This window comes from Oryx dammah, unplaced genomic scaffold (genome assembly GCF_014754425.2).
Source record: "Oryx dammah isolate SB20612 unplaced genomic scaffold, SCBI_Odam_1.1 HiC_scaffold_2, whole genome shotgun sequence".
In the NCBI taxonomy this organism is placed as follows: Eukaryota; Metazoa; Chordata; class Mammalia; order Artiodactyla; family Bovidae; genus Oryx; species Oryx dammah.
Genome location: NW_024070186.1, coordinates 154313333 through 154890048, shown reverse-complemented (window position 1 = coordinate 154890048; position 576716 = coordinate 154313333). Strand labels below are relative to the sequence as shown.

Below are 576716 nucleotides of genomic sequence, written 5' to 3'. Positions count from 1 at the left end.
GGCTAACTTTTTAAGTAATGTGGGTATGAGAGTCCTCACCCAGAAGATGACATTCAAGCTCAGCTGGGACATTCCTTCTTCCTAGAAGCCTTCTTGAAATTTTCCAAGTCCAGGTTAAGTGCCATATATATGAACTTCCACGTGATCTCTATTTCCTCATTATAATACTTCACAGGCCATGGAGTATTTTTCTGTTTATTTGTGAGTGTCAATTGTAAACTTGGGGGCACAGGGAATTGTAGATGTTCATGCTGTTTGCTGAACCAACAAATGAAGTGACCACCTACATTATTTATAAGTCCTACAGATAATTTAGATAATGTTTATGGTAGTAGTGCTGTTAGGCACGCCTGCACACTTGGCCTCATGTGAGACAGGCAGGTGGCATTGTCCCCTTTTAACAGACTCTCCAAAAAGTTACATTTCTTGCCCAGGGTGTCACAATGAGAGGAAATTCCAGCTCAATCCCACCCCTCATGTCTCCAGAACCAATGTGCTTTCCAGAAAACTCCCACTGCCTTCCTGAAGCATGTTCTGTAAAAACACCAGCCACTGACCCAAGCACACTTGGCCTGCTCAGCCAGCGTCTATTCACTTTTTATCACGAAAAGACCTTGGCTCTTTCCCGGGGTTCCCATATTCCCACCCGCTAGGAAGCTTTCACCAAATGCTAAAGCCATTGTGTAAACCCAGAGGTAAATCTTCAGGAATTCCTTGATGGAGCCGCTGCACGGTCTGCCTGCCTTTCCACACTATTTTCCCAAATGTTTACTGTAAGCGTACTCCTCCGAGTACGCTTCTAGCAGATCCAATTCAGACAACCACAGAGTGGGGATCCACTGAAACACTCTCGTTGCTGGCACTTTTGAGCTGATGTTGCCTCTGCGATGTGTTCATTAAAACATGTGGGGTTCATAAAAGCTGCAGGCAGACTCGCAGACGGGAGTCATTTAGCAATAATGAACACCCTCCCACCCCAGCCTCCCCACCCCGCTTGCTGACAAAGTGTCACTCTGTTTGGACAAGAGGAACTGAGAAGGGGGCTGACTGGGCAAAAAAGTCAGTGTTTGGCAAAAATCGCTGTCCCTTGTCAAAGAAGCACAGGGGAGGGAAGTGAACCCAAGCTCCCCTCACTTCAGAGAAGTGATTTAAGCGGCAGGCAGAGTTGAACAGTTCTTGGTAGTTTTCCACTTGCTGCTCACAAGTCCTGACCCTCTTTGGTTCTTTGTGACTTGGCCCCATAAAAACACCCACTTCAGGGAACTTGAACACTTGCTCATGCCCCCCACCGCCCCACTGGCATGTGGGGAGGAGGGTTAGAAGTCCGCATCTCTTATGCCTTTGTTTTCTTGTGTGGTTCTCTGCACAAGCACCTCTAAACAAGCCGAGTGGTTGTCATTGTTGCCACACGATTTTGTACCGGTGGCTTCCTCCCATCCTCCCATCCTCCAGGCAGGTGGACAGCAGGAGAGAGTTAACTATTTGATGAACAGTTTATAAAATGAGTGGGCACGGACAACAAAGCAAGCCTGGATGCTCTGGAATGGGCCGCTTGGTAATCGGAGGGCTTCTTTCCACCTGCAGGACTTCTTTGCAGTTGAATAGACACGGCACAGAATAAGCACTCTTATCTTTCTTGGGGAAATAAATGTGTTTTCTCAGGGAGCTGGAAAATTCTCCCATAAGTATAAACATTTAGAGGGAGAAAAAAGAGATAAACTCCCTAATTCTAGTCACTAGGGGTAACCTATTGGATCATATGTTCTCGCCTCCATCACTGTTTATGTCTAAGGTCTGTGCAGCCTGAATTCTGCCCACGTTAGCTTTCAAGAAGGAAGAAGCAATCCTTCCATTCCTTTCCCTGCTTCCGACTCAGAGCATTCAAACAGCTGGACGCCTTTGAAAAAAATGACTGTAATCATGACAAAAACATACTACTTGCAACACAGAACTGGGAGAGAAAAGAAAAACATTTTCTGTGATCTTTTTCCTTTGCATTTCTGAAAAGTGAGGGAAATTTTCATTTTAAAAAAAAGGCCGTAAAACTGTCTCAGCATCCCCTCCACATAGATGAGAGAAGACAGCCAGGAAGGGAAATTACAGAATGAGAAAACAGCACTGTTCTGATCTTCCATGGCTTCTTTTCAGAAGTGGATCTTTCCAGAAACTTCTAAACATCTAATAAAAAGCCAAATGTTTTTAAGTTATGGCACTTTTCAGAAAGGTGTCCCATGGCCTCAATTATATGACCAACAAAAATGAATAAGATAAATCCGAATGGAAGCAAGAACTCGATCAAAATGAATCAGTTTCTTTCTCAGCTAGAGATTCGTCTAAAGGATTGTGTTGAACCATTGTTCTTGATGATTGTGGACTGACGTTTCTGGAAATAAAAGTGTCCTGACCGTATGGGAGACAGACAGTGTGGTCAGAAGAGTTCCTTGGAGTTTGTACTCAGTTCAAAGACAGAGTCATTTCCTAGCTGTGTCCTCTTGAGCAAATCACTTGGCTTCTCCAACCTGAGTTTCCTCATCTACAAAACAGAAGGAAAAATAAATACAGCCCCATCCATCACAGGTTCTCAAACAGATGAAAAGATAAGACAAAGTGCTTCAAGATACTAACTTCTTAAGATGGCACCTGGTATCTCTTACGCAGTTGTTAAAAGAAAACCTCCATTATTATTACCATATGGAAGAGTCACAAAGAAGATTAACTGCTGCTGGTACAGCTGGCTTCGCCTCCTGGGTACAAGAACTTGAAGCTAAAGCAAATCGATGGAGGTTTTCCCGTATAGAAGCACGTTTGATGTAGACTCAAAACCAGACTGAATCATATTCGCAAAATCAGCTAACAAACTTCCACTGCGTCAGGTCCCACGGGGAGGTTTTCAGGGATGAGAAGAGGACTAAATTTTGTCCTCCCAAAACTCATATGTTGGATACTGAGTGAAGCAAGTCAGACAAAGAGAACTATCATATGATATCTCTTATATGTGAAAGCTTCTCAGTTGTGTGTGACTCTTTGTGACCCCATGGACTGAATAGTCCATGGAATTCTCCAGGCCAGAATCCTGAAGTGGGTAGCTATTCCCTTCTCCAGGAGATCTTCCCAGCCCAGGGATCGAACCCAGGTCTCCTGTATTGCAGACCGATTCTTTGCCAGCTGAGCCACAGGGGAAGCCCAGATTCCCTTATAGGCAGAATCTAAAAAGAAATGATACAAATGAACATATTTACAAAGCAGAAACAGACTCACAGACTTAGAGAACAAATTTATGGTTACCAGAGGGGAAGGTTGGTGGGAAGGGATAGTTAGGGAGTTTGGGATCAATATATACACACTGCTGTATTCGTGTCGATGTACGGCAAAACCAATACAGTAATGTAAAGTAAAATAAAGTAAAAATTAAAATTAAAATAAAATAAAATCGATAACCAACAAGGACCTACTATATAGCACAGGGAACTCTGCTCAATGTTATGTGTCAGCCTGGATAGGAGGGTAGTTTGAGAGAGAATGGATACATGTATATGAGTCCCTTTGCTGTCCACTTGAAACTCACAACATTGTTAATTGGCTATACTCCAATACAAAATAAAAATATTTTTAATTTAAATTAAAAAAATTCATATGTTGGATGTCCAGATCCCCAAGTGATTGTTTTAGGAGCTGAGTAAAGGTTACATGAGTTCACAAAGGTGGGGTCCTAGTCAAAGAGGATTAGTGGCCTTCTCAGAAGAAGGTGCCCCAAATGGTGCCCCAAATGCAGGCAGCAAAGAAAAGCCATGCAAGGACAGAGCAAGAGGGTGGCCATGCGCAAGTGATGAAGACAGCTCTTACCAGGATCTGAACCAGCCGGTACGTTAATCTTGGACTTCCCAGCCTCCAGAACTGATAATGAATGTTGTTGTTCAAGCCACCCAGTCTGCAGTACTCTTTGTTTTTTATGGGAACTAGAAATAACTAAGAGAGAAAGATGTCATTTCTTCTTTGCCCACCAGCAATAAATTGAAAGTGTGCCTTAATGAATACAGAATGCCTCCTTTCTCAAATAGTTCTGTCCTAGTCTTGAAGGATGGCCAGTGTGCATAAAATTTATAAGGTTTTATCTAATTTTGGAAGATAAATACATCAAATCCCATACTTTAGGTGAAGTAACTTTCACATGGGGAAGAATATTCACTTCCCACTGGAGAGCTATGGTGTACACAACCGTCAACTGGAGAATATATTTTGTTGCACGATTTGAAACTCTTGGCAGGACTGAGCAAGAAAGCCGCTCCCCACGACTTTTGTAAGAAACCTCCTTCAAGCTTGGAGGCTTAGTTCTCTGCTGACACACATTTCTGCAACCGATTCACATGTCTGAAAACAGATGTTATCATCAGTTATGGAAATTATAGTTTCCCCAAAGGAGCGGGCAGTGTACCAAGAGATGAAAATATAGATAGAGGATGAGTAAATTCTAAAATGTTCTAGTAATTTCTGCATAAACAAGTTAGGTGGCCTCCAGCTCTACTCTGAGCAAAATGTTGCACAGTCCTTTGAATCTTCAATGGGTGGCTAGTGCCAGATAGTGGCAAAGGTTCTGGGCCAGGAGCCAGGAAATTCCAGTTCAAATCCACTAGTTCGATGACTATTCATTGAAGACCTAGTACACATTATGGTAGAGTGGAAGGGAACAGAGACAAAACAAAACTACCAGGTCAAGTGCTGGCCCTGCCCTTGAGCAGGGCCAGGCGACCTTGGGGGAGGTGGTGACTCTTCCTGTGCCTTCGTTTCCCACGGTTGATGGGATAAACTAAGAACAGTACCTGCACGTCTTCAGAGGCCCCGTGTGTGTTTGCTGCCATCATCACGGCCACTTGGGCCGGGGTCCATCCCAGGTTCTGGCCTTGGCACCCCCTTTCCAATACTTTACAGCTCTGTGTGACTTTTCATGAAATGTTTAGTCTGCCAGTGCTTCAGTTTCCTCATTCGTAGATTGGAGAAGGCAGTGCAGATGAAGTGAAATAAACTATGCAAATTGCATGGTATAAAATGATTGTAAGGTTGATATTGGAAGGAAATCCAAAAAGAGGAGATGTACATACACATAGAGCCAATTCACTTTGCTGTACAGCAGAAAGTAACACAACATTGTTATAAGTATACTCCAATAAGGGCTTCCCAGGCGGCACTAGGGGGTAAAGAATCCACCCGCCAGTTCAGGATATGCAAGAGACGCAGCTTTGATCCCTGGGTTGGGAAGATCCCTTGGAGTAGGAAATGGCACCCAACTCTAGTATTCTTGCCTGGAAAGTTCCATGGACAGAGGAACCTGGCAGCCTACAGTCCATGAGGCAGAAAAGAGTCAGACACGACTGGGCACAAATACTGCAATAAAAATTAATTAATAAAAATAGGGTTAATATTCTTTTTCCATTCCCTTCCATCTCCCCGACTCTCCCATCACCACTGAATTATTCACCGCAGAGAGTCCTTCTCAGACCCAGGCTACAGACACACCCTGATGATGTCTGTGGGTGAGAGAGGGCATTGTGATTTCTTTTGTGAGCTTTGTCTCTTTGATCATCTGTAGTCAGGGTCTTACACACACAGCACACAGTGGAAATAGAAATAATTGTCTAAATCAGGGGTCTGCAAACTTTTTCTGTAAAGGGCCAGACAGTAAATATCTTTGGCTTTGTGGGACATGTGGTCTCTATCACAACTGTTCAACTTGTGGAATAGGCTTAGACAATCTGTAAACATGAACACAGTTGTGTTCTAATAAAACTTTATTTACCAAAACAGGCAGTGGGCCACATTTGGCCTGTGAGCTGTACTTTGCTACCCCTGATCTGGACTCATCCATTCAACAGATACTCTGTGCCATGAAAGATACTGTCCCAGGTGCTGGGGATACTGCTGAAAATGAAATAATGTCCTTGCCCTGGTCATATCATAAAGGTGTTTATCCTTATCCATTTCTCACACTGAGGAGACCAAGTGAAGACCCTTTTTCCAAAAAGGAATAATCGTCTGTGTGAGAGGCTACTAGAAGTGTGAATGACCTGAGGACTGAGCAGTGATCACCTGATTCAACAGGAAGAAGCCCTCGGGAGACGAGAGCGTGTCCCTGGAACAGTGGAGACGGAAGCCTGGTGAGTGAAATCCAAAGGGACCGGAGGCGAGGAAGTGCGGACAGGGCAGAAGCGGGCTGTACACGGAAGCACAGGAGCGGGGTGGAGGGCACCGGGGACGCGGGCTCAGGGAGGATGTTCTTTTTCTGGTTTGTGCTGGGTCTTCATTGCAGCATCTAGGCTTCTCATTGTGATGCCTGCTCTAGTCGCAGTACACGGGTTTAGTTGCTCTGGGGCATGCGGGATCTTAGTTCCCAGACCAGGGAACAAACCTACATCCCTTGCATTGGAAGGCAGATTCTCAACTACTGGACCACAAGGAAGTCACATGTTCTTTCAAGATGAGAACCTTTGGGCACATTTGCACAGAGCAAGATGCAAAAGTCATGTCTGACTCTTTGTGACCCCATAGACTGTAGCCCACCAGGCTCCTCTGTCCATGGGGATTCTCTAGACAAGAATGCTGCAAGACGTTGCCATGCCCTCCTCCAGGGGATCTTCCCAACCCAGGGATCACACCCATGTCTCCTGGCATTGGCATGTGGATTCTTTACCATCTGAGCCACCAGGAAAGCCCTGAGGGAGATAAACACATTCAAGACGGCCATCTCAGAGGGTAGGAGAGTGTATGGATCAGTGACAAGGAACCAGGTTGCCAGGCAGCACTGAGGTCTCTCCAGAAGAGTGGCCAGCCAGCAGAACTATTGACCTTTGTGGGAAGAATTGTCCCACTAGGACCCTTGCCAGACCACTGGCCAGCCTACAGAGTGTACCCCTTCAGGTTGGATATCTACTTCTGGCGCCATCAGCGATGGCCTTGGGGCAGGAATTGCAGGCTGCTCCCTCCGCTTGACTGTCCATGACTGTCCTGTGTTGAGTGGGGGTTATTTCCCAGAGGGATCTGTAGGCATCGAGCCCTAGAAGTGGGTAAGAGTGGATAACAGTCTGGGGTTAGGTCTGGGAATATCCACTTTGCGTCATGTGAATTTGATTTAGCCCATGACAATGAAATCCAGAAGTTGTGCAATACTCAGGGTGTCCAAGACAACACTCAAATCCTGCTCTATTCTTTTTTTAATTCTTGCATATCTGAGGTGGGAGGCAACTCCAGTCTTGTACTACCATCTATTCTGCCCTTAGACTTTGTGCTAATAGTCATTAAGATATGTTCTTTCAAGTCATCCTTAAAACAATACTGTGGTCAGAAGTGCTACTGAGTCCATTTCACAGATGAAGTATGCAAAGTTGAATATGCTCAAAGGCACATGGCAGAACACGTAACCAGGTCAGGCAGACCTCAAAGTCTGTGCTCTCAACCACAAGCATCAGCTGAAAATACCTCCATTCAGTTAGATGTGGGATTTGACTGCAAGTAGCAGAAACTCCCAAAATATCAGCTTAAACAAATTAGGGTTATTTTTTCCTCTCATGTAAAAATTAAAATTCAGTGGTAAATAGTGCAGGACTGGTATGGAAGCAGTACAACACCCCCTAAGAGTGACACTTCTCCTGTCTTTCCGTGTGCCTATCCTCGGCTTGTGAACTTTGCACTCGTGGCCACCTCATGGCTACAGGGTGGCAACTCCACTTTCAGCATTGCATCAGCATTCCAAGCAGAAGAAAGAGATGGATGGAGGACAGAAGGTGTATGTCCATTTATTCCCTCCCACTTTTCCTTTTTTTTTTTTTTTTTGTCTTCTTTTATAGAGTTTACCTGGAAGCCCCACCCCACAACATCTACCTACCTCACACTGGCTGCAACTGTCCCCAGCCCTCTCTGCCTAAAAGTGTAGAATCTTAGCTGAGTCCAACCCTAAAGGAAGATGGTGTTCTGCTGCCACTTCCATTGTTTCTCCAGCAAACCCCCTTTGCCAGCATTGGTGAGGCACTATGAATTCTTTAAGATTAAAAAAGCCACGTAGTATCACTGGAACGTTTTCATAAGTGTGCAGGGTGGTTATGTCACAGAGAAGCTCTTACTTATCATCTGAAAGGAAATACTGAACTTCTTCAGAATGACTAATTGGCCCCCATGAGAAACAAGATACCAAGAACAGCCCAACTGTCAAAATTCATCCACTAATTTCCCAAAGCATGCCCCAAGGGTCTGGATCTTCACAAAGGGGACAGGCACAATTCTTCCAGGCTCACTGCACCAACTCCTTAAGAACTAGAAGAATTTCCTTCTCTTTCTTCTTGGAAAGAAGACTCCTCCCGTTTGAAAGAGACTAAGAGGAATTTATGCTTCCAGGGAAACAAGATGCTCTTAAATCAGTTCCATGTGTAATCTGGAGGGTTGACGCTAATGTGTTTAAGGCTTGATGATAGCATCTTGCATTTGTGTGGTCCCTTTATTACAATTGATGAGCCAATGTTGATACATCATTATTAACTGAATTTCATAGTTTACACGAGGGCTCATTCTTTATCTGTACTTTCTATGTGTTTGGACAAATGTATAATGATATGTATTCACCATTGTAGTACCATACAAAGTAGTCTTTTCACTGCTCTAAAAATCCTCTTGTGAGCCACCTTTTTATCCCAAACTTTCCCCAGCCCTTGAATTGACTTATTTACTGTCTCCATAGTCTTCCCTTTTCCTGAATATCACACCGCTGGAATCAAATAGAATGTAGCTTTTCCAGATTGGCTTCTTTTACTTAGTGATATGCATTTAGGGTTCCTCTATGTCTTGTCATGGTTTGATAGCTCCTTTCCTCTAACTGTGGAATAATATTCTATTGTCTGGATATACCACACTATTTATCCATTCCCCTACTGAAGGACTTCTTGGTTGATTCCACGTTGGGGCAATTAATGAATAAAGCTGCAATAAAGCTACCTACCTGTGCAGGTTTTTTGTGTCGACATAAGTTTCTAATTCCTCGGAGTAAGTATGAAAAAGTGGTACTGTTGGGTTGTATGTTAAGAGCATGTTTAGTTTTGTAAGAAACTGTCAAACTGACCCCCCAAGTGGCTGTACCATTTCACATCCCCATCCGCAATCAATGAGTGTTCATTTTGCTCCAAATCCTCCCCACCGCTTGCTGGTGTCAGTGTCTTGAATTTTAACCACTTCAGTATTTTTTAATTCATTCATTCAATAAATACTTAATGTGCACCTACTGAGTGTCATACATTAGAGAGAGTCTTCTCTTCAGGTGCTCAGAGCTCAAAACACCTTTAGCTTTAAGGCTGAAAGTTTGGGAGAGCCCTGCATCTTTTTGATCAATGGTTTCTAAGCTTTATCTGGCATCTGAATAGAGGGCTTGTTAAAACATAGATTGTAATGGGCAGGGGCAGGAGGCAAGGCATACGTCCAGGGTGTCTGATTCAGTAGGTCTTGGATGGGACCCAAGAATTTATGTTTCTAACAAGTTCCTAGAGGCGGCTGATGCTATTGGTCCAGGAGCCACACCTTGAGATCACTAATGTAGATGCTTCTCGAGTTAAAGAAAAACATCACGTGAGACAACCACAACCTCCATAGTAAACTCTATTTTAAGACTTTGGGGACATACCTGGTCCAGTGAAAGTTCATGACATCTATGCTTCACCTCTCCCTAAACGTTCTCAAGACTCTCTGAAGCATCTTAGTTTAAATACTGTTTTCCTTCCAGAACAGGAAACATTTGATAGGCTCATCATCACTGTCAGGGGAAGCAGCTCTGTGCTGGAAAACCCTAGCATGAAGATTCCTTCTGGAACATCAAGCATACATTGACATCGGAGGCTATGTTAATGCATTCTGATAAGCATAAATCACAGAGATGGAGGTGAGAGAAAGTAACAACAGCTGTCTCGTCCCCCTGGTGCTGTTTTGTGCTGAGCCCCCATACGCCAGGTGACCCCAAGACCTCTGTCATTGATGGTTCACATCTCAAAAACAGTGTCATCTGCAGGACAGACCTGACTGGGACCCCAGGAGTCAGCCCATTCTGCAGCCACTTCTTGGGCTCTGCCTTTACAGCCTGTTTTAATCACAGCCTCATCTGCATCTCTGTCCTAAGAATCAGTGTCACACTCAAGGTGATGCTGCCTCAAGAGGGAATCCAGTTTTCATTGTCATTCTGCTTGCCAGCATTTGTTGTTCCTGACTGTGCCAGACACTGTGCCACGTGCTCCACATGCCTTCTGCTGAATCTTCCCAAAGGCCTCCAAAGGTGGGTCCTATTGGCATCCCCATCCCCACTTTACAGACGAAGAAACCAAGGTGCAGTACCATGAAGACACAGGCTGCAGGCCACATAGCTAATAAGTGACAGAACCAGAATTTAAACTCAGCTCAGGCTGATAAAACAGACTATAATGTAGAATGGCAGATATGAGCCAAGCTATTAAGATATAGACCTAGAAGAGAGGAGGTAAAGTCTAGAATCAAGAACAGAGACGTTTGTGAAATGGATCTCCAACAGGAAATCACCTTTCACCTTCCAGTTGCTGCGGAGCTCTATGCATACCTGTGGACAGCACTTCTCTTGGGCCAGGCAGTAACAGAATTATTTACACTTCGTTCGTCTCCTCTGCTCCGGAGTCTTGTCCAAAGACGGCACTGGGAAAGGTATATGCTTAAGAAACGGGTGGATGGATGAAGAGTGGTCAAACTGAGCACATCTAGCACTCGGATCTTGGTTTCTAAAGCTGTTCTCCAATATAAGGCTCCAGGGCTCCTTAGAGAAATGGCGACTGTAGGACTGGAGCAGGAAATGTACAAGAGGAGCCTAACATGGGACGCAGTACCAGAAAGCAAGTATGAGCAAACAAGGTAGGGAGTCCCTGGAAAAAGAGAAACGGGAATAATGGATTTCTCGACAGAAGAGAAGCCATTTTTGCCTTAAGCCATTTTGTGGTCTAAGCTTGACCACAGTGCTTGCCCTTGAACAGGTCTCAGTAGTTACTAACTGTAGAGGAACAAAAGAATATAGAAATAAAACTACTGGTTTCAGGCAAGAGAAGTAACCATAGCAAAGATAAAGTATCAGTTGTAAAGACTCTCCAGCTTCCCAAGCGGCTCAGTGGTAAAGAATCTGCCTGCCAATGCAGGAAACGGGGATTCAATCCCCGTTTCAGAAAGATCCCATGGAGAAGGAAATGGCTGCCCACTGAAGTATTCTTGGAAGTCCCATGAACAAAGGAGCCTAGCAGGCTATAGTCCATGGGGTTGCAAAAATGGTCGGACTTGACTCAGCAACTAAATAACAACAAAAACTCCCAGTTCTGTTTCAGTGCTAAATGTTAGCCTGAAGGCTCAACCACCAGATCAGCTGGAACTTAAGGGATGATGGTGTTGACCTTTTCTGACCCTCACGACTTCAATCCACTAAAGCTTGAACTCTGTCAACAACCCAAGCCTGTTCATGAATATGCATATACCCTTAGCTTAAATGGAGAAGGGAATGGCTACCCACTCCAGTTTTCTTGCCTGGGGAATCCCATGGACAGAGAAGCCTGGCGGGCTACAGTCCATGGGGTTGCAAAGAGTCGGACTCAACTGAGCGACTAACACTTAGCTTAAAACTTTCCCAGTTTTCTGTTCAGGGAGACACTGCTTTGAGAAAGATCTTCAGTGTTTTCCTTACTTAGTGCAAGTAATAATAAATCCTTCTTTCTCCTGATCTTTGGCTTGGTTGTGTTTTTTGGCTGAACAACCACCAAGAGGCGAACTCAGTTTTGGGGTAACATGGGAGAGGAGGGGATCAGTGCTGAAAAAGGAAAGCATTTAAAGTTCACAACATGAATATTTTCCCATAAAGGATTCATGTTATAGATGGATCGTTGCTCTAATAATTGCTATATTTTCCTGACCATATGACTTCAGTATAGCTAAATACTATAAGTCAGTACAACTATCCAAAGGCATACACCTTTCCTTGGAAAGAACCAGTGTGGCTTAATAAAGAGCCTCCATCCCAGATTCACAATCCCTGAGAAGAGGAGGATCTCTGAAAGTTGTAGTCCTTTTCTTAGAGGCCCTAATTACATTTTTAACCTCTATCAGAACCACCACATTGCCCCAGGCAGCCACAACAGGTAGATGATGCCAAGTACCACGGTTATTCTATGCAGTGGGTAAAGGTCTGCACTTGCTCTGTCTGTATTAATGATCATGGCATATGACACTCAAGCAAATAAACAATTCAGAAGGAAAGTTGCCCTACTGTGATTGGTCAGGATGCTGGGCCAGAGTTCCAACAATTCAGTGAATTCCATGTTTGACAGCAAGGAGTCAGTCCTGCCTTATTCCCAGCACAGTGACGTGTCCATCCACTCCTCCTTCCCCTGTATTGAACACATGGAAATGAACCTCTGCCGACTGGGTTTTCCAGATTTCCTGGCTGAAGAACAGCATTGGAAAGAGACTGAGGAGAAGAGGAAGGGAGAACCCAGGGGGCCACCCTCTTTCTCTCTTTGCTTCGCGGGCTGTCTCAGCAGTGGCTGCACCTCCAGCATGGCTCCAGCTCCCACCAGACACGCCCACCATGGGTGCTGGGTGACTCAGCTCCAAACTCTGCTAACACCCCTCCTTCCTCTGAGTCCCCAGCCTAGGGGACTGGGGGCCTCCTGCTCTTGCTGATTTTTGGATTCCTTCACTTCCTTTTGCTTGGCTTCTCGGAACTTTCATCATCTGTGCAACCAATTTCCTGTATTAAATATCCTCTATTTTAAATAGAGTGGGACTTCACTGTTTGTGCAGTGGTTAAGAATCTGCCTGCTAATGCAAGGGGACACGGGTTCGATCCTGGTCCAGGAGGATCCCATATGCCGCAGGGCAGCTAAGCCTGTGTCCCACAACTACTGAGCCCATACCCTAGAGCCTGCTAAGCCTCAACTGCTGAGCCCACGTGCTGCAACCACTGAAGCCCGAGCCCCCCAGAGCCTGTGCTCTGCAACAAGAGCAGCCACTGCAACGGAAAGGCCGTGCACCGTAATTAGAGAGTAGCTATAGCTTGTAGCAACCAGAGAAAGTCCACACGCAGCAACAAAGACCCAGCACGGCCATATATAAGTAAAACTTTTAATAAATAAATTTTAAAAAGACTCAGAGTAGATTCTGATTTCCTGATTAAACTTTGCAATGTCTAAGACCTGATATTTTTCATTTTAATCCAGATCAAGTAAAGGAAACACATACATTTTGAGATCACTTTTCATCAGCCTTGGACACTTCATATCATTTATTTCATAAGTGTTTATTCGAACGAGGTGGATCCCCATCACTGTGATGGAGTAATAAGAGGACCTGAGAGAAGGGTCCAGAGAAGCATGGCTGGACTTTATAGAACCTCCTGGCCCAACAACTTCAGCAAAATCAACATATCTCCTCTAAAACGAACAAATCTGTGGGCTATACACTTTCAAGGGCTTCTCTGGAGGCTCGGACGGTAAAGAATCCGCCTGCAATGCAGGAGACCCAGGTTCAATCCCTGGGTCTGGAAGATCCCCTGGAGGAGGGCATGGCAACCCACTCCAGTATTCTTGCCTGGAGAATCCCCATGGACAGAGGAGCCTGGCGGGCTCCTGAGCAGCTAAGCACCGCACAGCACAGCTCACACTTTCAGGACTCTCCAAAGTCACACAGCGATGGAAGCAACATTCTTCTTTGCTTGCTAGGTTGTCCAGGACACCACCTTGGTATTTCTAGGTTAACTAGACAAACTACAAAGAGTTTCTTTGATGGCTAAAAGATTCCTCCGTTCATAAGAATAAAGATGTAGTTTTGGCCTAATGTTGATGTTTTCATTTTGTCTCATTGACTCCGTGTGGCCGATCCCTAGATGCCGTGGTTTGGGGTCTGTTAGAGAACTAGAGTGGTTTTGCAGTAATTAAGGACTATTTGTTTGAAGAGCCACTTGTTACTTTGTAGAGAAAGGGTTGTCATTTGTTTCCATTGCTGTCTAACGCAATAGGCCTTGCCTAAGGTAACCAGACTTTGCCAAAGCCTTTGACTGTGTGGATCACAATAAACTCTGAAATATTCTGAAAGAGATGGGAATACCAGACCACCTGACCTGCCTCTTGAGAAACCTATATGCAGGTCAGGAGGCAACAGTTAGAACTGGACATGGAACAACAGACTGGTTCCAAATAGGAAAAGGAGTGCGTCAAGGCTGTATATTGTCACCCTGCTTATTTAACTTCTATGCAGAGTACATCATGAGAAACGCTGGGCTGGAAGAAGCACAAGCTGGAATCCAGATTGCAGGGATAAATATTAATAAACTCAAATATGCAGATGACACCACCCTTATGGCAGAAAGTGAAGAGGAACTAAAAGGCCTCTTGATTAAAGTGAAGAGGAAAGTGAAAAAGTTGGCTTATAGCTCAACGTTCAGAAAACAAAGATCATGGCATCTGGTCCCATCACTTCATGGGAAGTAGATGGGGAAACAGTGGAAACAGTGTCAGACTTTATTTTGGGGGCTCCAAAATCACTGCAGATGGTGACTGCGGCCATGAAATTAAAAGACGCTTACTCCTTGGAAGGAAAGCTATGACCAACCTAGATAGCACATTCAAAAGCAGAGACATTACTTTGCCAACAAAGGTCCCTCTAGTCAAGGCTATGGTTTTTCCAGTGGTCATGTATGGATATGAGAGTTGGACTGTGAAGAAAGCTGAGCACTGAAGAATTGATGCTTTTGAACTGTGGTGTTGGAGAAGACTCTTGAGAGTCCCTTGAACTGCAAGGAGATCCAACCAGTCCATTCTAAAGGAGATCAGTCCTGAGTGTTCATTGGAAGGACTGATGCTAAAGCTGAAACTCCTGTACTTTGGCCACCTCATGAGAAGAGTTGACTCACTGGAAAAGACTCTGATGCTGGGAGGGATTGGAGGCAGGAGGAGAAGGGGACAACAGAGGATGAGATGGCTGGATAACATCACCAACTCGATGGACATGAGTTTGAGTAAACTCTGGGAGTTGGTCATGGACAGGGAGGCCTGGCGTGCTGCGATTCATGGGGTCGCAGAGTCGGACACGACTGAGCAACTGAACTGAACTGAACTGAAAGGTAACCACATAGCCTAAAACTAAATTTTTCCTAACATAAGCGGTGCAGATAGGGCTTCCCACGTGGCACAGTGGTAAAGAATCTGCCTGCCAATGTAAGAGGCAGAAGAGATGCGGGTTCGACCCCTGGGTAAGGAAGATCCCCTGGAGGAGGAAATGGCAACCCACTCCAGTATTCTTGCCTAGGAAATCCCATGGACAGAAGAGCCTGGCAGATTACAATCCGTGAAGTCACAGAGAGTTGGACACAACTGAGCAACTAAGCACACACACACACACAAGCAATTCAGATCATCCAAACTTTATCAGAAAATTTCCGACTCCCTGCTGCCTTGATCTAACATGAACATCCTTTCAGCAACCAAACGTCAGTCTAGATTCAGGTATAGTGCAAATTCCAAAAAGCATGCTTTTTGAGGACCAAGCAACTCAGACTCTTGGATGATTATATGTGCAAGGATCTGCATATGAATACACAGGCCCATATCCCTCCTATCATTAAGCTCCTGAACAGTAAGTTTCACTAAATTGCTTTTTTATCACTTGAAAACTGCTTGCTTCAGAAAAACGAGAAACTCAACAAAATAGTTTTATTGTTTTTCTCTTGCTTTTATCAACATGTTGCAATCACATATACTGAAGGACAAATTCTTTCCTGAAGACACACAGAAACAACTTCTTAGAAACACTGTATTTGGGCAGATGGTGACCCATAACTGAGAAAGGACAAGATACACGCGTTAGTCAGCAAACACAAGACTCAGAAGGATCCCTGTCTTTCGTGGTTCAAAATTTCCCGTCAACAGACACACAAGTTCAAAACGAAACCAATCTTGTTCTCTTTACATCCCCGGCTTACAAACTTCAGGGTATATCAGGATTGCCTGCAGGTTGGCACAGTGCAAATTTTTGGCTCCAGTTCTCACGTTTGGTAGTTAGGAGCCCTCAAATCTAACCGAGACAGATCCCCAGGTTCTGATGCAGGAGGATCTCAAGAACATGCTTTGAGAAATGCTGAATGAGGCACCACTCGGAAGACACAGCCCCAATCCCTGAACATAATGCATTTTTACCTTAAAGTCAATTTCAATTTTAATTGACAGGTGCCGCCAGCTGTTCATGCATTCTCAGTAACTAAGTCAGGTCCCACTCTTTGCAATCCCACGGGTGGTAGCCCACCGGGCTCTTCTGTCCATGGGATTTCCCAGGCAAGAATACTGAAGTGGGTTGCCATTTCCTTCTCTGGGGATCTTCCTGACCAGGGATCCAACCCATGTCTCCTACATTGGCAGGCGGATTCTTTACCACTGTGCCACCTGGGAAGCCCCTGCCACCAGCTGTGCTGCCGTTGAATTAGCTGATGAGGACAGGTATGCAAGGAATGGGACAAAACCTTCACTCAGTTCAAACACAGGGTCCTTTCTCTTGTCTGAAACTCTTGTGGGGACACCAGAGGTACGCCGTGTACTTTCACCCCATGTGCTCTCTCCCAGGGGGGAGAGGTCATTTGAAGAGCAAACCACTTACCCTCCTCAACCGGATTTCCTTGGGAGACTCAGCAAGTATTTTTTTAGAGCACGGCTCTCTGCCCAGACCTGGAGGTCCTCTCCTAATCAGTGCCTGGACAAGGTCTGACAGCCTGGGCCAAATTTGGAACGGGTTTCTGAAAGCCAATATTGGAGTGTCTGTGATTGAGACCTGCCAAATTGTGTGTCAAGAATGTCTAGTTCCTTCCCCGTGAAGAGTGACAGTATTTAATGAAGAAACACAGCTCTGAAAATTGAGACATTCCCTGCATTATCCATATTCATTAAAACTGGAACAAAGCCCCAGGAGACACAGACACCTCCTGTCACTGACACCTCACATTTTCCAGTGGTTATTTAATATAAATGCCATGGAAGCTATTCTACAAGGACATACCACATGGCAGCATCTGCCAGGCTGCTGTTCCCTTTCTTCTTGTCCAACCTGATACTGGCAGGTGGCAGGAAGGGGGGGTTGCAAATTAAATGAAAACTTTAAGAACAAGATTCTGGCTGGGACATCTACAGCACGGATTACCCAGGGGATAGGCATTTTATTTTGCTAAATGAAAGGGCTAGTTTATGTCTTCCCTGGATCATTTTCTAACCTAACTGCAGTGAAAACATTCTCAGAAAGAAAGACTTACTTGTCTGCTTGCCCTTTATATCGCCACTGGTCATCCCACTCGTGGAACTTGGGCAGGGATCTGCTGGGTCTGCTCGCGGACCAGGCCAGCAAACTCCTCCAGAAGGTGACTGACACCAGCATTTCACTGTATCACAGTCAACCCAGAAGCCCTCAGCAGCGCCACGTGTAAGGGTAGATGGCGTTCCAAGCCCATCTTTCATGGAGGGACACGGCTTATTTCTGTGGCTGCTCTAGACAAGGAATCACAACTAACCCAAGATGGGCAAATTCTACAGACTGGGTTTTTTGCTTGCTGGTTTGAGGCTTTATTTTTGCTGTTAGGCATCTAGCAGTTTTCCTCTGAAAGAATCCATGAAAAGATGGTTTCTCTATATAGCACAGAGAACTATACTCAGTATCCTATGATAAACCACAATGGAAAAGAACACTTAAAAAAGAATGTATATATATGTATAACTGAATCACTTTACTGTACAGCAGACGTTAACACAACATTGTAAATCAACTATGAAAGTGAAAGTGTGAGTTGCTCAGCCATTTCCGACCCTTGGCGACCCCATGGACTGTAGCCCACCAGGCTCCTCTGTCCATGGAATTCTCCAGACAAGAATACTGGAGTGGGTTGCCATGCCCTTCTCCAGGGGTTCTTCCTGACCCAGGCATTGAACTCGGGTCTCCAGCATTGCAGGCAGATTCTTAACCGTCTGCACCATCAACTATATTTCAATAAGAAATGAACAAAAAAACAAAAGCAAACAACAAAACAAAATGAACAAAAAATAAAGGTGGCGCTCCAAGAACCACAGGGAGTCCCCTGCACCTGGTTCGTGGTGGAACACCCAGGCGTCCTTCTCAGGATAGAAGCAAGGGAGCGGGCATGGCCAGTGTCTGCCTCTCCCTGAGCCCTTCTACTTTCCTGCTTCTTCCTCTGACAGCAGCTGAGTGGCAAAAAGAGACCAACCCTAGAAAGTGCTTGCATCCCAGCCCTTCAACCCACATGACTATTGGCCAGTTTCTGAGCTGTTCGGAGCCATGTGGCCTCAACTGATAAGATCAGTGCAGGTAATCCTTCAAAGGATTGGGAATGAATACAGTGAGCTAGGGAATTAAAAAAAGGGACCGAAAGGCTGGGTCTTCCTGTTTGGTCTTTTTTCCATGAGAGGGGGAAAAGATTCGAGGGTGGGAGGAAACTGCGGTTGTTCATGGGGTCCTTGGAAAATCTCCTCCTTGCTGACACATTGGGGTGTCTCCGTTCCAAGCACACAGCTGTAATGATGCTTCAGTCATGTCTCTGCAGAGTCCTGCCTGTCTAGCTCCAAGGGCATTGCACACAGTGTCCAGGGGGGCTTTCCAAACAGCCTCTTTGATGACGATGATGAAGAAACCCTTTCCTGCCTGGAGGAACATGGTAATGCTTCTCACTAAAGGTGATCTAATGTTCACAGGAACATTCTTCATGTGTATGTGGAGTGTAAATGGAAATCAACCTTTAAAACAGTCATTTTAGAGTTACATAGCTGAGGCTTTAAGGAGTCTTCATGTCTGAAATTATACGAATGTTTATGTGTACTCTGAATAGAATGAAATTTCCAAAGAGAAACCCTACAGCTGTACTTCCAGTGAAAATATCATGTGAACCTTGTGTGTGTGTGTGTGTGTCAGTTGCCCAATCTTTGCGACCCCATGGACTGTAGCCCACCAGGCTTCTCTGTCCATCGGATTCTCCAGGCAAGAAAACTGGAATGGGTAGCCGTGCCTTCCTCTAGGGGAACTTCCCAACCCAGGGATCAAACCCAGATCTCCTGCACTGCAGGCTGACTCCTTACCATCTGAGCCACGAGGGTAACCTAACGTGAGCCAAACAGGTAGTTTAAAATTTTCTAGTAACCATGTTAAATAAGTAATTCAATCAATTATAATATATTTTCTTTAACCCAATAATCCAATGTATTATCATTTGAACATGTCACCAATACAAAAAAAAATTTAGTGAGATGTTACTTATTTTTCTCTCTCTCTCTCTTTTTTCTTTTTACAACAGTTCACATTCCCGTGTGCATCTCAGTTCAGACTAGGTCTATTTCAGGTGCTCTCCAGTCAGATGTGGCTCTCATACTGGACAGGGCATCTCTGTGCCTTTTTTCAGCTTTTCACATCCCATTGCTAACAGGGAGCATCACAACACAGCAGTCAACAGCAAAAGATTATCACTGAAAACTCCAAAACTGAATTCTTGGTGGTCCCAGTAACAATTTACATTTCTCCTTATGAATTCAAAAGGGCTTTCAGATAAATGATCTCATCAGATTCTCATAACATGAACCTCATAACATGAACAAGAAAGATGTCATTTCCTCATATTACAGCTGAGAAAACTAAAGCCTTAAAAATATTAAATAGTTGGCCCAAACTCAAAGAGCTAGAGGTTGGTGAGTTAGGAACTCGGACTGACTCTTGGGATTTTAAATCCCTAGGTCTGCATGAGAAGGAGGCAGCTACCTCCCTCTGTCATCACACTTCTGTGGAAGGGGCGTCTGTTTGCATCCCCGACCTAAACATAAGGTTCAAGAAGGCAGGAACCGGTAGACTGTCCACAGAGCCCGGCATGAAGGAGGCACACAGATAATATACCTGAATTAAATCCAACTGAACCAAAAGACTCATCCTCACCAGACCCCTAATAGACATCGCCCAAATCACCCCATCTCTGGGAATTTTGGTGGAGCCCCAACCACAGAAACCACCTACATGCTAAGGTCCTGAATTGTCTTTGTTCACCCTTCGATGCCCCTTTATTTCCCAACACACAAAACACGGGGATTTTTTTTTCTGGGCTTCATATGGCTCTGTTTTAATTCTCACTTTGTATTTTTAAATGGGAATTTACATCTCTAGTGGAAAACACACCTTGAAAGTAGATTCAAAGTTCCTTAAAAAACTAAAAATAGGAAAAACTACCGTATGACTCAGCAATCCCACCCCTGGGTATATCCCCAGAGAAAACTATACCTCAAAAAGATACATGCACCCAACGTTCACTGCAGCACTATTAACAACAGCCAAGACATGGAAGCAATCTGCATGTCCGTTGACAGAGGAATGGATAAAGAAGGTGCGGCACATATACGCGATGGAATATTACTCAGCCGTAAAAAGAAATGAAATAATGCCACTTGCGGCAACAGGGATGGATCTAACGACTACCACACTAAACGACATAAGTTTGGAAAAGACATATATCATATGATGCCATTTATATGTGGAATCTAAAAAATATATACAAATGAGCTGACTTACAAAACAGAAACAGACTCACAGATTTTGAAAACAAATTTAAGATTACCAAAGAGGAAAGGCTGGAGGGAGGGATAAATTAGAAGGTTGGATTAACATATACACACTACTAAATATAAAATAGATAACCAACAGGAGCTTATTGTATAGCGCAGGGAACTCTATTCAATTCCCTGTAATGACATATATGGGAAAAGAATCTGAAAACGAATTGATATATGTATACGTATAACTGAATCACTTTGCTGTACACCTGAAACTAACACAAAATTGTGAATATACTTCAATAGAATTTTTTTTTTATTTTAAAAGAAAGGAGATTAAGTCTGACTTGTGATTTGGATGCCAATCTCTACCCACCCAAGACCACCTGGAGGAGCCCAGGGACCACCCATGAGCCTGGTAAGGCAGAGCACAAGGGAAACACCTCATTGCCCCTCTACACTGCCAGCTGAGCTGGGCTGAATCACACACCTTCAGGAGAGTGGTAAAACCCCTGACCAGCACTGTCAGAGGATAGCTTGAAACCTTGGTGGAGACACAAGTCTGTTCCCAGCAGCCTCTGGCACAATCTCCGGCTGGCCCCTGGCTCACTTCTCTGCCTCTGTCAGCACCAGCCCCCTCCACTGAAGGTCCCTTGCCTGCCTGTGCAGCAGCCTGGCATTTTGGGTGACTGTGCCAGGGTTTCACGGAGACCCTGGGCCAGGTGCTGAGAGCTGCTATCTTCCCCGAGGTGTTAAGATGTCAGAAGGTGGCAGAGATCCAGGACTGACCCTGTCTGCCCTACGCCTTCATCAGCTGCTTCTTGCCAGCTTGCCACTGGGCATGAGAGAGGAACTTAGAGGAGGAGGGTACAAGCAAAAGCTTATTCTGAACTTTGTGTGCACTCCTTAAGTCAGACAGGCAAGCATTCCATAGCTCAGGACCTCACATGCGCCCCTACAAATGCAAACTGGGATCCAACTGAATCCCATACTATTTCTGTCAAATGAGTCTTATTTTTGTAACGCTTCTCCATGAACTAGTTTCTCTGGAAAACACCCAAAATCATGTTCACATTTTGGTTGAAATAATAATTTTTAAAAGCTTTGTTAAATGAGCAAACCAAGCGAAGTGCACTGAAAGAGCGTGATTAATTCCATCAATATCTGAGTACCTGTTGTTCCTGAATGTCAAAAGTTGCAGACACTAGAGAGACCAAGGTGATTAAACCACAGAGTCTCTTGTGAAGGTTATAACCTAGTTGGAGAGGGCAGACAAAAAATAAGAAAACAAATCAATAAGATCACTGTTGTAATCACTGTTATAATGGTTATATAGCCAATGAAGAGCACAAAACAGGATAATGGGGCATAGGACCATGCTGGGATGGGGAAGACCACTTAGAACGGTGGTCTGAGAAAGGTTTTCAGAGAAGGTGACACTAAGGCTGTGGAATGAACGACTAGGGACAGACAGCCACATGAAGATCTGGGGAGGAGTGTGTTGCACAGAAGGAATAGCCAAAGCAGGAGTGAACTTGGAACCCTGGGAGAGGCCAACGTGGCCAGAGTGGGGTGAGCAATGGAGAAAATGGTGAAGAATGATGTTGGGGGCTCACTGGGGGCCCCATGATGACAAGTACGGATTCTACTATAAGCAGCAAGCAAAGTCATTGGAAGGCACCGCAGGGGAGCAATGCAAGCACAGTCAGGCTTCCTGAGACCCATCCCAGCTGCCACTGGGGATGGATAGTGGAAGGGGCCAGAAGGAGAACAGAGAGTTGGGGGGGCCAAGCCCGAGATGGCAGGGAGAACACAGCATGAGTTGACCCTCCTACTGATGTGAATGTCTGTTTCTGCACGACATTAGTCTGCTATCAAATAATCATTCTCATTCTCTCCATCCCCACAGAGGGCACAATTAGTGTCTTCTAGAGCCTGATGGAAACAGTGACAGACTTTATTTTCTTGGGCTCCAAAATCACTGTGGATGGTGACCACAGCCATGAAATTAAAAGACACTCACTCCTTGGAAGAAAAGCAATGGCAAACCTAGATGGCATATTAAAAAGGAGACACATTACTTTGCTGACAAAGGCCCATATAGTCAAAGCTATGGTTTTTCCAGTAGTCATATATGAATGTGAAAGTTGGACTATAAGGAAAGCTGAGCACCAAAGAATTGATGCCTTTGAATTGTGGTGCTGGAGAAGACTCTTGATAGTCCCTTGGACAGCAAAAAGATCAAGCCAGTCAATCCTAAAGGAAATCAACCCTGAATATTTATCAAAAGGACTGAGGCTGAAGCCAAAACCCCAGTACTTTGCCCACCTGATGGGAAGAGCTGACTTATTGGAAAAGACCCTGGTGTTGGGAAAGATTGAAAGCAAGAGGAGAAGGGAACGACAGAGGATGAGATGGTTGGATGGCATCACCAACTTGATGGACATGAGTTTCAGCAAATTCCAGGAGTTGGTGAAGGACAGGGAGGCCTGGTGTGCTGCAGTCCATGAGGTCTCAAAGAGTCAACACAACTGAGCGACTGAACAACAACGGTTACCCTGGTCTGATACCCTGAGCTGATACCCTCATCATGGGGTAGAGAGTCAGTCTTTCCATGGGAACAGTACAGTCGCTTCCATGTGAGTAAGAGCAACAGAAAGACATCTTTGTCTTTCTTTGATGTGGGGAATTCATAAGATGCTGGAAGCCACAGAGGGCCTTATTTCCTGATTAGATACTAAGACACATCCTGGGTGGAGCTCAATTTGGTGAGACTGTGAAGCCCTCACTCTCTGCAGGAATCAGACTGTGACACTTGCTCTCCACGGTGCCCTGGATTTTCAGCTTACCAGTCAGTCCACTCTGAAGATTCTGCACTTCCCAGCCTTCATAATCACATGAGCCAAGTCTTTATAATGAGCCTTTAAAAAGTCCCTTACAGTAAATATAAATATATACACATACAAATCATAGAAGACTTAGATAAATCTTATACTACATAAGATATCGACATGTATCCTATAAAACAGTGTGTTAGTCGCTCAGTCATGCCTCACTCTTTGTGACCCCCTGGACTGTAGCCTGCCAGGCTCCTCTATTCATTGGGATTTCCCAGGCAATAATTCTGGAGTGGCATGTTTATAATTTATCTTAACTTATATAAATCTTATACTTTCTTAATATGTATATAATATACATATATATGTATATATATGTAAATATATATGAATATAATGATAATGTATATAATTAAATATATAATAGGATAGTGTATATATCCTTTCTCTGGCCTGACAAATAGAGCATGGTTGAAGAGTATCCTCCTGAGGTTCCCATTCCTGCCACAATGAAGAAGTCACACAAACCATTACCTGTCTCGTTCAGAGTCAACTGAATGGAGATAGGAAACCCCAAATCTAGGAAACAAAAGAAAAACCAGAGACAGCAGCCAGTGTCATTCTAGGAGGATAAAGTAGGAAAAACAATTTGAGTTCTGCTCTTTCCTACAATTGCCTTGGAGCAATCAATAGCTGCTTTCCCCCTTCAGAAATTAATAGTAATAGCCCAGATTGCTGGTCTAGGAGCAAAACTGGAGCAAAAAAAAAAAAAAAAAAAAACCGGCTCAAAAGTCCTGTTCCTGTGAAGCGTTTCTGAACACAAGTGAAAGCTGAGTAGACTCTGCATTCCCTGCTCTCCCAACCCAGGACTGGGCTGATCATCTCTGAGTTCTTTTCAGGGCTGCCTCTACCTCAGAATCTGAAGGGGAAGCCTACGGCTCAAGAATTCCTCGGTGGATTATACCAAATATGAGTGTCCTATCTGGGGCTTTCTCTTGGACTTCCCCCTTTTCTTTTCTTGTTCATGAGAACAAAGTGATAAAAAACAAAAATAAGAGGAAATATAATGTATGAAAATTAAATAATGGGAATAAATAACACAGTAAGTCTTCTACATGGTTAAATGGATACAGCTGGAGAATGAATGAGTGAGTTGGAATATCAGATGAGATGTCTACAGAAAGAAAATAGGGGAAGATTCAGAAATAGAAAGTATAAAAGAGTAGTTAAGAAATTTGTAGAAGCACGAGTATCCAGAAAATAGGAGTCATGGAATGGAAGAAAAAAATAAAATAGAAATGGAGAGAAGAAAATATTTGAGGAATCAATGGAGATAAAGTCCTCAGAATTAAGGAAGATAAATGACTTCAAACTGAAAGGGTATATAGAATTCCAAAAGGAGAGAGAAGGAAAATCCAACACTTACACACACTAGAATGAAATTTAAGAAAACCACACTTAAAGAAAAAATTCTGAAAAAGAGCACTCTCCAAAAGAGCACATCAACTGCAAATGAAAAAGAATAAAATGGACATCACATTTTTTAAACACAATGTTAAATGAGAAAAGATAATAGAGTATCAGTTTTAAAGCATTGGAAAAGATGCTTTGAACTAGAATTCCATTCCCGTCAAGGTTGTCATTCAAATATAAGGATGTAATAAAAATATTATCCAACATACAGGCTTGAGGAAATCTGCCATGCTAAGAGTCACATTAAAACTTTTTGAAGATGTTATACTCAGGAAAAACATATCCAGAAGAAACTGCAAGAACTATGTGAAAGAAAAGGGATCACACATCTTGGAATTTTTGTTGTTGTGGATATTAACATGGGGAAAATGTTCAAAGGATATGAAAGCATGTTTAAGCTATATAAAAGATACAGATATGAAAATGTCTAAATAACAGAAGCAGAAATCTTCTATTTTTAATCTTTTTACTGAACTTAAAATGAAGAAGACAGATACATCAAATAAATAAATAGTCTAAATTTTCCGATTAAAAAACATAAATTTTTAGATAAGCTTTTAAAAACAAAATCACATATGTACTATTTGTGAGATATATCTAAAGCATTAAAACATGTAAAAGTTAAAAATTAAAGAATTTTTAAAAGGTAGCAGACGTATACTGGATAAAACATACTTCAAGAGAAAAGGCATAATTAGGACTTGAGGATCACTCAGTAGTGATGAAAGAGTTCTCCAAGAAGACACAGCAATTCAAAATATGATTGCATCTAATTAACTAGCTTCAAAATATAAAGAGAAAGAATAGAAATTCAAGGGAAAATGGGCAAATCCACTTCATCATAGAGGGAGATTTAAACTATTGACAGGTCTCAATTATTTAAAATTTGGACAGACAAAAATCAACAACACAGTTAACAAGCTTGACCTAATAACCAGAAACAGAATTCTGTACCCAATAATTAGAAAATGTACAGCCTTCTCACACATGCATGAAACATTTTTTTTTAATCTCCCAGTAATCAATGAAGGATTCAGTTGAGTTCATAGAAACTCAGAAAAAAACTACATTTCCTAGCTTCACTACATATGATCACGTGACTAACAGCAAGTGGGATATGACGGAAGTGAGCTATGCGACTTCCCCCATGAGGCCCTTAAACGGCATCTTACCGCCTGGCTCAAGAACCGACCAAGAGGTGTCTTAGATCATGCAAAGGGAGCAAAGCAATAAGACAGAAGGATCCTGGGTTCCCAGACACTGAGGGCTGCTAGGCTGCTTATACTCAGGATACTTCGTGAGAAAGAAAGAAAATTCGATCAAGTTGACATCTCTTGCAGTGGGATGAGGTCCTTCCAGTTTAGTCTCCCTCAGGACCTCTAGCACAGAGTATGTGTTGGAACTGGCACATCTAAAGCAAAGCACACCAAACTCACTCCAGAAAGAGAAGACATTGATAAGCTCGGTAGACAGGAAACCACTCTTTGTCTTGCAGCAAAAACTTAGATGCTGGTGGAGATTTTGAAGGGGGATCTCCACATGAGATCAGAATCTTTCACCAGTCAGTTCTGGGACACCATCAGATAAGCAGGGCCCGGTGAGAGGAGTCCTGCCCACCCTCATTCCCACAGAGAGGAAGGGCAGAGAAATAAAGAGGAACCAAGGGAGAAAACACGTGAAGGAAGTGACAGCGACTGGTACGGGAGGGCAGCCTTACAAGGCAGGCTCGTTATGCCAAAACCATATTTGTTTTGAGGTTGGATTGGAGGAAGGAGTGCTCCTTTGTAAAATAATAATAATAATAATAGTTTCTGAATGCAACAGGAAAACTAGGAGGCAGGTGGTAAGTGTAGGCCACGGTGAAAAAATAAACCCCTTCATCACAAATCGCTGAAGATGGGAACTGAAGAGAACTGAAGATGGCGAACGACGCTGAGGAGAAAAACTCTCTGTGGTGACGTCGACAGACTTGGAGTCACGTGATAGGGGGCAGCTCAAGCTTAAAGTCCTGGCAGAGGTCAACTCATGAGGTTGAAAAGTAGCCATCTTTGATGGTTGTGCTGTCTTTTCTTTCCAAGGATTTTCTTAGCCGGCTAACAGGTTGCACCCACCACTGGAAAGGGGCGAGGCTGGAGATAAGCCTCCCCCAGATTCAGGGGCAGGGCGTGTGTAGCAAAATCCCAGCAGCTGGAGGCATCTTAAGTGCCTTCTCCTCTCCTTTCTGGAAGCCCTTCCTACCACCTAGATCTTCTCTACCTTGTCCCCTTCTTCCTCACCCGAATTCACCCAACCCCTTCCAGAACATTCTTTCAGAGCCCTCTTCTGAACCCCCACGCTCCACACCATAAAGCCACTGAAATCCTACTGTGTCTGGGAAGGCAGCCATGGAAAGTCCAGAGCTGCACTACCTCCCCAGGGCTATTTACAAGTTAAAATAGAACCCTATAGAACACCTCTTGAGAGTCCCCTGGACAACAAGGAGATCCAACCTGTCCATCCCAAAGGAAATTCACTGGAAGGACTGATGCTGAAGCTGAAACTCCAATCCTTTGGCCACCTGATGCAAAGAACTGACTCATTGGGAAAGACCCTGATGCTGGGAAAGATTGAAGGCAGGAGGAGAAGGGGACGACAGAGAATGAGATGGTTGGATGGCATCACCAACTTAATGGACGTGAGTTTGGGTAAACTCCGGGAGTTGGTAATGGATAGGGAAGCCTGGCCTGCTGCAGTCCATAGGGTCACAAAGAGTTGGACACTTAGAGTCACTAAGTCAGACTTAGTAACTGAACTGATCTGATGGAACACCCGTGGGTGCATACCAGCCAAGTCACTTCACTCGTGTCAGATTCTGTGTGACCCTATGGACTGTAGCCCGCCAGGCTCCTCTGTCCATGGATGCTCCAGGCCAGAATACTTGGAGCAGGTTGCCATTTCCTCCTCAGGGGGATGTTCCCCAACCAGGGGTCCAACCCAAGTCTCCTGCATTGCAGGCGGGTTCTTTTACCACTAGCGCCACCTGAGAAGTCCCATAGAACACCCATGAGCCTCCAAGTAGGCATCTCAACCCTGGTGAGGTATCTGAACCCAGGTGAGGTATCTGAATCCCTGTGGAGCTTTACAAAATATAGATTTTGGATGGCCAGTCTCATCTGGGTAAACAGAATATCCAGAAAAGGCAGTGGGGTGGGAACGTGCAGTTTTCAGTCATTTACCTAAGGGATTCTGATGTCTGCCAAGGCTGAGAGCCAGGGCTGGAGGCAGCATCAGACAGACTTTGCTACTTTGTAGCTCCAGCTTCACTGACTCACAGGTCTAGAAGGTTAAAGAGATGGAAGATGTACCTACAGAGAGATTTCCAACGGTTGTTCTTGTCTATTAAGGGCCTCAATTGGCTTGCTAATAGACATTCTCTGTTTAAAGACATGATCCTGAACACAGACGTTATCAACTCCAAATGTCATTTTCGTTGAGTTACTTGTTGAACTCGACTGTTATCCCCCATCATGTCTTCAATTAAATTAAAACCAGATTCCCCACGAAGGCTCTCCACATGGCCCTCTCCTGCTTAAAAACCTTCTTCTTGTGTCCCTGTCCCCTAACAGAGTTCTTCCATTCCCTCTTCCCGAATCTTCTCCTCACTGTCCTACCACAAGCTCTCCTTCATCCTTTAGGATGGACACCTACACCTCCATCTTCCCTTTCTAGGAAGCCTTCTACGTCTTTTGCATCTTCTTCCTCCAAGCCTGCCTCTACCAGAGCTCGGATATACTGTCCTGGGATACCTACACCTCCATCCTCCCAAACTTTGAGCTCTACAAGTGCTGGAAATGGGGCTTGATCGTCACTGTGTCCCCAGTGTCTTGCACAAAGCCTGTGTGTAGTAAACGGTCAATAATAAATGCTGGAGGAATTAAATGAGAGTACAAATGAAAAAAGCCCACTTGAAGCTTACATACACAATGCTGGCTCTCTCTTCCAGCTTCCTCAAGATTTCATTCTTTTGGCATGGAATAACCTGAAAACTACCCACCTACCATGAGGGCAATGATGGTGTCTCCTCTATTCTCCTCTGTATCCCCGGTGCCTAGGACCAGGCTTGGCATATTGTAGATGCTCGAGAGCTCTCTGTTAACTAGGAGTCAGTCCTTCAAAGCTATTGCTCTAAATCCACCTCCTCCACCCAACTCACCACACCCCCTCCCAGCACTGTCCCCAACAGAACCCGCCCCTTGTTGCCACATCCTCCTGGTGTGACTGAGTCAGACAAACCCATGCCTGAGTAAACTGAACATTTCAGGAGCTTCCTTTCCCAAAGCAGATATGATCTGATGATCCACTCACCACTCAAGCAAAGACAAAAGTAAGTGTCAGAATGAAAAGCCACCTTTTGTAAATCTCCATCCACTCTACCATTCTGTCTCCATCTAAAATTATGGTACAAATATACTGATTTGGAGCTCAGGTAAAAATTTTTCCAATGTGATGCAATCCAGAAATAATTGATTATGTACTCATTTTCCCCTAGGTACAAAAGAGAAAAAAAGAGTCTGTTGTGCAGACTTTATAGGCAACTATTAGTTATTATTAACAGTCAGGTAACTATTTGAGTAGATAGAAGAACAGAGTATTCTGCTCCGTTAAACATGGTGGTGGATTGAAAATTGCTGTTTACACCATTCATTCCCTAAGTTTCCAAGAATTAGAACATAATGAAATACACTTCCCAGTAAAAACCTATTGAACGTGAGCCAATCTTTCTTCTTTGGCTTCTGGACCTATGTGATCCCAGGATCACTCTGAGTGGCCTTATCTTTTTATAAAAGGTACAGAAGTCCTGTGGTTAAAGGACCAATTTGAAAGGGTGCTGGGTGTGTTGGCTGGGCACACACTGCCCCTTCCACACACACTGGGTCTGTCTGTGCCTTGGCACTCACCCTGTAACAGCTTCACATCAATAAACTCCAGTGACTCCTTGTACTGGCCTGTTTGCTAATGAAATCAGCCACTGACCTCCCGCTCTGGCTCTTGAACTCCCAGTCTTCATCTTCTTGCATATTCTAATGGGAAGGTCAGTTGTTTTACCTTATACTACTTTTCCAGTTTTCTCCTCCGGACATTTATATTTCTTAAGGTTAGTGCTACAAAGGACTTTGGGTACACCCAACAAGCCATAGCTTTTATGAAACAGTGCTAGAAGGCCAAGTACCACAGGATAAAACAGCAAGAAAAACCTTATGTGCGTAATCCTTTTTACTAAAACACCTGCGTTTTGATGGCTGTCACTCTGAGGTGAGAAAGATGAGTTGACAACCTGCATCAGAGACACTGGTGAAAAATCTGGAAGACGGATCTAACGAGACCTTGTCGTTAAGCCTGGAGTCTATAACAGATGAGTCACTGCATGGCTCTCCTGATATTTCTAATAATAACATCAGTAATGGTAATAATAACGGCTACCGTGTTATGAGGTAGGTATTATTATTCCCCACTTACAGGTGAGAAAACTGAGGCTTAAACTGTAAAAAGCCAGGATCAAGAGCTCATAAGTAAGGTTGCTGATACTCTGACCCATCTGCGTGATGCTAAAGCTCATTCTCTTTGCTACTCTGTAACGAGAGGTCAATGCCATCCCCGTCGCACACACATGTCCCATCATTAGAGAGAGTCTGTGATTATTTTGATTACCCAGCATCCCTGTGTTTGGGGGATCCTTCATCCTGTGGATGCATCTGGTAGGAGGCAAGGTCAAGAATGTCCTTGTACAGAAGCTGAACAGGTGAACTACTCCCATTCCTGCTGAAGTTGCCGTTAGGACTCAAGCACATGGCCCAGGCTCAGCCCGTGTGGGATCTGACTCAGGAGTGATGGTGGGGAGAAGCAGGGACCACAGGAAGCCATCCCAGGGAAGCCACAGAGCACTCCATGCCACAGGGCCAAGGGCCAGCGCTCAGGGTGTCTGCATGGGGACCTGGCTACGGTCTTGACTTCCTTCTGTCCTGTCCGCCGTCTTCTGTTTTATGAGCTTGGTTTGCAATCAGTGGGTACACAAACCAAGACCAAGCATCTCAAAGGTATCAGTGCCAACCAAGTATTTCATGAGGATGCCTGGGGGTGGAGAGAGGCTGAACAGTCAGCGAGCCCCTCCAGCCTCTACCTGATGACTCCTTAACTCCACCCATGGCCAAAAGTGGGAATAGAGCTAGACAGCCTTTCCAAACAGGACAGCCCCCTTAATAGTCTGCTCGGGCTGCCATAGACTAGACAGGTTAAACAACAGACCTTTACTGTCTCACAGCTCTGGAGGCTGGAAGTCCAAGATCAAGGTGCTGGGAGGGTTGGTTTGTGGATGTGTTCCACATTTTCTGGCTGTGTTCTCATATGGTCATTCCTCGGTGCCTTTTTGTGTCTTATCTCCTCTTTTCATAGGACACAAGTCTGATTGGATTAGGGCCCCCCCCTTTATGGCCTTATTTTAACTTAATCACCTTTTGAAAGTCCTCCATCTCCAAATATAGTTACATTCTGAGCTACTGGGCCTCCTTAGGGACTCCACATAAAGATTTGGACAGGGAACACAATTCAGTCCATTGCAGTGTCAAATAATTCCGTTTGTCATCATTATACTTTTGTGTTTGTGTGTTAGTCGCTCAGAGGTGTCTGACTCTTTGTGACCCCACAGACAATAGCCCAGGCTTTGCAGGTGGTGCTAGTGGTAGAGAATCCACCTGCCAATGCCGGAGACGTAAGAGACGTAGGTTCAGTACCTGGGTTGGGAAGATCTCCTGGAGGAGGGCACGGCAACCCACTCCAGTATTCTTGCCTGGAGAATCCCATGGACAGAAGAGCCTGGAGGGCTACAGTTCAGAGCGTCACAAAGAATTGGGCATGACTAAAGCGACTTAGCACACAGACTATAACCCACCAGGCTCCCCTGTTCACTTGTGTCTCACTCTTTGCAACACCATGGACTGCAGCCCACCAGGCTCCTCCATCCATGGGATTCTCCAGGCAAAAGTACTGGAGTGGGGTGCCATTTCCTTCTCCAGGGGATCTTCCCCACCCACAGATCAAACCCACGTCTCTTAAGTCTCCTCCATTGGCAGGAAGGTTCTTTACCACTAGCACCACCTGGGAAGCCCATCTATTGAATGGGGGTTATGTTAATAAAACATTGAAATTGGTATTTCATTCATCACAGCATCACCGGGATTTGAAATTTGTATTTGAGAAAGTGGGAGACACATTAGTCTTTAGACAACAATGGGGCACAGTCTGGGTCAGCCCCTTACAATGTCCTCACATCTCAGCGTCTGACACCCAGTGGCTGGGACCTGGTGTCCAGCCAGGGTGATGGTCCAAAATCCTCACTGGCTGCTGCCGCAAGGAGGCTTCCCAGAGAGGAACAGCACCTCCTCCCAGCCTGCCTGTGTGGCCTTCCTGTGTTGTGTCCCAGCTTCTTACTGATCACTTGGGGCCTGTAGGCATGGGCTCTGTGCTCTCAGCCCCACATCCACCTTGAGGTCATCAGCTGCTTGCAGCCAGACTCTGTCTTGCTCCCTGAAGACATCACACAGCAGAAACATTCACCTGTCACCAGGCTGGGTCCTCAGCCACCAAAGTGTTTTACCTGCCACATGAGGCTGCGTTTAAGTGGAAAGAAGTGATTACCAAAAGGGTTTTGCTTTCAACTTAGGCTAAATAGCACCTGTGGGACTTCCCTTGTGGTCCAGTGGTGGAGACTCCACACTGCCAATCCAGGTAGCATGGATTCAATCCTTGGTCAGGGAACTAAGATCCCATATGCTGTGCAACACTGCCAAAAGATTAAAAAAAAAATTTTACCCACTGTTTAAAAAAAAATGTATTCAAAAGAGATTGAGGGGAGAACTGGTGTGTCCTTAGCTGAATTAGTTACCCATTACCACAGCCTTGTCTTTCTTCTTTGTTTTAAATGTAATCCACAAAGCCTCTCCTCCAAGCTTGGACAGTAGACACCATCTTTTCCCCCAGAAAAATGACTCCTGGGAGAACTGCAGACCTTCCAGGGAACTCTGATGCTCTTAGCAACACCCTCCCCACCCGCTCCCCTCTCCTTTTGCAGATCGAGCAACCTCCATGGAGGGTCTTCTCCAAGGATATCTTCCTCTCTGAAGGAGCTGCCTCTAACCCAGAGGCCATGTCATGCTGGGAAAGGAGACTTGGGCTGGATTTCTGAAGAGAAGAGCTTCTCACTCGAGGCTTACTGACTTGGGGACCTTGGGCAAGTCATGGCAGACTCTTTTCCCAAGCTCTAAAAATGGCAACAACAGGATGGCCCAGCCAACCCAGGAAGCTCTTTGAGGAAGCAGACAAGATAACATACCAGTGGGTGTCTGGGAACCACACAGAGCTCTTTAAACACTCGTCCCTTCCCCTTTTCTGCCTGCCAAGGTCCTGCCTATCCTATAAGGCCCATCTTTGCCTGCAGGTGGGAGGCCTAGGGGCTCACTGAGATTTTGCTGTGGGAACAGTCCTAGAGGCTAGAGCCAGCATGACCTGCAGGCACAGCTGCAGGTCACTTGCCTCCAAGGATTAGAGGGATTAGTGGGAATCCTGCCTCAGACGTGCTATGATTTAGAGGGGGTTGAGACACGGAGGGGGCTTCCCTGGTGGCTCAGAAGTTAAAGCGTCTGCCTGGAATGCGGGAGACCCGGGTTCGATTCCTGGGTCGGGAAGATCCCCTGGAGAAGGAAATGGCAACCCACTCCAGTACTCTTGCCTGGAGAATCCCAAGGAGGGAGGAGCCTGGTGGGCTACAGTCCATGGGGTCACAAAGAGTTGGACACGACTGAGCGACAAACTACTACTACTGAGACGTGGGTCAGCAGAGGGTGTCCTCACAGAACCCCGAATCCAGAATGGACTCGGTCTAGCTTGGCGTCATCTTCAGGTCTACTTGCATTAACTGACACTCACCAGGCTGCCAGGAGAATCTTGCCGAGGGAGGAGAGCTTAGAGGAGAACTGGTTCTGTTGGCCTCAATGACTGGGTGTGAGCCCCATTGGAGAGAAAGCTACAAGAGTTTCTATTTTTGAATAAATGGGGTAAACGGGTGACAGTGGGTCTTTTATTCTCTGTGGACTGCTGTAACAAAATACCACAGCGGGGACAGCTTATAAACAAGAGAATTTCTTTTCTAACAGTTATGGAAGTGGAAGTCCAAGCTCAGAGTGCTCGTGTGGTCAAGTGAGGGCTCTCTTCTGGGTTACAGACTTCTCACTGTGCCCTCACACAGTAGAAGGGCCGGCAAGCCCTCCAGGATCTCTATTGTAAGGGCATGAATCCCATTCGTGAGGACTCCACCCTTATAGTCTAATCACCTCTTGACACACATTGAACACTAAGATTTCAACATAAGAATTTGGAGGGTGGCACCAACATTCATTCTCCAACTGAATGCAGAGTTCCAGAGAATAACAAGGAGAGATAAGAAGGCCCTGATGGCTTAATGGTAAAGTATCTGCCTGCCAGTGCAGGAGATGTGGATTCAATCCCTGGGTTGGGAAGATCCCCTGGAGTAGGAAATGGCAACCCACTCCAGTATTCTTGCCTGGAAAATTCCATGGACAGAGGAGCCTGGTGGCTACAGTCCATAGGATCACAGAGAGTTGGACATGACTGAACAAATACACTTGCCCCAAAGTAGCTGGCTGCCACTTTTACATGAATATTTTAAAGAGGTTTAAGAAAAAAACAGCGTGGAAGGGACAAGGGATCTCTTCAGGACAACTAGAGATGTCAAGGGAGCATTTCATGCAAAGATGGGCATGATAAAGGACAGAAACAGTAAGGACCTAACAGAAGCAGAAGATATCAAGAAGAGGGGGCAAGAATACACAGAATACACAGAAGAACTATACAGAAAAAGGTCTTAATAACCTGGATAACCATGATAGTATGGTCACTCACCTAGAGCAGACATCCTGGAGTATGAAGTCAAGTGGGCCTTAGGAAGTATTACTAATAAACTAGTGGAGGTGATAGAATTCCAGCTGAGCTATTTCAAATCCTCAAAGATGATGCTGTGAAAGTGATGCACTCAATATGCCAGCAAACTTGGAAAACTCAGCAATGGCCACAGGACTGGAAAAAGTCAGTTTTCATCCGAATCCCAAAGAAGGACAATGTTGAAGAATGTTCAAACTACTGTACATTTGCACTCATTTCACATGCCAGTAAGGAAATCCTTAAAGCTGGCTTCAGCAGTACATGGACCAAGAACTTTTAGATGTGCAAGCTAGGTTTAGAAAAAGCAGAGGAACCAGAGATCAAATCCCTTGGATCATAGAGAAAGCAAGGGAATTCCAGAAAAATATCCACTTCTGCTTCATTGACTACACTTAAAGCCTTTGACTGTCTGGACCACAACAAGCTGTGAGAAATTTTTGAAGAGATGAGAATACCAAACCATCTCACCTGTCTCCTGAGAAAACTGTAAGTAGGACAAGAAGCAACAGTTAGAACTGGACATGGAACAACTAAGTGGTTCAAAATTGGGAAAGGAGTATAACAAGGCTGTGCATTGCCACCTTGCTTAGTTAACTTAAATGCAGAGTACCTCATGCCAATGCCAGGCTGGATGAATCCCAAGCTGGAATCAAGATTGCCAGGAGAAATATCAACAACTTCAGATGTGCAGATGATACCACTCTAATGGCAGAAAGTGAAGAGGAACTAAAGAGCCTCTTGATGAGGGTAAAAAAGGAGAGTGAAAAAGCTGGCTTGGAACTCAACAGTAAAGATCATAGCATCTGGCCCCATCACTTTATGGTAAATAGAAGGGGAAAAAGTGGAAGCAGTGAAAATCTTTGTTTTCTTGGGCTCAAAATCACTGCAGATGGTGACTGCAGACATGAAATTAAAGACACTCTCTCCTTGGAAGGAAAGTTATTACAAACCTAGACAACTTATTAAGAAGCAGAGACATCACTTAGCCAACAAAGGTCCATATAGTCAAAGCTGTGTTTTTTCCAGTAGTCATGTATAGATGTGAGAGTTGGACCACAAAAAAAGGCTGAGCACTGAAAAATTGATGCTTTTGAACTGTGGTGCTAGAGAAGACTCTTGAGAGTCCCTTGGACAACAAGGGGGTCAAACCAGTCAATCCTCAAGAAAATCAACTCTGAATATGCATTGGAAGGACTGATGCTGAAGCTGAAGCTCCAATCCTTTGGCCACCTGATGTAAAGAGCTGACTCATTTGAAAAGACCCTGATGAAAAGACTGAAGGCAGGGGGAGGAAGGGGCACAGAGGATGAGATGGTTAGATAGCATCCCTGACTCAGTGGACATAAATTTGAGCAAACTCTGGGAGATAGTGAAGGACAGAGGAGCCTGGCGTGTTGCAGTTCATCAGGTCACAAAGAGTTGGAGACGATTTAGCAACTGAACATTAACAAACAAAAATTAAGGAAAAGTAAGAGAGTTAGATGTGGTGTGATGTGAGCTGTGTGTCTGTAGTATGGGGATGTGTATGAGGGGTGTATTGGGTATGTGTGGGGGGTGCTGGGTATGTGATGTATGTGTGTGTGAGGTGTGATGTGGGTGTGTAGGGGTATATGTGGTGTTTTGTGTGTGAGTGTGATGTGTGTGATGTGATGTGTGTGTGGTGTGATTTGTGTGTAGGGGTGTGTGTGGTGTGATGTGTGTGTGGTGTGATGTGATTTGTGTGTAGGGGTGTGTGTGAGTGTGATGTGTGTGGTGTGATGTGTGTAGGCTGTGTTCTGGGGGAGCAGGAGCAGGGAGGCGCCCTGGAAGCAGGACCAGCTTGGCGGAACCACAGGCTCCCCTCCAGCCCCTCCTTCCGCGCACCCCTTCCCCCGGGCCCAAGGCTCCTTTCTTCCCCTTCCCATCAGCCCAGCTCAGGGACGGGAAGAGGGAACAGGAAGACACACCAGTCCGTCCAAAATGCCCCTCCATTTCTTCCTCCTCTCCTCCTGCCCCAGAGACCCTGTGCCCAGCCTCAGCCTGGAGAACAGAGGTGAGTGGACACTTTCTTAGCAAGCAGTTCAGTTCTGGGCCCTGCAGCACAAAACAGACCTCTGTCTTCTTCTTTGGCTGGAAAAAAATGTTGGCAGGACAAAAGCACACACACACACAGTGAAAGCAGAAGATGCCACTGACCCTTCCACTGTTGATGTCCCTTGCCTCCCCAGATGAGTTATCTCCAAATATAAAGTGCAGTGCATGCCAGGCCTTGGGCACAGCCTGGGAGACGGGAACAGACTCACGGGGACAGGAAGCTCACACACCGGGGGGCTGTGAGTGACACTGGCGACGTGTCCGCTGCCTTTGGAAGCCTGAGTCCCTCACAGACACCCCCCACACCCCCAGAGGTGAAGCCAAGGCCAAAAGCCAGGCCCGGAGGCTGAGTCTTGAACACACAGCCGGGCTCTCACCAGAGCCGCGGAGCAGCGGCCCACGGAAATTATGCGGCCTCATGTGCCCAGCGGGGCAGCTCATGCGCCTGCATATTTTGGACCTTCCCCGGGCAGGTAGGGATGGTTTGCGCGGAGTGACTGGGGTGCAGCAGGGCCAGAGGCAACTCTGTTTTTTGCAAACATCATTTCCGTAATAGCTTGGGAAGAACTGAAAACCAAAGTGGAATGCATCCAGGCGCCAGAAACACTCTCCTGCTGCATTCCCTGGGCTGAGACCATTCTCTCCTCCGACGTACTGCCTCCTCAAACTTCCTCCTGCGGCTGCTTCCAGCCAGGCCTCCCTTCACTTCCAGAATGTTCTTCAAAGGCCATCCCTTTGCAGGGACATACAGCAAGCTGTTTTGTCATCCAAGAAAAGAAAAGGCATGGTCAGAGATGGCGCCAAGGACTTCACTGGTGCTCCAGTGGTTCAGACTCCACGCTTCCAGTGCAGGGGGCACAGGTTGGACCCCTGGTCCGGGAACTAAGATCCTACAAGGCCATTTGGTGCAGCCAAAAAGAGAAAAAGACGTGGCTCCAATCCATCCAGGAAATTTAAAGTCTGCCCTGTGAAAGGATTCTTTCCATCGACTCCCTCATGGTGCCCTGGGGGCGTGGTTCCATGGGGGTTTTACCCCCACGTAAGAGGAGAAGTGGAGAGGTGACGGGATCACACTGTCAGGCCAAGGGATCCTTTGACCCCACATTCTTTGCACCCCTCTGGAACACTGAGCATAAATAATACATTTACCTACATAACTCAACCCATTTGGTTGTATATCAATGTTATTGTGAGTTCCATGTGAGTTATTAGGAGTTCATTGTGTGTGTCTGAATCTAGACTGAGATGCCTTGGGAGGGAGGTGGGAGTGGGGTTCAGGATGGGGAACACAGGTACACCCATGGCTGATTCATGTCAATGTATGGCGAAAACCACTACAATGCTGTAAAGTAATTAACCTCTAATTAAAATAAATAAATAAAAAATTTAAAATTTAATAAAGTAAAAAGTAAATAAATAAACTGAAATGCCTTTTCTGCTCCCCTAAGAGACAGTAGAATGTTCTTTGAGGATCAAAGAGCTGTAAGAGCCAGCTCTCGGTGCACTGGAAGAATAAGGGGCTGGAGAATAAGGGCAGGAGAAGAAAGGGTTGAGGACAAGAGGCAGCCTGAAGGGGCCAGCAGACCCGTTAGAGCAGAGCAAGGGGTTGTCGGGAGATTGAACTGGGACTGAACAGATCCCCTAAGCTTGACTCTTCAGCCAGCAGGGCCAGGCAGCCAGGAAAAGGGACCCGATTAAGATCAAGTCCAAGGCCAGGGGACTATCCCATGCTGACAGGCCTGTCCTCTGCCCCCATGAGTACTGCAGAGGCTCCAGTCAGCTGCACCCATATCCTCACTCTCGAGTCAGCTCTCTGGTTCTGGAAGATCTGCGTGAATGATAGCCATGAGTGACCTACCAGGAGAGGTCCCCCAGGGGACCAGAGTGGGGGTACCGCTGGCTACCCCCAGGGCCTCCACTCACAGCAGGCAAGGCAGAGAACAACAAGCAGCTGGCTTGTCCAGGAGGCGTTACTGCATTTAACAAACCAGGTGTTCAGACATTATCCAGGAGAAACTGAAATCCTTATACACGCTGATGGAAGTGCAAAATGGTGCAGCCACTGTGAAGAACAGGCTGGCAGTTCCACCACAAATTAAACATATATATATGCCAGCTGCTCAGTCCTGTCCAACTCTTCATGGCCTCAAGGACTGTAGCTTGCCAGACTCCTCTATCCATGGGATTTTCCAGGCAGGAATATTGGAGTGGTTGCCATTTCCTCTTCTAGGGGGTTTTCCCGACCCAGGGATTGAACCTGTGTCCCTTGTGTCTCCTGCATTGGCAGGCAGGTTCTTTACCACTAGCACTACCTGGGAGGCCCCAAAAGAAGGATGCCTACCAACATTGTTTCTGCCCTTATGAGAAGCCCATGTGATCCACTCCTAGGTGTGGACCCAAAAGAACTTGAAAGCAAGTGTTCCAACAAAAATGTACACAGGAATGTTTGTAGGAGCAGTACTCATAAGAGCCAAAAGGTAGAACAATCCAAAGGTCCATCAGCAAATGAACAGACAAGCAAAATGAGGCATATTTACACAATGGAGTATTATCCAGCCATACAAAATGAAACACGCATGCTACAACATGAGTGAGTCTTGGAACCATTATGCTACGTAAAAAAGCCAGACACAAAAGGCCACATGTTGGGTGCATCCATTTAAAGGAAATCTCCAGAATAGGTAAATCCATAGATACAGAAAGCAGATTTGTGATTGCCAGGGGCAGGGGGTGCGGCTGAGCAGAAATGGAGAGTTACTGCTTGGCAGAAACAGGGCTTCTGTTTGGGATGACGAAATATTCTGGAACTAGAATGTACTTAATGCCACTGCATTGTACACTTTGAAATGGTTAAAAAGGTAAAGTTTCTGTTATGTCTATTTTACTACAACTGGAGAGGAAAAGGGAGGCTGGAGAAAAAACAAGTTATCTGGCAATTTTTCGAGTTCGCAAAATTTGATTTATTGGAAAGAAACTTGATCCACGACAGATGAGATGCTAAGTGTCGGGCTTTTAGTCATGCTATGATGGCAGGTTTGCTTCATCTGGAAACAACACTTTGCTGAGTGCGTGCTGAGTCCCAGGCTCAGATTTCCGCTCATCCTCGTGGTGACACCGAGAGAGAGATGGGCCCGTGGTCATTTCCTTCCCGCAGAAGGAGCTGAGGTCCAAAGGCAGCAGAAACAGTGACTTGCTGAAGGTCACACAGCCTCGGGTGACAGCCCCTAGTCTCTGAGTCCAGGGCTCCTTCCCCGCCAGTCTCCTTGCTGCCTTTTCCTGTGGCATCTCAGGCCTGAGACTTGAAATTCCTGGCAGAGAACCTCTACCTGAAACTCAAGAAACTCCACAGTGGGTTGCCTGAGCTCACTATGACATCAGAGATGTTTGTGTTCTTCTCTTGCCCAAATTCTGCCCATGGGGAGGCAGCCACTCCACCCAAAGGCATGAAGATCATAAAACCAATAAAGGAATTTTTTTTTCTTTTTTCCTCCCCAAGATCATCAGTCTCCTGGCTGTGTCCTTTTTTTTTTTTTTGCTTTTGATTTTGGCTGCGCTGGGTCTTCATTGCTGTGCACGGGCTTTCTTTAATTGCGGCGAAATTTCTCTAATTTCTCTAGTTTCCGGGAGTGGGCTTCTCCTTGTGGAGGCTTGTCTTGTTGCAGAGAATGGGCTGTAGGGCTTGCCGGCTTCGGGAGATGTGGTGCATGGTCTTAGCTGCCCCGCAGCACATGGGATCTTCCTGGACCAGGGATTGAAACCAGGTCCCCTGTAGTGGCAGGTGGATTCTTAACTGCTGGACCACCAGGGAAGTGCTGGCTGTGTCCTTTTAAAAAACATCTCAAGAACTCAGACATGCTTCAATCAACCCACGTGACCTCTGTGTGTACAAGTGTCGTGGGTAGAACAGTGTGTCCCAAAAGGTGTGTTGAAGTTCTCACCCCAGTGCCTGCAAGTGTGGCCTTGTTTGGAAATCAGGTCTTTGAAGATGTGATCAAGTTGGAGGTCACACTGGATAAGAAGGGGCCTAATCCAATGACTTGTGTCCTTCTAAGAACATGGTGACATCGAGACAAAGGGGAGAAGGTGTATGAGAACAGAACCAGAGACTGGAGCGAGGCAATTATAAGCCAAAGGATGCTTAATAGGGGGTGTCAGAAGCCGCAGAGAAGCAAGCTGGATCCTCCTGCAGACCTGCCGACACCTCCATTTCAGACTTACATGTTCTGAAACGATGAGAGAACAGATATTAAATTTATGCTGTTTGTGGTCATTTGATACAGCAGCCTACAGAAGAAAACAAGGCTAGACGTCAGCCATTTCAGGTGACAGTGTTAAGTTGGTCAGTCATGTCTGGCTCTTTGCAACCCCATGGACTGTAGTCCGTCAAGCTCCTCTGTCCATGGGATTCTCCAGGCAAGAATACTACAGTGGATAGCCATGCCCTTCTCCAGGGGTTCTTCCCGACCCAGGGATTGAACCTGGGTCTCCTGCACTGCAGGCGGACTCTTTACCGTCTGAGTGCCTCTCGTGGACACTCTGACCTCAGCCATCCAGGAAATGCTAAGTAGGCCTGAATGTAGGAGGTGAGCACCCCTGGCTTGCTGGTCCCCTGGACTCGCAGGGGCAGTGGCTGACCCTTGACCATGTTCTTAGAAGGACACAAGTCATTGGATTAGGCCCCTTCTTATCCAGTGTGACCTCCAACTTGATCACATCTTCAAAGACCTGATTTCCAAACAAGGCCACACTTGCAGGCACTGGGGTGAGAACTTCAACACACCTTTTGGGACACACCGTTCTACCCATGACACTTGCACACACAGAGGTCACGTGAGTTGATCGAAGCATGCCTGAGTTCTTGAGATGTTTTTTAAAAGGACACAGCCCCTGCCCCTCTTCTCTGTCTTCCCTCTCTCACTCGCTCCCTAGGCCAACAAAGTAGCCTCAGATGATACATCAACCAATGGGCAGAGCCGGGTGCCTAGAAAACTTTATTGGTGAACACTGTCATTTGAATTTTATACAATTTTCCTGTGTCAAAAAGTTGATTCTTTTCAACATTTTTTTTCTAACATTCAAAAATGTAAAAACTGCTCTTAGCTAGCCCTTGGTACAAAAAGAGGCAGCAGGCTGGATTTGGCTCATGGGTGGTAGTTTGCTGACCCCTGACCTAGACAACCTCATTGAGTCCCATGTGGTTTGGGAGATTGCACATGCCTCAGGGCAACTAAGCCCGTGTACCACAACTACTGAGCCGGCAAGCTCCAAAGCCAAACAAGAGTACCCACTGCAAAGGAGAAGCTAAATATGTATCAGTTCAGTTCAGTTCAGTCACTCAGTCGTGTCCGACTCTTTGTGACCCCAGGGACCTCAGCACGCCAGGCCTCCCTGTCCATCACCAACTCCCGGAGTTTACTCAAACTCATGTCCATTGAGTTGGTGATGCCATCCAGCCATCTCATCCTCTGTCGTCCCCTTCTCCTCCTGCCTTCAATCTTTCCCAGCATCAGGGTCTTTTCAAATGAGTCAGTTCTTCACATCAGGTGGCCAAAGTATTGGAGTTTCAGCTTCAATATCGGTGCTTCCAATGAACAACGTACAAATCGAATCTCTATCTTTTACCCAGGCTTCTCTCTGAGCTTTAAAGGCCTCAATCCATGCCCTCTTGGATGTCTAATATGCATCAGACTTCCCAAATGTAACATTCTAGATGCAACTTTTTATTTCCCTCCCCACTTGAAATTTATCTCATCCCTCTGCCCCCATCTCAGTTAATGGGGTTGCCACTGCCTATCAGGACAAAACTCTGTAGTCATCTTTGACTCCTTTCTTTTCCTCAAACTCCATGTTCAATCCATCTGCAAAAACTGTCAACTCTGTACTGCCTTCACAGTATACCCGTATCTGACAACTTCTCCCCACCTCCTCTGTTCTCATCCTCATCCAAGCTATCAGCACCTCCCAATTCACCTCTGGAGCCTCCTACCATCTGTTTGCCACACGGCAGCCAACGAGATCCTTTTGAACTTGAGCATCCTGTTCACCTACCCTCAATCCTGCCTCTCATCCTCCCAATGCTCCCTGCCGCCCTTAGAATAAAATCCAACACCTAAAGTTCAAAGCCACAATGAAATACCACCTCATACCACTTAGGAGAGCGAAAGATCATCTACACTGTTTTTCTAGATTCCAAGTATGTGCATTAATATATGATATTTGTTTTTCTCTCTCTGACTTACATCCCTCTGTGTGACAGTCTCAGGTCCACCCACATCTCTACAAATGACTCGATTTTGTTCCTTTTTATAGCTGAGTAATATTCCATTGTCTATACGTGCCGCATCTTTATCAGTTCCCCTGTTGATGGACATTTAGGTTGCTTCCATGCTCTGGCTACCGTAAATGTTTGCAAAACAGAAATAGAGACACGGACATAGAGAACAAACATATGGACAGCAAAGGAGAAAGGGGAGGTGGGATGAATTGGGAGGCTGGGATTGACATATATACTCTACCGACACTATGCGTAAAATAGGTAAGTAATGAGAACCTACTGTATAGCTCAGGGAACCTTACTCAGTGCTCCTTTTTCATGCTTTCATCAGCTGGCAATGCAGTAACAGTAGGAAAAAAAAAAAACACAATTCTCCCCAAGAGTAAAACCGCAATGACTCACACCTTGTTAAACCTAGATGTCATGGGGGAGGGGAGGAAGTGCAGAGGAAAAGGGAAATTTACTGATTCTTGGAAAAGAAGAAGTTTCAGCTCAAAACTGCATTATTCACAGTAACATCACTCATCATGACAAGCTGCTGTGTTTTTCATGAGGGCGGAAGATGTGATTCTTCAGGCGAATCAGATGGTATGAGGATGGTGGAGTCCCCTCTCCTCAATGAAAATGGAATAAACTCTATTTTCAGGGGGCCAGGAGTGGGTCTCAAGGGAGGGATACAGAGCGTGACGCTGTTCTGGGAGCAGTGCCTGGGACGGGACATAGAGTGTCCCCGCCTAGGAGGGTGGGGGACTCCTGGGCCTCGAGCCCTTGCCACGAGCTCCCAGCCGACTCTGTCCATTGAGGTGAAACAGGAAGTGGGCGGGCAGGCCAGGCACTCGGCTCGCTTTGGAGGAGGGCAGCGGGGACTTCCACAGCAAGGCTGTAGGAAATTTACCAAGTGGAACCTGGGGAGGGAAAGAGTGCGTGTGCTTTCCCCAAGAAAAGCCCGGAGGCACTTAGGCCAAAAATAGGTGAGCATGTGTGTGTGTGTGTGCGCGTGTGTGCACGTGCATGTGTGAGTGTGTGTGTGTGTGAGAGAGGGTATGTGTATATGCATGTGAGTGTGTGCAAGAGTGTGTGTGTGCACACATGTGAGAGTGTGTGCGCGTGTGTGTGTGTGAGTGGGGGGGAGCGTGTATGTCAAGTTCTGTCATTTACGAAGCAGGCTCTGTGGCTCTCGCCTCCTTAATCCTCCCACCCCTAGCCCTACCCCCGGCCCCCCACCTCTGCCTCTTGGGTGTTCCACATGTCTGAGCATGCCTGGCAGCGTGTGAGGTGACATTCCACACCCCCACCTGCCGCACCCCCTCCCAGAAGCTAACCTGCGTGTACCAAGCTGTCGAAGTGTCAACCTGAAAGGAACGGAAAGTTAGGCTGACAAGCTGGGCTGAAGGCTGAAAACAACAACCGTCATCAGCGGGCGGGAGGGGCTGTAGTATTTACAGTCTACTCTGATCCCTGCCGCCGGAATGTATCCCCGTGGGAGGTAGCCAGAGGAAGACAAGTGAACATCTCAGGAGTTGTTTTACCCCAAATATTAAGAAGCCAACTCAAGCAACTGAGGGGCCCCCACCGGCACCCCACCCGCCAGCACTGTTGCACAGAGACCCCAGCCCCGCAGTTTCCTGAGAACCGCCACTGATGCAGAGTCGCTCTGGCCCTCCGAGCAAAATAAGCAAGAGAGGCATTGGTTGTGTGGGGAAGTGGCAATGACCTGTAGGAGGCAACTTCCACTGAAGGCAAAAATGAGGTGATTTCACCCAGCTCTGAGCAGGAGAGGAAGACCACGCGGAACACTGCTGAAAGGTGGACAGGTTAGTTTCATGAATCCTTGCTGTGGTCCTTCTGGGCACACCCAGGAGAAAACTGAAACTGGTTATATTCAAAGGCAACCAGGCATACAAGAAAACGTGACACCGTGAGTGAAAGCCAACAGACAAGAGAAACACAAAGATTTCAGATACTTGAATTACTAGACACACACTCAGTCAATTCTGTCTAAGAAATAATCAACAAGATTGAAAATTTTAGCAAAAAATTGAAAACGATTAAAAAATGATCCTTCTCCAGGGGATCTTCCTAACCCAGGGATCAAACCCAGGTCTCCTGCATGCCAGGGAGATTCTTTGCCATCTAAGCCACCAGGGAAGCCCAGAAAGAATCACAATTGATATTAAAAAGAACTTCTAGTAGTGAAAAATACATTAGTTAGAATTAAAGATTAGAGGATGATTTCTTTATGATTTTTGTAATGATTACTCACCTGAGGATATTAATGGGCAATTTTTTTAACTTTTATTCTTTGGCCACATCAAGCAGCATGCAGAATCTTAGTTCCCTGACCAGGGATTGAACCCAAGTCCCTTGCAGAGGACCAGAGAGTCTTAACAATTGGACCAGCCAGGAAGTCCCCTAGTGGATGGTTTTAATGACACTTTTAGACACAACTGCAGAGAGAATTTGTTTCCCAAGACTAAAGAAGAAAAAGCTATCAAAATTATACTCTGTAAAGACAAAATGATTAAAAAGTTTAGGTCAGTTCAGTTGCTCTGTCATGTACAACTCTTTGCAACCCCATGGACTGCAGCACACCAGGCCTCCCTGTCCATCACCAACTCCGGGAGTTTACTCAAGCTCATGCCCATTGAGTCAGTGATGCCATCCAACCATCTCATCCTCTGTCATCCCCTTCTTCTCAAGCCTTCAATCTTTCCCAGCATCAGAGTCTTTTCCAATGAGTCAGCTCTTCGTCTCAGGTGCCCAAAGTATTGGAGTTTCAGCTTCAGCATCAGTCCTTCCAATGAATATTCAGGACTGATCTCCTTTAGGATGGACTGATTGGATCTCCTTGCAGTCCAAGGGACTCTCAAGAGTCTTCTCCAACACCACAGTTCAAAAGCATCAATTCTTTGCTGCTCAGCTTTCTTTACAGTCCAACTCTCACATCCATACATGACCACTGGAAAAACCATAGCTTTGACTAGGCAGACCTTTGTTGGCAAAGTAATGTCTCTGCTTTTTAATATGCTGTCTAGGTTGGTCATAACTTTTCTTCCAAGGAGTAAGTATCTTTTCATTTCATGGCTGCAATCACCATCTGCAGTGATTTTGGAGCAAAAATAAATAAATAAATAAAGTCAGTCACTGTTTCCACTGTCAGGTATTCCCACCTCTTGAAGAATTTTCCACAGTTTATTGTGATCCACACAGTCAAAGGCTTTGGCATAGTCAATAAAGCAGAAATAGATGTTTCTCTGGAACTCTCTTGCTTTTTTGATGATCCAGTGGATGTTGGCAATTTGATCTCTAGTTCCTCTGCCTTTTCTAAAACCAGCTTGAACATCTGAAAGTTCATACTGTTGAAGCCTGGCTTGCAGAATTTTAAGCATTACTTTACTAGCATGTGAGATGAGTGCAAATGTGCAGTAGTTTGAGCATTCTTTGGCATTGCCTTTCTTTGGGATTGGAATGAAAACTGACCTTTTCCAGTCCTGTGGCCACTGCTGAGTTTTCCAAATTTGTTGGCATATTGAGTGCAACACTTTCACAGCATCATCTTTGAGGATTTGAAATAGCTCAACTGGAATTCCATCACATCCACTAGCTTTGTTCATAGTGATGCTTCCTAAGGCCCACTTGACTTTGCATTCCAGGATGTCTGGCTCTAGGTGAGTGATCATACCATTGTGATTATCTGGGTCATGAAAATCTTTTTTGTATAGTTCTTCTGTGTATTCTGAGGTTACTGCTGAGTTTTCCAAATTTGCTGCCATATTGTCTCAAGGCAAGAATGCTGAAGTGGTTTGCCATTCCTTCTCCAGTGGACCACATTTTGTCAGAACTCTCCACCATGAACCATCTGTCTTGGATGGCCCTACACAGCATGGCTCACCATTTCATTGAGTTAGACAAGGCTAACTGGGAGAAATATCAATAACCTCAGATATGCAGATGACACCACCTTTATGGCAGAAAGTGAAGAAGAACTAAAGAGCCTCTTGATGAAAGTGAAAGAGGAGAGTGAAAAAGTTGGCTTAAAGCTCAACATTCAGAAAACTAAGATCATGGCATCTGGTCCCATCACTTCATGGCAAATAGATGGGGAAATAGTGGAAACAGTGGCAGACTTTATTCTTTTGGCCTCCAAAATCACTGCAGATGGTGACTGCAGCCATGAAATTAAAAGATGCTTACTCCTGGGAAGAAAAGTTATGGCCAACCTAGACACCATATTAAAAAGCAGAGACATTACTTTACCAACAAAGGTCCATCTAGTCAAAGCTATGGTTATCCCTGTAGTCATGTATGGATGTGAGAGTTGGACTATAAAGAAAGCTGAGCACCAAAGAATTGATGCTTCTGAACTGTGGTGTTGGAGAAGACTCTTGAGAGTCCCTTGAACTGCAAGGAGATCCAACCAGTCCATCCTAAAGGAAATCTGTCCAGAATATTCATTGGAAGGACTGATGCTGAACCTGAAACTCCAATACTTTGACCACCTAATGTGAAGAACTGACTCATTGGACAAGACCCTGATGCTGGGAAAGATTGAAGGCAGGAGGAGAAGGGGACAACAGTGGATGAAATGGTTGGATGGCATCACCAGCTCAATGGACATGAGTTTGAGCAAGCTCCGGGAGTTGGTGATGGGCAGGGAGGCCTGGTGTGCACCAGTCCATGGGGACACAGAGTCAGACATGACTGAACAACTAACCCTGTGTATTCTTGCCACTTCTTCTTAATATCTTCTGCTTCTGTTAGGTCCATATCATTTCTGTTTTATTGTGCCCATCTTTGCATGAAATGTTCCCTTGGTAAATCTCATTTTCTTGAAGAGATCTCTAGTCTTTCACTGTGAGTAGATTTAATAATCATCAGTTGGAGTAAAAAGAAAGAAAGGCACAAAAAGAAATATTTAAATATAGGCTGATAGATGATTATCCCAAACTGATGACACTCACCCACAGAATCAAGACCAACGAACTCCCAGCAAGACAATAAAAAAGATACCCTTATATGCAGAAAAGAGAAAAAGAGAGGGGAAAAGAATATCTTAAAGGAGCTTGCCTTTAAAGAAGTCATCTATAATTCCATAATTGCACTACTATAACACAACCACTGCCAGCAATTAAATGTATTCCCCTCCACTAACCTAAGGAAGAGAAAAACCATTAAAAGAAGCAAGTGTAAAAGTGTTCATTGCTCAGTCGTGACCCCACTCTTTATGACCCATGGACTGTTAGCCTACCAGGCTCCTATGTCCATGGGATTCTCCAGGCAAGAATACTGGAGTGGGTTGCCATTCCCTCCTCCAGGGCATCTCCCCAGTCCAGGGACTGAACCTGGGTCTCCTGCATTGCAGGCAGATTCTTTACCATCTGAGCCATCAGGATAAACATTCAACTGACTCAAAACACAATGAAAGCTAGAACATTATGCAACGATGTCTTTGATTTACCAAGAGAAAAACCTAAATCCTCTACCCATGGAAAATATCCCTCAAGAATTAAAGTGAAATTCAGACATTTGAGGATAAGAAAAAAATGCAAAAAAGCATTCACCATCTGAAAGGAAAAGGAAAATAACTCCACATGGAAGGTTTAAAGTGCAAGAAAGAATGAGAATTAAAGAATGATAAATACTTTCATGTGAAAAAGTGACTGGATTGTCATCAAATCAGAAGTGTACTTGCAACAACCTACGCTTGGGTTCCATATCATGTGAGTCATTGACTTCGAGGAGCCTTGTGTGCATGTGTGCGTGTGTTTAGTTGCTTCATTCGTGTTCAACTCTTTGCAACCTCACAGATTGTAGTCCGCCAGGCTCCTCTGTCCATGTGATTCTCCTAGCAAGAACACTAGAGTGGGTTACCATGCCCTCCTCCAGGGCATCTTCCTGACTCAGGGATCGAACCCGCATCTGCCGCATCTCCTGCACTGCAGGTGGATTCTTTTTCAATGAGCCACCAGGGAAGCCCCAAGGAGCCTTGGGCAGGCCTCAAAGATCAGGCCAGCAGCCATCCTCAGCTGAAGCTGAGCCAGCAGGACCCACCTGGCGACTTGATCAGGAGAGGCATGTCATGTCCCGCAAGATTCAGAGAAAGTAAAGTGGGTGTTCTAACACGAGCCAGAAATGGAAAGTCACAAGGATATTTGCCATGGTAGGTGCTGGTTTGCAGCAACACTGATTCTCTCATGACTCTCTTCAGTGCGCCCCAGGGTGAGAAACTTCAAGGGTCTGTTTATTCAGGCCTGGTCAATGATCACCCAGTCTCTCCAGTAATCAATGAAAAAAAACTACACCCAGCATAAGAGGAAAAATCTGTATGGTCATGTACGTTGGAGGGGACTTCCCCACTGGCTCTCTGGTAAAGAATCTGCCTGTGATGCAGAAGACGCCAGTTTGATCCCTGGGTCAGGAGGATCCCCTGGAGGAGGGCACGGCAGCCCCCTCCAGTGTTCTTGCCTGGAGAATCCCGTGGACAGAGGGGCCTGGCAGGCCACAGTCCATGGGGTCACAAAGAGTCGGACACGACCAAGCATGCACACAAGCACACAAGCTGGAGATGACACTGGCTCGGAGTGGAGTCGTGGCCACGCAGGTGGAATATGAAACGCGTTTTGGAGGGATAGGAGATCTGGGGTGGGGACCAAGGACCACTCAAAAAGCTTAAGAGACTGGGCGGTGCCTTTGACTGAGATGAGAAAGACATAGAAAAGTACACTTTGTAAAATTTTGAGACAAGATTCAGGTGAAAGCAGGTTCAAATTTTCCATTTTAGACTTTTACATAACACCTGTGAGACCTCCAAGTGGAAGACATCACTTTTGCAATTGGAGCCCAGAGGAGGGGTTCAGGCTACAGATATAAACCTTGGAATTATTAGCACATTATAGATGGTATTTAAGGCCAGAGGTATGGAGAAAATTCATCTAACAAAAATGTGTACAAATTTAAAATACACATAATTTTTAGAAAGAAAATAAAAATCATCCCTCATCCATGAGCAGATATCATCTATAAATGATCTAACCACCTAATTATAAATTTATAGAATTATGTATTGTCCACATATAAGTATATGTATCACCAGGAAGATAATGTTATTGATATTTAATTGGCCTTGGCCACAGTTTCCTTATACCCGTGGCCGCCTCTTCTGTCCTAAAACCTTTATGGGGAGCAGTCGAGCCATCTGATGCCCATTGCCTCAGCAAAGGGATGTGATAATAGACTGTCTTCTAGTTTTTAAGTTTCCAAGCGCTTCCCTGGTGGCTCAGATGGTAAAGAATCTGCCTGCAATGCAGGAGACCCGGGTTCAGTCCCTGGGTCAGAAAGATCCCCTGGAGAAGGCAATGGCTACCCACTCCAGGATTCTTGCCTGGAGAATTCCATGGACAGAGGAGCCCGGTGGGCTGTAGTCCATGGGGTTGTAAAGAGTTGGATACGACTAAGCAACTCACACGAGGGACATGGAAAGGATCAAGATCACTGTTAGGTGACAGGTTGCAGAGTGCCCAGAGAACACGTGTTCCGGCTTAAGTGAAGTTCCCCTGGAGTGAGAGGAGAGGGAGGACCACTGGGAAGCAATGGGCCTCAAGGGCTGGTGGGTCCCAGTGAGAAGGACCCTCTATCCCCACCCCGGCAAGTGCTGCACTGACCTCCATGTGGATTGGAGAGCAGGGGAGTCCTGTGCCTCTTTGCTCAGGTAGCACCCAGCGGGCAGGGTCTAGACCCCAAAGGGAGAGAAGCTGCCAGGTGAAGGGGCTTGGCCCCACCGTAAGGGAGAAGCAGGGGCAGGTTACCATGCAGCCAAGTGTGGATGGGAACGCAGAGCTTATGGACCTCACAGAGCTTCCGGCAGGGGAGGGGTCCTTGGCAACCTGCGTGGACCAGTGACCAGGGACAACTCCACGGACTTTCAGCAAGGACTGGAGGGACCCCCGGACGTGTCTTGGCATGTCAAAGCCCCTTGGCACATATATAACCCCAGGGAAAACCTGGAACCCTAAGATGATGTGGAATCATGGGGGCTCAAGACAGGAGTTAAATTCTGCTAGGGAAGAATTTCTAAAAGTCATACTTCCTGTGGTATATCAATAAACTACTGGAAGTGGGCTTTGCAGAGAGGTTGGAGATTCTGCAAGAGCAGGTAAAAGTGGAAGAAACCCCACCCATTCCTATTCATGGTATAGCATCATATCCCCGGGGTGATGGGGTTTGGGAAGGGCAGCAGGGAGGAAGGGAAGGACAGAAGGAGGGAGGGAGGCAAGAGAGTGGAGGGAGCAAGAGGAGAGAGCTAAGACAGAGGGCGAGCCCTCTCCAGTACCTGCGACACAGATGGTGAGCCTGGGGAAAATGCCAATCACGCCCGCTTCACCCATCATTGGCACAGCACCTCACTCGGTGTTCAGTTCAGTTCAGTCACTCAGTCGTGTCCGACTCTTTGCAACCCCATGGACTGCAGCACGCCAGGCCTCCCTGTCCCTCACCAACTCCTGGAGTTTACTCAAACTCATGTCCATCGCGTTGATGATACCATCCAGCCATCTCATACTCTGCTGTCCCCTTCTCCTCCCGCCTTCAATCTTTCCCAGCATTAGGGTCTTTTTCAATGAGCCAGTTTCACATCAGATGCCCAAAGTGTTGGAGTTTCAGCTTCAGCATCAGTCCTTCCAATGAATATTCAGGACTGATTTCCTTTAGGATGGACTAAGCCTCTAATAAACATTTGTGGAATGACTGAATGGTAGGAACACAATAAATATTTGTCGAATAAACACACATATTGTACATGTGAGATACAGAGTTTGTTGAAGCAACTTATTCATGAGATTGTTGGGGAATAAAAATAGAAAAAAAAATTGATCTCATCTAAATCCACCATCCCCCAAAATCAAAACATTAAATCTTTCAGTACTCCCTCCTGCTGTGTTCTGGATCAAGGTGAAGTCAGAACATCAAGCTGTGATTGTTTTTCTGAAAAAGTTTTCCTTCTCTTGCAATGAGCATTTGTAGTTGTAGCCATTAGCCTCCTAGAGGCAGGAGTCTCATGCCCAGGTCCCTGCTGTCAGCGTGAAGGGCTGGATCCCATGCACTTTGTCGACACCTGCACGTTGGGCCTGCAGCCTCCCAGCCCAGTGGTCCTTATGGCAGAGGCTGACCCAGCCCCAGCTGCAGGTGGACCCCACTGTGGTCCTCACACTGGCACTGTCATCCCTCCATCAGCAGTCCCTGCTTCTCTTCCTCATCTGAATGGTTGATCTTAGAGATGGCTTTCAGCTTAAATGTTTGGTGATTCTCAGCTTCTTTGGTTAAAGCAGCTGATTGTCATGGGGGATTGATTCCAAACCTGTGTGTCAGCACTGAAGCTGTCATATGAAGAAGCCTAGACCTCCCCAGGATGGGAATCCCAGGCGTGAAGAATGTTCTCCTATCTGGCCAATGAGCCAGGCCTAAGAGAGACCTGGAGTAACAGAGAAGTTTGGCTTTAGAGTAGAAAATGACGTGAGGCAAAGGCTAACAGGGTTTTGCCAAGAGGAAGCACTGGTCACAACAAACACCCTCTTCCAACAACACAAGAGAGGACTCTACGCATGGACATCACCAGATGGCCAACACTGAAATCAGATTGATTATATTCTTTGCAGCCGAAGATCTAGAAGCTGTATATAGTCAGCAAAAAACAAGACGAGGAGCTGACTGTGGCTCAGATCATGAACTCCTTATTGTCAAATTCAGACTTAAACTGAAGAAAGTAGGGGGAAACACTAGACCATTCAGATGTGACCTAGATCAAATCCCTTGTAACTATACAGTGAAAGTGACAAATAGATTCAAGGGATTAGATCTGATAGGCAGAGTGCCTAAAGAGCTATGGATGGAGGTTCACGACACTGTACAGGAGACGGCAATCAGAATCATCCCCAAGAAAAAGAAATGCAAAAAAGCAAAACGGTTGTCTGAAGAGGCCTTACAAATAGCTGAGAAGAGAAGCTAAAGGCAAAGGAGAAAAGGAAAGAGATATCCATCTGAATTCAGAGTTCCAGAGAATAGCAAGGAGAGATAAGATAAGTGAACAATGCAAAGAAATAGAGGAAAACAATAGAATGGGAAAGACTAGAGATCTCTTCAACGAAACTGGAGATACCAGGGGAACATTTCATGCAAAGATGGACTCAACAGAGGACAGAAAGGGTATGGACCTAAGAGCAGCAGAAGAGACCAAGAAGAGGTGGCAAGAATACACAGAAGAACTGTACAAAAGAGTCGTAACGATGGTGTGATCACTCACATAGAGCCAGACACCCTGGAGTATGAAGTCAAATGGGCCTGAGGAAGCATTACTACTAACAAAGCTAGTGGGGGTGATGGAATTCCAGCTGAGTTATTTCAAATCCTAAAAGATGATGCTGTTAAAGTGCTGCACTCATTATACCTTCAACTTCGTAAAACTCAGCAATGACCACAGGACTGGAAAAGGTCCGTTTTCATCCCAGTCCCAAAGAAAGGCAATGCCAAAGAATGCTCAAGCTACCATACAGTTGCACTCATTTCGCATGCTAGCAAAATAATGCTCAAAATCCTTCAAGCTAGACTTCAAAAATATGTGAACTGAGAATTTCCAGATATTCAAGCTGGATTTAGAAAAGGCAGAGATCAAATTGCCAACATCCATTGAATCATAAAAAAAGCAAGAGAATTCCAGAAAAACATCGACTTCTGCTTTATTGACTATGCTAAAGCCTTTAACTGTGTGGATCACAATAAACTGTGGAAAATTCTTCAAGAGATGGGAATACCAGACCACCTTACCTGCCTCCTGAGAAGCCTGTATGCAGGTCAAGAAGCAACAGTTAGAACTAGACATGGAATGACAGACTGGTTCCAAAGTGGGAAAGGAGTATGTCAAGGCTGTATATTTAACTTATATTTAAGTTATTTAATATGTTGTTACATTAAATAATATATTATTTATATAATATATTAAACGGCTTATTTAAACTTGCTTATTTAACTTATATGTGGAGTACATCATGAGAAATGCCTGGCTGGATGAAGCTCAAGCTGGAATCAAGATTGCCAGGAGAAATATCAATAACCTCAGATATGCAGATGATACCACCCTAGTGGCATAAAGTGAAGAGGAGCTAAAGAGCCTCTTTATGAAAGTGAAAGAGAAGAGTGAAAAAGTTGGCTTAAAATTCAACATTCAAAAAAAGAAGAGCATGGTATCCAGTCCCATCATTCCATGGCACATAGATGGGGAAACAATGGAAACAGTGACAGACCTTCTTTTCTTGGGCTCCAAAATCACTGCAGATGGTGACTACAGCCATGAAATTAAAAGACGCTTGCTCCTTCAAAGAAAAGCTATGACAAACCTAGACAGCGTGTTAAAAAGCAGAGACATCACTTTGCTGACAAAGGTCGATATAGTCAAAGCTATGTTTTTTTCCAGCAGTCATGTATGGATGTGAGAAATGGACCATCAAGAAGGCTGAGCATCAAAGAATTGATGCTTTTGAACTCTGGTGCTGGAGAAGACTCTTGAAAGTCCCTTGGACAGCAAAAAGATCAAACCAGTCAATCCTCAAGGAAATCAACTGTGAATATCCATTGGAAGGACTGATACTGAAGCTGAAGCTTCAATACTTTGGCCACCTGATGCAAACAGCCAACTCATTGGAAAAGACCCTGATGCTGGGAAAGATTGAGGGCAGGAGGAGAAGGGAGCAACAGAGGATGAGATGGCTGGAGAGCATCACCGACTCAATGGCCATGAGTTTGAGCAAACTCAAGGAGATAGTGTAGGATAGGGAAGCCTGGTGTGCTACAGTCCATGGGGTCTCAAGAGTTGGACACGACTTAGCAACTGAACGACAATGAAAAACCAATACAAAATAAAAAATGTTACAGAAAGAAAAATGTCACATCTGATTATTATCACGTTGAGCTTAGAACCAGAAAAAAATTGCATTTGTGGGTTAAAAAAAAAAAAAAAGAATTCGCCTAAAGCTGAAATGCAATGAGAAGTTTATAAATGTAGGTTTTAAACAGGTGATGGATAAGATGTGATTTATACTCTAAGACCAGGTACTCCTGAGAAGAGGAAGCATCCGAGGCAAGTTAGAGCAGAGGTGAGTTCTGTGTTTTCCCCTGTGGTGCTGGTAACAAAGAAGGAAAGGATCGGGTCAAGCTGGCAGGCATTTCAGAGCTGTCATGGACCAGACCTGCTGCTGGTTGAGAGGTGGCTCCTGAGCGATCAGGGAGCCGCCTGGGTGCCCTCTCCACTCGGCCTCTCGGGCTCAGCATTTCCGGTTCCGGCCAGCCTGTCTTCTTTCCTCATCCTCATTCCTCCAGGCTTGGAGCTGGCCACTGCCCCGCCTTCTGACACCTGACTTTGAACAATCCTTTTCCTGTGTTTTTCTCTTTTCCGTCGTCTCGCCAACACCCAGTTCTGCTAGAAGCGTCTGTGTGTGTCTCACCTCCAGGTGGGCCGAAGTTCTCAGAGGGTCCCCACCTTGTGTCCTACGTCACCTCTGACGATGCCCACATGGGCATCTCCCGCTTGGACCCCACCCCCTGACTCCAAAATTCATATCTCCAGCTGCCCCCTCAGTGCCTCTGTTGGAGCAGCAAAGGGGCATCTCAGACAAAGCTTGTTCAAGACTGAGCTCCTCACATGTCCCCAGACCGCCCTTCCCCACTCACTTCTCATCTTGGTGGATGGCATCTTTCTTCTCATTATTCAGGCCAAGGGGCTTGAAGTCAGCTTTGTTCCCTTCCGATGCTTCTCCTTTCGGGCTCTGCTCTCCAAAGGCATCCTCAGCCTGATCGCTTCCCACCATCTCCCCGTCCCTCCCTGCTTCAGGCTACCTGCATCTGCCACATGGATAATGGCTGTGGCCTCAGATGGAATCCTTCTGAGTCTTCTCTCTGATGTCACCTGGTGCTGCTCTGCCCCTCCTCTCCTGCCATATGCTCTTCCTTTGCCAGAGGGAGCTTGCTCCCCCAGTCAGAGCCTCTGTTTGCTGTTCCCTTGGCCTGGAAGTCTTTCCCCTATGTATCTGCTTGGAGCATCTCTTGTCTCCTTACACAAATCCCCCTTCTTGGTGAGATCTTTCCTGATCATCCTAATGAAAATAGAAAATAACCCCCTTCCCTGATCCCTGACTTCTCCCTACCCCACTTTCCTGACCTATGTCCCCCATAGCACAGATGACCTTCTACTATATTTAGGGGAAACTTACTAGTTTCATTTTGTTATCTGTTTTATGTATTGTCTCCCTCTTCTTGCTGGAATGTAACTCCACAGGGGCAGGAGTGTTTGTTTATGTTGTCACCCTTGTGTCCCCGGCTCCCGAAACACTTCCAGCAGAGCCAGCTTGCATGCAGCCGTGTTGGCCTTGTGCTCAGAGGGCCCTGCACTTGGCTTAATGCTCTGCTGTTCCTATCTTGAAATCCTTAATACATTCTGAATGAACCCTCCCCCCTATTTTTATTTCACGTGAAAATTGTACTGCCAGGCATACAGTAGGCACTCCATAGACAATTCGTCCCTCGGCCAGGTGGAGTCCCTTTTTAACTCATCTCTGAAGACTGAGAGGCAGTGCTCCACCAAGAAGGACTTTATTTACAAACAATAAGGATGTGTTTGTTTATTCCTGACCTCACCACACGGCACCCGAGATCTTAGTTCCCTGACCAGAGATTGAATCCGTGTTCCCCGCACTGGAAGTGTGGAGTCTTAACCACTGGACCCACAGGGAAGTCCCCACCAAGAAGGACTTTTAAACCTCAGGAAGCAAGTGGTGAGGCCCTGGGATAGGTAGGGACCCCGAAGCCCCGAAGTTACCCCCGAATGTGTCCACACACATGAGGACTGGCCCCAGAGCAAAGAGATGGAAAAATAGTCTTACCTGGGGCCAGAGTCTAGAAAGCTGTGAAAAGCTAGGGAAATCCATTTTGAGTAACACCTTTAAAGAAGAAGAGAAAATGAAAGTGGTTAATCATAGGATGAACTTTGTTAGACAAAAATGGCAATTCAGGTAGAAAGACACATTTACAGACTCTGAAGTACGCACAGCTGACATCTCATGGGGGCAGGGGTCTGGTGATTAAGTCAGAAGCTACCATCTGCATCCTTGGGAACTTACAAGCTAAAAATGGGGACTAGACCTTATTTATGAAATACACAGAAAACCATTCTACAGGAGCCAGATGAAAAGATGGCAGTTCCAAATAGTTCATGCTGGTATTTGTCTTTGTGGTTTCATCTGAAAACGGAGTATGCCTGAAATTCTCAGAATTTATAAAATTTATGAATTACATAATAATATGATATAGACTGTAAATGTGAAAATAATCAATAAATATATAAACATTTCCTCTGCTGCTGCTGCTAAGTCACTACAGTCGTGTCCGACTCTGTGCGACCCCATGGACTGTCGCCCACCAGGCCTCTCTGTCCATGTGATTTCCCGGATAAGAAGACTGGAGTGGGTTGCCGTTTCCTTCTCCAGGGGGTCTTCCTGACCCAGGGACTGAACCCATGTCTCCTGCATTGGCAGGTGGATGTTTTACTGCTCAGCATATCAGGGAAGCCCTTATAACTACAATAAATAGTAATAAGTACCATATATAATATTATGTAAGAATAAAGATCGAGAAATACATATAAAGATATAAGTATTAAAATTGTGAGCTTGCTTTTTGCACTCAGACCCACTTTCCTATGGTATTAGGAGGCTTTAATTGGCAAATAAGAGAAAGTAAACCCCATCCAGCTTAGGACAGAGGGGGATTTTACTTATTAATGTAGTATTTCTGCTCAGGGATGAGCAGGGTTGGGAGTTTGTCTACCACCCCTTGGCCTCCGACGGAGAAGGCAATGGCACCCCACTCTAGTACTCTTGCCTGGAAAATCCCATGGACAGAGGAGCCTGGAAGGCTGCAGCCCATGGGGTCGCTGAGGGGCGGACATGACTGAGCGACTTCACTTTCCCTTTTCACTTTCCTGCATTGGAGAAGGAAATGGCAACCCACTCCAGTGTTCTCTCCTGGAGAATCCCAGGGATGGGGGAGCCTGGTGGGCTTCCGTCTATGGGGTCGCACAGAGGTGGACACAACTGACTCGACTTAGCAGCAGCAGCAGCCTGGGCCCCTGAACCTTGGCCCTCCCAGACATCATTCCTTCCAGCTCTGGCTGCAGATCCTGGGTCCTCGGCCAGAGAAACGTGACGCCTCCCTCCCAGGTCTTCGTGGCCTGAGGCCCAGAGGGGCAAAGGAAGCATCTCTCTCTCCCAGCAGGGACATGTGAACTGCGGACGAGCTGGACGGCTCTGCTTGGCCACACGCCCTTCCCTTGCCCTTCTAGGCTGGCCGGAGCCGGGGAGGCCCCTGACTGGCCCAACTGCATCATCGTCGCCACCTCCTTGGGGGCACTGAGGCTCAGAACCACACCAGCCTGAGGAGCAACAGCTTCTCAAAGAAACAGGGAAGGGGAGCAGCAATCATAATCTCAGCCCTTTGTTCACCACGCTAACAAAAGACATTTTCTCTCCATAAATGATGCAAAGCACCGCTTTTTAAAGAACATTTATGAAACCTTTTCTCCTGGATATTTCCAGAAACCAGGTGTTTTGCATTCCAGTCAAAGACTTGGATGAAAAATTCCCCAACCTAAAGATCAGCTTATTTCTTATTTTGGAAACAGTTAATAAAATGTGGGCTCTGACAGTAAACTGCAAAACTTCTGCACAGCAAAGGAAACCATCAAAATAAGAAGGCAACCTACTGAATAGGAGAAGATATTGGCAAATCTTATATCTGATCAGGGCCTAATATCTGAAATATATAAAGAACTCATACAGATCAATAGCAAGCAATCTGATTTTAGAAATGGGCAGGGGATATGAATAGACTTTTTTTTCACAGACAATATACAGATGACTGAGACAGAGAAGAAAAGATGCTCAATATCAGTAATCATCAGGGAAATGCAAATCAAAACCACAATGAGTTGTCATCTCACACCTGTTAGAATGGTTATTATAGTATTTTAAAAAGACAAGAAATAACAAATGTTGTCCAGGGTATGGAGAAAGGGGACACTCTCGCTCTGTTGGTGGGAGTATAGATTGGTGCAGACACTAGGGAAGACAATACGGAGGTTCCATATTGTCTTAAAATTAAAATTAAAAATTAAAATTAAAAAATAGAACTACCATATGATCCAGCAATTCCACTCCTGGGTATTTACCTGAAGAGAATGAAAACACTAATATGAAAAGCTATATGCACGCCCATGCTCACTGCAGCATTATTTACAATAGCTAAGGTATGCAAAGAAACTAAGTGTCCACCAACAGATGAGTGCATATAGAAAACATTTACATATCTACAATCCCATATTTTCTCTATATGTACATAATTAAATATTACTCAGCCATAAAAAAGAGTGAATATTGCCAATTGAGGGCATTATGGTGAATGAAATAAGTCAGACAGAGAAAGGCAACTATCCCATGATCTCACTTATATGTGGAATCTAAAAAAAACAACAACAGAACTCATATATACAAAGAGAAGATTGGTAGTTGCCAGAGGCAGGGAGGGGAGGTCATTGGGTGAAATGGCTGAAGGGGATCAAAAGGTACAAAGTTCCAGTTTTAAAATAAGTCATGGTGATGGACATAATGTGCAGCATGGTGACTATAGTCAACAACCTTGTATTACATAGTTGAAAGAGGTTAAGACAGTAGATCTTAGAAGTTTTCATCACAAGAAAAAAGTTTCTAACTATAGATGGTGATAGATGTTAACTAGACTTATTATGGTGGTCATTCTGCAATATATAAAAATATTGAATCATTATGTTGTACACCTGAAACAAGTATAATGTTACATGTTAAACAGATCTCAATTAAAAATGGAACAACACAAACAACAACAAAACATGGGCTCTGAAGTCAGACAAACCTAGATTTAAATCTTGTTTCTGCTGTGGAGTGTAGCAACTTAGGAACATTACTTTGGTTGTATTGGCCTCACTTTCCTTGTCTGTAAAATGGGGTAAAATTACACCCCTCTTCTTGCCTGGAGAATCCCAGGGGCAGAGGAGCCTGGTGGGCTGCTGTCTATGGGGTCGCACAGAGTCGGACACGACTGAAGCAACTTAGCAGCAGCAGCAGCAGTTTTATAAAAAAGATTAGATAAGATTACATGTGTTAGGAAATATCACAGGGTCTCAGTAGATGTTCTTTTATTTATCTTCCCCTTTAAGTACTAAATGGGCAGTTCTTTACCCCCTTGGGAAGTCTTAACAAAAGTTGATTTCTTTCCCCTGTAACAGTAGCAGTTCAGGGCTGTTTGGTCAGCTTATTTCCTCGATGGCTACTGGACCATATCTGTGTTCTGAAGAGCCTGCTCCAATGCCTGTCAGCTCCTTCCAGCAAAGGAAAGGTAGAAAGGACTGGGAATGGAGAGGGGAATCATCCTTCCAATTCTTTGAGGGCCAGGTCAAGAAATGACTCCTCTCACTTCTGCCAACATTTCCCTAGTCACATGACCAAGCCCCACTGCAAAGGAGCCTGGGAAACACAGTCTTTAGCCAGACGGCCATGTTGCCAGGTACAATGTTACAGCGTAAAAGGATAGAAGAACCGAAATTGGGGGACCATCAGCTGCCTACCAGAGCCTCTCAGGACCTCATTAAAAAGGCAGGAGTGATCGTTACCTTTTGAGAAGGCTTTTGCTGGATTCCCGCAGCAGCAGGGCATGATACAAAGCCAAACTCCCCACGAACCAGAAGGGAATTTAGGAAATGATTCAAGCTCCCTGGGTGACTCATATATTGAACATCCTGGAGAGAAAAGTAGCCATACACCCATTTGAGGCTTGGGATTTAGTTTATAATAATAATAATGACTTTGGCACAGAAAACTTCCTGAGGGTTAATGAATGACTGGCTTCGATTAATAGCCCAAATCGCTGCCTGAAGTCTATCAACTCCTTCCAGCTTCATTTAATCTACAGGAAATTCTTTGTACACCCAGCTATTACTGCTTAAATCTCACAAAATAAAAATGAATGGATGCTTCATTGGAACTTGGTGGGGGGGGCGGGAACTTGGTCCCCATTGTGTGTGGCCTCCAGGCTATTATTACTTTTTTTCAGTCAGATTTCCTGCATTTTTTTTTTTCATTCTCTTTCTGGCTTCCATTTGCTTCAGTGGCAGCAACAGCAGCAGCAGCTGGCCCTCTAGATTAGCTTTAATCCCCTTGCTATTTATAGAACACTCTGTAAACCTCATCATACTTATGATTCCCTATTTAAATGTGTCTTCCTCACTAGACTGGGAGCTCCATGAGGTCAGAGGTAAAAAGTAGACTCTGGACTCAGCACAGCCTGGCCACAGCCCGGCTCAGTAACCACCTGTTGAATTTAACTAAACAGAGTAGTTACTGAATTTTGAACAACTTGCCACCAGTCCCAGTGCATGCCTCCAAGCCAACCTGGGAATCTCTGCCTTTAGCTGGATTTAAGATAGTACACTTTTAGCCCATCAAAATTTAATCAGAGTTTCCCAAAATAACAACTTGAAACAAGCAAGTTTGTAGAAATCGCTGTAGAAGATGATGTCTAATGCCATCAAGCTGTCAACTGTGAAGAGAAACCAGGGACGTGCTAACGTAACTGGTGGTCCTTCCTGCCTGTAGGGACGCCCACTTCCCTGGCCTCCAATTCTCTTCCATTAGATGTCATTGACAAAATAAGCGTGTTTCCCATGGCAAAGTCCTCTGGTTCGGGGAATTAGAGTTAGGGGTGCCACTAGATTTCCTCTACCATGGTATTTAAACTCCTACCTTCCTTTAAAAAAAAAAAAAAAAGGTTTATTTATTCATGGCTGTGCTGGGTCTTTGTTGCTGTGCATGGGATTTCTCTAGTTGTGGAGAGCAGGAGCTACTGTTTAGTCCCAGCGCTCAGGCTTCTCATTGCAGTGGCTTCTTTTGCGGAGCACAGACTCTAGGTTCATGGGCTTCAGTAGCTGCAGGTCTCGGGCTCTGGAGCTGTGGTGCACAGGCTTAGCTGCCCACGTGGGATCTTCTCATACCAGGGATTGAACCTGTGTCCATTGCATTGACGTGTAGATTCTTAACCACTGGACCACCGGGAAAGCCCCCATACTCCTACAGTATTGTCTGGCACACAGTCGGCATCCATAAGGACCTGCTAAGTGAGAGAAGAAGGCCCCAAGCAAAGCTCTCCCCAGCAGATCTTGCCATTGCCGCTTGGTGAGCCAAGCAAAGGCAGTGGTATTGGCAGGATCTCATCTCAGTGGAGGATGGCACCACAGGTCATCCATAATCTACCTTGATTCCACACTGGTCCCTCAAAGTGAGCTTCAGACAGCTCTCCATCTCAATCTTCTAATTAAAACAAGTCGGGACCTCGCTAGTGGTCCAGTGGTTAAAACCCCTCACTCCCAATGCAGGGGGCCCAAGTTGGATCCCTGTTCAGGGAACTAGAGCCCACATGCTCTAGGACCTGGCACAACCAAACTCAACAACAACAGCAAAGCCAAGCGAGTCCGGGCTACGGAAAAGCCCTGGAAACAGAGGGGGTGTTGGTGGCTGTAAAACCAGTAGAGACTGAGCTAAAGAAACAGGAAGCCTGGCACAGCCAGCAGGGGAGGTTAGGTGGGAATAGGATTAAGGGTTTAGAAAATGCCTGTTTCCTTCTGTTGTCCTCTCAAAAGCTGATAAGGGGATTTCAGAGTTTTTGAGGTGGAGGGAGCCTTGGAAAAGAATGAGGGCGTTTAATCAACTAAAGAGACTTTCCCAACTCACCTTTCTCAGGGTTTGTTACACGGTATGTTTCCCCAAGGTAAAGGTGCCAAAAATAGAAATCAAAGCCCATCACATTATGCTTTGACACACTGTCATCTTCTGGCTAGGGGTCTTTGACTTTTGTTTTTCTCTTCAACCCGGGACACGAAGTGTGCTGTGATCTCTCAGATAATACCATGATATTGTGTCCAAATAATATGCATCCTAGACAGAGAAACCTGGAGTGGAATAGTCCACGGGTTACAAAGAGTTGGACACAACTGAGCGACTGAACAACAACAATATGCATCTAAATAGACATCATTTGTACATAAACATGTAGATTATTAAAGCTAAGTGAGGTCAAAATTTCTGTATCAAAGAGAGTAGCAGGTAGTGACGTTTTCACATGTAAAGATCATTGATAGCTCAGCAAGACTTTCCTGATAAACTGCTTTCTCAGAAGATGAACCAAGGACAGATAGTTGTGATTCTTCCTTGGAGAGCTTTCAGAAAGAAAGAGACGCTTTCCCCATTCCTTCTAGTAAGCAATAGAGACATCCCTTCACCTCTCTGGGTCTCAGAGTCCTTGTTAAGTGAAATGAGATAACTTTCTCAGTCTACCCTTCCTGGGTTTTCAGAAGAGCTAAAAATGAAAGAGAAAATTCAACAAGGTCAGGTGAACAGGCGTCAAGGCTGGGCTCTGGCACAAAGGTGAGCAGCATCTATTCATGGATGTGCTTGCCTTCTCACCTCCTTCAGGAAAGGCAAATGTTGACATTTGGGACCTCCCATATTGCAGCCCTGGTTGCAATTCCATACTACCCACATTCTGTTATTTAGCAGGACTCTCAAGGATCTTTGCTTTCTTGCAAACCTTACTTTAAAGTCCACCGCTGGAGGTGAGCACATGGGATCGAGAAGGCCATCACTTTATATCACAATACGAGGACTGCAATGTGGGCAGAGAAAAACCCAGCCCAATCCTGAGCTTAATGACACTTTTTAAAAGCTACTGGTCCTAGTCACATTTTCATTTGGTGCTTCTCAGTTTCCTATTGGCTATAGTTTGAGGAATGAATGCAACTCGATGATATGCTCTCTTTCAGGTGGTTCCCTCTCCTCCTGCCAGTGGTCTCCTCCTGCCAGTGCACGCACACACACACACACACACACACACACACACACGCTCAGTTGCTCAGTCATGTCCAACTCTTTGCAAGTCCATGGACTGTAGCCCGCCAAGCTCCTCTGTCCATGGGGATTCTCCAGGCAAGAATACTGGAGTGGGTTGCCATTTCCTCCTCCAGGGGATCTTCCCAACCCAGGGATCGAACCTGTGTTTCCTGCATTGCAGGCAGATTCCTTACGGCTGGGCCACCAGGGAAGCCACACACACACACTTGCATGCTTACTTAATTTATCTGGTTTCCAATTATTGCACCTGAACTGCTGCAGTCTCAGAAGCAGCATGAAATAGCAGAAAGAATGTGAGGCTTAGAATCAAAAGGCCAGAGTGTGAATTCCAGCTCCACTTACCTGCTGGGTGGCTCAAAGCGACTCACAGTAAAGCTCCCTGTTTACTCATTTTGTTAGTTTCCTACTGCTGTACATTACCACAAATGTGGGCTTGAAATAAGACTCATTTGTCCTCTTAGAATTCTGGAGATCAGAAGTTCTGACTTCACTGGGCTGAAGTGCTCTGTTGGCAGGCCCATGGTCCTTCCGGGGGCTCCAGCGGGGAGTCAGTTTCTTTGCTTCCTCCGGCTTCGAATGCCATGTTTCCTGCATTTCGTGGTTTTTGGCTCCCTCCTCCATCTTCAAAGCCAGCAGCTTAACATCTTGCTTCAGTGGTCACATTGCCTTCTTTCCTGTCGAATCTCCCCCTTACCTACCTTTTTCTTCTTTCTTTCTGGCCATGCCCTGCAGTATGCGGGATCTTAGATCCCTGACCAGCGATCGAACCCGTGCCCCCTGCAGTGGAAGCCTGGAGTCTTAACAACTGGATCACCAGTGAAGTCCTTCCCTCCACCTTCCTTTTATAAGAAGATTTGTGATGGTATTTAGTGCCCATCTGGATAATCCAGGATGATAGCTTCAAGACCTTTAACTTGATCACATCTGCAACAGCTCTTTTTCCACATAAGGTAATGGTCACAGAGTCCAAGAATGAGGGCATGGACATCTTTAGGGGGCATTTCAGCCTTCCGTACTCATTTATTAAGATAGTAACTCCTATCCTAAAGGACACAGAAGTTTGTTTTTATTTTCAGCTGTGATGGCTCTTAGTTGTGGCACTCAGGCTCTTGCTTGTGGTGTGTAGGCTTTCTCTAGTTGTGGCATGCAGGGTTCAGTTTCTCTGCAGCATGTGGGATCTTAGATCCCCATCCATGAATTGAACCCACATCCCCTGCATTGGAAGGTGGATTCTTAGCCACTGGACTAGGGAAGTGGGAAGTCCCACTAGGGAAGTCCCAGGACACAAAAATTTAAAAAGGCAAACACACCTAGCAGAGTTCAATAAATGCCATTTAGTTTGGAAGAGGGAGAGATTGCCTTCCCATTGGTCAGTCTCTATTTGATGGACACAATTAAGAATGACAGTGCCGCAAGGAGATCGAACCAGTCCATCCTAAAGGAAATCAACCCTGAATATTCACTGGAGGGACTCATGCTGAAACTGAAGCTCCAATACTTTGGTGAGCTGATGTGAAGAGCCGACTCATTAGAAAAGACCCTGATGCTGGGAAAGATTGAGGGTGGAGGAAAAGGGGGAACGGAAGATGAGATGGTTTGATGGCACCACTGACTCAATGGACCTGAGTTTCAGCAAACTCAGGGAGACAGTGAAAGACAGGGAAGCCTCGCATGCTGCAGTCCAGGGGGTCACAAAGAGTTGAATACAACTCAGTGACTGAACAACAACAATGTTAAAGGGAGCAAAAGCATGAGGAAAAAAAATATTTTTCTAGGACACGTATGTAAAGATATTAAAAAAATAAAAGTTATTTTCACAAGCCCAATTTATTTTCTAAACATTCAATGCTATTCTACTTACCCTGGCAGTTACTATGACAATATTTTTAATGCCTCTCATCCCTATTTACTGACGTTTTGGTCTTTGTTATGGGTTTTTTTTTTTTTTTTTGGTTGTTTTGCTTTGTTTCATTTGTTTGTAATTTGATTAACAGAAATATATTTAAATCTACAAAGAAAAAAAGGATGACAGAGCCAGGGCTGATGTGGACCAGGGAGTGATTAAGGGCTGAGTTCGCTGTAGATGCCAGTGATCTTGGCCACAGAATGACTCCAGGAGCAAAGTTCAGAGGAAGGCAGAGGACGCTTCAGGAAAGAGACCCAGGGGGTTCCCTGGTAATCCAGCGGTTAGGACTCGGGGCTCTCACTGCCGGCGGGTTGGCTTCAATCCATGGTCAGGGACCTAAGATCCCATCAGATCCCACAAGCCATCCCCCCCCCCCCCGCAAAAAAAGACACCTGGATGCTCATGATCATAGACCTCAAGGCTTTCTGACCTTGTTTGACCTCGATGTGGATTCATTTCTCCCAAGTGGGAAGATTATTATTTTCACCGACTAGAGATCTAATAGTGTTTTCCTGGTGGCTCAGTGGTAAAGAATCCACCTGCAAAAGCAGGAGACACAGGAGACATGGGAAGATCCCCTGGAGAAGGAAATGGGAACCCACTCCAGTATTCTTGCCTGGAAAATCCCATGGACAGAGGAGGCTGGCGGGCTACAGTCCACAGGGGGCTCACCAAAGAGCTGGCCACGGCTGGGCACACACACTTGTAGCACCTGGTTACCCTATGATGCTGGGAGGTGTCAGGCTGAAAGCCACCAGCAAGAAGAGTCTTCAGGCGTTTGAGGCTCCAGCTCCAGCCACATCAGCAAACATCTTCCTTTTCCTTGAGCTGGATGTTCACCAGGCAGTTACGATGTTATTATACAGGAAGAGAAGACACACAAACATCTTTTGTTCTGCAGAAGGCAGTGTGGTCATGTGCCTAGTGGGCTACTAATCCTTACTTAATCCTTCTTCCCGAGGAAGCTTTATTGTCCGGGGGAATGCAAGCACTGTTCAGCATCCTTAGGGCAGGGGGCTGGGCCAGTGGGTGCGGCCACTTCCCCGGAATTCTGTCACCCTCCTTCTGGCCTCTGGGGCAGAACTACCAGTGCTCAGAGATGGAGGTATGCTGGGAATTCCATGGGAGCAGCCAGGAAGAATGGGATCACAGCCTACGGTCAGGAAAGGGGGCAAGGCGTGGTGAGGAGTTCCTCTAGGGAACACGTGGGTCCCCCAGGTTCAGTCATGAGATGAGGAGTTGCCACTGGGCTCCCGCCCAATGCACCTGTGGATTCTAATCACAAGAGCTTGATGTATTTATCATTTGATGAATTGCCTAAGCCTGACTGATACTGTTTCAGTCTCTGTAAGGGAGAAGGGCTTCCCAGGTGTTAATAGTGGTAAAAAACCCACCTGCCAATGCAGGAGACCTTCAGAGACACAGGTTCAATCCCTGGGTCAGGAAGATCCCCTGGAGAAGGGAATGGTAACCCACACCAGTATTCTTGCCTGGAGAATCCCATGGACAGAGGAGCCTGGCGGGCTGCAGTCCATGGGGTCACAAAGTCGGAGTCAACTGAAGTGACTTAGCAGGCACACACTTGAAGGAGTGAAATGAGGCCCCCATGTGGCTCTTATTCCCTTTCCAGGTGCTTCTCCAGATGTCCCTCTGTGGACCCTTCTAGTAACTCAGCAGGCGACTGAGATGCACCATCAGAGGTCTCATTCTTTGTTCTTCACCCCACAGGAACCAGACCCAGAGAGCTTGAGTAGTTTCTCAGAGTTACACAGACTCAGACTCAGACCCAGAGATGACTGTGGCTTAGATCATGAACCCCTTATTGCCAAATTCAGACTTACATTGAAGAAAATAGGGAAAACCACTAGACCATTCAGGTATGACCTAAATCAAATCCTTGATGATTATACAGTGGAAGTGACAAATAAATCCAAGGGATTAGATTTGATAGACAGAGTGCCTGAAGAACTATGGACCTTCAGGAGGCAAGGATCAAAACCATCCCCAAGAAAAAGAAATGCAAAAAGGCAAAATGGTTATCTGAGGAGGCTTCACAAATAGCTGAGAAAAGAAGAGAAGCAAAAGGCAAAGGAGAAAAGGAAAGCTATACCCATCTGAATGCAGAGTTCCAAAGAACAGCAAGGTGAGATAAGAAAGCCTTCCTCAATGATCAGTGCAAAGAAATAGAGGAAAACAACAGAATGGGAAAGACTAGAGATCTCTTCAAGAAAATGAGAGATACCAAGGGAACATTTCATGCAAGGATGGGCTCGATAAAGGACAGAAATGGTATAGACCTAACAGAAGCAGAAGATATTAAGAAGAGGAGGCAAGAATACACAGAAGAACTGTACAAAAAAGATCTAATGACCCAGATAACCATAATGGTGTGATCACTCATCTAGAGCCAGACATCCTGGAATGCGAAGTCAAGTGGGCCTTAGGAAGCATCACTACGAAAAAAGCTAATGGAGGTGATGGATTCCAGTTGAGCTATTTCAAATCCTGAAAGATGATGCTATGAAAGTGCTGCACTCAATATGCCAGCACATTTGGAAAACTCGGCAGTGGCCACAGGACTGGAAAAGGTCAGTTTTCATTCCAATCCCAAAGAAAGGCAATGCCAAATAATGCTCAAACTACCACACAATTGCACTCACCTCACGTGCTAGCAAAGTAATGCTCAAAATTCTCCAAGCCAGACTTCAACAGTACATGAACTGTGAACTTCCAGATGCTCAAACTGGTTTTAGAAAAGACAGAAGAACCAGAGATCAAATTGCCAACATCCATTGAATCATAGAAAAAGCAAGAGAGTTCCAGAAAAACATCTACTTCTGCTTTATTGATTATGCCAAAGCCTTTGATTGTGTGGATCACAACATACTGTGGAAAATTCTTCAAGATATGGGAATACCAGACCACCTTACTTGCCTTCTGAGAAATCTGTATGCAGGTCAAGAAGCAACAGTTAGAACTGGACATGGAACAACAGACTGTTCCCAAATTGGGAAAGGAGTACATTGAGGCTGTATATTGTCACCTTGCTTATTTAACTTATATGCAGAGTACATCATGCAAAATGCTGGGCTTGATGAAGCACAAGCTGGAATCAAGATTACCAGGAGAAATATCAATAACCTCAGATACACAGATGACACTACCCTTATGGCAGAAAGTGAAGAGGAACTAAAGAAGCTCTGGATGAAAATGAAAGAGAGAGTGAAAAACCTTGCTTGGAACCCAACATTAAAGAAACTAAGATCACAGCATCAGGTCCCACACTTCATGGCAAATAGATGGGGAAACAATGGAAACAGTGACAGATTTTATTTTCTTGGGCTCCAAAATCACTGCAGATGGTGACTGCAGCCATGAAATTAAAGACACTTACTCCTTGGAAGAAAACCTATGACCAACCTAGACGGAAAATTAAAAAACAGAGATATCACTTTGCTGACAAAAGTCTTTCTAGTCAAAGCTATGGTTTTTCTAGTAGTCAAGTATGGATGTGAAAGTTGGACCATAAAGAAGGTTGAGTGCTGAAGAACTGATTCTTTTGAACCGTGGTGTTGGAGAAGACTCTTGAGAGTCCCTGGGACTGCAAGGAGATCAACCTAGTCAATCCTAAAGGAAATCAATCCTGACTATTCATTGGAAGGACTGATGCTGAAGCTGAAACTCCAATACTTTGACAACCTGATGAGCCGACTCATTGGAAAAGACCCTGATGCTGGGAAAGATTGAAGGCGGGAGGAGAAGGGGACGACAAAGGATGAGATGGTTGGATGGCATCACTGACTTGGACGTGAGTTCGAGCAAGCTCCAGGAGTTGGTGATGGACAGGAAGGCCTGGCGTGCTGCAGTCCATGGGGTCTCAGAGTCGAAGAGAACTGAGTGACTGAACTGAACTGAACTGATCATTCCTAAAGGATATTTTCTCTAGATATAGAATTCTGGGCTAACAATTCTTTAACCACTTTACTATTCTACTGTTTTCTGGCCTCTGTGGTTTCTGGTGACAAATCCTCAGTCATAGTTCCCCTATATATATATACATGCAGGAGACATAAGAAATGTGGGTTCAATCCCTGAGTCAGGAAGATTCCCTGGGGGCAGGACATGGCAACCCACTCCAGTATTCTTGCCTGGGCAATCCCATGGACAGAGAAGACCATAGGATCACAAAGAGTCAGAGTCGATTGAAGCAACTTAGCATGCATGTACGCAAGGGAGTGAAATGAGGCAACCATCACACTCACTCCTTGTATGTATACACATACACTTTTGTGAATATATATATATTCACAACTCTTTACCAACAAGCCCCTGGGGAAGCCCCATATATGATATGCTACTTATTTCTGGCTGCTTGCAAGAATTTTCCATCACATTTCATTTTCAACTGTTTGATTACGACGTGTTTAGGCATAATTCCCATTTTGTTTATCCTGTTTGAGGTCTATTGAGCTTCTTGCATCTACAAATACATATTTTCACCAAATTTAGGATATTTCAGTAATTAATTCTTCACATATTTTGTTTCTACTTTAGTTTCCTTCCTTCCTTCTTCTGGTGCTCCAACAAGAATGTTAGAAATATTTATCATTGTTCCACAGGCTGCTGAGATTGTTAAATTTCTTTTTAATCATTTTTGTCTTCATCCTTCAGATTTAATAGTTGTTTAATTCATCTTCAAGTTGACTGACTTTGCCATCTCCACTCTGCTACTGAATCCATTCAATGAATATTTTAATTTCAGATATTACCATTTTTGTCTCTAAAGTTTCTCTTGCACTCTTTTTTAGTGGTTTCTGTTATCTGCTGACCACTTCTACTTTCCATTTGAGGGTGTTCACCTTATGGGCCTGGTTCTAATAACTATTTACAATATATACTTAAAGTATTTGTCTGATGATTGGAACATCTGGGCCATCTCAGGATCAGCATCATTAATTGCCTTTTCCTTGGAGAAATGGTGTCATTTCTTTGTGTGTCAAGTAAGTGTGCACTGTATCCTGTACACTTTGAATATTATGCTGTAAAACTCTCATCCTGTTTAAAACAAGCCAAACACTTCCACAGAACGCTGGCTTTTGTTTTGTTGTTTATTCTGTTTATCCAGGCAGCCAACCCATTTAGGTTCAGACCACAAGTGCTGTCTTGTCTTCTGTTTCCGGGGTCCCTTTGTCAGGTCAGTGGTCAATCTTCGCAGCACTGGACACTCTGCCAGTGTCTGCCCTGGACATTCGCAACTCTGGGCCAAGCTCAAGGTTTGCGTGGGTTCACACAAAGAATTATCCAGCTGGCTCATCCTACTTCATAGCTCTCTGGACTCCCAGAAGATAAGATTTTTATCAGAATTTATGATCACAACTAGACTGCCTTCTGATCAAAGTTGGGACATGAAAGGAAGAAAAATGAGAAATTTACCCCAAACGAGTCATTCTTCAAGTTTTGTCTTCCCTCCCCAACCTGATTGCTGTTACCTGAGAGTCCTCTAGTAGTGACTCATTTTGTCTGGCGTTTTGGCTGTGATCAGTGGGACAGATAGATTTAAGAGGGTACACTCCAGGAGACGAATCTGCACCAGGAGAGGAAGCTGATGTTTCTTGCATTGAAGTTATTTTTAAAAGCACTTCAGATACTTTTGGGTATACCTAATATATCCTTCTCTCTTCCCCTTTTCCTCCTTTCGTGTCCAGAAAAACACCAGCCTGAACTTGGACTTCATTGCTCCCCTGTGGTTCATGCTTTTAATATGTATAAGACAAAGATTGCGTAGTATAGTCTTGAAGTAAGTGAAGTTGCTCGGTCGTGTCTGACTCTTTGCAACCCCATGGACTGCAGCCCACCAGGCTCCTCTGTCCATGGGATTCTCCAGGCAAGAATACTGGAGCGGGTTGCCATTTCCTTCTCCAGGGAATCTTCCCAACCCAGGGATCGAACCCAGGTCTCCCACATTGCAGGCAGATGCTTTAACCTCTGAGCCACCAGGGAAGCCCTGTATAGTCTTACAACGCTTTAAACATTATATAAAATGGCCTCATAACGTAAATGCCTAGTATACAGTCAACTTCTATAAATGTTCCATAGCTGCTTGCTGCTGCTGCTGCTAAGTCGCTTCAGTCGTGTCTGACTCCGTGCGACCCCATAGACGGCAGCCCGCCAGTCTCCCTCGTCCCTGGGATTCTCCAGGAAGGAACACTGGAGTGGGTTGCCATTTCCTTCTCCAATTCAGGAAAGTGAAAAGTGAAAGTGAAGTCGCTCAGTCATGTCCGACTCTTAGCAACCGCATGGACTGCAACCTACCGGGCCCCTCCGTCCATGGGATTTTCCAGGCAAGAGGACTGGAGTGGGTTGCCATTGCCTTCTCCCCATAGTTGCTTAGAAAGAACATATATGCTCTATTGTTGAGTGTAGAATTACATGTATGATTATTGCTCAAGCTTGTTCATTGTATGGGCTTTCCAGGTGGTGCACCGCCTGCCAGTGCAGGAGATTAAGAGACCCAGGTTTGATCCCTAAGTAGGGAAGATCCCCTGGAGAAGGGAATGACTACCTGCTCCAGTATTCTTGCCTGGAGAATTTCATAGACAGCGGAGCCTGGTGGGCTACAGTCCATATGGCAAAGAGTCAGACAAGACTGAAGAGACTTAGCACACACACAGGCTTCATCGCATTGTTCAAATCTCCTAAAACCTGACTACTTTTCTGTCTTCCTGCTTTATCAATTACTACGGAAGATATGTTAAAATCTCCCACCATGACTATGAATTTGCCAATATTTCCTTGTAGTTATGTAAGTTTCTGCAATATACATTTTAAGGTGACCTTGTTAGGTGAAATCCAGGGGGATATATCTTGTGTGTGTGTGTGTTAGTCGCTCAGTCGTGTCCGACTCTTTGAGACCCCCTGAACCCACCAGGCTTCTCTGTCCATGGGATTCTCCAGGCAAGAACACCGGAGAGGGTGGCCATTCTTTTCTTTAAATTTATGTCTTTATTATGTATTTTCAGCCGCACTGGGTCTTTGTTGCTGCGTGCACACCCACTTTCTCTAGTTGCCGTATCCGGGGGTTACTCTCCAGCTGTGGTGCTCAGCTTCTCACTGCCTGTGGTTTCTCGTGTTGCAGAGCACAGGCTCCAGGGCACGTGGGCTCAGCACTTGTGGTGCACGGGCTCAGCCACTCTGCGACATGTGGAATCTTCCCAGATCAGGGATCGAACCCATGTCCCCTGCATTGGCAGGTAGATTCTTTATCTATCTGCATTCACTGAGCCATCAGGGAAGTCCCAGGGGGATTGATCTTAACGAATTGTTTCTTTTATCATGTGTAGTGAGTATTTTTCTCCCCAATAGTGCTTTTATACGCAAAGACTATTTTGTCTCATATTAGTGTAGCTACACTAGCTTCCTCTTGATTTGTTTTCTGTCGGTATGTGTTTTCTCACTATTTTATTTACTCTTGAACAATGTATTCTACATATAATACTTACAATGATTACTTGCATATTTAGGCTTATTACTATTGCTTTGTTTTGTACTTTTCCCCTTACCCTACCTTTTCTTTTTCTTTTCTCTTTTTCTCCTTCTATTGGGTTGTTGTTGCTGGTGCTGCTGCTAAGTCACTTCAGTCGTGTCCGACTCCGTGCAACCCCATAGACGGCAGCCCACCAGGCTCCCTCGTCCCTGGGATTCTCCAGGCAAGAACACTGGAGTGGGTTGCCATTTCCCTCTCCAATGCGTGAAAGTGAAGTTGTTCAGTCGTATCCAGCTCTTTGCGACCCATGGACTGTAGCCTACCAGGCCCCTCCATCCTTGGGATTTTCCAGGCAAGAGTACTGGAGTGGGTTGCCATTTCCTTCTCCATTGGGTTGTTGAGTTTTCTTGATTTTTCTTTCCATTTATGCTACAGACATATATTTTTTAAATTCTGCTCAGAACTTATTGGGCTTCTTGGTCTCTTAGGATTCAAGTCTTTGAGCAGGGCTCCCACGGGCGCCGCTCCGGCCGACTTGTGTCCCCTCCGCCACCTGGGCCGCCCGCAGGCCGGTGACGGAGGCCCAGGAGCCATGGGCGACTGGGGCTTCCTTGAGAAGCTGCTAGTTTAATTTAAAAAAAAAAAAAAAAAGGATTCAAGTCTTTAATAAATTCTAAAAATTTTTTAGCCATTATCACTTTGAGAATTGCTTCTTCTTCATGATCTATATTCTTTTTGAAAATCCCATTATACATGTATTGAAAATCTCTTCCTATCCTACTTGTCTCCTCAGCTCAGCTCAGCTCAGCTCAGCTCAGTCACTCAGTCGTGTCTGACTCTTTGCAACCCCATGGACAGCAGCACGCCAGGCCTCCCTGTCCATCAACAACTCCCAGAGTTTACTCAAATTCATGTCCATTGAGTTGACAATGCCACCCAATCATACCATCCTCTGTCGTCCCCTTCTCCAGCCTTCAATCTTTCCCAGCATCAGGGTCTTTTCCAAATGAGTCAGTTCTTCACATCAGGTGGCCAAAGTATTGGAGTTTCAGCTTCAGCATCAGTCCTTCTAATGAATATTCATGACTGATCTCCTTTAGAATAGACTGGTCTTAACCTTTCATATTTCCCATCTCTTAGTCTCTCTGAGCTGCTTTCTGTGAGATATCCTCTACTCTACCTTCCAGTTTCCAAATTCTTCTTCAGGTTTGTGTGACTTGTCCACTGACTCTTTAATGACTATATACTTTTCATTTTTTGTTACTCCTATTAGATTCCTTTTTCAGAACTGCTTCATTCTTTTTAATAATGTCTAATTCCCTTTATATATGTTTAATACCTTCCGTTAAGTCCTTACTCATTTTCAGTTCAGTTCAGTTCAGTCGCTCAGTCCTGTCCGACTCTTTGCGACCCCATGAACTGCAGCGTGCCAGGCCTCCCTGTCCATCACCAACTCCAGGACTTCACTCAGACTCACGTCCATCAAGTCCGTGATGCCATCCAGCCATCTCATCCTCTGTCGTCCCCTTCTCCTCCTGCCCCCAATCCCTCCCAGCATCAGGGTCTTTTCCAATGAGTCAACTCTTCGCATGAGGTGGCCAGAGTACTGGAGTTTCAGCTTTAGGATCATTCCTTCCAAAGAATTTATTTTATAATTTATTTGATGGTCCTATTAGCTTAAGTTGTTAGGATCTAATCTCATGGTGGTCATCTGCTGGCCCCAGTTCATGCTGGATTGCAGTCTTATTTTGTGAAATCATATTTAGTATGCTTCTATTTTAGCAATCTAGAGCTCCCTCGATTGAGGGCATATTCTCTGAGGAGGTTTTTTATTTGCTTCTCACAGGCATTTCATGGATATTAGTACTGCTTGGGAACAGTTTTATATTAATTTCTCAGCTTGGGAATTCCCAGACCAAACGTACAGTGTACATTTAAACTCTGAACTTACATGAGGAATTTACAGTAATATCAATAAAATATCCAATACCTAGGCATTAATGTAATGAAAGTTGAACAAGAGCTTTTCCATGTTCATACACTGGAAGATACGAAATTATAAAGACATAAACACTCTACAATTTGATATAGTTAGAGTTTTCAAAGTAGTCATAATTTTTTTTAAAATCCCAGAAGGTTCAGTGACTATGCATGGAAATCAAATAGTTGATTCTAAACTGTGCATGTAAATGCAAAGGATCAAGAAGAACCAAGACAAGCTTGAAGAAAAAGACTCTCTCTACCTGATATCAAGACTCATTATAAAGCTAGGTAACAATACACAATGTGATATTGTCACAAGAGTAAATAAACTGACTAGCGGAAGAGAATTCAGAAACTGACCGATATGTATATGATCACTTGATTTATGGCAAAGATGACAATGCAGTCCAAGGGAGGAAAGAATACAATTTTTAATTAAATGTTGGACTCAACTGGGTAACTAGATGGGGAAAAGTAATATCAACCTATGTATACACACAAAAAATCTATACAAAAAATGAATTCCAGATGGATTGTAGATATAAACATGAAAGAAAATAAAGCTTCTAAAAGAAAACATAGGAAATATCTTTATTACTTTGGAGAAAAACAAGCATTTCTTAAATAGGTTATATAAGCAAATGCTATGAAGAAAAGTCGGATAATTGGACTTTATTATTAAAAAGCAGAGACATTACTTTACCAACAAAGGTCCATCTAGTCAAAGTTATGGTTTTCCCAGTAGTCACGTATGGATGTGAGGGTTGGACTATAAAGAAAGCTGAGTGCTAAAGAATTGATGCTTTTGAATTGTGGTGTTGGAGACTCTTAAGAGTCCCTTGGACTGCAAGGAGATGCAACCAGTCCATCCTAAAGGAGATCAGTCCTGGGTGTTCATTGGAAGGACTGATGCTGAAGTTGAAACTCCAATACTTTGGCCACCTGATGTGAAGAGTTGACATTTGAAAAGACCCTGATGCTGGGAAAGATTGAGGGTGGGAGGAGAAGGGGATGACAGAGGATGAGATGGTTGGATGGCATCACCAACTCGATGGACATGGGTTTGGGTGAACTCTGGGAGTTGGTGATGGACAGGGAGGCCTGGCGTGCTGCAGTTCATGGGGTCACAAAGAGTCAGACATAGCTGAGCGACTGAACTGAACTAAAACTCAGGGACATCTGTTCATCAAAAAACATCACTAGGAGAGTGAAAAAACAAGTCATGAGAAATGATACTTGCAATATATATACCTGACAAAGATCTATATTTGAAGTAGATAAAGAACAATAAATCAAGTAAGAAAAAACAGAAAAATTAACAAAATACTTGAACAGGCATTTCATAAAAGCATATACAAAACTGCCAAAATACTTATGAAAAGGTGTTCATTCTCATTAGTCATCATAGCATCACAAATTTAACCAGAATGGCTCAAATGAGGCAGAGAGGAAAAGACAATATCAACTGTTGAGGAAAATATGGAGCAACTGGAATGCTCACGCACTAGAAATTTAAAATGGTCAACCACTTCAAAAAACTATATAGAAGTGTCCTCCAAATGTGACTTTATGAATACCTAAGGTCCAATCATTTTTGTCTTTGTCCAACAGAAATATCTTATGTTCCATCAAAATTAATGTACTAGAATATTCAAAGCAGCAGTATTCACAATATCCCCAAACTGGAAGCTAACACAAATGTCATGGATGAACCTTCAAACCCGAGTGCCAGATTGCCAAAACCAGTGTCCCACCCCCGGGCTATCCCTGCTTCTGTCATGTGCTTGATGCTGGAGTTTGCTATTCCCTCTTCATTTGGCCACTGGGGATTTCCTTTACTTCCTTATGAGCTCAGAACTTCACTTAAAAGGCTGTACCTGACAACTCATCCAGAGCATCGGGTGGATTTGCAACAGAAATGTCACCAGGCCACAAAGATCATAACATGCCCTTTCCATGTCCCTACCAAGATACGAAGGCTTCCTGCCACTGTTTTCACAGTCTACATGTGATGTTTGATTGTAAAGGAAGAGGAGAGGGAGAAAGCAAGTGGGAACATACTTTCACTTAACACATAAGAGACTGGAGAGCTTAGTGGGGGAAGCACCTCTTCCTGCATGTCCTCTGCTAAGAGGCCCAGGTGTAATACATTCTACATCCTTGCTGCCCTACCTCGCCAGACATCAACTGCTTGACAGCTCTCAGGACCCATCTCTGGTCCCATGAGGTTGGCAGCTATTAGTGGAGCCTCCCTCACTCAGATGGGCAACTATTCACCCCATCAGACCCCAGGGTCCTGTGGCCCGGGCTGGAATTGAGGCTGGCAAGCCCTGCAAAGAGAGTGGGCGTGAGAACAGTCATGCCCCGCTTCTGCTCCACCTCCACAGTCCTTGTGAAATCCCCTTCAAGGTCACACCCTTGTGATGGAAGAACAGATTTAATACCTGGGTGCAGCTTGCACTTCTTGTATCCTAAGTTTCAAGAGCCCATGAGGCCCCGGTATTATGTCCCCAGGCCATCCAAAGGAAGAAAACTGTTGGCCATCTGGGGAAAGAGTAGTCCCCCGAGGAACTACTGGGAGGAGGCCATGATTGTGAGCTTTCTGCAAACCACTTCTCTGTGGTTGAGTGGAAGTTGTTCACTTGCTCAGTCATGTCCGACTCTTTGCAACCCATGAACTACAGCACGCCAGGCCTCCCTGTCCATCACCAACTCCTGGAGTCCACCCAAACCCATGTCCATTGAGTTAGTGATGCCATCTAACCATCTCATCCTCTGTTGTCCCCTTCTTCTCCTGCCTTTAATCTTTCCCAGCATCAGGGTCTTTTCTAGTGAGTCAGCCCTTCACATCATGTGGCCAAAGGATTGGAGCTTCAGCATCAAAGGCTTTCACACTTTGAGGTAGAACTGGGGCTTCTTACAACCCACTGTCACTTCTAACACATAGCAAAAGAAATCGTGTGGGTAAACAGCTTCTTTTCCAGAGAGATGCTTAGGCCAAAACAACAACAAATAAGAGTTAAAAGTTCTGGAGTATTTTGTGTGCCAGGCACTGTCCTAAAAACTTTAAATGGATTACCTCATTTGTCTCAAAATAATCCAAAAGGTATGCATTATTAGCTCCCACTTGTCCTAATGAGGAAACTGAGGCTCCAAGAGGTTAAATAAATAACTTGCTGGAAGTGACACAGTCAAGCAACAAAGCCCGGAGGGAAAGCGAGTAAGTCTGGCTCATGTTCCTTGACCAGACTTCTAGATGTGAATGCTTCATCATTGATCCTGGCCTCTGTGTCACCTCTACTGCACAGAGTGTCCTGCCTTTGGAGGAATCTTTTCTACCTCTTCATGGTTTGGGGCTCTAAAACACCCTTGGGTGGGGATGGGAGGAGCAGAGACCCTCCCTGGTAGGACTCCCAAGAGCCCTTCCTCACCCATTTCCTCTGCCTGGCCACCAGGGCAGCCCTCCTCTGCATCCTCATAACCAGAGTCTCCCAGAAGCACTGGCCCACCTGTCTCTTTTGAATTTACTTTGCTCATCAGTCTTCTCCCTCAACTCTGACCTGCTGTAAACCTAGACGGATCCCTTGTTCCTCTTCCCAGGCTCCAAAAAAGGACTGGCTGCCCTGTGAACCATGGGACGTGGCTCCCACAAGCTAGTGCTGGGGGTCGTCTGTTTGGCTCTTCCTTGGCTGGAAACACCAGATCAGGAAGGCCCAGCTTTCCTTCAAGAGGAGTAGTTTCTCTAAGTGAAGGGTTCAGATTCTCGAGGGTGAGAGGTGGAGTCTATAAATGTAAAAAAAATGTAGGATTTTTGGTAATAACTGAGGAGGACTTGCTGACACTAACCATCTTCAGTGGTTGTGGTTTAAAAGCTAAAATTAGAAAGTCACCTTCAGATAAGGCATCCCACATTATTTCCTGTTTAAGAGATCAACCTCAGTGGGGCATTAGACATAGCTTTCATGGCTTCAGAGCAGAGGGAACATAAAATTTGCCAGAGCTTTTGGAGGAAAACCCAGCAAAGTCATCCTCCTAGGTTCCCAGGGAACACCCTTCAGTTTTATTAGACCTCTATCAAATTCTAGGTCTTGACCACCACCAAAATCTCGCAGTCAACAAAAGGTTCCTGCCAACCAACACTGTTCAGTTTTATAAGGAAGAACATTGGTCCAATGTAAGGTCCCCAAAACCAAGAGATAACTTTAAGGAAGGTGATAGACATCAACCTTGGCAATCGAGCTGGATCCTGTCCTGATTATCCACTGGAAAAAGTAAGCAAAATAGAATTCTTTGTTGGGCTAAACCAGATGACACCTTAAATTCCTTTTTGACTGAGAATCATCTGTGATTCACTCAATCCTTGTAATTGTCGTTGTGTTGTTCAGTCGCCAAATCGTGTCCTACTCTTTGCAAGCCCATGGACTGCAACACACTGGGCTCCTCTGTCCTCCACTATCTCCTGGAGTTTGCTCAAATTTATGTCCCTTGAGTCGGTGATGCTATCAAGCCATCTCATCATCTGTCGTCCCCTTCTCCTCCTGCCTTCAATCTTTCCCAGCATCAGGATCTTTTCCAATGAATCAACTCTTCACATCAGGTGGTCAAAGTATTGGTGCTTTAGCTTCAGTATCAGTCCTTCCAATGAATATTCAGGGTTGATTTCCTTTAGGATTGACTAGTTTGATCTCCTTGCAGTTCAAAGGACTCTCAATCCTTGTAATATCTGCCCCTTAATAAACCCTGGGGGGGCAGGAATATTAATGCATTTTGACACACTCAACCCTCCCCAAAACCCAGTGAAGTGATTTTTATTAACATCTTTTTCAGAAACGGGGAAAGAAACTTGCCAGGCTGCCAGAGCTGGTTGGAGAAAAGAAAGGATTTGAATGTAGGTTTGTCTCACCCCAAAGCTGATACTCTTCCTGTCCATCCCTCTGCCTCTGGCATTTAATCAGCTTATTCAGCCTGCTGCCTCTTAAAAGGAAGTAAAGGATACAGATAGCTGGGGCCCAGGTGGAGACTCCACCCAGAAAAATGGGCACTTCCGGAGCAAAGCTGCCACTTGATGGGCTTTGTAATCGGCAGCCCCCAACGGTTAACCACAGGGCTGTCTCCCATGTGGAAAGAGGCTCCCTTTGTCCACACAGCCCTACGGGCAAACAGTAGCTTTATCACCCAGGAGGCCACAGAACAAACGGAGGGAGGTAGATACGGACAGAACAGGGTATAAATAAGATGCTGTATGGGCAGAGAGAGAAAAAAGAATGATTTAAAGACAGAACACACCAGGATATTTGACATGCAGGCTTTTAAATTATGCCTACACTCTTTCTGTGTAGAGCATACACAAATGAGCCTGTATTTTCAACTACGTCACATGCCTTGCTTTGAAACCAAAAACAATATTTGCGCTTCATGTGCTGCACTGTGGTGTTTTATCCACAGAATCACCTGGCACAGGTCCTGTACTCTAGATGCAAATTAATGCTTTGTGGGGGAGGGTGGGAGGGAAGGGGGTGGGGGTTGGGGGCGTGTTCTGGAAGCCACACTGGCTAGCTGACATTGCTGGGCATGATGGATGCTGCCAGCACTGTTGCTTAGCAACCCAGTACCCTTCAAGAAAATCCAGCGGTCTCACTGGCTCGAAGAAGCAAGCAGGGTTGGTTCAGCATAGCATCGGACATGGAAAGATAATAATGGCTCTGTTCCAGTTATTAATAATCATTGTTTCTGATTTCCTGTGTAGGTCAACATACCTGAGGACACCCAGAGTCCTGCACTAGACTGGAGCTGAAAAAAGCCCAGGGGTTTTCAATGACTTCCAAGTCGGCTTCGGAGAGTAGTGGAATTTTACTGGCTGGTCCCATGCTGCTCCCTCAGTCCTGGTCTTTTCCACAACGTAAAGGCAGATCTCCACGCCGTGACTCACCAGCATACCTCCAGATAGTTGTTTGTCAGCCTTGTCATGAGTCATGCTTTCTTCAGCTTTCTTTTTTCTCAAAACTGAAATGCTTGACATTTTAGATGGGGCTGGGGGAAGGTTTCGGTCTTTTTTTCCCTATAAGGCAGTCTGTGGCTTTATGTGCAAGTGTGGGGGGCAAGGTGAGTAATGGCTGCAAGAACAGGTAAACAGGAGTGAGGTTCTCCACAGCACCTGGAGAGCCACCGAGGGAAGGATGCTGTCATCTGGAACACCCTGGGCTGTATTCTAGCAGGAATGGTACCCTGGGCAGCAGCCTGCCCTCCACCCGTTCCTTTCCAGGAGCAGACTGCTCCCTGCCTCCCAGACAAAGAGAACAGCTTCCCTTAGTGCAGTGTAGATGACGGCATCACTCTAAGGCTGTTAGAAAAATCCTCCCCGAGTTCTAAGGAACATGGGAAATTGAAATTTTTTCGATGCAAAGGGTGAAGCTCAACTGCCACCTAGAAATTGTGCTGGACGGAACGGACAGCAGAATTCCAGGGTTCTCTTTCTGACATTCACTGGGGATGGGATGAACTTCCATTTATTTTGCATGGTCCAGCACAAGTCTCTTCTCCTCTGTGACGCCCTCAACCTCGTAGATTTACTCACTTAGCACATCCTCCAAAGTGTGAGCACCTCAAGGTCAGGCAGTATTTTGTATGTAGCGTGTCAGTCCAGCCCCACACCAAGATGTATGCACAGTGTTCAGAGCATGCTTCTTGTTTGGAGGACGGATAACAAAAGAATTAATCAGCCAGTCCAATAACTAAATCCAGTTAACCGCTGGCAACCTTTATTTGTTCCCATGCTTAACAATACACGGTCTACTCACAGAAAAGAAATAACGATCTAAGAGTAGCAAATGGAAGCATTTTGAACATTACATAACACCATGTTATTACAATGTATCATTAGAAAAAAAATGATGATCAAAAGTGTCTCCACAGGTAGGAATCACGTTCAATTCTACACCTGATCGCTAAAGTAGGGAAGGAGAACATTCAAGTTAATACAAATACTTCTCCTATCAGGTTGGGGTAATGCCTGAAATTGCTAAAGTATTTCCTTCTTTGGGTTAAGACATTGCAGATCCTTGTTTAAAATGTAAATCCTGGACTTTCCTAGCAGTCCAGTGGTTAAGAGCCACTGCAGGGGGCACAGGTTTGATCCCTGGTCAGGGAACTAAGATTCCACATGCCATGTGGCCAAAAAAAAGAGTAAATTCTCTCTTACAACAATCACACATTAATCCATTATTAGCCTCAAGCGTTGTAGTGATACGTATTAAATCCACTTGCAGAGAGTAAAGGACATGAGACAGGAAATTAGATTTTACTCTTCATTATGAAAATATACAAACACACAAAACTAGAGGCAACAGTATAATAAGTCCTTTTGTGTTCATCAGCCAACTTTAACAGCTGTCATCCTAAAACTGATCTTGGTTCATTCATCTACTGTCCAAATTGAATTATTTAGAAGAAAATCCAAAACCTCCTAGTAGTTCATTTATACATATTTCAGTATAGAGCTCTAAACACAACCTCCTTTCAAAATAACCACAAAATCAGTATTATACCCAAGGTAATAAAAATAATAATTCCTCGTGTGTGTGTGTGTGTACTCAGCTGTGTCCAACTCTTTTGCAACCCCGTGGACTGTAGCCCACCAGGCTCTTCTGTCCATGGGATTATCCTGGCATGAATACTGGAGTGGGCTGCCATTCCCTCCTCCGCGGGATCGTCCTGATACAAGGACTGAACTCATGTCTCCTGTGTCTCCTTCAGGCAGATTCTTTACCACTGAGCCACCTGGTAAGCCCTAATAATTCCCTAATATCATCAAATATCTGGTCAGTAATAAGTGCTCAGAAGTTTCCCTAATAGAACAGTTAGGTAAAAGTAACACTACCTCAGAACATGGCAGGGACTGAACCTAGGGTTGGTCTTACCCATGGGGAGGAGACATGAATTTCATTAGTTTCACTGTGTTGTTTCGTTTTTTAGTTTCACAATTGCCGAGAGCAATCCACACATGAGGAAAGACATGAATATGTAAACCAAAATATGAATTACTCTCCTTACTGGCCAATGGCATTCACCAGCTGTTATAAAAATAATATTCCCTAACCTGGCAGTAGTAGCACTTGATTACTTAATCCTCTTGTCATCTTCACCTGATCATAGGTAAGTCAGAGGTACTTCTTGAGCCTCAGTTTCCTTGTACAATGGAGGTAATAGTAGGACCTACCCCAGAGGACTCTTAAGAGCATTAAAGAACATAATGTATGTAAAGCACTTAGAAAAGCTCTTGGCACAGTAAACCTGTAATGAACATGAACCATTGTGTTGTTATTTCCCAGTCTCCTTGGAAACCAAAGCTTGGGCAAGCTGATGCTTGATGAGGAATAGCCTAATGGCCTTCTCCTGGCAGCCTTGTCTGCTTGACAAAATACTGCACCTGAAATATTTTAAGCTAGTGTTCCTCAAAGTGTGCTTTTTCAGACCACCTGCATCTAAATCACTCTGAACAAGTATTTAAAATGTGGATCACTATGCCCAGAGGTGGAGAAGGCAATGGCACCCCACTCCAGTACTCTTGCCTGGAAAATCCCATGGACAGAGGAGCCTGGTAGGCTGTAGTCCACGGGGTCGCTAAGAGTCAGACACGACTGAGCGAGTTCACTTTCACTTTTCACTTTCATGCATTGGAGAAGGAAATGGCAACCCACTCCAGTGTTCTTGCCTGGAGAATCCCAGGGACGGGGGAGCCTGGTGGGCTTCTGTCTATGGGGTCGCACAGAGTCGGACACGACTGAAGTGACTTAGCAGCAGCATGCCCAGAGGATGAGATGGTTGGATGGCATCACCAATTCAGTGGACATGAGTTTGAGCAAACTCTGGGAGATAGTAAAGGACAGGGGAGCCTGGCATGCTGCAGTCCTTGGGGTCACAAAGAGTTGGACATGACTTAGTGACTGAACAACAACAAGACCCTAGGCAATTCTTAAGAGCACTAAAGTCTAACAGGGCCTGCATTCAATTTTTGGCTTCCCAGGTGGCGCTAGCTTGAGTCTGTGTAGAATGACTTTCCTAACCAGAGAGGAAATGGGGTGTCTGAAAGAACACGGGGTATCAGAAGGGACCTGAGACCAATAACTTGCCATACCTCCTTAATGGCGCCACAGAGGGAGCCAAATGGGACCTGGAGAATGGAAAATATTTTCCATTCACCAATTGATGTATGATGTTACTCACTTGTATTTTTATCCCAATTCCAAGAATCTAAATATAGAATTCCCATTTGGTGCTTCCAAAAGAAGACCACATGGTCTAACGATGTTTGTGACAAAGGACATCATTCATGAGAGTCTCATCCATTCATTCATTAACAAATATTTGTTAAGTGTCAATTATTTGCCAGGGACTGCGCTGGCATAAATCAGTTAAAAAAAAAAAAAAAAAGCAGTAACATCTCTTGCCTTCTTGAGCACATAGAGGGCTCCAAAGTAACCAAGGACAAGGAGAAACTTGAAGCTTACAGGAGCCTGGAGCTAGGAAAGGACCTTAATGGACTCAGTTCCTTAACTGAACTGGTGAGAAGACAAAGACTCGAAAAGAGGGAAGAGCCCCGTGTCACCAAGTGAGGGGGGAGCTCGAACTCTTTCTACCCTGTCTGTTTCACGCCTTCCTGCATCAAGAAAAGCAAAGGAGCAAAACAAATATTGAGTTGCCTTTTCCCCATGTCATTAGAGTGAGTCATTTGAATTGAAGGCGACAAAATTCTTCCCACTTAATGCAACACTTTTAAATGTTCATTTTTCATTCAATTTTAAAACAGCTTACAACACAGCATGCAGAGTGGGATCTCGTTCTTGTAAACAGTCTATCTGCGGTGCATATGTGTGCAGAGAAAAATGGCTGTACAAATCAATAGATACTCCTCAGGGGGCTAGAATTAGGAGTGCTTTTATATTTTCTCCTTTATATTCCTAGAACTTTCTCAGCATTTTCTAAATCTTCCACAATGAACACAAATTACTTCTGTAATGAATAAAAATGTTATTTCAACAATAATGTTTGGTTCTGTTTTTAAGTCACAAGGTTTGCCTTTTGGGGACTAAACTGATTCTCATGAAAGGTTTCCAGAATCTTTTTGTCCAGAAAACAACTAAAACTTAAACTCAGTGTTGGTATCCCAACAGAAGAGACCAGGCACATATTGGTCACCTATTGACAGAACTCCTCTGGGCTATTCCTTGGATGTGTCTGGGCAAAGATTCAGTGTATGTACTCTTGAATGCAATCAACTCTTCCGCAAGTATTTCCTGAGCCCTCCCACGATCAAAGAACTGCACTATGCCTTGTGCATAAAATGCATAATACGTGATTTCCGTCTTCAAGAAACTCAGGGTTTAGCTGAGGAATGAAGACGTAAATGTATAGAAACTTTAGTAACCAAACATGAACAACAAAGCGATATTGGAAAGTACACTGTGTGTGTGTGTTGTTTTCTAACACACTTTTTTTTAAGTGTTTTTTTTTTTAATTTATTTATTTTTGGCCATGCTGGGTCTCTGTTGCCGCATGGTCTTGTCTACAGTTGTGTTTTTTCTCTAGAGCAGGGGCTGCCCCCTAGTTTCAGAGCAAGGACTCCTCATTGTGGTGGCTTCTCTTGTTCTGGAGCCAGACTCTAGGGCAGACGCTCAACAGTTGAGGCGCATGGGCTTAGTTACTCTACGGCATGTGGAATCTCCCCAGATCAGGGATCGAACCCATGTCTCCCGCATTGGCAGGAGGATCCTTTCCCACTGAGCCACCAGGGAAGCCCTACCCTGTGTGTTGAACCAAGAGGGCAGTTTCTTTCAGAAGCCAGGTGGCAGAGAGGAGGTGAAGGAAAACGGGAGGCTGTGGTGGATTTTTAGCAGGGAGGTGGCATAAGATTTGTGTTTCGGGAATACTAAGGTCTGTGCAAGGCACAACCATTTTTGAACAGGGAGACTCAGGAGAGGGAAGAAAACAAAAGCGAAAGCGGTCAAGTGAAAAGAAGGCTGGGTTTGGGGTTTCAGCCTCTAACAAGGCAACCTTGAACATGTCACGTTACTAGCTTCCTCACCTGCCAAGCGAGACAGCAGGACTAAACTCTCCAAGGTCCTTTGCAGCTGTCAACATTCTTTAGTTCCACCACCCAGGCAAGAATGATAAAGGCCCGAATGAGGGTGTTTCTGTGGTGAGGGCATGAACAGTTTTACTCCAGCAAATGCCTCACAAAGGGAATGGCTAGTTCATCTTCAGCGCAGACACCAGAGGACAAAAGAAAAAAAAAAAAAACAGATCAGATTTTTTTCCCCCCCTTACCCTTGTTTGTAACCCCTTGAGAGGTTTGGCAACAAATTTTCTCTTTTTTTTTTAAAAAAAAACTGAAATATAATTTATATACCATGAAATTCACCATTTATTTTAAAGGATACAATTTAGTGGGCTTTAGTATATTCACAAAGTTGTGTGCAACTATCACCACTATCTAATTTCCAGGACATTTTTATCACCTGCAAAGAAGATATCCAGAGACTTCCCTGGTGGTCCAGTGGTTAAGAATCCGCCTTGACATGCAGGGGATGTGGGTTCGATCCCTGATCAGGGAACTAAGAGCCCACATGTGGCGGGGCAGCTAAGCCCACAGCTACTGAACCAGCATGCTCCGGAGCCTGAGAGTCGCAACAGGAAAGCCAGTTGCCCGCTGCAATGAAGGATCCCGCATGACACAGCAAGACTCCAAGTGCAGCAACCAAGACCCAACACAGCCAAAGAGAGAAAGAAGCCCTTCCCTGGAGGCCCAGTGGTTAAGACTCCGCACTCCCATTGCATGGGGGATGGGTTCGATCCGCACAGCACGCCTAAAAGGAAAGAAAGAAATCCCATGTTCATCAGCAGCCACTCCCCATTTCCTCTTCCCTAGACCCTAACAACCACCAATCTGCCTTCTGTCTCTACAGATTTGCCTCTAGTGGACATTTCACATAAATGGAATCATACCATCTGTGGTCTTACGTGTCTGGCTTCTTTCACTCAGCACGCTGATCTCAAGGCCTACCCGTGTGGTCGTACATGTCAGTACGTCATTACCTTTTTAAGGCTGAATACTATTTTGTTGTCCGGAGATGCTACATTTTATCTATCTGTTCATTCACCAGCAGACATCTGGGTTGTTTCCACTTTTCAGCAGTGCACTGAATCATATATACCCTTGTTTATCAGAGGTAAAGTTGTCACATAGCTTCCACTATTTGAATTTTAAAAGAAGTGGAAAGGGTGAGATGATTCGGGAGAATGGCATTGAAACATGTATAATATCATGTAAGAATCGAAACGCCAGTCTATGTCCGATGCAGGATACGGCATGCTTGGGGCTGGTACACGGGGATGACCCAGAGAGATGTTGTGGGGAGGGGGGTGGGAGGGGGGCTCATGTTTGGGAACGCATGTACACCCGTGGTGGATTCATGTCAAGGTATGGCAAAACCAATACAGAATTGTAAAGTAAAATAAAAAATAAATAAATATTAAAAAAAAAAAAAGAAGCAAAGGGAAAAAAAAATAAAAGAAGTGGAAATTTTGGGTGGAGGGAGCAGAGTCAATTCTGGATGGAGGCAAAACCCACTTCATCTGCGATAACCGTTGCAGACACCTCTCTGACAAGCTTTTCCATAGATACTGCAGGGGTAAACAACATATTTGTATCTCCAAAGAGGGTGTGACTTCAAGCGAAAATTTTTGAGCAGCAAAGCTCATTCCATGGATTTTAAAATGCCACAGGATTAGGGGATAATCTTCAGCTTTCATGCTCTGCCAATGAGAAGGCACTGAGTTTGGACCTTTCCAGGCAAGACAGAAGCCAAGTCTCAGCCTAGGTGTGACCTGCCCTTTGCTCTGTAAATAGCCAATCCAGACCCTTGCCTATCAGAGTTTCAACATAACTTTCCCTTTCCCAGAGTCCAAGCTTCCTCACTGTATCTTTATGAGCCGGAAAAACATGAACTGTCATTGAACCGTCAATGTTCATGTCACATCATTAGACCCAAGATATCTTTGTCTTTTCCTAGATCAAATTGAAATTTTAAAAGTCCAACAAAACATCTCTCAGGTTGGCATGAGACCTCTGAGTTCAGGCCTTCATGAATGGGGTGGGGAGGGGGTGCGGGGTGTGGGGAGCAGCTGCACGTTTTCTTCCTCTGGTCATTTAATATAATTCTTAAATTATCACATGGACCCCCTCCTCCCCCCCGAAAAATGGAGAGTCTTAAGGTTAACCGCTTTATCCTCAAGGGAAAAAAAAAAACATTTACTGAGCACCTACTTTGTGCCAGGAAGAGTGGTAAATTCCACCGTCTCTTGTAATCCAGGTGAAAAGAGAAAAACATTAAAAAATCACCATAATTTGCCAGAGGCTGATGGGGACAGAGAATAGGGAGGTATTGCTGATGGGAATGGAGTTTCTTTTCTGACTGAGTGAAAATGTTCCTAGATCAGATACAGTAGTGATAGACGCACAGAGGCAAAGCAGCCGCCCGCACAGCAAGAGACTCGGGAGATGCAGGTTCCATCTCTGGGTCTGAAAGATCCCCTGGAGAAGGAAATGGCAACCCACCCCAGTATTGTTGCCTAGGAAATCCCACAGACAGAAGAGCCTGGTGGGCTACAGTCCACGGGGTCGCAAAAAGTTGGACACAACTGAACACGTGTCTGATCTGTGAATATACTAAAAATCATTCGGGTGTACTTTTTAAAAGGGTACATGAATTTTATGGTATTTAAACTATATCTCAATAAAATTTAAAACTGAGATAATAATAATGCCGCACCATTGTGTTACAAACAAGACTGAAAAAACCACGCCTAGGGGTAGCATACAACATAGCTTTTCTTCTAAATGTAAGTTTCACTACCAAGCAAAAACTGCAGTAAATTTCCCTGCATCCTTGTCAACTGCCCAAATTTCCCAAAGCCCTCCTCTAGCTGTTCCCAGTCCCCAACTTTCCGTGGTTCAGTGGACACCCCCTGTCCACAGACTTTGGTAGAAGTTCTCTTAACTGCATTGCACCCAAGAATGTCTCGAGAGAACACTGCCTGACTTACAAAGTGATTTGGAAATATGCTGCTGGCTGTGTTTTACGCATTGTATCAAGTGTTTCTAACTTTGTCCGGGCTGGGACCATGAAGGGCACAGTTTTCAAAGGCTGAAGTTAATAATTTCACACCAGAAAATGATCAACTGGGACCGCGGAGCAGCAGGCTGCCTGAGTCGCGATATTCCTGAGCCCCGGAGGCAGCCTTGCCTCTAGAGATGACACAGTGGCCACTGGTCGGCTTTGAGGCTGGTTGATGTAGTAGTTGAGCCCGGGGTTTCTTGGAGACAAGCCGACTGACTGGCCACGTAATCACAGGTATGTTAATTAAGCTCTCTAAAACCTCAGTTTCCTCATCTGTAAAAGGGGATAGATAACCTATGGGTTTTTGAAAAGACTCAGTAAAATGCCCCAGTTGGCGCTAGTGGTAAAGAACTTGCTTGCCAATGCAGGAGACAGATGAGACACTTGTTCGATCCCTGGGTCGGGCAGATCCTCTGGAGGAGGGAATGGCAACCCACTCCAGTATTCTTGTCTGGAGAATCCCATGGACAGAGGAGCCTGGTCACAAAGAGTTGGACACGACTGAAGTGACATAACACACACACACGCACAATAAAATGCTTAGACAAGTGCCCGGTGGGCACTCACCACTGACAAAGTGGAGACTGCTATCAGAGAGCTATTGCTTTTCAACTGTCCTTCAGGAAGGCAGATGTCCACCTCATCTGAGGACCCTCGAGGAGGCTGGCAACCTGGTTGGATATATTCTGACTGTCTTCCCTCTTAAACACGTCACATTCTAAAACAAGGCAGCTAAGGAGCATGGGTCCGTGGACACCCTGGAGGAACTCGGTCAACATTCCACGATGGAGCCAACAAACCAGGTTTCCACATTCGCCATTCGGGCTTCCCTAATAGCTCAGTCAGTAAAGAATCTGCCTGCAACGCAGGAGACCCTGGTTCGATTCCAGGATCAGGAAGATCCACTGGAGAAGGGATAGGCTACCCACTCCGGTATTCTTGGGCTTCCCTTGTGGCTCAGCTGGTAAAGAATCCACCCGGGAGGCCTGGGTTTGATTCCTGGGTTGGGAAGATCCCCTGAAGAAGGGAAAAGCTACCCACTCCAGGATACTCCAGTATTCTGGCCTGGAGAGTCCCATGGACTACATAGGGTTGCAAAGAGTCAGACACGACTGAGCAACTTTCACTCACTTCACTTAGACTTGAAGCTATTTAAGCTCAAGGGCCCACTCCTCCCAGGTTCTCAAAGGGTGGTACCAGAGAGTCTGTCAGAACCACATGGAGCGTTTAACAAAGGCCATTCCCAGGCTCTCCCTTCACCGGTGCCTCCGGGGAGAGAACCGGCCTGACAACAGCTCCTCACAACCTCTTCTGCATGCTGGGTTTGAGAATGCTGAACTTCTGTCGTCCAAGTGCCTACAAGCGTCAATGTTCAGCACGCAGAAGGTGCTTAAGACATTCTTTCTTAATAAATAGAAAGTGAAAGTGTTAGTTGCTCAGTTGTGTCTGAATGTGACTCCCTTGGACTGTAGCCCACAAGGCTCCTCTGTCCACAAATTCTCCAGGCAAGAATACTGGAGCGGGTTGCCATTCCCTTCTCCAGGGGATCTTCCCCACCCAGGGATCAAACCCAGGTCTCTAGCACTGCAGGCAGATTCTTCACCATCTGAGCCACCAGGGACACAATAACATTAAATAATATTAACAGAAAAAAGGTAAAGGCTAAGTAGAAATCATGAATGAGTGAGTGAACGAGCCAGTCATGTGTATCTAGTTTCTTCGCTCCTTCTCACTACATTGCCCCTAAGGGGGAAACCACCAATGTTTATTGAAGGAATTTTCCCCCAGTTCAAAAGCAATATATGGTTGATGCTTAAAACTTAGAAAATAAGAAAAGCACCAAGGAAAAGACAAACAGTGATGACCATCTTGGGTATATTTGTGTGAGGCCTTCTGGCTTTTTCAAAAATAATTTTATGTAGTTAGTTAGCTTTGGCTGTACTGGGTCTTCATCGGCATGTGCAGGCTTTCTCCAGTTGCGATGCTCAGGCTTCTCGTTATGGTGGCTTCTCACCTTGGAGACCACCGGCTCTAGGCAGCTGTGGCCTGAGCATAGTTGCCACACCGCATGTGGGGTCTTCCTGGACCATGGATCACATTGCTGTCCCTTGCACTGCAAGGCAGACTCTTAACCGCTGGACCACCAGGGAAGTCCCTTTCTGGCTTTTTGTATGATGCGTATAAGTGTGTGTTTACCAAAAATATCATCATGTTGTACACTGAATACTCTTTTCAGCCTGCTTTTTTTAACTTCGCAATGCATTATGAATATGTTCTCAGCTCAGGGATTCTTCCTCACCATAATTTTAAATGGCAGCAAGGTATTCTTTCAAACTGTGGTGCTGGAGAAGATACTTGAGCATCCCTTGAACTGCTAGGGGATCAAACCAGTCAGTACTAAAGGAAGTCAACCCTGAATATTCATTAGAAGGACTGATGCTGAAGCTGAAGCTCTAGTACTTTGGCCACCTGATGAGAAGAGCTGACTCATTGGAAAAGACCCTGATGTTGGGGAAGATTGAAGACAAGAGGAGAAGGGAATGAAAGAGGATGAGATGGTTGGATGGCATCACCGACTTGATGGACACGAGTTTGAGCAAACTCCGGAAGATAGTGAAGGACAGGGAAGTCTGGCGTGCTGCAGTCCATGGAGTGCAAAGAGTTGGACACGATTTAGCAACTGAACAATAAAATAATTTTAAATGGCAGCAAGGTATTCTATCTAGACATACTATATTTATGTAATCCCTATGTAGTCATTGAACATTCCAGCTCAATAATTAATTTAAAATAAAATATACATGAATACTCCAATCCACGTCTTCAGTGGACATCTGTACTTTTCTAAATTTCACAGCTGATTTCAATCAGCAGCCACGACTGATGGCTACCGCCATGAAAGGCCATTTCTAAGATGTTCTCTCAGGAAACCTCTGGAGTTGGAACACAAATAAGGAAAATTTCCATGTCTCAAGAATGTCAGCAAACCTGGCTTACAAGAACTCTGTTAATTCCAGGAGGCATAGCTCTGTCACAGATCACGAGAAGAAAGAACCTTTGTCTTCTTGTCACCATCAAAAGTGGACCAGTTTGACCCAGTGCCACCAAGAGGGTATCAGATTTATTTCTGGTAAACAACCACTTTGAGAACTATACAGTGATACTCTGCCAACTGGAATGATTTATTTTTATCATTTCTTTCCCTTTCGTTGCTTCGATTAGTTGCCAAGATATGAAAGGAGGAGTTTGCTGCCTCTTAGGAGCTCAAATATAGAAGGGATTCCTACAGATGTAAAGATCTCAAGATTGAAGGAAGCCCAGAGTTTATACAAATCGTGTTGCAATTTAGTTAATTTGATTTTTAGCCCAATACCCATACCAATGTCTTCTCCAATATGTATAACAAAAGTGAAAGTGAAGTTGCTCAGTCGTGTCCAACTCTTTGTGACCCCCATGGACTGCACCCTACCATGCTCCCCCGTCCATGGGATTTTTCCAGACAAGAGTGCTGGAGTGGTGTGCCATTGCCTTCTCCAGGGGATCTTCCCGACCCTGGGATCAAACCCCAGTCTCCCGCATTGCAGGCAGATAGATGCTTTATCTTCTGAGCCCCCGGGGAAGCCCCATGTATAACAAAGGGAAAGTCGTTATTAAAAAAATTTAAAAAGTTAAAAGTTCCTGGGTGGTCTAGTGGTTAGGATTCAGCATTTTCATTGCTGTGGTCTGGGTTCAGTTCCTGGAAACAGATCCAGCAAGCTGCACAGCACGGCCAAAACTCTTTTAGAAATAAAAAGTGAAAAACTGATTCAAAGGGAATTGGCAAGCTCCTTGAAGGCAGAGTCTGTCTTGGTTGCTTCATTCCCTGCAGCATCTATTCATATCTTGATCTCTAACACGCGGCTAATGTTTGTTAAATGAGTTAATGCCCGAAAGAATGAATGAGGGCATGGTCCTCTTCAAGTCATACAATATAAATGATCGGAACTATTCGGTGTTCCTGCAGATTGGCCTTAATCTCCAAAGACCACTCAGCAATAACTCCCCCATGGCTGAAAACTCAAAAAATGTAGTGTTTTTATTTGCCTCACAATTCAAAGGACAGAATCAAAACCCCACACAAATATGTCACCAGTCTCCCCCCAGGAGGTACTGTCAATTGATATAATAATAATAACGCAAGATGCTGCAAATAAGAGTTTATTTGCAGCCTTATGAACTGCAATTCAGGGGGCTATCCCAGCAGCTTAGTAGTAAAGAATCTACCTGCCAATACAGGAGACATGGGTTTGATCCCTGATCCAGGAAGATCCCACGTGCCTCAGAGCAACTAACCCCATGTACCATAACCACTGGAGCCTGTGCTCTAGAGCCCGAGAGCCACAGCTACTGAGCCCACGTGCTGCAGTTCCTAAAGCCTGCTCACCCCAGAGCCCGCATTGCCCGATAAGAGAAACCACTGCAAGAAGAAGCCCGTGCACCGCAACTAGAGACTGGCCCCCACCCTCTGGAAGTAGAGAAAGCCCAGGCAGCAACAAGGAGGGCCCAGTACAGCCAAAAACAAAGAAAGAAATGCTTTTCTTTAAAAAATAACTGCAATTCAGGAGTCATGGATTCAGGTTACTAAGAAAGTGTTCTGGGGAACAGAAAAATGTTGCCTGGAGAGAATTATGATCGATTCGGATACAAATCAGAAAACATCTGTCCTTAAGGAGTCATAGTCTGTTTTAAGGTTTCCCTGGTGGCTCAGACGGTAAAGAAACTGCCTGCAGTGCAGCAGACCTGGGTTCGATCCCTGGGTGGGGAAGATCCCCTGGAGGAGGGCATGGAAACCAACTCCAGTTCTTGCCTGGAGAATCCCCATGTAGCCTCCATGGGGTCGCAGAGAGTCAGACACGACTGAGCGACTAAGCTCAGCACAGGGGTCTGATAAGCAGACAGGCTGCCATGAGCTTCGGGTAGATGTTCTAGATGACTTGATTAAGTCAAAGGTCAGATTCCATCCAGGGTGAGACGTCCACAGGTCACCCTCTTTGGTGGCCTCACGTTCCATTTCAAAGATCTCTCTTAGCAATACCAACTCCATTTTGATCTTCCTTTCCCAGTACCCAACTAGCCAAATGAAGAGTCTCGGTATTCCGTATCACTTTCCGGGCACAAGGGCCATCCGCAAGGTCACACTAATTCATTTGCCACAGAGACAGTAGCAGGTGGGGGGAAAGCCTCCTTTATTCTCCCGTCACATCGTCCGTGCCCTTCCCAGGCACTCAGCTCCACGAGGTTGGCTGCAAGCTCTGGGCTGACCGCTGTTCTCCATCTTCCTTCACTAAATTAGTGCATCGTCCCAAACAGAGCTCCAGCCCGACTTATCAAGAACCTCGAGGCAAGTGTTCCTCCCTGTGTGCTTCTTTATCGATAAAAACAACAGAGTGGTTAGTCTGCCACTAGGGTGCATCACCACTTTCTTGGGAGGTGCATCCCACTGTGGGATCTGGGATAATCCCACTCTCCTACTGGGCATTCTGAAATCTGACTACATCACATACTGACCCATGTTCTGGGAGAGCTTCTCCGCCTGTCTGTATACATTTCATTCCCTGATTTTATTTTTCCTTTTACTATGTTTATTTTTCCTTTTATGATCGCTGTGTTAATTGCTCAGTCGTGTCCAACTCTTTGCGACCCCATGGACTGCAGCCCGCCAAGTTCCCCTGTCCGTGGAATTCTCCAGGCAAGAATACTGGAGTGGGTTGCCATTTCCTTCTCCAGGGGATCTTCCTGACCCAGGAATCAAACCTGGGTCTCCTGCATTGCAGGCAGATTCTTTACCATCTGAGCTACAATTAATTGTGGGAAAATATATATATATATATACATATGTATAATCTTTTTCTTTATCATATAATTTCTTTTTCACACCAAACTCCTACAAAGCCTTCACTGCTCTCACATTTTTACTCGCACCAAATATACATACTGCTTTTTTCCTAAAAGGAAGCAGTACTCATTTCTTTCTTGTTTACCAGTGTATCCTGAGAGCTGACTGTTTTAAAACCACAAATCTGGCTTCTCTGTGACCTTCCAGATGAGGAGACAGGTTGAGACACACCAGCTGTGGCCCCTCCCTCTGCAGGCCAGCTCCTTTGAAAAGAGCCTGGTTTTGACAAGAACCATTTCCCAGCTTTCAGAAGCCATGATGAAGCTCTACTCTGCTATTCTGGGCCACCACTCAAGAAGGAGATGAAAATAAGAATTAAAATTCCATAATGAAGAATGACCCAGCTTGGGACTTCCTGGAGGTCGTGTGTTGAGAATCTACCTTCCATTGCAGGGGCTGCTGCAGGTTCAATCCCTGGTCAGGGAACTGAGATTTCCACATCCTTTGGGGACAACCAAGCATGAATACCACACTGGAGAAGCCACAGCGAAGACGCAGTACAGCAAAAAACCAACAAACAGACAAAAAAGAATGACTCGGGTTTGTGCTCCTCCTGCCTCTGTAGAAAGACTATATAGAGAAACGAGAAAGAGAGGAACCGCTCAAGTTCATGGTGCACTGCCTTGATGCTAACTTGGTCAAACCCTCCTCAGGCATTCAGTCACATGACCTGTATGATTCCTGCCCCCATTCTCCAGGTGAGGAAACTGAGGCACAGAGCTAGTGAGTGGCAGGGCTGGGATGCCAGCCCCAGGCAGTGGGGCTGCAGAGCACGGCTCTACCATCACAGCCCCAGCAGATAACAATCACTTGGTCCCAAGGGACCCCTTCCCCCTCACCTCTATCCCCCATCCCCAGCCCCCATCCTCACCCACTACCACCCTAGTCCCCAGAGCCCCCCACAGGATCACCAAACAGAAGCAAGCAGGGAGCTGCAGATCACTTCCTTACATCCAAAAGGCCCCCAGCATACATTGTTTACTGAGGTCCCTGGTCTCAATTTACAGGCGGCATTTTTACCTAATCAACAAACAGAAGAATGCTTTGCATTGATCATTTGCTCATTCCTGTCGTCCTTACCATCTCCCAGAACAGGGCACCCACTGAATGGTATAACCTGTCTCTGAACCGACCCAGACCCAGAAAGAAAAAGGGACTTTGATAAGAAGAGACTTGGGTGGGGCCGTCTTGGTGGTCCCGTGGTTAGCACTCCACACTTCCCAGTGCAGGGGAAATGAGTTTGAGCCCTGGTCGGGAACTAAGATCTCACATACCACCCAGCATGGTTTTAAAAAAAAAAAAAAAAAAAGACAAAGATCGCTCTAGCGATCTAGACAAGGCGAAGTTCTCCTGGATCTGTGGTGGCAAATGCCAAACCTGCCTGGGGAACCATCAGGGCTGAGAAGGAACCAAGGGCAGCTGCAAAGAGCATTGAGGGGTGAGGGTCCCCAGAGGATCCTGAGACTGGCTCCCCCGCCAGGCTCTGTGACAAGAACAAGAAACTGAACCTGTCTAAGCCCCGAAACACAAGGAGCCCGGATTAGAGCATCACTCAGAAGTCAGTTCATGAGTCAGTCTCATAATACTCTGATTCATGCTTGTGTGAGCGGTGACACGAAGTTTTGAATGGCGAAAGCTCTAGAAAAAAAGTGATGCCAAGGCCAGAGGCGGAATTGACAACATGAGGAGATGGCGCCCCCCAGTGTCAAGATGATGTCTCGGAAACCTAGATCAGGCCGAGCATCACCCGTGACCTTGAGCGCCGAGTAGGTGGTGCTTCAAGACAGGCGCAACCACCCGCGGGGCCCGGAGAGGCCCCGGGAAGATGCCTGTGGCCAGGGAGGGGGACCGCTTCCCGCAGTACCTGGTTCTCCTCCGTCACTGTCCGGATCCCCGTTGTGTGCTGCGGACCTAAAGCAACCTTCTCCAAAGACTCGAAAATACCACCAAGCCATATTTATGATTGTTGGTTTGTTTTTATGGCTTTGCCATACATCCACACGAGTCAGCCATGGGTGTACACGTGTTCCCCATCCTGACCCTCCCTCCCACCTCATTTCCCCTGTAGTAGACGCATCCGATCCCAAGGATAAAAAGTATAAAATCATATGGCCGCAGCACCTGGGGTCTCATTGTCCACTTTCTGCAACACTTTTTCCTGCCCAAAGCCAAGTAATCCCAGCCCAGGGGCCTCTGCCAATTGACAGGATTCCTCTCAGGCCCCCTTTAACGCCACAGACATGCGTAGAGAGCTGCCAGAGGCACGTTCCCATTCTCAAGGTTTCAGTGGAAAAACAAGCTACATATGGAGTTCTAAATTGGGGCTGCCAACCTGGGCCCTCGAGACAGCAAGTGGCTCTGGTCTGCTGTAAAGGATCCATGTACAGTTCTCAAAATAAACTCGGAGGGGAAGAAAACTAAAAGAAAGAGAAAACTGATGCGAAGTTCAGTACAAGATAAACATCCGAACAATGCAGACATTTCCTAGGTTCTTTCAGTGTAACAAATGCATAGGCACAATCCTAACACCCTTTGCTCCGAAGATACCATCCTTAGATACATTGTGCAAAACTGAAGAACATGTTCCCTGGGCTGGGGGAGTCTAGTTGAAGTTAACCTGGGGAAGAAAAGGTAGAAATCCTTTGGTCTAACTTTGGAGCCCGGTCCTTCCTGGAACTCATCAACTTGAACTTCACCCTACAGGTCAGAAGCTGAGCATTGTCAGAAGCTAGAATAGATAGATCTCTCCTTCATGGGGCAAATCATTAAGGGACAGGATCGTGGCATCCCTCCTCTTTTTTCCTTCTGATTATGATAGCAACACATGCTCATTATAGAAAAACCAGAGAATGTAGTCTGGAATTTTTCCCTAGGTGTCATAAATGTTTCTATGCCACTAAACACTTTTTTAAAATCTCGTGGTAATGGTTTTACAGTGTTCCATTTTAAAAACCATTCTCTTATGCTCAGACATTTGTTTCCAATTTTTTGTCATTTTAAACTGAGAGCAGTGAACATGTTGCCTGTTAACCTTCATCCAGATTTCTGAGTTCTAGAAGGTTCTTTCTTGGGTCAAGGGGAAAAATCACTTCATTTTTTTTTACACATGTGCAGTTGAGGGTCTCGGGACACTATGCTGTTGTCTTTCATGCCAGCATACGGTGCCTTTGCAGAGAAAATAAAATGGTGAGAAATGTTTGTTTTGAATTGAAAGTCAGCATGAAACAAAAAAGCTGAGATTTGATGTCTGGGTTTCACTACTGCTAGAGCCCCGGACTGTGACCTTGGGCAAGTCCCTTTAACTCCATCAGCCTCAGGTGTTAAAATAACGATCTTAAATTTAAGTTTGTACAAGAGGAAAGAGCCTAAAAGTAAAGTGCTAAGTTGTTTCCCGTCTTCTACGGGACAAAATTCTTGTGTTCTTTCAAATTCTCTACTCTTGCACAGAAGAAGGTTTGACAGTGCCACAGTTGGGAAATTGCTGTCAGATGGTACCTGGTGGGGGCTTCCCAGGCGGAGATAGTGGTAAAGAACCTGCCTGCCATTGCAGGAGATGGAAGAGACTAGAGTTTGATCCCGGGTTGGGAAGAGCCCTTACAGATGGGCATGGCAACCCACTCCAGTATTCTTGCCTGGAGAATCCCATGGAGAGAGGAGCCTGGAGGGCTACAGTCCATGGGGTCACAAAGCATCGGACACGACTGAAGTGACTTAGCACCCGTGGTACCTGGTGAGAGTTTGCTTCTGAGGCCCTGGTCGGTCATTGCTGGGCTTTGCATGCTGTGAGAATTCAGCAGATACCCAGGAATCTAAGAGCAGTGTAGGGCGGTTTGACTGCAGAGGCGTCAGGTTTAGAGTTCTTTCTGTGTTTCTCCACTTGTCCATATCACCAAGATGGAAGCAGCATACACTGGCATCAAAATCCCATGCTGAGACTGGGACTTCTCTGGCGGACCAGTGGTTGGGACATCGAGCTTCCAATGCAGGGAGCATGGGTTCGATCCCTGGCTGGGGAACTAAAATCCCGCATGCTTCACATGGCCAAAAAAAAAAAAAAAAAATCCGATGCCCAGAAGTACATCCTGAGAGCCAGAGCTGCCATTTCCTAGACGAGCTGCCTAAACAGGATCCAGAGAGTTTCAGCACATATAAAGTAGGGGAGGGGTACCAGACTCCCTTCATCTTAGAGTTATCCTGAACCTCAAAATAAAAATGAAACCATACACGTGCAGCTACTTGATAAACCCTTACATTCAAATGACCACAAACTACTATTTTAGCAACATGCAAAGGGCTGAAGTGAGATAGGGTAAATGCAAAGGAGACAGAGGGGATGTTCCTGTTGCTATGCAACCTTATAGCTTGCTTATAATTAATTACCAATGCCATAATTTAGAGTTTTCCAAATATAGTTAGTCCCAGAACTTTTTACTTGAAGTACATCTAAGAGTGTAGATGACCCACACGTTAGAAAACATGGGCTTGGGGTTTGGTTCCAGATAGAACATAAGACCTGCGAAGGCAAGCACTTTGTCCTGTACCCTGCTGTGCCTCCAGGCATAGAAGAGCTGCCTGCACTTAATGCTGTTGCTGTTGTTGAGTCCCTTAGTCATATCCGACTCTTTGTGACCACATGGACCGTAGCCCACCGGGCTCCTCTGTCCATGGGATCCTTCAGCAAGAATCCTGGAGTGGATTGCCATTTCTTTCTGAAGGGGATTTTCCTCACCTGGGAATTGAACTCGTGTCTCCTGAATGGGCAGGCAGATTCTTTACCACTGAGTCATAGATGCTCAATAAAACATTCTGCATAATGAATTCACCTTCCCTTAGACTTATTAGAAAACAGCCTCCCAGAATAATTTGCAGAGGGAAGTAAAACAAGGGTTTTTATGCACTGCTAGTGAAAGTGTAAAGTGGTTAAAAGTTTTGAAAAGAGCATGCCCTCATTCATCAAAGACTGTTAAAATTACTTACTTACTTATTTGAATGCATCAGGTCTTAGTTGCAGCATGCAGGATCTTTGGCCTGGGGACTAGTTGAGGCATTCAAACTCTTAGCTGCTGCACATGGGATCTAGTACCTTGATCAAATCCAGGACCTTTGCATCAAGAGTGCAGAGTCCTAGCCATTGGACCACGAGGAAATTCCCTCATCAAAGACTTTTAAAGTGTTCATGCCCTCTCACCAAGTTGTGCCATCTCTGGAAATCTACTTGGAAGTTATCCTAAGTATGAAGAAAAAAAAAGTTTGTGTCTAAAGATGCTCAGGAGATGAAGTACTGTTTTAAAAGAGGGGGAAAAGGCAACCATCTGAATTATGTTCAAAAGTTACTGAATCACAGCATATCCACTTGATGGGTGACTCTGCACACTGAAATTATGTTTATGAAAATCTTATAATTGAGAAATACGATTATATCATGCTGGAAGCATGTATTTATGAATCATATATAACTTAGTACACTTTTTTCTTGTATTAAGGAAAAAGGCAAGATACTAAATTATACAGATTGTGAGTCCGTATATGTGATAAAAACAAAAGCGAAAGAAAGAGCATTATTGAGTGCTAGTCGGTCAGAAAATTGTTCTACATCTTGTTCATTTTTCCTAACAGCCTGTAAGGTAGATTAGTAATACAGATAACAACACTGAAACACAGAGAAATTATATAATTGAGTCAAGATCAGTGAAAGGACTGGGATTCTAGCCTGGGCAGTTCAGGCTACTCTCTGAAAAAATAATGGGAGACAACAAAACTAAAATATTGACAATGGTTGTCCTCAGGTGGTCCAAAAGAGGGCAATTACATTCCTTCTACTTTTCTGCATTTTAACAAGTTTTTTGTAATGATGAGAAAACTGCACTCATCATTAAAATTAATGACTTTTAATGTAAATTAATGACTTAATAATTATATAATTATAATAACTATACTAGATATATAATTCACATATAATAATATATATAATATATAACACAATATATTATATTATATATAATAGATATATAATTATAATAATTATAATAAAACTGAGCAGAAAAACACCTTAATTGACCATAGGGCCCCATTACTGCAACCCGGAAACTCCAACCATGCTCCGACTGCAAACTCTTTTCCTTACAGCAAAGAAAAATGACCAGTCCAAGTTGGAATGCGAGAGACCTGGGGTTGATCCCTGGGTCGGGAAAATCCCCTGGAGAAGGAAATGGCAACCCACTCCAGTACTCTTGCCTGGAGAATCCCTTGGAGGGAGGAGCCTGGTAAGCTACAGTCCATGGGGTCGCAGAGTCAGACACAACTGAGCGACTTCACTTCACTTCACTTCAAGTTCGATGCATGAAACAGGGCACTCAAAGCCAGTGCACTGGGACAATCCAGAGGGATGGGATAGGGAGGGAGGTGGGAGGGGGGGTTCGGGATGGGGGACACATGTACACCTATGGCTGATTCATGTCAATGTAGGGCAAAACCACCACAATATTGTAAAGTAATTAGCCTCCAAATAAAATTAATTATTAATTTTAAAAATAGTGTTCTGTTTATGGGGGAAATAGGTTGAAAATAGGTTGTTTCCATGAATGCAGAGAAACTAGCCAAAGCTAGTGCTGGGTTCTCAGTTTCAATGTCACACGACTCAAACACCAGTTCTATTTTAGGTCTGCTGCTGCTGCTGCTGCTAAGTCGCTTCAGTCGTGTCCGACTCCTAGTGACCCCAGAGATGGCAGCCCACCAGGCTCCCTCGTCCCCGGGATTCTCCAGGCAAGAACACTGGAGTGGGTTGCCGTTCCTTCTCCAGTGCGTAAAAGTGAAAAGTGAAAGTGAAGTCGCTCAGTCGTGTCCGACTCCTAGCGACCCCACGGACTGCAGCCTCAGCTAAGGAGATCCAACCAGTCCATTCTGAAGGAGATCAGCTCTGGGATTTCTTTGGAAGGAATGATGCTAAAGCTGAAACTCCAGTACTTTGGCCACCTCATGCGAAGAGTTGACTCATTGGAAAAGACTCTGATGCTGGGAGGGATTGGGGGCAGGAGGAGAAGGGGCGACAGAGGATGAGATGGCTGGATGGCATCACTGACTCAATGGACGTAAGTCTGAGTGAACTCCAGGAGTTGGTGATGGACAGGGAGGCCTGGCGTGCTGCGATTCATGGGGTCGCAAAGAGTTGGACACGACTGAGCGACTGAACTGAACTGAACTGAACCCAGAAGGAAGTATTTAATCACCAGAACCTCACGCGTCCGCACAAACCAAGGGGGTCAATGTTGTACTCAGGAAGATGGGGTGGACTGGGGATCACGGTCAGCAGGAGCAGTCACGGCCCAAGTGTTAGGCGTGTAGGGTCCGCTGCTTGAGCTGCAAAACTGCATATACAGCATATACACAGAGCGCAAGGACCTGCACTTGATACACACTTTGGCCTGGTAGGAAGAAAGAGTAAACATGCTAATTATGCTAGTGATGAATGTGCAACAGAACAAATGCCACCCTACTTATCCATAATGGAAAGTTAAAACTAGGGGCAATAACTCTATTTTACACTAAGGGCCACGAAGTAACTCAACAATCTCCTTTCCAGGTGCTATCTGAGCCCTCCAGCCCCCACCCCCACCAGCTCTGAGGACCACTCGCTTCTGAGGACTACAACTCCCAGCCTGAGGGAGATCCCCGCGCATGCGGCCTGACGACCTACGCCTACATTTCCCAGCAGGCCGAGCGGCTACGCTGACGCACGCGTGCGCTCTCGGTCTCTCTCGCCGACTTGGGTTTGACCTACAGCCGCCAGGAGAAGATGGCCGCGCTAGCAGTGTCCGGGCTGTCCCAACAGGTGAGAGGACAGAGGTCCTGAAAGCCAGCGGGAAGAGCCCTTCTGGAGTAACCAGCACTGGACCCCCAAGTCCCACAGTTCCAGGCCACACCTGGGGAGCGTAGCGGCCATTCAAGGTCGTGCGGCCGGGAGAGTGGGGGCGACGCTGGGCGGCCCTGTTTCCCCCCCACCCCTCCTTTCCACGGGATGCGCTCGGGACACAGTGGACGCTGGACGCTCGTTTCTAACCTTGGCGTCCTCCGAGCACAGCCCCGGGAAGGAGCTGGTTGAGAGACCCAGGAGAAGGGGGATCTATCTTTGTCGTTGTGATTAAACGACTACTAGTATTACTGGGTCAACAGTAATACTAAAGAATATTTGTGAAACGTTTCACATTTTTTATGAAGAAAATGAGGTTGGACAGTTTAAATGACTCTTTTTTGACTGAGTAAGGGGTAGAACTGAGATTCGAACCCACAGAGTCACAAACTTGTGATCTTCATGTTATACGATGCTTTATATATATTATAACACCTTGCACCTTCCGTAAGTTTTCCCTAAGTGTTATATAAAGTCTTTTAACCCTATCAGCCGTATAGTACACTCTGGAATTATTTGAAGGTGACCTATATCCTTGCGGGTGCTTTTCAAACTCTGGATTCCAACTCTTGATAGACAAGATACCATTTCAACAATGTCAAGGTTAGTATTTTAGTAGGCAAGATACTGGGGCCCGTTCTCACATAAAACTGCTGGAGTAGCCCGAGAATTCATCTTTATCTTCAGATAACCTTTTGGAGTCTTAAGAAGGTACCTCTCTCGCAGATAATGCCTGGAATCGTCCCACTTGTTATTGGAATCATGCCCCGTGGTGGTAACATAAATGCTGAAAATCTCGTCAATTTTTTTTTTTAAGACTTACTTCCTGAAATGGGCTTCCCTGGTGGCTCAGTGGTAAAGAATCCGCCTGCCAGTGCAGGAGACGTGGGTTCCATCCCTGGGTGGGGAAGATCCCCTGGTAAAGGGAATGGCTACCCACTCCAGTATTCTCGCAGGGGGGAAATCCCAGGGACAGAGGAGCCTGGTGGGCTACAGTCCATGGGGTCACAGAAGAGTCACACACAACTGAGCAACTAAACATTTTCTCAAATTTAGTGTTTCCTCTCCCATACTCGTGTGCCACCCTCATAGTGGGAAGGCAGTTTTCCCACGCGGCCTGGAATGACTCTTCAGTGGGGAAATTTACTCCTGGGTGATGAAGAGCAGCTCAGCCTCATATAATCTGTGTGATGATATAAGGAAACATAAGAAGTGAACCATTTACTATTTTTTACTATCAGTAATCTCATTCAGTCTTTCTCTTTTTGTGTAAAAGGTGCGATGCTTCAGTACATCTGTGGTCAGGCCGTTTGCCAAGCTTGTGAGGGTATGTCAGCTTATTTTTCTGTAATCATAAAGCAAATAAATGGACATGGTTGCAGACAACAGTACATTTAGGTGTGGATTTTGTACAGTTGACACTTAAATCTTTCTGCATGATTTGTGGTTCCCCAGATATGCTGGGGAGTAGGGGAGCTAGGGAACAGAAGAGTGTTGAATGCCTGCCATGGGACAGACCCACGAGAAAACCTTTTAAGTTGGAGAATTTCTTAAAACACAGTAACAGTGATGGGAGGTCGCCAGTCTTCCCATTTTACAAAAGAGGAGGGGTTATTCAGCTTAGTCTTTGAGACAGAAACTAAATCTTGCTCATTAAAAACCTAAGCTTTTCCAGTACAATCACACAGTACCACTAAGCATATGTAGTCATACATTGATGATAATGTGGTTTACAAAGCCTGTGGTTCAGTGTAAAAAATAATTCAAGCATCAGGCACTTAGTAAATTGCTAAAGGGCTCCATTAAACTGAACATTTATGGAGATACTCTGTAAGGGAAATTTGCAGTATTGCTATGAAATGTATAAAATTGTGCTTGTATGTGTCTCATAAACGCCTGTTTTCCAGCTCTAACGTGTTCAAAACTGCCTTCTATCAGTGTTTAACACCCCCTAAACTTGGAACTAAGTAGTTACTGAACTCAAAGGAATCCTAAGTTTATCTCAAAATTAGCACGGTTGAATTTTCCGTAGAATGGAAAGGGACTTTAGACACAGTGTTTTCTAAGACCCTCATTTTAAGAAGAGGAATTGAAAGCTCATAGATGGAGTGACAAGGCCAAGGAAACATCCCTTATTTGTTTGAGAATTGTCATTCAGGGTAGCATTTTATAATTTATAATTTTAAAATTATAAATATTTCTGCTCTTGATACCATGATATTGTCTTAACTGATTTTCCTTTTCTCTTCTTCCCTTACTCCACCATTGTTTTTTTTTAAAGCCACCTGTTCAGATATATGGCATCGAAGGTCGCTATGCCACAGCTCTTTATTCTGCTGCATCTAAACAGAATAAACTGGAGCAAGTAGAAAAGGAATTGTTGCGAGTAGGAGTAAGTAGCTTTCCTGTTCATTACTTATTAAGTTCTCATTGTATATTTTTTCCTTAGATCTTTGACTGTGCATCCTTAATGAAGTATATCCTAAGAGAAAAAGAATTGCAAAAAGAGGAAAAGAAGAAAACATTTCCCGTAATCATGTGGATAGTTATAATACTGGGTAAAATTGTTCTGAACTTATTTATAATAGGTATATGTAAGAATGTTAATGTTAGGAACCGAGATTTGGGGCTCAAGAGAAGAAATAGAAAATCTAAATTTAAGAAACAACTGCCATTTCAAAGGAGGGTTAAAAATTACCTTGAGAATTTATGCTTGTATTACTCGGTATTTCCAAAATAGGCTTCAGGATATATTATGATCTTGTTTTACTGGGAATTTATTTTCCTTTTGAAGTCTTTTCCTCAGTATCAGTTGTTATTTTATTCCCAAGATGTGAGGGAAAGTGAGCAGAGAGAGCCCCCTGGACAGCACATTAGTGAAGGTGCCCGAGCTGCAGGACGATAGCAGAACTGACGGAAGAAGCCCGGGAGACTGCAAGGGAAGCTGATTTTTATTTATTTTGTAAACGTCGAAGAGTACATGAACTGAATTAACAGAAGCGTGCAGTGTGGCTTAAATAGGAGACTCGCCACTGCAGGTTCCCTGAGTCGTCTAATAGTTAACAGGGTGCTTCGGGTTTTGTTGCTTCCCCTTCTTTTACTTTCTAGTCGCCACCTCGAGTTTGTTTTTGTTTGTGCGTTTTTAGTCTTAGAAGGGGGAAAGCCCTCACAGACTAGCTGTATAGAACAATATATTTAGGCGTTTTGTGCATTTTTTCATTTTGAGCTTTTGTGGGAGCTTTTGTCCTAATGCTCAGTTACTCTACCTCTGTATCCCTCCCTCTGTCCAGTTATCCAGTGGGCTTGATCTTCGCTGGTGCCTGTTAGGATCCTCACAGACCCAGCAGCCTGACTTGGAGATACTTCTGGGCTGGGGTAGCTGGAGTCTTCAGGGTCGCACAGGCTTTTGGGGAGGTGATGGTTCCTGCCCTCTGCTGTCACACACACCCCTCGTAAACCTATGGTGTTCGCAAGCGAGACAGTGCCTGGCTTGTGGGCCTTAGAATGGGGTTTAATTGAAACTGAAGTCTGTTAAGCTGTGGAGACATACAAAGGAGCCAACCTTAAGACTCTTTATGAAACAAAATCAGCCATTTTTCGGCACCAAGAGGAAAAGGTGATGCTGCCAAGGTGTCGCTAACGGTCCGTGGATGACGCAGCAGAAGTGGTTCAGTTCAGTTCAGTTCAGTTCAGTCGCTCAGTCGTGTCCAACTCTTTGCGACCCCATGAATTGCAGCACACCAGGCCTCCCTGTTCATCACCATCTCCCGGAGTCCACTAAGACCCACGTCCATCGAGTCCGTGATGCCATCCAGCCATCTCATCCTCAGTCGTCCCCTTCTCCTGCCCCCAGTCCCTCCCAGCATCAGAGTTTTTTTCCAATGAGTCAACTCTTCTCATGAGGTGGCCAAAGTACTGGAGTTTCAGCTTTAGCATCATTCCTTCCAAAGAAATCCCAGGGTTGATCTCCTTCAGAATGCACTGGTTGGATCTTCTTGCAGTCCAACACCACAGTTCAAAAGCATCAATTCTTCGGCGCTCAGCCTTCTTCACAGCCCAACTCTCACATCCATACATGACCACAGGAAAAACCATAGCCTTGACTAGATGGACCTTAGTCGGCAAAGTAATGTCTCTGCTTTTGAATATGCTATCTAGGTTGATCATCACTTTTCTTCCAAGGAGTAAGCATCTTTTAATTTCATGGCTGCAGTCACCATCTGCAGTGATTCTGGAGCTCAAAAAATAAAGCCTGACACTGTTTCCACTGTTTCCCCATCTATTTCCCATGAAGTGATGGGACCGGATGCCATGATCTTCGTTTTCTGAATGTTGAGCTTTAGGCCAACTTTTTCGCTCTCCTCTTTCACTTTCTGCCATAAGGGTGGTGTCATTTGCATGTCTGAGGTTATTGATATTTCTCCCGGCAATCTGGATTCCAGCTTGTGTTTCTTCCAGCCCAGCATTTCTCATGATGTACTCTGCATAGAAGTTAAATAAGCAGGGTGACAATATACAGCCTTGACATATTCCTTTTCCTATTTGGAACCAGTCTGTTGTTCCATGTCCAGTTCTAACTGTTGCTTCCTGACCTGTATACAGATTTCTTAAGAGTCAGGTCAGGTGGTCTGGTATTCCCATCTCTTACAGAATTTTCCACAGTTTATTGTGATCCACACAGTCAGAGGCTTTGGCATAGTCAATAAAGCAGAAATAGATGTTTTTCTGGAACTCTCTTGCTTTTTCCATGATCCAGCGGATGTTGGCAATTTGATCTCTGGTTCCTCTGCCTTTTCTAAAACCAGCTTGAACATCAGGGAGTTCACGGTTCACGTATTGCTGAAGCCTGGCTTGGAGAATTCTGAGCATTACTTTACTAGCATGTGAGATGAGTGCAATTGTGCGGTAGTTTGAACATTCTTTGGCATCGCCTTTCTTTGGGATTGGAATGAAAACTGACCTTTTCCAGTCACGTGGTCACTGCTGAGTTTTCCAAATTTGCTGGCATATTGAGTGCAGCACTTTCACAGCATCATCTTTCAGGATTTGAAACAGCTCCACTGGAATTCCATCACCTCCACTAGCTTTGTTCGTAGTGATGCTTTCTAAGGCCCACTTGACTTCACATTCCAGGATGTCTGGTTCTAGATTAGTGATCACATCATCATGACTATCTGGGTCGTGAAGATCTTTTTTGTACAGTTCTTCCGTGTATTCTTGCCACCTCTTCTTAATATCTTCTGCTTCTGTGAGGTCCATACCATTTCTGTCCTTTATCAAGCCCATCTTTGCATGAAATGTTCCCTTGGTATCTCTAATTTTCTTGAAGAGATCTCTAGTCTTTCCCAATCTGTTGTTTTCCTCTATTTCTTTGCATTGATCGCTGAGGAAGGCTTTCTTTTCTCTTCTTGCTGTTCTTTGGAACTCTGCATTTAGATGCCTATATCTTTCCTTTTCTCCTGGCTTTTTGCTTCTCTTCTCTTCACAGCTATTTGTAAGGCCTCCCCAGACAGCCATTTTGCTTTTTTGCATTTCTTTTCCATGGGGATGGTCTTGATCCCTGTCTCCTGTACAGTGTCAGGAACCTCCTTCCATAGTTCATCAGGCACTCTATCTATCAGATCTAGGCCCTTAAATCTATTTCTCACTTCCACTGTATAATCATAAGGGATTTGATTTAGGTCATACCTGAATGGTCTAGCGGTTTTCCCTACTTTCTTCAATTTCAGTCTGAATTTGGTAATAAGGAGTTCATGATCTGAGCCACAGTCAGCTCCTGGTCTTGTTTTTGTTGATTGTATAGAGCTTCTCCATCTTTGGCTGCAGAGAATATAATCAGTCTGATTTCGGTGTTGACCATCTGGTGATGTCCACGTGTAGAGTCTTCTCTTGTGTTGTTGGAAGAGGGTGTTTGCTATGACCAGTGCATTTTCTTGGCAAAACTCTATTAGTCTTTGCCCTGCTTCATTCCACATTCCAAGGCCAAACTTGCCTGTTACTCCAGGTGTTTCTTGACTCCTACTTTTGCATTCCAGTCCCCTATAATGAAAAGGACATCTTTTGGGGGTGTTCTAAAAGGTCTTGTAGGTCTTCATAAAACCGTTCAACTTCAGCTTCTTCAGCATTGCTGGTTGGGGCATAGACTTGGATAACTGTGATATTGAATGGTTTGCCTTGGAGACAAACAGAGATCATTCTGTCGTTTTTGAGATTGCATTCAAGTACTGCATTTCGGACTCTCTTGTTGACCATGATGGCTACTCCATTTCTTCTGAGGGATTCCTGCCCACAGTAGTAGATATAATGGTCATCTGAGTCAAATTCACCCATTCCAGTCCATTTTAGTTTGCTGATTCCTAGAATGTCGATGTTCACCCTTGCCATCTCGTTTGACCACTTCCAATTTGCCTTGATAGGACCTGACATTCCAGGTTCCTATGCAGTATTGCTCTTTACAGCATCGGATCTTGCTTCTATCACCAGTCACATCCACAGCTGGGTATTGTTTTTGCTTTGGCTCCATCCCTTCGTTCTTTCTGTAGTTATTTTTCCTCTGATCTCCAGTAGCATATTGGGCACCTACTGACCTGGGGAGTTCCTCTTTTGGTATCCTATCATATTGCCTTTTCATACTGTTCATGGGGTTCTCAAGGCAAGAATACTGAAGTGGCTTGCCATTCCCTTCTCCAGTGGACCACATTCTATCAGACCTCTCCACCATGACCCGCCTGTCTTGGGTTGCCCCGCAGGCATGGCTTAGTTTCATTGAGTTAGACAAGGCTGTGGTCCTAGTGTGATTACATTGCCTAGTTTTCTGTGAGTATGGTTTCAGTGTGTCTGCCCTCTTGCAACACCTACCATCTTATTTGGGTTTCTCTTAACCTTGGACGTGGGGGTATCTCTTCACGGCTGCTCCAGCAAAGCACAGCCGCTGCTCCTTACCTTGGATGAGGGGTATCTCCTTACCGCCACCGTTCCTGACCTTCAACGTGGGATAGCTCCTCTAGGCCCTCCTGCGCCTGCGCAGCCACGGCTCCTCGGGTTAGAGACCTGAAACCAGGATAGCTCCGACTCCAGAATGCTTGTCGTTTGTATAAGCCAGCAGTTTGTACGGAAAAACCTTGTTTTGGGAGGGGTCCCTCGAGTTGAGATTATAACATTAGATGGCAATGTAGGCATGTAGCTAGGATCAGAGGCAGATATTGTCCAGGAGCCCAGGAGAGGGGTTGATTGAAAGGTTAGTGGAGGTGTGTGACCAAGAGATACCCACATGGAAAACAGCGGTTGGTTTGCTGGAGCTCTGGCTTGACGCTGAGGGGAGCAGAGTGCTGGAAGCTGCCCGTGGTCCCAGACCTGACGTTTGTGATGTAGTCTGACAGCAACAGAGTCGTCTCTCTCGTGGTCGTGGCACTTTGATTTTTTTGGCGTTGTTCCTCCCTGGAAGCACCACAGTTCCCACCCAGCGCTGGGTTGATTTTCAGGAGCTCTGGGCAGCTGGCCGGAATCCGGATCAGCCTTAGAGGGAGAGGCCCCCGAGGGAAAGGCCGAGGGGCCGCCTGCACTCAGTGCATCTCGTTAGGTCTGCGTTGTGTGTGGGCATTACTGGCATCCTCTTAGCAGGGGAAAAACCAGAGTAATACCCACAGTAGCAATTACAATATGCCCCAGATCCAGTCTCATGGCTGCTTAGTTTTTAAAAAATAATCTCTCCTGAAAAGCAAAAATGGACTTCATTAGAATGGTCTTAAATATTTTCACAAAATACTGTATCCTGTGTAAAATTATCTGTGGTGCATTCTTAAAGGCAAAAATTTATTTGACTAAACTTTTCTAATTTTATTCGTGACATACATGATTCCTCAGAAAGTGTGTGTACAGCAGCTAGGATCATTTATGTTCTAAAGAGTCTAAGAAATTATTTTTGGTCCTTTTAGCAAATCTTGAAGGAACCCAAAATGGCTGCTTCTCTTATGAATCCCTATGTAAAGCGTTCAGTTAAAGTGAAAAGCCTAAATGACATGACGGCAAAGGAGAAGTTCTCTCCTCTCACGTCCAACCTGATCAGTAAGTATTGGCTCTTTCATTGAAGTCTCTGAAAATTCTGCTCCTGAAACTGTGATCCCTGGACGAGGAACACCACCAGCCTTTGGCAGTGTAGAATCTCATCACCCCAACCTGCTAAATCAGAACCTGCATCTTCACTGGCACCCTCCCCCCCCACCAGTGAGTTGCTTGCACGAACAGTTGGAGGAGCACTGTCTGAAGGGTATTAAGATGCAGGAATGTCTCAGCATGTAGTTTTACCCCTTGGAGGAGGCCAGTGGGATTCCTACCGAGAAAGTGGTTTATAGCCAGTGGCTGTGTCTCTGTCCTTAAAGACTTTTGCATTCTTTGGTACATTTTCATTGTTTTTCAAATCCCTTGATCACTCAGAAGCCGAAGAAAATGTACAGTGAATATAAGTATGTTAATTTGGGGATTCGTGGCATAAACCTGAAACAAGCTGTGATGAAGAAATCGATTGCAGATTCGTTTAAGACACACACCCCTTTACAAATTTAAGTCCTTGTTGGTGCGGTCTTTTAAAAAAAAAAAAATGTTGAATATTCTTTTTACATAACAGGTTGCAGCTTCTCCATCCACATCCCTAACTGACATTGACTATAGTATTTTAAGGCCACATCAGTTTGCGTGTGAGGTGCATATACTGCTTCTTGAATATGAGTTAAGTGAAAAATGTTCACTTTCCCAGATTTGCTTGCTGAAAATGGTCGCTTGAATAATACCCCTGCGGTGATTTCCGCATTTTCCACCATGATGAGTGTCCACCGTGGAGAAGTACCATGCACAGTTACCACTGCATCTGTAAGTAATGAGTTGTTGGCCACTGCATTTGTCTTGACTTTCCATTTTGTAGAACAAAAAGGCTAAAATCAAGAAATCGGGGAGCCTGGCATGCTGCAGCCCGTGGGGTCGCAGAGAGTCAGACACAGCTGAGCAACTGAACTGAACTGAACTGACTTGTCAGCTGGGAGGTCTCTTCATTTGTACCAGCTTCTGTGAACATGGCACCTCACTCCAGTACTCTTGCCTGGAAAATCCCATGGACAGAGGCGCCTGGTAGGCTACGGTCCATGGGGTCACAAAGAGTCGGACACGACTGAGCAACTTCACTTCACTTCTGTGAACCTCTGCTTTGCAAGGCCCAGCAGGTGTCTCCCTGGTGCTTCCCTAATCAGCAGTTATTCGTAAAGACTGTAGGTTGGGTTAAAATGTGTCAGGAAATACTGGTTTATATTCCAGTACAGGTTTGAATTATTTTTTAAACATCATGCTAAGTAGTTTACTGAAATGTAATCTGTTAATCTTTTGTGGTGATGAAGCAGAGGGTATAAGGCGAATGGGCCCCATTGGTCTTATGGACTTGCTGAAGTAGAGTATAATAAGAGTCACCATTTATTGAAACACAATGTGCTGGGCACTTTATAATTTTTTTACTTAATGTCAAAGGTCTGCGTGAAGCAGAAGTGTTGTTACCCTTATTTTACGAATGAGGAAACCGAGGCCCAGGGAAAGTAAGTTGCTTGCTGGAGGTCACCAAAGGTGGAGCTGGGATTTGAACCACAGTCCTGTCTCCCAGTAGACCATGTTCCTTAAGTGGCACCACCTCCCTGGAATTAGTTTCATTGTTGTCGAGTGTACAGTAGAATACATTGTATTTCCATTGTATTCTCTTTGCATTGTAGTTCACTGTAGGAGAACAGTCTGTTGGGCTTAGTTCTACCAAGCATGGTTGAGTTACTTGAGGTATGCAACACCTGATCTTACCTAGATGAGTGTTTCTAGTACTTAAGAGATTCTAACTCTCCAAAAGAGCATAACCGATGGTGCTCTTGTGAGGCAGGCTTTCACATGTCCGAGACCAGCACTGAGTGACTCTTGGGGTGCGACTCCAGAATGGGTCCCCAGATACCGAACACAGGAATTCACACAGCCTGTCTTGGTGAAATGTTCCCAGAGGGATATTTTTCTCCTTCTACTGTAGTAACTTTTGTTTTACTTTATCTGAATTTAAGGATGTTTTGTCCTTTTCTAGCCTTTAGATGAAGCCACTTTGACTGAACTGAAAACAGTCCTGAAGAGCTTCCTGAGTAAAGGCCAGGTTTTGAAATTGGAAGTTAAGGTAGGTTTTTAATTGTGTACAGTACATTTCCTCGGGTTGTTTGGCACTTAAAATGGAGTGGAAAGGGAGAGCAGATTATGTAAAACTTTGCCTATAGCAGAACCTTTCTGTTTATTTTCAACATAGATGATTACTGAGTCCATTCACAATTTTTCTTTTTCCAGATGTAATATTACATGTTACAATTCCATAGCACATAGACTTTTCAGAGCACTTTTTTTATCTTGCTTTTTCATTAATGAAATGTCAGAGTATTTTCACATTTCCAATCTATTTTCTTTCCTAGATTGATCCATCAATCATGGGTGGAATGATTGTCCGTATTGGAGAGAAATACGTTGATATGTCTGCAAAAACCAAGATTCAGAAGCTGAGCAGAGCAATGCGGGAGATTCTGTAAAAGTGTTGATTTTCTAAAAGTGAGAATTCTTCAACTTGGAGCGACAATAAAATGCTTCCTGAACATATACTATGTTTCTTGTCTTTTAAAGGGGAAATACAAGGAGCCTTATTTTTTATTTCTTTCTCTCAGGATCCCCTTAAAGGTTAAAATGCCCTTTGAAATTTAGTTTGTGTCGATTATTCTTAGAAATTGGAAGCTTATATATCCCTTAGGAAAAAACAGCCTTCATAGCAGGCACTGTTAAGTGCTTCACGTATCTTACCTCACCCCTTTGTCTCTGAGTCCAGAGTCTGGGCAGGGGCTGAGCCTGCAGGTGAAGTTAAGGTTGTCATCTCTTGAGTTTTTCGGCTTTTGGTTTCATCTCAAGTCAGTGGCCTCAGCCCGTGCTGGTCAAACGCCGGCCGCTGCTCCTGCTCTGCCACTTGGTGCTGCTCACAGCCTTTGCAGCATGTGGGCTGTGCCCCCAAGGCCACGTGCCCAGGCTGCTTAGCCCTCCAAACAGGGCTGGTTTGTGCTCACCCGAGTATTCTAACAGGTCCGTATGTCCAGCCTGTGCGTTCTGACTTGAGCCGAAAGTGATCCGTCCTGCTCTCCACTCTCCATGTAATTCTAAGTTTAGAGGCAGTAATGTCTATAAAAGCTTCCAGAGAGATTCTGGCCAAAAACACATCTGGAATCGAGAGAATCATTAAAAGCAGTGACTGCTGTCATTGGGGCAGAGGTCCAGATGAGCACCATGCACTCAGCAGGCAGCAGGTTTCTCAGCTCACTGGGCGCCACAGCCCCTGGAGTGTCCTCTGAACCAAGGATGGCTGGGAATGTCAGCCCAGGATAGAGGCAGGGTTTTTCCCCTCTTGGAAGCACCGGTTCCAGTACATTGATGGTTAGAAGTCACTGCTCTTGGGTCGAGCTTCTGCCGTTGTGCGTGAGTCACTCAGTCATGTCCGACTGTGACCCCATGGGCTGTAGCCCACCAGGCTCCTCAGTCCACGCAGTTCTCTAGGCAAGAATCCCGGAGTGGGTTGCCATTTCCTCCTCCAGGGCATCTTCCCCACCCAGGGATTGAACCCAGGTCTCCGGCATTGCAGGCGGATTCTTGACCATCCGATTGGTTCTGCCAGTTAAGGCCTTCCCAGCCAGGTTGGGGGAACCGAGCACACAGCAAACTTTCCTGCTTTCTGAGGGTGAACAGTCACCCTGAAATTGCCAGGAGATAACATCTCAAGAGACCAGCTGATGCACGCTCAGCCACCGCATGTCAGGTCATAGGACATCCTGATGGGACTAGAAGGCTTGTGGCCACAAAAACGTGTTTCTCCCAGACTGAAAGTGGCCTTGCAAGGAGTAACAAGCACCCTGTAGAACCGTTCAGCAGGAGGTTCCATAAGGGGACATGACGCGCACCCTCAGTGCGCCCCCTGACTAGACTGTTCTGCTCTCTGCAGCAGTAGGCATGAGGGTTAAGGACGCGTCTTAGAGCCATCTGGGGGTGCACCTGCGGGCCTCTGCTGTTCAACCCCTGAAGCCACCTGCTTTTGCGGGTCGGCTTCCACCCCCGTACGTGGAAAAAGCTGTAACGCCCCCTTGGTGAGTAGCTGCTGCGAGAGTGAGGCGAGGTCATGACGAGCTCAGTACTGGGTCTCCCAGATGCAAAGATGTTGGTGAAGGGCGCTGGTCACTGGCCTGACAGCCTCTGACCCCAGGGGTTGGCTGACTGGCTTCACACAGCACCTGACAGGAGGCAGGCACTTGACCAAGTTCGTGTAGAATCACCTGCCAAAATCTCCCATCTTCAAGGACCTGTTCAGAAATCCTGGTTTCTAATAGGGTGACTGACTCTATCAGTCCCCTAGGAAAAGCTCCCCAGTAAAATACCCTTAATTTGGACCTAATACCCCAAACTGAAGGCTGCTCTGCAGTTTCCAAGACTGCTTCATGTTATATCTTATTTAAGCTTCAGATGGCTCAGACAGGAAAGAATCTGTGTGCAAGGTAGGAGATGCGAGTTTGATTCCTGGGTCAGGAAGATCCCCTGGAGAAGGAAATGGCAATCCGCTCCAGTATTCTTGCCTGGAGAATCCCACGGACAAGAGCCTGGTGGGCTACAGTCCGTGGAGATCACCAAGAGTCAGACACGACTGAGCGACTTAACAGGCTTGCGGTCCAAACGAGACAGACCTCACTCTGCAAGTGAGGGAAGAGATGGAGGCTTGCTCAGGGTCCCCGCCCCCAGCCTCCCCTGTTTTGTGTTTGTTCCTGCTTGCCCCTGGCCACTCCCTGGCACGTGGTGCCCCCGCACTGGAGCCAACAGGCAACGCCAACCTCAGGTGAATCTCTGGGCCCCTCGCACTTTGTCCCTTAGATACTCTCAATTCACCCTTTAAGCCAGGCCAGCTCTTCCCTGCGCTTGCCCTCCTACTGGCCTCAGAGGGAAGAGCGCTGTCCGGACAGCAGCCACCTCAGGTGCCCATTCCTTGGTCACCTCCAAGTGTTTGGACAGCGAACAGATTCCCTTCCCAGAGCCACCCGTCGTGGGCAGAGGCAAGGCTGTGCCATCTAGGAAGTCCTCCAGGGTACTGAGGGGCCTGGGGCGGGGACCAGTGTGCCCTCTACCTGCCCTCCTGGGACATCGCCCTCCTGGCTGTCACGGTGCTGAAACGAGCTTCCTCCTGGCAAAGCAGCTCCACCGTCAGCACGTGCAATGGACAGAGACACCACTTTGGGCCTCTCGGGCCTCTCCCAGGAGCCAGGAGGGCTAGGCTGGCCTGCGGCCCCAGGATCCAGTCACCTAGCTGTGGACATTTGCCACCTTCCCTGGCAATTCCTGACGCTGGAGCTACTAAGTTCCGGCAGATGAAAGGAGAGGAAAGTGTCCCTTCCCAACTGGCCTCACGAGGACCAGGCTCGCAGTTCCCTTTCTCTCTCGCTAGATGCAGACACAGTGGAAAGAGCAGCTTTTACCTCCCTACTTCAAGGTCAAAGTCAAATGATTGCAAGGCCCTGCCAGGCCAGACCGCGGACCTCTGGGCTGTTAACAAGAGGGAGAAGAAACCTCCCATGGATGCCACGGGAGGGTGGTCTCCAAAGGCTCAGCAGCTGCGCCTGTAACTCAGCCAACACTCCTAGTTCCCCAAGACCATCTGCGTTTCTTCCGGCTTGCCTCCTGACGGGCATCGCACACCGCACACCTGAGGCAAACCACAAGCTTTGGAGGCGTGTAACAGCTGATGAAATATCTCTGCCGGTAATACTGCCCGATCCAGAATCCAACTCAACAAACTCCCCGTTGATTAAGCACATAGAAACGGGGGGAGGGAAGTGATGAAATGCTTCAGACACTGCCTTGTGTGGTCGTCAGAGATGAACCCAGAGATCTGTGTGCAGTGATAGTCTTCATGGCACTTTTTTAAAAATCTAGATAAAAATTTTAAAGCAGCCTCAACACGCAACCATTCAGGATTCTTTTTAAAAATTAGGGTAAACTGGAATATATTCAAGCAATGGGATACTTAATGCAGTTCTTAAAAATCAAGATGTTCAAAAACAGATAGATGGATGACTGATACAGCTGTATAGTGGAGAAGGAAATGGCAACCCACTCCATTCTTGCCTGGAGAATCCCATGGACAAAGGAGCCTGGCGGGCCACAGTCCATGGGGTCACAAAGAGTTGGACATGACTTAACAACCAAACAACAAAACAGACTGCTCGGAAAGGAAGTGGGGCAGAAAGAACCCAAAGCAATCCATTGTAACAAAGTTGGGTTTTCTCCTTTTATTCATGAACTATGTGAATTTAAACCGCACAGGTCAAAATGACCAAAGAATTGTTTGGAAGAGATTGTTCTTTTTAGATTCCAGATACACAGAAATATCCATCTGTATTGATGTTGCTACCGGTTTAAAGAAAACAACACTCAGTTACCATAATCTTGATCAGTCAAATTTAACATTTCTTACATAATAAGGTGCCAAAGGAATGCTCAGAGAGCAAACCTAACCTCAGCTTCTTTTAAACAGAAAAGAAACCTAATGTCTTGGCCCTGCTTCATCAAACAAATACAGAATTCTACAATTTATAATAGTGTCTAGTAATTTTTGGAACTCCATTGACATTACACACCAAACAATATAGTCTCCCTTTGATGGGAAATTAAACAATACCATTATTTGGCAACAGAAGTATATTACAGTCAACAGGGTGTCCGTCAGGGAGGTGGAGTGGCTCATCCCACCCTCCGAGCAGGGCTGTGAGGGGAGCAACATGCCCCCGCACTGTGACCCATCTGCCGCTGGAAACACAAGGGACTCGTGTCAGGACCGATACTTTCTTTCCTAAATAGGTGAAGGCTAACTGGAATGGTCACTGCTGAGCAGGACCCCACGTTCTCTGGCTTTTCTTGACCCTAGACTTTTTTGGAACAAGCAGGACCCGAGGGGTGGTTGACTCATCTCCACGTACAGCCCTCTTGCCACACCAGCCATGAAGACTTGGTGCCAAGGAAGGAGGTCAGGACTTACTCTGTGGGAACTTATCCACTTCTGCTGGCTAGCTTTAGATGGCCTTCCCAGGCCACCTTGGACAAAGGTCCCTAAACAGTTCCATGTTTGGAAATGAAGTCACTCACAGACACCCAGACAGTTCCTCAAGGTGATTTTCAGATCACTCCTATGATAACAGATTCCACGAAGCTCCCAGAAATCACAGCTCCCTGCGCCCCCTGAACCCTGAATTCCAGGAGGTCACTTACATGCCAGCATTTGCCAATTTCAGGTGTATCAAAAAAGGACTTGGACTGTTGGTTGACAGCATTGGGAAGCATACAGTTCATTGAAAGAAATGTTGAAAACCTAAGGCACACATTCCCTATACGTCCTTTTGAGCCAGGGCCCTCAACATCCCACACACAGCCATCTGTATGCAACGCCAGGAACTCGGCCGTTTTCACCGCTCCATCATTCCCAGCCTGACGAGGGAGGCTGACCTCACAGGATTGCCTCCTCCTGAAAGGACCTCTAAATGCACCTCTCGGGGGTTTGCATCTTGAGTTTCATAGGATTTTGCGTTGTATCCATCCTTAGGTGGCCTGTGGGGACATTTCTGGTGGCAAAGGATAAGAAGTCTGTGCCCAAGAAGTAGCCTGGCCCTCTGACCCTTTTCTGGGACAGGGAAAAGAAGAAGGCCTCTTGCCTTGAGGTCTCCATCATGGATACAAGCAGCTAGAAGGCTGCTCTGTGCTGCCTGTCCTGTGTGCCGGGAACAGCTTAACCCAGAAAGCCCCAAACTTCATCCTTCACCCCACACAGGAGAGCCACAGTGGGGATAGTGAGGATGCCTCCAGGAAAGGAATGCAAACACCAAAGGGATGCTTTGAATCTATTCAGAAAGAGAACTGCAAAGGGTGACCCGGAAGTCAGGACATTCGGAACTTTCTAGAAGGACGGCTGGCTCCACCCAAGATTCCTGGCCCATCCTCCATAACTCATGGAAGCTTCCAGAGCACATCACTCATATCTGATGGGAACCAGACTCTCAAGCCTCCTATCCTTCCTGACACAAGCACCTTCCCAAACAAGTTACCTGTTTAATGAAATACAGGGGTCTCACCCAAGGTCCTGGCTAGAGGACACTCGCCATCTTATCGTAACGCCACCCGTTGCATTCCACTTCACATTTTCTTTGCCCCTCCAACATGACTTCTCTGAATGTCTAACATATGCAACTCTGGTTTTCTTTTTAATATATGAAATTTAGTTGGGTTAAACCCAAGTAATCTGATTAAGCACTCTCTACTCTTGGAATAGGTTTTTAAACTTTTTTCTATAGTTTTATGCACTTAAATTAGATTCCTAAAATACTCTCATATACATACAGAAAAATAATCTCTCAATGACAAATCACATTTTACAATAACAAGTTAATTATTTATAACTACAGAACCTGTGTTAGTTTATGCAACACTTAACAGCATAACCTCTTACACACCATATGTACACTGAGTCATAGACATTCCCATAAACTTACAGCAGAGATTTCTGGACAAACCATTGAAAGAGCATAACTTCTTCACTTTACGCAGTGGAATTCTGCATTTTTCTTAGCTGCAAACTATATAAAATGCAGAAAACCAGGAGCTGAGGACTGCTTATCATACACAGGACATTCTGTTGCAGACTCTCATCTGTATACATGTATTTACATATATGCTGACCACCTATAGATGTGAAGGTATACGCTGATGTAGCTAAGGCAACAGGACACGAATTACGAGATCGCCAATTCTCTATCTAGGTAGGACTATGAAAGGGTAGAAGAAAGGGCCCAAAGGTACAGATCTCAGCCTGCTTGGGCTTCAGCAAAGAAGATCTGAAGTTGGTTTTACAGTTTAAAGACACTTGGGCTATTGGCAATGTACGTTTTAAATGCATGTGTTAAAATAAATATCTTGCTAGAATATCTACTGTCCGATAGTGAATATTTACCAGAAACCATTTTAAGGATGTTGGTTTGTAAAATGTACAACAAAATGTTCACTCGTAAAAACTAACACTGACACAATATTAATTAAATGCCTCTAGAAAACACATTCTGAACTTTCAGTAGTCCGGACGATTGCAATACAAGTAGAAACAAAGCTATAATTTGTTGTTTCATTCAAAATGACACAACCAAACCCATGCAAGATGAATTTGATATCTCTATTCAACTTTCTGTCAGTATTTTTACTTAGCAAACTTTATAATCCCAGACAGAATCGGGAAACATAGACAGGATTATTGCTCTGTGTAGGTAGACGTGAAACTGATTAGCAAAGGTCAAGCAAAGGTTTTGGAGTGTCCTGCTGAGCGCTAGGAAGTGCTAGTGAAAGAAAGTAAGACCCAGCACACAGCGGGAGGGGCGACTCCTGTGTCAGCTGCCTCCCTGGCAGCTGGTCTTCTAGAACCCGAGGCTACCCACACAGTGGGGTCTCTCCTCCCGTCAGCCCACTCATAGGCGGGATCCTATGGCGGACAGCCCAACTGGGAAGTCGCTGCGTCTCAGTAGCAGGTGCCTCCAGACGTGTGTGTACCCAGCACCCAGCCTGGGCAGGCTTCATTCTCTCCAGGAAGAGGAGATGAAGGAGCAGCGTCCAGCCCCTGGGAAGGGGCACCGGGCACCACCCACCCCAGCCAGCTCCCTGCTTCTTGTTGCCATCACTCAGATGGTCACTTGGAAGGCAGAGGCCAGAGGAGCCTGTCTGACTCACCAGCAAAGAGGAGAAAAGCCCCCGGTGGATGACTTAACGACTAAAAGGAAGGGTTTTATTTCCAATCAGTGGGTTAAATGGTAAAGACTTGGAGGCCTCTCAGCACCCGTGGCCCGCCCAGGACTGGGAGCCCAAAGACCAGGTTCATCTGTCAACTTGGGGCTTGAGTCCTACACCCTCTGACTGATCCAGATCATTTGTGCTTTTATAAGCAGACATTTTGAACAGTGTTACCAGCCCAGTTCTCCACAACCTGCCAGGGAGACTTTGCAAAGTAAGAAGCAGAAGGTGAAGCCCCACCTGCTTCAGAAACCAGTTAACTGAAAAGAAGAGTGTGACCAGGGCCGGCTTCGTGGGCGGCTGATCTGTGCAGTCACGGGGGACCCTGTGCTTAGGAGGGCCCGCTCCTGGCTTCATTCTCTGCTGTCACTACCTTGAAACTCTTCACAATTCTGAACAAGGGGCCTCACCATTTCATTTTGCACTCAGCCCACGAATTATGCAGCAGGTCCTGACCTTGACTGCAGGAAAAGTCAGACCCACCTGTTCACATATCCACTCGTTCCCCCTGGTGCACACGCAAGCACACACACGCGCACACGCACACACCATGCAATGATCTGCATTGCCCCCCTCAGCTCCTTGACATCTGAAATCCCAAAAGTCATCGTTTCCACCTAGAAACTCTGCGATCCAGTCTAAGCAGAGGGGACCTGACTTCTCCAACCCCTTCTTGGGGACGGGGTGCCTCCTCCCCATGGACCCGCCCCGGGTCGGCCCAGCAGTAGGGGGAACACCTCCAACTTAACACCTGAGGCCCTTGCAGGGCTGAATCTCAAAGGGGCCTTCACCAAAGCAGATGAAGAAAAAGCATAAGGGCTGAGGACCCCTTATGACCCCAGCCCCAACAACAGAGAAAGGCAAGGTGTCACTAAGCACCGCAGGAGTGCTGACTCCGAATCCCAGGCTCGCCGCTAAGCTCCCTCCCCCACCACCCTGCTCAGACGCAAGTTCCTTCCGATTTGCACAAGAGCAATGCCCGGGGGCTGCAGTAGGTGGGGCCAACGCCCTGAGATCCGCCAGTGGGACCGGCTAGTTTCCAACGCGGGGGAGCGCGCTCCCTAGCGGTGACAGTGGGTAGAACGGCAGGGCTGGCTCCTCAACCAGACACGGCAAAGCCGCCATCCCCCTGCCTCTGGTTCCTGCATCACCCTCTCTGCCCCAGGTCCCCATTCTGTTTAGACCGAGAAACAGGAGGAAATCAGGGCTTTGAGTATGAGAGGGAAAATGCAAAGGAACATAGCTTTAGAAATAGCCGCACAGGAATGTTATTCTTTTTCAGTGAAAAAAGTACAAAACCAGAGTTCCTAGAAGAAAAATATGCATTCTTTCCACTGCATAAAAAGAAACCCTGGTTACTGGGTAAGTTCTCAGTAAATATCAGAGAAAGAAGTGCTCGATTATTTTCAAGGCTGACCACATACGCCCACTTCTGAACAGGTTTATTTGGTGGGCTTTGAATCCTAAAATATTCACACATTTCTAATGATTTTAACAATATAGGCTGGTATAGAAAGTAGAACAAAATCCTTTTAAAAAATGACTCACAAAACACCCTGGCATATACTAGGGGCAAATTTACCCTGAAATCTGACAACCACACATAGTGTTGGAAAAAAATTATTATGTGGGTGTTATCTGGTTCCCCGAGGCCAGATTAAAGAGGGTTCCTTTCAGTGCAGGAACTAATTGAAATTGCATGTCACTGAAATAAATTTTGGAGGTGGAGGTGAGTTTTCACAAGCACTGGGTGTTATTCAAATGACTTAAAATTAGATCAACCATGAGGCTGTGAAAGCCACAAAGGCAGACCCCCTCCTCACCACCTCCCAGCCCCTTGGATGGTGGTCGGACCCAGGAAAGGGGACTCCCTGAATGAACAATGTATTATTAACATTATTGACTGTGTTACCAAGAGGTCACAACCCAGGGATAAGACTTACCAGCTGTTGGCATCTGGGTTTTATTACTCCCAAGATAGAGTGCTGTTAGAGGTTTTCTATCTTTCATGCAGAATGAATTTTCCAGGCTTATTAGGAATAGATTTTGGCTCCCAAAGGTAGCAGATTATGTACCTTAATTGAGCCTGGAGACCTACGAAGATATTCCTGGATCTGACACAATGCAGGGCGAGGAAGTGAAAGTTCTAGAATGTTACTTTCCTCTAGCTCAAAGAAATGGCTGCTTTCCAAGTGCAATAAACATCCCAACCATACTGACACAATACTAAGCGGCCCCCATAAAACATGGCTCTGGGCACCGCCAGCTGAGTCTTGGCAGCTGACCTGAGCCATTCCCTGCAGCCAGGAGAAGCCCCTGGGTGCAAAAAGAGGACAGTTTTAGTTTAACCAAATACCCTTCAGGGTGACTCAGACCACAGTGTCTGAGGGCTTCACCATGTCCCCAGTTCCCCAATCAGGCTTCTGCTGGGTAAGAATTAAGGTCCTAATCCTAAAAGCCGATCGAGGATATCCAGCCTCCTCTGTTGTCGTTGCCTCGCCTTCCCGTGTGCAGGAGGCTCTGAGCGTGTAAAGTGAGCCACCTGGAGCAGCCAGGGCCCTCGCTAAGCTCACACTAGCCTCAAGTCTGAAGTGACCCTGCCACCTGAGAGCACGCAGGTGTCCATTTCCACATGCTAGTGTCCGCTGTACAGCTCGTCTCCAGCCCCAAAGAGAAGGGAAAATACAATGGATTGACAGAGAACGAAAATCTGCTTGCTGTTTCCAACGGAAATTCTTAAAACTGTTACATGCACAAAACAAACATTCTTTCTGTGAACCAAGAAAGCCCAACCAGCTAGGGGAAAAACCATCTGGAGTAGAGATAGAAGTGTTTTTCTGCTCATCAAAGTACAGGCAGGTAGTGCTAGCGGTAAAGAATCTGCTGCAGTGCAGGAGACCCAGGTTCAATCCCTGGGTCGGGAAGATCCCCTGGAGAAGGGAATGGCTACCCACTCCAGTATTCTTGCCTGGGAAATCCCCTGGACAGAGGAGCCTGGCGGGCTACAGTCCATGGGGTCACAAAGAGTCGGACACGACTGAGCAACTTTCACTTTCACAGTATTGGAAAACTCTAAAATAGACTCCCAGGTCTCCTTCCAGATAAAACCAGAAGCATCTCACTCACTCGCTTTGCTTTGCTGTCCAGCCCCACTGGATTCTAGAACACCCCCGCTCTGCTGGAGTCAGTGGCTTTATGCTGGCACCAGTCTACTCCTGGAGAGACAGGAGTTTGGGGTACCAGGTCACCAAGACAATGCAAGTGGTAGTTTACTCATTTTCGGATGGATTTTTTTCCCGTTAAATTCAATAGTACTAACCAGCTGAAATGAATTACTTTCCTAGACTTAGGTCACGCTTAAATTGTTCCAAACACAAAAAGCAGAAATAATTCCCCTTTTAACATGAACATTCCTTGGAAGCATAGCTCTCTCCTCTGCCATCAGAGATCAAGGACATGTAGGATGCCTGGCCCCAGTCTCTCAAGCACATCTGGAGACCCCAGCCTAGAAAGATCTGTGTGTGTGCATGTGTGAGTGTGTGTGCCTGAGGCCAGCCCTGGATCTGAATGAACCACATCCTCAGGCTCTGGGGGGGTCACAGCTGCTCTGGTTCCAGGAGACATGTTGCCCACCTCCCTGACAGAAAGACCCTGCCCCAGAGGGACTGGGAGAGCTGGTTGACAAAAGAGGCCCAGCCCAAGGGCTCCTGTCCTCAGGGCATGGCTCCGTTAGCAGTTCCCTTGCTGGGCTTAGACAGGTCAGGGTGGCTCAGAGAAGGAGGAAACTCGGCATGTCTGGAGGGCTGGAGTCAATGCCAGAAGGCAGTGGTCAGGGGAAACCCTGTATGTGGAAAGCAAAGAGCTAGGACACAGAAGGTTATTGGCAAGGGACGTTCATCTCTATGAAACACAGCCCCGGCTGCCCAAAAAGGTAGATGCGAAGGACCAGTCTCGAAGGACCAGTCTCAAAAACCGGAGACTCCATGCGTCACCCACATTCCTGAGTCACAGCTGGATGTGACAGCCAGCCTATCCCATCCGTAAGGAGGGTCAGTCACCTTGCAAATCACCCTGGTGAGCACAAGGGCACTCATTCAGAACTGCTGCCCTGGAGAGGCATCGCAAGGGCGCTCAGTACAGTCACCTGGGAGGAAAGACTCACATATTGCTTCTTCATGCGACATTAATTCCGATAATGGGACTCTGCATGGGTGGGTGAGCTGGTGGACCTAAAAAGGCGAGAAGATGTTTGTCACTGAGTGCATCACACCCACCCTACATGAACGGTGATGCCCAACATTCACACGTGAAGAAAGCCAATGAAGAAAAGGGAGGAAGAAAGGAATGGCACTGGTGACCCAATATGACTCCGTGTACACAGGTAACCCTTCTTTTTCTACCATAGTCACGTATCCTCTATAAAGACACTGAACAAACTGTGTTGGGTATAGACATAGGAAAGTGTGACTGGTAGGTCTATTCATAGGTGTCATTTCAAACAGCTTCCTAACAGCATCGAAACATACATACACACTTAAAGTATCCGAACCATGCTTGCTGCTGGAAAATGGTAAATGAATGCACGCTTGAAGTTGAACTTGGCCTCTAAGGTGTTCGGCTGAGAGTTACTAACTAAAGGGTAGATCGGCCTGTTTCAAAAAATACTTATGTCTGTTGTTCTTGATACAAAAGTCTACACTATCTTTAATAAATAAATAATAAGGTGCATCTTAAAAGTATGAAATGTAAACATTGTCGCCCTTTCTGACACATACATTTAAAAAATTGCTTGAATAATGACAGAGCTCTTATGGGAAAGGGTGACATGATATATTCAGTTCCCAGCAAAGTGGGTAGTTCACTATCTTTTTTTTTTTTTTCTCCTCATTTTTGGCCACACCACGTGGCATGCAGGGTCTTAGTTTCCCAACCAGGGCTGGAACCTGGACCCCAGCAGTGGAAGCGCAGTCTTAACCACTGGAACCACCAGGGAAGTGCCAATGCTATCTTCAGAATGCATTTCTACAATCCTAATTAAATTCTAAGGACCTGCAATCAAGGAGAACACCGTCTCACCCAGGAAAGCTAGATTCCAGGACTGAGAGAACATGCAATGAACATTTCATGAAAAAACGACAAACTGGGATTGTGGGAGCATTAACACGCAAACAAAGTACGATCCACGCTTGTCATGAGCAAATCAAGTTCTTACCTAGTCATCCAGCCTATCGCCTGGCATTTAAGGAGAAAAACCGAAAGAACTCAAACTGGTACTACTCAGCCACAAAAAGGAATGAAACTATGGCTGTTTGCAGAGATGTGGATGGACCTAGAGACTGTCAGAGTCAAGTCAGAAAGAGAAAAACAAGTATCACATATTAGCATATGTATGTGGCATCTAGAAAAGTGGTCTTATGTGATAAGGACATAGAGAACAGATGGGTGAATACCGAGGGAGAAGGAGGCGGCGGGTGGGGGGGTGGATTGGGAGACTGGGGTTGCCATATATTTATACACTACCATGGATAAAATGGGTAACTAGTGACAGCCAACTGGACACGAGGGTCTCCACTCAAAGCTCTGCAGCGACCTGAGTGGGAAGGAAACCCAGAGAAGAGGGGACATTTGAACATGCGTGGACGATTGACTTTGCTGTACAGCAGAAACCAGCATCGCAGTGGAAACCAACGACACTCCACTAACAATTTAGAAAACAAAAAAGAACTCAAACCAAACTTGGCACGTGGCCATACGCTCCTGATTGTGGCAACACGTCGTGTGTCCTTCCGTTACTGAGAGGTTGGCTGTGTACGGCGGGCTTTGGGAAGGAGTCTCAGGTCTCCTTCCCTGGAACCGAGGGGCTTGCCTGCTCCTAACGTCTCTCCCCCACCACAGTAATAGTTTTCCTCCGTGGATTGTCAGTTTTCCTTTCCACACCTTAGGGACACCTTTGGGAGGAATGTATCAAAGCCACGTGTGGAAATTGCTCATGACAAGCAGGCAGGAAGAGGCTCAGAGCTGGTCACCAGCAACCGCTCTTGTCCTGAAACACAGGACCTCCAAGCAGAAAGAGAATGTCCAGCAGGGCTGGAGATGGGGACCCAATAACATCGTCAACAGCCTTTCAGGTGAGCTACAGCGACCTAGTCCTGCAGAGTATAACTAGGTAGACAACCTCCCTTAACCCCCTTCCAGGGGTGCAGGAAACCAGGATCAGGCCACCTGGCAGTAGCCAGTGATAGTTTCCATTGACAGCTACCGGTAAAAAGACCTGGAGGAGGCTGGAAAAACCCTAACAACACACCTGCCAGAATCTTCCACGGATTAGACCAGCATCTGATCGGAAGACCATCTCCCCAAGTGATCAGACCCAGGACAGCATTTCCAATGAGGTCCCAGTGGGGAAATGAGATTCTGAAGCAATGACATGATCAGCGGGATCGTTTCTAAACACACCAAGGACTAGGCATCCTGGAGGGCCTGCTTGGAGGCTGGTGGAGGTAAGAAGCAGGAGGGTCCCATGAGTTCTCCAAAAATACAGGCATTGCATTTACAAACCTATTTTACAGTAACCAGACTCAAGCCTCAGGCCCAGGGACGGGCCGGACACCCCACCAAACGCAGTCGGAGGGCGATGGGACTTCAAAGACCCTAGAAGCCACGATGAGCCTCTCAGTGAGGACAAAGGAAAACACAGTCCTGTTTCCTAACATGGGAAATGATTTAGTGGGGAGGATTGTCGAGTAGTCCCAGAAACTTGGAGGGGCCTGTCTTCTCTGCCCTGTTGCCCTGTGGCTGAACACCAAACGCCGGTCCTCGAAAAGCCATGCTGTTTCCAGACAGGCAGCATCTGCTGCCTCGGGCTGGAGTTCTGCCAAGCACGCCCTGGATGGGCTCCCTACGGCTCATCGAACAACTGCAGGTCCAAGCGGACCACGATCTCTCCCGTGGGAACTTCATGCAGCAGGAGACACTTCGTAACTGGACCCTTGGAGCCCTGGTCCTTCTTGATGTCAGCCACGCGGATCTCCGTCCGGCCCAAAAAATCTGAAAGGACAGACACACAGACCCTCCTCAGAGAGGATTCTTTCTCATCAAGGCAGGTACCTGGCATATTGGGAGTGTCCCAAAGAGGTGTTACCCTCTCTCTTCTTCAAAAGGGAGTTAGTTTCTTGGAATCCAGGGACTACAGTGACAGCATCATTTTTAAATGAGTGAAAACAAAAAGGTACTGGGCTGGAGATGAAGAAGAGTCTAGAAGAAACTCAAAATACAGATTTTTTCCTTGCACCCAGTGGGCCCCTAAAGGGCCGGGAGCTTCCTGGGAGGCAATGCAAAACCGGATATCATATCCGCTGCGCAATTTGCAATGTATATGAAATGTAAAGAAATCTCTCAGGAGAAAGTCAGCTGTTTCTTTTTTTATCTCTTCACTTATTTATCTGGTGGGGAGGAGATGATAGCACAGGAGCTGAAGGCTCCCAGCTGTGCTCCCAGGACAATCTCAACACCACCATTTTTTTGGGGGGGGCTACACCATGCAGCATGTGGGATCTTTGTTCTCCAACCAAGGATCAAATCTGAAGACCAGAGTCTTAACCATTGGACCTCCAGGGAAGTCCTTCATCAAATATTGAGTGTCAGGGACTTCCCAGGTGGTTCCGTGGTTAGGGTGCAGAGCTTCCATTGTAGAAGGCACAGGTTGATCTTTTGTCTGGGAACTAAGATCCTGCATGCCACATGGCAGGATCAAAAAAAATTATATATATATATATATAGAGAGAGAGAGAGAGAGACAGAGAGTCAGTAATGGACATGCAAATGTTTGAAACTTTTTAATGCTATGCATTAAAATGATGGTACCAAATGGGCTTCCAGACAATTCCTTCCTTTTTTTCATTCAGCAGTTCAACAATTGACAATATACTATGATCCAGGCACTCTTGTACAGGAAATAGCTTTTCTCTCAAGGTTTAAAACCTGGGAACTTTTTCTGGTAGACGATACCAGTGCATGTCGCCCCTTGTGCATTTCCGGAATAACCTCTGAAACAAGAGGTACATTGGGGTTTGCAACTGAAACTCTAGTGGCGCTACCATTGTGTCATGATATTTCAGTATTTAATAAAAAAATTCAACCTCGTCTTTATTTATCAGAATAAAAATTGCCAGTGAGGCACCATGGTTAAGAGTCCAGACTTGAGTCACACTGTTCTTAGTCAGCCCAGTTCAGTCGCTCAGTCATGTCTGACTCTTTGCAACACCATGGACCACGGCACGCCAGGCCTCCCTGTCCATCACCAACTCCCAGAGTTTAGTCAAATTCATGTCCATAGAGTCGGTGATGCCATCCAACCATCTCATCCTCCGTCTTTCCCTTCTCCTCCTGCCTTCGATCTTTCCCAGCATCAGGGTCTTTTCCAATGAGTCAGTTCTTCCCATCAGGTGGCCAGAGTATTGGAGCTTCAGCTTCAGCATCATTCCTTCCAATGAACACCCAGGACTGATCTCCTTTAGGATGGACTGGTTGGATCTCCTTGCAGTCCAAGGGACTCTCAAGAGTCTTCTCCAACACCACAGTTCAAAAGCATCAATTCTTCAACACTCAGTGTTCTTTATAGTCCAACTCTCACATCCATACATGACTACTGGAAAAACTATAGCTTTGACTAGACAGATATTTGTGGGCAATTAATGTCTCCACTTTTTAATATGCTATTTAGGTTGGTCATAACTTTTCTTCCAAGGAGCAAGGGTCTTTTAATTTCATCCCTGCAGTGACCATCTGCAGGGATTTTGGAGCCCAAGAAAATAAAGTCTGCCAATGTTTCCATTGTTTCCCCATGTATTTGCCATGAAGTAATGGGACCAATAGCCATGATCTTAATTTTATGAATGTTGAGTTTTAAGCCAAATTTTCACTCTCCTCTTTCACTTTCATCAAGAAGCTCTTTAGTTCTTCTTCACTTTCTGCCCTAAGGGTCATGTCATCTGCATATCTGAGATTATTGACATTCTCCCAGTAATCTTGATTCCAGCTTGTGCTTCATCCAGACTGGAATTTTTTTCATAATGTACTTTGCATATAAGTTAAATAAGCAGGGTGACAATATACAGCCTTGATGTACTCCTTTCCCTATTTGGAACCAGTCTGTTGTTCCATGTCCAGTTCTAACTGTTGCTTCCTGACCTGTATACAGATTTCTCAGGAGGCAGGTCACATGGTCTAGTATTCCTGTCTCTTGAAGAATTTCCCACAGTTTGTGGTGATCTACACAGTCAAAGGCTTTGGCACAATCAATAAAGCAAAAATAGATGTTTTTCTGGAACTCTCTTGCTTTTTTGACAATCCAGTGGATGTTGGCAGTTTGATCCAACTGCCTTTTGTTCCTCTGCCTTTTCTAAATCCAGTTTGAACATCTGGAAATTCATGGTTCACATACTGTTGAAGCCTGGCTTTGAGAATTTTAGCATTACTTTGCTAGCATGTGAGATGAGTGCAATTATGCAGTAGTTTGAGCATTCATTGGCATTGCCTTTCTTTGGGATTGGAATGAAAACTGACCTTTTCCAGTCCTGTGGCCACTGCTGAGTTTCCCACATTTGCTGGCATATTGAGTGCAGCACTTTCACAGCATCATCTTTTAGGATTTGAAATAGCTCAACTGGAATTCCATCACCTCCACTAGCTTTGTTCGTAGTGATGTTTCCCAAGGCCCACTTGACTTCGTATTCCAGGATGTCTGGCTCTAGGTGAGTGATCACACCATTGTGATTATCTGGGTCATGAAGATCATTTTTGTATAGCTCTTCTGTGTGTTCTTGCCACCTCTTCTTAATATCTTCTGCTTCTGTTAGGTCCATACCATTTCTGTCCTTTATTGAGCCCATCTTTGCATGAAATCTTCCCTTGGTAGAGTGTTCTGGTCATGCTCTAACATTTATCCAGCTATGTGACCATCTCTGGGACATAATTATTAGTAACTAACTCACAATGAGCTAATTCATATGAAAATACTATAAAAGACAAAAGCCACATGGAGCAATTTAAGCCTTGCACAGATCATGTCTGCACTGGACCCTCACTTCTAGCCTTCAGTTATCCTCCCTTGAATATAATGAAGTTGAGGCCATAATCTTTAAATTTACTCTCTTATTTTTATTGGATTGAGGAAGATAGAGACAAGTGTCTTGGAATCGTTGGCCAGGCCCTTTTATTTTTTTCCAGCTTCAAGCAGAAACAGGAAGTTGATTGAAGAAATGATGCACCCAACATAATTTCATTCCTTTGATTAAGCTGAAATGTCACCCGAAGGGCATTGATTAATTCTGCCACATTGTGCACTAATACTCTTCTTGCTCAACTGGATAGTTTTATCCATTTTCACCAAAGCTTTTAGCCAAGGACTAAAGAATTAGGCTGAGGCTTTGGGGGTACAGCCCTCTCTGCAGTTACCTGCTTTAGAGAAGCACAGGACCGTGTTCTTTGTCCTAGGGAAGCTGGACCGCTCTAGACCAAGCACACTTTGCCCACCTCCTCTGCGACGCTCTGGCATCAGTGAAGGGCTTTTCCCCGGGGAGGCCAACCTCATCTCTCCAGCAGGAAGCCCAGGAAATTCTGCATAGCAAGTTCCCAGGTAGGAAACGCCTATCCGTGAAAGCCAGGGGGCAGGGAAAGGGCAGAGTGCGCAGGGCCGCTGTCTACTCACCGTCTGGCGAGAACTGGTCCCTCTCAAACACGGTGATGCACAGCACCTCTTGCTCCAGGTCTCTGATGAAGAACTGGCAGTTGGAATTCCACTTGGGGTTCAGAGTGTCCTGGATCGTCTTGGTGATGTGACACTGGGATCCCATGGTCACCTCACAGTACGGGTTACTCTTCCCTGGAGGGGACAGAGCCCGGCTCTTCTGGGTGCCTGTGGCAGGGTCACAGCCCCGTGGCACCTCTTCCCTCTACACCCCGCATTCCAACGCCCCCTCCCAGTGCCATGGTTAAGATACAGCCTAAGACAGAGAATCCAGAGGAAAACCCACATAATCCAGCATCTTAAACTATATCAACACTTAAATATTTATCATACTTTATCACATAAGTGGGCTTCAAAACTAAATCTTCCCTGTCTCCTCACTTTAGCCTCAGTTCAGTTCAGTTCAGTCTCTCAGTCGTGTCCGACTCTTTGCGACCCCATGAATCAATTGCAGCACGGCAGGCCTCCCTGTCCATCACCGTACCTTAGATTGTGTCAAATCTGCAATCACCCCTCAGTATCTACAGGGATTGGGTCCTCAACCCCACAGATACAAAAATCCTTGGAGGCTCAAGTCCCTTATATAAAATGGTCTAGCATAAACCTGCCCATATCCTCCATCTACCTGAAATCATCCCCAGGTTATATATAATACCTAATACAGTGTAGGGCTGTGCTGTCGCTCAGTCGTGTCCGACTCTGTGTGACGCCATGGACTGTAGCCCACCAGGTCCCTCTGTCCAGGAAGAAGACTGGAGTGGCCTGCCAGGCTTAGTCTCCAGGAGATCTCCCTGAGCCAGGGGGCGAACCCATGTCTCTCTGTCTCCTGCACTGGCAGGCAGGTTCTCTACCACCAGCACCACCTGGGAAGCCCATGGACAGCGGAGCCTGGAGGGCTACAGTCCCTGGGGTTGCAAAGAGTTGGACATGATTGAGCAACTGAGCACACACACAGATAATTGCTTTACAATGTTATGTTAGTTTCTACTGTACAGCAAAGTGAATCAGTTATTTGTATACATTTATCCCCTCTTTGAATTTCCTTCCCACTTTTGGGCTTCCCTGATGGCTCAGAGGTTAAAGCGTCTGCCTGCAATGCAGGAGACCTGGGTTCGATCCCTGGGTCGGGAAGATTCCCCTGGAGAAGGAAATGGCAACCCACTCCAGTATTCTTGCCTGGAGAATCCCATGGACAGAGGAGCCTGGCAGGCTACAGTCCACGGGGTCGCAAAGAGTCGGACACGACTAAGCAACTTCACTTCACTTCACTAGCTTACCACAGAGCGTTGAGTCCTCCTGGCTTTAAAACAAATTGGCCCCTAATCCTAAATTTCCTTCCACACTGGGTTATTCCCATCCACTGTTTTGCCTTCCAGAGAGATCTGAGTGGCTGCCCTCTGACAACATAGTCAACCCCTCTATCTGTAGATTCCATACCTGCAGATTCAACCAATTGCAGAGCGAAAACGTTCGAATGGAAATACAGTGAAATTACTATGTAAATAGTTGCTGGTGTGTGGCAAATTCAAGTTTTGCTGTTTTGAAATTTCAAAAATGTTTCCAAATATTTTTGTTCTGCAGTTAGTTGAATCTGCAGTGTGGAATCTACAGATACAAGGGGGCTGACAGTGTTGTGAAAAGGCAGCCACTCAGATCTCTCTGGAAGGCAAAACAGTGGATGGGAATAACCAAGTCTGGAAGGAAATTTAGGATTAGGGACCAATTTGTTTTAAAGCCAGGTGGACTCAACCCTCTGTGGTAACCTAAATGGGAAGGAAAGCCAAAGGAGAGGGGATAAATATATTCATATAATTGATTCATTTTGCTGTACAGTAGAAACTAACATAACATTGTAAAGCAATTATCTGTGTGTGTGCTCAGTCACGTCCAAGTCTTTGCAACCCTGTGGACTGTAGCCCTCCAGGCTCCTCTGTCCATGGGATTTCCCAGGCAAGAATATTGGGTTACCATTTCCTTCTCCAGGGGATCTTCCTGACTCAGGGACTGAGCCCAGATTTCCTGTGTCTCCTGAATTAGCTGGTGGATTCTTTACCACTGAGCCACCTGGAAAGCCCCTAAAGCAACTATCCTCCAGTAAAAATTAATTTTAGAAAATAAAGTAAAGCCAAGTGGAGGAGATGCGGCAAAGGCTTCCGCCAGTCACGCATGCTAGAGGGGGTTTCTAGGCTCTTACCATGTGAGCGACAGGGTTTCAGCTCAATGCCTTCAACCACGTTCACCATCAACCTTCCGATGCCTGTGGCTCTTTGGGAGCGGACTGTGATGGGCGGAAAAACAACACAAAATGCTCCTGTTTAGCGTTCGCAGTATTTCCGGTTTGCCTCGTGACTTACTTTATGCCCCTCTTCAAGAACAAGTCTCCCCTTCCTCCCTTAAACTCTTGCTTCCTCAATCCTGGAATCCGCCCTCCACCCCTCGCCCTATGCCCTGCCCTCCCTCTTCCACCTGCCCCCACCCTCAGGCTCTCCTCAACCCCCAGGTCCGCCTTCCAGCTCTAAGGGTTCTGGGCCTGACCGGATGGCTCTCTGCCCCCCAGCTCTGTGGGATTCCCAGGGCCCCGCTGCCCAGCTATGTGTTACCCAGGTACGCCTTCTCCCGCTTCTTCTTCTCTGTCTCTATGTAGAGTTCAGAAGCTGCTTTGATTTTCTGCACCCAGGCAGTCCTTGGAAAGAAAGAGACAGCACTCAGGCGTCAGGTTGGTACCCATTCAGTTTCCAGGACTCTGCTTTGTTCGTCTGATTTTTACAACAAAGGCTCAGCATAGAGAGTCTGGTTTTATGTCACATGGCCCTAAGGATGATTCCTACCATTCATAACAAAGGCACGAGTGCTGTTTTTATTGATTTGCTCCAAACCCGGGTCTGTGTCCCCATGGAAGGGAATCTACAACGATAAACGCTGTTGCTGTCTTGCTCACAACAGCTCCTCTTCTTTCCTTACTGAAAAACATCACAAATTTGCCTAATCCGAGAAGGCTAGAAGGATCTCTCTCACTAAACCATCCAAAGAAAGAAACCACTTCCCAGATAAGCAGCCGCTTTCTGTGAAGGAGCAAAGGTACACTGGGAAAGCGTTCTGGCGTGATTGTTTTCTTTCCCATTTCTCTGAGAACCGTGTGCATGACAACTGTAGCCAGTTCCTTGCTTGGCACAAATGCTCTTGGAATGTGGTTGGTCTTGTGCCAAGTTCACCCTTCAGAAAAATCATCTGTTTCATTAGGCTCCAGGGCGGAGCCCTGACTGAGGCAAACATATCCTCAGCTTCTAGAATCCAGGATGTCTGTCCAAGGGAGCCAGACATCAAGGGGGTCAAGACTGGGAGGTCCTCTAACCCCCAAATCATTTTCCTATTAGTTTCTGCCACCTAGGAAACTTTGGGAAACGGGAGAGCCTCCATTATCTCAAAGAATACTGAAAATTGCTGTTCAAAAAATTCTCAAGCCAGATGCATTTCAATGTATTTCCTTTTGAAAAGTTAACTTTTGAAAGACGCTGGAAAAATGAACTAAGACCACTTCACTGCATGCCCCACCCCCACCTCCAGCCAGAGGGGATGGCGCTGCAAGTGAGGGGATGTTGGCACCCGCTGATTAATTAACTGTCCCACATCCATCCTACACCTGGTGGAACCCACCCAGGTGCCCAGGGCCAGGGAGGAGGCAGGTCTTACCTTTCGTTTATGCTCTCTGCTCGGAGGGTGTAGACTCGGTCGATGTGGGAAATGTGGAAGATGGGTTCATCCCCAGAAGGGTCAGTGGGCAACTTCACTAGAACCTCATTTAGGAAAATAGGCTGAAAAATAATGCATGGGCATTACAAGACCAGATTGCGGGGTCTGTGAGGACGTGTGTGTGCTTAGGTGCACATGAAGGCGAGGGGTGTGTCTGTTTGTGTCTGGGGGGTGGTGGTGGTTTCAGTAAACCATACTGAAATAACGATTTTATTAGGAATGATAAGGGACTCATTGGAAAAGACCCTGATGCTGGGAAAGATTGAGGGTGGGAAGAGAAGGGGATGACAGAGGATGAGATGGCTGGATGGCATCACCGACTCAATGGACATGAGTTTGGGTAAACTCCGGGAGTTGGTGATGGACAGGGAAGCCTGGCGTGCAGCAGTCCATGGGGTCGCAAAGAGTCAGACACAACTGAGTGACTGAACTGAACTGAATAAGTGTTAATATCAATTTTCAGATAAATGGAAATTGTAAATATGGATTCCGCCCCCCCCCTCCATTTTGCGGGTACTTTTTATCCCTCATCTGGCTAAGGTATTATTTCCCAGGTTTCTACTTGTGAATTTTCATTTTTACTTCCCCACTTTTCATACTGAAGTCTTTAGAAGGAAGTCGCTATGGGCAGCAGCCCACACTTAAGGAGTGCTCTGCTACAAACATCGACATAACAGGGTTTTATGCAAAGATAAGTTTTCAGATGAGTTGGAGAAGTACTAGAGTGATAAGTAGGCTGGATGGTATTGCAGGTATTTCTAAAGTCCTCCAGAATAAGAACTGATACGTTTGTTTTTTCCATGGTATATACTAGTCAGCAAACTATCTCCATCAACTTTAGATGTATTATGTATTTAGAAAGTGTTAGTCACTCAGTTGTATCTGACTGTTTGCAACCCGATGGACTGTAGCACGCCAGGCTTCTCTGTCCATCACCAACTCCTGGAGCCTACTCAAACTCTTGTCCATTGAGTCGGTGATGCCATCCAACATCTCATCCTCTGTCATCCCTATAGCCTGCCAGGCTCCTCTGTCCATCTAATTCTCCAGGCAAGAATATGGAAGTGGGTAGTCACTCCCTTTTCCAGAGGATCTTTCTGAACCAGGAACCGAATCCAGGTCTCCTGAGCCACCAGGGAAACCCCCATCATCTCTACCTCCAAGTTGTTCATACAAAGCTGCTGGTGACAATCTACATAAGTACATTGTTCTTTTTCCCAAAAGAAAGCTAACTGCTGCTTCAGAGAAAATTCTTCTGTGAAAACACCCCCACAGAGATAAATTTAGAAAAACAATACCCTATGACACGAAAACACACAAACACAGCCATACACAGAGAAGCGGACCAAATAAACAGCTCACGGAAGCTGTCTACACATGGATTATTTATATTGGCTTTTGTTGGGAAAGATGAGGGGCACAGATGTTCCACGCCATCTTGAGAAGTTTGGAGGGCGTCTGGGAATGTTTGGGAAGTGGACGCTGAAGTTCTAGTGCAGAGTTTTCCCACGCCTGCCTCGTCAGTACAGTGGACTGTGAGCCCCATCAGGACAGGGCATGCCTTAGTCACACCCAAGGGGACCTACAGCAGCCGCTTGGCAGCTAGTAAATGTTTGTCAATTGAACTGAGTATTGTTCTTTTTCTTATGGGTTCCCACGGTGGCTCAGTGGTTAAGAATCCACCTGCCGAGCAGGAGACACGGGTTCCATCCCTGGGCCTGGAGAAGGAAATGGCAACCCACTCCAGTATTCTTTTCTGGGACATCCCATGGACAGAGGAGCCTGGCGGGCTATAGTTCATTAGATCTCAAAGAGTTGGACACAACTGACCAACTCATCATGCACGCACCTTTTTTGATAACTGTTGGACCTGTGCTTGTGGTCCCCCTAAATCCTGCCTCACCTCCTCTGTGCCACAGACTCCAAAGCCTGCTCAAACACTGACTCCCTTTAGACATGTTCTCCCCTCAACATCAAACCTGATGTTGCAGTCTAGAGTTGGACTTACTGTTTTGTACATTTTATACTGCAGGTTTGATTTGGGGCTAAAGACTTTGTCGGTGCCCGAGGAGCCCAGGGGCTTGATGATTTGGGTCAGCAGCAGGAAGTCGTTGAAGAGGAAGCCATACAGCTCCTTGTTGCTCTTGGCCTTGTAGAGCTTCCCACTGTGCAGGAACTTGCGCGGCCCCAAGCAGTTGGTCACCGAATTGAACACAAGTTGCTGAGGAAGGGAAACAAAACCCAAAGAAGACACAATGGAGTGAGGTCGTTTTTTTGTTGTGGTTGTTCTTTTGTTCATTTGTTTTTTCGCATCTGAAAGCTGTGGGCTCCATCAGAATCTGAGGCCCATGTCTTAGGCTCAGATCGAAGACGGCTTTGAAGACTTCAGGCAGGGGCTTTGGGAGCCAAGAAGTTAAAGGTGTGGTTCAGGAGACTGCGTGAGTCAGGATGAACCCTGGGTGTGATTCCTAGTGCCCTTCCTTGAGGTCTAGTGTCTCAGTGTGACTTTTCTCCCTTTTATTTATTGGGGAAACAGGGCAGCAGGAAGAAAGCCCTCTGTCCTTGATGAGCGCGCTCTGCATGCAGGCTGGTCCACCAGAGGCGGCATGAACCATCCCAACCACGGCCCACACAGGCTCAAAGGGTCGTGCCTGCTGCTGGAGACAGCACCCTCTCTCTGCACAGTTCCACAGGACAAACGCCACTGTCCAGGGCACAGCGTGAGTGCAGGCCCCTACAGCGCGGGTGCACTGCCAAACACCATGGTGTGGCCGGAGGCCTCAGAGCTAAGCAGAGCGGAAACTGCGCTGGTGCGCGATAGATCTCGCCCAGCTCACTGCTCCTGAGGACGGGAGGGACGGCCCTCTTCCTGCCACCTCCCAAACCTGGGAGACAGCTCTAAGTGCTGAAATGCAGCCCTACCGTCCACCCCTGGGCTCCATCATCTCACACTCTGTCACCCCCCTGGGCCCTATCATTTTGTGCTCTACCATCCCTCTGGACTCTGTCATCTCATGTTCTTTCACACACACACACACACACACATACACCTGGTTCTTTTATCTCATGTTCTGCCATCCCCCACCCTGGCTCTATCATTTCACGCTCTATCATCCCCTCTGGGTTCTATCATTTCCTGTGAGCAGGTTCTAAAGGGGCAGAAGGAAACGGTAGAAGATATGACCTCACTAAGGACCCCCTTTTGGCTACTAGAGGAGAGACTGAGGGAGGGGAAGGCCATAGCTGTGCCTCAGAAGCAATATGATCGAGGCAGGAGTCAGACTTCAGGGTTTCCACCTGCTCACACTTGGGCCCCAAGAGTACACTCCATCCAGCAACCTTCAAGGCTGAGGCTCTCCACAGCTATGAACCCTACACATCTCCTGAAGAGTATTAATGAAGAGTTCACAACACACGTCCCCCAAGAGATGTTGCTGTTTGCCTCTAGTGTAGCAGGTTGGCTGCCTCTAGTGGGGAAGGCTGGCTGGCTCTAGTGGGGAAGGCTGTCTGCCTCTAGTGGGAAAGAAAGAATCAACAGCATCTCTATGACCAGAGGCCTATAGGCCTCAAAGGAGAGTGGCCACTCCAGTCCACTCTCAGGTGCAAGGAGGAAGGAGTGCCAGCAACCTCCCACCAAGCTTCTGAGGGAGCCCAAACAACTGAAGATGGCACCCCAAAGGGAGCCTTCCAAGCGTGGTCCTCTGAACAAGAGCCTGGAGGTCAGTCCAGTCCTCTTTATTTGCCACTTGGGGCAATGAATCCAGTGAGTCACTTGGATGACGTAGAGGTGGTGTGGTTTATTCTTACTCAAAGGTCAGAGCCTCCAATTATTCAGGCTGACACCGAACGTAAGTGAATTGGAAACCGTCTTTATAGTTCTTGATCTTAAGACAAGAATGCCAAAGACACCATTTATGTGAAACTTAATCACTGGTGTATGCTTAGATCTGGGCCAGGAAATGAAAGCCAACATGCCTCGTTCCCAGACCATGAGCCCTGACCATACAGACAAAACAGACTATACAGAAAAAGCTGGTGACAACAGTCAGGAAGGGCTGGTCACTTAAGAAGGACAACAGTCTATATCAAAGAGGGTATATACACCACAGAAAGCAAATGACAAGAGTTTATTTTATTCTGAAGGTTTTGTGGGGGGCGTTGGCTGTGCCTCAAGGCAGGTGGGATCTTAGTCCCCCTAAATTGGTGCCCCCTGCAGTAGAATTACGGAGTCCTAACCACTGGCCTTCCAGGGAAGTTCCTATTCTTAATGTTTTATAATGAAGACTCAGGCCTCACTGAATCCTGTGACTGCAGCCATGAGACTCAGGGAAGGGCCCCTTTAAAAGTACACAGTGCGGGGAATTCCCTAGCAGTCCAGTGGTTAGGACTTTGCACTTTCACTGCTGGGTTGGAGTTGACTCCCTGGTTGGGGAACTAAGAGCCTACATTCTGCATGGTGCAGCCAAAAAAAAAAAAAAAAAAAAAACAAAAACCAGAGAGAGGAAGAAAAAGATAAAAGAACATTTTTTAAAAAGAAAAAGTGCACAGCGGCCCTTCAGCTCAGCAGATCCAGGAGCAGTTCAAGTCCACCGTCTTCAGGATCACCTTAGTGCTCCTTGGAATGACACACAGTCCTTCTTCCTTGCCTTGCCTTCCCTTCAACTTGTCTTAAAGCCTATCGTCTGTGACCTTACATTCCTCACCCACGCCTGGCTCAGGCTGAGGCCTCCACTGAAATGCCCTCCCCTGGATTCTTTACTGGGGAGATATCTTCATCCTTGAACACGCAGCCAAGTCTCACCCTCTCCCACCTGTCCCTGAATCCTCCATGACTGTTCCTTCCTCCTTGTCGAGAGTCCAACAGCACTTGGCACCTGGATCTGCCTCATCATTTCTCACATTGCATTGTAAATGTTGGACCTCTAAGTGATCCAGGACTGCAGGTTTCTTGAGATGGGGTAGGTCACATCTCACTGATTTTCATGTCCTCAGTGGTTAGTACTGAGCAGTGTTTAGTACCAAGCAAGGCTCATGGGCCAGGTGCTCAGTAAATGCTCACTGAATAAATGAATGAATAACAGCCAACCAACCAGTGACTACCCCTGGACTGCATATCAACACAGTTTAATGGGAACCCACATCCATCACCTTGGTTTCCACATGGCTGCTTCCATAACTTTGCTTATCCCACACCTGCGCTAAGGGGGGACAGGAGGTAGGGCAGGGAGGCAACAGTGGGGTAACTTCCTCAGGTAGGGAATGTCTTTGATGCTTGTATGAAGAAAAGAGTCACAGGGAGTGTGGGTAAGGGAGACGGTCTGCCTAGGCAAATCCTAGTGAATTGTGTAAGTACATGAACGTGTGGGGGGGGGGGTGGGGGCGGGGGATCGGTGGGGGGGTGGGTGTGTGTGTACAAAGAGAGAACAGCGGAGTGGGTGAGACTAAGGGAAAGATTAGGGTCAAGAAGAGAATCAAATACTATAAGAGAGTATTTCTGGCAGTATCATGGACTAAAGACTCTGACTCATCCTAAATGTTAAATGAAAAATGAAAAATGTTAAAATAAAATAAAAAAATATAGAACTGTACTTTTTAAACGCAAGCAAGCTAGAGAAGGCAATGGCAACCCACTCCAGTACTCTTGCCTGGAAAATCCCATGGACAGAGGAGCATGGTAGGCTGCAGTCCATGGGGTCGCTAAGAGTCAGACATGACTGAGCGACTTCACTTTCACTTTTCACTTTCATGCACTGGAGAAGGAAATGGCAACCCACTCCAGTGTTCTTGCCTGGAGAATCCCAGGGACGGGGGAGCCTGGTGGGCTGCTGTCTCTGGGGTCGCACAGAGTCGGACACGACTGAAGCGACTTAGCAGCAGCAGCAGCAGCAAGCTGGTAAAAATAAAAATAAAATAAAAAACAATTTGCAGAAGCAGAAAATGGCATGGAAATGTGAACCCTGGAAGATAAACAAGCACCAAAGCTGGCTTTAGCTTTGAGAGTCTTTCTTAAATCTGGTGACCCTGAGCTTCCATTTTAAAGGATACTGAGGGGAGAAGGAGAAAAGAGATATATCTAGTGTCTGCATGAGGTGAGGGACATAACAGTAGATCCCAGAAAGCTGTATCACAAAGGAAGAATAACAAGTAAACTCAGTACAGATGGGAATAGCAAGAAAATTTGCTTGTTTTTTTAACTTGGCATAACCAACCAACCACAAGGTTGGTTGTGATTACTGAGAATTTGTAACCACAATGCAGCTCTCACACAAGTTTAAGAATGGCCATTTGTGAAAGGAACAAGACAAGAAAAACCAGTAGGTTAGAGAAATAACTAGAACTGCTGGAAAGGTAAAAGAAAATAATTGAGAACAAAAAATAAAGAAAAGAACTGAAATTAAAAACTTGGTAGATGGCTTAAACAACAGATTAGATGCAGCTGAAGAGAGATTAGCAAACTGGAGGTCGCAGAAGAGGACGATTCATGATTTCTCTCGTCCTCCTTCCGGCTGGCTGCTGAGACTCAGAGGGGCGGCCCAGGTCCCACCTAAGGTGTTACCTCCGACAGGCCTTCACACTGCACGTGGGCCTGGATCCACTCCAGTCGGTCTGAGTTCTCCTTCTCCCGCACCCCTTCGTTCACCTGGGAGCACAGCTCCTCTGCCTTCTCCAGGGCGTGCTTCAGGTGGCTGTGGTCTGGGTGGTTTTCAGGAGTGTTTTCCAGGATCTACATCAGAGAACAGAAGACAGTAGCCTTAGGCAGTGAGTGGGGCGGGGGTTCACTGTTCTGGAAGGCTTGCCCCAGCAGAGACAGGGCTCCACACAGACCTTTCTTAGACAGTGCCCACGTGTTTACAGCTGCAGCTCTGAGCACCTGCCTTGGCAACAACCTGGAGAGAGATGGCCACTCTTTGTTGGCATGGGACCCCTATGGGGGCAGGGGCTGCCAGATTATCTATACTTGGGGTATGAGGAGGGCAGCAGCTGCAGCAAGGGCAGTATCACACCCCATATGGATTCCTCCAGGGAGAATCGTTCTTCTCTGAGTCCGTGCACAGCTGCAGGCATCTGTGTACCTGTGGAACTTCATGCTAATGGGTGCATCGGAGCAAAGGTGCATTTTTCTGAATGAATCATTCCAGACCAGCAATTAAGAGTTCAGTTCTAGAGCAAGAGCTTCTGGATTAAAATCCCTGCTCCACCACTGACCAGCCATGATATGAGTCAGTCACATACATGTTCTGAGCCTCATTTTCTTCATATGAAAAATAGGGCTACTAATAGCACCTCCTTTGGGCTTCCCTGTAGCTCAGCTGGTAAAGAATCTGCTTGCAATGCAGGAGATGCTGGTTCGGTTCCTGAGTCAGGAAGATCCACTGGAGAAGGGATAATCTACCCACTCCAGTATTCTTGGGCTTCCCTGGTGGCTCAGATGGTCAAGAATCTGCCTACAATGTGGGAGACCTGAGTTCGATCCTTGGGTTAGGAAGATCCCCTAGAGGAGGGCATGGCAACCCACTCCAGTATTCTTGTCTGGAGAATCCCATGGACAGAGGAGCCTGGCGGGCTACAGTCCATGGGGTCACAAAGAGTCAGACACAACTGAGCAACTAAACACAGCACACAGAACCTCCTTTATACGGTTGTTGGGAGGACTGCATGGCTTCATACAAGTAAAGCACTTTGCAGAGTGCCTGGCCCTTTGATGGTGCTCCCATCAGATTCTCAAAAGAGTCTGAGGACGCTGAAAACAGTCCTTGTGGGGAAAGACGCTAAGGCTGAAGAAGCATCCTAAGCCACTTTGCAATGTACTAGGGGTATGTTGAGTGTGCACTTGCTCATGCCTTATCCACATACAGGCTTCCCTGATAGTTCAGATGATAAAGAATCTGCCTGCAAGGCAGGAGACATAAAAGATGCAGGTTCGATCCCTGGGTTGGGAAGATCACCTGAGGAGGAAACGGCAACCCACTCCAGTATTCTTGCCTGGAGAATCCCCATAGACAGAGGAGCCTGGTGGGCTACAGTCCGTGGGGTCACAGAGTCAGACATGACTGAGTGGTTAACACTGTCTACATATAAATAATTCAAGTGGGTTTTACCCTGAATAATATCTCATCCCCAAGGTACACTTTGGTTTAAGGTCCTAAGTAGGCACTCAATTTGGGAAAAACGCCCCATCTAGGTATTGTGAGTTCCCCAGCTTCCCTTGTGGCTCAGCTGGTAAAGAATCCATCTATAATGCGGGAGACCTGGGTTCCAACCCTGGGTTGGGAAGATCCCCTGGAGAAGGGAATGGCTACCCACTCTAGTATTCTGGCCTAGAGAATTCCATGGACTGTATAGACCATGGAGTTGCAAAGAGTCAGACACGACTGAGCGACTTTCACAATCATTTCCAAACCACAGCTCCAGCTCTGGGTGGATCCTGGCTATACATTCAAATCCCTTTGAAAAGTCCTGACCTCAACTCTGACCATATCAGAATCGCCAGGGGTAGGGTAGGCATTGGAATTTCCTAGAGCTTCCCAGGTAGTTCTAACGTACAACCGAGTCTGAGGACCACTGCTCTAGACGGGAATCCCACGTAGCAGATTGTGTGAATTCATTTATTTTCAAAAAAGAAAATAGATATATTGCTTTTTCTCATTGTAAAAGTGCTATTGTATAATGTATGAAATTTAGAAAATTTAGAAAGTTATAAAGAACCTAAAAAAACACCTTTACTTGTGCCATTGGATAATCTGTCTGTCCTAGTCACTGGCTTTCCAGGTGGCACTAGTGCTAATGAATCCTCCTGCCAGTGCAGGCGACACAGAAACACGTGTTCAGCCCCTGGGTTGGGAAGACGCACTGAAGATGGGAATGGTGGCCTGCTCCAGTATTCTTGCCTGGAGAGTCCCACGGTCAGAGGAGCCTGGCAGCCTCTAGTCCACGAGGACACAGAAATCTGGACGTGGCTGAGTGGCTAAGCACACACACACATTCTGCTTGTTAATACATCCTGCCTAGATATAAATACATATAATTTTTTAAGAATAAAAATTGGATCACACTGCCATACTACACTACCATTTTGTACTTGCTTTTTCCCCACTTCATGGCAGTTATAGATTGTTATTTAATATATATGAATTATACATCATCATATGATGATTACTTCACATGAATCTAAGTCATAATTTAAAATTTTTAATTGAAGTATATTTATCATTTTTAAGGATTCTATAATATGTCATTGTAAGGATGAGCCACAATGCATAAAACTTCATATTTTTCAGTATTTCTCTGGTTAATTCTTTAGAATAAATTCCTAGAGATGGAAATGCTGAGCCAAAGAGAACATGTAGTTTGATGTATACATCACCCTCCGAAGGCTGAACCAGTCTACCTTCCATGAGCAAACCCACCAACACTGTGGACTCACAATCCTTTCAATAAATGCCTACCTGGCAAGCCAGAAGCAGCATATTTTCTTGTTTAGTTATGCATTTCTTTCATTATCAGAGAATTTGAATTTTGTGTACATTTAGTGCATAAATACATTAAACGAGAAAGCTAACATTTATGTACTGCTTAGGATGAGACAGACAGACATATATTCATTCACTCACTTAAATTCTCAGAACACCATGCAGTAGGTACTATTAATGTCTCTATTTTACAGGTAAAGGAACTGAGGACCAGAGAGGTAAACTAAGTCTCCCAAGGACACACAGCAGCGGTAAGGGAGACTCGAAACCAAGCAGCCTGGTTCCTAACAACACATGCTTTACTACTATTCCACACTTCTCTCAGAAATGTCTAGTTAAAGATTTTACCTAATTTTCTTTTTTATCTTTTTTTAAAACATATTTTTCTATTAGGGTATTTGTCTTTTTCTTTTTGAGCTGTAAGAGTGCTTTAGATACGAACATATACACACTATCTCTATATATTTCAGTATCTACGTGTATACAGTTAAAGTGTTTTTTCAGTTTATATCTGTCATTTGTCTTTTAATGTTTGTTATATTTTGTTACATGGAATTTTTTAAGAAAAATGTTTATGCAAATAATAATGTTCTTGATACGCAAGATTCAAATAATACAGACTATTGAGAACAACTGTTCTGTCTCCCTTTTGCTTTCCTGCCTCAGAGGGATGCCCAGAGCAAAGGGCATCCCTTTAGTTCCCTTTAGACGCTCCACATACATTTAACACCCACCTGGAGCTTTTCCAAAATAGACCCTACTGTAGGATGGCTTCTGAGGGGTTTTGTCTGTCTGTTTGTTTTACTTAATAGCATTTTCTAGATATCATTCCAACTAATACATAAAAGTCTCTTTCATAGCACAGATTCACCACTTTAAGTATGCTCCTTAATGAACATCTAGTTGTTCCCAGAAGAAAGTTTTTTTTTTTTCAAGTTGCTGCAACTCTAAATCCTTTAAAGCTCTGTCTTTGGCGCCATGCTGAGAATTTCTCCCTCTTACTGTTATAAAGAATGTTTCGTCTTGGTGCTTTTGCAGCGTTCCATCTGTATCTTAAAACTGCCACCTTTTAAAATTCTGTTCTTAGTTTTGCTAGTTTTCCGTTCATTCTTTTGGGTTCTCAAGGGGGTAGAAATCATGTTTCTGCAAAGAATGATAATTTGTTTTTTTCCTTTTTAATATGTGTGTGTCTCAGTTCTTCTCTTGTTTTTGTTTTTCTTCCCATTGACTAGATCTAGAACGCCTATTTTAAAAACTAAATATTGTGGAAAGTAAACAAAGTTTTGAGTTAGTTTAATAGTAACCATATGTTGGAGAAAAGGAAACGGTAGATTGAAAGCATCTTTTAGAACTAATTATTTAACTCAGCCAATGTGACCACAGTGTATTCTGTGGGGTGGAACCGGGGTTGGGCTGAGGAGATGCTTACATGAGAGAGGAACTTGTGACATATAAGGGGATTCAGCAAATAAGTAAATATACTGAGGATAATGAGAGCAAGGCTTCTCATGGAGAAGGGAGTTATATACATAGAAAGGGAGGAGGCTAGAATAAATTCTATGATCAGATTAGAACAGGAACTATTGGTGCAAACTCATGGCTTCTAACATATACATACATGATCTTAAATACATGTTTGTACACTTATCTGTATGTAACTGTGTGTTTGGATGTATACACATACATATGTTTCCCAGCTCTGCCACTGAGAGACTCAAGAGGCAACAACACCTCGGAAGCAGTGAGCACACCAGTGTACAGATGTGGGTTTCTAAATTCTTCATTGAAAGGAACCAGATCTACAACCTCTCTCCACAAGCCATCCTCCCTGTGCTTATAGAATCACAGGCTCAGAGGATGTCTAAGTCTGTTCACTCACTTTAAGGATGGGCGCACTGGAACCCTGATTTTTCCTTTTCTTTCGGCACTGGCTTTCTTGAAATGACAGGAGAACAATCATCTAACATCAACATAGAGTATCTCACAATGGCTTTCTGAGGACAGGTGGTGGAAACTGTATTCCTTTCTCTCTTTCTTAGAGCTTCCCTGGTGGCTCAGACGGTAAAGCATCTGCCTACAGTGCGGGAGACCTGGGTTTGATCCCCAGGTGGGGAAGATCCTCGGGAGAAGGGAATGGCCACCCACTCCAGTATTTTTGCCTGATTCTCTGGATGGAGGAGCCTGATAGGCTACAGTCCATGGGGTCCCAAAGAGTAGGACACGACTGAGCGACTTCACTTTCTTTTCACTTTTCTCTCTTTCTTATTAGGAAAAACCACAGCATCAAGACCCTGCCTGTATTAGGAAAAGAACTGACTTACAAGGTGGAAGCCACATGTCTGTTTGCACAGCTGATGTGTGTGTTATTAGCTCTGTTCACAATAAATCTTTCTGGGGCTTCCCTGCTGGCTCAGACTGTAAAGACTCTGCCTGCAATGCAGGAGACCCAGGTTGGGAAGATCCCCTGGAGAAGGGACTGGCTATGCGCTCCAGTATTCTTGCCTGGAGAATCCCACAGACAGAGGATCCCGGTGGGCCACAGTCCATGGGGGTCGCAAAGAGTCAGACACAACTGAGCGACTAACACTTTCACAGTAATTCAGCTTTTCTTTCGGAGTTACCACGCAGATACCTCCTACAGCCTGTTGGTATACGGTTTCTACACAACAGATACCAGGTGTGTTGGCTGGGGAACCTGCCCATGACCCCAGATCCCAGACCTGCTGAGATTGCATTCCTCTGCTTGAAAAGGCAAGGCAGTTACTTACATTCTTAATGATCAGTGGGTATCTCGTTACTCGTTGCATAGGCTTCAGTATAAAACTAGACAGGGGCATTCCCTTACAGCGTGGGTCCATGGCCAGTCTCTGAAAAAAAGGAGAGTTTTTTTTAATGTACTTAAGAAATCTGCAAAATCCGGTTAGTGGCATCACACCGATGTTATTCATGAGTCCCCACCCATTGCATTGTCTCATTCATCTGGACGACAACTGGGGAGCCTGGAGATGCAAGGACGGGGCTGGCTGCCCTGGGCCAGGGGGAGGCGTGTTCCAGATGGAGGGTGGGAGCTGATGGCGGGTGTGACTCAGCAGCAGGGTTAACCCCTGCTCCCCGGTCCCGCAGAGCTTCCAGGCTCCTAACTTCCAGGGATGAGACTCTAGCTTTACAGAGAATATCCCCTCTGGATGCCTGCCAGGACTCTACAGCATTCCACTCCTAGGAGCAAGGAGAGTCACAAAACTCCAGGGTCAGAAAAAGAATGCCCTTGAGTGCCAGAGATACTGCCAATCCCAAGTCTCACTGCGCCCACCAGTGGGAGCCCCAGGGGATGGCGAAGCTGAGACGCGATGCTCAGGCCCTTGGGACTCCGGTTGTCTCCACTCTGGACTCCCTCGCCTCTTTCTTTCCACTTTTGTCAACTGGACTGGAGGACAAGAGTCCTTCTGCACCAAAAAGTTGACTCTCTGTTCTACAAGTCACAGGGGTTATATGGTGACAGCTCTCCGGTCAGGCTTAATGCCTTAGGAACGGGTTTAACGCCCTGACCTGGGCCTCAAGCCCTAGGGCCTGTCAGCGCCTGGACCCACTCCAGCCTTGGACACCCTTATTCCAGGAACTCTTTGCAGCTGCCAACAGCAGGACAAAGTCCCGCAGGGATAGGCTGGGAGAGGTGATGAGGCGAGGCACGAGCAGGGGAGGGGGAATAAGGCCCCTCCCTAGGCTGAGGTCAGCATTTCCCTGAAGGTGAAGTGCGTGCAGTGATGGACTCATTCTGCCTGCACCCAGGGGAGACCCTTGGCCCTTGGGGGGACCCTCAGGTGGCCCGTGGTACCCACCAGCCCAGCACTACCTCCAGTCTCCAGCCCACTCTAGGCCTACTTCTTGGCCATGATTCTCCTTTAGAATGACTTTAGATGTTCCATTCATTGGATAGCAAATCCAAGCATTTAATGTTAGAAACAAGGAGAGAAAGAAAGAACGAGAACATGTGATGCTGTAGCCCAGAAGAGACGGCACATTCACCTCTCGGCAATGATGCCACAAACACGGTTACAGGGAAGGTGGGAAAGGCCTCCCCCCACCCCAGATCCAGGAGGCACAAAGATAAGCTTGTCATTAAGCTTGTACGATGACTCTGCTGCCCACTCATCAAAATGTGCCCACTTAGCACAAGTTGTTTTAGTCTCCTCTCTCCCCTCTGGGAGTGGTGGGGGCTGATGGGGTGGGCTGGCCCAGCCAGCAGGGACCATCCCTGCCAAGGCAGGGTCCCAGGGCAGCAGGCCCAAAGCCCAAGGCCTCCAGCAGCTCAGGTCCCCTCCCCACAATGTCCCCTGGTCACACACGACTCTCCAGACCCTGGTTATCCTACAAAGCAGAGGTCCTGTCATCTCACACTCACCCCCGCTGACTTCCTAGGGCTTGAGCTCATCGAAAAGAACCAACTAGGCTGGGGAAATTAAAGGGTCCATTGGGATTCCCTTTGTCAGCAAAGGGCAGAGAGCAGCAGAGAGATGAGGATGCTCAGATTAAACAGAATAGCGGACCTGAGACCTGCCAGTCCTCCGAGGCCTGAAAACGAGACGGAGGATTTTAAATCGGTATTGCAAGAACACCACTTGCGCCTGGACTGCAGATTGGAGTTCCCAGGTCAGCGCTGGTCCTCGCCAAGCCCACCCCCACTGCCCACTGGCCACACCCACTGGTGAGGGCCAGCTGCCCCTCCTGTGCAGATGAGACCTCGCCCTTGTTGGCCTTCTGTGCACGTGCGATCGCACACTAGTTGCCTGCAGATGGCCCCTTGTGGGGCAGGGGCTCGGCTGAGCCGGGGCTCCTCACTTTGACAAACTCCTTGAAGTCTGGGGCCTCGTCAGTCTTCTGCTGGATCAAGGCGGCCCCGTTGAGCTGGCAGCTGCAGAAGCGGATGTAGGGCTGCATGTGCGGCAGCTGGGCAGTCAGGATGTCTCCGATCATCTTCACAGGCATCTTCTCCCCAGACATCTTCTTGCGGACCCTCAGCGCTCTGCACAGAAACACAGCAAGTGAGCACCCCACCTTTGCGCTCTCTGATGGGAACATGGCACACTTCTAGGTGGCACAGAAATGGGATGTGTGTGAGGGGCAGAAACCCAGGGCCACTAAACATCTATGTGGGAGACAAGGGACAGAAAGAGAAATGAGTCTAGTGCTACAGAGAGGTGTCCCTGGGGCATTTTTCTTCTTTTTTTTTTTTTTCTGGCATGATGGTTATTGGCTGGCTCTTAGAAAGAAAGACTAAAAACAAAAAAATTTTTTTTTCCAAACAAGTCAGTATAAAAGACTATTTTCGTGTGGAAATATATAGAAACTTTCTTAAAAAAAAAAAAAAAAAATCGGACATGATCCCTGGGTGGATGTCTCGCCTGATGCATGGTCCATCCGGGCTGGTCTGACCCCAGCCCTGAATCCATTTCCAAGACCAGTGCTGCCACCCAAGGGAAGCTGTTGTGGTCAAGGCCCACGGAGGCTCAATTTCACATCAAACGAAACACAGTGAAGATGGCAAATCAACTGCCACAGGAAAATAATCCCATCATGTTCATGAAGTGAAGTGAAAGTCGCTCAGTTGTGTCTGACTCTTTGTGACCCCATGGGCCATACAGTCCATGGAATTCTCCAGGCCAGAATACTGGAGTGGGTAGCCTTTCCCTTCTCCAGGGGATCTCCCCAACCCAGGGATTGAGCCCAGGTTTCCCGCATTGCAGACGGATTCTTTAGCAGCTGAGCCACCAGGGAAGCCCAATGTTCATGAAAGCCAGGTTTAAATGATGGTCTGAACTCTCTGTGCTTCACTGCTTCACTCCTGTGGCTAACCTGAAGTTGATGGATTAAGAGAGCTCTGAGGAGAGAAGGCTATTTATATGATAATGGAGCAATGGACCTGGAAGTCGAGAGGGGACCAGACGGACTGGAATCTTTTTTTTCAGGAGTTCACTGTAGTCTGAGTGCTCAGGACCATGGGAGCCAGGACGGTGCATCTCACCCTCCTAATTGGTATGGCAACTCCTAACCAACAATAGTAAGAAGGGCACGGTACTGAGCTTCTACACAAGGACAGCAATATACCCAGAGGCGAGGCCACAACACGGGAGGCCATGGGCAAGTTCTGCTTACCCTAGTCACTATGGATGATCAATGGACGGATGGATAGAACAGAATGGTGTAATACATGATTTCAACATAAGCGTGGGAGGATGTTACTATGCATTCCTCTGGTTGCCTTCATGGTTGTGAGTAGGGCTATGTGATTCCCAAAAGGTGCTGCAGTCTTAGTATCAAAAACTTCAGATCACTTTCTTTCTCCCACCTCTTTGGTTAAAGAAAAAAATGTAAACATCTTTGGACTGGGCAAGCAAGCTAAGGAAAGAAACTTTAGGGACAGTGCCTTATATGGTCTAAACAATGAGCGATTCCCCTCTGAAGCAGATGCCATTGTGGGAAGAGGTGCTGGCCATTGCTGGTTGGCTGGGGCATGAAGAGTGGCACCTTGGTATCCCCAGGATGGCCAGGTGGCGACTGCCCATTGGGTGGCTGGTATGGAATATCTCCCAACATGTAGAAATTGGCTCAAGGGCGACATCGTCACCAATTCTGGGGGACGAGTGCGGTGAGTAACCAGGTTAATACAAACTTGGAAAGATGGAAACAGGAAGAAATTCCATCATTCCATGATTTTCCAATGAGGAGTAACACAGTCTTTCTGCAAGGGAATAGAAGTGTTTTTACCTGCCTCCCTCTTTTTTCTTTTTTTCTAAATGATGAGGAGACAAGAAAAAGGAAAAAGATGACACGCAGATCATCCCTGTGTTGAGGACGTTAAGCTGGGTCCCAGGTTCTGGAGGCCCACACTTGTAGACCTGAGTTGATCTTGCGGAGGGGGGCAGACCTGAAATCAGGCCCCTGCAATGGACCAGGCACCTGTTAGGTTTAGCTGCGGGTCTCCTTCTGGGATGTTCTACTGCACAGGACTGGGCTTGAGTGGGTTGGAACAGGGGCTGTCACCAGGCTCAGGGACCGCATGAGTGCTGCAGCCACAGCGCCGCCCCCTGGAGAGCTGATCTGTAATCTCACAGAAAGCTCAGTACATGCAAGGTCTTGAACTGTGACAGAAATCAAATCAGTCAGTGAACTCATTGGAATGCTCGCTGTTTGCTGAGCAAATGAGTAACCCTCTGAAGTTTGCAGATCAGGGGAACGGGCAAGAGAGTTGGCTTTATGAATGTGTCCTAGGCATCAAACACATTTTTTTTTTAAACATATATGACTTATTGGGTTGACCAAAAATTTCATTCAGGTTTCTCTATAAGATGGTATGAAAAATCCACTATGAACCTTTCGGCCAACCCAACAGTATCCCTTTTGACTGTTGGGGAAACTGAGGCACATGGAAATCAAGTGACTTGACCAGAGTCACACAGCTCACGGGTGACAGGAGATCCTGGAACTCGGGGTGGGGGCGGGATCTGACTCCAGAGCCCATAGAGTGTAAGCACCAAGAGCAGCCCCACCTCCACTCAAATGCCCTGGGCTCCCGGCCCCCCTCACTCCAGATGCAGCTCCTGCCATCCCGCCAAGAGGGCCCTCCCCAGCCGGCCTTCCTCTCCCCTCCTCCAAGGCACTCCCACCTCCCCTCTCACCCTGTCCACGCCCAGCCAAAGTCCTTCCTTCCTTCCTTCTCCCTATCCTGTCTTTACCCACCAAGGTATCTTTTTTTTTTTCGGCGTATACCTTGGAGAAGGAAATGGCAACCCACTCCAGTATTCTTGCCTGGAGAATCCCATGGACGGAGGAGCTTGGTGGGCTACAGTCCACAGGTCGCAAAGAGTCGGACACGACTGAGCGACTTCACTTTCACTTTCACTTGGAGTATAGTATACCTTGGGCTTCCCTGGTGGCTCAGACGGTAAAGCGTCTGCCTGCTATGCGGGAGACCTGGGTTCAATCCCTGGGTTGGGAAGATCCCCCAGAGAAGGAAATGGCAACCCACTCCACTATTGTTGCCTGGAGAATCCCATGGACTGATGAGCCTGGTAGTCTACAGTCCATGGGGTTGCAAAGCATCGGACACAGCTGAGTGACTTCTCTCTCTTTGGAGTATAGTTGCTTTACAATGTTGTGTTAATTTCTGCTGTACAGAGACGTGACTCAGCTATAAGTATACATCCCTTCCCTCTTGAGCCTCCATCCCTACCACCATCCTTCTAGGTCATCATGAAGCACGGAGCTGAACTCCCTGAGCTATACAGCAGGTTCCCACTAGCTATGTATTCAAGGTATGTTTTCTACTTCTAATTCATTTTTCTTTGTTTTTCTGCCTGAAAGAAAACTGTGTCTTCTTCTTCTTAAATTATTCTTGTTATCTTCTTCTTATCACACTTAAGTTGAAAACTGAATACTTAATATTTAAGAAAAACTTTTTTTGGAGAAGCTCCTTCATTTATTTTTATTTCTTCAAGCCAGGAAGCAGGAAAAGATCTCGATAAAAACAGTTGCCAGCACTTGGTTCCACACACGCTGTCTCACCTCTGCACCCCTTTTCTTGTCTCTTCTAATAGTCACTGTTAAGGGTTTGCATCTAGCGCCTAATTGTCAAATGTTCTAGACTCTTCTGTCCTACTCTGCTTTTGAAGGCAAATTTCTCAGCTCTCTGCTCACACGTAAGAGAGCCCAGAAGCAGCATTAGTAAGAAGTCTGAGCGCCCCAGGTAGCTCCCTTTCATGTTCATTATGTTTTGTTTCTTATTTATCTGTTTAATAAGCCCCATGTCCCCTTTTAAGTACAGGTTGTCGCTGGCCCTTGGATCAGGAGTGGCACGTAAGTGACTGTCCACTGTAGCCCTCCAGGGAGTGAAAGTGAAAGTGTTGGTTGCTCAGTCGTGTCCAACTCTTTGCGACCCCATGGACTGTAGCCCACCAGCCTCCTCTGTCCATGGAATTCTCCAGGCAAGAATACTGTAGCGGGTATCCATCCCCTCCTGGTGGCTCAGATGGTAAAGAATTTGCCTGCAATGCAGGAAACCCGGGTTCAGTCCCTGGATTGGGAAGATCCTCTGAAGAAGGAAATGGCAACACACTCCAGTCTTCTTGCCTGGAGAATCCCCACGGACAGAGGAGCCTGGTGGGCTACAGCCCATGGGGGTCACAAAGCGTCGGGACATGACTGAGCAACTTCACTTTCTCCAGGGTATCTTCCCAACTCAGGGATCGAAACTGGGTCTACCGCATAGAAGGTAGGCTCCTTACTATCTGAGCCACTGCCTTAAATTCTCTTCATCCTCAAATGCCTCCCTCTTCCATCTTGCCAGAAACCCTAAACCTTCCCATTGCTGGGATTAGTCCTTTGCACAGAGAAATTAAGTCTAAGCAGCGAAATTGTATAATCTACAATATGGGCACTCATCATACAATTCTTTCCATTTTTCCTGGTATGTTTGAAAATTTTTCATAATAAGATGCTGAAAAGGGAAAAAAGAAGAAGAGAAGGAAAGAAATCAGGTCCCCAGAAAGCTCTTGCTAAATACAAGTATTAATATTTTATCTGGAAGATGAAAAGCTTAGCCAAACTAACCAATCAGGTCATCAGAGATGATAGAAGGTGGTGCCCAGTGGGGGCGTGATTGGCAGGGTACCAGCTGTACACCTGATCTACTTGTCCTGGAATAACCCTGCATGCTAGACTGGGCAGGGGCTCTGACTGCAATCCTACAGCTTCTGAAACAAAGGGTTGGGGAGTTATCTGCCTGAGATAGCTGCCCAAAATGAGCTAGAAGGCGCTGGAGCCCAGATGAAAAATTGACATGTCCCCCTCATGGTTTCACCTGCTTTCCATCGAGGGCAGAACCGGGTGGAACCCCTAGTAAGGCCGAGTGTCATTCACAGAGCAGCCCGGGGCCCTGATCACCTTCTGTGTGACCTTGGACAAGTCACTCAACCTCTCTGAGCCTTGTTTCCACAGCAGCAAGAGCGCTCTTGATTCCTACCTCTGGGGCCGTGGAGCACATTGGCGCTGATAGGAGGAGGGAGCACATGGGCCTGGCCTTGACAGAGGCCAAGAAAGGGGCTTCCAGTTCCCAGTCTGGAGCAGGAGGGAGGGTTAAAGTGCGAAGACAACAGAAAAGAGGGGGGCGCTGAGGTGGGGGTGAGGGGCTCTCCAGAACATCAGACATGTCTCCCCACCCCCTCACACACCCACCCAGGGAATGTGGTGTTAATGTGTAGGTGTGTTTTCAACAGAAGGTCTTTGTGTGTCTTTCAAAAGAACTCGTCTCCAGCCCTTTAGGTTTAGTACTTGTAGATTCAAGGATTAATGAGCCCACCTGCCCCCAAGTGACAAGGCAGCCTAATTCCGAAGGCAAGAGTGGGTACTCAGCTCATCCCAAGGCCCAAGCCCAGCACTTACTATGGACCAGGCACTTGGTGTCTCAATGCTCCTTAATGAGAACCCTACGTGGTGGTTACTACCCCACTTTACAGAAGAGGACACTGCGGCTCAGGGAGCACAGGTGACAATCAGAGCAGGTAGGCAACGGCAGGGGTGAGAGCCCCAGAATCCAACTCAGATCTATGCTAGAAGACTCTGCAGCATCTTTCTCAAGGGAGATTAATGGAAATACCTCCTCTAGACCATCCTCATTCTGTCATCTTTGATTATTTGTCTTCTAGAACGTACAGAGAGAGGATATTATGCTTTTGCTTCATGTCCACCTCGCTGCACCGCTCTGTCCATCCCTTCATCCACCCCCAAACACACTCACGGTGGAGGCCTGAAATCACTTTAGCAAATCCCAGGGATCACACCCAGGAAAGAGCTGCTTCCCGTTTAGACGAACCTAGAGAACCAGTTCCCAGGGCCTGTGTGCTGCCTGTGGGATCCCAGGAACACCGTGGACCTAATCTGTGTTCTAGCAAGTGTTATACAGAGGCCTGGCAGACACAGATTTGGAGGTTTTGTGTTTTTTTAGGGATTGGATGATACAATCCAATCCCTTCCTTTTACAGGTGGAGAAACTGAGGAAGGGCGGTGAGTTGGGCTCTAAGCCCAGGTCTCTAGACTCCTGGCCCAGTGTTTCTCCCTGGCCCCACAGCTGCAACTGGGAACTGAAATATGAATAAAACACCCACTGCTTCAGGCCAGCATCTCAGAGGGACATCCTGGGAACAGCTGTGGACCGTGGCCATGGACGGTCCCACTGATTCCCGTCTTCAGGAGGCAAGAAAGTCCCAAGAGACCAACGTGTCCCCCTGTGGATCCTGGGTCTGAGGGGAGGCATGAGGGCTGCCCTCCACCCCGGATGGGGCCGGTCAGGGATCAAGACCCAGGATCAGCCCTTCTCTGTTCATTCTAGAACCACGGTAAAAGCAGGAACTGGGAGACCCGAGCAATCCACCCTCCCCAGGGAGAAACTGGGACACTTGATTCTAGAAGCCATCAAGGCGAGAAAGAGTGATGGTGCCTGTGAGCGGAAATGAGGAAGAGAGGTAGGAAGACACGCAGGGGAGCATGCACGGAGAGGACACATGCGTGAAGCCACGCAGGGGTGCTAGTGTGTGAGCGCGAAGCCAGGCCGGGGGTTAGAGAGGAGAGGCTTACTTCAGTAGTTTGATATTACACATAATCAGCTCCTTCCAGTTAACAAAAATCATAGCACCCTCTTTTTCTGTCAGCAGCTCAGACTCCATCAGGGGTTTCTGAAAGATCTACAGATGCAGAAAACGAAGCAGTTCAGAAAGCAAACAGTTAGCTTGAAATTCAAACACACGCAACGCACCGATCTGTTCGGAGCAACGGGAAGGCCCGAGGCGTCTGCAGCCCTGCTCGGAGGCTCAGAAGCCGACGAGTTTCTGAAGCAGGTGGTCCTCCCTCTGCTTGGGGGGAGGGGTGCGTGGGAGCAGGGTTCCCCATCGGGTCCATGCGTGGGCTTACAAGGAGGCCCGCTACACTCTGGAGGACGGGCCTGAACTCAGCCAGCACGCACCGGGGGTCTGGATACAGGCACGCCTGCTCTCACCAGCTGGCCACGGCCAGACGGAGGGGCTGAGAGACGCCCTGGGGTTGGCGGGGGGGCGGTTCCCGCATTCCTGGCCCAGCATTGGAGGCCCAGACAAGCCTCCGGGGAGCAGGGCCTCCACCCAGCGGCCTCGGGGATGGGATGGATCCCATGGCCCTGCCCACAGCGGGGCTGGACCTCGGGCAGAGCCAAGGGGTGCAGGCCTAGCCCCGAGGGGGTACAGCTCCTCTCCTGGGCTCCAGGAAATACAGATGCCTGCCTGAGCCCTCAAGGGGTGGGACACTCGCAGTACATCACCGATCTCAGCTGAGCCCCCCATGGTGAGCCCACTGCCTAGAGAGAGGTGGTTGCTACCCCTGGAGGCAGGCCACTCACTGGAAGGTTCCTTAGGGACCTAGTTTATTATAGACCTTAGTTTATTTAAGTCTGTCTGTGAAATAAACTTGGTTGGGCTGAGGCTGATTCCCGGGAGCCCCTACCCTTCACAGATCCTCAAGCTGATGTTGAACCGGGCCTCCACCAGGCCACGCACAACGTACCACATTTAAGGGCATGACACTCACATCCTCGACATGCGAGATTCTTAGTGACAGTCCTGTGTCTTGAGAAAGGGGTGCTTTTTCATCCCAGTGCTTCCTAAGCACTCCTGATGGCCTTGGGGGCCATCAACCCAGCCTGCTTCCGGGACTGCTCAACACTGGGCTAGCGAGCCTTGTCTTCCCAGGTCAGTTAGGAGGAGATGATCAGAGGAGACGGTTTCATGACTCGTGGGGGTGGGGTTCTCACAGTACTTCGCAGACTATAGGGGGACCCAGACACCCAGCTTAGCAAGCACCTGACCCCCAATACACCAATGTCCCATATGTCTGGACCAAAAGCTTCCCGACAAGCAGGGGGTTCCCAACTGTGCATCTTCTCATCCGCCTGGACCAGGCGGCCAAGGCCCGTCAAGAGCTTCCTGGGAGGAAAGCCAAAATGAGGCATCGTCCCGGACGGGGGTCAGGGGTGTGTGCACGGGGCCGCGGGGAGGAAACATCTTCATTCCCTTTAACAGACGTTTCTCGGGAGTGATGGGCGCCGTGAGGAATAACGCAAGCCATCAGCCCCGCTGGCCGCCGTTCTGAAACGCTACCGCCAAGGGCCGGGAGGTGGCGCTCCGTGGCGTCGGGGAGCGGGTGGCGAGTTCTCTGAGTGGAGCCCCGACGCCCACCTCGCCGCCGTGCGTCCCGCCCCAGGCCTCCTCGCGGGCTTGTCCGTCCCTGGCTCGAGGGACCTCCGCCCTCTCTACGGGACAGGACTCCCAGGTGGCCATGGATGAAGAACCCTCTTCTCTCGGGAGAGCGTCTCCTGCGTGACATCCCGTCCAGAGGCTCCCACACACCTGAGCTTCTCATCCTGGGAAGCAGGACCCCGCCTCCTCGACAGGGACCCCAGCCCCCGCCCGGCACCCCCCGCCGCCCTCACCTCTGTGACCAGCTGCAGGTCATTCACGTAGTTCTCCTCCGTGACGATGAGCTCGTGGATGTACCCCTGTCGCTTTCTCTCAGTTGGGGTCAGCATATCCAAGAGGTGTAAGTCTGAACACCCTGCAAAACACAACCGTGGGGACCGTTTAGCCCAGGCCTGGGGAGCTTCACGGGGAAGGTTCCCCAGGGCCCTGCAGTCTTGCGCCAGTGGGACCGTTGTTGTCCCCTAAACAGATCGGTCCAAGTCCTTCCCCAGCACTTTGTGGAAGTGAGCTTATTTGGAAACAGGGCCTCCAGATGCAATCAAATTAAGATGGAGTCACACTCGGGACTCCACAGGGCAGGCCAGTGGTTAAGACTCTGTACTTCCATTGCAGGGGGCCCAGGTTCAGTCCCTGGCTTGGGAACTAAGATCAGTGCATGCCATGTGACGTGACCAAAAAATAACATTAAAAAAAAAAAGGATGAAGTCATATTCAGTTGGGGCAGGACCTAAGTCAATATGACTGTTGTTCTCATGCGCACAGAGACAGACAAGGAGCACCACGTGACAACAGACGCAGAGACTAGAGTGATGTGTCTACAAGCCAAGGAACGCCAGGGACTGCAGGCAGCACCAGAAGCTCAGGGAAAGGCATGAAACAAACTCTCCTCTGAAGCCGTCAAAGGAACATGGCCCTGCCCAGGCCTTGATTTTGGACGTCTCACCTCTAGAACTAGCAGAAAATTCATTTCTGTTGTTTTAAGCCCGCCCAGTTTGTGGGCATCTCTTTGCCTTTTCATACTGTTCATGAGGTTGGAAAAGACCCTGATGCTGGGAAAGATTGAGGGCAGGAGGGGAAGGGGGCAACAGAGGGTGAGATGGTTGGATGGCATCTCCAGGGACATGAGTTTGAGCAAACTGCAGGAGACGGTGAAGAACAGGGAAGCCTGGCGTGCTGCAGTCCACGGGGTTGCAGAGTCTGACATGACTGAGCAAGTGAACAATAAGTTTGTGGTCATCTGTTACAGCAGCCGCAGGAGACTAACACAGATGGTGCACGCCTGCTTCGGCAGGCCCGCTGAGAGTTGAGAGTGAGAAGCCGTAGTGACAGCTGGCTGACGTTCCCCGAGGGCTCACACCATGCCAGGTGCTGTCCCAGGAGCTGGGTCCTGACCGCTGTGTTTAATGTTCCCTTAGATCCTCCAAATATCTCCATTTTACAGACGGGGAAACTGAGGCTTCAACAGCTTGCCTCACCCAAACTCTGTCAGCAGGGTGATGATGGTGAAGCCAAGACGGGACCCTGACACTGTAATCAGAGCCTGGGCTCCTACCTCAGATCACTGCTGCTGGGTCCCAGCTACATTAGTGGGGCAGATGGGTGTCTCAAGTTTGGTTTCTGGAGGATGAGGTGGCTATACTGAGACTCTGAAGAGGCCTGGGGACAGGGCCGATGTGGGCACATCCAGACACCACTGGGCAAACTCTCCTGGACCAGGCTGCGGCCCTGCACCCACAGGACCTGGGCGGCTAGCATGCAGACAGACTGGGAACCCCGCTGGGTGCAGCTGGACACAACTGTGGCCGCAGCTCCCCAGGGAGTGGGTTCTGTAGCCCTGCGGGGGGTGGGAGTTGGCATGCACAGCAGGTGATGCGTGCCCTGGCTTCTACTCACTTAGCTGGTTATTGGGGTTTGTCTGCTTCTAATGTTCTCAGGTTATAGTCAGAGGCTGCCCCCTGATTTGGGCACACTGGAATGCAGGGTGGGGAAGCTCGATTCTCAGGGGTACCCCCCATGCAGGTCTGGACCCACTTCTTCCAGGTCAAGGTTCCCCCACCCCCTTCTTTTTATCAAGGGTTTCTTTTTTCAATCACGGAAACCAGATTTGTAAAGAAGACTGGGAGGTGTCTTGGATGTATGTGGGGGTGAGGGCACAGAGTCCCATTCACTCGCTGTTCTCATTCCTCCTTCCCCTACAAGGGGGCACCGTGGAGCACAGTGTGAAACCCCGCCACCGAGAATCTATGATTTCATTCGCCCCAGAAGAATCATTATTTTTGCAGAAGCTTCCAGCATCTGGACTAGATTAGTCTCAAAGTGGGGTCCCCAGGCCAGCAGCATCAGTAGCACCTAGGTGCTGACTAGAAATGCAGTTTCTCAGGCTTCTGCTGAATTGACTGTGGGATCAGGGCCCAGGAGTCTGATTGAACAAGCTCTCTGGGTGACATTTTAGGGACACTAAAGTTTGAGAGGGCTTCCCTGGCGGCTCATACTGTGAAGACTCTGCCTGCAATGTGGGAGACTCAGGTCTGATCCCCAGGTTAGGAAGATGCCCTGGAGAAGGTAGCAGCAACCCACTTCCATATTCTTGCCAGGAGATTCCCATGGACAGAGGAGGCTGGTGAGCTACAGTCCATGGGGCCGCAAAGAGTCAGACACAACTGAATAACTAACACACATGGTTTGAGAAGCCTGCTCTGAAACCTGGTTCCTTAGCTTCCATCTTCCCCTGAGGGAGTTTCTAGGTTCATGACTGATCTAGTCCAGATGCTGGAAGCTTCTGCAAAAAGAATGATTCTTCTGGGGCTAATGACATCATAGACTTCTTGGTAAACACGTCACTGTGCCCAACCTTCAGTTTTGTCCCCTCCCCTGGCTAACTTCCCTCTCTAGAATTCTAGAGCATCTCTTCCTAGGATAGGACAATCCCAGGATGGGCAGATTGATGGTGGGAAAGCCTCGGGGACGAGCCATCATCATGTTAACACCTGCCACGACCTTCCATCTGAGACCTCATTCAAAGCCAACACAGTGCAGCCAAACTACAGTTCCACAGGGCCACGGGCCGAGTATGAACCTTTGTTTGGGTCTGCAGATGCTTCTGGACCTTGAGCCCTCTGCTCAGCCACCAGCTCAGCCCAGCTGTCCTTCCTGCCTCAGCGCAAAGTGTTTTATTTAAACAACTGCATCGACAGTGAATACTCAGGAAGGAAGCAAGTCATGGCTCCTCCCTTGCTGGCCTCAGCCGCCCTCTGCTGAGCTGCTGCACGAGCCCCAGCTTACAGGACGCTGAGTGATATCACCAATGTCTTTGTCTTTCATGAAGAAAGCCACCCCAAAAACACTCCTGAGATTGGGAGGAAAATATCTCCCTCCTGTCCTCTTCTCACCAAACTTTCCTGTCAGGGAGTCCAAGTGCCCAGCTTCAAGGTCGTTTCTTGTTAAAGGGTAGAATACCACCCTTGCACTGCAGAGACGTGCATGAACTTGGGAGAGCAGTCTCCCCTGCAATTCTCAGGACATTTCTTTCTGCAAGGGTATCGGGATAATGGTAGAGACCAGTAGCTCTAAAGCTCAGCTCACACCCACTGTGCAATGCCATTTGTAGGGATACAAACATCAGCCTAGTAGTGGACACTGGTTAGACCAGTCACCCCAACATCCGTGTAGATCACAATTTCCCCTGGAGAATCTGGTGAATGCTAGAATCCTTGTGCCCCCAGAAAACATATGGATACAATGCACACAATATACAGACCCATTCTGCACACAGTTTTACAGGATTCACAGACCTTCTTGAAGCTTGTTCATGGATTTCATTCCTTCATTCATTTGACAAATATTTACTGATATCTTAACACAAGTCTGGCACTAACTGTGCCAGGTGCTGGGAATTCAAGATGGAAGAGGAGAAATGCCTGACCCTCAGAACATACAGCTATGAACTCAGGGTCTTCAGCTAGGGCTAGTGCCCTCCCCAGGCTGAAGAGAGTACTCTCCCCCACCAGGCTGAAGATGGTACTGCCCCCCACCAGGCTGAAGGTGGTACTGCCCCCACCAGGCTGAAGATGGTACTGCCCCACCAGGCTGAAGGTGGTACTGCCCCCAACAGGCTAAAGATGGTACTGCCCCACCTGCCCCCACCACAGGTTGAAGATGGTACTGCCCCCAACAGGCTGAAGGTAGCATTGCTCCCCACCAGGTTGAGGGTTGCACTGCACCCACCCCCCAACTCCAAATTCTTGGTTGTCATGACGACTGGACTGAACCAGCCAGATGACTAGTAATATATGGGACAGAGAAGGGCTCACCTCAAATGTCAATAGCACCCCACTGAGAAATGATGACATTCCTAAAAACTGACAACTCTGCAGCAAGAATGGGGCATGTGACCTGAGATACACAGAATGAGGAACCAGACATAAGAACCAGTGAGGAAAGATGACAGGAACTGGCTTGCTTTGGATTTCAGCAATTCATTCTTCTGAATCTTCAAGTTTTACACAGTGTGGTTTGGAAGAAGCTCAGAGCCAGGAAACAGCAGGAAGTCCAGGGTGGATTTGGGCCATTGGTCCAAGAATCCCAGCTGCTGGGGCCAGTTCAGGGGGACTGACCATCTCCTACTCATGGGGTCAAAGGGCAAGAAAAGGCTGTATGGCCTCCTACTCCAGGCAGCTCCAGCCTTCAGTCAATCTACCCAATAGGCAGAGAAGTTTGGGAGGTCAGTGCTGTGTGAGTCCGGTTTATTGGCCCCAACAAATCCCACCCTTCACTGCCCTCCCTACTAGCCTGTCCGGAGAGAGAGGGATGGTCCAGATGACCTCTCCAGGACCCAGAACACAATGAAAAGTAAAGATTTGGGGGTGGGGTGGAGATTCATCTCAGCATTATGTGCCAACAATGCTGGCTTGGAACAGTCTTTTCAGCTACTGAACCAACTCATAGTATACTGTTTTAAAAATTCTTGCTGGTGAATGCCAGACCACGAAAACCATTTAAGACTTGAAACGGGCGCTTTGAACTCAAAAATATCCTTCCTTTGAAATTTTAATATTTAGAAAAACAAGAGAGCTTAAAAAGCAAGCCATTATTCAGAGTAGAGTAAGTGGAAAGGACATTTCAAATGAGAGGGTTTTCTTTAGGAGTGGAGGGATGTGGTCCTTCTCTCTTTTGGGAACCAGAATAAACATTCTGTGCTGACTTCCCTTCCCAGTGAAAAGTGAGAGGGTAAAACACAGCAAATAAATTCCATGGATATCTTAGTGTGATGGAGGGACTCTTATAACTAACTAGAATCCACTCACAGCTGAAATAATATTGCAAATGACTTCAGGCAGTTAGAAATGATCCCCAATTACAACCCACATAAAATTCCTAATCTATGTGCTGTCCCTTATAGCTTCATGCAGTTATACACATTTGCAGAACAGAGAGAACCACAATGCCCCTCCCCGCCCCCCAGAAAGGATTTAAGTCTGGAATACTAGAGAAAAATATCTTACCCCCAAAGATCATCTTGTCCCTTCAATGGGACATTGTTCACAGGGACAGCATAATCTAAATAAATTGCTTTATTACAAAAGTAATGCATGAACATATGCTTATCATAAACAGTTCAAATGACACCGAAGGGTAAAAAGCGAGAGTTGCTCTCTCCAGAGCCCCAAATACTCTACTTCCTTTTCCAACATGGACCAGAATTTTTAAAACCAAACCAGGCCCCACAGCAAGCTGGCCACAGAGCAAAGCAAACAAACAGGGCTCATTTCTGTTATGAATGGGCCAAAATATACTATGAGATGGTCAATAAATATGCATTAAATTCCCCTTGAAGTCCAAGAGACACAGAAATAAGCAAGGCAATGTCCTTGTCCTTAAGGAAACTCACAGTTCTGGGGAAAACTTGATGTGAAAATTAAATATAAAATAGCAAACAATAAAGAATGGCCTGTGGGCTGTGCTGATGGTGGAGGCTGCAGGAACTCAGAAAAGTAGATGCTCTCTGTCCTGTTGGAGGAAGGTTCTACGAGGACATGATCATACTTGTGCCAGATTTCCATATAGCCGGGGAGGAGGGGGGCATTATGCTGAGGCATGGGGCCAGAGTGCCAGGTAGATGCAGGGATGCTGCAGAAGATAAGCCGGGGGGCGCGGGGAGGGTAGGAAGTAGATGAAGTGGGAAGTGGATTAACGAGGTCGTAATGCCAGAGGGATCAAGAAAAGAGCAATATGGAAGCTTGGGCCCTGGTTTTTCATCTTTAAGGGAAAGGATCTACCGATCTCTGAGGACCTTCAGCCCAAATGCTCTGGCTAAACGGCCCCAGGAAATTTCCCGGCTGGTCCAGTTGTTAAGACTTTGTGCTTCCAGTGCAGGGTGTGTGGGTTTGATGCCTGGTCAGGGGGAAAAGATCCCACATGCCACATGACAAAGCCAAAAAACTTTAAAAAATAATAATAATAAATAAAATGCTATTTGTGACCCCATGGACTGTAGCCTGCCAGGCTCTTCTGTCCACGGCATTCTCCAGGCAAGAATGCCGGAGTGGGTAGCTCTTCCCTTCTCCAGGGGATCTTCCCGATCCAGGGCTTGGACCCAGGTCTCCCACATTGCAGGCGGATTCTTTACCATCTGAGCTATCAGGGAAGCCTACCCCTCCCTACTTAAAAAAATTAATTAAAAAAGAAATAAATGGCCCCAGGGTCGGGGGCCAGTTAACCCAGTTTCTGGAGCTGTCATCTACACAGAAGGCTTCTCCAGGGTTGGCCTGGGTAGAGGAAGTGGAAACGCCGCAGCCCTGGTGTCTCTTGCCAGGTGTGAGCTTACTCCGCTCCAGGCTACCTGGATCCTCCTGGGAAAATGAATCTAATCTAATGTCCTCTACCTCCAGGCACAGTGGCATGTGTGAGGCAGCCCATCATGTACGGAAGGCAGATGAAGCCCACAATGGATGGGTCGAAAAGAAGACTCTGTGGTCAAAGCCGTTTTTCCTCACCTTGCAGCTGATGTCTGAGCCCCTCCTCTCTGACCTGTGTATGTGTTCAGCCACTAAGTCATGTTCAACAATTTGTGACCCCACGGACTGCAGCATGCCAGGCTTCCCTGTCTTTCACTATCTCTCAGAGTTTGCTCAAATTCATGTCCATTGAGTGAGTGATGCCATCCAACCATCTCATCCCCTTCTCCTTTTGCCTTCAATCTTTCCTAGCATCAGGGTCTTTTCCAATGAGTCAGCTCTTGGAATCAGGTAGCCAAAGTATTGGAGCTTCAGCGTCAGTCCTTCCAATGAATATTGAGGACTGACTTCCTTTAGGACGGACTGGTTGGATCTCCTTGCAGTCCAAGGAACTCTCAAGAGTCTTCTCCAGCACCACAGTTCAAAAGCATCAATTCTTTGGCACTCAGCCTTCTTTATGGTCCAACTCTCACATTTCCATATATGACTACTGGAAAAACCATAGCTTTGACTGCATTTATGCATTCACGGTATGACGGTAACTGTGCCTGATGCTGGGATTCGGTGATGAAGGAAGTAAGACAGGTGTCCATCCTGTAGGAGCCTTGGGCCACTAGCAGCTGAGCCATCTCATCCACACTCTGATCTTTGCGGATGTGCAATCATCTCATAGAGGGCACCATGCACCTTGTCATCCACGCCTAAGACCTCAGAGTTGCAAATATCCCTAAGACTGGATTTTTATGTGGGGGTCTAGAGATGCCAGGTGGGCATGGAGGCCTGTAGTGAGAGTTGGGGAAAATTCCCAATGACACCAAAGCCCCCCCCTGGTATATGTCTAGCTGATATCAGGCACCCCTCTCCAGCCTGTCCTGGGTATCCCCCATGGCCTTCAATTCAGCTGCACTCAGTCCCAGTCCAGAATCTTAAAAGTTGCAATGTGGTTTCCAGATTAGCTTAATTCTCTCCCAAGAAGGAGAATCCAGCTCCATGGGCTGCTAGGCAGTTTCATGACTGTTGAGAAGCAGTGAAAATCAAATTACTCTCAGGGATAAGTCATCTCTTTATTTTGCATCAAGAAGAACTTTAGTAATTTTTTTTTAATCAAAGGCATATCAGTCATGACTTTATAACTAACGCTGGAATTCCTGGCACGCTGTCAAGCGCCCCATGGTCTGCACTTGTTAGCTCATTCCTGGCCCCTTTACTGTCACCCACCATCCTTATTTTCCTTTCTTTCTGAGTTCCTGCTTTCAATGTGCGCCATCATGCAGTATTTTAGGGGTCCTTGGTGGTGTTGTTGTTTAGTTGTTAACCATGGATGATAGCCAGCCAGGCTCCTTCGTCCCTGGGATTCTCCAGGCAAGAATACTGGAGTAGGTTGCAATTTCCTCCTCCAGGCATCTTCCTGACCCTGGGATCAAACCCACGTCTCCTGCCTCTCCTGCACCGGCAGGTGGATTCTTTACCACTGAGCCACCTGGGAAGCCCTTAGGGGTCCTTACTAACCACCTCAAATAAATCCTTTGGGTACACAAGGCAGATTAAGGTATTGGAAGTACAAACACACTTTTATTGCAGTATGATGAAGGAGGCTGTGGTTTTGCTTAGAGGGATCTAGGAATATGTTTCAGAGGAGGAGGAATTCAAGTTGGGCTTCATTGGGCAAAAGGGTGGGTGGGTAGGAGTGAGGGAACACAGAGAGGGAGCCATCAGTGAAAACGGGTAAGAGTGGGGTGGTGGGGCCAGGAGGCAGGTGAGGAAGAGGGAAGCAGAGGCTGGGGTACCAAGAGGGAAGGAAAGTTAGCATGGATGCTACTCTGAGCCACACGGTTCCAAGCACAGTTCATGGACTCACGGAATCCTCCCCAATAATTCTATGTGGTAGCTACGGCTGGTATACCCCCTTGAACAGACAGGCAAACGGAGGCACAGAGATGTTAAGGAACTTGGCAGAGCCTCTGTTAATAAAAGGCAGAGGGAATCCGACCCCCATGTTCTCGGTCCTGGTCACTCTGCCTCTCGCCTTGGTGGAAGGGTGATGCGTCAGTCGGCCGGACTGCTGGAACAAAGACAGGGCGGCTTAGACAACAGCCGTGTGTTGTCCCACAAGTCTGGAGGCTGGAAGTCCAAGATCAAGATGTGGTCAAGTCTTGGCCGGCCGTCTTCTCCCCGTGTCCTCACGTGGACTTTCCTCTGTGTGCCCGCATCCCTGGAGACTCTTGGTGCCCAAAAGTCTTCTTGTTATTAAGGACACCAGTCAGATTGGATGAGGGCCCGTGTTGATGGCCGTATCTTAATCACCCCTTAAAGGCCCCATCTCCACATACAGTCATATTCTGAGGCATGAAGAATAAGGGTACAAGCTTCAACACGTGCATTTTGGGGACACGTTTCAGCCCCTAGTAAGCAGGGAAGTGCGGTCCAGGCGACTCTGCGTGAAAGAGTGAGGCCCCTGCATTCTGTCGGCAGGGGGTTGCTGTGCGGGTCCAGGCTTCTGTGCAGGCTCCCTCTAGCTGCGGGAGCTTTCTCTTCATTGTGATGCACACGCCTCTCGTTGCGGTGGCTTCTCTTGTTGCAGAGCACGGGCTCTAGTGTTCGAAGGCTCAGTAGTTGTGGCACACGGGCTCAGCTTCTCCACGGTGAGTGGAATTGTCTTGGATAATTAACCCATGTCTCCTGCAATTGGCAGGTCGATTCTGAACCACTGGACCACCAGGGAAGCCCAGTACCTGCATTTTCATCTTCGCTTGGGGAGCTCAGGAAGGTCTTGCTGTGCTTTGGGAGGGTCACTGCAGCAGTTGCACAGAGGATGGAGGCGGGTCATGGCTCTTGAGTTTGGCTGCACATCAGAATCACTGAAGAAGTGAAAGTGAAAGTTGCTCAGTTGTGTCCGACTCCTTTCGACCCCATGGACTGTAGCCCGCCAGGCTCCTCTGTCCATGGGATTCTCCAGGCGAGAATACCGGAATGGGTTGTCATTTCCTTCTCCAGGGGATCTTCCCGATTCCAGGGATCAAACCCAGGTCTCCTACATTGCAGGTGCATTCTTTACCAGCTGAGCCACCAGGGAAGCTCAGAACCACCTAAGGAGACTTTAAAAAGCCCAGTGTCCCTGCTGTACTCCAGATCCACCAAATCCTACTGGATGGGGTGTGACCTCGGTGTCCATAACTTGCGAAGCTTTCAAGTGGTTGTGATGTGCAGCCAAGAGTGAGGACTGTGCCACGAAAGGGAAGCTTGCCTGGAAACAAGGCGCCTGGTGTGGAAAGGGAGCGAGATTCAGAAACTAGATCTGTCCAGGCACATGCCAGATGAGGGTGGCCACACCCACTGAACCGAATGCAGCCCAAGGCAGGTCACTCAGGGCACTTGTCCAAGGAGATGTGATGGCCGTGACCACAGAATGCCATCCTCTGAGGCCATCCACACACCAGAGTCCAGAGAACCTCCAATGCTTCATTCCCAGAAACCACACTGTCACCACCTGACTCCAGTGCCGGGGCCAGAGCTTGAAAGGTCACTTTGCTTGATGCCCTCATTTTATGGATGGGACAGTGGAGTCCAGAGACAGATGAAGATCAGGAATAAAACTTCTGCCATCAGGAATAACTTTTTGCTCTTGCTGTCTTGGGAAATGCAGACTCACCAGGAAATCATGAGCTTCTAAAAGAGGGGGTCTGATGGTGGTCCATACCCATGGCTCTCCCAGTCCATTCCCAGATAGCCCAGTTGAGAGGAGACTCTCGTCCTTGGAGCCGGAGACTGCTGGGAGCTGGTGGCAACCAGGCTGGGTCAAGGCAGCTGGTCCCAGGTTGACCAGTCCCAGGGAAACTCCAGCCCAGAGGTGACTCTGGACACCGGATCAGATCAGGGTGGTCCATGGACAGGTGGGGACTTCTCACAGCGACAGAACTTTCTTTCCAAGGGTCTAAGAACAGCCTGGTCCCCTGCAGTCTCTCCTAACTTGGCCAACTGACCCCGCCAGAACACAAGAGACCACCTGAGCCCGTGACATCTCTTGCTCATTTGTCAGCAACGGCAGAGAGGCACCCTGGTCCCTGCTTTCATGGAGCTTCCATTCTAGCGGAAGGGAGACAGAAAACCAAACACAGAATCAATACATAGTATTCAGGATGGTATAAGACTGATGAGGAATAAGTCTCAAGATTAAGAAGCTCATTGCCTGCTCTAGGGTCTTCTCCTGTGGCTTTATCCTTTTAACAGTGGCTTCCCCAGACACAGTTGGTGCACTGTTATAAGCCACATGCAACGGGGAGACTGGACACCGGGGAGCGGGCTTTCCTTTCTCTCCAGCCTTGCTGGGCAGGAAGGATTGAGCCTGCGGGGCAACGGGGTGGAAACAGGACTATTCACCCTGGACACTTCCTAAGCAAGACACTCTGGGTGATACCCAGGTGCAGAGGTAGGTTCCACCTCCCATTTCTAAGCTGACAGGGAGGACTTGGTGTCACGCAATACTAAATACAAAGGCAGCTACCACTGGTATTGATTCATGTTTGTAGGTCTTCATGGGATAGGACCTGGCTCCCGAGAAGCTCACGGTCTAAGGAGGGAGTGTCTGTCTGTGTGTCAGTCTCCATCCACTCAGTTTATGTACAAGTGACTGGGATTCAGCAAAGCACTCAGACATGGCCGGTGAGTGGAACTGGCCAAGGCAGCAGAGAAAAAAGGGGTGGAGGTGGGCAAAAAGCTGGGGAAGATGGGGTGAGGGCATTCAAGCAGAGGCCCACCAATGGCTTCAGCTTCATGCAAGAATCTTGGAGAGCATGGTGATAGAAGGTCTGGTTAGGTGAGACTCAATAGGCAAAAGGAAGGGCCGGATGATGGGAATCCATCGTCTCAAGCCTGAGCACCTCCTCCCACTGGATGTGCAGGCACACAGAGCCCAGGGAAGAAGACGAAGCTCAGGGAGGTTGACTTGTGCCATTGCCAAGGCAGAGGAAGCCTCCGCGTCCATGCCGTCTCCCAGCCAGGACGCCACAGTGGGGACCACTGATGAAAGCAGACCTCTCCGTCACGCAATTCGGAAGTCAGATGAGACTGTTTTCCAGAGAGCGAGCTGGAAACCCAATGGGGCATCAGAAGCCTGGACTTCTGTTTAGGGTGACCACGGTGATCCCAAAGGTGGCTGAAAGAGCTAGAAAGAACATTAGACCATGAGGCAGCAGATCAGCCTGGGACTTCACCTCTTTAAGCACCAGTGTCTCCTCCCGGAAGCCAGAGTGGCCGCAGCCCCTGCCCCTGAAACCCGTTTTGATGTCAGAAACCTGGAAGGGTTTTAGGTTAACAGCAGTCACCTAATGATGGTCCTGTCAGCAGATCAGAAAGGAAGGCCCTGGTTGGGGAAGGCTGAGCACAAATGGGCAAATAGGTGAGACTAGGAGATCCAACCAGTCCATCCTGAAGGAGATCAGTCTTGAGTGTTCACTGGAAGGACTGATGTTGAAGCTGAAACTCCAATACTTTGGCCACCTAATGCAAAGAGCTGATTCATTTGAATAGACCCTGATGCTGGGAAAGACTGAGGGCAGGAGGAGAAGGGGACGACAGAGGATGAGATGGTTGGATGGCATGACCGACTCAATGGACATGAGTTTGGGTAGACTCTGGGAGTTGGTGATGGACGGGGAAGCCTGGCGTGCTGCAGTCCATGGGGTCACAAAGAGCCGGACTCAACTGAGCGACTGAACTGAAACGAGGAGAGAGCTGGGCCAGATGAGGGCTTCACATGGGCGGGAGAAGGAAGCAGGATCAAGCAGGGCCTCACAGATCAAATGCAAGATTTAGGACATCATCCCAGGAGCACTGGGACACCCCTGTACAATTTTAAGCAAAAATAGTTGCATGCGTATGTGTGTCCTAACATTTACTTATTTATTTGGCTGCCTCTGGTCCTCATTGCGTCATGCAGGAGTTTTCACTGCTGGGTCTGGACTCTAGTTGCGGCGCCTGGGCTCCAGAGTGCACTAGCTCAGTTGTTGCAACATGTGGGCTTAGTTGCTCCGAAGCATGTGAGATCTCAGTTCCTCAAGGGATCAAACCCATATCCCCTATACTTCGAGGTGGATACTTAACCACTGGACCACTGGGGCAGTCCCAAGTTGTTGGGTTCTCAAAATAACTCTCTGCCTGTGGTATGCAGAAGAGGCTGGAAGACGGCAAGCAGGGAGCAGGTACCAGGTAGAAGACTCGCGTGTCTTTATGGAAGAAGCAGGAGAAATCCATCAGCCCTCAGGGCCTTTGCACCTGCCATTCCTTGGGCTTAGATTGTGCTCGCCCTTAAGGCTTGCATGCTGACCCTCCATGCCCTCTGATCTTCCACCGCCTGTCGCCTCTTCAGAGAAGCCACGTGCTCCAACCCTGGTCCTCCGGCACACCCAGCCCATTTCAGCCACCATCGGCTGCAATGATTCTGAAATGAGTCTGCTCCTCCTCCTGCTCCTGCAAGCTTCAGGAGCACGGGTGCCTCGTCTGCTGAGGTTCTGCTGAGCCCAGTCTCGTCACCTGGATCTGTATTCCTCAGCCAATATTCCCCAGGAAGGAGCAGCAGGAGAGGAGCTGTCTGCTAGAAATCGCAGGCAGGCTGGACTCACGGGTGGTGGGGAGGGAGAGGACAGACAGATGTCCTTCTGCCCCTTGAGGATGGGGCGCGGGTCGGGGGAAGGTTCCTGCCAGAGATCACACCAGCGGAGGATTCAGACTGTGAGGTCCTTCCCATGGGGGCCTCAGGACTCCAAGGTAACACCCCAGAGAGGAGGTGGAGGGGGTCTTCTGGCTGTGCCTCTGCTGCTGGGGCTGGAGGGTCAGTGAGCAAGGCAGAGGTTCCCAGGCCCAAAGATCTGGATCCTGAGAAGCACAGGGAGGCAGGAGGGAATTAACCTCCTGTCTTCAAGTGTGCTGGGGGCGGCTGCTCGGGAGACAGTACCACGGGGAAGTACCCCCTAGGGACACACATTCCTTAGCCAAGCCACATGGTTGCTTTAAAAAAAACATCGAGCTTCTGGCATGTTTGCGGGCCGAACGTTCCAGTCTCTGCTGGCAAGAGAACACAAGGCCCCAGAACGCAGGGATGAGAAATAAAGGACCCAGTGACTCAATGCCTGTGTGACAGGTTTATTGTGGCGTGCTGCCTGGGCCTGGCAACCAAGTCCACAGATGTGACATTTGAAAGCCTCATGCATTCCACTGGCTCTGTTGGCCTCCCTGCTGCCAACCAGCCGTGTGAAATCCGGGGCAGCTTCTCCCCCTCTGCTAGGAGGGCTGCTGAGCCTGGGGCCCGGGTGTCCCTACACATTTAGAGAGCACGGGAAGGTGTCAGAAAAAAAAAAAAAAGCTGCTGGCTTTGACACGGGTGGGCCTCCCGCTGACACAGAGGGGGCCCCCGCTCTGCACACACGTGAATGAGGCAGTCTGACAGTTTTTGGCAAAGCTGTCCAAGCTCTTCTCTCTGAAATCCCCATTTGCAAAAGCATGTTTTCTGAAAAGTCTTAAAATGCACACAATCTATGGGCTGCCCGAATTGAATACAAGAAAGCAGAAGTCAGTTAAATGCATTCCGTGATTCTCACCAACCAGGCACAAATGCCTCTTCTCCCAGCAACGGTAACAGCGAGGCTAATATCTACCGGGAGCTTAATATCTACTAGGTGCTATTGTGATCCTTCCATCTGGACATGAGGAAACTGAAGCACAAAGAGGGTTAAGTAATCTGCCGATGACCACACAACCCGTAAGAGGCAGAGCTGGGATTCAAACACTTGTGCTGACCTGCCGTCTTGTACTGCTTCCTAGCCTCTAAAAGGGCCCAGGATACAGTTATGTGGCTCCCTCATGCTCCCCTATACTATCTCCCCAGAGGAAAATAAAACGTTCCAGGGAATCCCCTGATGGTGCAGTGGTTAGGGTGGCTCAATGGTAGAGAACCCACCTGCCAGTGCAGGAGATGCGTGTTCGGTCCCTGGGTCGGGAAGATTCCCTCGAGAAGGAAATGGCAACCCACGCCAGTATTCTAGCCTGGGAAATCCCATGGACAGAGGAGCCTCTCGGGCTATAGTCCATGGGGTCATGAAAGAGTCGGACACGCCTTAGTGACTAAACAATTACAACCAGTGGTTAGGACTCAGCGCTTTCACTGCTGTGGACTGTTTCAATCCCTGTTTGGGGAACTAAGATCCCCTAAGCCACACAGAGCAGCCAAGAGAAAAGAAAAGGAAAGAAAAGCAAGTTTTCCAAAATTTTAAAAGAAATGGAGCCAAATATTACACTAATATTGCAGATAAGTTGTTATTATATATGGCAGCCAAGGAATGCAAATTGAGAAGTGAGGCTGGGCACAGAGCAAGGAGGGCAAGGCTGTCTTTGGAAAATCCGCCTACAGCTGGGGTGAGAAGGACTAAAGGCTGAGGAGGCCAGTGGCGTCTTGAGCCTGTGTGTTGAAGGGGTTCGAATCCTTCCCTCCTATGGAGCCCCAGCCAGGGGAGGACCACACGAGGGGAAGGGAAACTGGTTCTCCATCTTTCCACAGATGTAGCCCCTGATGAAGAGAAGGCGGGTGGCTCTAAGGCCCTGGCAGAGATGGGGCTGCTTTCTCAAAAGCACCAAGTGAGAGAGGAGCAGACGGCAAGTCTGGGAGCTGCCTTTGAGAATGTCACTGCAGCTCCCGGACCCTCAGCGCCCTCAGCTACAAACTGCAGGCTGGATGCCCAGTGCTCTCCAAGATTCCAGCCTCACCGACTGATCTACCTGCCACCACCCTGGCCCTTTCCTGTGAGGGGAGCCTGGATTGCAACAGAGTGGACTGGTGTGCATGAAAGCATGGGGCAGGGCCCGAGGAGGGAAAGGACAGCTTGGGCCTTGTAAGAGGAGTCATGTTCCGCGACACTGAGTGGCGTAGCATTCTCCATGAACAATGGCAGCTCCTCCTCCTGGGTCTGTTAGGAGAAGCTACATCTAGAAGGTGCTCTCATTTTTAAAAGCACTGAGAGGGTGACAGGCAGGAAGGCCAGAGGTCCCCAAGTGGCAGGCGGTAATAAACTGCACGTGGTAGATGGTTTTTTTTTTTTCCCTTCTCTACACAAGATGAAAAGAGGCTTCTTTTAATTCTGTGTTAAGGACATCTGGTTCTGCCTTGAGCTAACCAATGTATTTTTCTTATGGAAATGTTTTTCTTAAGCTATGTTAATGAAACTATGTATTTGCTTTGCAATTTGCCTTTCTTCAAAATGGTTCTGCCTAAGACTAACTTTTTTTTCTTTTCTCAAACCTTGGGTTGCTAATGGCTCAACAAACCAGTATTCCTGTCAACTGTTTTATAGCCAGGGTGGGGATGACACATCTCGTGCCATCCTATCTCAAAACTGCCTGTTGTGGAGGGCCTGGTGAAACTCCCTCAGCCTTGAGGTGTCTCTCTTATCTGATTAATGCCTTTCTAACAGACATAAAGCACCTTGCTAAAAACTAGCAAAGGGGTACTCTTTCTGTCCCCTTCTGACGTCTATGTCAGAAGCTTTCCATACTTTAACAAAACTTTGCTACACAAAAAGCTCCAAGTAGTCAAGCCTCGTCTCTGACCCCGCATCAAAATCCTCTCCTCCAGAGGTCATGAATCCTGGCTCAACACATGGCTCGCAGCAGCAACCTTTCAACATGATGGGCTGGGTCAAAAGGAAGGGACACTTCCTCTTTGAGGCTCTGACACTATGTGCCAAGCAGATGTGGGAACAGCAGCCATCAGCCTCTGCCAGAATCTTTGATAAAGTTATACTTGGGTGCTTGCTGGTGGTACTGTGACCAAGCTACTGATGTGGGCCTTTAACTTATCTGTAAATCACGGTCTCTCTGTGTCTGTCACACACACACACACACACACACATCCAGCCTGTTGACAACATAAAATATCATTGCTGCTGCTGCTGCTAAGGCGCTTCAGTCGTCTCCAACTCTGTGTGACCCCATACACGGCAGCCCACCAGGCTCCCCATCCCTGGGATTTTCAGGTAAGAACATTGGAGTGGGTTGCCATTTCCTTCTCCAATGCAGGAAAGTGAAAAGTGAAAGTGAAGCTGCTCAGTCGAGTCCGACTCTTAGTGACCCCATGGACTGCAGCCCACCAGGCTCCTCCATCCATGGGATTCTCCAGGCAAGAGTACTGGAGTGTAGCATGCTTAATAGGAAGTTGTACTGACACAACAATTTCAAGGCTGATTCTTATCTTCTATAAACAACACAAATTTTTGTGACTCAAGTTATATTATCTTTTAAAAAATGCCTGAGTTTTCAATTTAAAGAACAGAACCTTCTTAAGAGGCAATGGAAACTTCTGAAATGGAATTGCCACACACCCAGGAAAACATTCTGGAAGTCTGCTTTTCATGTGTGGCGTTTTCTTAAAGAAAGGCCCAACAGGGGCCTGGCTGCAGTGAAATATTCACATGGAACTATTGTGATCCTTGACTTTATTATGTCTCTCTATCCTACCAGATCCAAAATAGCAGACATTTCTAAGAAAGGGCTATTTTTCTGGACAGTTTTGGAACCGCTGGCATTCCATGCAGTTTCCATAAAAAATTCTCTTGGGTATTTTGGGAATGAAAAAGAATGAATAGGATTAGCTTATCACTTTGCTAGAAGGGAAAATGAACATTCACTGTCCTTCAGAAGTGATTTTCACTCTGCCAGGAAGCAGGACCGACTGCGTTATCAGGCCCGTTCTCCAGCTGAGACCAGGGCTGGCATGGAGACCGGGCAATGCCCCAGCATCTCTGGTCCTCAGCCTCCTTCACTGACCACTGATGGAGCGGCTTTAGGAACAGCCCCTGCCAAAGAGACTTGCTCTGGGGAAGCTCACGCCTAAAAGAAGGGAAGGCAGACACAGCATGGTGTCCTCTCCATGGATTGTGTGAGGAGAACCTGAACTCAGTGCTTTCCTCTGTTTCACTAATCCCCGGACCCACCCATTCAACAGGCATTCTTGAACACCTATCCTACAGCATGCCCGGTTGTTTGAGTGTACTAGGTTGAATTGCATGCAATTGCTGTTTTATAGGGAAGAAGAATATTGGCAAATGTTTCATATGGGTAAACCACTTCGATGGGCTTCCTAAACAAGGGTTAGCAGGTTTTTCTGCTGGTGGCACCCGAGAAGGTGGTGGTGGTTGTTGTTCAGTCAGTAAGTCATGTCTGACTCTGTGACCCCATGGACTAAAGCATGTCAGGCTTCCCTGTCCTTCACAATCTCCTGGAGTTTGCTCAGACTCATGCCCATTGAGTTGATGAGGCTGTCTAACCATTTGATCCTCTCAACCAGAGAAGAACTCACCAAGCATTTGTCTGTTCACCCACTAACAGGGAACGTGAGCTGGGTCTAGACCGCTGTCAGACAGGTTAGTTTTACCCTACTGATGATGTGCTGTTGCCATAGGAATCCTGCTTAGTTTGAGAGGAACCGCAGAGGACCAGTTACCACTTGTTAGGGGATCTGGGCCTGCCCATTCTTCTCCCAGAACAGGGTGGACATGCAATGACATAAAGCTCTGTAACTTTACAAGGGAATGAATGCTTCCTTTAGACTGGCTTCTCCCAGACATCATTTTAAGCAGAGGCAGCCTGGAGCCATGTGACCACCTTCAGCCCTGTGGGTTCTGCTCTGCACAGCAGAGGCAGCCAGACACAGAAAAGCAAGTCAGAACAGTAAAACGAAGGCCCTCTCATGTGTCCATGTGCCTCTGAGGCAAAACTGCACCCAGAGTTCAGTCGTAAAAATATTCACCCAGAGCAACCAGGGGAATATTGCCCACAGTAGCCAGAGGGACGAGAGAGACCAGGCTTTCTCAACCCTGGTACCTGTGACATGGGACCACGTTCACTGTGGGGGGCGTCCTGTGCATTGCAGGGTCTTCAGCAGCAACCCCAGCCTCTACCCACCAGAGGCTGTACTCTTCCTTCCCTCTGGTTGAGCAGCCCAGGGTCAGAAGGACACTATGATCAAATGCAAACTGCATGATCTGTGAGGGGGAAAGAGCAAGATTCCTGGGGACAAACCTGCGTCAACACAGCCTAAGAGGGTTGATCTACAGACAGGGGGTGGAGAGAAAGAGTTGTGGAGAGTATTATCGTGGATTACCCACCTTGACAATTGCATCTCTGCTAGCCAAAACTTAAAGCTGGAAACACTGACTTATACGGGTGAAGGGGGCGGGATGGGGGGTGGGAGCAGGTGGTCCTGGGCAAGAGACAGGGCTTTGCTGATCAAGGGGGTAGGCTAGGGGGCAGTGATGGGGATCTCTCCCTGTACCTTGCGGCCCCTATATGACACTTCTGCCTCAAACAGCCCCTTCTCTTCCCAGCTTCATCCGGCTCCTTCTAATCCTTAGGTCTCCCTTCTTTCTGGAAGGGTTCCCTGATCTCTCCCTGTAGCTGCCCTTCCCGAACGTTGGCTTTGGATGTCCTCCTCGGGGTCACCTGGCATCCGTTAGCTCTCCTGGCACAGAATGCATCAGCTTCTCTCTCTCACACACACACACACAAACACACACACACACCCCTCATATATTTATGTTCATATATGTGTGCAGCAGTTTGGTTTTCTGTTTGTTCCTCCCATTAGAAAGTGAACTCCATGAGGACAGGGATCCCAGTCTTCACTGATGGAGCAGCACTCTCTGCCCCAGAACCCAGAGCAGCGTCCACACCTGGTAAGTCTCTCCCTGCAACTATTTGCTGAACTGATGAAGGAACTCACTTTTCCACTGAATGGCAGGGGAGGACCAATAAGCAAGGTTCCTGAACGGAATCAAGCCCATGGTCCGTCGCAGCCAACAGTTTCATCAGGGTATACACCGGTCTGTTTCTGCAAATTCAACTGGAGCTTGCCAGGCAGATACAGATGGCAAACAATAGCATGGAAGATGTGAAAGTTTCGGTATTTACTTACATCTGTCAGCTCAGCAGACCCTTTTGTGATACACCTTTCGGGCAAACGTGTGGTTCTCTGAGTCACATGGCTCACCTGTCAATGTATCAATAGCACATACTGAAAGCCTGATGAGAGAGTTAAGCACAAAGTTGAATTGCCACCTTGTTTGTTTGTTTTTTTTCCTATTTTTGGCTGCACCATGCAGTGTGCAGGATCTTAGTTCCTTGACCAGGGATCAAACCCCTGCCCCTTGCAGTGGCAGTGTGATGTCTTAACCACTGGACCACCAGGAAAGTCCCGGGACTTCTATTCTTCAAAATCAGCATTAGGAAGGGTCCCTGTCTGCATGTTGATCAGGGAGGGGCGGGTAGCAGGGTAAGAGCGAGGGTCCCCATGGCATCTGTATCATAATGGACACGTGGGCAGCAGGCTACCTGCTTAGGTCTAGTCTGGCTGGTTCCCCGTCACCTCTGCCACCTTCCAACATCAAGAACACAGAGACATTTCCATCTAACTTTTATATGAAGAATTTAATTATCTATACACATAACTAATTCAAAAGGTTGTATTACAGTTGTTAAAGCCGCAGGTTTATATATTTATATATTTTACATTCATATTCATGAAAATACTGACGCGCCAGCGAACAAGGCGGTGTCCTCGTTCTCGGCACCGTGTGCGTGGAGAAGGACCGCTACACAATGGCCAGCACAGAGTCCCCCAGGGGACAGACGTAAAACAGAAGATCGCTACTGTTAAAAAGTCATTAGTAGAACCGCTAGGTTGTGCTTGAGGCTCCCTGCCCCCCCGCCCCGTTTTCTGTGCTGTCAGCAACGGCGTTTTTATTGAGAGCTTCCAACTAGTGTTTAAAAGACACACATGGCTTCAGCTACAACATCCAACACATCAACGGACCATGAGCTCCATTTCATATTAACCTGTAGAAATTCCACAGTCTAGTTAAAAAATGTAAACATTGGAAATTAATTGCAGGGAGACTCCTATACATTCTTTCTTGTCAAGAAAATTATTTGTTTGAAATAGTCATTCCATGAAGTCACTGGAATAAAACTTGGTGTAACAGAGACTAAGGCGAGATTGTAGATACTGTTGACCGTGACAACCTCAAAGGTATAGTCTACGGATTTATGGTATGAACATATGCAAAATTAAAAACCCCAAACAGAAAACACCAACTCAACCAGATAAATCTGAGACCAAACAAAAACACACATGCTTTCTCATGGGGCTACAAGGTCACTGTGCAAAATAAAATTAATGCAATATGATTAGAGCATCATACAAGGTAATAGCTTTTGCCATGGAAAGAACTAATTTCATATGTACAGGATGTATTATTACATGCTCAGCAAGGTACATCTGATACACACAAACAAGCACAAAACACCTTCTGTTTAATTGGCCTCATTCTACACGTCTTTAAAACAGATATACTGAACTTCTCTGTACTTCTACAGTAGGGGGCAACAACCCAAACTACACAATTTAGTTGATAACACTGGACAAAATGAAAAACAAAAAATACATCAAGTCTCAGATTTACGGACATTTGGAACAGTTTTTTAATAGCACATGCAGCATTCCTTGATAGTGGGTCTTTTTGCAAAACCAAAATAGCAAAGAAGTCATTCATTTTTTTTTTATTAAAAGGCTAAAAGATTTATTGAAAAATAATTTGAAGACTATTGAAAGCACCTGTGCAAAGGTGGGGGGAAGTCAATTTGAGTCACTAGGAAAGCCACAAAAGGACCCACTACCCTGTGTATTTTTGTAATTTTTTGCTTCTATCTCTGCAAGTAATAACTCAACATTGTCATCACATGCAACTAAGGTAAAATGAGGTAAACTGCTCTGCAGTGAGTTCTTCTACTCAGAAGGCAGTAGGTGATCATGCTGGAAGTCACATGATCAAGGCTGCATCTCCCATCATCCCTCGGGGCAGTGATATGGGATAGTGGGTCTCTTTGAGGACTTTCAAGCCTGAGGGGGGGGTGGACAACATATGATTCCTAGAAAAAGGAGGAAAACAACACATAAGCAAAACAAAACAATGAGCAAAATTCAAGCTAGGAAAATGAGTCAGGCATGTAAAACAGCATGGTGCCAAAATGATTAAAAAGGAAAAAAAAAAAAGAAAAAGGGGGGGAGGGGAGGGAGGGGACATGCTACAGAAGGAATGTTTTTAAAAAACCAAAAACAAAAAACAAAAAAACCAACAAAACGAAAACCCCACGAGATAAAAGTCTTGCATTACGAGGAAGGTCTTCAAAGAGACTGTTGCGAATGCAGCAATGGTCTAGCTAAGTTCTGCAAACAAAGCTCAGCAGAATCAGAGCAATGCTGCATGTTTCACCGAGAGACGCCAGAGAGGAGAGGCAACCGGGCGGCCGGGGCACTTACATTGCTGGCTGGGGTCCGTGTCCGTGGTCAGCTTCACGTAGTTGGACGGGAAGAGCCCCACCTGCCCGTGGACTTCACCCTTCCACCAGTCGGGGTCCTCCTTGTTGAGGACATTGATGACCTGGCCCTTGCTGAAGGCCAGCTCGTCGTCGTTCTGCGCGGTGTAGTCGTACATCCCGATCACCTGGCACACTGCGGGAGACAGGCCCGGTGAGCGGGAGGGGGCGCGGGCTGCCTGAGGGTCTCCAGGCCTCCCGTGTCCCGACCGTGTCCTTGCCCGAAGAGGGCGGAGCTACCTGGAGGGCTGTGAGGGCTTTGTCTAAGTGTGGGCAGTGGAGGAAGCTGGAGGACTGGGGACCAAGACAACAGCAGGCGTCGCCTTTAGTTCCCATCCCATCTTCCTCTTTTAGGTGTTCCGCTGTCCGCAAAAAATGGGCAGGGATAAGGGAGAGCTACCAGGGAATCATTTCTGTCTGAGGGCGGTGATGCTCCTTTAGGATGCTGACTCGGAATGTTGGCCCACCTGCACATACAGCTGTGGATCATGGGGACTCGAACCCAACTCTTTTTTTTCTTTTCTGATTTTTTGCTGGATTGTTTTTTGCTGTCTGTTTGTTTTTTTAAGATGGAAGGTGATTACCATGACCTCCGAAAAGTTCAACTCTTGTACTCAGCTGTGTCCGACTCTTTGCGACCCCGTGGACTGTGGCCTGCCAGACTCCTCTGTCTGTGGGATTTTACAGGCCAGAACGCTGGAGTGGGTTGCCATTTCCTTCTCCAAAGGATCTTCCCGACCCTGGGATCGAACCCACGTCTCCTGTCTCTTGCCGTCTCCTGCATTGGCAGGCAGATTCTTTACCACCAGCACCACCTGGGAAGCTCTTAGTGAAAAGGAAAGCCAGTGCCTTATTCTGCTGTACTTTTGTGTCTCAGCATCTTATCTCCAAGAAGCAATTTCCACATTCAAGGACAATTCTCCTTTTCTCATTTTCCCTCAGACCTACAGGAGGTTACACTGTTTTTATTCCCTGGCATTTTTACACTTCAGAGAAGTCTGCCTAGTTAGCTGTTACCCCTGTTCATCTTTCCTGACCAACCTGTATACAGGCTCAGGCTTTAATGATGTTCCAGCTAATCCCATCCCCTCGGCAAACAATTTCTGTGGGTTTTAACCAACCTGATGAAGGGCACGCCACTAGGCCTCCCCAAGGGAGAGGAGACCCAGCGGGCACCACACCCCTCTGCCCACAGGAGGCCAGGGCTCAAGCACAGGGGCCCAGCTGGGGTCAGGAATCAGACACAACGTTGGCCAATCCTTTCATTTCTTGCAAAGGCTGCCAAGTTTTGATCTGATTTCACTGGGGATGTACAGCACAGACATTTAGCCACAAGGTACTGGAAGGAAAAGCCTGTGTTTTCCACAAATACCACCCAAGATTCCATTAATGGCTTCAAGACCCAAAGCAGAAGTCGGCTTCCGTAACCTCACCCTCTCACACATTACCAAAGCATCTAATTTGGTCTCTTCAATCAGAAGATAGTCAACCATCTCAGCTGCGGGGCCCTCTGTTCCCTCTTGGTCCCTTTAGGAGAGCGCGTATAACATCCTGCCCATTAAGCGAAGCCCCTCTGTTCACAGGAAATGTCACAGGGGAGCTATTTCGGTCTTTACTGAGCAGCACATGACAACCAACAGACCCCTGTGGCCTCTCGGCTCAATCTCCTGACCTATTTAGACCCCGGCCATTTATTTTTAGGAGGCCCTTTTTGTCTCCCCCCAACCCCCCACTGCCGCCCCAGCCCAAATCCCAATTTAAATAGTTGGAAGGAAATCAAGAGAAAAATCTGGCTTCAATAGCACAGCATTCAGGGCCCCTTTAGGAAGCTGGTTCCAACAAGGGGTCTGTTGTACCCAGCACAGCAAAGCTGCTTAGATATTTGGTCCTTTTGCAAAACATATTCCATATCACATTCGTGTGGTATCAGCACCCCCAAGTACAAGAGGCGGTTACAGCCGATGTGAAAGACAACCTCCACCACTCCACAAGAGAACTGAGTGGGAGGGCTACCAGGAAGCACAGACCATTTTCTGAGCAGAGTGTAAACCGCTCACCTGTTGGGAATGCCGTTGGCTTCAGTGGGTCTGTTGGAGTGATTTTGCTCGTCCCAGGGCTTAAAAGTTTGACGTAATTAGCAGGAAACCAGCCTATCTGGCGCTTTTTCCCACGTGCCTAATAATAAAAAAAATTACATTAAAATGTTTCAAAGGTTCATCCTCTTTTACGGTGTAGTTTGCTTCCGAACATGGTGCGCTTATGCCAAGCTTCCACATAACTAAAACAGAATAACATCAATAGAATCTATGGATTACTACAGTACAAAATGAAAATAGCATAGCTGAAATTCAAATTGTGGCAGCCGTTGGTCGGCAAAGCCTGGAATGTTTTCCCATGAGCTCGATGGAGTGCGCCACCGTCAAGAGGACAGTGTAGCACTTACAGGACAGAAAACCCTGCTCGCTGAACAGCTCTCAGATGCCAGTCTCAGGTCGGGCAGAGGTTATGGTTTATGCCAACGTGATATATGGATTTTAGGAGTAATAATAATAAGAATGGCAGCAACATGCATTGGGAGCTTCTTATGAGCTAGGCTTGTGCTAAACATCTAGTATATATGTACCTACACCACAATTCCAGAAGAACACTACTACTACAATTACCATTTCCCATTTCCCACTTTCACTCTTCCAAGTTCTGAGACAAAAAGAGTAGGGCTCAGAAAAGTTAAGTGATCATCTCATTGTTACAGGCTAGTTAATGCCAAGCCAAGATTCACACTCGCATCTATGATCTTATGGATGTTAACTGTACATATACAAGATGATGGACATGTAATATATGCAGGACACAAGGGGGCTGAGCTTGACCTTGACTTCAAAAGCCATCAAGCCTGTGTGACAGATGAGTCACGTTTCCCACTGTCAGTCCTTTCTCCTTCACTTTAAGCTAATTCAACACAAAATCCATTCATTGAGAACTTACATGCTGGGAGTTGTTGGAAATGGACAGTATATGACTTGAAGGAACTTATAATAGAGTTGGTGAACCAAGACTTGTAATCCTGACATAATTCTAAGAGACAAAGACTCTAATTAGGGATGATAAGTGTCATAACTACCTTTCTGCACACCACCAGGAGCAGAGAATTCAAAACAATTTACAGGGCACACATGCACGCCTACCCTCTAAACTATTCCCAAAATAAGAAAATAAAATTCAGAGAAAAGGAAGCTTTCCATACCTCACCCTTACCCTCTTATCTGATTCAATTTGCCGTGAAGGATACTTCTGGGTTACTTTTAGAACGAAGATCAGATTTCACTTTCTTTGTGGTCTGATAGATTTCATGCTCTTGGCTCAAGGACTAAAGCTTTTATCTTCACACTGAACCCACCCATGGTTGAAGCCACCATGTTAATCTATCTGGTATACACTGCCGTGGGGCTCACAGCGATGCCACCATTTCCCACATCTGTGCAGTTTCCCAAGGGCAGAACACAGAACTCACTGGCAACTTCTATTTTTCTTTAAAAAATAATTTCTTTTATTTTTTGGCCATGTCTCATAGCATGCAGGATCTTAATTCCTTGACCAGGGATTGAACTCATGTCAGCTACAGGGGAGGTGTGGAGTCAACCGCTGGACCCCCAGATGATGTTCCCAATTTCTTCATCCGTGTAGCCGCAGAAGACAAAGTCTGGTGAGAACACCAGAAGCCCTCCTGGGCAGACCACTGAGGGTTGCAAGAACCCTCTCAAGACCCTTTCGTGTATGGCACTAGGAGTGAGAGGATGAGAAGATATGGTTTCTGCCCTCAAAGAGTTGATAACCTGCATGAAGAAGTAAGAAACATGCATGGGAAGCTAAGTAATAGTACTGGCATCAATACTAAATGTCAACAGAGGCTCAGGCATAGGGGCCACCATGGTTCATGGGAAGATGTCGCCTCGGGTAGGACGGTCATAGAAAGCTTCTGGAAGAAGTGGGATCTGGCCAGCTCTTGAGAAAGGGGGCAGTGGGGGGTGGGGAGGAGGCGGGAAGGACCATGTAGGGAGGTGCTCTGGGCAAAGGCAGGAAGAAATCGGGGTCTGAGGCTGCTGCTTGTCTTCAGGAGAGTAGATCACCGACCGAGGCTGGAGCAGAGATGTCACTGTGAGAGCCAGACTGGCAAGATGCATGGAAGGGCAACAGGGCACACCTGTGAGCAGGCTGAGTAGGGCCATGGGGACCCCCTTAAGTCTCAGAACAGGGGAGTCACCTATGGACGGGAAGGCCACTAGGTGACAACTCTCTACAGGAAACGAGACCCCAAGTCTGCGGAAGGCCTCCTCCACCCAATGAAGGAAGAGACATATTAAAAAGGGAAGAGAGGGAAGCCCTGGCAGTCCAGTGGTTAGGACACAGTGCTTTCACTGCCACGGCCCGGGTTCAATCCCTGGTTGGGGAACTAAGATCCCACAAATTGTGTGGCACAGCCAAAAAATATCAATAAATTTAAAAAACAAAAAAAAATTTTTTTAAAGGATGAGGGGAGTGGATTCCAGGACCCCAATGGAACACTGAACCAATAAACTGTATCTCGTCTACCCTGCTGGATGGGGTTTTTAATGGCTGCCTACCAGTGAGCTCCCAGGGGAAGTTCTGCCTTTGGCTACTCCAGGCTGTACCTTCTATTCCAGCCAAGATACCTTTCTTTAGTCCACCAGCTCACTCTTCACTCTCTGGCACTTTAGTTCCTAATTTTAATCTGCCCCATATACACAGAACGTGCTGTATTTCTTTATTTCACCACAATGTAGATCTTTGCCTTCCTGATCAAGGTTTACCTCAACAGATTGATGAACTGAGGACGGACACACACACACACACACACACAGACACACAGACACACACAGACACACACACACACACAGAAGAACTAAAACTGTTGTGCCACACAGATGTGGCTTTGACTACAGGCCCCTGTGGCATCACACCTTACAGCTTCCCGTGGAGGAGAAGCTCTGTTCCGGTATGAAGGATGAAACACTCCATCACGAGCTCTCTCCTTCCCACCACTCACTGTCTCAACTCAAGAATCCAACAGATACACATACATCTTCACAAGAATCCTCAGCTCTCACATTTCTGTTCCTGGCTGCCCAAGGCTTAGGAACAAACTGGGTTTAGAGAACGTGGCATCTCTTGTTACACAAATGCAGGATTCAGACAGTGTGGGGGTATCTGCACTTTGCCGTGAAATAGGATCCCTTTGAAATCTTGCATCTTGAAATCTGGGCAGGGGATTTTAAACAAATGGCAAAGACACTAACCTGTAGCTCTCCTTCCCACCATCCACCTGGGTTCTTTTTCCGGATCAGGATCAGCTGACCGGGGGCCAGCGTAAGCTGTTCAGGCCCCGTAGCTGTGTAGGAGGCAATGACCTGTGCGATTTCTGGAAAACAAGACCAAACATGGTATAGTGCAGGGTTAAGAGTCAGGAGAAGGACAGCCAAGACACAGCCACCTCCCAGGTTCACAGGTAAACGTCCTCAAAGCCAGTGCACAGGGCCGGTTTTCTACTCAACGAAGAAGGCCCAGTGGGCCCCCATTCCCTGCAAGGCAAGTGCAGTGCTTCTGGACTCGCCTTCTGGTTCTGCCTAGTGTGCCCGAGGACCCCTCATCTCTTGGAGCCCACCAGCTTGCCCCCACAAACTCCCCACCCCTCCCCCTCAGGATGCCAACAGCTGGGCCTCATTCATCCCCACAACCTTCGGCCCCCACACAGGGCTTATTATTATCATCACATGGTCCGGGGAAGGATAGTTGAGTGAATCAAGGAAGTCAAGTGAAGCCATTCCACCTGCCAGGAACAGCAGAAAGACAAACTTTGTGTTCTTGAGAAGCCACCAGGGGCAGGCACTGGCTTGACTTCTACACTATGACTTTTCTCAGCCTCTCTCTTCCGTCCACAAGACCATTTGCTCTGTGGCTGACACTTTAAGGGTGATCCCTGAATACCAGCTAGGGATCACGTCAACAGAAGTTTACTTCTTTTTATTGCAAGTTAAAGGAGGATCCTAGAGTTAAGAGGGGGTTTTAAGCAAAACGGCAATTCCGCACAGAAAAAAAAAAAAGAAAACAGTTCTGTACTTTTCCTGACTGAACAGCTTCATGGGAAAAAGTCCAGCAGTACCACAGACCAGGCTCTGAAAAAGTACACTTCTCCTGGCACAGGATGTTGACTACAAAAGGACAAAACCCTTCTCTGACTGAATTCTGGCGCATCCGCAGGGACTGCCTTGTGAACTTCTAGACGCAAGACGGAACAGACTGTTCTATTCCTCTACACTCTCTCCCCATCGAAACTGTTCTCAGAAGACAGAGATGAAGACACAAGCCATGAAGTAAAGACAGACAGAAGGAGAGAAGTAGAAGGCCCATCTCTGACAGCATTCCCTGCGATAAGGAACATAACCTGGCCCCTCCGACCCACCCGACCCTGTTCTGTGGCCAGCAGCCAGCACGCTAGGAGCACTGGGACGTGCAGGCTGGCCTGTCAGACGCGTCCCAGAGCTCAGGGAAGCAAAAGAAAGCCCAGCTCACACATGTCTTGGGCTCCCCTGAGAGCCCAAGATGGGAAATCTGTGCTGGGTATGAGAACTCTCCCCTACTCCACCAAAGGTTAGCTCTAGACTCCAAAGAGTTTTCAATTTGGAAAACATCCAAATTATTACCCTATTTGGCCCCCGGTGTTCCTATTGCTCAAAGGACCTGGCCTGTGTAGCTGGTGACCTGCCTCAATACTGTTTTCCTTTTTTTTTGAGCAGCTCGGGGGTTTCAGTGCGATGTTAAGCCCCTCTGGACCCTTTGGAATGACCATTCAAAATGTATAGGGTTGGCCAAAAAGTCCATCCAGGTTAGCCTGTAAGATGCAATGGAAAAACCCAAACAAACCTTTTGGCCAACCCCATAGCATACCCAGGGTTAAAACAAAGATTTGACTGGGGTGGTCTGATATCTTGAGTCAGTCTGAAATCCTACAACTACCGAAAAACCCACTTTTCCTTGTCAGGTGAGCCTGTCTGGAGGCTGAGCGCCAGGCACAGATACATGAAGTCCCTCTCTTGGTGCTGTGGTGACTCTCAACCTGTAATTTCTTAAGGCTGTGATAGCAAAAGGGCTGAAATGACCTAGATGAGGAAGACAGGCCGTACCAACTGTATGATTTCCCAGCTGCTTCTTTCTTCTCTCATTCATGCTTCTATTAATAGAACATGTGATTTTTGTTTAAATAAACTGGAACACTTTTGAGTTCAGGGGGATGACTATAATTTTGCACCTTCACTGTGTACCTGAGGAAAACTACTCAAAAGCTTCTAAATTCATAGGCCCCACTGTCTGACAATACCTGTGGCTCCTCTAATCTCCTCCACTATTTACATCCTGGGACTGAATATGCTTTCAGGAAAGGAAAAAGTACTGAACCCAATAAGAGAAGGATTAAGTAGCAGCTGATCCCAAATCCTACAGTTCCAAGCGTGACAATGTCCCACCATCTTGCCTGAATTATTTCTTCACATCCCAAGAGAACATTCTGTCTGGTAATGTCCCTAATACCCAATGTGTGAAGCAACAGCCTTTATTTCATAATCATGGATACACATTATTAATGGATTCCAAGGAAAGGATCTATTCTAACCACTCTTAGGACAGATTCTTTAGTCTTTACTTTTCTTTCTTTTTTTTTTTTTCCAAAAAGGTTTCTAGCCCTAATAAAAGATGGGGAGCAACTATCAATTACATTAAAAACATTGAAAAAATAATCATCAGGGTTTGTCACTTACCAGGTTTTTTTCCTAAACTCCCTGTTTTCCCAGCAGTTCCAGAGCCCTTGAAACAGAGCAGAAGGTCTCATTTGCATACTGAAGAGTTTTGGTCAAGCAACTTAAAAACCGATGAATGATGTCACGAACCCGCTTGAGCCCCTAAATTCCTTTTTTTCATTCTGGAGAAACACAGCAGCATTTTACCTCCTGACATTACAATGTGTATCAAGGAAAACATGGGGCAAAATAAGTACTGTAAAGCACACAGCTTTTACTCTCTTCTTGAGAGAAAAATAAGCAGAGTGGCACTGTACAGATCCCCAAGGGCTCGGGTCCTGACTGTGTGTAACACGAGTGTGGCCTGTCCCTGTGTCAAATCAACAGGGGCTGCCCCACCAGGAAGACTGTCAGTCTACATCCTAAACACTAAGCTCATGTTTGATGTCCAAACGGTTAATTATTAAACATTTCACAGACAAAAAAAGTACACAGGTTACAGTAGACATCCATGAGCTCAACACCCCGATTTAGTACGTGAATATATTACCATTTTGGTACATCTGCTTTAGGGCTTTCTTTTTTTTTTAAAGAAGGAAAACAGGACAGTGGCGATTCAAACACCCCTGCCCCCCATTCTATTATCCAAAGAGGTGGTCACTCTCTCCTGTGAGTCCTTTCTACCCAAACTTTACACCGTTTAAATGCTAAATCTCTTAATGCCGGACACACAGTGCATAGAAGCAGACCATTTTTTCCCCAACTACTAAGTGTTCCAAAAGTGCTCTAGGGTTGAATTCCTTCATGAATACTCATGGAATTTTAAATTAGCTGAGCAAGCCAAGCCGGCAGAGACTTGGCTGGGACAGGGGCCAGGCCGTAATCTGTCGTTACAAAGTGCTTTATTCCGAATTAATTTTCACTCGTGTGTCACTATCTTCCAATAAATTAAGTATTCCAATTAAAATAGAACAAAACGACCGGCTTAATTAACTAAATGAGAGTAACTAAAATAAAAATATGTAATTTATCTAACAGGAACACAACTTCTCATTTTCCCTTTATTTACACTGAAATTTAATAACCATCCAGCAGGAAAAGTTCAAATTAAAATGTTTACTCTCATTATGCTTTCTGTATTAACAAAGATATATACATAATACCCATCTCCCTCAGAATTTGCATAGGCTACATATCAACATGAAGGCATACTAATGCTACAAAATTCCAAATGGCCAGTTAATTTCCCATTGCAGGCTTATAATATGCTTTCTCTATTCTATAAAAAGAACAAAGCGATCGGCAACCAGTCATGGAGTTCCAGCCACTTTAATGTGCTCCCTTTTAAACACCGCAGCCAGCACTTAAGCTGAGACAGACTCAGATGGCCATGTTTGGCTCTGGCACTTCTCAAGAGTGCAGTAGAAAAGCTGATCCCAGTGATGTGCCCCAGCCCTGCTCGTGCAGAGAAGGGAAGTAGGCTTAGGACAAACTTCTCTCTGCATCCACGGGTCGATTCTGGTATCTGAGGCTTGGTCTGGTTTTTAAGTTTGGCAGGATATTCCCTTATGCACTGAATTCTATGTCCAAGCAGAATGAGAGATTTTTTAAGATTTTTTCATTATGATGAAATAATGTAGCTAAATGTTTGCCCAAAAATCATTAGCGCTGCTAGTTCTTCGGTGTCTCATAATTTAAGACGGCAGTTAAGAAAGCACTTTACAATGCAACTTACCTTTAGAGAATGTCACAGTGCATTTTTTCTAAACTTACTGACTTGGGATGGTTTGGGTAGAAAACTCAAGTTTGTTAAAGGATAATACAAGTAATGGCTTTGGTGTTTAATTGATCTCAAAGGTAAAGCCACTTTAAGAGTTTCTGTGCATGGGAGCAGAAATTGAGTTTAGTTTGTAATGTTTTCCCTCTGCTCTCCTAAAATATCATCTCCATGGTTCTTACTGGATCTAACTAACTGGTCTGGAGAAGAGTTGAATTTTCCCTCTGCTGATCTTCAGAGGACAATATAATGACTGTCTTACAGAAAAGAAGTATTTTCATTCCAGCTTCGGCTAAAGTCGCCAAGGGGAAGCAGACTTATGCAAACCCCTCCAGGGGAATTTCAGCAAGCTGCTCTCAAGACCAAAGCAAGGGAAAACAAAAAAAAACCCCAAACAACAATAATACTCCCTAAAAAAAGAAAAAAAAAAAAAAAGCCAAAACAAAAACAAATAAAAATCTCAAGCAAATACAACTACTCCAGGGAACTGTAGGGAAGCAGAGAAGGTAGACTGAAGGTGGAATCACCAGTTTATCACCAGGCCCAGCCTTGCGCCCCAAGCAGCTATGGGTCTGGTAAATGGCTACGTTTATGACCTGAAATTCCCACTAACTTGAAATTGGCCATTAGGAGATGGGCTCCCATACGCCAGGAGGCCTGTGCCACTATTTCATTAATTCTGTAACATCTCAGGACCACATTTTATGCAACTGAATTTTTAGGGCCCCCTTGACAACATGTGAAGAGTTGACTCATTGGAAAAGACTCTGATGCTGGGACGGATTGGGGGCAGGAGGAGAAGGGGACAACAGAGGATGAGATGGCTGGATGGCATCACTGACTTGATGGACGTGAGTCTGAGTGAACTCCGGGAGTTGGTGATGGACAGGGAGGCATGGCGTGCTGTGATTCATGGGGTTGCAAAGAGTCGGATATGACTGAGTGACTGAACTGAACTGAACAACAGTTGGGAGCCACTTCCAATTTGTAAGCATTGAAAATAAACTTGAGTCTCTGCTCAATCTCTGATCAGGAGATACCAAGGCCTGGCCAAAGGCCTTAGTGAAATCTTGTGTCTTACTATTGTGTAGGTAAAAATATAAATTCTAGTGGTAAACATGATTTATATACAAATTGTAAATTTATCCAACTAACTTTTTGAAATAATTCCAACGAATTAGAGCTGCTAGGAACAAGGATATCCAAAATTTATAGTTCTGAGTCCAACCTGTAATAGATTTCTCCCTATTATATAGACGGGTGGCTTCCCTGATAGCTCAGCTGGTAAAGAATCTGCGTGCAATGCAGAAGATCCCATTTCTATTCCTGGGTCTGAAGATCCCCTGGAGAATGGAAAGGCTACCCACTCCAGTATTCTGACCTGGAGAATCCCATGGACTGTATAGTCCAGGAGGTCACAAAGAGCTGGACATGACTGAGTGACTTTCACTTTCGCTTTTAGTATAGACAGGACTTCATCAGTCTTGTATTTATGTGGGTATATTGCCTAAAACTCTACAAATGTTATTAATACATTTTTAACCTTTGGTAATATGATATTATAAAATAGTTGCTTTTCTTCTGGTACTGTTCAGCTCAGTCATCTTCATATATGCTTAATCCCCATAATCACTTGTGTTTTTTCATTTTCTTCTGTCCTCCCTTCCCCTGAATATATCAATGTGTTTGTTACAGATTTCTAAGAACTCATTTATGACTAAGGATGTTAACCACCTGTTATGCAATGCAAATGAGATACCATATTTTACTGCTTTCAATTCACTATGGTGGTTTATATTTTGGCTGTGTATTCAAGTATAACCATGTTGTGTTTCATGAAAGATAAAAAACTCTCTACTACCCAATATTCTGGGGCTAGTGTCACCAAAATACATTTGTTTACATGGGGGAAATACTGCTGTGTATCTTTCTTGGGGTATCCCAGATCAGTGACCATGGAGACTTAATCAAGAACATTTACTCTAAATCCTAAGTCAGTTACATCCAGGAACAGAGAGGAATCCTGAGCGTTATCCCAGCTGACGCAGACCAGCCTCATTCAGGGCAGCCTCCACCAAGCCCTGGGGGGGTTCTTTTGCTGTTGGGACGCCAAGGCTGACCCTGCAGCACCACTAGGCAAGTTCACATCGTGACACGTCACACTGTGTTTGCAGTCACATTCCAGACCTTAGCAAAACCCAACAACGATGTTCCACCGGCAAACCTCGTGACTCCCTGAAAAGAGAATCACTGCACAGAAGGGGAGAGGAAACAGTTAATGTGGGTTTACCTCTGAATCTTTAAGCCTCACATAGTTAGAAGGGAAGACGCCGGACTTGTCGCCCACTGTTCCTGTCCACCAGTCACCATCTTTCTTGGTAACCAAAATCACATCCCCTTGCTGAAAGGTTAAATCGCCTTGCTCAGAACTCTCGTAAGTGTACATGGCAATAAATTCTGGTGGGGAGAAATATTGAGATACGAAGAGAGCTTGATTGTTTACAGAAATCCCAGACAACTTTGCAAAAGCAAGTTTATGAATAAGGACATTAGGATAAGGTCCAGTCAAGAGAAAGCCTAGTCACAGATAAAACACAGAGTTGCAGAATCCCCTGGGCTCCAAATTGACCAACCTGCACATAAAATTCAGTAATTGCAGCCAGGGAGACAATTCCTGTGAAGACCCAGACCCAGCAACAACAACAACAAAAACCCTGCATGTCCACCAATAACAGTACAGAGAGTGATCTCCGACTTAATGCCATGTTTTCTTTTTACTTGGCATTTTTATATTTACTTTTTTTTCTTCAGAATTAAAAAAAAATAAAGTGCAAATGATTTACAATGTTAATTCCTACTGTACAACAAAGTGATTTGGTTATACATATATATACTTTTTAAAAAAATGTTTACTTTGAATTAACATTTACTGAGTGCCTAGGTTATGCCAGAGTTAGAGGCGCTGACATGCAGGCTCTCGGTAAGCTCATCAAATATCTATAATTCACTTTTTGAAGGTACCAAGTCACCATTTTAGAAAACTTTTAGATGTGGTATATCCTTTATGTAAATTAAATAAGACGCTTTTCAAAGTGCCTCGGTGAAGTCCTTTTGTGCCATATTACACAGATGGCAGAAGCTGTTAGAACATACAATTTTAAATATATATTATTTAGCTAAAAATGGACATCTACTTGTCATTCAAATAGGAACAGGTAGAATGGGCTGCTGATAAAAATAGTATCTACCCAATCCCAGAAAATAATCATGCCTTTCTGAACAAGATGAAAAGACAAATCACAGTTTCTTACATGTTATTATTCATGTAATTTAGTCTTAAAGGTCCAGAATTAAAGTTCTTTACTGTCTTGATTTTTCTTATAAAATCCCTGATTTTACTAAGGCTTAGAAACCAAGTCATAATCTCAGAAAGATCACTTGACACAAAATTCTAGACACTATACTAGGTACAGAATAAAAGATTTCTAGAAAGATGAACATACCTTTCCTGTTTCCACTTTTTCTCCATTTTATCCCAGGCGTTTTTAAAAAAGCAATTAAAAAAACAACTAAGTTTACCCAAAATGTTTGTTTTATGATAGATGGTGTATTTCTAAATTTCTTAAGATAGTCCTTAAATGCAGAGCTTAATGTCAATTAATAGGCAGAGATTTAGTCTAGAGGACTCCACTGGCTAATTGTAAGAGCCTTTGCAGGAGGCACTAATAGAAACTAAAATAAACACTAGCAAACACAAACTATCCTGATGCTTATGCTAATGTGGGCAGCTCTCCAAGGGGCCACTTCAGCCTCAGCTGAGGCCAGCAGACCCCCAACATACAAGGTCATCCAAATGCGCTAGGGAGAACAGAAGCCTCTCTGTCTTTAGCCCTCCAGCACTGGTGACACACACCTCCACTGTTAAAACTGGCAAAATGATTTCCCGCACAAGGAAATCAAAGTTGGGCAGCTTGAATAAGGACACTGCTTTTTCATTAATATATCCCTTTTTCTGTTTTCTCAGTATTTCGAACCTTCCCTTTTTATTTTGTTCTGTTACTTGTTCCTTAGCTCATGTTTGGCCATTTAAGATTGGATCCTTGGCCATCAGTCCTTTCCCCAGTGATTCCTGCACTTAAAAGTCACTTTCTTAAGAACGAATCCAAAATTTGAAGTCACTTTTGAAATGCTTAAGAAACTTCAGAAGCATGAACTCTGGCTGAACTTCACACTGCAGTAGAAGATACCAAGGAGACTGGGAAGACTGTGGCTTTACAAGCCCTGCGCGTACCCAGGCATCTGTGAAGACCTTCAGGATCCAATGAAAATGGGGAGATGGGAGGACAGATATGGGGGGCTCCTCACCACTCAGACCCTCCTCATCAGACAAGCCCATATTTTAAAAGGTACCCAAACTGACCATCTATTTAATTTGGTTTCTGGTGTCTCAGCTGGTAAAGAATCCACCTGCAATGCGGGAGACCTGGGTTCAATCCCTAGGTTGGGAAGATGCCCTGAAGAAGGGAAAGACTACCCACTCCAGGATTCTGGCCTGAAGAATTCCATGGACTGTACAGTCCAAGGGGTCGCAAAGAGTTGGACATGACTAGTTGCCTGAATCACTGGTTACTTTCAATCTGATTACATTTTTTTTCTTTTTTTTTTTTAAATTTTACTTTACAATTCTGTATTGGTTTTGCCATGATTACATTTAATACAGTATTTATAAACACATCCCTAATATATCTAAGTGCCTTTTCCTAGAATATCAGATGCCATCGTCCTCCCATACCCTTCCAGAAGCCAGAAGTCTTTCCTAATATTTCTAATACTGAAAACACTGTAAAATGGATGTAATAAATGAGATTAGACATATAACCCTCTACTGTTGCCCAAGTTAAGGACGTGGGTGGTCCATCTGTGACCTACTTATTGAGGCCTCAAGCATGGATGCCTCTACATGTTTCAAAACAAAGCGACATTCGTCAACACTGTTGTCAGATGAGAAAGCTCACTGCTCTAAGTGGCTCCCATCAATAATCTAGGAACTGAAGCAAACAGGAAATACAAGCAGCAGACACTTAGTGACCTTTATTCTAAAAGCTTACACTACTGTCTCATGACTCCCATAATAATTTGCTACCTTAAGTGGTGATTATTACGTTCCTTTTACAGATGAGAAAGTTGAGGCATGACTAAAATTATATGGTCACTAGGTGTGAGAGCCAGGATGCAAACTCTGGCACACCACTGAGACTTGGGTATAACCCACTGGATCTGGGCAATGGGGGAAGGGAGTATTGCTTGACACAATACTGACTATATGAGCTATGTTTAAAAGACCTTTTGCCTTGTTCTCCTAACAGTGGCTATAAAAAGTCATTAGGATGACAAAAATGTATGAAGAGAACTATACTAATGATTATTTTGGTGGTAATGGCAAAAACTGGATACAATAAAAATACCGGATTTATTTAGTGATGATGAAGTTTTTTATAGCTATACCTATAAACTAAAAAAATTTTTTTTACTTCTGAAATTCCTCTTGAAAAAGTAACTTTGTCACTATTTGAAACATCATTAAACCTTAACCCTTGCTTTAATAATTCTATTTTTCATAAAGCAAAGTTTCTAAAGAATAGAAGTCTCATAATGGCAAACAAACTAAAGATTCTACAAGTATTCAAGGAAACAATGAAATACTACTACAAAACAGGTTAGACATCTGTTCTCAACAAACACTGTTCCTACTTCTGACACGCCTGTCTGACTTGGGTCATGCTCACTCTTCAATTAGTGCTCTGATAATGGCTAGACCAGATGAAGGAAAGACCTGAGAATTTTACCACTAGAGCCTGAATTATGTAGGTTTTGCTCATTGTTAAACTTATGCCATATACTGGCATATATTGGGTGGGCCAAAAAGTTCATTCAGATTTTTCCATATGCTCTTATAAAAACCCAGGCAAACTTTTTGGCCAACCCAATACAATGCAAAAGATGGTGTCATGAAGTAAAGATGGGGGAAACAAAGCAATTAATCACTTGTGTAAGAAACACTTAAACTTTTTAGGCCTAAATAATCTGTTATGGCTATTTCCATGGGACACAGAAATGACACTTCTGTTTCATTTGTGTACAAATGGCACTGATGCTACTGTGACAGCTTTACTGAACAGCCCAGTTACGGCCTTAAACCAAAATACTTATCTGTAAGTCAGAAAAATAGGAAGCATCACAAATAGGCTACAGAGATGCTCAGAGACCTTGATCCTTAGTGACTTTGATGGGCCTCTTTCAAGAGTCCAAAGGGCTTTTAATTGAACATCATCAGAAGATTTGGTTTTTATGAGCAATATATCTGATCGTATTTTGAAAAGTCCCTGTAAAGTACCGTGACTTTGTAAGGAGCTAAACCTCATTTTACCCTCAGGTTTAATATAATGAACATAAATTAAGGCAGACTCTTTAAACATGAAATCCAACCTTGTTTTCAATGTTCACTGTTTGTATTACATAATTGCCTCCACTGTCTAAAGATCTTAATTTCACTCAAGTTCTCACCTTCTCCCGACACGGCTGGCTTGGCTGCTGGGGAAGCTACTCTCTTCAGACTTGCAGGACTTTCTGAGGAACCAGAATCCATGCTGGAAGAGGGAGGGGAAAGTATTTGAATTTTACTTTTCATCCTCAAAGAAAACAGTACAAATAACAATGATATTTTCTTTTAAAAACTGCTTAACATTTATAATTATTTTTTTTAAGTAGTTATTTGTCCAGGTCTTGGTTGTAGCATGTGGGATCTAGTTCCCTGACTAGGGATTGAACCTGGGCCCCCTGCATTGGGAGTCTGGAGTCTTGGCCAATGAACCATCAAGGAAGTCCCCACTTCACATTTAAAACACTGATAATCTACAGCTGAAATAGATGCACTTTGCTAAGTCAAAACACATCACAAAGGGCCACGGTGGCCCACCTCTAAGCTCACATCCCTGTCTGTCAGCACTTTGCTTTGCTGATACATAGTCAATGCACTGGTCTCCTTCAAAGTATGACGGACATGCTCATTCGGTATTTCTGAAGAGCTTCTCTTCTTGAAACTCTTAATTCATTTTGACCATCTATTTGGTTAGAACAATGAACAATAACCTTCAGAGTAAGGTTCCACACCATAAGGTTCTTAACAAAAAAGATAATTCACTCATCTAACAATTTCCCCCAATTCTTTGGGCTTCTAAATATTTGTGGATATCTGGCACAGTACTGAAAGTGAAGTGAAAGTGAAAGTCACTCAGTTATGTGCAACTCTTTGCGACCCCATGGACTAGGCAGTCCATGGAATTCTCTAGGCCAGAATACTGGAGTGGGTGGCCTTTCCCTTCTCCAGGGTATCTTCCCAACCCAGGGATCAAACCCAGGTCTCCCACATTGCAGGGGGATTCTTTACCAGCTGAGCCACAGGGAAGCCGAAGAATACTGGAGTGGGTAGCCTATCCCTTCTCCAGCGGATCTTTCTGACCCAGGAACTGAACTGGGGTCTCCTGCATTGTAAGCAGATTCTTTACCAACTGAGCTATACTAAGCATGAAGAGGAACAGAATCTCCAACAAACCCATGAGACAGTCCCAAGGTCTCAGGGTAGAATTCCCTCTTGCACAAGTCAATGAAAAACGAGATGCACAGGCTTCTGAGTGAGGAACAAAGGACCATCATTTGCAAGAGGCTCTCTTCTATTGACACATGCCCTAACTTCTGCAGTGAGAAGACCCAGAAGACGAAATGATCCAGCAACTCCTATCTATGAACCCTAACTAGTGCAAACGACAGTTTCATGCTGAACATGGCATCCATCCAGCGGAAGCAGATGAACACAAGCATACCTTGTCGATTTCCTTATGGGCCCTGAAATGAGTTTCACGTAGGACTTGGGGAACCAACCCTTCTGGCCTTGAACTTCTCCAAACCACCACATGTCTTGCTGCTCCAGTACGGTGATGACATCGTTTTTGTTAAAATTTAAATGGTTGTCTTTCTTGGCTCTCCAGGGATACAGGGCTTGCGCCTGTAGCCCCTCCACCTTTTCACCCTTGTGTGGAAGAACATAAAGGACCTCTCGTCACTTTGCGATCTGTCATCAGTTCAGGTGATGCAAACACCGTCACCTCCCCTCCGATGGGTACATGTGTGTGCATGTGCAACCACAGAAGACACTCGTCCCCCGCCTCCTCCCCTCCCCCCAGCAGAGCAGCATGGCTGCCACGTGACCCCTGGTTCTCAGTAGCTGTTTCCTTCCCAAAGCAGAGGTGAAAACCTGCCAGCCTGTTCACAAAGCCATGGCTGGCCCATCTAGAAGTCTCTGTTTAAACCAGCTAGGAGATCATATTTATTCTGTTGCACCTGGCTGAGTGCCTTTTCTATTTTGGTTCTATTTTTAACTCTGAAGTTGCCCAGGGCAATCCCATTCGCTCTAGTTTCCAACTGGATTTGGAAACTGTGAAGGATTAAACAGTGAAGGATTAATACCAGAGCTGAAACCTTCTGAAAGCGCAAAAGGTAAGCAATTCATATCTTAGTTCAGGTGAACACAGGGAAACGGGTCTGGGGTTGGGTTGGGCTTGTCCTAGTTCCTTTTTAGACAGACAGGGGTTGGGCAAGCATAAACTCTCTGTAATCCCATGTACTGTAGAGCTATATGAAAATGAACAGAACGCCATCTCTGCCTCCCCAAAATAATCCAGGTTAAAATACTTTATTAAGCAGAAAGCACAATAAAAATGGGCAGTAGGACATGGCCAAGGAACTCATGATTAATGAAGAAAGAGATACAAACAACCATGTCTACCACCAGGCAGAAGGAAATATGCTAAAAAGAGGTTGCAACCATTCAAGGTGGGAACAGAGAGAAAAAAGGGATGAAAGTTGCCTGCAGGCAACAGGGCAAGTTTCGCAGAGGTAGCAGTGTTTGAGCTGGGTCTTGAAGGACAAGAAGGATTTTGATAGCTAGGGCTTCGGGGGGAGTGAACTCCAGGTGGAGAGCACGACCGTGAGATGCCTTCCTGCCAAGGTTCGAGGAGGAGGAGCAGGATCCGGGGGTGCATGTGGCCTAGTCTCATGGAGGGGTGCAATAGGAGATGAGGCTGGAAAAGGCAGGGGGAGGCATTTATTATCTCTTAAAAGGCTATCACATAAAACTATCACAGTATCTTAAGACAATACTATTATAAAAAAATACACCAACATTCAATTATACATGTATTCATAAGTGGACAAGGACAAGGGATAAAGCCCAAGGACAGCTCATTCAGAACCAACCTGGACTTGCCTTCAGAAGATACTTATTTTCATAATGACATTTAACTATGATTATGCCTGATAAGCAGAGAATTTATGATAGATCGAAGAGTTTCAGCTTTCATGCTGGCAACTTCCAAATCCTGGTGTCCGTGGGTTCTCGTCTTCTCAGACCCATGACATCCCCATTTCCTTCCATCTCAACAGTCCACTCACTCCAGTCTTCAGAACAGAGGCAGGTTCTCTGGATTGCAAACACCCTAAGGACCACTGCGTCTCCACCTCTTGTTTCTCCAGTCATGCTCGCAGGGCGCCTCCCACCTGGGCCGCGGAGCTCATCACTTCTGGGTCCCCTAATCCTCTCTGGCATTTCCATCTCGTCTCTGCCATTTCACCTGGGCCCTCGATGGTAACCTCTCACCCTGAGACATCTTTGCTGCACCTGCCCTGTCTCCACCTTCCCACATGGAGAGCCTGGAATCAGGTAGAACACAGACTCTGGGTTCAGACCCCAAGTCTGTCCCTTACTAACTGTGTGACCTGAAACAACTGCTCAGTCTCTCAGTTCAGGCCTTGCAACTGTTCACTCTCTCAGCTGAGGCCTGTTTCCACATCTCTAAAACACAGACACTTCAAGAAAATTTAATAAGCTCTATCTGCAAAGTTGCTATGAGAGTAATCATTATAACAGAAGTAGCTGCTATTACTATCAGTTCTTCCAAACTATACAGTATTGCTAGAGAAAGCCAAGACAACGTGTGATGACAAGTCACAGACTTAGGTTAAATTCAGCCAAGTCACGCTTCATCCTTCTTTGCTCAATTCCTATTCTGCATGCCCCGCAGGCCCTGGGGGCCCCTCCCGAGAAAGCTGCCTGGAAGCACAACTTCAACTTCCTTCCCTCTTTTTCCAACCTCTCTTCACCCTTTCTCTCCCAGAAAAAAAAAAAAAAAGCAGCCTGTGTGTTCTCTGCTTGTAGTGCTGTTTCCCCTGAGATGCTCGACTCTCAGTCTCTTTTCCCCCACGGCTGCTCCTTGTCCTTCTTCTACTCGGCTCCCTGTCTATCTTTTCACCAACCTTCCCACTTTCCCACCAATCCTTTTCTCCGTATCCCTTTGCAATCTGGAGTATCCTCCTCTTTTCCAGATCGCAGATATGTGCCGTCTGCCTCTTTGTCTGGACCACTGCCTTTAATAATACAAAAACCACCACCATCCGCCGTTCTGGTCCTGTGCTCTCCTCCTCCACCGGAGTCACCACTCTGAGCGTGACACGTGTGCTACCTGGCGAGCGGGACAGATGCAGAGGCAAAGAGCACAGCTCCTGTCCAGGGCTGCCCTTCTTTCCAGGCCAGAGAAGACACACGCTGCGTGCAGTTTCCCTCCTCCCCCTGCGCTCTCGCTCCTCTGAAGCACTCACTTCATCTCCTTAGATCTGACTGTGTTCCCATTTCCCAGACAGGAAGGCCTGACTGTATCACTCTCACCTGGTAATCAACATGTCGAAAATCCAACTCCCTCCTTTCACGAAAAGTCAATTTCTCTTTCTGCCTGACTTGTTCCCCCTTAAGGTCAAACCTCTCCTCCATCTTTTCCTTTCCTATTCCCATAGGCGTTGGGATTCCGCCTCTTTAACTGTTGTCACGTCCTCCATGGCCCCCTGTCGAACCTTTCTGCACACCTCCACGGCGAGCCTTCCCAGAGCCTGTGTTCAAGCTGCTTGTTCCCGGAGCAGAAACTGTCCTTGACCCCCAAATGCCTGCCAGATGGGCAATTCCTCTGATTACTTATAGAAATGTCATTTCTTTTATCACGTTAAGTAGAAACATTATCCTTTCAGCAATTACTTTCTTAATGAGGCATTTAAAGCTTCCCATTTAATCTGCAGTCAGTCTATCTTCTCTGATAAGTACTCAGTGGTCTGGCCACATGGATGGACCCCATGTCTTTCCCGAATCACACTCTGGCCTCCTAAAGAAAGCCTCTCTCCTCAGGGCAATTTCTGTCTGCATGCCAGCCCTGTCCACTTTCTAATCAGCTCTTACCCACTGTTCAAGATGGAGTTCAAATACCACGTCATCAATGAAGCTTCCCTGAACAATCCAGGAGGATAATCCAGTTTACCCTGCTCTGAATAGTCATGACTCCCTCCACTGGGAAAACGTGAACTGGATCCTTGCCTGCCAGCCAAGCCAGATGCATATAATGAGGCTTACAATTTTTTTTTTGGCCACACTACATGGCTTGTGGGACCTTTGTTCCCAGACTGGGCATCGAATGCAAGCCCTCTGTAGTGAAAACGAAGAGTCCTAACCACTGGACTGCCAGGGAATTCCCAAGGCTTACTCCCAAATGACAATGATGACAAGCATTGGCTGAATCTTTCCTCCTCATACAGCACGCGGGGGCCTCCTGCTCCCAGCGATGCTATTACCTGGCCTAAAACAGGAGACGGAGATGAGCCCGTGGCCGTGGCTGGAGTGAAGGCCGATCTCTGCCTCAGCTGCCCGGCACTTGGCACGGTGAGGGAGGGCTGGGTTGCCCATGCATCCCAGCTGTCGGTTTCTGGTTTCTCATTCGTGCTGGTGGGCCACCTGGAGGGGAAGCGCAACGCGGTGAGCGGCAAGGACTTCCCAACGCGTCAGTGCTCCTCCCACAGCAGACACACCGGGATGTGCATGGGGCTAGTTCAAGAGCAAGGAGCAGAGAAGAGCACTGGACTTGGGTTTGGGTCAGAGCATCACATACTAGCGATGGGTCTCAGGCAAATGACAGTAGTTTCTCTGAATCCTGATTTCCTGGTTGATCAAATGGGAACAGTACTGTGTCACTCTGGTTAGCTGTCAGGGTGACATGAAATCCTAGGAGGGAAATACTCTGTAACCTGAAGGCACCAGAGAAACACCCTCATGTGATCATTATCTTCATTTGCAACAATGCTAAATCAGCAAAAAAGAAATTTCGCGTCACATAGGAAGTCCTGCCAGGCTGGCAGCTGGTGCCTCATAATACCATCTCTCTGTCCCAGCACCACACAGCAGGCACTGGGCCACGAGCCTGGACACCATGGTAACCCTACGGGTGGTATCCTTAGAGCAACCTGTTGGGCGCAGCTCAGGAACAGTTTTAATTCTGTCATTTTATAACTGTAAATAAACACATCTGTGTGACTTGCCGATTGAAATGCAATGGACTTTTGAAAATCTTTATGAGAGATAAACAAATTTGCAAATCAAAGTATTTCCTTTGATAGACGGCAGGCACATCCTGATTCCGGGTCTGGAAATAAGATGCCCAGGAGGATAGCCAGAGAGCCGCAGACCACACATTTATTGAGCAACAGAGTCACGCTGACTAGACCCACAGCAAAATGAAATCCTGAAAAGAGTATCTGTCTTCTATTTTAGTGTCAGCTTTAATTTTAAAAGTCAGAGCGTTTTAAGGGAATATAAACTACTATACATAAAATAGATAAGCGACATGATTTACTGTAGAGCACAGGGAACTATATTCAACATCTTGTAATAACATGTAACAGAAAAGAACCTGAAAATATACATATATGTATGTGAATCACTTTGCTGTAAACCTGAAACTAACATAACAATATAAATCAACTATATTTCAATTTTAAAAAAGATCAGGAGAAAAGAATTTCAATGTGGTTTCAGTCACACTAATGGAACACTACTTTTTAGCAGAGATGAGACGGGGAGGACCTTCTTTAGCACTTTCAATTTTTTTACGTGAAAATACAAGTATGAAAACTATTGCTATTCGTTATATCCTTCCCTCTACTTTCTCCTGCTCTTGGTCATTACACACCTTCTTTGCTCTATTTGATCCACTTTCTCCAGCATTATGCCTCAACTCCTTGCCTTCTATAATGTGGGATTTTGCTGAAAGATGATTGAACTTTAAAACAAATTTAAAACATTTCTTACATCACTTTTACTTGAAGGGCAGTATAAAATATTTTTAGACCAACGGCACAGCTGGACCAATCCTATAAGTGGGAGCATGGCAGCCCTCCATCTGTCCTTTCAAACCTCTGCTTACACTGTTTTTAATGCCATTTCCTGATGACCAAGGGCATGGCACCAGTAGCTGCCAAGCGCACACATCTCTTTGCCCCGCTGTCCGCTTATTCAGGACTGATGAAAGAGGAAAGCCTCAGCGGAAACAGCCTTCTATCTTACTCAAAACCACATGACAAAATTCAATTTCTGTTTCTGTCCAGCAAAAAAAAAAAAAAAAAACAGTGCTATTTCCATGCAGGAAATGACTCTAAATATTTGCTGACATGGGTATCAAGCAGATTATTAGGAAATTGTGTTTTTCCATTTCTTCCACAATAATGAAAGATACAGACAAATGAGTGAATGAAACAAGGGTAATAGGCTTTACTTTATCCTAGGGAAAAATCATTGTTGAGCCATGATATAATTAAATCCAGTTCAGAGAATACAATCCACAAATTGCCAAAAGACCAGTCAGAGAAAGAGGCCATGAACAGTACTCAAGAGGTACAACCCAAGGACTGAAACAGCACTTAAAAGATCACTAACGTGGGATTTCAAAATCATCAGAAATGGCATCCAACACGTACGTGGAGCTGAAGTCAGCCCAGTTGTTGGGGGTCTCGGAGGGCTCTGCAGGGGTTGCAGCCGAAGGGGCGGGGGTCTCACGCACAGCCACTTTGGGTGTAGGGGTGGAGGCAACCTCAGTCACTGGTTTGACTGGGGCGGGAACCTCGTTTTCTGGGATTTTCTCTGCGTAGTTTGCAGGGAACCATCCCGTCTTTCCTTTTAATTCTCCTCCAAGCCATCCCGGTTCTCCAGTTTGGCTTTCGTCCACCTGCAGGAAAGTCATAAAGTTTAATTTAAGTGGAACTAAATCAACCCCTAAGACACTGAACACTCTTAACAGGACAAAGCCCCCACTTCTGACCCGGTCAGACTAACACACAGCACAGACCTTTCTTTGCCTTTTCCTTAGTCTGAGAGTCTGGAAAAATGGTCTCTAAACATTAACTCTAAATAAACAGTAGGTGCTATTAATCAAGTTCTTACTCTTCTGTGCCTGTTTATCTTTTTCTTTTTCTCCTAATAATAGCAGCTAGGAAAAAGTGCCTGGAGACTTAAGAAGTCCCATAATTGAAATATTTTGAGCTACTCTGAATTATAAAGTGATGTGACAGACATCATCACTCAGGAACTCAAGTAATTATTAAAAAGTAATTTGACTTAGGTTTATTATTTAAAATGGAAAGCAAAGGGTGCAACTGATACAAATTTAGCCCTCTAGAAGTCTCTAATAACTAAGCAGTCCTTATTCAGCACACAGACGAGAGAGACAGAAAACACAGTCTTAGATGTTTCTACAGGCAACACAACTGGCTGCTGTGTGGAGTCTTTTGAAAGCTCCACAGACACACGAAGAGAAAATTAAGGAAATGATTATTTAGAGCAACGATTAATTTTATTAAAATCCTATTACTTTCTTTTGCATAAATTTTACTGTAACATTCACAAATGTGCACAGGAGAATACAGGATTCTGCTGTTTAAAAATTTCAGAGGAGATTTATTACAATTGGGCTTTTAACATTTGCATTTTATCTTAATTCTGACTCAAAAGGATTAGTCAGAATCACCAGAATGACTCTAATACTTATCTTTCCAAGTTACCCTCACTATTTTTGAGCAACAGGAGATCAATTTGAAGATAATTACATTCCCTAGTAGAGAATTATTTTCATTACAATAAGTCAAATAAAGTTCTGTCAGAGATCTTATCTTATTTTATCCCATAAAATACTGCCTCAGGAAGTAATGCACTGAACACTTCATTGGACCTGAATATCGCTCTTTTGAAATCACAGAAATGAGTGCTAAGGTTTCAACAATGACTTTGGGAAAAAGTGGCAAAAAATCCAGTTTTCTAACCCATTCAAATATTCAGTAAAACAAAACAGAGGGAAGGGACATTTGTATACCTACGGCTAATTCATGTTGATGTTTGGCAGAAACCAAAGCAATTATCCTTCAATTAAAAATAAATTTACTATGGAACCACATATTTATTTGTATTCTGTGTAGAGTAATGGCATGATGTTTATTAGCTCATTTAAACTAAAAAAAAAAAAGACCCTGGGATAGGCATGGAGAAAGTAGAATTCGGGGCTTACTGAATTATTTCTACATGTTGGTTATAAAATAATCTATAGGAGAGCTTCCTTGCTGCTCTACCTTAGGGAAGTCTTACTGTCACAGGTAAAAGCAACTTTTAAAGCTGAGAATTCTCCAAAAGAGAGTTACCTGCAGATAAAGCGCAACACTCCTTCCAAAAGTTCTATTTTTGGCTTTAGAGTTCCGGTACGAACACCCCCACATTGTCTTCTTTCTTCCTCTTCTGGACAGCCTCACGTGGTTCATGAGACGAGGATTCAATGTGACATTTTCCCCACTTGGATCTTATTTTCTGCTAAACTCAAATGGCTAGACGCCCTTCCTCGCTGGTTGATATTTACCAGTGACACTAGGACGCACTGTAACTTGCTAGCTGCTTTGTGCTGGAAACACAGCTATTTGTAGGCCAGGCTCTGCCAGGGCCTCGCCAAGTTCTCATCAGGTTCAGCAGACAAGCTCCTGCCCTTTCCGTGTGTCCCAGGACCAAGGGGAGGATGGCCAGCAGTGAGTGAAGAGCTGGAGTCAGACACACAAGCACTTTGCCTCAAGACCGCAAAGTATCATGATCAAGGGTAGGGCTCTGCCATCTGACTGCCTCCGTTTTAGTGTTTCGGCTCGGTCCTTGTTGCTGTAAGCCTTCTCTAGGTGCAGCCAGTGGAGGCTACTCTTTGTGGCGGTGCACAGGCTTTTCACTGTGGCACACAGGCTTAGTTGCCCTGTGGCATGTGGGATCCTCCCGGAACAGGGGATGAACCTGTGTCTCCTGCATTGGTGGGTGGACTCTTCACCACAGAGCCACCAGAGAAGCCCCTTGTTGTTGTTCAGTTGCTCAGTCATATCTTGACTCTTTGCAACCCTACGGACTGCAGCGCGCCAGGCTTCTCTGTCCTTTACTATCTCCTAGAGCTTGCCCAGACTCATGTCCATCAAGTCAGTGATGCCATCCAACCAGCTCATCTTCTGCTGCCCCCTTCTCCTCTAGCAGCCCCTGCTTCAGTTTTAGTACCACTTCTACAATTTATTAGCTGGCTGACTTTGGGCAAGTTTAATGTCTTGGTGCCTCGGTTTCCTTATCTATAAAATGGAGGACAATAACAGTACCTGTTTTATAACAGTTGTTGTAAGAAGTATCCAGAACACTGCCTGGCATCTGAGATGTGCTTGATGACAGATTCTCTTCTTTTTTAAAGATCTTTCTTGATATAGACTATTTTTAAAGTCTTTATTGAACTTCTTACAATATTGCTTCTGTTTTATATTTTGGTGTTTTGGCCACAAGGAATGTGGGATCGTAGCTCCCTGAGACCCTGCACTCAGACCCACACCTCCTGCGTTGGAAGGCGAAGTTGTAACCACTGGACTGCCAGGGCAGTCCGACAGACTTTCTAAAGCCATCTCTCCTGTTGTCCAGCTCTGACTCTACTGTAGTTCTCTTTTGTCCTGTAAAAGCCTGGGCTCTGTCTGACCCTGATCACTTTAGGTAACCAGAGATTTGCATTCTCTATGTGGAGGTCCCTGCTCTAGAAACCTGTCTGGTACCCCAGGCCCTCTGGGCTGGCCTTCCTGGCTTCCTGTAGGGGCTGGAATGTGATCCCAGATCCCAGCCTATCTGAAACCGCTTACTGGTCTGTCCTAGTTAGACCTCCTTGAGTACCAGCTGCTTTACTTAATGATGTCCTATGACTCGCTGTCATTCCCTTGAGACACAGGTCTTACTTGGTTAACCAGATTTTTGACACCTGGAATTGGACCTGAAGCCCTGAGGGAATGTTCTACCCCATGGGCAGGTCGAGCTCACATCCTAGTTAATTACACCCAGCCCTGGCCCAGAGATGACAGAAAATGAGCACCACCATTGAGACGTGCCTGTGTGTACTTAGGAAGAGGAGAGGGTGCCATGCCAGCCCCTTACCTTTGCAGACAAGAGCTTCTGCTACCCTTCAAGTCAATAATGAAACCAGCTTGTCATCTGTCACCAAGGAAATCCATCACTTTTAACCTAGGAAACTGTTTGCTAACTGAACAAACAACAGTCTCAATGAGTTTAATTTATTCTTATAGAAATCCACTAATTTGAATGACCAATTAAATTTTGAGGTTCAGAGGATAAAATAAAAACTCACATTTAACATTAAATTAAATTAACCAAAAAAATAAAATAAAATAAATTAAATTAACCACTTAGAAAAAGTATAAAGGGTCTTGTATGAAAATGAGAAACATTTCCTCCTGGAGTCGAAAAGCTTTACTCAAAATGCCAACCAACTGTGAAAAAATGTTATTTATAATTAGGATAGAATAAGCATAGTCAAATACATAGACTTCTTTGTATACGTCTATGGCTGGCTATAACGTGAACTTATACGTCCATGGGGTAGATGCATCTATCTGTGGCTTGCATCGAGCACTTACAAGTGAGGGGATTTTTGTGCTAATGATATTGGTCTTAATACAATTTCGCTTAGCAAGCCCACTGTAACACCTCAAAACATCTGGGGTCGTTCTAGTGAAATGTGAAAGTGGGAAGCACAAACCCCAAACATTGCTTAAAGGTCTGGGAATGGGCACTGAGGCGGCAGTCAAATGAAGGCAGCATCATCAGGTTCAACGACCAAACCCCAACACCCAATAGTGTCAGATCTCTTTTCTCAGTGTCTATGGCTTCATGACCACCATCTCTGTTAGGTGACATTACGACTTCCAACGCCTCTGACCTTGTCACAAAGAAGGGCAGCAGAGGTTCTGTCTCTCCTCACAAGCAGAACAAAGACTGTGGACAGCAAACACGTGTGAACTGCGTACTGACTGAGACCCACTGCTGTCGCTGCAAGGGATGTGCGGGGAGTGTGGAGACAAGCACGCGCTCCATGCGTTTGCCAGTTTGGAAAGAAAAGGGTTACCCCTAAACTCCCGGATGAGGATACTAAAGCTGCTTTCTAGAGACGCAGCCCTAGACAATGGACTTGTGAACACAGTCGGGGAAGAAGGGGGCCGAATTGAGGGAGTGGCATGGAAACACATACATTATCTGGTGTGTAAATCAGTTAGCCAGTGGGCATTTGCTGTCTGACGCAGGGAGCCCAACCAGGTGCTCTGTGACAACCCAGGGGGAGAGGAGGGTGGGTGGTGGGAGGGAGGTTTAAGAGGGAGAAGACGTGTGTACACCTATGGCTGATTCATGTTGATGTATGGCAGGAACCAACACAGTATTGTAAACAATTATTCTCCACTAAAAAATAAATAAAATTTTAAAACATTAAAACAACAACAACAAAAATGCCTGTTTTCTAAAGTGCTAATCTAGAGGTCAGCCAAAAAAGTTTTTTTTTTAATATTTATTTGACCGTGTCTGGTCTGAGTTGTGGCACGTAGGATCTCCAGCTGAGGCACGTGAACTCTTAGTTGAAGCATGTGGAATCTAGTTACGGAACCAGGGGTTGAACCCAGGCCCCCTGCACCGAGAGCTTGGAGTCTTAGCCACTGGACCACGAGGGAAGTCCCCTTAACTTTCACAAGGACTCAACCCTGCAATTGAAGCACAAAGGCAGCTGTAGGCAATATGGAAATGAACATGCCTGACTGTGTGCCAGTAAAACTTTATTACAAAACAGGCATGGGCCGGATTAGGCTCACTCTTGGAATCAGTATATACTGGTCCCTCAAAACAGCAACGGTTCAGATGTTAAGGTTACAGAAATCTAAGAAAGGCAGGAAAGAAACAGTACTGACTACATTAAAAAAAAAAAGTATCTATCAAAAGAAGAGAAAAAATGAGTTTAAACTGTTATAAGAGTAACACTAAATTAAAGGATAAATAATTTTATGAATGAATGGCTGGTTGATGCCTAAGAACCCCTAAAGAAGTCTCTCTTTTTTTTTGGATGGTTCTAGGAAAATGGTATTTTTCAGAATGACTTGGGATTAGTTCTGACAGAAAAGAGATTAGGCGAGATCAGTGGTACCCAAAACTCCCTGACAGAACCACCAGAGAAGATTTTGAATTCCTGTTGTTCAGTCACTCAGTTGTGTCCAACTCTCTGCGACCTCATGGACTGCAGCACACCAGGCTTCCCTTTCCATCACCAACTCCCGGGGTTTGCTCAAACTCATGTCCATCAAGTCGGTGATGCCATCCAACCATCTCATCCTGTTGTCCCTTTCTCCTCCCGCCTTCAGTCTTTCCCAGCATCAGGGTCTTCTCCAGTGAGCTGGCTCTTCACATCAGGTGGCCAAAGTATTGGAGCTTCAGTTTCAGCATCAGTCCTTCCAATGAGTATTCAAGTTTGATCTCTTTAGGATGGACTGGTTTGATCCCAGTACTATTTAAGGGACTCTCAAGAGTCTTCCCCAGCACCACAATTTGAAAGCATCAATTCTTTGCTACTCAGCCTTCTTTTTGAATCCTAAATATGGATTAAAAGTTCCCAGAGTCTCCGGGAGAGAGTCCTGAATTGGTTTTTTTGTGTGTGTGTGGCTCAGATGGTAAAGCATCTGCCTGCAATGAAGGAGACCCGGGTTCGATCCCTGGGTTGGGAAGATCCCTTGGAAAAGGAAATGGCAACCCACTCCAGTATTCTTGACTGGAGAATCCCATGGACCATGGAGCCTGGTGGGCTACAGTCCATGGGGTCGCAAAGAGTTAGCCAAGACTGAGCAATTTCACTTTCACTTTAAGATCCCTGAGCAGGACAGATGCATTCAGCCTTGCACCATTTAAAGCCAGCTGAGTTAGGTGATCAGCCTGTGTTCTTAAGATAAACTTAAACAAAATGGCAGTGAGCAACATTGTTCTAATTTCTCATGCTATTATCCCAATACATTGTGGATGTCAAATTGGGCCTGTTCATCCTCCAGGTAATGGGACCTCCAGATCAGAAGACAGGCCATAGAGTTTCAAAGTATCTAAGCCTGAGCTGTCAAGGTCAACTCAGCTAAGATGCCTCCACTCAGAAGTCTTCCCAGAGCACATCGGTTCGCTCTGATTGCTTTTTTCCTTTATATTCCTAGCAGCAGTAGTGAGCATCCCTGGGAACTTCCTCACACACTGGCTTTCTCATGTGTTTCTCCCTATTTTTCTAAAAAGATTTGAAACATCTGAATGGTAGATGTTACCTTATATTTCTTTGTATTACCAACAACAGTTAGAAGAGGACTATGTATGAAATACCACCTAATTTTTGTTAATCATGAGAAACAACTTTTGGAGAAAACTGAGCTGATAATCAAGATTTTAAAAAGCAAAATATTTTTTAAAGCCTCTTGCAAGACTGCCTGCATTAAAACAGGGAACAAGTTGCTAGACCTCTAAAATCTAACAGCTATAGTTAGCTATTTTGCAAAGTTTGAGAAATATGAGAATTTGATGATGACTATGCCTGCAAAAATAAGTGAACTCCTGATTACTCACCAAGAGAGATTGCTAAGGATGTTCTACTGTGTATTTTTCACAACTGTGTTTCTTAACTACAAAATTCATGACATAAAAAAAATGTTACTCTTACAAGTCAATTTCCACTTTGGGTGTCCATTGTTAGCCTCATAAAGATAACACGGCTGAATGCCACTTGGGGTGTCTTATTGCGTTCTGTGATATAAAATGAAGACACCACTCCAATCCCTTCGACAAGAGGACACAGGATGCTTCACGACAAAGTCCCTTCATCACACATTTGGGATGTTGGAGATAAAGTAAACAGTAACCCAGGCCTGGGTAGACACTCTGTTATATTTGTCAAAGTCAGATTTTTCTTAAGTACTTTATTAAAAATTACAAATGTTGATAAAGTTGTAAATATGAATATGGTATAGTGGTTTAGTCATTAAGTTGCGTCCGACTCATTGCAATCCCATGGACAATAGCCCGCCAGGGATCCCAGTCCATGGGATTTCCCAGGCAAGAATACTGGAATGGGTTGCCATTTCCATCTCCAGGGGATCTTCCTGACCCACGGATTGAACCGGGGTCTCTTGCATGCAGGTGGTATAGAAATACTTAAAATTAAAAACCACCCCCACTACTGCCAAGTAGTAGCCACTATTAACAGTTTGATGCCTACACTGCGAGACTGTAAACTATATACATATAAACATTTACATACACAACATGGACACCTGGTTTTTTATTTACCCAAATACAACTATACTCTATATATTGTTTCTGCTTTTTTACTGGAGAGTTTATTTGTATCAGGTTGGCCAAATCGTACAGAAAAACACAAACGAACTTCGGGACCAATCCAATATATGTAGATCTGTGTAATTTTCGAAAACATCTTTATTGTTTAGCTGTATTGTAATTTATTTAAACCATCTCCCCACTGAGGGATACAGGGCTGTTCCTTTTTAGCTTTTACCAGCAGTGCTGCAGTGAATATCCATGGACACATTTATTTGTGCACTCGCCAAAAACAGCCTAGAGAAGGGAGAATAATAGAGTTCCTGGGTCAAGGGGAATGAGAAATTTAAGTCTGAATAAGCGTTGCCAAATTGCCTTTCAACTGCCTTAGCCAATTCATATGACAATGCTCATGACGTGTTATACTCACTTTCCTACACTGTTGACAAAGCTGGATATTATCAAACTCGTAAACTTGCTCAGCTGAGAGATGAAAAATGTTATCTCATCTTTAACATTTCCATTTTCCTGATCACCAAAGAAACATTTTTTGTATATTTTAAAAATGTGCATGTATTTCCTTAAAGCTGTAGGTTTCTTTCATATTAACTTCACAGTCTTTATGTATCATGGATGGCGACTCTTTATCTCTCATATACTTTGCAATCTACAGGATTTAATTTTGTAATATTGTCAAATCTTTCCATGTTAGTCCCTGATGACCTCCAGTTAACCCAGAAAGTTTTTTTTTTTAATAACTTTTAAAAAAGAATTTTATCTTTTAAGTTTAACCTACTTGGAACTTATTTTTGCCCATAATCTGAGAGACTTGACCTGATAATTTGCCAATACGGAGCCTTCAAGTTAGTCCTTACATGGAAGCCAGCAAACAGAAATCTGGTACGTAAACTTTTACACCTTTCTTCTTTTTCTATCTTAAGCACAGCCTATTACACAAACTCAAAACATCTTTTTACTGCCAAGACAACACCCAAAGATATGTGTACTTACACAGAATTAAAGTGATTTAAAAGAACAAAACATTTAGTAAGATACAGACTTCCTGACAGTGAGAAGGCACTCACCCATTCCCCTTTAACCTCCACCAGGAAAGCACAGGTTTGAAAGCAAGGTAAAAAACATGTTTAATGAGATGTTTCATTCTTATGGTATATCTACACTTTGTTCTTTCAGAGGCGCTGGGGCTTAACTAATCAATTTAAGGAAAAAGGACTTAATATCACTGTAACAAGACTATGTTTCCTTCAAAAATAGCAATATTTACTCATTAAAATATAGATCATCTATAACATTTCCTTATCATAACACTTGGTTAACACTTCCTTATCTCAAGAAGAGAATATTACTTTTTCTGCACTTTGTGCTGCAACAAAATCCAGTTTCAAAAATGTTAGGCTTTTTTTTTTTTCTTTTGAAAGCAGTGTAAAAAAAAAAAAATCAACCTTGTAATAAGGTCCTATCTGCTACAGCATTGTACCTTCATACTGTTTAGATTCCTGCTATTGATTGGTATTTAAATAAATTACAATTCATCTGCTTTAAAAGGCAGCCTGAGGCCATCAGGACAGAGAAGATGGGGAAGAAGCTGAGAAAACACTGCCTGCCTCGGGTCACCATTCGTGTGGAGAGTGTTCTGTGAAGAATAAGTGAGGCTGGCGCCCGGGCATCCAAAGCTCAGGTTCCATTACTGTGAAGGAAATGTTGATTTTGAAAGATTCTGGACCCTTAGATGTAACCTCCTTATTTCCAGACCAAAAGAACTAGAGAAAAAGCTATCAGAAAATAAGGGGAAAGGGGACCAGCTTCTCTGAGAAACAAACACATTGTTCCTTCTAAATATTTTGACCCATGAAACATCACATACTCTCAATATAGATATGACGCATAAATGCAAAATGAATGTATGAGTAATTACTGTGGCTACACGACATCCTTTATACTTCAGTGATATAGGGTCGCAGTATGGGAAGTGTGTTTGTCTCAATTATTAATTTTCTCAGTTCTTTGAAAATTCTGAACCATTTCCATCTTAAAAAAAAAAAGCCAACAGTAATGCAAAGTTTGACCACTTCTAAGACATACATTAACTGGATTGAGGAACTACTGATTTCTTTTAGAAAAGAATTCAGGTCAACCACATTCCTTTATTCTTTCTCAAACTGGTTACTATAGCTTTAGTTACAACCACAAGATTATATTTAATTATTGTATTTAAAGAAACAAGCTATGACAAGCAAAATTCTAAACTCTTTCAGCTGTTCATTTACAGAGTAGGAAAGCAAATTAACTGTATTTAGTTTATTACTCTTCATTCAATTCAAAGTTTACATGAGTAAAGGGAAAAAAATATGCTTTGACCCAAAGATAGAAAAGTTATCACTGGCAACTGTGATCCAATATTTTGCATTTAAAACTATTTCTGAAAGACTACTCAGAGTATCTCAGTAGGAATCTAAACTCTGAAATTACCAGAGCTTTACAGATTTGAAAATACACAAGGCTATGTCAGGAACCCATTTTTCTTTAACAATTCTATTTTAAGGTGATGCATTTTTAAATGCTGTCTCTCATTCAAATAGAAAAGGAAGAAGACTGAGTCAATACTTCAGAAACTCAAATGCTGGATTACTGGATTTCACACTCGCCCACAATTTTACAACTGTCAAATAAAGTACAAGAAGAGGACAGATGCTAACCATCAACAGAAACCACACTTTTGCTGGAGGCTTTCTTACCATGACTATATCTCCCGGCTGGATCGTGATTTCATCGTGACTCCTGGACTCAAAGGGATAGAGTGCTCGGTAATACACCACTTTTACATTCTCCTGTGCAGAAATCGTTAGTGGGCCTTTTTCTGTTTATAAGGAAAGGAGGGGAAAGGGACAAAAATGAAATGCTACATGGAACAGAAATGCATGACACAAGCCAAATTACTGACATCTATCTCCTCTGTTGTCTATCTTAACATCTGAACCATTTCCACATACTCAAGGCATTTCTGGAAGACATTCAGTGAGGATGTGTCTGGTTCTGAAACCAAAGGAAAGCCAAATCTGATGTCAGCAGCTCCATCCTATCTGAGAGGTCATTAGTGGACGCGAAACAAAGGTTACTGCAGTGCTAATGCCCCCGTTCTCTGCCTCCTGGCTTAGACACCAGCAGCGCACATCTGTAAGGCATCAAGACCTCTCTCCCCCGACGCCGTGTCTCTAGCAGCATGTAGATCGAATGTGACGTAAATCTCAAATCAGTCAACTCATATGGGAGGGCCAAGAAGCACAACTTCAACTTCCCCTATTGAGCGATATGGAAATGTTAAGGCTGCAGACCCAGACGTGGTCATATAAAAGGTAAGTTAGGAGGCCATGTGTGTTCAAAGGGCAAAAAAACATTCAAAAGGTAAGACCACAGCTGCATGCAGTGCAGACCAAGAACAGGGAATGCCACATGAGTACAGGCCAGGAGAAGAAATGCCACTTCCTGCTGCTGAGACAGCTCTGAAATTCCCAGAGAAAATAACACACTGGAGAAGCAGCAGGTTCCTCTTTGGCAGGAAGGGTTATGATCTCCATGTGGAATACAGCTGTATGAATGGCACTTGGCAATGAAACTTCATGCCACTGCTGTCTGCAAACGACTTCTGGATGCCAGCATAATGGGCCCAGGGTTGCCATGGTGTGGACCCCTAAAAGAGACTTCTAAAATGATGCTACAAAATGAACATCTGCACTGTCCAAAAAATGACTGACCTTCTCATGGCTATGAACGTAGCCAAGACAGAGCCTGATCAGATATGGCTACTTCCCAAAAGGACTTGGGAGGAGAGTGCCTATTTGCTGGCCTAATTCTGGTCTCTCATACCTGCAGTGGACCAGGGAGCCTGGACAGCGGGCTTAGCTGGTTCTTGCTGCTGGTGGAAAAGCCGACTCAGCTTGTCTTGCATTTCCGGTTTGCCCTTCTCCTCACTGTCCTTCTTTTTGACGCTCTCTTCCCTTTTGAGCTTCTCCTCCTCGTGGGGTTTTCGTGGCCGCTGCTGCTCATCCTCCTGGTGCACGCGCTCCAGCCACTGCTGGTCCCTTTCCTGAGCTCGTCTGTCAACAAAACACCTGGTTACAGCATGGAAGCAACTCCACGTTAACACTGCCCGGATGTCTCTTTTCACAAAGAGCTCCATCTAGTCAATGGGATGCTAAGCACCAAGGGATACTGTTTGTTCTTCAGGTGGAAGATCTGAATCAATGAAACAGGGGCTCTCAGGGCTCCCCTTCTGGGTAAGATGAGATCACATGATTTAGAAAGACACAGAAAGAAAATTCCTGATGTCGCTTATAAAGGGATTAGAGAACTCAGGAGAATACTCCTCCATTTAAAAACTGGTATATAACTGCAAAGAAAAATAAAAGACATAAAACACACAGGAATATAACTTCCATGGACAGAAAGTATACCCAGCACTGCAAGTGAAAGATTGCTTAGAGAAGTCCATGAACAATTAGATCATGGAGGGCACATGCCCGTTTATGTAGCACACCAGTTGCTCTCCAGAACTGAAACAGAAACCAAGAGGTTATTCTGAACACCGGAGGTAGTAACCATCCCTGACGAAGCAACAGTTTCTATCTTTTACTGAATTTGACTACTTTGTTCTTCAAAGTAGCCGACACAAAGAGATAAAGTGCAATTAAATCTAGGCCTTGCAAAGTATGATGACCTCAGTATGAAATCCATAGGAAAAGACTAGGAATGCTAATTTTTTTTTTTTTTTACCAAGAATGATTTTTCTTGCATTCCACAACATTTTACAAAATCAGAAAATTCCTTAAACAATCACAATTTATTTATTTTTGTCTGCACTGTGTGGCTTGTGGGATTTCAGTTCCCAAACCAGGGATTGAACGCAGGCCACTGCAGTAAAAGCACTGAATCCTAGCCACCAGACAACCAGGGGACTCCCGAAATGATCATACTTCACTTTTTTTCGGGGGGTGGGGGGTGGGGGGCACACTGCATGGCATGTCGGATCATAGTTCCCTGACCAGGCACTGAACGTGCAGCTCCTGCACTGGAAGTGTGGAATCTTAACCACAGGACCACCAGGAAAGTCCCAATGAGCACACTTTGAATGAAACTAATGTGCAATAATAAATGATACCATGTTAACAATAATTAGTTTTCCACATTAGAAAAATATATATTTATTTTTATTTGGCTGTACCAGGTCTTCCCTGGTGGCTCAGATGGTTAAGAATATGCCTGCAATGCAGGAGACCTGGTTTCGATCTCTGGGTCGGAAAGACCCCATGGAGAAGAGAATGGCTACCCACTCCACTATTCTTGGGCTTCCCTGGTGGCTCAGAGGGCAAAGAATCCACCTGCAATGCAGGACATCTGGGTTTGATCCCTGGGTCGGGAAGATCCCCTGGAGAAGGGAATGGCAACCCATTGCAGTATTCTTATTTGGAGAATCTCATGGACAGATGAGTTTGGAAGGCTCCAGTCCATGGGGTCACAAAGAGTCGGATACGACTGAGCGACTAACACTTTCACTTTCACTTCACCAGGTCTTGGTTTCAGGATGCAGGATCTGGCTCCCTGACTGGGTAACACACCTGGGCCCCCTGGATTAGAAGCCTGGAGTCTGAGCCACTGGACCATCAGGGAAGTCTCCACATTTGTTAACTACTTTAACTCTCCCACCTGCTGCTCCGTCGTTCAGTCTGTCCAGCTCTTAGGGACCCTGTGGACTATGGCCTGTCAAGCTTCCCTGTTCATGGGGTTTTCAGGCAAGAATACTGAAGTGGGTGGCCATGTCCTCCTCCAGGAGTTCTCTCTGACCCAGGGACTGAACCCAGGTCTCCTGCCTTGGAAGGTGGGTTCTTTGCCACTGAGCCACCTGGGAAGCCCACCAGGTAGGCAGGTCCTAATCATCCACATTTTACAGAAGAGGAAAATGAGGCAGAGGGAGTGAAGGACTTGGCCAAGGTCACACAGCCATACAGGCCTCAGGACTGACCCAGGCCGCTTGGTTCTGTTCACAACCTGAATCACTAGCCTGTGACACAGCCAAGGCACAAAGGTCATTTTGTGGAATCAGGAAACAGCCAAGGGAACATAACATAAACAAAGAGAACTTTCGTTCTCCACTTAAAAATATTATATTCATTTCTACTCGAATAATCATGAAGATTCAGTGCAGTAGAATTCTTGTTAGTTTAAATCTTAAGCATTCACTTACAATTTTCAAAACATCTTTTAAGAAAGCTATAGAAAACATTTTTTTGGATGGGTAAGAATGTTAATCGTTATTCATAATAAAACAAAAAAACCACAATAAAATTTGCTTCACATATTTCACTAACAAAGGGAACCATGTGGACACAGTGAGGGAGGGAAAGGGTGGGAGGAATTGAGAGAGTATCACGGAAACATACATATTACCATATGTAAAACAGATATTACCATATGTAAAACAGGGAGAATTTGCTATATGACACACAGAAATCAACACAGTGCCCTGTGACAACCTAGAGGGGTGGATGGGGTGGGAGATGCCGGGGGCGGGGGTGGGGGTGGGGGCCTCAGGAGGGAGGGGACATGTGTATACCTGTGACTGATTCATGTTGATATATGGCAGAAACCAACACAATATTGTAAAGCAAATACCTTCCAATAAAAAACTAAAAATAAAATAAAGTATATAATCATGTAATTTCTGAAGTTAAATTCTGGGTACTATTTATCATATAATTGTACACAGAAAATTTAAACTTTCCATATGATGACACTGTATCTTTATTTCTGCTCTGTAGGGATATAAAATTTTGGTGCAACATATTATAAATAATCAACTTTATAGATAAAAGAATGGAGCTAATCAACACATCCAAGGGAATAGGTCTAGGGGCATAATCCTAGATCTAGCCCCAAGAAAACCATAAAATAGTCCTCTAAATTGGTTTGAGACCCTACCTACTTACCTACTGGCATGTAAAAACAAAACCAAAAATACCAAGTGCAAAATATTACTATTTCACTAGTAATTTACCAGATGTAAAATATTACTAGCAGATAGAAACAAAAGACTACAGACACAAATATTCAGACAGAAACTAACAAAAATGTGTCTGGATCTTAAGCAACAGCAACAGCAAATTTTCTCCTTTTGACCTCAAATTTCATTTGCTATTGAAAAAAGGAAGATGGTGGTATACACTATTCGCCCCACTGGAGAAACCCTGTGTGGCCAGTGAGATCGGGGACTGTGATTTCAAACCCAAGACTCTGATGGCTATTGTTATTAAAAGGCTGTGAACTGGAAACGTATCTTGGTCACTGGCATGCAAACAGGTATATCAACTGGCAAAAATCCTTGTGTTATTCCATTTATCTACATAATCATAGCCTGAGAGAGCTCTGAGCACCAACTGAAAACTTTAGAGGTTACTTATATATGCAAAGATTTATATGTATTTGTGCTTTTGCTTGTTTTGTGTTTAGTCGTTAAGTTGTGTCTGATGCTTTTGCAACCCCATGGACTACAGCCCACCAGGCTCCACTGTCCATGGGATTTCCCAGGCAAGAATACTGGACTGGGTTGCCACTTTCTTCTCCAGGGTATCTTCCCGACCCAGGGATCGAACCTGTTTCCTGCACTGGCAGGTGGATTCTTTACCAGTGAGCCACACACATTAAAAACTGAGGGCTCTTTCTGGTGCAGTAGGAACTTGGAGAAGTTCAGCGAAGAGTAGTGAGTACCTAAAGTTCCTTCCAGATGGGTTCACAATCCACTGAAAAGGCTCACCTTTGGGCTTCTTCTTTTTGTTTTTCTAATTCCAGTATCTTTCGTTCTTGTTCCTTCTGTTTCAGTCGTTCAGCCTCTATGGACTTCTGTTTCTGGAGTTGCTGCTTATTATGTATTTCTCTAAGTTCCTATAAATAATTAAGAAACAGTTCATGTAGCAACATGTGTTGGGAGAGATTTCTACTGTTTATCAGCATGCAACATTTCATAATGGGGAAGCCTGAACATGTAGGAGATAATGCTTCAGATTTCAAAGACATTAACCAGGAAAACTAAAGTCACCCTACACTGACATGACTGATCTCCAGAAGCTGTTCGAGGTCGTATTTTAGGAGCCATAATACCCTGCACCACGTCCATGAGGTGTTTTAGAAGGAGCTTACAAGGGATGAACATTAGAGAAACTATACTGCTCAAGACACAGCAACAATAATAGAACACAACCAACTTTAAGACATGGTGATGATTATGAATGGAACCTTAAGATTCTTTTGATAATAATCAACACCAACCTTCATCGGCTTTGAAAATACACACATTTCTTCACACATTCCCTCCATCAAACCGTGACAACCTTGGCTCCTTCTTATGATACACTGTTTTAAAACAAAGGGACATCCTTCTCCCCTACAACCTTGAGTCTTCCCCCGGGGTCTATTTTGCTTCAAATCAGACATATTCCAGAGTATCTTTTACTAAAACCATGTGTGAAGTTGTCAGCTGCCCCAAACTAAACCAGTAGTCAGATGGGAGGTAAAAACCTATAATTTGACCATTCCATTAGATCTGATTTCTTCATGTGACACTAACACAGGAATAACAGTAATTTCCTCAAAAGGCTAGTGAAAATAAAGTGTATGTTACAATATAGAAAGTATTCAAGTAGAAACTGAAATACTCAAAAATATGAAGAACAAAGAAATGCCTGTTGGTGAGGGAAAATCCTCTCATTCTATAGGAATCAAATGGTTACTAACAGATTCGGTCACCAAATCTCTTCTTACTTGTGTCAATAAAAAATCAGACATGCCCAAATGTCCAGTAGAACCAAGAGTAAAGTTTCTAGTTGACCTCCTGGTCTGGCCAATGAGGGGGGCTGGGCCTGGGCTCTATTTGGTGAGATTTAAGAACGAAGGCCTGCACTGTCTTCTCTTGCTTTACTCATAGGTAAGTCCATATGAGGAGGTTTCTTCTGGCCTTATTTCTACCTTTATAGTTCATTCACAGCTCAGGCATCAAAGGTAGAAAAACTCTCTGGAGAAGATCAGTGTTAAGATGGATTTACTCCTAGAGAAAAGCCCTAGAGTGAGGGTAACCTTTTCCCACTAGCTAAACTGTTCTTAAGAAAAAGTTAAACTGTATGTACAAGCATTCAGTACACCATAAGTGACAAGGAGAAGTCCTAAAAGGGATCCATGGGATATGGAAAAAAGGTTTAACTGGCGATCAGGAGGTTAGGGGGAGCGTGTACTAGGGGAGGAGGGAGGGATGGAGAGGAGGAGGCTCTCCAGAGAAGGGGAAGGACAGAAAGAAGGAAGGGGCTTCAGTGGAGAGCCCAGCGGATGAGTCAGGAAATAGCCAGGCAGGACGAGCAGGAAGATGCAACTTTGTAAGGTCAATCAATATTCCTTAGGGCAACAGCCATGGGCATGTGACTTCCAAATTATGACAGCTATCTGGGATAGGGGGCTTCCCCCGTGGCTCAGTGGTAAAGAATCCACCTGCAATGCTGGAGACACAGGTTTGGTCCCAGAAAGATCCCCTGGAGAAGGAAATGGCAACCCACCCTAGTATTCTTGCTTGGGAAATCCCATGGACAGAAGAGCCTGGCAAGCTACAGCCCGTGGGGTCACAAAAGAGAGACACGACTTAGCAACTAAAGAACAGCAGCAATTTGGGTCAGGAGTCCAGCTATGGAGGGGCCACGGAAGGCCAAGAGTGGAGACTAGAAAGTGATGATTAAGTCCTGCTCTGGGTACAGTTCTAAGAGAAGAAAATCAGCACCAGGAAAAAAGAATTCCATTTTTCATCTTCTTTCTCATGGCTGTACTATGGGATATAAAACTGATCTTGAATCAAGCATAAATAGTAATCTCTAAAAATATGAATGAAAAATCTGGTTAATATTTGGGATTTGATATTTCAGAGACAAGTGGAAAACAAGGATCAACTCCTGTTAAGAGTTATTTGCACTCTTGGTTCAAGTTAATATCTTTACGAGAAAAGGAAAAACTGCAGTGGAGTGCTATTAATTGAAACTCTATATATCCTAAGAGAGGAATCCGAAAGTCAGCACACAGAAGCAGAAGATATTAAGAAGAGGTGGCATGAATACACAGAACTATGCAAAAAGGGTCTTAATGACCCAGATAACCATGATGGTGTGTGATCACTCACCTAGAACCAGACATCCTAGAATGTGAAGTCAAGTGGGCCTTAAGAAGCATCACTATGAACAAAGCTAGTGGAGGTGATGGAATTCCAGGTGAGCTATTTCAAATCCTAAAAGATGATGCTGTGAAAGTGCTGCACTCAATAGGCCAGTGAATTTGGAAAACTCAGCAATAGCCACAGGACTGGAAAAGGTCAGTTTTCATTCCAATCCCTAAGAAAGGCAATGCCAAAGAATGCTCAAACTACCAAACAATTGCACTCATCTCACACGCTAGCAAAATAAAGCTGAAAATTCTCCAAGCTAGGCTTCAACTGTATGTGAACGGAGAACTTCCAGATGTTCAGGCTGGAGTTAGAAAAGGCAGAGGAACCAGAGATTAAATTGTCAACAACTGCTGGATTACAGAAAATACAAGAAACTTGCAGAAAAACATCTATTTCTGCTTTATTGACTATGCCAAAGCCTTTGACTGTGTGGATCACAACAAACTGTATAAAATTCTTCAAGAGATAGGAATACCAGAGACCTTACCTGCCTCCTAAGAAATCTGTATGCAGGTCAAGAAGCAATAGTTAGAACCAGACATGGAACCACGGACTCGTTCCACATTGGGAAAGGAGTATGACGAAGCTGAATATCGTCACCCTGCTTATTTAATTTATATGCAGAGTACATCATGTGAAATGCTGGGCTGCATGAAGCACAGCTGGAATCAATTGCCAGGAGAAATATCAATAACCTCAGATATGCAGATGATACCACCCTTATGGCAGAAAAGAAAGAGGAACTAAAGAGCCTCTTGATGAAACTGAAAGAGGAGAGTGAAAAAGCTGGCTTAAAACCCAACATTCAAGGACTGGGGGTTTACCAGAGGGCTTCTCTGGAGTGCAGTCAGCATCTGAAAAATTAAAGTCTGGAAAGATGGGTCCCCCAAGGCTCAACTCCAGCCCACATGGAAGGGCCCCTACCCTGTACTACTTTCTACCCCCACAGCAGTCAAGGTACCAGGACAGAACGAGCCAAGCCATGGAAGAAACCAGAAGAGGACACTCAGTACACCTGTGAGCCCCTGGGAGATCTCAGATATCTATTCAGGACTACAGATGAGTGCCATTCTAATGAACACCCCCAAAATTAAGTTTCTGGGGATAAGATTTCTCAGGCTAGCTCTAACGAGCCAACACAGCTTGGCAGGGGTTATACTCCAAATCAGACAGGAGATAGATCTTCTGAACCCTAAACAAGGAGAGACTTAAGCCATCTTGAATGAGAAATGTTGTTTCTGGGTAAATACCTCCAGCCAAGTTGAATGAAGTCTCACAGTCCTCAAGAAAAATATTCAGAACCTACGGGATCTCAGAGAACAAGCTGGAGAGTTCTTGGGGTGGCTACAATCTCTTTTTAGGGGATCCTTCTCCTGGCGAGGGGGGATTTGGAGTTGTCCAGTGCCCCTACTAATCCCTGTCATCACCATATCGATGCTGCTTGTGATTGCTTCATGTATTATCAATTGTCTAACCCGTTTCATCTCTGCCCAGGTCAACTAGCTACAACATGCAGTGCCAGTTCAACAAAGATATATAAAACTACACCCGACCATGGAAAATATCACTCACGCTTAGATGGACACCGCTGAAAGGACTCTGAGGCCTGAGGCTAATAGGGGGAGGCCCAATGCCCCTTGCCGTCCCAGCTCAGCAGGGAGTAGCCAGAGAGATCTCGACACCCCTATTGCAAAGAATTGGGCCTCCCATCTCTCGACGAGGGAATGTTAGGTAGTTAGAATAGGAAAAAGGAGTCCAAAATGGTGTGACTAAAAGACAAAGAAAGAGAAAAGCCCAAAGTGGAACAAAAGAAGATCCATAGACCAGAGTGAGAACTTCAGGTGAAGCAAACACGCCCCCTTCTTGGCCAGCCTAATTTGCATAGGGCAAACTGAAGGGGGTGGGGGGAGGAGACAAATGTCTAAAAGGAGGAAGCCAAGATGGATTGAGGCCTTTCCTTTGGGGTCAGTGTCCCATCACTCCTCGAGGGTATACTATCCTTTGTTTGTCGGATAAAACTCTGGGCTATAACCATGCTGCTAAAAGAAAAACAACTCAACATTCAAAAAACAAAGATCATGGCATCTAGTCCCATCACTTCATGGCAAATAGATGGGGAAACAATAACAAACTTTATTTTCTTGGGTTCCAAAATCACTGCACATGGTGACTGCAGCCATGAAATTAAAAGATGCTTGCTCCTTGGAAGAAAAGTTATGATCAACCTAGACAGCATATTAAAAAGCAGAGACATTACTTTGCTGACAAAGGTCCATCTAGTCAAAGCTCTGCTTTTTCCAGTAGTCATGTACGAATGTGGGTGTTGGACCATAAGGAAAGCTGAGCGCCAAAGAATTGATGCTTTTGAACTGTGGTGTTGGAGAAGACTCTTGAGAGTCCCTTGGACTTCAAGGAGATCCAACCAGTCAATCCTAAAGGAAATCAGTACTGAATAGTCTTTGGAAAGACTGATGCTGAAGCTGAAGCTCCAATACTTTGGGCTACCTGATGTGAAGAACTGATTCATTGGAAAAGACCCTGATGCTGGGAAAGATTGAAGGTGGGAGGAGACGGGAATGGCAGAGGATGAGACGGTTGGATGGCATCACTGACTCAATGGACATGAGTTTGAGCAAACTCCGGGAGTTGGTGGTGATGGACAGGGAGGCCTGGAGTGCTGCAGTCCATGGGGTTGCAAAGAGTCGGAGACACAACTGAGCTACTGAACTGAACTGACCTGACTTGAACACAGACAGGGATGGCCTGCCATCTCACTGGCCCAGTGGCTGAGACCCTTTAAAAGGAAGAGTAAAAGATGATGAAAAATAGAATTTTGTCCTATTTTCAAAGTTAATTTTCAATTGCACAAAATTCTCAAAAAGGTTCAGAAAAAATAATTTATGGTGTGCATGCTCAGTAGCTAAGTCATCTCCAATTCTTTGCAACCCCATCAACTGTAGCCTGCCAGGCTCCTCTGTCCATGGGATTTTCCAGGCGAGAGTACTGGAGTGGGTTGCCATTTACTTCTCCAGGGGATCAAACCTGTGTCTCCTGCATTGCCAGGCAGATTCTTTACCGCTGAGCCACCAGGGAAGCCTGGGAACGAAGATACCAGGGTTTTATTCTCAGGTCCCTGATGTGGGCCAGCAGCTGAAGCAGAGTGATGATCTTCAGGGTTCTTTTTTGTTTGCTTTGTAGTTTTAAGATCTATTAAATTCTTTGATACTATTCATCACCATAAAAATTTATTCTTAATTTATCTCAATGTCTCTTTTATTTATGATTTTATTTTTATGGCATAAGCTAAAAATGCATAACTAGTAAGCAAAATAATTCTGAGCCGAAATTAAACACAAAAGAGTGAAAAATGACAGAGGAGGAATAACATTTTAGTTTGATGTTTAGGGACCTGACTGTATATTAAAACAGCAAAGTTCTTATCTCATTCAGGAAAAGTGTATTTTAGGCATAGTGGTATACAGAATATTTAATAACATGTAAACACTGCATAAACAATAGCCAATTAGGATGGACTCCAGCCATGATGTACCAATGCACAGGGTAGAGCATAGGCACAAACGAAGATTTTTCATTTTACTAAAGAATTATACTGCCCATTTCTATACTGGGCTCTAGTAGTAGGAGATCTATTAATTTATGGATCAACAATTACCAAATACAAAGTCTTGACAGATGGGAACAAAGCTAGGAACATATTATGAGGCACTATCAAATGAAAAGCAATCAGAAATAAATTTAAAGAGTCAATGAGAAAAATCACTCTAATGAGGCAGTTTCAAAATAATTTTTAAATGTATCAAATACTCAAAGGAAGATATTTAAAAAAATTTTAAAGCACATTTGTTTTTGAGTATAAGAGAATTAGAGGATAAGCTGAACCTATCTTTGGAACTGTCTACGTAAGCTGCAACTTCAAGCACCAACGGTGCTTGCAGGAGCCGTGAGATAACCAATGTCAAATCAGGCCACAGGAGGCTCTGACATCTCAGGGCCCAGATTTGAAGACTGCTTCAGATCAGGCCACAGGAGGCTCTGACATCTCAGGGCCCAGATTTGAAGACTGCTTCATTAGGTCACAGAAGGCTCTGACATCTCAGGGCCCAGATGTGAAGACTGCAAAGGCTTTCTGTGATTTCCTTCACCCGAGTCAAACACTGCTGAGATGTACAATCAAATACAAGAAAATCAAGAGGCTATGAATAGGAAGCCGTTCTAGATCTCTTTTTCTTGGACTTAGGAGTTTAAGGAGGCATGAACCAAAATAAGCAGAAAATGTATGATTCCTAAGCTGATTACGTTCTTAAAAGTTGAACTTCTGAGAAGGCAACCTATAGAGTGAAGAAATATGAACTAAAAACTAACAACGACTCGCCTTTCCAGGCATGACAAGGAGCAATGGGTCCCTTCACATGGGAGCAGAGGGCTGCCCTGATGATTCATTCTTTCTCAATACTGTTTCAGAAACTCAAGTATAAGTACTATTACAAGTTGCCTTTTAATTCTTTCTGGGAAAACATTTTCCAGGTGGCAGATCTCATGTCATTACATTCTTGCTTTACTTAGGAAATGAGAAAACTACTGGGGAAAGTAGCTAAGAAAAACATCCACACAAATCATAGCAGCTATCGGGCAATTTTCCTGGGGTAAGTGACCTTGTAAATTCTATCAAATCTTGTCAGAGTTATTTCTCTATTATAACTAAGATAAATAGAACAAATCAGAAATTACAATGAATCAACACTCATATCTCACTTGTAGCTCTTCCTCAAATTAACCTACTTTCTACCAGTTTTTTCAATAATCACATATTTATTTATTGGCTGGATATTTATCTAGCATATCATTGAATGTCTACAACTTAGTTGATCTTTCTTCTGTATTCTATTCAAAGGTGTATGTTTAACACTAGATATGATGAACAATAGCCTAATATTAACTCCTAATGAGTATGGAGACTTAAACAGGAAATGATTAAGTAGCCATTCAATAAGTTCCAACTACAAACAAATATATGGGAAAAAGAAAACTCCAATAAAATGTGTAGTATATGTAAATTAAGATTTTTTTTTCCACGAGTAATATCTCCAGAATCCTAAGAGAGAGAGGAGTTTTTTATCTGGTGTCTATAAATGAGCTTTAGATTTGTGAACATTATAAGACTGCATGCAAACTGAGGTATATGGGCATCTTTCTTGCTGAGAAGGCACACAGCTGCTTTTATTTGATTCTCAAAGAGGTGTTGGATCAAGCACAGATATAAACCACAATAAGCAAATGATTGGCAAATAAAGATTGTCTTATGTTAGTTAAAAGAAATGAAAATCAGGTTGCCTCTTTCTTCTTTCAAATAAGGGGGAAAAGTCACTTATTTCCCTTAAGGAATGAAGATATTTGCACCAAAAAACATCTTTGGACATCCTGTGGCAGACAGCCAAAGTATTTCAAAAGCAATATGCTTCACAAATTGAATACTCAAGAAGATCCAATTTTTTGCCCAGAGAAATATGGCTCAATTTCAAGTTCACTAAAGACAGTTGTCCTATTGATATGCAAGTGGCACAGAATCACTGGACTAAAAAACTGTGACTGTTTCTCCTTCATTTAGTCTTAGAGACTCTCAAAAATAAACGTATTATGTGACCTGACATTACATGAAATAGAGAGAAGTATCTACCTGCACAATATGAATGGCATTTCTTTTCATAAACATGACTTTGCATAAAAGTTTGTGAATAGAGGGGGGGAAAATGAAGTACCAATATAGAGCCTATGAAAGACTACCTGTTTAAGGAAATACATTGCTATTTGGTCATCTAACTCTTGAAGTATTCGCCTGCTTCTGCTTTGTTTGTTTTTTTCTCAGACTATCTCTTGGAACAGAAAGACAAAAGCAACTGATTAGTAGAAATTGATGGGCTTCCCTGGTGGCTAAGATGGTAAAGAATCTGCCTGCAATGCAGAAGACCTGGGTTCAATCCCTGGGTTGGGAAGATTCCCTGGAGGAGAGCATGGCAATCCACTCTAGCATTCTTGCAAGGAGAATTCTACGAACAGACGAGCCTGGCAGGCTACTTGCATGCAGTCTTGAAAAATGGGATACAACCAAGGGACTAACACTTTTACCTTCATGAACTGAACACCACAAATCAACATAAATTGTGGAAGACATATTTCTTACAACAATCTTGGTACTGTCAACAATGTATTGACCACAGACGTAGTCACACAACTTTTGTTACCTGACCATCACTGACCACAAATGTTTCAAATATCCACTTACATCAGGCATCAGTCTCTGCAAAAATCACCCAATCATTTATGTGTTAATATTAAATGAACCACATAGGAAATTGATCTAGGTACCAGCATCAGAGATTGCAGGTGTTTGTTTCGTCTAGACCTAATACTTACAGAAAGCTAGAAGTGCTTATTGTTTTTTTTCTCCACACTCTACGCAAAAAACTCAGCTTGAGTCTTTCTTGGCTTCCACAGAAAACTTCAGTGCATGCCAGGAACCTCAAAGCCTCCAAACCTTCCCTGTCCTTGGGAATCAGAGACTACAATTGGCAGGTCCTTCTCTAGGTCTCACCTACAGCAAAGGGAAGGTGCTACGAAGAGCAAACAAATGAATCCACACTGGAAAAAATGCCTTGTAAATTGTCCCGTTTCTATGCAAATGTTGCGGGGTGATTTACAGATTTCACAGGTCGGCGAGTTTTTGTATAAATAAACACCACTTTATTTCTCACCTAAGGACGCTGTGTAGCAGACAAAATCAGAATTTTCAAAAGGATTTGGGGTCTTAAAATATGGTAACTTATCCCAATTAAGTGGTTGTAAAACAAATGGAAAATGAGTAAAGAAAGCCAACCAACAAACCTCATGAAGACTGAGGAACTCCTACAAGTGTGGAAAAATCAGAAATAACACTATTTCAAAACAGAAGTTTTACTCAAATCAAGATAAACTGATATTCCATTTCCTGCAAAATTATAAAATGTATTCATTCTTGATGCACAAAAAGCAGCAGAAATATAAAAAAATATATTGATTGGAAATATATATATAAAGAGAGATAAATAGACTGGTTATTTGAATTCTGAGAATATGCTTAAAGATTATTGCTCAGTCTGTGGTCAATATTCAACCAAACAGAAAGTCCAGCTCCCCATGGAGCAAGTTGGCAATCAGTGTATCATAGAGCCATGGGAGAGTCAAAGAGGGATGAATGGGTGTGTGTGTATACGTGTGTGTGTGCACATGTGTGTGTGTTTGTAAAGGGATGAGAGGACAGATGAACAGAAAAGTAGAGAAGAGCTATTAATACAAAACCCTGTCTTTTCCACTGTAGGTATAGCTAACGAAGAATCTTCTCCCACGTCTCCCAAGAGTCTTTGCTAAGTATCCTTATGCTCCCAGAAAGAGAAAACTGACTCTATTTTGTCCTGAAAATCTGAGTTTTTCCCCAAATGTCTTAGCTTTATCTATAAAGCAGTACCCCTTTATTTTAAAATGCATGTCACTGTGAAGGATCTAATTATCAAGGAGTTGGCTAGAGAAGAGAATAAGAAAACATTTTTTCATTTGGTTGTTTTTTTTCCCTCTCCAGTCAGGCAGCAACAGTTAGAACTGGACATGGAACAACAGACTGGTTCCAAATAGGAAAAGGAGTACGTCAATGCTGTATACTGTCACCCTGCTTATTTAACGTCTATGCAGAGTACATCATGAGAAACGCTGGGCTGGAAGAAGCACAAGCTGGAATCAAGATTGCGGGAGAAATATCAACAACCTCAGATATGCAGATGACACCACCCTTATGGAGGAAAGTGAAGAAGAACTAAAAAGCCTCTTGATGAAAGTGAAAGAGGAGAGTGAAAAAGTTGGCTTAAAGCTCAACATTCAGAAAACAAAGATCATGGCATCTGGTCCCATCACTTCATGGGAAATAGATGGGGAAACAGTGTCAGACTTAATTTTGGGGAGCTCCAAAATCACTGCAGATGGTGATTGTAGCCATGAAATTAAAAGACGCTTACTCCTTGGAAGAAAAGTTATGACCAAACTAGATAGCATATTAAAAAGCAGAGATATTACTTTGCCAACAAAGGTCCATCTAGTCAAGGCTATGTTTTTTCCAGTGGTCATGTATGGATGTGAGAGTTCGATTGTGAAGAAAGCTGAGGGCTAAGAATTGATGCTTTTGAAATGTGGTGGTGGAGAAGACTCTTGAGAGTCCCTTGGACAGCACAGAGATCCAACCAGTCCATCCCAAAGGAGACCAGTCCTGGGTGTTCCTTGGAAGGACTGATGCTGAGGCTGAAACTACAATACTTTGGCCACCTCATGTGAAGAGTTGACTCACTGGAAAAGACTCTGATGCTGGCAGGGATTGGGGGCAGGAGGAGAACGGGACAACAGAGGATGAGATGGCTAGATGGCATCACCGACTCGATGCACATGAGTTTGGCTGAACTCCGGGAGTTGGTGATGGACAGGGAGGCCTGGCGTGCTGCGGTTCATGGGGTTGCAAAGAGTCGGACACGACTGAGCAACTGAACTGAACTGAACTCCTTTTGTTAAGTACTTTTTGAAAACCTCAAAAGAAAAACCCCCACTGTTACTAAAAACCTCAACCAACCAAGCAACAAGCCTACTGGTATGGCACAGAATCTAACACACAATGTTTGTTAATTATTTTCAGTCTTGGGAGTGTTTAATTACTTTTCTACATTGAAGGAATCTGTCTGAAGTTTCCATAATCACAAGGACATTCAGTGAGAGTTACAGCATTTTATTCTGTGCAAAAAAAAGTCTTTTCAAAAGGATCATACAGGTAAAAATAAAATTTGCTCTTGAACAAGCCATGAAACAGCCAAACTTTACTCTACTAATATGAGAAAACAACATGGTTATTTGAATTCACACTGATTTCCCTTGCTGTCTCTGGATCTCCTCTTTCTGGATCTTTTCTTTTCCATCCTTGTTTCCCTGCACATGCATTTTTTTTCCCTGACATTTCATTCTGTTCTGCAGTTCCTTCTCCAGCTCTTTTCTTTTCTTGCCTGGTTGCTAAACATTTTGCCTTTCACTGCCTTCATAATGAATGAGCCTGCCATTGAAAGCAAGTGTCTGAAACCAAGAGCATAAAAGCCTCAGTAAAGCCAAGAACCTTATTTACTATAACTGGCATTTTCATTTCAACAACAATTCAGTTCCTAGGAGCAATTTTTAGAACTGGTAGCATTAGAGGCAGAGTTTATATTTCTAATAGCATCTTATATCTAATTTACAAAGCCTGGATTTCCCAAGTATATTAAGGAATGTAATTCTTAACTCTGAATCAGTCCTAAATACTCACATTTTTCTGAGAAATAAAAGATTGTCCATTTTTGGAATAGTATGCTGCTGCTGCTGCTAAGTCGCTTCAGTCGTGTCCGACTCTGTGCGACCCCATAGACGGCAGCCCAACAGGCTCCTCTGTCCCTGGGATTCTCCAGGCAAGAATACTGGAGTGGGTTGCCATTTCCTTCTCCAATGCATGAAAGTGAAAAGTCAAAGTGAAGTCGCTCAGTCGTGTCCGACTCTTTGAGACCCCATGGACTACAGCCCACTAGGCTCCTCCATCCATGGGATTTTCCAGGCAAAAGTACTGGAGTGGGTTGCCACTGGAATAGTATACTGACTATAATATCTGCTGATGAAAATATGCATATTGACCCAAACAACGACCAAGTATGGTCTTTCAAATTTTTGCAGCCACATGGCAAATTCAGTGATCCAAATATGCTTGGTATAAAGACTACAGTATATAGTACCTTATCCATCTCATAGTTCAGAGCTTCCATCACACACCCACACCAACAGACACACAATTTTTCAAGAGGAAAGATTCACTCATAAACTCCATGACTTATAATAATTAATCATGATCAACTTTTACAAAAAAGGCTTATTAGCACTTCACAGTAAATGCTGTTTTAGACACTGAGCACTCATCTGCATGGGGGAAACTGAAGCACAGAGCTGGAGATGGTTCACCATTCTTAGTTTGAGAAAGATGTGCATTGCCTGAGCAGGGCAGGGAAACCTTTAGAAAGAAGTCTAAGTGGATGACGCAGCACAGGAGGACCGCCAGGCACTGAAACACTGCCTCCTCCATCGCCACTGACTGAAAAGAAACGCTGTAATATAAACGCCAGCTAGAACTCGGCCAGCAGACAGTGCCTAGCGGGGACCAACAAGGACTCGCCTTTTCAGCACAAAACAACATCTAGATGCTTTGCGTGGATTCTGTTTTAGCTTACAATAGAGTCCTGAAAACTATTAAGCTGCACTTTATGTTGCTGTTCTGTATCATAGTGAGGATATTAAAATATGGAACATTAACCTATAAGGGCCAAAGAAAACTATGCCAGTAACTACTAACATTGCCAAAGGCAACGTGAGGTCAAGTGCTGCTGTTTAAAAAGCTCCTATTCGTAATGGTATTTGACACTTCCTAGAACCATAATTTTACACCTACAGCTAAGCACTGTAGGTAAGAAAAATAATGATCAGAATCATTCTATGTGCCCTTAAGGCAAACAGAGTCCCCCCAAAAATTGTTTTGATTTTCCTGCAAAATGAGATAAAAAGAGAAAAGTCAAAGACAACTGAATTTTAAATTGAGGTTTCTAAAACATGAATATGAGATTACTGATTCCTAAGCATGATGCTTTTGAACTGTGGTGCTGGAGAAGACTCTTAAGAGTCCCTTGGACTGTAAGGAGATCCAACCAGTCCAACCCAAAGGAGACCAGTCCTGGGTGTTCATTGGAAGGACTGATGCTGAAGCTGAAACTACAATACTTTGGCCACCTCATGTGAAGAGTTGACTTATTGGAAAAGACTCTGATGCTGGGAGGGATTGGGGGCAGGAGGAGAAGGGGACAACCCAGGATGAGATGGCTGGATGGCATCACCAATTTGATGGACATGAGTTTGGCTGAACTCCGGGAGCTGGTGATGGACAGGGAGGCCTGGTGTGCTGCAGTTCATGGGGTCGCAAAGAGTCCGACACGACTGAGCGACTGAAATGAACTGAAAAGCATGATAAAACAGTTGCTGCATATAGAATACATTTTAACAGCAGAAAATGTGATAGATAAATTTGGTCCACTGAAATTTACTGTTCACACAAAAGCTGGTAAAAATAAAAGGCTATCAGTTGGAATTTGAGCACCAAAGCTTAATATCAGAGTGCTATCGTTTCCTCCCTTTTTGATAGACCTAGAAAAGCCAAGTTTATTCATTCTTTTTCCTTTTTAAAGTAATTCTTGGTTTTGGGTGATAAATTACAAAGACATTTCTGTTTTGGGATCATTTCTGGAAAACATAAATAGCGTATCTATAAGGTAGCCATGCAAAAATGTACGCTCAGTTGCTCAGTCGCGCCTGACGCTGTGGCCCTGTGGACTGCAGCCCTCCAGGCTCCTCTGTTCATGGGATTCTCCAGGCAAGCATACTGGAGTGGGTTTCCATTTCCTTCTCCAGGGGATCTTCCTGACCCAGGGATCTAACTAGTGTCTCCTGCACTGGCAGGCAGATTCTTTACCACTAGCATTACCTGGGAATCCCACATGGAAAAGTAGTCTTTTCTAAAAGGTAAAAAATGAGTCTTCAATTTCCATTAGGTAAAATAGAAATGGAAAGGTCCAAGATTCTAGAGGCCATATGATCCATAGCTCTGACCAGTTCTTGACCAGAACTGTAAGTATGGTTTATATTTTTAGTAAATTGCTCCCAATCTGAAACAAATATCTGTTAATCTAACTGTAAAAGTAATTGATTTCCTCTTTAATCAATGACTTGAGTACTTCCATCATTGGTTATCAGAAACTAAGGAGGCATAAATATAATTCTTGCTTAACTGAAGAAAAAAAAGAGTAATTCTCAAAAGAACGAATCTGAACTAGACAGCTGGCAGACAGGACTAAACCAGACTGCCTATTAAAAAGAAAGAAAGAAAGAAAAAGGAAACAGCATACCTACCCTTTAAACCCTTTCTCATTCAAGAAACTAAATACAAAAAAAGAAAAAAAAGAAACTAAATATAGTTATACTTCCCGAACACAGTCTTATGCTTGAGAACCTGAGCTAAAACAAGGTACTACTGTTCCCTGTGCTATATGCTATGCTCAGTCACTCTCTGCGACCCCATGGACTGCAGGCCACCGGGCTTCTCTGTCCATGCGTTTTCCAGGCAAGAGTACTGGGGTGGGTTGCCACTTGCTTCTCCAGGGGATTTCGTTCCGACCCACCAACTGAAACTGCACCTTCTGCACTGTCGGGTATATTCTTTCCCTCTATGTTACTGTTCCCTGCATGCCCTTATTGCCAAGGAACTGGACATGACCATGAGTGTGTGTCAAAAGAAGCGAACGGCTTATTGCAAGTAATTTTGTACCAAAGAAACTATGAGAGTTGGATTTTGCTAAATGGAACAACTCATTTATGGGGCTAGAAACTGAGTACAGGTTTTAATGTTCTGATCAACGATTTCTTTTTTTGGCCATGCCCCACACCACGTGGCATCCTTGTTCCCAGACTATGGATCTAACCCAAGTCCCCTGGATTAGAATCTTAGTCTTAACCACTGGATGACCAGGGAAGTCCCCTTTGATGAACTACTTTTAAAAGTCTACGCTCTACAGGTATTTCTCCAGTGTCACCATACTAGTTGATAATGGGTGAACTAAACTTTCTTTCTCTAGATGAACAGTTTATAGCAATATAAAACAAAACTAAGTCCTAATTTCTTTTCTATACTCTCTAGGCTGGTTTCCTCTGGGGAGAGGAAGGTTTAGGATGGACCAAATTCATACCATCAAACATGATGTGTGGAATTACTGGACAGTTGAAGTGTTTCAGTAAGGTAGAGGTAATTTTTGCCAACATTATCGAGGATGCTGCGGAGGTACTACTGTACCAAGGGACACACGGAAGAAATCCCAAAGGGTCCGAATGCTGGCTCACCTCATTCATCTCATCTTAGGAGAAATTATAACTGCCCAGTTGAGTTCAGTTCAGTTCAGTCGCTCAGTCGTGTCTGACTCTGCAACCCCATGAAACGCAGCACGCCAGGCCTCCCTGTCCATCACCATCTCCCGGAGTTCACTCAAACTCACGTTCATTGAGTCCGTGATGCCATCCAGCCACCTCATCCTCTGTCATCCCATTTTCCTCCTGCCCCCAATCCCTCCCAGCATCAGAGTCTTTTCCAATGAGTCAACTCTTTGCATGAGGTGGCCAAAGTATTGGAGTTTCAGCTTTAGCACATTCCTTCCAAAGAACACCAGAGTTGATCTCCTTTAGAATGGACTGGTTGGATCTCCTTGCCAGACTCTCAAGAGTCTTCTCCAACACAATAGTTCAAAAGCATCAATTCTTCAGTGCTCAGCTTTCTTCACAGTCCAACTCTCACATCCATACATGACCACTAGAAAAACCATAGCCTTGACTAGATGGACCTTTGTTGGCAAAGTAATATCTCTGCTTTTCAATATGCTATATAGGTTGGTCATAACTTTTCTGCAAGGAGTAAGCGTCTTTTAATTTCATGGCTGCAATCACTAGCTGCAGTGATTTTGTAGCCCCCCCAAAATAAAGTCTGACCCTGTTTCTACTGTTTCCCCATCTATTTGCCATGAAGTGATAGGACCAGATGCCATGATCTTCGTTTTCTGAACCAACTTTTTCACTCTCCTCTTTCACTTTCATCAAGAGGCTTTTTAGTTCCTCTTCACTTTCTGCCATAAGGGTGGTGTCATCTGCATATCTGAGGTTATTGATATTTCTCCTGGCAATCTTGATTCCAGCTTGTGCTTCTTCCAGCCCAGCATTTCTCATGATGTACTCTGCATATAAGTTAAATAAGCAGGGTGACAATATACAGCCTTGATGTACACTGTTTCCTATTTGGAACCAGTCTGTTGTTCCATGTCCAGAAACAATCATACAGGTTTCTCAAGAGGCAGGTCAGGTGGTCTGGTATTATAACTGCTAATGGTAACGAATTTGCCTGCCAGTGCAAGAGACACAGATCTGATGCCTGAGTTGGGAAATTCCCCTGGAGAAGAAAATAGCAACCCACTGCAATATTCTTGCCTAGGAAATCCCATGGACAAAGCAGCCTAGCAGATGACAGTGCATGGGATCACAAAAGAGTCATATACTTTTGTGACTAAACACCAACAACAAAGTGAATAAGCTCTAAAGTAAAAAGAAAAAGAAAAAAGCTTCACATTCGCCAATGTGATTATAATAAAACAGACAGGAGATACTCAGAGGCTAAAATCTTAAATCTGCCTCTGAGCTGTCTCAATCAAATTATACATCTTTTTTTTTTGCAAAAGAAGGAAAGAGTGGCTTTATTTCTTTGCAAGGGAAAGGGCTACAGCCTCAAGAATTGTTCCCCTCAAATTATAAATCTTTTGATCTTCAGTGTACCTGTTTCTGTTTTGATCTTACCAGGCTGGAGAGGAATACTAGAAATAACAACTGTCAGAAACATAATATGGTCACTAAGTCCTCCAAACTTTTGTTTTAAATAATAAAACAATGTAGCTACATACTGGCTTGTGATGTTTTTTTTAGTCTCCACACTGACTTAAAGTAATGGAAAACTAAAGGAAAAGTTACAACAGAAAGAAATATTTTAAAACAAGCATATTTGGGTTTCCCTGGTGGCTCAAATGGTAAAGAATCTGCCTGCAAAGCAGGAGACCCAGGTTCGATCCCTGGGTTGGAAAGATCCCTTGGAGAAGGAAATGGTGACTCACTGCAGTATTCTTGCCAGAGAAGTCCATGGATAGAGGAGCCTGGTGGGCCACAGTCCATGGGGTCACAAAGAGTCAGTCACAACTGAGCGATAAACACACATATTTGGAAAAAGGGCCAGTAGAATAAAGGTCTAAAAACTCTCTTACTACTGAAGTCAGCATTAGTCAACTAAACAGTGAGAGTGACTCACATTTGCAGGGTGTTCTCTTTAGCAATGACAACAGTACAACAGCAAAAATAATCTGTAAGTTATCTAGGCATTATCAAAACCACTGACCAGAGCCCATCTTCTGACATGTGAACCTTGCTCTGGGCCAAACTTAAGAGTAAGGCATAAATCTGGAGTACCACTGGGGTCAGAAGACACCTGAATACTTAAGTTTATATTCCAAGAGACTATTAAAAAGGACTACAAGGGTGCCACAGTGCCATATTCTTTTTGCTTGAAATAGTGACAAGTAATAATGAGAGGTAATGTCAATGTTTCTATTTATTCTAGAGAAGGAGAACTGACAGCTGTGATTCCAGTACTTACATGACATAAATCATATACGTACACATACAGAAAATATATAGAGTGCACATACATACATACACAAACATATACTCAGTGTAAGCATGAAAGCAATATTTTTAAAAAACTCACAAAGGTAAGTTGGCTCAAATAATATTTCCCCTAAGATCATCTTTCTGGAATTGTATAATTGTGAAAATCTCATTACTTATTACTCTGAAAACACAGTACAAATACCTCAAATTCAAAAGGTGGCCTAGAATCAAAATTCTAAAGTCAACTAAAAATCTCAAATATACTTCAAATTTGTTTTTGGATTTCTAATAATGAAGAAAAGTGTTTAAACTTTTCCTAAGTATCAGAAGCTAAACTGGCCACAAGCAAGTATAAAGGATTTTAGGTTGGAAACAGAAAATACTTGAGGGAAAAAAAAAAAAATGTGTAAAATCCAACTTTTTAAAAGAACATAACTGATTAAAAACTTCAATATCTACTTAAACCTAAAGTATGTGATTGCTGTTAATAGGAAATAAGCTGCTTGCATTTCAAGATATTTTATTACAGGATAATAATCATTTTTAAGATGATAAAGCTGTTCATGTTAAACCAAAAGGACCGAATCAGAAAAAGGCTGTGATTTCACCACCTGTATCTTCCCTGGGAGCTTTGGCATTTTCCTGAGTTATACTGTGAAAATATAACAAAATCATGCACCACTTCCACCACAGAGACAAAGGTAATTACTCCACTAAACCATAATATTTTAAAGTGCGAGGTCACAAAACAAAGATCTATCTATATTCAAGGACAATCCTGAAGGTAACAATTGGCAAAAAAAATTCTTAGCTTTCAAAGTGAAAACAGTTCCTTCTCAATCTTCTTCAAAGAACATAAGAAAGATGCAGGTTTTGGAGCCCAGCTTTTGGCAATTCAACTTGATGGAGTTCTCAACAGACACGGGGGTGAAGACGTGCAGAAGATGTATTCATGTGAAAGACAGATGTCGAGTCGGGGCCATTTACTCAGCCCTTTATTTAAAGAGGCCAGATTCATTTTTATTTTTTAAAGGACAAAAATTCAACTTGGATTGTTTAATGTTCATCTATAAATATGAGGGGCTTCTTATGAAGGCTGACAAACCAGCAGAATAAATTTTCCTGCCTGGAGCTCAAATATCAACTAACCATCTTGGCCACTTAGAAAAATTAACAAAGTAAGACATACATGTAGGTACACACAGAATAGGTACCTTCAGCTGATTGTTGAAAATATCAATCTCCTGTAATTTTGACCTAGTTTCTTTCTCCACTTCATCCAGTTGGTCTCGTAGCTGCTGCCGAGCCAGTTCTTTCGCTTCTAAGGCTCTTTTGAGTGTGAGAAGTGAATCCCCTGTTTTAGAAAAACATGGCAAGATAAGAAAAACAAACTGGCAGTGAGGAAAAGTGGCTTTTCAGGTTCTCATTTCTTGCCTGTGAGGAAGGAAAATGTCAACTTTAAAAAGAAAACACCTACTGTGCAAACTGTTTTGCTGAACCTGTTTCAACTGGTCATTGAGTATCTGTTTTTCTGGAATAAGTCTTCCAAGCATTTGCTGGGACTCCTAGGAGAGAAAGAGAACACAGCAATGAATGGTGGAGAAAACTACCATGTTTAGATCCAAAGTCCTGGCAGGCAGACGTCAATTCTCTGCTCCCTCAAAGATTCTCCTAACCTCATCCCAAACAGTCTACAGCAAAACTGCATTTAATCACTAGTCAGGGTTGTTGTTGTTGTTTTCTTGCCAAGAAAGTAATTGTTTGCCAAATGCTTTTCACTGAAATAAAGTTTAAATAAGACAGTTATAGCTCCCTTGATATTTCTTACATTTTTATTGACTTACTGCCTATTTATAAGCTTTTAAAAGTGAACCACAAGTACAACTCAGCAGAAAAAATGGAAAGGAATGATCTCTCAAATTGCACTAGGATCAAATACAAATGTAGTGACCCTGATATTTGTAAACTGACGCAGTAGTTTAAACGGGAACTGTTCTGTCATGAACTTGATAGGGCTGAACTGAGGGTGGCCATATACCTGAAGCTGGAAACAGAATTCAAACCAGCAGTTTAATAATTAGAATCTTAGCTACCACATGTGGCTCCACCACTGAGGATGAAGCCACAGTTTTGAACAGCTGCACAGAAATCTTGAATCGAATATTTTTTAACCAACATAAATAAAAGCTAAACCACACTGTACAGGACTATGAGGCATTCTCACATGTGACTTGAGAATCAACTGTATTTGCCTAAGTTCAGCTTAAATTATTCAATGTAGTTTCTACATATATTAGGGGGGAAAAGACAGCTTTTGTAGGCTTTATTAAGGAATATTTGACTTTGGGGGCTTCCCCAGTGGCTCAGTGGTAAATAATTTTCCTGCAATGCAAACCCAGGTTCGATCCCTAGGTTGGGAAGATCCCCTGGAAGAGGGTATGGCAGCTACTCAAGTATTCTTGCCTGGAGAATCCCATGGACAGAGGAGTCTGGAGGGCAACAGTCCATGAGGTCACAAACAGTCAGATATGACTGAAGTGACTTAGCATACATGCACATGTGCATTTGACTTTCATTTTTACTCTGACATAAGAAAAATAAATCTCTATGTATTAACTTTTCGTTTGAAAAAGTAAAAATGTCTGTATGAAAAATTTTCACCTGAGGCCAGTCCTTTCTGGAACAACCACCTTTAGATACCGACTGGCTTGTATGTAAGAAATCTTTGTGTACTATACATCAGTGGAGAACATTTGGAAGCATCTTCTCACATGAATAATTCACACAAACAAAAGTACTCTCCCCAATCCCACCAAATTTAGACAAAACAGAATACACAAATCAGAACATTTTGCCAAAAAGCATAGCCAACTGGGCTCCTCCTCTTATTCGCCTCACTAAACCAAGGCCACATCTCTAACCAATCCCAAATTTTCTTTCCTGAACCAGGGCAAACAAGGAAGTATCAAGATGAAGGCTAGCTCAAAATCACTGAGACACGAAATCTTAACTAGTAGACCACTGGGGAACTCCCAACATTACTTCTAAATGTACAATCTAACTTTCTAAAATAGGTCAAATCAGTATGAAGGGGTACTTGACTCATTTGCATGGCAAGAATCTGCTAATACTTATAAAGAAAGAAAACCAATATATCATTGCCTACTATGTACCTGTCTTTCTTCAAACCATGCATTGTTTTTAACTTCACTGCTTTTTAACGGACCTTGATTTGTATTTTATTTTCAATAACTAAACACACTAAGCATCAATCGTAAACATATATATGGATACACAGCATTCAGTGAGATAATAAATAAACCTATGGTTTTCAGTCCTAAATTTTCTAAGGGCATATTTTATGAAACTTCTCATAAATAGTTAGTGAAAGACACAGAGAGTTAACATAGAAAAGATCGTACTTGTGCACTTGTGCATGCATTTTAAAATATTTTCAAATAATTTCTAGCAGTGAACTTCTGATACTATTTATATTATATGTCATATCCTAATATTTCAAACCTCAAATTGATTAGGATTTCCATGAAAATCAGGAAGGACACTGAAGATATGAACAACACTAAGAACCAACTTGATCAACTTACATTTGGGGGACACCCTACTCAGCTTCAACAGAGTACATGGAACATTCACCAAGACAGATCGCATGCTGAGCCGTAATATAAGTCTCAATAAACTTAAAAGTATTAAAATCACACAGACTGTGCTCACAGATCATACCATAAATAAACCAGAAATCAATCAGACAGCTCAGAAAAAAGAAATCCAAGTATTTGGAAACTAAATTGCATAATTCTAAATAACCCTTCAAAGAAATGACAAAGGAAATAAAAAAACAGGTTCTGAATGGAATGAATATAAAAATACAACATGTTAAAATTTGTGTAATATGGCTATGATGATGCTTGGAAGGAAATTTACAACTTAACATGTTTATACATTATCAGAAATCAAGAAAGGTCCAAATTCAATAATCTAAGCGTCTTCTTAATAGGCTAGATAGAAGCAAATTAAATCCAAAATAAGTAAATGAAAGGAAATAATAAGGAGCCTAAGTAAATGAAATAGAAAACAGAGATACCATAGAGAAAAAAGAAACAATAAAATAAAACATTTATTTAAAAAAAAAAAATCAATAAAGCCAATTAGTTCCCAGCTAGACTGTTGGAGAAAAGAGGAGGTGGAAGAGAAGGGAAAGAACAAAGAGAAGGAGAGAAGGAGTTGGAATGGGAGGTAAATGACACAAATTCTCAACATCAGGACATAACATCACTACAGACGCTACAGACTTGCAAAGAATAATAAGAGAATATAGTACAATTTTATACAAATAAATTTGTTAACTTAGATGAAACAGACACATTCAGTGAAAGATACAAATTATCAAAAGAGAATACAGCACAAATAGAAAAGTGGAATAGCCCTGTATCTACTAAACAAATTTTGCAATTATAAGTCCTACCACAGTGAAATGTCCAAGTCCATAAGGCTTCACTAGTGAATGTCACCAAAAATTTAAGCAAGAAACAGTTATCCCTCGGTATCCATGAAGTACTGGTTTCAGGATCTCCACAATAAAAAAAACCCAAGGATGTTCAAGTTCCTTACATAAAATAGCTAAGTATGATTGGCACTCTGAATCCTAGGGTTGGTTGAATCTGCACAGGTGGACCAACTGCACTGAGACTGGAGTCTGATAACTATGAAAGGTGGTGAGAGAAAGTTTTTAAGAAATATATAGGGTTTTAATCTTCCCTGGTCAGATGGTAAAGAATCTGTCTGCAATGCAGAGACTCGGGTCCAATCCCTGGGTCAAGAAGATCGCCTGGAGAAGGGAATGGCTACCCATTCCATTATTCTTGCCCAGAGAATCCCATGGACAGAGGAGCACAGTGGGCTCTAGTCCATGGGGTCACCAAGAGTCTGATGCAACTGAGCAACTAACACTTTCATACAGGATTTTAAGAGAGAAGCTGAAAGGGTTAGCTAGGGAGCCAGGGTGGTGTCAAGTTAAGAAGGAAAGTTTTGAAGTAACATAAACTGGGTAATTTGGATTCTTGTTGCCCAGCTAGAAACTGATTCCAAAACAGAATATTCCTTTCTAGAATCTTCACTTTCCCACTTATGAGAGTAATGATATTGCCCTTACTAGGGTATTGTGGAATTCTATTTAATATTCCCATTACAGTCTTCACATGCCAGGCCTTCAATAAACAATAGCAACCATCACAGACAGTCTAACATCCAGTCCATCTGGATTCAGCAAGTCTAGGATCAAATTTCAATCCAAATATGCAGACACAAAGGGACTATCATACTATCCGTTTTACATAAAGAACTTGAGCATCCACGGATTTTGGTATCCTCAGTTAGCTTGGAACCAGGGCCCCATGGATATCAAGAGAGGACTACCATTTCATATAATTATTAGAAAATAAAAAAGAATATACCTTATTTACTTCCTTATTACCCTGATACCAAAGCTAGATGAGGATATTATGAAAAATGAAACTAATATCCCCCACGAATTTAAATAAAAAGACTCATAATAAGAAGTTGATCTAAACAATAATTTTTTAAAACAATAATACACTATGACTAAGGTCAGTTTCACTGAGTGAGATAGGCTGTGGTCCATGTGATTAGATTGGTTAGTTTTCTGTGATTGTGGTTTTCGGTCTGTCTGCCCTCTGATGGAGAAGGATAAGAGGCTTATGGAAGCTTCCTGATGGGAGAGACTGACTGAGGGGGAAACTTTATTTTTTGGGGCTCCAAAATCACTGCAGATGGTAACTGCAGCCATGAATTTAAAAGACACTTACTCTTTGGAAGAAAAGTTATGACCAACCTAGAAGCATATTGAAAAACAGAGCCATTACTTTGTTAACAAAGGTCCGTCTAGTCAAGGCTATGGTTTTTCCAGTAGTCATGTATAGATGTGAGAGTTGGACTATAAAGAAAGCTGAGCGCAGAAGAATTGATGCTTTTGAACTGTGGTGTTGGAAAAAGACTCTTGAGAGTCCCTTGGACTGCAAGGAGACATAACCAGTTAATCCTAAAGGAAATCAGTCCTGAGTGTTCATTGGAAAGACTGATGCTGAAGCTGAAACTCCAATACTTTGGCCATCTGATGTGAAGAACTGACTCATTGGAAAAGACCCTGATGCTGGGAAAGATTGAAGGCGGGAGGAGAAGGGGATGACAGAGGATGAGATGGTCAGATGGCATCACCAACTCAATGGACATGAATTTGAGTAAACTCTGGGAGTTGGAGATGGACAGGGAGACCTGGTGTGCTGTAGTCCATAGAGTCGCAAAGAGCTGGACATGACTGAGCGACTGGACTGAACTGAACTGAACTGAAGGGCAGTTTACCCCAAGAATGGAAAGTTGGTTAACATTCAAATTTAAATCAACGTAAAGCACCATATTAATAAAATAAAGGAGAAAAAAACACTTTAAAATCTCCATAGTTGCAGGTCAACAGAGGGAAATACTGGTAAAAGAATAGATGTAGATCAGTGGAACAAAAGAGAGTCTAGGAAAGATTTTTACAAATGTGGTCAGCTGATTATCAACAAGCTACTAAGGTTTTTATAAACATTGATAGAACAAACTGGGTGTCAGTATGGAAAAAAGTGACTCTCACTACCTTACCTTGCACTTAACGTAAAAATCAATCAAAACTGGATCACAGAACTAAATATGTTAGATAAAATGTAAAACTTCTGGAAGAAAACATAAGAGAAAACATCTGCAACCTTGGGATAGTCAAAGCTTTCTCAGACAGAACATAAAAAACTGTAAAAGAAAAAATAAATTGAACTTTAAAAGTTAAAACATCTGCCCTTTAAGAAACACCATTACAAAAATGAAAAGGCAAGCCAGAGACTAGGTGAAAATATTTCCAAAACACCTATCTGACAAAGGACTTCTTATAAGACTATATAAAGAACTGTGATGATAAGATAAGCAACCCAATAAAGGATGAGTTAAACATTTGTTCACAAAACACATACAGAAGACACAGGCTAATACACATAAGAACCAACAGCCAACAGCATTCAGCCTTCAGGGAGATGCAGATTAAAGTTACATGAGACATTGTTGCCCACCCACCAGAGACGCCAGAAACAATGACAAAAGGGAGTGTTGGCGAGAGTGAGGGGCAGCTGAAGGGCTGGTGTGCTGCTGGTGAGAGTGTGAAATGACACAACCACTGTAGAAACAGTTTGATAGACTCTGACATGGCTAAGCACATACTTATATGACAGTAATTCCCCTCCTAAAATTTAACCAAGAGAAATAAAATATATTTCCACATAAAGAAATATAACTGAATACTCATTGCAGCTTTAGGCATAAAGTCCAAAACTGGAAAAAACCTAAATGTCCCTCAGCAGGTGATGGGATAAACAAGGAAATACTACTCAGTGATGAAGAGGAAGAAAAGCTATGACCAACCTAGACAGCATATTGAAAAGGAGAGACATTACTTTGCCGACAAAGTAATGCCAAATTTTCCATCTAGTCAAAGCTCTGCTTTTTCCAGTAGTCATGTATGGATGTGAGAGTCGGACTGTGAAGAAGGCTGAGGGCCGAAGAATTGATGCTTTTGAACTGTGGTGTTGGAGAACACTCTTGAGGGTCCCTTGGACTGCAAGGAGATCCAACCAGTCCATCCTAAAGGAAATCAGTCCTGAATATTCATTGGAAGGATTGATGTTGAAGCTGAAGCGTCAATACTTTGACCATTTGATGCCAAGAGCTGACTCACTGGTAAAGGAGGAGAAGGGAACGACAGAGCATGAGATGGTTGGATGGCGTCACCAACTTGATGGACGTGAGTCTGAGCAAGCTCTGGGAGTTGGTGATGGACAGGGAGACCTGGCATGCCACAGTCCATGGGGTCACAAAAAGAGCTGGACACAACTGAGTGAGTGAACTGACTGAACTGATGAAAAGGAACAAAGGATTGATTCACTCAAAAATATTGATAAATCTCAAAACTGTCAGGCTGAGAAAAAGAAGCTGAAATTAAAGTCACGGTGTCCAAAACTGATCACCTTTTAGGATGGTATGCAGAATAGCATCTATATGAATTGGATACTCCCTCTAATTCAACACTTGAAACCAAACCAGATGAAATTTAAACAACTTGGTGGTGAAGGCTGAAGAGGTAATAAAACGAAAGCAGAACTGCTTAGAGTAGTCCATTGTGTCTCCAACTATTCTCTATACACATATCTCTGGAACTCCCCCTGATATTTAATTGCACTTCATTATTGTGGTTATCATGGTAAAGCCAAAGTCCCAGGAGTCGACTACAGGTTCTGCACGATCCAGCCCCCAACTGCTCCAACCACAGCTTGTTTCCGTGCTGTGACTGGCATCCCAGAGACCAGCGTATAGCCTTAGTTCTTCTGCACAACTGTTGCCATACCTAGAACTTGCTCTGCTAGATGTCCATCTGGCTCAGCCATTCACCTCTTTCAAGTCTTTGCCCCAGCATCATACTCACAGAGTTGCCTGACCGGACCACATTACTTAAAATCACAGGCCTCTCTACTGGAGACTCTCTTCCCTACTCGCTCTCCAGAGCAACTTTCCCTCTTCTAATAGAGAACATGCTTGTCTTATTTCCTGAGTCCTTGTCTACCCTGCAAACAGAAGGTAAGCTCCATGAGGGCAGGGTTTCTGTCTCTGCTATCCACTGCTGGATCCTCAGTGCTTACCGGCGCTTGCATGGAGTTGGCATGCAGCAGTCCCAGCAAGTGTGCTGAATTACCAGACAGCCTACTTTCAGAGGATGAGCTGATTGGATGGCATCACCAACTCAATGGACACGAGTCTGAGCAAATTCCGGGACATAGTGACGGACAGCGAAGCCTGGGGTGCTGCAGCCCACAGGGTCACAGAGTCGGACACAACTTAGCAACTGAGCAACAACTACTTTCAGGCAAGTTCCCTGTCTGCTTCATCTTGGCCTGCTAGATGCTTGCTGCTGGCTGAGTGAATAAGTGAATGAAATGAATCAAAGAAAGGCATGGAAGCCAAAAGGCTTTTAAGGGACATATTTTCTCACCTGTAACTGCTGTTGCAGGTGGGTGATTTCTGCAATTCTCAACTCTCTAGATTTGTTTGTGCTCTCAATTTCTTGCCTTTGGGTTGTCAATCGACATCTGATATCCTGAAGTTTTCCTTCTAATTGATGTTTTTTATCATTCTTTAACAAGTGAGAAATAATAAGAATCATTAGCATTTAACAATTCAGTGCAAGTGGGTTCCTAAAGCACAATCAAACTACTCACTAGAGCTTCTAATTCAAATTCCAAAGTCTTTTTCTTTGCTTTCAGTACAACTATGTCTTCTTGTTCTTTGTTTCTTTGATTTAATAGTTCTTGTCTTCGATTCCGTTCCCATTCAAGCTGTCTTTGCCTTTCAAGCTCCCGCTTTGCAGCCTGTGACATACACAAACAGACAATTTACTAACTGTTCAGTTCTTACACTCTTCAATGTCTCTTAATAAACATTACATCTAGTACGTCTTTTCTTTTAGGGATGAAATGGTATTAAACATGACAAGTTACTTTCATTATAAGACAGCACAAAATTTCATACAAATATGTTATTACTTCTATGGGAAAAAAGAGAATATTCAGAAAGGCTATCACAGGGTTGAGAACAGAAAGGACTATTGGATCACTGACATTCAATTCCTTAGGCCTTTACGGATGCTTGGTGTAGTAAGTAAACCTGCTCTTCCTTATTTACTGACTCATAAAAGAAAACAAGGAAAATTATGGGAGTTGCCTGGTGGCTAGGACTCCGAGATCCCAATGCAGGATGCCCAAGTTCAAGCCCTGGTCAAGAAACTAGATACCACATGCTTCAACTAAAGATCCCACATGCTGCAACTAAGACCTAGAGCAGCCAAATAAATACAACAAAATTATCTTTTCAAAAAAGGCAAGTTAACCTAGGAAAAACCCCAGAACAAAAACACAAAACAAAAAAAAAACTTTCTTCCATCAAACGAGTAATTATTATTTCTTCTGTCATAGGAGAAATTGTTATTTATCTCAAGCTTTAAAAGTCCACGGAGAAGGCAATGGCACCCCACTCCAGTACTCTTGCCTAGAAAACCCCAAGGGCAGAGGAGCCTGGTAGGCTGCAGTCCATGGGGTCGCGAAGAGTCAGACACAACTGAGCGACTTCACTTTCACTTTAAAAGTCCATGACCCCTAAGTCCCTAATCATTTGTTTCCTTGTTAGCACAGAAGGTTCTGCAATTTCTCCAGCAACATCAGCTCTCTTCAAACCTGACTCTGACGGCTGCTAGGCAGAGGATGTGTCAGGGCACCTGGCACTCTTCATTGTATCATAACTGCTTCTTACATATTTGTGCTCCAGCTACACTGTAAGGGCCTGGAGGACAGGTGGGTACCCAGTCACCACAACATCTCCAGGAACTTAATCAATGCCTGGCACATCATAAATGCCAATTATATAGTTCTGAACAAACACTCTTAAATGCTTTTAAAAAAAAAATTGAAGAAGGAAAGGGGATCTATCTTTTGGTTGTCATTCTGGAAGGAAAATCTTGTTATTATCTGTGTGTGTGTGACTGAATGAAAAGGCAGCTTGCTTACAGCTAGAAGTTTTCAAAAGCAATCATCAGGAGATGAAACCAAAGTATTATTTTTTTATAAAGAAAAAAATCCTTCATCTTTAAAATACATTTCATCCACACAAAAGGATCATGGCATTGCTTCTGTCACAACATACTAAAACTGGAAAGTCAGACAAGAGATTGGCTTGGCCCATATCCAGGTATGGCACCAAATTTAGGAAGCCTTCCATAAAATACAGTAACGATTACTAGACTTGTTTTCTAAAGTGGAAAAAGAAAAAGATGCCAAACACTTTAATTATTTAGTGTGTTACCAATACAGTGGTTTAAAAAAAAATTTTCAGTAAACCCTCAACCTCTCCAATATATGAACCTTTCTATTTCTATATGTGTATATGAATGCAGAAAAAAGGCTAAAAAATACATAATTGATAGCAATAGTTTGTCATAAGACTCAGTTATCAAAAGCTTGTATATGAAAGTTCACAGCAACATTATTCAAAACACCTAAAAGGTAGGAAAAAAAAAACCCAAATGTCCATCAGGTTGATGAGTAGATAAATAAAATGTTGTCTATCCAGGTAATGGAATATTACTCAGTTATAAAAAGGAATAAGTGTTTATTCAATCTACACACTGGATGAACCTTGAAAGTGAAAGCCAGACACAAAAAGCCACATATTCTATGATTCCATTTATCCCAAATGTCCAGAATAGGCAAAGGTGTAGAGACAGAAAATAAATCAGTGGTTGTTAAGGGCAAAGCCGAATGGGAAAGGGGAGTAGTAACTCCTTAATGGTTAAGGAATTTATTTTCAGCGTGATGAATCAGCGGTGATGGTCGCACAACTCTATGAATAACTAAAACAACTGAATTGTAAAAAGAAAGAAACAAGACTGGGTTAATACATTATTGCTGTGTTGTGCTCAGGCACTCATTTGTCTCTGACTCTTTGTGACACCAAGGAGTGTAGCCCGCCAGGCTCTTCAGTCCATGGGATTTTCCAGACAAGAATACTGAACTGGGTGCCATTTCCTTCTCCAGGGGATTTTCCCATTCCAGGGATCAAACCCACATCTTCTGCACTGGCAGGCAGATTCTTTACCACTGAGCCATCAGGGAAGGCCATATTTTTATGCTTTCTTAAAATTTTGTTTCTTCAAACTTAGATGGTATAAAGAATCTGCCTGCCATGTGGGAGACCTAGGTTCGGATCTTTGGGTTGGAAGATCCCCTGGAGGAGGGCATGGCAACCCACTCCAGTACTCTTGCCTGGAGAATCCCACGGACAGAGGAGCCTGGCGGGGCTGCAGTCCACGGGGTCGCAGACAGTTGGACACGACTGAGCGACTGAGCACATGGCATGTGGGAATCTCAGTTCCCCAGACCAGGCACTGGATCTGTGTCTCCTGCCATCTCTCTTTACCTGCTGAGCCGTCAGGGAAGTCCCGATATACTACTGACCCTGGAACGCTTCTAGAAGAGCGCCCGTGTTAAGGCAGGACTGTTTCCGGCCGCTCACCTCCCGCCTCTCGATTTCCTTCCTTCGCTCCTCCTCCCTCTGCCGCTCCAGCTCCCGCTGCCTCTCTAGCTGCTTCTCCAGCTCCAGTTGTCTTTTGCGCTCCTGCTCCTGGCGCTCCCGCTCCTTCCTCTCCTGCTCTGCCCGCTCCAGCTGGGCCAGGCGCTCCTGCTCTTTACGCTGCTGCTCCAAGAGAGCTTGTCTCCGCTTCTCCAGCTCCAGGTTGCCCCGTTCAAAGTTCTCCCGCTTCTTATCTTCAAAGGTTACTTTCAGACAAGAGATAGGACGATTATGAAAAGCCATATGATGTTCAACAGACATTTTCAAAGGAAAAACTCCACAGCACATCGTCAATCAGTAAGGGACCTGCAGATAGAACTCCCTAAGCTTCCCGCCTGCTTCTGCCCTCATGGATAAGCACCAGGTACAGGCCCTTTCACACAGCATCTCTTTTACATACCCTTCCCTGCAGATGAACTGCATCACAGCATTCAGAACACCCAAAACTCGGTTTCTGGAATAATCTTTTGACAGAACTTTCTCCATCATCACTCATTCTCCATACCTTCCCTGTTACTCTATCCTTTCTTTTTTCTACGACCTTGGTTTAGCAACTGACCCTCTCTCTCCTCTATACCACAAACTTCTCCCTTTCTACCTCTAATTTTCTTTGGCCACTAGGCATGAAGTATCTTAATTCCCCAACCAGCGATTGACCACTAGCTCCCTGCATTGGGAGCCCAGAGTCTTAACCACTGGACCACCAGGAAAGTCCTTCCCTTTCTACCTCTTTTTCCTTTGCATAAAACTGTGCCATTCTGTTTTCAATTTTAACAAACAGAACGGTTTCTGAAAATAGAGGTAAGATGATACGTCTCCTCCTGGGTTTCACACTGAAGAGCAGGTTGTGCCCTAATCACTATGCAGAGGACACTCAGTAAACTAGTTTTTCCAACCTATTATTCAGTTTCCTTCTTTTAAGAACACCAAGGTTTTAGACTATCCTCAGGTCAACAATTTTTTTCTCTGATCCTTGCTAACACTGTTTGCACCCGTTTTATTTTACTTAAAAAAAAAATTCCATGCTCCATGTCCCTTCTGTGTTTTCAGCAGTGTCAACACAGTTTTGTGTTTGCCTCACACGCTTCTCCTGGGAGCCAACCCCAGACACTGGAAGCTCTCGCTGCCAGCCTGTGCAGCACGCCATTCCCATTGTTCGCAATCTATTTCAAGAACTGTCACTTCACACTTTGTCTTGAGATATGTAGCTGTGAGCATCCTTTTGGCTTCTTCCGACGTTCCTGCCTGGCCTCTACTGAAGACACTTTCCTTAAACATGGCAGTTAGATGAGAGATCAGAGATGGTAAGCAAGTTTTGTTTTCTTGTTCTTTTTGCTCCTTTAGTGGTTTCAGAAGAGGCAACACCCATTTCACCCTGCCACTTTAAAACTGCAAGTCCTCTCAGCCAGAGAAAGGAATGAAGTAATGATGCATGCAAACCTAGACAGCGTATTAAAAAGCAGAGACATCACTTCACCAGCAAAGGTCCGTATAGTCAAAGCTATGTTTTTCCAGTAGTTGGTGTTGTTTCATGTCTGGCTTCTTTCACTTAGCATGGTATTTTTGAGATTTTATCCACAATATTGTTCAGTTGTTCAGTTGTGTCCTACTCTTTGCAACCCCATGGACTGCAGCATGCCAGTCTTCCCTGTCTTTCACCATCTGCCGGAGTTTGCTCAAACTCATGTCCATCGAGTCAGTGTGAGAGTCGGATGTGAGAAAAGTGAAAGTAGAAACCACTCAGTCATGTCCGGCTCTTTGCAACCCCATAGACTATACAGTCCATGGAATTCTGGAGGCCAGGATACTGGAGTGGGTAGTACCAGGATACTGGAGCCGTTCCCTTCAAGGGGATCTTGGACCACAAAAAAAGACTGAAAACCAAAGAACTGATGCTTTTGAACTGTGGTGTTGGAGAAGACTCTTGAGAGTCCCTTGGACCGCAAGGAGATCCAACCAGTCCATCCTAAAGGAGATCAGTCCTGGGTGTTCACTGGAAGGACTGATGCTGAAGCTAAAGCTCCAATACTTTGGCCACCTAAGGTGAAGAACCGACTTACTGGAAAAGCCCCTGATGCTAGGAAAGATTGAAGGCAGGAGGAGAAGGGGATGACAGAGGATGAGATAGTTGGATGGCATCACCGACTCGATGGGCATGAGTTTGAGCAAACTCCAGGAGATGGTGAAAGACAGGGAAGCCTGGCATGCTGCAGTCCATGGGGTTGCAAAGACTAGGACACAACTGAGCAACTGAACAACATTGTGGATAAAATCTCAAAAATACTATGCTAAGTGAAAGAAGCCAGACATAAAACACCAACTGCATAATACTATTTCTATGAAATATTCAGAGGGGGTAAATGAAAAGACACAGATAGTAGGCTGATGATTACTAGGGACTGGGGTAAAGGGAAAATGTTGAGTAACTAGCTATGGCCATTGTTTTGGACTGAGTGTTTCTACCCTATCAATTCAGATGTGGAAGCAGTAACCCCCAGTGGGCTGTTATTTGGAGATGGGACCTTTATAATTCAGGCTAAGATAAAGTCATGACTATGGGACCTTCATTATGAATTAGTGGCCTTATAAGAAAAGGGAGAGCCATCTTTCTCTTTTCATGTGCACACACCCAGAAAAGGCCAAGTGAGGATCTGGTGAGAGTGCAGCCATCTGCAAGTCAGGAAAAGCAGCCCCACCAGGAACAGAATTGGATGGCATCCTGATCATGGACTTTTCTATCCTCCGCAGCTGTGAGAAATTAATTTCTGCTGTTTAAGACACCCAGACTAGCTGACTTTGAATGACCAATATTATGTTAAGCAAATTTTACCTCAATTTAAAAAAACAACAAAAACTGAAAGTCCCTATATACCTTTTTAATTCCAAAATCAGGCCCCATTTCTGAGACACGGAGGCACATAATAAACAGCTGTTGAAAGAAAGACCGCATTAACCAAAACCTCTAATAATGTCACATCTTGTTCAAAACTTGAAATGTTGGACTTCCCTGGTGGCACAGTAGACAGGAATCCACCTGCCAATGCAGGGGACATGGGTTTGATCCCTGGTCCAGGAAGACTCCTCACACCGTGGGACAACTAAGCCTGAGAGCTCCAGTTACTGAAGCCAGCTCGTCCAGAGCCTTTCTTTGCTCAGCAACAGAGAGAAGCCACTGTAATGAGAAGCCTGCACACCATAATTCAGAGTTGACCCAGCTCACCTCAACTATAGAAAGCCCCTGCATGGCAATGAAGACCCAGTGCAGCCAAAAAAAAATAATAATTAAATATCTTCCACCAACAGAAAAAGAAAATTACAAATTCTAAGGATTCCTGTCCTTATTTGCTTGAAGACTTTATTCCCATAATTATTAACCTGAAATGTTCCTCCTTCCCAGCCCTGTAAGGACCCTATTAATCTTCAAATCTTAACTCCACTGTTACCTCTTCCATAGAGATTTAACTGCCAGTGTATTTGCCAGTCTGTGCTAACCAACCACAAGTAAGCTCTGCTGTATATCTATAATTCTGCCTTCATGAATTTATCACATTATGCATTGCTTTGATGGTTTTTTATATGGATGTCTTAAATCTTCAGTTGTATCATAACCTTCCAGAGGGCATGGACCATGTATTATTAACGTGTAGATTCTTCACTCTACTCAACACACTTCCACAAAGAACATTTTCAGGAAGCAGTTTCAGTGAACAAAAAGTAATTTAGTTGAAGAGGAGAGCAGGAGAGCTAGTAGTGTCCTCAGCAGGTCGATTATTCCCTGAGCACTTGAAATGCAGCAAAATGACACTGACAGTATTTTCCATGAAGAGACTCCGTAATAAATTTCATTAGGGTGTCTTAGTATCAATTATCATTTCATATTAATAATTCATAACCGCCAGAGAATATTTTAATAGTATGATGAATTTCTCATTGTAAATGAGGGTAATTTAAATTAGGTTCCTATTAAATTTAAAATAGCTTCTTGCTATCAAGGAGCTTTCGATTCTATAACATGAGAAAACAACAGTAGGCAACTTTACATTCTATTTCTGTACTGGTGGTATTCAGCCATTACCTTAAAAACTTATCAATTTTCAGTGCTTTATAGATTACATTTATAAAATTTCCGTAAGTGTTACATAGATTTCAATCTAAGAGCTAGAACAAAGGTGCATCAGTACATTCTAAACATATATTAAAGTCCAAAAAGCATATGCAAAGTGTCTTCTTTCTGACTAAAGTCAGTTAAAGAAACACAGCAATAATGTCATTAGCTAAATATATTTTACCTCCATCTTTGCCTTAGAGACAGAAAATCTCTAACAGGCTACAAAATTCAAATATGAAGACTGTCTTACCAGGTAGTTTCTTTTCTAGTTGTTGCTGTTCATCTTCCAAAACTGGTTCCTCTGGCAACCTCTGATCCACTGAAGTTGAGCTTATGACAGATATACCACTACCAGATCGAACTCTTCTGCAATTGTGGAAAAAAGAAAACGGTTTCATGTCTAGTTGCCAAGACAGAATTGAGCAAACCATGAAAAACCACCTTTTAAAGAGTATGCCATAGAAAATGGAGCAGATGTCATTTTTGGTGAGGAAATGGTAAAGATGTGCTCTTCTCCATTTATATAAAGAGTCTTTAAAAAATGCATATCTGAATGTCATCAGACTCTGAATACCAAGGTCATTTAAATATTTAGAGCCATCACAAAATCAGGACAATTTCAAAGGATTAAATCAGTTAACAATCAAGTGGTTAGAGCAGTGTCTGAGACACAGTTTCCTTCCTGTGGAATATTAAATTCTTCCAAGGGAAGACTAGCAATTCTGCTAATTGTGAGCATCTCCTTTCCCTTCCCAGAATCTCTACATTTGCTCTCTTAGTAAACACATGAAATGACTACACTTAATAGTCCTTAAACAAATCACCTAGTTTGCTAGCTAGTTTCACCTTCCCCTATCATCTTGCTCTTTTAAGCCAGTCTACCTATTTTCCTTCTATGCCTTTTTACATTGGCTTCCACCTTGCAGCTCAGATGGTCAAGAGCCTGCCTGCGATGCAGGAGACCCGGGTTTGATCCCTGGGTTGGGAAGATCCCCTGGAGGAGGGCATGGCAATCCACTTCGTTCTTCTTACCTGGAGAATCCCCATGGACAAAAAAGCCTGGAAACGGACACAACTGAGCAACTAACACACACACACAGACACACACACACACACACACACACACACACACATACAAACATAGTCACCAGTGTTAAGTGTCTCTTGTGATTCTTGCAGCTGTGAGATTTTATGAACAAACTGTCCAGCTACTGGTTTCTTCCTACACAGTGCTCTCAGCTTCCCTGTACTTATATGTGCTGATCGCAATGGTTCCATGTCTCATTCTTTCATGGAGACTTTGCCCCTAATCTTTCCTGACATTGGAGGAATCGGGACAGAATTTCTTATCTGGGCTTCTTTTGTTCTTCTGTGCACTTGTAAGAGCTCAAATTTGTCTTTTGAGTTAAAGCTTTGAGAGGCAGTTGTCTGAGAGGGCTATGCGTACACGACTGTGTGTGGGTGGGGGATACCAGTCCTCCCAACTGGACTCTGAACTACCCTCTCGACCTCTCCACTGAGATTGTATTTCAGACCAGGATAATTTTCTTTCATTATTTTGCTGATTATAATTTCTACGTTGCCAGCATTTTGTCACCTCTGGAATGTGTAGAATTCACAGGCAGAATCTCTGTGATTTATTTTCCATGTGTAGGCTGATGTTGTTGTGAGTTTTGATTACATGGATTGTCTCAAAAGCACCAACTTTGTGATGTTATACTTGATTGTTTTACTAACAGTCTATTTAAGTACTTTACAGGCAAAGATTAACACAAAAGCTGCCTAAGAAGATTCAGTTCAATATGTGGAGATTTCATTCAATTGCCAAGAAGAAAAAATGACCATAAGATATACAGCCAACAAAGCCAAGTCTGAAATGAACATACTTACCACACAATTTCTTATGAGAACCAAATATTCCTTACCTAAAGGAAGGTGGAATGTATTCTGGGGGCAGGACAGGTGGCAGTGGTTGACCAGACATAGCTACATCAATGAGGTGCATAGCCAGGATAAATTCTTCCGCTGTGAGTTTTCCATCTTGATCAATGTCAGAAAGATTCCTATTCAACAGAAAGTTCATTGTAATCTAGTTTCATGAAAATGCATGCTCGTTACTATTCACAAGTGATTTCAATGATGTTTTCTCATTCTGACTCTATGCCAGTTGAGTCCCTCTATACCTCCGTTTATAAAAATCGTACCGACTTCATACCAATGTTACAAAGACAAAATGAGACAACCCATCTAGCTGGGATGGTGTTCAGCATTCAACAGATGTTAACTGTGATTATAATTACATGCTTCTCAGTTCTTGCACCCATTTAAAATATCTCATACTCACATTCCATGTGTGTTTAAACACCACGCTCCACAGACTAGCTGGTCAGATACTAAATGTTTAAGCTCTGCAGAACACACAATCGCTATCACACTGAATTCTGCTGCTCCAGCAGGAAACTAGCCACAGACAGTATACAAAGAAATGAATGGGCACAGCTGTCTTTACAACAAAACTTCACCTACAAAATCAGCCCCAGGCCGCATTTAGCTAACTGCACCAACCCCTGATCCAGGACTCCAAGGGTGGGTCTTCACGGCCTCCAACCAGAGGCAAGGCGTTTTCTGTTCCTTAACCTCACAATTTAATCACCACTGTTCTTTATAATCTTAATTAATTTAGGATTAGCTAATTAAACAGACCTTCCCCATCAAGTCCAAGAATGTGACTTTTTAAAAAAACAACTGTACACCAAAAGGAGAATGCAAGACAACAGAGCTATTCACTAAGATGTCAACAGGTCAGACGCTACACTGAGCAACTAACTGGGCTTTGCTGACGCCATAAATCAAGAAACTCCTCCAAAGTCTGAAATTTCCTCAGGTGGCATAAACCCCTCCTTTTTTTTTAAAGGTACAATTTCCATAATATCCACCCCTTTTATACAGTATGGTTCTGCGAGTTTTGACAAACACAATCAGTTCTTTGGCTACTACAATATACAGAACAGTTTCATCACTGCCCAAATTCCTCTGTCTCTTTACAGTCACCCCTTCCTTGCCTCCAGACGCTGGTAAACACATTTCATTATATGCTAGTGTCATGAAAACAACCAACCTCCATAAATGTGAGGTCTTTAGCTTTTATTTCAGAGGGTCCTAGGATACTGGTACACATCCAGACTTCAAGAGGTCTGGATGTGTCACAGAGATAAGATGTTTGCTAACTGGTCTATTATTACTCTAATGCAAAAGGTAAGCTCTTTAATACAAAACAGAAAGGGCCAGGCTGGGCTTGACCTAGAGCTTGACCACTTATGAAACAACCAAATCAAAGTGCCTGCAGCAAAATTAGGAACCTAGCAGGTAAGCAGTACACACCGGGTTTATCTTCCTGGCAGAATTAATGAATAATGCATAACTGAGAGAGAAACACTCCTGAAGAAACCATTCTAGTTAATATTTAACTGTAAAGAATCTCACAGGATTTAGGCAATGCTCATCAATAGCTACTAAAAATCATTACAGAGAACCCCCTGGTGGTCCAGTGGATAGGACTCTGCTTTTCCGTTGCAGAGGGTACAGGTTTGATCCCTGGTTGGAGAACTAAGCTCTCGTAAGCCATGCGGCGCAGCCAGAAAAAAAAAATTAATGACAAAATAGAGAAACAATCGTGTGCCTCATGATAAAAGTACTCAGTATCATCTCTGATGCACTTTGCAAAAAAAAAAAAAAATCAAATTTGAATCTGACAAGTGGTTCTCCTCAGATCTGAATCAGTGGTTCTCAAACACGGATTGATTTGGTACCGCAAAGAACATCTGTCAGTGTCTGGAGACATTTCTGATTGTCACATGTAGGGGGTGGGGATCATACTACTGGAGTTGGCAGAGGCCAGAGACACCACTTAACCAGCAAAGAGTTATCATGCCAAAAATGTCAACAGCACTGAGGTGGAGAAACGCCACCGTAGATCTAATTTCCAATCTACAGGAAATACAAGAATAAATTAACACCACAATTGTGTAATCAGCTAAAGGTGGGCTGCAAGAAAGCATATTTGCAGATGGAAATGATATAATGACTGAGATTTGGCTTAAAATAAGTGAAAGGAGGAGGGGAGAGGCAGGACTAGCCATGAGGGGGCATTTATTTAGAATGTGTTATGAGTTCTTGAGAATTCATTATAGTAATCTCTCTGCTTCTGTACTTTTAAAAATCAAAAGGGGGAAGTAAAAGGGACAACTTTAAATCATTTTAACTACAGAATCACTGTGAGTTAAAACTCACTGAAAAATTAAGCATACTCCATATATCACCCCTTATAAATAATGGTGTCAATCTAAAGACTCATGAGGCCCTATCTATTTAAGAAATAAAATTTCCACTTTATATAAACCAAGGAACTTTTCATCCCTTACCATATTGAAGCCAGCTGAGCTTGTGGTAAACTTGATTGCATAAGAATAGTTCTTGCTTGGGGACCTAAATGAAAGCCAGGGAAAAAAATAAAGATGAATCAGCAAATCTTCACTGTCTAGGAAGATCAGTGTTCTGCACATAGGTACTATGCAATCTCATGCAATCACAGTGCTTTAAACAATATTTGCTATTACCCAATGGGCTTTTCAATAAGGAAATTAAATCCCAGTGAAAAAGGGAAAAAACACAAAGCATAGCACCTGGCACACAGCCAGTAAATTTTTGTTAAATAGATGTATAATGAGGAATGAGTATGTAAAAAATTAGAGTTTCAATATATAACCTGCCCTTTGGCCCAGGTGACCATCTCTATTTGTATCAGGTTTTTATTCACAAAGCTGAAATGTGTCCTCTCTAAATGCAATATCATCTGCCACCCCCTGCCACCTCCATCATGATGACTATCAAATTTAGACAAGAGTCAGAGAATCTCAAAAGAGGAAGGGACCTTAGAGAAAACTCTTCTACCCATTTCATTATGCAGACTTAAAAAAAAAAATTTGCTCATGGTTGCATAAATGGCTAATATCACAGCCATTTCCTAGGTTTGTGATAAAGAAGAATTCCTGGAATTTCAACTTTCCTCTCAAAATTAGCTCTCATTTCTTAAAATACTTGTGTATATATCTTCATTTCTGGCATGAAACTAGCTGTAGATACCAGGAAGCCTACAATGGAAGATTCTGAATGTTTAAATAAACTAGTGTTAAGAGAGCAACAAATGTCTCATGTCCTTCAATGATTTCCAAGGGGTGGGCCCAGGATGACAGGTAATAGATCAAGGAATGCAAAGTGGTAGCAATTATGCTGGGAAGATTACCATGTATAATATTTTGCTTGGTCTTTAGTATACTGGAATGAGAAAGTTCACCGATCATTGTATTTAGTCTCTAACACTGTATTTAGAGGGCTTCCCTGGTGGCTGAAACGGTGCCTGCAATGCAGGAGACTGGGGTTCGATTCCTGAGTCGGGAAAATCCCCTGGGAGAAGGGAATGGCTACCCACTCCAGTATTCTTGCTTGCAGAATTCCATGGATAGAGCCTGGCAGGTTACAGTCCATGGGGTTGCAAAGAGTCAGATATGACTAAGGGACTAACTCTCTTTCACTGCATTTAGAATACTGGCAATATTAAAGCAGAATCAGCATAAGTTTAGTGAAAGCCTTCATTTATACTTATAACAACATTGTGCCCACTACAGAACTATATAAAAGAAAGTTCATATTTCATTTACTTAATAAAAAAGGTAACAATAAATTTTAAAAACTAGCCCTGGACCTGGATATCGGGCGATATGGATTCCACTCTTGACTCTTCCACTCTCTAATTACATGTGACATTAACAAAATCACTTTCCCTCTCTAAGAGGAAGTTCTTTCGTCTCTGAAATGAGGGAAATGATCTAGAAAAGGGATTGGCAAACCACAGTCCATAGGCGTTCTCCAGTCCTCCAGCTGTCTTTGTAAATAAAGTTTCACTGAAACATAGCCATGCCTATTCACTTAACATAATATGGCTGCTTTCATACTGAGATGGCAAAGCTGAATAGTTACAACAGTGTATGACTGAAAGCCTAAAATATTTAGTATTTTGCTCTTTACAGAGAAAGTCTGTGGATCCCTATTGTCTTTTGCAATTCTAACATGGGACTCTGTTAAGTCTTAAGGCCAGGTTAAGATACATTAAACTAGATCAGCAACAGTGAAGACAGTATCTTAGCATAACAGAGCAACCTCCTGCGGAAGCCTGCATTCATGAAAAGAGTACTGGCTTAGAAGAAAATATGAAGGATATAAACAAATCTCAAGTTCACAAAGCCTATAATGGGTATCCATGATTGGGCAGGGAAGCAGGAATGTAAAGGACAGAGATAATTCAAAGAAGTCAAAAGTTTAGTTCAAACAATGACGAAGACTTTTCAGCTTCTGAGATTAGCATATCAATAACCAAATAACACAGTCACTGTTTCAGAATGCAAGGAGATAATAGAATACCTCTTTGAAAAAAGGACTAGCAAGAATAGCAGTTCCAGAATTCTGTGTGTGTATGTTAGTCACTCAGTCGTGTCCAGCTCTATCCAAACACATGGACTGTAGCCCACCAGGCTTCTCTGTTCATGGGACTCTCCAGGCAAGAAAGTGGATCCAGGAGTGGATTGCCATGCCCTCCTCCAGGGGATCTTCCCAACTCAAGGATCAAACCCAGGTCTCCTGCATTGCAGGCAGACTCTTTAACATCTGAGACACAAGGGAAGCCGAGAATTGTAGAGCTACTTATATCACTTTGATTAAAGAAGAACTCTTTTTTAATAAGAGTGTCTCTTTTAAGACCATGCAATAGTATATACATCAAGTTGGGGAGGAACAGGGGGATACCCACTGAATGAGGTGTATCAGATAAATCAACTCAGGGAATCTTCACCGACTCAATGGACATGAGTTTGAGTAAGCTCCAGGAGTTGGTGATGGACAGGGAAGCCTGATGTGCTGTAGTCCACGGGGTCACAAAGAGTTGGATACGACTGAGCAAATGAACTGAACTGAACTGAATCAATGGGGTGAACTGTGCTACTGCTAAATATTTCACTTGTGCCTCTTTCCGTTCTGAGAACTCTTCTCAACTTTCTTGATATTCTTACTCTTACTCAATTCTTAAGCTGAACTGAGTAACTCCTTTGGGGGGGTGATATTATTATGATAATAATCATTATATGTCATCCATCTCAACAAAGCTGCTCTGCTTCAATGCACAGTCTTATTTAAAGCTTAAAACACACTCTACATTTGACTCCTCACAAAGGGAAAACAAACAATTTCTTTGACTTACTCCTATTTAAAAATTTACTGTAACAAATTATTTTTCATGACTATACAAAGATCTGGTTTGAAAATGAAATTCCCACCTCAAATGCTTTCCAGGACAAAATAATAGTAAGTAGTCCATGGGGTTGTAAAGAGTTGGGCACATCTGAGCAATTAACGCCTTTAGTTTTCACTTTCATACAGATAAACAGTAGCAAAAATCTGCTCATCCCAGTTTATTTCAATTTTACTTTCTGTCTCAGATATTAAAAATTCTAAATATTGAAGTGCCTCTGTCATACACCTTTTACCTGATAACGATACTTCCATCATAAAATACACATCCTACCAAGCAAAGATAACTTGGGCATCAATGTGGCATCTGAATACTATTTTAAGTAACTCCCAGGAAACGCCAACAATGCCGTGAAGAAATGTTTTCAAATTCATAGACTATGCAGGTCTGGGTCTGTATGACACACTGGGGTGAAATTTGGTTAAACGGTACTTAAAATGATACCGTTGAATACTGGGCATTGAAGAATTCCGTACTATGAGAGCTGCTGTTTCAGCAGAGTGAGCGAGACAGAGACTTTGTGTATACTTATAATTCACTGTTTCAGATACAAATAAATGCTTATTTGAAATGACCGCTGAGATTTTTTCACTGAGACAGAGTTCACGATTAGACCAGAATTCTTCAAAGTCTCACCCAACCCTGATATTTTTTAAACAAGGATGAATTTTTCTTTTGGAAGTAAAAATTGCAATTTTAAGTAATAGCAAAAAAAAAGTTAAAATAAGAAACTTAAAATGTCTGGATGTTAAATATGAGTGCTTCTCCACCCCAGAAAAATGAACCCATAATCCCCCTCCTTTCATATTTGTTAAAGAGCAGTTACATTTTTCCCCTTTTTATATTTAATGTTTGTATTAGAGGTCTCTATTTTCCTTTATAAAAATTATGCATTTCTTTATAACTCTCTAATCGACTTAATGTGTTTAACCCCTTATTGTTGTCACCCTGCTTATCTAACTTATATGCAGAGTACATCATGCAAAATGCTAGGATAGATGAAGCACAAGCTGGAATCAAGATTGTGCTGAGAACTATCAATAACCTCAGATATGCAGATGACTGTTCATGGGGTTCTCAGGCAAGAATACATCATGAGAAACGCTGGGCTGGAGGAAGCACAAGCTGGAATCAAGACTGCTGGGAGAAATATCAATAACCTCAGATATGCAGATGACACCACCCTTATGGCAGAAAGCGAAGAACTAAAGAGCCACTTGATGAAACTGAAAGAGGAGAGTGAAAAAGTTGGCTTAAGGTGCAACGTTCAGAAAAGTAAGATCATGGCATCCAGTCCTATCACTTCATGGGAAATAGATGGGGAAACAGTGGCAGACTTTATTTTGTGGGGCTCCAAAATCACTATAGATGGTGACTGCAGACATGAAATTAAAGACACTCCTTGGAAGGAAAGTTATGACCAACCTAGATAGCACAGTAAAAAGCAGAAACGTTACTTTGTCAACAAAGGTCTGGCTAGTCAAGGCTATGGTTTTTCCGGTAGTCATGTATGGATGTGAGAGTTGGACTATAAAGAAAGCTGAGTGTTGAAGAATTGATGCTTTTGAACTGTGGTGTTGGAGAAGACTCCTGAGAGTCCCTTGGACTACAAGGAGATCCAACCAGTTCATGCTAAAGGAGATCAGTCCTGAGTGTTCATTGGAAAGACTGATGCTGAAGCTGAAACTGCAATACTTTGGCCACCTGATGCAACGAGCTGACTCATTGAAAAAGACCCCGATGCCAAGAAAGATTGAAGGTGGGAGGAGAAGGGATAACAGAGGATGAGATGGTTGGATGGCATCACTGACTCAATGGACAAAAGTTTGGGTAAATTCTGGGAGCTGGTGACGGACAGGGAGGCCTGGCGTGGGCACTCCATGGGGTCCCAAAGAGTCAGACACGACTGAGCGACTGAACTGACTGATGCAGATGACACCACCCATAGGGCAGAAAGTGAAGAGGAGCTAAAGAGTCTCTTGATGAAGGTCAAAGAGGAGAGAGAGAAAGCTGGCTTAAAACTCAACAGTGAAAAAACTCAGATCATAGCATCTGGTCCCATCACTTCAAAGCAAATACGTGAGGAAACAATGGCTACAGTGACAGATTTTATTTTCTTGGGTTCCAAAATCACTGTGGACAGTAACTGCAGCCATGAAATTAAAAGACGCTTGCTCCTTGGAAGAAAAACTATGACAAACCTAGTCATAGACTGTGTATTAAAAAGCAGAAACATCACTTCGTCGACAAAGGTCCATATAGTCCAAGCTGTGGTTTCTCCAGTAGTCATGTATAGATGTGAGAGCTGGACCATGAAGAAGGCCTACTACCGAAGAAGTGATGCTTTCAAATTGTGCTGCTGGAGAAGACTCTTGAGAGTTCACTGGACAGCAAGGAGATAAAACCAGACAATTCTAAAAGAAACCAACCCGAATATTCACTGGAAGTACTGACGCTGAAGCTGAAGCTCCAGTACTTTAGCCACCTGAGGCAAAGAGCCAACTCACTGGAAAAGACCCTGATGCTGGGATAGACTGTGGGCAGAAGAAGGAGGCGACAGAGGATGAGATGATTGGATGTTATCACCGACTCATGAAGATCAGTCTGAGCAGACTCCAGGAGAAAGGAAAGGACAGGGAAGCCTGGAGCGCTGCAGGCCATGGGGTCACAAAGAGCTGGACATGACTGAGCAACTAAACAACAACAACCCCTTATTTTTTTTTTTTTAACAACCCCTTATTAGAAAGATTTCTGGATAGCATCACAAAATCCTTTGAGTCTTTCTGATGTAGACAACAGAATCTTTTTTTAAATTCACAGAGAGCATATAACTTAACTCTGACCTTTTATACATGAAGAAATAAGATCCAAGTAGATAAATTGACCTCCAGCTGGTAAGTGGCAAGGCCAGGTTCCAAACTCCCCATTCATTCCCCTTTCAACCTGCCCCTGCAGGCATCACTGATTCTTTGAGAAGGCAGTTTCAAGTTGACCTCCAAAGCTGGACTTCAGAAGGTGAACCAGGTTTTGTTCACAGCAGTGTTCCTTTGCTAGTGCTTTGATTTGCACACTAGTGGCATTTGAGGTGCTGGGGATCCTTGGTCTAGGTTCTATTTACCAAGAAGTAAAAGCCTGAGGCAGTGGAGAATGAAGTAACTATGGCCTTATCAGTTGATGAGAACTTATCAATCAGTCGATGAGATAAAAGGAACAATGAAAACACTGTTTAGAAAGAAGTACAGGTAAATAGAGCAAAGTCTGGAAAATCTTTGGCCCAATATCTAGAAACAATTTACATTTAGAACGGAGACCATATTTCACTAAATTAATTCTTATGTGTAAATACCTGTTAGGTGTCCACTCATGGTTTTGTCATGACTATTGAAGAGCTGTCTGTATTTCAGCCTGGATGACTGAGGAACAGCCCACTCAGCTGCAGGAGGGACGCTGCGGGAGGAAAGACAGGAAAAGAGGGTAAACAGCAAGGACCTGCACATTCCAGTTCTTTAAAAAGTAAGAACTTCCTAGAAAACTAGCTTTAACATTTCATTCCCTTTCTAATCACTATTTCAGAATTTTCCATCATGATTTTTTTCATTTCTTAAGGTTACAACCCTTTCTCTGCATACAGATAAGCTCATTATTTTGAGCTTCCTATTACTTTGAGTAAACAGGACAGATCAAGTGGCTAGTTCAAGTTATACATACAATTAAACTAATTTAAAGGTTCTACAAAAGGATGGAAAATCTCTTCAGAACTGAGGTGATCACAGTAACATCCAGTCTTCTTTTGGTTTAAAAAGCCATGTGGACAGCAAACAAAAACAATTGCCTTTAAAGGTATTAATTTTTTAAAAATGTTTAACGGTCTTACCCCAAAATACATGATGGATTTCTTAATGAAGGGAAGTTATTTCATTCTAAGAATTTACATGCCCACATGTGGAGTTTCCGAGACAGAAGAGAACACTTCTCGGCAGCGCAGAAAGGGAGGGAAGGAGTTCTGCTTCTGACTGCGACCCAGAGCTGGTCTTTCCTGACAATGTGTAGCGCCCCTGACCTCAGGAAACCCCTTACCAGCAGCCAGCTCGGGTGTAGACCTCCCTGGTGATCAGTTCCTTAGATCAGTTCCTTAGTATCACACTGGTTGTACCCACAGTGTTAAGAGCCCACTGTTTATTTAGGGCAATTTAAACATGATGATTGAGCTGACAGTAAAAAAAAATGGCATTCCACTTCCAGGACAGATTACAACTAATGCCCCGTGTGCAATGTCCTTTCATTTCAACAAAAATATCTATTTTTCACATGTTAAAGTGAATTTTTAATCCTCATTTATGTACTTTATCTGTGACCCTATTCTTCCTATGTACACTGCTTAAAGCACAGAAACTGCTCCCAAACACTTGAAAAGTACTTATAAAAATTTACCGTTTCAAGTTTTAGGTATTTCTCCGTAAAATCATTTACCGAGGTCTATTCTGCTGTGCCTATTTCTGCAACAAATCTCTCATTTTAAACTAATATTTTGCAGATTCAACTCTTCCCGATTTGTCAAGAAGTCAATTATCTCTCCCCGCCACCCCAGGGATGTAGGATATAAAAGACAAAGCGCCCAAGACTACACTTATCAAATCATAGTTTTCTGCCAAATTCCTGAGAATGTAAACAGGCCTAAAAAGGCATTATCCAAAAAGTTAGATGCCACATCACACAAACTTTCTAGAAACTTAAGATACTGAAGGAAACTATTAAAAAAAAAGAAACAAAAACAAACTGTTTTTATAACCAAGCAGGACGCTGTAGGGTCTTCCTCGGACAGACCTCTCCCCTCCTGTTCTCTGGCTCTTTCTTTTTTTCCTCTGCCTGTCTCTTGTTTGTAGAAAAGCTGTGGTCTACCAGGCCTCACTTGAGTCACAGAAGTCTGGCTCAAGAATTAATGATTGCAAGGATGTGAACATGTAGTGACAAAAGTCGCAGTTGGGCCAGGAGAACTGGTAACAATTTAAACAGCAGATGTGCCATATGGCAGTCATAGAATCCTTAGTTCCTCCCTGAAGTACCTAGATAACAGGGTCTGAGGCACATTCCTGAATTGTTTTACAGATGCTAAAACTCCACCAAAGGGAAGCTGAAGCTAAGGATTGATAACATCACCCCCTGTTGCTGTTGCTGCTGTTCAGTCGCTGACTCTGCGACCCCATGGACTGCAGCACGTCAAGCTCCCCTGTCCTTCACTAGCTCCCCGAGTTTGCTCAGATTCATGTCTGTTGAGTCAGTGATGCTATCCAACAACCTCGTCCTCTGCCACTCCTTTCTTCTTTTGCCCTCGATCTTTCCCAGCATCAGGGTCTTTTCCAACGTGTGGCTCTTCGCATCAGGTGGCCAAAATATCTGAGCTTCAGCTTCGGCATCAACCCCTGTGGCACTGCCCTGGTACCTCATCATCAATTAGAGAGGTGTGCAGAAGCTGATCAAACACTCTGTGACTCCCTTCCTTCACCTAGCCTTTAAAAATGCTCCCTTGTTAGGAGTTTGGGGTTTCTGAGCATTAGCTTCCCCAGACTCCTTATCTGACGCCTTACAACCTATATTTGACAATTAACCAAAGTTACTAGGGCAAATTTTAAGAACATTTGCCTTAAAGTCAGAAAGACCTCAGTTTAGCTGTTGGCCCTATAACTTATGAGTTACCTTGAGCAAGTCACTTACTCTCTGAGCCTCCTCATTCATAACACAGAGAAAATCACAGTCATCTTCTGGAGAAGATGGTGAGCATTAAAAGGGTTACTGTGCATAAAGCATTTGACACAGTGCTCTGCAGCTTATGGATTTTCTTTTTATTAATTTTTTAAAGGTAATGAGTTTTTGAGTTATATTCAACACGCTCTTCTCTTTAAAGATGAAACATGACTTGATTCACTTAGGAAAGATTCGTAAAGAGGACTGAAACAAGAAAAGATGCAATCATGTTCCTCTACATCTTCTCATTCGAAAAGTTTTGAGACAGCTTATCAAGAGACTTAATTTTTCATTTTAGTGCAGCATTATACAAGGGGAAAATATCGGTAAAATAAAAATATAAAAGATAATGGGAACCAAGACTGGCCAAAATACAAGGCAGCAGGTCACATAAGCTTTACCAAAATCGAGCCACATATCCAATTAATAAGAGCTCTTCACTAACTTGAGTAACTCATTTCATAAAAACTGGTCTTCTACTAACAATCCACACAGGCTTCATAAGACTATCCACACAGGCTTCATAAGACTATCTGAGATAAAATTAGAGCCAGTTTTGACTCTAAGTTTCATATAAAATATTTTATACATAAACTTTTTTATTTTACAGCGTGAGGCGCTTCAGTGGCTGTGGCACATGGGCTTAGGTGACCCGAGGCCTGTGGGATTGAACCACTGTCCCTTTCACTGGCAGGGGATTCTTAACCACTGGACCACCAAAAGCCCCAACACAGAAACTTTCAAATGACTGACACGAAATAGCTAACCATGGATACTACATATTTATCATCCTCATGAAAAAAAAAAAAACAACTAAATTTTTTAAGGAAAAGTAGGGTTTCTGATTGTCACTGCTACAACAAACAAATAATAAATTCTAGAACATTATCCAGAATTAAGACAAATATTAGCATGCTACAAAATAAAAGAAGATAAGTAAAGAACACGTAGCTGATTCATTTTCAAATTCATGAGTCAATCAGACAACAGTTTCAACCAAATCACCCATTTGAAAACAAGCAAACTTACCTGGCCACATCAAATGATTGTGCCTTCTGTAATTTTGTGTTTAACTGCGATCCTGGGCCAGATCTACTAAAGGAAGAACTCTTTGGCAATGTGGCAGCTGTAAAAATAAATAAATGTTGAATAATTTTAATTCTACAAAAATAAGAAGTTTCCCTTTTACAAAAATTAAAATGCACAGTCATCAAAATTTTTTGAGTCATCAAATAATTTCTAAGGCAGAAATTATTTCTCCCTTCTGACCATTCTAGACTCAAAAACAGTCATTCCCTCCTTGCTTCCTGCCCTCTAGCAAAAAATGTTTTATTTGTTCCTTCCTAAAACCACCTTACTAGGTAGTAATGTTTACATCCACAAAGTTGGGCTCTTCATTAAACATTCAGTATCACATTTTATAGTATCTGCTCTTACAGCTGAAGAAGCAATAGCTTAAACAGATAGCTGGCATATTTGTAACTGCACTGAAGCAGCTGAAGCATCAGTTCCAGAATCAGAGGCCAGAAGTCACAGGCCTGTCTTGGCCAGAGGACACATGATGCCAGGGAAGGCCAGCTTCTGTGTCTGAGTCTCATTCAGGCTATGTGTCAGGAGAAAAACTCTGAGCCTTAACCAGCATTTCTCCCAACCTGGCCTACAGCCTTGCAACAATCGCCATTTGACACAAAAGAAAACAAGACACAGGGCATGGATTCACTGCTATCACTGGAAAAATAATCGCAAGCACTTTTTCAGCTGCCATCTCACCTACAGTCATGGGCACCTATGAAAGACAAGCTACCTGTGACAAGAACATCTTAAAAACAAAAGATCCGTTTAGATTCTATGACTATAACACAGAGACACACTCTGACAGATGTAATAAATCCAGGGGTGTAGGCAGACTCACATATTAGGCTCAAACCCACAATGTCCATCATGACTGATGTACTCAGACTTATCTAAGTCCTTAAAATGTAAAACAAGAAAAACATTTCCATATTGATATGACCCCACTCAGATTTGTTAGACTAAGGCTATCTACATCTACACTTTATGCTTTTCTCTGTTGTCACTGTTTAGTTGCTAAGTCATGTCCAACTCTCTTGTGAGTCCATGACGTGTAGACCACCAAGCTCCTCTGTCTGTGGGATTTTCCAGGCAAGAACACTGGAGTGGGTTGCCATTTCCTCCTCCAGGGAATCTTCCTGACCCAGGGGTCACAACTGAGTCTCCTATGGGCAGGTGGACTCTTTACCACTAAGCCACCTTTTCTTTAAAGGGAAGAAAGACTTTGAATAAAGTCTCAAAATGAAATTAGCTAAGCCAGACACTTTGTAATCCTTTGTTCAGTTAAGCAAGCATTGAATACTATAACCTTAATATAGTCATTCATTAGATTTCCTTCCCCTCTATGCCTGATTCATTATACCTCTTCAAAAAAAAGCCAATGTTCTTTTTTATCTCCTAAGGGATTGGCCTGTTTATTAGCAATTCATGGCAGCTGAAGGAAAGTAGTAAGTGATAGTGATACATGGAACTAAAAAGTGCTCAAATGCTGTTCAAACCTGAGCTGCTCTCATCAAGCCCTTGAAAGGGAATTATGCTCTTGGTTTTAGCTGTTGACTTCACCTTTGTGCACAATGGCAGCCAAGAGTATGTAATTTCATGCCCTCTCTCTAGACTAGCTCTTCCCTAAAATGAGACATTAAATGAAAAAAAAAAAAAAAAAAAAAAGATGATTTCTTCTGGAATAAAATACTACGTAAATATAATCCAAGTGTGAAAACAGAAGACTTAATAAGAATGACAAGTAAAATACATATAGAACTTAAGCCTGTGGCTTTAGCAGGTCACATACCAGGATGAGCAAATGCAGGCAGAGGCTGTATGACTGGGGGCGCCCCGTTAGCCAGGGGGGGCACCCCTGCTGCAGGAACAGATGATACTAGCGGGGGAGACATCCCGACAACGGGAATGGAACCCATTGGCACAGGAGCAACAGCGGTCAGCGGTGGCATGCTGGCAATACCTCCCATACCTAAGAAGGGAAAATCCCAACAAAATTCACACGGAACCACATTTCAGCATTCAACAATAATTAACCCAGGAATGCATGGAGAGGAAAACCCTTTTCCAGTCATGATATACTCCCATTTAAAATCTGAATTCAGATTAATCCTTCTGAAAAGTATTAAACATTGTCAATGATCAGACGGAAAGGGCTCAAGACCTCGGCTTAGAGATCTACTGGCCAATGTTCACCAATAATAACCACAGTGGCCTGAAAGCCACCAAAGAGAAGTCAATTCAGAAATCCCCAATGAAGTACTTTTTGTAAAAAATCCTAATTGGTCACCACAGGAAATCAACAGGCAGAAAATAAACACTTAACCCACCTTCCCTTTACATACTGAACCTCAGAGGAATCAAACATTTGATGAGAAAGTTTCTGTTTATAAAAGTATTCTAGCAACAAAAAATGACAGAACTAAACTAAATGTCTCTTTTTCTTTTTTCTATCCTAACTTGTGATATTGTGACATTGTAAGAAATACAGATCTGATCTTTGGCCCCAAGTCCTTATTCTTGACAGAGCTCTGACGTGCATGTGCAGTTGCTCAGTCGTGTCCGACTCTTGCGACCCCATGGACTGTAGCCCACCAGGCTCCTCTGTCCATGGGATTCTCCTGGAAAGAATACTGGAGTGGGTTGCCATTTCCTTCTCCAGGGGATCTTCCCAACCCAGGAGTCAAACTGGCATCTCCTACATTGCAGGCGAATTCTTTACCGCTGAGCCATCGGGGAGGCCAGAAGAACTCCTAAAACCCTTTTAATATCCTGACTGATAGGAACATCTTCTGCCAAAATATCTGGTCTTAGTCCCTGGTTCATGACACAAGAGCTTTTAAGATCCTTGGAATCTCTGGAGTGGGAAGACTGTCATCTTGTGTTTGATGGGGAGAACAGACGGGGGAAAGTGAGCTAATCAAAGGCTGATGATTTCATCAATGAAGCCTCTGTTATGAAATTCCCATAACAACTCCTACACGATGGACCTCATTTCTGCACTGTATTGGTTACCACATTTGCCTCACAACTCCTACACAACAAGGTCTGGAGAACTTCCAGGCTGGTGGACACATCAGGTCCTGGACAACAGAAGCTCCTGCACTCAGCACCCTTTGGGACCTTGCCCTACACACCTCTCCATCTTCCTGCTCATCTGTACCCTTTATAATACCCTTTATAGAAAACCAGCAAATGTAAATACAAGTTTCTCAAAGTTTTGGGAGCTATTCTAGAAAATTAAAAAAGCGGGAGAAGGGTTTGCAGGAGCCTCTGACTCGAGTCAATCTTAAAGGAAATCAGTCCTGAATATTCATTGGAAGGACTGATGCTGACGCTGGAGCTCCAATACTTTGGCCACCTGATGTGAAGAGCTGACTCATTGGAAAAGACCCTGATGCTGGGAAAGACTGAGGGCAAGAGGAGAAGGGGGTGACAGAGGACGAGATGGTTGGATGGCATCATCGACTCAATGGCAATGAGTTTGAGCAAACTCTGGGAGATGGTGAAGGACGAGGAAGCCTGGCGTGCTGCTATCCAAGGGGTCACAAAGAGCCGGACATGAGTTAGCGACCAAACAACAACTCTAGTCTTGACTCTGTAGCCAAGTCAGACAGTACTGGGGCCCAGTACTTGTGACTCAAATCTAAAGTGAGGTCAGTCTTGTGGGACTGAACCCTTAAGCCGGTGGAATCTGACACTAACAACCAGAGTGAGCGTCAGAATTGAATTTATTTTTATTTTTTTTATTTTTTTAAACAAAACCACTCAGATGGTGTCCTCTCCCTCTTACTCTCCCAAAGGAAGAGAACGATCATCAATGGCCAATGGCAGCTGCAGAAGCAACACCAAGGACCGGCTTCCCGCTCAGGAGAGAACACTGCACCTCCTCCTAGTGGTTTCAGGTGCTTTACACGATCAGAGAAACTTCTCTAGTAACAAACTATAGAAATGATCCCTGAAAGTATAGTCTTCAGAATTGAATTTAATTGTAAGATATAAAGTCAGTGTCCGCAGAGTTAGAAAGTTGGTTGGTGTGGTTTTTCTGGATACAAAATTCTCAGCCGATTCCTTCCTTGAGAATCTTAAATATGTCACTCCATTTCCTTCTGGCAGGATGAAAAGTCAGAAGATGTTCTAATTCTCTTTCTTGTTAGCCGTGTGCTTTCTTTTTGCTTGTGCCCAAGTGATTTTTTGTTTTACTAGAATGGATCTTAGTTTTGATCCTCTCCAGGACAATATTTCCTAGGCCCGTGCTGTATTTGTTCAAATTTAGTTTCAAACCCGCCGTGTCAGGAAAGCTGTCTTGAACTAGCTTTTCTCATTTCCCTTCCCTTGCTCTGGTTTTCTTCTTCAGAGGCCCCAACTAAGCAGCTAGTCAGTTCTCTTCGCCTTTGTCATCTGGCACTTGTTCTCAAATTCTTTTTGTCTCTTTTTGTTTCTTTTTAACGCCCAAAACTGTCCTCTTCTTTTTGCTTTCTGTTTCTCTTCAGTCTCTCTTGTGCTGCCTCTGGTTCACTCTTCATTTCTGAAACAACTTTTTCTTTTATGTCTCATTCTTTCCAGAGCGGTCACCTGATTTCTGGACTTTTAAAAAACTCGGATTGATGCCAGTCGTTCATGACTTGCACCATTTTCTTAGCTCCTCTTGGCTTGTTTTGAAATAGTCGGTCACTGGTGTGCGGTCACTGTCCACGAGGGTGCTGCTTGTCTCTCCGTCCTCTCCTCTCTAATAATAACTATGTGTGGGATTTGACCCCACCTGATGCTGCCTGTTGCTCCTTTTGATGTGTGAGCCTGGCTTCCTGGGAGGGTCCAGGCTCCTCCCCCACGTAGGTCTGGACCTTCTCATCCTCCTGTCTCTGTGACCCTGCCCTGTTTAATCTTAATTCCACTCCCAGTCATTCCTCCTTGGTGTGGGATCCGGTCATCAAAGGCAGCCTTGTTAGTCAGTTTGAAGAGTCCATAGGGACCAGATCTTGCAAGTCTTCTAATCCAGGGACAACCCTCATGATTACTGTCTTAACACCATGATTTGTCCATTCAGTTACCTACTCAGCTTTTAAACTGCCCCTCTTACCAAGTGATGGCCTCTTGAATGAATGGCATTTTCTGGATACCTCTAAACAAACACATCCCCCAGAGGCAAGGTTTCAGATGCCATCTCTCTTGACAGTGCTAAGTCTCAATTCATGAAATTTTCCACGCTCTCCTCAACCACTGAGTTTTCCCCTTGACTCTAAAATCATGGGAGCCTTTCCAACCATCAACACGCTGTCCTTTAGCTGACAGGCTCCACCTCACGGTTGAGCTTTCCACCCTCCCAGGCCGCCAGCAGGCATCTGTCCCTACCACTCCAAGGAAACTGCTCATCAAAGTTAAGTGAAAGCACAGCTGCTCAGTAGTGCTCGATTCTTTGCAGCCCCATGGACTATAGCCGGTCAGGCTCCTCTGTCCATGGGATTCTCCAGGCAAGAATACCAGAGTGGGTTGCCATTCCTTTCTCCAGGGCATCTTCCTGACCCAGGGGTTGAACCCAGGTCTCCCGCACTGCAGGCAGATTCTTTACTGTCTGAGCCACTAGGGATGCCCAAGATCAGGCCCAAACCCATCTTATCAAATGTCAAATCCAATCACTCTCACATCCTATTCTTACTCAGTGCCTCAGAAGCAACTCTTCCCTGGTAGCTCAGCTGGTAAAGAATCCACTTGCAATACAGGGGACCCTGGTTAGTTTACTGGGTCAGGAAGATCCCCTGGAGAAGGGACAGGCTACCCACTCCAGTATTCTTGGGCTTCCCTGGTGGTTCAGACAGTAAAGAATCTGCCTGCAATGTGAAAGAGTTGGGTTCAATTCCTGGGTTGGGAAGATCCCCTGGAGGAGGGCATGACAACCCACTCCAGTATTCTTGCCTGGAGAATCCCCATGGACAGAGGAGCCTGGCAGGCTATAGTCCATGGGGTCACAAAGAGTCAGACACGACTGAGTGACTAAGCACACGACTGAGTGACTAAGCACAGCACAGAAGCAACTCAAACATGGAGCGCTGCCCCCTTGAAACAAGGTGTGATCTTAAGTGTTCTGCCTACTCTAGCTACACTCTGTCAACCTAAATAAAGAGGGACATTGAATCACCAGAAGTTGAGCTTATGCAGGAATAGCAGAAGAAATGCAATTCTGATGTCTTTCTTTGTTTGCTCTCTCTTGATGGGAGGCATGTGGGATCTTAGTTCCCCAACCATGGATCGAACCCGTGCCCCCTGCAGTGGAAGTGCTGAGTCTTAACCACTGGACCATGAGGGAAGTCCCAAGAATTGCAATTCTAGACATACCAACTGTAGTAAGCTACAAGTGAGTCCTTTGAGGGTCTGGGGTGGGCTGGATTTATGGGTAAGGATCATAAAGATGGGGGAATTCAGTTAGAATCCAAGCAGTAAGCTCACTGGCCTGAGGAAGAGGAGAGACTCTTGGTGGAGGTTCATCAGTCTCAGTTTCAGTTTTCTGTAAATGCCTGATCAGTAGCACCTCTGTTCTTAAGTTTCATTTTCCTGAGGATTCATGCGTGAGATTCTCCACTGCATATATCCTCCGGTTCCATTTAAGATTGAGATCCTCTCACAACTTTCTCTCTAGGATCCTATATCCAGTCCCAGGGCTTTCAATGCCATCCAGACTCAAACTCACCAGAGCTGAGAATCCCTCCTGTGTTGCAGACATACAGATTTACCTGCCTCCCTAATATCTCGACTTCGAAATCACCAAGGCCTTTCAAGCCTGATATGGTCAAAATCTGACTTACTTTTCCTCCACAATACAGGATATGATGAAACTAATTCTAAGCTATTTTCCACATTATCACTGGCCAAATCTAAATTACCATAATCTCTTGCCTATGGAAAAAGCCTCCTTATTGATGTCCCTGATTTTACGCTTGTCCCCTGTAATCCAGTCTTCAGATAACACAAATGACAAAACAACAACAAAAAACCCACACAAAAAAACCAAAACCATCTTCAGATAACATAGATTATATATTTCTAAATATCTATCAGCCATTTACACCCTGTTTAAAAGCTTTCAACTGAACTTACTTAGAAAAAAATGCTAGTTCTTCAGTGGTTTCAGAGGTAAAGAATCCGCCTGCAGTATGGGAGCCCTGGGTTCGATCCCTGTGTCAGGAAGATTCCCTGGAGGAGGAAATGGCAACCAACTCCAGTATTCTTGCCTGGAGAATCCCATGGACAGAGAAGCCTAGCACACTGCAGTCCATGGGCCCGCAAAGAACTGGACATGACTAAGCGACTTTCAGTTCACTTAGTAGTTTTATTAGGTCCCAAACCACCTGGCTCCTACTTTATCTCCCCGACCTGAAGCCCTAAGGACATCAGGTGCAAGTCTCTCATTATTGTTCCTCTGACACACCAAGCTTTGCCTTAGGACCCGTTGTTTTTGCCAGGAGGGTTCTCTCCCCCCATACCTAAGCCAGCTCAAAAGTTACTGCCTGGGTAAATTCTCCCTAACCACCTGGTCTCAGGAGAAATAACAATAACCTCAGATATGTAGATACAGATCTGTCATAGGCACCCTTATGGCAGAAAACAAAGCGGAATTAAAGAGCCTTTTGATGAAGGTAAAAGAGGAGAGAGAAAGAGCAGGCTTAAAACTCAACATTCAAAAAAACGAAGATCGTGGCATTTGGTCCCATCACTTCATGGCAAATAGATGGGGAAATAATGGAAACAATGACAGACTTTATATTCTTGGGCTCCAAAATCACTGTAGATTTCAGCCATGAAATTAAAAGACACTTATTCCTTGGAAGTAAAGCTATGACTAACCTAAACAACATATTAAAAACCAGAGACATTACTATGCCTACAAAGGTCCATCTAGTCAAAGCTATGGTTTTTCCAGCAGTCATGTATGATGTGAGAGTTGGACTATAAAGAAGGCTGAGTGCCAAAGAATTGATGCCTTCGAACTGTAGTGCTGAAGAAGACTCTTGAGAATCCCTTGGACTGCAAGGAGATCAAACCAGTCAATCGTAAAGGAAATCAAACCTGAGTATTCACTGGAAGGACTGATGCTGAAGCTGAAGCTCTAATACTTTGGCCACCTGATGCAAAGAGCCAACTCACTGGAAAAGACTGATGTTAGGAAAGATTGAAGGCAGGAGAAAGAGATGACAGAGGATAAGATGGTTGGAGGGCATCACTGACTCAATGGACATGAGTTTGAGCAGGCTCCGGGAGATGCTGCAGTCCACGGAGTCGTGAAGAGTCAGATACAACTGAGTGCCTGAGCAACAGCCACCTGGTCTTCTCTGCGCCTCTCATGAGTGCGTGGGCACCAAGTTGCTTTAGTCTCCACTCTTTCCAACCCTGTGGACTGTAGCCTGCCAGGCTCCCTTGTTCATGGGATGCTCTAGGCAGGAATACTGAAATGGGTTGCCATGCCCTCCCCCAGGGGATCCTGACCCAGGGATGGAACACAGTTGAGTTCTTTACCACTACTGCCACCTGGGAAGCCCTGGGTCTCTGTCATATCACCCTGTTTCACGGAACTATTTGTCTATTTGTTTCTTCCCCTAACTTGCCAACAAGCTCCACAGTAACTGGAGTCATGAGGTCTTACTCACCACCCCCTTCCCAGCAACTAGGACACAGAGTCAGGGCTTAAAGATATTGATTGTTTTGACCCAGTAAAACTGTGGACTCTGGCAAAAAAACAGAAACAATCACAACCTCTCCCTGAAAGAGCTGAGTCCAGAGTCAAAGGAGAATGATGGTGTGTGCAAATACACTGAAGGAGAAGGTAGGAGGCACATTCACCGCAGAATGTCCTGGAATACGGCCGGGCACCCTTAAGCAAATCACAGTGTCACTGCACCCCATTTTCCTCTTCTCAACAAAATGACTATTCAACCTCTAGCCAGCCTAAATTCCATGGGGCATTAACATTTACATTAACCTTGGGAGAGTGGTGAAGCCCCATGTCACTCTGATGATCTGGTGATAATGAAGGTGGGAAGAGAGAAGGAAAAGAGGAAACCAAAGGCTTTGAGGACAACTGAGTTTAAACAGGCTCTGCCTCCCTTTCAGAAACATGAAAGAAAGTGTTACTCGTGAGTCGGGTGTGACTGTTTGCAACCCCTGCACTGTAACCCTCCAGGCTCCATGGGATTCTCCAACCAAGAATACTGGAGAGGGTAGCCATTCCCTTCTCCAGAGAATCTTCCCAACCCAGGGACTGAACCTGGGTCTCCCACCCTGCAGGCAGACTCTTTATCGTCTGAGTCACGAGGGGAGCCCCTTGGAACACGCTTAGCTGTTCAACTTCTTGGCATCTCAGTTCTCTCCTTTGTGTAAGAGGATCAACAATCCATTGCACACTTTCAGCATTACTGTTGTGACCAAAAAACACGCTACACATGAGGACAGACCACAGGGCTAGAAAACCCATGGTCAGACAAAGTCTCATACTAATTAGAAAATACTGATAATAGTAATAAGTTATGTTTTCAAGTAGCCAGAAGAATCATAAGAAAAAAATTACTTTGGCAAAGGCAAGATTTTTGAGTAAACTTGGGCAAAAGTGGGGATTGGGACCGTGTACTTTTAACTTCTCTTTATCATCTGTTATTCCCTCACGATTAATCCTCTGGAAAAGAGTTTACTGAGAAGGTCGATGTGACAAGAATGATGGGAGGAAAGGCAGTGGAGAAGCCAAGGGGAAGAGCTAAGGTCTGAATGGCAGGAGGGCAGTTAAGAAATCCCAGTTTCGCAGGGACCTCCCTTGGGGTTCAGTGGTTAAGACTCCAGCATTTCCACTGCAAGGGACATAGGTTTGATCCCTGGTCGGGGAACTAAGATTCTATATACTGTGAGGCATGGCCAAAAACATTTAAAATATATTTTTAAGTTAAAAAAAAATCCTGCATATGTATACCTGTGGCTGATTCATGTTGATGTTTGGCAGAAACCAACAATATTCGGTAAAGCAATTATCCTTCAATTAAAAAAAAAAAAAATCCTGGCTTCCTTTAGAGGCTGGGCAGGTTACTTAAGTGACTGTAAAACCCTCTGTACAATGATGGGACTGCTCCTGAAAATAAATCAGCAATATCCCTAGAGCTGAAATTCCTACAGCAGAATGGAATAAGAGAAGACATATTATATGTCAGAGGAAGAATTACCGACACCTGGGTTTGAGGGAAAAAGAGGAAATGGGATGCCTGTGGTTATCTGACCCTTGCTCCACACCAAGGTTTCTTCTTGCAGCCTCAGAAGGGAGGCCAAAAGCAAACCAAACACCCTGTAGTTGTTTTAGCTACAAGCACCATCAGGCATTCAGAGCAACCGCCCCTTTGAAATGAGCTGGTTAACCAAGGGCTCAGAACTGGGAATACATGGTGGAAGATGGCCAGGGAGAGCACTGGTCCCTTGGAGCAGCCCACAGCACTGCTCACCTCTGCCCTTCCACCTCTAGCTCTCATGTGACTTTGAGTTGCTCCTCCTCCTCCTAGATCACTGTCCTATTTGCCTAACCTAAAACCTGGACCTTTCCCCTTAACGTACCCAGACTTGTGGCCAAACTCACCGAAAGAAAGGCAATGCATAGTGTGCTTTTAATAGTGAATCTCTTAAGTACACCATTTATTTATCTCAGCTAATCATGAATTGTGGGCTTCCCAGGTGGCTCAGTGGTGAAGAACCCACCTGGAGATACAGGAGACACAGGAGATGCGGGTTCGATCCTTGGGTTGGGAAGATCCCTTGGAAGAAGAAATTGCAAACCACTCCAGTATTCTTGCATGCAAAATCCCATGGACAGAGGAGCCTTGCGGATTAGTCCATGGGGTTGCAAAGAGTCAGACACAACTGAGAGTCTGAGCACACATCCATGGTTAACTGTATCGGGGACAGCCTGAATGACTATGACTGCCCCTCCCTAACCTCCTTCCCTTTACCACCTGTCATCAGATACATCAGGACGAAGGGAGAGAGGGTAACTCTATCCACCATGTTTCTGTTTTGTTTAAACTGTCTAAGAACTTTCCCAAGAATCACATGTTGGATCTTATTACTGTAATCTTTAAATCAACCTAAATAATTAAAGCCTAGGGTGAGAACAGAGAAGAAATCAGAACTGTTGGGGACTTCCCTCGTGATACAGCAGTTAAGACTCTGCTAGCTTCCACTTCCTTGGTGGCTCAGTTGGTAAAGAATCTGCCTACAATGAGGGAAATCTGGGTTTGATCCCTGGGTTGGGAAGATGCCCTGGAGCAAGGCATAGCAACCCAGGCCAGAATTCTTGCTTAGAGAATCCCCATGGGGACAGAGGAGCCTGGCAGTCCATGGGGTCGAAAGGCCTAAGTGACTAAGCACAGCACAGTACAGCTTCCACTTCAGGGGGCACAGGTTTGATCCCTGGTCAGGGAACTCAGATCCGACATGCCACACAATAAAGTTCAAAAAATGAAAAAGAAAAAGCAGAATTGACAGTGATCTTAGTCAACTAATTATCATTTAATTGCCTTTTTCTTTTTATTTTTTTGGCTATATCATAGGGCATGTGGGATCTAGTTCCCTGACCAAGAATCAAACCCATGCTTTCTGCATTGGAAGCTTGAAGTCTTAACCACTGGACTGCCAGGAACATGCCTACCAATTAATATTTAAGAAAAACGTCTGACTAAAAGACAGCACTTTATGGAATTATGTTTTAAATTGGGATAATAACTTCCCCCCACCCCCGGCTGTGGCATTTTCTGCTAAGAAGTAACATAATGTAACCAAGTGCCTCAGCTATCATTAAAAAAATACATTTCTCTTGATACTATAAACAAAAGGAGCACAACGAACAAAATGATGCTCTAGAAAACAGAAAACCAAAGGGAAGTATGTGAAGATGTGAAGAAGGGTCAAGAGTCCAATAGGGGCAGGAGAGAGACAGAAGATGTGACAGACACTGCAAGTTTAGGCCTTTTTCCTTGACAATCTGCACCTTTGCTTTCATTTCTTTCTTTTTTTTTTTTTTTCGCTTTCTCTCCTTCCAGCATTATCTTTGTGCACAGGGCCATCATTTTCCAGACTGAATGTCTCCTACAATTTCAGTGCTACAAACTGAGATAGCAGGGGGAGGGAAATATTTATTTTAAAAACATACGATGAAATAGAGAAACCGACTCCTTTTACACTCACCAAACGCTGGTGCACTAGAAATAGCAACTGGTTGCTGTTTCATGACAGGAGGAAGTGCAGAGGGGAGCTGATATCCTTGGAGCTTCAGCTTGATGAGTTTCATAGCAATGGAAAACTCCACTTGATCCATCCTTCCATCATTATTCATATCAGCGAGTGCCCTGCAGAACAACAGCATGGGCTGAGAATGACTGTGACCTCAAAAGAACCTTTCCCAAACCAACAGTCCCACCCACACAAAAACTAAAGAGTCAGCTCCCTTGGTCCCAGAGAAAACAAAACAAAACTTGTTTACCAAGCTGCAGGGAAAAACTGAATAGGTTTTACATAACTACGAATTATGTTTTACTGTGTCAGTCTTTACTTATATGCATGCATTATTTATATGATACACAAGGTTAATTTTCAGTCTGAATGTCAGGACGCATACTATGGACACCAAATGGAGCTTGTTTTTGGAGCGATGAAAATGTTCTCAATTGGATAGTGGTGATGGTTACACAACTCTGAACAGACTAAAAAACCACTCAACTGTACATTTTAAAACTGAATTTTGTTTATAAATTATGTGACAATAAAGCTATTACGGGGGAAACAAAGGTATTTGGAAACAAGAGTTTATTTCTAGATTCTTGATTAGATTGCATCATCTCATCTGTGGGGCTCTACAAGCCTCACCATGGGGATGTGACATTATGCTCTACTATAATATAATACTGGCATACTTTTAAAGCTGTGAAAATTAATTAAATGAGCTTACAAACACACTATCTAAAAGTGGTGTTCAAACATAAATGGTCAAGCACAACTTTCAATAAGCTGTTTATAAAGTTTCTCAATGAAGAGTAACCAAACAGAAGAACAGAGTTTGGACTTGCAACCGGAAACTACATTTTGGCAAACTGAAACTACATGTGACTTAACCTCTTCTGCACAAAAAACGGTCCTTCGGATTTCATTCGCTGAAGTCTAGATATCAAAGGCCTAAAGATTTATTTTTTGAAACCTGTCTTAACAAAATTTTTATTTGAAACTTCAAATGTTAAGACCTGTTACTCCAATTAAAATGCTTAATCCTTAGCCGTCTTTTAAATGAGCCACAGACTGTGTCCACAAAAGAAAATTACGTTATGTAGAAAATAACCCTACATGGCTGGAGTTAATGAAAAGTAGTAAAACATGAGGCACAGAGAAAAGTGTCATAAAAAGATGACAAACCTTTAAAAATGTTAAAAATTCTAAAAATCAACACTGTCTCTCGGGAAAATTTGTAAAGGAAACACTATGGCCACAGGAACCATCCTTCTGCCTCAGATAGCAGCTCCCCTGCCAGCAATGAGCCCTCCAGCAAACCACACCATGGAACCTGAATTTCTCTCACTGCTAGTGGGCTTCAGCATCGCTCGCCATGTTTCTTGAGCACTTGGACTCATGCTTCTATGAATTGCTCATTCACATCCTTTGCCAAGTTTTCTGATGGACTGCACGTCTTTTCCTTGTCAGTTTAAAAGAGCTCATTGTACATTACATATCAACTGTTTATCTGTCAGTTGCTGAAAGAATTTTTTAAACTTTGTCTATTTTGTGTAATTCTTTAGCATACAGAAATTCTACATTTTTATACATATAAAATATTTCTTTGATCACATAGCTTTCTTTTCTGAGACTGTATTACTTTATTACATTTCAACCTTTAAACTGACTGTAATTGCATATATGTGTGGTATGTTACCCCAGGGTTCAATCAGATTTCCATCAGATAGATGGATACCTAACTTTCCCAGCAATATTTAGGAACCAAGCCATTCTTTTCCCGCTGAAGCAGAAAAATATTTTTGTGGTTTATTAAATGTTTATATGAAATGAGATCTATTTCTGGATTATCTACTCTGAGTAATTTCCAGGTCAACGTGACAATAATCTGATTGCACTGACTCGAGTATCTGGCAAAGCTTATTTTAAAAAAAAAACTTGTTGTGTTGATGTTTGGCAGAAACCAACACAAACCTTTCAATTAAAAAAATAAATTAATAATTAAAAAAAAATTTGTTGGATGAATGTAGAGACTGTCATACTGAGTGAAGTAAGTCAGAAAGACGAATACCACATGACATTGCTTATATGTGGAATCTTAAAAAAAAAAAAAAAAGAGTAAAATGAACTTATCTACTAAACAGAAACAGAGTTACAGATGTAGAAACAAACTTATGGTTACCAGGGGGTAAGGCAGGGAGATATAAATTGGAAGACTGGGGTTGACATATACACACTACTGTATATAAAACAGATAACTAATAAGGACCTACAGTATAGCACAGGGAGTTCTACACAATACCTTGTAATGGCCTACATGGGAGAAGAGTCTAAAACAGAGTAGATATATGTGTATGAATAACTGCTTCACTTCACTATACAGCAGAAACTAACACAACACTGTAAATCCCAATAAAAATGTTTTTAAAAATTTGCTTGGCTACTCAGACATTCTTTTTCCCTATGAACTTTAAGATAATTTATCTATTCTACAAACAACTCTCTTGAAATCCAAGATGAAACTGCATTAGATATATTAATTTTTATAGAACTGACATATTTATGATAATTTGTCCAAAGAAAACAGTACATACAGTCCTCTTAATGTTAAAAAGATTACATCACTTTCTCCATATAAGTAATTACTATTCTCGTTAAATGGGGTCTAAGGAATTTTATCATTTCTGTCACTCAGACAGAACATGTTCCTCATTTCCATATTTAGATGCTTATTTCAAACACAGAGAAAAAATTTGCCTTTAATAATCATCTCTGCTGGCTCATCAATCTTACCAAACTTCTGTGAAACTTACACAATCACCTAACCAGCAAAAGAGTTAGCTTTCATTTCTTAATAGTTATACCATTCCTCTCTCTCACTATTCTTACTATCTCCATCACATTACTGAGTGAGCATTCCAGCTTAGTTCTGAGTTTAAGTTAACTGGCTGTAGGGTTTCACTGTTTAGTGTAATATTTGGTACTGATTTTTAGAAAGTAATCTGACATATTTAAGCGGTTCCCTTTTCTACAAGAAATGCTTGCTATACATTTTATCAAATGTCTAATCAGCATTTAATGACCTGATCACACACATCTTCTTTTTCCTTTTATCTGCTGATATAATATGGATTTCCCTGGTGGTTCAGACGATAAAGAATCAGACTGCAATTCAGGAGACCTGGGTTCAATCCTTGGGTCGGGAAGATCTCCTGGAGAAAGGAATGGCTACCCACTTCAGTATTCTTGCCTGGAGAATTCCATGAACAGAGGAACCTGGCAGGGTACAGTCCATGGGATCGAAAAGAGCTGGACACAACTGAGCGAAATAATGTTGAGGGAATTCTTTGACCTTGAACTAATCCTGGCATAAACTCAAGTTGGTCATAGTTTTTGTACCTTGTAGAATTCCATTTGCTAAGATTTTGTTTTCATTTTTCTGTGTCTGTGATCATAATTGAGATTAGTCTCTGGTTGCTTTATTTTTAGTCTGTTTTTCAGGTTTCATAAAGTAAGTTGAATCAATAAAATGAAATGGTGTGCTTTCTTTTACCAATTTTTTTTTGGGGGGGAACACTGTGCAGCATGTAGGATCACAGTTCCCAGGGATCGAACCTGTTGCCCCACCCCACAGCACAAGCATGGAGTCTTAACCCCTAGACGGCCACAGAAGTCCCTTGAATATTTTTAAAAAGACATTCAGGTATTTCAAATGGCTTTCAAGGATATAATAAAGGTTCCCAACAATCAATACTGACATTCATACTTTACAAAAAAAAAAAAAAAAAAAAACCCGGCAGATAGATTCCTACTTTCTATTCCACACACTACTGCTCCCAAAACACATTTTCTAGAGAGAAACAAAAATATCTAGTGTGGGATAATGAGTGGGTTAGGGGAAAAAGACTTTCTAGTAATGACATAATTAGCAAAAGCCTCAATGGGAGAGGAGAGGAAACAAGTAATGCTCAGGTTCTAAACATTCATTAAAATCCCAAAACACTTCTAACAATTTTGTGTGAATTTTTTTTAAAACTTCTTCTGCTCAACTAACATAACATAGCTGTTGGGATTCCTTGGTAGTAAAAATTCTAAGGTCTTTTTAGAATTATAGCAGTTATTCCTACAAAGCTCAACTCTCTCCAATCCCTCCTAAGACACTGGAAAAGAGTCAGAATTCTATTTCTCAAATTTTCTCTGCAAAAAATTATTTCAGCTCTGCTATCCACTTCATCTCGTGTGTGTGTGTGTGTGTGTATGCTCAATCACTTAGTCTGACTCTTTGTGACCCCATGGACTGCAGCCTGCCAAACTCCTCTGTCCATGGAATTCTCCAGGCAAGAATGCTGGAGTGGGTTGCCATGCCCTCCTCCAGGGGACCTTCCTGTATCAGGGATCGAACTCATATCTCCTGCACTGGCAGGTGGATTCTTTACCACTGAGCCACCTGGGAAGCCCACTTTATGTATTTATAGTTATTTCTCAGTTTACTCTGTTCTAATAATCACCCCAGAAGACTAACTAAAAGTCTGAGAATCCTGAAATTAAATTCACACAACTTCCAAAGTTGAAAAAAGTATGATAAAAATATTTTAAATAAAAAGTAAGTGAAACAATATTTATGACTCTTGAATACAAACTGATCTTAAACACGATATTTAGTCTGATATTAAAATCTATATATAACAACAGGCATGGTGGAGATGAGAAAAGGTCCACAAATATACTTAATACTAAGGGTAAGTTTTTTGTTCGATTTGTACAAATAAACCAAATATTGCTCTTATATCCTATGGGAAAAAGGGCTTCAACTCCAAGCGTAGGAAAATCTGGCAACATCTGCAGAACTACATATGGATTTACTCTTTGATGCAGCAACTCAATCCTATGAATATACCCTGAAGGGACACCTCCAACAACACAAAAACACATGCTTTAGCTCATTCTTCGCTGCATTATTCGTAACTGTAAAATATTAGAAAAACCCAAATGCAGAAAACATAGGAAACTGGTTGAATAAACTATGGTATACCGTTCACAATGAGTATTACATAACTATAAAAAGAAAATAAAGATCTTTATGCAATGATATGAGTGATTTCTAGGATATGCTGTTAAGTGAGAAAAGGAAAGAACTAAAGAACATTTATAGGAGGTTACTTTCAAAGTAAAAGGAAGAGGAAATAATTTAAATTCACATACATATTAGGGACACGTTTTTTTCCCACAGAAATAAACAACAAAAGGATAATAAGCTTTTGGAACCTTGTTAATGTGTTACATATTCAAAACATAAAATTAAGTCCACAAAGATGAGAGCAGATCCCTGAACTGAATAAAAACTAAACCAAATAAAACTGGGGTCAGCTAGGGGTGGATAAACAAGGAGATCGGGGCTGACATACACATACTACCATATATAAAACAGATAACTAATAAGGACCTGCTGAATAGCCCAGAGAACTCTACTCCATACTCTGTAATGACCTATATGGGAACTGAATCTTAAAAAAAGAGTGGATGTATGTTCATATATTAACTGGTTCACTTTGCTGTCTAGCAGAAACTAATACAACACTGTAAATCAACTATATTTCAATAAAAATTAATTAAAAACAAAACAACAATAACAGAAAAACACAAATAAACCTAGTAGTATTTTGAATGAGTACATGTCCCCATAGGAAAAAAACTTATTCACGTAACCATTGAACACAGCACTTCATACATCCTCAGTCTGTAAACAAATGAACTATGAGGTACCCTTGAATGCCACTGAATAGGTTTGGGGTCTGCGGTGGACAAGCGTGTAGCCCTTGTGAAACTTACCTTGTCTGTATCGCATGATTCAGGGGAAAGAAGGACCTGTCTCCGCTCCATCTCATTCTCTGCACCAGACAGTTCCTTTAGGAGGCTACCTCACCCACAAAGGCTCATCGCAGGCTGCTCGCCTCCCCCGCCCAGATTAATCTGGTCTAGTCACTCACAATCTCTTTGTTTATTCACCCAACAACAAAAAAAATTTTTGACTTTGCAGCACAGCTTGTGAGATCTTAGTTCCCCAACTAGGGATTGAAGTCAGGTCACCTCAGTGAAAGTTCGGAGTCCTAACCACTAGACCGCCAGGGAATTTCCCAACAAATATTTTTTGAAAAGATCACTTACTAAGGTCTCCATTCAGGAACTAGGCTTACAACAAAGTTCCTGCCCTTGTTTCAGTGTAAGCAGACACTTCATAAGAAAACCAGTCAGGTTACACAACATATTGATAAGTGCTATTAAGAAATAAAGCAAGGGGACTTCACTGGTGATCCAGCGGTTAGGACTTTGCCTTTCAAGATAGTGGGTGTGGGTTTGATACCTGGTTGGGGACCTAAGATTCCACATACCTCGTGGCCAAAAAAAATCCCACCAAAACATAAAACTGAAGCAATATTGTAATAAATTCAATAAAGACTGGTTCACATCAAAAAAATCTTTGAAAAAAAAAAGGAAAAGAAATAAAGCAAAGTAATAGGAAAGAGAAGATGTTGCCAAGAGCAGGTGGGGAGAAGGAAAATTTTATTTTTTTGCCTTTAAAACTTTTTATTTTGTATCGGAATATAGCTGATTAAGAAACAATGCTGTGATAGTTTCAGGTGACCAGCCAAGGAACTCAGCCATGCATACCCATCTATCCATTTTTCCCCAAACTCTCCTCCCATTCAGGCTGACACACCACACTGAGCAGGATTCTCTGTGCTATACAGTAGGTCCTTGCTGGTGATCCATTTCAAACGCAGCCCTGTGTACATGTCCATCCAAAACTGAGAGGGAAGTACTTTAGACAAGTGCTCAGGAAGCCCTTCGAAGGGAAGGTGACCCATGAATCGAACCCTGACGGGTCATCAGCCAGATATGTAAGGATCTAGAAGAGCTGCAAGACAGGGAGAGGAAATGCCAAGTGCAATGACCCTGAGGCATTTAAAGAACAGAAAGAAGGTCAGTGAAACCGGAGTGCAAAAAATTAAGAAGGAAATGGTACAAAATAAAAGAGGGAAACAGCCAAGAGCCCAGTTCACATGGCCCTATGGCCTTGGTAACGACTTTGGGTTTTCTTGTCAATGAAAAGTTTTAAATGAATTTACCTTTTGTCGGGTTGGCAGGGGTGGGTGGGACGGGGTGGGTGCGGGGATTTACCTTTTCGAAAGATTGTTGGGTTGTTGCTTGGAGAATGGAATCTAAAGGGACAAGTGTGAAAGAGAGACTCCAGTCAGGATGGTCAGGTCATGGGCACAGTTATTCAGCCCACTGTGACAAACCAGGATGGTGGCAAAGGAGACAGAAAGTCAGGGGCCAGATTGGGGATAGAGTCTGTAACGGAGTCAAAAGTATATGCTGTGCAGGGTAACAAAAGGAGAGCAATCAGCCATGGCTCCCACCAGCTGGAGAGACGCTCACGAACATGAACTGAGATGGTGAAGACTCAGGAACGTCCTGGATGACTTCTGGGGGGCCAGGGACTTTAGCAAACTGATCTTGCTGGGGGCTGACGGCCCTCCTGACATGCTCAGAGGTTCCTAAGATGGTATCCTAAGGGGTGATTGCCCTGATGCCTGCCCCTAATTTCTGCCTCTGGCTTCCTCCTCCTCTCTCGGGGCCATTTCCAACCAGTGCTCCCTCTCTTCCCTCACTTCTCTCCTTAACAGCTTCTATCTCCACTTTCCATGGCCCCTGCTGCTGCTGCTGCTGCTAAATCACTTCAGTCGTGTCCGACTCTGCGTGACCCCATAGACGGCAGCCCACCAGGCTTCTCCGTCCCTGGGATTCTCCAGGCAAGAACACTGGAGTGGGTTGCCATTTTTTTCTCCAATGCATGAAAGTGAAAGGGAAGTCGCTCAGTCGTGTCCAACCCTCAGCGACCCCATGGACTGCAGCCCACCAGGCCCCTCCATCCATGGGAATTTCCAGGCAAGAGCACTGGAGGGGGGCACCATCGCCTTCTCCGTCCACGGCCCCTGCCGCCTCTGACTCCAAGGCCCTCATCCAACCGCTCTGTCTTCCCTCTGCCTTTCTTCTGTTCAAGGCTCTTGTCCATTGCCCTCTGCCTTGTTCTTTGCTGTCTCCACACCAGCCTGAGGTTGGAACGATGTGAAGCATTTAAGTCGCCAAAAGATAAGAGGATATTGGTGGCTTTCCTTTCAGCTCCTTAGTAGGAAGACAATTTCTAGGCAGATCAATCATCTTTGGTTGCTGTTATAATTTGGCTTTAAACACACTGACTTGACTCCGTCCTCTGAGGGAGAATTCAGGATTTCCTGTATTCTGAATTAGAAACTGGACTGGACAGATACGTATCTCCAAAGTATTAGTAGGTTACAGTTCCAAAGCTCATAAATAAATTAACTGGAGTACAGTTTCTACATGAATTCTAAGAGATATTCCCCAGCAGTCCCCATCACGTCTACATTTCAACTGTGGTCTAGAGCAAAGAAAGAAAGGCGCAAAGAGAAAGAGAAACTAGAAAAAGTTCCTAATTCTCAATATAAAAATTTTCTTCTTCTCCAGAGGAGTAGCACAGGGACTGCCTAAAACTCTATAGACTCAAATCCACTCCTCTATCAAAAGGGGCAGGGGCTTCCCTTTGACCCCATCAGAAAAACCACATGAGAACACAAGATTAGTATCAAAGATAGGGAGGAAAGCCTACTTCATCAGGTCAGCTGTTATTTATAAACTTAAAAACCAAAATATGAAGAGGTGAAGTACTGCTCAGGCTTATAAAGGGAATAGGCCACTGTACTGTGTGTGCTCAGCCGCTCAGTTGTGTCTGACTCTTTGCGACCCCATGGACTGTAGCCCACCAGCCTCCTCTGCCCATGGGATTCTCCAGGCAAGAATACTGGAGTAGGTTGCCATTTCCTCCTCCAGGGGATCTTCACGACCCAGGGACCAAGCCTGCGTCTCCCAAGTCTCCTGAATTGGCAGGTGGGTTCTTCACCCGCTGAGCCACCTGGGAAGCCCTGAAGAAGCCAGTGCTAAAAGATAGATCTTCCTCATACTCCGCGTCACACCATTCCAGCAGCTTAGCAGGACATCTGTGCCCCATAAAATTTACAATGACCTTTCAAAGCTATTTCTTTTGGGAAAAGATACTTAGAGGTGTGTTTTTTTGATTTGAGGGTTTTTGTTTGGCTAGGAGGGATCTTAGTTGCAGCATGTGGGCTCCAGTACCCCAGCCAGGGATCTAACCCCAGCCCCCTGCACTGACAATGTGGAACCTTAGCCGCTGGACCACCATGGAAGTCCCAATAGGTGTGTAAGTGTGTTTTGTTTTGTTTCTTCCCCCTAGTAGTAATTCTTGACGAAACTAAAATGCGCCATCACAAATTTAACAACATGTCAGAAAAGAAAGATAAAAAACATTTTGGATTTAACCTAAGTCTGCCAACTCATTATCTTCACTGTTAATACAATTTTTCACAATGAAAAGAAAAAGTTGGCAAAAATTACTTTAGTGCACTCTGGTAAACAAAACAGAAACAAACAAACAAACAAAAAACAGTTTTGTTTTGTTCTTTTTTTATTTTTGGCTTGTGGCATCTTAGTTCCCTGACCAGGAATCAAACCCAAGTCCCAGCAGCAGAAGTGCAGAGATGTAAGCTCTGGACTGCCAGGGAATTCCCCTATGCCCCACCTCAATTCCTCCACCAAAGAAAAAAAAAAGTTTGGAAAATTAGCTGTCTTAATTGAAAGAAGTGAAATTTATTAAATAATACTTTGTTTTTCTCCATTACACTTATTAACATGTGACACTTTTTATGCTGTTATTGACCATCTCCTTCCACTGAATTACAATCTCTATGAAAGCACAATTTGTGGCTGTTTTGTTCACAGCTATGTCCCCAGCACCTACAACAGTCATTGGTCCATAGTAGACATCTGACAGTTTTCCACTGCTGAGTGAACAAATGTTAAGTGAGATCTCCTTGCAGTAATTCATCACAAGACTGCTTCTTGAATGAACCTTCACAGATTGTAAATACAGTATAGGAGCAGAATTCAGTGAAAGAAATTAAATCTGGAAAAAGAAGAGTCTAGTGAGTGACCTTGGATGATTGTATGAAACACAATCACAAGAACACAAAGCAGAAGTTTAACACAGATGTCACAAGTCTTTCCCATTTAGACTTAGGCACTTAACAGGGCTGCCAGTGCAGTCTCCTGCCTGCAGTGCAGGAGATTTAAGAGATGCAGGTTCAGTCCCTGGATGGAGAAGCTCCTCTGGAGGGAGGCATGACAATCCACCCCAGTATTCCTGCCTGGATCATCCCATGGACAGAGGAGCCTGGCAGGCTACAGTTCACAGGGTCACAAAGAGTCAGACACGCTTGAAGTGACTGAGCACACTTAACCGACATGTCAATGACCCTGTGCTCACAGACACACAAGTGTTCTCTCTGTCTGTCTACCTCTCTTTGTGTGTTTTTCTCTCTACTTGTTACTTGATTTCAAAAAACTTGTTTGATTTTTCTGCTTCAAATAGATCAGAATTTAGTATAAGAAGGGTATAATAGTTAAAAGGGACAGTCTGGCAGCCAATATGCTGACAACCAGGAAAAAGAAAACAAAGCAGACACCAAAAAAAGCACAGGAATCTGGGTATCATTTAATTTCAATTCAAATATATCCACTCACAAATAATACATAAATTCCCATGTAAGTTTTGTTATGTCAGACCACAGTAAATCATTTTCATACTGATGACACTTATAATCAGGCTCATGTACTGTAGACTCCACTTAAAGGCAATAAGGAACTACGTCAACTTTATTAATTTCCATAAAATTAAAAATATTTTAAAGTTAATGAACTAAGGGGACAAGCAATTAGTTGGATAATTTAGCCAAGGTGGAACACCCAGTCCCTGATGACGACAGCAGGCACCTTCCTGAAGTTTTGTTTTGAGGACCTGTAATGTACCAGGGCCCACACTAAGGTCTTTGTATACAGTTTCTCTGCTAAACCACTCAACACTCCTATAAATAAATATGCATCTTCCCATTTTCTAGATTTGAAAACTGAGACTGACGGGGAGAGAATAAATATATGCTCCAAACCATAAAGATAGATAGTTGTACAGATGACGCAAACTACATATCATGTGTCCTTTTCACTACAGCAAGCTGTCTCCAAAACACTAAGAAACCCACGGAAATGAAGAATCAACTGTAAGAAACATGTGTTGCAGGAAAACATGGCCTCTTGGCCAAAGAATTCACCATACCTTCCCAAAGTCATAGACCTAGTACCCAAAACTATGTTGGCCACTCTTTTTCATTCATTCTCTTTCCAATGGTTTCAAAAGACTGAGTACTTATTTGTGCCAGTTAATCAAGGGATTCACCAATATTTATTATGTGCTCACCTTGTACAACATTGTAATAAATACTGGTTTTTTCACTCTTTCGTTGGTTATTTCCCTATTCAGCCTCAAATATTTTCTTTGCCTTTTATTCAATGAAAGATACAATACCATCACATTATAAACCAAGAAATGTGGGACACTCAGTTGAGTATGGGTGATGTGAATGAAGCCATAACAGTTGGTGAGAAAACATCAAAATGCAAATTTCTCAACTGGGAAGTCAAATTTACAACAGTGTTATCTTGCAAATGTCACCACTTTTTCTAATTTCCATATCAGAAAGATAATTTTCAGAAGTATTTCTCTGGTGGAAGCATATTTCAGACTACAGATACACGTTTTCCTTCTATAATTTAAGAAATTAAGATTAGACATTACTGAACTATGTTTTTTTACAACCTTCTGTATATATGAAGCTCCAACTTACCATATCTGTGCTAAAACAGGCTGAGGTAACCCAGATTGAAAAAAAAAGTTTCTAGCTTGATCACCTGTAAATTAAATGGATAAAGTTTTAGAAGAAAATAGTGGATGACAGAAAACTCCTATGTCAAAATTACAAAAATGAAAGAGGCTAACAATCTAGTAAATACTAAACTTAATACATTTTAAAAGCCAAATGATAAGTTTATAAGTAACAATAAAATGAATACATCAGCATTGACTTTAGAAGGTAACACTTAAAAAAAAGTGTCTACCATTATGTAAGGGTAGACTATGTTAATAAATCTGCTAGTAATTAAAATGGTAACAGCTACATATTATGAAAAAGTGTAGCCACAGGAATCCCCAAGAAACTGACGACCCATACTTCTACTTTACAAAAGAGTTCTTTGTTATTCCCATTTACCTACACTTCAAATTATTGGTACTGCTAACATACTTATGGAGAATGAGTAAGAATGATCAAAAGAATGACATCAATGACTAAGAATTAATAAGTTAAAGAGAACTGAGACAAACATACACAAAAACAAGTCTCCAGGAAATCTAGACTCCATTTTCTCTAAAGCTAATTCCTGAAAAGTAATCAAACAGGAAAGAAACTAGAAAAGGCAAAGTACAAACGAATCTTTAAGGACACAGTAATAAAGAAAATGTTTTTAAATGTTCATATCTCTTAATTTACTCAAGTTTCTCAAGCCAAGTTCAAGGTTAGAATTAAGGAAGTGTTTTTACTCAAGGACCACAGTCCAATGCTACAATTACTTAAAGAATGTGATCCATTAATTTAACCAATTCCTACCAGTGATATGCCTAAAACAGTGACGTGGCATCCATTGAAAACTGCAGAAAGGCTTGAGTGCATTGGAGGAAAAGTAACTGTGAAAATACAGAATCCAGGCTAAGTCAAAATAAGCATAGTATATCTTTGGTCATAGGTGCCCACCTTCACTCTGCATAATAGATTTTCCCCAGATATATGCACTATGGTAAGTAAAAATGTAAAAATACTGACTCCAATTACCAGTAATAAATCCAGATATTGGCTTTAAACTATGGAACTGTTGATCATGCTTTGCTCTTTCCTCTACAGTTATGGCCCAAATATCCAGGCTGCCTACAAGCCAAAGAAAAGACAAAGGAATTATTCAACGAAAAAAGAAAAACAATGTGCTCACACAGCTTCCACAGCACTTATATGGTCAGTATATTATAAACCATTTGATAAATTACCATCTGTTTGTCCTTGGAAGTTGTGAATATAAAGTTAGAAAACTAAGAGTAGTCACATACACAGTACTATGTATATAATAGATAATAATAAGAACTATACAGCATTGGAAACTCTACTCAATACTCTCTAATGTCCTAAATGGGGACAGAATCTAAAAAATAGTAGATGTAAGTCTATGTGTAACTGATTCACTTTGCTGTACAGCAGCAAGTAACACAACACTGTAAATCAACTATATTGCAATAAGATAACTTTTTAAAGGAAAAAAAGAGAGAAAAGTAAGAGTAAAGCAAGCAAAAAAAAAAAGACATTAACATATATTCTTTGTGAAAGTTACAGAAAAATTGAGCTTCACTAAATTAGTATTCTAGTTGATTCCATGAAAATCTTTTTGGAGTGATAAAAATACTCAAATACTAGTAACTTTTATAGAATGTAGATTATAATTCACTGAAACTGATTTTAAAAATGGGAAATGAGTATCCTGGGGAAAAAAAAAAACAACAATGACAAACCAGAGAAAACAGGATTAAGTTCTTCAGTTTCAGCTCCTGGACTGACCAGATATCCCCTCATTTCTGAGACTGTCCTCCCTTTAGGGCTCCACCAGGCCCCTCTGTCCATGGGATTCTCCAGGCAAGAATACTGGAGTGGGTAGTCATTCCCATCCCCAGGGGATCTGCCCGACCGAGGGATCAAACCCATGTCTCCTGCATTGGAGGCAGATTCTTTACCATCTGAGCCACGAGGCGAGCCCACTTTAGTATGAGGTCTCCTCACATGAATTCACCAAAATAACTCTTGATTACATAGGAAAAAGGCTTTCAGAAGTTCAGATGTCTTCCCAAATGGTGGGAACAGACAATACATGAAGGGGCAGGTCTGATATGACAGTGATAGTCAGAGCAGCAATTCATTCCGTCACTGGAACTGTACTTGCTGAAAGCTTTGTATGTGCCAGGCACTGCGACAGAAATCAGGGATAAGAGGGCGACCCAGGCAGATCAGATCCCTCACAGGTCTGACAGTCCTCAACGTCTGTGGCCCTGTCAAAATTCGTCGAGTAAGAGCAAACTCCAACAAACAAACAAACAAAACAAAAATGTGCTCAGTGATTAAGAAGGGGCTCAAAGACAAAACAGAAAATAAAATAATAACATGAATGGTTTTGAAAAGATTGCAGATTTCTGCACTAAGAATCCCAAAGAGACTTTTCCTGATGTGATCACAGGAATGAGGCTTTGGGCTGCCTTACTCTCTTCATGGTGACCAGGTGCGACAGTTGCCAAGAGATACTTTGGCAACCGTATCTCTTTAAAACAAAACAAAACATGGCCAGTAAGGGAAACCAACATTTAACACTTTCCTAAATGGCAACCCACTCCAGTGTTCTTGCCTGGAGAATCCCAGGGACGGGGGAGCCTGGTGGGCTGCCGTCTATGGGGTCGCACACAGTCGGACACGACTGAAGCGACTTAGCAGCAATAATCTTAGGGAAGATTACCTGAAAAGAAAATTTTGTGCAGATTGATGTTTCAAACAGATAAACTAAAGCAAAACAAAAATCCCATGCTTCAAATCCAGTCTTCCAAACAAAGTACAGAATATAAATGACCCAGTCACCTAAACAAATAAATTGCAGAAAACAACAAACAAAACAGAGGTGGGGGGGGGTTCACTAACAAAGCAACTAAAGAGACACATGAACTAATTTTACTGTGTCTTGTTCAGATCCTGAGTTGAACCAAACTGTAACAACAAAAAAAAATAATACCTAAGGAATATCAGGGAAATTTTTAACAGTGACTCGATAGTTGAGGACATTAAGGAATTACTATAAATTTCATTGGAGTGGTAACAGTATCGTAGTTATAGCTTTAAAAGTGTTACCTTTTAGAAATGTCCACTAAAATATTTGTGGATGAAATGATCTGATATATATGCGAGGTGCTCAAAAGAATCCAGGTGAATCAATATTGACCATAAGTTGATTGATAATCACTGAAACTAAGTGATGGGTTGATTATACTATTCCCTCTACTTATGTGAATATTTTAAATCTGCCGTAATACTAAGCTTTTAAAACTACAGTTCCAAAGTAGATTTAAAAAAAAACAAGAAAAAATCTTTGAAAACTTACCACCAAAAGGTGTGGGAAACTGAGCCATGGTTCTGTTACTTTCACCTTGCTAACCGACGCCTGTAATTGAAATGCAACATTTAAGTTCAGGAAAACTTCACTTCTAGGTGCTTATAAACACACTACCAGGCCGTCTTTAATGACCTGAAGACTGACACTAGAGTTAGGAGGTAACACTGCAAATGAAGGTCACAACTAAGGGTTAATTCATTCATTCCTACTCTGCACAGTTTCTTAGTCCCAGGTGCAGTGATGGGCACTAAGGAACGTGGATGAAAGCCTCTAGGGCAACAAGAAACTCTCAGTCCAGTGAGCGATCCTATACTATTATCCCACTCATTGCATTGTTGAATGTGTTATTTTCTAAATCTGTCTTTTCCCTAACCATCACATATACTAGTCTATCTGCTTGATGGCTACAACAACTGCTCTTTTTCACTAACACCAGTACATGCAGTGCTCTGTCTTACCTTCTTTTTTTTTTTTTTTTTTTGGTGACTCTTTGCGACCTCATGAACTGTTATCATCAGCAACAAATGCTGGCAGTCATTTTTCCTGAAACAGCAGCCCCACTTCATTTTTCCGAACACACACACACACACAGGATGTTCTCAGTCCTGTCTGACTCCTTGTGACCTCACGGACTTTAGCCCACCAGGCTCCTCTGTGGAATAGTCCAGTCAAGAACACTGGAGTGGGTTGCCATTTCCTCCTCCAGGGGACCTTCCCGACTCAGGGATTAAGCCCGCATCTCCTGCGTCTCCTGCACTGGCGGGCAGATTCCTTACCACTGAGTCACCTGGGAAGCCCAAGTACACGCTGTGAGGCATGGGGGGAAAAGTAAAATAAAAAAATCTGAATACAAACTACTAAAGAATTTCCATTTGGGGGACTTCCCTGATGGTACAGTGGATAGGAATCCACCTGCCAGTGCAGGAGACACTGGTTAGATCTTGGACTGGGAAGATTCCACGTGCCTTGAAGCAAGTGAGCCGAGGCACAACTCCTGGGCCGGTGCCTAGAGCCTGCACTCTGAGACAAGAGAAGCCACTGCAAGGAGAGGCCTGTGTGCCACGGTGAGCAGCAGCCCCGCTCATCACAACGAGAGGAGAGCCCCGCTCACCTCAACGGGAGAGCAGCCCCGCTCACCTCAACGAGAGAGCAGCCCCGCTCATCACAACGAGAGGAGAGCCCTGCTCACCTCAACGAAAGAGCAGCCCCGCTCATCACAACGAGAGGAGAGCCTGCGCAGCAATGGAGACCCAGCAGAGCCATAAATAAACACATAAAGAGAACTTAGTGGAACATCTGTGAAGTGGTTAGCCTGGAAAACTAACCAGAGCGAAGCTGGGGGGCGGGGTGTACTGTCCCAAACAATAAAAGCACTGGTAGACAAAAAAGACCACAGAAGGGAAACCAGCGGGTTTGTTGTTGTAAAGTGTTAAAGCAGACCACAAGGAAACTGAATGTGGGAAATAAGTAATAGAATTTTGCCAGATAAGTCCTAAAAGCTTTTATTTTTGTACAAAAAAGTCAAGTGTAAGCATTTATCAAATGGAAGTTGAAAGTCTTATATTAAAAAAATAAATCTAACAGTGTGGTTTAAAATCACAGAATAGGAGTGAGTGAAGGCAGAAATTCAACACATACAATGGGATTTCAAGCCATACAACCAGTTCAGCTAAGGTGAGCTATCTATAACAGGGGATAGAGAGCTATCAGTAATATAACCCCCCCCAGCCAAAGACCAGTACAGTGAGCGGTGGGCAAGCAAGCAAAGCTTCATCTGTATTTACAGCCACTCCCCTTCACTCACATTACCACATGAGATCGCAAATAACCGTGGCCTTAGAGGTATGCATGAAACAACTTGAACTCTCCATATGTTTAGGATTGAAGTGAAGGCAGAATATCCTGAGATTGCCATTAAAGCACTGAAAAGCCTGCTTCCATTTCCAGTATCCTATCTTTGCGAAACAAGAGATTATGGAGTAAAGTGGACATAAGCAAGCACACTTTGGATGTCACTGTCTCCCATCATCCCCAGATGGGACCATCTAGTTGCAGGAAAACAAGCTCAGGGCTCCCACTGAGTCTGCATTATAGTGAGTGGGATAATTATTTCATTATATATCACAATGTAATAATAAAAGAAGTAAGAATTATCTTGAAACTGTATTTCCCTCTGTGGAAAAACGGTCTTCCATGAAACTGGTCCCTGGTGCCAAAAAGGTGGGGGACTGCCGATCTACAATGAAAATACACAGGAACGTAGGCATCTACATAAAGGAAACTAGACATGGGTGTTCTTCTCCCTGAAGAATCAGGGATGCAGGGCCGTAGCCTCAGAACAAGTGCAGAAAGCTCACCAGCTGATGCAGTACTTCTGGGGAAGATCAGAGAAGGCAGCACCATGCACACGAGTCTGTCCACCCAACTTTATTAACACTCAGCATTTCTATTTCCTGTAGCCTTTTCTCTATAAATATATAATTGTTTCCTTCTTTTGCACACTTTACATTATACTACATACTTTCCCCAAGTTGGGCTTCCTGGTAGCTCAGCTGATAAAGAACCCCCTCCAATGCAGGAGACCTGGGTTCGATCCGTGGATTGGGAAGATCCCCTGGAGAAGGGAATGGCTACCCACTCCAGTATTCTGGCCTGGAGAATTCCATTGCAAAGAGTCGGACATGACTGAGCGACTTTCACTTCTCCAAGTTATAAAAGACCTTTCATAAACACATTGCTGGACTTACTTATATGTTTTTAGAGTGAGGCAAACATTCCTATATTTACATATAAAAAACAGAAAAACACTCAGACTAAATATTGAACAATCAAGAAACAGTAAATAGTAGTTTGAAAAGTTTGGCTAAACGTTAGGATTTTTAAGCCAAAAGCTAAGACATGTTTGAGAAAAGTCTTTAACCTTTCTTCATTTCAGCTTCAGAAAGGGGAGCTAATCACAGAAAGTTACAAAATAAATATGATTCTGAATTTCAATATTTACATTAAAATTCAGATTTTAATGTATTTAAAGTAGAAGACACCTCTGTAAATTTAAAATGTCACTTTGCATAAAAACTGTTAAAATACATGTTATTTGATTCAATATTTTGCTATCATAAAGGGAGATTACTCAAAAAATATTAAATGATTTCAAAAAATAAAATACAAAATATGTATAATTGGTCTCTAGTGCACTAAAATACAAAAAAAAGGCAAAAATTAATTATGAGGAATAAAATTTCTAAACTCAATTATTGGCACAATTTAAAACTTTTAACTATATTAAATAAACTTTGTAAAACGTCTTTAAAAATAGTTATGTCATATAATTCTTCCTAACTTCCTGGAGGTTTGAAAATTTTCTAACACATTATAAAATTAAAGGTGGGGAATAGGTAAATACAAAAATGAGTGTTGGGATGAGTTAATTCAAACGTGTACTCATTCACAGAAAAAGAAATCCTCACAATTACATAATTCCAGTAATTAGCAGAATTCTAACAACCAAAGCAGGACTTAGTTAACGATTAGTGATTGAAAGACCAAAATGAGATTATGAACATACAGTATCTATTTTTTATTAATTAATGCCCATACTCTCACAAAATCTTGGAATCATCTTATATAAAGAAGCAAACGGCTGAGAGGACTTGGGAGACTGGGGCTGTGCCTGTACACTACTCAACTATGCATACAATAGATAACTGGTGAGAATATGCTGTATAGCACAGGGAACTCCACTTAATGCGCCGTGTGAACTGAGTGGGAATGAAGGCCAAACGGGAGGGGATATATGTGTGTGTATGGCTGATTCATTCTGCTGTACAGAAGGAACTAACAGGGGCTTCCGCCGCAGCTCAGCTGGTACAGAATCCACCTGCAATGCATGAGACCTAGGTTCAATCCCTGGGTTGGGAAGATCCACTGGAGGAGGAAATGGCAACCCACTCCACTATTCTTGCCTGGAGAATCCCATGAACAGAGGAGCCTGGTGGGTGGGGTTGCAAAGAGGAGCCTGGTCCATGGGGTCGCAAAAAGTCAGACATGACGAAGCATAGCACAGCAAAGAAACTAACAGAACACTGTAAAACAACTACACTCCAATAAAAATTATTCTTTTTTTAAAGCAAGAAGGAAAAGTCCCAACAACTAGATAAGCAAAGCCTACAGAAGAGGCAGAGACTTGAACTAATGCTGTGAACATACCACTGACCTATGTTGGTTGCTAGATTCCTAACCAGAGAATACTTGGTCTCAATATTTAAAGATATAATCTTAGTAGAGAAGGTATTTTATGTACAATGGAACATTTATAAGCAAATTAGGCTTATATTCTCCCCACTATTCTTCTTGTTTTTGTTGTTTAGCCACTAAGTGCAGTCCAAATTCTTTGAGACTCCATGGACTGTAGCCTGCCAGGCTCCTCTGTCCATGAAATTTTCCAGGCAAGAATACTGGAGTGGGTTGTCATTGCCTCTTCCAAGGTACCTTCCCAAGTCAGGGATCACACTCTCATCTCCTGCATTGGCAAGCGGATTCTTTACCAAACACTGAGTCTTATCAAATCACAGAGCTTTATCGAACACTGAGCCAAAGAGTGATTCTTTACCAAACCAGGGGAGCCTTAGATTTACAGTATTCCAACAGTTCTAGATTGCAGGCAACTACTTATGCTGCCAGAGAAAGGCAAGCTGGCTAGAAGGTATCAGAAGTCAGAGAGGTATGGAAACAAGAGACCTATTCTTCCTCATATTTAAAATAACTTTATCGCTGGCCTGCATTTTCACACATCTATCATCTACATGCAATTCACAGTGTCCTTTTCTAATATTCAGGCTAATTTATTTGAAATAGATTTTCGTGGTACTAAGGCAATAATGATGACTGCAGCCATGAAATTAAAAGACGCTTACTCCTTGGAAGAAAAGTTATGACCAACCTAGATAGCATATTCAAAAGCAGAGACATTACTTTGCCGACTAAGGTCCGTCTAGTCAAGGCTATGGTTTTTCCTGTGGTCATGAATGGATGTGAGAGTTGGACTGTGAAGAAGGCTGAGCGCTGAAGAATTGATGCTTTTGAACTGTGGTGTTGGAGAAGACTCTTGAGGGTCCCTTGGACTGCAAGGAGATCCAACCAGTCCATTCTGAAGGAGACCAGCCCTGGGATTTCTTTGGAAGGAATGATGCTAAAGCTGAAACTCCAGTACTTTGGCCACCTCATGCGAAGAGTTGACTCATTGGAAAAGACTCTGATGCTGGGAGGGATTGGGGGCAGGAGGAGAAGGGGACGACCCAGGATGAGATGGCTGGATGGCATCACGGACTCGATGGACGTGAGTCTGAGTGAACTCCGGGAGATGGTGATGGACAGGGAGGCCTGGCATGCTGCAATTCATGGGGTCGCAAAGAGTCAGACACAACTGAGTGACTGAACTGAACTGAAGGCAAAAAACTTTAAATTCATTTCTTACAAAAATTTATTTTTAAAATTTTGATGTAAAGTTGCTCAAAAGATTTAGTTTTATGTTACAGGACCTACAGGATAGCAAGGTACAGAAGAAAAATTTTTAATTTCTGGAAATTTGGCATCAATGAAACACTGAGAAAGAAAGTAAAAGAAAACTGTCAAAATATGAGACAAAAATGAAAGTATAAGCAACAATAAAATACCTTGTAAGGTACAAAAATATTTTCAGGAATACACAAAAGTACATAATATATCATGATATTATCTGATATTTGAGAGTTGTGATAGTCTGATTTCAGGCACTGTTCTACTCATATCAACCACGATCAACACCACCACCACCACCCCACCCCATCCCACCCCCTCATTCTAGAATAAAAATGGAAAGGAATCACAAAAATTAAAATTAAAAAAAAAAACTACTCCCCCCATATCTCTTACTTTTGGAGGCCATTACATCTCTAAGAATTCAAAATTAGAAAACCTTAAAAAAATGAAATCTCTATTTCTTAAAAAAATAAAATAAAATAAAAGTCTGCAATGAATGGAAAACAACTGGAAGAGTCTACAGCCTGCATTTTAAGCAAGCCTTACACCAAATTCCAGTCCTGTGAAAAACGAGCAGGAGAGCAAAAGGCAGGATGTGCACAAAGGTCTTTTGAAATCCAGAGAAAAGGTACCGAAAGCCGCACAATTCATGGACAAAGGAACTGACAAATCCCAAACATACAGCCAGCCTGATCAATGTCGAATTGTCATGTCTGAAGTCATGGGCCTCAAATGCAGATTCTAAATGTGTCACTGTTTGAAGTTGAACAAGATGGCCTGTAAGGGATGTGCAGCTTGCTCACGAGTAAGATTTTAAAACTGTATGAAGGGTGAAGAACCCAATAAAAGAGAGAACTGAGTTCAAAGAGACAATGTCAACGTTCTATCTGAAAAGCTGGAGTGAATATTCAAGCTGTCCTCTCAAAAGAGAACAGGCATCCCTCCCGGGTTTCCGTTGTTGAGGGAAGGGGTGGTGGCAGGGGAACGAGGTGAGAAGGGGACGGGTCAGGAGCGGCCAGTGGCCAGCAAGCACCGTCAGGCCAGCTGTCAGCACGTCTCTGGGCAACACACACTGGCATTTCAGATGACGCATCCACTCACCCCTGCTTATGTTCCACAAAGAGAAATGCCAAGGAATCTTGCCTATGGAGCTCCTAAATCACCCTTATTTTAATATTTGCAATAGGAGAAAATTCAGCAGGGAGCAATAAAACCAAAGCATAGCTACAAAGCTGAAAAATGAGGGACAGAAAACAAAAAGACAGAATAAAGGCATTCTTGTTTTAAGAGAGAAATGGAAGTTAACCAGCCCCTCTCTGAAGCTTATTGGCACCTCCAGACCACCAACCAGTTGCCGAGTCACATCTGAGAAGTCAGTCATTAACTTACAGCTTGTCTAACGCTTCTAAGATATCAGATTCTAGAACACTAAGCTGCAGATAGGATAACCATTCATAAAGCTTCAATAAGTGAGGGACTTTATTTCTTCCAGAAGGTCCCATTTTCAAGACAGTTATTAAGAATAAAACAGTTATCACTGGGGGGGCGGGGACAGTATCACTGAGAGGCACTAAAAGCTAAAAAAGTAATTCCTGGAAGAAAGCAGATTACCCCAAATCAAACATCAATAATTTTAAGAATCCATGAGTGGATATGTAAATATACAGGTGATTCACACTGTTGCACAGCAGATACTAACAAAACACTGCAAAGCAACTATACGCCAATTTAAAACAATTTAAAACAGCATAAAATTAAAAACTATACTAAGATACCATCAAAAAAAAGAAAATCAATGAGTGGGAGAGGGGGCATTTCAGACTAAATTTTATTTTAAATATAAATCTTTTGGAATTTCAAGATTATCTGCCAATTAATGAGATTATATAAATTTAATATATTATCAACTCACTTTCCAGTTTCTTCCCAAATAAAAATAAGCGACAAAAAATTGAAAATTTCACGGGTAACTGTAAACACTTATCACATGGCGGGGGAGGAAGTAATGAATTCGGTAATGGGAAAACAAAATGTTGTCCTCTGTGTCGTGGATAAATCCGGTCACTAAAAGGAGACATCTAAAACTTTTCTTCCAAATAAAAACTGAATTCTCAACACACTGCAGGCACAAGCATATTTAAAAGAAAATATTTAATAATAAAATAACCTTCCATGTTATATTACCAGAAATGATATCACCCTGTCTTAAATCAACACACTGTACTGGTTGGCTACTCTCACCTTTATTGCTAAGGTAAATAAGCTATAAACCTCTAAATACAAGCAGCAACCAAGAAGGGTCTTATCAGTTCTGCTTCGGGAACAGTGATGAAAGCTAGGCAGAGAAAAGTCTTAGAGGAAGTCTCAGTTTTGGAAAAGAAGTCAAGAAACTACCCAGAAAGCACCAATTGTGCAAAACAGTGCTGTAACACTGAAAAGAGCAAGAAAGCAGAAAGGCCTCCTGCCAGATTTTTAAGCCTCATTCCACAAAAATAGTGCAACAGCTGCAATCAGATAAATTAAATATGAGTTTATAGAGCACAGTAAAAGAAGAAATGAAAATACGCATGCTGTACAAAAAACAACCATGTGCTAGTATTGATAAACTGCTCTACATTTGAATATATTCATGAAAATGAAATCTGCCTACATGGAAGCTTCGATAGGGCTCTCTTGGTGGCTCAGTGGTAAAGAATCTACCTGTTAACGCAGCAGACTTGGGTTCAGTCTCTGGGGTCAAGATGATCCCCTGGAGGAGGAAATGGCAACCCACTCCAGTACTCTTGCCTGGGAAACCCCATGGACAGAGGAACCTGGTGGGCTGCAGTCCACGGGGTCGCAGAGTCAGACATGACTGAGGAACTGAGCACGAGCACAAAGCTTTAATAATGAGCACACAACTGGGAAGCCAAAGAGCATGTCACATCTTCAACATCTTCAGAGATGCAGTGCGCGACAGTTAGACCAACTAACTGTCCTGATGCCAGCAAGTGGAAACCTCAAGGGAGTTTTGTTTCAATCTCTTATTAGAGTCTGTGCTAAGGACTGGTAAGTGTTTACCCAATCAGGAGATAAAGGAAATCTATAGGGCTACCTATTAATAATCTCATCCATGCACAGATGCTGGCTGGCTCCTGCTACAGCTGAACGTTAATTTACCAACAGGTGAAGAATAGCCATGAAATTAAAAGATGCTTGCTCCTTCAAAGAAAAGCTATGACCAACCTAGACAGCATATTAAAAAGCAGAGACATTACTTTACTGACAAAGTTCCATCTAGTCAAAGCTATGGTTTTGTATGAATCTCCGTCTAGTCAAAGCTAGTCATGTATGGATGTGAGAGTTGGACCATAAGAAAAGCTGAGCAACGAAGAATTGATGCTTTTGAATTGTGGTGTTGGAGAAGACTCTTGAGAGTCCCTTGGACTGCAAGGAGATCCAACCAGTCCATCCTAAAGGAAATCAGTCCTGAATATTCATTGGAAGGACTGACACTGAAGCTCCAATACTTTGGCCAACTGATGCGAAGAACTGACTCCTTTGAAAAGACCCTGATGCTAGGAAAGACTGAAGGCAAAAGGAGAAGGGGACAACAGAAGATGAGATGGTTAGATGGCATCACTGACTCGATGGACATGAGTTTGAGCAAGTTCCAGGAACTGGTGATGGACAGGGAAGCCTGGTGTGCTGCAGCCCATGGGGTCACAAACAGTCGGACACAACTGACGACTGAACTGACCTGAAAGAACAAGCGATGTCCAAAGAAAAAAAGCCTTACTGCAACATCAATGAAAAGTGCCTGAGTGCCATGAATGAGAGTAAAGGACAATACAGTCATCACAAAAGCCAACCGTGCCCTGGTAGGCGACCCAAAGGGTGTCTATGCAGGACAAGATTTATGACGCAAGGAACTTTTAGGGCTGAAAAACTATTCAGTGACATTAGCATCACTAAACACTCAGCAGACTGCAGCCAACAGAACACCAGAGCGTTTGAGGAGACAACAGATACATGATTCAAATCTTTAATTTCACTTCACTTGACTGAATTACACTGAAATATATTTAAGCCTGAGGAAAAAAAGACAAAAGCTGAAAAGAATCCTGGTCATCATTTACTAAGGATTTCACTCAATTTAAGTGGAAGTGGCTAGCTGTACCATTAAAGTACAGAAAAGAAACTTAAAAGTTTCTGTTAAAAATCACAAATACACTGTGCTCTGGAATAAAATTGAAAAAGAAGAAAATTCCAAGTTTTCTCAATTTCATACTTTCTTTAAAAAGGTTCAATTTCTTATAATATGAAAAACCTTAGAGAAGCCACTTTTATTCTTAAAATGCAAATTCTAGTTCAGTTTATCCAGAATTACAATTGAAGCATGTTTCCACATGTAAAGTTGACTGCATTTGATTTAAATGTTGTGGAATCCAGTAGAGCTATTTATAATTCCAAATAACATTCAAAAGATTTTGAAAAGATAACTATTGTTACTGAAGGGAAGAAAAGTTAATTTATTCAATATGCAGTTCACTGATTAACATTCATCTGTGTGGACATTATTAAACTAACCCTTTTATTTCCTCTCTGACAAAGCTTTTCTTATTTCCTTTACACCCCATCCTTTAAAATGGACCTTACAAAGTTTTTGTCAAATGGAAATTTTAATTGAGAATTTGAGCCAACTTAATTAAGGTCAATCCAGCGTGGAAAGTTCACCACAAAAGAATGAAACCTCAAAATAAGTAAGTTTATAATTGCAGATTTCCAATATTAATAACTGTAACAACTAGAGCCCCCTCTCCCACTGCTGGTGGGAGGCCAAACTGGTATGTCTCCTTTGGAAAGCAATGTGACAATAATGTTCCAAGAGTGAAAAAATGTTCTTTACCCATGTAACCAATAATTCAACTCCTGGGAATGTGCCCTAAGAAAATAGTTAAATTGTCCAAAGCTGTTTACTGTGACCCCTTGTGGTCCAGTGGTTAAGAATCTGCCTGCCAGTGCATGGGTTTGGTCCCTGGTCTGGGAAGATCCCTCCCACCATGGAGCAACTAAGCCCCAGGTGCCACAGCTACTGGGCCCATGCTCTGCAGCAAGAGCAACCACCACAGCAAGGAGAGAGCAGTTCCCGCTTGCCGCAACTAGAGAGAGCCCACAGGCAGCAACTAAGAGCTAGGGCAGCCAAACACAGGGAGATAAAATGTTCGATAAACTGAACAATTGTCTTTTATCTTCAGAACATCTGAACATTAATATTTTCTCCCTTCTGTGGTTATATTTCAATAGGTGAGATCCAGGAATTTGACTGAAAAATGTTATTCTGCTGTGTATAGAAAAACAGAATTGTATATAGATAGATAAATGGTCACACCATCTATCTGGAATTCTAATAAAGCTGTCAACATTTAAATCTCCCTCCTTCTTGCCATCTGAGTATGTTGCTGCAGTGGAATTCATGGCCCTTACAACAGCACCGGCAGCAGCAAGGACAGGAGTGATTCTCAAAGAGAGGCAGACTTTACTGACTGTGAGAGTAGGTTAGCAAGAATTAACTGAGCGTCACAGGCACAGTCCATTCAGAAAAGGATCACCAGCTTCAGGCTGGCCGTGGATCTTGTGGAAGTTATTTAGACTATTTCTAAACTTTAGAGTCTTTATCTATAAAATACAGATAACAACAGTACCTAGTTTACTGACAAAAAAAAAAAACAAAAAAACAAACTCATCATGACCAAGACTCTCTCCCTGATCAAACTTTAACCAGGCTCCTCTGAGCCCCCTTCTGGATGAGGGCTCCACCTTGGCCCTGCCCTGTCCTTTCTCCCTAGCCCAGTTTAGCAAGAATCCTCTAGCCGTTTACCAGAGCATCCCTACCTGGGATAAATGATTACATCTGATAACTGATCAAGTCCCTCAACTCCAACTTTTGATGTTCCAGTCCTGGGCTTGCCCTTTGCAACATTCCCGTTAGGTCAACATAGCAAGAATCCCCCAACCCATGAATGCCTCCTTTTAATAAATTTCCATCCGCCGACCACCCCCCTCCCACGCCCGCCCGCCGCCCTCATCCTGCCCCTTGGCTATAGATCTCCACTAATCTTTGTTGTACTCAGAGTTGAGTTGCAGCTCTCTCCTCTGTTGCAACAGTCTTCAATAAAGTCTTCCTTACAATTTTAACAAGGCTCAGAATAAGCTTTTGTTTAACAAGGGGAAATCAGTGTGAATGGAAATAAAATGCTTGGAACATTAACTTACACACTTTTGTTCAGTCATGATTATCACCCAGTAAACATAAAAGACTAACTTAATGTTTAAAGGCTAAACTGTTCAGCTTAAATCAAGTAATGGCTACTGATTACACAACGGTTTTTACTTTTTTTGGCTGTGCTGCGTGGCATAAGGGATCTTAGTTCTCCAACCAGGGATTGAACCCATGCCGCCTGCAATGGAAGTGCAGAGTCTTAACCACTGGGCCTCCAGAGAGGTCCCACAGAACTGTTACTGTGATAAACATAAAGACCCACAGAGAGCAACATCTAGGTGCTGCCTCAGAGAGCTCAAATTTAGAACAGGAACAGAGAATCACTCTGAGCGTGCTTCATACAACAGTGCACGGTGGGTCAGGGTACAAACTCAGCAGAGAAGAGAAACGGATGAACTGAGTGTAGTGGAAAGGTCACCAGATAGGCTCTGAAGGAGGAAGACAAGTTGCAGAATCACTGTCAAGGTGGAAGGTGAACACTCAGGAGGAAGGAAACCACCCCAAGGGCAAAGCTGTAAAGGTGGAGCTGAGATTAGACTATGCCCCACTGGTAACACCTGGGCAAGGGAGCTAATGAAAGATTTAGCAGGAGCGGGCCAGGATCAGATTTACCTTTTCCAATTTACTTTTTCCGGTTTGTGTCCCTCTGGCAACTAAGAAGCAGGATTGGGGAAATGGCAGTTAGAATCCAAATAAATGCATACTACGGAATTGGCAAGAAAACATAGACACTGCCCGTTAACAAGAACAAAACTGACAAGGGGAAAAAAAAAATTGAGCACAGATACAGTTTGTAGAAATATACCAAAGGAAAAAAAGACACAAAATTAATATGTCATCATTAGGCAACCTTAAGGATTTTATTTATGGTACAGCTATTACAAATTGGTAACTATTAACTACTGAACTATTCTTACAAAAGAACTAAATTTATCCCCTGCAGAACTCTACCCATACTCCCTCTCTGTCTTCCCTTCTTGACCTGGCTAATTCATCTTGCTATTCTAAACTCAAGCCACATGTCCTCTTTGAAAGTTAGAATGCTTTAAGTGGACTTCCTCTACTGTTCTTCTTGCATGCTCTAAGCTTAGGTCTAAATCCACTGTCAACTGTTTGTTTAGTATGTGTTCCTGAGACAAGACTTTGGTCCCTTGAAAACGAGAACCTGTTTCTGCATTTCTAGCCCTGTTACATGGTTCTAGCCATGTAATGACATGAATGACACGCAGTGTATACTGAATGAATGGGTCTTAGAACAAATGAATGAAGGCTGAAAACTCCATGGGGTCACTCTTCCACCTTCAGTGGTCACCTGAATAAATTGAGAACTAAACAAGGAGTCTTTCTGCAGTCAGATTTCTGATACACTGTATAATCCTGCAACTCTTAGGAATCAAACTAACTTCAATTCTCCAAAGTGCATAAAGAAGACTGAGCGCTAAAGAATTCATGCTTTTGAACTGTGGTGTTGGGAGAAGACTCTTGAGAATCCCTTGGACTGCAAGGAGATCCACCCAGTCCATCCTAAAGGAAATAAATCCTTCATATTCATTGGAAGGACTGATGCTTCTGAAACTGAAGCTCCAATACTTTGGCCACCTGATGTGAAGAACTGACTCCTTGGAAAAGACCCTGATACTGGGAAAGATTGAGGGCAACAGAAGGAGATGACAGAGGATGAGATGCTTGGATGGCATCACCAGCTTAATGGACATGAGTTTGGTCAAACTCCAGGAGAGAGTGAAGGCCAAGGGAAGCCTGGCATGCTCCAGCCCATAGGGTCACCAAGAGTCGGACACGACTTAGTGACTGAACAACAATAACAAAGCAAAAACCAAGTGTCTATTTCAAAAGTTCCACAGAATACAAAACATCCCAAGAAAGACAACAGAAGTCAGCTTGCATGTCACAGTACTACATTCAGTTCAGTTCAGTTCAGTTCAGTCGCTCAGTCGTGTCCGACTCTTTGCGACCCCAGGAATCGCAGCACGCCAGGCCTCCCTGTCCATCAGCAACTTCTGCAGTTCACTCAGACTCATGTCCATCGAGTCCGTGATGCCATCCAGCCACCTCATCCTCTGTCATCCCCTTCTCCTCCTGCCCCCAATCCCTCCCAGCATCAGAGTCTTTTCCAATGAGTCAACTCTTCGCATGAGGTGGCCAAAGTACTGGAGCTTCAGCTTTAGCATCATTCCTTCCAAAGAAATCCCAGGGTTGATCTCCTTCAGAATGGACTGGTTGGATCTCCTTGCAGTCCAAGGGACCCTCAAGAGTCTTCTCCAACACCACAGTTCAAAAGCATCAATTCTTTGGCGCTCAGCCTTCTTCACAGTCCAACTCTCACAGCCATACATGACCACAGGAAAAACCATAGCCTTGACTAGACAGACCTTAGTTGGCAAAGTAATGTCTCTGCTTTTGAATATACTATCTAGGTTGGTCATAACTTTTCTTCCAAGGAGTAAGCGTCTTTTAACTTCATGGCTGCAGTCACCATCTGCAGTGATTTTGGAGCCCCAAAAAATAAAGTCTGACACCGTTTCCACTGTTTCCCCATCTATTTCCCATGAAGTGATGGGACTGGATGCCATGATCTTCGTTTTCTGAATGTTGAGCTTTAAGCTAACTTTCAGTACTACATTAGTCACTCTAATTTTCACATCAATTATCTGGAGTTAAGACAGAAATTCCTAAAACATATTCCAACTAATGAAGCTGATGCTTAAACATACGCCTTTTCAAGAAAAAAAATAAAGCTTCATAGTTTTATTGAAAACACTGGTGACTTTTTACTTTTTTTCTTAATTTAATATTTCAAGAGAGGTGAAGCAGCTTCTTCTTATTAAATAAAACAGGCAACCATGCTCTAGAAACTTGCTTTTTTGGAAGCAACAATCAAACCCTCCTAAGGTTTCTCTTTATCTGCTCAGAGCACAAGTTTCTCTTAAAAAGTCTTCATTGATTCGGCCCTAAAATCAAATAAATTCAGCTTAACATCAGAGGCTTCCTCTGCTTATTTTATTTACTCAGTACCAAAGTACATTGTCACTGCTTTTTAAGGACCTTTTCAAAGCCAGGCAGTTGTCACAGGGTGCAGACAATTCAAGTTGTAGAACACAATGAGGGCCACTGACAACTGCCCTGTCTATACACTTATGCCTCCTGAGCAACTCCTCTCACTTGTTCTAAAAAGTTAATTCATTTCCAAATGAAATTAAAAGACACTTGCTCCTTGGAAGAAAAGTTATGACCAACCTAGATAGCATATTCAAAAGCAGAGAAATTACTTTGCCAACAAAGGTCCATCGAGTCAAGGCTATGGTTTTTCCAGTAGTCATGTATGAACGTGAGAGTTGGACTATAACGAAAGCTGAGCGCAGAAGAATTGATCCTTTTGAAATGTGATGTTGGAAAAGACTCTTGAGAGTCACTTGGACTGCAAGGAGATCAAACCAGTCAATCCTAAAGGAAATCAGCCCTGAATATTCATTGGAAGGACTGATGCTGAAGCTGAAGCTCTAATAATTTGGCCACCTGATGAGAACTGACTCATTGGAAAAGACTCTGATGCTGGGAAAGATTGAAGGTGGGAGGAGAAGGGGACGACAGAGGATGAGATGGTTGGATGACATCACTGACTTAAGGGACATGGGCTTGAGTAAACTCCGGGAGTTGGTGATGGACAAGGAGGCCTGGGGTGCTGCAGTCCATAGGGTCACTAAGAGTCAGACAGGACTGAGGGACTGAACTGAACTGAAATGTGACAGAGACTAACCCTTTGAGTAGGTCAACATAGCCATGTAACAAAGGGGACCACCCTGTGGGAAAGAGAAACCTCTGGGTTCCCTGAAGAACCACTACCCCAGATCCTCAGACCCTCAAGTTCTGTAAACTAGAAACATCAAAACCTAAATATACCATGGCTCATCTCCTTATGGGAAAAGCTCACGCCTACAGAAGCACTGAGGTGAGGCTGAGGAATCCTTTAAGTAGTACCAAAGTTTGAATTCTTCAACCCGAACTATGTACAAGGTTGGAGAACCATTGTTGGGACTCAGAGCAAATGAATCTTCTGTGAAATGCACATGACAGTGAAAAGTGAAAGTTGCTCAGTGTGTCCGACTCTTTGTGACCCCATGGATACAGTCCATGGAATTCTCCAGGCCAGAATACTGGAGTGGGTAGCCTTTCCCTTCTCCAGGGGATCTTCCTGACCCAGGAAATGACCCAGGAATTGAATCTCCTGCATTGCAGGCAGATTCTTTACCAACTCAGCTATCAGGAAAGCACGTGAAGTTGGTCCACACTTTTCTCAAGAATACAATCCAAACCAGAGATGGAGAATGATTTCATCCATAAGCACACAGTAAGTCCAGAAAAATGGAGGAGTCTAGTGACACGGCCCTTGTCACAGATCTGCTCGGTTAATGCTTGCCACCTAATGCAAAGGACTCATTCTGACTTTCTGAGACAGCACAAAGCTTCCCTGAAGTGGTTAGCCCAGTAGATCACCCACCCTGAAGTGCAAGACATAAAATATAAGGTGGGGGAAGGGAGAAGACAAAGATCACATTCAAGACAGCCAGGCAGCAGGCACACTGATTGAGACCCCCCAGTCCCAGACAGTGCGACTGGCACTGCAAACAGTAACTCTATCCTGAAAGGGGAGAGGCCCGAGGACACAGAGGGGAGCACTTAGTGCGGTTCAAATGCCTGGCCTTTAAGCAAGCCATCTACCCACACTCACCACTGTGCACTAAAAACAGGACACAAGAGGGCTTTTATAGCATCCCCAGCTGCTAAAAATGTTAAGAAAACCAATTTCAAAACACACAGCAGAACCTGTATACTGGGAAAAGAAAAAAGCAATATGTGCATCCAGCGTCAAAAACACAAATCAAGAAAAATGGGATGTTCATAATAACACCTCACTTTTATATAGCTCTGATCTGTGAAGCAGTGCAAATATTTTTGCAAATTAAAGAAAAAAATCTAATTATACGACTTATAACAACATCCCTGTGAAATAGGTGGAATGCAAATATAATTACTTCTGTTTAGCTACAGAAGACAAGTAGACACATATTTAATCACACACAAGTCACAGTCCTGATCGAACTCAGTCCAGGACTTTCCTTCATCATCCCATACAGCCAAGTTACCAGTAACTTGAGTGATCTTAATAAAGTAAAATATAAAAGTGAACCCCACAGTTTTCTATGCTCAAGAACTAAATTCTAAGAATTAACAATTAAGTCAAAATTGGTTTTAGTTTTAGAAGGAAAACAGTTCCAGAATTCTATTTAACCTGTTGAATCTACTTTTTAAAACTTTCTTTGAATCTACTTTTTCAGGAATCAAGAAACCATTATGATAATGATTATTAAAGCCACTTAAATTTAGAAACCATAGAGAAAAGTGAAAACTCGGTTTCTCACACTCACCAATATAAACATAACAGTTTTACGCCTCCTTCAAAGGACACAAGGAATTCAGTTTAAAGTGCAAGGTCAAAGTATACAAAAAGACACGCTGCCCTGGGAAACCAATAGATTTAACAACAAAAGATGAGTCAACCAATACTTGCAGATCTCAGGGTACTTGAAAGAATATTTTATTTTGACCCAGGAAAGGAATTAAATTATCCCACTGATGGCTAGGAAAAGAGATCACCTTTAAGTGCTTCATTTGTGCTTTTTAAAAAGCTATTATTATGAGGTGCTTTTAAAAGCTAGTATATTATTACGGCATTAAGGGGCACTTCCTAAATATATCCAATATAGCTAACTCCTCTCCAAGCCAACTCCTGGTGAAATAATTCTTTCTTCCCTTCAATGCCATTTAGATAAGGCACAGACAAGGCAGTACAGGATAACTAAACCTGAGCTTGCTACAGGAATTTCCAGATAAGAACGTAAGAACTCTGCAAATACCTGGCATTTGAAAGACAAGAGAAACTGGAAGAAACTATCCAGAGAGAATATGAGCTCCTTTCTCACAAGGTAAGCTCTTCAATTAGAGTCTGTCTCCTTATAAATTCTGTTCAGCCCTGAGAGACTAAGCCAGTGCCAAGAAGGAAAATGGCTTCCACTGTCACTATCAAAAGCAACGCACTCTAATGAAACCATAGGATGTCTACAATCTGTTTCAAAATAATCTAGAGTCGGGCAGGCGGGAAAGATGAAACAACACGGACCAAGAATTAACACTTACTGAAGCCTGATAATGGGGGTTAGTGGTTGGAATTTTTCATAATAAAAGGTCAAACAGAGAAACAGAAGAAAGCACATTTAGAAAGCAAATGCCTCTCAGCTAGCCTATTTGTGTAAAGCCAGCTTATAGAAATGCATAACTGAGAACTGAAAAGGAATGTATTATGTCAAAACTTATTTAAATTCTTGGTAGTTATAAAACAATTAGGATGACCTATGGTTTTTCTGTTATTCACACAGGTGTGAAAGGATGAATTAAGAAATTACCTGTTTCTACACTGCTATGTTTTCTCCTTTATGTCACTGCAGTTAAGCCTGATTAAAAACAATGACCCATCTTTTTTTCTCTTCATTCTGACAAAAGATACTCTAAAATGAAGGAAATTGAGATACCCTGGGGAAACTGTTTCTACCCCCAATCTAGGCTTTTAATAAAGCTTAGCAAATTTTAAACTACCCTTTACATGTTTCTAAGAGTTAAGCTTCAATTAATTAAGCTGATTTTTAATATATTACTTTAATCTTGATAAATATTCTCATAAATCATGTTAGCACATATTTGGAAATTTTCATTCTTTTAAATTCTGCTCAAAATTGCAACACAAAAGAGACCAAAGGCCTGATGTCTTTTATTCAACAGAATCGGCACTTTCCGATGAGTGCCATCAACTCCACTTTCGCCTGCAGAGTTGATTTCAGACACTTGACAACCAAGAGTAATGTCTGACCTGTGAGCCGATCTTAATAATGGACACTTTTTATTTTTTTTAAGGAGACAAATGTTAGATAAGTAATCACATGGAAACTCAAAGTTACCACTGAATCCTCTTTCTTTAAGAAGTTATCAGCACTCGTTTCATACCTAATTTACCAGGATACCTTAACAGAACTGGGAAAATTAAACTCTAGGATGAAAATCCAAGAATCACTTGCAGGGCCCACATTCCTCTCCAGCAGGTGTCACATGGAGCTTCATTCTCCTGCTCTTCCCTCTTTGCTCCTTTGGATCTGGAAGCCTGACTTAGAGGCATCTGCTTCAACAGCAAACATTCAAATTATTTAAACTGCCCTCTCCACACATTCCTAACTTATCTGGTGGAGCAGGCATTTCAAAACTAAACAGCTGTGAAAATTAAAACAGAAAAATTCACCAAAATTCAAAAACTGGTTACTGACCTCCCTGAGGCTACATTTAGTATTTCAAAATATTTGCAAATTACATCAAGCACAGGAAGTTTGGAATCATGTCATCTATATGGTAACTTTAACAGGCCTGATCAGATCCCTTTGTAAAACATACACAAACAGTATCTTTCAGTTAACATATAAGGAATTTGGTCCACACATTTCAAGAGACAAACCAGTCCTCTGATCAATAATGAGACAGCAAATATTTCATGCATGTACCTCAGCAGGGTGGATCACCAGCACTGTGAAGGGCCCGATGACTCAGGACTCAGCCATGTTTCCAAAGCTTAGAGGGAAGATGATTAATGATACTGAAGAACAAGGAATGGTGAACTTTTACAATGGGTTGCTTACAAAAGCTCAGTTGCTAACTAAGTGCTTTGACCTTAGATAAAGAGGGTACTCAACACAGAGATTCAAGCATGGGCTACATTAAATGACTCACATTAAACTTATCTAGTATTTCACATGCTAGTAAAGTAATGCTCAAAATTCTCCAAGCCAGACTTCAGCAATACATGAACTGTGAACTCCCTGATGTTCAAGCTGGTTTTAGAAAAGGCAGAGGAACCAGAGATCAAATTGCCAACATCCGCTGGATAATGGAAAAAGCAAGAGAGTTCCAGAAAAACATCTATTTCTGCTTTCTTGACTATGCCAAAGCCTTTGACTGTGTGGATCACAATAAACTGTGGAAAATTCTGAAAGAGATGGGAATACCAGACCACTCTGTATGCAGGTCAGGAAGGAACAGTTAGAACTGGACATGGAACAACAAACTGGTTCCAAATAGGAAAAGGAGTACGTCAAGGCTGTATATTGTCACCCTGCTTATTTAACTTCTATGCAGAGTACATCATGAGAAACACTGGACTGGAAGAAACACAAGCTGGAATCCAGATTGCCAGGAGAAATATCAATAACCTCAGATATGCAGATGACACCACCCTTATGGCAGAAAGTGAAGAGGAGCTAAAAAGCCTCTTGATGAAAGTGAAAGAGGAGAGTGAAAAAGTTGGCTTAAAGCTCAACATTCAGAAAACGAAGATCATGGCATCTGGTCCCATCACTTCAGGGGAAATAGATGGGGAAACAGTGGACTTTATTTTTTGAGGCTCCAAAATCACTGCAGATGGTGACTGCAGCCATGAAATTAAAAGACGCTTACTCCTTGGAAGAAAAGTTATGACCAATCTAGATAGTATATTCAAAAGCAGAGACATTACTTTGCCGACTAAGGTCCGTCTAGTCAAGGCTATGGTTTTTCCTGTGGTCATGTAAGGATGTGAGAGTTGGACTGTGAAGAAGGCTAAGTGCCGAAAAATTGATGTGTTTGAACTTGTGGTGTTGGAGAAGACTCTTGAGGGTCCCTTGGACTGCAAGGAGATCCAACCAGTCCATTCTGAAGGAGATCAGCCCTGGGATTTCTTTGGAAGGAATGATGCTGAAGCTGAAGCTCCAGTACTTTGGCCACCTCATGCGAAGAGTTGACTCATTGGAAAAGACTCTGATGCTGGGAGAGATTGGGGGCAGGAGGAGAAGGGGACGACCCAGGATGAGATGGCTGGATGGCATCACGGACTTGACGGACGTGAGTCTGAGTGAACTCCGGGAGATGGTGATGAACAGGGAGGCCTGGCGTGCTGCAATTCATGGGGTCACAAAGAGTCGGACACAACTGAGAGACTGAACTGAACTGAACTGAACAACACAGAGGTTCAAGCAGGGGCTACATTCTGGAATGACTCACATTAAACTTATCTAGTATATTCAAAAAGATAACAGGACTCAAATCAATGTATTAGCAAGTTTTGACTTTTCAAAAGATTGTGAAAACCCCAAGCTATGAAAAAGTGATTTCATAGTAAACAAAGAAAAAGAAAGATTAAAAAAGAAAATAACCCTGATGCCCCAGGAACTGACAATCTGATCTTTGAACCACCTCCCACCAAATTTTTCAGGCCTCTGGTCTACTTTTCACCATTCTTCTACTCATTTCCATGCTTGCCTCATGTGAGAGAGAAAAGGAACAAGATGTAACTTTATTGAATGAATAGTTCATATGCAGGAAAGCAGAAAAGGGAAAGCTAAAATTAAATTTATGACAGCTTTATTTCATCTATGTCCCTTCCTATTGTTAATTCATGATACTATGTGTTAAACAAGAGATACTGCAAAAAGTAGAATAAGCGATCACAACATGACTATAAATATGGACAATGTTGAAACACCACAAGGAGAGAGAAAGGAGGAGAAGGAAACACAGTGCAATGCACAATAAACATTATCAGTCGTGCTCCTGAGCCACCGGGTAGAACAGTCCTTTCCTCAGTTGTTGTTAATATAAATTTTGTATAATGGAAATGTGAGTGATTAAAAAGCAATTTCTTTTATGGTAAAAATGACCCCTGAAGAATCATTTTTCATATAATAAATAACAGGCATAGTGTACGGGAGCTTCTCTCTATAAAACTGTTTCAAGCAGCTGCAAAGGGCAGTAAAGATAATGAAAAGTATGGCTTTCCTATTATTGTTAGAAGTCATCGTCCACTAATCCAACAGATGTTTACTGAGCTGTTACATGTATTAAATCCAGGGTCTGCTGAGATCTCCAAAATGGTAATTAAGATAGTCAATTCACACTATCAAGGTGTTTGAAAATACAGGTTGCAAACATTCCTGCCCCACCTCCAAATAAATACCCTTCAAAAAAAACCCTAGGAGACTTCCTTGTAAAGTGACTACATCAAAAAATACACTGCAACAGATAGGGTGATGATCAAAATATTTGCTGTCCTTCCCTTGCCAAATCCTTCCCTAGCTGCTCATCCTTGGAGGGCATTACACTTCTTCGACCCTGAGGCCATGTTTGACCACATGACTTGCTTTGGCCAATGAAGAATGAGTTCAGTTCAGTTCACTTCAGTTGCTCAGTCTTGCGGGACTCACTTTTTGTGACACCCTGCACTGCAGCACGCAAAGGGCTTTAATATGAGAAATAAACTTTTGTTGTTGGAAACTCGGGATTGTTACTACAACATAATTTAGCCAAAGTTGCCTCATTCGTATATTCCTGACTAAACTCTGATACATTAACGATATACCAATAGGCAGGAGGAAGAAATAAGTAACCTATAGTTTCCAACTTAATCTTGCAAGAAGTAGATAAACTTTGGCCCCCAACCAGCAATCACTACCATACTGCTTGTTTTGATTTGTTTCTTCCAAAAGTCTGGAAAGGCCAATCTGTTGTACTTCAAGCATTTGCAGGGACTGGCCTTACGGTCCAGTGGTTAAGAGGTCACACTTCCAATGCAGGTGGCAAGGGTTCAATCCCTGGTAAAGGAACAAGGATCCCAAATGCCACGTGATGTGGTCAAGAAAAAAAGCATTTGCTTTTTGTTGTCCTCTCATTCAACACTTTAGAGATGTATGAAATTCCTTTCCTTAAAGAAAACCCTCAAAATATGATACAATGCAATTATTCCACAGGACACAGAGAACAAGAAATGTCCAGAAGAATGAAATCTACCACTTTTCTTTGAAACCAATTAAATATAAGAATCATTGCTCTACACCTGGAACTAACATAATCTTATATATAGGTCAATTATATCTTGATTTTTAAAAACTTAACTCAAAACATGGTCCATTGGAGAAGACAATGGCAAACCACTTCAGTAATCTTTGAGAATCCCATGCACAGTATGGAAAGGCAAAAACATCTGACACTGAAAGATGAACTCCCCAGGTCGGTAGATGACCAATATGCTACCGGAGAATATTTAACTCCAGAAAGAATGAAGAGATGGAGCCAAAGCAAACAAAACACCCAGTTGTGGATGTGACTGGTAAGGGAAGTGAAGTATGATGCTATAAAGAACAATACTGCATAGGAACCTCGAATGTTAAGTCCACGAATCAAGGTAAATTGGAGGTGGTCAAACAGGAGATGGTAAGAGTAAACATCAACACTTTAGGAATCACTGAAGTAAAATGGACTGGAATAGGTGAATTTAATTCAGATGACCATTACATCTACACTACTGTGGGCAAGAATCCCTTAGAAGAAATGGAGTAGCCATCATGGTCAACAAAAAAGTCAGAAATGCAGTACTTGGGTGCAATTTCAAAAACAGAATGATCTCTGTTTGTTTCCAAGGCAAACCATTCAATATCACAGTAATCCCAGTCTATGCCCCAACCACTAATGCTGAAGAAGCTGAAGTTGAACAGTTTTATGAAGACTTACAAGACCTTCTGGAACTAACACCCCAAAAATATGTCCTTTTCATTATAGGGGACTGGAATGCAAAAGTAGGAAGTCAGATACCTGGAGTACCAAGCAAATTTGGCCAGGAGTACAAAATGAAGCAGGGCAAAGGCTAACAGAGTTTTGCCAAGAGAAAGCACTGGTCACAGCAAACACCCTCTTCCAACAACACAAGAGAAAACTCTACACATGGACATGACCAGATGATCAATACTGAAATCACACTGACTATTATATTCTTTGCAACCAAAGATGGAGAAGCTCTATACAGTCAGTAAAACAAGACCGGGAGCTGACTGTGGCTCAGATCATGAACTCCTTATTGCCAAATTCAGACTTAAATTGAAGACAGTAGGGAAAACCACTAGACCATTCAGGTATGACGTAAATCAAATCCCTTACGATTTTACAGTATAAGTGAGAAATAGATTCACGGGATTAGATCTGATAGATAGAGAGCCTGAAGAACTATGGACTGAGGTTCATGACACTGTACAGGAGGCAGGTTCATGACACTGTACAAGACCATTCCCAAGAAAAAGAAATGCAAAATGGTCACCTGTGGAGGGCTTACAAATTGCTGTGAAAAGAAGAGAAGCTAAAGGCAAAGGAGAGAAGGAAAGATAAACCCATTTGAATGCAGAGTTCCAAAGAATAGCCAGGAGAGATAAGAAAGACTTCCTCACTGATAAATGCAAACAAATAGAGGAAAACAATAGAATGGGAAAGGCTAGACATCTCTTCAAGAAAATAAGAGATACAAAGAGAATATTTCATGGAAAGACGGGCAAAATAAGGCACAGAAATGGTATGGACCTAACAGAAGCAGAAGATATTAAGAAGAAGTGGCAAGAATACACAGAAGAACTATGCAAAAAAGATCTTCATGACCCACATAACCATGATGATGTGATCATTCACCCAGAGCCAGACACCCTGGAATGCAAAGTCAAATGGACCTTAGGAAGCATTCTGCCATAAGGGTGGTGTCATCTGCATATCTGACGTTGATATTTCTCCTGGCAATCTTGATTCCAGCTTGTACTTGATCCAGTCTAGCATTTCTCATGACGTACTCTGCATTTAAGTTAAATAAGCAGGGTGACAATATACAGCCTTGACGTAATCCTTTTCCAATTTGGAACCAGTCTGTTGTTCCATGTCCAGTTCTAACTGTTGCTTCCTGACCTACATACAGATTTCTCAGGAGGCAGGTCAGGTGGTCTGGTATTCCTATCTCTTTCAGAATTTTCCACACTTTATTGTGATCCACACAGTCAAAAGCTTTGGCATAGTCAGTAAAACAGAAACAGATGCTTTTCTGGAACTCTCTTCCTTTTCAATGATCCAACAGATGTTGGCAATTTGATCTCTGGTTCCTCTGCCTTTTCTAAATTCAGCTTGAACATATGGTAGTTCACAGTTCACATACGGTTGAAGCCTAGCATGGAGAATTTTGCTAGCGTGTGAGATGAGTGCAATCGTACAGTAGGTTGAGCATTCTTTAGCATTGCCTTTATTTGGGACTGGAATGAAAACTGACCTTTTCCAGTACTGGGGCCACTGCTGTCCAAGTTGGTTGGCATATTGAGTGCAGTATTTTCACAGCATCATCTTTTAGGATTTGAAATATCTCAACTGGAATTCCATCTCCACTAGCTTTGTTGTAGTGATGCTTCCTAAGCTCACTTGACTTCACATTCCAGGATGTCTGGCTCTAGTTGAGTGATCAAACCATCATGATTATCTGGGTCGTGAAGATCTTTTTTGTACAGTTCTTCTGTGTATTCTTGCCACCTCTTCTTAACATCTTCTGCTTCTGTTAGGTCCATACCATTTCTGTCCTTTATTCTGCCCATCTTTGCATGAAATGTTCCCTTGGTACCTCTTATTTTCTTGAAGAGATCTCTAGTTTTTTCTGTTCTATTGTTTTCCTCTATTTCTTTGCATTGATCACTGAGGAAGTCTTTCTTATCTCTTCTTGCAATTCTTTGGAAGTCTGTATTCAAATGGGTGTATCTTTTTCTCCTTGGCCTTTTTGCTTCTCTTTTTTTCACAGCTATTTGTAAGGCCTCCTCAGACAACTATTTTGCATTTCTTTTTCTTGGGAATGGCCTTGATCACTGCCTCCTGTACAATGTCATGAACCTCAGTCCATAGTTCTTCAGGCACTGTATCATATCTAATCCCTTTAAATCTGTTTGTCACTTCCACTGTATAATCCCAAAAGATTTGATTTAGGTCATACCTGAATGGTCTAGTGGTTTTCCCTACTGTCTTCAATTTAAGTCTGAATTTGGCAATAAGGAGTTCATGATCTGAGCCACAGTCAGCTCCCGGTCTTGTTTCTCCTGACTGTATAGAGCTTCTCCATTCTTCACGAGAACCTAGGGGAAAGAAGCAGTGACTGATTGAGACCTACCTGCTAGTAGGTCTCCTACAGAGGTATAGTTTGGCAGTGGCTTGCTGCAGGACAGAGGCACTGGCAGTAGCAGTGCTGGGACAAGACCCTTGTTGTGAGAGCTCTTGGAGGTCACCATTAGCCCTGCCATAGAGCCAGTCGATTCCACAGCTGGGTCACCTCAGCCAAACAACTAACAGGGAGGGCGCCGCAGCCAATCAGCAGACTTGGATTAAAGTTTTATTGAGCCCTTCCCACCAGCACAATACCCAGTTTTTCCTAGCTAGCCCCTCCCATCAGGAGACTTGCACAAGCTTCCTAGCTTCATCCACCAGAGGATAGACAGAAGAAGCAAGAACTACAACCTTGCAGTCTCCAGTACAAAAACCACAATCACAGAAAGTTAATTGAAATGAAAAGGCAGAGGATCATGTCTCAGATGAAGGAACAAGTTTGTTGTTCAATTGTTCAGTTGTGTCCAAGTCTTTGTGACCCCATGGACTGTAGCCCACCAGGCTCCTCTGTCCATGGGATTCTCCAGGCAAGAATACTAGAGTGGGTTGCCATTTCCTTCTCCAGGGGATCTTCCTGACTCAGGGATCAAACTCATGTCTTTTATGTCTCCTGCATTGGCAGGTGGGTTCTTTACCACTTGGGCTACCTGGAAAGCCCAAGGAACAAGATAAAAGCCCAGAAAAACAACTAAATGAAGTGGTGATACAGACTTCCAAAAAAATAAATAAGAATAATGATAATGAGGATGATCGAGGATCTCCAAAAAAGAATGAAGATGCAAGAAATGTTTAACAAGACATGGAATAACTAAACAACAACAACATAAAAAACAAAACCAACCCGAGGTGAACGGCAGACTAGAAGGAATCAACAACAGGATAACAGAAGGAGAAGAATGGATAAGAGACCTGAAGGATAGAATGGTGGAAATAACTGCTGCAAAACAGAATACAGAAACAAAGAGTGAAAAGAAAGGAAGACAGCCTAAGAGATCGCTGGGACAACATTAAACACATCAACACCCACATTATAGGGGTTCCAGAAGGACAAGAGATAGAGAAAGGACCTGAGAAAACATTTGAAGAGATGACAGCTGAAAACTTCCCAAACATGGGAAAGGAAATAGCCAATCAAGTCCAGGAAGGGCGGAGAGTCCAGGCAGGATAAATCGAAGGAGGAACACATCAAGACATACAGCAATCAAACTGACAAAAACTAAAGATAAGGATAAAACATTGAAAGCTACCAGGGTGAAGGGTGAAGTCGCTCAGTTGTGTCCGACTCTTTGCGACCCAATGGACTGTAACCTACTAGGCTTCTCCGTCCATGGGATTCTCCAGGCAAGAATACTGGAGTGGATTGCCATTGAAAGCTACCAGGGGAAAACCACAAACAACACAAGGGAACTTCCATAAGGTTATCAACTGATTTCTCAACAGAAACTCTATAAGCCCGAAGGGAATGGCACAATTTAAATATTTAAAGTGATGAAAAAAGAACCACCTACAACCAGGAACACTCTACCCAACAAGACTCTTAACCAGATTTGAAGGAGAAATCAAAGCTTTGCAGACAATCCAAAGATATGAGAATTCAGTACTTTCAAACCAGTTTTACAGCAAATGCTAAAGAGATTTCTCTAGGCAAGAAATACAAGGAAAAGACCTACAAAAAATAAACCCAAAACAATTAAGAAAATGGTAATAGGGCCATACATATCAGTAATTACTTTTAAATGTAAATGGTTTAAGTGAACCAACAAAAAGACAGTCTGGCTGGGTGGATACAAAAACAAAACCTATATATATGCCGTCTATAAGTGACCCACTCCAGACCTAGGGACACTTACAGGCTGAAAGTAAGGGGATGGAAGAAGATACTCCATACAAATGGAAATCAAAAGAAAGCTGGAATAGCAATACATATACCAGACAAAATTTTAAAAGAGACAAAGAAGGACGCTACATAATGATCAAGGATCCAATCCAAGAAGATATAACAATTATATATGCATTCAACATAGCACTTGAATATGTAAGGCAAATACTAACATAACATAAAGGGAGAAATTGACAATAACACAATAATAGTGGAGGATTTTAACACTCCATTTCCATCAAGGGACAGCTCATCAGACAGAAAATTAATAAAGAAACATAGTTTCTTTGTCATTAAATCCAGCTAAAAGTCACTTTAGACCAGTTGGACTTAACTGATAAATATAGAGCATTCCCTCTAACAGCAGCAGACAACACATTCTTCTCAAGCACACATAGCACATTCTTCAGGACTGACCAAATGCTGGGCCACAAGGCAAGCCTTGGTAGATTTAAGAAAGTCAATTTCATATCAAGCATCTTTTCTGATCACAACACTGAGAGATTACAGATAAATAAACTACAAGGAAAAAAGCTATAAAAAACAAAAACATGTGGTAGCTAAAGAATACACTACTAAACAATCAACGGATCACTGCAGAAATAAAACAATACCTACAGACAAAAATGAAAGCACAATGGTACAAAACCTATGGGAAGGAGCAAAAACAGTTCTAAGAGGGAAGTTTATAGCAATACAAGAACAGTGTGGCAGTTCCTTAAAAGACTAACAATGGAACTACCCTGCTATCTTACTTTTGGGCATATATCCAGAGAAAAACATGATCCAAAATGATACATGTGCCCTAATGTTCATTGTAGCACAGTTTATAATAGCCACAATATGGAATGTTGTCTATTGACAGAGGAATGGAAGAGCAATGGATAAAGCAGATATGGTACATATATACAATGGAATGAGCTTCTCTGGTGGCTCAGACGGTAAAGAATCCATCTGCCAGAGCAGCAGACTTAAGAGACACAGCTTCGATCCCTGGGCCAGGAAGATTCCCTGGAGAAGGGAATGGCAACCCACTCCAGTATTCTTGATTAGAGAATTCCAGGGACAGAGGAACCTGGTGGGCTACAGTCTGTGGGGTCACAAAGAGTTGGACACAAATGAGCAACTCACACACACTCACACACACACACACACACAAATTACTAAGCCATTAAAAAGGATGAAATAATGCCCTTTGCAGCAACATGGATAAACTTAGAAATTGTCACTGAATGAAATAAATCAGACAGAGAAAGAGAAATATTGTATGACATCTCTTATAAGCAAAAGTGTTAATCACTCAGTCGTGTCTGACTCTTTGCAAACCTATGGGCTATAGTCCATTGTAGAGGCTGCTCTGTCCATGAGATTTCCCGGGCAAGAATACTGGGGTGGGTCGCCATTCTCTTCTTCATGGGATCTTCCTGACCTATGGATTGAACCTAGGTCTCCTGCACTGCAGGCAGATTCTTTACCACCTGAGCCGCCAGGGAAGCCCCCTTATATTACATGTGGAATCAAAAATGAAATGATACAAATGAACTTACAAAACAGAAAGAGACTCACAGATGTAGAGAACAAACTTTTGGTTGCCGAGGAGAAGGGAGCTTGGGACAGACGTGTACACACTGCTATATTTAAAATGAATAACAAATGACCTACTGTATACAGCACATGGGACTCTGCTCAGTGTTATGTGGCAGCCTGGATGGTATGGGGGGGTGGTGGATACATGTGTATGTATGGCTGAGTTCCTTCACTGTTCACCTGAAACCATCACAACATTGTTAATTGGCTATACTCTAATACAAAATTTTAAAAAACTCTTAAAGGAAAGGAAGAGTTACTGAATTTAATATAGTATCATTTAATATAGTATCATACATGATAAAAAAAATTTTTTTTTCATAAAGTGTATAATCACCAATGAAAACAACAGTAATAAAACTTTACACCTCCAGTGCTGTAACATGAAAACACGTGAGGCAAAAACAAAAGGCGATCTCTTTGAAATGAAATTACTGGTTGAAAGGTGGCGAGCAGCAACATAAAACACAACTGATATGAGTTTGTAATTAACAAGAGTAGACAGAAGCTAAAACACTGACATTGTCACAGGACAACTGTTACAAAATCAGCTGATATTTAGGGAGTAGCCACCTGGTACAGAGTACACAGTGAGGAGTTAAACGGCAAGTCCAGAAGTCATAAACTAGACAGCCATACAGACATAGATCGAGGCGAAGATACGTTTGTACGTATGACTAACACACCTAGAACACAAACATTTACACAGTAAAGCTGTACAAACGCTTTGGCTTGAGGTTCAGGAAGCACTCTTTTAAAAGGGTAAATATAAGACTATACAATCTCATAATCATCTTAATTATAGGATTAAAAATAATCTATGCTAAATAAATTTTTTTGAATCTATGGTATGCAATTCAGCATGTAAAGAAAAAGTACTCTCAAGCAGGAAATGATTAAAATCAAGCTGTACTCATACCTGGCCTTCAGCCCAAAACGTCAGGAACCTTATCACCAATATACTTAGGAAGTGAATGCAACACTGACAGAAACGTTCAATTAAAACCTCCTCTTTCTTCAGAGTGAAGTCCAATCTTCTATGGAAATTATCTTCAAACTTTTGTTAACCAAGAAAACTTTTTGTAAATGAAGCCTCACACCAGCTCGAGGTTGAAAAGCTAGGCTGCTCTGATTCAAGTGTGAGTAAGGAAAGGCCACTAGACCATCCAGGTGTGACCTAAATCAAATCCTTTACGATTATACAGTGGAAGTGACAAATAGATTCAAGGGTTTAGATCTGATAGACAGAGTGCCTGATGAACTATGAACAGAGCTGTGACATTGTATAGTAAGTAGGGATCAAGATCATCCCTAAGAAAAAGAAATGCAAAAAGGCAAAATGGTTGTCTGAGGAGGCCTTACAAATAGCCGAGAAAAAAAGAAGCTAAAGGCAAAAAGGTGAGAAGGAAAGATACACCCATTTGAATGCAGAGTTCCAAACAACAGCAAGGACAGATATGAAAACCTCCCTCAGTGATCAATACAAAGAAATAGGGGAAAATAACAGAATGGGAAAGACAAGAGATCTCTTCAAGAAAATTAGAGATACCAAGGGAACATGTCATGCAAAGATGGGCAGAATAAAGGACAGAAATGTTATGGACCTAACAGAAGCAGAAGATGTTAAGAAGTGGCAAGAATACACAGAAGAACTATACAAAAAAAATCTTCATGATCCAGATAACTACAATGGTGTGATTACTCAAAGAGCGCAGGACATCTTGGAATGGGAAGTCAAGTGGGCCTTAGAAAGCATCACTACAAACAAAGCTAGTTAGTGGAGGTGATGGAATTCCAGCTGAGCTATTTCAAAACCTTAAAAATGATGCTGTGAAAGTGCTGCACGCAATATGTCAGCAAATTTGGAAAATTCAGCAGTGGCCACAGGACTGGAAAAGGTCAGTTTTCCTTCCAATCCCAAAGAAAGGCAATGCCAAAGAATGTTCAAACTACTGTACAATTGCACTCATCTTACATGCTAGCAAAGTAATGTTCAAAATTCTCAAAGCTAGGCTTCAACAGTATGTGAACCATGAACTTCCAGATGTTCAAGCTGGATTTAGAAAAGGCAGAGGAACCAGAGATCAAATTGGCAATATCCATTGGATCATCAAAAAAGCAAGAGTTCAAAAAAAACATCTACTTCTGCTTTACTGACTATGTCAAAGCCTTTGACTGTGTGGATCACAATAACTGTGGAAAATTCTGAAAGAGATAGGAATACCAGACCACCTGACCTGCCTCCTGAAAAATCTGTATGCAGGTCGAGAAGCAAAAGTTAGAACTGGACATGGAACAACAGACTGGTTCCAATTTGGAAAAGGAGTACGTCAAGGCTGTATATTGTCACCCGGCTTATTTAACTTAAATGCAGAGTACATCATGAGAAACACTGGACTGGAAGAAGCACAAGCTGGAATCAAGATTGCCGGGAGAAATATCAATAACCTCAGATATGCAAATGACACCACCTTTATGGCAGAAAGTGAAGAACACCTAAAGAGGTCTTTTATGGAAGTGAAAGAGGAAAATGAAAAAGTTGGCTTAAAGCTCAACATTCAGAAAACAAAGGTCATGGTATCCAGTCCCATCACTTCATGGCAAATAGATGGGGAAACAATGGAAACAGTGATAGACTTTATTTTAGGGGGCTCCAAAATTTCACTGCAGCCATGAAATTAAAAGATGCTTGCTCCTTAGAAGAAAAGCTATAACCAACCTAAACAGCATATTAAAAAGCAGAGACGTTACTTTGTCAACAAAGGTCCATCTAGTTAAAGCTATGGTTTTTCCAGTAGTCATGTATGGATGTGAGAGTTGGACCATAAAGAAAGCTAAATGCAGAAGAACTGATGCTTTGGAACTGTGGTTTTAGAGAAGACACTTGAGAGTCCCCTGGACTACAAGGAGAGCAAACCAGTCTGTCCTAAAGGAAATCAATCGTGAATATTCATTGGAAAGACTGAGCTGAAGCTGAAACTTCAATACTTTGGCCACTGGATGCAAAGAGCTAATGGGAAAGACTGAAGACAGGAAGAGAAGGGGTGACAAAGGATGAGATGGTTGGATGGCATCACTGACTTGATGGACATGAGTTTGAGCAAGCTGCGGGAGTTGGTGATAGACAAGGAAGCCTGGTGTGCTGCGGTCCACAGAGTCACAAAGAGTTGGACCCTACTGAGCAACCAAACTGACTGACTGAAGGAAAGACCACAGGCTGGGAGTGGATTCACAAACAGCTACATCTCACGAGGAAGGAGCACCATTAGCCAGGCCCTAGGTAGGCTACAGTCCATGGGGTCGCGAAGAGTCAGACACGACTGAGCAACTTCACTTTCGCTTTTCACTTTCCTGCACTAGAGAAGGAAATGGCAACCCACTCCAGTGTTCTTGCCTGGAGAATCCCAGGGACTGGGGAGCCTGGTGGGCTGCCGTCTATGGGGTCACACAGAGTCGGACACGACTGACGTGATTAGCAGCAGCAGCAGCAGCAGGTCAAGCACAGGGCATCGGAAACAAAACAGTCTCTGACCCCAAGGAGCTTACACCCAAGAACTGGGAGTAAGCTAACAAAGAAAATTAAAAATATGACCATTTCACACATACAGAACCATTCCAAAGAAAATGAGGTAGGGGAACAAGGCACATGACGCCTGGAGGTGGTATGTGGGATTTCTTTGTGTGCTTGGGTAGTCAAGGGGGACCTCTCTTAAAAGAACAGGGGTCGTTTCTGAGAAGGTTCAGTCAGTGCAAAGATCTGTGGAAGGAAAAGAACCTATCCAAGGAAGAGAGAGGCCAGTCCAGCTGGAGCAAAGGGACCAAAGGAGTGTAGAGACAGAGGAAGTTGGAGAGGCACCGGAGGCCAGAATACAAGCCTCTCCTAAAGCGAGTCTTGGATTTAAGCGCAATGGGAAGGCTTTGAAAGGCTTTGAGCAAGGGAACAACTTGACCCGGTTTACAGTGCAGAAGCTGCTGTGTGGAACAGATTCCACGCGGGCAGAATGGAATCAAGAAAACTAGGGAGGAGACCATGGCAGATATTCATCTGAGAGGCAGTGGTGGCCAGGAGTCACATTTTAACAGTGGAAACAAGAGGGATATATTTTAAACAGAAAGCCCACAGAAATTACCAATGGAATAGATATATACAGTACACAGAAGACAGAGGAGTCAAGGAGAGCTGTGATGTTTCTGGGTGTACAACGGGGTGGATGAGGGCACCATTTACAAGACAGAAAGGTCTAGAGTGTACAGATTAGACTGGGGACAGCATCAAGAATTCTGTTTTTACAGATGGACAGTAGGTACATAAAAGTAGGCACATAAATGCTCAACATTTCTATTTATTAAAGAAATGCAAATCAAAACCACAGTAAGGTACCACCTCACACCAATCAGAACGGCCATCATTTAAAAGTCTACAAATGGCAAAAATGGAGAGGATATGGAGAAAAGGGAACCCTCCTACACTGTTGGTAAGAATGTAACTTGGTGCAGCTACTATGCCAAACAGTATGGAGGTTCCTTAAAAAACTAAAAATAGAGCTACCATATATCCAGCAATCCCACTCCTAGGCATTTATCTAGACAAAAAGATATTTGTACCCCAGTGCTCACAGCAACACCATGTACAATAGCCAAGACATGGAAACAACTCAAACATCCATCAGCAGAAGAATGAAAATGTGGTACCTTTATGCAGTGGACTATCACTCAGCCATAAGAAAGAATGAAATGCCAATTTGCAACAACATGGGTGCAACTAGAGATTACCATAGCAGAGAAGCCAGGAAGACAAATACCATATGATATTGTTTATATGTAGAATTTAAAATATGACCCAAGAACTTATCCACAAAACAGAAGCAGACTCACAGACATACACAACAGACTTGCGGTTGCCAGGGGATGGGGGGAGGGAAGGATAGACTGGGAGTTTGGGACTAGCAGATGCAAACTATCATATATATGAGTAACTGAATCACTGTGCTGCACACCCAAAACGGACACTGCACTGTAAACCAGCTATGTCTCAGCAAAATGAAGCAAACACAGAAAAGAACTGTTCTGATCACGCTAATTTTAAAGAGCCTGTAATTAGGTGCCCAGGAAGATCTGCCCAGTAGGTGCCTCATTGGCCACTGAAGTCTATATATTCCTGGGAGAAGTTGGAGCTGGAAATATCCACACCCCTCTCATACCTCTATTCTCATGGCAAACCCTTCAAGTCTTCTCTGAAATCCCAATGCCCCACAGAGCAGTGTGAAAACTCAGTGCTTACCTCCAACTAACTGGCTAAACTAAATTTGCCTAATTTTGCACAGTGTGGCCAAAAAATTAAATGAGGAAAACATAAAATGCATTTACCCACACTAGAATTTGTTGACAACAAAACAAATTACAGATAGGTTAAAGATTTTAGTGAAAAAAAAAAAAGAAAGAAACCATGAAAGCATGCAAGAAGAAAATACAGGTTAATATTTATAAAATCTAAGTGAGAGAGGGCTTCCTTATTTGACCAAGGGCAGAAATTCTTAAAAGAAGAAAATAACAGTGGATTGAGGGGAGGGTGGTTTAAATACTTCTAGAAAAGAAAATATCACAAATCTTAAAAGCAAATGAAACATTGGGAATAAGGAAATATCCTTATACATTTATATAAGGAGCTCACACAAATTAACAAAAAAAGATTAACTCCAAAAAGAAAACATTACAAGGAAAAGAGAAATTTCAAAAGAGAAGAAATATAAGTGAGCAATTAACACATAGAAAAAAAGTGCTAAACTTCTTATCAGTAGAAGGAATTAAAATAAGGAGATAGTATTTGTCACCTATCAAGCTTATAAATATTAAAATGGCAATGAGTATAGGCTTGGAGTCTGGACAGTAATTACTAAACTCTTTGTGAAGACAATTTGGTAATGTATCAAGTGAAGTGAAGTGAAGTCGCTCAGTCATTTCTGACTGTTTGCAACCCCATGGACTGTAGCCTACCAGGCTCCTCTGTTCATGGAATTTTTCAGGCAAGAATACTCGAGTGGGTTGCCATTTCCTTCTCCCGGCGATCTTCCCAACCCAGGGATTGAACCTGGGTTTCCTGCATTGCAGGCAGATGCTTTACCATCTGAGTCACCAGGGACATCTTAGATTTTACATGCTCTTTGACCTACCAATTCCACTTCAGGGAATTCATCCAAAAGGCAGGGGTATTGGAGGGTTGATGGGAAAGATTTAGGCACAAATTATAAGATGCTTCAGAATCACATCTAATGACATGAAAAGATACTGCACCTTAAAGTAAGGGTTTTTAAATCATAACGGAGAAGGCAGTGGCACCCCACTCCAGTACTCTTGCCTGGAAAATCCCATGGGCGGAGGAGCAGACACGACTGAGTGACTTCACTCTCACTTTTCACTTTCATGCATTGGAGAAGGAAATGGCAACCCACTCCAGTGTTCTTGCCTGGAGAATCCCAGGGACGGGGGAGCCTGGTGGGCCGCCATCTATGGGGTCGCACAGAGTTGGACATGACTGAAGTGACTTAGCAGTAGCAGTAAATCATATGGTCAGAATAATACAAAGCAATAAGAATATTCATATAAAGAGATCACTAACAATAAATTACAGGAAATTAACACTGGTTGTGTCTAGAAAAAAATAACTGCTCTTTACGATCTTTTTCTTTCATTACAATGAGCATACAGCATTTAAAAACAGAAACTTCGTTTGGAGGGAAAACAAAACTAAAAATCCTTTGCATAAAAGATAAATTGAACAAAAATTAGCAAAAAATTAACAGGAGATCATTTCAAGTGATAGAATATAATTGGGGAAAATTTTCATCCCTTCTAGAATAGAAAATTCTCTATATTTACATACATTCCATTATAAACATGCACTACTCTTATTTTTTTAAAAAGGTAAAAGAAAATTAAAGATGGTTTACCAATCTTTTGTTATCTGAATGACTGCTACAATGATCACACCGTATTTTAGCAGGTTTATGCCCTCTTCTGCATGGACCAAACCGAGTTTTTCTTTATAATTCCAACTAGCTTAGAGGGCACAGAGGGGTTCTCCTGAAAAATGAAATACACTGCATCTCATACCTCCTTCCCAGTTATAACCTTTAGTGGACTTCAATGCTTCAGCTCCATGGCTCTCAAAGTCTGGTCCTAGACCTGCAGCCCCAGCATACACAGGGAGCTGGTAAATGCAGATTCTTGGGCCCCACATCAGACCTAGAGAATACGAAATAGGGTAGGGGGCTTCCCTGGTGGCTCAGTGGTAAAGAATCTGCCTGCCAATACAGGAGGCATGGATCCGATCCCTGGCCCAGGAAGATCCCACATACCACGGAGCAACAAATCCCGTGCGCCACAACTATTAAGCATGTGCTCTAGAGCCCACGTACTGCGACTACTGAAGCCCACAGTCAAGAGCCCTTGAGCCACAACCAGAGAAGCCACCACAGTGAGAAGCCTGGGCTCTGCAATGAAGACACCGCACAGCCATAAATACAAACATTAAATTAAACAAACAGGCTAGGACTCAACAGTGTGCTTTATCAAGATCCTCCAGCTGACTGATGCATGCTTGAGTTGGAGAATCACCGTTTCTGCCCATACAGCTTGGGCCTTCAACATGCAGGAACTTGTGTGTGTTGCTTGCTCAGTGGATCAGTTGTCTCAGACCCTTTGACCTCACAGACTGTAGCCCACCAGGCTCCTCTATCCATGGAAGTGTCTATGCAAGAGTACTGGAGTGGGTTGCCATTTCCTCCTCCAGGAGATCTTCCCAACCCAGGGATTGAACCTGAGTCTCCTGCATTGGCAGGCTGATTCTTTACCACCTGGGAAGCCCTCCAGAAACTCTCCCAAACACAGTCAAATCATTTTTCAAATTTACATCTTTCAGAATCTTAATGGTAACACATTAAATCATTCAAGAGGGCTGAGCTGCTAGATCTCGAATCTTAACAGCTGGAAACAACATTTAAGAAAAATAAAAAGATAGCAAGGAAAGAAAACCATACCTGTAGAGATGCCTTAAAGGGAGCAGTGAGTCCTAGAGACATCACTTCAAGCCTTCGACAGCCTTTGAGGTAAACACACTAGGCCTCCTCAAGGAACACACTAAATTCAAACTCATTTAATTACATGTGTCAGTCAGGGCCTCACCATCAAATAATCAACCAGACTCCTGCGTAATAACAACACTGAAGCCATACCTAGACATAAACACAACAATCAGGTGTGCCACAGATATGTGAAACATTGTCACTTGAATTGACTGATGAGCCCCCCTGGAACGAGATCTATTGGCTTGAAACGCACAACCATCAACAGAGTTGCTTATCTGTGATGGAGGCATAACCAGGGTAGAAATGAGACAACGTCTGACCACAGCCCAAGGAAGGACCAAGTTTTCTGCCACATTCATCAGTTCAGAAAGTCAGGTACTGAGCCAGTGCCAGAGACAAAATGGTGTCTAAAATACCCCTCCTGCCCTCCAGAGGCCTGCAGTCCACTTGGAGATTGGTAAACACCAGACTGCAGCCTCCACTCACCCTGGGACAGAAATGTCACATGCCTTATCTCTAATATTCGTGGTTAAGCCACTTGGTCAAGGCCACCCAACTCCCTGCAAGTCCATGCTCTATACAAGTCCACATATAATGTCAGCACCAAAGGGATATGAGCATGTAGGCACTATCGCATGCTACATGAGACTGTGCTAAGAACAGACCTTTCCAGGTGGCGCTAGTGGTAAAGAACCCACCTGCCAATGCAGGAGACGCAAGAGACAGAAGCTGTAAGAGACAGGAGACCTGGGTTCAATCCCTGAGTCGGGAAAATCCCCTGGAGGGGGCATGGCAACCCACTCCAGTATTCTTGCCTGGAGAATCCCATGGATAGAGGGGCCGGGCGGGCTACAGTCTGTGGGGTCACAAAGAGTTGGACACAACTGAAGTAACTTAGCATGCACATGCTAAGAATAAAGCCAAGAATAAAAATGATTTTGTTGCTACTAAAAAGAGACATCCGAGTTCAGTAAAATCAAGTAGTGTCAAGCCAAGTAAAACAGTTTATAAATGGTACTGTTTTTGAATGGGAAAAATTACCCACAGAAGAACTACCAAGGGCAAGGCCAATATGGATCAAAATATCAACACTAATTATATTGAATGCAGAGATTATAGGCAATTATTGGCTCAATTTGAAATTCTTTTATAACACAAATTGTTTTTAAAAATGATCATCCAACATTAAAATAAAATGGTTTGGTATTTTTTTTAACCAAGCCAAGATTCCATTAATCAGCATTTCTCAATAAGTATGTTCCACTCCTCAGGAGATGTTCAGAAATACACGGGGGTATTTTTGGTTGTCACATTCACTGCGAGGCACCACTGGCATTTAACAGGCTACTCAGAACAGTCTCATACAAGTAACCGTCCCAAGTGACTTGAATGTCTGTCTAGACATTCCTGTAGGGGGAAAAATCCATTTATAACTATCTGGTCCTAGAACCAAACTCCATTTTACACATTAACACAAAAGACATTTTGCAAGTTTTTACTATACATCCTAACCCTAGTAGGGTGCTAGTAGTGTAAAATATTTTGATTTCTTCTTTAGGAAAAGTTGGGCAATACATTGAGAGATTTGAAAGTATGTCTACGTTATTGATGAATTTAACTTGATGAAAAGAAACTTGTTGTTTAGGCACTAAGTCGTGTCTGACTCTTTGCGACCCCATGGACTATATAGCCTTCCAGGCTCCTCTGTCCATGGGATTGCCCAGGCAGGAATACTGGAATGAGTTGCTATTCCCCTCTCCAGGGGATCTTCCTGACCCAGGGATCGAACGCCTGTCTCGTGCTTTGCAGGCAGATTCTTTAGCACTGAGTCACTTGGGGAGAATAAAGGAAGCATTACAAAAAGGGAATGCTGGGTCTGACAAGGTTCAGAGCTTGCTGTGATAACCCAGGGAATATGTACGCAGTGAGGAGAATCCAGCTGACTTCTATTAAACCAGACATAGAAGAGATCTGCAAAAAATGCAGAACAAGGCCATCCTTCTCACTACAACTCTTTGTTGTGAAAAACAGGGTTATTCTCATTAAAGAGTTATTTATGCTAACTTGGAGTGATTTGAGTTTTAAATGAATAAAAGTATTAAAAATAGGTAAATTTTCAGTTTCACTCTTAATATGGGAACATCAATAAAGAGAACAACCATAAGCAAAAGCTCTTTGATAGCCTTCAGAACATTTTATGTGCATGCAGGGATTTAAGATGAAAATGTTTGAAAACTGTTGAGCTTATAGAAAAAGATAAGGAAGAAGGGCTTAGCTGGCTGGAGAGAGACCAGGTCACAGACCAGAGCAGTGGCTGGGTAGAGTGGGGAAACTTGGAGAACCAAACCAGATCAACAGGGCTGGATTACAAGCGGTGAAAGGAGAGGGAGGGATTCCGGATGAGGCAGAAGCCTCGCTTCAGGCAGCTGAGTATACACCGCCAAGAGAGATTTTAACATCATAATCATAAACATTTTGTGTGTCATAAAAACAATTTTTCAGTAGAAAGTAAACCCACAAACATAAAAGTTTAAATAAAAAAAATAAACAGCACAAACAGCCCTTTTCCATGCATATGCAATAATAGTAGAAAATACCTTCTTCTCTCTCTGCTTCTGATTGATACGTGTAAACAAACCAGAACGGTTGGACTCTAGTTACGAATCTGACTGAGCCCACCCCGGGTGTCAAGGGTGGACCCGGGCAGTGTCCGCCCCCCTCCCTCCCCTGGGCAGCATCTCCCCACCTCCACGCCCGCCAGACCGCCTTCAGTCCACCCACTATTTCTTTAAGGATTCAGTTTCAAAAGCCTTTTAAAGCAGAGATGTTCAAAGAAGCAGGAAGGAGGGACCACCTGCGGCCCCAAGGCAGGTTTCTGCAGGAACTCCTGGGCAGACTGGGCCTCTCATGGCCCCCCAAGGACTGTGCCGTCCCTCTCAGGGCTCAGGACTGAGAAAGGATACGGCCACGCAGCAAAGAAAGTCCCTTAAGGAAATGTCCAATCACACCCAATTTTTAACACTCATAGAGCCTTCCCGTCACATGAATTGCCTGGAAGATCCTCGGGCCCCACCCTACTTCCCACATCACCCTGGTGTGGACGTTGGACCTAGAAAGGGATCTCAGACAACAGGACTGAGAGTAGGGAAGAGAAAATGGAAGGGGAGGGAGGACACACCCTTGAGTCCCCCGGGAAATCTCTTGGCCACATTCCCCTCCTAGCCTGGGGCGGGAGGCCTGGATTATTCTGCCTCTCCCAGCCCCAGTGATGACAAGCCTGGAGGAGCCCCAGAAAAGTAGGTGACATTCTCAGAGGCCAAGGGCTTTTATTTTTTGAATCCCAAGGACCCCTACCACCACTCATAGCTAAACTGCCTATTTCCAAATTTCTTTTTCAAAGGTTTTCCTAGGGATTCCCTGTCTGCCTGCAATGCAGGAGACCTGGGCTCAATCCCTGGGTTGTGAAGATCCCCTGGAGAAGGAAATGGCAATCCATTCCAGTTCTCTTGCCTGGAAAATCCCATGGATGGAGGAGCCTGGTAGGCTACAGTCCATGTGGTCACAAAGAGTCGGATACGACTGAGCGACTTCACTTTCACTAAGGACCCCTACCACCACTAACAGCTATACCACCTATTTCCAAGTTTCTTTTTCAAAGGTTATCTTTAACACCCTCCCCCACCACAATCCTTTCTCTCATTTCTAGCTGGTAGTAAAAAGCCTCAGAATAATTCAAATGAAGTAAATGCAGGTCTCCATGACAGAGATTAGGAGAACACTGTGAAAAATCTGTTATTCCAAAGAACTGCAGAAAAGGGGAGAGATGCCCCTATAAGCCACAAGCGAAGGCAATCCCTAGGAAGGAAACATCCCGCTAGAAAACTGGACCAGGCGCGTTTAGGGGAGAAAGGATACATGCATACAGATGGCTGAGTCCCTTCGGTGTTCACCTGAAACTATCACAACACTGTCCATCTGTTATACCCCAATATAAAATAAAAAGTAAAAAAAAAAAAAAAACTGGACCAGAGGCATCCTGGGGCAAGGAGTCTGACCCCCTACAGCTCCCCATCCTCCTATCCTTGCTCCCCACATCTCAGTAAACCACATCTTTGCTGGAGCCTCTGCCCGAGGCTTCCCCCCAACCCTACTACTGCCCTCATACAGTACTACTATAAGGGGGAAGTGTGGGCAGGCCTTCCAAGTGGGAACTGTCTATGTATATTCCCAGAGAGCTATTATTATACAGTATGCACACACAGACGTAGTATACAGTGCCAACAGTGCAGATTCTGGAGTCAGACTGCATAGGTCCTAATACAAGATCAGCCACTTACCAGTTGTGGGATCATAGGTAAGTTACTTCACTATTGTAACTACTTTCTCTGCAGAGAGGGGGGAGGATGAGCTGAGTTTTCACATGGGGAAACACCTAGAACACTGCCAACACACAACAGGCACTCAGTAAACATCAGCTGTGACGACGCTTCAAATACTTTGTGTTCTAGAAGTTTGGGGGAACTGATTGTAGTAATGTTAACCAACATATCCAGTATCATTCTCATTGTAAAATGCGTTCAAATTTAAAAACCATAGACTTAACCAATAATCGAGAAGCTTTTCTTAAACTGGAGACTTGAAGTGTCCCAAAAAGAAAGCCCTAGTTCCAAATCTAATAACCTCTGAGCAATAAGGATGTAAAACAACCACCACCACCAAAAAAAAAAAAAAAACCATCTGGCTTACAACTGTTTTCCCTCTATTTTCAAAAATGTATAACACAGGCACTTTATACAATTTTTTTTATTAGTAGTATGTAACATTTTTGCTAAGATACTGATTCACTCACGTTCTGGCCTCAGGGCTCTTTTTACTATCTTTTTTTTTTTTGGTCACTCCACACAGCATGTGCCTGACCAGGGATCAAACCTGTGCCCCTGCATCGGAAGGGCAGAGTATTAACCACTAGGCCACCACTTAAAAAACTGAGGAAACAAAGAGCTCACCTTAGAAAATCTAAGAAATAGACATATATAAGCATATAAACCATTAGCCATTAAAGGAACGATGTCATCAAGTGCATATAGCTACTGGAAAACTACACTGACCACATGAAGAATGAGAGTGAAAAAGGGAACTCGAACCTTAACGATCATTACAAAACTAATCTGAACTTGCAGACCCTCTGAAAGGGTCTCAAGGATCCCCAGAGCATCCAGACTCCACTTTGAGAAGCCCTAACTAAGGAAGGAACAAGTATCAAAATTCTCATCACTTTCATTTTCTACCTTTTTTAGCTCTACAAGAGAATAATTATGGTACATTTCACTGAACTATATATGCAATGAAAATGATCACATCCTAAAATTACCAAAAAATCGTTCAATATTCTGACAAAATTGCCACTAGGTAAACTAAAATGCTATTTTTTTTCCTTTTTTAAAAACAGAAAACTTACCATTTAAATCATCTTAAAATGGACAATTCACTGACATGTAATACATTCACAATGTTGTGCACCAACACTTGGTTCTAGAACATTCACCATCTCCGAAAGGAACCCCATATCCAGCCCCTAGCAACAATCAACACTAACCTGCTTTCAGGAGATTTGCTGATTCTGAGACTTTCATACAAATGGATCTTGTGGTCCACGCATGGCCTTTTCTGTCTGGCTTCTTTCACTTGGCATGTTTTCAAGGTTCATCCATTTGTGGCAGGCACCATTCACTCTGCTTTATAGCTGAATAATATTCCATTATAAGAATATACCACATTTTGTTTGTCCACTGACAGACAAAAGTTGATGGACGTGAGTATTTCCACATTTTGACTGCTGTATAGTGCTGCTATAAAGTTTTCAGGTATGTTTTAGTGTGAACACCTGTTTTCAATTCCTTTGGGTCTTTTCATACCTAGGAATGGAATTGCTAGGCCATGTGACTGTGTATTTAGCTTACTGAGGAAGAGCAGTAGCACAATTTTACATGCCTACTAGCAATTCCAATTTTTTCACATCCTTGACAAAGGTCTATTTTCTGTTACTGTTGCTTTTTAACAGCCATTCTAATGAGAGTGAAGTGGCATCTCATGCTTTAGATTCCCATTTCCTCTAAACACACTGAACATTTCCTCATGTGCTTGTTGGGCATCTTTGCAGAAATGCCTAGGCACATCTCTTGCCCATTTTTGAAATGAGGTTATTTCTTTTTCTTCTAGGATTTTAAGAGTTCTTATTTGTCAGTAGATGAAAGTACTTTAAACCTACCAGGCTTAAGAGGTCCTTTCCTCTCTACCAGGCTTAAGACAAATGCCAACCTTCCAGATGATGAAAGAGCAACTGAGAAGTTACAAGAGGTCACAGAATCAATTGTCGATAATACTATATAATGCCTTCATTTACGTCTTAAAATGTGAGTTCAGGATTGGATCACAGATGATAAAATAACAATAGTCATTTTTCAAAAAGTGCTTTTTAGTGAGACACCATCCCAAGTGCTTTAACACCCTCACAGCAACCCCACAAGGTGAGAACCGTGACCTACCTCATTTTATAAATGAGGAAATAAGTACAGAAGAGCTAAATAGCTGGCTTATGGTCATACAATCAGTAGCTGGGGCAGGCTGCCTTCAGAATTTGTGCTCTTAATCCCTTTGCTATACTGCCTCTCAACCATGAAATAACATGCCTTGGCTGAATGCCTAACTGAAGACTTTTTTAGAAGCTACTAGTAGCTACATTTTTGATCTGTCACTTTCAAGTTCTAACCTCCACTGCCTGCAAAAATCTTAGCTCCAGAATTCTTTAATTGAGTTTAGGGAATGTCACAAAGAAGGAAGCCGAAAGCCAGAGGGGTCAATGTCATTTTATCATTCCAATTTAGATCTTTTCTAAGATTTTTGAATCTGACAAAGCCTATTCATAGGATAAATGTGCCAACAGACTATTTCCAAGAGTATCTGGCCAGCATCTTGACTGCGATTATCAGAGGTTTCAGTTACTACAAAGCCAGGGCTAAAAGGTCCATCTAACTCAAACCCATAATTTGCAGTATAATTATAAAACAGTAAATGGGTTTGTAAACTGAATCTTGAACTAGAGAAGAAATCTAAAAGGTCATATGTTTCATAATAAAATCAATATGAACACAATGCCGTAGTTAACAGATTTCATATTTTGAGCAATAATTACAGGCATCACTGACTGATACTTCCAGCATTGCTGCTACTGCCTGGAGTTATGGGACCTCAGAATTTGAAGGAACTTTATGGCATATCTAAAATAATCCATCACGAACAATTCCTCTTTCCTCTAGAATTAAAAGCTGGACTAAAGCCCTGAAGTGTGCCTATCTGATAAATGGTCCTATCATAATGTTACTCTCCTATTTACATCTGTGGTAACTCAAGAATTTTTTAAGTTCAGCTACCCAATATGCCATTTGTAAATATTTTCATGACTACAAACGGTAGTAAATGTGAGGTTCTGTTTTCTCATCTGCAACATAGGTGTTTACCATCTATTTACCACTCATCTCACTGAAGGGCTTCCCCCCATGGCTCAGCTGGTAAAGAATCCGCCTGCAATGCAGGAGACCTGGGTTTGATCCCTGGGTTGGGAAGATCCCCTGGAGAAGGGAAAGGCTACCCACTCCAGTATTCCGGCCTGGAGAATTCCATGGACTGTACGGTCCGCGCGGTTGCAAAGAGCAGGACAGGACCAAGTGACTTTCACTTCACTTCACTTTTTCCCAGTATGGTGGGAGACAGATTTTAGATGGGATATGTGAAAGTGCCTAGCAAAATCCCAGAGCAGGAACAGGTGCTCAGTAAACATTCCTCTGTGTGTGTGTGTGTGTGTGTGCGCACGCACATGAATAGGGGGGTTAATGGGTGTGTGCATCAGGGGTGGGGCGGGGATGGGTGTGGGTCAGATCACCAGAAGTCTTCCAAAGCATACTAGCATACTTTACATAAGCTAAGCACAACTCAGATAACTTATCTAAAGATCACTTATCTGATAACTTAGCTGTGGTTCAGTTAGTTCAGTCGCTAAGTTGTGTCCCCATGGACTGCAGCACGCCAGGCTTCCTGGTCCTTCACCATTTCCCTGAGCTTGCCCAAATTGATATCAACTGAGTTGGTGATGCCATCCAACCATCTCATCCTCTGTCGTCCCCTTCTCCTCCTGAACTTAGCTGTATATAACCCGAAATCTAGATGATGGCAAAAGATCTTACCATTTAATAATGAGGAAAATGGTGATCATTTGTGTAGTTATTAAAGGAAATCAGATTATTCTTTGGGCAGGCCAGTCTATACCATTTCTGACAGAGCTGCTGCTAAGTCACTTCAGTCACGTCCGACTCTGTGCGACCCCATAGACGGCAGCCCACCAGGCTCCCCCGTCCCTGGGATTCTCCAGGCAAGAACACTGGAAGTGAGTTGCCATTTCCTCTCCAATGCATGAAAGTGAAAAGTGAAAGTGAAGCCGCTCAGTCAGTGTCTGACTCTTAGCGACCCCACCAGGCTCCTCGGCCCATGGGATCTTCCAGGCAAGAGTACGGGAGTAGGGTGCCATTGCCTTCTCCATCTGATAGAGCAGAAGACACTAAACAAGTATCTCACCACCCGGTTACTCAAATGTTTCTCTGAATTAGAGCTAAGAAGGTTCAACATGCAAAACAGTAAGCATGAACAAAGCTTAAATCACAAGAGGGATGTTTTCTTGTTACGATGGCATTGTGAAGAACTGTAAATCCAAGGCGCCCCTGGTGGCTCAGTGGTAAAGAATGCAGGGCACACGGGTTCGATTTCTACTCCAGGAGGACCCCACATGCTGCTGGCAGCCCCGGGCCCACAGCTCCTGAGCCTGTGCTCTAGAGAGCGTGCTCCACAGGAGAAGCCGCCGCCACGAGGAGTCGATGCACCACAACTAGAGTAACCCCGACCGCTGCAACTAGAGAAAGCCTACATGCAGCAATGCAGCACAGCCCCAGATAAATTTTTTAAATCGCCTACACCAAAAAAAAAGTCTTAAAAAAAATTGTAAATCCAGGGATCTAGGAAATAGATGGAAAGAGATAGTCAAAAGTTGGGAAGTGGGGTGGGAAGCGGAAGGAAGATGACTAATAGCTGGGGTAGGACCTTCTACGTCAGGGAGACCCAGCAAGCCCAGAAGGATATCAACCAGAGTGAGGGAGGCAGAGGGCAAAGGAACTTTCTGGGTTGGGGGAAATGAAGTGTCAAGGCAAGTGCCTGTGACAAAAGGACCACTTTGTGAGATGCAGGTGGCCGGAGTCAGGGAAGGTGAGGTATTGCTGGAGAAAAGGAAAAATCAGGAAAATCAGCAGGGACAGCGCACAGAGCGCTCTTTAGACCATGCATAAAGGTCCAGACTTCATCCTGTGAGGTAGCAATTAATGTGGCCTGGGGAGTCCAGAGTTCCCAAGCCCCTTCGAGGGATTCAGGTCGAGATCGTCATAGCATTCAGACATCTCTTTCCCTTTTCACCGTATTTACACCTGCACTGATAGCGACGACAGCCACCTCAACAGAGGCACCGAACTGAACTAGCGGTCACTGTATTCTTTACCCCCACGCACTCACATTTAAATTAATTTTCAAAAAAATTTACAGACAATTTCATGTCAGAATATCCCTGATGAGTTATTAAAAACATTATTATACTAAACGTTGGTCCTTGAGTACATGTGTTTAATTCCAGTGCAAATAAAGGGCAGGTGTCAGGAAGCATTTCTTTTATTTCTGTACCTTGTGGGATGTTAAGCCTCCCACCCAAGGACTGAACCACTGCCCGCTGGCAGTGAAAGCAGAGTCCTAACCCTTGGATCGCCAGGGAATTCCCACGAAGCGCTTCTAGGGCACACCAAGAAACACACTTGTGCAAATAAGTTACAAGCTGAACTAGCCACTGTTTTTCATGGAACACAATGTTTACTTAGCAGAATGACAACAGAAAAACTGCGGTTATTCACACTTGAGTACTTGGCAGATAGTTTCTCAAAAATGAGAGCTTCGCAGATGACTCAGTGGTAAAGAATCCTCGTGCCAATGCAGGGGATACCGGTTTGATCCCTGGGTTGGGAAGATCCCCTGGAGAAGGAAATGGCAACCCACCAGTATTCTTGCCTGGGAAATTCTACGAACAGCGGAGCCTGGAGGGCTCCAGTCCACAGGGCCGCAAAGTCAGGCGAGACTGAGCGCGTCCTGTGCATGTGTGTTCTCAGAATTAAGTGCGCCTGCCGCTTCAAGAAAAATGACTGGCAGTATTCGATGCTGATGATGAAAGTTAAGCTGTGCATAAGAATTTAAAGCTTGGAAAACAAGTATCTGCCATTGTGAGTTAGACTGCTTTCCCCAAATTTAGAGAACTTTCTAATAAGATGGGCAGTAAAGTTACCAAGTGGGTTTTCGTTATATTGGTTAATGAAACATTTGAAGATCCATATTACTCAGTGAAGCAACATTTTCCAAATGACCAACACATGATGGTACAAAATCACAGAGGAGGAAAATATCCATTCAAATTGCAAGATAGATCAACAGATTTTATTGTAACAAAATATGAAGAGTTTACTAACATAACTTCAGATTCCACACAACCACTAACCCTTAAAAAACCACCATTGCTAAATTTTGGTATAGTATCAAAGAATAACCACAGTTTTCAGGAAGTGACATTAAAAGACTCCTGCTTTCCCCAACTGCGTATCTATGTTAAGACCAGAGTTTTGTCAACTACCTCAATCAAAACAACATTTCGCAACATTCCACTACTGAGCAGATATGAGAAGCCAGCTGTCTTCTATTAAGTGAAACATTAAAGAGATTTTTTACGTTAAGTGTATAATGGATTTATGACAGATATTTTCAGTAAGTAAATTAGTATTTTTAACATTCTCAGTTTTAATCACTGACCTGACAAAGAAGGATAAAACTCAAGTAAAGAAAAACTCCTTAGGGTCTTCAGTAACTTTTAAGAGTACGCAGGAGTATTTGTTGTTCAGTCACTAAGTCATGTCCGACTCTTCGAGACCCCATGAACTGCAGCATGCCAGGCTTCTCTGTCCTTCACTATCTCCCAGAGTTTACTCAAACTCATGTCCATTGAGTCAGTGATGCCATCCAACCATCTCATCCTGTCGCCCCTTTCTCCTGCCCTCAATCTTTGCCAGCATCAGAGTATATAAAAGTATACATCCCACTATACTACAGCACAAGTTTGAAACCCATCCCTGTAAGAGGTGAAACCCCAGGGGAAGATTTCGTCACAAAGCAGCACTTGTACCACAATACACTTCTCCGGCAGCCTCGTGCAGGTGAGACCCAGTGGATGAGGGAAGCCAGGCCAGGCAGAAAGTGGCAGGCAGTGAGAGCCGAGCAGTGCAGGGGAGGGTGCCAACCGCCAGGACTAAGACAATAGCGGAGATATGAGAGAGAAGGGTGAATTCAAAAGACATTGCCAAGGCAGAATCAATGAAACCTAGCAACTTCAGAAGCAGAAAGAAACTTGGCTGCTGCTTACATGGCTGGATTGCAACTGACTATCCACCTGTCTGGCTTAGGGACAGGTACTAAGTCTATGCCAAATACAGTCAACCCTCTGCATCCATGGGACCGTCAGCCATGGATTCAACCACCCTTAGATGGAAAATTTCCAGAGAATTCCAAAAAGCAAAATTCAAATTTGCTGAGCACCAACCACTATTTGTGTAGCATTGAATCTTCCCCGGTGGCTCAGATGGTAAAGCGTCTGCCTGCAATGCGGGAGACCTGGGTTCGATCCCTGGGTTGGGAAGATCTCCTGGAGAAGGAAACGGCACCCCACTCCAGTACTCTTGCCTGGAGAATCCCACGGATGGAGGAGCCTGGTAGGCTACAGTCCATGGGGTCGCAAAGAGCCAGACATGACTGAGCGACTTCACTTTCACTATACTGTATTACATGCATGTATGCCTATTGCTAAGTCATGTCCAGCTCTTTTGCAATCCCATGGACTGCAGCTCACCAGGCTCCCCAGTCCGTGGGATTCTCCAGGCAAGAATGCTGGAGTGGGTTGCCATGCCCTCCTCCAGAAGATCTTTCTGACCCAGGGATCGAACCTGTTTCTTTTACATCTCCTGCATCGGCAGGCAAACTCTTTACCACTGCACCGTCTGGGAAGTCCTTGTATTAGGTATTAAAAGTAAACTGGAGATGATGTGAAGTATACAGGAGGTCGTGCATAGGTTATATGCAAACACTATGCATTTCATACGAAAGACTTGACTATCCAGGAATTCTGGTTATCTGTGCAGGGCCCTGAAACCAATTCCACCATCTGCAGATACTGAAGGACAACTGTATAGATATCTACAGACATCGTAGTCTGGATATGTGTTCTAATGACACCTCTCTAACACCAGCTGGGTTTCATACAGTTCAATTTAGGCAGACCCCGCAGATTCCCTGGAGGCTCAGATGGTAGAGAATCTGCCTGCAGTATGGGAGACCCAGGTTTGATCCATGGGTTGTGAAGATCCCTGGAGAAGGGAATGGCAATCCACTCCAGTATTCTTGCCTGGAGAATCCCATGGACAGAGAACCTGGCAGGCTGCGGTCCATGGGGTCACAGAGTGGGGCACGACTGAGCAAGTAGCACTTCCCACAGATAAGGGCTCAGTCCCACCCCAGATGCCCAAGGCTTAAGGATCCCCAAGCTACCAGCACTTCCGCCAGGCAAGCTACAAGTTCACAGGGTCCCACAACCACACCCAGCCCTGTTTCCCCCAGGTTCAGTAATTCACAACTCACACGACTGAGGAAATCGCCATAGTGGTGATTACAGTTTCATTATAAAGGATATAACTCAGGAACAACCACTTGGGCTAAGAGGGCAGAGTGTGGGGGAAGGGAGGTGCAGAGACTCCACACCCTCTCCTCCTCCATGGAACACAGGTGTCCACGTTCCCAGCTCAGTGTTCTCCAAACCAGAAGCTCCCTGAACCTCATCATTCTAAGAGTCTTGGATGGGACTCCATCGCACAGGCATGACTGACTAAACAACTGGCCATGAGACGGGATTCAGTCTCCAGTTTGTCCCTTCCTCTTCCTCGGAGGTGGTGGTGGTAGTGGTGAGCTGAAAGGCACTTCATTAACACAAATTCAGGTTAAGGTCCAAAAGTTTCTTTTTAAGATTTTTTTTTTTCCCACATGGGCCATTTTTTTTAAAGTCTTCATTGACTTTGTTACACTATAGCTTCTGTTTTATGTTTTGGTTTTTTGGCAGTGAGGCATGTGAGATCCTGGCTCACCTACCCTGGATGGAACCTGCACCCTCCTCCACTGCATTGGAAGATCAAGTCTTAACCACTGGACCTTCAAGGAAGGTGTTCACTTTGAATAACAAAAGGCATTCCTATCAACTCAGGGAAGTCAAAACGTTTTAGGAGCTCTGGAACCAGGAACAAAAACTATCTTTTTCTTTTTTTTATTATACCAGAGCATGGTTGTTGATAGGCAGGTACTCAATAAACAATTGCTAAAGAATGAACAATAGGGCAGATAACAGCATCATTCACCAGAATGGGAAATACAGGCAGAGAAAAAGTTGTCAGAAGAAAGGTGGTGGTGAGCTCTGAGTTGGGCCCACTGCACTGGAAGCACCCAAAGATCACAGGTGGAACTCACATAAAGGGTTACACCTTAGAAGGTCAGACCTCCAGGTATGAACATGCAGAGATAATGGGACTTAATCCTGGCAGCCAGAACAGTGGCGATATGACCATCCTAGAGAACAGTTCAGTTCAGTTCAGTTGCTCAGCTGTGTCTAACTCTTTGTGACCGCATGGACTGCAGCACACCAGGCCTCCCTGTCCATTACCAACTCCCAGAGCTTGCTCAAATTCATGTCTATTGAGTCGGTGATGCCATCCAACCATCTCATCCTCTGCAATCCCCTTCTGCTTCCTCTTTCAATCTTTCCCAGCATCAGGATCTTTTCAAATGAGTCAGTTCTTCACATCAGGTGGCCAAAGTAGTGGAGTTTCAGCTTCAGCATCAGTCCTTCCAGTGAACATTCAGGACTGGTTTCCTTTAGGATGGACTGGTTGGATCTCCTTGCAGTCCAAGGCACTCTCAAGAGTCTTCTCCAACACCACAGTTCAAAAGCATCAATTCTTTGGCACTCAGCTTTCTTTATGGTCCAACTCTTACATCCATACATGACTCCTGGAAAAACCATAGCTTTGACTAGATGGACCTTTGGTGGCAAAGTAGTAACTCTGCTTTTTAATATGCTGTCTAGGTTAGTCATAGCTTTTCTTCCAAGGATCAAGCATCTTTTAATTTCATGGCTGCAGTCACCATATGCAGTGATTTTGGAGCCCAAGAAAATAAAATCTGTCACTGTTTCCATTGTTTCCCCATCTATTTGCCATGACGTGATAGGACCGGGTGCCATGATCTTTGTTTTCTGAATGTTGAGTTTTAAGTCAACTTTTTCACTCTCCTCTTTCACTTTCATCAAGAGGCTCTTTAAGTTCCTCTTCACCTAGAGGACAGGGTAGGACCAAAAAGGGTAGAGAAAACAGCCTTGGGAGCAATAACGTTAAGGATAAGGAGCCCTCAGAGGACACTAAGCAGTCCTGGATGTAAGAGAAGAAAACACACAGAGCAGAAGACGGAGAAAGGCATGGCAGAAAAGTGTTCCTACAGGACATGTTGGACGTCGTGGAAAGATCGAGAAACAAACTGACAGAAGATGGTGCACAGAAATGAGACAGAGGAGGCAGAGGCAGACTGCAGTCCAGGAGCAGGAGACACCCGGCACGGACCCCAGTTGCGAGAGAAGGCGGAGACGAGAGATGCCAACAGGCAGTGCTGAGGGGCCAAAGCTGAGCGGCCGCGAAGGAGGAAGCAGAGGGCAGGAGGGCATAGAGGCCCCAGAGGCAGAGAACAAGCAAGATTCAGATTGGGCTCCCAGATGGCCCTTCTGTACAGGCCTGCAAGGTCCTGCGTGGCCTGAGCTCACCGCCCTCTCCAGTACTCCCCACTGCAACCACAGTGGCCTTCTATTCAAACACGCTGTGCCCCTTCATGCCACAGGCCCTGTCAACAAGCTGGCCCCTCAACCCAACTTCTTTCCTTCCCTGATGACTTCCTAGACATCCTTCAGATGCCAAGTAGATGTCACATCTTCCCTAGACTGTAGGACTACATTAGGTCATCTTGGACACTTTCGTCACAGCATTTCCAACGGTGAGGAATCATTTCTTTCTGCGACTGTGGGGTTGGGGGGTATGTATGTCTGTCCTAATTAAACAGTGAGGACAGCAACCTGTTGCCGCTGTCCCCTAGCTCCTAACACAGCATCTGCACACAGCGGTCACACACGAAGGGGCTGCAGCACTAATGAGGGGCCTTCTGAGCACAGCGCAAGCCAGAGTCTCCAAAGAAACCGGGGAGGACAGCATCCAGAACCCGGGGAAGGGAAGGCAACATCCGCCTCTTCCCTCACTCTCATCTCAAGAGGCAAAGTGTGGATCAGATAGATTTACAAGATCTGCCTGGGAAGGAGGCACCTGGACTGGACAGGAGGAAGAGCCGCTCTTGAGAGCGAAGCTTCTGAGACATCCGGGGAGGGCTGGGGAGGCCTGAGGAAAGGGGCAGGTCTGGAACAGCGTCTATGCGGAAAGAAAAGAAAGGTGAGGAAGAAATCTATCTGCAGGGGAGGAACAGAGAAGCAGATGCGGGGAATGGACTTGTGAACGTGGGGCAGGAAGGGGAGAACTGATGAACACACTCTATGGGGGCGGGGGCGGGGGGCTTCCCTGGTGACACAGATGGTAAAGACTCCGCCTGCAGTACAGGAGACCTGGGTTCACAATCCCTGGGTCAGGAAGATCCCTTGGAGAAGAGAATGACAACCACCTCCAGGATTCTTGCCTGGAGAATTCCATGGACAGAGGAACCTGGCAAAGAGTCAGATATGACTAAGTGACTAACACGCACGTGTGTAAAATAGCTAGCTCGTGGGAAGCTGCTGTCTAACAGAGAGCTCAGCTCGGTTCAGGTACCTGTATACATACAGCCGATTCACACTGTTGTATGGTAACAGTGTGAAACGCATACAACATTGCAAAGCAACTTTATTCCAATAAAAATAGTGAAACAGAATTTAAATATATATATAATATTGAGAGTGAAGAAGAAAAAGAGAATTCTTAGCAGAATACAAGCTGAGGAAGAATATAGCTAAATGGGAAAAGACAAAGTCTGCAAGTTTGTACGGTCTTCTTTGGCTGATTTTATCTAAGTTTTTTAAATTAATTTATTTTTTATTGAAGGATAATTGCTTTACGTGGCTGATTTTCACTATCACAAATACAGGAAACAGAACCCAGAGAGTTGAGCTGATCGAGCGAAGGAGGTCGGCAGGTTAGAAGTGACAGGACAATAGGGCAAAGAATTAGCTAGGGTGGCCCCCTCTGAGGTCCCGGCTGCAACGGGTAGGAAACGAGATGAGGAGGAAACTGACAATCTGAGATTGAAGGAAGAAGGTCAGGAACCAGTTTTTGAGTGGAATTGTTGTAATCAGAATGTGGGAAATAAATTATACTGCAGATATATAATTTTAAAAACAAGTGCAACTTTTCTCAAGGTACCATAAGCTCTTACCACCTACTGTTATCAGTCTCATAGGACAAAACAAAACAATTCTCAAAGACAGGCCTGTGCCCTTCTGAAAAAGGTCAAGTTGCTATTTTCCTTGGAGTCTAATCTAAAAAAGCAGATACCTTAAGAAATAATACCCCTACAAAGAATTAATCTCAAAAATATACAAGCAACTCCTGCAGCTCAATTCCAGAAAAATAAACAACCCAATCAAAAAATGGGCTAAAGAACTAAACAGACATTTCTCCAAAGAAGACATACAGATGGCTAACAAACACATGAAAAGATGCTCAACATCACTCATTATCAGAGAAATGCAAATCAAAACCACAATGAGGTACCATTTCATGCCAGTCAGAATGGCTGCAATCCAAAAGTCTACAAGCAATAAATGCTGGAGAGGGTGTGGAGAAAAGGGAACCCTCTTACACTGTTGGTGGGAATGCAAACTAGTACAGCCACTATGGAGATTCCTTAAAAAAACTGGAAACAGAACTGTCATATGACCCAGCAATCCCACTGCTGGGCATACACACTGAGGAAACCAGAATTAAAAGAGACACATGTACCCCAATGTTCATCTCAGTACTGTTTATAATAGCCAGGACATGGAAGCAACGTAGATGTCCATCAGCAGATGAATGGATAAGAAAGCTGTGGTACATATACACAATGGAGTATTACTCAGCCATTAAAAAGAATACATTTGAATCAGTTCTAATGAGGTGGATGAAACTGGAGCCTATTATACAGAGTGAAGTAAGCCAGAAAGAAAAACACCAATACAGTATACTAACACATATATATGGAATTTAGAAAGATGGGAATGATAACCCTGTATGCGAGACAGCAGGAGAAACGCAGATGTATAGAACAGTCTTATGGACTCTGTGGGAGAGGGCGAAGGTGGGATGATTTGAGAGAATGGCATTGAAACATGTATAATATCATATATGAAACGAATCGCCAGTCCATGTTTGATGCATGATACAGGATGCTCAGGGCTGATGCACTGGGATGACCCAGAGGGATGGTACGGGGAGGAAGAAGGGAGCGGGGTTCAGGATGGGGAACACGTGTACACCCATGGCGGATTCATGTTGATATATGGCAAAACCAATACAATATTGTAAAGTAATTAGCCTCCAAGTAAAATAAATAAATTTATATTTAAAAAAAAAGAACAAAAAATAAATAAAAAGGTTCATTCCTAAAAGAAAAAAAAGAAATAATACCCCTTTCCAGCTCCAGCTTTTTCCTAGTATACACATTTTCACAGCAGTTCCAGACAAATCGTAAGTTAGAAAGCCTCCAGATATGAGCCAAGAGAATGCTAACCTACCTTCAGGCATGGAAAAAAAATCTGTCATTATAGTAGTAGTCAAACTGATAAAATAATGCCCACAGTTCTAAACCAAAAGTGATCTAGCTATATTATAGATAAACAGCCCAAACTTCTTTCTATCTAGAGCAATCACAGGACAGTAAAATATATTTCATTTTAAAATGAATGAACAATACAAATTCTTGGACAGCACAGTGAGCATTTAATTTTAAAAAGTAAACGTTATTGAGAAGAAAGTTCATGCATACACTGGGTTGCTTTGATGTCTTTGTATTATTTACTAAAGACTATCATTCCAGGGGGAAGTTCCCCTGGAGGAGAGCCTGGCAACCCACCCCAGTATCCCTGCCTAGAGAATCCGGTAAACAGAGGAGCCTGGTGGGCTACAGTCTGTAGCGTCACAAAGAGTCAGACAAGACCGAAGCAACTTAGCAGCACACCATTCAAAAGGGGGAAAAAAAGGAGGTCACCATCAGCCCCTTTCTGTCTGATCGCTGTGTATGATGAGTGTGTTGGGTATGCATTTAGCCTGTCCAGCATTCTTTCATCTTGTAATTGATCCACTTTCCCTCCTTCTGCTAATTCCAGGAGTCTAGTTACTGACTTTACTAGCTACTTTACTTTATAACTGGTACAAAAGGTGGACCCAAAACACAGGACAGCCAATGAGTGTCTTGCATTCCCTTGGCCATGGTGACTGGTTGAGGCATGGCATCATGCCAGGACAATCAGAACCCTTGGACCTAACAGAAAGATACGTAACTCAGTAGTTGTTCAGTCGCTAAGTTGTGTCCGCTTCTCTGGAACCCCATGGACTGCAGCTTGCCAGGCTTCCCTGTCCTTCACTATTTCCCGGAGTTTGCTCAAACTCACGTCCATTGAGTCAATGAGGGCATCTAATCATCTCATTCCCTGTTGTCCCCTTCTCCTCCTCCTGCCCTCCACTGGTCCCAGCATCAGGGGGTCAATACATTTCCCTTTTTTACTTAAGGCAGTTTGGGCTTCTTCCACTTGCAAATGAAAAAATTCAGACAAATACAATTATGAATACGGAGAATTACAGCACCAAGTTTTCTTTCTTCTACTACAATTCTTTCTTACTCTTCCTAGCATTCTTTTTTATACATATTTTACTTATTTATTTGGCTGCACTGGGTCTTAGCTGCGGCAGGTGGGATCTAGTTCCCTGACAAGGGACCAAGCCCGGAACCCCCGCACTGGGAACGTGAAGTCTTAGGCCACCGGAACACCAGGGATATCTCTATCATTCCTATTTTTTCCCCCTCCCCATCCAACTTCTTCACTATAGCAAACTACTTAAATTCAGCACTGAGTACTTATGACATGACTGAAACAAAAAGCTAATTTAAGAATGAGCCTAGCCCCAGGTAAATTCTTTACGATCTGAGCCACCGGGGAAGTGGCAGCTCAGACATTAAGAGTGTGCCATGCAGGGGAGACCTGGGTTCAATCGCTGGGTCAGGAAGATCCCCTGGAGAAGGGAAAGGCTACCCACTCCAGTATTGTTGCCTGGAGAATGCCATGGACAAAAGGAGCCTGGCAGGCTACAGTCCATGGGGTGGCAAAGAATCAGACACAACTGAGGAACTAATACTACCACCCACCAGGTAAATTACACTGTGATTCAATTTCTTGATCATTTAGATAGTAAAGTTAAGAGTCTCCTTTCCGTTTCTGGAAGAGTACATGCTTAAACAGATGCAGCATCACTTCTTTCATGAGGTCAAAATGTTATATGTATATGAAGGGAAATTACTCCAGCGAAATTCTAGGACATTAGGAAATAAATTCAAAATCTCTTCCTTTTTGTTTTTCTTCACAAGAGATCTGAACTGACTTACTTAAGAAAGGTCACCAACCACATGTGCAAAATGGACTTTCTAATAAAATCGTAATTGTGTGAATTAGCTTAAATTTGTGCACTTCTGCTTCTCTTGCTATCCTTAATTTTTTAATTTAATTTTTATGTTATATTGGAATATAGCTGATTTACAATACTGTGTTAAGTGTCAGGTGTACAGTAAAGTGATTCAGTTATACATATACTCAATCTTCTTCAGATTATTTTCCCATATAGGTTATTCCAGAATACTGAGTTCCCTGTGCTATACAGTAGGTCCTTGTTGATTATCTATTTTATATATACTGCTGCTAAGTCGCTTCAGTCGTGTTGGACTCTGTGCAACCCCATAGACGGCAGCCCACCAGGCTCCCCCGTCCCTGGGATTCTCCAGGCTAGAACACTGACTGGAGTGGGTCGCCATTTGCTTCTTCAGTGCATGAAAGTGAAAAGTGAAAGAAAGGGAAGTCACTCAGTCGTGTCCAACTCTTCGCGACCCCATGGACTGCAGCCCACCAGGCTCCTCCGCCCATGGGATTTTCCAGGCAAGAGCACTGGAGTGGGGTGCCATTGCCTTCTCCGTTATATCTACCAGTATATCCTTAATTTTTGATGTTGCTGTTATATGGAGAAATAATAAATTCACAACTTCCTCAGATGACATCAAGAAATACAAGAGATAAGGTAGGATTATAGAAAGAATATAGGGCTGAAAATGAAGAGAAGGCTTAAACAACCCAACCTCAGCTGGCTTCAGCTAAAAGATATATAGCAGGTGGGGGGAGTGCTGTTAATCTTAAGAATACAGGACTTCACAGAACTTCACAGACTTCACAGAACAGGAAAACACCCAGCCCCAGAAAGGACTGGAGAAAGAGGCTTAAAGTAATCTCAGGTAGTATTCTCTCTTCCTGCTTCTCTATACTTACTTTAATCTCTCCATCCATAAATTACCTTTCTCTGTCCCCAGACACAAGAGCAGAACACAACAGCCTAGAACTCCCAAGTTTTTACATTACGCCCTGAGAATGCAGTGAGATCGAACCCTCACTTGGGCCCAAAGTCAAATTTCCAAGAAAAGGACACTGACTGGACTAGCTTGGGTCAGGACTGAACTAAACCTGATTCAATCCTCTGTGTATTCTGTGGGGAGGAAGAAGTATGCAGGGGAGTGGATGTCTAGGTTTGAGGACAGTTAAGGGATCTGTGTTGAGTTAGATAGACACTCCAGAAGTTCCCATTACACAGTCCCAGCACTGTACCCTGGTTTTCTCATCATCACAGGAAAGGAACTGCTCACCAAAGTCCACTTGTGACTTTTTGTAGCAGAGTTTAATAGAACTCAAGAGAATTAACGGAATTTAAGAAATTAGAGGCTGACTAGCATTCACCACTGGTTTGCTTTTTTCTGGGGGTGGGGGGGTGGGTTCATGTCAATAAGAAATAAAAGCCAAAAAATTATGAATTCTGGAAATAAAAATTATCTTTTATAAATATGATGGTCAATACGATAAATGCAAGAGAAATTAAAAAAAAAAAAATCACGAGGTCTTGGAGAGCTGAGACCGCTGTCACGGTTCAAGGCTGGACAGCCAGAGCACTGCCAGAGACAGAGCACATGCTCGAACAGTCCCACTGACCAAACCCAGAGCTTCTCAACCGTAGTTCTTTAACATGGGTTACAGGTGTGCTCCAGGTACCAAGGCCCTCAGGTGTGCAGGATGACACCTGCCATGAGTACTATTTACTAGGACTAATGGGGTGCAAATATTATATAATATTACAAAAGTTGAGACACACTGAATAAATGACCAAAATACTACTGGAACTCAGAGTTCTAGCAAGGTGGCGAGTCACCAAGTAAATCCGAGTAAGGTCAATAAACGTTTAATCAGTGTTCAACTCATTTTTGCTGTGCAGTCAATGAGTCGTGTCCGACTCCGCGACCCCATGGACTGTAGCCCACCAGGCTTCCTCTGTCCATAGGATTTCCCAGGCAAGAATACTGAAGTGTGTGGCCATTTCCTCCTGCAGGGGAGCTTCCTGACCCTGGGACTAAACCTGAGTCTCCTGCATTGCAGGCAGATTCTTTACCACTGAGCCACTGGAAAGCCCAGCAACTCAGTAACTGTACCAAAAAAATGCAAATTAAAACAAACAAAACTGGCTAGGATTTTTTTTTTTTTTTTTTTTTTTGAGAAGGCTTTCCCCAATGCTAGTAAGGAAACAGGAGATTGGTACATACTGCCGAGGCAGCATACTCTTAAGGCTTGGGAGTATACTCAAATATACTGAGAGAGCTGGAATAGAGATTGCCGGGAGATAACCTCAGATATGCAGGGAGAAGGCACCGGCACACCACTCCAGTACTCTTGCCTGGAAAATCCCACGGACGGAGGAGCCTGGTAGGCTCCAGTCCATGGGGTCGCAGAGTCGGACACGACTGAAGCGACTTAGCAGCAGCAGAAGCAACAGCAGCAGATATGCAGATGACACCACCCTTATGGCAGAAAGCAAAGAGTAGCTAAAGAGCCTCTTGATGAAAGTGAAAGAGGAGACTGAAAAAGTTGGCTTAAAGCTCAACATTCAAAAAACGAAGATCATGGCATCCAGTCCCATCACTTCATGGCAAATAGATGGGGAAACAAGGGAAACAGTGACAGACTTTATTTTCTTGGGCTCCAAAATCACTACAGATGGTGATTGCAGCCATGAAATTAAAAGACGCTTACTCCTTGGAAGAAAAGCTATGATCAACCTAGACAGCATGTTAAAAAGCAGAGACATTACTTTGCCACCAAAGGTCCGTCTAGTCAAAGCTATTGTTTTTCCAGCAGTCATGTATGGATGTAAGAGTTGGACCATAAAGAAGGCTGAGTGCTGAAGAACTGATGCTTTTGAACTGCAGTGTTGGAGAAGACTCTTGAGAGTGCCTTGGACTGCAAGGAGATCCAACCAGTCCATCCTAAAGGAAATCAGTCCTGAATATTCATTGGAAGGACTGATTTTGAAGCTGAAACTCCAATACTTTGATGCAAAGAACTGATTCATTTGAAAATACCCTGATGCAGGGAAAGACTGAAGGTGGGAGAAGGAGACGACAGAGGATGAGATGGTTGGATGGCATCACTGGCTTAATGGACATGAGTTTGAGCAAGCTCTGGGAGTTGGTGATGGACAGGGAAGCCCGGCGTGCTGCAGTCCATGGGGTCTCAAAGAGTCGGACACAACTGAACGACTGAACTGAACTGACACTGAGAGAGAAACACAGGCTACACAACTATGTGTAGCTAAGGTTGTAAGCTGGCAAGGCAACAAAGACTGAATGCAGCCCTCAGGTATGCTCTGCTTGAATCCCAGTGGGTTATCAGTAGCTGTGTCTCACATAAAAATTGGGAGATTTCACATTAAATCCGTATTTCTAAATTTTCAACTTCTCTTAAAGACCTAGAAGGTGAAGAAGCACCAAGACACATACTCCCAGGGCCAAGAATGTCTGGGCTGACTGACCCTGCACTGTCCCATCTCCAGGTCCCAGAGTCCCAAACAGGCCTGCGAGTCTCCCAGACTGAATGCAACTTACGCTTCTAGGCGATTTGAGCAAAGCTGACCCTTCCCAGCGTATGGACATGCATCATTTCTGGTCAGGGAGATTTGGGGTACGCTTTTTTACTCCCTTAACTGTATTTTCCAAAGCTGTCTTCAATAAACATGTGCCGTTTTGGTAATAAGAAAAAACATGTTATTTCTTTAATCTCCCAAATCACAACTGCAATATCACTTCATCTAATGAGATCACAACAACTAAAGATAACAGATAATGACTATGGTTTAAAACTAATTGAACTAAGGGAGTAACATAAGGTTACAATTACCACAGTATTTCCCTTCCTTTGATACTAATTAAAACACCAGATTGGACAGACAATATTAGCACTTTACAAACTGGATCTTTCTCCAAGTGCATAGCTTCTATAGACACTCAATTCATAAAACTCTATTCTAAGGATTTGTTTCCGTATATTAAGTTTCTTTCACCAAAAAATGCAAACAGAAAAATCTCTCCTACCAGAAATCTACAGCCATAACCTCAATTAAGTTAATGGTTAAAAAGTTAAATTCCCGATCTTTATTTTACACGGTGTTGTTTTCATTGATCCATAAGAACAGTGATTTTACGGGGTTCTCTTTCTCAGAGAACTTCAAAAAGTTTATACAAATCGCCATTCATCTCACCCCATCAAAGAGTAAATCATACTACCCTCACAGTAAAGAAAAAGTACAACTTTCAGGTAACGGACAGCAGGGGGTGGGGTGGGGGCGGTCTGTTAATTCAACATCTCTCTCTCAGTTTCCTCCAGGCCACTCCCACATAACATCCAGAGGGATCTAGTCAAACAAAAGGGTCTCCCCTGCTTAAAACTGACATCAGCATCCTGCCTCCTCTGACTCTGAGGAAAATCCAAGCCGGAGCCTGTCTGCTTTATCCCCCACCCGTCTCTCCAGGGCTCACCTCTCCCAGGTCCAGCACATGGCTGCTGAGTGTCCACCGTGCCCTGGACCCTGTTCCCAGGCGTGAGGACAAGCCTTCCTCTCTCGTGGAACCCACCCCCTACTCAACCACCCTACCAAGTTCTCCTCCTCCTCAGTTTCTCTGATCATCTTTTTTTTTCATTTCTTTTTTTTTTTTTGCTTTGAGAGCACTTACAGTTGTTTATAATTTGATTTATGTATCTATTTGCAGCCATGCTTGGTCTTCGTGGCTGAGAGGGCTCTTCTCTAGCTGCAAAGAGCAGGGGCTGCTCTCCTGCTGGAGCACCGGCTCCAGCACGTGAAGGCCGCTGCAGCTGCAGCTGCAGAGTGCAGGCAGAGTTGGCACACAGGCTCCGGTGCTCCATGGCGGGTGGGTCTTCCCACATCAGGGACCGAACACATGTATCCTGCACTGATGGGAGGATTCTTCAGAATACTCAAACAGCAAGTTTATTAACTATATCTCAAGGTATCTGAAAATAAGCAGTACTACCTATAACACACTTATTTGTTATTGACTGGCTTTGTTTAACAATACTTTTTTGTAAGTGAAGAGAGGAGGAGGGAATTTTAATCACTGAAGCCTGGTATACATACCAGGAATATACCACTAATTGTTTGGTCAACTTTTCAAGGTTTCTCTAATTACTAGCTATACAGCTTTTATATGTCAGTGATCAAAACGGGATACTCGAATTCTGTAAGAATGGAGCAGTTGACTTTCAAATGATTCCAGAAACTGAAAGGCGACTTGCTTCTAAAATCTATTATCTTTAAGATTACAGGAGAAATGAATTGATTTTTATAAAACAGTGGATGCACAACAAATACTCTTGTTATAGATAATGTACAGGAATGGGTACATGTGTGTGTTTACTCAATGGCTTATAATACAATACATTACCCGTTATAGGGTTTCTCTGGTGGCTCAGTGGTAAAGAATCTGCCTGCAATGTGGGAGGGTTCAATCCCTGGGTCAGGAAGATCCCCTGGAGAGGGAATGGCAACCTACTCCAATATTCTTGCCTGGAGAATCCCATGGACAGAGGAGCCTGGCAGGCTGCAGTCCATGGGACCGCAAAAAGTCAGACACAACTGAGCAATTAATGCTTTTACTTTCACCCTTGTTAGAATAAAGCTGGTCAGAAAATTTGCCTCAGAGAGAGGTGATAGGCCTCTACACAAGCACAACAAATGGCTCCAACGGCATCTTGTCCCCCAGCTTTTATCACAAGAATCAGTGTCCTCCTTAACCAGGCTGGTGAAAACATGGCAGAAAAGCCAGCTCGATTTGCCCATTTCCTGTACCAGAGGGACTTGCAGACACAATGCAGGGGGTGAACAGAACCAACCCTAAGAGAGAAACCAGTCAAAAGCTCCCCAAGGCACAGAGGATCCAAAGAGAGGATGTTTAATTTTAACCAAGAATAAAAAAAAAAATTCTGACCAACTGCTGTGACCTTGTAATTTTCACAAATTCAGGTAAGTCTGAAACTATCACATCCCTCGGTTCAGCTCCTGGCTCCACCACTGGACGACGACCGAAGGGGCCTCAGGACCACTCCCACCCGGCCGACACTGTGCTGAGAAGGGTTTTGATGACCAGCCTACCACTGAGCTGGGGCGGTCCTGCCTCTCTCAACAGCACAAACTCAGGCCAGAAAGCTGAAGCCAAAATGATTTCACCAACCCTCTCTCTGGGAGATAAGCTGGCAAGGTAAGCTGCCAATCATTAATCCTACTAGAAAAAAAAATGAAGAGAGCGATGGCGAATTCAAACAGATTCAGTTCAGTCGCTTAGCTGCGTCCAACTCTTTGTGACCCCATGGACTGCAGCAAACCAGGTTTCCCTGTCCCTCACCCACTCCCGGAGTTTACTCAAACTCATGTCCATTGAGTCAGTGATGCCATCCAACCATCTCATCCTCTGTCGTCCCCTTCTCCTCCCACCTTCAATCTTTCCCAGCATCAGGGTCTTTTCCGAGGAGTGAGTTTTTTGCAACAGGTGGACAAAGTATCAAACAGATTAGCTCACTGGAAAGTCACTTTGTTAGCAGGCTAGTCATTAGGAAGAAAACATCAATGATCTTCTACCATCACACTTTAGGTTTAAAAAAAAAAAAAAAATCTCCCAGTGTATGGGTGACTTCTCTACAGTAAGGCCTTGCATTCCTGAACTGAACTTCCACCAGATACTTAATTCTCCAACAAGGCTGGCGTGGAAATGTTTGTACAGGCTCCCGGCTGCCTCCCTAAGCTTACTTCTTCCCTAAGCCCACTTGTCTTGTGTTTCCAAGGCAGTTTACCAAGTAAACTGCCTCTTCCAACTGTGCTAGTCTCCTCTGTGACTCTGATCCTGTTTTTCATATGGGGGTGTTTTAGGAAAACTACTACAGAATAAAGGGAAGCATACTGCTTTCAGAGGTGAATGCTAGACAGGACAGGAGGCTTATTTGTGAGCTAAGTTATGAGACTAACTCCTTACTGAGAGGGCTCTGAATCTGTGTGCCAGCTACTTTATAAATGAATACATGCCAGGAAACTGCTAGGTTAGTCTCAAACAGAAATCAGGAATGCAAAAAGTACCCCAACACCCGTACAACATTTGCAGTCAAGAGGCAGTCCAGCGCTGGGGAGTTTGGGCTCTAGAGTAACCATTCTGCAGAGTCACTTGTTGGCTCCTGTGACTTAACAGAGGGCATTTTGGTTTTCAAGTCACATTCATCTAAAAATCAAGAATTTGTAAAAATTAAGTGAGTTTATGCTTATAAAATGCTGTAAATGGACTTGATAAGTGTTAGCTATTATTCTTACAGCTGTATGAATTTCCAGCTTCCAGATCACATCACCAACATGGTCACAATAACAACCCATTCTTCTTTCTAAAGATAAAATAATTCCCTAGATTGGTCATTTATTAAGTCATTCCTCAGAAAAAAGGAAGGGGGAGGGAAACAGAACTCTTATACAACACGCTGAGTGTAAATTGCTACAACCTTTCTAAATGACTAACTGAAAGGATATATCAAAAACCCTTAAACCATAATATGTACTTTGATCTTACAACCACACCTCTAGAAATTTATCCTAAAGGAAAAAAAAAAATCTCAAAGATATATAGAGATGCATGGAGGGCAGTTATTGCAGAGTTAATGATAATAGCAGTGGGAGAAAAATAATGTTTAATAAAAACAAATCGGTTGGGGACTTTCCCTGGTGGTCCAGAGGTAAAAAATCCACCTCCCAATTCAGAGGATGTGGGTTCAATCCCTGGTCAGGGAACCAAGATCCCACATGCCTTAGGCAACGGAGGCTGTATTCCACAACGAAGACCCGAGGCAGCCAAATAAATAAATAAATCATAGATCCGCAAAATGGAATATTATTCAGTCAACATTACAACTGACTACATAGAGAAGAAAAGATTCATAATGAGATGTTAAGAAGCACAGGTTAGGAAACAACCAAATGTATACCAGGATCCCATATTTGCTACCCAAAATTATATATACTGACAAATAGCACAGAGAAAAAACAGTTTGGAGAGAAATGTATTCAGGTAGTGGACCTCTAAGTATTTTATGGTTTTTTACTGTCTACTTTCCTGTATTTCAATTGTTCTACCACGAACATGCAATTCTTTAAAATACAAGGGATCATCTAAACTGATTAGCAGATTCTTTCTGAAATAGTACTATTAAGCTGAGAAGGATGACAGGCTTATCTTTATTTACAAAAAAATCTGCATAGAACCTGATGTTTTATTAGTTACTTTTAATGTTTAGTTATTACTGTAATTTTAAAATTATACATATTCAGTGCCAGGAAATTAGCAAGAGACTTTTTAAGCAATGGATTTCTACTTACTACCATAAAGTACATTAGTACAAAAACTGAACAGACTAGCTAGAGTTTCATACATTTTTATATATCTCAATATTTTAGCATCATCATAACTAACATATATTAAACGACTGTGTCTCAAGAACTTAAGTGAGAACTTAGAAGTATTGAATTTTTAAAATTATTTTCTTTTTTGAATTTAATTTTTAAAATTTTGGCCATGCTGGGTCTTCCATGCTGCTTTCTTAGTTGCATCAGTGGGAGCAACCAGGGCGTCCCTGGTGGCCCCGATGGTAAAGGGTTAGGGTTAGCGTTAAAGCACCGCACCGCACCACACCACTAGAGCTGTGGTCCTGAGCTTCTCTGCAGAGGCGTCTCTTCTCGCGGAGCAAAGGCTCTAGGGCACATGGGCTCAGCCGCTGCGTCACACCGGGCTTAGCTGTGCCGTGCGTGGCATGTGGAATCTTCCCAGACCAGGGATCGAACCCATGTCCACTGCACTGACAGGTGGATTCTTAACCACTGGACCACCACGGAAGTCCTAGAAGTATTACATTTTACTACAACAATTCCCATTTTCAGCTGAGAAAACTGAGGCACTGAGAGGTTAGGTGACTAGATCAAAGTCACAGACCGTGCTGTTCGGTGCTTGGTCGCTCAGTCGTGTCTGACTCTTCACGACCCCACGGACTGTCGTCCGCCAGGCTCCTCTGTCCACGGGGATTCTCCAGGCAAGAAGACTGGAGTGGGTTGCCGTGCCCTCCTCCAGGGGATCTTCCCGACCCAGGGACTGAACCCGGGTCTCCTGAATTGCAGGCAGATTCTTTACCAGCTGAGCCACCAGGGAAGCCCAAGAACATTGGAGTGGGTAGCCAATCCCCTTTCCAGGGGACCTTCCTCACCCAGGAACCCAACTGGGGTCTCCTGCATTGCAGGCGGATTCTTTACCAGCTGAGCTGGTATGGTCAAACCCAATATTCTCTAGAGGTTGCACTCTTAACTATCCATACCCTCAACTACAAAGCAGAAGCTGTTATTTATGGGGCCAATGCTGGGCTCCGACAGAAAGGAGTGAAGGTCATATATTAGGAGTAGAAAAATAAAATTGGAAAATTACTAATTTTCGTTATGTTGGGAAAAACCAATTTTTTATTGCATTATGTTGGACTTATCATAGGTTATAAAATGGCATTCTGATGTACTGATAGCAAATAATTTACCATTATGCTGTGACTTAAGTTTACATTTTGAGTCTAAGCAAACATTTTGCTAGGAGCCTGCTTTTCAGCTTATCATCTTGAGTTATGCTTGGGAAAGGTTCTCTCCTTTCAGAGCCAACCAAACTTACAGAAATGACTGGGGTGTGGTACTTATACCCAGTTTATAAAGTGACTATGAAATGATAAGATTAATTTTACAAGTAAAAGTTTAAAGGTGTGGCCTCACTGTGATGTAATTCACCCAAATATTTCATAGGGTTCCTCCAGGCACTACTCAAGGAGGTACAGTGATATCTGCCCTTCTGAGATGTATTATTACAGGTGCCTCACATATCGAAGGTCATGGTGTTTTATTAGATGTCCAAGGTATGAAAGCTATTCTGTCACTTGAAAGACACGCCATCCTCTTCAGGACATGGTCTGGGGCCACTCAGTGAGAAGGAACCACAATGCCAGTGGTTCTCCAATGCTGCTGTGTAAGAAAACTTCCTGGAGAGCTTGTTGGAAATCAGATTCCAGGAGTCTGTATTTTTACCAAGAACTTCAGGTTATGTTGATGTAAGTGATCTGAGGTCTACACGTTGAGAAACCTGCCAGTAAGTGGAACTATTCAGAAAAGAAAGATCATTCACAAGAGAAGAGCCCTACGGCAGTGGAATGTGAACTGAGTAATATAAACCCGACCGACCTGTAATTAATTCCCTGTAATTCACAAATCCACATTAAAAAGCTGAGTAAGAGTAGAGGGATTTAATGGCACCTCCTCCATAACCCTCTTTATGGAGATTTGAGTTTGCCTCAATCTAGTAATTTGGAGAAAACATGAATTTAAGCAGAGTTTTATTTCCAATAATAGGGATAAGCATTAAGAAAAAGGAAATTGCTAGTCAATTGCAAAAAAAAAAAAAGCTAAGAGAGACAAACATTTCAGGGAATTAACTTGCTACCACTCATTTTATGCCCTATTTCACAATGCTTAGTATCTGAACAATCCACAGGGTTCCAAAGTACATCAAAAATGTGTTCATTTCCTCTCTTACTCAGGCAGAATAATAATAGACTTTTGTGAAGGTACCATGTGCCTCAGAAATTTCAATAGATACATTCTTAAATAAAGAAATAGCCTTCAAAAACAATTCTATCAGAAATTCACCCTACTGGAGCTACTTATAGAAGTCTTAAATAGCTTTTGGACCATCACTAAATTAGTGTCCTTCATTTCTGAATTTGGATTACCTAAAGTTTTGGGGTTCTTTACAACTGTCCTACAGAAAGAACTCAAATATTGAAAAATGGTTTTCTTCTTTTGTTATAAGCAAACTCATAAAAATAACATGTTTCAGGTGAACTATTGAAAATTTAGAAACAAAACACAGTATTTTGTTCTCCATAATAAGTAGAAATCATAACATTGGGGGGGACTAAGCTTCTGCACCTTAAGTCATATTAAAAATAAAGGTATCCCAACAAATATACTCCTATTTCAGACAGTAAGAGTAGCACTACATAAACCAGCCGGCCTGCTGGCTCCATGGTCCCATTTCATACCGTCAGATCCTGTCCACTACATAAACTCTGAGCCTGGTCTTCATCCTTTCAAAGGGATTAGTAAAAACTGCCTCCCCGATGACAGAATTGAGATTTTCCAGATGCATTTTTGGCACGGTACTTGTTTTTTATTATCTATGCTTTTTATTGCACTTGTTTTTATTATTTGGACGTCCCGACCACGTAAACATTAACAGCAGGATGCCAGCAGATAAAGCACAAAGAAACGCAACTATTCGGAGTCGCATCTATTTAAATTTTCAGGCTGGTGCTGCCTCCAGAATAGCACCGAGGATGGCAAAGTTCTAAAGGAAACTTTCATTTTCAGAGGCTATCAAAAAATCTCCAGAGCCTTCAACTCAACACAGACGCCCCTAATGGTTTTCTTCAAAAACAAAGCCTTTAGTATGAATCACAACAAAAGATGCCGATAGGAAATGTAATCTACGAAGGTGCTTCCTAATCCAAAAGGCAAACAAGAAGTAAGAGGGAAAGGCGCAACCCCATTCCTCGTCGGTTACCTTTTCCTGGGGATTCTAACTGCATTTTCCTCGGTCAAGCCAGACAGAGCCTGGTAACTGTGGCTTCGGTCCACACTGTAAAACCGTGTCAGTGCGTAAAGAAGGGGAAAAGGAAGCGGCCGACACCGGGAACGCGCTCCCCCCTTGAAAGGATGAGCCGCTTTCTGTGAAATACCACCGGAGTCAAGTCAGCCCCAGCTGGAGGACGCGGGGCCAAAACGGCATTGACTGCCCTTCACTGACAGGGTAGTTTTTTTTTTTTTTTTTTTTTTTTGCGGGCGGAGGAGAGAGAAGAAGGGATGAGCCGGGGAGGAGAGGCCGGGCATTCCGGATCCCCGGCAGGCTGGCGGGGAGGCGAGGATCGGCCGGCCCGCCCCACTCGGGCGACCGCGGGCAGCGAGGTCAGCCCTGCAAGGGACCCCACCGTCCCGCGTGCCCCTGGAGAAAGGACGGACGTCCCCCCAGCTCGCCTGGCCACGGCGACCGATGCCCATTCAACCCCCCGAAGCCCGTCCCGCCGCCGCCGCCCACCCCCTAGCCTCGGTCCGCCGCGGAGCCCCGGCCTCCCGGCGCGTGCCAGCCGGCCGCCACCACCACCACCCACCCAGCCACCCCCGGCGGCTCGGGAGGATGCGAAGGACGAGTCACAGGGCGCCTCCCGGGCGCGCGGCTCAGGGTGAAGGGCGCCGGGAGGGACGCACACACCGGCCCCAGGGTCGGGGCGGGGGGGTGGACGGGCGTCCCGGGCGGCCATCGCGCCCACCCTCGCCCCGGCCGCCTGCCGGGTGCAAGGCAGGCCGACGCGGTCCAGCCCTCTCCTCACCTCATCTCCAGGCGGGTCCACGCTGCCGCCTCAGGGGGACAAAAAAAAAAATCAGTGCAGCTCAGTCGCCGCGGGAAAGGGACGCAGGAGCCGCAGCCCCGCACACCATCCCCGCCCGCCTCTCGGGGCGTCCCGGAGTCCGCCCGGGATTCTCCCTCGCGAGCCGCCGTACTACCGAGCAACCAAGCTGCGCGCCCTCCCGTCTCCACCTCAGCTCTCTGCCTCCCTTCGCTCCTCTCCCTCAGTCCCTCGCTCCCGCCTATCTCCTCATCTCCCACGGGACCTGCCTCCCCCGCGCCCTCTCCGCCCCTCCGTCTCCGCCCACGGGGGTTGGGTGGGGACAATGAAAAAACAACCAATCGAAAGAAAGGGCTCACACCTCCTCCCGCCCCCTCCCTCTAGCCCCGCCCACCGCGGGGAAACGCAACTGGAAAAAAAAAAAACTGGAAGAGGAGGGAGTGACAGCCGGATCGACAAATCAGCAAGCGCAGAGGGGGCGGGACCTGGCCACCCCCAAACACCCCCCCGCCGCCGCCCCGCCCCCTTTCCCGAAGCAGGCGTCTGGCGTAGGCTTTCCCGATGTGCCTAGAGGCGTCCGGTGTGGGGCTTCGGGAGGTTTTGTTCCATGGTCTCGGTGCCATTTGGCGATGCTGTGCGAGGCGAGGTACAAGTTAGGACGCCTTCAACTAACTAACGGCAGGTGTCACAGGAGAGAACAATGTGGAGGCACAAGGAGGGCGGGGCATAGTCCTGGGAAGGTGGTGGGGATACGGTTGGAATGAGGAAGGGTGTGGTCTTGAGCAAATTTACATAAAGCTGAACCCGTCGGCCTCTAGGACTTCGCGCATTGATTGATAGCCCCAGGTGCGTCGCCTTGAAGCATGCCGGGAGATGTAGTTCCGCGTTCGGTTGCTATGCTGGTCTTCTCGCAATTACTGGTAGCCCCAGGCGCGTCGCCTTAAAGCATGCCGGGAGATGTAGTTCTGCGTTCGGTTGCTATGGCGGTCTCTAGAGTCCAAGACTGACGAGCAGCCTGACCAATGGGAACAGGCCCTGGTGCTTAGGGGGCGGGTCCTCTGCTGAGAGGCTTGAAGGTGGCGGAGGTGAAGCTGCAGGCCGTTAGAACCGCTCCGAGGCAGGTGAGCACCGAGAGACGCGCTACGTGTCTTGGGAAACCGGCCTTTGGGCGGAAGCTCGGGAGACGCCCCGCGGGACCGTCCAGCCCTGGGGTGCAGGGTGGTTTCCGTCGCACCCCAACCTTCTTAACACCTCTTGGGCTCAGGCCTAGCTGGCTTAGCTGAGGCCGCTGAGGGGCGGAAGAGACTTGATTTGCCTGACGATTTCCTGGTTTTTACTGGTTTTGATGGTGGATGTTATTTCAGTTTGCATCTTCCTCCACTTTCATGGAAGCAAAAGTCTGGAAGTTCCCTTCCACCGAGACTCCCAGGTTGGAGTTTACCCACTCCTGCGTCTTTTTGTTTCTATACTTTGAGTTTCTTTTTCTTTCTGCCTTACTGGTTCCATACTACTGCTTTCTCCTCCGTCACTTTTTTTTTTTTCCCCCGTTGAACAATTACGTAAAACAGGGGCGTTCGGGTTTATATAACTCTAGGTCCAGATTTGCCCTCCAGATTTAAGCTAAACGGAGGAATACTCGAGCAATGCGTGAGAATCACCTCAGAACCGTTTTGAAGTGCAGACTATGATGCTGTGGGTGTGAGCGGGCTCTGAGAATCTCCATTTCTGACAAGCTCTCCGGTGCTGGTAGTCCAGGTTACGGGCAGCAAGGTTTTGCACATTTAACGGGAGCCACTTTTTTTAAAAAATGAAGAGAAATATGTGAAATTAATGCTAGAGTTGTATTTAATCCAGTATATTTAAAATATTATCATATCAACATGTAATCAGATGTTTAAAAATCAAGATTTTATACATTCTCTCATTTTCTTCACATTTGAAGAAACCTGATGGACATCTTATGCTAACAGTACTTCTCAGTTCTGACTAGGCACTGTTCAAGGGCTACTGGATGATACAACCCACTGCAGAAATTGAAAGGTATTAAATCTTAGGTTGCCCCTGACAAAACCCCTTACTGCTCTGTGAGATGGACTTGGGAAGTACTTTACCAGGTCTCAACTCAATTTACAGAAATAATAGCACAAATAGCCAGCATTTATTCAACACTTCCTTTGTGGCAGGTATTGTACTGAGTGCTTTGCATGCATTATTTAAGCCTTTCTGTTACTATCCCTGTTTTACAGGTGTAGAATTTAAGACCCAGATGGTTGGAATTATGTAGTGTATGTGGGTCATACACTGAATAAGTAGAAAAGCCAGGATTCAGAGTAGGGTCACTTAGGACTTCTAAATCCTATCCATCAATCACCGCAGCGAATAATTATTACATTTTGTCGCTAATTTCAATTCATTGATGCCTCTGCTCTAGTTTTTGGCTAATCCTGAGACATTCAGATTTCAAACAGAGGGGGTTCACCATACAAGGCAAAGTTCCCTCAGTTGTAGTGAACTATTTTGGCAGTCTTACAACTCTGTGCTGTCCGTTCAATATCAAAGTTCTAAATTGAAGAAGAGCATTCCAAACCTCAAGGAGATATATAGGCCTTTCAATCAGTACTATACGCTGGACAGTAGTGTGTCTTGGTTCATCTGTGTACCTTCTTGAAGGAGGAAAGGGGGAAGGCTTGGGAATTCTTAAAATGTTTCACATTGCAATCACAATGTTTTGGGGGTTTGTTTTTGGTGAAATCTTTCATTCATTGATAAAAGTGAATCTTTTCTTGCTCGTGCGAGCTTCACATGGAATAGTTCAAATACATCTTTAGTATTTTTGCAAAATGATATTCTTCTTGTACATTGTAAAGATGACATCTCGTTAAATTATTTTCCCTTGATGGTGAATTTATTAGTAAACATTTAATCAAAAGTACAGTTCCTACTTTGCATCTGAAGTAATGATTAAAGAGCCTATAGTGATTTAGAGAATTCAATAAATGTTGGCAGACTGCAGTAAGCTTGGTCCATGGAGAAGAGGATCCTTTGCGTCGGTTGCAGAGGAGGGAGAGTGTAGTAACAGGAGGGAGGGCCCTCAGTTTACCTTCCGCATCCCGTGCCTTGTCCCAGTGCCACATGGCTAAGCCAGCGGGAAGGAGACTTACATTCATGGCGCCATGGGCTCCACTGTTCCAGGAGTACAGTATGGAAAAATGGAATGCCAACTCAGAAATATAAATGAAAGTTACATTTCTGTCGTTCTGAATCTTACTGTACCAAATGGCCCTACATCGAATACAGACTGGAGCAGTGACTTCTAATCTATGAATTAATGACCATCCCACTTTCCCAAACCACCCACTACCCACCCCCCAGCAGTACTGGCAAGGGGGTCCACTAGTAAGAATTCTTCAGTGAAAAGGTATTTTGTAAATCAGCAAATAACAAAAGTTAAGCTCTCTTGGAGGGAGGAGAATTAATCAAAACTTCTTTAGAGATTCAGAAGAGGTCATGTTGGAAGCCTCTTGCATGGATAGGCAACAGTTTGACATAGCTAATTAAATGCCTCGTCTTGCTTCTACATAAAGTCTTTATCAAAAAATTATTTTCCTTTCCTAGTTCTTCACCTATCTTTAGATCTCAGCTTATGTGAGATGTCAAGAGGATGCCACACCTGTATACAAATTCAATCAAGTATGTCTTGATAATGTCCATATACATCTAGACTTTCATAATCAGAAGACTGATACGGTCATCTCATCCCCGTCCCCCTCAAGTGATGCCTGAATCTCCTTTATGATGCTGCTGTAAATGTGTATCCAGCCTCTAGTTTAAATCCATCTAGTAATAGGGACCATGTCACTTCATGCGTCTGCCTAAGTTTTGTATACCTAAAATGTGAAAGTGAAAAGTTCTTAAGATATGTGCTGCTAGCTAGAAATGCTTTCCAGAGTTTAGCTAGGTGTGAGCCACCATCACAGCGTCTCCCATGCCCATCTTTTAACAGGCACAGGAGAGCAGTACAATGTATAATGCCAGTGTGTTCATTGTTTATGTTGAGTGTCCTTGGAATTTATAGATTTCTGGAGACTGTCTCCAGCACAATTAGAGACGTCCTTCCCTCTTTAGGAAGCAGAGCTGGCCTGTCCAGTTAGGACTACCAGTCTCCATTACAGCCTGCAAAGTATGTGGTATTTGAACCAGCCCTCCAGCTAGTTACTGTTTTGCTGACCATAATAGGTTTTATGGGTACATGGTTTAACATTCCTCTTTATCTGATATGTGGATGTATATGAAAAGTCCCACAGGTGGGTAAGAACATGGTTAAAACTTAAGCATCTCTTCAGTGTAACTGAAGATTTACTCAGCCTGGCAAGATGATGAGCATAATAGGGCCACATTTCAGAGCTGACTTCATCTGTTGTTTTTTTAAAGTAACCTAGCTGCTTGACAGTTTGTCTGCTTTCCTTAAAGTAAAAATGAGGGTGGGTGAAGCATAATACTTGACTGTCTTATGAAGTTTGTGCTGGGAATAATGAAAATTTGAACACATAAGAAGAGTCTGGACTTTGAAGTTGTCCACAGCTGTGTTGTCCAAAGGGAGAGAAAGAAGCCGTGCAGTGGCCTGTGGCAGTAGCCCAGGCCTCAGGCATCACAATTTTGGCATATCATTGTGTTAACATCTAAGATGAGCACTTAAGCCAGGAGATTGTAAAAGAAAAGGAAGCCTAGAGGAGGGAATTATGGGAGATTCTAAGATATCCTTGATGGCTGAAGTTGGCACAACAAAAATCTCACTTGGGGGTGGGAAAAGTGAGTCTGGTTTTATGACTGTTGAATTTGAGGTTGAGCTGATAATCAGAACACTTTTGGTCTGAAAGTATAGATAAGGATTGATCTATAGAGGTTTTACTTACAGTCATTAATAGATGAGCTCCTTGGAGGAGTAAGTATAGCAGGGGAAGAGCAAGTGAGTCTCGTGTTGTTATAACTAAGAGGAAACCATTTGAAATGTCTTCCCATTGATTTTTTTTCTCAGAAATCCTTTAAAAGATTAGTACTTTCATTAACTACTTTCTTGGTATTATTTATGGTAAGTGTTTAATTTATGCAAAGTCCTTATTCTGCTTTTATACCAAAAATTATTTGTTTTTGTTTCTCCAGATTTATAATAGGTTTAATATGTTGATATTAAAAAAACTTAAAGTATTACGAACATAATCTTCAATTTGTGGACTTAATGTCAAATATATTTAAAATTGGATGTACCTGAAGAATTATCAATAACCTCAGATATGCAAATGACACCACCCTTATGGCAGAAAGTGAAGAGGAACTAAAGAGCCTCTTGATGAAAGTGAAAGAGGAGAGTGAAAAAGTTGGTTTAAAGCTCAACATTCAGAAAACGAAGATCATGGCCTCTGGTCCCATCACTTCATGGCAAATAGATGGGGAAACAGTGGAAACAGTGTCAGACTTTATTTTGGGGGGCTCCAAAATCAGTGCAGATGGTGACTGTAGCCATGAAATTAAAAGACGCTTATTCCTTGGAAGGAAAGTTATGACCAACGTAGATAGCATATTAAAAAGCAGAGACATTACTTTGCCAAAAAAGGTCCATCTGGTCAAGGCTGTGGTTTTTCCAGTGGTCATGTATGGATATGAGAGTTGGACTGTGAAGAAATCTGAGTGCTGAAGAATTGATGCTTTTGAACTGTGGTGTTGGAGAAGACTCTTCAGAGTCCCTTGGACTGCAAGGAGGTCCAACCAGTCCGTCCTAAAGGAGATCAGTCCTGGGTGTTCTTTGGAAGGACTGATGCTGAAGCTGAAACTGCAGTATGTTGGCCACCTCATGCGAAGAGTTGACTCATTGGAAAAGACCCTGATGTTGGGAGGGGTTGGGGGCAGGAGGAGAAGGGGATGACAGAGGATGAGATGGCTGGATGGCATCACCAACTTGATGGACATGAGTTTGAGTAAACTCTGGGAGTTGGTGATGGACAGGGAGGCCTGGCGTGCTGCAGTTCATGAGGTCGCAAAGAGTCAGACACGACTGAGCGACTGAACTGAAATGAATTTAAATTTTTTATGCTTTTTACAGGGCTTATTAGGGCTTTTTACATCAACCTACATTTTTAAAACAGGTTTATTTTCATTTAAAAGTTTTATGTAGCACTTTTCTGATAAAGGCAAGGTTATAGTAGAATATATAATTTTGAGGTTAATATCATTCATTTTTGGAAATTGCATGATAAATAGTATATATTTCATTTATATTTTTATTTTATGAGGTGTTCAGTTATTTTATTTCCTGTGTGCAAATATCTTTATGTTCAATAAAAATTTTATTAAATAATGGATTAAGTGTTCCATTTAATCTCGACCACTGCCTAAGAAATTAAGTGGGTTTTGAATACCATTCGTTGTACCATTTCTCTATGGTAAGAACTCAGTTTTCCTTTTTGGGCTTGCAAAACAAATAATATTTCCTCAATTTTCTTCTGGTCACTTTTATAAAAATACTTCTTTTTCTTCACTTTGTAACTTTGAGGGGTGGTTTTTGTTCCCACATGGTTCCTTATTGAACCAACAACTAAACATTACTTTTTTCTACCAGCCAGGCTGATTGTAACCTAATTTGGAGGAAGTATTTAGATGATCTGACCAAAAATATGGGCATTATTATGTATATAATAGTCATCTTAAGGGACACCACGGGTACATACAAACAGCTTCCAGGGTCTTTGAAGTTGGAGTGCATACAGTATGAGACTCGTGTGACTGCTGATCTGAGAGAGATGCCGTATGTATTCAGAGGCAGTGGGCAGAGAAGACAGTGGCTTCCAGAGTCACAAAGGGAGATGTTTTGAAATCAAGGTGTTGATGTGTAATTATTTCATTTCTCAAAAAGGCAATTCTAGTAGCTCCAGATTGAGTAGAAGCAGAGTTTTATGTATTCAATAATAATGGATATTGATTCTTCGAAGCTGGGAGAACCCACTAGTTGAGTGAATAAAGCAAGGTTTTGTCAGTATGTAGTGAAATCTAAAAGCATGGAACAGGTGGAGTAGACTGCGTGTCGCTGGGAGGTGATTTCAGAGAGGGAGTAGGACTTGAGCTTTGTTTACTTTGCAGGATCTGTAGAGTAAGTACAGCACAGTCTCAGAGAGCAGGCAGGCCCTGGATCCTGGAGACAGCCGTGGCCATATGGTATGAAGTTGCGCTTGGCTTCCCAGGTGGCACAGTGGTAAAGAATCTGCCTGCCAATGCAGGAGACGCAGTCCCTGGGTCGGGAAGATCCCCTGGAGAAGGAAGTGGCAACCCACTCACATACTCTTGCCTAGAGAATCCCGTGGACAGAGGAGCCTGGCAGATTACAGTCATGGGGTCACAAAGAGTCAGACACAGCTGAGCACACACGCACGCACGCTGCCTAGATCAGACAGGGGATGTGTTGGAGGAATGGAAGAGTATGGTAAACTAGGGATGGTGGGTATGCATCTTAGATGGCTTGACAGCTAGGAAGAAGTTAGATTTCTGTCATGGGTAATACATAGCTGCTGTTCTATGCTTAGGTTCTTCCCCTCTCCCCTACAACCCTGACAAACTTACTGATGTGTGTACACACACACACACAGATCTTCCTTAACCAGAAGGCTAGAGACATGTAAATTCTTTATGTCTGGAATGTGTACTCGTTTCTGTTAGTTCCAGCATTTGATGACCACCTTCTGGAAAGCAGCAACCATTACTGAACTGCTTAGTAAAAACCCTCTATAAAGATCCTTTGGATCCATTACAATTCAGCTTGTAGGGCCAGCTTCATAATAACAGTACCTCTGCAGTCACACTGGACTCCCAGTCAGAAGGCCCTCATGCTTGGTTTGATGCTTGGCTGTTACCATCTTGAAATTTTAGTTGCTGAACAAGGTTCCCCACATTTTCATTTTGCAGTGAACCCTGCAAGTTATATAGCTGGTTCTGTCAACAAGCACTTACTAATTATGAATCTTGAACTAAAGGAGATAGGGTTCTAGTTTTACATCTAATGTTAGCTCAATAGAAACCATTAAGTATAATGGTAAAGGTAAATGACTTTGGAGTTGGTAGCATCTGATTTGTCTCAGCTCTGGCCCAGCTGGAGCTATGAGACCCTAGGAATGTGCCTCTGTAAGTCTCAGTTTCGTCATTCATAAAATAAATTCAATAATACTGTATGTAGTACTTTCATCAAAAAATATGTATAAGAATGTTCTTAGCAGGATAATTTGTAAATGTGTTAAACTGGAAACCATCAGATGTCTGATGGTTAAACCATTTAGTGCAGTGGACATTTAGTAATTCATACAGTGGAATACTATGTTACTGAATGAAATAAATACAACTGAGGCAACAGCATGAGTGAAACTCATAAACATAATACTGAGAGAAAGAAGGAGCACAATTCATTTATATAAAGCCAAAGACAGACAAAGCTAGTCTCCGCTTGAATATCAGGATATTGATTATCCTTGGAAGGAGGGTAGTGACTAGAAGGGAAACCAGGGAGCTTCTGGAGTTCTAGGGACATGTTTCCTGCTATGGCATGGCCATGTTCACCTTATAAAGTTCACCAAGCTATATACTTAGGATCTGTGAACTTTTCTCTGATTTCATATGGTACCTCTATAAAATTTACATTAAAAAATAGTATTGTCATACAATTACTATGGAAATTAAAGAAACAATTGTGGAATCCTTAGAGATGCTTCAGGATGTCCAGAGAATGCAGGTTTAATTGAAGGCAGGAGAAGGGGATGACAGAGGACGAGATGGTTGGATGACATCACCGACTCGATGGGCATGAGTTTGAGCAAGCTCAGGGAGATGGTAAAGGACAGGGAAGCCTGGCGTGCTGCAGTCCATGGGGTTGCAAAGAGTTGGACACGACTGAGCAACTGAACACCAACAAATGTCTTATAAATGGATACAGAGGAATTAGGGACACAATTTCAAAGACTGTCTTGATTGTCCACTTTTTCATTTCCAGTGGACTTTTTTAAGACTTTGAAAGCCCTTTAAGTGACTCTTTTGCTTATTAAAATTGAGCCCTCTGGCCTACACAGTTTTTTTTTTTCAGGTACATCTCATAATTTTTGTTGAATAGTGAGATGAACTTAAGCCTTGGTGTGAAAGGCTGAATTCTAAACCCATTCTCAAATGTGTACCTGAGGTTATTGCATATTCTCTTGTTTGATTGCTTTCAAGAACTATTACCTAAATTCATTACCTAATCATTTTATCCTTTAGAACTATTTTTCATTTTATGCTTTCACTTTATCTGGCATATGTTTTGTTGGTTAGTATATTTCATGTATATTTTTTCTTTTATCGTTTTTAGGTGACTATGAAAGGCTTATATTTTCAACAGAGTTCTACAAATGAAGAAATAACATTTGTGTTCCAAGAAAGGGTAAGAAAAATGATTTAATCTTTAGTTGGAACAAGATAGTGTATTTTACAAATGTCACAGACCTAGTTTTAAATACCCTTTTACAAATTATTTTTGAGTGGTACCCTATAAATTACTTTAATCTTATGTGAAAACAGTGGTCGATATTATGGTATAACTATATTTTTTAAAGAGTTGCTGCAAAAGAGTTTTTAGTTCCTCAGTGTGGTAGTATAAAAGATAATAAGAAACTGAACAACTTGAGTAGTCTTATGTATTCTACAATTACCCAGTTTATTCTGAATACCACAATAAAACGAGTTTTTAGATTGCAGCCATATTTCAGAAAATACTTTCATATTGTGAAATTAAAGAGGTAGAAAAGCATTGTTTTTCACACTAACTTTTGAGCATCACAAAGTTACTTCGTGCACTAAGCTTTAAAGGTTTCCTTTTTTTTTTTTTTTTACTACTTTAAGGATAGAGAGTAGAATTTTTGTCTATAGTGATTGTTTGAAAGTTTTGTGGCAGGCCAAAGTCATTGCACTATTAGTTTAGGGACAAAAGCTAAGTGCTGTATGTGTTTCATGTTGTATGTGTGTTTCATAGTAGTAATAAGAATCTCTGGATAACGAACACAATTCAGTTTTTCTTTTTCATCTTTCAACAACTCCAAAATCATTTAGATTAGGAGTCTAATCAGTTTGGTTTCTCCCATTGGGTCAGGATGGAGGTCCAAGAGGTTTGATTGGCTCTTGGAAATAATTATCACCAGGTACACACAATCATGAGTATAAAATTATCGATACTGCTGAGTATCTTCATATAATTACAAATATTATCAAATCTGAGTTTTAAAAAGGGAAATCCCCGAGTACTGTGTTCATGTCAAATACAGTGATCACTTTGATAGAACACAGGAGGCACTGTGCAGGTAGCTGTTCTAGCCAACTAGCCAACACTTGATCTAATTTGGGGGCATATCAAGGATTGAAGAAAGCATTTTAATTACTGGTGTCATTGGTGGATGACACTAAATACCTCAGTTTGAAATATCTTTGCCTTTGAAGTTATATCTAGCTATGGAATATGAGGGGTAAATTAAGTTCCATTAAGTTTGTATTTCGACCCCAGAGTCCCATGGGGCATGCTAAAATGTCCAAGACAGATGTTAAATGGGGTCAGTCAATTCAGTTCAGTCGCTCAGTCATGTCTGACTCTTTGCAACCCCGTGAATCGCAGCACGCCAGGCCTCCCTGTCCATCACCAACTCCCAGAGTTCATTCAGACTCGCATCCATTGAGTCAGTGATGCCATCCAGCCATCTCATCCTGGGTCGTCTCCTTCTCCTCCTGCCCCCAATCCCTCCCAGCATCAGAGTCTTCTCCAGTGAGTCATCTCTTCACACGAGGTGGCCAAAGTACTGGAGTTTCAGCTTTAGCATCATTCCTTCCGAAGAAATCCCAGGGCTCATCTCCTTCAGAACGGACTGGTTGGATCTCCTTGCAGTCCAAGGGACTCTCAAGAGTCTTCTCCAACACCACAGTTCAAAAGCATCAATTCTTTGGCATTCCGCTTTCTTTATGGTCCAACTCTCACATCCATACATGACCACAGGAAAAACCATAGCCTTGACTAGACGGACCTTAGTCGGCAAAGTAATGTCTCTGCTTTTGAATATACTATCTAGGTTGGTCATAACTTTTCTTCCAAGGAGTAAGCGTCTTTTAATTTCATGGCTGCAGTCACCATCTGCACTGATTTTGGAGCCCCCCAAAATAAAGTCTGACACTGTTTCCACTGTTTCCCCATCTATTTCCCATGAAGTGATGGGACTGGATGCATGATCTTCATTTTCTGAATGTTGAGCTTTAGGCCAACTTTTTCGCTCTCCTCTTTCACTGTCATCAAGAGGCTTTTTAGTTCCTCTTCACTTTCTGCCATAAGGGTGGTGTCATCTGCATATCTGAGGTTATTGATATTTCTCCCGGCAATCTTGATTCCAGCTTGTGTTTCTTCCAGTCCAGTGTTTCTCATGATGTACTCTGCATAGAAGTTAAATAAGCAGGGGGACAATATACAGCCTTGATGCACTCCTTTTCCTATTTGGAACCCGTCTGTTGTTCCATGTCCAGTTCTAACTGCTGCTTCCTGACCTGCATACAGATTTCTCAAGAGGCAGGTCAGGGGGTCTGGTATTCCCATCTCTTACAGAATTTTCCACAGTTTATTGTGATCCACACAGTCAAAGGCTTTGGCATAGTCAATAAAGCAGAAATAGATGTTTTTCTGCAACTCTCTTGCTTTTTCCATGATCCAGCGGATGTTGGCAATTTGATCTCTGGTTCCTCTGCCTTTTCTAAAACCTGCTTGAACATCAGGAAGTTCTCGGTTCACATATTGCTGAAGTCTGGCTTGGAGGATTTTGAGCATTACTTTACTAGCATGTGAGATGAGTGCAATTGTGCGGTAGTTTGAGCATTCTTTGGCATCGCCTTTCTTTGGGATTGGAATGAAAACTGACCTTTTCCAGTCCTGTGGCCACTGCTGAGTTTTCCAAATTTGCTGGCATATTGAGTGCAGCACTTTCACAGCATCATCTTTCAGGATTTGAAACAGCTCAACTGGAATTCCATCACCTCCACTAGGTTTGTTTGTAGCGATGCTTTCCAAGGCCCACTTGACTTCACATTCCAGGATGTCTGGCTCTAGGTGAGTGATCACACCATCATGAAGTGACACTAAAGAACTTTCTATATAGCATTAAGAAAATTCCATGACCAGTACGGTGTGTCTATTATGTATATATGTGTTTAAGGACATCCCCACATGAAGGTTTGTTGCTTTGAGGTTATTTAAATTGAACTGAAGGACAGTATTTATTGCTCTACTTTGTTATCCTGTGTTCACTGCTTGCACATATATTCTTATCCATAGCTTGGAAGTACATTTTCAGATTAGTACCCTAAGACTTTTGAAACTTTTTACCCCAAATTCCCTGCATTCTTTCATATTATATATTATAAAGTAATTGTTTGTAGCTTTTTCAGTTAACTTAGGTATAAGATTTTGAGTCTTTTTTATTTTGTTCAGCTATATATGAAAATTTCTGCAACATGAAGGCAGTATTCTCAAAGGAATGTGCAATTATTTTATCATTTGACTTTAGGAAAATCTTCCTGTTACAGAAGATAACTATGTGAAACTTCAAGTTAAAGCTTGTGCTCTGAGCCAGATAAATACAAAGGTATGAATACTAAGATTGATGCTTTGATTTGGCCAAAAGTCAAATATATGTGGTAAAAAAAATTAGAATAATAATAACTTGAGTACCAAGAAATTAGTCCTAGAAGAATAGAACAGCTAGGATAAAAACTGTGTATTTCTATATTAATCAGTATATTATTTATATATTAATATATAGATATTAATTCTATATTAATATATACTAATATAATTTCTATATTAATCAGTAAATTCAGTCTAATTGAACTCATATATTTTATAATATCATATGAAAATATTTTATATGGAATTGTGTTAGATGGTAAGTTTACAGATAGAAATCTCTCCATGGATTTTCTAAGATAATGGAGATTAAATGGTAGCTAATTGATTTGCTGACACATTAAAATTATACATATCAACGAATCCCTTAGCAAGCCTGGTTTCCTGCTCCACAGAGGAACCTACTTTGTGAAGATACTTGCTTTTTGTCTTGATGCCAAAAATGGAGTCATATTTGCTTTTTCTGTGGTTTGATTTTTGCTCCTGCTTTTCTCTTGTATGAATAGAGGTTAGAATTTATTCTTGACAATAAGTTCAAGCCTTTGTCATTATTTAGCTTCTGGCAGAAATGAAGATGGAAAAGGAATTCTTTCCTGTTGGGAGAGAAGTTGCTGGAATTGTGTTAGATGGTAAGTGTACAGATAGAAGTATCTGTGTTTATTTTCTAAAATAATGGAAATTAAATGGTAGCTAATTGTTTTACTGATACATTAAAATTACACACACTTCTTCAATACAAAGAAACTATACAGAAGTGTTTTTCCTTTTTTAATTAAAAAGAAAAATAGAACTTAATGGTATTTTGTAATTGAAGAGCTTATTACAGTTTAGTAAATAAATATTTAGAGATTATGTATTTAAATCCACAAGTAATCATTTTGAATAGCATGACCAGCATTGTCCTTTTTATGATGTTTACAAACCAGCATAAATTACTTGTATAACTGGCTTTGGGTCAAAATTTACATAATGGTCAGTAGCTTCATTCACATTAAATTTTTAAGGTGTGCCTAAAATTGAGTATTTAAAAGGTAAATAGGGACTTACTTCCCTGCCAATCCAAATGGTTAAGACTCCAAGCTTCCACTGCCGGGGCACGGGTTTGATCCCTGATGGTGAAACTGAGACCCCGCCTGAAGTTCTGGGCAACAGTCATAGAGGCAGGATACTTGGCAGAAGAAAAAAAAGTTTGTCAAGAAAATTCCCCTTCAAAAATTGCAGGATAAAAGATATCTAACAAAATCTTTTAATGATGATATGAACACTGACTCCTTCCCCCGCCCCCCAAAAAATAAGGCGGGAGGGTAGGCAAGGGCCAGATCACATTGAATCTCATCTCTCAGGTTGGGTTGTAGAGAACGTATTAGGGTGGCCATATGAAGAGTGGATTTGAGGCAGACCGGACTATAGGCAAGAGCACTGTTTGAGCCGTAGACCCAACAGGCAAGAAATGACAAAGTCCATAACCTAGACAGATGTGGCAAAGGTAGTGTGGATACATTCAAGAAATACTGGGAAAGTCAAGTCAACAGAACTTAAGAATTGACTGGAACAGGAGAATTCAAAACACTTAAAGGCAGGAAATGATTTACAAGATTCTGGTTATATCTGAAAGTTGTCAGCTTCTCGGTTTTGTTTGCATGGACCCCTTGGCAGTGCCACTGTCTGAAGGACAATCCTTAATAAAAGGAGTATGAAGGACACCATGAAAAAAGGATCAGGATGATTTCAGGAAGACAAGAATCCACAGCAGGAAGGAAAGCGAAAAGTGCAGAAAGCAAGAATATCGGGATGGAGGCACAGGCAGGATCCAGAGACACAGCAGATTGGGACCCTTCCACAGACAGAGCCAGCCAGAGGCGCCACTCCCAGATCGCAAGCTTCTGCCTTCTCTGCCACACCTCAGTTTCCTCGTCTGTTAAACAGGCCTAATAATACCTACTTAATCAGTGTGCCATGAAGATTAAATGGGAACACACACTAAAATGCTGGGCACAAGTAGACATTCAATGAGGTTCGGGTTTTTTCCTCCTGTTTCCTCTTGTAACTATTGGGAGAAAAATATTCTACAGAATTGACTGATGGTGGAGGCCTCTTCTCTGCGTACACAGGGGAAGTGTAACTTATCACTTCTGTATAGTCCTCAAATTTCTTGGCCCCATTCTGAATTTATTTCCATAATTCCAAGTCAAAGTAATTGCATATGTAACTCTAACCAGAATTCCCATTGCGTGTCTGCAGTTCTGCAGCTAAAATCATGACAGATTGGACTAGCCACAGGAGGATGGGAGCCCAGTGTACCCAGTGTAATCATCATAAGAGCTGTGAAATGGATTATTTTTCTTTATGCCTTCATCCTTAGCTAAACAGAGAGAGATCCCGCTCCATGGTGTCAACAACCGCACAGCCCAGATTTTGCAGAGAATCCACATTTGAAGTGTTACATCCTATGGTCCCTTGCAGACTGTCAACATGTCCTAAAAGTTCTTGACCTTTTCTCTGAGTCAGTGATTTTTATCAATCTATGGCTTTTGAATTTTAAATATTAGGTTATATTTAATAACCTCATAATAATGATTATTAATTTTCTCCACATTTTAGTTGGAAGCAAAGTATCATTCTTTCAACCAGATGATGAAGTAGTGGGTAAGTTATAGGTCATAGTCTTATTTCAAGTCGTCTGTCTTACTGTTGTCTTTTTTTGTACATTGCTAATGTTTACTGTGACCTTGCATCATATACAAGTACTTACCTAAGTTTTGGAATTTACTCTCAAGTATCCATGGCTTTACAGCATGCTTGAAACTGTTAAGAATAAATGTGTAGGAAAGTTTTCATCAGCTTTTAACAGAATTGCCTTTGATTTGGGTATTTTCTTTGAGAATTTATTATTTCTATCTTTATTATCTGCCCAGGAAGTCTGGTAAGGGGCTTCCCTGGGGGTCCCATGGATAAGAGTGCACCTTGCAATGCAGGGGACAGCAGTTTGATCCCTGCTGGGTCTGGGAAGATCCCACATGCCAAGGGGCAGCTGGGCCCGACTGCTGCGACTACTGAACCCTCACTCTAGAGCCCGCAAGCCGCAACTCCAAAGGTCCATGCACCGCAACTAACAGTAGCTCCTACTCACCGCAACTAGAGCAAGCCCGTGCATAGCAGTGAAGACCGGTGCAGCCATAGATAAATAAAATTTTAAAAAGAAAAAAGAAGTCAGATGACATTGTGTTATTCAAGATTCTGTTTGTAAGAGACCAAAAATAAAATCCAACTGGCTCCGGAGAAAATGGGATTTTATTGGAACTGTACTGATGAATCCTGTAAAACCAGACTCTGGGAAGGTTAGCCATACATCAGGGGTCAGTTTAATGAGGAGCCCAGATGCCCCCCAGTCTCTGACTTGGCTCTGTATGTCAGCCATCATCTCTGTCATCACTCAGGTGAAAGAGGAAGAAGAAAAAAAGGTAGTGTAGGTATTATAGTGCTCCTATCAGAAAATAAACTATCTAGTCTGCTTCTGTATTTCTGAAATCTCTCCTTACTAGTACTGGAAGCTTCCTCAAAATTCCACTGAGGAAAATTTAGACTAATGCTTACTGGCCTCTCATTAGGAGTGAGTTCACTTTTAGATAGTTGCCCTTACGTTTCTCATTTTAATTTTCAGGAATTCTGCCCCTGGATTCTGAAGACCCTGGACTTTGTGAAGCTGTTCGAGTCCATGAGCATTACTTGGGTATGTGGTTGTGCAGTGTTTTGGAGCTCATAAGTCTTACTTCCCAGGTGTGTGTGGTTTTTATTAACAACACGATTGCTTTGCATCTGCCGTGAGTGTGCCTAGAAAATAGCTATTGGGTGGTCGTCATTTGACTACTTCTAGCTTAAATTTTATATCTCTAAACTTTATTTTGAAACTGAACAGTGTTCCTACCTCTACATTTCCCTTATACTGTTCATGGTAAGAGGTTTGAAAAGCAATTTCTCCCTTGGCTCTGAAATTATATCACTAATCAGAATTTTTTACTCCTTTTTCTTGGTTATTAAAATTTTCAAATGTATAAAATCTAGACAATACCTGTAGGGTCTGAGTCAGGAAAGACTCAAAACACTTATTTTTGGTTTCTGTTGCTAATATCCTTTGGCCAATACTCAATTTAACTCAAGTACTAATTTTAAAATTTTCTTTTATCAGGTGGCCAAAGTATTGGAGTTTCAACTTCAGCATCAGTCCTCGTTGGAAGGAGGACTCCTCACTGGAAGGACTGATGCTGAAGCTGAAACTCCAATACTTTGGCCACCTGATGCGAAGAAATGACTCATTGGAAAAGACTCTGATGCTGGGAAAGATTGAAGGCAGGAGGAGAAGGGGATGACAGAGGATGAGATGGTTGGATGGCATTGCCAACTCGATGGACATGAGTTTGAACAAGCATCGAAACTTGGTGAAGGACAGGGAGACCTGGCGTGCTGCAGTCCATGGGGTCAAAAAAAGTCGGACACAACTGAGTGACTGAACTGAATTTACTTCTTAAATATTTAAAATAAAGTGAATAAATTATATAGACACACAAAACATGCTGCATCTCCTTAAGAATCAGAGGAAAGCACATTAAAACCACTGCTATGCATCCTTGAGCCTGACAAAGTCATGAAGTGTGACCATCCCAAGTGCTGGCAAGGATGAGGAGCCGCAGAATCTTTTGAGCACTGGGCATATAAATTACTAGAAATGCTTTAGAAAAATGACTTGGCCTGATCTAATAGGTGATGATGTATTAACCGCTCAAACCTGGTAACTCTGCTGGTACTTTCATGCCCCAGAGAGGCCTGATGTGCACCAGTAGACATGCACAAGAGTCCATATAGCAGCATGGTTTGTCACTGTGGAATAAAAAGAGAAGAAGCGTCAATGTTCATCACCAGGAAAATGGATAACCAAAGACATTTCTAATTAACTCATCAGTAAAAGTGTATAAATAACAGCCAAACATATCAAGATGGATGAACCTCACAAACTGTGCTAAGTGAGAAAAGCAAGTTGCAGAAGTGTATGACAGTGTGATACCATTTTATTTCTATAAAGTTGAAAACTACAAAATTTAATGAGGCATATCTCATTTAAGGATATAAGGAACATGTAGGGGAAAAGTCATGTGGAAGTTACCTTTGTGGGTGTGAAACAAGGACGTGAACACAGCATATCCATAGGCCTCCAATGGGGCTGCTAGTCTTGTTTCTTATGCTAGGATTCATGGTTTCTTCATAACTTACCTATAAGTCATCATACATTCTTTTGTATTCTTGAACTATTTCATTAAATTTTTTCCTAAGTTCTTTCTTGAATAATATAACTGGTAATCAGACTATGTGGGGCCAATTTTGGACTCTAAATTTATATACCTCCTAGCAAGTCTGTTCTTCAACCAAATCAAAAAACTAGGTTCCAAACAACTCCCTGAAGATGTCTTATTAATCTTGTAGAATATTAAGGATAGAGGTAAAAAGTTGAATAAATTCTTCCAGCTCTTTTGTGCTTTCAATACTCAAGCCATTCTATCAAACATAAAAATTTTATTTGTTATACAAACATTTCATGCAGCTCAATATAACCAAAAAAAAAGCCCAATCAAAAGATGGGCAGAAGATTTAAATATACATTTCTCCAGTGAAGACATACAGATAGCCAAAAAGTACATGAAAAGATGCTCAACATTGCTGATTGTTAGAGAAATGCAGATCAAAACTACAATGAGGTATCACCTCACACCAGTTCACATGGCCATCATTAAAAAGTCTACAGACAATAAATGCTGGTGACAGTGTAGAGAAAAGGGAACCCTCCTACATTGTTGGTGGGAATATAAGTTAGTAAAACCACTCTGGAGAACAATATGGAGGCTCCTTAAAAAACTAAAAATAGAACTGCTCTATGATCCAGCAATCCCACTCCTGGGCATATATCCAGTGAAAACCGTAATTCGAAAAGATGCATGCACCCCATGTACTTTGCAGCACTATTTACAAAAGCCAGGACATGGAAGCAACCAACATGTCCATCAACAGAGTAATGGATAAAGAAGGTATGGTACATATATATGATGGAATATTACTCAGCCATTAAAAAAGCATGAAATAATGCCATTTGTAGCTATGTAGACAGACCTAGAGATTATCATACTAAGTGAAGTAAGTCACACAAAGGAAGACAGATATTATATCACCTATATGTGGAATCTGAAAAAACAGACTCAGACTTAGGAAAAAGCTTATGGTTACCAGAGGGGAAAAAAAGGTAGGTGGATGAAACACATTAGGAGTTTGGGATTAACGTGTGCACACTGGTGGTGGTGGTTTAGTCGCTATGTCATGTCTGACTCTTGTGACCCCACAGCCTGTAGCCCGCCAGGCTCCTCTGTCCATGGGATTCTCCAGGCAAGAAGAGTGGTTGCCATTCCCTTCTCCAGGGGATCTTCCCAACCCAGGAATCAAATCTGGGTCTCCGGCATTGCAGGCAACCAACTGAGCTTTTACCTTTTGCCACCTGAGCTGAGTGAGGGAAGTCGATCGTATATGCACACTACTACATATAAAACAGATGATCAAGAGAGATGGTAAAGGGAACTTTATTCAGTATTCTCTGGTGACCTACCTGGGAGAAGAATCTGAACAAGAGCGGGCATGTATATGTTCATGATTGAATTCTTTACTGTTCACCTGAAACTAGCACAATGTTTGAGTCAAATATACTCCAATATAAAATAAAAATGAAACTTTAAAAAATTGGCACACATTTTTAGCATTATTCCCTTGGATTTGTGGTGGAAAGAATTGAAATGATAATTACAAAGAATTGTAATACTGTTGTTATTGACCCATATATGGCTCTCTTTTATTAATTTTCTTAGTTTTTATAACATAATAAGTACTTGTGGATCACCTAATACAAAAGCAAGGATCTCAACATTAAACCACATCTAACCATGTAATTTTGGGAAATAGATGGGGAAACAGTGGAAATAGTGTCAGACTTCATTTTTTGGGGCTCCAAAATCACTGCAGATGGTGACTGCAGCCATGAAATTAAAAGACGCTTACTCCTTGGAAGAAAAGTTATGACCAACCTAGACAGCATATTCAAAAGCAGAGACATTACTTTGTCAACAAAGGTCTGTCTAGTCAAGGCTATGGTTTTTCCTGTGGTCATGTATGGATGTGAGAGTTGGACTGTGAAGTAAGCTGAGCGCCCAAGAATTGATGCTTTTGAACTGTGGTGTTGGAGAAGACTCTTGAGAGTCCCTTGGACTGCAAGGAGATCCAACCAGTCCATTCTGAAGGAGATCAGCCCTGGGATTTCTTTGGAAGGAATGATGCTGAAGCTGAAACTCCAGTACTTTGGCCACTTCATGCAGAGTTGACTCATTGGAAAAGACTCTGATGCTGGGAGGGGTTGGGGGCAGGAGGAGAAGGGGACGACAGAGGATGAGGTGGCTGGATGGCATCACTGACTTGATGGACGTGAGTCTGAGTGAACTCCAGGAGTTGATGATGAACAGGGAGGCCTGGTGTGCTGCGATTCATGGGGTCGCAAAGAGTCGGACATGACTGAGCGACTGAACTGAACTGAACTGAACCATGTAATTTTAAAGCCTCTGCCATTTTAAATGTAGTTTTATTCGTTAGCATTATTTTTATCTGATAAAACTTTTAAAGTTTATTTTTAATTGGAGGATAATTGCTTTACAATGTTGTGCTGGTCTCTGTATACCTGTGAATCAGCCACAGGTATACATGTGTCCCCTGCCTCTTGAACCTCCTAGCCCACCCATCCAGGTTGTCACAGAGTGCTGGGCTGAGCTCCCTATTACACAGTAACTTCCCTTCAGTTGCCTGCCTTAGACACAGTGGCGTGCGTGTCAGCGCTACTCTGCACATTTGCCCCGCCCTTTCCCTCCCCGTCTGGCCACAAGTCTGTTCTCTATGTCTGCGTCTGTGTCCCTGCCCTGCCATTTTTTAAGCACTAAACTTTTTATTTCTTAATGAAAGAATAGGTAGTACCAATTCTTATGATGGAAGATAATCTCAAAAATATAAGCAAGTTGTATATATACTGAACATGCACTGTTAGAGTAGATGGGCTTTAGAGTCAGACCTTCAAACTTGGACTTCCCTGGTGGCTCAGACAGTAAAGCGTCTGCCTCCAATGCGGGAGACCAGGTTCTACCCCTGGGTCGGGAATATTTCCTGGAGAAGGAAATGGCAACCCACTCCAGTGTTCTTGCCTGGAAAATCCCATGGATGGAGGAGCCTGGTAGGCTACAGTCCATGGGGTTGCAGAGTCTGACATGACTGAGCGACTTCCCTTTCTCTCTCTTTCTTTCTTTCAAACTTGTGGCATCAGACAAATTATTACCCTGAATGCCATTTTATAATCAGGAAAATTGGGAAAATTGCTGTCTCAAATTTATAAGGATTAATGTACTGTGTGAGATATCCCTTGGTGCTTAGTATGTTTTACTGTTTTAATGCCTTGCTTGTCTGTCTGAACATTTTCATCGTGTGCTTGGATGCTTGACATCCCCACTAGATGGCACTGGTTGGCCAATTTAATTCTAACTGTCCAACCCATCTGAATCTTTTGCCTTAAGAGGAAAAATACTTAGGGTAAAGACTATTGAAAGTGTTATATACTTGATTTCAGGTAAAATTAGAAAGGATTACCTATACTGTGAAAAAATCACATTCAGTGTACACATTCATAAAAACAAAATATTAAATAATTATATTAAGGAACAGCTTTGTTGCTAAGTCACTTCATTTGTATCCAACTCTCTGCGACCCCATAGACGGCAGCCCACCAGGCTCCCCCATCCATGGGATTTTTCAGAATGGTCAGAAAATATAGAGCTAATATGGCCTAAACTATATTGGTAGTTTACGTTTTGTTTCAAGTACAGTAGGAAACCATTGATGAATTTTAAGCAAAGAAGTGTGAGGATGTTATTTATGTTTTTAAAAGATCATTCTGACACTGCTGCATTTCAAAGACACCACTAAAGAGATTGAAAAGAGATGCCATAAAGTTGAAAATAATATTTATAACACATGAGCAAGCAAATGACTTATCTAAAATTTACTACAAATTCCTGCAAATAAATAAGAAAAAAGACAACAATAGAAAAATTGGTAAAACACCTGAACAGTCACCTCACAAAAGGAATTCCAGGGCTTCCCCGGTGGCTCAGTGCTAAAGAATTCACCTGCCAGTTCAGGGGATGCGGGTTCAATCCTTGGTCCAGGAAGATCTCACATGCCAAGGAGCAGCTGAGCCCAGGTGCAAAACTGTTGAGCTCGTGCCCTAGGGCCCAGGAAGATCTCACATGCCAAGGAGCAGCTGAGCCCAGGTGCAAGACTATTGAGCTCGTGCTCTAGGGCCCAGGAAGATCTCACATGCCAGGAGCAGCTAAGCCCAGGTGCAACACTATTGAGCTCGTGCTCTAGGGCCCAGGAAGATCTCACATGCCAGGAGCAGCTAAGCCCAGGTGCAAGACTATTGAGCTCATGCTCTAGGGCCCAGGAACTGCAACTGCTGACCCATGTGCTGCAGCCACTGAGCCCGAGTGCCCTGGAGCCCGTGCTCAGCCACAGCAGAGGCCACTGCAGTGAGGAGCCCACTGGCCACAGCTAGAGGGAACCCGGAGACCAGCACAAGCAAGGATAAATCATAAAGAAACTCTGTATGGCCCGCAAACGTGGAGAGGTGCTCACCTTCATTAGTAGGTGGGGGAAAGCAAATTAAAATCACAGTAAGAAACCATGACACACCCATATGATGGGCAAAAATGTGTAATGCCAGGGTTGACAAGGATATTCAAAGCAGCAGCTTTGTGAGAGTCAATTCATAAGCCACTGTGGAAGTGTTCAGTGATGTCAAAGGCAGAATTCCATTGCTCAGTAAATACCCTGTAGAACACCTGTGTACCAGCACAAGAGTACTTTTATACATGAACATTCTTAGTTAAGAATGCTTAACTCCCGAAAAGTTAAGAATACCTAACTACCAAAAAATGGGGGGAAAGCCAGAAATGTTCCTCGACTCAAGAGTGGATAACCCATTCATTCTATTAAATTAGATGTTGCCATAAGACATCAAAAATGAAAAGCACTATAGCCTAGTGGGGTTTCCCCAGCTCAGTGGAAAAGAATTTGCCTGCAGTACAGGAGATGCAGGTTCTATCCTTGGGTCAGGAAGATCCCCTGAAGAAGGAAATGGCAACCCACTCCAGTATTCTTGCCTGGAAAATCCCACAAACAGAGGAGCCTGGCTGGCTAGTCCATAGGGTCCCAAAGAGTTGGACACAACTGAAGCAACTTAGCATGCATAGCCACAAGTACCAAAAAAAGGATGTCTTAGAAAATGATAAGCAAAACAATAAGAAAAAATGTGTATAATACAGTTCCATTTAGATACAGTTCAGAAACAGGCAACACAAAATCATGTTGTTTAGGAATGTATATGCCGAATTGATGGCTTTTGATCAATTGATCAATAAAGAATTAATGCTTTTGAACTGTGGTGTTGGACTACAAGGAGACCAAACCAGCCAATCCTAAAAGAAATCAACCCTGAATATTCATTGGAAGGACTGCTGCTGAAGCTGAAGCTCCTATACTTAGACCACCTGAAGCAAAGAGCCAACTCATTGGAAAAGACCCTGCCTGATGCTGGAAAATACTGAGGGCAAAAGAAGGGAGCAACAGAGGATGAGATGGTTGGATGGCATCACTGATTCGATGAACATGAGTCTGCATAAGCTCTGGGAATTGGTGATGGACAGGGAAGCCTGGTGTGCTGCAGTCCATGGGGTTACAAAGAGTCAGACACAACTTGGCAATTGAACAACAACTTGTGTTTGTTAAACTAGAATGGTTGTGACCTCTGATGTCAGTTATATCTGTTTTTAAAAAATGCCTTTGGTGGGAGAGGCAAGGCTGTCAACATGAGGGCTGTGTTCTCTTTTTCTTTTTTTTTTCTGGGTATAGGGTACTTTTATTGATGGTACACAAGGCAGGGCTCCCTGAGCCCCTCCCTTTCCTCAGGGCCTTGGAGATGGAAACGTGTGGAGGTAGGGAGATTCTCAGTGTGGTGAGGAGCGAGGTGGGGCAGGACGCCCGAGCAGCTAAGGAGCTCTCTTCCTCTCGTGTGTGTTCTCTTTTTCAACCAGGATGGTAGTTACTCGCGTACTTGCTCTATATTTATTCATCCAGCTATACCTTGTTTCATGTTCTTTTCTGCATGTTTTACTTCAACCATAAAGCATTGTTTAAAATGTACACTGACTCCTGCATTCACAGTGGAGTGTGCATGGGCAAAAATAGCAGCAGAGAAAGCATAATGGAGGTGAAAGATGCTGGAAGTAGAGGCTTGGACCAGGGCCGTGGTGGCAGCAGAGATGGATGCAAACAGATCCAGGAGGCAGGTCTAATGGGCTTTGTTAACAGATTGTTTCCTCTTGTTCTTTGTGATAGTTCACAAACCAGAAAAAGTCACGTGGACAGAAGCTGCTGGAACCATCCGGGATGGATTACGAGCCTATACAGCCCTGCATTACCTTTCTCATCTCTCGCCTGGAAAATCCGTGCTGATAATGGACGGAGCAAGTGTAGGTGCTAATAGTTTTGTTAAAAAACAGACCACCATGTCAATGTATGGCAAAAACCACTACAATACTGTAAAGTAATTAGCCTCCAATTAAATAAATTAAATTTAAAAAAAAAAAAAAAATAGGATAAACTTAGGAAATTGAGAAATGGGCCATCCACTTACTAATACAATGTATTGCCAGTTAACTTATTCACTGATTTCCTATACCAAACTCCCATTTTCTAAAATAAGCAGCTTTTATCAATAGACGATAGTGTTTAGTTTCTTACTGCTTTGAATCTGCTAGTACTTTAAAAAAGCAGACAAGCCATTTTTATTCATGCCTGTTACACAAAACTTGAAATAGCTCCTAATCTTTGAAGCTAGACCCAGGTCTCCCTATTTTGTATCATATCATATCCCTCATAATTACACTTATGTGATTAAGGTGTTTCATTTATAGATATCACACAAGATCAAAACTGTACTAATTTAAACATGTTACATATACGTAGTGATGTGTAAACACCATGTTTATACATGATATATAAACATCAAAATATGAAGACACTAAAAGATAACATAAAAATCTAAAAATGTTAGATTTTGTATCTGACTATTGATGAAAATGATTTTTCTTTGAAAAAAAAGGCACAGTCTTCGTTGGCTTCAGCCCTGTGTCCAACATCAAGATAGTAGTTATTTCCCTGAACTTACCCACAGGTCAGCAAAAGGATGGAACTTTTGAAGTGCTTTGATTTTCAAAGAGGTTGCTGGACTTGTATATGTACCATATAATTAGCTTAGTACTTTATGCTGACCAGGCCCTTAATGGCCCATTTTTCTCTTTCCAAGGCCGTGTTCTGAATTCAGCCTGCCTCTGTCTTTGAGGTTATGTGCTACAGTCAGACTGGCTGGGATCCTGTAGCACACACAGCTTTTCCTTGAGACAGAGTCTATCAGTGTTTCCCTTTCTAATAAGCTTGTCCTATTTTTTTCTTTGTATTAGACAAGATTTTAAAATACACTGAAGTAGAAGTAAACTGTTACTCTTTATTGAAAAACAACCTAGCAGATGAATTAGACACAGCCTCCGCCCTCTCTCTGTAACCCCGTTGTGTATTTCCCCCACACAGACACTTGGTACAATAGCCATTCAGTTAGCACACCACAGAGGAGCCAAAGTGATTTCAACAGCCTGCAGCCTTGAAGACAAGCAGTTTCTTGAAAGATTTAGGCCTCCTATAGGTGAGTAATAGTACTCAACAGACTGTAATACATGAAATTTTGAAGAGATACCATATCACCTTGAAAACTCCACTTGTAAAACAAACTGCAAAATGCCAAATGCATGTCATTTTTAAAATGCACTTAGTTCCTGTGCTAAGTCCAAGGTTACGTAAGTTTACATGGTAATTATTTGGGTTTTTCTGTTGTTGTTTTCTTTTGGCCACTCAGTGTTGCACATGGATCTTAGTTCCCTAGGGAGAGGACCCACACCCCTCTGCTGTGCGAGCACTAGACCCCTAGGGAAGTCCCAGTTATTTTTCAGAGTTTTTCTTCTTTGCCCCGTTGTTATCAACTTAGTCAAGTTTGAATTAGGTGAACTTTGACACAGTTCAGAAACACCTGATACCTCTTTAATTTTTTTAGTCAATAAGTCAAATTTCTGTATCACTTTTTGTTTCTCAACCTCTTTTACCCAGTGATATGTACCTAAAGGGGCCCACAGAGAATGAGATGGTTGGATGGCATCACCAACTCAATGGACATGAGTTTGAGGAAACTCCGAGAGATGGTAAAGGATAGGGAAGCCTGGCATGCTGCAGTTCGTGGGGTTGCAAAGAGTTGGATACCACCTAGCGACTGAACAACAAATGTCCCTAAAGTTGCCTGTTTCTGTGATTCGCTGGGATGGGAGATGAGCCAGTTAAACAGAAACCCAGGTCACATATAGTTTAGGATCAACAGGATATGTCATCAGCTGGGGAGCTCTTGAAAGGACTGAACCTATCCCAAAAACAATGAACATGGGAAAGAGAAAGAAAATAGAGATTGACAAAATAGAACAGAGATGGGAATGGAATTCAGTAGACTGGAGTTAACAGAATTAACGTTGGAGATGAACAGATGAAGAGCAGAGTGTAAGGGCCCACAGGAAGGAAAGTAAGATTCACTGGGTGTTAATATGAATGATAGTTCCTTAAATCCTCAACAACCCTGTGTCAAGTAACTGGAAAACAGCATCTCAGAATTTAGTTTGTCCAAGGATGTGCCAGGGTGTGTACCACTAGGCCTGGAATGGGATTTGAACCCAGGCCTGTCTAACAGTAAAGCCTGGCTTATCTCTATGGTTGGGTTATTTCCATGGTTATGTTATGCTTTTGGCAGATAACCAAGAAATAGAAGGAAGGTTGAAACAGGCATTGAGAAAGGAGGGAGCTGAGAAAAAAGGAAAAAAAGAAGAGATTGAAAATGGAGGGGAGGAGCATAAATAGTACTGCGGACAAGGAGCAGTTTCCTCTTGGTTAGCCCTGCCCTTCCCTTCAGTCTCCCCACGCCCACCCCCAAGACTTCAGTCAGTACTGGACTGACTACACCTCGAATCTGAGCAGCTCTGAGCAGAATTCTGTGAAATGAGAAGGTATTCAAAGATACAAAAATGAAATAGATGTATCTTCATTTTCCAATTCAAATTCTGAGGTTTTTAAAAAAATATTTATTATATTTGGTTGCATCAGCTCTTAGTTGTAGCATGTGGGATCTAAGTAGACCCCTGACCAGGGATTGAACCTGGTCTCCCTGCTTTGGGAGCAGTAGTCTAGCTGCTGGACCACCAGGGAAGTCCCCAAATTCTGAGATCTTTTAGTTCTCATTGGCTTGTTCTCTTCATATAGTACTTTAAAACAACCAGTTAATAGTTTTATTTTCACTAACTCTGCTTAGAATAATCCTGTTTTGTTTTTTCACCTTCAGGAGTTTTTGTTTTGTTTTGTTTTGGAGGACAGGTCAAGGGATGCCGGTACAGGTTGCGATTTCTGTGACTGAGAAAGGATAAAACTGCCTCTAGTAGAGAAGTACCAAATCCAGAATAGATCTTTGTACTTTTGAGCTCTGAACTCTATTAAGTCTGAACATTGTTAAGAAATTGTTTAATCTTTCAGTTCATATCTATTATAGGTACATTTGCAGTTTAGAGAGTCTCAGTTCTGGCAAAACACCCTTTAGCTATAAAGAACAGTCCTCTGTGTCAACAGATCAATCTTGGAATATGTTATCTATAGAATGCTCATATTTTAATTTATTGACTATACCAGTTTCTTCATTTAAATTCACCCTTACCAACACTGGGGTGGATGAGTGAAAAACAGGATAATTCAGATTCAATAACTGCTTCAACCATTTAATTCATTTCAGAGACGAGAAATTTATTTGGTTTTCTTGCTCTTCCTCTGGGAGCTATGTTGATCACATAGAGAACAGTACAATCGCTTGACTTCCTGTCCTTTGCAGCTCGAGTGATCGATGTGTCTAACGGGAAAGCCCATGTGGCTGAAAGCTGTTTAGAAGAAACAGGTGGTCTCGGAGTGGACATTGTCCTAGATGCTGGAGGTGGGCACTTTACTAAATCAGGAGTCTCTGTCATTTTTTTATTGTGATGGATAAATTTCTGGGAAAAAACAGAGCCAGGAAGTAATTATTTAGATATTTATTAAGTTGAGGTCGAGAGTTTTTTTTTTTTTAACTTTTTGAATTGGAGCCTCTTCATTTTATTCCCATTTTAAGCACTGTCAGAAGAGAGAACATGCTTACATTTTAGAAAAGTGTGCATGCGTGCTTAGTTGCTTCAGTCACGTCCGACTCTGCAGCCCTATGGGCTGTAGCACACCAAGCTCCTCTGTCCAGGCAGGAGTACTGGAGTGAGCTCCTATGCCCTCCTCCCCGGGATCTTCCCAACTCGGGACTGAACCCTTGTCCCACATCTCCTGCATTAGCAGGCCGGTCCTTTACTGCTGGGGGCTTCCCTGGTGGTTCAGTTGGTGAAGAACCCACCTGCAATGCGGGAGATTGGGGCTCAGTCCCTGGGTTGGGAAGATCCTCTGGAGAAGGGAGCGGCTGCCCACTCCAGTATGCTGGCCTGGGGAATTCCATGGACTGTGTAGTCCATGGGCTCGCAAAGAGACTGAGTGACTTTCACTGTCACTTCTTTACCGAAGGTGCCACCCGGGAAGCCCTTTGAAGTCTAGGCACGGGCATTTAAGCATCTCTACAAGAAACCCGGGGCCTCCCTGGTTGTGCTTGTGGTGGTCGTGACCCGTCACTCAGTCATGCCTGACTCCTTGTGGGCAGCAGCCCGCCATGCTCTTCTGTCCGTGGTATTTTCCAGGCAAGAGTACTGGAGTGGACTGCTGTCTGCCAGAGGGCTTTTCCCAACCCAGGGGCCGAGCCTGCGTCTCCCGCATTGGCAGGCGGGTCCTTCACGCGCTCAGAGGTTCTTGGCCTAGGTCAGGTCTCAGTCAGTCACTGTTTCTGCTATGGATGGCTGCCCTCTGTAGGATGGTGAGCCTCTACAGTCCCTTTTTGGAAAATGCAGAGAATTTTTTTGCATTTTACCTTCCTTGAAATTTTGTAGTTTAACCAATAGCTATTTAACACCAAATCTCTACACATTTAGGTAGTGCCACTGCACCTTAAGAATAGGTTTCACAAGCCTACCAAGGGATTCTATTTATATTTTGTTAGAATTTATCTTCTAAGATCATAACAAATGGAGCTATGGCCACAGCTGTTTCTTTCACCAGCATTTTCAATATTTGAAATTAACTCAGAAAAATCTTTCAGTGGAAGTGAATGTATAGTTCATTAACTTTTCAAATGGACATTTCAATAAGTAGGAGATCATTACATCAAAGTAGGACATTCTTGAATCTATGAGTTCCTTACTTAGGAGTCAGCTTTCCCCAGAGTATTAAGCTATCAATGGTACGATTGAAATGGTCAGACTTAGTGGTGTATGTTGTTATCTTGACTGATTTTCAGATTGAAAGACGTTTTATCTTTAGTTATCTCATTTATAATTAAATCTAAAGTCAATTTTATGAAGTTTTAATCCAAAAGTGTATTTTAAGGTGTCTGAATACGTTACCTTGTTCTAAGAAAAATGCTTCCTTGTTACGTTAAAAGTAAACAACTAGTTTGAAGAATAAATTTTTATCAGATTACTATAAAATATATATTCTCTCCCTCTCTTTCTTTTTAAACAATTCTTCTGTAAGTGAGGTTATATAATAAAGATGACGAACCAGCTGAAAAATTACAGCTACTACCACATAAACATGATATCATCACCCTTCTTGGTGTTGGAGGCCATTGGGTAACAACAGAAGAAGACCTGCAGGTATTATCAGAAACAATAAAGCATTACTATTCCACCAATAGGATATAATTAACAAAGAATAATGCCAAGTCTTTTAGCACAGTGTGGCTAAATTTGTATAAATTTTTAATTATTTCCTATTTTTAAAGAAATATAGCTTTTTTTTTTAACTTTAGCTGTTGGCCAAGATGTTGAAATATAGTTGAAATATAGCAGAGTTCACTTAACTTTTATTTAGTGGTTTGGAAATAATGACTTCCAAATTTTTTAATAGTATTTCAAATAAGATTTTTTTTCCCTAATAACAAACATCATGTTGACATATACTTAGCAAAATATTACTATATAAAATGACAGTTTCTTAATTATTCAAATTAGAATTTACTCTATGTGTGTGTGTGTGTGTGTAGTCTTCCATTTTTACATTTCTTCCAGTTTTACATTTCTCAGCAAAATTCAGGGATTTTTATTATGGTGATATTCACACACCAGAATTCTCACGTTCCAGTCTTCGATGATTTTCTAACATCCTCTTGAAAACGACTGGTGAGTAGCAGCTAGAAATCTCACACCCACACACACTCACACACTGGTGAACAGCAGCTAGAAATCTCACACACACACTCACACTGGTGAATAGCAGCTGGAAATCTCACACACACACTCACACACTGGTGAATAGCAGCTAGAAATCTCACACACACGCACACACACACACTGGTGAGTAGCAGCTAGAAATCACACATAAACACACACACATGAGTAGCAGCTAGAAATCTCACACACACACACACACACACACACACACACACACACTGGTGAGTAGCAGCTAGAAATCTCACACACACACACACCCCCTAATACCACTTTATCACCTCTGGATTGGCCTTGCATTTTGACCTTGCTGTTTCATAATTTTGGACAATGAGTTAGAAAAGAAAACATTACAGTGTACATACTGTTACTAAAGTCTATGTGCCGATTACTTGCGATTTGGGTATTACTTACTTTGTGTAAAAATTTTTCTGACCCAAGATACCAATCATTCTCCTGCTATTAAACTCACAGTAACTGAGCGTTCTTTGTGCATTTTATCCAAGCTGGATCCTCCAGATAGTCACTGCCTTTTCCTCAAGGGAGCAGCAGTGGCTTTCCTTAATGATGAAGTTTGGAATCTGTCAAATGTACAACAGGGAAAGTATCTTTATATCCTTTTTCCTATGGATTTGAATTTCTGGCTTGAAATGTACCTTGTATTCTCATCATTAAATTCTTTAATAATGGTAATAGCTAGTTCCAAGTGTGTTATAGGTACTTATTTAAATATGAAAACAACCGTGTGAAATTTAAGTACTGTTATTATCCCTCTGTCACAAGTAAAGAAGCAGAAGGATAAAAGGTTAATACACGCCCAAGGATGCAGCTGGCAAGTGCCAGGACAGGAATCACCCAAGCTGTCTCACTCGTTTCTGAATGAGAAATCAGACTATAGGAGACATGGAAAAATTTACTTCATTTTAATCTGGCCTCAAGAAAATCAGAGGTCACCTTAAGAGACTACATCTGTACTCCTATGGTGGCACCACTGCGCAAAACATTTCAGAATATTCATCTACATTAAAGAGTTGGGGGGGTGTTTTTAAGAATATCAGTGCTAGGAAATCTTTATCAAAGAAAGATGGATTGATTGTTTTTAATGGAAGTGATTCAGTAACAAATCAAGTGTAAAATTGAATCATTCCATTTTAGTAAAACTAATCAAGTTTTCTTGAGACTCTGAAAGCAGTTCTGAAAGAAAGGTCCAAACCTCTTTAGAGTGGGGTCAATTTAAGAATAAACATTTTGTTTCTGAGATGCCTGTCTTAAAGGCAGCTGTACCTGGTAAAATTTTTATTATTAATATATTGGATAAATATTAATACATTCTCATTACTTAATAGAGTATAATTGTGCATGAAGAGACTCACGTCTCACTGAATATCATTATTTTTATCAAATGCGCGTTGTTGCATATGCGTGCTATGTACAAGGCCAGCCTCCTCTAAAATCTATGGCAAGCTTATTTCAGAGCCTTCAAATAGTAGTATTTAATTAGTATATTGCATATTTTGAGTTTTAAAGAGTTCATTTCAAAACCAGAACATCCCCTTAATGTAGTGAATGTGTATGTTTAAAGTATTTTTGATTAAATCTTTTCCTATTAAATTTGGAATAAACTTAATTTTTAACTCTCTAAAAGAATTATTTAAATTTCAGCTTTAAATAATGAAATGTCCAATAACATTGTAATTCTCAAGAATACCATGGGATGTTAATTTTAGAGACACTGTATTAAAAGTAACAAAAGTTAGCATGTTTTGAATCTTACATGTCTGAAGGCAGGCTGGCTGCCTCTGCCTGCATTACTTAATTCTCTCAACTGCTCTCCTTTCCCCCACACCATAAGATTTTAACCTATCTGACAAACCCATGGACCAAGGTGAAATATGACATGTTTATAAGAAACGTTAAATTTTCAAAAATCAGAAATACATATTTATACACACACACACACACTCTCTTACACATACCATTGGCAATTTCATTAACAGAAGAAAGCGAATTTGCAGTAACAGAGTGAATCAGTATTCTTTAGGTCCTTTTAAAAATATCTTTAAAGCAGCTTATGTTTCTGTTTTCTCCCTTACATTTCCTAAAGTCCTGAATCAAACTTTAGTCCTCATTTGTGCAAGCCCCCCTCAACTGCATCACGTGAGCCAGTTGATGCTTATGATTTATATAGAGATAGCCTTCCAATTGTGTGATTATACATCATAAATAATTCTCCTGTACTATCAGTTAGGCGATGACACCCTACTCCAGTACTCTTGCCTGGAAAATCCCATGGAAGGAGAAGCCTGGTAGGCTGCAGTCCATGAGGTCGCTAGGAGTCGGACACAACTGAGCGACTTCCCTTTCACTTTTCACTTTCATGCACTGGAGAAGGAAATGGCAACCCACTCCAGTGTTCTTGCCTGGAGAATCCCAGGGACCGGGGAGCCTGGTGGGCTGCCGTCTATGGGGTCGCACAGAGTCGGACACGACTGAAGCGACTTAGCAGCAGCAGCAGCAGTTATATAGACTCTCAGTTCTAATATGATTTCAATTAAATGACTAGAGTTTTAAATTTTATACTGTTTATTCTTATTTGCATATATTAGACAGATTATTAATTTTCTTGCATACACATATATCAACTAGCTTAATAAATGTGCACCTAAAGTAAGAAATATAAGTGCTAAAATTTTTAACTAAAAATTCTGTTATTAATACCGTTCACTTGTGATAACACTAGTCATTACTTAAGGAGAAACATTAGGCTTCTTTCATCACTTGTCCTTTGAAGTTTTATGTTCTACTATGTCACTCGCTCTCTCAAATCACTTCCCGCATTTTCCTGGTTTAGAGGTAGACTTGGACTGCTTACATAATTTGTTACAAAAATAGGTGGCCTGCCTAGCATCTTCTGCTTATCAGATAGTTTTATTTACTCTTTTGCATTGTCACCTTAACAGTCTTTTCCAGCTACGTATCTTAAAAGATGTGATGGAGAAGTTATCAACTGGTGTTTTTAGGTATGCTAAACAACCAAATCATTGTTCTTGTTTATTTTTCTATTCTCCAAGAGATAAAATGGGCATTCCCATTTTTGTTTCAGCTTTCTCAGTATACTTGTTGCCACCAAATGTTACATTTTGCTTAAACAGCTGCTGTGTATCCTGTGATACACCATTAAGTAATTACTCCCTAAGATATAAGTGGTTCATGAGTTTTCTTTACTGCATTCCATACTGTATCAGCCCCTTCACTTATCCACATCACCCCTCCCAAAGCAATTTGAAATAACCCATAGGTAGACAGGAAGGAACAGTACAATTTTTTTTCAGCTAAATCTGTTTATCAAAAAAGAGGAATTAAAAAAGGGAATGGAGAGAATGGGTATTTTCCCCTTTCAAAATCTAACCACTTTTAATAGTGGAAATATTAATGGACAAATTTTATTTAAAGTAATAGAGTTGAACTACAGCAATTGTCAGTCAACTACTCTGCTGTGTACTCTCCTCATCCTTAACTAGACATTTCTAATAATTTCATTTTTCCTCAGACCTCAGTTGGATGAACCCATTCCACTATACGAGGCAAAAGTTACCATGGAAGTTGTTCAGAAAAATCAAGGAAGAAAGAAGCAAGTTGTTCATTTTTAATATTCTCTCAGACCTCAGTTGGATGAACCAGTTCCAGTATTTGAAGCCAGAGCTTCCTTGGAAATTGTTCATAAAAGTCAAGGAACCTAAAAGCAAGTTTTGTGTTTTTAAGCATATTTTCCTGCTGAAACAAGATGCTCATTTATTTGAAGTATTTGAAAAAAATCGTACAGACGGTCAAGACAGTTGTAAAATTTAACATCTAAAGGGAATATTCTGAAAGCCTTTTAAATTATTGTCCCTATATATTTGCCTCTTATAAATTCTTTACATGAAGAAAAATTGTCATCGGAATCCACACTGTCGACCAAGCTGTTGGGAGTCTTGCTATGTCAAAATACTTTTCTGATCAGCTCTTTTCTCAATACTTACCTTCTTTAAACATCCTTTGCTGTCGTAATTTAATACTTGGAATATATTTTCAAGTATCAAAGGATCTAGCCAAGAGAAAGCTAAAGTTTTTTTTTTTTACTTCAAGTATTCATTCACTCCAGGGTTTCCTCAGGATGGAACCAGAGCAACACTAACGCTCCCGTGACCTCTGCAGTGTTTCCGTGAATGGCTGCAGCGGCGATGCCGGCTGGGGCCGCTCTGTGGGGTGGGAGGGGAGGCCCCGGGCCCTCGGCAGCCCTGGACGTCGCCACTGAGCTCCGGAAGCTTACCGAAGCGGCAGCTCAAGTGTGACGTCTCCCTTCTTCCTGGCGCCTCGCTCCGGATTTAAATAGCACTCGGCTCTCCCGGCGCGCTTCCCAAACACCTAGCCCCGGGATGTCAGGCTGGCGCGCCCGGAGAACGTCCTGGGACACGCGACAGCAGCGCGTCTCCCGCCGCGGGAGGAACACGGCGGGGGCGGGCCCGCGCGAACGCGAGAGGCTCGGGGACGGGGCCGCGCGAGGACCCCATCGCGCACGCGCCGTGAGCGGCTCGGGGGCGGGGTCACGGCGGAGGCGGAGCCCGGGCGCGCGGGAAGCGCCTGCCGGGCCGGCCCCCTCGGCCTCCGCCGCGAGTCATGGCTGTGTCGGTTCCCGGCTATTCGCCCAGTTTCAAAAGGCCGCCCGAGACACTGCGGCTGCGACGGAAAAGGGGTCGGAGCCTCGGCGCCGCCTCGTCGCCCGCGGAGCGGCCCGAGCCGGCGACCCGCCGCGCCGCCCGAGAGGCCGGCCTGCCCCTCCGCCCGTTCCCGGCGGCAGGTAGAGGCGGCGGCGGCGGCCCGGCAGGGGCCCGAAGGAACCCCTTCGCCCGCCTGGACAACCGGCCACGGGCCGCCTCCGAGCCTCCCGAGGGCCCGCCCCGCGGCCAGCAGGAGGCGCCGAGCCCGGTGAGTGTCCTCGCGCCTGGGAGCCGAGGGGGCTCTTGTAACAGTCCGGGGGTCGATTCGGCCTGAAGTAGGGCTGGCGGGCTCTCGCGTCCCGGGAGGGAAATGGGCACCGAGTTGAAGTCGCCCGCGGCCTCAGGGTGCCCTGGGGTGGGGGGCGGCGTGAAGTGCGCTCCGCGAGCGGCCGCGGGGCGTGCGGGGCTGGCGGGTCCCGAGGAGCGGACCCTGCATCTCCCGCGCTCCCTTCGGTGCCCGGCCTGCGGAGCCTAGGCGGCCGCCGTGGCGTAGGAAGGGTGAGAGGTCAGTGGGCGGGTGGCTCCGAGTCGTCCTGGAGCCACCCGGGGAAGGCCCCCGTTTGAGGGGAAGAATACAGGACCTTCTTTCCTGCGGCATTCAGTGCGTCCTTTCTCTCGCCTTCCAAATTATTCTGGATTTGGAGGAATGGTGAGGATTGATCAGGGAGTCAGAATTTACCCCATGAATGATTTGTTTTACTCCAAAACCTTTTGGATCTTTTGAGTTGAGATTATTGATCATTGAGTTATAAGTTGTGCAGACCACCTGCCTTCTTCCCCGTGCATTTTGATAGTTAAGGTTCAGACACAAACCTGAAGTGACTGATTTGGGCTCCTGTGAATTCCTGGGCTTATTGAGAAACTTGTATGCCAGGTGAAGTTCTGCAGGTTTAAAGCGAACTCCAGCATCATTCAGAATTTAAAAGGACCATTTTTTTTCACCTCAGTTTTTAGATTGTAATCAAGAAAATGATTTGCTCTGGGAAGAGAAGGTTCCTGAAAGAACAGCCATTACAGAATTACACCAGGTAATACTTTTGAAATGTCATTAGAGTGTATGTTTTTATAAATTCAGACTGCTGAGAAGCATTTTACTTGGGAAATCGTTTACCAGAGAGCCCTGTGTGATCATTTCTACTAGACTTGAAAGGACCGCCACCATCAGCCTTGATAAAGGACTTTGTGTGTAGTAGTAACAGTTTATCATGGCACCAGTGCTAAAGCAGATGGAGAGGTGAGGTTTCTTTTTCATAGGTAGTGACAAGTCCAACTCATCACTCAGAACCAGTGCCTCCAGGCTTATCCCACCCTGAATCTTCAAACCAAGTCCCCAGATGAGTTCCACAGCTGGTGGCATATCACTGAACCTCCATCCTACCCCCTCAACACCACATGCTGCTCTCGACCCCATTCCTCAGCTACTTCCTTGGTGATGGTTTGTCCAGAGGGGAGCAGGCTAGCAGAGTTCCCCCAAGACCCAGTCTCCCTTCCTTGCAAGTAAATGGCCTTCAGGTCGGTTGGAAATGGTTCCCCCTTCCCTATTATTTTTAAATAGCATCACTTAAAAGAGTCGTTTTAATGTGGAGAACAGTGACTGGACAGCAGACAGTTTGGGGGAAATGTTTGAGGCAGCGGATGCTTCTTCAACCAGCCTGAGAGGCTGATCAGAGGCCAGATTCCCTGCAAGGAGCAGCTTAGCCCTGGCTCCAGAGTTTGGGAAGCTAAAAATGCTTGGAAGATTTATGTTTTGACGGCAGTATCAATAGCAGATTTTTAAAAATTATGATCATGAAAATAGTATTTCTTTTGTGACTAAACTATGTAGAACTATAATAAAAGGTGAAAACTGCCTTTCCAACACTACCACCACCCCCAACAACAACAAATTCCCACTTTCCAGAGGTAACATCACTGCTAATGGTTTAGTCTAGCTCTTTCTGGACGTTTTCACAGTGTGTAATTTCCAGTGTTATTTATTGTACAGTTCATAACATTTTGAGATTTCAGTAATTGTGAGCATGTTTCGTGGATGACTCCTGTAGATGGAAGGGTTTTTTCCTTAGTACTCTACTAATTTTTGTGTTCTTTGTTTTCTAAAAGACTCCTCATGTATCATTCTCCGAATCTGATATTCCACCCTCAGAAAGTACTGAGTTACCTGTGGACTGGAGCATTAAAACACGACTCCTTTTCACCTCTTCGCAACCCTTTACCTGGGCAGATCATTTGAAAGCCCAGGAAGAGGCTCAAGGTATCATCCAGCATTGCAGGGCAACAGAAGTTACTTTGCCTCAAAGTATACAGGTAATCCTGTGAGAAAATGGCTATGCTTTAAAGTAACAAATGAAGTATAAAAAGTACTTCTCTGCAAACTGTCGGCGATATTTCCTTCCATTAAGTTTTTCTTTGGACATTTAAGACACAGAGAAGTGGGAAATTATTTTATTTTCCAAATGCCGCACTCATATACTTTTTAAAATCATACTGAGTAACTGTCTGTTAAATTTATAGACCTGTGCTGAGAATTACTCGTTGTTGCAGGCAAGAATTGTTTGGACTAAACTATTCTTTTTAAGGCCTTTTGCAAGAAAAAAATAGAAGGAAATGAAAAGCAGTTGAGGAGTAGGATTGCAAAGAGATTTTACTGGTTTCCTCATATACTGTATACTGCGTTTTTTAAATGCACTCTTAGCCACTTGGGCAACAGTCTGTTGTAAATTTAGTAGAGTTAATGAGTTCTAGAAAGGTTTTCAAAAATGTAATTACCATTACTTTCAAGCAGCTCAACTCAAACTAGGTTAAAAGAGATTACCTTGGTCACCTCTTTTTTAATCAGTAGATCCTGGTGATCTGTGATTGAGACTATCTGTTTTTACTGGCTACTTTTGAAAGAGTTTTGAGGCAAAGGAGTTTAATATAGTGTTACCTACACACACGCACCCCTGCCCTGGTGGTAAAAAATGATCATCATTGTTCTCGAGGATGGTGGAGACAGGCAAATGTTCCTCTCTGTGTCCAGGTGTCCTTTCTGATATGTGGGTCAACAGACTGCAATTGCTGGCAAGGAAGGTTTTCCCGAACATTAATAAACTACACTTTAGCTTCTGTAACTATTGTTAACACCTTGTTACAGAAGAATAAATGTTTGGTATATTCAGTGTCTTTTAATTAAATTCTGTCTGATGCCATCTTTGGAGTTTAGGACCCCAGGCTCTCCACTGAGCTCCGCTGTGCTTTCCAGCAGAGCCTCATCTATTGGCTCCACCCTGCCTTGTCTTGGCTGCCACTGTTCCCTCGTATCGGAGCTGACAGGAGAACGGCTGGAAAGACAACTCCATGGTCAAATGATGACACCCTGCAACACGTGTTAATGAGTGACTGGTAAGATGAATAAAAATTTGTGAATCTCATAGTGAATTTTCCTTTTAGCAGTATTCTTTCCTTATTTATGATGTGTAATTGGACGTTAGTCAATGGATTTCTCTGTCCTTCTGAATTATTTTATTAAAATGTTAATGATTAACTGCTGGAGAAGACTCTTGAGAGTCTGTTGAACAGCACGGAGATCCAGCCAGTCCATCCTAAAGGAAATCAACCCTGAATATTCATTGGAAGGACTGATGCTGAAGCTCCGATACTTCGGCCAACTGATGCTAAGAGCCGGCTCATTGGCAAAGACCCTGATGCTGGGAAAGATTGAAGGCATAAGAAGGGAGCAGCAGAGGATGAATTGGTTAGATAGCATCACTGACTCAATGAATGTGAATTTGAGTAAACTCCCAAAGATAGTGAAGGACAGGGCAACCTGGCATGCATAGTCCACGGGGTCACAGAGTCGGACATGACTTAGCGACTGAAAAACAACAGCCATGACTACCAATTTAAACTGATTTAAATTGTTTACTTTTGGGGAATTCCCTGGCAGTCCACTGGTTAGGGCTCGTAGCCCGAGTTCAGTCCTGGGTAGGGAACTGAGATCCTGCATTTTGCTTGGTGCAGGCCACTCCCTGCCAAAATTTTTTTTCCTCAAATTGTTTACTTGTTTAGCTCTTATTCACTCCTTTTTTTCCCCTCTCTGGCTGCATTGCAAAGCTTGTGGGATCTTAGTTCCCCAACCAGGGTTAGAACCCATGCAACCCTGCAGTGGAAGCCAGGAGTACTAACCACTAGGCTGACAGGAAATTCCCAACTCTTATTCTCTTTATGTAGTTATAGACTGTATATATAAGTGTTTGATTACTATATAGAGACATAATTCTTTACTATTACTTCTTGTTAATGGCTGTGTCTCTTCTCATCAGTAGAAGCTGCTTATTAAAAGTCAGCAACCTGATATCAACTGCTTTGTCTAAAAAAAAAAATGGCAAGCATTTAAATGTTAAATGCTACTTGTTAAAGTATTTAGAATTCATCAGTGAGTCCCGTGACGAATTTCAGTCCTTTAAAAAGCCAAGTTCTATGTCATGGGAAAAATTCAGACCATTACCTGTAATAATTGTGTTTAAAATCAGGTGAGGATCAAGTGATATAAAAATTTTCAACATTGAATTGACATTTTAATAATTCCTAAAGAAAAATATTTTTCTTCATAGGTCTGTGAGCTTTACTTCTCTATATAACCTGCTGAAGACGAAACTTTGCCCTTATTTCTACGTTTGTACCTATCAGTTTACCATCCTGTTCCGTGCAGCAGGATTAGCGGGAGATGATGTCATCACAGCTCTCATATCTCCTACAACTAGAGGTATAAGAGAAGCTATGAAAAACGAAGGTAAAACTACACCTTTAAAGTGAGAAGACCAAACTGTAAACACCTTAAAAGTTAACATTTGAACTGTCTTCTAACAGTTGAATTATCTTCTACAGTGTTTATCTTGTTACCTCAAAAATTACTTCATTTCTTCACTTTGGTTTTTTTTTTCTTAGCATTTAATTTAATCTGTTGTACATAGCTTTAAGTTACATTCCCTTTCTAGTCTCTAAACATATATCAAGCTGGAAAGTCCCAATCTGAATATACTCCTGTAGAATTTCTTTTATAGTACAAATTATCTATACTCTTCTAATAACTTGATTTATAAACTTTGTCAACACATTAGTAGATCATGAACTGTTCAGTGGACTTATTCAGCACTTTTTCTAAAAAGGAAATAGAATAATATATACTCGATGAAAGATTACCAAGTGTAGTGAGAATATATATTATCCTGAACCATTTGTTTCAAGGAGATACTTGGGTATTGTGAGCTGCTGTCAAGAAAGCATGGAAAACACTGCTTTAATGATCAAGTGTAGAAACTCATTTTCAAATATTCTCTACAAGTCAACAAGACTGTTAATTCTTTCAGAGTATATTAAATATAACACAGTTACACTTGTCTTTTCTCATGTAGGTATTGAGTTTTCTCTGCCTTTAATAAAAGAAAATGGCCCTGAGAGGAGGAAAGCGTCTGGAACAGGCTTGCAACATGGGGAGTATGTGATTAAGATAACCTTTTACATCGTCCATGTGCCTTAAGGATTCAGTGTAGAGGAAACAGCTTTATGAAATGTGAACCCTAACTAACTGTAGCAATGTCCTAGGGAGCAAGCCGTCAGTGATGAGGATGAAGAAGAAGGTTTTTCTTGGCTGGAAGAGATGGGTGTGCAAGATAAAATTAAAAAACCAGACGTACTTTCTGTCAAGCTGTATCCTTTCAGTTACTGTTAACTCAGATTGATTTTCATTGAATTCAGTTAGTGAGCAATGTAACTTTTTTTTTTTTTCCTGATGAGGATGTAGGATCTTAGTTCCCTGACCAGGGATCAAATCTATGCCCTCTGTAGTGGAAGGTCAGAGTCCTAACCACTGGACCACTAGGGAATTCTCTTGAGCAATGTAATATTGACTGGAAGTTTTTTTTACTATTATCTTAAAGTATCCTTAAGATCATATTCAAACTTAACTTCCCACATGACATTAAAAAGCAAACACTTAAGAGCAGTAAAACAAGAAAAATTAAAGTTTTTTTAAGTAAAAATATTCCATTTTGGTTAAATTTGGGGAGGGGAATGGAATGGATTTTTGACTAGAAAAGAAATTCATTTTTCTCAGGAATATAAATTTCTAGCAGATTCAGATGGTCATAAAGATAGGATTTTGATTATTAGGATGCCTTATAATTGCAAGGGCTTCCCTGGGGGACTTGGGTTCAATCCCTGGGTCGAGAAGATTTCCCTGGAGAAGGAAATGGCAACCCACTTCAATACTCATGCCTGGAGAATCCCATGAACAGCATAGGTGACAGGCTACAGTCCAACACTTTCACTTCACTTTCATGACTGCAGTGAAGAGAATTAGCAAGAGCATTTCATTTGGAGTAGGGAAAAGGGTTGCTGGTGAATCAAGATTAAGATAACCGCTGTTACTGTTGGTATGGGATTTGTATTTGTAATTTCCTTGATTGTCATGTTCAGGCGTAAAGAGATACATGAAGTACAAATGGATCACAGACCAGAGTCTGTTGTGTTGGTGAAGGGAATGAATACCTTTACACTGCTAAATTTTTTGATCAACTGTAAGAGTTTAATTGCTACCTCAGGTCCACAGGCAGGACTTCCACCAACCCTCTTATCCCCAGTAGCTTTCCGAGGTGCCACAATGCAAATGCTTAAGGTAATAAAAAGGAAAGAAATTCTGTACTAATTGTCATCACCTAACTTCCAAAGACATATTTTCCCCTTTTTTGATAGGATGAATTCTTGGTTTTTTTAATAGCTCAACTTCTTTATAGGGGTTTTCCTGGTAGCTAAGTCGTAAAGAATCTGCCTGCAATGCAGGAGACATGGATTTCAATTCCTGGGTCAGGAAGATCCCCTGGAGGAGGAAATGGCAACCCCCACCAGTATTCGTACCTGAAGAATCCCATGGACAGAGGATCCTGGAAGGCTACAGTTCATGGGGTCGTAGAGTCGTAAAGAGTCAGACACAACTGAGTGACTAAACCACAACTTTTTTACATGATGCACATTTTCTTTGCTTCGAGTAAAAAAATTCCTTGATAGAAAGTTGTTTCAAAGGAATTACATGAACTATATTAATTATTTGAAATGTTGTATTTGAATTATTGCCATAGGAAAAGTTGCTTAATTTCATTTCGTCTTTCTGAACCACTGAAAGAGCCAACCAAGAATGTTATGTTAAATTGCATTGTTGTTTGGACACTAACTTGTGTCCAGCTCTTTGTGACCCCATGGACTGTAGCCTCACCAGGCTCCTCTGCCCATGGGATTTTTCCAGGCAAGTATACTGTGAGTTGGTTGCCATTTCCTTCTCCATGGGATCTTCCTGACCTAGGGATCAAACCCGCATCTCCTCCCTTGGCAGGTGGATTCTGTACCACTGAGCCACGGGGGAAGCCCCATGTTCAAATTATAGGAGGTCTCAAAAACTGGATCATGGTTAAGTGAAAAGAATCCCTCTCCATATTGTTGAAGAAATACACATGCAGTTTTGATATGAATTACATGGTGAATAACAGCAACAGAATCTTTTTATTTTCCTAATATTATGCATTGAATGTGCATTAATAAGCCACAAAGGATACCATTACCAGAAGTTATTTTCTCTAGAACTAGTACTTCCATTGACAGTCTCATAATTTTGGAGGAGGATGCTGGAAGCTGAGAATTTCTGAACAGGTTTACTCACGAAACTTTCTTGTGGTGGACCTTATGAACTACTTTTGTTCCCTAACTGTTAAAGAGAAGAATACCCAAACGAGAAGTTATTGATCACATTTTTAGCTGGGGACAAAAGCTTGAGAGATGGTACCATAACTTTCTTTAAAATTTTATTGAAGGCTCGAAGTGTGAATGTGAAGACACAAGGTCTTTCTGGATACAGAAATCAGTTTAGCTTGGAGATTACAGGGCCCATTATGCCTCACACTCTACACTCTGTGACAATGCTACTCCAGTCTTCACAGAATGGGTCGTTTTCTGCAGGACTGTATACACATGAGCCAACTGCTGTATTTAATATCTGCCCACCAAAGGATAAAGTAGTGGATAAGGTAAGTAGACAGCGGGTGAACAAATTTAGTTGTAGTCTTCTCAAACTACATAAAAGTGAAAGTCGCTCAGTTGTGTCTGACTCTTTGTGACCCCATGGACCATACAGTCCATGGAATTCTCTAGGCCAGAATACTGGAGTGGGTAGTCTTTCCCTTCTCCAGGGGATTTTCCCAACCCAGGGATCGAACCCAGGTCTCCTGCATTCTGGCAGATTCTTTACCAACAGAGCTATCAGAGAAGCTCTCAGATTACATGGATGGAGGAAATCAGTCATTTGTGATGAGCCAAACTGGTATTCTAAGTTACTAAACTGTACTAAGTATTAATTAGCAAGGGGAAGGGAAAAATGACTTTTTTTGAGGAGATAAATTGTATGAATTCACACTGTTGCAGGAAACATTTACTGAAGAACTTCCCTAACAAAAGGCGTTATTTTCGTTGTCCTTTCGGATGCAGAACTTAACAGTACCTGATTCCTTTTATAAATTATTGGAAGATTAATAATTATGGATATTATTTAACCCCCGTGCCTTTTTTCTATGTTAAGTTTTTCTTAGATGCTGGGGGGAGGTGGGGGAGAGTGCTACTTGGTTAAGTTTCACATGATACAAAAGTTTCTAGATATGTATCACACACTTTTTAAAAACTAAAGTATCAGTTCAGTCGTCTGACTCTTTGTGACCCCACCCCATGAATCGCAGCACGCAAGCCTTCCCTGTCCATCACCAACTCCAGCAGTTCACTCACACTCATGTCCATCGAGTCTGTGATGCCATCCGGCCATCTCGTCCTTTGTCGTCCCCTTTTCCTCCTGCCCCCAATCCCTCCCAGCATCTGAGTCTTTTCCAATGAGTCAACTCTTCGCATGAGGTGGCCGAAGTACTGGAGTTTCAGCTTTAGCATCATTCCTTCCAAAGAAATCCCAGGGTTGATCTCCTTGCAGTCCAAGGGACTCTCAAGAGTATTCTCCAACACCACAGTTCAAAAGCATCAGTTCTGCAGCGCTCAGCTTTCTTCACAGTCCAACTCTCACATCCATACATGACCACTGGAAAAACCATAGGCTTGACCAGATGGACCTTTGTTGGCAAAGTAATATCTCTGCTTTTCAGTATGTTATCTAGGTTGGTCATAACTTTAATTCCAAGGAGTAAGAGTCTTAATTTCATGGCTACAGTCACCATCTGCAGTGATTTTGGAGCCCAAAAAGATAGTCTGTTTCCCCATCTATTTGCCATGAAGTGATGGGACCAGATGCCATGATCTTCGTTTTCTGAATGTTGAGCTTTAAGCCAACTTTTTCACTCTCGTCTTTCAAGAGGCTTTTTAGCTACACTTCACTTTCTGCATTTGCCTTTAATTTTGAACATGTAGATTTATAAGGCCTTTTAAACTTACCAGTTTGCCAGACTTCTAAAAATAACCAAAATTAGTATTTGGGGATGCTGTCATTGTGTAAAAATTCTCAGGGTGGTGAGCTTCTACTGATCATGATAAATTTGCCTTTGTAATCATCAGTGAGGCATCTGTCGAAGATCCCATGTTAATTTTAAAAACTCAGTGTTCAGACTCATGCTTTTTACTGACTTCCTTACAAATTTTCACAGGAGGCTGTTCACGAGCTTGCCAACTGTGGATTGCACCCTAAAACTCTGGACCACCTTTGTCAAACACCAATCCTGGGAAAATTGTCCTTACGGCATGTGGAAATGAGTGACTACATTTATAATTGGAGATCCTGAACAACAAAGTAAGCCTAAAAGGAATCTGTGAGGAAAAAAGCCTTCTAGCAAGGAAATTCAAGATTCTTATACCTTTGGCTTTAAAGTTCACTTTGGAAGTTACCCAAATGTTTACAAATATTCTTTCACAGTAACTTTATTACATGCACTAAGCTTAAGAGTAGGATTAAGGTTTTAAAATCATTTTGTTTTTACTCTTTTGATGAAGATAAAACTTTTTTAAAACTTGAATGAAAATTCTAGGTCCATTAATTATAAATGGTAGAAAAATAAGTGTTTCATTGCAAATGGAAATTGAGGCTTAGTATCAATTATCTTGGGACATTGTGAGTAACAGCATCAGGGCAAAACTAACAGTTAGCTTAGGAGACAGTCAGCTTATATACTGGGCTGATTGATGGTGCTTCCACCTTAGCTGGTTTCCTGCCTGTTTATGATTCCTCTGTTCTCAAATACTTGTTTTAATGCGTGTTCATTCCAATTAGGGTATTTTGTATTCCCTATAGAGTAGGGTCAGGAGTTGTAAAGTTCGCTCAGCTGTCATAACAAAGCAGTATTTAATATGTTCTTGTAGGTTATTTGTGTGTGTGTGTGTGTATATATATATACATATATAATTCAAATTTTCTTAAATAAAAGTGCTTAGAAATCAAAAGCATTGGGTAAAGAAGTAACAGTAGTGAAGAAGTATGTGTTCACTTTGTAATCCAGAAAATAAAACACCACATTTATTCCAGAGAAGTTTATATTTGGGCCTTAAGCTTTTGAAAATAAAGTTTAGAGACATAGCATATGAATACCACTGTAATACACATGAAATATTCTATCAGACCCTAAAAATTAACATAAACTTAAACTTTCTCATAGTCAACAAAATAGTGGCTGGGTGCCGATTTTATTAGATTGGTTACAGCATTTTAATTATCATTTTACGTCTATCTAGGTGTAGCTGAAATTCAAAATGCACATCAAAGTAAAACTATATCACAACTCAATGCCATACTAAATGTACTTGGCCTCTGCAGTAAAATTCTAGTCAGACTTCATTTTGACTCCCTTCTCATTCATGGCCCAAGTGGCTCTGACAGAAACGCAGGACTTTGTGCTGATCATCACACAACATACCACTGTCATTTTTTATAACCTCTACAAAATTTGAAAGGGGAGGTGGTGGCATTAGCCCTGTGGAACAGATCTTGCTTGATTAACTCAGTAACACTGGCCCAGTATCTGTCCAGCAGAACCCATTGTGAACTAGTACAAGGTGCACAGCCCTTCACTGATTACAGGCAAGTGTTACAGCAGCCGAGCCATAAGGAAGGGGAGTTACATCATAGTACAAAATACAGTATAAAAGCGTTATTTTTAACATTCCACACTGAAGATTACGGATGCCTTCAAACAATCGTTTGGATGTTAGCCACTTAAACAAATACATCACTAAGGTAAACAATATAAACATACCAAAACCCTGTATGGTTAAATACAATTTCCATGGTACAAAAATCAAAGCCTGGAGATGTTTGTACAGATTGCTTTTTTACACAATGTCTTAAATTGCCAAATATTTACAACATTAAAGAGGAAATACATTTTGATGCAGAGTAAAATTATCTGAAATGATTAATATAAAACCTCAATCTATCTACGTGAGGCACTCCTGAAGCAAGTGGCATTAGCCATGAGGTCCTTTGGTACAAGGCCCATTGCTTGAAGAACCACAGTAGCTGCTGTGGCTTTAGCATGCTTCTTATTAGGGCTGGCAAAGCTGGGCTGGTAAGCGCTTCCATTTATCAATACCTATTCAAGAAAAACATACAATTGGGCTGGTAAGGGCTTCCATTTCTCAATACCTATTCAAGAAAAACATACAATAAGAACAGCATCAAACTTTAATATCTATTAGCTTTGTATTTTTTTTCACTAAATGCTAGAAAAATAACTTACAAAGATATAAAACCTATACTATGTGAGTCAAATTAATCTCAACCCCAAAAGAAGCAAATCATTTGGGAAAAGGGACTGCAAATTTAAGAGCAGGTCTCCAAATTGAAGGGAAAGAAAAAACCTGATTAAAAACCACTTAATTCCCCATGTTCCACTAGAAAAGGTCAACAAAATTGTTCACCAGATTGTGCCCACATCTTTCCCTCCAATATTGAAAAAACAGGGAAGCATACTTAATGTTTAAAACTTCTACCACTCTACCCACACATATTCACACTCCCAGCCCACAAACATTTACCCTGTGATCACAGAATGCTGATCCCTCACCCTCTAACATTAAGTTATCAAATTAACGCAAAAATTCATATTTACCCTAAAGAGAAAATGTTTGCGATGATCAGGGCCACTATCATGGACCAAGAGAAATTCAGGTGGTTGCCACCTTCTCTTATTACAGATTTCCATCAAGGCAGACACAGGATGTTTGCCTGCAGAGAGAAGAATAATTAATTATCTCCACACCTGTGGCAACAAATTATGAATTCAAGGGGAGGGTGGGACAAGAGGAAATTCAAAATCGTACTCTCACCTGATAGATCTTTCATTGCAGCAGAGAAGTTTCCAGACCTCTTTTGTGCTCTTTCTCCTACTGCAACAAGACCTTTAAAAAAAAAAAGGAAAAAAAAATCAATGATCACTGAATAAATTTCAAAAGATTTAAAATTATAATATGGCAAAACAACTACTCCCCCCTCTGTAGGAATCTTAACCTCAATCCATGCCCTCAAATAAAATATTCAACAGACACTCACTACTCTTGATTTCTATATAAACCTGTTTTGACATTTCTATACATATCTTGTTGGAAACTGTATAAAAATATTCAGAAAAACAATATGTGAACACATATATAAATTGCCGTAATTAACAACCACTCTGCTGGTAAGTCACTTCAGTCGAATCCGACTCTGTGCAACCCCATAGACGGCAGCCCACCAGGCTCCCCCATCTTTAAAAACTAGCGACCAAAAAAAAAAAAAAGTGGCTGTTTGCAAATGATTTCTAAAGGTTTCTCATCCGTTAAAAAATGAAGCTCAGTTTAAGTATGCTCCCCCAAATTCAAGGATTTTAGGCCAAAACAAAATGGGAAAAGTGAAAATGGCTCTCTCCATTTCTTTTTCCAGCAAACTAGCCCTTTCTGACTTCAAATGTGAGATGTACTCAAGAGACGCCAGCCTCGGCCTCCCTTTCCAAAAGGGGCTTAGCTATATTACTATCTAAAATCAATGCTTTCCATTTAGGCTAGGGAGAATTCTTCAGGAATTCTGCCACTATGCTTTCCCAAAACTAGGCCATGCTGCACAATTCCGAAGGACTATTCCCTAGAATTATGCAATGTACCCAGATGCTTTCTACCAATAAACTACCCTCTGTTAACAAAGAATCTATTCAACTTGTATAAAAGCAGTACAATGTCAGTGTGACATTCAATTTCTCTCTCTTAATGTTTGCACTAGTACTACATTACAGAATTGTGTTATGTCTAGCCTATTTTTGAGTAACAATATAATAAATTCACTCCAATATGGAACAAAATGGCAACATAGTTATCATCTGGATGACAATGTACAGATTCTGATAGAAAACATTTTTATTTCTATTTTCTTTTTCACAAAACACTTTTTAAAATATATAATTTGTTAGAGCTAGTTGTTTCATTAGCATGACAATTTAACTGCATTAAATAACCTCAACTGAAACTATCTGATCACAAAGATAAGAAAAATAAATTTCAGTTTAAATTTTCCAAAATTTTAAAAAATCCTGTTTAAATCTCATTTAGCTGGCAGCCCCGTATGATTCTACAGTGGACATTATTCCAAGTATAAAAATGCAGTGTTAAAGAGGTAGCACTAGTCAGCAGTTGGTCTATTCTCCAGCCTCAACACTCAATTACTGAGTTTGATAAAAAGGGACATGCAGAAGGGTTTACAAAGTGAAGACTAAACAGAACTCTTAACAGGAAATGAGAATATGCAGAATAAAAATCTTAGAAATAATAAATTCTAGAAACAGAATAAATCCTAGAGGCGTATGTTCCCTGTCAAAAGAAAAAAAATGGAAATCCTGCTTTCTAAATATGAAATCTAATTAAAAACCTAATCATGGTATTACACATTAACAAAGGCTGCCTTTTACCCTCAAATTAGTGTCTCTACCTGTTATGTGTACAAAGCTTTCAAAACGAGTTAAACATTTTATTCCTAACTCTGTACTATACAAAGTGCCCCCAGTTCAGGATCACTAACATCAGAAGAATTTATGAATTTATAATAGTAATGAAACGCTAAATGTTAAAAGAGGTACAATAAACATTCTACAAAAAAAAAAAAAAGAATCAATCTTACCTTTTCGATCTGTCTTAAAATCAACTAGGATAGGTTCCTTATTTCCTTCTTTGTTTTTTCCTAATCCTTCTCCTTCTTTCCAGCCCATTTTTCTCATCAAAACGGCTCCCATCCCTCCAGTTACTGGGGCTGCTCTTAAGAACTGATCCTATCCAAAGAGAGAAAGGTAAAAGATCCCCAGTTTATAGTTAGAATCTGACTACAGACTCAGTGTAACTTTGTAAAGAAAGCAAGCTTACTTTACTTCTAGATCTGTTATAGCAATTAAATGCTTCTATACTTATAAACATACTGTAGTGTGTATGTTCTAATTATTTTCACATAAACATAACAGTATTTTAAAAGTCAAATAAGTCAAATGGCAGTTTTAAAACGGTGGCCCTTGTGCCCCCCTCCAAAAAAAAAAAAAAAAAAAGAACACTCCTGTTTTCGTCCACTATTTAGGTTCACTGGTATCTCTTCTTAGCTTGCAAAATAAAAAGAAGGCAATGTTAAAACAGTCATTATTAATTGTCCCAGGTGTACCTAGTTAATGAATAAAGCCCAGCAATCATTTAGAAATAGTTTGAACACTGAAGAAGCATACTGTTATCATCCAAAGCTTTTTTCCCCCATTCTACCATAAGTATAAATATTTTACTTAGAAAATCCCTATGAAGCAAAAAGATAGCACATACAATACCCTGTAATTAAACCAAACTGAATTGGAACTCTTTTAAAACCTAGCTTGATGTTAAAAGACTTTTAAAAAACTCCTTAAATGTTTACATACCTAGGCCTCGGTAGCAGCAGTGTTGTGAATAGTAGGGCTGGCACTGACCGGGGCAAGAAGACAGCTACAAGGATTTGGCCCTGAAACAAGTTTCCATACAGAGGGGTGAAAGTTCACAGGTTATTCTGTGAACAATCATCTCTCTTGTATCCAACCCACTGAACCATAATTTCCATCAAAGCAGCAAACCACTTAATGTCATAAAATGCACAACACTATATACATTAGCATGGTCAACAGTCAATTGTTTCCACACATTAAGGAATAAGTGATGCCTCTTTTTAAAGGGCATCCATGTATATGTAACAAACTACTGAATTCTACTGTGGATCTTTATGGTCATGTTTTAAACATTTAAAATATAATCTCCAAATCATGTCTTGTTTCCCCTTGTTATTAAGTATTTTACATTTACATTCTGTAGCAAATGTAAGCAAAAGTCATTTAACTTATCAACAGAGGGAGTCAAAAATTTTGGTAGCTCTGGACACAGTATAATCACTTCCTCCACTGGTAAGTTACTACTCCATTTTTAATTTTGGTTTTACACAGTAGTAAAACTGTATCCCTTTTTTCCCCCCCAGCTATTTAATTATAAGCTGGGGAGAAAACATGCCAATGGTATGTAACTAGACATTAAGTTCAACAAGGTGCTCTGATGGAAGGAGGCAGCTGCGGAGGTAAAAACATAGCCCTGGTTCAGTTCCTTATGTGGTGCAGGCCATGCAGTGTTGATGTAGAGAAAAAAATTGGCTGATGCTTGGGTACCAACTGCCTTGTTTCTACACACCTAGAATGACTTTTACTTACTTTCAGGTTCATCCGCCCCTCTTTTCCAGGAAACACTCCTAAAAAAAAGGGCAACTGTGCAGAGTATAACACAAATCCCCAAATAATGTAGGTTTCCAATTTTTTTTCCATTCTCTTATTATCTTCAAATGTTTCTTTACACCAGGGTGTATATACAGTTCAACAAAAAGCTAATTAATCTAGTAAGACTACAATAGTAAACAGTATTCATCAGGTCATGTCCAAATCATTTCAAAAAATAAAGCTTCTTTCAAATCAATAACCATTCGAATTTCTTCTTACTACTAATAAAACTCATTCCTTTTCACCTACGAGTACACTGCCAGGGCAAATGAAAAAAGAATATGGAGAATGCTGGCATTCCCTGTAGTCCTTAACATTAAGAGGGTGTCGCCCTACATTAAGAGGGTGTCACCCTACAGCAAGGCAATGAACACCGTATGAATAAACATTTGAAAAAGTTTTCTAAATGAAACAAGTAGTTTGTGATATTTGACCACGAAGATGAATATTATAGTTGCCTAATGACCTTTGTCTATGTTTTTGCTCATTTTTCTGAGTAAAATGTTCCTGCCTTAAATGATATTAGCAGCATGTATTTTTTAGCAACACACAAATTGGAAGTTTCCTGAAAGCACTTTCTGTAATTATTCAAAAATTTGGTGTGATAAATGAACACATCTTTATCTTGGTAACTTATCAAATATGATCTACATCTACATTAACATCATTTAAAACCTGCCAACTGTCTACAAGGACTAGCAATCAAAAAGAAAAAGGAAAGTTTATGAGGAACCCAATTTAATCGTTTTTAAAAGTTATGTTTTTAAGTTATTGTCTTTAACAATATATATGTATCAGAACTTCAATGTACAAACGAAGACTAGCACTTGGCAATGGAATCACATTCTTAAGTTTCTACCTAGTAATGTACATGACTATTTAATTATTATGTGCCTAAACACCCATAAAAGCTTCAAGTCTAACTTTCTGAAATATGGAGTATTCAGCTTCACCATTAGTATTAAATTAAAATAAGTTTATGTACATTTATAATTATTCCCAATGAGATGAAAGCCATTTTTCAAGCACTACACGAATCACTTTCATGTTTTAAATACTGTAATTAATCCAAAATTAATTTTTCTAATTTTCATCTTTTTTTCCAACACCAACCCCTAGTAAACTACATTCACTTTTTAACCAATCTGACTATGTACTCACAGTATATCATACTTATTAGTGCAACTATTCTGCTGCTCCAAAAACGGGGGCAGGCAAAGTAAGGGTATGCTTTATATTAATTTGTTAATAAGATCACCAGAGATAATGCTATCAAAATTGAAAAAAGAAATGTTATGAGATTAAAAGGTCCAAAGCAACCAAAAATCTGATTTTTCAGAAAAAATCAGCTCATTCACTGGCACTCAGCAGTTTTCTATTACCCATGACATTACATCGATCACCACCCCTCGAGGCAGTTAAGAAGGCACTTGGAAACTGAAATTCCAAGTAATTACTTGCCACGATCACAACAGGAGTCAGGAGTACAGCGCCATTAAGAAACCTTCCCAATCCGTTAGACCAGGCAGCCTCCCTGTTTCAGCACTGCTATGCTGCCAGTACTCCTGAAACAAAGTTCCCCATCACCCATCCAACCAAGCCACATCCCTTCGCCAGAACCCGTTTCTTCAGAAAGCCCTTGGTAACCACCTAAGACTCCCCCAACAATGAGGCAGCCGTAGGTGGAGTTCACATGTCTCACTGCAGGAATCTGAAACCAGGAGCACCTACATCTTCACAGCACGAGGCGTCCGTCCTCTCCCTTGCATTTACGTCTTACATATCCTGTTTTTTCACGGAATCAGTAGTTCTCAAACTGAACCTGTGGATCACCAGAGGCCACCAGGGCCTAAATGGTGGTCCACAGATAAGTCTTCTCCACCCCCATCCCAGCCAATTTCGCCACCCTTCAGCCCCGCCCACCCCACACTTCAGCCATCCTCCCCCATCCTTCTAGTCCCCTGGCAAGACCACCACATGCAGTGCTGACGGGGAGGGGGGGCGGGGGGGCTCCCAACCACCTGTTGTAACCAAAAGCTGATAACCACATGGACCTGGGGCTGGAGGTCACAACAGGAGTGAGGACTAGGGGCCAAGGGCGCTTACAGGAGGGACGGGCACTAAGGAAGGGGGAAAGAAGGGCAAAGGAATAGAGGAACGGAAAACCAACTGGCAGAAGGTTCTTGGGGGCAGTGATTCACCAAAAATGAACCTGTAATAAAGTATCCCATGCTGAGAAAAAAATCTGAGAACCACTGCTTTGAAATCATAAGATCAGTTGTCCAACAGGAACTGTAGAATATTCTGAACAGCCGCTGAGATACACTGTTAGCATTCAAAACACAGTTTAAAAACCACCCCGACAAAACCCAGGAACAGGATATACACTGAGTGGCTCTTGAGCCGAATTTATACATTAGCCATTGTCTCAGGGATCAATCCATCTTCACTGTCCATCCTGGAGTATATACACATAGCAAATTTACTCATGAACTTTAGTTAAATTCACTGGCTTCTTTGTACATTTTTAATAAAACACTTTCTTAAAATTTTTAACTTTGTACATGGACACTTTTGTATGTGCATATGTTGTGTACCTTTTTAATCCAGGCTTGGGCACCAGTATTGGCCAACTGTTCTTGTGTCAAAACCTGTACTCCTGTACTTCCTGTGAACTGGCCGGGAATAGAGTTCAGCTGAGCCCAGGCATCAATCTGAAGAAAAAAGGCCTCAATTAAGTAAAATTACTTCTCTAGTTAAAACGCCACTGGTATTAATTCTCTAAATGAAATGGTTTATTTGGTTCCCACAAAGACTAAGTAACAAACTTAAATATTTAACTTTAAAAAATATATATACTGAATTTACTCTATCTTGAAAACTGTTTTCTTAAACATTCCAAAGCAGTTCAGTAACCATTCAGTGGATCCCATTAATAATAACAAATTTAAAATATATATCTAACAACTGAAAAGCATGGCTATGATACTTATTCTTCAAAATATCACACAGATACATGAAAATATACAGAAAATTGTTCACATGGTAAAGGATCCTTGCCCTCCATACATATCTCATAAATGCATGATAATAAATGTTGATAGCCTCAATTTTTAATTACTTTCTCTGAAGTGTTATAAATCAAGAATCAATTCAAGATACATGCTTAAAACATAATATAGGAAAAGTGGTCACTCAAAGACTGTGATGGTTAAAGAATTAGTTGTCGTTCATTCAAAGTATATTTACTGAACACCTGGAACTGTCAGGCAGTATTTTCTATTTGTCTGAACATGTACTTACTGTCCCCATATATTTGCCATAGAAAGAGGATGTATGGAGCAGCTGTCCACTGGTAAAAACAGACTGGATTCAGACTGTCTAGGTTCAGATCCCAGTTCCCCTACTAATGTGACCTTGGGCCTCACTTAGCCACTCTTTCTAAATGCAAATACAAATGTCCTACAAGACTATTATGGGCACTTAGCTACTATTTTTATATATTTGATTACAAACTCTATGAGGGCAGGTAATTTTTTCTATTTCTATTCTCTCAAATAATTCCTGCCCCACAGTACACGACATTTACTGAATAATCAAGCCCCAAATCACTTTCACTTAAAGAAAGCTTGCTAGAAAAATGATTTTCAAAGACCTACATGTCAACAGCATGCCACAGAGTTTACTTATGTCACAACCCTCTAGTTAGTGAAATATCATTTAGACATTAAAACCACTACATACCCGTTCCTGAGCACGATTTAACATGCTCATAGCTTCAAGGTCAAATGCATTCTCGCTGAGTCTTTTCTGAGCAAGTGCCCGTTCACTCATTGCTGTAGAGATGTCCACAGGCTAAGAAAGAAAACATAGATAATTATCTCAAATAACCAAAGACTCCCTAAATTATGAAAAATGCTCACATCTTTAGTTGCTTCATGTTAGGAACCAAAGTTTTATATAAAATTCTGTGTATACAAATATATAAAAATGTGTATATATATATATAATTTTGTAAAGCAGGGAGAAGACTCTAAAAGGTAAAATAACCTTGGAAAATAGACACGGATTGTTTGAGGTAAGTTACAAATTATCAGTAAGCAGATGAACTCAATCCAAAATCCAACTGCTTTATTTTCTACTACATCAAACTACAATCATAGAAAGTTTCATGAAGAACTTAAAAAATCTCTCACCTTCCCTAACGAAATAATCATTGGAGTTTTCATTTTATCCTGCTTCTCAGCATAGCCCTCAGAGGCAATAAGCAAGGTTCTTAAAAAAGCAAGGAGAAAACCACTGCCACGTCAAAGACCATTCCTTTACTTATGTCTGCACGTTTTCACCTACTTGTGGTCATTCGTTAAGTCTGATACAAAGAACTCAGCTTCTTCAAAGAATATATTCATTATGTATAGTTTTCCATTCATTAGTACGTGCACTGATGATGGGAGTTAAGACTGTCTCCGTGGGGTGGACAAGTGTCAGACCGGAGCACTTAAAGTATGTCTGAAATGCCTTAGGTCCGCCTCTTCAGTGCTCAGGTTCTACCTGTAAAAGCTGATGCTGAGCAGATGTGACTTAACTTTTTAAGAAGTTTCATAATATCCAGGAAAACTTCAAAGATTATCTTTAGCCCAAATATCCTATTTACCAAATTTGTGAAAGGCTCAACCATAGTGGAAAAAAAAAATCAAGTATTTGATGCTTTTTAGTTCTAACATTAAGAGCTCAAGATGATTTGTGTCAACTCACCAATTCTTAATACTTTTCTTCTAACACTACTAAACCCATAAATATTTTCTAGTATCTCATCCAAGAAAATTCATTTTTGGAGAATAGTTATCTGACATGGGAGGATTTTCCTAAATTCATATAAAAAGAATAACTAGTAGCAACTGCATGGACGTGACAAATATAAGGAAGTCAGTTAAAGTAAGTTAACAGATAAGTTTTTTTAAAAAAAGCCAAACTACGGCAACCTCTAATTTGACTGTATAATATGAAATACTTCTTTCAAAAATAAGACCTATATAATTAAGAGTAAGTGACTATTAGAGAATAATTCTATCTCATGCATAAAGATTGCCAATCTTCCTTTTTCCTATCTTCACTATTCTTAGTTACCTTGCTGAGTCACCTAGTATCATTCCTTTAGCAAAATTAAAATTTTCTTCCACAAGGTACCAAAAAGTACAGGTTTCTATATATCTGCCGTCCTTAAATGAAAGCAGAATTAAACTGAATTCATTCTGTAATCAGACTGCTCACAGATCTCATTAATAGAAGATCCTAATTTCTTAGGTTAACTTAGTAAATTATCCACACTACGTGGAACATTTCTGGGCATATACAGGTAAAGGCAGACTGAAACACTAAAACCACAGCATGTCCACTTCTCACTTCTATTACAACCATGATCACCTGCTGTGACTTTTAAAGTGGGAATCCAGATTATTTTAGATCAGAATCACATTCTTTTTTGGCCTTAGATATTTCATAAACCTGTCAGGTAAGATGATGAAGTGATTTTTGGAGGCCCATTAAATATGTGTGAAATACTATTCTTTAACTTTGCCAGAATTATTGTGGGTTTGACACTCGTCTACAAATCTAAACATTAGGGTGTTTCAGTATAATAGGTTTTTATTCTAAAAAGTTGAAGTCCAGAGAAGATAATAGGGAAAATGTACCTACCCACCAAGCCAAGCTCTGATCCCCCCAATTTCTAACTGTAAATTAGCCATAAAAATGTAGTTAAGATGGCTCTGAAAATTCCAACTTTTCTAAAATAAAATTACTTCCTCCCAACTGGAAAGCAAATTAACATACCTATCTGTGACTTCATCCTTCTGAAGACACTTTATATCTTCATACTTTTTTCTCTTTTAACCTTTATTAAGCAAACAGGTAACCTAAATACCTCATCATTTATCCTCAGGATGAAACTTCATTCAAACCTCAGTATTTTATGTTAAAGTCACATCTCACTCTGAAAGGAACTTTTATTTATTTAATATATCAACATTGAGATTTAATATAAATTTAGATAAAATTACAACTAGTTTTTTTTTCCTAAGGTAAATACAACTTCATGTATTCTTCAACAGCCTTACCAAGTGAGCTGTAAGTTCATGTCAAAACTTTATTAACAAATAGTAATTTGACTATTAACTTCATATTCGTACTTTTTAATGTGAAGAAACATACCCAAAATAGGATCAATCAGGATCATCTTAATCTCTTAAGAATCCTCAAGAGTTTATATCAAAAAGCATATATCCAAGTTGCCAGGATAACTCAGGATATGCAATAAAAAACCAACTATAATTCTCAAAACATTAATATTCAAAGATTAGACCAAAGTTCTGAATCAGTATTAAAAAACTCATAAAACATCACAGCTACCCTTTAGAACAGCACTGTCCAACAGGACTTTTACAGTGAAAGCTAATGAGCACTTGAAATATGCCTAGTGCAATTAAAGAACTGATTTCTCAGTGGTTCAATGACTACTGTATTGGACTGCATAGGATTTGTATGTGTTTATATAAAGCACTGGAGAAGGAAAATGGCAACCCACTGCTGTCTTCTTGCCTGGGAAGTTCCATGGACAGAGGAGCCTGGCAATGTGCAGTCCATTGGGTCGTTTAGAGTCATACACAACTATACCACCACTACCAGACTATAATACATAGTAGAGTGAGCCTTAATAACTTAATGTTGCTCAAAAACAGTCAAGTGGTCAAGTGTGAAAGGTACCAAAATGATGCTAAAAGTTTTAGAATGCTAAAAAGTCAGGGGCAGGGGGCGGGAATTATCTTAAACCCCGCAGAACACTATTATCAAGCTATCATCAACAATGCAAATTTATTTTCACTAATACACAGTAGACCTTCTATGTAATGTGTAGTAATATTCTAGGCATCATGATGGGGGGAAATGTTTTATTTCCTTCTCCCTAGGGCTTGTTCTAAAAGGTGAAATCCACATAAAAAGAGTATCCTGAATTATTATTCCAGTTCACACATCAATAAAAACCTGTCCAAGTTATTTCACTCCTCTACTTCAGCAACATTTCTGTAACCTAAAATGGTGTCAGGACTAATAAAACACCAATGTAATTGACTGTAGTATGCATTTCACAACCTAAGTTATTAACTGTGCATCTTCATCTTCCTTATTTTAAAAATCCTTCTAAGTCAATTTACCTTCCCCCTGTGTTAACCTGTTTACAAAAATAAAACAATTATCTTAAATAATTCTTAAAAAGTCAGTAAAAGGCTATAAAAGAACTAATGAGAATTATTAAAAGGTGGTCATTCAGGTAAGGAAAAAATAGTACCTGTAAAAGGCAAATTACTTTCTACACAAGAAATTGCTGCTGCTGCTGCTACTGCTGCAGGTATCTCCAATTAAAAGATGATATAAAAGGAAACTTTTAAGTAAAGAGAGTTAAAGAAAAAGCACCTAGCCTGCATCAAAACATGATTTAAAATATTTAGCAAAAATTAATAAAATACAAAGTAAATGACAACTATATAAACAAAAGCCACACTAAATACAGAATGCCTCAGGAGTTACATGGCTTGGTTTTAAAAACTGATTTATGAGTCTTTTTATTATTTCACATAAAATTCTCTAGTGCAATTTTTAGTTTATTACATTTAAATGAATTACAATAATTGGAGAATTAGATAAACCATTAAATGGTAAAGAAATTCCATGTTAATAACCTGGGAGAATCTAAAGAGAAGAATGAATAAAAAAGCTGTATATAACATTCTAGCACTGCCAAGACCTGTGTGTTTCATTTTCACTTAAAATTTTCATTTTACCACAAGAACTCGGTTTTCTTAAACCTCAAAAATACAGAGTTCCTAACCATAAGGGAATTTTAGCTCCACTGGGACATGAAGTAAGGAAACTTATGTCCGAGACTACACTTATATCCTCTACCCAGTAAGGCTTTGCTATCTTTATTACCGAGAATTAATGCCCCCAAAGGACAAGTTTTAAAATGTTTTCCAACACTTTTGGTTTCATTGTTTGTAAATAAAAATCCACACAAATATGATCAAGGTTCTGCAGTCACTCTTTACTGAGGATGATGCTGGTTGGCTTCTGGGTAGGAAGACGATGCTATGGCAGCAGAGCCCACAGTGTGATGAGCTGGTATTTCCATAAGATATGGATTTATGTTGATCCATCCACGTCTATCCACTCTTACTTATGTCAAAGAGCACTCATGTGCACAACTGGTAGGATTAAGGATCATATAGCAAAGCTGAGATCAAATCTGTGATCTTTGCCTGAATGTTTTATGCTCAAAACTAAAGAATCACAAATTCCAATTATATTTATTAAAATAAAAAAATAACAGGTAGAAAAATTCAAAGCACTATTCAATTAAAATATTGACCATTTAAAAAGAACTTTCCTTTTCTATATAAAATCTTTATTTCAACCCCTGACAGGGAATCAAGACTCAATGCTCCCATAAAATGTCACCAATAGTATTCTACAAACATCAGAATATAGAACATTAATCTTACTAATATGTTTGTAAGATACAGCTAAATAACTAGAACTAAACATTTCATACAGTGAACACTTGCTTTAGATGTTCAATATTACTTCTAGGTAAAAGTACACAGACCTAAAAACAAAAGCAAATTTCTGTCCCTTCCTACAATTCTGGGATTGTTTTACTTGAAATTAAAGTTAACACATATTTTTTAGTCTAATTGTCTAAGAAACTAGCTTAGAGTTCTAATAGCAATAGTTGTATATAATCTCCCCCACAGGAGAAATCTGCTTCATGAATAGACCTTTTTTTGTCTCCTGCTTTAATAAAAGGCTCCTTTACTTATTATAAAATCTTAATACCCACCTACTCCCCCCTCCCAGATGTCTTTGGAGTTAATTTCCCCAAATTTTCATTCAAATTTGACAACCACTATTGATGACAGACAATGTAAGGCACTACAGTTTCAATGTTAAGACTGAAAATGGCTAAATACTGTAATATATATATACACACACACATTTATATATAAACTGTTAATCAATAAGAACCATAATCACCAGGATTCACTAAGCATCCTCCCCATGTTCCACTGAAGTTAAATAGTTATAGTCACTTATCTTCCCAGGAAAATCTTTTGGAATTATGCAATATTTATAGGGCTTTACCACGTTGGAAAATTTTTTACACATAAATGTCTCCTTATGTTTTTTTCTAACTCTGTTAAACGCTTAATGTTGATGAAACTACTAAAAGCATGTGTATTATAATTTCTAAGTCAGTCAGTTCAGCCCTCTTACCATGGTTTATACTCAGCTGTTACTAGATTCAAGTCAGTTATAAATGTCAGTTAACCTTTCCCTCTTGAGATGTGCAGTAAGTAGCCTGATTTGCGAATCAGCAACTGAACTACTCAACTGACTTCACTAAAAATTGTCCAAATAAGCTTATCTGTCTCTCCTTCACTGGTAATGGTGTACCTTGCTTCAGTTGTTGAACCTCCTGTAAATATCAGTGACTGTAAGTTGCACTGACTAGTTATGTCCAGTGTCACTGCACAGAACGTGCTCTTTTCCAAATGCCACAGGTTAAAAACAAAACAAAAAAAACAATGTCTCCTGTGAATAGCTCAGGGGAAAAAACTACCAAAGTTTCTGATTTGGGTTCTGTTCACTTTTAACTTTATAAACAGAATTTGTTTATTTGTATTATCAGAGGTGTTTATTGGATGATGATGATATAGGGGAACCTATAGGTGAAGAGTACAGGTCTCTCTGGGTTCACATATCCCAAAATAGCAAGGATAGGAACTGGGGAAGAATCCCTACACTGTACGGACATCAGATATCTAGTCCAGTCCTTGGACAAATGTCTGGGTTTTGGAAACCAAGGGCAAGAGGTGATGACTAGTCTACTGTATCATTTAAAACTCCCACCCCCCTAGTAAGTCTCCACCCTCCCAGATCCCCCAAGCGTGATTTTGCACAACAAGTTAAATAAAAGTAAACTGTTTATTAAAAGATACAGCAAAGGTACAGATACAGAGATACATACAAAGATACAGATATATATATATATATTTACATATATATACAGTCTCGCTGTTTTCATGTGCACTATATTTAGCAGCACATTATTTAATCAGGCGGCATTTTAATGGGGCTGTTTTGACACTTGGCATTATTACTGCGTCATTTTGACAAGATACAACTATAGCCTCCTGGAAATTTCAAGGTGTGAATTCCACTTCTCCAACTTTTAATAGTAGCAAAAAGGGGAAGGAGAAGGGAAATGGAGTACCAAGGCTGAGCATTAGGTTAAACACAAGAATTCAAAAGGGCCAAGGTAGCACACAGAAGGGGAAAATAATTAAAATTAAAGGCTATCTGACAAACAACCCAGAGAATTATAGTAAGAAACCATTATTTAAAGGGCAACAGGCTATGTATCCGAGATGCTCACATCAGCCTACAGGGACCTTTTCCAAACCAGTTCTTGTGTTGAACCTGAGGATCTGCCTCTCTCTGCTCAAATCCCTCCACCCAAGAAATTTGCTACCACCAAAATCTAGAGCTATAGAGCCTTGAAGCAAAACGGGAAGCTAAATAGTTGTACCTTGGGCTACCTTCCCACAAGTGCAAGGAGGGCCCAATGTTGGGTAGGGATGTGATAACACTGTTCTCTGCAATTCGATGCTTTTCACTTTGTGGCTTGGTTCCACAAAGTGAATTGCATCGAGTTACTGTCAAATGAGAAGCTGCGGGTTGTTTCATCTGTCGTCTAACCCGGCCCTGCCGTTTAACCCGGCCCTAAGAAGAGTGAAACAGAATCCAAATCAGATATAAAATAACAATAAAATGCAGATTCAGGTATATAAAAAGAAAAATACATAATAGTTCTCTTACTTACCTCAGAGGGCAAATTGCTGCTGAAAACATTATCATCATCTTTGTTTTCTTCACCGTTTTTCTCTACAGGGACCCACTCTCCATAAACACTATCTGCTTCTTTTTTCCGATGTTGAGATCCAGATGATACAGGGAATTCTTTTGTTAATGTTACCTGGCTTTTTGGTGGAGTTGGCTTTGCTGCAGCAATCTAAAAACACAATGTTTTTCTTAATTCAAGAATGTTTTTCTTAATTCAAAACTCAATAGATTTTCAACATAATTGGAAAATGACTATTTCTCACAGTATTTAACCTAAGTTAGAAACTAAATATTATTTCAGTTTTACTTAAATAGTTCTACAAGTTGTGCTGTTTCATCAGTTCAAAAACATTAATACTCACATTCAGATTGAAAAAAATGGGTTTGGGTTCACTGAGTTTAAAGGGATGATGATAAAAAGGAGGTTCTTCTTCCTCTTCATCCGAAACATGTGGCTTATTCACTATTACATCATCATCTTCTTTACTCTGTGCAATCTGTTTGCATTTCTTAAAAAGTAAAAACAAACAAAAGATAAATCTTACACTTTATGTAGAATAACATGTAATTTCTTAAATTCAAAACCACATAAAATCAACTTTCAAAAGTAAAACAAGATTAATGATAGATTATAGGTGGGTAATTTAGCTCACTACTTATTTAAACACACTCTAGCTGGTCAGTCAGTTAACAACATTTATTGAGCACCTACTATGTGCAGAGCACTGTACTGGGCACTGTCCAGGGAATACAAAATAATAAAGTAAAAGACATGGTCCCTGCTCTCAAGGAGCTTACAATCTAGTTCAAAAGACGGAATACATACACATGAGATAATTGAGGAACGCTTTTACAGAGCAACACAGTTTAACAAGTGCAAACTGATATAATACAAACTGAGTACATAAGTGCTCAAAGAACAAAAGCTTAAGAGAGAACAGAATCAGGCAGAATCTGATAATCAAGGAATATTCCTTGAAAGTTCTAAGCCAGATTTTCATAGTTAAGAAAAAGGATTAGCAGGGAAAGGAAAAGAAAGTCACTCTATAGTCAGATAGTGGTAAAGAGGTAAGAGAAAACTTATTAAAAGGGATAAGAGGGCTGAAGATGAGGCTTATATAGGGAATCACTAAGTGTTCATAAGGTTTTGGATAAGGAGCTTGGATTTGATAAGCAAGCAATAGAAGCCTTCACTAGGTCCTTAAACATAAAAAAAAAAAGTCATAGTTCATATTGTAGTAAATCTAAGGAAAGAGATTAAGAAACTATGCAATCCCCAAACGTATGGCTAAATAAAATTTGAAACACTTGCAACTGGGCTAGATAATAGCATGTCTTTCCATAAATGTTTTATAGGTTGAGTATCTAAAGGAACAGAACTCAAGGACGGAATATAAGGCATGATGGAGAGGGTGCAATGAGGTCTGACACATAAAGCAAAGTCAATTCCTCCTTGAGAAGCAAAGGAACAGACTCCAATTACCTGGCTTTATAAAAAGGTCAGAGTAAATTTGGGTGCACTTGTCTCTATACAAGCAGTAGAATTTATCATATCCCTTATCAATTGAAAATATTTTAACAGGATAAAAAGCTCATTTAGCCAAAAACACAGAGTATACCAAGCTTGTAACCAAGGGGAACAGAATATATTGACAGTGGCAGGCTGGCATAAGGCTAGCCAATAACAAGTTTCAATATCTGAAACAGTGTGGTATTTCTGGATCCTAGCAGCAATATTCAGCGTCCTCCAAAAAAAAAAAAAAAAAAACAAAACACAAAATAAATTTAAAAAAAAAAAAGCCAAAAAAAAAAAAAAAAAAAAGCCTCAATTGAAAAGATCAAATTCTTAAAAACAAAAATAATTGTGTTTAAAATACATATGTTACTGCCAAAACCCGAACCGCAGGAAGAACTGATAATGGCCGGCCATTATCACCAATGGCTGGTACCAAACAGCCAAAACCCGAAATGTTGATGCGAAAGAAGTTCCTTTCAGGCAATGGCCAGCTATTCTCATTAATTTCCAAGCTCCGGTGGCAAAAGATCATTTCTGAAGATTGTCTGTGTCTTTGCGTATATGCAGTACACTCGTGGCGATCAGTGAACACGTCGTGAATGGAAACGAAACTGTAGGCGAGCTTCTGCGTGTTGCTCACTCAACACCTCCTCCATTCAAACGAACCGTCCCACTCCTCAGTCAGTTTGGCTTCTAAAACTGGAAAGCAAAAGTAATGGGAAGTAACTTAGCTAGCGGAGCTTAGCCATCCCGGATAATGGCCTGCTAAACAGAGCTTCTGCCGCTGCCACGTCTGTATTTCGGGTTTTGGCCACTCGGTGCCAGCCATTATCAGTTCAGCCCACAATTCAGGTTTTTGGCACGCTCCAGAGTCAACATCACTGGAGTAATCCATTTAAGAATGAAAACAAATTCTGTCTAGCTTACCTCAGTTAGTTCTTCTATAGTAGCTCCTCCTGACTTTTTAGCAACTTTCTCTTCTATTGTAGGTGGAGGTGCAGGCTTTAGGTTTGGTGGTAAAGGAACACCAGCCTTAGCACACATGGCAGCTGCATTAGCTTTGGCTATTTCAAGTAACTGAGCCTTATCTGCAAGAGGAAAAATACAAAAAGCAGTTTTCCTGAAAGGCTATATATTTTATATTATCTAATGTTTTACATGCTAAAAAATTAAAGGCATCAATTTTCTGCCCCAACTTACAGCTGTGATGAAATCATTCTTTGGCTCAAAGAAATAAAATGCCCCAAATTTAAAAATTAAGTCCGTATTTAGCTTCCCACTCAAACACTATACAGAACAGCTAAACTACACAACTATAATAATCACCCTGCTATACACGCTAAGTCACACACCTGCCAAAGCCTACTTTATTTTCCAAAACTATGGTGCCCCTTAAATTACTCTCCTTCTAAATCTCTTAATAACATTTTAAATCACTCTTTGAGCCCAATTTCAAAACTGCCACCATTTCAAAGTAACAAGTCTTAAGTCAGAATTTAACATTCCTCTCCATTGTGCTCCCAAAGTACCTAATCTGTACCAGTAACTACAGCAATCATCACATTCTGCTCTTAAGCAGTTTCACTACTTGGTAAAACAGACATACATGCATTTTATCTGTCTCTTGTACTAGCTCATAATCTTTATGTTTTTTAATAAAAAAGAACTCAAAAACCATCCGTTAGACTGAATTATTCTTCCCTAGGGTTCTGTCTAGGGCTTTTTCTTTAGACTACTCTGACCTGGAAATGTCCAATCTACTGGGATAATGACAAATTATCCATTAACAGTAGTCATACATTATCCATTAAATTTTAGTCACCTCTACACACTTAAAAAACCAGGAGATATTAGAACACTTCATTTTGTAAAAGACAGACTGAAATCACTAACTCCCCACATGCAAAATTCCCTACTCACTTACATTACCCATTATACCAATCAGAATTATCTTCACAAACATTTAACAGTTCTATATGCCATTTAAGACATGGAACTATTTAAAAAAGAAACGTCTGACTTCAGGCTTATAATTACACTGCTGCTGCGTCATTTCAGTCATGTCTGACTCTGTGCAATCCCATAGATGGCAGCCCACCAGGCTCCCCCGTCCCTGGGATTCTCCAGGCAAGAACACTTGGAGTGGTTTGCCATTTCCTTCTCCAATGCATTAAAGTGAAAAGTGAAAGGGAAGTCGCTCAGTGGTATCCGACTCTTCGCGACCCCATGGACCGCAGCCTACCAGGCTCCTCTGTGCATACGATTTTCCAGGCAAGGGTACTGGAGTGGGGTGCCATCGCCTTCAACGCTTAATTGAACTTCTACTTGCCATTTTTAGTTATGGTATATGGTTCAGGCAGAAAGAAAACATTAAAACATGGAAATACTTTGGTTCTATATATTCCAAAGCAAATCTTTTAAAGCTAATTATAAATGTACTTATTCCCACATTTTCTAAACAGAAGCTAATTACAGTAACTTATAGAAATAATTATCCTAAACCAATAATCCCCAATATTTCATTAAACTCACAGAAAAAAAATCAGATTCAAATCATTCTTTAACACCATTAAATTTTAAAATGACTCACTCAAATCTGTGAGACGTTTAGGTGATCTGCCTCTTTCTGAAGACCTGGATCGTTTGCGACGGATTGGAGACCTGCTAAACCTTCTTCTCAAGGGTGTTCGTGATCGCCGTAATCTGACTGGTGATATACTGAAGCTTCGTCTTCTAACGACAGATCTTGATCTTCTCCGACGGCTCGGGGTGCGGCTCCGACGGCTCGGGGTGCGGCTCCGACGGCTCGGGGTGCGGCTCCGACGGCTCGGGGTGCGGCTCCGTCTGCTAGGGGTGCGGCTCCTTCGGCTTGGGGTGCGGCTCCGTCGGCTCGGGGAAATGCTGAAGCTCCTTCTCCCCCCAGATCTGGATCTTCTCCGACGACTCGGAGTATGACTCCGGCTCCGACGACTTGGGGTGCGACTTCGAGCTCTACCTGTTTTCCGGTTATCCCTGGAGCTTGATCTTTTTCTTTTTCTTTCCCTGGACTTGGATCTGTGCTTTGGAGATCTTTTGCGCTTCTCTTTTGATACAGATCGCCTTCCTCTAGACTTTGATCTTGACCTGCTGCTCCTCCTCCTGCGTCTTGATCGTGACCGTGAACGTGTTTGAGAGCGATGAGACTTAGACTTAGATGATCTCTTCCTTGCCCTAGAACGAGATTCACTGGTGCGCTTTCGTGATTTGTGTTCAGAAGACTTGGAACGTTTACTTCTCGACCTTAATGAAGAGTCTCTTTTCTTCTCTTTCTCACCTTTGTCACGGTTCTTGTTTTTCTTGCTTTTTTCATGTGTGTCCTTAACTTTTACAAAAATTTCATAATCATCTTTTTCCTCTGAAGAGGACTCTGAAGCTCTTTCTGGTATACTAATTACAACTGGACTGGCAGCAGATTTATCCCGTTCCACCTCACTCGAAAGTAAAGGTCCTTCAATACCAGCTCTAAGGTTTGTAAGACGTTCCATGTCCTTAGGAAGTAATGGTCTCACTAAATCAGCTTCATTAATATCATCAATGCTGGCAGGAAATCCTGAATCAGACAGTATCTCTTTAGTAGTGAGACATACTTCTTTATCTTCTCCACTACTTTCTTTAGGACTGACAGCAGCTGCTAACGTCTGGTCACTCTCCTGTACAGGTAATGATCCTTCTGCATCCTTATTAATAAAATTATTAGATAAATCAGGATGAATGTCTTTAGCAGGCAAAGGTCCCTCTATGTCAGCCTCACTGCCACCACTGGGGCTGGTGGAAATTACCATGTCATGTTCAGTATCTTGAGTAGTTAAAGATACTTCACCATCATATTTACTAACTGAACTGAGAGCAGATGCTGTGCCAAATTCAAGATCCTTACCAGTTGCCACTGCTTCAGGTTCAAGGACAAGGGAACCAACAGAAGACAGAGTTCCTCCTAGCTCAGTTTCACCAATACTAGGACAGGTATCCAATACTGTGCATTGTTTAGCCTCACTCGTAGGCAAAATTGTCTCTTCACCAATTTCACCAACAGCGCCAGTGCTGGCAGCAGACACTGTGCTACGTTCCATTTCTTGAGCAATTAAGTGATTATTTATGTAAAGGTCTGTATTTATACAATTTTCAGTTTCATTAGAGCCACTCTTCAGGAGTCCTTCAGCACGTGGCTCTTCATCTGAATGCATGGCTATCTCCTGCAGGCCAATCTCTGAAGCAATATTTTGATCACCAGATAGTAAATTCATTCCTTTTATAGTACTAGACTCTAACATTACTGGTGTAGACTCTACAACTGTCTCAGTTGGTATTACTTGAGTCTGCTCTGAGACAGTGACAGGAGGGTCTGAAATTGTCACAGTGGACTCTTGGATACAACTAGATGGTTCTGCAACAATCACATTAGGTTGAAGGATGGACACCACTGGTTCCAGAATAGGCACAGTAGGCTCCAGGGTAGAAACAACAGCAACAGTAACATGCTCTGGCTCAGACAGGGCCAGGGACTCTGGGACAGCCTCAGCTGGTGGGTCCAGGACAGCCACAGCAGGAGGGTCCTGGACAGCCGCAGCTGGAGGGTCTAGGACAGCCTCAGCCTGTGGCTCTAGGACAGCCACGGTTGATGTCTCTGAAACAATCCCAGCTGGGTGCTCCGGAACAGCCACAGATGGCAGCTCTGTAACAGCCATGGCTGGCAGATCTACAGTGCTCTGTGATGGCTCTCCAACAGGTACTGCTGCCTCCAGCAGAGACACAGATACCTCTGAGGCAGTCTGTCCTGAAGCCCTCATGGAATCGTAAGTTTCTGCTATCTCTGACATAACAGAAGGCTCTGATGTTAACACAGTTGGTTCAGCTGATGTTGTGGGAGTTTCAGACACCAGGTAAGTCACTGGTGTCTCTGCAACAATTTCATGCTCTTCTGCTCCAACAGCAGACTCTACAGGTGCTGACATAACTGAAGACTCCGGCTCTAGCGGTGGTTCTGGAACAGTCACGTCAGCTTCTGATGCTAACACTGACGGCTCTGATGCTGACACTGAATAATTAGCAGTCACTGCCAAAGGCTCCGCAATCTCACTCTGACTCACAGGAGGTTCAGGCAGTGATACAGACTCTTCAGGAGGTAATGCTGGCACCTCAGCAGACCATGTATTTTCAGCTGTTAATGCTGACTGCTCAGTGGCTAACACTGGACCCTCTGGTGGTTCCTCAGGAGGCAATGGTGGTGTCATTGGTGGTTCTTCAGGTGGCAATGGTGGCATTGTTGGAGGCTCTTCAGGAGGCAAAGGTGGCACCATATATGCCTCCGTATATGTATCAGTGTAAGAATCGGTGTAAGAATCAGCTGCCATAGACATCATTGAACGATCAGCAGTATAAGATGACATCATAGATCGGTCAGCTGCAGAGTACGATGACATCATAGACCGGTCAGCAGCAGAGTATGACGACATCATAGACCGGTCAGCACCCATGGACATCATAGATCGGTCAGCCATTGGGGACATCATGGAGCGCTCGTAGGCTGACATCATAGAGCGTTCATAAGCTGACATCATAGAGCGCTCAGCCATAGGGGACATCATAGAGCGCTCATAGGCTGACATCATAGAGCGCTCGTAAGCTGACATCATAGAACGCTCAGCCATAGGGGACATCATAGACCGCTCATAAGACATCATAGAGCGTTCATAAGATGACATCATGGAACGTTCTGCAGCATAGGACATCATCATAGAACGTCTAGATGCTAACATCAGGGGTCTAGGTGCTAACCTATATGGCCTGGGAGCTATTCTATAGGACCTGGGTGCTATCCTATAGGGTCTAGGTGACATCCTATAGGGATCAGGAGTTAGTCTGTAGGGATCATGGCCTAATCTATAGGGGTCCTGCCCTAACCTGTAGGCATCATGACCTAGCCTGTAAGGGTCATGACCTAACCTATACGGATCCTGAGCTAACCTGTAAGGATCCTGAGCTAACCTGTAGGGATCAGGAGATTTTGAACCCAACATAGCAGAATCTTGGGTACTAGATGCTAACATCTGGGCATCCATGGTACCAGACGCTAACATCTGAGCATCCATGGAGCCAGAAGCTAACATCTGAGAGTCCATAGTGCCAGAAGCTAACATCTGGGAGTCCATAGAGCTAGTGGCTAACATCTGGGAGTCCATGGTGCTGGTTGCTAACATCTGGGAGTCCATGGAGCTGGTGGCTAACATCTGGGAGTCCATGGAGCTGGTGGCTAACATCTGGGAGTCCATGGAGCTGGTGGCTAACATCTGGGAGTCCATGGAGCTGGTTGCTAACATCTGAGAGTCCATGGAGCTGGTTGCTAACATCTGAGAGTCCATGGAGCTGGTTGCTAACATCTGGGAGTCCATGGAGCTGGTTGCTAACATCTGGGAGTCCATGGAGCTGGTTGCTAACATCTGGGAGTCCATGGTGCTAGAGGCTAACATCTGGGAGTCCATGGTGTTGGATGTTAGCATTTGAGAGTCCATGGTGTTGGACGCTAGCATTTGGGAGTCCATGGTGTTGGATGCTAACATATGGGTCTCCATGGTGTTAGAAGCTAACATATGGGATTCTTGGGCCATCAAGGGATCCACTCCTACTGTTACAGAAGTCTCCCCCACTAATGTAGTAGGCAGCTCCTGTGCTACCGTATTATAGGATTCCAGCGCTGTCGTCGAGGGCACCTCCAGGGACTGCGACACGGTCATCGTTGACAGCTCCGTTGTCACCACAGACTGAACAGAGATCTCCAGCGCCACAGTTGCCACAGGCTGCCCAGGCAACTCTGGCGCCCCAGGTTGCCCTGGCAACTCCAGCACCCCTGTTGCCAAAGGCTGCCCCAGAAGCTCCAGTGCTCCAGCTGCCCCAGACTGCCCCGAGAACTCCAGTGCCCCAGCTGCCATGAGCTGCCCAGGCAACTCCAGTGCCCCAGTTGCCACAGGTTGCCCCGACAACTCCAGCGCCCTAGTTGCCGAAGGCAGCCCTGGCAACTCTGGCACCCCAGTCACCGAAGGCTGCCCTGACAACTCCAGCGCTGTCGTTGCCACCGGCTGTCCTGGCAACTCCAGCACCATTGCTGCCTCAGGCTGCCCCAGCAACCCTGTTGCCGTTGTCACCTCTGGCTGCCCAGGATGTTCCACCGCTGTCATCCCCACAGGCTGCTCCAATTCTGTCGTCACAGGTTGTTCGGTCAACTCCATTGCTACTGTTACCACAGGCTGCCCTGGCAACTCTACTGCTGTTGTCACTGCAGGCAGCCCTGGCAACTCCTGTGCCATCACAGGTGGCTCTGGTACCTCCTGTGGTGGCTCCAACCCCATGGATGGTGCTGGAAGCCCTGACAATTCCTGTGACAACTGTGGCACTGATGTCACAGAGGGCCCCGCCAACTCAGGCACTGCTGTCGCAGGGGGCCCTAGCAACTCAGGCACTGGGGTAGAAAGGGGCCCTGGCAACTCTGGCGCCGGGGTAGCAGAGGGCCCAGGTAACTCCAGCACTGGAGTCACAGGGGGCCCCTGCAACTCCGGCATGGAGGTCGCAGGTGGCCCCGGCAACTCCATCACTGAGGCCACCGACGACTCCTGCAGCTCCAACGCTGTGGTCTTGGGCAGCTCCAGCATCTCCTGCGGTCGTGTCATGGATGAATCTGCAATCTCTGATGGTCCTTCTACAGGCTGCTCTGGCAATCTTAGCACTTCAGCTGCTGACGACTCGGGAAAATCCACTGTTGCTGACGTGCTCGGCTCAGGGTGCACCTCAGTAGGTGTCTCTGATGACACAAGAGCTTCTGAGAGCTCTAGCACTTTTGCTACTGGAGGCTCTTGCAACATGATCTCCGATGGCTCTGGAGGTGTGCTCTCCCAAGATTTCTGCACAGATTTCATCTGACACTCCACCGACACTGTTACCACTGGCTCAGATGACTTTAGCACTACTGTTGTTGTAGGCACTGGTGCTGTTGCAAAGGAATCCAGAATCTTTGTTGTGGATGGTTCCAGCATTACTGCCACAGACTGCTCTGACTGCACTGAGACTACTGATGTAGATCCAACTGACAGTTCTGTATGTTTTGTAGCTGGCGTCAGAGTTTCTAAGATGTGTGGCTCTGAGACCTCCATCGAAACTACAGGAGGTTCAAGCACAACTGCGGGAGATTCATTGGTGTCATACAGGCCAAATGCTCTTACAGAATGCTCCAGTGCCATCTCTGAAGGTTCAGAATCAAACTTCAAGAAGGAATCCGATTCTATGTTCCCATCGTGATGTGATTTCGGCTTTGACTCCGATTCTTCTGACTGTCTTTTATACTTTTTCTCCTTTTCTTTCTTCTTTTTCTTCTTTTTATTTTTGTGCTTTTTATGCTTCTTCGACTTTTTGGTAGGAATTTCATCAGTAGGATCTGTTTGGACAGACACACATCTACTTTTTCTGGATGCCTCCTTCAAGTCTGAAATTAAGGAAAATTAATAATGTCAAATATTCCCCAAGATAGATTTAGATAAATCATATAAACAATACCTTACATTCCATGTTAAGATACCGTAAGACATCTCCTGTTAAATAATTTTCCATAAACCAGCTATCTGAAGACTGGCACCTTTGCAATACTACTTCTACAACTAAAGCCAGGGTTAAAAATAAGTTCTTAATTTATTACAAAAGTTCTTAGAATTAATTAAAATGTATTTTTCCTAAGTACATCTAAAACAATTATTTTCTCCAGCTCTCAATATACAAGTTACTTAAACTACACTTACAGATGAACATCTTTCATATTATTAACTATCAGAATTCCTAAAAATACATATACTCAATAATTTTTGTGACTATTTCATAACCCCTATTTACTCATACAAGAAGCAATGTGGCACTGGCTTTAGAACACACTGTCTGCTTTTGCATACTGAATCAATGCACCACTCAATTGCTGACACTGTCTTTCAGAGGCAGAGGACAAACTGAGTTAAAACATGCCAAGTACACTGAATAATGCCTGCCATCAAGTAAACCCTCAGCAAATGCTAGGGAATGCTTTTATAAAGAATGCAAAGGTCTGAGCAACAAACGCAAAACATGGAACCTAAATTCTCACTCATGCTGTATTCTCAGAAAAGTAACACCTCTTCATTACTCTTCTAAAATTACTAAGAAGTTAACTTACAACCCTTAAGAAATTAAGAACATTTCAATCTGCATATCTAAACCAAAAAATGGCTTACACTTTATTACTAGATGAGATTTACTCTAATGCCAGTATAAAATCTGATAAACCTTAGTGATCTCAGAAAAAGATCATCAGAAATCCAGGTCATCAAGAGTATGGAAAAAGTGAATCAACACATGACAAGATCTGTTTCAAATCATTTTCTACTAACTGTTTACATTATATACCAAATCTACATTATACTTCAACAAAAGTTGCTCAAGTCATGAATCTAAGCATGGCCTAGTCTATACTATTTTTTTAAGCCATACTCTGTACTAAAAAAAAAAAATTTTTTAATCCATAAAATGTCTCCATTTCCAAAACTAAGATGGTTGATAAGTCATTTCTAAGCACCAGTTATTTAATCAGTCCCCCAAATGCTCAATATCCAGCAATGCTTCCTCCCCATTTATTGCACCTTTAAAAGTAGATGCAAAAACAAGGTAATCTCTAAGTCTGAGCTTTTAAAATAAAACTTTCCAGGGTTTTAAAATCATTACAATTTGGTCCAGACTCCTATACCTTCCAAAACTTGACATTTACACAATTTTTCAATGAAAATCCATATTCAAAATCCTGGTACTAAGGCAGCACAAGACTGAATCAAATACAGTTATATTCCACCAGTAAAGCAAACAAGTGCAACTGTATTTTCAAAAAATGGACATAAACAAGTGTTCAGTAAATCAGTTAAATTAAAAATTCAACTTACTGACATTTTAGATCTAATGAACATCTTAAATACCCTGCAATCAGAAATACTATTATTTAACTATTAACTATTTTTAAAAAGTTAGCTTTCAAGACAGGTAATTATCTTCAACTTACCTGGCTTATATCGTAATTCTGTATCTAAGACCCCAGAAAGTACTTCCTCTATCTTCTGAACTATGTCTTCATTTGGTAGGCTCCTGGCAGAGGCAGCTGCATCACCTGCCTGGTTTCCTTCAATAGGTGTGTTTGTTTCACCATTGAGCTGTCCTTCACTCCTTCCACTTGACAAGAAAAGTTATCAAAATTCGTTAATAATTCTACCATGACATATAAATATTTGTAACAACTTATTAAAAAAAAAACCTCATATTATTCATACATTTCACCATTTTGTATTTAATTTTAGATGATATTCGCCTTTTCCCCATCAACGGTGCTTCCGTAACACTACTTACAGTTGGCACATTTTTATTTTCATACAATTTCTTAAAGTTTTCAGAAGTGTTAAAGTTAAGAAAATCTTTAAAACAGGTTTCCAAGCTCTTTAAAAAAAAAAAATTAAATACTCCCCAACCAGCATATTTCAGGGGAAAAAAATTACTAAGATCACAATCACAAAACCAAAGAAAAACACATTACCCTAACATTATGGTAAATGCTATAGTGACAATAAAGCTACACCTCTGGATGGATCACAATCACCATCAGCAATATGAAGGAACAAAAATTTAGCGACAGACATTTAGTCAAAAGTATAACTGGTAGCTTCAAATCAGGTTGAAACTCTTCAGTTACTGAAATGCCACAATATTGAAAAGAAAAAATACACTTATATTGTTTTCACCCAGTTACCAAAAATCATGTAAACCAATTCATTTATAGTAACAGTCAATGAATGAATCACGTAACATTTTCAATTTACAGGAACGGAAGAATCTTGACAGAAAATACATTTTTATATATCATTTATTTTTATCACTTGTCACTTGTACTATTTTGTATAAATTTACAAAATTGTTTCAAAAAATGCTTTCACAACAGTATGTGTGACTTACTGTAATTTAAGCTTTAACAAAAAAATTCAGTAGCTTTTCCTGTTATTAAAGAATATCTGGTTTTCTAATACAATGAATCATACAATAAATATTATTTAACATTTATTAACTATTAATTAGGGTCACATGGTTCTACATTTCTAAACTCATTTATCCCCACAAACTCTGAAATCAGCACTATCGTTCTGATTTTTCAATGAGGAAAATGAGGCCCAAACAAAACAAAACAAACCTAGCTGAAGGTTATACATTTATTAAGCAGTAAAGCTGGCATTCAAAATCAGAGCTCTTACTCCTAACCATCTATGTATAAAAACTTAAAGCTATTTAAGTTATCAGTCTCCTCACTCAAAACAACATACATAGAAAAAAAATGACAAACACACAAAAGAACTACAGCTCACTAAAACAGCAAATAATCTTGACATTGATAATATATAACATTACTTGAAAAGAAGCTGAATATTCCTCCAGTAATACACTGCTTTATCTACTTTTCTTTTTAGACTTTCTTCCTGGACTTTCTTTACATTTTTCCTAAGCACTTACACTGTGCTTACCTTACTAAAAAATCCACGGATTTAAAAATCAGAAAAGTAGGGATTAAAAAAAAAAAAAACAGGCAGTCTATAAGAAAGTAATCATCTTAAAGCTCTCCGGATGTTCATTCAACGACTGAAAAAGGGTGGAAATTTCAAGGCACCTAAATATCAATACAATCCTACAATAAACAGAATTCTATGGAGCCCGGAAAAATGTTCCAAAACCTACTGAAACCATGATAAAAGTTCACAATACAGAGGTGAAAAAAAAAAAAAAAAAACACACAAAACAAGATGACCACATTTCACAAAACACGTGCATCTGTGTGCACAGGAAAAAAAAGTGAAAGAACATAAAGATCAATAACCATGTGTTTTAAAATTTGTTTCTCTATTTTTTCTAAACTTTCTATAACAATAAAACTTCTAACAAAACCTAATTTTTAAAAGGTACAGAAATAAGACATTACAATTAGCAAACACAACTACTGATTGCATGCAACTATTAAAAAGTTTCCAGGAAAATTGTATTCCCTTAGCTCGGGTGGTTTCTCACCATCCTAAAAATAACTAGCATATTACAAAATTTCAAAAAGCAACTAAATCAATAAACAGATATATTTCCCACTTAAAAAACAATGTATACGCAAAAAATTCTAGCAAATCTATATCATTACCCCATAACCTTATGTTAATTGGAGCATTCAGTTTACAACTGAGTTTCCGGCTAATTTTCAAATTCACCTCACGTCTGATTCTAGCTCTCAACTTTTTAAAACACAACTAACAATGCATTTGAACTCGGAACAAATGTTTACGTTATACAAAATAAAAATACAAAAAGACAACCACTAAATAACATGACCCAAGCGATTTTCCTTTCTGAGTAAGCAACTATTTCTTTGAAAGTCTCTTCCCATTCAAATTGTAGGGAACCAAGGGTAAACTAGTAGCGATGACAAAAACAGCGTGTTGGTCAAATAGGTCAATCGGGGCAGAGGGAGCAAGAATATTTAGACCAACACACGAACTCCACTTTCCGCTTGCTAAATTTAGTAATTACTAGTAATTCAAAGTCTCCTTCCATCCTGGCCTCGAATATTCTGTCAAAATAGCTAACGTTAACTTGAACTGTTTTTATTTAAATTTCTAATCTACCAGACTATTTAAAATGCTACCTGGTGGAAGCCACAGGACATTAGGACCCAAATAATCTTCTCAAAGGATCCCGACCCCCAAGTGGTCCGAAGCTTGCAATAATAAAGCGTATTTAAGATTACTCAAGAAACGGCCGTTAGACCCCTTTCCGGTCAAAGACACCGGCCGGCGAAATGCGCGGAGGCGGAGAGGGGGAGGGGAAGCGCGGCGGCAGAGCTGAGGAAGGAACTAGGCCCATCCCCGGTGGACAAGCAGGCCTCCAGTAGCTACACGGTAGGGGATGCCCGAACAGGGCAGAAGGCTGAGCATCTTAACTCGGTTCTAGAAGAGAGAGCTTGGGATTACCTCGGAAAGGGCGAAGTTCCTCGCCGGGAAGGGAGGGAGCGGATGGGGGTGGGGGGGCCGGAAAATGGATCCCAGGCCCAGGCGGGGCTGTAGCCGGGCCTGAGACGAGCAACGACAGCGTCTCCGAAGAAAGGTTCCATGGAAGGCCCCGCGGGGTCCCAGCGGTCCTTTGGGAGCAGAAGAGTCTGAGGAGAGCTTACCTTGAAAGCTCCTGTTGAATTTCCCGGAATTTACTGACCACGAAAGACCTAAAAATCTGCTCGATGTTGGTCGCCATGGCGTCCGCTCCGTTCTCTCAACTCCTCCTCACCAGTCCTCCAGGCTCCCAGCATGCCTCGGGAGGAGGCGCAGCGGCCAATTCCGTCTCTCGCCGTCCTGATTGGTTCCTGCGGGAGAGCCAGACCGGTACGCTCCGCCTCCGAACCTATCAGCGAGCACGGCCCCGCTCTCCTCCGCTGTTTCTGAGCGTTTGGGGTAGAGCTGCTGACGTTTGCGCCGCGCACGACTGTGTCCGCCATGTTAGTGACTGACGCAGGCGCCATTACAGGAAAAGTCTCTCTTGAGGTGGCTGTGTCAGCTTCAGTTGTCAGTTTTCAACAGCGTTCGGGGGTGGGGGGCCCGTTTTAGAGGCTTATTTTAGCCACTAACTACCCGAGATTAAATTCCGTGAGGAAAGGGAGCGGGGAGGGCAACAGGGTGCTCCAACATGTCTCCGCGTTTCGGCAGGGGAGATCCATCCGGGAAAGCACAGTATCAGCGCCTGCCCACCGTACGAAGAATAACTTTTTCATCCCCCCGCATCTCCCTCCCATGGCATCCTATAATCAGCCTTTTTTTTTTTTTTTCCATTTTAGCATTGGGTCAGAGGTCACGAGCCAGCTGAGCTCAACCCCTGGTGCATTCTAATCTCGTCAGGAGCCAGGCGCATCACGAGACTTTTGCACAGTAGCCGGTCAGTTCTGATTCCTAAGCAACACACAAGTAGCTGAACATGGGTTTAGCATTTTGGCGCTCCCCACCCTCAGAGCTCAGGAGGTTTTAGGGAGGGGAGAGTAGATTTTACGTGGCACCTGGTACCACAGAATTAAACACTGGAAACCAGTAGGGTTTAAGAGATTAGCTCCGGAGGGGAGGTTCAGGCCGCGCCCGAGAGCGGGAGGGCATCGTTCTTGATTACTTCGGGGTGGGGACCACGGGCCGCGCCAGCGAATAGGGAGGCGAAGCCAGTCGAGGGCGGGGTGGGAGGGCCGTGCGCGCCGGATTCCGCGCGCCCAACTTCCGGCGTGCGTGGAGTACATTAAGATCCAGAGCGCTCGGCGAAGGTCTACGCGCGGACCCCCAGGTCACCCAGTATAGCCGGGTGAGTTTCCTCCGCCTCTCAGTAAAGTTGCTTTACGGTTTGGCTTGGCGGATTTACTCTCAGGCGTGAGATGAAACTGTCTGAACCGGTTTGGCTGCAGGAATTTTCATCTTATTTCCACATGCCATGGGTGAAGGTTGGCCATGTGCTTTTTCAGTTTTAACTGAGGTTTACAATGGCTCTGTCATTTTCTCTGCTTTAGGTGTAAGGGCCCTTTTTGTACCTTTATGCCTTTTTTAATGTCATGCACCAGAATTGCATATTTTCTTGTTAATTCCGTCCTTTGTCTCTAGCAGGTTACTTAATCCCATTTTGTAGTTGGTTTCTATGTTGTGTTATTCACCAAGTCTTTTGAAATGGCTTTTCTTGGCTCTCTAATTCTCTGTTATGTTATCCATTTAGACGACTGAGGCCCAAGAAGGTTAAGTCCCTCCAGGTTTCCCAGCTAGTAAGTCTTAACCCTATCCCAGGTCCTCTGACTGAAGGGCTCCTAGCCACTCCTGGATGTACATTCCCTCAGTCTGAGTCCTAAAACTATTTCAGAGACCTACTGCGATAATCCCTTCACTGCCCCTGTAATTCACACTAATGTCTTCTCTAGATTTAAAGTATATTTATTTCAAATATTTCAGTATACATGGCAAGTCTGTTTTCCATTGACCATTTTCCTTTCTGAGATAACTTAGTAAATTTTTATCTTCTTCATATTTTCAATTGTATCGGAAGCAAAATTGCTTCTGTTGGAATCTCACCCTCTGATCTATGTGACCTGCAGCAAGTTACTTAACCTAACTGAACCTCAGGTATGTTTATCAGCAAAGTGGGCATAGTAATCCTATCTACCTCATAGAATTTTAAAATTAAAAGTATTTAGAGTAGCATCTGGCAAGAAGTGCTCAAGAGTTTTATAGTATCAACTTGGATTTTTCTTTAAATATGTATTCCTAGTATTTCATAAGTAACTGATTTCAGTTTTTCCTGTTAGCAATTTGCAGTCTACGTAATTAGATGTCTTCTGAAAATTAGGAAATGAATATGACAGATATGACAGATTATTCACTCTTTTGGCTTTCTAGAATTTCTATCCCTGAAGCATCAGTTTAGACAGAAGTAATCAAATGTAGCATGTTAGCATTCTTTTACTACTGAGTGTATGCAGTTGTACTAATTACTTATAAATAAATGCCATTTCAATTCTTACTATGCCTCATAAGGCACATTCTTAATTCCACCTTGTGAGATAGATGCATAGACATTGAATTGCAGACAGTAAGAGCTTAACCAAGGTCACATGCTCACTTGAGCGGAGAGAGAGTTACCCATCCTGCTCAGGATCAGATGCCAGAACTGAGTGAGATGTGTTTACATTTGATTTTTGCCTTCTCCACCAGTTTCCTCTGGGAGGAGGGGCTGCTGCATCCCATGGGCTTAGCTGCCCTTTGGTACATGGGATCTTCATTCCCCAACCAGGAATGGAACGCACATCCCCTGCATTGGAAGGCAGATTCTTAACCACTGGACCACCAGGGAAGTCCCTTTGCCAGCATATTGCATTTTTAAAGAAAGATTTATTTACTTATTTGTATTTTTGGCTGCACTGGATCTTTTTTGCTTTGCTTTTGCTTTCTCTAGTTGCAGAGAGCATGGTCTACTCTTTGCTATAGTGCATGGGCCTTTCATCGTGGTGGCTTCTCTAGTTTTAGAACTGGGGCTCTAGGGCGAGGGGGCCCAGAAGTGCTCCCAGGCTCTAGAACGCTAGTTCAGTAGTTGTGACACACATGCAAGTAATGTTTCAAGGCATGTGGGATCTTCCCATACCAGGGATCGAACCTGTGTCCCCTGCGTTGGCAGGTAGGTTCTTAACCGCTACACCACCAGGGAAGCCGTGCACCAACTTCTTAAATGGGGATCAGCAGACTATAGCTCTTGGTGCCAATCCTTCCTACTACCTGTTTTTGTACAGCTCACTAAATAAGAATAGTTTTTATGTTGTTAAATGGTTAGGGAGAAAAAAGGAAAAGTGATGTTTCTGTGACAGTTATGCAAAATTCAAATTGCTATGTCTATAAATAAAGTTTTATTGAAACATAGCCACACTTAATTCTTTATAAACCTCTTACAGCTTCTTGTTGCTTAGAGCAGAAATAGGCAAACTATGACCTACAGCCCATGCCTGTTTTGTGTAAGTTTTTGCTGAGCATAGCCAGGCCACATTTGTCTCTTGTCCAAGACTGCTCTTTGTGCTACAATGGCAGAGTTCAGTAATTGCAACAGAGACTATATGGCCATCAGAATTTATTTACTTATTTGGCTGCATCGGGTCTTCTTTGTGGCACACAGGCTTCTCTCTAGCTGTGGCGCTCAAGCTGCAGCACAGTAGTATATTGTGCACACTTAGGTCCCTGGCCAGGGATAAAACCCATGTCGCCTGCGTTGGAAGATGGATTCTTAACCACTGGGACAACATTAAGACTCATTTTTAATTGGGGTTTGATGATTATTAAATCGTCTAAAAGTAAAGCCCTAGAAAGGGTGATTGTTCGTAGTTTTTGTTGTTTTTTTTTTTTTTTTAATCGAGCTCTCTAGGCCATTCATGGGGTCGCAAAGAGTCGGACACGACTGCCTTATTTCTAAAGTACCACGCTAATCCTTAAGAGTACAGTCATATTTCTTAAATTATGAATCCCAGTTTAAAACGGTCAACTGTGGTTTTCTTTCTGCAGCTTTCACCTTCCTGCTGAATTCCTGCTTTGCAGATAGTGCAATGGCAGCCCGAGTACTTGTCATTGGCAGTGGAGGACGGGAACACACGCTGGCCTGGAAACTTGCACAGTCTACTCATGTCAAACAAGTGTTGGTTACCCCAGGAAATGCAGGCACTGCCTGCTCTGAGAAGATTTCAAATACTGGTAATCACTTTTTTTAAGTAAAAGTGAACAGTTGTAAATGATAAACTGTCAACCACATCTGTTCTTTGTAATAATCGCTGTTCAGATTTGAATGCTTTGCTTAACCCAAAAATGTGTGTGGTAATTTGAATAGTTGCCATATGTTATAAATTTAAGGTATCCTGTTGTTCAGAGTATAGTACTTCCTTACCTTAAATTAGTTTAAACCTTTACTAATAAGAAAGTCAAAATGAAGTACCTAATACAGATTCAAGGTGTTTGGGTATATATTTTGGGGAATGAAAAATTGAGCAGTGCTATTAAATGTAAGTTGTGCTAATTCTTATTCCATAATAGATCTCAGCCTTTATCTCTTCCACCGGTAAATATAAGAAGGTGGTCAGTTCTTAATTAAGTCGCTCAGTCTTGTCCGACTCTTTGCGACCTCGTGGATTGTAGCCCACCAGGCTCCTCTGTCCGTGGGATTCTCCAGGCAAGAATACTGGAGTGGGTTGCCATTTCCTTCTCCAGGGGATCTTCCCCACCCAGGGATCAAACCCAGGTCTCCCACATTGCAGGCAGATGCTTTAACCTCTAAGCCACCAGGGAAGCTTGATCAGTACTTTTGCTGCATTAAACTCTCCAATAACTTCTCATAGTAGTTAGCATAAAACTCAAACTCCTTACTGTTGCTTATAAAACCTGTTGTGATCTGGCCTCTCTGCCTTTCCAGCCTGATCTTTTGTATTCTTTTTCTTTTCATGGTGCTCTATCCATGTAGTCCTGGCAGTTTCCCAAACAGAGCTCCCTTGCACTTTGTTCTCACCCCCAGCATGACTGGCTCATCATTCAGGTCTCAACTTACGTTACCTCCTCAAAGAGGACTTTCCTAAAGTAAACTGTTACCTGTGTCTTTTACTTTGCTCTTGTCTGTCTCTTATCTTCACTTCCCTCCTAGAACAGAAGCGCTAAAATGTAAACTGCATGAGGGCAAGGAACTCGCCTGTCTGGTTCTGCGCTGTGTGTACTGTGCCTAGTACCCTGCATAGCATATAGTATCTACAGGGAGAGCATAGGTCCAGCGAGCCGCAAACTGGGAGAAGATGATTGTGTACACGGGACCACAGATAAGAGATAAATGAGAAAGTATCTGCTTCCCTGGGATCTTAGCTCTGGGAGTGAGGGGTTGTGTTTTGTTTTTCTTTTTTTTAAGTATTGGCACATTTTATCCAGCTGTAATTGCTGTTACACGGACCAGCCCATGAAAATCTCCCAAGATTGTTATGAGACTTCCATCACTTTTATCAACAGGTTAGGTGTGTCATCTTCCTTTGCTGTGCTGAGGTAGTTGGCTCTGCTTGGCCCAATTGTGTTTGCACCTACTAACCCAGAGTTCATGGTACTCCATCCTTACCCATTCAGGCAGTTTCTGTACACTGAGAACTCTACCTTTTCTGCACTTACTCCCTCTACATCACAAACACCACATATGTGCAGAGTAATTCGAAACTTCAGCCAGATTAGGAATGGTGGCCCAGATACAATGAAGTGGAAGAGTGCCTATAAAACAGACTCATGCTCAGTATATGGTTGATCCCACTACTACTTAGAACTTCGTTGAGAAAGAAGATTTACCTTGTTGGTAGGTTGAGAAAGTGAGGAAGGTCATAAAATCACCATTCTATTCTTAGCTTAAACATCTTTGCACAAAGAGCCCCTGCCTGGCTTAGTCAGGAATAGCCTCCCAATTTACTTCACATCAGATTTGCCTAACTTTATTAGTTTGCTTGGATAGTCATAACCCAGTATTCTCATAGTGAAATATAAGCATCCTAAGTGTAGGGACCTTGTTTGTGTATATGTCTTAACTCAGTGACTAGGACGGTTATCTAGCTCATAGTAATTTTTAGTAAATCTTGAATGAAAGACATTTAAAAGGCCAGTTGGTAAGTATTTTCTCTGATACACTGTTTTGTTTATAATCAACACTAGTGACAGGAATGCTACAGTCAGGAGAGTACAGCTCTTGGGAAACTTACTCAGTTCTCTGTCACTGTAGTAATAACAGAGAACTCAGCTTTCTCGGTTAGCCTGATGTACTCTGCTCTGAATTTCTCATGGTGAAACTCTCCTGCACCACTAAAAGAAAATCAACAATTGATAGGCATACCAGAGTATAGTACTTAGACTTCAGGAAGACACTTACTTATTATACCTTAAACAAAGTATGTTTAAACAAGATAGGTTTGTTTCTTTTCTCTTTTCACAGACATCTCAATCAGTGATCATACTGCCCTTGTGCAGTTCTGCAAAGATGAGAAAATTGAATTTGTAGTTGTTGGACCAGAGGCACCTCTAGCTGCTGGTAAAGTTCATTTCTGTTTATTGTTACGATTTATACTGTGCCAATAGGAGCTTGGAGATCATCTAATCTCATACATTTTACAGATGAGCTTTCCTAATAACAACATTACCTTGGAAAAAGTTTTCACTCTCTTGAAATTTATAAATTCTAGGATTTTTTTTCTCCCAAGCATTACTATTGTGGATAATACAAATAATAATATGAGTAAATTTGAATGAGAGATCAAATTTGCAGGCATGAGAAATATTTTTTTATTCTGCTCTATCCATATATTTGAATATCACATAAGGTTTTGTTGTACTTGAATCATGGGCAAGTAGCATTTTGTGGTATCCTGTAGAAAACATGAAAAATGTTCATGCTTCCTACTCCCTCCCATCTGCCTTATCTCAGTGTGGATTTAGTCTACTCTGAATTCTTTAGAATGAAAAGGCCCTGCACAGACCTGACTAAGGCTGCTTATCTCCATCACTAGGAATTGTTGGGAACCTGAGCTCTGAGGGAGTTCGGTGCTTTGGCCCCACAGCAGAAGCAGCTCAGTTAGAGTCCAGCAAGAGATTTGCCAAAGAGTTTATGGACCGACATGGAATCTCAACAGCAAGATGGAGAGCGTTCACTAAACCTGAAAAAGCCTGTGACTTCATTATGAGGTAGATAGAAGACAGCCTGTGAAGGGCAGTTGTCTTGTTATCTTGTTATGATATTGGAATGTAAGAGTCATTGTTATGAGTTTATAGTAAGGTAATTCTAGGGGAAAACTCATAGAATATAGATTGCCTTTTTCCAACATCAAAATAAAATGACATTCACTCTTGTGGCCTTGCAGAAGGATAAGCTTTTTAACAATTCTGCTGAATAGTTTATAGAGGGAAAGGATACATTTGGTTCTGTAGTCATGCCCTGTTAGCCAAATTGACATAGTGGCATCTTACAACATTGGAGAAGGCAGTGGCAACCCACTCCAGTACTCTTGCCTGAAAACTCCCATGTAGGCTGCAGTCCATGGGGTCACTAGGAGTCGGACACGACTGAGTGACTTCGCTTTCAATTTTCACTTTCATGCATTGGAGAAGGAAATGGCAACCCACTCCAGTGTTCTTGCCTGGAGAATCCCAGGGATGAGGGAGACTGGTGGGCTGCCATCTGTGGGGTCGCACAGAGTCAGACACGACTGAAGCGACTTAGCACCAGCAGCATCTTACAACATAAAGGGTATGGATTTTTTTTTCATAAATAATTAGCTAGAGAGAAGAATCGTCACTTGGCCTTCTGCAATACTGTTCAATCCTAAATCTTGAAATTAAACATCCTGTTCTTTATTCTGTGGAAAACATTGATCAATGAATGAATGTTGGAAAATACATGCCTTTGCCTTTTTTTTGTTGTTGACACATCTAAGCTACTTAGTATGTTTTCGTGTTCAGTTGCTCAGTCATGTCCAATTCTTTCTGCCCCATGAACTGCAGCACGCCAGGCCTCCCTGTCCATCATCAACTCCCAGAGTTTACTCAAACTCATGTTCGTTGAGTTGGTGCTGCCATCCAACCATCTCATCTTCATGTTGACCCCTTCTCCCGCCTTCATTTTCCCAGCATCAGGATCTTTTCAAATGAGTCAGTTCTTTGCATCAGGTAGCCAAAGTATTGGAGTTTCAGCTTCAACATCAGTTCTTCCAGTGAATATTCAGGACTCATTTCCCTTAGGATGGACTGGTTGGATTTCCTTGCAGTCCAAGGGACTCTCAAGAGTCTTCTCCAACACCACGGTTCAAAAGCATCAATTCTTCGGGGCTCAGCTTTCTTTGCAGTCCAACTCTCACATCCATGACCACTGGAAAAACCATAGCTTTGACTAGATGGACCTTTGTTGGCAAAGTAATGTCTCTGTTTTTTAATATGCTGTCTAGGTTGATCAAAACTTTTCTTCCAAGGAGCCAGTGTCTTTTAATTTCATGGCTGCAGTCACCATCTGCAGTGATTTTAGAGCCCAAGAAAATAAAGTCTATCCCTGTTTCCAATGTTTACCATCTATTTGCTATGAAGTGATGGGACCAAATGCCATGATCTTATTTTTCTGAATGCTGAGTTTTAAGCCAACTTTTTCACTTTCCTCTTTCACTTTCATCAAGAGGCGCTTTAGTTCTTCTTCGCTTTCTACCATAAGGGTGGTATCATCTCCTTATCTGAGGTTATTGATATTTCTTCCAGCAATCTTGATTCCACCTTGTGCTTCATCCAGACCAGTGTTTCTCATGATGTACTCTGCATATAAGTTAAATAAGCAGGGTGACAATATACAGCCTTGACGTACTCTTCCTGATTTTTTGTTCCATATACAGTTCTAATTGTTGCTTCGTGATCTGCACAGAAGTTTCTCGAGAGGCAGGTCAGGTGGTCTGGTATTCCCATCACTTTCAGAGTTTTCCACAGTTTGTTGTAATTTACACAGTCAAAGGCTTTGGCATAGTCAATAAAGCAGACATTTTTCTGGAACTCTCTTTTTCAGTGATCCAGCAAATGTTGGCAATTTGATCTCTAGTTCCTCTGCCTTTTCTAAATCCAGCTTGAACATCTAGAAGTTCACAGTTCACCTACTGTTGAAGCCTGGCTTGGAGAATTTTGAGCATTACCTTGCTAGCATGTGAGATGAGTGCAATTGTGTGGTAGTTTGAGCACTCTTTGGCATTGCCTGTCTTTGGGATTTGGATGGAAACTGACCTTTTCCAGTTCTGTGGCCACTGCGGAATTTTCCAAATTTGCTAGCATATTGAGTGTAGCGCTATCACAGCATCATCTTTCAAGATTTGGAATAGCTCAACTGGAATTTCATCACCTCTACTAGTTTTGTTTATAATGATGCTTTCTAAGACCGACATGACTTTGCATTCCAGGATGTCTGGCTCTAGGTGAGTGATCACACCATCATGATTATCTGGGTCGTGAAGATCTTTTTTGTATAGTTCTTTTGCGTATTCTTGCCACCTCTTCTTACTGTCTTCTGCTTCTGTTAGGTCCATACCATTTCTGTCCTTTATTGTACCCATCTTTACATGAAATGCTCCCTCGGTATCTCTTAATTTTCTTGAAGAGATCTCTAGTCTTTCCCATTCTATTGTTTTCCTCTATTTCTTTGCATTGATCAGTAAGGAAGGCTTATGTCTCCTTGCTGTTCTTTGGAACTCTGCATTCAAATGGGTATATCTTTCCTTTTCTCCTTTGCCTTTAGCTTCTCTTTTCAGGCCTCCTCAGACAACCATTTTGCCTTTTTGCATTTCTTTTTCTTGGGGATGGTCTTGATCCTTGCCTCCTGTACAATGTCATGAACCTCCGATCCATAGTTTTCATTTTGCTGTTGCTGCTGCTGCTGAGTCGCTTCAGTCGTGTCCGACTCTGTGCAACCCCATAGATGGAAGCCCACCAGGCTCCCCCGTCCCTGGGATTCTCCAGGCAAGAACACTGGAGTGGGTTGCCATTTCCTTCTCCAATGCATGAAAGTGAAAAGTGAAAGGGAAGTCGCTCAGTCGTGTCTGACTCTTAGCGACCCCATGGACTGCAGCCTACCAGGCTCCTCCATCCATGGGATTTTCCAGGCAAGAGTACTGGAATGGGGTGCCATTGCCTTCTCCAAGTTTTCATTTTTAGTTATTCTTACTTATTCTTTATTCTACATTGAAGTTTATTGTTTTCTATTAGCCAGATTTCTTGGACATAACAATTTAGTTACTTTGGGTAAGTCTCCTGGATCTCCAGGTCTACTCAACTGAAAAAACTACCAACAACAGTTTTTTATGTGTACTTGGAGAAATTATGTGTCTGCTTATATTGGTCCATGATTCACTATTGTATCTTAAAGATCATTCCTTATCCATGCTATACTGCTGCTATTTCTTATCCCAAAGATTTGTTGATACGCTGTCAGGGTAGGTGAGAAAAGCAAAATTGTATGTACCATATGATCACAGGCAACTACAGAGGAATACAGAAGAAAAGAATCCTGGCAGGAAATACATCAAAATTGTGGTAGCTTTTTTTTTTTTTCTTTCTGCTTTTTAGTTGTAGCTATAGCATATCATCACAAAATCTGCAAGTGTTTTAAATTTTTGAATTATAAGGATTTACTGAATACTGAAACTTCTTCTGTCTTCACAGTGCAGACTTCCCCGCTTTGGTTGTGAAGGCCAGTGGTCTTGCAGCTGGGAAAGGGGTAGTTATTGCCAAGAGCAAAGAGGAGGCATGTGAAGCTGTCAGAGAGATTATGCAGGTAAGTTGATCCTTTTGAAAAATGTTCATAATTTTCTAGTCACACTGGATAACTACTCCCAATTTTGCAAATACTTAAAAATTCTTATCTTCAAGATGAGGAAAATGCATAGTAGTTACTGTTTATAATACCATGTATTATAACCCATCTCTGTAAAAACAAGTATCTGTTTTTGGTGTCTCAAGTCTAAGAAAAGTGAAACAATGTTAATATATATTGCTCTTTATTTTAATGTATTTTGCTTTTTTTTTTTTTTTTAAGAAAAAAAATATTATTTTTGGCTGCACTGGGTTTTCACGGCCACACACAGGCTTTGACGGCAGACAGGCTGACAGGTGGCCACTCCTCGCCATGGGGCCCCGGCCTCTCGCTGCGGTGGCCTCTCCTGCTGCAGAGCACAGACTCCAGGCGCGTGGGCCTCAGCAGGTGCAGCACACAGGCTCAGTAGTTACGCACGTGGGGCTTAGCTACTCTGCATCACGCAGAACTCTCCCAGACTAGGTATTGAACCCTGGACCCCCACACTGGCAAGCGGATTCCCAATCACTGGACCACCAGCGAAGCCCCTAATGCTTTCCTTTTATGATCCATCTTGGTTGTTTTGGGTTTCTGCATCTTTTGGATATCTGCTTTCACAGACACTACGGTAAAATTACTATAACCAAACATAATTGTAATCAGAAATAAGAGTGAAGTAGTGATGATGAAAACATCTGTTTTTCTGTTGCCTTATTGAACCCGGAAAGGAGGCTACCCAGGAGGGTTCTAATGATGTATTCATTTCTTCTGTACCAGTGCTAACTCTACATCGTTGCCACTTTTAAAAATAGACATTCATATGTTCCTATGCGGCTTTCAGAAAGGGAAAGAGAAATTATAAACTAGTGCATTGGTTCATTATACAAATGGTGCAAAATGACAGCAGCCGATTAAATAAGTAATGAAAGCTTATAATTTATCTTTGTTTTTTATCTCCAACAAGGGTAAAGCTTTCGGAGAAGCAGGAGAAACAGTTGTCATTGAAGAACTTCTTGAAGGAGAAGAGGTGTCTGTACGTATATCCATCTTTTTGAACTTGTATAGAGTATACACTGTGTTATCTGATCTGTGATCCCCAAAAAAGACTTGATTTTATCACCCCTAGTGTATCAGTAGGGGAACTGGACTTATATCACACATTATTTAAAGAGGGGGAAGGTTGAACTATTTTACTTTTGGGAGTAGCTTGACCTGCCCCTTGACCAAGCTAGCTCAAAAATTACAGATCCTTGAGAATTGAATATACAAAATCTTTTGATACTTGATCTAGGAAAGTTATTTATGTTTTAAATCATTTTACTTAAACTCTCTAATGGAGTTAAGGTATGTATAGTTCTGCTTATGAAATTTTTTTTTTTTAACTTTTTGGCATTGAAGTTTAAGTGGACTGTTTGTTTTTTCTGCAGTGTCTGTGCTTCACTGATGGACGGACTGTGGCGCCCATGCCCCCAGCACAGGACCATAAGCGATTGCTGGAGGGCGATCAGGGCCCCAACACGGGGGGAATGGGAGCCTACTGTCCAGCCCCTCAGGTAGTCATCATTTGGTCTTTGCAAAGAACTCTTAGGCACTTTTCCTTTTTCCGGTTTGTTTTTGTTTTTTTCCTGTAAATGACATTACTAATCAGCAAATTGGTTTTCCTGATAAATGAAAAATATCTTTTATGGCCTCACTCTAAAACTAACCTTTTCTAAAAGCCTTTATGAAACTAACTTTGTGGATTAAACAGATCCTTCCAGCCCCTCCTTTCTATACCGTTTTTATCCCTTGAGCCAATTATAATCTGGAATTAATTATGCATCTTTGGATATCCAGGGGCCAACAATAAGTGCTTAGTAAGAGTGGTGTGGTGCATCAAAAAGCAAATCAAACTATCATTTGTTCTTCTGTTTCTACTATAATGGATAAAGTATGTTTCCACACAATTCCTAGACAGTTTTAGGAAAAATCTGCATTGACTATATTATAAATAGCACTTAGAAACTCACATTTCCTTTCACTGATGATAGTTAAAATTGTTGGTGCTAATAACCGGAGAAGGCAATGGCACCCCACTCCAGTACTCTTGCCTAGAAAATCCCATGGGTGGAGGAGCCTGGTGGGCTGCAGTCCATGGGGTCGCTAAGAGTCGGACACGACTGAGTGACCTCACTTTGACTTTTCACTTTCATGCATTGGGGAAGGAAATGGCAACCCACTCCAGTGTTCTTGCCTGGAGAATCCCAGGGACGGCGGAGCCTGGTGGGCTGCCGTCTGTGGAGTCGCACAGAGTCGGACACGACTGAAGTGACTTAGCAGTAGTGCTAATAACATGGTGCCTTTTTGATATTTTTCTTTAACTAAAAGATTGAAAAACAAACATGGTTTACTTTAGAATTTCTATGTATTAAAACTACCATTGGGTGAAAGTGATTTTAATATAAGAACTAACTCCAACTCTGATTTCTGTAATTAATTTTATAACCCTTTAGATTTTCAGCTTACAGGCTTACAAGGTATGCACACTATATTGGACGTATACAAAGGAGCCTCAATGTGGGAGAGGACTTTTTTAGTTTAGTACCAATTACATTTAAATATTTCTCTGTATTCCCCAGGTTTCTAAGGATTTGTTGCTAAAAATTAAAAATACCATTCTTCAGAGGACAGTGGATGGCATGCAGGAGGAGGGTATGCCATACACAGGTAAGCACATGGATGTCATTGTGGACATAATTCATGGACGAAGTTTACAGCATTTTCTCTTTTTTTTAAACCATCTTTTTATTGACCATTTTGTAACATTGGTTATGGTCATTCCAGAACCTTGAGTCTGTATTCTAAATTTCATAGTCACAATACAGTGTCTGCATTAAAGTTTCTTTTTCTTTTTTAACGAAGGTGTCCTCTATGCTGGTATAATGCTGACCAAGAACGGCCCCAAAGTTCTGGAATTTAATTGCCGTTTCGGTGATCCAGAGTGCCAAGTGAGTAAGAAAGATGAGTGCTATTTTAATCTTAGGATTTTTCAGCTTTGAAATAATTTCCTTTGAGAAATATAGTGCAAATTCTGGTATTTCAGTGAATAAAATGTCCCAGGAGAATTGAAATTTCTCTCAGTTGTCAGATTGATTGTGTTTTTTCCAGGTGATCCTCCCACTTCTTAAAAGTGATCTTTATGAAGTGGTTCAGTCTACCTTAGATGGCTTGCTCTGCACATCTCTGCCTGTTTGGCTGGACAACTGTGCTGCCGTAACTGTGGTCATGGCAAGTAAAGGTTATCCAGGAGACTACACCAAAGGTGTAGAGATAACAGGTGAACATCAGAGAATGCAAGGTTGGGAGACAATGTGAACAGTACCACAGTAGGCCTTTCTCCCATGGAAAGCTCCCTGTAAGGGTGTGAGGCCATCAGTAACTTTTCAGGGGTTCTTAACATAACTCTGTTGCTTGTTGCTTGGATATGGGTGTCCAGATAGCTAAAACTGCTGTATTTAGGAACTGCTATCCATTTCCCTTTCTGCACAATGAAGACTTAAGTGGGCCTAGCCAAGTTTACGGAGAATCACCCAGGCCCACCTTTCTCGTCCATCCTCTGAGAGCCAGTAAGATAATAGGAATATATAAGTCAGAGGAACATAAGTATAAACTACATAGGTTCAGTTCAGTTCAGTCACTCAGTGTTGTCCAACTCTTTGCGACCCTTTAACCGCAGCACGCCAGACCTCCCTGTCCATCACCAACTCGCAGAGTTTACCCAAATTCATGTCCATTGAGTCAGTGATGCCATCCAACCATCTCATCCTCTGTCATCCCCTTCTCCTCCTGCCTTCAATCTTTTCCAGCATCAGGGTCTTTTCCAATGAGTCAGCTCTTTGCATGAGGTGGCCAAAGTATTGGAGTTTCAGCTTCAGCATCAGTCTTTCCAATGAACATTCAGGACTGATTTCCATTAGGATGGACTGGTTGGATTTCCTTGCAGTCCGAGGGACTCTCAATAGTCTTCTCCAACACCATAGTTCAAAAACATCAATTGTTCAGTGCTCAGCTTTCTTTATAGTTCAACTCTCACATCCATACGTGACTACTAGAAAAACCATAGCCTTGACTAGATGGACCTTTGTTGGCAAATTGTCTCTGCTTTTTAATATGCTGTATCAAGGATGTTGTAAATTTGAAATGTAGATTTCATGGTGTGATCTCTGATCACAGATTAACCCCTCCTCCAGTTTGCAGTATACCCCATAGTCACTTTGATGGCAGAATTAAAGCAGTTTCAGAACTATAGCCTTCTCTTCTGTTTCTCTTTATAGGAGGTGAGGCATCTATCAATAGTTAAATGATTGTAACCAATTTATATATAACTCAGTGTTTTACAATGGTAAATAAGTTCCAGACATCCTATTTACTGTCTTACCCAGACAGGAAGTCCATTGCTCTGTAAATACCACACATGGTAACTGGGCAGTTAGGAATTGATTGCCTTTTAAAACAAAGAAAGGGAAGGGATAGAATCAAGATCTTTGTATCAGTGAAATCTCCTTAAAGTTTTAGTGACAAGTGTAATAGTTTCTGATGTCCCAATATTGGATGTTACTGATACCACCAGGTCAGGAAGCAATGGTTACAACTGGACATGGAACAACAGACTGGTTCCAACTAGGAAAAGGAGTACGTCAAGGCTGTATGTTGTCTCCCTGCTTATTTAACTTCTGTGCAGAGTACATCATGAGAAACGCTGGGCTGGAAGAAGCACAAGCTGGAATCCAGATTGCCGGGAGAAATATCAATAACCTCAGATATGCAGATGACACCACCCTTATGGCAGAAAGTGAAGAGGAACTAAAGAGCCTCTTGATGAAACTGAAAAAGGAGAGTGAAAAAGTTGACTTAAAACTCAGCATTCAGAAAACTAAGATCGTGGCATCTGGTTCCATCACTTCATGGCAAATAGATGGGGAAACAGTGGAAACAGTGTCAGACTTTAGTTTTGGGGGCTCCAAAATCACTGCAGATGGTGATTGCAGCCATGAAATTAAAAGATGCGTACTCCTTAGAAGAAAAGTTATGACCAACCTAGATAGCATATTAAAAAGCAAAGACATTACTTTGCCAATAAAGGTCCGTCTAGTCAAGGCTTACAGATGTGACAATTGGACGGTGAAGAAAGCTGAACGCTGAAGAATTGATGCTTTTGAACTGTGGTGTTGGAGAAGACTTTTGAGAGTTCCTTGGACTGCAAGGAGACCCAACCAGTCCATCCTAAAGGAGATCAGTCCTGGGTATTTATTGGAAGGACTGATGCTAAAGCTGAAACTCCAGTACTTTGGAGTTGTGCAAAGAGTTGACTCATTGGAAAAGACCCTAATACTCGGAAGGATTGGGGGCAGGAGGAGAAGGGGACAGCAGAGGATGAGATGGCTGGATGGCATCACCAACTCAATGGACATGGGTTTGGGTAAACTCCGGGAGTTGGTGATAGACAGGGAGGCCTGGCATGCTGTGGTTCATGGGGTGACAGAGTGGGACACGACTGAGCGACTGAACTGAATTGATACCACCAGATATTTGGCTGTCTATGACTAAATGCCCCTATCTTACAGAAACACCAAGAGAAGACACAATATTATAAACCACTGTACTTCAATTTAAAAAAAAAATTTAACATTACCAAATACAGTGCTAAAATAGAAAAGGAAAAGGACAAACTAAGGATATAAAAAAAATTTTTAATTAAGAGGTTATCTTTGTATGAATTGTCCACTGCATAATTTAGAAAATATAGTTTAATAATATTTTAAAAGGAAAAGCAGCCTTATCTAGTTGGCTGTGGTAAAACAAAAAAATTCTTTTCAGTAAAAAGTGATCAGGATTTATTCATTGATGTTTAAGTTTTTTACTTTTCAAGAGAAAATAACTGCACTTCTAGTACCAAACTTTTCAGAGCTTGCCTTTTTTCCCCCCTTCATTGAAATAATCATTCTTACATGAGATCTATGATAATACAAAGCTTTAGTGTATACATTTGTCACCCTAGAGCAGAACAGGCTTTTCTTAGGAGGAAGGGTCAATTTATTGTTACATCACATAATTCCTTTCTGTTAGGATTCTTGTGAAGATTCATTTAAGTGAAATAAACATTATATTTTTAAAAAACCCTCTTGAAATGAATAAGCCACAGTGTATAATATTATTATTGTAATTGATGTATCAAATATGCTCTCTCTTACAGGGTTTCCTGAGGCTCGGGCTTTAGGACTGGAGGTGTTCCAAGCAGGCACTGCCCTAAAAGATGGCAAGGTGGTGACTAACGGGGGTAGGGTCCTCACTGTCACGGCCATCAGGGAAAATCTCATCTCAGCCCTTGAAGAAGCCAGGAAAGGACTTGCCGCTATAAAGTTTGAGGGAGCTGTTTATAGGAAAGACATCGGCTTTCGAGCCATAGCTTTCCTCCAGCAGACCAGGTAAACTTGTGACCCAGGTGATCACAGCACAGCTTTAGAACTGGCAGAGATGGTGATGTAGAAAACTCCACCAAACCTGAACTTAGGCATTCTGTATTTTGAACTGTGAAACTGGTCCAGTTTTTATTTGTATTTAGTTTGAATCAAAAGTATTAGTTATATTCAAATGAAATGGAAAAAACTTCATGGTAGCTCATATTTGAAATGTGCTGTTAAAAGATTTTTTTCACATTCTATATTTTAGATGTATGCAATAAGCTGTCAATTATTCATCAAGAAAAATAGGGGAAGGGATTTTTATTCCTTGAGTTATCATATATTTACATATTACTGTTAAATATATATCTATCCTGATTTTGTCAAAAGAATTTGAGATGTAAATACTGGTTATCTTAACTTTACAGCTTTGATTATACTATAAATTTTACCATTTCATTTGGTCACTGCATTTATATTACTGAAATGTATTTTATAACTTCACTTATTGTCATATACAGCTATTCCTTTGTAAAATATCAATGAACTATTAACTGCAGATGTGGGTGTCTTGATCTTATCACAGTATGTTCATTGAGTTCATGTATGAGAAATACTTGTTTTAGGACAAAATGAGAGGACTATGCTAAATTTTTATTTTTTTAACTTTTAAAATGAGTAGATTCTGGGCCTTCCCTGGTGGTCCAGTGGTTGAGACTTCACCTTCCAGTGCAGGAGGGTGTACAGGGTTGATCCCTGATCAGGAAGCTAAGACCCCACATGTCTTGTGGCCAAAAAACAAAACCATAAAACAGAAGCAGCACTGTAACAAATTCAATAATGACTTAAAAAATAGTCCACATTTAAAAAAGAAGTCAGATCCTGTTGAAGTTCCTAATCCATAGGACTTCACTTCCTCTCCTACTGTGGCTGTGGCCCTAGACTGCCACCTTGTTCGTAGTTAGCTGCCAAAAGTCTCAGATCTGTTTGTTGCCTGGCATCTTGTTTCTAATAAAACTGGAGGTATCTCTTCCTATATCCCTGAACCCCACTAGGCCAGTGTTGTTTTTATAAGGCTTGACCACCAAAGTCACAGTGCCTTTCAACATGAGTGGGCTTCCCTGATGGCTCAGTGGGTGAAAAAGCTGCCTGCAATGCAGGAGACATGGAAGACACTTTCAATCCCTGGGTCAGGAAGATCCTCTGGAGAAGAAAGTGGCAACCCACTCTAGTGTTTTTGCCTGGAGAATTCCATGGACAGAGGAGCCTGGTGGGCTACGGTCCATGGTGTTGCAATGAGTCAGACAGGACTGAGCAAATGAGCACTAAATGGAATGCTCCAGCTTGTTGGCACTGTTATAAAGATGGAAAATGATACATTGAATATTATTACCTGGTTTCGGTGGGGTTTTGGTATGGGGGGGGGTGGGGTTTTTTTTTGAGTTTTCAAAATCATTTCTTACAGTCTTATAAGAAAACTGATACAGTTCTCTGTTACTGCAGTAAGAGCTCAGTTTCATTATTAAGTGATTTCTTTCTACAGTTCTTATCATCCTAATTTTCACTTTTTGGACACAGTTTTGGTACTCTTTCCTTCCCATACCAAAATTGAACAGAGAAAGGTTGTGGCCAAATGTTAATATATTTACCTGCCTCTGACAGGTACTTCTGGAAGAAATAGTTAAGTTAGAGAAGTAGTTCCAAATAGTGATTATCAACTGAGGAGGTTGTTTAAACACATTTCAGTTCCTAGGACCTGCCCTAGAGCAGCCAAATATAAAATCTCTGGATGGGGCCAAGCACATTAGGGGATCTGAAAAATGCCTAGTGAATATCTTTTGCTTTAAATAATATTCTAAGGTTAAAATAATTTTTCCCTGGTGATGTCTTATTTTTTGAACTTTTTAGGGGCCTGACTTACAAGGAATCTGGGGTAGACATTGCAGCTGGTAATATGCTGGTCCAGAAAATTAAACCTTTAGCGAAGGCCACCTCCAGACCAGGTAAGTCAGATCCTGTCCTTTGCTAGTTCATCAACCATGACAAACATTGTGTATTGATTTGGGGCTTTGTAGTTAACTGAAGAACATGTTCCAGACTAATGCCAAGCTGCTGTAAGTCTTGTCTTCTTTAAGCCAGACTCAGTTATCTGCTTTCTTATCTATAATAGTAGGGAAAGCATTTCTTATCCATGATCTTAAACTCAAAAGGATATGTCTGCCCCTTCAATATCTGCTTTCTTGATCAATCCTTTGCTGTTGAAATGCAGGAAGAAATAAATTTTCTCTCCAACAGGCTGTGATGTTGATCTTGGAGGTTTTGCTGGTCTTTTTGATTTGAAAGCAGCTGGTTTCACTGATCCTCTTCTGGCCTGTGGAACAGATGGCGTTGGGACGAAACTGAAGGTAATCAGACACTTATGTGAGTAAAGGCCTTCTATGAAAAATATGAATTTACTATGTATCAAATATCTTTCTCCTCTTGACATATATGCACTAAAGAGAACCATACCAAATATTGTTTTGCTACAATGGCTACATGTTTCTAGTAATGCGGTGTCTTTGAGAGTATATCTGGGACAAAAGAGAATAACTTTGGACCAAGTAGCTTATCAAAATTTAGTGTTCTTTTGTCTTTAGGTGTTCACAGCACTAGCCAAAAGTCATTATTTGTTAGCCTTCTCTGATAATTGACAAAATACAGTTTGGAACTTACTCTCTAATGTGGATGTTTATACCCTTCGGTAGATTGCCCAGCAGTGCGGTAAACATGACACCATTGGTCAGGATTTGGTTGCGATGTGTGTAAATGACATTCTGGCACAAGGAGCAGAGCCTCTCTTTTTCCTTGATTACTTTTCCTGTGGAAAACTTGACCTCCATACGACTGAAGCTGTTATCGCTGGGATCGCCCAAGCTTGTAGAAAAGCTGGATGTGCTCTCCTCGGTATGTGCTTCCATTTTAATCACGCACCCTTGCTGCGTTTCAGCCCTGCGTATAAGCCTGATTGGTGGCCAGTATAGCCAGCAAGACAAACTGTGCCACACAATGAGGCAAACAAAATACAGACAGTACCAGCTAAGGAAAACTTAAACCTCGGTGTCCCCAAACCCTCCCCTCGAGGGTCAGACTCACACTTTACCATCACCCAAGGCTTGTCTTCCCCCCTGATCCTTGGCCTCTGTTTGACTCCCATGCCTCTCAGTGGCCTCCCAGACAGACAGAGTAGGAGCTTGTTTCCTCCTTACGGCCCTGCAGCAGAGGCAGGTCAGTTCCTGGCATTCTGACTCTTTAAGCCTTAATTTCCCACAGAAATTACACTAAGGATAAAATGTACCCAAGGTTTATAGAACTATTGCTGGAGTACATACGTGAGGGTTTTAACAAGATAAATTTGTAGGTTGACCAGAGAACAAACCTACCTTTTTTACATCCCCATTTCTGTGGACAAGCCTATCCCAAAAGCCAAAATTGCCTTTCAACCATCTTTTAGAACTGTTCCTGATTTAAATCTGCCCGCCTAGACCCTGTCTTTATATGATATGGTGGTAATATGAACTTGTATTTATTAGGCCAGGGCATTTAGAGTTAGGCAGGAGAAGGAAATGGCAACCCACTCCAGTATTCTTGCCTGGAGAATCCCAGGGACGGGGGAGCCTGGTGGGCTGCCACCTATGGGGTTGCACAGAGTCGGACATGACTGAAGTGACTTAGCAGTAGCAGCAGCAGCCCTGATTAAATCACTCTTCTAAGCCTGTACCATTATTGGAACATGGGTTGATTGTAAAGATCAAATATAGGTGAAAGCATTTCTGAAACTAAACTGCTAGAGAAATGGCCTTACGTCCAACTGAGCATTCATTCTGTAAAAATAATGATGTTTGGAGGCGATATTCACCCTTTGTGGAAATTAGTGCTGTTTACCCTGAAATCATGCTTGGTTGAGAGTTCTGTTAGATGGCCCTTAGAGAACATTTTACTGAATGTTTGCAGAATACAGCTTGTGTTTAATTGTCCATATGAAGAGTAGCTGGTGTCAGTCACTACTTCCTAGACAGGTGTATAAACATTCAATGATTTCTTTGTTCCTGTTTTCTCTTTCTGCCAGGAGGTGAAACGGCAGAGATGCCTGACATGTACCCTCCTGGAGAGTATGATCTAGCTGGTTTTGCTGTTGGCGCCATGGAGCGGGATCAGAAACTTCCTCACCTGGAAAGAATCACGGAAGGGGACGCTGTTATTGGAATCGCCTCATCTGGTCTTCACAGCAACGGATTCAGCCTTGTGAGGAAAATTGTAGCAAAATCTTCCCTCCAGTACTCTTCTCCAGCACCTGTTGGTTGTGGTGACCAGACCTTAGGTACACATACTCACGTTTAAATTCTCCTACTTGGAAATGTCTGAGCAGCCAGTCACTAGGGTTAGGCTGCTTTCATTAAAGTTAGAATGAAACAAATTATTAATACTTAGGCTGTGGTTTGGCTGCTTAGATGTTATAGAACAGGTGTATCTGGCAGGGTCACAGTCCTCTGTTTCAGAATTATTTTTTATGTATGCTTTGGTTTCATTTCATAGACTTAAGTTTTTATCTTATCTTCCCAATATACAGGTGACTTACTTCTAACCCCAACCAGAATCTACAGCCACTTGCTGTTACCTGTCCTGCGTTCAGGACGTGTTAAGGCTGTTGCGCATATTACTGGTGGAGGATTACTGGAAAACATCCCCAGAGTCCTCCCTCAGAAACTGGGGGTGAATTTAGGTAAGATCACTAAAAAGAAATTTTGCTCAGAAAACTATTAGGAGAAAAAATACGTTATGGAAGGAAACTCTTTGGGTAGTTTAAATACACATAGGATTATACCCAGAAATTATCCATCATTTGGACTTCTTGTGGAAAAAATAGGGCTGACCCTTTACCATATCTTTTCGCGTTATTGGCCATGTTTATAATGCATAGGTGAGGTGAAGTTGCTCAGTCGTGTCTGACTCTTTGCGACCCCGTGGACTGTAGCCTGCCACGCTCCTCCATCCATGGGATTTTCCAGGCAAGAGTACTGGAATGAGTTGCCATTTTCTTCTCCAGGGGATCTTCCCCACCCAGGTCTCCTGCATTGTAGGCAGATGCTTTACCGTCTGAGCCACAAGGGAAGTCCTACATATAAGGCATACAGCCCTGTAATTATATCACATGAAATTTTCTAAGCAGATTCTCTAGGGGGTTGGTAAGCTTAAGCTCTGTCAAGATAGAATCAGGAACTTGCTGGGAGGGAAAGGGAAGTGGTAGTTATTAAATAGTCCATGTGTGGGATAGAGAGGACCCAAACCAAGGCATTGGGAAGAGAGAAGAATCATTGTGTGCTTAGCATGAAAAAAGTCCCAGGTTTCTGGTTTAGTGGGTACATAGGTGGGAACATGCATAGGACAGGAGAAGAGTAGATTTGAATAGAGAATGAGAATACAGTGCTTCAAGTCTTTGACATGTTCATTGCAATATTTCTGTGAGAAGTTAAAAACAGTCTGAATCAGGGAGTAAACCATGTGGAAGTATCAGCTCCAGGCAAGGTTTTCAACGTGACACTGGTTAGCAGTGTCAAAAAGCAACTTGAGAGGGTAGATTCCACCCCCTAGATTATTGGCACAAGGGATGATAGCAGAGATACAGAGACAGTAAGTGAAGATTGCTGTTTCAGGAAACTTATTGGTTGGGAATTCCCTGGTGATCCAGTGGTTATGAGTCAGCACTTCACTGTGGTGGCCTTATTTCAGTCCCTGGTCCAGGAACTAAGATCCTGCAAGCCATGCAATGGGGCCAAAAAAAAACCGAACAAAAACAGTTTTTAAACAGACCTAAGTCTAGCTTGTTTGTTGTTTTTGTTTTATTTTTTGGCCCCACTGTGCCGTTTGCAAGATCTTAGTTCCTTAACAGGAAGTGAACCTGGCACTTCCTAACCACTGGACTGACAGGGGGTTCCCTAAATTTTAAAATAAATGCAGAGGGGCAGAGTATTGCTCTTAAACTTGCTATATAGCTTAAGTTTTCTACAGTAGTAGCTATATTTCCTCTAAGTCTGTATATAAGCCACTAGTTTTGTATCAAACTTAGGGTGCGTTTTGGTCATTGCTAAGACCCAACTAGACATTCTCAGAAGGGTACTATGCCAGCCTTTACTGGAATTCAGCCCCATTAGAGCATCTGTTTCATAAGGATCTAGGTAGTTAATGCAGCACAAAACTAATTGAGCAAAAATTTGCTCAATTGTGAATATTGGCCAAGTGTGACACAAAAGTATTCTTAATGCCTTAGTACAGATGGATCCCCAGAAAGCTTCTGAAAGGCCAGTTAGTAGTTTCTCCTTATATAAAATAGCCATCCTGGTTTTAATTTCCATAGCTTTGTAAATGTGCGTGCTTTCATACTTTGGGTCAACAGTAGGTTAAGGAACAACTCTTGCCTGTTTTCAGATGCCCAGACCTGGAGGGTCCCCGGGATCTTCTCATGGTTACAGCAGGAAGGCCACCTCTCTGAAGAGGAGATGGCCAGAACATTTAACTGTGGCATTGGGGCTGCCCTCGTGGTATCAGAGGACCTGGTGAAGCAGACTCTGCAGGATATTGAGCAGCACCAGGAAGAAGCCTGGGTGATTGGCAGAGTGGTTGCGTGTCCCGAAGGTAACCTGTTCCTTCAGTGGCTCTTAGATCTATAACCTTCAGTATAACTCTGCCCTGCCTTACGAGCTCTGCCCACCCATTGCTATGGCAACTATCTTTACACAGCTGTCACATGGAAACATCCCAGCCAGTAATACCACTCTTCATTTCTGCCTCAGGGTCTGACCCCTGTGTGTAGCAGTCATACGCACAACCACACCCTGCAGGAAGCAGCCCTTGATCAGTAGGGTGAGAGGTAATGAGTCAGCACCCACTTGAGAAACAGAAGGTGGGAGCAGTTCTAGGCACAGTCTGTCTACATGGCTCCTCTGAGGGTCCCAGTGGGACCAAGCCCAGGTTGCCCACAGTGGTGACCAGCTGAATAAAACACTCAGTATAAGAGTCTTCCCCATCATCATTCCCTGTCACTTCCCAAAGTAATCTCTCACGCGAGGACTTAAGTCAGGCTCTGCTTTGTGACACAGTTCAATTCGAGGAGCAGTGAGCAAGCACCCTGACAAGCACTGTATTACCCGGAACTCTGTTAGAAGCACTAGAAATTGGCAGAATGGCAGAAAACCCACTCAGATTCTCTAACAGAGATGTCAAGACTCGTTAATTTTGCCTTTCATTCCTTTACTGTGTAGGTTTCATTTTCAGGCAGGCTCTCCAAATACCCGTAAGATGTCTTGAGCCCACATCCTTCAACTCACATTGCACTGGGAGAGGCCCTCTCTTCCTCACCATCCTATATCAAACCTTTGAATGGTCTTGCTTGGTCACATGCCTACCCTTGAAGCTGAGAGGTCACAGCACTAGTATGGTTGGAAGATCTACAGGAAATGGGAGAGAACACTGGCAGGCACTAACATATCCACTTCAGCTACAGCGCTGTAGCTTTTAGTTGAAGTGGGCAGTGTCCGCCTTCAGGAAGTTTCTATGAGTGAGTAATGATAAGTAAAACAAACTTACTGTTTGTTTTAATCCTGCATATCTTATTTTCAGAATAAAATAACAGTGTTCTAAAGTGTTTTTAAAACACTTCTCTTTCCATATTAGTGTTAATTCACAGTTGTTCTTGACTTACTGGGTATGTTTGCACCAAAGGTTCTCCTCGTGTGAAAGTTGAGCATCTGATTGAAACCATGCAAATAAATGGATCAGAACTGGAGAATGGAGCCCTGAGAAATCATTACTCTGTTCAACGGAAAAAGGCAAGAGTAGCTGTCTTAATATCTGGGACAGGTGAGACATGGCTCCCTCTTTACTACAGAGCTATAGACATGTGCTTCCTTTTCTCCCAGTCTTCCCCCTAAAACCTCCAACTGTAAGAACAGTGTTAGTAGAGTGGGGCTGAGTATTAAGGAATGTTAGCTATTCTGCATCCTCAGTCCTTCCACTTTTCTCAGGCATCTTAGATAGCTTCTAAAGGAAAATTAGAGGGTGTTGGGAACATGGTTGAAGAGAGAGAAGCTTTTCTAGACAGAATGCAAATTACAGCTTTTCGATTGTAGCTTTATAGTTGAAAAGTCTTAAGACAGTTGAGGTTTTTTTTAATTGTCAACGGTAATTTAGTACAAAATTTTCATTTGCCTCTGTGGGCAGAGAGGTAAAGTAATAAGAGCGTTGTTTTCTCTCATGTGGATGGATACAGCACAATTTTTGGCTTATGGGCTTGAACCCAGGCCTTTGGCAGTAAGTGGACAGAGTCCTGACCGCTGGACCACCCAGCAGTTCCCGCCACTGTTTTAAGTGACTTTGCTATGAACATTCTTGTAAATATACAATAGGTTCATAAGTACATATCACGTTCTTTCTTTAAATTACATTCTCAGAAATATAAATGCTTTACAAGTCTATTTTAAGGTTTCAGTATACTTTAGACCCAAGTTGACGGTAAAGCAAAGAAATGATTGTAAGAGGTCAGTCGTAGTGGTTTATTCTTCTTGAAAGTGTTTGGGTTTTGTTGTTTAATTAAGCAGCTTGTTCCTCCTCCTTCAGTTTTAACATGTGTTAAACTGTTTCTACTGCTATGCTAATTCATATTTTGTGCTTATGTTTTCATGAGATACTAATCTATTATTCCAAGAGGAAGGAAATGTAAAAGCCTCACATATTTTGCTAATCTTTTCCAAGACATCTTTATTCAAAAATCTTGACCATTCCCTATTTAAAATATATAAACCTTTTAAAGAAGTATGCCTTCACCTCTGTTTTTCTGCCTTTTTTTAGGATCGAACCTCCAAGCTCTCATAGACAGCACTAGGGAGCCAAGTAGCTTGGCACACATTGTCGTTGTGATCTCCAACAAAGCTGCAGTGGCTGGCTTAGATAAAGCAGAAAAAGCCGGGATTCCCACCAGAGTACGTTACTTTGAAAAGTACCTTAACAGAGTATTCAAGCTCATAATCTGCCCCTAAGTGTTCTTAAGACATCTGGATTTGGGGTGGCTACTAGGCTTACCTTTCCATTCCGGTTCATTCCTTCATTCTTGATATCACATGTGTCTTCAGATGGTCAATGTGGTCTATTTATAGGTTGGATTTTAAATAATTTTTGGTTAATTTGTTGGAGACAGATGGTACTTACCTGTTTCTCTTCTAGGTAATTAACCATAAATTATATAAAAATCGTGCAGCATTTGACAGTGCAGTTGACGAAGTCCTTGAAGAGTTCTCCACAGACATAGTCTGTCTTGCAGGATTCATGAGAATTTTGTCTGGCCCCTTCGTCAGAAAATGGAATGGTAAGCAAAAAACTGTTTGATACCACATTGAGAAATCAACTGAAAATGACTCTAGGGTGGTTAATTTACCAAACCATTCCAGTCATGAGAGATCTACTATGACATTTTATTTTGACACACATAATAATTGAATTTCCTTTGCCTTTAGCCCAGAGAATGACCCAGTAATGACTTATTATCCTTCTTCATCAGTTTTCTTTGGTGTGCTATAATTACGTTTTCTAAGATAGCTTAGGTTGCTTTCTCATTAATACAAATATAATATTCCATCTTCTGGATAAATACTGGGAGGAGACTTTTTTCCTTGTTTAGAAGTGTGAACCATTGCCAGAAAATGGCAAAGAAGGCATTATTGTCAGATTGCACAGGATCCACTGTTAATGTCAAGAGCCGTATAAGCCAGAGTAGACCCCTTCCCCTCCAGCTTTGAATCACTGCCGGCACCTGTTCAGAGTCCCTCATTGTGTCTTCATATGTGCAAGGCAGAAACCTGCTGCTCCCAGGGCCTCCTGGGATGAGAACGTGTATTTCACTTTTCCTTATTTCTGTCTTTGACAATGAAAACACCCAATCTCGAGAAAGCTTGCTCCTGTTGACTCCTGATTCTAGACAGAAAAGTGTACCTTCCCGATTCTGACCACAGCTTAATTAATTTCCAGGGAAAATGCTCAATATCCACCCATCCTTGCTCCCTTCGTTTAAGGGCTCAAATGCCCATGAACAAGTCCTGGACGCTGGGGTCACAATCACTGGGTGCACCGTGCACTTTGTAGCTGTGAGTATGGCTCGTGATTAGTATTTAAATGTCAGTTGCACTTGCCAGAGGTAACGTTCAAAACTTCTGCTTTCTTTTCCAGGAAGATGTAGATGCTGGTCAAATTATCTTACAGGAAGCCGTTCCAGTGAAGAGGGGTGACACTGTTGAAACTCTATCTGAGAGAGTAAAATTAGCAGAACATAAAATATTTCCCTCAGCCCTCCAGCTGGTGGCCAGTGGAGCTGTATGTCTTGGAGAAAATGGCAGAATCTGTTGGGTCACCGAGGACTGAAGCATCATCACCCGGGAATGGAGACAGCTTTGAGGGCATTGTAGGTGCTGCAGGGGGACTTTTTATCCTGGACTCTGCCTAAAAGATGTGTGAGACATCTGTGTGTTGCCTCCAGCGGCCTTTCAGGTTTTACCTGTTCGGGGCCTTCTTGTTCATAATCAAACTAGGCCTTCAGAACTCCTTTTACTCTCAGCCAAGTATGATACCAAAACTTAGTCTTTTCTTTTTCAAAGAGCTAACAAGTCTAATAAGTTAGTATCTCGTCCCCATATTGTATATCTGTACTAATTTGAGACTTCTCAAATTATTCTGATCATAAGTTGGTATCATAAAATTTCTGGGTAGCTCCCATTGAGGGATAGTGTTCTCTGTGCTTTGAAGTATCATTACACATTCCTCTAATAATTGACAGTTTCTATAATACCCAGATTTCAGCTTCACAGTTTGGGAGGATGGAAGGCAGTCTACTCAGACTAGTAAAGCATTTAAAGGGACCACATGGTTTCCCTCCCTGGCCAGTTGTTTCCAGTCTGGATATGCAGTTCTGGAACTGGGAGGTCTAGGTTCACATACTGGGCATATGCACATGACCCTACAAACAGGACCACATTTCTGTCAGAGCTGAGCAAACAGCAAATGGCCACCAGGCCCACAGGCAGCTAGCCAGCCAGCCTTAAACTTCTGAGCCACTTTCAAAGGGGCTTAAAAGTTCTGCCTGCCCAGCAATGGGCACCTTACTGGAAGGTACCTGGAAGCCCTATACAAGTCCTCCCTTGGAGTTTAAACTCAAAACCTCAACAGTACAGGACCCTTTCAGTAGTTACACATAGAAGATAGTAAGCTCTCGCCTTAGAACGAGAAAGAGTAGAGGGTGAAGAGAAACAAAGTCAGTAGAAGACAGAGACCCTTTCAGAGAGACCCTATTCACTGCCTCTGGTCCAAGCGGGCTTCCCCAGGCAGATGGGCAACACTACCCTACCTCTCATTGACTAGTCAGCAACTGCCATCAAATGCTGTTCCAGGTACATCAGTTCATACAGGTACCTTTGCTGCAGAAACAGTCAATTCATTTTTGTCTAGGGAGTTCACTCAGCATAATTATGTGCCTATTATGTACACAATTAAGTGCCAAACACTATCCTATGAAGTTTTTAGAAAGTTGGAAGATACAAAGCAAAATGTTATTTAGTTGATAAAATCACATCCTATAATAAAAGTAGAAGCTGATACCAAGATGTAAATTAGAAAAACCAATCCATTTGTGACCTAAGAAATATAATTTAGACACTAATCCCCACAAAAAGGAACCTGGACTCCATGGAAGGTAGCTGATCCAATATCTTCAGATAGGAAGAATCAAAATGTGTCAGAAATACCTGGTTGACAGAAACAAAAAAAAAGCAGGCAGGACTCTTGCATACCGAAAGGACAAAGGAGTCACAGGGTGTTCTGCTGTCTAGTTTGTGATAAACAGTATTTGGACATGGTGAGTGTATGTGCAGCCATTGGTTTGAAATGATATCGAGAAAAGGTCATTTAACTTAAGAGGCAATGCATAGAAGGGTGACAACAGATGTTAAGTTCTTTTGTTAATGAAATACGGATGTTTGTCTTTAATGTCTCTGTTTCTATTTGTGTAAGCAGGATTAAACAAGCCCCTACATTGTGTTCGGGTATAAAGATATGAGATAGGGGGAAAGGGGTTCGACTTTAATCAGTTGTGCAGGTTACACACAACAGTCAAAGCATTCAAGTGTCAATTTCAAAGTGATGGGTAAGCCAGATATTCTAGAGAGGAATGTTACAATAGTGTTTTAAAGAGATTTTAGCCTCTAAATGTACCTTCTTAAATGTTTTACCATTTTTTAACTGCTATACAAACTTTTAAAAATAACTCAAGTACAAGGAATCCCCTGGCAGTCCAGTGGTTAGGACTCATCACTTTTCACTGCCAAGGTCCTAGGTTCAGTCTTGGCTGGGGAACTGAGATCCCCTGAGTTGTGCTAAGTAAAGTTAAGTAATGTGCCAAGTTGAGTTAAGTACAATATGTTAAGTACTTGAGTTAAGTACAAGAACTGAGATCCCCTGAGTTGTGCTAAGTAAAGTTAAGTAATGTGCCAAGTTGAGTTAAGTACAATATGGCATTTAGTAACTGGTGTAGCTAGTCCCTCATAACTTTTTCACCAGAGTTTTCTTGGCTCTTCGCTCCCATGCTGAGCAGTCAGAACCACAGTCAAAGTCGAGCCCAGGGGAAGACGGGCAAGGACGTGGGTGCCACGGCCAAGTCAGGCTCCCCCGGCCTTGCTTCAGTGAGCAGTCTGTCGCTGCTTCCACGACTGACGTGTACCCTGACTTCCTGAGTCTCTGGGTCACTTGCCCAAGTGGGATCATCTGACTGGTCAAGTCTAGGTCACTCACCCTGCTCTAATGGCCTGGGGTAGAGACTAGGACGCGGCCTTTGGGTTGCCTCACATGATGGTGGATGCCATGTGACAAGGATTCCCATGCTCAGAGGCCCTGATTTGACAAAGGCCCAGCTCCAAAGGTCAGGTGACATGCAGCTGCAAGAGGTTTGGGAAGACTAATAATATTACAGTTATTTTTTGAAGTTCACATTATGCTGACAGTTCCTCTTTTTTATCTGAACTGGTAAAAAGCCCGAGCTGCTTTTTACCAATTATCTGATACGCAATTTTTACCTCCTCCATCCCTACGCTCTTTTAGACAGTCTTCTTAGCCATTCTTTCTCAAGCCATGTAAACCTTACATAAACCACAAGGCTGTAACCAGAAATAATCTAAATGTCCATTAGATAATGAAGTCAAGTAAATGTAAACTATCCCTGCAATGAAATAGTACTCTGCCATAAAAAGGAAATAGGTACTGGTTGCAACATGGATCAACCTTGTAACATTATACTAAGTGAAAGAAGCCAGTCATGTGACTGCACATTTAAGATTCCGTTTATGTGGAATGTCTGGAACAAGCAAATCCTTAGAGACAAGAGATTAACAGTCTCCCAGGGCTATGGGAATAGAGGTCTTTGGAGGCAATGATCTCTGCAGTGTCTCTTGTGGTAACAAGAACATAGTAAAATTGATTGTGCGAACATAGTTGCACCACCCATGAACACACCGAAACCACTGAACTGTACTCAAAAATGGTGAATTGTGTGCCATATAAATTACAGTCGATAAAACTATTCCCCCAAAAGATACAACTCCTGTTACCATAAAAAGATGAATTTGTATAATTTTTAAAATAGATCAGGATTACTTTTAATCTTATAAAATGCATCAAACTTACATATAAAATACTATCACATAGAGCAAGAAGTGTATACAGACAATTTCCCATGCTTTGTGACAGAAAGCATGCCATCCACTTTATAATGCCAAAAATTCTGCCTCTCTGCACCTGTGCCAAATCAAATCTCAGTTTGAGTAAAATAGAAAAGGAGAACCTTACTGCTTTGCCAGGTAAAGATGGGCACAGAAGGCTCCTGGCTTGAAAAAGTATGTGTCCTAACCTGGAAGGATTTGTTGAGTTTTATAAAAACACTTAAAGGGTGGGGTTGCTGATAAGGTTGGGGTACGTGTGGGTTCACAGGTTGTGGGTCTCCTGACTTTGATGAGTTCTCTGGTCCCTTTAATCTTGCCTCAGCTGGTTTCTTGGCTGCTCCTCACTTTGATTAGCAACTGTTCAAATCCACTCTTTGGAACTCAGGGAAGGTCATGGAGGCTGGAGTCTTGCTTACAAAAAAATGGGAGATAAAAGGTTTCCATGCCCAGGAGCCCACAGGATGCCTCTGGTTTCAAAACATACTAATCCACCTGAACAGCAATCCTAGTCCTAAAATTGTTAACCTGGTAGGTCCCTGGCTAAGCTTCTTAAAAGTGCTAACTCCTGAGCCCCACCTGTACTGTGAGCACTGCAGTAAAGCATTGCATGGATGATACTACAGATGTGCTCACTCAGTCACGTCTGACTGCGAGTCCATGGGCTGTATCCTGCCAGGCTCCTCCGTCCATGGAATTTCTCAGGCAAGAATACCGGAATCGGTTGCCATTTCCCACTCCAGGGGATCTTCCCAAGCCAGGGATCAAACCAGCGTCATTTGCACGTCCTGCATTGGCGAGGCGGATTCTTTACCACTAGCACCACCTGAGAAGCCTAATATTACAAATACATTTATTTTTTTAAAGGTTCATGAGATATCTGTGGACACAAGTCATACTGCATTTTAAATCTTTCTGCACCACAAACCTCCAAAAATTAATAAGTTTTCTGGAGCAATATCACTCAATTCCTTGACTGCTTCTGTTATAAACAAAACCAAAACAAGGTCTATCATTAAAAATCATTTTTAATATTCAGCTGAGGGACTTCCCTGGCAGTCCAGTGGTTAAGACTCGGTGCTCCCAATGTAGGTGGCACAAGTTTGATCCACAAAAGGGGAACTAAAATCCATATGGAGAAAAAGATCAGCTGACCAATCTACTAGATTGTGTTGAAAGCCAAGTATTGGAAACCCTCCAATTTTGTCAAGAATTTATTTCCTATTCTCCACCTCCCCAGCAAATCAGCCTTTTCAACCATGCCTTCATTTGGTGCCCTGAGGGTGTTCACAGCACCCTGTAAGATTTAAGGTAAGTGTCAGGTGTGCCTTTTGCAAAATAAGGGAAGAATAAAGTTCAAAGGGCTTCCCTGGTGGCTCAGCAGTAAAGAATCCACCTGCCAATGCAGGGGACACAGGTTCAATCCCTGGGTCAAGAACATCCTCTGGTGGCAAGGGAGAAAGGGAAAGATACCCAACTGCATGCAGACTTAGGTGAAATCTCAAAAACAACAGAATGATGTTGGTTTGTTTCCAAGACCATTTAACATCACTAAAATCCAAGTCTATTCCCAACCACTGATGCCAAAGAAGCTCAAGTTGAATGCTTCTGTGATGACCTTCAAGACCTTCTAGAACTAACACCAAAAAAAAGATGTCTTTTTCATTATAGGGGATTGGAACACACAAGTAGGAAGTCAAGAGATACCTGGAGTAACAGGCAAGTTTGGCCTTGGAGTACAGAATGAAGCAGGGCAAAGGGTAACAGAGTTTTGCCAAGAGAATGCACTGCAAACACCGTCTTTCAGCAACACAAGAGAAGACTACATATGGACATCACCAGTCAATACCAAAATCAGGTTGGTGATATTCTTTGCAGCTGAAGATGGAGCAGCTCTCTACAGTCAGCAAAAACAAGACCAGGAGTTGACTGTGGCTCAGATCATCAGCTCCTTAATGCAAAATTCAAACTTAAAATGAAGAAAGTAGTGGCCATTCAGGTATGACCTACATCAAATCCCTTATGATTATACAGTGGAGGTGATGAACAGATTCAAGGTATTAGATGTGGTAGACAGAGTGCCTGAAGAACTAAGGACAGAGGTCCATAACACTGTACAGAAGGCAGTGACCAAAACCATCCCAAAGAAAAATCCAAGAAGGAAACGTGGTTCTCTGAGGAGGCCTTACAAACAGCTGAGAAAAGAGAAGCAAAAGGCAAAGGAGAAATGGAAAGACATGTCCAACTGAATACAGGGTTCCAGATAATAGCAATGAGAGAGAAGCATCTTTTAATGTTTTAGTGGTTATTTGTACATCTTCTTTGGTGAAATGGGCTTCTATGGTGGCTCAGATGGTAAAGAATCTCCCTGCAACGCAGGAGACTTGGGTTCAAGCCCTGGATAGGGAAAATCTCCTGGAGAAGGGAATGGCTACCCACTCCAGTATTCTTGCCTGGAGAATTCCACAGACAGGGGAGCCTGGAGGGCTACAGTCCACGGGGTCACAAAGAGTTGGACATGACTGACACTTTCACTTGGTTGAAATGTGGTATTCAAATCTTTGCTCATTTTTAAACTGTTAAATTTCTTATTAATGAATTTTAAGAGCTCTTTATATATTCTGGATATCAGACTCTTAACAGATATGTGATCTGAAAATTCTCATATTATGTGGCATGCGTTTGCAGTTTCTTAATGGTGTTCTTTGAAGCACAGATATTCTTAATTTTGATGAAGCCCAATTTTCTATTTTTTATTACTTGTGCTTTTGGTATCCTGTCTAAGAAACCATTGCCAAATGCAAGGTTACAAAGCTTTACATCTGTTTCCTTCTAAGAGTTTTATATTTTTGTGTGTTAAGTTGCTTCACTCATGTCCGACTCTGCAACCCTATGGACTGCAGCCCTCCAGGCTCCTCCATCCATGAGATTCTCCAGGCAAGGATACTGGAGTGGGTTGCCATATCCTCCTCCAGAGCATCTTCCTGACCTGGGGATCAAAGGCGTGTCACTTCTGTCTCCTGCATTGACGGGCAGGTTCTTTACCACTAGCACCACCTGGGGAAGCCCTTTGATCCATCTTGAGTTCATTTTTTAATATGTGAAGCAAGGGTTCAACTTCATTCATTTGCACGTGGATATACAGTTGTCCCAGCACCACATAAGAAAAAGCCTATTTTTCCCATTTGTCTTGGCACACTTGTCAAAAATCAATTGACCAAAAATGCATGAGTTCGTTTCTTGACTTTCAATTGCATTTCATTGATATCCTACATTCATTGTCTATCCTATGCCAGTACCACAAGTCTTGATTACAGTAGCTTTGTAGTGAGTTTTGAAATAAGGAAGTGTGACTCCTCACTTTCGTTCTTCTTGTTCAAGACTGTTTTTTTTATATTGTGTTCCATTTAATATATATATATATATGGCTGCATCAGGTCTTGGTTGTGGCACGTGCAATCCCTGACCAGGGATCAAACCCAGGCCTCCTGCCCTGGGAGTGTAGCGTCTAAGCTACTGGGCCACCTGGGAAGTCCCTATTCTGTGTACCTGGACTTGCCATGTAAAATCAGGATCACCTTGTCACCTTTTTTAAAAACGCTGAGATTTTTTTTTTTTTTAAACGCTGAAATTTTGAAAGGAATTTAACTTGTAGATTAATATGGAGAGTATTGCCATCTGAATAATATTGTCTTCCAATCGATGAATACAGGATGTCTTTCCTTTTACTTGGGTCTTCTTTCATTTCTTCCAGCAATATTTTATAATTTTTAGTGTCTCCTACCTCATTGGTAACATGTATTCCTAATTGGGTTTTTTATTTTAATGCTATTTAATTTTTAAAAAACAGTGATTGCTTTTTTGTCACCCTGCTAAAAGGCCAGGCTAGATGAAGCACAAGCTGGAATCAAGATTGCCAGGAGAATTTTCAATAACCTGTTTCGGAGATGATACCACCCTTAGGGCAGAAAGTGAAGAGGAACTAAAGAGCCTCTTGATGAAAGTGAAAGAGGATGATGAAAAAGCTAGCCTAAAACTCAACATTCACAAAACTAAGATCATGGCATCCGGTCCCATCACTTCATGGCAAATAGATGGGGAAACAGTGACAGACTATTTTCTTGGGCTCCAAAATCACTGCACATTGTGACTGCAGCCATGAAATTAAGACACTTGCTCCTTGGAAGAAAAGCTATGACCAACCTAGACAGCATATTCAAAAGCAGAGACATTACTTTGCCAACAAAGGTCTGTCTAGTCAAGGCTATGATTTTTCCAGTAGTCATGATGTGAGGGTTGGTCTATAAAGAAAGCTGACTGCTGAAGAATTGATGCTTTTTCACTGTGGTGTTGGAGAAGACTCTTGAGAGTCCCTTGGACTGCAAGGAGATCCAACCACTCAATTCTGAAGGAAATCAGTCCTGAATAATCATTGGAAGGACTGGTGCTGAAGCTGAAACTCCAATTCTTTGTGAAGAACTGACTGAATGGAAAAGACCCTGATGCTGAGAGAGACTGAGGGCAGAAGAAGGGGATGACAGAGGATGAGATGGTTGGATGGCATCACCAACTCCATGGACATGAGGTTTGAGCAAGCTCCGGGAGTTGGTGACGGACAGGGAGGCCTGGTGTGCTGCAGTCCATGAAGTTGCAGAAAGTCGGACACGACTGAGCTGAACTGAACTGACTGCCCTGAGTCTTTGTTGCTATAAGCAGGCTTTCTCTTCTTGTGGTGATTGAGGGCTCCCCTCTCACTTCTCATTGCTGTAGCTTCTCTTGTTGCAGAGCATGGATTCTAGACGTGGGCTTGAGCAGTTTCGGAACATGGGCTCAGTAACTGTAGCACACAGACTTAACTGCTCCACAGCATGTGGGATCTTCCTGGACCAGGGGTCGAACCTGTGTCTCCCGCATGGGCGGGCAGATTCTTTACCATTGACCTACCAGGGAAGCCCCACATAGGACTTTAATTGCTGCTGAACAAAGTCAATGCATAGGAGGAAAAGAAGATAATGGATCGTAACTCCAGATAAAAAGTCTTTTTTTTCTGGCCCGCTGCAGTGGAAGTGCAGAGTCCTAACCACTGAAACACCAGAGAATTCCCTTATTAAAATTCTTTACCTATAAATGAAGTCCTAAGTTTCCCAAGGATTGATGAAGGCTGTCCATCCTGCAGTTGGAATCTCAAAAGAAGAAAAGGAAAGATAACAGTAACTATGTGAGGTGATGATATGTTAATTTATTAATCAGTATGATTGTGATGATTATTTCACACTCATACATATACCAAATTACCAAGTTGCACACTGTAAAGTGCCGGGGGCCAGCGTGAGGAACTCTGCCCATGGCAAGGGTCATGAGGAAGGAGGCTTGGCATACGCAAAGGCGTGATCAAGCCTCAGGAAACCCCCTGTTCCTGAGCATCTACCCCAAAACCAGAGTCTGTTTTATGCTCTCCCCCATAACCGTTTCTCTCGGAGAAGGAGTAAACATGCAGCTCCAAGGCAATAAAAATTCCTGGGCATGACAAGAGTGTTTCAGCTTACGACTCCTCTGAAGGTTATCTAGCCCGCCTGTATAGGTTCGTCTGGCCACATGTGATTGTTTACAACCTCCCAACCTGAGAGGCATGAAATGTTTTAGACTTACTAAAGGCAAATTCTTTTGGGGAGTTGGAAATTATTAGTATAGTGGGTTGGTTAGGAATTATATTGGTGAAGGGTTTTTCATTTGTTGTGCCAATAATTGCTGCTAATTCTCTACCCTGGGTGTGACAAGGATGTCTCAGGTCAAAGGTCTCTGCTGACAGACTAGCTTGTGTGACAGGATTATCCATACTCCTGCCACTAAAGCACATGATTGTTTACTACCTCTCAACCATAAACAGCACAGAGTTTTGGAGTATTTTGAGAGTCTTAATTAGCATAGGGCTTTTCTCATTGTTGAGTCAATGCTTGCCGCCAGGCCTCCATATCCTTAGGCACCTGGGAATATATTAATCAATGTATTTGGAATATAGAAAAGGAAATATAGTAGTTTTTAAGGTTAGCAATACTAGACTTTTTGAGTTAATGAATTTTCTCTTTTGTAATAGATCAAATAAATTACTGTGTCCTTGCTACGTAAAAATGTAACTTTATCACTATCTTAAGACTAAACAGATCTTAAGGGGAACATTGGTGAAAGGATTTTCATTTGTTGGGCTGATGTTTGCTGCTAAATCTCCATATTCCCTGCCCTTATAACAAATATAACTAACATATAGGAGAAATAAGTATTAACCTTTAGGCATATAGGAGAAAGAAGTATTAACCTTTAAGATTAATCCTGTTAACCTTGGGTTAAATAAATTCCTTTCTTGATTGTAACTCACTACACCCTCACCCGATAGGAATGCAACTTTATTTGGAGGGTGGTGCCTGGTTTAAGAAAAAACACCCTTGGAAAAAATAAGTTTTTTGGTTATCAGAAAGAAAGGATCATAAAATGTCAGCAGGTCTCACTCATGGCCAGAAGATGATGTAATATCCCTAAGACCTTTTTTTTATACATTTATGTGAAGCACCTGGTTTTGATAAAGGTCAGGACTGCTGACCCCCGCGTGACTCTGTATTCATCCCTATGTGTAACAAAAGGTATATAAGCAAACCCAAAAATAAAGAAATCGGATCAGTTTCCGGAAAGACTGATTCCCCCATGTCGCTTCTTTCTTGCTCCCATTTCTCTGGCTGAATTCCCATCTGGATCCAGCCTCCTTTTCTCCACTACACTAACCGTTTTTAATCTCTCTCTATATTTGTAATTAAATATGTATTTTTCCAAAGATGCCGACGCTGTCCCCACCTTCGAATTCCCTGGATCCACCAGGGCTGGACCCCGGCAGTAAAGGTATACAATTTTTGTCAATTACAGCTCAATAAAACTGGAAACAAATTTTGAAGGGTGACTATAAAGGTATACAATTTTTGTCAATTACAGCTCAATATAACTGGAAACAAATTTTGAAGGGTGAGAAAAAACAAGAATGGGGACTTCCATGGTGGTCCAGGGGCTAAGACTGTTCTCAGTGCAGGGGTCCTGGGTTCGATCCTCAGTCAGGGAACCAGATCCCACCCGCTGTAACTAAAAGATCCCTCATGCAGCTGGGTCTTAGTTAAGACCCAGGGCAGCCAGAGATAATTTTTTTCCTTTAAAAAAAGAAAGCAAACAGAACAGTTGTGCTGTAAAGCAGTGATTTTGATAAACATGTTGGGTAAATGTCACATGGGCTGAAAACAATTCAAATCTTGATTCTCGGGCTACTGATGTGCAGTTGTTTTCCCCACTATTAGCCTGCAATTGGAGGTATATACATTATTCATTGTTTCAAGGAACAGAAAGGATTCACTTCAGCTCAGTCGCTCAGTCGTGTCCAACTCCTTGTGACCCCATGGACTGCAGCACGTTCATGTCCATCAAGTCGGTGATGCTATCCAACCATCTCATCCTCTGTCATCCCCTTCTCCTCCCACCTTCAGTCATTCCCAGCATCAGGGTCTTTTCAAATGAGTCAGTTCTTCATATCAGGTAGCCAAAGAATTGGAGTTTCAGCTTCAGCATCAGTCCTTCCAATGAACATTCAGGACTGATTTCCTTTAGGATGGACTGGTTGGATCTCCTTGCAGTCCAAGGGACTCTCAAGCGTCTCCTCCAACACCACAGTTCAAAAGAATCAGTTCTTCGGCGCTCAGCTTTCTTCACAGTCCAACTCTCACATCCATACATGACTACCGGGAAAACCATAGCTTTGACTAGACGGACCTTTGTTGGCAAAGTAAATTCTTTTTAATATGCTGTCTAGGTTGGTCATAAATTTTCTTCCAAGGAGCAAGCATCTTCAAATGCAGGCTCAAATGACAATAAATCCTTATGTTGATTCAAGGCCAAAAATGAAAACTGGCATCCTGGGTTGGGGAGGGTAGTTTTTCATTAGCAAACTTCCACAAATCCTGTGTGTGGCCCTTACTGACCACCTTAGGGTGTTAGATAACTGGTTAATCCACTAGGGAAGATGAAGAATGGAAAAATATTCAAATGAGTGTGAATCTCCTCTTTTCCAGGTTACCTCTTCCCAACTCTTGTAGATTTTCAGTCTTATTATGCTAATTAAGTTCAATTACCTCTTCCTTTCTTTTAAAGCTGACACTGTCTACAACACTTCCTTGATCAGAGTAAAAAAGGAACTGATATAACCAAACTAACAATACTGTTCCTCAATTCTATTTCAATAAAATAAACCAAAAACAATGAATTGAGATGGCACCCAGAGGAAAGCAGATTCAAGGTGTTTCTGGAAATTGTAGTTTCAGAAGATACAATTTGCAAACATCATTGAACAAAATGTGACTTTAGAGTTCAGATGGAACCTTCCATCAATCTGCAGGAGGGTGTGATTTTGGTTTCTATGGTACCACAATGTACTGGAAATAAATCAACTTCTTTGCAGTCACCACAAAACCAGCAAATGAAACGAAGGAAATGAAATGAAGGAAGGAAGGAAGAGGGGCTTCTCTGGTGGTCTAGCAGTTAAGAACGCACGTGCAAGTGCAAGGAACATAGGCTCAATCCCTGGTCCAGGAAGATCCCCATGCCAAGGGGCAACTAAGCCAGTGCACCACAACTACTGTGCTCACAGGCCCAAACTACTGAAGCTTGGATGCTTTGGACTCAAATGCAGTGGACTGCACAGATGAGAGTCTGTCTGCCACAACGATGAGTGGCCCCTGCTCCCCTGCAACTAGAGAACTAAATAAAGCCCACACACAGCAAAAAGACCCAGCATGGCCCCAAATAAACAAATGAATCTTTTTTTAAAAAAAGAAGAAACAGATGGAATTAAAACACAGCCCTCACACGCTTTAGTCAAAGCCTGAAACTATATCCAAGAACAAAAAAAAATGTTACTTTTGCAGTGCTAAGCTTCTTGCAGTAGCTCAGTAAGCAATGTAACTATAAAATAGGAAAAAAAAATTTTAATAACTTTTTTAAAGTATCACATCTATTTTCCACCCACTCAGAAACATAGTTAATGACTAAGTTTAATGCTAATGGAATTTGTGCCAACTCTCTACCCTTCCTGGTTTATGCGGAAATTTGTTTCAAAACGCTTAACTCTATTGTAAGAGTACAGAATTACGAAAAAGATGTTTCAAGTTAGGACATGTTACACACGTGAAATCCAATAGACTAAAACCAGCCCTTTTGTACAAGATTATACTGCATTCCAGCTGAGAAACTTGAAGTGATTAATTAAGACTTTGTGGAAAAAAACAGACTGAGGTTCAAGCATGTTGATTTGAATTATGACATAACCTTAAATTGGTTAACAATTTAAACTGAAAATGAACAGGTTTAAAAGTCTATGGAGTTTAAATAAGCAAGGCAGCCGATCACATAAAAATTGATAGTTAACCAGGTGTCCGTGGTGGCCCAGTGGTTAGGATTTGGCGCTTTCACCGCCACAGGCCAGGATCAGTCCCTGGTCTCGAGAACTGTTCACAAATGGCGCGATCAAAAAAAAAAAAAGCTAGTCAACCTATGTTTGGTTCTGACTTTAAATATGATCCTCTGATCACATCTTATAATCACTAGGACTGCTGACTGCAGAGTATGCAGCCACCTTTTAAAAGGAAAAGAACTACAATTTTCTTTTCTAATATTTATTTACTTGGCTGCACTGGGTCTTACTTGAGACATGCAAGCCCTTGGTTGCAGCATGTGAGGTCTAGCTCCCTGATCATGGACCAAACCCAGGCTCTCTGCATTAGGAGTGTAGAGTTTTAGCCACTGGACTACCAGGAATGTCCCTGTATTTTTCCTCTTTAAATGGGAACTATATTTTCGATGGTGAACTCTTTCTGCCCATAACTAAACTGGGCAATACTGCTTTGGTTTATCACTCATTTGACCTGCTGATTTAAGTCTATGGGTTGCTCTCACAGACATCATCAGGACAACTGTTGAAACTGAAATACAAAACTGTACATTAAATAATATTTTGTCTAAGTTAAATCTGTTGAATTTGTTAACAGAGCTATGATAATGTAAGAGAATGCCCTTGCTTTGATGAAACAATACTTTACTTCGGAGTAAAGTATTTTGCTTTACAAAAACAAGTGCTTTGGAGTAAAGGAACACAATACATGCAATTATTTTTAAATGATTCAGAATACACACACACACACACACACACACACACACACATAGAGAGAGGATGATAAAGCACCTCTTGGTAGCTGAACTAATGCCAGAAACTGCCTACCTTCCGGTTTCATATACATAAGAAAAATAATCTCCTGGGTCAGTTAGGTAATTTATACTTTGTGGTTGAAAGTGTGCTTTACTGATTACTCGGCTGACTTCAATTCACTTTCTACATGTAAAGAATCATACCACAAAACTGACATTCTGAAAACAGCAATGGACTTAAGAGTCCCAGTAACTTACAAAGTCTAGTCACTTATCCAAATCACTTAACTACTTGGACTAAAGTATAGTTAGTTATAAGATGCAAACATCAAAATGGCATTTGTGACTAGTGCATTGTATTGAATAAAATACAAAGTGCCACATAAGTATGGCTAGTTTCTGAAACTATGTGCTTTCCCCACTTTTATAGCTGTGTTTAAAATATTGGCTAGAAGAATTCAAACTTGTAGAAACACTTTTTCTCACACTGGAGTTCTTTTATGTTCATTGTTTGCTTATAAGGAAATCCCTCTGAATCAAAATTTAAACCATTTTCTGCATACCTAGTAGAAGGTAGCAAATTATAGTCAAAGCTATGTTTTTCCAGTAGCCACATACCAACGTGAGAGTTGGACCATAAAGAAGGCCAACACCGAAGAACTGATGCTTTATCAGTGCTTTCGAACTGTGGTGCCAGAGAAGACTCGAGAGTCCCTTGGACTGCAAGCAGATCAAACCAGTCAATCCTAATTGGAAGAACTGATGCTGAAACTGAAGCTCTGACACTTTGGCCACCCGATGAGAAGAGCCAACTCACAGGAAAAGACCCTAACGCTGGGTGAGACTGCAGGCAGAAGGGGGCGACAGAGGATGAGATGGTTGGATGGCATCACCGACTCAATGGACTTAAGTCTGAGCAAACTCCGGGAGACGGTGGACAGGGAAGCCTGGCGTACTGCAGTCCATGGAGTCACAAAGAGTTGGACAGGACTGAGCAACGACTGAACAATTACTCAGAAGCCTTTTAGGTTAGTACCTATTTCCGGCTTGTTTCAGGAGACATCGTCATAACAACAAAAAAATTTAACGTGCCAGGCAGACACAATGCAAAGAGGTTTACATACATTGTGTAATTTTCACAAAAAGGTACTGCGTTTGATGCAATTATTATTTCATCATAAGTAAAATGGGGAAAACAATAGCGCTTACCTCAGACGGCTGTTGTAAGGATTTTAAAAGATTGTACATGGCGCATTTAGTACAGTGCCTGACAAAAGGAAGGGCTTAACACACGTTTACCATGTGCCGGTACAATCATTTGCCAGCTAAAAGCAGAAACGCAAGTGTAAGCAAAAAGGATTTTCAACTCAGGTCTGACTCCCCAAGTTTCTGTCTCTTAAAAAAAAAAAAAAAAAACTTATCTCCCTGTACAGGATGGAGAAATAGTAAATCCCCAGGACAGTGGCTGAACTTAAAGCCAGGAAACACACCTAATTTAATTTTGGCCTCGACTGTTCTCACCCACTACAGACGCCTGGCTAAATGAGCTGCTCGCTAGGTTCTTGAACTAACAAAAGACCAGCTTTCTAACCTTGGTTAACTAGATCTTTCTGAGGTAGAATTTCCTGAGAAATTTCGGAGAGGGTGTCCCCGGCTGCACACCCGAAGAGGCTGTCCAGGTCCTGTTGGGGGAAACGGACTCGTCTCCCCCTTCTCAAAACAATTTTCCAAGGGGCGTCGCCCTCTAAACCATTCGGACTTCAATGGTTCCCACCTACACCGGCCACAGGCTACAAGAAGCCCCACACATCTAACGAGGCACCACAGCGTCCTTTTCGCCGCCTCACCTCTCCCCGCCTCCCTCCTCCCGGAAGTAGTCCTGCGTGCGCCGCACTTCCGAGAGAACTACATCTCCCAGAATCCCGCTCGATCGATCCATCTTCCGCTCCAGATGGGGGCGGAGGCGGAGCTGGTGCCCGGGACGGGGCGGGGCCTCCCGAAAAGTCCTCCTCTTGTCCTCTTGAGAAGACTAGGGCCTAAAGGAGATTCTGGGGTTCTCTGGTAAGGTAGGACATCTATCCCTATTAGGTATAATACTGCCCGCCGCACCCTGAGGGTTCCCTCTGTGTAAAACGCAGATGGTCTAGCCCAGCGGCGGAGCTTGCGGAGTCTCCCGCGGAGACGCCCGTGGAGCGAAGGGCAGATGGCGCACGCACGCGCAGAGGCTCAGCGTGGAGGCGGGAGCCGCTGAGCCGCTGGGCCGCTGAGCCGCGTCTGAGGTGAGTAGGGGGCGGGGCGGGGCGTGTCTAGCGTCGGGACTGACCGCTCCCTCGGGACGGCCACCGTGGGCACCATCACCGAAGTCCCAGTTAAACGTGAAAGTCCTCCATCCCAACTGTCCAGAAATTGGAGTCCCCGGGAACTCAGTTTTAGCATGTATACATCAAAGTCCTATTTTCAGTGAAACCACTTCCAGCATTTCATTGCCATTACCTTCGTACAAGACTGCCTTCCTCTCCTGTACCGTGCGTTTTAAAAATAATAGTTAATGTGTTGAGGGGGCTCACCCTTTCATCTTGGTTTTTCGACTTGAGGCGAATAGCTCCTTCCTAACAAGCTGCAGAGCTTAAAATCTTTTGGGGACATTTGATTCTGTTCAATTTAGTGTGAGACTAGGTACATACTTCGGCGTGTGCTCTGGTTATTTCACATGTCTCCTCTTGAGAAGATTCCTTGGGACGGTAAAGACAATGATACATTCTACTAAAGAAGTAATGGTGCCGATGAAGTTCATGATCTGCTGGGGATACAGACAGTTAAACAAGAGGCTTATTGTGCCCTAACCCTAACCATTTTGCTTCCACCTTGTTATTGGATTTGGTTATGTTGCTTAACCTTCTGGGTCTACATGTTCTCATAAAACGAAAAGATTAGATTAGATGATCTCTGAGAACTTACCAGCTCTAACATCCTGGGGTCAGTTAGTGAGGAGTAGAATCTAGATCGTATCGCAATGTTAATGTAAGACATCAACTTCCATTTCTCTGCTCACATAAATGAATTGTAGGTCTGAGAGTTTTAGCAGCAGCATTAGAAAGAAGTGCCCTTATTGTATGCGTAATTTCATCCATATTGCTGAAAATATGAGTTTAGCTGATAATACAACTTTCTTCACCCTTTATTTGTTGTTTTATAGATCATTGCTAGGGAAGAACTCTGGGTACCATAAGGAACACAACGTATGTGATGGCTCAGATCTTAAGACCTCATCTGAGAAGTGCTTCAATGATTCCTAATCGAATGAAAATGGGTCCATGTCTTGGTGTCATGAGAAGTAGAATGATGTCAACTCGTAAATCCAAAAGGAATATAAGAGAATATTATGAGCTGCTGAATCTGGATGAAGGCTGTTCTGCAGATGATGTCAGGGAATCTTTTCGTAAGCTTGCCAAGCAATACCATCCAGATGGTGGCTCTAGTACTGCTGATTCTGCAACGTTTATAAGGATCGAAGAAGCTTACAGGAAGGTACTTTCCCACTTGTTAGAACAGACAAATGCCAGACAGAGTGAAGTTGAAGACACAGAAGAAGAAGAAAAATTCAAATATAAAACACCCCAACACCGGCATTACTTAAGTTTTGAGGGTATTGGTTTTGGGACTCCGAGTCAACGAGAGAAGCAGTACAGGCAGTTTAGAGCAGACCGTGCAACTGAACAAGTGATGGAATACCAAAAGCAGAAACTGCAAAGCCAATATTTCACTGATAGTGTCACTGTTAAAGATGTAAGACACAGTAAGGAACGAAAGATAACTCAGGCAATAGAGCGTTTGGTGGAGGATCTCATTCAGGAATCAATGGCAAAAGGAGACTTTGACAATCTCAGCGGGAAAGGAAAACCTCTGAAAAAATTTTCTGGCTGTTCATATATTGATCCTATGACTCACAACCTGAACAGAATATTGATAGATAATGGATACCAACCAGAATGGATCCTAATGCAAAAGGAAATAAAGGATACCATTGATCAACTCAGAGAGGCAATTTTAGTGTCGAGGAAAAAACTTGGGAATCCAATGACATCAGCTGAACAGAAACAGTGGAACCAAGTTTGTGAGCAGTTTCAAGAAAACATCAAAAAGCTAAATAAGCGAATTAATGATTTTAATTTAATTGTTCCCCTCCTGACTAGGCAGAAGGTCCATTTTGATGCACAGAAAGAAATTGCCAGAACCCAGGAAATATACACAACCCTTATAAAAACAAAAGAAATCACAGATAAAAACCCAAATAACACTGATCCGGGAGAAGGACAGAAAACACCTGGAGTTAAGACAGGTTTCTTTAACTGGATGAATGTGTGGAAATTTATTAAAATATGACCATCTCAATGTTCACAGTACTGCCCCAAATAATTTTCAGTAGTATTAACACCACACATAGAGGCTGAGGTTTCTTTCTATAACACAAGAGTCTGAGAACTGTGCACCTCTGTACTTTTCACAAAACAACCCACATCTCCAGTGATGTGTAAGTGAGTGAGAGAACTGTAAGAAACTGAGTCTGAAAAATATTCAACCAGCTTTGTTCTGAGAACATAGCAAGACAAGAGGAAACAATTTAATATTGACACTTGAGTTTATTAAAGTGCAAAACTAGTCTAAGACTTTTGGGACATTCTCTATATGGTTAGAAACGTTACGACAGGAAATTAGTATAATGGAGTTCTGGCACTCTTTCCTTTTTTTTTTTTTTAATAAAAGCCTTCTCTGTGGGTACTGAATAAAGAAACCACCAAACATCTAGGTTGTACTTTGCACTGTCTAACTTCATGACCCATTGGCAGCAAAGATCCATCAGCCAAGCTAACTGATTTAGCTATTCTAGAAATAGACTTCAATGTCCACTTTAAAGAGTTTATTTTCTGACCTCTCAGAGGTGGGTTCAATGGAAACAAAGTTTCACTTATGGCTTCATCTCTAATCAGAGTCAAAATGTTGGTTTTAGATAAACCTATCTGAAGCCTCTCTCTCTTACGTATCACACTTCTCAGAGGCTTTTTCAGTGAGAGGAATATATCAGTTTACAGTCTTAGGGATCCAATTTCCTGTCTTAGGAACCCTTTAATAAGCAACCACAAGATGTCAGAATTTTGTGCTCACTTGCACCTTTGGCAAATGAGAAGAGATTGACATCCATGAGACTGTCCCATCCACTCTCAGAATGATCTGACTTTTTAAGGTCTGTGTAATTGCCTTATTCACAGAATTGGGCAAGTAGAAGGATATGGAGACTTGTCAAAAGGAGCTGGTCTGTTTCCTTATTTAGTTCAGAGTGCTGTACTATGGAAGTGCCCTCAGAAGCATGTCACTTGCCCCTCTGATTTTGGAAGAACGTTATTTTGTAAAGTGTGTGATAGATAAGTAAAATTACATCTTCAGAAGGAAATTTCAGACCTTTCTGCTTAGATGATGGGGCATTAATGGGTATAATATGTGATTATTTTGTTGAATGAGTTATCACTAGCTTCTGCAATGATCTGTTACCCTATATACAATTGTGACCAGTGTGAAATAAGAGCTTTATAATAAAAACTATTGCTCCAAAACATTTTATAAGGTGATGCTTCTGTGAATCTTGTTAAATATTAGATACATGGCACCTAGTTACAATACATGATACCTTCCCTGATAGCTCAGTTGGTAAAGAATCCGCCTGCAATGCAGGAGACCCTAGTTTGATTCCTGGGTCGGGAAGATCTCCTGGAGAAGGGACAGGCTACCCACTCCAGTATTCTGGCCTGTAGAATTCCATGGACTGTATACACCATGGGGTCACAAAAAGTTGGACACGAGTGAGTGACTTTCACTTACCTAATCACATTACAACAACATATATAAAGGAAACCGTTTTTATTTTTGGTTGTGCTGGGTCTTCATTGCTACTCGCAGGCTTTCTCTACTTGCGGTGGGCAGGGGCTGTTCTTCACTGTGGGGCTCAGGCTTCTCATTGTGGTGACTTCCCGTTGCAGAGCACAGGCTCTAGGATGCGTGGACTTTAGTAGTTGTGGTGTGTGGGTTCAGTAGTTGCAGCTCATGGACTCTAGAGCATATGCTCAGTAGTTGTGGTGCATGGGCTTAGTTGCTCCATGGCATGTGGAATCTTCTGGACCAGAAAAAAAACCTATGTCCCCTGCATTGGCAGGTGGATTCTTATCCACTGAACCACCAGGGAAATCATTTTTCATATTAGCTAATGAGAAGGTAAGGTTATCAGAAAACTCTAGTAATTCCTAGTTTCAGGACAGCACTTTATGTTTGTAAATGTCTATATTAATATAATCAATAAACTTAATTTTAATGATTATTCAATGGTCCAGTGTTCTCTAAACAACTAACAGTAATGATAAACATGTTTTTGTCTGACCATCTAAATGTTTTTTTTATCTTCTCGCTTGATGATGTCAAAACTGACAGACATGGACTCTTCTTGCTAAGAAAGCAAGTTCACTGTACAAACAAGGTCACTTACTGAAGTAACTTCCAGGCCAGAAAAAAAATTTGGGCCAGTTCATTGGCTGTTGGGGGCCAGCGTGAGGAACTCCGCCCATGGCAAAGGTCATGAGGAAGGAGGCTTGGCATACGCAAAGGCGTGATCAAGCCTCAGGAAACACCCTGTTCCCGAGCATCTAACCCCAAAACCAGAGTCTGTTTTATGCTATCCCCCATAACCATTTCTCTCGGAGAAGGAGTAAACGTGCAGCTCCAAGGCAATAAAAATTCCTGGGCGTGACAAGTGTTTCAGCTTATGGGACTCCTCTGAAGGTTATCTAGCCCGCCTGTATAGGTTCCTCCGGCCACATGTGATTATTTACAGCCTCCAAATCTGAGAGACACGAGATGTTTTAGACTTACTAAAGGCAAATTCTTTTGGGAGTTAGAAATTATCAGTATAGTGGGTTGGTTAGGAATTATATTGGTGAAGGGTTTTTCATTTGTTGTGCCAATAATTGCTGCTAATTCCCTGCTCTGGGTGGGACAAGGGTGTTTCAGGTCAAACCTCTCTGCTGAAAGACTAGCTTGTGTGACAGGATTATCCATACTCCTGCCACTATGCACATGATTGTTTACTACCTCTCAACCATAAACAGCACAGAGAGTTTTGGAGTATTTTGAGAGTCTTAATTAGCATAGGGCTTTTTCTTCTCATTGTTGAGCCAATGATTGCCAGGCCTCCATATCCTTAGGCACCTGGGAATATATTAATCAATGTATTTGGAATATAGAAAAGGAAATATAGTAGTTTTAGATGTTAGCAATACTAGACTTTCTGAGTTAATGGATTTTCTCTTTCGTAATAGATCACTGTACTTTGTTATAAATCACTGTGTCCTTGTTATGTAAAAATGTAACTTTATCGCTATCTTAAGACTAAATAGATCTTAAGGGGAACATTGGTGAAAGGATTTTCATTTGTTGGGCTGATGTTTGCTGCTAAATTTCCATGTTCCCTGCCCCTGTAATGAATATAACTAACATATAGGAGAAATAAGTATTAACCTTTAAGATTAATCATGTTAACCTTGGGTTAAATAAATTCCTTTCTTGATTGTAACTCACTACACCCTCACCCTATAGGAATGCAACTTTTTCTGGAGGGTGGTGCCTGTTTTAAGAAAAGACACCCTTGGAGGAAATAAGGTTTTTGGTTATCAGAAAGAAAGGATCATAGAATGTCAGCAGGTCTTACTCATGGCCAGAAGATGATGTAATATCCCTAAGACCCCCCGCATGACTCTGTATTCATCCCTATGTGTAACAAAAGGTATATAAGCAAACCCAAAAATAAAGAAATCGGATCAGTTTCCGGAAAGACTGATTCCATGTCGCTTCTTTCTTGCTCCCGTTTCTCTGGCTGAATTCCCATCTGGATTCAGCCTCTTTTCTCCACTAATTCTCCTACTACACTATCCGTTTCTAATCTCTCTATATATCTGTAATTAAATATGTATTTTTCCAAAGACGCCGATGCCGTCCCCACCTTCGAATTCCCTGGATCCACCGGGGCTGGACCCCGGTAATTGGCATTTGTGGAATCAGAATCTGACACTTAGGCTCTGTTTTGATGGAGCATTTACCTTTTTTCTGTTGGTTTTTCATCATGTAACTGTCAGATTTTCAGATGTAGTAATAATTTATTGAGATCTCTGAACTCATTAATAGGCACATATCAGACTCTTGTCTGATTCCCAGCCTTTTCATGGCTCCTTTCTTCAAACTGTAGGACAAGGACCCTGGCCCAGCACCATGAGTGGATCACAAGTGCCTTTTGTCTCCGTGTCCTTGTTCTGTGTGTCCGGGTTTGGCCTCGGTCAGTAGTCTGGTCCCTCAGGACTATAGTTTTAAGTTCCTTGACAGAATGATTGCATTTTTTTTTTTCATTTTGAGTAACTCTGGCCCTTTAATTTGTTAATTTAGTGATAGGCCAGTTACAGTTGATTCTTTGAAGAATTGAGGTTAATCAAATTTCTCAGTGTAATGTAAACTGAGCAACAAATGCACAAAATCTAACACTCCCATGTAGGGTGATAAAGCCTTTGTTGGGTTTGTTTGTTTATTTAATTGAAGTATAGTTGATTTACAAGGTTGTGTTAATTTCTGCTGCACAGCAAAGTGATTCAGTTAAACATATATACACATGCTTTTTAATATTCTTTTCCATTGTGATTTATCCCATGATATTGAATGTAGTTCTCTGTGCTATACAGTAGGACCTTGTTGTCCATACAACTGCACTGTCATTCATTTTCTTCACTGTGCTCCCAGGCTGTAGCCCTACTCTTGGGGGTACCCCTCCCAGAGATGGGAGTCCCCTGTAGCCTTGTCTGTATGACTGGGGCCGTACTTCCCTGTTATACTAACTGCCTGGATACCCATCCCTGGACCTCAGCCACCTTCCAGGAAATTTCCAATACCTCTCAGGCACAACTCCTGCTGATTTGCATTTTCCCAGAAGTACTGCCTTTCCTGTTTTCAACAAAGTTTCATTAATTCAGCTACAGTTACTGAAGTCATACAAGGCAATCCACCATCCTACCATCTGGATTCTCAGAAATCCCAGTGACTGGAGCGAGGTGCTACAAAAGGACCCCTTACCCCCAAAGGTGGATCTCACTGAGCTAACATCAAAGTGCAAGCAGGGCTTCATTCCTCCCGCGGTTCTAGGGAAGAATCCGACTCCTTGCCTTTTCCAGCTTCTAGAGGCTGCCTGTATCCCTGGCTTATAGCCCTTTCTTCTTCTTCAAAGCCATCAACAGCCGGTGGAGTCCTACTCATGTCTCATTACTCTGACTCTTCCTCTTCTGCTTTTCGGGACCTTTGTGGTGACCCTGGGCTTCCTAGGTGGCTCCAGCGGTAAAGAACCTGCCTGCCAATACAGGAGGATGTAAGAGACACAGGTTCGATTCCTGGGTGGGGAAGATCCCCTGGAGGAGGGCATGGCAACCCCCTCCAATATTGTTGCCTGGAGAATCTCATGGACAGAGGAGCCTGGCGGACTACAGTCCATGGGGTCGCACAGAGTCGGACATGACTGAAGGGACTTGGCATGCACGCATATGGTGACCCTGGGTCCATCCAGTTCACTCAGCATAATCTCCCCATTTTAAAGTCAGTTTAATATATACACACTAGTGAAAGAATCCGACCGTGTGGATCACAATAAACTGTGGAAAATTCTGAAAGAGATGGGAATACCAGACCACCTGACCTGCCTCTTGAGAAACCCAAGAATTTGGGGCAGGAGGAGAAGGGGACTACAGGTCAGGAAGCAACAGTTAGAACTGGACATGGAACAACAGACTGGTTCCAAATAGGAAAAGGAGTATGTCAAGGCTGTATATTGTCACCCTGCTTATTTAACTTATATGTAGAGTATATTATGAGAAACACTGGGCTGGAAGAAGCACAAGCTGGAATCCAGATTGCTGGGAAAAATATCAATAACCTCAGATATGCAGATGACACCACCCTTATGGCAGAAAGTGAAGAGGAACTAAAAAGCCTCTTGATGAAAGTGAAAGAGGAGAGTGAAAAAGTTGGCTTAAAGCTAACTAAGATATTTGCCTGTTCCCAGAAGTACTTCAGAAAACTAAGATCATGGCATCTGGTCCCATCACTTCATGGGAAATAGATGGGGTAACAGTGTCAGACTTTATTTTGGGGGGCTCCAAAATCACTGCAGATGGTGATTGCAGCCATGAAATTAAAAGACACTCCTTGGAAGGAAAGTTATGACCAACCTAGATAGCATATTCAAAAGCAGAGACAATACTTTGCCAACAAAGGTCCATCTAGTCAAGGCTATGGTTTTTCCAGTGGTCATGTATGGATGTGAGAGTTGGACTGTGAAGAAAGCTGAGCACCAAAGAATTTATGCTTTTTCACTGTGGTGTTGGAGAAGACTCTTGAGAGTCCCTTGGACTGCAAGGAGATCCAACCAGTCCATTCTGAAGGAGATCAGTCCTGGGTGTTCTTTGGAAGGACTGATGCTAAGGCTGAAACTCCAATACTTTGGCCACCTCATGCGAAGTTGACTCATTGGAAAAGACTCTGATGCTGGGAGGGATTGGGGGCAGAAGGAGAAGGGGACGACAGAGGATGAGATGGCTGGATGGCATCACCGAGTCAATGGACATGAGCTTGAGTGAACTCCGGGAGTTGGTGATGGACGGGGAGGCCTGGCGTGCTGCAATTCATGGGGTCACAAAGAGTCAGACACGACTGAGCGACTGAACTGAACTGAGTGAAAGTGAAAGTGTCAGTCACTCAGTCGTGTCCAACTCTTTGCAATCCCGTGGACAGTCACCCACCAGTCTTCTCTGTCCATGGAATTCCTCAGGCAAGAATACTGCAGTGGGTAGCCATTCCCTTCTCCAGAGGATCTTCCCAACCTAGGTATCGAACCCAGGCCTCCCCCATAGCAGGCAGATTCTTTGTCTGAGCCACCAGGGAAGCCCATACACACTGCTGCTGCTGCTGCTAAGTCGCTTCAGTCGTGTCCGACTCTGTGCGACCCCGCAGACTGCAGCCCACCAGGCTCCCCCGTCCCTGGGATTCTCTAGGCAAGAACACTGGAGTGGGTTGCCATTTCCTTTTCCAATGAATGACAGTGAAAAGTGAAAGTGAAGTCGCCCAGTCGTGTCCGACCCTCAGCGACCCCATGAACTACAGCCTTCCAGGCTCCTCCATCCATGGGATTTTCCAGGCAAGAGTACTGGAGTGGGATGCCATTGTCTTCTCCACCATACACACTACTACATATAAAATAATCAACAAGGACCTTCTGTATAGCACAGGGAATTCTACTCAATGTTAGGTAATAACCTATATGGGAAAAGAATCTGAAAATAATGGGTATTCATACCTGTGTAACTGAATCATGTTATTATACACCTGAAAGTAACAGCATTGTGAAACAACTATACTCCAATATAAAAATTAAAAAGAAAAAAAGTCAGTCAATAGCAACCTAATTCCACTTGCAAATTTAGTTTTCCTTTGCTGTGTAACAACATATTCAGAGATTCTGGGGATTAGGACATATTTGGAGAGGGGGAGTGTTACCTTGCCACCACAATTGTTGAGTCGCTAAGTTGTGTCTCACTCTTTGTGGCACCATGGACTGCAGCACACCAGGCTTCCCTCTCCTTCACTATCTCCCAGAGTTTGCTCAAACTCATGTCTATTGAGTCAGTGATGCTATCTAACCACAATATCCTTTCAGAAATTTATTTTAAAATTTTTGTCTGTGCTGGGTCTTTGTTGTGCCATGCAGGCCTAGTTGCTATGGTGGTATTTGACACCTTAGTTCCCCAACCTGTGTCCTCTGCATTGGAAGGCGAATTCTTAACCACTGGCCCAGCAGGGAAGTCCACTTTGAAAAAAAATCTGTACATAGTTGACCCTTAAACGACACAGGTTTGAACTGTGCAGGTTCACGTATTTTTTCTACATTTTGTTTATTTATCTACCTTGGTTGCACTGGGTCTTTGCGGCTGTGTACGGACTTGGTCTGGCTGTGGCCAGGCAGGGACTATTCTCTGGCTGCAGTGTGAGGGCTTCTCACTGCGGTGGCTTCTCTAGTGGAGTGCAGGCTTGAGTTTCACGGGCTTCAGTAGTTGCAGCACGGGGGCTCAGTAGTTGTGGCTCACAGGCTTAGTTGCCCTATGGCACGTGGGACCTTCCTGGATCAGGGTTTGAAACCGTGTTTCTTGCATTGGCAGGTGGATTATTTACCACTGAGCCAGCAGGGAAACCCTGCGTAGGTTCACTTCTATCTGTTCCCCCCCCCCAATAAATGTGTACTACAGTATTGCAGATGGTGATTGCAGCCATGAAATTAAAAGGCACTTACTCCTTGGAAGGAAAGTTATGACCAACCTAGATAGCATATTCAAAAGCAGAGACATTACTTTGCCAACAAAGGTCTGTCTAGTCAAGGCTATGGTTTTTCCAGTGGTCATGTATGGATGTGAGAGTTGGACTGTGAAGAAAGCTGAGCACCAAAGAATTGATGCTTTTCTACTGTGGTGTTGGAGAAGACTCTTGAGAGTCTCTTGGACTGCAAGGAGATCCAACCAGTCCATTCTGAAGGAGATCAGTCCTGGGTGTTCTTTGGAAGGAATGATGCTAAAGCTGAAACTCCAGTACTTTGGCCACCTCATGTGAAGAGTTGACTCATTGGAAAAGACTCTGATGCTGGGAGTGATTGGGGGCAGGAGGAGAAGGGGACGACCGAGGATGAGATGGCTGGATGGCATCACTGACTCGATGGACATGAGTCTGAGTGAACTCTGGGAGTTGGTGATGGACAGGGAGGCCTGGCGTGCTGCGATTCATGGCGTTGTAAAGAGTTGGACACAACTGGGTGACTGAACTGAACTGAACAGAGCTGCACTAGCCAAGTTGGTTGAGACTGGGATGTGGAACCAGGATATGGAGGGCCAGCTATAAAGATATGCTTGGATTTTTGACTGCACAGTGAGTCAGCACCCCAACCCCCGAGTTATTGAAGGGTCAACTGTATATAATTTGAAGACACACACTGTATCTCCATTGCTTTCTCAAAAATACACAGATGTGAGCACATTATACATGTTCTTATCTTCGTCTTCACCTACCTTTTAATGTATCTTCAACATTTTTCCAAATCAACACGTATAGTTCTATCTCATCTGTTAAGCCATCATGAGATTGCTGCATGTGCTCATGGAAAGTAGAACTAATCAATACTGAGCAAAGGAAATAAAAAGACAGACCACAAGGCATTGAGAGGACAAATGCAAGCTGAAGTTATCATAAAGCAGGCATGAGATATGGTGTAACAACGAGTCATAAGCTATGAGCGACAGAGAAGGCAACAGAAGCTCACACTTGTTGAACACCTTCCTTGTGTTAACTTCACAACAGTCCTAACATAGGTACTATTATTAACATTTTTGAGAGATGGAGAAACTAAGGCACAGATTAAAATAACCTGGAACACAGCCAGAAAGTGGCAGAGCTGGGGATTTGAATCCAGACTAACTAGAGTTGGTGTGATTCCAGACCCCTGTTCTTACCCACACACTGAGCTCTGGGGTTGGCAGGGAGGAGATGGAGCAGATCACATTACTGAGTGAAGATTCTAACATTTAGTCATTTAGGTTGTACCAGATCTTAGTGGCAACATGTGGGAATCTAGTTCCCTGACCAGGGATTGAACTCAGGCCCTCTGCATTGGGAGCATGGAGTCTTAGCCACTGGACCACCAGGGAAGTCCCTAAGAGAAGATTCTAGAACTCCATACACTGAGGGTCCCAGGAGCCACCTTGGATTCAATGAGGTTTTTGTCTGTTTGTTTAAATTTTTGTTGGAGTATAGTTGATTTACAATGTGTTGGTTTCTGCTGTACAGCAAAGTGAATCAGCTATACATGAACCTAAATCAACTCTTTTATGTTTTATTTAGCCAAATATATAAATATTTGACTGCACTGGCTCTTCCTGCAGCATGCGTGATCTTTAGTTGCAGCATGTGGGATCTAGTTCCCTGACCAGGGATCAAACCCGGACCCCTTGCATTGGGAGTTCAGATTCTTAGCCATTAGAGCACCGGAGAAGTCCCATATATCAACTCTTTTTTTAGCTTCTTTCTTCGTGTGTGTGTGTGTGTGTTAGTCGCTCAGTCATGTCCAACTCTTTGTGACCCCATGGACTGTAGCCCACCAGGCTCCTACTGTCCATGGGATTCTCCAGGCAAGGGTACTGGAGTGAGTTGCCATTTCTTTCTCCATATAGGTCAATACTGTATGTATTGAGTAGAGTTCCCTGGCTATGCAGTAAGTCGGATTCAGTGTGCTTTATAGCTGGATTATTATTCTTGTCCTTTATTTTTCTTGAGGTCCCTGTCTCCCTGACTGCCTGTAATACCAGTGAGCAAGAGGAAATGTGATGTAGGGGAGATGAAATGAATCACACTAACTCTAGTTAGCCTGGATTCTTCAGAGTTCGAGAGACTTGAATTCAGATCCAGGATTTTCCACTCGCTAGCTATGAGACCTTCCTAGGCATCTGTCTTCTCTTATCAAATGAATATCATTAGACTCAACTTGCAGGATAGTTGTAAACCTTTGAGATGATGAACATGAAATGCTGGATGTTGGAGGGGGACAGGCATGTGAGCGTGCCTATGTGCTCAGTTGTGTCTGATTCTTTGAGACCCCGTGGGCTGTAGCCCGCCAGGCTCCTTTGTCCATGGCATTTCCCAGGCAAGAATACTGGAGTGGTTTGTCATTTCCTTCGCCAGGGGATCTTCTCCACAGGTATTCGACCCTGTTTCTTGCAAGGAGTAAATCAGTGGTTCTCCGCAGATTTCAGTTCAGTTCAGTTCAGTCGCTCAGTCGTGTCCGACTCTTTGCGACCCCATGAATCGCAGCACGCCAGGCCTCCCTGTCCATCACCAACTCCCGGAGTTCACTCAGATTCACGTCCATCGAGTCAGTGATGCCATCCAGCCATCTCATCCTCTATTTACTCAGCTGTAAATCAGTGGTTCTCTGCAGAGGCATTACTGCCCCCGACAGGACATTATGGAAAATTAGGGGAGAATCTTCAGTCGACAAGATGTGAGGCACTACTTGGACAGCAAGGAGATCCAACCAGTCCATCCTAAAGGAAGTCAATCTTGAATATTCATTGGAAGGACTGATGCTGAAGCTGAAGCTCAAATACTTTGTCCACCTGATTTGAAGAACTGACTCATTTGAAAAGACCCTAATGCTGGGAAAGATTGAAGGCAGGAGAAGGGCATGACATAGGATGAAATGGTTGGATGGCATCACCATCAATGGACATGAGTATGAATAAACTCTGGAAGATGGTGATGGTCAGGGATACCGGGGACCAGCCCCGGTGGATCCAGGGAATTCGAAGGTGGGGACGGTGTTGGCGTCTTTGGAAATAACATTTAATTACAGATAGAGAGATATTAGAAGATTAGCAGAGAAAAAGAGGCCGAATAACTTGGTTCACATGGGATACCAATCACCACCTACGTAGGCCGCAGGCGTCTTCCCGTTCTCCCTAAGGAGAGGAGGCACTGAGGCCTCCCCTGTCCGATCTTAGAAGCCCAGGCAAAATTAATAGGCTTGGTGGGTACCCATGTACCAGATGGGAATTCGGCCAGAAAATAGTAAGAGAGAGAAAGGGGCTGAATAACTTGGTTTACCTGAGATACCAATAAAATTCCAAGACAAGGAATTTGCACCATCTATGTTGGGCCGCCGGTGCCACTTGAATATCGGAAGTTGCCCCTCCTTGGGCTCCTTCTCGCGTGGACTTGAAAACCGGGGCAAATAAGTAGACTTGGAGGGCACTCACGCTCCAGATAAAGTTGCATTCCTATAAGGTGAGGGTGTAGTGAGTTACAATCAAGAAAGGAATTTATTTAACCCAAGGTTAACATGATTAATCTTAAAGGTTAATACTTATTTCTCCTATATGTTTAAAGGTTAGTACTTATTTCTCCTATATGTTAGTTATATTCACTATAAGGGCAGGGAACATCGAAATCTAGCAGCAAACATCAGCCCAACAAATGAAAATCCTTTCACCAATGTTCCCCTTAAGATCTATCTAGTCTTAAGATAGTGATAAGGTTACATTTTTACATGGCAAGGACATAGGGATTTATAATAAAGTACAGTGATCTATTACAAAAGAGAAAATCCATTAACTCAAAAGTCTAGTATTGCTAACATCTAAAACAACTATATTTCCTTTTCTATATTTCAAATACATTGATTAATATATTCCTAGGTGCCTAAGGATATGGAGGCCTGGCGGCAATCATTGACTCAATGAGAAGAAAAAGCCCTATGCTAATTAAGACTCTCAAAATACTCCAAAACTCTCTGTGCTGTTTGTGGTTAAGAGGTAGTAAACAATCATGTGGCAGGAGTATGGATAATCCTGTCACACAAGCTAGTCTGTCAGTAGAGAGGTTTGACCTGAGACATTCTTGTCCCACCCAGAGCAAGGAATTAGCAGCAATCATTGACACAACAAATGAAAAACCCTTCACTGATATAATTCCTAACGAACCCATTATACTGATAATTTCTAACTCCCAAAAGAATTTGCCTTTAGTAAGTCTAAAACATCTCGTGCCTCTCAGATTGGGAGGCTGTAAACAGTTACATGTGGCCGGATGAACCTATACAGGTGGGCTAGATAACCTTCAGAGGAGTCCTGTAAGCTGAAACACTCTTGTCATGCCCAGGAATTTTAATTGCCTTGGAGCTGCACGTTTACTCCTTCTCCTAGAGAAACGGTTATGGGGGAGAGCCCCCCGTAAAGTCAGAGGTGTAGGTGAGAGCATAAAACAGACTCTGGTTTTGGGGTTAGATGCTCGGGAACAGGTTTCCTGAGGCTTGATCACGCCTTTGCGTATGCCAAGCCTCCTTCCTCATGACCTTTGCCATGGGCGGAGCTCCTCACACTGGTTCCCGGCACAGGGAGGCCTGGCGTGCTGCAGTTCGTGGGGTTGCAAAGAGCTGGACAGGACTGAGTGACTGAACAGAACAGGCAGTCCATTTGGACCAGTCTGTCACGCTATGTGTATTTATGTGTGCGTGCTCAGTAGCTAAGTCATGTCTGACTCTGAGATGCCATGCACTGTGGCCTGCCAAGCTCCTGTGTCCATGGGATTCTTCAGACAGGAATACTGGAATGGGTTGCCATTTTCTTCTCCAGGGGATCTTCCTCTCACCCAGGGATCAAACCTGAATCTCCTGCACTGGCAGGTAGGTTCTTTACGTGACTCAGCTGGTAAAGAATCTGCGTGCGATGCGGAAGACCTGGATTTGATTCCCTGGGTTGGGAAGATCCCCTGGAGAAGGTAATGGCTACCCATTCCAGTATTCTGGTCTGGGGAATTCCATGGAGTATGCAGTCCATGGGGTTGCAAAGAGTCGGACATGACTGAGCAACTTTCACTTTCACCTGGGAAGCCCATTTTGTCATGCTGGCTGGCTGGATTGGTAAATCCATGCAACCCTAGTTGGTAAGTATTTTAAACATCATCCCTGACCACAGGCACTTTAGAGATGGGGCCAGGGACACCGGTTGTTTCACAGTGTACGAGCTACTTGACCAAAATGAGGAATTGTTCCTTGTCCTGCTCAGCATTCAAACATCCCACCAGACATTCATGTGGGTGAATACTCGCTTACAGTCATTGAAGCCTAAAATGGGATTATATTTTACATATAAATATGCCAATTTTGCATGATTTTAAATACACTTTCTTTTTCCCCCATAAAAGCAACTACTGTGAAAATCGTACTTCATTTTCTTAGGAACTTACCGAGAATTGTACTTCATTTTAGAAAAATGTTACCGATGGCACCATGGCCTGTAGCATTTGACTTGCCAATACTATGTGTCTATTGGAGTTTGCATTTGTAGTGCTAAAGACAAATGTATACCAGAGATCAGACACCTCCCTGATTTTTGGTTTAAAAAATTATTATTATTATTATTTTATTTTTTGAGATCCCTTTTAATTTAGAAGTAAATGTTATTTTAGTAATAAGTAATCCAAAATTTAATTAATGGAGCTCACAGCCAGCATCCAAGATGACCTCTAAAGATCCCCACTTTCTGATATTCACATTTTTTGCTGTGCGTAGCATTCTCCCACAATCAGCTTCCCAAGTGGTGTTAGTGGTAAAGAACCTGCCTGCCATCGCAGGAAATGTAAGAGATGTGGGTTCGTCCCTTGAGTTGGGAAGATCAACTGGAGGAAGACATGGCAATGCACTCCAGTATTCTTGCCTGCAGAATCCCATGGATAGAGGAGCCTGGTGGGCTACAGTCCATGGGATCGCAAAGAATCAGACACAAATGAAACAACTTAGCCCACACACACTCCCACAACAGAGCAAAGGTCATGGTATGCTCTGGGTGACCAACAGAATAGAGCAAATGTGCTGGTATGTCTTTTCTGAGGCCAGAGGCTTCCTGCTGTCTCTCTCAGATCAGTCACTATGGGTGAAGCCAGTTGCCATGTCTTGAGGCAGCTTTGTGGAGAGGGTGCCTGTATCCAGGCGCTCGTATCCAGGAATCAAGGCCACCAGCCACCAGCCATGTGAGTGAGCTTTATGGGAAGCAGAGCTTTAGGCGAGTATTCAGTATTTGCAGCCCCAGCTGACAGTTTGATTATAATCTCGTGAGGAATCCTGAGCCAGAAACAAGTCAGCTACACTCGTCTCAGATTCCTGAGTCTTAAAATTGTACAAGATAATAAATCAATAAATGTTTTAAGTTGTTAAGTTTTAAGATAATCTGCTATATAGCAGTAGATAACTAATAGAGAGGACATACATGAATTGTTTTAAAAGCATTTCGTATGTGTTACCCTTCCAGTATAATTAAAATCAATCTATATTATAAAAATTGGAGAAGGAAATGGTAACCCACTCCTATATTCTTGGCTGGAGAATCCCATGGACAGAGGAGCCTGGTAGGCTACATACAGTCCATGGTTTGCAAAGAGTCGGACATTACTGAGTGACTAAACAACAAATATTATAAAAATTACATGTTGAAATGATTTATTAATTTTGACATCACTCTTGTCTTATACTGTCCCCAGAGACCTTCTATCTTTTTTTTTTTTTTAAAATATGTATTTACTTGGCTGCACTGGGTCTTAGTTGAGGCATGCTGAATCTAGTTCCCTGATCAGGGATTGAACTCTGGGCTCCCTGCATTGGGAGCATGGAGTCTTAGTCACTGGACCACATAAGAAGTCCCCTACCTAACTTCTTTATGGCTTCTTATACTTTTATACTACTGTATGTTTTTCTGACTCATTCTTAGTTCCGTTAAGCATTGAAGAATTTGTCTCCGTATCAGTATTTTAAACACTGGTGTCTGAATATATCCCTGACATAGAGTACTTGTACTATTTCATCACCACCTTTTCCTGTATAGGTGATTATTTTAACATGGCTCATAAAAAAGCATGACTCATTTGTGAGAGTATCATACTTCTCATTATCTCCATTTTTTAAAAATCGGAGTATAATTGTTTTACAATGTCGTGCTAGTTTCTGCTGTACAACAACATGAATCATATGTGTATGTATACGTATATCCCTTCCCTTATGAACCTCCTTCCCACCTCCCTGCCATATCTCTATTTAAACTGAGATCATATCCTCTTTTTTCTGTTCTAAAACTAGTTTTTTTTCTTTTTACTATTCTAAAAAGCCAGTTTGAGACTGTTTTTTTTTCTGTTATTTGTAACTAAAAGAAAACCAGCTGATATATGTATCCAGTGTCATCAGAGTCTAGACTTGAGAAAGAAATGTTTCCTCTTCTGCCTGAATCAAATGATCGCCAAGTTTTGGTATCCTGTTTCCACTCTAAAAGACCATCTTTTCACCTGCAACAAAAACACCGGTTACCACCATGCTTCATGTTGGTACTGATCCTCTCCGTGTTGCAGGCAGTAAATGTTTCAGTTTTGTAGAAAACAAAAACCAAAAGGGCTATCTTTTACTCAGATGACTGACACTGCATATCCATCCTTTCAGAAGAGGGTCACTTGAGGTCTGTAGGAATTTGATCCAAATTCTAAGTCCAAATACAACCATTCTAACGGACTTACTAACATGAAGTCTTTCTGTTTTACAACCCAATAAGCTTATGGTGAAAGACAATATATATAGAGAGAGTTCTTGTTGTTCAGTTGCTCAGTCATGTCTGACTGTGTGAGCCCATGGACTGTAGCCTACCAGGCTCCTCTGTCCATGGGGATCGCCAGGCAAGAATACTGGAGTGGGTTGCCATTTCCTTCAGGGGATCTTCCCGATCCAGGCATGGAACCCGGGTGTCTTGTAAATCTCTTGCATTGCAGGTGGATCCTTGACCGCTGGGCCGCTGGGTAAGCCCCACTGTGTGTGTGTATATTTCATATTTACTTATTTCCTGTGTCAGGTCTTAGTTGTGGCACGTGGGATGTTCTGTTACGGCACACAGACTCTAATTGTAGCTTGCAGGCTTAGTTGATCTGAGGCACATGAGAGCCTAGTTCCCCAACCACGGGTCAAACCTGGACCCCCTGCATTGGGAGCTTGGAGTCTTAGGCACTGGACCACCAGGGAAGTCCCAGAAAGACAATAGTTTTAGAAGTCCACTATATTTTACACAACCTAGCTCCTGCAGTACTCTTTGGTGTATACTCCTAAAAGATGGGAAATGAACGCCATCCATTAGAGTAAATTCATGAAGCAACCTCAAGAAGCAAAAACGAACGAGAACCCATGGGACCTGGTGTGAAGAACAACCTAGATTGCTCCTTTCTCTTAGTAGGCTTGAAGCAACTGGACTAGATTCTACCTGTCTAGGTTTAGGTGAAGTAGGCCTTTTAGAACTCGTCCTGGCCCAAACTTGAAAATGGTTCTGAAGTCACAAAGACTCCAGAATCTGGGAAGGAAATAGGAGTTTAAGAAAACATATGCTTAGGTAGTTACAGAATTGAATACCACCTGATCAGGGCAGGTGTGGAGATTTTTTTTAAGCTGATTTGCAACTTTTTGCTTTTTAGTCCTTCAGTGGTGTCTGACTCTTTGTGACCCCAGGCACTGCAGCAAGCCAGCCTTCCCTGTCCTTCACTATCTCCTGGAGTTTGCTCAAACTCATGCAACTTTACTAAAGATTTAAATCAGTACATTTGAAATGCAACTCTGAAATGTTGACATTAGTAACTTAACCCCAATAGCTTTCAAATGTCTGTATTTATGAAAGCTCTATACATGTTTGACTGTCTGTGAAGTAAAAGCTTACAGGATGATAGAGAAACAAGCTGCATTAGCATGAGTCCCCTCTCATGTCTGGGAAGGCAGCTCAAAGCATGTGCGTCTTAATGGTAGGTCAACAGTAACATCTTCATAGATTGTTCAACATTGTTCATAGATATTCCTCTGTAATCAAGTTTAAAAATCTCGGGGAATCTTTTTTTTTTTTTTTAACATTTATTTATTTGGCTGCTCCGGGTCTTAGTTGCAGCATGGAGGATCTTTAGTGGTGACATGTGGGATCCAGTTCCCCAACTAGAGATCAAATTTGTGCTCCCTGCATTGGAAGCACAGAGTCTTAGCCAATGGACCACTAGGTAAGTGCCTCAGGGAATCTCAAAATACTTAGTACTTTCAACAGCGATGAGATTTGAGACGATGCTAGAAGCTTTTACTTGTCCCCCAATATCTCTTCATCCTTTTTCCTCAGTACTGAAACTGCATGTTCCAGCTTCCCCTGTAGTTTAGTGTAGCTAGGTGACTAAGTTTTTGCCAGCAGGATGAAAGCAGAAATGGTATATATAAACTTTGGGAAAGTTTCTTAAAGAGAATACATGTTCCCTTTCTCCTCTCATCTGCTGGTAGGAATGTAAGCATAATGGCTAGAGCTCCAGCAGATCTCTTAGACCATGCGGTGACATTGGGAATGGAGGCTGGTATCTTTCAAATGCGCATGTACTTGATAGCATAAATAAATACATGGGTAACTTTCTTGGCTGGAATAAGGAGGCTCCATCTGTCCCCATGAAGTACCAGAGCAGCTGTAGACTAACTGTGGACTTCTTAAACATGAGAGGGAAATACCAATTTTTATTTAAGCTAGTGTTATTTTGTGGTTGTTTTCCCCTGCTTCTTGCAGCCACATCTGATCCTAATACAATAATCAAAAAAGAAGCAAGACTTAAAAACATTATTATTATTATTTGCCCATACTGCACGGTTTGTGGGATCTTAGGTTCCCCAGCTAGGGGTGGAACTCAGGCTGGCAATGAAAGCACTAAACCCTAGCCACAGGACTGCCGGGAAATTCCCTACAAACTTGTTTTTAAAAGTCTACTTTCATAGATCAGCAATTCAACTAGTTTAAGGTTGCACATATTGTATATTCTGTAGGAAATTTAGAGGCACAGAGCTTGAAAAGTCTGTTGAAATTACACTGAAAATTCAAGATGTAGTCTTTAAAGGAGACAGTAGGAAGAGACCTGACTGTAAGAAAAAAAATCTGGATGGCCGGTTAAAGCATCAGGATAGAATCAGAAGACGAGTCAGTTGTTTTGGTAACCATGGATAACAGTACTCGGTAGCCTCGGACAAGTAACTTCACCTTTCTAGGCTTCCATTTCTGACTGGGTGTTGTCGTTCAGTGGCTAAGTCATGTCCGACTCTTTGCGACTCCATGGACTGCAGGCAACACATGTACTTCCCTGTCGTTCACTATCTCCTGGAGCTTGCTCAAACTCATGTCCATTGAGTCGGTGATGCCATCCAACCATCTCATCCTCTGTCGTCCCCATCTCCTCCTGCCTTCAATCTTTCCCAGCATCAGGGTCTTTTCCAACGAATCGACTCTTCGCATCAGGCGGCCAAAGTATTGGAGTTTCAGCTTCAGCAACAGTCCTTCCAAAGAAAAGTCAGGGTTGATTTTCTTTAGGATGGAGTGGTTGGACCTCCTTGCAGTCCAAGGGACTCTCAAGAGTCTTCTCCAACACCACGGTTCAAAAGCATCATTTCTGAGTGGTGGGGATTAGAAAAGGACATCTCTACAGGCCCGCAGTTTCCAGAGAATCCTTCAGGACCACGTGCCTACACTGGACACCTGTGGCCAACGCCGAAGGGCCTATAGGCAAAGAGAGCCCCTGCCCCCGGGTCCCAGGATCCCCTCTGCACGCGATCTCACAGATGCTACACTTTGAAGTTCCTGAGCAGAGACGCAGCGGGGCTGTCACCCAGAAGCAGATCTCGGGACCGGTCCGGTCTACGCATCCGCGAATCAGAGGACTGGGAGTCGGGCGGGCGGTGCCCTAGCCCCGCCCTCTGGCATCCGGACCCGCCCCGGAGCCCCGCCCCCGAGCCCCGCCCCGCCCCGGCCGGCCACTTGCTGCGCGCGGATTGGCTGCCGCGGTGCGCACGGCGCCGCGCCCCGCCCTGCCGGCGCCCTCAGCCTAGCGCCGGTCGAGCGCTCCCCTCCCGGGGCTGAGGTGCCGCGGAGGACGCCGGCTCGGCCGCGGCGTGGCCGCCTCCGCCTCTGCGTGCGCGCCCGGGGTTCGGCGTGGGCTTCGGGGAAGCCGGGTGAGTGCTGGCGGCCCGTTTCGAGGGAGCGCGAGGGGACCAGCGCCCGCCTCCGAGGCGCAGGGAGGCACCCTCGGCCCGCCCGGGGCCTCCCTGGTGCGCGGCGCCGCCGCCGCCGGGAGGGTCGGGGTCCGTGGGGCGTCCGGGCGGCGCCGCCCCCCTCCTCACCAACCCGCTCCGGTGACCATGGCCGGCGCTCGGAGGTTGGGGTGGGGGAGCGCCGCGGTCTCTCGTCGTCGCGTTGCTTGCCCTGAAAGGTTTCCATCTCGGAACTGTCGGCTTCCCGGCGCTGCTGGGAAGGGGAGAGAGGTGCGCCGGCGCGGGCCCCAGGGCGACGGGCCCCTCAGGGGCTTCGTCGCCCCTGTTTGCGTTGGCTCTGAACCCTTCCTTGCTGGGAATGTGGTCCGTGTTGAGTGGACTTTTCCGACTCTGTACAGAGGTATGGCGTGGAGATGGAGAAGGATGGATATTCTTTGGAAGATTGATTGTACAGGGTTGGGTGTCCTTTGAGATACAGAGCAGCTCGTGTCGCAAAGGTAGTTGCCCTGGGGACGGCCGTTCTCGTTTTTAAGCAATAAATTGACTCTCGAGTTAATCACGGGAAGGTGCTTAACTTGAAAGGTAAGTACGTGACCTTCTAAAGCCAAAGCGCTGATGATGAGAGCCACTGTGCTAGTTCCCGCCCCGCTGCTGACGCTGTGTTGTGTGCGCGTTGGGGAAGGATTCAAGCCTAATGTGTGTGTGTGGTGGGGAGGGGGGAGTCAAGCCTCGTGTGTGTGTGCGCGTGTGTGTGTGTGTTGGGCAAGGATTCAAGCCTCCGATTGGAGTGAATGTGTCGTCAGCCTTGTGCCTCTCAAAGACCTTGATTTTTCTTCGCAGTGTGCCACCTCTTCTCTCAAACTCCTCACGTACCCGCACTATAACACCCCTTAGCTTCACAGTTCCCAAGCCTCTGACTCTCAGGCTTGTCACACTTCTTTTCCATCATCTTCAGACACTTGTCATCTGTTTTTGCAAGCATAGTTTTCAGACGTAGAACAAACATTAGACTTTTTTTTTTTTTAAGCCTATAATACTGTTGCAAGCCTCTTTGTCCTTAAAAAGAAAACCCGAAGTTATCTTGAGTATCGATGCGGCAGGAAAGGCTGGTTTAATGAGAGCAGGGGGAGGGCGCAGTGTTCCTCTTCCGGAGACACGCCTTCCCCACCTCCATCCTCCTCCGCCCACTGGGATTAGGGCCTTAACTTCAGTCATTTCTGAATTCACTTCTGGACTCCAGGGTAAAGAATTTATCTTATTTTATCATTATAGACTCCTTTAAATGATTACCGTAATACATTCAGGTTGTGAACTTTTTTTTTTTTTTTTAATGTTACAGATGAACTTTCACTCTTCACTTTCATGCATTGGAGAAGGAAATGGCAACCCACTCCAGTGTTCTTGCCTGGAGAATCCCAAGGATGGGGGAGCCTGGTGGGCTGCCGTCTATGGGGTTGCACAGAGTCGGACGCGACTGAAGTGACTTAGCACTTAGCATAGAAGAACATCAAGTGAAAAATGGAAACCAGGGAATTTCCTGGCAGTCCAGTGGTTAGAGCTCTGCACTTCCCCTGCAGGGAGCAGGGATTCTCTTCCTGGTCTAAAAGCTAAGATCCCAAGTGCCAAAGAAAAGAAACAGCACAGAAGTGTATCAAGTAAAAGGTTAGAATAAGTTAGAACTCCTTGTTTCTTTACTTTGCACCCTCAATCCCAGTCCCTAGGAGGGGATGTGCTGTGTTAAGTCACCTCAGTTCAGGTCAGTCGCTCAGTCGTGTCCGACTCTTTGCGACCCCATGAATCGCAGCACACCAGGCCTCCCTGTCCATCACCAACTCCTGGAGTTCACTCAGACTCACGTCCATCGAGTCAGTGATGCCATCCAGCCATCTCATCCTCTGTCGTCCCCTTCTCCTCCTGCCCCCAATCCCTCCCAGCATCAGAGTCTTTTCCAATGAGTCAGCTCTTCGCATGAGGTGGCCAAAGTACTGGAGTTTCAGCTTCAGCATCATTCCTTCCAAAGAAATCCCAGAGCTGATCTCCTTCAGAATGGACTGGTTGGATCTCCTTGCAGTGCAAGGGACTCTCAAGAGTCTTCTCCAACACCATAGTTCAAAAGCATCAATTTTTCAGCGCTCAGCCTTCACAGTCCAACTCTCACATCCATACATGACTACCTCAGTCTTGTCCAACTCTTTGTGAGCCAGTGGACCATAGCCCACCAGGCTCCTCTGTCCCTGGGATTACTCCAGGAAAGAGTACTGGAGTGGGTTGCTGTGCCCTCCTCCAGGGGATCTTCCCAACCCAGGGATTGAACCTGCAACTCTTACATCTCGTGCATTGGCTGGCAGGTTCTCTGCCAGTGGTGCTACCTGGGAAGCCCAGTGAGGGGGTAGTACCATGATACTGTTGGGCAACCTACTTAATAAAAGGACATAATCATATCATCGTGGACCTACCTCATTTTAAAAATGCTGTAAAGCATGCAATTGTTTAGAAGTACTTTAATATATTTTATTGGTCCCTTATTGGTGAATGTTTTGGTTGTTTCTGAGTTTTAGCCATTAAAAGATTTACTATGTAAATATCTTTGAAAATTGTAGGATAAGTCTCAGATAGTTTAAACGGACTATTGTATTTTAGAGTATAATTTTCGTGCTCTTTTCACGTGGAATCTTTTTGTAATTTGAAGGACTTTCAATTTAAGGACAGTAGCTAATTTGTTTGATTTAAATGCATTTCTTAGTATCTGTGTGTCTTTTAATATTTAGAGACTGGATCAAAAAATTTGTTGAGTACCAGGTTAGATAATGGTGAATTTTTTAACCTTGTTGCCACTTAGGGGTGTTGACTTTAAGGTCATATTGACTCACTTGATTGGCTTAGTAGGAATGAGTAGAGGGCCCTCAGGAAGAGAAAATGTGAACAGGCATGTTGTGTAATACCCTCTTGTAATCCCCCCGGAATATACAACAGTAACTGGAATTCTTGTTCTCTTTTGAAATAACTTCCTTTTGTTGTAAAAGGTATCTCAGGTATGGAGATGGTTGTTGGGAATAAATACTGTTGCAGCGATCAGCACTGTATCTACAGCCACATTAAGAAAGGAAACATTTACATCTTTCTTCCAGAGGGAGCCTCTATCGTGAAAGAAGTTAATCTTTCTCTTGCTTTATCAAATAAACATTATACACGAATGCATAAATATACACATATACGTATATGTACACACATGTAAATATTTACATGTGTTAGTATATTTAGTCTTGAGTGAATAGTGTTAAAAACATTACATACAAATAGCATGTTTCAAAGTTTTATTTTACTGTTACTGAGAGTGCTGCCAAGAATAGGTTTTTAAGAGCACTTCACTTTTCACTTCCATCCGTTGGAGAAGGAAATGGCAACCCACTCCAGTGTTTTTGCCTGGAGAATCCCAGGGACGGGGGAGCCTGGTGGCCTGCCGTCTGTGGGGTCACACAGAGTCGGACATGACTGAAGTGACTTAGCAGCAGCAGCAGCAAGAAACATATCTATGTAGTCCCTAGAGAAAGGACTGTCTCAATAAAAGTGCTGAGTTAGATATAATTGGTTAATGTTCCAGAGGGCAACAAAATCATAATACCTTTGTGATGAATCATTTCTACAAGGCTATAATGATCATACCTTATTAATTTTTGCAGTTAAGCACAAACCTTATAGGACGATAAACTGTGTCTTTATTAACAGTGGATTATTCATTAAATAAACTGAGATAAGGAAATTATTTCCCCCAGAGCCCAGATGAGGTCCAAACAGGCTTATTAAAAAAAATGCTAGTGCTTTCTCCCTTTGAGATTAAAATTTTGTTTCCTAATTGCGAGCACAATGCTGACCATGTAAGGAAAGGACAGGATTTATTGTCACTTTGAGATGAAAGCTTCCAGGAAAAACGAGGGAGACAGAACAGCTTCAGCTTCCTTGACTTTTACGAACAGGGGCCCTTTCTGAAGGGGTCAGTGGGCAGTGTTCTGGGTGAGTCTTGGGAGACGTTTACTACCGTCTCAGGGGACCTGGGAGGCTTTAGTGTGAAGCGAACACTGGAAGGACAGCAGAGATAACGGTCAGAGGGCGTGGCTGGCTCTCCGTCGCCTTCCTGCAGTTACCAGGGTAGGTCAAAGCAGAACCTTCTGTCGGGGAAGTGAGTGTCCTTTGCTGCTGCTGGCTGCAGGACTCCGAAAGAGAACAGGAACTGCCTCAGTGTAGTATGATCAGGATCCAGCCAAGCCCAGCTGAGGACGGGTTAGAAGGAGTCTGGGCCAGGTTCACGGTCCTCAAGTGAAAAAGCTGGCAGAGCAGTGGGACCCCGCTTCGTTCCAGCCGGTTGTCCTCGTCTGGGGGCCCAGCGGGGCTCTCATCAGCTCTCCTGTGTGGGGATCTTTCCTGTCTTTTGTCACTTTTCGCTCGCTCTGACGGCACTCAGACAGCAGCAGTTTCCCGACCAGGAGAATTGTGATTCCTGATCCTTTGTATGTGGACCTTTTGTTTGTTTTTCAATTTCCGCAGACTGTTTTCTGCTTTGACTTCAGCGATTTGGGGGCTTCCCCAATGGCTCAGTGGGTGAAGAATCTGCCTGCAATGCAGGAGATGCAGGTTCGATCCCTGTGCCAGGAAGATCCCCTGGAGAAGGAAGTGGCAACCCCCTCTAGTATTCTTGCTTGGAAAATTCCATGGACAGAGGAGCCTGGAGGTCTACAGTCCATAGGATCTCAAAGAGTCAGACCTAACTGAGCACGCACACACACACATTTTCTGCTTTGACTTCAATGATTTGAAATTTAAAATGGTCTGTCTTAGTGTGGGTCTATTTTCATCCATTATTTTGAGTATGTGATAGGCCCTTTAAATCAGAAAATACAGTTCTTCCTATTCTGGAGAAATTTTCCTGAATATTTTATTTTTCTCCCTCATATTTTCTCTGTAGTTCCTCCTGAAACACCTGTTTTGGATGTGAGCCTTGTAAAGGTCTTCTCATTTTCTTACCTGTTTCCTTCTGTTTTCCATCTACTTACGGCTGGATTTTCTTAACTTTTACTTCCCAAACTTTATATTTGGATTTAAGAAAACCCCACAGTTATACTTTTAATATTCAAAGGTTATTTTTTAGTCTCTGAGTGTTTCTTACGATAACATGCTGTTCTTGCTTTAAGATGCAATATGTTCTCTTGTTTCTGAGGTTGTAATGATTTTAAGCTTCCCTTCTCTGCATAGCTTTCCAGACTCCTGTCTGGAAGGGATCTGGCTTCAGTCTCCTACACCAGAACAGAGGAATGGCAAACTTCTGTCCAGTTTTCAGGATGATGCCTGAGTCTACCATTGTGCACGGTATCCCTCAGTCCAGAAGGCCAGATGTAGGGGAAACCTCAGGCTTCTGTCTGGATATGGATGAGGCAGTTGCCAGCCCATGGAGGGCATGGCAACCCTCTCCAGCATTCTTGTCTGGAGAATCCCCACAGACAGAAGAGCCTGGCGGGCTACAGTCTGTAGGATCGCAAAGAGCCGGCCATGACTGAAAGACCGAGCGAAGAGAAAAGGGACAGGTTCTGGGCCCTAACTTGTTTTCCTGTGCTGGTTCTCAGCTTTCCCTGCTGCTGGCTTGGACGTCCAGCCTTCTTGGGCGTGCTCCGTCAGTGACCATAGTCCATCCGCTTTGCAGCTTTCAGAATTTTACTGCTCTTGTCTCCTCTTCTCATCATTGTGCTCACGACTCCTTTTACTGGTTGCAGTCTTTAGTGACATTTCAGGAGGGAGCAAAATGAGATGCTGAGATACATCTTCACCCAAAGATAGTAATAGTTGTTTTTGACCAAGTGGTAGCTGAAACTCCAATACTTTGGCCACCTGACGTGAAGAGCTGACTCATTTGAAAAGACCCTGATGCTGGGGAAGATTGAAGGCAGAAGGAGAAGGGGATGACAGAGGATGAGATGGTTGGATGGCATCACCGACTCGATGGACATGGGTGTGGGTGGACTCCAGGAGTTGGTGATGGACAGGGAGGCCTGGTGTGGTGCGGTTCATGGGGTCACACAGATTCGGACACGAGTGACTGAACTCAATGGCAGTACTGCCATAAACAGAAGGCCGTCTTCAAAGCGGTCCTATGTTTGTGATGTTTGCGAACCCTCTTGGTGGGTAGTGGTTGATAGCGTCGAGTGAGCCCATGTTCTGAACACTGCCTGTCTTAATTCTCACTTATTGAGGGACGTGCTATCATATCCCCAGTTTACACATCAGAAGACCAAAGCCTAGGGATATTTAAAGCTTGAACAGTTGTGGACTCTGCAGGGGGAGGAGGGGATGAGACAAACGGAGAGCAGCATTGGCATATATGCGCCACCATGTTTAAAATAGACAGCTCGTGGGAACCGCTGTGTAGCGCAGGGAGCTCAGCTTGGTGCTGCATGATGACCCAGAGGGTGGGCTGGGGAGGGGGAGCTTCAGGAGGGAGGGGGTATATGTATGCTTACATCTGATTGCCATTGCTCTACAGCAGAAATCAACACAACATTGTAAAACGATTATCCTCCAATTAAAAAAAAAAAAGCCTGAACAGTGCCAGTCACATAGCAACTATTCCATTAAAAATGGAATTAAATGAGCCTGGCCAGGAAGGCACAGGTGGGAAGAGGCTGATGTAGGCGAGGGCCCAGGCTGGTGCTCACTCCACGGACTGTACTTTCAGCTGCCTGGGTGGTGGCTGGCGCTGGAGGAGGGTAATTGGTGTCTAGGCGTCTACTTCCTTTGTGCCCTTTGGGAACGTTCTTACTCAGGTCTTTACCTGCTCATTACTGTTTGCCAGGTGGGTTCCCTTTCACCTACTTGGGTTCAGAGCTGTGACCTGGGGACACGAGTGACTGTGTCACTCCTGAACAGGGGAGGAGAGCATTTTCTGAGCAATCCCAGAAGACGCAAAGATTCCCAGGCAGGGCTCCTGCGGGGAAACCTGGGTAAAGGTGGCTTCCGAGAGTGAGTGATGTTTTCCTATGGTTAGGTCAGCTCTGGGGTTGTGTAGCAGTCATCTTATTTAGGTAGCAACTCATGATAATCTGCCGCTCTATTTTTTTCCAGCTTTTTATTATAAAAAATTTTAAACATACAGAAAAATGGAACAATAGATTTAACATTTTGCCATATTTGCCTCATTTTTTTCTTTGCTGAACCATTTGCTCATATGTTGCTGACACTGACACCTCACCCCCAAATAGTAAGCAAGCATCTCCTAACCAGGTCATTCTCTTTACATAACCACAATTCTGTAATGTTCTCTGACCTGTATTCTGATTTCCCTAGCTGGCCCAGACTGCCTTAAAAGGTTTTTTTTTTTTTTTTTTGAAACGAGGACCAGTAATGGCTTACACATTTCACTTGGTTGGTTAATTGTATTTTTTGCCATAGATGAGTTTAATGGTGAAATCTTTCGAACCTTCTAGTTCGTATTGCTTTTGGAAACTACTTCATGACTGGAAAGATGATGGTTCTCAGAATCTTCGAAATGGAAGGGACCCTTGATGTCATCTGGTCCAGTTATTTCCAAACTTGGCTGATGTGTATCCTAAAAGTTGAATTGGGGGTTTGTCTGTAGACAAAGAGGTGAAGATCCATTCCAAGGACATAGATATATAGAAATAGATACAGAAATGTATAAGTGAATATATTGAAAATATTTAACAGTTCGCCTAACAGTAGGTGTTTGGTAAGTATTGGCTGTCTTCTCCCTTTTATTTCTTTGAGACTGGAGTGAAGAGTGCCTCAGGCTAGTAGGAGATAAGGAAGCTATATTAGAGGGAGACTATAAGTATCCTGTGTCATTTGACTTTATCTCGAGCCATTGAAAGTTTTAGAATAAAAGGCATGATCCCACCTGAATTTGTTTTTAAACTACTTTTTTTTTTTCTTGACTGTGCCGTGCAGCTTACTGGATCTTAATTCCCCAACGAGGGAGCAAACCCATGCCCAAGTAGAAGCAAGGAGTCTTAACCACTAGGCTTCCGGGGAAGTCCCCCAATCTGAGTTTTAGAAAGTTCTGGCAGAATATGGCCTTGAGAAAGCACAGAGGATGGTTTTAAGAAATAATATGCTTAAATATATTGTCGTGGCAAGATTTTATTTCCTTCACTGAAATAACACTTTTTATTATCAGTATTTACAAATTATCAATTTAAATAAACCTAGATATAAAGTAGACTCTTCCTTTTTTGGTGACAGGATAATGAGACATGTATTGCATTTCAGAGTTTGAAAGACAGAATAGTTAGATTCAGTCATTCAGCAAGTATTGGAGTGCCTTCTCTATGCCATGTACTGTGCTAAGCTCTGGGAGAACCACAGTGAGCAAAAACGGACGTGGGTGTCCTTTGTGGAGCTTACTTTCTTCAGAGGGAGGTAGGTATTGATCACATAAAAGATTAATACTGAAATGCTAGGGGAATTAGATCTGGCCATGGAGTCAGGAGAGCATGGAAGCCGTTATCATCGTCCACTTGGATTATTTCAACAACCTTTTAACTGGTTTCGCTCCTTCCACTCTTCCCCCGGCAGTCTGTTCTCCCCACAACAGCCTAAGAGACGCTTTTAAATTTAAGGCAGACTTCTCAGACTCCCTTGCTGCTGCTAAGTAGCGTCAGTCGTGTCCGACTCTGTGCTACCCCATAGACGGCAGCCCATGAGGCTCCCCCGTCCCTGGGATTCTCCAGGCAAGAACACTGGAGTGGGTTGCCATTTCCTTCTCCAATGCATGAAAGTGAAGAGTGAAAGTGAAGTTGCTCAGTTGTGTCTGACTCTTAACGACCCCATGGACTGCAGCCCACCAGGCTCCTCCGTCCACGGGATTCGCCAGGCAGGAGTACTGGAGTGGGGTGCCATTGCCTTCTCCGTTAGGGCTCCCAATTTTAATCAGTAAAGATGAAAGTTCTCACAGTAGCCTATGAGGCTACCCTGTTGGCTCTCTGGCCTACTTTCCGAGCTCACTGACTCCACTACAACCTTGCCTGCTTCCAGGTTGCTCCTTGAATAGCCAGTCCTGCCCTGGGGCCTTCGCCTTGCTGTTGTTCTGCTGATGCCCACATGGCTAACTCCATGCCTCAGCTGTCGTCTCTTCAAGGGGGCCTGCCTCTTCTGCCAGTTTGGCCTTTCAGCTGGCCCCCACCATCGCCCACACTCCCAGGGCCCCTAGTCTGCTTTGTTGTTCCCTGCAGGGCATTTATCATTTTCCAACATGGTCTATAATTTACTATTTAAATTACGTTTATTGTGTCGTTTCCATCTCCCTTCTTTCCCACTGCCAAAGCTCCACGTGGCCAGTGCTTTTTATCTGCTCGTTGTTCTAAGTGTCCACAGCAGGGCCTGGCATGTAGCCAGCACTCCGTAAATAAACCTTGAATGAATGAAAGGAAAGCTGATGTTTGAGTGGAGAAGTCATAACTAAGGGGACATCTGGCATCACGAGTGGGAGTTAACCAGGTGAGCTGGGGATGGAAAGGTAGGTATCACGCGGAGGGGGCGTGGTTTGTATGGGGTGATTCATCAAGTGTAAGGCACTACCAGAGAAACGGGGATCACTGGGGAAGAGAAGAGAAAATATTTCAAGAGCAGCTTGAGGAAAATAAGTGCTGGGCCGTGCTACAGCATCTTTGTCTTTAGAAATGGAAAGATGGTGAAAGGTTTTAAGCAGGAAGGAGATGCCAGCTTTGTGCCTTTAAAAAGCAATAACAACATTCTAGCTGTGGTATGGGGAATATATTGATGAGGGCACGAGGGGATGAGGCTGGATCGGTTGGGAACCTGTTGTCATGGGACAGGTGGGAGAGGGACCTCTCTCCATCACTCAGGTGATGGTGCTGGACGGGAGATGTGGAGAAGTTAGACTTGAGAGAGTTAAGTGAAAGTTGCTCAGTCATGTCCAACACATTGCAACGCCATGGACTATACAGTCCATGGAATTCTCTAGGCCAGAATACTGGAGTGGGTAGCCTTTCCCTTCTCCAGGGTATCTTCCCAACCCAGGGATCAAACCCAGGTATCCCGCATCACGGCGGATTCTTAACCAGCTGAGCCACAGGGAAGCCCTGAGAGAGTTAAAGGAGGCACAATCAGGTGAGGGATGTGAGAGGTAAGAAAGAAGTAAAGAGGAAGACACTTGCATTTCTGGCTTATGTAATCAAATGACTGGTGATTCATTAATTGTAGAGAATCCTGGAATAGGATCAGATTTGGAGAAGGGGACCGTGCATTTGAATTTGTGTTTGGACCTGCTGATTTTGAAGTGACTTTGAGACAGCCAGAGGGTGTCAGGCGAGTAGCTGGATGTATGGAAAAGTAAATCTGCGAATCAGCTGCATAGGGAGGCAGTATAGGGAAGGGTTCACCATTTTGAATAATTCATGTTTTGAATAATTAAAAGTTGTTAAGGATATTACTGGGGCAAATTGTATAGCTACACGATTAGAGTCTCCTTAAAAACCTAAGCTCCCTGTCCTTTACTTTGGCTTTTAGTTTTAAATCTTTTACCAAAATTGATGCTACTTCCTAAATTTTGTTTCTGTTAATAGATGATTTATAGGTGAGAGGCAAAGAAGCATCCTGAGATTAAGTATGTAAAATGTCTTTTCCAAAAGTATTTTAGCTCTCTGAATAATTCATACTGTTGGATCTTAAGGCCTAGAAAATATTCATACTGTGAGTGCCCAGAAACCAGGTTTGTAGCAACCCAAGAAGAAAGCTTGTATTCTCCAGACTCGCTTGGCAAGATTTGAATCAGCAGTAATCACACTGTCATTGTGGATCTCATCGGACGGCTTTCTTCTATTTCTGGGTGGTCACAGGGTTCCTGTAAATTGGGGCCCTTTCTCTTCCATCTTGTTTTTCTTGCTCTCTTCACCACAGGCAGTAGGATAGTAACTTTCTGCCCAAGAAACCAGAAATGAGAGAAATGCTGTGACTCTCTCTGGCATAGGTACAGTGTAATGGTCATGAAACAGGTTTTGGAATCAGATGTGAGCTTCAGTGGAATCCTGGCTTTCCTTCTTGCTAGAACTGACCTTGGGCCAGTTCTTCTCTAAACTTTTTTTTTTAGTAATACCAGAGAATTTTAGTAATTGCCTTAGAGTATTTGTGAGGAGTCAATGGAATAGTCTGTGCAAAGAGTTCTCTGAGGATGGAGTGGAGGTGTCTGTGATCTATAAGCACCTTGTAACTAATAGCCAGTAGTAGTAGTAGAGGTAGGGAAGATGTAGATTTTACTCTGTATGACTCTTACATGTTTAGTTTGACTGCCTCGTGAAGCTTGTGGGACTTTAGCTCCCCAGCCAGGGGTTGAGCCTGGGCCCTCGGCATTTGAAAGCACAGAGCCCTAACCGCTGGACCACCAGCGAATTCCCATAGATTTTATTTCTGTCTCTTTTGAGTCAGCTGTCTGATTATGTAGACCTACTATCTTGAACAGTATTTAAATTTTGTTAATTTCCTGATTTGGGGTTGGAGGGGTAACAGTTTTTTTTTTTTTTTTTTTTTTACAAATTGTAACTTGATTTAAAAAACATCTCAGTTGATTTCTCTGCCAGTTTGCTCACCCCCTGATGATGGGTGCCAAGTTTTATTCATCTTTGTTTTTCCCACAGTACCTTGCTTGTAAGATGTGTTCTGTAAGTACTCCATACATGTTCTAGAGGGGTTTTGTGCTGGTTAAGTTCCACTGTGTGTCATCCGCTGTGATGCCTGGCACAGTGATGCAAGGAAGGAAGGAAGGGAGTCGGAGATGAGCACTGAGTCAGTCCTCCGCCCTCTTCCGCGTTTCTTCCTCAAGATACCCTAGCTGCGCCCGTGACTTCAGCTACCACTTAATCACTGCAACCCTCCAGCCTCTTTTTCTGTCTTAAACCACTGTTCCATCTATGCATCTGTCTTTGGCACCTCTCCACCTGCAGGCCCTTCGTCATTTCAAGCCCATTATGCTCAAACTCTCCCTTTCTCCCTTCCCTGTTTTGGTTAGTGGTGTCTTGCCAGGCATTGAGCACCCAAACGTAGTCATTCTTAGCTCTTCCTTGCTTGTGGATAATACCATGCTAATATTTCTCAAACAAAACCCTTTTCTTTAGCCTGTACCAGTCTGGCATCAGCTCATATCGTTATTCTCTTTCTATCTAGAAGGTGTCTTTAATATTTTCCTTCAGTCCTTTCTCCATACTCCTGCGCCGAGAATTATCTTTCTAAATCACAGCACTGATCTTGTCTTCCCTGCTTACAAGCCTCTGGCGGTTCCCTAGTTCTCAAAGCAGGGACCTACAGACTGAGCTGTGGGCCAAGTCTGGTCTGCTGCCTGCTTTGTAAATTAAGTATTATTGGAATACAGGCATATACTCATTTGTCCACATAGTGTCTGTGCTGTTATAACAGCAGAGATGAGCAGTCCTGACGGAGATCGTTTGGTCTGCAAAGCCAAAAATGTACACTGTCTGGTTCTTTACAGAAGAAGTTGGCTAATCCCTGGCTTAGAGGGTAGGGATCAGATTTGCATAGGCTGAAAAATTCTTCTTGATCTTTTCCCAGACAGGTTAATCACCACCAGCACTCTTTGAAATACCATAAACGCTACCCTGTTTTCTTGTGTGCCTACATGATTTCACATTTTATTCCTTCTTTTTCATCTATCACATTCCTATTGTTCCTTCAAAACTCAGCCAAGTTTATTTTTCCTTTATCAAACTTCCCTCAACTCTTCCTGGCAACTCTTCTGTAACACTGTTTTTATATTTCTATTATAGCACTTTTATGTTATAGCCCATAGTTTATGTATATTTATAGCACATTTATTCTTCTGACAATGTCCCCTAAATTCTTTACGTTGATTGTGGTAATCATTTTTGTATACACAGCATCTAACATCATTTGGCAACTAGTGCAGTTCAGTTCAGTTCAGTCACTCGGTCGTGTCCACCTCTTTGCGACCCCATGAATCGCAGCACGCCAGGCCTCCCTGTCCATCACCATCTCCCAGAGTTCACCCAGATTCACGTCCATCGAGTCCGTGACGCCATCCGGCCATCTCATCCTCAGTCGTCCCCTTCTCCTCCTGCCGCCCCCAATCCCTCCCAGCATCAGAGTCTTTTCTGATGAGTCAACACTTCGCATGAGGTGGCCAAAGTACTGGAGTTTCAGCTTTAGCATCAGTCCTTCCAATGAACACCCAGGACTGATCTCCTTCAGAATGGACTGGTTGGATCTCCTTGCAGTCCAAGAGACTCTCAAGAGTCTTCTCCAACACCACAGTTCAAAAGCATCAATTCTTCGGCGCTCAGCCTTCTTCACAGTCCAACTCTCACATCCATACATGACCACAGGAAAAACCATAGCCTTAACTAGATGGACCTTAGTCAGCAAAGTAACGTCTCTGCTTTTGAATATACTATCTAGATTGGTCATAACTTTTCTTCCAAGAAGTAAGCATCTTTTAATTTCATGGCTACAGTCACCGTCTGCACTGATTTTGGAGCCCCCAAAAATAAAGTCTGACACTGTTTCCTCATCTATTTCCCATGATGTGATGGGACCGGATGCCATGATCTTCGTTTTCTGAATGTTGAGCTTTAAGCCTCCTTTTTCACTCTCCTCTTTCACTTTCATCAAGAGGCTTTTTAGCTCCTCTTCACTTTCTGCCATGAGTGGTGTCATCTGCATATCTGAGGCTATTGATATTTCTCCCGGCAATCTGGATTCCAGCTTGTGTTTCTTCCAGTCCAGCGTTTCTCATGATGTACTCTGCATAGAAGTTAAATAAGCAGGGTGACAGTATACAGCCTTGACGTACTCCTTTTCCTATTTGGAACCAGTCTGTTGTTCCACGTTCTAACTGTTGCTTCCTGACTTGCATACAGATTTCTCAAGAGGCAGGTTAGGTGGTCTGGTATTCCCATCTCTTTTAGAATTTTCCACAGTTTATTGTGATCCACACAGTCAAAGGCTTTGGCATAGTCAATAAAGCAGAAATAGCTGTTTTTCTGCAACTCTCTTGCTTTTTCCATGATCCAGCGGATGCTGGCAATTTGATCTCTGGTTCCTCTGCCTTTTCTAAAACCAGCTTGAACATCAGGGAGTTCACAGTTCACGTATTGCTGAAGCCTGGCTTGGAGAATCCTGAGCATTATTTTACTAGCATGTGAGATGAGTGCAATTGTGCAGTAGTTTGAGCATTCTTTGGCATTGCCTTTCTTTGGGATTGGAATGAAAACTGACCTTTTCCAGTCCTGTGGCCACTGCTGAGTTTTCCAAATTTGCTGGCATGTTGAGTGCAGCACTTACACAGCATCATCTTTCAGGATTTGAAACAGCTCCACTGGAATTCCATCACCTCCACTAGCAAAGATAGATGAACAAACAGATGGTAGTATGAAAGTTTGATCAAAGGAAAGAATTTTGAATTTTGGGACTTGGGTGTCTATGGAAATTGCTTAGACCATGTTTATATATTATTCAGGTGTTTGTTGTTTTCTCCTCTTGCTTTTTGCAGCTGTCCTTTGGTTTCCTAAACTAACTGTTTGGAAATTTTCACAACAGAATCATTTAAAATGCCCTCTAAAAAGGCATTCCCTGGTGGTCCAGAGATTAGGATTCTGAGCTTCCACTTAAGGGGGCATAGGTTTGATCCCTGGTTGGGGAACTAAGATCCTGTATGCTGCATGGCACGGGCAAAAAAAAAAAAAAAAAAAAGACTCATTTCTCTTTATAAAGAGTTACCTCTTTTAGGAGTGGCAATAATGACTGTCTAATGTCTAGTCAAGGCTATGGTTTTTCCAATGGTCATGTATGGATGTGAGAGTTGGACTGTGAAGAAAGCTGAGCGCTGAAGAATTGATGCTTTTGAACTGTGGTGTTGGAGAAGACTCTTGAGAGTCCCTTGGACTGCAAGGAGATCCAACCAGTCTATCCTAAAGGAGATCAGTCCTGGGTGTTCATTGGAAAGACTGATGCTAAAACTGAATGGCATCACCGACTCGATGGACATGAGTCTGAGTGAACTCCGGGAGTTGGTGATGGACAGGGAGGCCTCGAGTGCTGCGATTCATGGGGTCGCAAAGAGTCGGACATGATTGAGTGTCTGAACCGAACTGAACTGAACTGAATGTATTAGGAAACTTCCATTAGTTCAGTTTAATAATTTTGTTTTTTAAAAATTGCTACCAGGGTCAGTTTTATGGGAGAACATACCGGTAATTTCCTTGACCTCAAAGAAGTTTGTTTATTAAACATATTTATAGACATAGTACATCATATAAAAGGTTTTTCAACAGGCAAGAAGAATCAACAATTCATAGTTTTAATTACAGTGTTAATGTTAAAAGTCACTTTGCATTAAAAAAATGTAATTCATGCTCCGTGCAGCAGACTTTGAAAATAGACTGAAAAACACACACCATCTTATTAGCATCCATATGTATAATGATATTATGGAAGTACTGATGTTTGTCCTTCTAGCATTTTTACACACGTATGTGTTTATATATACTGCTGATTCTTTTTTCTAAAAAGGAAATAATGCAATAGATAGTTTTAATAACCTGCTTTTTTCACTTAGTCCTTACCATTTACTCATGCCATTCAATGTTTTTCAGAAATAAATATTAAAAAAGTTTTTTTCACATGGCATGTGGGATATTAGCTCCCCAACTAGAGATCACACCTGCACCCCCTGCATTGGAAGCATGGGGTCTTAACCACTGGACCACCAGGGAAGTCCCTCAGAAATACTTCTTTAAATGTCTGCATTCACGCCAAAGCCTTTGACTGTGTGGATCACAACAAACTGTGGAAAATTCTTGAAGAGATGGGAATACCAGACCACCTGACCTGTCTCCTGAGAAACCTGTATGCAGGTCAAGAAGCAACACTTAGAACTGGACATGGAAAAACAGACTGGTTCCAAATTGGGAAAGCAGTACATCAAGGCTGTATATTGTTACCCTGTTTGTTTAACTTATATGCAGAGTACATCATGAGAAATGCTGGGCTGGATGAAGCAAAAGCTGGAATCAACTTTCCAGGAAAAATATCAATAACCTCAGATATGCAGATGATGCCTCCCTTAGGGCAGAAACTGAAGAAGAACTAAAGAGCCTCTTGATGAAAGTGAAAGAGGAGAGGCAAAAAGTTGGCTTAAAACTCAATATTCAGAAAAGGAAGGTCATGGCATCTGGTCCCATCACTTCATGGCAAATAGATGGGGAAACAATGGAAATAGAGATTTTATTTTCTTGGGCTCCAAGATCACTGCAGATGGTGACTGCAGCCATGAAATTAAAAGATGCTTGCTCCTTGGAAGAAAAGTTAGGACCAACCTAGACAGCTTATTAAAAAACAGACGTTACTTTGCCCACAAAAGTCCATCTAGTCATAGCTATCATTTTTCCAGTAGTCATGTATGGATGTGAGAGTGGACTGTAAAGAAAGCTGAGCACCGAAGAATTATTGCTTTTGAACTGTGGTATTGGAGAAGACTCTTGAGAGTCCCTTGGACTGCAAGGAGATCCAGCCAGTCTATCCTAAGGGAGATGATCAGTCCTGGGTGTTCATTGGAAGGACTGATGTTGAAGCTGAAACTCCAGTACTTTGGCCACCTGATGCGAAGAGCTGACTCATTTGAAAAGACCCTGATGCTGGGAAAGATCGAAGGCAGGAGGAGAAAGGGATGAGAGAGGATGAGATTATTGGATGGCATCACCGACTCAATGGACATGAGTTTGGGTAAAGTCCGGGAGTTGGTGATGGACAGGGAGGCCTGGCGTGCTGCAGTTCATGGGGTCGCAAAGAGTCGGATGGGAACTGAGTGACTGAACTGAACTGAACTGATGCCATTTTATATAAGGGACTTCAGTGTCCACAGATTTTAATATCCAAAGGGAGTCCTGGAACCAAACCCCCTGTATATACTGAGGGATGACTGTATGTTTTCTGAAATGAATTTTAAGAAAACTAGTTATTTGGCTATGTCACATCTTAGTTGCAGTATGTGGGACCTTTCCAGATCTTTCACTGTGGTGTGCTCCTTTGCTAGCTGTGGTTCCACAGGCTCTGGGACGAATGGGCTCAGTAGTTGCAGCATGCAGACCTAGTTGCCCTGAAGCATGTGGGATCTTAGTTCCCCGACCAGGGATCAAACCCACATCTGCGTTGAAAGGTGGATTCTTAACCCTTGGACCACTGGGTAAGTCCTGGGAAATGAATTTTACAGTAGGAAGTACGACTTATGTTTTAACCTTCAGACATTGTCTTAAATTCATGGTGACCTTCCCCTAAACTTGCTTTTTAACTAGTTAGTATTTAATCTTTGATAACAGTTCATCTCCATGTCTGCAGACTATCTTGATGAAACATACCCATAATGCATACAGAGTAAGTCTTTAGTGCAGCTAAAGCATATCTAAATGATAAAATTAAAAAAAAACTCTTTGTGGGTAAAATTTACATACTGTAAAATACACAGCTCTTAAGTGTACACTTCACTAACTTTTGACAAATACATGTACCTGCATAATCAGTATCTCAACCAAGATACATACCATTTCTATCACTACCCCCCCCCCCCCAAAAAAAAGGTCCCTTGTAGTCAGTTCTCAGTCCCTGTAGGCAATCATGTTTTGATTTCCAGGAACATTGGTTAGTTTCGCCTCTTAAGCTTCATTTAAATAGCATCATACAGTATATACTCTTTTGTGTCTGTCTTTTTTCACATAAATCAGGTTTCAGAGTTTTTTTTTTTTTCCTGTGTGGTTATATGTTTTCATCCTTTTTTGTCCCTGAATAATATTCCATTCTATGGATTGATCATAATTTGTTTATCCATTTGTTCTTCTGTTAAGCATTTAGGTTGTTTCAGTTTGGAACTAATATGAATAAACCTGCTCTAAACTTCCTTGTAAAAATCTTTTTGTGTATGTGGACATATGTTTTTACTTCCCTTGGTAAATATTTAGAAATGGAATTGCTAGATTATAGGAAGGTTTATTTTTAACTTTGTAAGAAATTGCAACCAGAAATGTGTAAGATTTCCGATTGTTCTACCACCAACAGTCAATCTTTTTAAAAAGTCTTAGCTCTTCTGGTAGATGTGATATTTCTTTAATTTGCATTTCCCTGATGACTAATGATATTGAATGCTTTTTAAGATGCTTTTGTTCATTGTATTTTAATTTAATTAATTTATTGTTGGCTGCAGTGGGTCATTGTTGCTGTGTGAGGACTTTCTCTAGTTGCAGTGAGGGGTTATTCAGGTATTTAAGAGAGTTTATATTGCAGTGTTTGAGGCTAGCTGTTGGCTGGGCTAGCCTGGAACTGTAGACCAGAACACCTATATGTGGTCTCCTCACGGTACTGTGGTCTTAGATTTTTCATGAAGGAACCAGGACTCTGGTTTTGGTGTTCCTTACCTTGTATGATCTAGTCTAAGAAGTTACGTGACGTCACTTCCTCTGCTTTGTTGGTCAGCCCACCTTTGCTGTGCTGTGCTTAGTTGCTCAGTTATGTCTGACTCTTTGCAAACCCCTGGACTGTAGCCCACCAGGCTTCTCTGCCCATGGGGATTTTCCAGGCAAGAAAACTAGAGTGGGTTGCTGTGTCCTCCTCCAGAGGATCTTCCCAACCCTGAGATCGAACCCAGGTCTCCCACATTGCAGGCAGATTCTTTACCATATGAGCTACAGGGGAAGCCCAAGAATACTGGAGTGGGTAGCCTATTCCTTCTCCAGGGGATCTTCCCGACCCAGGAATCGAACCAGGGTCTCCTGCATTGCAGGTGGATTCTTTACCAGTTGAGCTACCAGGGAAGCCCCCAACCCACCTTTATTGTTGGCCTCAATTCAAAGGAAGGTACGTAGATCCACCTCTCAATTGGAGAAGTGTCAGAGACTTTGCTCATTTAACAGATACTGTTAGTAAGCGCCCTCTTGTGTCCTAGCAGTCGTAGGTACATCTCAGTAGATACTCAGTGTAGTACTGAATTTTTCTTCTTACCTATAGGAGATAAAGACCTGAAGTAAGGTCGTCTTTAAAGCTTTAAGAAAGGAGTAGAATATTTCACTTCTTAAAAATATTTCCTTACATGGATTTTTTTTCTTTTCTTTTTTTTAGAATATAGTATTTAATGAAAAATACATGCTCAAGTGGTGAAAATGGCAGGCTTCCTAGACAATTTCCGTTGGCCGGAATGTGAGTGCATTGACTGGAGTGAGAGAAGAAACGCGGTGGCTTCTGTGGTTGCAGGTATCTTGGTAAGTGGAAAGGCGTGGTTGGCGACATTCATGCTTCACCTTTCCCCCTGAAAAGTTATCTTGATTCCTTTGCACTATAAATAACCAAGATAAGGCAATTTTTGTAGGCAGTAGTTTTTTTTTCCTTCCTTTTTTGTTTTAGTATTTATTTATTTATTTTTTGGCCATGCTGGGCTCTCGTTGCTGTGTGCAGGCCTTCTCTAGTTGCAGCGCCCATGCTTCTCATGGCAATGAAGTCTCTGCTTGAGGAGCATAGCCTCTAGGGCACATGGGCTTTTGTCGTTGCTCGAGGGCTCCAGTGCGCGGGCTTAGTTGCTCCTCTGCATGTGGGATCCTCACGGACCAGGGATTGAACCCGTGGACCTTGCATTGGCAGGCAGATTCTTTAACTGCTAGATCACCAGGGAAGTCCTTTTTTTTTTTTTTTTATGCTTTTTACTAAAAATATCAAACATACAGACAAAAATAGAATGGTATAAAGAGTCCCTTCTTACCCCCTGTACTTAATCTTTGAGCTTCAAAAAAAATTAAATCATGGACTTCTCTGATGGGCCAGTGGTTAAGACCAGGATTCCGCTGCAGGGGGCATGAGCTGGATCCCTCCTCAGGGAACTAAGATCCCACATGCCGCAGTGAAAGTGAAGTTGCTCAGTTGTGTCCAACTCTTTGGGAACCCATGGACTGTAGCCTGCCAGGCTCCCCTGTCCATGGGACTCTCCAGGCAAGAATACTAGAATGGGTTGCCATTTCCTTCTCCAGGAGATCTTCCCGACCCAGGGATCGAACCTCGGTCTCCTGCATTGTAGGCCGATTCTTTACCCTCTGAGCCACTAGGGAAGCCAGAGGGCACAGTGCGCCTTCCCCCAGCCCCGCAGAGTCAGATCATGGCCAATCTTGTGATGGAAATCAAGCATTCCCTGCCCCCACCGGATAAGATACTTGCTGTATTTTACACGTCATTCAAGAGCTTCTTTACAATACTGGCATACTCCATCATGAAGTTTTGCATTAATTTTCTTGGTCTGAAGACTCTTGTTATAAAACTTTTTATTTTGAAGGTAAATGTATTCTGGTGCCTCCAAGGCCTGGAACGGGTTACGTTCCCTTTCAGGGAGCTCATCATTGAAACCACAACCACCTTGAGCTGGGACCAGAAAGATCCTGTTACACTTAATGTAAATTTCTCTTTTTCAGTGTATAGTTCTACACCTGAAGTCCAAAAGAAAAAAAAAAGTAGGACAAGAACTAAAGATAACTGTGAAGCAGTATGCATGCAGAATCTTTTGGGTGTTTCCAAGTTTTTCTTGCTCTCTAGGGTCATCTCGCCTGCACTTAATTTGCCTATGAAATTCCTTAGTAACTTTTCTACTTTGTCTGTTCAGCCTAGTTTACATAGAAACTTTACATTTTGCAAACTCATATTTAATCAGTTTTACAGTATTTAATCAAATTACCTATTAATTAAAATCATAGCAAGCTTAGATGTTTTCTTGGAGACGTGGCAACTCATTTGTGGAATTGAAAGTGCTTGGTCACATTAAAAAGGAATGTCCGAGTGCTTTTTAATATGAACAAGAGAGTGAAACTAGGTAATCAGGGAACTGGTTAGTTAAGAGAGCTTTGGTTGTATATAATTTAATGGTGCATTTATGGTGTATTTTATGTTTGTATATAAATTTATGGTGAAAGAAGCAGATAATTCATTCCTAGATAATAAATTTTTTATCTTGCACTGAGAGCAGAACATCAGAATCTTATACCGATTTGATTAGTTGGATTTACCTCATATACTATAAAGAAGTAAACAAGGGATTCTTATTTTTTATATTTCAGCATGTAAAACTCAAAGTAGACATGTTTCATTGCATGTTTCAATTATATGGTCCATAGAGAGCGTGAAATGTTAAGGAGCACGTAAGCCAAAGTGTCAGTGTTAGTACTGTCTTAACGACGTGGGCCCTTTCTCCTTCTCAGTTTTTCACCGGCTGGTGGATAATGATCGATGCAGCTGTGGTGTATCCGAAGCCAGAGCAGCTGAACCATGCCTTTCACACATGTGGAGTGTTTTCCACATTGGCTTTCTTCATGTAAGTATGAGGTAACTCTCAACTCAAGATTATTTTTCTAAAACCTTTTTTTTCCTCAAAAGTTTAATGCTGTCTGGAATAACTTCGATTGATTCTTTAACATGATATATATATATATGTGCTTATATCTATATTCCCATTTTATTAAAATTTTTTAAAATCAAGAATGACTGTTGAATTTAGTCAGATAATCTTTTTATCCTCTATAATGATTCAGCATGTGATTTTCAATCTTATATTTGTTAAACTGACAAATTACTATGTTTTATAGATCTTAAGACTATTTTTTGTATTTTAACATCTCTGAATATCAGCATGCTTCTCATAGTCATTGGTATCTTATAATTCATAATTTTTTCCCTTGCAGCATGAAAAATAATGGTGCATCTTAAAAATCATTGGCATTTTAGATTTAATCAAGTTTGTATATTTGTAGATTTTTTAGGAGGCAAGTAATCCTTGAATATTCTCATATATTCATCTTTTACCGTGGAGTATTATTTAAATGTATTACTTGACTGTATTTGCCAGTATTTGGGGGAGGACAGGATTAACCTTAAATTAAGAGATTGATCTATGGCTTTTCTTTTTTATTAAATCATTTCAGGTTTAGCCATTCTGTCACTTCCTAAGAGTTTAGAAGCTTTTTATGGATGTCTTTTAATAATTTAAAAAATATGTTAAATATTAAGATTATATAATTTTATTATAGTCAGGAGCTTTAAAAACATTTAAATTTGTAGAAGATGGATCTACTTATATTCATTCAGGATACTAAGACAGTTCCTACTACAAATGAACCTGCTCTGACAAAAGTGGAAAGAGAAGCTGAATAAAGTGAGCCTATTTATAATACATAAACCACATGTTCTCTGAATTTGAGAAATGGATGAGAGAAAGTCACTTGACTTTTAACACAAAGAGAAACTTTTGAGCTCTTGGTTATAGTGAGAGCCTTAAAATGGGGTAACACAGCAGGCCACTCACATAAAATAGGCAAGGAAATCAGAAAATGGGAGTCTCTTTCATAATCTCTGGAGGCAAGTGATAGTAATCCCTAAAAATTAAATCTTGTCTGGGTGTATTTTAGTAAAGTAAGACTACTGTAATATTTCTATCCATTAGGACATTTAAGTTAAAAGATACATTCAGTTATTCAGATGTTGACTTTAGTTAGAAAATGTTTCTCTTCTAAATGACTTGTGAAGAAGTCATTCCCTTCTAAATATCTGTGACTCTTTTAGCAGCCTGAAAGCTTATTGGATGATTTTGTCTTGTTCTAGGATAAACGCTGTGTCCAACGCTCAGGTGAGAGGTGACAGTTACGAGAGTGGCTGTTTAGGAAGAACAGGTAAGGCCCTTTTGAGTGGTTACTATATGCTGAAAGAGGGAAAGAGGGATTTATCAGTAGAAAAAACAAAGCCTCTTGTGAGTCTTTTTTTAGGGATGGTAATGATTATGTAGAATTTTTAAAGTTTTGCTTTTAAAAAAGTTTTTGTTATTTAAAACTTTAAGAAAGTTGAAGTTACTGGTTTTTGTCATGTTATATTGTCCATAGTATATAGATAAAATATACCATTCAGAATCAGTGGATCTGGACTCCAGGTTATTCTTCCTGTACTAATGATGGATTTATTCTTATCCCAAATGTTGACCAATAATATTACTTACAATATGGCTGATTGTGATTATTTAACAACAAAGTACAAACACATTAAGAAATCAAACCTAGGGCTACAGTGTTTTTCACATTTAGTTCTGATCACCTGAATAACCAACCCATAGACTACAACGAAAGTGTCTAGAAGAATCATGCTGTCTACATACATAATTTTTTGTTTGAAATCTTTTGATTTGTCATCCAATAGTATTTTTCTTTTATTCTATGACACATTCTATTAAAATCCAGGGGTTTGTTTCCAGTGGAATTTTCTTGCTGTATATGAGAAGTACAGGACTAGACATCCTGTTTCCATCCTTTAAGGATGAGAGAGGTTAACTTGTAATTACAGTCAGAAATTGGGAATACGTGGGAAAGGAATTTTGAAGGATGATTAGGAATAATAGCAAGCACTTGTAGAATTCAGTTCAGTTCAGTTGCTCAGTCATGTCCGTCTCTTTGCGACCCCATGGACTGTAGCACACCAGGCTTCCCTGCCCAAAATCAACTCCAGGAGCTTGCTCAAACTCATGTCCGTCGAGTCGATGATGCCATCCAACCATCTCATCCTCATCCTTCCGCCTTTAATCTTTCTTAGCATCAGGATCTTTTCGAAGGAGTCAGTTCTTTGCATCAGGTGGCCAAAGTATTGGAGTTTCAGCTTCAGCATCAGTCCTTTCAGTAAATATTTAGGACCCATTTCCTTTAGGATAGACTGGTTGGATCTCCTTGCAGTCCAAGGGACTCTCAAGAGTCTTCTCCAATACCATAGTTCAAAAGAATCAAATCTTCGACACTCAACTTTCTTTATAGTCCAACTCTCACACCCATACATGACTACTGGAAAAATGATAGCTTTGACTAGACGGACTTTTGTGGGCAAAATAATATCTCTGCTTTTTAATATGCTGTCTAGGTTGGTCATAACTTTCCTTCCCAGGAGTAAGTGTTTTTTAATTTCGTGGCTGCAGTCACCATCTGCAGTGATTTTGCAGCCCAAGAAAATAAAGTCTGTCACTGTTTCCACTGTTTCCCCATCTATTTGCCATGAAGGGATGGGACCAGATGCCATGATCTTCGTTTTCTGAATGTTGAGTTTTAAGCCAACTTTTTCACTCCTCTTTCACTTTCATCAAGAGTCTCTTTAGTTCTTCTTTGCTTTCTGCCATAAGGGTGGTGTCATATGCATATCTGAGGTTGTTGATATTTTTCCTGGCAGTCTTGATTCCAGCTTTTGCTTCATCCAGCTGGCATTTCACATGATGTACTCTTCATATAAGTTAAACAAGCAGGGTGACAGTATACAGCCTTGACATATTCCTTTCTCAATTTGGAACCAGTCTGTTTTTCCATGTCCAGTTCTAACTGTTGCTTCCTGACCTGCATACAGATTTCACAGGAGGCAGGTCAGGCGGTCTGGTATTCCAATCTCTTGAAGAATTTACCGCAGTTTGTTGTGATCCATACAGTCAAAGGCTTTTGGCGTAGTCAATAAAGCAGAAGTAGATGTTTTTCTGGAACTCTTGCTTTCTCGATGATCCAATGGATGTTGGCAATTTGATCTCTGGTTCCTCTGCCTTTTCTAAAGCCAGTTTGACATCTGGAAGTTCATGGTTCACATACTGTTGAACTCTGGCTTGGAGAATTTTGAGCATTTCTTTACTAGCGTGTGAGATGAGTGCAATTGTGCAGTAGTTTAAACATTCTTTGGGATTGGAATGAAAACTGACCTTTCCCAGTCCAGTGGCCACTGCGGAGTTTTCCAAATTTGCTGGCATATTGAGTGCAGCACTTTCACAGCATCTATCTTTCAGGATTTGAAATAGCACCACTGGAATTCCATCACCTTCACTAGCTTTGTTCGTAGTGATGTTTCCTAAGGCCCACTTGACTTTGTGTTCTAGAATGTCTGGCTCTGGGTGAGTAATCACACCATCATGGTTATTGGGTCATGAGGTCATGAAGATCTTTTTTGTACAGTTCTTCCATGTATTCTTGCCTCCTCTTCTTAATATCTTCTGCTTCTGTTAGGTCTCTGCCATTTCTGTCCTTTATTGTGCCCATCTTTGCATGAAATATTCCCTTGGTATCTCTTAATTTTTTTGACGAGAGCTCTAGTCTTTCCCATTCTGTTGTTTTCTTCTATTTCTTTGCTTTGATCACTGAAAAAGGCTTTCTTATCTCTCCTTGCTATTCTTTGAAACTCTGCATTCAAATGGGTATATCTTTTCTTTTCTCCTTTGCCTTTAGTGTCTCTTCTTTTCTCAGCTATTTGTAAGGCCTCCTCAGACAACCATTTTGCCTTTTTGCATTTCTTTTTTGGGGGGATGGTCTTGATCACTGCCTCCTGTACAATGACATGAACCTCCATCCATAGTTCTTCAGGCACTCTGTCTATCAGATCTAACCCCTTGACTCTGTTTGTCACTTCCACTGTATAATCGTAAGGGATTTGATTTAGGTCATTCCTAAACGGTCTAGTTGTTTTCCTCACTTTCTTCAATTTAAGCCTGAATTTGGCAATAAGGAGTTCATGTTCTGAGCCACAGTCAGCTCTGGTCTTGTTTGCTGACTGTATATAGTCAGTCTGATTTCTGTATTGACCATCTGGTGATGTCCATGTGTACAGCCTTCTCTTGTGTTGTTGGAAGAGGGTGTTTGCTATGACCAGTGCGTTCTCTTGGCAAACTCTGTTAGCCTTTGTCCTGCTTCATTTTGTACTCCAAGGCCAAATTTGCTCGTTACTCCAGGTGTTTCTTGACTTCCTACTTTTGCATTCTAGTCCCCTGTGATGAAAAGGACATCTTCTTTGGGTGTTAGTTCTAGAAGGTCTTGTAGGTCTTCATAGAACCGTTCAGCTTCAGCTTCTTTAGCATTACTGGTTGGAGCATAGACTTGGATAACTGTGATATTGAATGGTTTGCCTTGAAAATGAACAGAGATCATTCTGTCATTTTTGAGACTGCATCCAAGTACATTTCTGACTCTTGTTGACTATGAGGGCTACTCCATTTCTTCTAAGGGATTCTTGCCCACAGTAGTAGATATAAATTCGCCCATTGCAGTCCATTTTAGTTCACTGATTCCTAAAATGTCAATGTTCACTCTTGCCATCTCCTGTTTGCCACTTCCAATTTACGTTGATTTACATTGATTCATGGCAATGGCGCCCCACTCCAGTACTCTTGCTTGGAAAATCCCATGGACGGAGGAGCCTGGTGGGCTGCAGTCCATGGGGTCATTAAGAGTCAAACACAACTGAGCGACTTCACTTTCACTTTTCACTCTTATGCATTGGAGAAGGAAATGGCAACCCACTCCAGTGTTCTTGCCTGGAGAATCCCAGGGACGGGGGAGCCTGGTGGGCTGCCGTCTATGGGGTCGCACAGAGTCGGACACGACTGAAGTGACTTAGCAGCATGGACCTAACATTCCATGTTCCTATGCAATATTGCTCTTTACAGCATTGGACTTTACTTCCATCGCCAGTCCCATCTACAACTGGGTGTTGTTTTTGCTTTGGCTCCGTCTCTTCATTCTTTCTGGAGTTATTTCTCCATTGATTTCCAATAGCATTTTGGGTACCTACCGACGTAGGGAGTTCATCTTTCAGGGTCATATCTTTTTGCCTTTTCATACTGTTCATGGGGTTCTCAAGGCAAGAATACTGAAGTGGTTTGCCATTCCCTTCTTGTAGAATACTTAGTGTGTACCAAAGACTACCCTGAATTCTCTACACACATTAACTCAGTTAATTTTGCAATAGTCCTTGGAGATAAGTGATCTTGTCCTCAATTTTAGATGAAGAAACTAAGGCACAGAGAGCTGAAGTAACTTGTCCAGAGTCAGAAAGCAAGTGTGGTGGGACCAGGATTTACACACTGACAGGCTGGTTTCAGAGCCTGTGCTTCTAGCCACTGTGTCATACTTGTATCCAGTTGAAGACCGTTTAGTCTCCTTGTCTGTTACCATTTACTCAGTGTAATTGAGGATAATTGTATATGAAATATAAAGTTCAGTTTAAGGTGTACAATTTGAATTTTGACAAATGTATACAGTGTGTAACTACACCTACAGTCATAGTGTAGAGTATTTCCATTACTCCAGAAAGTTTAATCCCCTTTCCCCTACCTGGCCACCACTAATCTGCCTCCTGTCACTGTAGTTTTGCACTTTTTAGAATCTCATGTACTCACTGAATGACTCCCACTTTCCCTCTTCAGCCCCTGGCAACCACTACTGTGCTCTCTGTTTCTGTGAGCTTGACTGTCTTAGATACCTCACATAAAGGGCATGGGCCTGGAAGAAGGAAATCCTGCCGTATGTGACAATAGGGATGAAGCTGGAGGACGTGATGCTAAGTGAACTCAGCCAGTGACAGGGGGACAAATCAGCTTTCTTTTGCATCTGATGCTTTAAATGCTGATGCAGATTTTATAATTTCACTTCCATTGTGATCCTTGAAGAATTGGAGAGGCTGGAGATAGTGGCAAATGACGGACAAACCTAAGTTAAAAGTGCATTGCGGGGCTTCCCTGTTGGCTCCGTGGTAAAGAATTCACTGCCAGTGCAGGGGACACAGGTTCGATCCCTGACCCGGGAGGATCCCACATGCCATGGAGCAGCTAAGCCCATGAGCTGCAGCTATTGAGCCAGCGCTCTAGAGCCAGGAGCTGCAACTACTGACACCCGTGCCCCCCAGAGCCCCTGCTCCACAGCCAGAGCAGCCACCACAGTGAGCAGCCCCACACTGCATGTAGAGAGTAGCCCCCGCTCGCTGCAACTGGGAAAAAGCCCACAGAGCAACAAAGACCCAGCACAACCAAAAATAAAAGTAAATGAAAATTATTTTAAAAGTGCATTGTGTGTGTTTATGTGCACATGCTCACTTGCATGTCTTGTGCCCCAGCTTCGGCAAGTAGTGTCAGGAATGAGTGAGAATGAAGAGTAAAAGAGCATGTATTAGCAAGTGAAAATGTTGTGTGTAGAGCACACATTTATTTATTTGATCATTAAAAATATATTCCACAGACATTGCTGTGGATTATGTTACTATTATCTATTCGGTATAGAAAATTGTGCTATAACTTACCCAAAGCTTTTTAGCTTAAAGGTAGAGCTTGTATTTGTCTTGGGTCTGTCTGGTTCCGAAGCCCGTACTTTTTACTCTTAGTGACTTACATTTTATTCCGTGATTATTCTCTACTCAGTTAAAGTTCATAGTACAGTTTATACACAGTGCCTTTAGTGCAAGTTCTGTCTAGAACTTCAAAAAATAAGGGCAGACTGTCTTATAGGCATGTTCAGTTATTGCCACACTTTTATACTACTTTAACAGTTTATTTGTAATTTATTCCTATTTAATTCCCAGAATAATTTGCAGGAAGAGTGTTATCAAAGTAATAAATATACAACAAATGGAAATGTTAAATAAGAAGGAACAGGAACCCCAGGTAGAAAGGAGATCTTATACTTAGAATCTAGGACAAGATGGATACTCTTATTAATTGTTTATTAACCTGACTCTGAGTTTCCCTGTAGTCAAAGCAAAAAAGGGAAAATATTAGTTTTTTATTTTTTGTTAAACAAAAGCATACTCATTTTTTAAGAGAAGTTTTTTTTTTTTTCTTGTTCTATCAGAAGAGTTTTGAGTGGTCACATATAAAGGACATGAAGGAAAATAATTACAAGGAGTTTTGGTAGTTCCTTTTCATTTACTTTAGAAAAAAGCTGAGATTGAATTTGGAAGGTGTCTTTCTCCAAGGAGCTAAACATTACTGTATATTTCTGGAGATCTGCTTAGTATTATGATAAAACTGAGATAATCTGGAGACCTGTTTTTTTCAAACATCAGCTGTTCCAGACATACTGAGCTTTGAGCTTGCTCCTTATGTGGTGTCCAAAATATGTGAATTTCTGTTCACTTAGTAACAGGATATGTGCAATGAAGACAAGTTTAGCTATTACGGAAATCGGCGTGGGTTTTCTTTTCATTCCAGTGGAGCTTTATTCAGACCCTTCCACAGGGTGACAGGCTGTCAATATACCTGTGATCAGGGTCTGGCACAAATGCTAACTTGCTTTCCTAAAAGTATGTTGAATCTACTCATGTGTCCAGATGATCACTGAATTGAGATTCTGTGTTGTATAAATTAAAAAGTTCTACATAGTGAGGGGTTGAAGAGATGCTTTTGTCCTTGAACTTTTCAAGGATACGTGGCACAAGTTGCCGCCTCAGCCATAAGAGAGACTGATATATGGCTGCTGTTAGTACCATACTGAGTAGTAACATGATTTTAATACTGATGAAGAGGGGACATATGGTCTTTATTCATTTATTCATTCTTCATTCATTTGCAATCTCTCATTCCTATATGGTAATGGCTGTCTGAAATACATTTGTTACTTCTAATAGAACAATTACTTTGATAATGTATAACAGGATAACTTTTCAGTTCAGTTCAGTTCAGTCGCTCTTTGCGACCCCATGAATCACAGCACACCAAGCCTCCCTGTCCATCACCATCTCCCGGAGTTCACTCAGACTCACGTCCATCGAGTCAGTGATGCCATCCAGCCATCTCATCCTCAGTTGTCCCCTTCTCCTCCTGCCCCCAATCCCTCCCAGCATCAGAGTCTTTTCCAATGAGTCAACTCTTCACATGAGGTGGCCAAAGTACTGGAGTTTCAGCTTTAGCATCATTCCTTCCAAAGAAATCCCAGGGCTGATCTCCTTCAGAATGGACTGGTTGGATCTCCTTGCAGTCCAAGGGACTCTCAAGAGTCTTCTCCAACACCGCAGTTCAAAAGCATCAATTCTTCGGTGCTCAGCTTTCTTCACAGTCCAACTCTCACATCCATACATGACCTCAGGAAAAACCATAGCCTTGACTAGACGGACCTTAGTCGGCAAACTAATGTCTCTGCTTTTGAATATGCTATCTAGGTTGGTCATAACTTTTCTTCCAAGGAGTAAGCGTCTTTTAATTTCATGGCTGCAGTGATTTTGGAGCCGAAAAAAATGAAGTCTGACACTGTCTCTACTGTTCCCCCATCTATTTCCCATGAAGTGACGGGATCAGATGCCATTATTTTCGTTTTCTGAATGTTGAGCTTTAAGCCAACTTTTTCGCTCTCCTCTTTCACTTTCATCAAGAGGCTTTTTAGTTCCTCTTCACTTTCTGCCATAAGGGTGATGTCATCTGCATAGGTTATTGATATTTCTCCCGGCAATCTGGATTCCAGCTTGTGCTTCTACCAGCCCAGCGTTTCTCATGATGTACTCTGCACAGAAGTTAAATATGCAGGGGGACAGTATACAGCCTTGACGTACTCCTTTTTCTATTTGGAACCAGTCTGTTGTTCCATGTCCAGTTCTAACTGTTGCTTCCTGACCTGCATACAGATTTCTCAAGAGGCAGGTTAGGTGGTCTGGTATTCCCATCTCTTTCAGAATTTTCCACAGTTTATTGTGATCCACACAGTCAAAGGCTTTGGCATAGTCAATAAAGCAGAAATAGATGTTTTTCTGGAACTCTCTTGCTTTTTCCATGATCCAGCGGATGTTGGCAATTTGATCTCTGGTTCCTCTGCCTTTTCTAAAACCAGCTTGAACATCTGGAAGTTCACGGTTCACGTATTGCTAAAGCCTGGCTTGGAGAATCCTGAGCATTACTTTACTAGCATGTGAGATGAGTGCAATTGTGCAGTAGTTTGAGCATTCTTTGGCATTGCCTTTCTTTGGGATTGGAATGAAAACTGACCTTTTCCAGTCCTGTGGCCACTGCTGAGTTTTTCACATTTGCTGGCATATTGAGTGCAGTACTTTTCACAGCATCATCTTTCAGGATTTGAAATAGCTCAACTGGAATTGCATCACCTCCACTAGCTTTGTTCATAGTGATGCTTTCTAAGGCCCACTTGACTTCACATTCCAGGATGTCTGGCTCTAGGTGAGTGATCACACCATCGTGATTATCTTGGTCGTGAGGATCTTTTTTGTACAGTTCTTCCATGTATTCTTGCCACCTCTTCTTAATATCTTCTGCTTCCATGAGGTCCATAACATTTCTGTCCTTTATCGAGCCCATCTTTGCATGAAATGTTCCCTTGGTATCTCTGATTTTCTTGAAGAGATCTCTAGTCTTTCCCATTCTGTTGTTTTCCTGTATTTCTTTGCATTGATCGCTGGCTGAGGAAGGCTTTCTTTTTGCTATTCTTTGGAATTCTGCATTCAGATGCTTATATCTTCCCTTTTCCCCTTTGCTTTTCGCTTCTCTTCTTTTCATAGCTATTTGTAAGGCATCCTCAGACAGCCATTTTTCTTTTTTGCATTTCTTTTCCATGGGGATGGTCTTGATCCCTGTCTCCTGTACAATGTCACGAACCTCCATCCATAGTTCATCAGGCACTCTATCTAACCCTAACTTGACTTTTCAGTTAGGGTTCAATTAATCAGTTCGGTCAAGTAGGCAGACTTATGAAGCCTGCCTACTGTAATTTACTGAGCTGTTAGTTTTTTTAGCCAGTAGAATGGCAACTTACCCTTTTTCCCTTTCCAAGTATTGCTTTACCCTTTTCAGTTTTATTTTTTTAAATCTTCATTCAGTTAATTGTTAAAGCAGGTGTATATAAATATGTGACTGTCTTTGGTGGGCATAGTGTATATTAAGTTATATGTTCTGGTGCTATGTATTCCTGAGACATAGAGCTGCAGAAATGAGCAAAATCATAAATCCTGTTTTTCACACAGGTGCTCGAGTTTGGCTCTTCATTGGTTTCATGTTGATGTTTGGGTCACTGATTGCTTCTATGTGGATTCTCTTTGGTGCCTATGTTACCCAGAGTAAGTATTTATTCCTCTTTTCTTTCATAGGAGAGATTCAGATATGTTTTTTCTATGTGGCTTAGTTGCCATCTCCCCATGGAGTAAAATTTAGTGTAATTACTCAGCTTCAAGCTAAGACTCTGTGTAAAAATAAAAGTTGTTTAATATAACTTTCTTGTGGGGTCATTGAGTTCAGTAGGGTAGGCTCGCTGGGAAATCCAAGCCACTGACAAGACCAGGTAACTCTCAGCCATCTCTTGAGGTTCTCATTCCTTTCTTATCCTAGGCAGCCAGGCTCTACACTAGAGGCCTTTTACTGAGGGTCATGGTCTTAAAAGTGGGAACCCTGCACAGGGCTACAGCCCCTTATACACAACTTGAAAACCCACGAAGTGCTGAAGGTCAAGAATTTCATAACCAGCTTGGCAGCAAAACCTGACCTAAATTGACCTGGTGCTCATTATTATCTTTATTTGCTTTAATAACCATTCAAATGTTTTATTATGGGAATATGGTTGTATTTGATTGTGGGATACTGGTCCAAACCCAGTTGCAGGTGCTATGTAATATTATGCCCTGTGTTATCATTCTTAAATCTGAAAAAATCTGAGTTCTAAAACATGTCTGGCCCCAAGGATTTCAAGATAAGGTGTTATGGACGCCAGTATCTTTCTGTCCACTGATACATCTCCTCTCCAACCCCAGTCTCTAATTTTTTATTCATAGGTACAAGGGGAGTCTTTTAAGTGCAAGATTGAAGACATGTGTAGCTTTCATGTAGAAACTGTTGATGCAATGGAGTGAGCTCTTAGAACCCCATTCTGAGTCTTGGGACTGTTTCAGTCACCACAGCTTTTCATCAGGGAGGTGGTGAGAGGTTTTGAAAAGCAGGACCCAGTTGTACCCTTGTACTCCTGGAAGAAAGAGGTACTCCATGCAAAAGAAAAGAGTTGGGGTAGCAATACACATAACAGACAGAATGGATTTTAAAATGAAGACTGTAACAAAAAGCATAAAAGGCCATTACATAATGATAAAGGAGTCAGTTCAATAAGAGGATATAATATTTATAAACATTTATACACCCAACATAAGACCACCTAAATATGTAAAGCAAATATTAACAGACAAAAGGGAGAAATAAACAGCAATGCGATAGTATCAAATCAAAGAACCTTTCACTGGTTCTCCCCCTTCACTGCAAAGATAGGATCAGTTTCAGATAACACTTTATTCATCATCTGATGCTTCTGTCTTTGGAATCTCTTTGTCACTCTGCTTAACTGTCACATCTTCTTGTCCTGACCCCCAGCTGACTTTTTAATGTAGTGATAGGATCCCTTAAGTATCATAGGTTGATCAGTATTAGATTTTGGAATACCTTCATCTTTCATTTTGTGCAAAATAAATAGGTATAAGAGGTTAGTGGTTGACTAATGTTTAAATAATACCACTTAGCAAATATATCTAAAATGTGTTATTTTAGTTAATTAAAAATACTGTGGAGCTTGCAGTTGTTGGGGTGTACCATGTTATGTTGGGCTGTACCATGTAGCGTATGTTGGGCTGTTCCATGTAGCATGTGCGATCTTCCTTCTCCCACCAGTCGAAGTGCAGAATCCTAACCACTGGACCGCCGGGGAATTCCCTTTAGTGGTTGTATCTTAATCTTTAAAGATCCAGTACATATTGAGAAATTTCTTGATTATGGATCTCATTTTCCTATTCCTACAGCACTACTTATTACATACACTTAAAGTGTTTTGGCCAAACCACACAGCCTGTAGGATCTTAGTTCCCTGACCAGGGATTGAACCCGCCTTCCCTACAGTGGAAGCTCGGAGTCTTAACCACTGGACCAGGAAGGAATTCCCTATGTCTACATCTTAGTTTGCAAACTGAACATGCATTTACTTCAGAGAGCATTTCTAGCACATAGTTCAAATCTTGTAGTGTACAGATTTCCTGGAACTGTTGATGATAGTAGCAGCTACCCTCTCACACTCTGGGCAGTAGGTGTGCTTACAATGTCCATTTTACAGATGAGGAAAGTAAGGGATAATGGGTTAAATAATTTGCCCATGATCATGCATTTAGTCAGTGGTAGAGCTGGGATTAAGATCCCGGGGTACGGCTCAAACTTGGAGCTTTTAACCATGTAGCTATCTTGTTTGCTGTGATTTCAAAGGCTACAAATTGAATATTTCTTCATCCCACCTAGTATTTTTAATCAACACTGATTGTTTTATAAAAGTTAATATCCACAAAAATTTGAATCATTTGCAATGTTTTCATTTTCCTTCTTAGAAAGATAGTGACTCTTTTCTCCAGGAGAATATGATGATGAATTCTAATGATTCTTTTTCCATATGTGTCAGATTTATGAAATAAAACTCCTAAATTCATGAAGGAAAATAAGCTGAACAGACTGTTAGATCATCAAAAATGTAATTTGCATCTTTCTAACATTGCATATTCCTAACGTTGTGTATTTCTGTCACTGTGTACTTCTAACATTGTGTATTTCTGACGTTGTGTATTTATTGGCCATGGGACCTGATGGATGAGCTGCTGCTTCCTCAGCCGTTCAGATGTAGCAGAAACCATAGCAAATACTTAAGACAAAAAGAAAATCTAGTAGATTCTTTGTCTTTTATCCAGAATGAAAGTAACCCTTTGTTTTGAGAGAATAAGGCTGGCATTTTCTTATTTCGGTTTCGTTGTAGATTTCTTTTTTCTTTTCTTTTTCTGGCTGTACCATGTGGCTTGTGGGATCTTAGTTCCATGAACTGACTGAACCCTGAGACTGAGCCCTGAGAGTGAAAGTGCAGAGTCCTCGCCACTGGACTGCCAGGGGATTCCCTCATTGTGGATTGCTTCGAGTTAATGAATAATTGTAGTATTTTATAATATATAGAGCATTATAAATGTCACAAATACTTTGTTGCTGACCTTTGCCTTTTGTAATCTTCTGATCTGTTTTACTTTGTATGTGCAGATACTGATGTTTATCCAGGGCTAGCTGTGTTTTTTCAAAATGCACTTATATTTTTTAGGTAAGTTGCCTAATTTTTAAACTATATGTGTATACCATTTACAGAAACATCATCTTTATTATAAGAGCAGCATATGCAATGAAACATGTATAAATCTACAATATATAAAACTTCTTTTAAAACATGAAAGTTCTACTATTGCATAAAAGCCTACATAAACCACTTAATTAGGGGCCCTGCTATATGCGGAGGCCTAAGGTGGATGCTTTATGTATGTTAACTTTTAAAATTCCCGTGTAATTGACTTAAGTATGTGAACCAGATGGTGCTCCTATTTTATCAATGAGAAAATAAGACTCAGAGGCTTACTTAAGTTCACTTAATAAGCAAATGCAGAACAGGGATTTGGACCCACCAGACTGTTGTTTCCATAGGCTGTGTTTTGTTAAGAAGCCATATCATGTACCTTCATTTAAAAAAAAAATTAGAATTAATATATAATATGCATGTCATATACAAAACCTGATTGGGGAATTAAATTTTTTTTTAAGTTTTTTAAGATAACTTTAAGTAAAATAATAAAATGATCAGAAGTGTTTTTTAGGGGTAATCCTCTATAAAGCTTCCAAAATGAAGCCTGTATCCTTTGCTTTTTGAGATGAAAATGTCTTTTAGTGTAAAGATAGGTAAGTACTTAAGGCATCATTTATAAAATTACACCCTTTACCCTACACCTCACTCACTGAAGCATTAAGATCTAAGCGTTGAAGAAGTTTGTTTTCGTCATTGGTTTTAAGGAGTTAGATTATGGAGGGCTATGGTGTCGTTTTCTTCATATTTCTTCTGTTTGGGGTTCACTGAGTTTCTTGGATCTGTGGATTTATAGTTTTCACCATACTTGGGATCTTTTCAGACAGTGTTTCCTCAGATCTTTTTTCTGTCCACCCTTCCCTCCTGGGTTCCAGCTATACACGTACTAGGCTGCTAGATATTCCACAGCCCACTGGTGCCTCGTTCTTTGCATGCTTTTTTCCTACCTCTCCACCCCTGCTCTTCTGCCCACCAAGTCTCCTCTTTTCTTGTTTTCTCTCTGTGTTTCATTTGGGTTAGTTTCCACTGTTATATCTTTAAATTCACTGATGGCTGCTTCTATCACGTCTAATCTGCTGTTACTCCCATCCAGTGTGTTTTTCATCTCAGACATTATATTTTTCATCTCTGTTAACTTGATTTGGACTTTTATTTTTTTCACCATTTCCACGTCTCTCCCTAACATGCTTATGCTGTTCTTCTGTCTTAAACATATGAAGTATGTTATAACTGTGTCAGTGTCCTTGTCTAATCGTGTCAATTCTCAGTCTGTTTCTATTGATTACTTCTGTTTCCTTTTTTCATTCTGGGTTTCTTCCTCTGTTTGCCCTTTGCTGGCGGCTGACTGGGGGCTGGACTTTTGGGTGTTCCTTTAAATGTTTTTGAGCTTTGTTCTGAATGCAGCTCAGTCATTTGGAAACGTGTTGATCCTTTGGATCTTGCTTTTAAGCTTTGTTAGGCAGGCCCAGAGCAGCTTTAGTCTGGGATTTATAGGGCCCCCTTGCTAAGGCAGAGAGCACTTCTGAGTGTTCTTCCTGATGCCGCATGTGTTCTGAGGTGTCCACTCTGCTGTGAGATTATGAGGTATTCCCAGCCCTTTGGGAGCTCTGGGAACGGTTCTCTCCACTGTTTACTTCCCTTTTCTTGGGTAGTTTCTGCACACACATCTACTGTCAGTACTCGGCAGAAGCCCATGGGGCTGTACCCTCTAGCTCTCTGTCCTCCACCTTGCACACTCTGGCGGCTCGGCCTCCCTGAACTCTCAACACTGTTTCCTCACCTCAGGAGACCACTGTGCCTGGGTTCCCTCTTATTGCACTGCGGCCGGGGCACTCTTGGTTTTGAAAGATGTGTGACTGTTTCTGCGTCTTGTGATTGTATTTCTTGGCACATGACTGACACCCTTCTGGGAATACATTGAATTTGCACAAAGACATCTTAGGCACTGTTTCGAGATGAAATTTAAATTCAGATTCAGCCCTTTGCAGGGGCAGACGAGCCTGTATAAATGACCGTTGGTTGAACAGAAACCTTGTATGTGTAAAGGCCTGTGCTCACTTGGGCGGTGGCTGCTGCATCAGCTGTGCGCTCCGCCCAGAGGCCGGCGAGTTACCCAGCCAGCTGCGCTTCCTGTGTGCCGGGCCTTTTCTGAGTGCGGAGGGCAGCTCCTCCTCCTCTGTTTGCAGTGCCCACTGGTCCTCCACGCCCTGGCCACTCACTGTTGAAGTTTCTTAAGGTTCTGTTCTAGTTCTCTTCTCAACTCGTTCCTTCTCTCGATGAGGTCCTCTTTGCAGGGGACTTCAGTTAGTACCTGTGTGCCCGGGAGCCACAGATGTCTGTCTCTGTGTCTAAACCACGTATTGGATTCTTCCTTATCCACTCCTGAGTGGCTGATGTTTCAAATCTAACACAGCCAGTGTACCCAGAGCTCAAACTCCTGGTCCCAGAGTGTCCCATCTTTCTGCCCTTTCCTTCTTCCTGTCATACCTTGCTAAGGTAACTTCTTTGTTCCTTCCCTCTCTCTCCTCCCTCCCCTTCTTCCTCCTCTCCTCCCTCCCCCCCCCCCCCCAGGTCTTCAGGGCTGTGGGCAGGTTTTCTCTAATTGTGGAGAGTGGGGGCTACTCTCGATGGTGGTGTGTGGGCTTCTCACTGTGGTGGCCGCTTCTGTTGCGGAACATGAGCTCTAGGTGCGTGGGCTCAGCAGTTGTGGCGCACAGGCTTAGATGCCCCATGCCACATGGGATCTTCCCAAACTGGGGATCGAACCCATGTCGCTGCATTGGCAGGTGGATTCTTAACCACTGGACCCCCAGGGAAGTCCCACACTCTCTTTCTTTTAGATCTCAGTTCAGTCATCACTTCCTTAGGAAAACCGTGACCTCTAACTAGGTCCGATCCTTGTATTTCTCTCTCTCGGTACCATGTGTATCGCTGAGTTGGGATTTGGTTTTCTCCCACTGGTGAGCACATTTATCTAGTTTCGGCTCACAGTCACATTCCCAGTGCTAAGCCAGGTGCCTTGTGCCCAGCCAGTACTCTGTACAGTAACGTTTTGTAAATGAATGCAGAATTGCGTCATGTTCTGCTTTAGGATGCTTCCGTTTTGGTAGCTCAGATATTGTAGAACCCTAGAAATGTGAGTGACTTTATTGCTGGCCATGATGAGAAATGTGCTCTTTCCTTACTGGTGTCCTATCCGGTAACTTCAGGCTTTAAGAAGATATTAAACTCAGCCATGAGGTCCACAGACTGCTTTATAAAATAAGAAAATTCAGACCAACAGCACCACAGTCTTTAATTTTAGAAGCTGATAGAAAGGATCAGTGAGGTACCCATCAAAGCATATTTAGAAAATGAATTCTCTATTGTGTTTCTCTGTGATTTTACCTCACGATTTCTTTTAATGTCTTTCCAGCACTCTGATCTACAAATTTGGAAGAACTGAAGAGCTATGGACCTGAGATCACTTCTCAAATCACGTTTTCCTTTTGTTATATTCTATCTGTAGATAAGTTTTTATCTCAGTATAATTTACACATTGCCAAATGGAATAGATTGTACATTAAATGTTTTGTCTCTTTATACTTTATGCCCTGAGTTTTTAAATAGTTTTATGAAATGTCTGTCCTTTTTTTCCATTGAATTAGATTGTTACTATGTACATAGTATAAGACTATATAGATGGGATGAGGAGTGTCAGTTTTTTATTCTTGAAGACTTAAAGCTTAATCTGTTCCCTGAGCCAGGGTTGTATCATCATGGTCATTGTAGCGTTAACTACTTTGCCTGATTTTCAAAGATGTGCAAAAAATACAGCTCCACATATCTGAAATAAGCACTGAGCCATTAAAAGGGGTATTTTAGCAAGTTGTAATTTATTTTGGCTTAAAAATGAGATTTTTTTTTTAAAGGAAAAATGTTTGTTCTTATGTGTAAAAAAAGTAGACTTTTATATGAAGATTTTTAAAAATGCCCGAAGGACTAGTTTGAAAACCTCTTCTAAAAAACAGTTCCTCTAATAAGATTGTATTTGAGAAAGGGTAATACATGATCGCATAAGCTCAGTTTTACATGGCTGATGTAAAAAGACTGTTAGGCAGGTCAGCAACATGCTTCTTAACAAAAGCAGCTTAAACAGTTGTCTTTTGACAGCCTGCTGTTATCTATGTTACCAAATTCTATATCAAGCAAGTTTGAAGACAATTGCAGTTTAAAAGCATGAACCATATAACAAAAAGTGGAATAATTAGATTCAGGATAAAAGCACTTCTTCCCAAAGGGGATCATTATGACCTAGTGAAAATTAGGCATTTCATCCACTCAGTGACTTGACTGCAAGTCTGTCTTTGCTCTAGCTCTCAAAACTTTAGGTGAACTCTCCCTGCAAAATACATCTTTAACCAGAAAGTTCTTACTCCAGTCGAAAGCTGCTTTTGCTGAGTATGAAATACTGTATTTGCACTGTGTGTATTCCCCTGAGAGATTTCAAAGGGGGAACTGGGTCTTTATTTCTACTTTGGCTTTCCTTTGTTTTTTTTTTGTTGCACTTTTTTTCAACAGGTTTTTTGTTGTTGCACTTTTTTCCTCCAGAGGGACTTTTCTAGAGCCTTTTGTTGTAAGACAGAATAATATTAGAGATATTATACGCAGCTTCTAACATAAGCTGTATTTTGCTTAACGTCTCTCCTCTCTGAGGTTTTACTGCGCACAGAGTATGAAGCAGTTGTGGAATGCTGTGCCTTTGTCTGATATCATCTTGTTTAATCACTTTCTCTTTATTGTTTTTTCCTTCAAAAATACCATCTTGCTTCCAATAAATTATAACACTTAATTACATGTTTCCACTCCCTTGTAACTTGTTGCAATAAATATTACTTCTCACACATTGTAATATTGTTAAATCTGTTGGAGAAAACAAACTCTAAAATTTGGTTTGCTGTTCAGTTTTCAATCATTTCCAGTGGACCTGGTCAAAGAAGTGTTTCCCTTTAGAATATATATAAATATATATATATGTTTTTTTTTTTCCCCCGTGTTGGGGGCAGGGGACACAACTGCTCAACTTGTGAGATTCTAGTTCCCTGACCAAGGCTCAAACCTGGGCCCTCAGCAGTGAAAGTGGGGAGTCCCAACCACTGGACCGGCAGTGAATTCCCAGGAGAAATATGTTCTACTCAGATTTGTGAAGTGCTAGTGTGAAGGCTCGGAAAAGGTGATGGCACCCCACTCCAGTACTCTTGCCTGGAAAGTCCCATGGAGGGAGGAGCTTGGTAGGCTGCGGTCCATGGCGTCACGAAGAGTCAGACAAGACTGAGCGTCTTCACTTTCACTTTTCACTTTCATGCATTGGAGAAGGAAATGGCAGCCCACTCCAGTGTTCTTGCCTGGAGAATCCCAGGGACGGGGGAGCCTGGTGGGCTGCTGTCTATGGGGTCGCACAGAGTCGGGTACAACTGAAGCGACTTAGCAGCAGCAGCAGTGTGAAGGCTAATGAAGGGAAGGCTGACTGAAATAGTGGCTGCTTTTTCTATTTTTGACTCTGTCATGAATTTGTTTTTTAATTGGGAGCAAATCACTTGATTTCCCTGTTTGTTTCCTAATTTAAAAAAAAAAAAAGAATGTTTGTATCCACTCCTATCAGACACTGTCAGAATAGAGTCCTTTGTAAACCTTTAAAGGTACATGTGATTCGCTTAAAATCTCCCTGTTAATACAGGTTCAGTGGCTATTGAATCCAAGTGTCTTTTGGTGTTTTGTGTAGGACCAGCATTACCAGAGCATTATATGTTATTAATTACACTGTTTCATAGTCCTCGTTGTATACTTTGTGTTGTTGCTGTAGATGCTGCATCTTTCCATTATGTAAATTTTTGACGTGTATCAACGTAATGAGGAAGCGGAGATTGCAGGCTGGAAGATCAGTGCCTATATAGCATTTGCTGCTTGTGGAAGAAACCCCAGGGTGTTTGACATGTGTGTTAGTCACTCAGTCCTGTCTGACTCTTTGCAACTCTATGGGCTTTAGCCCACCAGACTTCTCTATCTATAGGGTTCTCCAGGCAAGAACACTGGAGTGGGTAGCCATTCCCTTCTCCAGAGGATCTTCCCGACCCAGGGATCAAACCTTGGTCTCCTGCATTGCAGGCAGATTCTTTACCATTTGAGCTACAGGGAAGTCTTTTTTTTTTTCAGTGTTTGACATAGATGCATTGAACTCAGGTTTGCTGCAGTTTTCCATGATGGGAGGGTTTTCAAACATCATGTTAACTCTGACCCACCCCCCCACCCCACCCCTGTTTTCTTTTTGCTATTGCTCCACTTTTTTTTTTAAAGCAATTTCATTGCTCTGTTTTATATTTAATTGGCTCATATCAACCATCAAGTTTCTGCCAACCTTACAGATTTATCACATTTTTTTTTCTGTACTCTATCACCACACACTCATTTTGATTCTGTTTAAAGTTTATAAAAACGAGAGGCAACTTTTAGACAGTTTTATCTCAAATAACACCCTAAGAAATTCTGAGGGAGAAACATCTGATGCTAATTTTATCCCTCTCTAACAGTCACATTTGGTTTTAACAGCCTGTGCTCTTATTTCAGAGCACACTCTTCACTGTATCATCTATTCAAACTGGGAGATTGAAGTAGAAATTATTATTTTAGTCCCTTTGTTGATTGTTTTTCTTATTTCTTTGAAAACAGGAGTAGCCTAACATGATGGATAGGTTGAATGCTTTTCTGAAAAATTACTGGAAAATCAGAACATGCTCATTTAATCCCAGAACAGTTTTTTAAGGAAATTGTGACACCATCTTTGTTTTCACAGTCCACCCCCATTTTCCTGAAAATAGCCTTTATTATGGTTGCATTTTATTTAAAATGAACTATATATCCATCCTGGTTCTTTCATACCTAAAGACAGTAAACTTTTCTGTTCCTCCCCTGCCCTCAATTTCATCTGAACCAAACCCAGAATATTTCTCCACCTCTTCTTTTTCCTTCCCCCATGCTTTAAGCTTTCCAAATCCAGTCATTTCTCTTGCTTTGAGAAATAATTGTTATGTGTTTACTTTCAGCTGTGCTGGGTCTTGGTTGCTGTGTGGGCTCTTTCTAGTTGCAGCGAGCAAGGGCTCCTCTCTGGTTGCAGTGTGCGGGCTTCTCATTACAGAGCAGGGGCTCTAGGCACGTGGACTCAGTAGTTGTGGCTCCCAGGCTCTAGAGCACAGGCTCAGTAGTTGTGGCAGTGGAGCTTTGTTGCTCTGTGGCATGTGGGATCTTCCCCGATCAGGGATCAAACCCATGTTTCCAGCATTGGCAGGCAGATTCTTTACCACTGAGCCACCAGGGAAGCCCCAGTCAGTTCTCCTTTGCTGTAGGTGGAATCTGTAAAGCCTCCCCAAGACCAAATTAGTGAATTCTGAATCTTTGCTCCTGATGGAAATGCTGGGTTAGATGAGGTTTCGGCCACAACATTTTCCTCAGCCATCAATACATAACCTTGCTTCATGTGTGTTTCTACTTAAAAACACCTTGTTTAATGTAGTTGATCATAGCCTTGAGCCCAAAGCAACATTATACTTTATGCCTGAAGGAAGCTTCTAACTCACGCATTTTTTCCCTGCTAGTGTGTGTGGAGAACCTTCTATGCCCTGTGTATGATCTCATTTCACCCTCACAATTGGAGGTAGGAACTTTTATTGGAGAGGTGAAGGGACTTGCCCATGGATCAGAGTCATGGCTCAGGCCCTTTGTTCCTGAGTGCGAAGTCCTGCTCTCCTCAGCCTGCATTTCTGAACTGCCCTAGAACCTTGGCATTTCTTTAAGAAAAAATGTACAGTGGTCAAAAGAAGCTTGGAAGACCTTTGGTTGAACTAGGTTAAAAAAATTTTTTTTTTCCTGTAAAGTTCTTTTCTTGGAGCTTTTTATAAAATGTGTCCTGTATTTTTTAGGAATGAACTATCAATTCTATGCGCTGCCCTGGTAGCTTAGTGGTAAAGAATCTGCCTGCCAATGCATGAGACTCAGGTTTGATCCCTGGGTCAGGAAGATCCCCTGGAGAAGCAAATAGCAACCCACTCTGTATTCGTACTGGATAGTCGCATGGACAGAGTAGCCTGGCAGGCCACAGTCTCTGTTTAATTCAGCTGCTCAGTGGCGTCCAACTCTTTGCAACTCCATGGACTGCAGCACGCCAGGCCTCCCTGTCCATCACCAACTCCCAGAGTTTACTCAAAACTCATGTCTGTTGAGTCAGTGATGCCATCCAACCATCTCATCCTCTGTCGTCCCCTTCTCCTCCCACCTTCAATCTTTCCCAGCATCAGGGTCTTTTCAAATGAGTCAGTTCTTCCCATCAAGTGGCCAAAGTATTGGAGTTTCAGCATCAGCATCAGTCTATGGGGTCCCAAAGAGTTGGAAACAACTGAGTGACTGAGTATGCACTTCCCCAGTAGCATATTGGACACCTTCCAACCTGAGGAGCAGCTCATCTCCCAGTGTCATATCTTTTTGCCTTTTCACACTGTCCATGGGGGTCTCTGGATAAGACTGGAGTGGTTTGGCATTCCATCCTCCAGTGGACCATGTTTTGTCATTACTCTTCACTATGACCCACCTGTCTTTATTTTTTTTTTTATGTTTATTAACACCAAAAACATTTTGCACTGGGGTATAGCCGATTAACAATGTTGTTATAGTTTCAGGTGAACAGTGAAGGACTCAGATGTACATACACATGTATCCCATATCGGGTGGCCCTGTACAGCGTGGCTCTTAGCTTCACTGAGTTATGCAAGCCCCTTCACCACAAGGCTGTGATCGATTGAAGGGGTTTAGATTTGCTTTATTTTTCCCTAATTCTGCCACTGCCACTTACTACCTGTGTGAGCCCCATGCTGTTTGTCTTTCTCTAAGTTTGAGAATTAACAGAAGGAAATGCCTCATGGTGCCTGGAAACAGTAAATGATCAATAAAGCTGGGTCCTTCTTTCCCTGGTGGCTCTGCCTGAAGGCATTTTTCCTTTGTCATTTGATGGTTTTTTAGCCTTTGGTCACAAGGTGGCGTGCCATCTTAAGACAGCAAATGAGACACAGATGTAAAGAACAGACTGTTGGACTCTGGGAGAAGGTGAGGGTGGGATGATTTGAGAGAATAGCACTGAGACATGTATGTTACCATATGTGAAATAGATGACCAGTCCAGGTTTGATGTATGAGACAGAGTGCCCAGGGCTGGTGCACTGGGATGACCCTGAGGAATGGAATGGGGAGGGAGGTGGGAAGAGGGTTCAGGATGGGGGACACATGTGCACCTGTGGCTGATTCATGTTAATGTATGGCAAAAACCACTACAATATTGTAATTAGCCTCAAATTAAAATTAAAAAATATTTTTTTAAGATATATAATTTAAAGTCAGAAAAAAAAAGAATCTGGAGACGGTGTTTGTTTTTTTGAGCCTACCAGTGGTTTGTTTTTTTTTTTTTCCTTTCGTAGCAGATTTAACACAGGTTAGGTCATTTTATATAGGGTTTTAGATGATAGTTCAGTTCAGTTCAGTTCAGTCGCTCAGTCGTGTCCGACTCTTTGCGACCCCAGGAATCGCAGCACGCCAGGCCTCCCTGTCCATCACCAACTCCCGGAGTTCACTCAGACTCACATCCATCGAGTCCGTGATGCTATCCAGCCGTCTCTTCCCCTGTCATCCCCTTCTCTTGCCCCCAATCCCTCCCAGCATCAGAGTCTTTTCCAATGAGTCAACTCTTCACATGAGGTGGCCAAAGTACTGGAGTTTCAGCTTTAGCATCATTCCTTCCAAAGAAATCCCAGGGTTGATCTCCTTCAGAATGGACTGGTTGGATCTCCTTGCAGTCCAAGGGACTCTCAAGAGTCTTCTCCAACACCACAGTTCAAAAGCATCAATTCTTCAGTGCTCAGCCTTCTTCACAGTCCAACTCTCACATCCATACATGACCACAGGAAAAACCATAGCCTTGACAAGATGGACCTTTGTAGGCAAAGTAATGTCTCTGCTTTTCAAAATGCCATCTAGGTTGGTCATAACTTTTCTTCCAAGGAGTAGGCGTCTTTTAATTTCATGGCTGCAGTCACCATCTGCACTGATTTTGGAGCCCCCAAAAATGAAGTTTGACACTGTTTCCACTGTTTCCTCATCTATTTGCCATGAAGTGATGGGACCAGATGCCATGATCTTCGTTTTCTGAATGTTGAGCTTTAAGCCAACTTTTTCACTCTCCACTTTAATTTTCATCAAGAGGCTTTTTAGTTCTTCACTTTCTGCCATAAGGGTGGTGTCAAGAGGGCATCTGAGGGTAGACACACTGAAACCATAATCACAGAAAACTAGTCAATCTAATCACACTAAGACCACAGCCTTGTCTAGCTCAATGAAACTAAGCCATGCCCGTGGGGCCACCCAAGACGGGAGGGTCATGGTGGAGAGGTCTGACAGAATGTCGTCCACTGCAGAAGGGAATGGCAAACCACTTCAGTATTCTTGCCTTGAGAACCCCATGAACAGTATGAAAAGGCAAAATGGTAGGATAATGGAAGAGGAACTCCCCAGGTTGGTAGGTGCCCAATATGCTACTGGAGATCAGTGGAGAAATAACTCTAAAAAGAATGAAGGGATGGAGCCAAAGCAAAAGCAATACCCAGCTGTGGATGTGACTGGTGATAGAAGCAAGGTCTGATGCTGTAAAGAGCAATATTGCATAGGAACCTGGAATGTCAGTTCCATGAATCAAGGCAAATTGGAAGTGGTCAAACAGGAGATGGCAAGAGTGAACATCGACATTCTACAAATCAGTGAACTAAAATGGACTGGAATGGGTGAATTTAACTCAGATGACCATTATATCTACTACTGTGGGCAGGAATCCCTCAGAAGAAATGGAGTAGCCATCATGGTCAACAAAAGAGTCCGAAATGCAGTACTTGGATGCAATCTCAAAAACAACAGAATGATCTCTGTTCGTCTCCAAGGCAAACCATTCAATATCACAGTAATCCAAGTCTATGCCCCAACCAGTAACGCTGAAGAAGCTGAAGTTGAATGGTTTTATGAAGACCTACAAGACCTTTTAGAACTAACACCCCAAAAAGATGTCCTTTTCATTATAGGGGACTGGAATGCAAAAGTAGGAAGTCAAGAAACACCTGGAGTAACAGGCAAATTTGGCTTTGGAATGTGGAATGAAGCAAGGCAAAGACTAATAGAGTTTTGCCAAGAAAATGCACTGGTCATAGCAAACACCCTCTTCCAACAACACAAGAGAAGACTCTACACATGGACATCACCAGATGGTGAACACCGAAATCAGATTGATTATATTCTTTGCAACCAAAGATGGAGAAGCTCTATACAGTCAACAAAAACAAGACCAGGAGCTGACTGTGGCTCAGATCATGAACTCCTTATTGCCAAATTCAGACTCAAATTGAAGAAAGTAAGGAAAACCACTAGACCATTCAGGTATGACCCAAATCAAATCCCTTATGATTATACAGTGGAAGTGAGAAATAGATTTAAGGGACTCGATCTGATAGATAGAGTGCCTGATGAACTATGGAATGAGGTTTGTGACATTGTACAGGAGAAAGGGATCAAGACCATCCCCATGGAAAAGAAATGCAAAAAAGAAAAATGGCTGCCTGGGGAGGCCTTACAAATAGCTGTGAAAAGATGAGAAGCGGAAAGCAAAGGTGAAAAGGAAAGATATAAGCATTTGAATGCAGAGTTCCAAAGAATAGCAAGAAGAGATAAGAAAGCCTTCCTCAGCGATCAATGCAAAGAAATAGAGGAAAACAACAGAATGGGAAAGACTAGAGATCTCTTCAAGAAAATTAGAGATACCAACGGAACATTTCACGCAAAGATAGGCTCGATAAAGGACAGAAACGGTATCACAGAAGCAGAAGATATTAAGAAGAGGTGGCAAGAATACACGGAAGATCTTCATGACCAAGATAATCACGACGGTGTGATCACTCACCTAGAGCCAGACATCCTGGAATGTGAAGTCAAGTGGGCCTTAGAAAGCATCAGTATGAACAAAGCTAGTGGAGGTGATGCAATTCCAGTGGGGCTGTTTCAAATCCTGAAAGACGATGCTGTGAAAGTGCTGCACTCAGTATGCCAGCAAATTTGGAAAACTCAGCAGTGGCCACAGGACTGGAAAAGGTCAGTTTTCATTCCAATCCCAAAGAAAGGCAATGCAAAAGAATGCTCAAACTACCGCACAATTGCACTCATCTCACATGCCAGTAAAGTAATGCTCAAAATTCTCCAAGCCAGGCTTCAGCAATACGTGAACCGTGAACTTCCATATGTGCAAGGTGGTTTTAGAAAAGGCAGAGGAACCAGAGATCAAGTTGCCAGCATCCGCTGGATTATCGAGAAAGCAAGAGAGTTCCAGAAAAACATCTATTTCTGCTTTATTGACTATGCCAAAGCCTTTGACTGTGTGGATCACAATAAACTGGAAAATTCTGAAAGAGATGGGAATACCAGACCACCTGACCTGCCTCTTGAGAAACCTGTATGCAGGTCAGGAAGCAACAGTTAGAACTGGACATGGAACAACAGACTGGTTCCAAATAGGAAAAGGAGTACATCAAGGCTGTATATGGTCACCCTGCTTATTTAACTTCTGTGCAGAGTACATCATGAGAAACACTGGGCTGGAAGAAGTACAAGCTGGAATCCAGATTGCCGGGAGAAATATCAGTAACCTCCGATATGCAGATGACAACACCCTGATGGCCGATGATAGTATATGCCTCAATTCTTATATATATATATAGGCTGCACTGGGTCTTGGTTGTTGCATGCAGAGAGCAGGAGCTACCGTCTAATTGCCGTGAATGGGGTTTTTATTGTGGCTTTGCTGGTTGAGGAGCACAGGCTCTAGGGCGCGAGTAGTTCCTGCATGTGGGTTCAGCAGTTGCAGTTCCTGGGCTCTAGAGTGCGGGCTCAGTAGTTAGTTGCCCCATGGCATGTGGGATCTGTGGTCCAGGGATCGAAGCTGTATCTCCTGCATTGCAAGGCAGATTCTTAACCACTGTCCCACCATGGAAGCCCCCTCTTCAATTGTTTAAGCTGCGGAAAATAGGATATTTTAAATTTCTACAAGTAAGAGTAGCAAGGCAAGCCTTCTGGAACCTTGTGGATTATGCCAGTGCAGAGATCAGCAAATCTTTCACATGCAAGCACCTTATCCAGGTGACAAAGGGATTCAGTATGAGGCAAAGTATATTTACTTCCTGTTAAGAAAGTTAGGAGTGTAGAAATTGACTGATTTATTTTGAAATAGCTTCAGACTTACAGGAAAGTTACAAAAGTAACAGAGAATTCTAGCTTCCCCAGATGGTAACATTTTACCACAATCACTTTAGTCTATTTTTTTCTGAAACATCTGACAGTATGCTGCAACAAGATGCCTCTTTACTCCTGAAGCAGTTCAATTCAGTTCAGTCTCTCAGTGGTGTCCGATTCTTTGCGACCCCAGGAATCGCAGCATGCCAGGCCTCCCTGTCCATCACCATCTCCCAGAGTTCACTCAGACTCACGTCCGTTGAGTCCGTGATGCCATCCAGCCATCTCATTCTCGGTCGTCCCCTTCTCCTCCTGCCCCCAATCCCTCCCAGCATCAGAGTCTTTTCCAATGAGTCAACTCTTCACATCAGGTGGCCAAAGTACTGGAGCTTCAGCTTTAGCATCATTCCTTCCAAAGAAATCCCAGGGCTGACTCCTTCAGAATGGACTGGTTGGATCTCCTTGCAGTCCAAGGGACTCTCAAGAGTCTTCTCCAACACCACAGTTCAAAAGCATCAGTTCTTCGGTGCTCAGCTTTCTTCACAGTCCAACTCTCACATCCATACATGACCACAGGAAAAACGATAGCCTTGACTAGACGGACCTTAGTCGGCAAAGTAATGTCTCTGCTTTTGAATATACTATCTAGGTTGGTCATAACTTTTCTTCCATGGAGTAAGCATCTTTTAATTTCATGGCTGCAATCACCACCTGCAGTGATTTTGGAGCCCCCCCCCAAAAAAGTCTGACACTGTTTCCACTGTTTCCCCATCTATTTCCCATGAAGTGCTGGGACCGGATGCCATGATCTTCGTTTTCTGAATGTTGAGCTTTAGGCCAACTTTTTCACTCTACTCTTTCACTTTCATCAAGAGGCTTTTTAGCTCCTCTTCACTTTCTGCCATAAGGGTGGTGTCATCTGCATATCTGAGGTTATTGATATTTCTCCCGGCAATCTTGATTCCAGCTTGTACTTCTTCCAGTCCAGCGTTTCTCATGATGTACTCTGCATAGATGTTAAATAAGCAGGGTGACCATATACAGCCTTGACGTACTCCTTTTCCTATTTGGAACCAGTCTGTTGTTCCATGTCCAGTTCTAACTGTTGCTTCCTGACCTGCATACAGGTTTCTCAAGAGGCAGGTCAGGTGGTCTGGTATTCCCATCTCTTTCAGAATTTTCCAGTTTATTGTGATCCACACAGTCAAAGGCTTTGGCATAGTCAATAAAGCAGAAATAGATGTTTTTCTGGAACTCTCTTGCTTTTTCCATGATCCAGCGGATGCTGGCAATTTGATCTCTGGTTTCTCTGCCTTTTCTAAAGCCAGCTTGAACATCAAGGAGTTCACGGTTCACGTATTGCTGAAGCCTGGCTTGGAGAATTTTGAGCATTACTTTACTAGCGTGTGAGATGAGTGCAATTGTGCGGTAGTTTGAGCATTCTTTGGCATTGCCTTTCTTTGGGATTGGAATGAAAACTGACCTTTTCCAGTCCTGTGGCCACTGCTGAGTTTTCCAAATTTGCTGGCATATTGAGTGCAGCACTTTCACAGCATTATCTTTCAGGATTTGAAACAACTCAACTGGAATTGCATCACCTCCACTAGCTTTGTTCATAGTGATGCTTTCTAAGGCCCACTTGACTTCACATTCCAGGATGTCTGGCTCTAGATTAGTGATCACATCATCATGATTATCTGGGTCATGAAGATCTTTTTTGTACAGTTCTTCCGTGTATTTTGCCACCTCTTCTTAATATCTTCTGCTTCTTTGAGGTCCATACCATTTCTGTCCTTTATTGAGCCCATCTTTGCATGAAATGTTCCCTTGGTATCTCTGATTTTCTTGAAGAGATCTCTAGTCTTTCCCATTCTGTTGTTTTCCTCTATTTCTTTGCATTGATCGCTGAGGAAGGCTTTCTTATCTCTTCTTGCTATTCTTTGGAACTCTGCATTCAGATGCTTATATCTTTCCTTTTCACCTTTGCTTTCCGCTTCTCATCTTTTCACAGCTATTTGTAAGGCCTCCCCAGGCAGCCATTTTTCTTTTTTGCATTTCTTTTCCATGGGGATGGTCTTGATCCCTGTCTCCTGTACAATGTCACGAACCTCATTCCATAGTTCATCAGGCACTCTATCTATCAGATCTAGGCCCTTAAATCTATTTCTCACTTACACTGTATAATCATAAGGGATTTGGTTTAAGTCATATCTGAATGGTCTAGAGGTTTTCCTTACTTTCTTCAATTTGAGTCTGAATTTGGTAATAAGGAGTTCATGATCTGAGCCACAGTCAGCTCCTGGTCTTGTTTTTGTTGACTGTATAGAGCTTCTCCATCTTTGGCTGCAAAGAATATAATCAATCTGATTTCGGTGTTCACCATCTGGTGATGTCCATGTGTAGAGTCTTCTCTTGTGTTGTTGGAAGAGGGTGTTTGCTATGACCAGTGCATTTTCTTGGCAAAACTCTATTAGTCTTTGCCCTGCTTCATTCTGCATTCCAGGTGTTTCTTGACTTCCTACTTTTGCATTCCAGTCCCCTATAATGAAAAGGACATCTTTTGGGGGTGTTAGTTCTAAAAGGTCTTGTAGGTCTTCATAAAACCGTTCAAATTCAGATTCTTCAGCATTACTCGTTGCGGCATAGACTTGGATAACTGTGATATTGAATGGTTTGCCTTGGAGACGAACAGAGATCATTCTGTCATTTTTGAGATTGCATCCAAGTACTGCATTTCGGACTGTTTATAGTCTGAAAGACTATAATGGCTATTATTTTGTAAAATTATTTATTCACTGTTTCTGGCTGTGCTAGGTCTTTCTCTAGTTGCTGCAAGCAGGGGCTACTCTCTATTTGTGGTGCCCGGACTTCTTATTGCTGTGGCTTCTCTTGTTGCAAAGCAAGGGCATGCCGGCTTCAGTAGTTGTGGTTTCAGTATCAGCTGGGTTGCCCCTAGGCATGTGGGATCTTCCCAGACCAGAGACTGAACCTGTGTTCCCTGCAGGATTCTCAACCACTGGACCACCAGGGAAGTCCATGACTAGGTATTTTTGAAGAATGCGGACCAACTGTTGTGTAGTTCAGTTCAGTTCAGTCGCTCAGTCGTGTCCGACTCTTTGCGACCCCATGAATCACAGCACGCCAGGGCTCCCGGTCCATCACCAACTCCCGGAGTTCACCCAGACTCACGTCCATCGAGTCAGTGATGCCATCCAGCCATCTCTTCCTTTGTCGTCCCCTTCTCCTCCTGCCCCCAATCCCTCCCAGCATCAGAGTCTTTTCCAATGAGTCAACCCTTCGTATGAGGTGGCCAAAGTACTGGAGTTTCAGCTTTAGCATCATTCCTTCCAAAGAAATCCCAAGGTTGATCTCCTTCAGAATGGACTGGCTGGATCTCCTTGCAGTCCAAGTGACTCTCAAGAGTCTTCTCCAACACCACAGTTCAAACACATCAATTTCTTCGGCACTCAGCCTTCTTCACAGTCCAACTCTCACATCCATACATGACCATGGGAAAAACCATAGCCTTGACTAGATGGACTTTAGTCGGCAAAGTAATGTCTCTGCTTTTGAAAATACTGTCTAGGTTGGTCATAACTTTTCTTCCAAGGAGTAAGCATCTTTTAATTTCATGGCTGCAGTCACCATCTGCAGTGATTTTGGAGCCCGAAAAAATAAAGCCTGACACTATTTCCACTGTTTCCCCATCTATTTCCCATGGAGTGATGAATGCCCCTCAATTTTGGTTTGTCTGATGTTCCATTGTGATTAAATTCAGGTTATGCAGTTTTGGCAGGAATAACATAGATGTTACATTTTCATGACATCAAAGCAAGCGTACATCTGTTCCCGTCCTGGTGGTTTTAACTTTGCTTGCCTGCTCCAGTTGGGGTCCACCAGGTATCTCTACCATAAAGAAGCTATTTTTCTCTTGTATAATCTTAAAAGTACTTTGTAGGAGGAGAGACTGATTAAGTCAAATAGAGCAAATTCATTGTGCTTTTTACTAACAGCATTGTGTAGACTTGAACTAAAGTGACCCTGTGATATGCAGAGGAGATAAATAATTTGTGTCTAACAAGTTACAATCTTTATAAGTGGTTCCTGTCTGCTTGAAGAAAAACCCAGGTGCAGCAAGGAGAGAGGATTTAACCTCACCCTGAAATCTGCCCGTTTCAGTCTCTAGTGTCCCAGTGTCTCTTGTGCCAGAGCACTGAGCTTCCATTTTATAAAAAATTCCTGATATTATTTCATTATAAAAAGGAATGTTCTCCGGAAAATGGCTGGAAAACATAAAAGTTAAAAGAAGAAATTCACATTACTGTCTAAAGTCTACTAATGGCTTTTGGGTGTGTAATATGTTTTAAATTGGATTTTGCAGGTTAGCATGGAAACTCACCATAAATTTTGACAGTTTTTCAAGAAGAAATTCTAAGTCTCAAAGGAACCAAATACTTTGTATTCTGTGTATATACGTGGCACCGCTGGGGTTGTGCAGTGCACAGTCTATACAGATGTACACATGGCTGACACTATTGGTGCTGTGCTCGTCTTTCACTTATAGCATGGGGCTGGCCACTTGAGAAGGGTTTGGGTACCCAGAGTTACACACAGTCACACTGAGGTTCACAGCAACACTTCAGAAAGGAGTCAGTCAAGAAGCATGTCAATTTAATTGATGAATTAAAATTTTATTCTGGGCCCCTTACTGGCCTGTTGGCAAGGACTCAGAGTCCTATCTGGGCTCATCAGCTCTTGGAGGTCCTAGGTCTTCTCTCTTGCTCTCAACTACAAACAGGACACTTATTATCCTTAGGGATATGAAATCAAATAGTTCTGTTCACCTGAATGCAAAAATGAAGTCTAATTTATGTGTGTGTGTGTGTGCTTGGTTTCTCAGTTGTGTCCAACCCTTTGCGAGCCCATGGACTGTAGTCCACCAGGCTCCTCTGTACACGGGGATTCTCCAGGCAAGAATCCTGGAGTAGGTTGCCATGCCCTACTCCAGGGGATCTTTCCAACTCAGGGATTGAACCCAGATCTCCAGCACTGCAGGCAGATTCTTTACCATCTGAGTCACCAGGGAAGCAGTCTAATTCATGTTCATTATAAATTATTAATTCACAGCACTAATTAATTAAAGTGTAATATAATTACATTAATTGATTATATTAATTTCACCAGTTAATATCTTTTGCACGTGATTATGTTTTATTTTTATTTTTTTAACACCAAAAACATTTTGTATTGGGGTGTAGCTGATTGACAATGTTGTGAACAGTGAAGGGACTGTACCATACATATGCACGTATCCATTCTCCCCCAGACCACCCCCCCATCCAGGCAGAGTTCCATGTGCTATATAATAGGTCCTTGTTGGCTGTCCATTGAAAATATAGCAGTGTGTACATAATCTTCCCAAAGTCCTTAACTATCCCTTATCCCCCCCGGTAACCATGAGTTTGTTTTCCGTGAGTCTCTTTCTGTTTCTTAAGTAAGTTCATTTGTATCATTTCATTTTAGATTCCACATTTAAAGGATGTCATATTACATTTCTCTCAATATGAGACTCTAGATCAATCCATGTTGCTGCCAATGGCCTTATTTCATTCTTTTTAACAGCTGAGTAATACTCCACTGGGCAAGAATCCCTTAGAAGAAATGGAGTAGCCATCATGGTAAACAAAAGAGTCCGAAATGCAGTACTTGGATGCAATCTCAAAAACAACAGAATGATCTGTTTGTTTTCAAGGCAAACCATTCAATATCACAGTAACCCAAGTCTATGCCCCAACCAGTAAAGCTGAAGAAGCTGAAATTGAACGGTTCTATGAAGACCTACAAGACCTTCTAGAACTAACACCCAAAAAAGATGTCCTTTTCATCACAGGGGACTGGAATGCAAAAGTAGGAAGTCAAGAGATACCTGGAGTAACAGGCAAATTTGGCCTTGGAGTACAAACGAAGCAGGGCAAAGGCTAACAGTTTTGCCAAGAGAACACACTGGTCATAGCAAACACCCTATTCCAACAACACAAGAAAAGACTCCACACATCGTCATCACCAGATGGTCAATACCAAAATCAGATTGATCATATTCTTTGCAACCAAAGAAGGAGAAGCTCTATGCAGTCAGCAAAAACAAGACTGGGAGCTGACTGTGGCTCAGATCATGAACTCCTTATTGCCAAATTCAGACTTAAATTGAAGTAAGTAGGGAAAACCACTAGACCATTCAGGTATGACCTAAATCAAATCCCTTATGATTATACAGTGGAAGTGACAAATAGATTCAGGGATTAGATCTGATAGACAGAGTGCCTGAAGAACTATGGATGGAGGTTCATAACACTGTACAGGAGGCGGTAATCAAAATCATCCCCAAGAAAAAGAAATGCAAAAAGGCAAAATGGTGGTCTGAAGAGGCCTTACAAATAGCTGAGAAGAGAAGTGAAAGGCGAAGGAGAAAAGGAAAGATCTATCCATAGGAATGCAGAGTTCCAGAGAATAGCAAGGAGACATAAGAAAGTCTTCTTAAATGAACAATGCAAAGAAATAGAGGAAAACAACAGAATGGGAAAGACTAGAGATCTCTTCAAGAAAATTAGAGATACCAAAAGAACATTTCATGCAAAGATGGGCTCGATAAAGGATAGAAATGGTATGGACCTAACAGAAGCAGAAGATACTAAGAAGAGGTGGCAAGAATACAGAGAAGAACTGTGCAAAAAAGGTATTATTGATGGTGTGGTCATTCACATAGAGCCAGACATCCTGGAATATGAAGTCAAATGGACCTTCGGAAACATCACTGCAAAGTTAGTGGAGGTGATGGATTTCCAGTTGAGCTATTTCAAATCCTAAAGGATGATGCTGTGCAAGTGCTCCACTCAATATGCCAGCAAGTTTGGAAAACTCAGCAGTGGCCACAGGACTGGAAAAGGTCAGTTTTCATTCCAATCCCAAAGAAAGGGAATGCCAAAAACAATTCAAACTACTGCACAATTGCACTCATCTCACACACTAGCAAACTAATGCTCAAAATTCTCCAATTCTTCAACAGTACATGAACCATGAACTCCTTGATGTACAAGCTGGCTTTAGAAAAGGCAGAGGAACCAGAGATCAAATTGCCAGTATCCACTGGATCATCAAAAAAGCAAGAGTTCCAGAAAAACATCTATTTATGCTTTATTGACTTCACCATAAGCCTCTGACTGTGTGGATCACAACAAACTAGAAAATTCTGAAAGAGATAGGAATACCAGACCACCTGACCTGCCTCCTGAGAAATCTGTATGCAGGTCAAGAAGCAACACTTAGAAATGGACACGGAAAAACAGACTGGTTCCAAACTGAGACAGGAGTATATCAAAGCTGCATATTGTTTAACTGCTTGTTAAACAATGCTTGTTTAACTGCTTGTTAAACAATGCTTGTTTAACTTATATTGAGTACATCATGTGAAATGCCAGCTGGATGAAGCAAATGCTGGAATTAAGATTGCCAATAAAAATATCAAGACATGCAGATGACACCACCCTTATGGCAGAAAGCAAAGAACTAAAGAGCCTCTTGATGAAAGTGAAAGAGGAGAGTGAAAAAGTTGGCTTAAAACTCAACATCGAAAACTAAGATCATGGCATTCAGTCCCATCACTTCATGGCAAATAGATGGGGAAACAGTGGAAACAGTGAGATACTGTATTATGGGGGGCTCCAAAATCACTGCAGCCATGAAATTAAAAGATACTTGCTCCTTGGAAGAAAAGCTATGACCAACCTAGACAGCATATTAAAAAGCAGAAACACTTTGCCCACAAAGGTCCGTCTAGTCAAAGCTATGGTTTTTCCAGTGGTCATGTATGGATGTGAGAGTTGGACTATGAAGAAAGCTGAGCACCAAAGAATTGATGCTTTTGAACTGTGGTGTTGGAGTTGAGAGTCCCTTGGACGGCAAGGAGATCCAATCAGTCCATCCTAAAGGAAATCAGTCCTGAATATTCATTGGAAGGATTGATGCTGAAGCTGAAACTCCAATACTTTGGCCACCTGATGTGAAGAACTGACTGACTGGAAAAGATCCTGAAGCTGGGAAAGATTGAAGGCAGGAGGAGAAGGGGACAATAGAGGATGAGATGGTTGGATGGCATCACCGACTCAATGGACACGAGTTTGAGTAAACTCCGGGAGTTGGTGATAGACAGGTAGGCCTGGCGTGTTACAGTCCATGGGGTCTCAAAGAGTTGGATACGACTGAGCGACTGAACTGAACTGAATATTCCACTGTGTGTGTGTGTGTGCGTGTGTGCATATATATATATATATATATATATATATATATATATATGTACATACCACATCTTTATCCATTCCTCTGTCAGTGGGCATTTAGGTTTCAGCTAGATATATCTTTGTAAAGAAACCATGGGCGTCTACCTCACCCCCTTTTTTTAAATAAATGGGGGAGGAGGCCCCTCCTGCCTGTATTCTGTTAGCAGGATGAGATTTTAGGCAGCATCCTTCTCCTAGAGTGCCCGTGAGCAGCACCGACCAGCTCCCTCCACCAGTTGGGTGCTGCCCCAGGCACCCTCTCGGACCTGTGGGTTGGCGCCCTCCTGATGCAGCTGGCCATCCTCAGTCACCAGAGACTGGAAGCAAGGAGGGTGAGGTGACTTCCACCATGTCCCCATCAGAGGGCTGTAGCTTCTTCGGAGGGCCTGTGAGCACACTGAGGAGCTGGAGGCCTGACTGCTCCACGGGAAGATGCCTGTGTGGAGTCACACTGTCACCAAACAGTAGGGGTGGTTTAGGAGGTTCTTCCCTAAAACACAGGCTTTCTGGGATAAACACCTTTATTCTGGAGAGCCCTGGACCCCCTTAGGGATACACAGTTGTTTTCCGGGAGCCAAAGCCAGTGTAACTTAGTAGCTATGCAGACTTTTAAACATCCTATGAACTGAGATAAATGATGGTGAATGAAATAGAAGTCAACAAAGGCAGATGCCCCAAGCACAGGCTAGGACCCGAGCTGTTCTCCACACTGGCAGTTTCTGAGTGAGAGGGCAGCTGTGGTTTTTGCAGTGAGTGAACAAACATCAGTGGGTGACCTATAGATGCGGACAGTCTCCCTTCTCCGTCCCTCCCTCACCCCCTCGTCCTACCTGAGGTTCTCCCCTCTGCATCCTCAGGCCCATCAGCTCCTCATCCTGCTGGCCTTAGTACCACCCAGAGCAAGAGGGGCTGCTTCCTCTCCCATGGCCCCGAGCCCCAACCCCCCTCCACATCCCCCTAACCCCACAATCCCGTCTGCAATCTGCATGCTGAGCACTGTGGGACCACCAGGGGGCGCTATTCACAATGAAGGTCCAGGACATCGTATGTTGACTTAAAACGACACAAAACAAAGGGTCTTGAAGGACGGGTTCTTTATCTGATGCGCATAGCAGTCATGTATGAGTTAGCAGTGGCCCTGATCCAACTCTCCCATCATCTCTGGGTGGCCTAGCATTGATCTAGGGCCTATGTTTCTCCATTGGTTTTCCTACACCTAAATGACCTCCAGCCTTTCCTAGCACATATTCCATAACGTACTTTGTAGAATAACATGCAAGCATCAAATACCCGTCCTCCCATGTAACACATGACCTTTGAATTACACAGTCTCAGCAGCAAATGGGGCGGGGTCTTGTAGGGACCTTCTGCAACTGTATAAACCTAAATAATGGGAGTAAGTCTCTTTACTCCTATACAATGTACACTGCATTGTACAGATCAGAGGTCATCAGACTCTTTCTGTAAGGGTTCAGGTGGTGAATATTTTAGGCTTCGCAGGAAAACAAGCTCTTGCAACAATTCAGTTCCGCCTTGCAGCACAAAAACAGCCACAGACTATACATAAATTGAATGAGAGTCACTGGGTCTCCGTAACAGCTTAGTTATGGGCTTCCCTGGTGGCTCAGCTGGTAAAGAATCTGCCTGCCATGCGGGAGACCTGGGTTCACTACCTGGGCTGGGAAGATCCCCTGGAGAAGGGAAAGGCTACGGATTCCACGGACTATATAGTCCACAGGGTCGCAAAGAGTCTGCCACAACTGAGCGACTTGCACTTTCACTACGGACATGAGTGCATGCGTGCTCAGTTGCTCAGTTGTGTCTGACTCTTTGTGATCCCATGGACTGTAGTCCATCAGGCTCCTGTGTCCATGGGATTCTCCAGGCAAGAATACTGGAGTGGGTTGACCTTCCGTTCTCCAGGGGATCTTCCCGACCCAGGGGTTGAACCCAGGTCTCCTGCACTGCAGGCAGATTCTTTACTGTCTGAGCTGCAGGGGAAGGAGTGTCTTAAATAATTTCTGTCCTCTCCTTCTACATAACAGGCCAGCCCCATGCTTACTTAAGGACGGGGAGGCCCCGAGAGGCCCTCAGTGAACCCAGTTGGGTGTCAGTGTAGCCCCTTCCCTAGGCGAGCCTGGCCCCTGGGAGGCGCCTGGTCAGAGCACCAGCCCTGCACTTGAACTGTCACTCGCTGAAGCTGCCACCTACAAATAAGAAGGGCCTTTCTGGGCCTGAACCCCACCCAGTCTGCCCCAGGGCATTGGACTGTCTCTGTCCTGAACCCAATGCAGCCTCATCAGAATCTGGTCCCCATGACCAGCCTGTGTGCCCTTGACTAGCTGGCACCTCCTTTTATGGAGGGTGGCACAGAGAGCTTACTCCTAACAGCGCATCTGTCCCCCTTCCTGCTGGACTCACTCTTAGCCGGTTTTCTTCCTGCTGTACACACATTCTCCCCACCTCAACAAGCTGCATCGTACGGCCCAGCAGAGGAAGCGCCTCAGTTTCCTAAATGGTTTGAAGGCGGTCTTTACAATTGCCCTCTACTAACTCCGGGAGATGGTGATGGACAGGGAAGCCTGGCGTGCTGCAGTCCATGGGGTTGCAAAGAGTCAGACACGACTGAGCAACTGAATGACAACTCTTTCTCCAACCCTGTCCCAACTCAAGGTGAACCTGATTGATAAAGTAGATATCTCATAAGGGAACTCCCCTGGGGTGGGGGTGGGGTGTTCTTTCCTCTCTTGTCATCCTGGATGGCAGGGGTCACGATTGGTTAGAAAGGCAGCCCGAGGGCCAATTCCTCGCCAGAGATACAGGGCCCACCTGAGACAGCAGGTGGTTCCATCAACCAGTCCTAGGTACTTCATGGACCTACTGCGTCTCTACTTCCCATTGTCAAGGTTAGGCTGCCCGTGGGGGCTTCTTTTTGAAGCAGAACTTACGGCAACATGTCACTTTCTATGTGTGTTGGAGGGGAGGTGTGAAGTGATGCATCCATTTCCTAAACCTCAGGAATCAGATAAATGGATTTTTAGCCCATCAATACTTGCCCCAGCGGATGCACTGTTGGCCATGAGCTCCTTCCCTTCACACGCCTTGCTCGACGTATGCGACACATCACGTACGAATGCAGGGCTGATGCAGCTTCTGCAAACCCCCCTGCCTAACTTTTCAAGCAGTCCAGTGACACAAGTCAGAAGGTCTTGCTGCGTGACCTCTGGGCGAGTCTCCTGGGCGTCATAGATAGCATCATAGCAAAAAGCTGAAACTCTGCAGAAAAGAGGCTAAAATAAAGGAGGTGGAGAGGAAACCTTCACGACTTTCAAGTGTCTATTCATTTATTTACAGTTTTTGGCCTCACTGTGCAACAATCTGGGATCTTAGTTCCCCGACCTGGGGTCAAACCCGCCATCTCCAACACCGGAAGCATGGAGTCTTAGCCACTGGGTCACCAGGCACGTCCCTACACAGGCTGATAAAAAGTTAGTGAAACAGTCTTTTACTTCTAGTTTGGAAAAAAAGAAAGTCCCTTAAATTACAGAAAACTATTTACAGGATTAATCACATTTTAAGCCAGGAGACTGGGTGTCAAGGACCACTCAGTGTCCTTTGATGGGAGAGGCTGGGACAGGTTCCGTGACCTACGCAAAGGGCCCGAGGTCCTCGCCAGAACCAAGGAGAAGACCCCGTCTCCTGACCACCCAGCCCAGGCAACAATGTCCGAAAGATCACAGGGGTATCACAGCCTGTTTGCTAACAAATAATTACATGCCTTTTTAGTGTTTAAGCAAAAACTTTTTTTTTTTTTTTTTTTGGTATGTAGAATCAGTCTAGAAACTTGCAGGATTTAGGCCTTGTGGTTCAGCTGGTAAAGAATCTGCATGCAATGCGGGAGACCCTGGTTCGATCCCTGGGTTGGAAAGACCCTCTGGAGAAGGGAAAGGCTACTCACTCCAGGATTCTCGCCTAGAGAATTCCATGGACTATATAGTCCCTGGGGTCGCAAAGAGTTGGACACGACTGAACAACTTTCACTAGTTAAAAAAAATGTTTGTCTCTCTCACAACTAACTTCTTCCCAGGCACCTCCAGGGTCTTTTTGTGATGAGACTAAGGAACAAGTGGCTCCATCCAGTCTTGACAGGCCTGTCGCAGCTTCCTTGGGTCAGGGAACTCCTTCTGTGGGCTGGTGGCTCGGATCAGCGTTTTGGTTCCAAGCGCTTTGGGGACTCCCTTCTTGCTCATTCTCTGGAAACGTCACAACCGACACGGAGTCCCAGGTATCTTCCTTTGGTGAGCTGTTCTTGTCCAGGGCGTCTAAGATGGGCTGAGCCGGGTCCTTTAAATACTTGAAAAATTGAAAACCATCACCATAATTAGTCTGTAAGTTCCCGATATCAGACATTTTGATTTTAGTTCGAGTTGGCATAATCCTATATCATTTTGGTGTAACTTCCGCTTCTATCCACCAACGAAACAGCTTCAAAAATCCTGAAAACCCCTCCCTGCCCCTCATTTCAATAGCTTTCACACGAATCCAAGGGCCAGCCAAGGGGATGCTCTGAAAGTGTGTAAGGCGTGTAACTCGGGAAATGACTTGCACTGGCTGGATGAGGGCTTGTGGGCTGTTCACCTGGAATGTCTCTGGAATTCTAACTTTTAAGGAAAGGAGGAAATGAAGCCTCCTGGTCACCTACAAGGTGAGGGTGAAGAGGGAAAGTTCACGGGCATTTTTTTCTCAGCTACCCCAACCCACTAGGTGTTTCTGCTTTATATAACACACACGTGGGTGCAGAGGACCTGCAGCGGACAGCCATGGGTGAATGAGAAAGTGCAGGTCCTTGATGCGAAATGCTGATCTACACCCTTAACGTGCTGTGTCTCTTCTGCCTCTGCTTTGGGCTTAGACATCAATTACCAAGGGCTTTCCAGGTGGCTCAGCGGTAAAGAATCCGCCTGCCAAAGCAGGAGACGCAGGTTCGATCCCTGGGTCAGGAAGACTCCCTGCAGGAGGGCATGGCATCCCACTCTGGTATTCTTGCCTGGGAAATCCCATGGACAGAGGAGCCTGGCAGGCTACAGTCCATGGGGGTCGCAGGGAAGTCGGACACGAATGAGTGACTGAACGACCACCACCACAACCAAGTTACCAAGAACCTACTGTGTGGCTCTTGGATATGCTGAAAGATACTGAAATCTAGTCAGCTTAGCGCTGGCTGGCAAGAGGAGGGAAAGCAGCGGGTCACGTGTGCTTGCAGAACCTCACAAATGGAATGCAGCCAGCTTAGCGCTGGCTGGCGAGCAGAGGAGCAGCAGCGTGTCACGTGCACTTGTGAAACCCCAAAAATACAAGTGAAACATGAGTCATTTTCTCATGTAACTTCAGTGACCTTTGATATAGACTTTTCACACTTTCCCAGGAAAGCAAATCGAAAGACTCTGTGTTTTAGGTTCAAGCCCCAGAGAAACAAGTAGCAGTAAATTCACTTACTGGGGCCCTGCTGCCAGTTCTACTGAGAGACAGAGTTTTTTGTTTTTTTGGTTTTGTGTTTTAGTTTTTGGCTTCATCACACGGCGTGCGGGATCTTAGTTCCCTGATCAGGCACTGAACCTGCCCTTCCTGCAGCGGAAGTGCAGTCTTAACTACTGGACACCAGGGAAGTCCCGAGATGGAGATCATTAATGCAAGTAAAACTCCGAGCTGACAGCTGTTCTGTTGTGACAGTATTAACCAGGAAAACTGGTTGCTGTTGTTTTTGCCGTTATTGTAGTTTTGTGGTAAAAACACCTAACTTGAGTTCTACTCTCTTAACACATCTTGAAGTGCACGTGTGTGCTCGGTCACTCAGCCATGTCCAGCACTTTGCAACCCTATAGGCTGTAGCCTGCCGTGCTTCTCTGTTCATGGGATTTCCCACGCAAGAATACTGGAGAGTGGGTTGCCATTCCCTTCTCCAAGGGACCTTCCCAACACAGGGATTGAACCCGAGTCTCCTGTGCCTCCAGCACTGGTAGGTGGAACCTTTACCACCGAGCCACCTGGGAAGCCCGATTAAGGGCACAACACAGTACTAATTATAGCACAATCTTGCACAGCAGAAACCAGAACTTATTCATCTTGCATAACTGAAACTTCTACCATTTGAAAGCAACGCCCTGCTCCCCTCTCCCCTCACCCCTGGTAACCACTGTGTCACTCTCTGCTTTTCTATGAGTTTGACTATTATTCTACTTAGAGTCTTCAAAAAGCAGGATCCTACAGCATCTGTATGCAGGTCCCAGTAGGGAGTTCAACGTGTATTTCTCATAATGTCTGTATCCCTTAAACAGCTCATGACATATGAAGGAAAACAAGTGACTACAGCTCTTTCTAGACTTTGTCTTTATAGACGAGATATAACAACATGAGACTCTATTTCTAGTACTTTTATTCTGATTTTCCTGAAGAATGATAAACCTCCAGAGGCAAACAGTTTCAAGTATTCTTCTATCAGCTAGCTTCTGATCCCAAGAATGTCCCAACGGTGCTGTCTTCAGAGGACCTGGCTGCCTCACTGAGCCTTGGGGAGGAGGGCTGTGGTGTGGCTGGGCAGGAAAACAAGACTTTCTGTAAAAGCCTCTGGACTATGAAGAAGGCCGAGCACCAAAGAATTGATGCTTTCAAACTGGAGTGCTGGACAAAACTTTTGAGAATCCCCTGGACAGGAAGGAGATCAAACCAATCAATCTTAAAGGAAATCAACCCTGAATATACATTGGAAGTTGGAAGGACTGGTGCTGAAGCTGAAGCTCCAATACTTTGACCACCTGATGCAAAGAGTCGACTTGTTGGAAAAGACCCTGATGCTGGGAAAGACTGAGGGTAAGAGGATAAGCTGGTTGGATGGCATCACCGACTCAATGGACATGAGTTTGAGCAAACTCCGGGAGATGGTGAAGGACAGGGAAGCCTGGTGTCCTGTGGTTCATGGGGCCACAAAGGGTTGGACGTGACTTAGCAACTGAACAACAAGGCCCATCCATTCCACTTTTCTTTCTTAAATTCTTTAAAGTAACCTGGCCTGTGCGCTAGGCATGCAAGGCTTTGAGCTCATGGCTCTGGGTGTGTTTACTCTAGAATCCTCCTACGTGCACACTGTCTGATCCAAAGCTCATGCTCTTGACTGCAGCCTCCACTGGTCCATGAGCTGCAGCCAGGCTCCCTGGGGACAGTCTCCAAAAGCCTGGGATTGATGTGTTGTCTCCAGTGGGACCTACCATAGCCAATCTCCTGAATGGGCCAGACTAGACCATCTTTTGGCCAACCTCATGCCATTAAAAAAAAAAATTTTTTTTTTTAATTGTGGAAAAGTACATATAACGTAGGGGCTTCCCTGGTGGCTCAGTGTAAAGAATCCACCTTCCAATGCAGGAGACACAGGTTCGATCCCTGGGTGGGGAAGATGCCCTGGAGGAGGAAATGGCAACCCTCTCCAGTATTCTTGCCTGGAGAATCCCATGGACAGAGGAGCCTGGTGGGCTACAGTCCGTGGGGTCGCAAAGAGTCGGACACGATTGATCGAATAAACAACAACAAACACATGACATAAAATTTACCGTCTTGACCCCTTTTTAAGCGTGCAGTTCAGCAGTGTGAAGTCTATTTGGATTGTTGGGCAACCATGACCACCATCTGTCTCTAGGACTTTTTTCATTTTATTCACAGTAAAATTGAAACTGTCCCCGTTAAATATGAACTCCCCATTTCCTCCCTCCCTCCAGACCTGGGCAACCTCTATTCTACATTCTGGTTCTGCGAATGTGAGCACTCTTAAGTGCTCGAATAAGTACAATCATGTAGTATTTGTCATTTTGTAACCAGTATATTTCCCTGATCGTAATGTCCTCAAGGTTCATCCCTATCACAGCGTGTCTCAGAATTCCCTTCTTTTATAAGGTTAACATTCCATTCATATGTATATAGCAGATCTTTTTGGCGGGGGAGTGGTAAATCATGAGGCTTGCAGGAATCTTAGTTCCCTGACCAGGGACTGAAGCCCAGGGCCACGGCAGTGAAAGTGCCTAAGTGCCAACCACGGGACCGCCAGGGAATTCCCACCACATTTTATTTATCCACTCATCGGTCAATAGACATTCAGGGTGTTTCTACCTTTCGGCTATTATTCGGCAGAATAATGCTGCTATGAAGATGAGTGTACGAATAACCAAGTACCGCTTTTAACTCCGACCTCTGTGTCCTACTACCCTACTCTTACGTGTTAATGGGGGGCAAGAAAGACTGACCAGTCACCCCTGTGGATGTGTACACACATACCTCTTCTATCTGTGATGGAATGCTCGGCGGAGAGTGGAACCAGTGCTTAACCAGGCCTCTGTATTTCAGAACCAGGAAGAGACAGGACCCCACCACCACTGACAGCACCAAAAAGGTTGTCGCAGCAGCGAGGATGTCTTGCTGAAGCTTGACAGAGGCTAGAGAGACAAGCAACAAATGGACAGGATGACCGCCACATGTTACAAACATCAGGTAATTTCTCACCCACCACTGCATAAATACACTTGATGTCCCAGGAAAATGAACGGATACTGCCTCTCTTCCACCCCACCCTGCATGCTTTATGGAACTCTTGAGGGTCCCTTGGACTGCAAGGAGATCCAGCCAGTCCATCCCAAAGGAAATCAGTCCTGAAGAGTCATTGGAAGGACTGATGCTGAGGCTGAAGCTCCAATATTTTGGCCCTGATATGAAGAGCTAACTCACTGGAAAAGACCCTGATGCTGGGAAAGACTGAAGGCAGGAGAAGGGGGAAACAGAGGATGAGATGGTTGGATGGCATCACCGACTCAATGGACACGAGTGTGAGAAAACTCTGGGAGACAGTGAAGGACAGGGAAGCCTGGCATGCTGCAGTCCGCGGGGTCGCAAAGAGCCGGGCACGACTGAGCAACTGAACAACACAGGCAATCCTAAAACAAAGCAGGTGTTACCCGTCTGGCAGTTCTTGTTCTGGAGATTCCAGCACAGCCTTGTTATATCTACTGTGAATTGCTGTCTTAGCCCGTGCTCTCTGGATCTCCCTACACTCATCACCACCCTTCACCGAATAAGCAATCCCTGACTGCACTATTTTAGGAGTGTTCTGTTCCCAGCTCAGAAAGGAAGCACTTAGGAAAGCATACGTTACCATCTGCTGCTGTTCTGGAGCACGATATGTTGCTTAAATGTCCAGGTCGAGAGATGTTTTCTTTGGTCAAAATCAGTTTTGCCTGGACTTGAAAACAGTATACTCTTAAGGGTTTTAAATCATTCAACGTGATGAAGTTACTCTCGAAAGAGTCTGTCACCTGTGGAACAAGCATCAACAACCACACATGAAAATTACCCACACGGGTGTGATCAAGGCCTTCCATCTTCTCCAGTGTTTCCCCAGATTCACACTGAACACAATAACCAAAGAATAAGGCAATTCTGGTTTTAAAGAGACAGAATACCAATTTTACACATATAACGCTTAAGCCGACAAATTTCGCTTGTGAAAGCTAGGGAGGAGTGCTGAGAAACTGCTGATGGCATGAGATTTCTGGCCGTGAGATCTGAAGCCCCACTGCAGCAATGGAGCGCCCAGAGCTCGAGTTTAGCAAATCCCAGTTTCCAGGACGAAATTTTCTCCTTTGAAATGGACATTGTATATTTCACAGTTAGTCTCGTCTACAGCTTCAAGTCAGTCGATGAACAGAGGGGAAAAGGGCGTTCTAGGAAATGACGTTGCCTGGGTTCCGGATCTGCTTCTGGTTTTCGCTTCACCGTGCTGACTCCCTTTACAGTTCTGGTGCACATGGTCTTAGAGGTTTATGTCGTCAGGGAAGAGTTGGGTCCCAAATTCTTAGAGGGTCTTGTCCCCTGTCTCCACCCCTGCCGTGACCTCCCTCCAGTTTGTCGCCTCCACATGTTTGGTCAATGGCCCCTCTCTCATTCTGGACAAACTGTCACTATTCTACAGGGAAATGAGAAAAAGACACCACACGCTATGGCAGTACATGATTTCTTCTAAAGGACTGCTTTCGTATTGGGAGACACAGCAGAAAACACGAGGCTTCCCTGGTGGTGCTAGCGGTAAGGAACGCAGGAGACACAGGAGACACAGGTTCGATCCCTGGGTCGGGAAGATCCCCGGAGGAGGAAACCCATTCTAGTATTCTGTCCTGGGAAATCCCATGGACAGAGGAGCCTGCCAGGCTACATGCCATGCGGTCACAAAGAGTCGGACACGACTGAGCGTGCACGCGCGCGCACACACACACACACACACACAGAATACGCTACAACCATTTGAAATGGTGGCAGATAACACATGCTTCAGAATGTGGAGATGAAGTGGCTTATTATATATGTTGACTGAAAAAAAAAGGCAGATCATTCAACAGTATATAGGATATGATCTTATTTTTAAAAATACAAATGGTCATACTATATTTGAACAATAGGATTATAGATGATTCATAACTTTCTAGCCTCCTGTTTAACAATGATGACTGCCAGGGCAGAAAAGAATCAATTTTTACTCATGATACTACATAAAGCAATTTCAGGGAATTCTGTGGTAGTCCAGTGGTTTAGAACTTGGTGCTTTCACTGTCATGGCCTGGGTTCAATCCATGGTTGAGGAACTAAGTTCCTGCAAGCTGTGTGGCACAGCCAAAAATTTTTTTTAAATAAGAAATAATTATTTTTAAAAAGGTAAATTTAAGGACAATATGCTTTTCTGAAAAAATAATTATCTATTTATTTGGCTGTGTTGGGTCTCAGCTGCAGCATGTGGGATCTTTCCTTGTGGCGCACAGGCTTAGCTGCCCTTCAGCATGTGGGGTCTTAGTCCCCTGACCTGGGATCGAGCCCAGGTTCCCTGCCTTGGAAGGCAGATTCTTAAGCACTAGACCGCCAGGGGAGTCCCAACACTATTCTTTTTTGAGTTTATTTCAGCAGCCAATTGGCTTTTCCAGAAGAATCACAGACTACAGAGAATAGCTACCGCTCAGGCCTGAGACTGCTATCCTTAGAAAGGTCTTGTTTGCAAGGCTGACCCAAGGCTGGCATCTGGGAACTTGGCTTTGAGGAGCGTCCCACCGACCGCTAAGTGATAAGGCTGTTTTAATGTATAAATGATGCTTCTGATGCTGAACGCCTGCTCTCCCTCTGGGAGTCAGGAGCTCTGGTGTCTCTGCTGGGTCGAGGGTGCCTGTGTGACCAGCCCCCAGTACTAGCCCTGGGCTCTGAGTCTCCCAGGAGATTTTCCGGGAGACGCGATTTCACATACTCGGTCATGCTTGTTGTCGGGGGGATGAGGGGAAGACTCCTGGAAGCTTCTGCCTGGACTCCTTCAGACTCTGCCCCCTGTGTCTATTCCCTTTGATGACTCTGTTCTGTGTCTTTTCTCTGTAATAAGTCACAGCCTTAAGTACAACTGGACGCTGAGTCCCCAAGGATCCTTGGAGCAAATGTAGGGGTTGGGTTTGGGGACCCTTGACATTTGGATTCACAGCTGGAATGGAGACTGTGTCAGTGGCTTTCAGAGTCACTTTAGCCACAGAATCTTTTGCTCATGGAAGTCCAAAGCATAGATGCTCTGGTTGAAAGGGGAATCCCTTCTGGATTCTTCCAGACCTCCTCTGTTCCAGTTGACCAGACCTCTGAACTCAGATTTTGGGAAACGATTATTTCTTTCTTCCCTATTTGCTGAGAGTCTGCCCTTCAGTGAGTTTTGCCTTCCTCAGTGTTTTTACACTCACCGTAAAGAAAGAGGGGCTTCCCTCGTGGTTCAGCTGGTAAGGAATCTGCCTGCAGTGAAGACCTGGGTTCGATCCCTGGGTTGGGAAGATCCCCTGGAGAAGGGAAAGGCTACCCACTCCAGTATTCTGGCCTGGAGAATTCCATGGACTGTTTAGTCCATGGGGTCGCAAAGCATTGGACACACTGAGCAACTTTCACTTTCATAAAGAAACAGAGCGAGTGCAAACACCAGCAACGTGGGAGAAACACGGCACTGAAAGCATGGGCCCCGGGGACAGGCGTCTCCTCCACTCGCCTCGGGCAGCCCTCACACTCTCTCTCCCTCTCAGTGAAACTGGGGGCGGAAAGGCTGAACAAAAGGATGTATCCAAAGTGCCTGGCCCAGTGCCAGACACGAAGAAAGCTCCAGATAAACATACAGCTCTTAAAATTCTTATAAAAATTAGAGCAATGTGGAACGTAGGAAATCAGGAGGTTTACTCACATAATGAAACATCTTTAAATGTAGCTTGAAGGGACTTCCCTGGCAGTCCAGCGGTTATGACTCTGGGCTTCCACAGCAGGGGGCACAGGTTCGATCCCTGGCTGGGGAACTAAGCCTCCCCACCCCCCCCCCGCCCAGCCCCCCTGCTGTCACACAGCATGGCCAAAAAATAGGAAAAAAAATGCAGCTTGGATGATCAGACACTGGAGGTGACTAAAGGCCATCAGTTTTTCCTTGTGCTACACCCAGGGCTGACCAGGCCCCTTTGCTCTGACCCCTCCTTTGTCAACCTTACCCTGCCCGAGCCCCTCATGTGGCCCCATTTCTCTTTTTTAAATTAATTAATTAATTTTTTATTCTGGCTGTGCTGGGTCTTTGCTGCGGTGCACAGGCTTGGTTGCCCCGCGGCATGTGGGAATCTTAGCTCCCCAACCAGGGACTGAACCTGTGTCCCCTGCATTGGAAGGTGAATCCATAACCACTGGACCACTGGGGAGTCCCAGGCCCGCATTTCTGATGG

At 43.2% G+C, this 576716-nt stretch overlaps 9 protein-coding genes, 1 long non-coding RNA gene and 1 other non-coding gene across 34 annotated transcripts in view; 6 read left to right on the top strand and 5 right to left on the bottom strand.

Annotated features, from left to right (window-relative positions):
- Positions 1-103451: 103451 nt before the first annotated feature.
- ATP5PO (ATP synthase peripheral stalk subunit OSCP) lies at positions 103452-114305 on the top strand. Its single transcript, XM_040228600.1, has 7 exons — positions 103452-103579; positions 104934-104984; positions 105939-106049; positions 111592-111721; positions 112410-112522; positions 113754-113840; positions 114127-114305. The coding sequence occupies exons 1-7, from the start codon at positions 103544-103546 to the stop codon at positions 114238-114240; spliced, it is 642 nt and encodes a 213-aa protein (XP_040084534.1). The 5' UTR covers positions 103452-103543; the 3' UTR covers positions 114241-114305.
- A 10241-nt stretch (positions 114306-124546) lies between these two features.
- On the bottom strand, positions 124547-366047 carry ITSN1 (intersectin 1). 8 transcript variants are annotated; one of them, XM_040228484.1, is made up of 40 exons: positions 365772-366047; positions 295972-296031; positions 293622-293714; positions 292581-292644; positions 280714-280874; positions 270302-270481; positions 268468-268564; positions 265043-265143; positions 258758-258821; positions 256262-256399; positions 254587-254702; positions 250172-250434; positions 247327-247476; positions 247101-247241; positions 239472-239559; positions 239209-239348; positions 220163-220290; positions 216223-216452; positions 215094-215215; positions 213423-213437; positions 204642-204889; positions 202467-202626; positions 198623-198828; positions 197307-197389; positions 193033-193199; positions 188987-189032; positions 186473-186594; positions 183215-183332; positions 181102-181293; positions 159024-159145; positions 157142-157248; positions 150353-150536; positions 148285-148383; positions 142603-142770; positions 138055-138267; positions 135987-136108; positions 134897-134979; positions 134491-134574; positions 132258-132431; positions 124547-128596 (listed from the first exon to the last, which is right to left on the bottom strand). In XM_040228484.1, exons 2-40 carry the CDS (start codon positions 295997-295999, stop codon positions 128448-128450), a joined length of 5166 nt encoding a protein of 1721 aa, XP_040084418.1. In that variant the 5' UTR covers positions 296000-296031; positions 365772-366047; the 3' UTR covers positions 124547-128447. The 8 variants fall into 8 exon arrangements, 7 of the variants coding, with proteins under 7 accessions (XP_040084418.1, XP_040084431.1, XP_040084438.1 ...); XM_040228491.1 differs by lacking the exon at positions 213423-213437 and having other exon boundaries at positions 128448-128596; XM_040228497.1 differs by lacking the exons at positions 188987-189032; positions 193033-193199.
- On the bottom strand, positions 272273-272483 carry LOC120860166. The gene has a single exon (XR_005720256.1). It is a non-coding gene; the product is annotated as a small nucleolar RNA U3 (small nucleolar RNA).
- Positions 365107-400146, top strand: CRYZL1 (crystallin zeta like 1). 6 transcript variants are annotated; one of them, XM_040228551.1, is made up of 13 exons: positions 365107-365194; positions 375166-375237; positions 378386-378463; positions 379061-379133; positions 381106-381150; positions 382166-382234; positions 390025-390158; positions 391276-391387; positions 393653-393751; positions 395416-395537; positions 396617-396722; positions 399085-399130; positions 399661-400146. In XM_040228551.1, exons 2-13 carry the CDS (start codon positions 375172-375174, stop codon positions 399758-399760), a joined length of 1050 nt encoding a protein of 349 aa, XP_040084485.1. In that variant the 5' UTR covers positions 365107-365194; positions 375166-375171; the 3' UTR covers positions 399761-400146. The 6 variants fall into 6 exon arrangements, 5 of the variants coding, with proteins under 5 accessions (XP_040084485.1, XP_040084510.1, XP_040084477.1 ...); XR_005719006.1 differs by lacking the exon at positions 365107-365194 and adding an exon at positions 366816-366910 and having other exon boundaries at positions 395416-396062; XM_040228543.1 differs by lacking the exon at positions 365107-365194 and adding an exon at positions 366817-366910.
- Positions 390269-400620, bottom strand: LOC120854535. The gene is made up of 3 exons (XR_005719007.1): positions 400423-400620; positions 396583-396691; positions 390269-393809 (listed from the first exon to the last, which is right to left on the bottom strand). It is a non-coding gene; the product is annotated as an uncharacterized LOC120854535 (long non-coding RNA).
- Positions 400621-400741: 121 nt separating this feature from the next.
- On the top strand, positions 400742-411337 carry DONSON (DNA replication fork stabilization factor DONSON). Its single transcript, XM_040228476.1, has 10 exons — positions 400742-401078; positions 401818-401898; positions 402971-403174; positions 404073-404251; positions 405463-405641; positions 406264-406345; positions 406454-406558; positions 407327-407525; positions 408712-408924; positions 410533-411337. Exons 1-10 carry the CDS (start codon positions 400770-400772, stop codon positions 410665-410667), a joined length of 1686 nt encoding a protein of 561 aa, XP_040084410.1. The 5' UTR covers positions 400742-400769; the 3' UTR covers positions 410668-411337.
- Positions 411338-411373: 36 nt separating this feature from the next.
- Positions 411374-442695, bottom strand: SON (SON DNA and RNA binding protein). 7 transcript variants are annotated; one of them, XR_005718987.1, is made up of 13 exons: positions 442422-442695; positions 439236-439402; positions 431730-437648; positions 430067-430227; positions 427986-428132; positions 427604-427792; positions 420412-420522; positions 418399-419381; positions 415795-415874; positions 415023-415170; positions 413204-413275; positions 412987-413102; positions 411395-412467 (listed from the first exon to the last, which is right to left on the bottom strand). XR_005718987.1 is itself a non-coding variant. In XM_040228415.1 (12 exons), exons 1-12 carry the CDS (start codon positions 442496-442498, stop codon positions 412461-412463), a joined length of 7284 nt encoding a protein of 2427 aa, XP_040084349.1. In that variant the 5' UTR covers positions 442499-442695; the 3' UTR covers positions 411374-412460. The 7 variants fall into 7 exon arrangements, 4 of the variants coding, with proteins under 4 accessions (XP_040084349.1, XP_040084340.1, XP_040084358.1 ...); XR_005718985.1 differs by having other exon boundaries at positions 411395-412520; positions 419265-419381; XR_005718984.1 differs by having other exon boundaries at positions 419265-419381.
- Positions 442696-443087: 392 nt separating this feature from the next.
- On the top strand, positions 443088-471615 carry GART (phosphoribosylglycinamide formyltransferase, phosphoribosylglycinamide synthetase, phosphoribosylaminoimidazole synthetase). 4 transcript variants are annotated; one of them, XM_040228459.1, is made up of 22 exons: positions 443088-443173; positions 446338-446490; positions 448739-448834; positions 449310-449484; positions 452983-453094; positions 454077-454145; positions 454540-454665; positions 455731-455818; positions 456014-456099; positions 456260-456428; positions 459345-459576; positions 461461-461555; positions 461848-461957; positions 462300-462498; positions 463661-463912; positions 464162-464314; positions 466018-466224; positions 467311-467448; positions 468436-468566; positions 468808-468949; positions 469609-469724; positions 469807-471615. In XM_040228459.1, the coding sequence occupies exons 2-22, from the start codon at positions 446346-446348 to the stop codon at positions 469996-469998; spliced, it is 3033 nt and encodes a 1010-aa protein (XP_040084393.1). In that variant the 5' UTR covers positions 443088-443173; positions 446338-446345; the 3' UTR covers positions 469999-471615. The 4 variants fall into 4 exon arrangements, with proteins under 4 accessions (XP_040084393.1, XP_040084382.1, XP_040084373.1 ...); XM_040228448.1 differs by having other exon boundaries at positions 446305-446490; XM_040228439.1 differs by lacking the exon at positions 443088-443173 and adding an exon at positions 443483-443581 and having other exon boundaries at positions 446305-446490.
- A 13868-nt stretch (positions 471616-485483) lies between these two features.
- DNAJC28 (DnaJ heat shock protein family (Hsp40) member C28) lies at positions 485484-489927 on the top strand. Its single transcript, XM_040228397.1, has 2 exons — positions 485484-485842; positions 486760-489927. Exon 2 carries the CDS (start codon positions 486810-486812, stop codon positions 487944-487946), a length of 1137 nt encoding a protein of 378 aa, XP_040084331.1. The 5' UTR covers positions 485484-485842; positions 486760-486809; the 3' UTR covers positions 487947-489927.
- A 17144-nt stretch (positions 489928-507071) lies between these two features.
- TMEM50B (transmembrane protein 50B) lies at positions 507072-547137 on the top strand. 3 transcript variants are annotated; one of them, XM_040228367.1, is made up of 7 exons: positions 507072-507258; positions 526450-526589; positions 528564-528676; positions 529960-530027; positions 539089-539181; positions 542162-542219; positions 545665-547137. In XM_040228367.1, exons 2-7 carry the CDS (start codon positions 526491-526493, stop codon positions 545708-545710), a joined length of 477 nt encoding a protein of 158 aa, XP_040084301.1. In that variant the 5' UTR covers positions 507072-507258; positions 526450-526490; the 3' UTR covers positions 545711-547137. The 3 variants fall into 3 exon arrangements, with proteins under 3 accessions (XP_040084301.1, XP_040084319.1, XP_040084310.1); XM_040228385.1 differs by lacking the exon at positions 507072-507258 and adding an exon at positions 507400-507697; XM_040228376.1 differs by lacking the exon at positions 507072-507258 and adding an exon at positions 507591-507879.
- A 20108-nt stretch (positions 547138-567245) lies between these two features.
- The window catches only part of IFNGR2 (interferon gamma receptor 2), a 34324-nt gene continuing 24853 nt past the window's right edge, over positions 567246-576716 (bottom strand). The window contains exons 5-7 of the mRNA XM_040228354.1: positions 573110-573269; positions 572239-572396; positions 567246-568272 (exon numbers count right to left, since the gene is read on the bottom strand). Coding sequence (XP_040084288.1) covers positions 568090-568272; positions 572239-572396; positions 573110-573269 — 501 coding nt within the window. The 3' untranslated portion in view covers positions 567246-568089. The remainder of the gene's footprint in view (positions 568273-572238; positions 572397-573109; positions 573270-576716) is intronic.

Excerpts from the sequence above, each read along its gene's own strand:
- ATP5PO (XM_040228600.1), top strand. The coding sequence starts at position 103,544 with ATGGCCGCGCTAGCAGTGTCCGGGCTGTCCCAACAG. Across the intron at positions 103,580-104,933 it reads TGTCCGGGCTGTCCCAACAG|GTGCGATGCTTCAGTACATC; the intron begins GTGAGAGGACAG and ends TTTGTGTAAAAG. Across the intron at positions 104,985-105,938 it reads CGTTTGCCAAGCTTGTGAGG|CCACCTGTTCAGATATATGG; the intron begins GTATGTCAGCTT and ends TTTTTTTTAAAG.
- ITSN1 (XM_040228484.1), bottom strand. The coding sequence starts at position 295,999 with ATGGCTCAGTTTCCCACACCTTTTGGTG. Across the intron at positions 247,242-247,326 it reads AATTTGAATTAGAAGCTCTA|AATGATAAAAAACATCAATT; the intron begins GTGAGTAGTTTG and ends CACTTGTTAAAG. Across the intron at positions 181,294-183,214 it reads GCCAACGGCATTCCCAACAG|TGTGCCAGGTGATCGGGATG; the intron begins GTGAGCGGTTTA and ends TGTCTCCCGCAG.
- CRYZL1 (XM_040228551.1), top strand. The coding sequence starts at position 375,172 with ATGAAAGGCTTATATTTTCAACAGAGTTCTACAAATGAAGAAATAACA. Across the intron at positions 375,238-378,385 it reads CATTTGTGTTCCAAGAAAGG|GAAAATCTTCCTGTTACAGA; the intron begins GTAAGAAAAATG and ends ATTTGACTTTAG. Across the intron at positions 379,134-381,105 it reads TGCTGGAATTGTGTTAGATG|TTGGAAGCAAAGTATCATTC; the intron begins GTAAGTGTACAG and ends TCCACATTTTAG.
- DONSON (XM_040228476.1), top strand. The coding sequence starts at position 400,770 with ATGGCTGTGTCGGTTCCCGGCTATTCGCCCAGTTTCAAAAGGCCGCCC. Across the intron at positions 403,175-404,072 it reads CTTTGCCTCAAAGTATACAG|GACCCCAGGCTCTCCACTGA; the intron begins GTAATCCTGTGA and ends TTTGGAGTTTAG. Across the intron at positions 407,526-408,711 it reads CCACAATGCAAATGCTTAAG|GCTCGAAGTGTGAATGTGAA; the intron begins GTAATAAAAAGG and ends ATTTTATTGAAG.
- SON (XM_040228406.1), bottom strand. The coding sequence starts at position 442,498 with ATGGCGACCAACATCGAGCAGATTTTTAGGTCTTTCGTGGTCAGTAAA. Across the intron at positions 437,649-439,235 it reads AGAATTACGATATAAGCCAG|ACTTGAAGGAGGCATCCAGA; the intron begins GTAAGTTGAAGA and ends CCTTAATTTCAG. Across the intron at positions 413,103-413,203 it reads TGCAATGAAAGATCTATCAG|GCAAACATCCTGTGTCTGCC; the intron begins GTGAGAGTACGA and ends TTCTCTCTGCAG.
- GART (XM_040228459.1), top strand. The coding sequence starts at position 446,346 with ATGGCAGCCCGAGTACTTGTCATTGGCAGTGGAGGACGGGAACACACG. Across the intron at positions 448,835-449,309 it reads AGAGGCACCTCTAGCTGCTG|GAATTGTTGGGAACCTGAGC; the intron begins GTAAAGTTCATT and ends CTCCATCACTAG. Across the intron at positions 468,950-469,608 it reads CTTCGTCAGAAAATGGAATG|GGAAAATGCTCAATATCCAC; the intron begins GTAAGCAAAAAA and ends ATTAATTTCCAG.
- DNAJC28 (XM_040228397.1), top strand. The coding sequence starts at position 486,810 with ATGGCTCAGATCTTAAGACCTCATCTGAGAAGTGCTTCAATGATTCCT.
- TMEM50B (XM_040228367.1), top strand. The coding sequence starts at position 526,491 with ATGGCAGGCTTCCTAGACAATTTCCGTTGGCCGGAATGTGAGTGCATT. Across the intron at positions 526,590-528,563 it reads CTGTGGTTGCAGGTATCTTG|TTTTTCACCGGCTGGTGGAT; the intron begins GTAAGTGGAAAG and ends TCTCCTTCTCAG. Across the intron at positions 530,028-539,088 it reads TGGCTGTTTAGGAAGAACAG|GTGCTCGAGTTTGGCTCTTC; the intron begins GTAAGGCCCTTT and ends TTTTTCACACAG.